General features: G+C 43.9%; 7 protein-coding genes, 1 long non-coding RNA gene, 4 other non-coding genes and 1 pseudogene across 23 annotated transcripts; 5 read left to right on the top strand and 8 right to left on the bottom strand.

Annotated features, from left to right (window-relative positions):
• Positions 1-2,708: 2,708 nt before the first annotated feature.
• TOGARAM2 (TOG array regulator of axonemal microtubules 2) lies at positions 2,709-44,250 on the bottom strand. Of its 3 annotated transcripts, XM_061211353.1 has the most exons (19): positions 44,223-44,250; positions 43,254-43,367; positions 42,543-42,824; positions 41,731-41,942; positions 40,814-41,004; positions 35,706-35,752; positions 32,606-32,772; positions 29,919-30,096; positions 29,528-29,692; positions 27,228-27,381; positions 26,498-26,603; positions 25,478-25,713; positions 23,332-23,490; positions 18,590-18,707; positions 18,099-18,193; positions 16,051-16,243; positions 14,932-15,148; positions 6,927-7,013; positions 2,709-2,965 (listed from the first exon to the last, which is right to left on the bottom strand). In XM_061211353.1, exons 1-19 carry the CDS (start codon positions 44,248-44,250, stop codon positions 2,709-2,711), a joined length of 3,006 nt encoding a protein of 1,001 aa, XP_061067336.1. The 3 variants fall into 3 exon arrangements, with proteins under 3 accessions (XP_061067336.1, XP_061067337.1, XP_061067338.1); XM_061211354.1 differs by lacking the exon at positions 29,528-29,692; XM_061211355.1 differs by lacking the exons at positions 26,498-26,603; positions 27,228-27,381; positions 29,528-29,692; positions 29,919-30,096.
• TRNAG-CCC (transfer RNA glycine (anticodon CCC)) lies at positions 11,492-11,564 on the top strand. Its single transcript has one exon. It is a non-coding gene; the product is annotated as a tRNA-Gly (tRNA).
• A 37,394-nt stretch (positions 44,251-81,644) lies between the features above and the next one.
• Positions 81,645-130,873, bottom strand: WDR43 (WD repeat domain 43). The gene is made up of 18 exons (XM_061210746.1): positions 130,642-130,873; positions 123,201-123,338; positions 119,098-119,219; positions 107,271-107,391; positions 106,367-106,506; positions 102,213-102,315; positions 101,625-101,689; positions 99,478-99,649; positions 97,854-97,940; positions 96,505-96,636; positions 95,057-95,188; positions 88,790-88,876; positions 88,159-88,190; positions 87,107-87,170; positions 84,939-85,052; positions 84,363-84,432; positions 82,165-82,214; positions 81,645-82,063 (listed from the first exon to the last, which is right to left on the bottom strand). The coding sequence occupies exons 1-18, from the start codon at positions 130,864-130,866 to the stop codon at positions 81,872-81,874; spliced, it is 2,046 nt and encodes a 681-aa protein (XP_061066729.1). The 5' UTR covers positions 130,867-130,873; the 3' UTR covers positions 81,645-81,871.
• On the bottom strand, positions 96,233-96,308 carry LOC133074883 (small nucleolar RNA SNORD53/SNORD92). Its single transcript, XR_009697283.1, has one exon. It is a non-coding gene; the product is annotated as a small nucleolar RNA SNORD53/SNORD92 (small nucleolar RNA).
• Positions 97,267-97,344, bottom strand: LOC133074881 (small nucleolar RNA SNORD53/SNORD92). Its single transcript, XR_009697282.1, has one exon. It is a non-coding gene; the product is annotated as a small nucleolar RNA SNORD53/SNORD92 (small nucleolar RNA).
• Positions 106,793-106,877, bottom strand: LOC133074884 (small nucleolar RNA SNORD53/SNORD92). Its single transcript, XR_009697284.1, has one exon. It is a non-coding gene; the product is annotated as a small nucleolar RNA SNORD53/SNORD92 (small nucleolar RNA).
• An 11,902-nt stretch (positions 130,874-142,775) lies between the features above and the next one.
• On the top strand, positions 142,776-161,298 carry TRMT61B (tRNA methyltransferase 61B). The gene is made up of 6 exons (XM_061211287.1): positions 142,776-143,489; positions 148,245-148,347; positions 151,062-151,252; positions 159,465-159,556; positions 160,270-160,496; positions 161,213-161,298. Exons 1-6 carry the CDS (start codon positions 142,776-142,778, stop codon positions 161,296-161,298), a joined length of 1,413 nt encoding a protein of 470 aa, XP_061067270.1.
• Positions 161,299-161,682: 384 nt separating this feature from the next.
• On the bottom strand, positions 161,683-194,065 carry SPDYA (speedy/RINGO cell cycle regulator family member A). 2 transcript variants are annotated; one of them, XM_061211424.1, is made up of 7 exons: positions 194,048-194,065; positions 192,632-192,884; positions 190,545-190,603; positions 188,073-188,158; positions 182,911-183,082; positions 175,210-175,507; positions 161,683-161,771 (listed from the first exon to the last, which is right to left on the bottom strand). In XM_061211424.1, exons 1-7 carry the CDS (start codon positions 194,063-194,065, stop codon positions 161,683-161,685), a joined length of 975 nt encoding a protein of 324 aa, XP_061067407.1. The 2 variants fall into 2 exon arrangements, with proteins under 2 accessions (XP_061067407.1, XP_061067408.1); XM_061211425.1 differs by lacking the exon at positions 194,048-194,065 and adding an exon at positions 175,133-175,135 and having other exon boundaries at positions 192,632-192,866.
• A 9,751-nt stretch (positions 194,066-203,816) lies between these two features.
• On the top strand, positions 203,817-207,288 carry LOC133105314 (phosphatidylinositol 4,5-bisphosphate 3-kinase catalytic subunit alpha isoform-like; annotated as a pseudogene).
• A 1,510-nt stretch (positions 207,289-208,798) lies between these two features.
• Positions 208,799-245,099, bottom strand: PPP1CB (protein phosphatase 1 catalytic subunit beta). 3 transcript variants are annotated; one of them, XM_061211190.1, is made up of 9 exons: positions 245,009-245,099; positions 244,633-244,772; positions 227,154-227,285; positions 224,811-225,041; positions 222,822-222,926; positions 220,951-221,022; positions 216,406-216,557; positions 213,704-213,838; positions 208,799-211,207 (listed from the first exon to the last, which is right to left on the bottom strand). In XM_061211190.1, the coding sequence occupies exons 2-9, from the start codon at positions 244,682-244,684 to the stop codon at positions 211,103-211,105; spliced, it is 984 nt and encodes a 327-aa protein (XP_061067173.1). In that variant the 5' UTR covers positions 244,685-244,772; positions 245,009-245,099; the 3' UTR covers positions 208,799-211,102. The 3 variants fall into 3 exon arrangements, with proteins under 3 accessions (XP_061067173.1, XP_061067174.1, XP_061067175.1); XM_061211191.1 differs by having other exon boundaries at positions 245,046-245,099; XM_061211192.1 differs by lacking the exon at positions 245,009-245,099 and adding an exon at positions 244,871-244,890.
• A 271-nt stretch (positions 245,100-245,370) lies between these two features.
• LOC133074749 (uncharacterized) lies at positions 245,371-363,506 on the top strand. Of its 7 annotated transcripts, none has more exons than XR_009697227.1 (13): positions 245,371-245,479; positions 245,905-246,044; positions 339,622-339,788; positions 346,288-346,484; positions 349,311-349,595; positions 351,395-351,621; positions 353,569-353,716; positions 353,856-354,071; positions 355,170-355,323; positions 355,465-355,527; positions 355,883-356,136; positions 361,995-362,149; positions 363,003-363,506. It is a non-coding gene; the product is annotated as an uncharacterized LOC133074749 (long non-coding RNA). The 7 variants fall into 7 exon arrangements; XR_009697225.1 differs by having other exon boundaries at positions 355,444-355,527; XR_009697223.1 differs by having other exon boundaries at positions 355,170-355,370.
• LOC133105355 (ubiquitin-fold modifier 1-like) lies at positions 250,935-251,205 on the top strand. Its single transcript, XM_061211345.1, has one exon. It carries the CDS (start codon positions 250,948-250,950, stop codon positions 251,203-251,205), a length of 258 nt encoding a protein of 85 aa, XP_061067328.1. The 5' UTR covers positions 250,935-250,947.
• On the bottom strand, positions 346,739-445,446 carry PLB1 (phospholipase B1). Its single transcript, XM_061168710.1, has 55 exons — positions 445,416-445,446; positions 443,463-443,503; positions 442,838-442,881; positions 440,993-441,083; positions 440,606-440,657; positions 438,809-438,895; positions 432,273-432,335; positions 431,406-431,485; positions 430,471-430,546; positions 429,426-429,530; positions 428,270-428,326; positions 423,536-423,607; positions 422,668-422,742; positions 420,560-420,623; positions 411,724-411,782; positions 409,801-409,874; positions 408,226-408,269; positions 405,081-405,189; positions 401,852-401,903; positions 401,416-401,496; positions 400,134-400,199; positions 399,681-399,781; positions 397,556-397,637; positions 394,462-394,566; positions 394,254-394,349; positions 393,948-394,019; positions 392,824-392,862; positions 392,198-392,258; positions 391,298-391,356; positions 390,274-390,347; positions 386,008-386,051; positions 385,411-385,519; positions 383,997-384,048; positions 383,184-383,264; positions 382,548-382,613; positions 381,312-381,412; positions 380,249-380,330; positions 379,471-379,575; positions 378,326-378,421; positions 377,695-377,766; positions 371,569-371,634; positions 368,373-368,433; positions 367,747-367,805; positions 365,728-365,795; positions 365,436-365,479; positions 365,120-365,219; positions 361,398-361,449; positions 360,362-360,442; positions 358,884-358,949; positions 358,254-358,348; positions 356,988-357,069; positions 356,068-356,166; positions 355,452-355,547; positions 348,683-348,757; positions 346,739-347,151 (listed from the first exon to the last, which is right to left on the bottom strand). Exons 3-55 carry the CDS (start codon positions 442,851-442,853, stop codon positions 346,948-346,950), a joined length of 4,068 nt encoding a protein of 1,355 aa, XP_061024693.1. The 5' UTR covers positions 442,854-442,881; positions 443,463-443,503; positions 445,416-445,446; the 3' UTR covers positions 346,739-346,947.
• Positions 445,447-446,249: the final 803 nt, after the last annotated feature.

Here is a 446,249-nt window from a genome sequence, read left to right as displayed (position 1 = left end):
AGAAAAGCTCTTCCATAGCTCGATGCTATATTCCCACCCCAAGAGCACCGTGAGTAAGTAGAGCTCCTGGCTGCACGCACAGCCAGCCAAGCAAAGAAGGAGGTGGGCTCTGCTCAAACCCGCCGTGGCTCTCAGGACAATCTTCATTTCCCATTAGGTCTCAGTCCTGCAGGCACTCCCAACAGACCCAGGTTACTAATAAGCTGTCTTCCCTTTGTTTTAAAAGTAATGATGTGGGAAACTTTTGAGACAAAAGTTTCCCCCCAGCCTCCCCACTGGGATTCTGCCAGGGGTGTCGCCCTCAGAGCCCAGCTGCCCAGAGACTAGATTCAAACCTGAAATGGTGAAGGAAAAAGAACCATGAAAAGATTTATTCTTTGCTTTTCAGCTGTTTTCAGTTATTTTAAACACCCACCTGTGAGGACGGGTACAGAGCACAGGAGATGGGAAGCTTCCGGTTTGAAGACAGAAGGCAGGACCCGAATGCAGGAAGACAGGGCAACGTCTTTGAGCTTAATTTCTGCCTTCAAAATCCTTGGGCTCCTACAGTTCTAAAAAATCCTGAAATATTTTGGTAGGCTCTAGGATCTTGACCAGCAGAAAATGTCAGTCTCAAACTGAAAAAGTCTGCTCAGACTCCAAACAAACTCAATTAATTAAATTGTGTAAAAGTTCAAATTCAGCCTCTTGGGCATCTTTGACGGTTCCCCGTCTAGGAGGCCTTTAACTTTGGTCGGTCAGAATCAACAAAGGGCATGGTGGTGCCGGGGGAAGTCCCTGCTAAGGTCACATAAGAGGTGAGAAGCCGCTAAGGCTGGGGCTGGAATTACCCAGCACACTTAAGCTGCCTATTAAAAGCCCAAGTCCCAGGATGACTGTGCCACGCCCAGGCTCACCCCAGGGCATTCGTGGCAAGGGGGGCGGGGGGGGGCAGACTAGTTACAGCTGGCAACATTGCACGAGCTGATCCGAAGATTCCCAGCCTGCTCTGTGCCATACTCTCAGGAGGGGCTCAGAACAGAGAAGTGGACCGATGTTGTACCTGGGGGTGGGTGACAGTGGAGAGGGGTCCACTGGTGGGCCTGCCAGAAAACGTGCTGGCATGAAGCTGGGCCTCAGGGCCTGGCCATCTGGATCTGCCCCAGACTGCTGTGGGTCCAGCTCCTTGGCTGGGACTGGGTTGCTGCCCCTTCAGCCTTCCCCTTACCCGTGTGTTTGAGGTCATGATCTGAGCTCTAGTTCTTTCTGGTCACACTGTTGTCCGCCGGCCACTGCCCCCAGGCAAGGCAGAGACACTCCTACTGTGTCCAGAGCCCCAGCCCTTGGCATGCATCCCCCTCTCACTGCCAGGACCCCGTTTCCCATTCCTCTCGTTGCTCCATCAGTGGCTCCGCCTTCTTTGCGTTCTGGTCCAGCCTGCATCCAACACACCTCTGCAGGCCCGCGATCCGGCCCAGCTGGAGTAGCCCGTGTGGTTTCAGAGCTCCCACGTGACATCTGCACACATGGCGCTTCATGCTCCACACAGTCTTTCTGTTTACGGTATTTCAAACGTGAATCATCATCCAGTCCTCTTCAGAACTAGCCAGGAAGCCACCTTCCAGAGAAGGCTGTCAGTAATGCCAACGTCAAACTCTCCTTGCCTTTAGATCCTGTTACAGTGTTCCCATAGGACCAACAGATGCTGCACTGAAGATTTTGTAAAGCAGAAGCAGGGTGTCCCCCAGAGATGCTTATGTTCACCCCAAATCAGGCTTATGACAAATGGGCTGGATTTGAATGACCAACTCAGGGTCTCTGGGTTCAGGAGGGCTTTTCCAGCTGCGCACAGATAGGAGCTATGCCCCAAAATGGTCTGCAAATGGGGGTCTGTGCTATACTTTTCTCCCTAATTCTTTGTCTCAGTAGCATCAGCAGATGGTTTTGCTGTTGTAGTGTTTTGTTTGCTTTTTTAAATTTTTTATGTGTACAATATTATATTTTGACTTCTGTATACATTGAAGTGAGCTTACCACCAAAGGTTTAGTTTCTGTTCATCACCATACAGTTAATCAATCCCCTTTACCCTATTTGCCCTCCTCCCAACCATGACCCTTCCTCTATGGTAGCTGCTACTCTGTTCTCTGTATTTGTTTGCATCTGTTTGGTTTGTTCTTTTTCTTTGTTTTTTGCTTTTGTTCTTTTATATTCCACATATGAGTGAAATCTTATGGTATTTGTCTTTCTCCATTTGATTTATTTCACTTAGCATAATACCCTCAAGTTTCATCCATGTTGTCACAAGATTTCATCTTTTTTATGGCTTATAGTATTCGTGTGTGTGTGTGTGTGTGTGTGTGTGTGCGCACGTGCGCTGCATCATCTTTATCCATTCATCCAAAAATGGGCACATAGGTTGTTCCCATATCATGTTTTGTTTTCTTTGTCACAAACCTAGCTACTAGAAAATTCTGTGGGGTTAAAAAAGTACAAGATAATAAAACCTTAGAAAAATAAGTAATTATTTTATTTCTACTTCAAAATATACTATGTACATCTGGAACTCTATGGGAAAGTAGACCAGGAGATTATTCCATCATAAAAATAAAATAAGATAAAAATAACGATTGCTCATTCTAGATCTGTCTTTAATCCAGATGAAAGGGGCGTGAGCTGCCAGTTGTCTTGCTGTCAGGTGCCTTCCCCCCGTCAGTGACCTTGGGGCTGTGTCACAGGGATTCCGGGTCTAAGAGCTCCTGGAGTGTTTTGAGGACTTGCTTTGGCTGGCTGGCGGCCAAGGCCTGAAGCCGGGAGCCCATCTGCCCCTGGAGGCTCCTGCACAGCCGGCAGACGGCCGTGCGGACGTTCCCGCCGCGCCCGGGCAGGATGCCGTTCCCGATCATGTTGTTCAGGAAGTACCAGAGGACCGGAAGTACGTGGCGCTCCACGGCCTGGGGCTTTCGGGGGTAAACTGAGGCCACCAACACTGTCAGGCAGAAAAGAGGGAGAGTTACTTGAGTCAAGCACTCTCTCTCTCTCTCCCACTGCCTTCTCTGGGGACACCAACTCTGCCCCCCAAAAGGCAGGCAACCCAGCAGGGCCCACTAACCCATTAGACACACTACCTAGGGCTCATAACACACTTAGGGGCCCATGGAAATGTTTTAAATTCTTTTAAAATCAGAAGAAAAAAGTCTAAAGCTATCCAGCCTGATTTATATTTGTGTTCATGCCAACCGGTCATAAAGTACACTTTTAAACATTTTTTTACAGAGGAAGGGGTATGCAAAGGTGAAAGCGCTCAGGGCATATGATAGTATAACTGGTCCCTGAAGCCCAGGGCAAAAGAAAGAGGCAGACACATCTGGATTGCTATCCTGCCTCTGTTATCTACTAGCTGTGTGAGCTTGAGAAAGCCACCCAACCTTTCTGAGCCTGTTGCCTGATCTGTAAAGTAAGGATAATAATTCTGAACCAAACTCTTAAGACTGTTAGAGGTTAGATAATAAATGTAGGCGAAGTGCCTGTGCAAGTAGGCATGTGACAAAGAGTAGCTGGTCCTAGTAGTGCTTTAATCTGCATTACCACCTAGGAGAGTTCACACAGCGAAAACTTGTACTAGGAAGAAAGGTCAAGACTCTCAAATGAAGCATTCTGGAAAATAGAACAGCCAGTGGGAGATAAGACCAGCGTGGCCTCCCCAGTTTCGATGTCATACCTCACGATAAGCCCAGCAGTGATGCAGGAGGCTTGAACGTGCTTTGTAAACCATCAAGCTCTGCACAGACCCTTCATTCCAGTGAAGAACGCCCCAAATCTGGTTACCCCAGGCCCCCTGCCTTCTCTAGACCCCAGAAAACCCAGAAACAGGCTAAAACCTGCCAGCAAGCTCTCCATCACACAGTAATTGCAGGGCTGCCTCCAATGTCAAGGCCTCATCAAGGGGTACCCCAAGCTGCTTCGGAGGGGCTGCTCTGGCCCTCAGCCTTGGCCGCATCACCCTAAGTGCGTTCGTGCAAATACTTGCTTGACAATCAGCACACTGCCTGTCATCCTGCCAAAGGATAAGTCCTGGTGAAGGCAAACAATGCTTAGAGAAGCACTTGATTTATTTATGGGGCAAAGAAATTGGAAGGTTCCCTGAGCTGAGACACACCCGGGAAACTAACACTGCCCGAGCCTGAGTCCAGGGCTCAGAGCTATGCATCGTGACTCCGTTTCACTCTCACCCAAGAGGCAGGACACTCGTCTGTTTCACAGAGGAGGAAACCAACACTCAGGGGTCAAGGAGCTGGCCCTAGATCCCACAGCTCACAAGCACAGAGGACAGAGGCCAAGCCTTCCTTGACTCTAAAGCCCACGCGCCTTCCTCTTGCTGCCCCAAACCTCTTGGAGCTCCACGTTTTAGAGGCTGGTCTGGAGTTTTGTTTTATTTTTAGAGAAACTCCCAATTTGTTCTTCCTTCATCAACTTAACTTCATCCAACCCGCCAGGATATTTTGCAGCGGGAGCCCTATAGGGTCCCTCTGATTTCAGAGCCAGCCTGGGACAGCGGGGAACCGGAGAGGATGGCCCGGGGCCCCCTCAGTTCAGCCTGACTCTCTCACTGTGCCATTTCCCATGAAATGTGTACCTTGACTTTCTGGCCATACCCTCAAGATTCCTGCACCCCACACTGCGGGCCTCGCCGGGGGCTCCCAGTGACAAAGAGCCCTCCAAAGTCAAGGCGGTCCTCATTCCTGGGAAGGGAGGACTGCACCCAGTGAGCCAACCCAGCTGCGCCAACTTCATAAAATGGGGCCAAGAGGTGAGAGTTATGTTACCTGTGCTGGAAACAGGCTAAGAAGGGAGGGCACAGTTAACCCTAAAGCCACCTGTTCAGCCCCAAGGGTGGTGGGAGGGTGGGAGGAGCAAGGGGAGGTGGAAGGGGGTCAGCCAGAGGGAACAGAAAGAAAACTAATCATCCGATTAGCCACCTGTACTGAACAACTATAACTCAAAGGTTTCCTAAACCTCCACTGAATCTCTCCTGCAAACGGAGGTGAAAACTATCCCAGGAGCCAGGCCCAGGCAGGGCTCCCCTGACCCCACCAAATGGTGAGGGGTTCACCTGCCCCTAACCTGCCACACCTCCCCCACTCCTCCTCCCTGACGCCTCACCCCTGGACTCTCTGCTCCCGCAGTGAGGCATCTACACCCCGACCCCAGGAAGCTCACTTCCACCCTTAGTCCACATTCACCTGCCTGAGGGGAGCGGGGTGGCCCGGGAGCTGGTAGGGGGGCATCACGAGGAAAACCCCGTTAAAATCGAGCTTAAAAGGCAGCTGAAGTAATTAGCAAAAGATTTACTCCTGTGTTAAGCTGTGCTATTATGAGTCCACGCCTTGTGTCAATTGAAATTTTCTTCCTTGTTCCTGGCCGACACAGAGTTAATAGAAGAACTATGTAGAAACTCTTGTTTTTGAGGTCTCTTGGAAATAGAAGGGTAATATTTACAGTAAATGGATACCCACTCGCCTCTGGGGCCCATAAATTACCTGTACAAGGACAGGTAATCAGAGAATGCTGATTTTGAGTAACAGAGAAGAGTTCCTTGTCTGATACCCAAGGTGGTCTCAGTTACGTGACCCCATTCTCACCCCAGGGCACCCACAGCCTGGCACTGCAGCTGCATCATAGCCCCCATCCTGGCCTCACTCGCGCCATCTGCTTGGAGCAGGCCTGGCACCTGGACCGGAAGTAAGGGGTCACTCCAGGGACACGGGGAGGACTGAACCAGGGCGCAGAGGCAAGGCCAGGAGCAAGAGATGGGGCGGCGGAGGAACGGGAATGATGCCCTTGGGCAGACGACATGCACCGAGCACCCCTGGAGAGCTCAATGCTGGGAGGCCCTGGCTGGGCCAGCGACTGAGGCTGGCACGCAAAACTCAGGCCGGAGGGCCAGGGAGAAGGGAGACAGAGGAGGCGATGCCAGACCAAGTGGGCGCCGCCCAGGTGGAGGAAGGAGAGTGAGAAGGGCTTTGCCCGTGGGCAGGCAATGGGGAGAGGATGGGAGGTCTGCCCCTGCAACGTGCTGGCGCCCAGGAGGCCAAGGCAGGGGCCACCCAAGGAGCGGCAGCACCGTACAGAGGTTGAGGGCTTGGCTCTGCAGCCCAGCTCCTGGAGACAAATCCTGGATTACTAGTCAAGGGACCGTAGGCACTTAACCTTGCTTAGCTCCATGTTTCTTATTTCTACAGAAGGGACAACCATGGAACCCACACCCTCCTTGTGGGGTTGTTATGAGGAGTAAATGACCCAGTGCATATCATTGGGGGTGAATAAAAGGGGCAGAGCCTAGAAGGCCAGACAGTGACCTGTGGGCCACTCCGGGGACCCTGGACACCATCCTGGAGACTGCTTGGGAGCCACGCAAGGATGTAAGCTGGGGGGTGGCATGATCCATGTGAATCTTAGGGGGGCCCCTGGGAGTCTAGAGAACAGATTGGGTGCTTCTGCCTCCTTCCTGGATGGGACCCTCCTAGTATGGGGGAGGAGGCTTTTGGGCAAGTTCAGTAACCTGTTAAGTAACCTGCCCAAGGTCAGAGCAACAGTGCTGCTGCGGACCCAGCCAGGCACCCATGAGGTGGTGTTGACCCTGAGAGCTGGATTTTCCTGATTCACACAGAGGTACCCTGTGGGGCTAGTGGAAGCCCCATTTGCAAAGAGGAAGAAATGCATAATAGTTTCTTTAAAACTATTTTGGCTATGTACAGACCTGCCTCATTTTGACCAAAAACAAAGATTGTCTTTGGCAATGTGGGAATTATTTTTTAAAGCAGATTATCAAATTTTTTAAATAGTCTGTGGGGATTATTTGATGATTTTTGGTCTAAGATAAGTAGGTGGTTCAACTACATGCCAGGAAAGAAGAAGAACAGAGATGGGCTGGAAGGCTGGATGCTCACCGGACAGACGTTCTGTGACATCAAGCACTGCGCAGCCACTCAGGAAACGCACCCGCCCAGCAAACGCTTGTAGGAGGCCAAGGTTGTCTGGAAGAGACGGAGAATTTCAGTGGCCGTGATGCTGTGGCCCGAGTGAAGGCACCAACTATTCAGGGCTAGGTACCCGCAGCACCTACATAGGGAAGAGCCGCTTTGGGAAGCTGAATTAATTTTTCCAGGTTATAATGGGGCCACTTTAAAAAGTGAATGCACATGGGGTGTTTGGGGAACAGTGATAGTTACACTATCACAGGCCCCATTTACTCCCATAGATCAGGTTCATATTGTCTGTGCTTCCTCAAAACTGCTGTGAGGGCTTCCCTGGTGGCGCAGTGGTTGAGAATCTGCCTGCCAATGCAGGGGACACGGGTTCGAGCCCTGGCCTGGGAAGATCCCACATGCCGCGGAGCGACTAGGCCCGTGAGCCACAACTACTGAGCCTGCGCGTCTGGAGCCTGTGCTCCGCAACAAGAGAGGCCGCGATAGTGAGAGGCCCGCGCACCGCGATGAAGAGCGGCCCCCGCTCGCCGCAACTAGAGAAAGCCCTCACACAGAAACGAAGACCCAACACAAACCATAAATAAAAAATAAACAAATAAATAAAAATTAAAAAAAAAAAAACTGCTGTGAGCTTTGGGGCAAAAGAGGTAGGTAGATCGATAGATCAATCAATAGGTAGATATAGATGATTGATGACAGGTGCACGATTGATAGATGAGAGAGAAATAGCTAAATAATTGAGAGGTAGGTAGACAGACAAGTAGGTGATAGATATAGATAATAGGTAGATGATAGATGAAGTATTATATATGATAGCTATAGATGATAGATAACAGACGGATGGGTGAATGATATATAGAGATAGATGGATGAATAGATATAGATGTGGATATAGAGATACAGTTTTAGGGGAAACTGAGGCACTGAGCCATGATTATACCAAAGGTCAGTAAAGGGCTAGGATCGGAATTCAGAAATCACGGCTCTCCTCAAAGCCCGAACTTGGGCTCTAACCAATAGAATGTACCCACTACCAGATGGTCGGTTATTTCCACACTGAACATTTACTGATACCCTCTAAATAATAGGCATGGAGCTAAGAACTAAATAAGACCTGGTCTTCCTGCTCCTCTTCCCCCTCAAGAGACTCCTTGGCGGAGGAGACAGACACTTGAATGTGAACTCTAACTCGGTGGGAGGCTCCATGCTCATGTAAGCAAGAGCCTGGGGTTCTGGAGCTAGGGTGACCAACACGTCTCAGTCTGCCCAGGACCTTCCCCATTTTAGCACCGAAAGCCCCACATCCCTGGTAAACCCGGATGGTTGGTCACCCTGTCAGGAGCAGAAGCCCCTGGCTGGCTCTGGTAGGGTCAGAGGAGGAAATGTGCAGGTTAGGGGTGAGGGGAGCACATATGATCTCTCAATAGTTTATTTATAACCTCCCAGCACCCCTACACCCAGCACTCCAGCCACACTGCCCCAGGAGCCCAGCTCTCCTGCTATCCAGCCACACCCATGGGTGAAGGCTGGGGCCCGAGCTCTTCTCCACTGGGATCTTAAAGGAGTGTTTATTAGAGATGAACCGTTAATGGTGAAACCCCAGCAAATGGGCTGGGGGATGTTTGGTGATAAAGAGGCTCTCTGACGTTCTTTGATTGTATTTCTAAAGTCAACTCCAGCCAGATCCCACAGCTACTGAATTTAGAAGCTGCTCCTTCTTCCCCGTTCCAGCTGACGTCTCCTGGTTTCCCAAACTATTAAGCTTGAAGTCCTGCATCCCTCACAAAAGACGAGCAAGGTGAGGAAAGTGACTCTTCACCTAAGAAAGGGATGCTAACCTAGAAAATCAACAAGGCAGGACCCATCTCCTTTTACCCCTGGATTTCCTCTCCATGACCCCTGGAGGCACCCAGCATGCCCAGCTCCCAACATCTGCAACCATAGCAGGCACAGCAGAATCCCATGGGAGGTGGGCGAGCAGCAAAATGCATTCCTCAGGGATGCGGCTGTGGGCCCTCCTGCGCCTGTCTGGGTGGCGGGGTGCGTTACCACAGCAGCCCCAGCAAGTGTGTCCTGGACTTCCAGCCGCTGACCACCTCAAGGCCAGATTTCTCTTTGCAGGGGACAGAGATTAGCAACCTGCCTAAGGAAGTCTTTCCAGGCAGGTTCCACCTTCTCTGAGCTCCTTCCATACCTCAGCACAGAGCCCCAGCATCCCCAGAGATGTGCAAGCAAAGCTTTGTTTTTCCCATCAGGAAACCATTCTAGTTAAGAGCTAACTCCTGCTTCCCTTGCTCTCCTGCTGAGACCCGTAAGAAATATAGAGCAGAAAATGTACGCATGTACATCATGTACATCTCTGCAGCTTGCAAAAGCTCCATCCATTAGTCCAGAGTCTTTAAAATAATTTGTTCTGGGAGATAAAAGAGAGGCCAGACTCTAGAATATTTCAGTTAGTGAGAAGTGGTCTCAGGGTGTCCTGGTAAAGCTGTAAATGTGTAAGAAGAGATTTCTATATCAACATCACCTGCATTACTGTTTCCAGGTGCTTCTGTTTGTCCCACCCCCATCATCAGCCATGAGCTCACCTCTGAGAACAAGGACTTCTCCCTCCTTGTTCTCCCCCATCAATACTCAGTCCAGGACACTCTCTGGGCGCCGCTAGACCTCCCCTCTCCTGGCCACTGGCATGGCCTCCCAGAGCCTGAGAGAAGTGAAGAACCTGGGGAATACTTGAAAATGCACATCCAGCAGACATCTGTGCCAGCCCATGCTCCCATGGTGCCTGGCACACAACAGGTGCCCAATAAATGCTTATGGCGAACAAGGCAATGTTGAAGCAGAGAAACTAAGTTGGCCCAAACTGGTCTATAAACCCCAGACACCACCCCGAGTAGCTGCCTCTCTGCCTCTGACTACTTCTGTAGTGATGGCTCACCTTTCAGGTCACACCCACGTTTAATGAGACAGCGGCTAAGGGGGTGGACTCTGGGTCCAGATCGCCTGGATCTTCCGTGTTTTACTGTGTGACACTGGACAAGTCACTTACCCTCTCTAAACCGCAGTTTACCCATCTGTAAGACAGGGATAACACTAGTACCTTCCTCACAGAACTGCTTACGATAGTGCCTTGAGCAGAAAATTACTATGCAAGTATCAGTTATTGTGGCTACTATTACTATTATTACCTAAAATACTCTGAAAGCCCAGCAACCTTCATGGTAGGGAGTCCAATTAAGAGGCTGGGATCTAACTTTCAAAAACTTAAAAATCCTGCTCTGTCAGCCTAGCCCAGGGTTTTCATAGGCTTCTCTTCCACACCACAAGGAAGCCACACTGGCTTTGGTGCTGCCCACGCAAAGGGGCAAGCAAAGCCCTTCAGTATAGAGAAAATAGCCACAGGCTGGCAAGCCAGACACCTTGGCCTCCCTGGACCTAGCCTCCCCTCTCCACAGTGGGGCTGAGGTCTAGCGGGCCTCTCACCTGTTCTATTCAGCCAAACCCCAAGGTCACTGAGCCACGTCATCCCCAGGCTACCGGGAAGCCAGAGAAGAGCTTTTAAGAGAACATAAGAAGCATGCTACATGAACAGTGGCAGCAAAGACACTGCAGTCAAACCGGGCTCCCAACAATAAGCACAAGACTCAGTAAGTTATAATATGTCACACAGCCAAATTCTCCGTGGCCAGGAAAACTAGGTCTGTTCATTGCAGGAAAACTGGGAAAGATCCACTGAAACAGAAAAATCCAAGCTATGCCATAGCACATGACGGAACTGTTAAAAGTGACTCAAGTGTGTAATTATATATAATGCTCATGCTCTGCTTTTTCTAAAGAAGGATGCAAATTTAAATGGTAATATTATCATGACACTGTACACAAAGATGCACAGAAAAAAATACCCAACATAAAAAATGCTAAATGTTAATAATGGTTTCTTTTAGGAGTTGGGACTGTAAGTTTTTTTTCCTTCCAAAGGCTTCATATTTTTCACTTTCTCAATAATTAATAAGTACGACTTTTACAGTGGAGGAAAATAAAGTTTATATTAATATATTTAAGTTAACTAGAAAGACTACATAACAGCATGGGAAACTGGGTGGTGTTAAATGAAAGGAGCAAAGTCAAAATTGTATTTACAGGGGCTTCCCTGGTGGCGCAGTGGTTAAGAATCCACCTGCCAATGCAGGGGACACGGGTTCAAGCCCTGGTCCAGGAAGATCCCACATGCCACGGAGCAACTAAGCCCGTGCCCCACAACTACTGAGCCTGAGCTCTAGAGCCCATGAGCCACAACTACTGAGCCCGTGTGCCGCAACTACTGAAGCCCACACACCTAGAGCCCGTGCTCCACAACGAAGACCAGCCACCACAATGAGAAGCCCGTGCACGGCAAAGAAGAGTAGCCCCCGCTCATCGCAACTAGAGGAAGCCCACGCGCAGCAACGAAGACCCAATGCAGCCAAAAATAAATAAATAAGTAAATTTATTAAAAAATAATAATAATAAAAAAATAAATAGGGACTTCCCTGGTGGTCCAGTGGGTAGGACTCTGCACTCCCAATGCAGGGGACCCGGGTTCAATCCCTGGTCAGGGAACTAGATCCCGCATGCATGCCACAATTAAGAGTCCGCATGTCGCAAAACTAAAAAAAAAAAAAAAAAGATCCCGCATGCCGCAACAAAGATCCCGCACAGCCTAAATAAACATTAAAAATAAATAAATAAATAAAGTCAGAGCAAGAGAGCAAAAGTATTGTAGATCTGAAGCTGCCCATTTCTGAGTTGATCTGCTCCCTCCAGCACTGGCCGGGGGCTGCACTACATTAAGAGAACTTTTTCTGGCATTCAGTCTAACCAGGAGCGGGGTGAGCTGTCAGCAGCCTGATGTTTTAGTTAGTGACGTTTCTTCTGTAACTAATCCAGTAACAGAGCCCAAAGACAGAACCAGCCAGTCTGCTCAGAAACTGCCTTGATCCCTGGAACAACTCCCCCTGAAATCAGAGGGTCTTGGTGCTGAGTAGAAAGGGTGCCACTCCAGGCTCAGCCCCAGAGAGGCCTTAAGGCAGGCAGTGACAAAGGCCAGAGGTCAGGGAACAAGGCTCCCAACGACTCTTTTTTTACTGTCCCCCAAAAGGGGACGTGGGCAGAAATCCCACCTGCTCTGTCAACCAGCGCATCACTGCCCCACTCACCTAGGGGAAAGGAAGGGACTGGGAGAGATACGGTGGCTGATGCGTGGACTCTATCACCCAATTCCAGAATCAAGAGGTCACCCAAGAAGACCAACCTCCCAGTCTGGCTGTGCGATCTGGACTTTGTGCCAGAAGGCGGCCTGCCTCACCTGTGTTCTTGACCTCCTTGGCCCCCGTCCAGCAGGAAACAAACAGTAACATGTTGTGACTTTCCACACATCTATTTCACAGCACTTCACAGCTCCTCTCCAGCCTAGAGCCCAGAATCCCTCCTGGGCATGAAGAATCCGGCTTGGGAGAAAGCTCCCTTTGCTCAAAGGGCTCCATGCCGCTTCCAGGAGGGGCCTCTGGATGCTAAAGGTCGACTAGAGCTGCCTGGGCTCAGCCTGGGTGATATGGGAAGGAAGATGTACACCCTTCTCTCCTGTCACACCTGCCCCAGCCTCTGTGTCCACCACCTAATCCCCTGGGACAGTGGGAAATTTCGTTACTTGCATCCATTTTTCCCTCCGCGGGCCAGGCCTAGACCATTCCAGGCAGAAGAGAACCGTTCCCTGGGAGAGCTTAATGCCACCCCTGGTACTCCCTGACGGGGATGAATTCTCACTGGCAACCTAATCCCTCCAGTTCTGACCGTCACGGATTTAGAAGCTGGCTCATTACGTCACAGTTAAGAACACTTCCAAAACCAACATTGCTGATTGGGTTGAGAGAGTATGGCTCACAGCAAAGCCCTTGACCACGCCTGCTCAAATGACCTGGAGCCAAGACCCTGGACTTGACACTTTGGAGCCTTGTGCCAGGGGGTTAGTGGGCTCCATCCATCCCTTTGACCCCATTCCATTCCAGCCTAGCGCTGACCTAAGGATTAGACAGAAGGGCAGTGCCCCTCCCACTTGCCTCCATTCTCCCCGCACCAAATCCTCCGGCTGATGGGCCAGAAGGAGCGTCGTCAGCCATCCCCAAGGAGACCCTGTCCCAGGAGGAAAGGAGAAGTGTAGGCATCTTCCTGGTTGCTGCAACCTGCCTCAAGGGGTGGTCAAATCACAGAAGCAGGCCATCCCCAGGCCCCCTTTCCAGGGTGTCCAGCCCAAACGGAAACAGCAGGGCCCCATGTAGAGGGGATCCGAGTCTTGCGACAGTGTGAGACACCAGATGCTGCAGCCCAAAGTTCCAATGCTCCAGCGTGCAGAAGGAGGCCGACTCAAAGGCAAAAAGGGGAAACTAAAACACCTGGAGGGGGAAGAGTTAAAAGCTCCTCTCGCCAGACAAGGGTGCTTAGCCTCTTCAAATAGCTAAAGCCTATTTTGCTTGGTGCAGGTTTTCCTAATAAATATAGGGCCCCAGGTGATTTACCAAGAGCCTTGGTTGTTGGCAACAGCAATCTCACTTACCCAGAGCAGCACTGAGAACAAGCCGTAATTTAGAGCTGGATTTATTTTGTTTGTTCTACAGCAACAAACTCAGCAAATCATAAATTCCCTCTGAGATGAAGAGAGGAAATAGACAATATTTATGATCTCGAGAGGCGGAGAAGGGCCTGACCAGACCTTTGATTTGTAACTGAAACGTCTCCTGGAGGCTCCAGCCAAGGACACAGCTGCTGTCCCAGCCCCAGGGAGCTGTACTCAGGCCAGGGTGCAGGATGGGGAGGAGGGGTGGGTGTGCCAGGCAGTGTTTCCAGCCGCACCACGGGGATGCTCTGTGCGTCCTAGAGGCAGGACGTTGCTCTGTGTTCATCAGGACATATGGCAACAAGGCCAACAGCGGTTCTCAGATCATACATTTCCTCACAGCAAGGCAAGATTAGTTTGTGAAAACTCGTAGTTCTACTGGTCTGGACATACGTCTATCATGTACTACGTTCTCACACACTGGAAGTTTCGAACTTGCACTTCAGTCTGTGTACTAGATACACCAAATATCACCATCTAATCGTCTATGAAAGGAATGGATAACAGAAGTATCAATCGATGCACCAAAATTTCCACCTAATGTTCAAGAACCAAGATGTGCTACTGCAAAGCACATAAGGAACAGAGGAGCTCCTGCCTTTCCTGATGTCTCTCCCATAGCTCCCGCCTTTTTGTTCTTTTCATTCCTCCTCCAAGCCTCCACTCCACCCTCACTCTCCACCCCTCACCCCAAATCCCTCCCACCCCAAACCCTGGCCCCAGTCTTCCTAAAAGGCAACCCTCATTCATTCCATGCTCAAAAAGCCAATGGGTCCCAGCTTGACTCCCATGTCAGAGAGTCAAGGTGGCCACCTTTGTCCTCTCCAACAGGCTTGCCCTACTGTCTCACCAGCATCCTGCCTGGTCCCCATACAAGCCACATCCCCTGCTACCATCTCTACAACTAAAATAATTTGACAACTCCTCCTAACTCCTTCTTGGCAATCCTGATCTGTTTTTCCATCAGTGCCCTGTTGGCTCACTCACTGTGGTGCTGTGTGACCTGGGGTGAGTCATTTCCATCACCTGTACCACGAGGAGGCAAGACTAGATATTCTCCACATCTCCTCCACTTCTAACAGGTGGACGTCCCATGGAAAAGCCTGCCAAACAAGAACCTGGGAGGCCCTGGGCTGCCCACCCCTCCCCTACACAACCTCTGGGGAAATATTTGGCCTGAGAGCCAATCAATGCCTTTCACTGCTCTGCTGATTCCCAAGCAGGGAAGGTGGGAATGTCCAACCCTAACCCTACGGAGGGACAAGGGAGGGAGCCAGCTGCCTACCAGAGCCGAGCAGGGGCTGTGGGCAGGCTCACCCAGACTCTCAATCATTACATCCAGCGCCGTCGCCGCAGCAGTGTAAATTCCTGCGTTCTTGGAGTTGAGGTTGTCTGCTACAGCAATGATGATGGAGAGCAGCATGGGCTGTAAGCTCTCTCTCAGGAGGGGTATCATCTTGGAGAGGGACTCCAGCGCCCACTGGTTCACTTTCTTGTTGGAATCCTGAAGCCTTGGGGTGAAAGCATCAAAGACCTGTTGAGGGAACAGAAACCAAGAGCCCATGGGAACCCAGGCTGGGCGGGAGTCCCACAGCCCAACTAACTGCCCTCGGAGGGTACTCCTCCTGCATCCCTGACAGGGGCCATCCAGCCTATGCCAGAACATTCCCAGTGATGAAGAAGAGCTCACCTCTGAAAGGGGAGGAGGGCAAGAGGGGAAACGACTGTATACTGAGTACTCGATGAGTGCAAAGGGTGTAGGGTGTAGAGCATCTTGTTAGGTACGCTGCACTCGCTCATGGAGTGATCTTAACGACCCATGAGGCACGTGTTCTCGTCCTCAGTTTACCATTAAAAAACAAACAAAAAAAATCCCACCAGAACAAAAACTGAGTCTGACAAAGGTTAAATGACTTGCCCAGATCACACAGCTAGTAAGAAACTTGAAGCCTGTGTCTTAACTACTCTTCTATGTAGAGTGTCAGCAGCCTCACTTCCGGAAGTAGCAGGCATCTGCCCTCATTTCCAGCCTGTGAAAGCCTGTGCCTACTCCAAACCCACCCATCCAGCCATCCTGGCCCAGTCGCCTGGCCAACCACATGTTCTGCCCCCAAAACCTCACGTGCGTTGCTGGATCAGGAGCTGCCCTTAGCCGCAGCATCCTCCGCCTCTGCCCTCCTCCCTGTAAAACTGCTGGGAGGATGAAAGACGCCCAGGACACCTCTGAGTGGTCCCAACGCACCCAGCAGGAGGTGATGCCCTTGCCCAGTTGGCCACTTCCAGATAGTCTTATGGCATTACTGTGGCAATTGGATAGTAAGTGCTTGTCAGGCTCCCTTTACCCTGAAGGGTCCGGCGCAATGTCCAACCCTGTCCCGAGTTTTCCAAAGTTGCACCCACCAGGGAAAGACAGGGCAGAGATGGAGCAGCACTCACCTGGACCAGGTTGGCGGTGATGAGCTCTGGCTTGGCCTTGCAGTGCTCAAGGAGCCGCCCCACGCCTTCCATCCGAGACTGGTACTCCTTGGCCTCCAGCAGCCGCGTCAGCTCCCGCAGCTGCTCCACCATCTCCAAGCCACCCTGCATGGAGGAGCGCAGCCCTGCCAGCCGCGGGCCACTGGAGCTGAGCCTACATGGAAGGAGCGTCTGACCTGGGCAGCCCGAGGAGATGAACACATCTCTTGTCCCATGCACAACCCCCAAAGACAGGTGGGGTTGAAACAAGAGTTTCACTTGCAGCTTAGTCCACCCCAGCTTCCCCTCCACCTGCTGCCTGGGGACACAGGCCTTGGGAACTCTGGAAATGCTTTTTTCTCAGGGGGCAACAGTTCGGTTGCCTAGAGCTCTATCCCCTTATCAGGCGGCAGGGCTCTCTCTTCCTGCCTTTTTTTCCTCTTTCCAGAAGCTATGTTAAGAATGGGGTGAGGGGCCTTCCCTGGTGGCACAGTGGTTAAGAATCTGCCTGCCAATGCAAGGGACACGGGTTCGAGCCCTGGTCCGGGAAGATCCCACATGCCGTGGAGCAACTAAGCCCGTGCGCCACATCTACTGAAGCCCATGTGCCACAACTACTGAAGCCTGCGTGCCTAGAGCCTGTGCTCTGCAACAAGAGAAGCCACCACAATGAGAAGCCTGCGCCCCGCAATGAAGAGTAGCCCCCACTCGCCACACCTAGAGAAAGCCTGCGCGCAGCAGCGAAGACCCAATGCAGCCAAAAATTAAATAAATGAATAAATAAATAAATTTTAAAAAAGAAAAAAAGAATGGGGTGAGGGAGCTTGGACTGAGGGGCTGGAAATCCACGGAAGGATGACTGGCACAATTTAATCTAAGAGTGGGGGAAGGTCTTACCAGGAGCCTGTATCCTGACCCCTGGCTGCCTAGGCTCTGCTCACACTCCTCTGGAACTAGGGAAATGTTAAGAAGCCCTGTTGTCTTACGTTGGGATCACGTGCCCGTCATTTTCCCTGGCCTGTTTCAGCCAGCATGGGAGCCGCTTCGCACAGAAACCCAGTCTCCCACTGCCAACTCAGACCTGGGTCTCTGAGCTCATGCCCTACAGCCGGGTCCCACCCAATAGAGCCCAACATCATTCTGACATTCATCCCTACATTCCACGCTCTTTTGCCTACTGAGTTCCAAGAGAAGTGCCGGACACTGAGAATAATGAGATGAGAGATGTGGTCTTTGCCCCGAGGAGCTCACAGACCAATGGGAGACAGAGGACTGAAGGAGGGGGCAACTGGTCCGACCGGAGGACATGAGGGCAGAGAGTCAGAGAGAGCTTCTGGGAGAAGGTGACAGGTGAGTCAAATCTTGTAGGAAAAATAGGCATGTTCCGGTACAGATGGCACAGCGTAGGGAAAGGCACAGGAGTGAGAGAGAACGCAGGGAGCATGACATGAGAGAGCATGCGTGGAGAGAGAGCAGGAAGTTACTCTAGAAGCGGTGGGCAGGGGGCATCCCTGGGGGTCCAGCTTAGGAGTCCACACGTGTTCCTCCTGGGACATCACAGAAGGGTCTCACGTTTTAGGCACAGGAGTGACTGTCAGATTCCTGTTGGATTGCTAACTCTTCCTAATGCCCACCCTCTAGCCCCTTGGCCCATTCCTTCTCATCCGCCTTGATTCCACCTCTGCCTCTGAATTAGTCCCAGGCTATGCGGAAAGGCCCTGCTGCTCTAAGTGAATGGAGAAACTCTGAGCTCACACAAAAAGGCTGACCAACAATCCATCCCACTTAAACTGCACCTACACGGCCAAGACTGCAGGAACCCATCTCTACCAGCAGATGCTCCTGAGCCCAGCGTTTGCTCTCCCCAAGATCTGGGTGGGGAAACCCTGCCCATAAATTTACTCATGAGTCCTGCTGACCCAACTAGGTCTCAGTCACAGCCCAGATGCACACCCCTCCCCCGGGCCAAGCAGAACGTCGCCATCAGCAGTCTTGGATGGGGAGCCCCAGGGAGACAAGAGCTACTGTACCCATCCTTGCCGGGCAGCCCATTCTCACACACCACCAGACTCCTCGACACCTTGCGGCCTTTGGCAGATGGAAGTTCATCACCATCTTCTATTCCCTTGAAAAATACACACAGAACATGAGCCAAAAGGGGTGGCCCTGTGGGGAACGGCCAGACACTCCAGTCTAGACCAAAACAAGAGGAATAACCTGTTCCACCTGGGAGGGCACCGGGGAGTCTTCCAGAGCACTGGTAATCGGGTCAGGGATCAAGATCCCCACTTAAAAGATGAAGGCAAAGAGGCCCAGGGAGGCTCAAGGGACACAGGCAGTGAGAGGCAGAAGCAGGTCTGAGCACCAGGAAGGAAATTCCACCCGTCAGGAGTCGTGGGTGAAATTAAAGCCTCTGGAGTGCGTGCCCCCCTCCCCTGACCAGCGTGAGGGCTGCGGGCTGCCAGGCTCAGCTCTGATTCCCACCCCAGACCAGCTCGCACCTCGCTGCCTGCTGACTCACCCACTGTTTAATAGCTGTCATGACCTTCTGCAAGTTGTGGTATGGGAGGGACTGCTTCAGAAATGCATCAAACCTTGTGTTTGACATCAAGATATTCACCATCTTCCGGCCATAAAACCTGCCATTGGAGAAAGAGCAGGATGAAAAACAACCACAGAAATGCAATATAAATTTGCTTTACATAATTTTTCTAATTATAGTAAGAGAATTTTTAATACTTTTTCTAATTACGACAGTAATCCCCACCCAGTTAAAAACTAGATTCATGAAAGAATAAACAACCATAATCTCATTACCAAGAGAAAACCACTTAAATTTGTACATATTTTCTTATAGTCTTTTTTCCAAGCATATATACATTTTAGTTGATATCAGAATATATATGCAATATTTACCCAGCTTTTTTCACTTTATCATTAATCATCTTCCCACGTCATCCTCTTCAATGGCTAAATAATATTCTGTTAGATGACTATACCAAAGTGTATTAACATTTTTCTAGCATGAGACATTTAGAAGTCTGAGGAAGTGTGCAATGGGGCAATATAGGAGGGAGTGGTCAACTCTATCTGATAAACAGTGGTGGGCAAGGGGGGAATCAAGGAGGGCTTCACTGAAGAGGTGACCTTGGGTTGGGACTCAAAAGATGAGTAGGAGTTCACAAGTGGGATGGGATTAAGGAGTAAGTGGAGGAGGGAGACATCCCAGGGTCCATAAGACAGTCTGATAGGTCTGCCGGTGTGTGGTTGGAGAATAGCCGGCAGGGACTGGACTCAGGGAGAGAATAGGCTAGAGAAGAAGATAGGACTCAATTTAGGGAGACGTGAAGGAGTTGGGCTTTAGTCTGCAGGCAATGGGAAGCTGAGAAATGATCAGATTTGCACTAAAGTCAAAATGTCTCAGGCAGCAGTGTGGAGGATGGATCTTTGGGGACAAGGGTGGGGGCCGGGAGACCTGTTAGGAGGTCACTATAATAGTCCAGGCAAAAGATGATGAAGGCCTGACATAGGCAGGAGGGTAGGGGTAAGTAGGGACGATCAGATTCAAGAGCTGCTAAAGAAGATGAAATTGCAGGACTTGGTAGGTGCTTGGAGGGGGAGCCCAAAGCATCTAGAATTATCATATTTCACTCAGCCTAAAACTCCACTGATTGTAAAATGCACCATTAATTTATTTTCCACTAAGGAAAAACAGAAAAAGAAGACACTGGTGATTTCCACTGCCTTCAGTGACACAGCCCCGTGTGTGAAGGCCATCCTTTTACATGCTATCTCAGAAACAGAAGTAACACTTTTCTGGGAAGTGTCCTTCCTTCCTTAGGTTGGATAAAGTACTGTTGGTTGCTTTGTAAGAAACTGTGGAATTTGGGTCATTCTTTCAGTGATGAATGTTTGCGTTAATATCAAATTTATGCCCCATCACTCTATGTCCATGCCTTTTCTCATATACGATAACACTTCATTTCAATGCCAAATAATAGTGTAATATTTCTAAGACATTTTAAACGCAATTAAATTCAACAATTCTCCACAGTGACTTCTTAAATAAATATAAAAGGCTAGCCAGCAAAGAAAGGCTCATAATGTAGTTCCTACAATACAAACTGTAATTCAAACATTTATACAATAAGCAACAACGATCAAGTTTGCAATTGTATAGATAGTAAAACCCAAGTCATAACTGCTGCCTGGCCAACAGCAGCTGTGAGATGCCTAGGATTCTAAGATATTAAAATGTGGAGGGGGAAAATGAAGTATGAAATTCCCCATTCTGCATCTTAGATGACTTGGTAAATAATAGTTACTTTAATAAGAGAGGGAACACAGCCAGAGAAGCAGGCTTCAAGAGAAGGCAGTGAGTTCATTTAGGGACAGTTTGCACTGACGATGACAGTGGGACATCCTGGTGATGGGTCCTGTGGGGGCATCAGAGAGATGGGACAGATGCTCAGAGAAGGGCTGGCCTGGAGGGAGACACGGGGAAGCATCAGAGTTTGTTGTGGCTGGAGCCACAGGAAGTGACAGCACTGCTCAGAGAAGGCTGCAAGAGGGGGATGAGGACGAAGACACTCCTGCAGCGACGGGCATCGGGGTGCAGGCAGGCGGAGGAGAAAGGCACAGAGGGACCAGGAAAACCAGAAAATGTGGTACCATGCAAGCCGGAAGCATAGGGTTCCAAGAAGGAAAATGAAGTGCCGTCAACGCCATCCAGTGTGAGAGAGAGAGTCGGAACGGAGAGGGGTTTAGATCTGGAGAGATGTTGGATCTTAACGCCCATCCCCCCACCAACAATGAAGAACCAACCAACCAAAACCTTCTACTTCCCTGACAATATTCTTCCTGTCAGTAAATGGCACTATCATTCACCCAGTTGTTCAGTTTAAAAACCTAAGCATCATCTTTGACTCCTCTTTGAAATCCTCAGCACCCAACTGCTATCAGCTATGCCTTCAAAATATACCCCACTCCACCCCCTTCCCCCTGCTGCAGCCTCCAGCACCTCTTGCCGGGACTCCAGGGTAGCCATCTGCCTGGCATCCCTCCTCCATCCTGGCCCCTCTCCCCCCCTATCAATCCTCCAGTAAGTAGTCAGAGATGTTTTTTGTTTGTTGTTTTTTTTATAAATAATTTTTGTTTATTAGGTAACAAAAGGGAATATTTTCTAAAAAATGATAAAACAAAATGAGAAAGCTGCCAAAATTGTTAATCATTCTTTCCCCAGATCAGAACACCCATCAGCTTGAAAACCAGGAGGAAAGCTTGGGGCTCATTAAATCTGGTGCGTAGGGTAATATTTTCATGATTAGTCTCCCCTGAAATGTCCAACTTTTTTTTTTAACTTAGTCATCCAGCCCTTTCACTGGTCAGTGAGTCAAGGAAGGGATTTAACAATAGATACTAGGGTTGAGGGGTTGTCTCTTCCTGACCTGATTTTCAAAAACCTGGATCCTTAATGGTATAGGAAGGGTTTGAGGCATATACAAATTATTTTGGGGAATACTGTAGTAAGACCAAAATTTTCTTGCTGCCCCCTCTAAGAAAGAGGACAGATAGAGAATAGTTCAACAGTGGTGGGTCCGATAGAGAGAATCTCTGTGCTATCTTCATGGGTTGATTCCTGGAGAGGTAGAATGGAGAGGCAGAAAATCCCCAAACAGGATCCTACAGAGACAGCAAGTTCCAAGTATAAAAAAGCTCTGTTTTGTCTAGGCCTTCTACCTCTCCATCGAATTTCCCATAGCCTAACATTATGTTGTAGGAGTAACAGAATAAAGAGATGTTTTTTTGAATCAAAAGGCTAGCAAACATATAAAGAAGCCCTCAAACTTGTTAGTAATCAGGGAGGGGAAAAAAAGTATTCTGAAACAGCAATGAGCTAGAACTTTTCCCCATCAGATGGATAAAAATGTGAAATCCAGAAACTGCAATGTTGTAAGGATATATTCGCCTCGGCACTCAGGAGGGAGGCGGAGGGGCACCGTGTGCGTGAGGGCTCCCGGCGACGCTTGGGCAGCCTTAGTGAACACGGCCCTGACCTCACTCGCACTCCGGGCAAAGACATCCTCCTGGGCTCTGTCAGGGGCCACTTACAAGGACTGAGGTGCAGCACCCTGGGAGTGCACTGGGCAGGGTGGGAGGCATCCTGTGCATCGCATCCCTCCAGGGTTGCACTGCATGGACACCCCACACGAAGGCACTGCCTCAGACACAACACAGAACGCAGTGTGGACGTGCCCTCTGGAGCTGTACCGAGCGTGCTGGGGGCCCCAGACATGGTGATAACACGCCATGAACCGGGGAGTGTGATTAACTGCACCCCAACGCCAGGTTTTAAAGACAATTAATCAGATCCTATCACTCTCCTGCCTAAAACCATCTAACACTGCCTCACACTCCTACTGAAAAATCCTCCATACTTCCGGTCACACCCAGACCGGAATCCCAGCTCCTGACCAGGGCCTGTGAGGCCCCCCTGGCCTGGCCTTGCCGTCTCTGCCTCATCGCCTGCCACTGCCCTCACTCACTGTGCTCCACGCAGCCTCGCCTTTCTCTTCATTAAACAGCAAGCCTATCCCACCCGGGAGCTTCTGTACTGTCTTCCTTTGCTGTGACTCTTGCACCCCAGACCCTCAAAGAGCTGGGTCCTACTAGCCAATCAGTTCTCAACTCAAATGTCACTCCTTAGAAAGATTTCCCCTGACTCTCAATCTAAAGTAGCCCTGACCCCGTTCTCTACTACATCTTGTTTTATCCCTTCTCTGTGTCTAAAACTGTCATAATTATTTACTTGCTTATTACCCAACTAGAAGGTAATCTCCAAGACAGCAGGGGCCTAATTTTTCTTATTCACAGTCATATTCATAGTAATGAAAATAATGCTTATCAAATATCTCTTGAAAAATTGAATGAATGGATGGCTTTATAGAGAATGGAGCTGGGCTGGGACAGGAACTGGAGCAAGATGGCAATGGCTAGAGAGGGAGTGGAAGGTGAGGAAGGGGAGCCGGTTGGGGGAGGTGGGCGGGTAGCGGCCATTCCCTGAGCCACCGCCCCGGCTGTGGCGGTGTGGAGAGGTGGGACGACAGCTGCAGGGAAAAGACACAGCTTCGTCCACCGACTGTCCTTCCAAGTGGCCCCGGGGAAGCTGAGCTGCTTGGGCCTGGGCCCTCGAGGCTGGCTGGTTGCCTTGTCTGCCCTGGGCTGGCCAGGTCCGCCATCCCCAGGACCCTGGCCCTGCATTACCTGGTGTCCTGGTTGGAGTCCTGGGCCAGCCTCACCAGGTTGTGCACCAGCATGTCTGTGCTCTCTCTGGTGCCTGAGAGAAGCTTCTCGGCGCCTATCTGCTCCAGGACGACCGAGAGGTGCTCGGCAGTGCACTTCCGGACTAAGGGGTTTCGGTGGCTGAAACACAATCACGGACAAGGGCTCAGCCAAGGAATGCGGTGTGTGGGTCCCCAGCCTGGTACACATGGACCTACAGTTGTGCATCCATGTTTCATGCCTCAGTGGGCTCCAAATTTGGTCCCGAGCAGACTAAAGGGAATCTTCAAGGAAAGAGCAGACCCTTCCTGACACTGGAACTAGGGATGATGACGGGGTGGACTGAGCACGTGAAGACACGTGACGTCACCAGACACACTGTGTGCCTACCGTCCCCGTTCCTTCCTGAGCTCCTGTCCTGCCTTTGCCTAAATGCACTTCCCCACATTTTCTCCACCTAGAATAACCTGCTTCTGCCTTCTGAGCCCTCCAGGCAGAAGTAGTGCTCCCTGGGGGTGGCAGTGTCCTTGTCCCCTGGGAAGTACAGGGGTACCCGCATGGCTCCCAGGGGGCACCAAGTCTTCCTCTCAGTCGAATCCCCCATGCCCCACTGGTGCCAGGCGCATGCCGACCCTTCAGCACTTCGCGGGAGTTTACTGCACATTCATTGAGCTGAACTGAGACGGGGGCGGGGGGGGGTGCGGGGAAAGGAGATTGATGGATGATTTCAGGGAGAACCTGAAATCTTACAGGAGGAACCCATCAGGACGTCACCTCTTTATTTCTCACCCTATTCAATGTGGATTCAATGTCCCCACAGTCCATTAGGGGACACTGGCCCTGGGGTCCATCCCAATGGAACACAAAGGGAGGCTTCTGGGCTCTCCCTACTCAGTCTGGTCCAGGGACCAGCACCATTAGCCCCTGAATCAGAATCAGCATTTTAGCCAGATCCCCGGGAATTCAAATGCACAGCCCTGTACCAGGCTCCCCAGGTTCTTGCGGACAACAGTCAACTGTCTCAATTTGCTGTGAGCACAGCCTCCCTGCCAGGCACCGTACTAAGCACCTTCAAACCAGTGTCTCCTCGACTCCGTAAGCTACTACTGTCATCATCTTGCAGGTGAGGAAGCGGAGGCATGGGGAGGAATCCAGAGATAAGTACAATTCATTTCTCCCGAGTTAATAGTAGCCATGGTGGGCATTCAATAAATGTTAGGTAGAGGCAGCCGCTGCTCTAAGTGCTCTTTCCTGAATCAATTCCTTTACTCCTCACAACAGTATTATCTTTGGGTTGGCCAAAAAGTTCGTTCGGGTTTGGCGGTAAGATGTTATGGCCAATCCCGAACGAACTTTTTGGCCAACCCAATATTATCCCCCTTTTACAGATGAGGAAACCAAGGCATGGGGAAGTTTAGTAACAATCCAGGATGTGAACCCAGGCAACATGGCTCGGGAGTCTGTAGGCAAAGGCCTCTTGGCTGCTCCAACACGCCCTGGGTTCTACCTGATAGGCCCCCCTGCGTAAGGGTCAGTGTTGTGACTGGCTTGCTGGGGTTGAGAGATCTTTCACCCTGTGGGAGAAAGGGCTTGGGAAATGCTTCTGGTTTTGCTGCTGGGTTTGGTTTTAACATAAAGAGAAAGCAGATCTGGCTGCAGAAAGGCTCCAATAGCTGCCAGCCCCCTCCTCCTCCCCAGAAGGCCAAGAGGTGCCAGCTGGAGGAGATCTTGTGCCTTGCTCTCCTCGTGGCCCAGATTTCATCAGAAGGAAGCACCCTTCCCCTGGGAGAGTGGCAGCGGCTCCTCAGGCACAGGCCAAAGGCTGCCTCTGCCGCCCCGTCTCTGGAGACATTACCACAGCCACTATGGGCTCCCCAGCGTTGAGCAGACACCAGCACCTGTCCCTTCCCAGCTGGGACCCGGGGCTGCCCTGAGCTCCCCTCATTACCCACAGGCTGGTCCAGGAAAGGTGGGAGAGAAGCCCACCAGGGAGCAGGGATCTTCCTCGCCCAGGTAAATACGTGAGGTGCCTGCACCATCTCCCTGCTCCTCCCCCCACCCCAGCGCCTCTCCCCTTTGCGTCACCTTCCCAGGCCACCGCCCCCCCAGACAACAGGCCCCCGCATACTAGATGCCCGCCGAGGTGAGGGCCACCAGGGAGCGGGTGGGGGTCACGTGCTCCACCATGGCCCCCAGGGACCGGCTGGCCGCCCTCTGGATGAACTTGCTGGTGTTCCCCATCTTCTGGAGCAGGCAGCGGGCGATCTCTTCAGCCTCCTGGTCCATATTCTTCTTCAAGGCCTGGAAGAGTTCTCCCAGGGTGCTGATGGCCAGGCGGGACACCTTGGAGCGGAGGTTGGTGACCTTGGAGAGAGATGGGAGGGGGACCCTGCAAGACTGCTGGGCCTTGCCAAGGGCTCCAGCACATACAAAGCAGGAGCCCTGCACCACCCTCCCGCAGCCTTCACCCTCACCCGGGCCTAGGCCTCGCCAGGCTAGAAACGGAAACCCTGCAGCTGCTCTGGGAAAAACAGTCCCGTTTTAAAGAAACACTATTACTGTTGCTATCATCATAATTATCAATTCTATTATTATCATTATCATCTGAAATTTGTGCAACACTTAGTCTTGAAAACACAATTATTTAATTGGACCTTCACAAGGCCCCCCACTGGAACAGTCTGTTCCCAAGGGCACGGGTCATGGCCTCCACTTGTGATAAGATACATCTTACTGCCCCTCTGAGCCCAGCCTAGGCCAAGCTCTAGCCCCACAGGAGAAAGAATTTGGGAAATGTTACAATTGCCCAGAAGTTAGAGATCTGGCCCAGAACACTCCATCCCTCCTGAGGCATCCTAAGTACAGAGGACAATGCAGGGCTGTGACAGATGGGCACATAAGATTCTGATTGTTTCAATACCCAGAGATTAGAAATAAGGAAACCCCAGGCCTCAGTTTTCCAATCTGAGAAATGGGTGGCTAGCTCCTGCTCCAGTGGCTGAGGGCTGAGAAATAGGCAGGGATGCCCATGTTCCAGGGAGCCGTGGGCCCCTCCGTGGCTGCTGTGTGACCCACACTGAGCAACAGCACCAGGGAAGGGGGACTGGCTGGGGGTCAAGCAGAGTACACAGGACACAGGAGGCCTCACCTCTCCAGTCACGGCCAAGGACACGTCGTGCAGCCTTCCAGCGAGGACCTCCGAGTGACAGGCCGCCAGGCGCTGGATGCTCACCAGGCCCTTCTCCTTCATCTGCCTGAGAAGCAAGTCCAGGCCCTGTCACAGGCAGTGGGGATGGGAGGAGCCCCCTCCCTCTGCAGACCAGGGCATCCACATCACCAGCACCTCCACCGCAGCGCGGAGGGATTCAATGGCCTCGGTGGCAGGGTGTGCTGGTGTAACACCCAGGCTGAAATCCTAACTGTCACGTGCAAGCCATTCTACAGGGCCCGTGGCCCATCCCCACCCAGGATGGAAGCCCACCCCAGAGCCCGGGCCTACGCCAGACACAAAGCCAGCACCTTCAAGAGAAGGCAGTTGCACATGAGGACTGAAGACAAGGAGGCTTTCCTGCAAACGTTCTGGACCCCAAGTCATCGCTCTGCTCACAACTAAGACTGTGTGTGGGAGGAACACGGGAGCAGACTGAACTTGACTTAGAAAAATGAAGGGCTGTGACCTTCCTCAGGCCCCCAAGAAAGCGCCACGGAGTCAGATCGTACTTTCTAGGGCCGGCTCTGGTGCGTCATAGAGCAGTGCACAGGGCAGGCGCAGGTGGCCAGACCCACAGGCACTCTCCCTCACGCCTCCTCCACGGGACCAGGGCCTGCAGTGGGGGAGGCGCGGGGCGGCGGCGGGAGCACAGGGAGTGTTTCCTCACCAGTCGCTACGGTCCAGGCACTGCAGGGCATCCACCAGCCCCAGCTCCGGGTTCGAGAAAGGCCTTAACTCCTTAAAAGCCCGAAGATCCGTCTCCTCCTCCTCTTCTTCCCACTCAGGAGACCCCAGAGTAAGCACCGCAGGTAAGGAGTGAGCTGCACTCACAGAGAAGGAAAGGAGCAGGCGGGTGTTACCCAGAGGACCTGCGACCTGCACAGCGCCGAGCCCACCTTAGGGCAGCACGCAGGGAGAAGGGACCCGCGAGGGTGAGAAGCCAGGGCCTGGGCTGCACTCCCTGGGGAGCCACAGACACCACCTAACTCCTACCCCTGGTTGACAGTTTCTATCCCTACCATCGCCAATCTGATTCTTATAAACAAACTGGCCTGTGATAGGCTCTTGATGTCATGTGACCAAGCCCACCACGCTGGTGACGCACCCACAATCCTGCCCTGTCTGTGGCTCGAGGTGAGGCCAGCAAGTCTGTCAAGGAATGACTCCCCTGCTCTAACATCATCCCCAGCCAGGAGCCTGTGTTACGGCTTCTCCTCCTCCTCCTTCCCTCCGACTCTCCATCCTTTTGTGAAGCCACCCAAGACAGGGAAGTGGCCCAAAGGCAGCCAGCGGGAGGAAGCAGGGGACAGTGAAGGCACCGACGAGACAATTAGCTGACACTTGAGTGGTCAGGATGTGGCCACACTTGCAGGGACTGACAATAAGCAAGGATGTTGTTTAAAAATCAGATCACGTTTTCTAGGCTCTCCTTCCTTGGGGACAGATGCCAGAATCATAAAATTCTAGAACAGGAAGGACGTTTGGAGGCTTCCATCCGGTCCAATGCTCAAATCACAGAGCTGAGGCACCAGAGGCCCACAGAGGCTGGGGACGCCCACAGTGCCTCAGTTCCTCCATCAACAGGGCCTGAACTGGAATCCAGAGCTCTCACTTCCTGCCTAGTTTTCTTCAGAGGTTCATCTTTACATGACTTTCACTATGGCCTATCTAGGAGGTCCTGGGTAAATCTGAATTGGGGCAGTCCTTTATTTAAAACCAAGAAAAAAAAGAACTCATTCCTGGATTCTCCTCTCAGCTTTGCCATTGGATCAAGATTCATTAGCCAGAGTCTTAGTCCCTATGGGCCATCATCACCTTGAGAGACCTTGGGTGACCTTGAGTCTCTGTTGTCTATAAAATGAGTGGCTTAGGTTAGATAGCTCAGTATTTCCCAAGTATCAACCATTCAGTTACCAATTTCATGATTTTTCTGCTATATCTCTAAATTACTTGTACTTTATTTACATGGTACTTTTCTTCAAATCAACCCACTTTTCAAATCCTAAATAAGTTTATTTTAAAGGGAAATTTATGTCACTACCATGATTGGTAAATGATTATTTGTCATGGTATACGATAAATATGTACAGTAAAAGAACATTATAAACTCCAGCTATAAAAGGACAGTCAGCTTCTGATGCCTCAAGCTGGGAGAAGGATCTCTTTGTTTAAAAAGGAGATTCACAAGTCTTAGAGAGGTGCTAAAAACTAGCACCAGATTAAGACTTTCTACTTGATGGAATCAAAAGGATAGAAAGAGACTAGAAAAGGGAGGTCAGTCAATATTATTTCTAGCACCAAAATGATGCTCTATTCTACCAACAATGTCCACATTTAAAGAAACTCTGAACCAGGTTGGTTGTTTTCAAATGTTCTTTACTAGCAAAATCTTTTCAAATGAAATCCCACTTGGAGCCCCAGTATTCAAAAAGGGGAGGCAAAATAGACACTCCTCTGGTAGAATGGGGACAGGGCCTCCCCTTGTCCCTTGGCACCTTCCTGAGTGTCCCATAGAACCTTCAGGTCCTCAGATCCCAGTCTGCCACCAGCCCTGTCCAGCCCTGACATTTTATGAGGCCACAAGCAAGAACCCAGGGTCTTCCCAGAAGCCTTTTTTCCTCTTCCTGGTGTTTCCAGCTACTTCCATGGAGGCTGCTTCCCAGCATCTGTGGTCCTGGTGCACTGGTGAGTCCTCTAGGACATGTCACGCAGGCTGGGCACACCCGTCCAGCCATCCACAATTCCCGTTACAACACCCTGGGTTCCCAGCCTGGCCCACAGATACTTTTGACTTCCAGACACTGTTCCTCTCTTTGGCAAGGTGACCACCCCAGGCTGCCCCCTCCTCTGACATGGGCAACTGGCAGAAGCAGAGCAGCAGAAGTCACCCTCGCCACACCCCAAAGCACCCCAAGACAGCATAGCGAGGGGGACACGTGCCCCCCAACCAGTTGGTCTAGGTCCCACCTGAAGCATGGCGGGCAAAGCTGAGCTCCTGCTTGCTGACCGGGATGCTGGGCAGTGAGGCCCGGTTGGCCCGCTTCTTCAGGATGACGCCGATGTTGTTTCTGCAGGGGCTGCTCAGCCCAGTGGGCACAGAGAGGGTCCCACTGCCCCGGAGGGTAAGGAGGCCTGTGGAGGCAGAGAAAGTCCGAGGACAGAGCTGGTCCTGCCTGTCCCCCGGCCCCAGAGTCCCCCTTTGGAAATGGGCCCATCAGTGAGCTACAAGACAGCAGACGTGGCTCCCTGTCCCGTCTCAGGACGGAGAGGGTGGGAGGCGTGGACAGCCTCTCTTTTGGCCCAGGTGTTGGCCAAGAAGTCTCCCCAGCCTGAGGGAGCCTTCCCGAGCACCCAGTACCTTCCTTCATCAAGGTCCTCCGGGAGCCCAGGCTCTGGGAAGCAAGCTCCCTCTCCCTCTCCCTCTCCGGCTCCTTCACTCTCCGGACCAACTCCATCTCCTTCATCTGCTTCAGCCGCATCTTCTCCCGGGCAGACCTGGCAATGGTGACCTGGATCCGGTACAAGATCAAGGCAAACTCCATCACCTTGGGGACCCAACTGTGCTTTCTATACCTTCTTCATTCATTCCATCATCAGGAATGTGAGTGGCTCCTGTGTGCTGATTGCTGTTCCGAGAATGAACAAAAGGTCAAAGGCCTTGCTCCCCATGAGCCACACGGAGTGGGGAGATGACAGCAAACAGACAGCCTCTAATATCAGGCAACATGCACCGGAAGGCAAGTAAGGGACACAGGGTGACGGGGCTTCTGTTTCAGGTAGGGAGACCCAGAGGGACTCCCAGAGGCGGTGAAATTGAAGCAGAGACATAAATGAAGTGAGGAACAGGCCCTGAGGCTGAACTGCACTGGACGTGGCTGGGAGTCCTGCCTGGACTGGGCGTGGCTGGGAGCCACTGGGCGTGGCTGGGAGTCCTGAGGAGGACACAGGCAGGAGCGCCTTGAGTCAGAGGACAGGCAGGACACAAGTCGCAGGTGGCAGGGATGGGGCAGGAGCCACAGCGCACCGGGCCCTGTGGTCCATGGTGGGGACTTGGGCTTTTCCTCTGGAGGACACAGCAAACCACTGGAGGTTTTGAGCAGAAGAGTGATGTGATCTGATTCTTCTTTTTCTTTTTCTTTTTTTTGGCTGGATGGGGGGGTATTCTCTAAGTGTTGTTTTTAATAACTTTTTATTTTGAAATAATTTAAGACTCACAAGAAGTTGCACAAATAGAACAAAGGGTTCCCATGAGGTGGGACTTGGGCTAGGATAGCAGGAATAAAGACGGTAGAATGGCTAGATTCTGGGCATGTTTCAAAAGTAGAGCCCACAGCTTTGGCTGATATATGAGGTGTGGGATGAGAGAGAAAGACAGAAGGCAGGGATGGGCCCAAGATTTGGGGCCGGAGCAGCTGGAAGGCTGGAGTTGCCTTTTACTGCCATTCATGGAGAGGGGACACTGGGAAAAGGAGGTTTTGCGGGGGTAAGAGTTCAACAGTTAAGTCTTGGACGAGGTAAGTTTGAGATATAATTAGAGACCTAAACGGAGACGTTGAGTATCAGTTCTATATAAACATAGTCATATAATTTAACAGCTACTGGAGATTGGGGAAAGTCTGGGCTGGAGAGGGAGATTTGGGAGTCCTCAGCATAGAGGTGGTACCTAATGCCATGGGCTGGATCAAGTCACAGGGGTCAGTATAAATACATAAGACGCTAGAGGTCTGAGCCCTGGGGGCTCCAGCACGTAGAGGTCAGGAAGACGAGAAGGCGGCAGCAAAAATGGACCAGGAAGGAGCTAACTTTGATGTAGTCAGAGAAGCAAGAAAGAAGCCATCCCTCACCTCCGTCCCTCAGTGGGGAATTCAAGAAGGATGAGCCACAAAAGCTGGAGATGGGTCAAGCTGGAAGAGCACTGAGATGTGCTGCACATGGGAAGGTGGTCTCATTGATGCCTCAATGGGGGCAGTTTCAGCGGGGCTGGCGGGGACTAAGCCCAACTGGCCTGCACTCAGGAGAGGACGAGTAGAGAGACACGGCAATATTTTTCTTTGGTTTGGTTTGGTTTTAAGATGAGAGAGGAAACAGAGAGCTAGGATGCTGGTGGGAATGATCCAATTTCAAGAAGAACATTGTTGATGCAGGAGAAGGACAAGTGCTGGAGCTGGAATATTAGATGGATTGAGCTAGAACAGTAGGAGAAGGTGGTGAGTGAATGGGGTGCTTGAAGTTGAGAAGTGACGGTGGTGAAGTTGTTTGCAGTGCCAAGGTCTACAGTATGACCATGGGAGTGAGTGGCTAAGGTGGGGTGGAGGATGAGATCATTTCATGGCCCTGAATTGTTCTTCCTTTGTCTCATGGTCCGCCACCCTCGTTGGAGTGGGAGGATGTGGTGCCTAGACCTTATCAGCATCACTGGATCCCATAGTATATGCATATAGCAGGCTTTCAAGATATGTTTATTGCACCCTTATACCTCTGTTTCAAATAATGACCATAACAGTGACTCTCCACGTTTCACTAAATTCATCCAGACTAGAATCTGGATGAATCATCTGGATCAAGGTCACCTTAGAAGTCCAAGGTATTTGTCAGCCTGTCAAGCACAGGCCTTTGGCTGATCTGCTTCTGAGTCAGCTGCCTCTGGGTTGCTATCTTGGGTGTTGGTTCAAATTACTAGGCTTGGTTCACCTAAGCCCCTCTGCACTCTCCCCCATATCCTACTTGCTTCTGAACCACATGTGACCTCCTTCTGCCCTCCCTTCTTCCCTCATCCCCACCCCTCAGCTCCCCACTGTACTCTTCCCTTCACCTAGTCTCCCTCACCTCCATCCTTCTTCTCCTCTCTTCTTTCTCTTCTTTTCTCCAGCCTTCACCCCAAACCCATCTACAGGCTCTGGCCTCAAGTACTAGGGGCAGCTGCCTCGGGGCTCTTCCTTGCTTTCCTCAAGCTGGTCCCACACTTACATATTTCAGAAACATGTGTGTGTTCAGCCAGTGGTCCACTCTGACCCCAGCTTCCTCTTCCCCTCGCTTTCCAGGTACCTTGGTGCCACTTTCCTTCTGGTCCTCTTCTTTTAGCAAGGGTTGGGTTTCTTTGGCATGGCTGAAGGAGAAGGCTGTCAGAGTAGGAGCAGACTGAGATGAAGGCAGGGCAGGCTTCTCAGGGGCAGCAGACCTGTCTCTGACGGGCAGGACCAAAGGTTTTGGCTCTGAGGAGTAGAGAACAAGAATGGAGCTGAGGACACCCAGCACCCAGGAACAGCAGCCATCCCTTTGGGGCTGAGGCTCTATGACCCTGTGGTTGGTGTGACATTTTCCTGCCTAAGCCCCTCACCCTCAGTTCTTCTGCCCAACGCTTCCTTGCTGGAGAAAGACACAGGTTAAATCTACTCTACAGGGCGGCACTGGCACGTATAGAACAGGCCGCCCGAGGACCAACACCCTCCTCCTTTCATCCCTCTATCCATTCATTCAACTAGTATTGCACACCTTATTCTAAGACTGGGGGTGGGGGATGTGGGGAGGGAGGAGGGAGGAGGCTGGGCAGGAAATAGGGGCAGATCGGTTATCTAAGAGTTTTAAGATATTTCCTGAGAATGTAAGTCTGTTTTAACTGGGAGGTGTGTACTTCAGAAAGAGGAAAAATAAAATGAGCCCACTGACTGTTATATACCACCATGCTCCTATCTGAGACTATGACACAGCATGAAGGGCCCAGAGAACTAATGCCAGTCCAGGGCTCTCATTTTACAGACAGGAAAGCTGAGACCCAGTGACCTTCAGGAGCTCTTACGATTGATAAAATACAAATTCATTTCCAAATGACATCAAATCCATAGTATCTCTTTGTCATTCTATATTTTCCCAATTAATGGCTTCAAAGAGCACATTTCTGGTAATAGAGACAGTGTGCGGGTAGGTTCATTCGTTTTCTTTTTTTTTTTTTTAATTAATTAATTTATTTATTTATTTTTGGCTGTGTTGGGTCTTCGTTTCTGTGCGAGGGCTTTCTTCAGTTGCGGCGAGCGGGGGCCACTCTTCATCGCGGTGCGCGGGCCTCTCACTGTCGCGGCCTCTCCCGTTGCGGAGTACAGGCTCCAGACGCGCAGGCTCAGTAGTTGTGGCTCACGGGCTTAGTTGCTCCATGGCATGTGGGATCTTCCTAGACCAGGGCTCGAACCCGCGTCCCCTGCATTGGCAGGCGGATTCTCAACCACTGCGCCACCAGGGAAGCCCCATTCATTTTCTTTTAATGAAAGAAATGTTAACCAGGTTCTCCTGCTCACAAAGTTTGGAGTTCACTGTCCTTGAGCAAACTTGCAAATCAGGGGTCCTCTGGAATGGGGGTCACCATCTGGGGCTGCCTGAGGCTGAAAAGGGTATTTTTTTTTCTTTTTTTTTTTTTTAATATTTATTTATTTATTTGGCCGCATCTGGTCTTAGTTGCGGCACGCGGGATCCTCCTTGTGGCATGCGGGCTTCTCTCTAGTTGTGGTGCACAGGCTCAGTAGTTGTGACGTGAGGGCTCTCTAGTTGTGGCATGTGGGCTCCAGAGCACATGGGCTCAGTAGTTGTGGCACGTGGGCTTAGTTGCCCCGCGACATGTGGGATCTTAGTTCCCTGACTAGGGATCAAGCCCATGTCCCCTGCATTGGAAGGCGGATTCTTAACCACTGGACCACCAGGGAAGTCCCAGAAAGGGTGTGTTGAGTCTGGGGATCCGGCAGGGCTCCCGGATCACCCCAGATCTCTGCCCGGCCCACACCTTCTGCCAAAGATCCCTCCTGGGAGAAGGATCCAGGGCCGAGGGGGAGGAGGGGCGAAGCCTCCATCTGCCCAGAAGTAAGGTAGGACTGAGGGTCCAGGTGTCCAGATGCCAGCTGACCAGGGCAGGGACTGCGGAAAAGCCACAAGATTGGGGGAAGCCCTCAGCTTCAGACAATACCACGTGAGCCCCTACTACGTGCCAGACATGGTCCCCAAATTGGGCAATGTTGTTCCCAGCCGACAGCTGGAGGGTCAGAAAGCCCCTTAAGGACTTTGCCACTTTGTAGCCCCTTCTCACCTATGCCTCCAAGAGACACCCTAGAAAGCCTTGTCCAAGCAGCCTGGCCCCTGTCCCCTGGGGGCCTGGTTCTCAAGCAGCAAGCTGGTGAGGCAGACAAGGGAGTAGCTACAGGCTCGTGTCCCCTGGCCCAAAGCCCCATTCCAGTGCTCTCAGGGTAGCTCTTAAGGGACACTGGGTGCCAGCGTGCGCCACACCAGACTGCCCCAGCTACCCCGCAGCAGCCCAGCCGGGGAGAGGGGGAGATGCAGCCACCACAGAGGTTTCTGTGCCAGGCCTGCCTCTCGGGCCCAGCTGAGCATCTTAACCCTGGGGCCTCTTGGGCAGCAGCCTCCCCCTGGCTAACTGACCCACCTGCTGAGCTGATTACAGAGTAACCTGCTGGGAAGCTAGACAAGAGTCCACCCCCTCCTGCCGGTCAGCACAGCAGCTGCCTCTAGCCCCCCGACGCCTGCGGCCCAGGCTCAGGGTGCTCCGCCCAGGTCCCCTCCCCCAACCTTCCATCCTCTCCACAAACTAGGTCATCAGGCTGGAGAGCCTCCCTGGGCCTCGGCCACCTGCCTCACTGCCAGCCCGGGTTAGCTCTATTCCCCTGATGCTGAAACCTTCCGGGATGGGCTGACTAAGGCGTTGTGGGATGTGGTTTAATTTCTCACTCTGTCTGGAGAGGAATCCTCTATTCACTTAGAACCGCGCAGGGGCAGCAGACACATGATGGGTCAGAAGCGCCAGCTTTGGAGCCGTGAGGACCTGCGTGCAAATGTATCAAGGCTGCTTTCTGTGCCCTGAGGCCAGGCAGAAGGTCCAGCTTCAGTTTAACCCCTTCCTCTGTCAAATGGGGACAGCGCCGTCTCTCTCAGCTGGATGTTCATGAAGCGACTTGCGCTGGTGGAGGGCGGCACGGAGCAGGGGCCACCGTCCGTGGCACCAGGGTGACTTCTGCTTCCCTGTCTGTGAAATGAGGGACTTGAGTCTGACAGCACCCAGGTCTCCTCTGGGCCTAATTCTGATCCCATGATCCAGCCCAGGAACCAGAGAGTCAAAAAACACATGGGGGTGTGCACGGCGAGTACATACCCAGAGATCTGGGGGTCTTCTCCCGAGGCCCACTCTCCTGAACAAATCTTAAAAGAATGGGGGAGAAAAAAGCACCCATGAGAGATGGCAAGCAAGAGCTCCTGCTGTGAGGAACCCAGGCTAGCTCCAGGAGGGGGCAAGGTCCGAGGGGGGAACACAGCCGAGGGAGCCATGGGTGGCCCTGTAAAGAGGCTCCTGGCCAGGGCTTCAAAGCCTCAGGAGATGCAGTCCCTTCCACAAACTTGAGGGCAGGCTGACCGGCAGACCAGGCCAGGCCAGCCTCAGTGTCCAGACACAGCTCTGAGCCCTATTTTCCAGAGGCACGGCCCATCCATTCCCCAGGAAGCCAGCCTCTACATGAAACTGCTCAGTCCAAAAGGGAGCCCCGTCCCCTGCTCTGTCCGCAGGAGAGTGGCTGGAGCAGATGAGGATAAATCTCCTTCCAGCTCAGAGCAGACTGAGTTCAAGTCCTCCAAACTGCCCCCACTCCATGAGAGCTCGGGGATCCCCCCACCCTTGCTCCTCAGGGTCTAGAGGGATTGACCCCCTTTGCTGCTGATGGGAAATCACCACTGTTTTGTAACAGAGGTTCAATCCCAAACTAAGCACAGGAAAGGAAGATGGGGTATTTCCGGCACTGGTTTTAGCGGGAATACAGCATCACTAAGACAGATGGCAATCCCTGCCTTCATGGGGCTTACATTCCTGTGAAGACCAGCTATACATCATCCAACATGGATTTTTCTCTTCTCATGGGGAAATGCATAGACAGCAGAACCCCCTGGGGGGCCGACAGGGTAACAAGTCGCAACGAAAGGACTGGAACACAACATCCTGTGCTCTGGCCTCAGAGGATTCACTCAGCGGAATGACCCAGGCCGGGGTGGCTAGAGGACAGACAGTAGGAGAGCCCATTTCCGTGCCTGCCCAGATCCAGGGGCCCCTATCCGAGGGGTCTGTGGAGGTCAGGGGACCCGAGGTCTACAGGAGGGGCAGAGCTTCAGGGTGGGCCTGAACCAGCCAAGACTCAGAGTTGCTGCCTGGAACACGCACAGCCTCTTGGATCTGGACATACACGGAGGGGCTGTGTGTTTTGGAGCCAGTAGGCAAACACCCCAGGGCACCCAGCCTAGGGAGCCCATCCACTGCGTCTTCGCCATTGGAACCCACCACTGCGCAGGAGCACTAACAGGTTTGGGGGGCAGAGGTGGAGCTGGGAAACCCCTGTGGTTGCCCCTGGCTGCCTGAGGTGGGCACGGGGCACCGAAACCCTGGGGCTGCTTCCTTCCCCCAGGCCTGGCCGCATCCTGCTCCTGGCCCACAGCTTTGCCCCTTTGGCCTCAAGCTGGAGGTTGCTTTTCTGCCCCCTCTAAGCAGAGGATGTGGCCTCAGAGCACGTGGCTTTGCCTCCTTCAAGCCATGGACCTTGGGAAACCTCTCGCCTTCCCTTCTCTAGAGACCCATCAGCAGAAAGGACAGAGGCCAAGGCTGCCCACACCCACCAGAGCCTCTGCCTTTCTCCACATGATGTTCCAGCTCCTCCCCCATCTTCCGAATGCACGGAAACCCCACCACCGGCTGAGGTGGACCCACCAGGCCCCACGAGAAGGGGGGGAACAGCAAAGCTCTACCTGCAGCAAGAGCCCCTCCCTGTGCCAGGCCAGACGTTTAAGCATCCGCCAGTGTCCCTGGGCAACACAAGCTGAGCCCATCCACGAGTGGCCACGCCACCGCCCCAAACCTGCCTCTCCTCCCAATTCCCTGTCCCCGTGAAGGTGCCACCATCTGTCCAGCTGTTGAAGCCAGTAGCTCTGGCGTGGTCCTCGGCTCCCCGCCCCCGTGGTCCCACAGCAAGCCAGTCACCAGGCACGCCCCACTCCTTCACCTGTCGAGCCCCTCTGCGTGCTAACCACCTGGGACCACGGCCTCCGTCCTGCTCAGGTGCCCATGGCTCCTCCCTCAGATCCCTGCAGCAGCCCCCGAATCAGCAGGTACAGCCCATGCCACTCTGTGGTTGCCAGAGTGGTCTTCCTAAATCAGATCTGATGTCACTTCCATACCACAAAGCCTGCGGTGGCAACTCACTGCTTCAGGATAAAGCTCATCCTCCTCATTTTAGCACACGGGCCCTTCAGCCCTGCTTACCTCACCCACCTGTCACACACAGATACAGATGCTGCTGGAAAACTCCTGGCAGCTCCCTGAATGCCTCAGTCACTCCTCCTTCCTGACTCTCCCTTTTCTCCAGCTCACAAACTCTCCCTCAGCCTTCAAAACTCAGCTCAGGCCTCGCCTCCTCCAGCCTGATTGAGATCATTTTCCACTGCGCTTCCCAGAACGAGGGGCAGCCTTCTATCTTAACACTTACCTCACTGGACTTTGAGTCAACGGTTTACTAGTAAATATCTCTCGTGAGCTCCTGGAACACAGAGACTGTCTTGTTTGGCTTTGCTTTCACAGCACCTGGCACAATGCCTGACACAGAGTGGCGCTCAATAGCTTTTAAGTGAGTAAATGGATGCATGGATGCATGGCTGGATGGAAGGATGGATGAAATGGAAATGGAGGCTCCCTCCCAGCCATTTGTTAGCCTCACAGAGGCAATGGAGAGAAATCCATGTCACAACCAGACAGCAAATGGGCAGATACTTATTGTGTGACTAACCCATGGCAGGTACCAAGCTTGACACCATGGGAGCCACAGAGATTTCCAGATATGGCCCCTGCCTTGTAGTGCTCCAAGTTAAAGAATAGAAATGAGTTTTAGGGCTTCCCTGGTGGCGCAGTGGTTGAGAATCTGCCTGCCAATGCAGGGGACACGGGTTCGAGCCCTGGTCTGGGAAGATCCCACATGCCGCGGAGCAACTGGGCCCGTGAGCCACAATTGCTGAGCCTGCGCGTCTGGAGCCTGTGCTCCACCACAAGAGAGGCCGCGATAGTGAGAGGCCCGCGCACCGCGATGAAGAGTGGCCCCCGCTTGCCGCAACTAGAGAAAGCCCTCGCACAGAAACGAAGACCCAACACAGCCAAAAATAAATAAAGAAAGAAAGAAAGAAAGAAATGAGGTTGAAATAAACGTTGAGCAAATCAGTGGGCGGGAGGCAGTCAGGCAGTGCACAGCTTGTGGACAGGGCTGAGAAGGCACTTCCCTTCCCCGCTCCCCTGCGGAGGCCAGGGAAGACCTGAGAGTGGGGGCAGATGTGGAGCTGGGGCTTGAAAAATGTAGGAACTGATCGGCGGGCCAAGGGGGAAAGGCTCATGTTGGGGCTGCAGAGAGGTGCCATCCAGGGCTCGGCACAGGCGTTGGGAAGGGTGGGTAGGAGCCTGTAGAGCAGCACAGGAGGAAGTGTGGAGTGGTGGGCTGGGACACGCTGAATGTCTGGCCAGGGAGACTCATCTTTAAGATGCTGGCACCAGGAAGTCCATAAAGGTGAGATGCATGGAAGAGGTGTATTCAGGGGGTGGATGAAAACACGAGATTAGGATGGAGCGCCCAGGGCTGCAAGGAGACCGGGTGGGAGCTATGGGGGGAGGTCAAAAGGGAGCCAGTAAGTACAAACTGAGAGGAAAGGCAGGGGCAAGACGGGGGTGGTAGCTTTTGTATTTTCTCTTACTGTTCAAGAAAGACCTAATGGGATGTGGCAATCTGTTGGGAACAGGAAGCAATAGGAGCAAAAGTCAAAGATGATGCTGAAATTGGAAGATCAAAGGGAACACCTGCACCTTGGTGGAAATCGGGAGGTTGTAGGAGGGAGGCAGTTTGGGGAAACATGAGGTGCTCTGTCCATGATGCCGTGACGGTGGCACATCCTCCCTCCCTGCCTCTGACGCTGGATCTGCATCAGCCATGAGGACCCTGAGGATGCTCAACAGGAGGATGGAAGCACAGAGCTTGACTCTGGGGAGACCTCAGGGTAAGAGCAGGGGATGCGGAAGTCACCCATCCCCCATGATCTTGGAAGCCACTGTACAGATAAGATCCCAGGGGAGAACAAGGAGGTGGGGGGCAAAGGGCTCTGGAACAAATTTAAGAAATGATGAAAGAAGGTACACAGGAGGCTGCCTGGAAGGTCGAGAAGCAGGTTTAAAGTCAGGAAGATGAGGAAGAAGAGTCCAAGGGCATCAACAGCTCAGATGGTGCAAAAAAGTCAAGAGCAGTAGGATGGGAGGGAGGGTCACTTATCTGGGGCCAGAGAGTCATGAGAGCCACCAAGAACTCTCAGAGGGGAGGGAGAGGAGGGTGTCTGAGCAGGAAAGGAGGAGGCAGTGTCGATGGGGAGGAGGGAGGTCGACGGCGAAATCAGGCAGAGAGCTCAAACCCAGGAGCGGGTCCACAATGGGTTCCCACACTCCACCAGGGGTGGGAAAGATGTGGACACGCCTACAGTCAGAAGGGAAGACAGCGTGGGAGACAGAGGGAGAGGAGACGCTTGAAAGAAATAGGTACAGCCGACCCCAAATAAAGCGCACGCTCTCTCTCTCTCTCTCTCTCTCTCTCACACACACACACACACACACACACACACAGAGTCACTCCAGCCGTCTGGCCTGACCACAGGGATGTCTTTGGCCATGTGGAGAGGACCCTCTGTCCCACTTACAAGCCATAAGTCCAGATTCATTACAACACAGAGATCCTCTACCCGCTGATTCCCAGCCTTTTGGGGGTATGAAGACCCCTTTTTAAGTCCAAAAGTTTTGTGGACTCCCCCCCATATACACAGACACGATAATATTTGTATTTTTAGTGTCCATTAATTAAGAAAATATCAATACATCGATCGTCACAAAGAGCTACCATGAATTCAATAGAGCTTTAAAATAATTTGTATTTTATTCATCACTGCAGCAACCACACACACAGGACACTGGTAGAAGACAGAGGCCGAGACATTGTTAATTAAGCCCATACACCCCTCCTGCTGGAGTCAAGGGTCAGAGCTGTGACCATGCCAGGTCTGAAGCTCACAGTGGAGGACCTTGCCCCTCACACGCCCGGCCCCCAGAGTTCTGCCCTGGCGTGGAGGCTTAGCCATAGGGAGCCCAAGCGGATCTTGGGGGGTAGAGGAGAGAGGACTGCAAGGTACTTTTGACTTAGCGCTGCTTACCGTGTGGTGGCAAGCCTCAGGCCCATGAGGACGTCCTGGCCTGGAGGCAAGAGGCTGGGAAGGGAGCCAGGCGTGCAGGAGGAGGTCCTGGCGGGCACCCTGTCCTTTGGGATGGGCGGGATCACAACGCCCCCCTGGGACTTGTGCATCTTCTCGTCACTGCAGTGCAGGTACTGCTGGGAGACCTGCACCTGGGAGCGGAGGTGGAGGAGGGGTCTGGTCCATGAAACATTCCACTCTGGATGCTCACCTCGCAGGCACCTCACACAGAGCGGTCCCTTCTATCAGCAGCCACCCAGGCAGAAGTGCTGGCAAGTATCCTCTGTTTCTCTTTCCAGCCACACAACCCTGGGACCCCCAGGTTCATTGTTTCCTTACCATTTTAGGCAAGAAGGGAATCCCCTCATTCCTACTCCAACCCCTTTTGTTATTGTTATTATTTGTTTTTCTGTTCTCATTTCAGAAAATCCTAGAACGTCAGGGCTGAAAGGGATCCTCAAAAACATCTGGTCCAATTCCCTCTTTTTAGTGCAAACTGGGGCCCAGAGAGGGGAGTGACTTGCCCAAGGTCACACAACCAGTGAGGGGCAGAGTGAAAACCAGAACCCAAATCTCCGGAGTCCCAGCCCAGCGTTCTTTCCCCTCTGCCACAGTTCCTTGCCAAAAATGGGGAGGGTCAGAAGCATGAGGAATTCTGGAACATTTAGATCAAAGATGGCTTGGGAACCACCAAGTGTAAGACAGGTGGTCACACAGCCTCTGCTCAGGAGGACTGGGCTCGGTACCTCTGGGGCAACTCCCAAGCCAGAGAAGACGCCTCCAGAGAAGCTCAGGGCTTGGGAACAGGGGTTGGTAAAGGATAGAAAGAAAAACAGAAGGGCAGGGAAGCAAGACTCAGAGCAGTCCAACCGCCTTACCTCCTGGGCACCGGGTCTCAGCTCCTGGGGTCCCTGATGGCTCCTGGGTGGGTCCAGGCCTTTGTCCTTGGCTCTGCAGGCCTCCGGGGTGGTGGGGATGCTCTGGATGGGAGGCATCGGCCTGGGCACCCTCAGCAGCCTCTGAGAGGCGGCCCGGGGGATGGCGGTCCTCAGGGGAATTCCTTTGGGGACTCCCTCAGGATCCAGAGAAGCTGTATGGGGTGGGAACGGGGAGTAGGTTAGTCCCAGGAGTGCGGGGAGTGGGGTTAATTGTGATGCTGGCAACAGGGCTTTATGTCCTGGGGCAGCTGAGATGGAGAGATGAGGGGGCAGATCCGCCCCCAGCTCTACCCGCACCACTAGACTCTGCTGAGTGTCCTTTCCTACTCCTGTAAAATTTGGTAGAAAGTGTCAATCAAAGTTACCTATTTAAAATTCAGAGGCAGGTTGGGTAGAAAGGGAAACGAAGTCAGTACTGAATTAGGAGCGAGGACGGCAGGTTCTAGTCCTTGTGTCCCTCTGTAAACCACTGGGTGGCGTTAAGCATAGCCGGTGGGAGTGGGAGGAAGAATATAGTCAGATTTGTGTTCAAAAAGAACTCTGCAGTGAAGAGTAGAAGGGGGCGAGGGTGAGAATGGGGAGGCAGGTTGGGAGCTACTGCAGAGGCCCCGGTGGGAGATGGCGTTCCAGGGAGGAGGTGGAGGGTGTAGAGAGAGGGTGCTTGGCGGGTGCCCCCTGACTAGCCCAGCTGCCAGCTGGACACCTGCCGATCCTCACAGCCCAGGTGGCCGGTGGACAGGCCCAGGGCTCACCTCGGGGAGATGCTGCCAAGCCCTCCAAGAGTCTCCTTGTCTTGAGCTTGTCCTTAATCTGAGTGGTGTCCCTGGCCACACGGTTGGCCTCCGACTCCAGCGCGGGAAGTGGCACCAGGGGCTGGGGGCCCAGCGACAGGGCCCCGAGCTTCGTGGGATGGCCATTCCTGGCCTGCCAGCCCTTCAGGGAAGCATCCAGCTTGAGGCTGCCGGGGTCCCCACGTCCACTCAAAAGCTGCGACGGCTTTTCTAGCAGGACGCTCAGTACTGGCTGGAGGGAGGCTGAGGGAAGCAGAGACCAGAGCTGCGGTGCTAGAGGAGCCCAGGCCCTGAAGCCAGGGACCGCAGCCCTGCCTTCCCGGGGCTCCTAGGAGAGCCCCACCTCCCTGTTCCTGCGGGTCCCCTCCGTACAACTCCATCCCCCGAGGCACAGGATTGAAAGGACCCACCTAAAACCAAAGGGCATTTTCAGTAGGGGCCAAAGTAAAAATAATACCTGCCGGTAGCTTGAGGACACAGCCAGGCATCTAAACACACCCGTCTCCTCCCTCCAGGACGAGGCCCAAGCTCTGCTCCGTGGTCACTGGCCCTGACTGGGCAGCTGTCAGGTGGAATCCCCCATCTCTGCCCAAAGGCCCCAGAGAGGCTGCCCTGGGCACTCGAAGACCATTTGATGTGACCAAGTCACTAGGCCCAGTCCCCCAGTCTCACCTTTTCCAAAAGTCTTTGGGCTGGAGTCACTGCTTCCCCCCGGGAGTGTGTGGGGCCCAGCACTGGTCCAAGGGATGCTCCCACAGTACACAGCCACCGGAGCCAGAACCTTGGCTGGGGACAGAAGCACAGGGAGAGCGGCATCTTAGAGTCCACTGCGGCCAGGACTGAGGACAGACTGCCCCGGGCTCTCTGCAGCCCGTCCCCCAAAGCAGAGCCTGACCCTCAGATGGGGGCTTGCCAGACAGGGCACCATGATCCCCACCAGAGCCCACTCTTCCCCGCCCTCTCGCCCTGACTTCTTCCCCCAGCTTGGCTCCAAACCCCTCCCCCCATTACACCTTCTCAGCCTCCTTCATGGGCTCCCCAGGTGCTCTGCCCTGAGCACTGCGGCCTGTTTCCTGAACTGCTCAGGCATTCCCGATTCTCCACACTCCTCCCAAGGGGTCGCCAGGCGCCTGCTCCAAGCCCTCCAGGGAGAAGTGGCCCTCCACCTCACAAGCACCCATTCTCTCCAGGGCAGGCCCTCTGATCCCCTCACTCTGCAGAGGAGACAGGCCCACACAGCCGGCTCCCAGTGGCAGCGCCAGGCCTGGGACCAAGTCTCCCGCCACAGAGCTGGCCACACTGTTCCCACTCTCCTGCCTTGTCAGCTGAGGAAACGGGGCCAGCCGGTGCTCCTGGAGGCCCCACTCCTGTATCCTCTGCCCATCTCCATCTTCCCACCACAGAAGACCACAGTCAGCCCCTCAGTCAGCCCACCAGCTCAGAGAGCGGAGGCAAAGCTCAGGCTGTGGAGGCCAGAGCCAGGCCAGGGAGCCCCCTGACGGACTGCTGAGCAGGGAGGGCCCACAGACAGCCTGGCCCGGATGGAAAAGCCCGGCAGCCCAGCCACATCCCCAGGATGAGACCCTGGGAGTATCCGAGGAAGAACCCCACCCCCTCATGACTTCCCTAGATGCCCCTTACCTGGGGGGACAGCATCACGGGTGCCCATGCCCTGGGTGGAGAAGGCACCTGGGAGGTTGTCTGGAGGGAGCAGCTACTTTCTGGGCCGTGAGTACGATCCTCAGGCATCCAGAGGGCCCCAACCTGTAACATCCAGGGACCTAGGATGGGGAGAGGCAGAAAGAAGTCAGTACAAATCACAAACACTTTTTAAACCACTTCGCGGGAAGCCCACCAGGAGTTAAAGCATTCTTATAGTGAAGAAATCTGCCGCTAAACCAAAGGACGTTTCTTTTTTAACATTTGGACTCTCTTGGATGCTTCAAAATTTCCAGGTCCCCAGGCTGCATGACTGTAGGCAGAGTTCATTGTGAAGAGTGTCAGTGAAACCCATGAACCCGCCTTTGCTCGTGGACAACTCAGGGTCTTGGGGAAGGTGGAGTTTATCAAGGGGGAGTCTGACACTTTGTTTCCCCATCAGTTTCTACTTTCCTCATTACTCTGCCAGCTGCCCTGGAAGCTCACCCTGAGTGTCAAGCTTTGTGACCCCACTTATCATGCAGGTACGCGGTAGGGCCTCCCTGGAGACCAGCTCTCCAGTTTTCTCTCTGGCACACCAGTCTCCATCTGTACCAAGTTCCTGGCCCTTGTTCTCACTTTGTTGACCAAGCCAACCGCAGACCCTCTCAGCCATCTCACTGTCCTGTACTGACCACTTGAGCACGCCAAGCCTCTTCCCAGCCTCCCTCAACCCCCCTCAACCCTCTGGGGTCAGTCATCTTCTCCTGCCCTTGACCTGACTTCATTCTTTTTCCATGTGATAAGGGTCTCGCCGCAGACACTGTGACTTCACATAATTTTCTAAGTTCTCTGCTGAGATAATAGTGACCCATTTTCACCCTGACAGGCAGGGAGGTGAACGGCCAGAGCTGATCAGTGATAAAATCAGGGGCAAAGGCCACATCTCCCAAATCTCCCAATTTCTACTCAAGAGTAGGTCCCTCGAGATATCATCTGGGGACAGGGCAGGATGCAATGCCAACTTCCTTTTGCTGAGCAACAAATCCCAACCCAGGGACTGAGAAAACCTGCCTTCCATCTGGAAGCCAGCCCGCCACGTCCCCACCCAGGGCTCAGAAGGCCGCGCAGCTCCTAGCAACCCTCCTCGCCAAACAGTGGCTCCAGCCCAGCCCAGCCCAGCCAGCCCGGCCCCAGCCCAGCCTTTGCCTGGTCTCGCTGATTACAGCCTCAAGCCACTCGGGTTCTCTGTCTGAGGAGAATTTTCCTCACGATCAGGGGAGAAGGCAACCCCCTGTCTGCTGACAACGGGGATAGGGATTTGGCCACATGGTAGTGACAAGCTGTCAGGAATAGCTGAGGGACACGGCACTTCTCCCGAGCAACGTGGAGGGAGGTTCTGCTCCACGCCTCCCAACACCCCACCCCTCGCCCCACTGAGCGAGAGACTCAAGACACTGGCAAGGTGGCTGCTTTGGGCAAAGCCCAGAAGGAACATTCCTGGGGGGGGACAGACCTTCCACGGCTGAATTAAAGCAAACCAGCTGGAGTCCAGGCTTTGGGGGCAGGGAGGGCTGCAGGCCACACAGACACCTGCTACCCATTCCTAACCAGAGCGCAGACTTTCTGTGCGAATTACATGTGGAAAAGCGATATTTAGCTACAGCCCTTGTTCTCAACCTCAGCCGCAGATCAGAGTCTCCTGGAACTGATTAAAATGACACATTCCAAGGCCTCACCCCAGGCCCCAGCTGAAGTCGAGTTTTCTAGGGAGCAGCCACAAGGGTCTGTTTGGGGTTTTTTGTTTCATTTTTTTCTTAACTTCTGAGTGACTCTGATGTTCAAACAGGATTGAGAACCACTGGGCTATAGTTCAGATTCCCTTTATATTAAGATACCAGCCCTGTTTCTGACCTCAGGCTGCCAAAGTGGATGTTGCTGCTCGGTCTCCCCAGAGTGATCACGTCCAGGAGGCTAAAGAGAAGATGTGGAGCTGCCTTAGAGTGCAGATACGTAAGGTTCAGCGGTACCTTCTGAGCAAGACTGCCCTCCACCTGACTCCCCACAGACTCCCTGGCGGACCAAGACAGCCCAGGTTCCTCCGTTCCCTGAGGGACACCAGCAGTACAGAAGGGAAACCTGGGTCCGCTCCATAGCTCGCCCAGGCAACCCCATCGGCAGAGCCCCTTTTAGGCCTGCCCGCCTCTTGCATCCACACCTTTGACCCCTCGGGCCCTCAGGGTCTATATGCAGGGCCTCCTCAGTGCCTGCCCATGGGGAGGTGCCCACAGCTGTGTACGGACAGCCATGTCTTATGTGAGAGCAGTGGGTGCCACCTCCCCAGGACCTGGTGGGAACTTAAAGATCTATGTCCAAACTATAAAAACCAGGATCAGAAATTCCATTCCAAATGTGGACAAAGCTTTCGGGTTTGGCATGGACAGTACTTAGTGCTGACCCCTGAGGCACAATTCACTGAACCCCCATTTGACCTGGCACTGTCCTGGGCACCAAGGAGTGTGTCCCCTGTTGGAAGAGCCAGCCCCTGACCTAAAGGGCTAACAGCCAGGGGGTTCTGGGGACCAGGGTTCCGTCCTCACCCCAGAAGTTCTGGATCACCCAAGATGGCTGGCTCCTCCACCCTCGGCCTTGGCGTCCACACCCAGGGAGAGGGGTGGCCCGAGGTAACTGACCGTTGCCTACTCCTTCCACTAAAGCAATGGCTAAAGAGGTTCCATGGTGACCAACACCACAGGAATGAAGAAAGGCGACAGAAGGGACTCAGGTTTCAGGTGGAAAGGAAACAAACACAGACTGTCCCGGGAAAGAATGTCGGCCCCAAAGACAAAATCCCCACCGCCCTGTGCCTGGCACAGCCCTCAGGGAGCCAGTGCCCCACTCCGGGTCCACCTTGCTCTCAAGGGAGCTGGGCAGAGTCTGGTCCTCACATGAACAGCCCTCGGCAGGAGGCCAGCATCTGAGTAGGGAGGAGAGATCAGAGCAGGGGGACTGGGGAGGGGGTCGGTTCCCAATCCTGGGATGTGGGTTCCAGTAAGTCAGAGAGCGCATCTGCTCAGATGTGTTTGGTGGGAACAATAGTGCCATGTCCAGGCGAGGAGAGAGAGAGAGGAAGGCAAGATGGCCGAGTTACCATACCTAGTATTTGAACCCGAAATATGTGCCCCACTGAAATACTCTCTGAAGAGGGGTCCCAGGTGTAGGCAGCCCTCCCACCCCACAGACCTGCCCCAGCCTGCCTGCCCCTGAATGCCCACCTCGGGACACCTGGAACTCTGCTTTGAGGTTGACATAGCTAGGTTGGAACCCTGCCCTGCCGCTCTTTTTTTTTTTTAATATTTATTTATTTATTTATCTGGTTGCACTAGGTCTTAGTTGTGGAAGGGGGGCTCCTTAGTTGTGGCACATGTGCTCCTTAGTTGCGGCCAGCGGGCTCCTTAGTTGTGGCATGTGAACTCTTAGTTGCAGCATGCATGTGGGATCTAGTTCCCTGCATTGGGAGCACGAAGTCTTAACCACTGCGCCACCAGGGAAGTCCCCTGCCCTGCCCCTCTTGAATTAACTTGGGAAGGTTATTTAATTCCTCTGAGCTTTGGTTTCTTCATCTGAAAAAGCGTCCTAACAAAGGGCTTTGTTAGGATTAAATGAAGTCATGTACAAAAATAATTCAGTACCATTGCTGGTAGATAATCACGAATGTCAGGTCTGAGCTCTTCCTCCTCCTCCCCTACCCTACATGCACACACACGCGCACACATTCACACACACATACAAACGTGCAAACCCGCACTACCTTTAAAGTTACCAAGGGCCAGCCCTCCAGTCCTACAAGACAGACCCAGGTGACCCAGCGCCCCTCACGAGGAGGAGACAGATGTGTCTATAGAGTTAAGAGGCTCAGGCTAGATGGGTCTCCAGTTGTCCTCACGGCGATTCTATGCCACGCAAGGAATGCTCGCTACAATGCCCAGAGAACGCGGTCTGTGTTCTGCGGTGCTGTCTCACTAGGTACCTGGAGACCCTCCGTGGAAAAGCTGCATCCTCGCGGGCCGGCAAGGAAGCAGGATCAAGATGGGCAAGGAAGGGGGAAAGGCATTCCAGGCCGAGGAAGCTCTGAGCAAAGGCACAGAGGATCGAACGGGCCTGCGAGTTTAGGATTTGTCAGGAGGGCCCAAGTCTAGGCAGGCGGACCAGGGCCAGTACCTGCAGTGCTCTGTCAAGTCTGGGCTTGTTCTGCAGGCAAGGGGAGCTCTAACGATTTCGAGCAGAGGAATGACATCATCTGACCTGTGTCTTCGTGCAGACCCCTCAAGGGGACCCGGGACAGACTTTCCTAGAGAAGGAAGTTTTTGACAAAATTTTAGGACCGAAATAGAGACACTAGCCCAGCCTCTGGACTAAGCACAGAAAATACATGTGACTTAACCAAGATTTGACACTAGTTATTGCCAGAGTTTCGACTGGACAGAACACCCCTTCCTGTACCCCAGGTGTCTCCCTGAAAATAGTCACCCACCCACACCTCCATTCCTCACACACACCCATTCCTCTCCCCACACAGGAGGTAGCCCACCCCATAGACCTCCAGGGAAAACTCTGGGTGTTCTCAGGCGACCTATTGGACTTGACCTCCTGGGTTCAGTCTATCACTGAAAGTCTGAGATCCACTCACTCATTCAGCCATATGTGAGGAACTAAGATACAAAGGTAAATGAGACTAAATTCCGACACCTGTGAGCTGTGTGACCACAGACATGTTACCAAACTTCTCTGAGCCCCAGTTTCTTTAATTGCAAAAATCGAGATATTGCCTACCCTACTTCAATAATATATTCAATAAAATACAAAAATCACTCAGTACTGAGTCTGGCCCCTAGCAAGCAATCAATACCCCATGGCGTTAGTGTTACTGCAATGAATGAAGCTCACAGCAGCTGCAGGTGGAGAACACGTTTGGGTGCACAGGGCAGGAGGTTGTGAAACTAATCCTGGAGAGAGAGGAGAAGAGTGTGATTTGGGGCAGAGATGGTTCTAACGAGGATGGGGGGCAGATCTGAGAATCAGGAGCCATGTCAACAGGACTGGGAGACGGATTAGGTAAGGAGAACTGGGGGAGTCTAGCCTGCGTCCAGGGTTCTGGTGATGGGGCTGGAGGACGGGGTGCCATCTGCTGCCAAGAGGGTGAACACGGGAGGAGGTGCCGGTCTGGGAGAGCCCCTGAGTCCTGGTTTGGTCAGGTGGGTTCGTGGCTCCCCTAGGGCCCCCGAGTGAAGGCATCCAGAAAGCCGCTGGTCTGAGACTCAAGAGAGGGTGATCTGGGCTAGAGATACGGGCCAGGAAACCCCTGGTAATCAGACAGCGATTGAAGCCATGAGAGCAGATGTTGTCAGTGGGAATGAGACAGGCAGGAGTACAACCATCTTGGAAACAGGACCAGGGAACAGCCTTGGGCAAAACAAGCCCTGCAAGCTAAAGAACAAAGGCCTAGTATACTACTGGCCACAAGACAAGAAGCTCAGCTATAAATTTCAACCTTATCTATTGCTGTGCTTTCTTGCAGAACATTCTCATGCATCCCTTTCCCCTCACAGAAGCACTCCCCCTATTCCTGATAGCCACCATGGAGCCACCTACGACTGATCAAAGAAGTCTGACTATTTCGGAAATTATCAGTGATCATGAGACAGACCCTCCCTTTTGTTATCAAAGCAACTTGAGCTGGCACCTTTTTTCCGCCTTCTCCCTTGTGCACAAGCTACCCCTTTTAATGAAAAGTTTTGCTTGCCTAAGAGTCTTGTGGGCGGATTCCCTGGTGGCCCAGTGGTTAGGACTCGGCGCTTTCACTGCCAGTGGCCCAGGTTCAATCCCTGGTCAGGGAACTAAGATCTCGCAAGCTACACAGCATGGCCAAAAACAAAAAACAAAAAAAGGAGTCTTGTGGAAGCAATATTCATTTCTATAGTATTGCCGTCTAAGAAAGGGTAATACCGGACAGGGCCTGGTACCAGGAAGACCTGACCACAGGAAAGAAGAGCTAGAGCAGGACAGTCAGGGAGGCCGGGGAGTGGGTACTAGGAAAACCAGGAAAGCAGAGAGTGATCAGGAGTGTCAACACAGCAAAGAGGTTGGGAGGAGTGAGGACTGAGAAAAGCCCATTGGATGTGGCCTTGAGGAAATCATCCAGGTTAGTGAGAGCAATTTCTGTGCATGGGGTACCTGGAGGTCACAGAAAGTTGCTGTTGAGGAGCATGTGGAAGGTCAAGAAGACAACGGGTATAGATCATTCTTTGGAGCTGCTGGATGGGGAAGAGAGGAGAGAGAGCTGGTGGCAGCTGGGAAGGAGTGAGGGGGGGCGAAGTTTGTGCTGTTTCCTTGTTTGTTTGTTCTCTGTCTTTTTTAAATATAGGAACTACTAGAGCATTTGCATAGGAGGAGGAAGAAGAGCCAGGAGAAGAGAAGGGCTGCAACTGTGGAAGGAAGCAGGGGAACTGATGGAGCAGGACCCGAGAGCTAACTGGACGGGAGGGAAGAGCACAGGCACGGGCCAGGGTTCACCGCGGGCAAGCGGGGGGCGGCCGAGGGGCAGCCGAGGGGAGTCCAGAGGGAGCGGGCAGGAGGGCTTTGATACCATCCATGAAGTAGGAGGTAAGACCACCGAGCGTGAGAGCAGTGAAACTCTGGAATATGGTGTATTTTGACCCCAGAAAAAAAAATTCTGTTCCTTTTCCCACCCACACCCCAGTTGGAGGCGGTCCATCTTTGTTAGCCTGAGGCAGAGCCGATTTCCACAACGACTCTCAACTTCCAGATAAGGACTCAGCCACTCCTGGAGCTGGTAGTCCCAGGAGCCTCCTCCACCCAGAACCAGGAGACTGATGCCCACACCCACCAGACCCTCTGTGAGAGGCATCCAAGGGCACCCCTCCTCCCTGCCAGTGGCTCCAGCCATGACTGGCACATGGGCCAGCAGGAAGGCAGTGCACAGATGAGACTCACCCTCAACGTAACTGCTCCTTTCCTGGGCCCCTTAACCAGCTCTGGAGCTACGCCCACTGGCTCCCCCTGCCGTCATGGGATCAGGTGGGATCAATACTGCTGTAACCCTTCTGTCCTCCAGACAGTATCAGGTGTAGGTCAGCTAAGCAGGCCCATGGTAATTTAAAGAAATGCAGACGAAGGTTGAACACAGTACCTGGCACATAGTAATAACTCTCAATAACTGCTTGTAGCATGAATGAATGAAGAAAGCAAAATTAAAGCACATCTTGACACACAGTCTTGTTAAGAAGAAACTAACTGAAGGAAACTAACATTTCTTATTTCCGTGCTGCTGTGTACCAGGAACTGGGCTATGTGGTGCTAAATATTATGCCACTTAAATTTTGAATCAAGTAACAAGGCAGATATTATTGTCCTCATTTTCTAGATAAGAAGACTGAGGCTCAGAGAGGTTAAGTAACTAGATCAAGGCCACAGAGCGACTGAGTGGAAACATCAGGACTGATGCCCTCTGTTCTCAGAGGTACTGGAACACGGTACTCCAGAGCGGACACTTAGGAGTCGACAGACTTGGATTAAATTCCATCCCCCGCTAGCTGTGTGACTTCACACGGCTAGACTTCTCTGAGCACGCAGCACATGACTAAACTTCCCCTGAGCCTCCATTTAACTGTAATGAAAGTAACACTGTCTATCACACAAACTTATTGAGAGTATTCAATAAAATATGACAAGCACTTAATACTGTGTCTGGCCCCTAGCAAGTACTCGATAAACAGCGGCTATTAATAATACTGTTTGTTTAGTAACAATTTTTCTGCATGTGTTCAGATGTTCAAGGAGAGGGAAATGTCCTTTTTGAAAGTCTCTGAGGTAAGAAGTTAAGAGGCCTGGCTAAGGCTGGGTGGCAAAGATGCCCTTCCGTTGCATGAATTCCCTGGGGTGAGCAGGAGGCAGCAGGCACGCTGGGGCAGGACAGGTCTGCATCTCAGGGACCTCCCGGGACAGGGTAGATCTCATGGTCAAGAGCCCAAAGCAGTGCTTCTCAACCATTTTCATGCCCGGCACAGCTGAGGAGTGTGGTCTTCAGTTTGTAAAATCTCAGTGTGTGTTCTGGAGGGCTGGGTGGACTAGGGAGAGGAAGGGGACAGCTGCATAATGTCTGGGTCTGTGACATGTGGGACAGCCTCCCACATCCTCCCCAGGAATTCTGATATGAGAATCACTGGTTTCAAAGATACAAGAAACCTGCGTATGAGAGGAAGTTTTATTTAAACTGTGTTTGAAAACTAACGAAGGTAGGAGAGAAGCAGAGCTGCCCTGCTTGATTGTTCAGGTTGGGCACTGCACAAGGGCATCATAATTAAGGGGACACCATTCACACTGCAGATTTGTACATTTATTATAGCTCTTCTCTGATGAATAAAAGTAAAATGTCTTAAGAGAGAGGCATTTTTTTCTAACTCACACAAAAGCACCATATGAGCAAGCGGCGGCCCTAGTGACAATGGGTACGTAACATATCCATAAATTTACAAAACCCAAAATCTTCTGAGCCTTCCCCCACTCTTGTACATCATGTTGATGCAAATATAGAGATCAGAATCTGTGCTAGTAATTTAATGAAGTTTCACATTGTGGGAACAGGATGTGCCTTTACCTGCTTCTCCTGCCACTAAATTTCAACGTGCAAGGGATCTCGGAGGTCAGCTAGCCTCCTGGCTGGTAAAAGAGGGGTTCATGAGAGGCTGCATGACAAACCCAGGAAGGTCAAGAGCCAATGCCTACCAGGGCCCTGCATCCCTGCAGGCATCATACTAGCCACCAGCTGGCAAGGCCCTGAACAGGGCTAGGAAGAAAGCTTCCTTCTCCAAAAAAAAAAACTTCCCTGGAAGCTCAGAAGACTTCACAGCACCAGCTCTGTCCTTCTCTCAGTGGCCCCAGGAGAAGGCCAATGCTCCTTGACCAAGAGCTAGAATCTTACACTTGCCTCTCCAGGGCATATGCCAGGTTTCGCCTGAGAAATTGAAATGGCTTCTGTGGAAGGCTGTTGTTTTTTCTGTCCTTGTTTAATTGAAGGGATATCCAAAGCCCAGGAAGGAATGTGAGTTGGGCCAAGAACAAGAGGTTTTGAAGCAGAGACAAAGTGGAAATCTCAGACCTCCAGACAGCTGCTCTGGAGCCCAGGTCTGCAGCTCAAAGATCAATGACAGAGAAATAATGTGGATGAGTGATTGGTCCCCCAAGAAGGAGAGTGGGAGGGTAGGGACAGAGGGGCAGGAGGACAGAGAGAAAAATGGAGGTCAGTAAACTGAGCAGAGTGAGGGGGCTAAGAAAGAGACCAGGGGAAATGGGCACCAAAAAGGAAGGAAAGTGGGGAGGAAGAAAGGCGAGGGTAGGTGCTCATTTCCTAATCATCACGGAAATGCAAATTAAAGTCAGAATGAGAGGCTACCACCAGTCTGTAGAGGTTGGCAAAAATTAAGATTATAGACTACCAAGTGTTGATAAGATGCAGAGTACGTGTGGCTGGTGAGGTGTAAATGGGCCAACCACTTGGGAAAGACCCTATGCCCAGCAATTCTACCCCTAGGTATCTACCCTAGAGAAAATCTTGTATGTGTGAACTCAGGAAGAAGTAGGAGAATGTTCATAGCAGTTCTGTTGATATGGACAAAATGTGGAAATAATCCCAATGCCCAACAGGAAAATGGAGACATAAGTTATGGTGTATTCGTGCCATGGAGTATTCCACAGCAATGGAAATGAACAAACCAGTGCTCTACTCAACACCACGGATGACTCCACAGCGTAATGTTTAGTGAAAGAAGCTTAAACACAGAGGACTCCGTAGAGTGTGATTCTGTCTATAGAAAGTTCAAAGGAAGTCAAAATGAAACAGAGCATTTAGAAATGCATACATGGACGGGAAAGCCTTATCGAAAAGCAAGGAAAAATGAGGATGTGATTGGCCCTGGGGGGAGGGAGACAGCTGTGCTAAGGAAGGGGCCCACGATGGGGTTGGTTCTGGGATGCTGCCAGGGTGTCTATTTCTTGACCTGGTGGTGGCCGCTACACAGACATTCGCTCTTCTTTAAACTGTTTTTGAGTTTTATATAGTCTTCTGTTTGCAAGAAGTTGAGCATCAAATAATCAATTTCCAAGTATGCATACTGGTGAACAGAGTCTGGTGCCTCTGAGGTGGCCCTGGGGGCAAAGGGAGGCCTTCAGAGGTAGGACTCCCCGGAGCTCAGCTTGACGTCTCCCCATCCCTTGCTTCCGCCGCATCCTCTTTCTTCAAATCTGCTAGACCAAGGCTCCAGGGGCTGAAACAGAGCCAGTCCTGGGAAGCAGTCAGCCTGGGGTGGGAAAGGCTGCAGGCCCCGTCCTGCCAGGACGTGGTGGAGAGCAGGGGAGGGCTTGCCAGGCTCAGGGCCAGCCCGATTACTTGCCCCTGCCCACCCATCTGGGTCGCTCCACTCCTCACACGCAGCCCCAAGGGAGGCATTATTTAACCCCCCACTTCACAGGTGAGGACACAGGCTCAGGGAGGAAAGAGCTCAAGTCCACACAGCAGGGAAGAGGTGGAGCCAGAATTCAAACCCAGAGCAGAGCCCCTCCAAGGCCTGCATTTCACACGAGTTCCCCACCCCCTCAGCCTTCCCCACGGCCCGCACGTCCACCCATGTCCCCCACCAGGGAGCCTCGGCTGGGTGGGCACCTGAGCCATGTGGCATTTACCCCAAACGGAGAGCTCTGACAGAGGCCGTGGCCGGGGAGGGGACAGCCCAGGACAGCCCCTCCTTCCACGGCTCTCCGCTCAGAGAGCAGCAGTCCCACCACCCCTTCCAGAGCTGGCACAGCAAGGCCCAGAGAGAGGAAGGGGCCTCCTGGCAGCGACTCAGCCTCCATCATGGCTTGACGCCCCTGCCCTCACCGCACCTCGGTCCTCGCTCCAGACCAGCTCCTGGACACCCCTCCAAGGACTTCAGGCATGCTGACTCACCTTCCCATGCCATCCACGCACCAACAGCCTTGTGGACGCATCACCTCTCACCTCTCCGTCCAGCGGCCAAAGCCCTGTCACTGGAGGAATCCAGGTTCCATGGTCTCTCCACAGACGATGCTGCCTGTGGGTCCAGGGAAGCAAAGACGGGGCGGCCCCACTCCTGGCCTGCCCTGGCCCCGGCCCAGCCTCGCAGCCCTGGGCTGCAGGCCTCCTGTCTGGGCGGTTGCTCGGGGCGGCCACTGGTCCTGCTGCTGGCACGCTCCTGCTCACCGCCAGGCTATCCTTGAACAAACAAGGCTGCGTAGCAACCACCGCTCCCTGTGTGGGGGAGAGAGGGAGCCAGGAGACGTTTCCCCACAGCCTCGTTTCCTCCAGAGCTCACCCAGGGCTGGGCCCTCCCAAGTGGCCAGCCTGTCCTGTGGGCTGCCAGAGAGAGAGAACGCCTGGCAAACAAAGCAAGGGCCAGCGCAGCAGGCTTGGGCAGGGATGCCATTGGCATATAACCCCTGTTTTTGCTGCAGTTGGCCTCTGGGTCCGATTCTGGTTCAGCTCTCAAGCTACTTCTAGAGGCTGAAGGGCAGGTAGTATAAACATCCAGGCCTTGGCAGCAGGCAGAGCTGGGTTTGAATCCTGATTCTGCATCTTCCAGCTGTGTGACCTCTGGCCAGTACGTAACCTTCCTTAGCCTCAGTTTCCTCATCTATAAAATGGGGATAGTAATAGTACTGACTTGATAGAGTTGCTGTAAGAATTAAATAGGTGCCTGTAACACCTTGTGATTCTATCTAGCCCATCATAGGCCCTCCATCACTGTTCATGTCCTTCCCCAGAAATACTTGCATACCAGGAAGCCTATATGGCCTCCTCCCAAACCAGATTCCACGGCCCCAACTTTTGGAAACCGTGAACCCTAGCAGCCCATGTGTGTTTCCTCACTGAGCCCAGGCGCTTGGACAGAAATCTCAGGCTGGCATCTCCCACCTCGAATGACAACTGCTCCCACCCCTCACCCTACTCCCTTCTCACCTTCACCATCCAAGGGGCACAGGGGGAGCTGGGCCTCACTGATTTTATGCAGCTGTGCAAAGAGCCACTTGCCCAAAGACAATAAGAATCTTTGCAGGCAGATCCCCCCATGTTCTTTACAGAGGAATAGGCAGGCGATGAAATACAGAGCAGAGAGAGCTGGCCCGAGGCTGTTCACACATCCAGGAGGCCTGGCCGGCTGAATGACACATGCCCAGGGCTTGCCGACTGAACCCACTGCCAGCCTCCCCAGCACCTTCCTGGGGTTCTCTCCTCTTCTCTGAGACACCATTGCAGCCGGGCCAGGGGGGACCTCTCCTGAGGAGCAGTTTGCATTAAGCAAGCTCCAGGAGGGGCCGAGGAGGGCCAGGCAGTGAGCCCGGGGAACAAGATCCTCCACGGCAGGCACTGGCCCCGAGCCAGAAGCCCACTGGGCCCCGCGGGGAGGCTGCCTTCACCACAGCCCCTCAGGAGGCGAGCTGGCGAGTTGAACCGAACTCCTGAACTCCCTCCAACAGAGGCCCCAGAAAGGAGACACTTCCTCCAAACCAGGACCCGTGGCTGCAAGGAGCGGGGAGAGGCTTCCTCGTGCTTTGCTTTGGATTCCCCCTGTGAGGTTGGAAGGTACGAAGAAACTCAGGTATGAAGAAACCTGGGCTTACAGATGGGGACACTGAGGCCCGGCATGGTAAGCCCTTGCCCAAATCCCGCAGCTTGTAAGTGAGAGCAAGTCATCAGCGGGAATGCCAGACAAGACCGGGACAGGACAAGGACAGCCTCTGTGTCCCTCAGCTCCACCCAGGGTGGGGAGAGGGGCTGTACCTCTCCCTAAACCCATCCTCACATCACAGCGAGAGTCAGAGCTTCTGAAATACAGACCCGATTGTCGTGCCCAGCTGGACACCCCTCATGGCTCCCAGTGTCCTTGGGGTAAAGGCCACACTCAGTACCACAGCCAACAAGCCCCTCCAACCTGGCCCCTGCTCTGTCCTTCAGAAGCATCTCTTCCTGCTCCCTTCGGTTGCCACCATGACCCCTGCTGGAAACACGGGAGAGACCAGTCTGCCCTCAGGGGCTGAGTGACAGAGACCCAACAGGTGACCACCTGTGCACCCCTGCGTTACCTGTAATAAGGGAGGCGCCCTTTGCGCAGCCCTTGGAAACCATAGCTCTGAGGCCACGCTGGATCCAAGCAGCCACCGAGAGACTGCAGGTGAGGAACACGCTCTCAGAGCCCCCAGAGCCCCATGTGCCAAGCAGGGAGGAAGGCAGCTCCCTCGCTTCCTGGGGTGTGTGAGTGACCGCGGGAAGCCCTCCGCACCCCACCTGGCATAGAGCAGGCACTCGGCCGGGTCACATGCTCACCATCGCTGTGACAACGTGATGATGAGAGTGAGCTGGGGCCATGAGGCATGGCGTCAACCTGAAGCCTGACAGCCTGACGGGTAAGGAGCTGGCCAGGTGACAGCAGGGGTACGAAAGGGCCTGATCTCCAAGCCTAGGGCCAGTGTGAGCCCGGGGAGTTGGGAGGTGGGGGACGCAGAAGTGCCATCTGGAAGCTTTCTGGTGACTCACCTGAAGAGAACACGGAAGAAAGGGACTCTAATCTCCTGGCCCCAGGGATTTGTTGTGATTTCCTGTATCAGTTTAAACACTCACTTTAGTATCTAATTTTAGCTTCTTTCTTAAAGAAGCCCCCAAATTGTTTAAGCTTCAAGCCTCACAAAAGCAGGCAGACTCTCCAGAGAGGCCTGCTAGCAAAGAAAGAGGCTCTGGAGGAATTCCAGGGGGTGGGACCCTGTAGGGAAGGGGTGGAGGGAGGAGAGACCAGATCACAGGGCCTTCGAAGCCACCTTAAAGTGTATGCGCTCACAGGTCCCAGACATGTGGCCCTTAGGCTTCTGGGTACCTAAGAAATAGCTGCACTTGGATAGCACCGGCCCCCCAAAACACACACACATATGCTTGTCTGCCTGGTGAATCACTAATCATCTTTCAAGACACAGCTTGTGATGGGATGAACTGAATCTCTTAAAAATTCATATGTTGAAGTCCTAGCCCCCAGTAACACAGAATGAAACCTTATTTGGGAATAAGGTTATTACAGATGTAATTAGCTAAACTAAGAGGTGGACCCCTAATCCAATATGACTGGTGTCCTTATAAAAAGGGGAAATTTGGACACACACACACACATAGGGAAACTGCCATGTGAAGATTGGAGTTATGCTGCCACAACCAAGCGACTACCGGAATCCAGGAGCGAGGACTGAGATGTCCTTCCCTAGCACCTTCAGAGGGAGCATGGCCCTGCCAGCAGCTTGATTTTGGACTTATGGCCTCCCACACTGAGAGACAATACATTTCTGTTGTTCTGAGCCGCCCAGCATGTGGTGCTTTATGACAGCAGGCCCAGGAAACTAACAGAGAGCTCATACATCCTCTCCTAAAGGAAGCCTCCCCTGTGCTCCCTGCAAAGGTTTGAGGGCAGCCTATCTCCCGCTCCCCTCCAGGACCGCTCTCCCTCCCATCACCCGGCTCTGTGCTGATCAGCAGATGGAGGCCCACCTCTCTGGGCTGCATCAACAGACCCTCCTGCCTTCTGGCTCCCTTGAGTTTGGCCAATAGAGGCGAGAGAAGAGAGACTGGGGTTTTATTCCCCCCACTTCCTCCACACAGTCCTGCTGGGCTGGCTGCAACCCTCACCTGAAGGTCACAGCTCTTCACATGAAGGTCATGTCTCCTGACAGGCAGCCCTCTTTGTTTCTGAGGACCTATAACTACTCCTTTCAAGCCTACGGGTGATGGAGGTGCCCAGCATGACCAGCTGGCTGCTGCACTGCCTCCGTGGTTTCTCCACATCCTGCCCTCATGATGCTTTCCTCTAATCACCCCCAATACGAGCATGCTTCTGTCTCCGGCCAGTCCCCATGTTCCTGTCATCACACTGACTCTCTGCTGAGCTTGACGACTCCGTGTCTGTGTCCCTCCACATTCTGCGAGTTCCCTGAAAACAAGGACTATGAGTGATTATTTACACACACCCAGCACGGGGCACAAGGCCTAGCCCACCCAGAAGGCACTGAATAAATACTTGACATGAATGAATTAAATGGACTAACCGACCGTGCAGAATCACAAGCCAGGAGGAGAGCTCTTGAAAACACCAGATAAGTCGTCCCCACCACATCCACAGAGGACTGCTCTCGTCTACCCAGAAAGCAGCTCAAGAAGATCTCAAAAATGATATTCTGTAATTTTCCCTGCTGATAAATTTGGCCAATGGAAGACAATTACATGTTGACCCTAATCCCTCAATAAAAATTTCACTGAGGTTTCTCTTGGCCCTTGTTGATTTATAACATGAATTAAACTGCTTCTATGTCCAGCAATGTCAAGGACTATATGTTCTGAACACACTTTCCATTGTAAAGTATCTGGATGTCCTGATTTAAATATACAAAGAGGCTTCTAAATACATAGCTAGACTCTTTGTAGGGACTTCATTGAGGGGTGCAGCTGCCCACGCTCTTCCTCACTCCTGGCCTTTGCTCATGCTGTTCCTTCCACCCAGAAGGTCCTTCCCACACCCTTTCCCACCCCTTTACATACACATATTGCCCCTGGCCAGGTCCTGCTCTCCTTTGGGAAACCCTCCCTGACTCTCCAAGGTCTCCTCTAGCCCCATCATAGCTCCACTCAGCACACTGAGCCATAATTGTCCACCCCAGCCCGGCCCCCAGCATGCACACACACACACTAGGCTGTGAGCTCCTTGAGGGCAGGGTCCAGGTCTTTAGATTCCCTAGAACCAGCTCCAGCCAGAGTGCACAGCAGACACTCAGTACACGTGGTGGGAGTAACAGTATGAAGGAGAAGGGATGGTTAGGTGCACAGAGTTCCCTTTCCCTGCAACGTTCCCTGCTCTTCCCTGGAGCAGACATTGGGACTGTTATCTCCAGGCTACAGACCAGTCTGGGCACCACACACTGGAGGGCGGATGGGGGCGGGGGGATTCTAACCTCTTGGCTGGCACTGTCCCATTAAAAACCAGCACTGTCCTAGCCACACAGAGAGGTTAGGTCACATGGAGCATGTGGGACAAGGCCCTCCTGGTGGGGACCCTAGGAGGAGAATGCCCAGGCTCGATTTGTAAAATGAATTAAACTTCTTCTATTTCCAGCAATAAAAAGACTAGATGCCCTGAATACACTTCCTATTGCAAAGTATCTGGACGTCCTGGTTCAAATATACAAACTTCTGGGAAGTTCCTGGGAAACTCCAAAAATAATATATGCAACCCAAGCCACAGGGTCGGAGAGAGGACCAAGCCAAGCCCTTCCTATTACAGATGAGGGAAACTGAGGCCCAGAGGGTCACAACAGAAATCAGTGGTAATGACAGGACATGGACCAAGGCCTTCTGATTATGCTGCCACAGGAAGGGGCATGAGGGAGGATCTGTTCCTTCAACAACAGATGGATGGATGGATAGATGGATGGATGGATGGATGGATGGATGGATGGGTGGATAGGCAGGCGGAGGAGAGGGAAGAGGGTGGGAAACTGATGTGAATGAATGAGTAAATAAATAAATAAATAAATGAAAGAATGAATGCACAGAAAAAGAGATGAAGGGCAGAGGGAGGGAAAGAGTCAATAGGTGAGTGAATAAGTCAGGAACTAACAAGGAAAAAGTATTTGATACATTTTATAAGAACATGCAAAGAAATAAGAAAATTCTTAAAATGCTCTCATATTTCCAGTTTGTGAAAATTTATGGCCACATACTGATGATATGTGCACATTTCTGTATGTCCGTTTCTCTTTTTAAGTCTCCACCCAGCAGGGTCCAGTGGGGAATGGAATTTCCACCCCTATTCATTGGCAATGCGGCAAAGCATGGCAGTGTGAGGCAGTGCCCTGCTTTTACTGAGATGGTATGAGTGGGGTCCAGTGAGAAACTGAACATCCATCCCCACCTGGATCTGTGGGCTACACCTAAACAGGGTAACTGCCTGCAAAAAAAAGAAGATTAAATAGGATCTAGAGTCTTCCAACATAATACCCAGATGTCCAGGATACAACTGAAAATTACTCATCGTACCTAGAACATGGAAAATCTCAACTTAAATGAGAAAAGACAATCAATGATGTAACACCAAGATGATATAGATTATATAACAAGGATTTTTTAGCAGCCGTCATAACATGCTTTGATGAGCAATTATGAACATGCTTGAAACATAAAAAAATAGAAAGTCTCAGCAGAAAATAGAAGATATAAAGAAGAGCCAACTGGAAATTTAGAACTGAAAAATACAATGGAAATAAACAACTCAATGTGAATATGACTATGGCAGAGGAAAGAATCAGTAAACTTAAAGATAGAACAATAGAAATTATCAAATGTGAATGACTGAGAGAAAATAAACTGAAAAGAAATGAACAGAGTTTCAGGGACCTGGGGGATTATAACCAAAGATGTAACATGTGTACTATTGGGTGAAGAGGAGAAAGAGTGTGGGGCTAAAAAAGTATTCCAAGAAATTATGGCTGAAAACCTCCCAAATTTAGTGAAAGACGTTAATCTGCAGATTCAAGAAACTGTAGAGCTGATTCCAAACAAAATAAACCCAAAGAAATCCACTTCAATATGTATCATAAAGTTCAGAAAACTAAAGACAAAGAAACAAAAAAAACTTGAAAGAAAAAAACTGTCAACCCAGAATTCCATATCCAGCAAAAATATCCCTTGGGAATAAAGATGAAATCAAGACATCCATAGACAAAAGAAACTAAGAGAATTTGTCATCATCAGATCTACCGTAAAAGAATGACTAAGGGAAATTCTTCAAACAGAAAGGAAATTATAAAAGAGGGAAACTTGAGACGTCAGGAACAATGAAAAACAAGGAAAGAGTAAAAATATGGGTAAATGTAATAAGCTATTCTTTTCCTCCCTGGAGCAGGGAAGGCACATAGGATGAAACAGAGTGTCCCAAAGGCTTAGAAATCCCCAGGCAAAGCTCACACAATTGGGCACTATCAAGGGACAAAGTGAAAGAGCATATTTGAGGCATGTTGAGCTACTGCTGAATGCCAGCTAGTGTGCTTGTAAAGGTCCTTTACTGTTTAAGACATTTTGAGGAGGGTTTTCTATCACTTGCAGCTGACAGAATCCTAACTGATAAGGCAACTGGCTTACTGAGGCTTCCTATCCAAAGACCCTTGTACTGAGGAGAATGTAATGACTAAAACAGAAAGCCTCAACCAACCCTCCTCACTAGGGCGATACCTAATTCAACCCACGTGAACACAAATCACAGCCTTAGTGTGGACCTGTGTGGCATGGACAGGCTAATCAAAGAATATTTCTCCAACACATAAGAGTTGCTACCCGAGGAGAGAGGCAAGCAGGTGAGAACAGACTTGACCCTTCTGGGCCAGAGACTGGGGGCAGGCACTGCTCAGAAGGAAATGCTCAGTCTGTGTTCATATCTGCTTCTCCTCACCACACCATGGGAAGGATATCAGCAAACCACAGCCCATCTAGAGGAATGGGAACATGACGGTGAGGAGCTCTTGACCACATTACGTAAGCAACGGAGAAGACATAGAGGAAAAGGAGTCAGAGGGGAACATGAGGGCTCCACTGAGCCACTGAAGCGATAACAAGCCACAATGGACTGGGCTTGGCTCCACAGCTCCAGAGGCTGGGACACTACTTTATGGGTGTACAGGAGGGTGAGCTTCCTAACAGTCAAAAATGGCTCCCATTTTTGGCAGTGAAGTCTCCACCCCTAGGCATATGTGAGGAGAAGGCAGACATCACCCTTCCAGACTGTCCCACCCATCCCCCCATCCCCCAACCTGTATGGCTGTGAGCATAAATGACACAATCTTGGGCCCATTCAGTTCCACTTGTCCTTCCACTGACCCTCCCCAGGACTGTACTGTGCAGGAAATCACTTCTCTGTTGGCAAGGGCTTTATAGTTAATAGATGTTGTTTAATAATCATTAGAACCAGGTGGCCTCTGTGCTCTGTTAGTCCCCAAACAATGATGAAGACCTTCGCTGATGTATTCCCAGCACCCACGAGACACGTTACCCATCATAAATCTTAGGAATGCAAGTCCTGTTTCCAGGCACCTACTGCCCTACCTTAGGTTAACTATACAATTGTGCAGCTTCTGGATAGTTGTCCACCCAATCCGACCCTGTGAGTAAATTATCCTATAATAAACTGAGCCATCGCTTATATGGAGCTGTCTGCCTCATTTTTCCATCTCAAGATACCCTCCCAGTTCACTGGGCACTTTTCATTCTTTCCAGCTTCCAACACCAACCCCACTAAAAACACTTAAGTGTTCCTTAAGCCCAACTGAATAACAAATTTATAATTCAATTCAAATCATATTTTACCTCTTGGGACCATCAAGACAAATCAGATCTCAAGAAAGGTGTCCAGATCAGTCAACATGTGGCTCTCCCTCTCCAGCTGGTACCAGAACATCATTACTTCCCTCCAGAAAAGTCATCAGAAGCAGATGAGGAAGAAAGTTCCTTCCCATAAAAAAATACTTCAGAGAAGAATATAATAGCAGCCTTGGGTGAGGAGAGGGACAGCGTCTTCCCGCCACCAGAAAGTCGGTTGAGGATCTCTCCACCTCCACCACCACCAGTCTTTTCTGGCAAAACTATCAACTACCACAAATGCAAGCTTTTTGAGCAATTCAGCCTCCTCCAGAATATGACTGATTCCCCAAGCCTCCCACACGGCACCTGAGGAGCCAGGCTTCAGGGGAGTTTTCAAAGGTAGGAAGTGCCGGTCCCGGTTCTGCGGCCCCCAGGCCTGCTGGTCCCCGCAGCCTTGAGCCATCAGCTGGGGCACCCCTGGAGGGAGAGACGAGGAGGAGACACACGCATCCTCTCCAGAGAGACAAGCCAGGGCCGGCCAGAAGGAGAGTCAGGATGGATGGTCTCTGGGCACTGGCTCTGTTTGATGTGGTTGGAAAGAAAAGACTCCTGTTTCTCACTGTTCCTCCGGGTGACAGTTACCATGGATATAAATCAATTTTTGGTGCCTGTCAGTTGCCAGTTGAATATAAAGAGCGAGCTTTCCCTGAACCACTGTCACGCAGAGACACACAAGGGAGATGGCGACTGACGGCAAGCTCACGTCTGCTGCCCGAGTGGACGCCAGTGGACGCCAGCAGACGCCCGCTCTGGGGAGCCCACCCTGGTTTCTAACATGACACACACGCACGGGCCCACGCAACACACGCTCCTGTCAGGGGGAAGTAACTGGACATAGATGGATACTGATTAACTCCCTTTACCCCTCATTACCATTCAGGACACCCAGACCTCTAAAGGACACTTTCCTGGAATGCCCCAAGAAAATATCCAAAAATAAGCCCCTGAGAAAGGGCCTTGTAAGGCTCATTTAATAATCAGAGCTACCATTTATTACTGGCCAGTCTAAGCAGTTTATAAATATTAGCTCACTTATCCTCACAACATTTGGAGGTAGACACTCTTATTATCCCCACTCTACAGATGAGGAAACTGAGGCTCAGAGAGGTCACCCAACTAGCAGTTGTAGGATCAGGATGAAAGCCCAGCTTGTCTAGTTCTATAGCAGTTCTACTGTAGCATCAATTTCTGGGATCCAGACCCAGCCCTGTCCCTGTGGCCTCATGCAAATCCCATCTTCTCATTTCTAAAATGGGAATAAAAATATTCTCCCTGCTTATGTCCTAGGACTGTTATAAGAATAATGTCAAAGGTAATCCAAATTTAGGAAAGAAAAAAAGAAAGGAAATTAACTTTCAGTGATCATCTACTACGTGCCGTGCAGTTACATTTTTACTTACAATGGCTAATCTCTAATTCTGCAAGAAAGACAAGGAACCCAAGGGGAAAGCCACGTGTCAAAGACCTCATAGACAGGAAGCCCAAGACTCTGGATTTGAGCAGAGGTCTATCTGGTTCCAAAACTTGTGGTTTTTATGTTTTACTGTTTGTTTGTTTTTGTACACCAAGATGCCATGGGTACAGAAAGAACCCACCAGCATTAATAACCAGGTCTCCTTGGGACTCTAATCTTCTAATCTCTGCCCCACTGGTGTGGGCATGTCCAGCCTCACTGTTCACAGAAAGGCTGCAGCTTCTGACTTTAGCACTCGGGAAGGTGGCCACCCTAGGCCAAGACACCTTGCCTCTGAGTCCTCTGAGGTACCCATGGCTCCTCCCCACTGCCAGGCAGTTACAGACCCAATATTCTCACCTTCCAATGGCACTAAACCACAACTGAAGTTTGCGCGGCCAGTCTCAACCCCTGGAGGTGGCCTGCACCACAGACCTTGTGAAGTTCCCGTAGCCCAGCTACAACCCCCCAAAACCATCTGTGCACAGAGTATCCTGACGCTTCATCATTCTTGCCTCAAAGAGTGATGGCACATTCTTCTGGTGAGATCAAGGAGCAAATATCCTGTATTCCTCTCATGCTGACCTTCCTGGAGCTCACAGGGCTGCCAGGAGGTGGCCTCATCCATCCCAGAGGCAGGGTGAGCCTGCAGGGGGAGGCCCTCTGAAACACTGATTGGACCACGGTGGACACAGTGGCGTTCTAAGGACCGTGTGGGAGACACGGGAGTGCTTCCCCCAGAAGCACATCCAGTGTGCACGCTTTTCTTAGGGTGCCTGTTGTTGGAGGAGGGGGACAAAGGTGTAAAGGACCAAGATGGCCTCACCTCCACCAAAGAGACACACAGAGGAAAAGGGCAGACTCAGGGAGGGGAGGGAAGGGAGAGAGACAGAGAGAGAATATCTATGACAGCTGAGCACATCTGAGTGTAGAAGCCAAGGTGGTCACAGATAGAATTTGCAGTGTTATGGGAAAAAATGACAACTAAACTATTAAAAAAGAGAGACTTGAGCTGGAAAATGTATGAAGATAGAGGGAGTAAGTGTACTGATGGCTGGAGAAGGTGACTGTACTTGTGCTCTGCTGGCTCTATGGTCTGGAGCTGGCTTTGTAACACCTCCGAGTTTTTTTTTACTGAATACCTGTGTGGTTTTGGTCACTGGTCACATTACAAATTTTATTTTATTTCATCTTCACAACCACCCTCGGAGTTGCACTTATCTTCATTTTGTGGATGAGGAAATTGCCAAAGGTCACAGAGTCGGTGGTAGGGGTCCTCACCACTCTTAACTCCAAAGCTTTTGCCATGCTCAGTTTCCTTATAGGAAAAGACACTCTATGCTGATGAGTGGCCACCTCTGACAGGGCTAGTGTAGGGCATTTCATGAAAAGAGCTACAGAGCTTTAATTTGTACTTTTTATTTTTTAGCAGAGTGGCCTATTTGGTTTTTTTCTTTTTGTCTTTAAAAGATCCAAATTATTAACAGTCCAGACTTGGACAAAATTCTTGAAATCTGACAATCTATTAAAAAAAATGTTCTGTCTTTGCCCACTCAAACAGTGCATTTGATGACAAGCCCTTTTGGGGCCTAAAAATGTAATGTTGAATCTGCCGCTTTTCTTTCTCTTTCCTTCTTTCTCTCTTTCTCTCTCTCTCCCTCTCTCTTTTTTTGGTTAAATAAAATTCTTTCTCTTTCAAAATTTTACATTTGCAGACTTGCAATATATATATATACACACACACACATACATATATGTATATATATATGGGTTTCTTTCACACATGAAATTTTTCAAATCCAGAGTCTTGCAAATGTCTGCAAAATGTAGGAGGCTCTCCTGTAAAACTCATGAGCTGTCATAATGTGGACGAAAAATAGGAGCCATTTCTCCTGTGTTCTTGGGAACTAGGCAGCCATTATAAACCATCGTTGTGATGGGGATAGTATAGTCTTATTTTTGTATTTATAGATACACATGCACATAGAAAAGTCTGGAAAGATATATGTTAAAACATTATTTCTGCTTGCTTCAGGATGGAGGGGATTATGGATTATTTTTACTTCAGTTCGTATTTCAAGGTTTTCTGCTATGAACATAGATTATTTATATGCATTTTTAAATTACTATAATAAAGACTGTGTAGCCACATAAAAAGATCAATAATCAAAAGTTAAATGAGACTTCTCCTTCTGACATGATGTAATAACATAGACCAGATTTACTCTCCCACAATAAACAATTAGAAAACCAGATAAAATATATGAAACAATTATTTTCAGACAATGGACAACAGGTAGCACCGTGATTCCTGAGAGAAAGGAAACAGATGCAGTGAGGCTGGCAGGAATCCTAGCTTTCTGCCTGGGGGCACATTCCAGACCACAGAGTAGGAATGGAGAACCCCAATCCAGCTGTGTTGAGGAGACAGAGATGGGGGTTCAGAGAAGCTGAGACACCTGGAAATTGAAGGACAGAGTTCTGATAGAGAGGGAGGGAGAAAAACAGCTCCAAAAAAACAAAAAACCTGACAGGAAGTACCCTTGAGTCTTTACTGAATACAAGATGCTCATACATAGAATGAAATTCCGGGAGGTCAGACAAAGAGCTACCAAGAAACAGTGAGCTGAACAGCTCCCAGAGATTACATAGCACTTAAATTCCAACTAACCAGAAAGGAGAGTCCTTGTTGATAACTCAGGGCATTCACTAGGGAACTCAGTAGGGCCATGCATATTTTGATGCATATGGCAAACCCCAGAGCCATCACTAAAGACATAAAACAGAGATGTAGAGCAAATAAGCCAGTAGTGAAGATAAAGAGGAATTTTTAAAATATTCAACCAAAAGTCACAAAAAGAGGAGGAAAGGGGGAACAAAGAACAGATGAGACAAATAGAAAAAAAACAGCAAAATGGTACACTTAATCCCAATCATACTGATAAATACATTAAATGTAAATAGTCTAAACATTCAAAAAAAAGGAAGAGAGAGTCAGACTGGGTAAAAGCCAGACCCAATTATATGCTGCTTACAAGAGATACATTTTAAAATTTCAAACACAGATTAAAAGTAAAAAGACAGGAAAAGATTTCTGTGCAAACAATAAGCATAAGAAAACTGGAGTGGCTACATTAATATCAGATGAAGTAGACATGAGGATAAGAGATATTATCCGGTTTAAAGAAGGACATTTCACAATGACAAAGAGGTCAATTCATCAAGAAGACATAACAATTTTAAATGTGTATGTAACAAATAACAAAGCTTAACATACATGCAGAGAAAATTGGCAGAACTGAAGAAAAACATCAAATCCACATTTATATTTAATACTTCAATAGACCTCTTTTGATAAATGATAGTATAAGTAGACACAAAAAGTAGAAAACCTGAACAACACTATCAAACAATTTGACCTAATTGATATTTATAGAACATTCCACCCAACAAGAGCAGATACACATTCTTTTGAAGTGCATAAGAAACACTCACCAAGATAGATCATATAACTGAGCCATAAAACAAGTCTTAATAAGTATTTAAAAATAATTTATAGAGAGGAAGTTTTCTTACCACAACAGAATTAAGTTAGAAATTAACATAAAGATCTTTGGAAAGTCCCCAAATATTTAGAAATTAAAGATCACACTTCTAAATAATCCATGAGTCAAAGGAGAACTCACATATATAGCCAATATTTTATAACAACTTCAAATGGAGTATAGTCTATAAAAATATTGAATCATGCTGTTATACACATGAAACTAATACAATATTGTAAATCAACTATAATTTTTAAAAAGGAGAACTCAAAAGAGAAATTAGAGAAGGTTTTGTATTGAATGAAAATGAAAACACAGTCTATCAAAATTTGTTGGATACAGCTAAAGCAGCACTTAGCGGGAAAGTTTAGCTTTCAGTGCTGAACAGGAAACAAATGAAATCTCCATCAACAGAAGGGATAAACAAATTTTGGCATACCCAGACAATGGAATACCACCTGGCAATAAAAGGAACAAACTATGGATACATGCTACAACATTGGTGAATCTCAAAAACATCGTGTTGAGTATCTTTCATTGGAAACTCAAAATCAAAAGAGTACATGTATTGATTTTATTTATATGAAGCTGTTGGAAAGATAGCTATTCCATAGTGTCAGGAGGCATATCAGTGGTTGCCCCAGACTTGTGGGGAGGGGCACATTGGGATTAACTGGGAAGATGCACAAGGAAACTGTTTGCAGTGATGGAAATTTCCTATATCTGGATTGTGTCATGGTTAGACACGTGTAAACTTTTGTTGAAACCCACTGACCTATACACTTAAAATGTTTTTGATTGTAAATTATACCTCGATAAAGTTTTTTTTTTAAACTACTCTCACTAATAGCAGGACAGTGTGTTACGATCTCTCCTCCTGATGGGTTGCAATATGAAATATACAGCATCACCTCTGGTGTCTTATCAAAACTATTAAACCTAAATCTAATCAAGCCTTAAGATCCATTCTGTTCCATACCACAGCCACCAGCCACGTGTGGCTATTTAAATATAAGTTAATGAATGAAAATTAAATAAAATGTAAAATTCAGTTACTCAGACACACTGGCTACATTTCAAGTGCTCAGTGACCACATGTGGCTAGTGACTACCATACTGGATATTACAGAGAACATTTCCATCATCACAGAAAGTTCTATTGGATAATACTGAGATTTAACATCCAGATTATAGAAAATACAGGGAGAAAGAAATGAGTTAAACCCACAATAGGGAAACAATCAAATCCAACATGTGGCTCGTTCTACAAGACAACTAGCCTGGTCTCTTCAATATGTCAATGACATAGAAAAAACTAAGGGTGGGGGAAGAGAAGAGGGTGTCTTAGAGCAAGAATAACTAAAGAAGACTCAAAAACCAAATCCAATGGGTGCACCTTGACTGTATCCTGGTTTGAGAAAAGCCAACTATAAAATACATTTGGGGTGAGACTTCTCTGGTGGCACAGTGGTTAAGAATCCGCCTGCCGGGGGGAGAAAAAAAAAAAAAAAAAAAAATAGAATCCGCCTGCCAATGCAGGGGACACGGCTTCGAGCCCTGGTCCAGGATGATCCCACATGCTGTGGAGCAACTAAGCCCGTGCACCACAACTACTGAGCCTGCACTCTAGCGCCTGCGAGCCACAACTACTGAGCCCGCATGTCACAACTACTGAAGCCCATGCGCCTAGAGCCCGTGCTCCGCAACAAGAGAAGCCACCGCAATGAGAAGCCCGCGCACCGCAACGAAGAGTAGCCCCTGTTCACTGCAACTAGAGAAAGCCCACATGCAGCAACGAAGACCCAATGCAGCCCAAAATTAATTAATTAATTAATTAATTTAAAAAATAAGATATTTGGGGGACAATTGGGAAAAATTGAATATGAACTAGATGATATTAGGGAATTACTGTTTGAATTTTTTGGTATAATACGGTATTGTGATTGTGTTAGAGGTCATAATTTTTAGAAAATTCACACTGAAGTATTTAGGAGTAAAGTTGTCATGGCATCTCCAATTTACTTTCTAAAAGATCAGCAAAAAAAAACATGCACACAAATGTAGATGAAGCAAAATATTAACAACAGCTTAACCTAAGTGGTGTGCATAGAGATAATCATATTACTTTGAACGTCTGTATATTGGAAATCTTCATAAGGTGGGAAAAGAAGTGAAAAAAAAATTCTGCCTCCACACTGTCATTGACATAATGTAAAACCATGGTTTTCATGGACAAAGTCTACTGGGAAAATTAATGTAGTTGGTGAACAGTATTGTGATTTTTCTCTGATTCTGGCCTTATTGTTATTTACTTCACTTTTGAAATGCAGGGAAACGTGGGTTCTAGCTTCCTAGGCTCAGGGACTCTTAAGAGACTAAGAGCTGCTGCTGCCAGGCATTTTGTCAGACTGGTGTTTGTAGTCCAGTGCGGGGTGTGGTGGGTCCAGGAGGGATGGAGATAGACCAGTTGCCTGCTCCATGGGTACTGCCCAAACCAGTGTATCTGGAGGTGCCAACCCACAGCCTAGAGACCCGATCTCCTCTAAATTGGGATTCACTTTCAGTGCCTCTCATGATGCATGTTGCTGGGCTAGAGACATTCAAGGTTCTCTTTTGGGACCTGGTCACCAGGAAAGAAAGAGAGCTGGAAGCATCTCAAGGTTTCTCTGGGCCAAGCCCAGGGGTGGGGTTCAGAAAACAAAACCCCCACCCATCATGGGAGTTTACACAGGAAGAGGTAACAAGTAGCAGCTTTTCCTCAAAATGCCTTGTCTGCGATAAGAAAAAATTTGCACAAAGCAAGGCTGGCATCTAATGGTCGTTTTTTACATTGACGTCGTTCTTCTAACCTGAGAAAGTAACCAAGGCAATCTGGTGAGGATAGGAGAAGAATGTGATGACAGTGCCCAGGTGTTAAGTGCACCCGCTAAACTCAGCAAATTCGAGCAACAACAAGAAGCAACACACGTGGGCTCTGAACTCCAGACACAGAATGTCTAGTGAGGGAGAAAGGGCCATCTGGGGACACCTGAGAAAAACTTGCCACTTAACTGAATCAAGGACCTCCCCTGTAAGTGTTTGAGTTACAGGTTTTTAGAACATGCCTGTTAAGCATCTGTTTGCCACTCACTGTAATCGTTCTTGCTTCCTAGAAGGCCCTCCCTCAAGGCTTGGGTCAGTGTACTCAAGTTTTCAATTCTGATCCCTGGCTAGGAGTAGATCAATCTCTCCTTTCTCCTGGCTTCCATGGCACTTCACCTGCGAAAGTAAATGACACTTACTTCATTCTACCTTGTATTCTAATTAGTTGCCTAACTGTATCCTCCACTCATCCCCATTCCTGCATTATACTTGTCACAGCTCTAATCCCAGGGACATTCCAATGCTGTGTGTCAAATGTAATCAACTGTATGCAAAACACTGAGAACCCAGGTGTGGGAGAAGAGAGGCGAAAAAATTCCTTCCCCATGAAAAGATTCCCACCTATACAGACCCCAGTGCTTCCCCTATCTTGCTGAATTAACACACAAAACCATTCATTCATGAGGTAACAGCCTGGTAAATATGATGTATGAGAATCTTATCTACTTTGCCAAGGCTGGGATGCTCACAGACTCTTAAAGGAGCAACTAGATCATTACTCCCGATGTAATTACCCCAACCTAAGGAGGTCGAAGCAGGAGCCACCATTTCCCAATTCTTAAAAAATAATAATCATATTATATGCCTATCCAATGAGAAAAGTAAATTTTTTACTTTTCAAATGAGAAAAGCAAATTTTAATGTTATAATATTCCATGATGAAACCAATTCTCTTAATCTGTTGGTTTATCTCAAGCCCAGTCAAAATTCCCATCAGATTTATTATTAACTTGGGAGAAAATTATTTGAAAGTTCATCTGTAACCTGCTATAGCCCACTGATAGGCAATTTGACAGTAATTACTAAAATTTAAAGTACACATACCCTGTGACCTAGAATTCCCCTTCTCGATACCCACTCTAGGAAGATTCCGGTACACGTGCACCAGAAGTACAGACAAGGTCACTGCCACCTTCTTTATTTTTCTGAGAAATTGGAAACAACTTCAGTGTCTATCAGGGGAGGGCTCAACAGCATAAAACCACTGCAGCAGTTCTCAAAAGGGAGTAGGTTCACAGAACAGCAGCATCAATGCCACCTGGGAATTTGTTAGAAATGCACATTCCCTGCCTCTCCCCACCCCACTGACTTAAAAACTCCAGGGTGGGACCCAGCAATCTGTGCTTTCACCAGCCCGCCAGCTGATCCTGATGCAGTTTAAAAGAATGAAATAGTTCTATATTACTAACTTGGAAAGCCCTCCAAGATATACTGAGTAATAAAAAGCAAAATTCAAGTTGCAGAATGCTACATACAGTATGATACCATTTATGTGGGAACAAAGAAACTACTTATTTCCTAAGAGCACATCTGTAGGGATGCAAATGCATAGAGAAAGGTTTGGAGAGATCCAGAATCTAAAATAACAGTGGTTACCTCTGCATATAAACCATTGCAAGTGGGGAGAGAAGGGGATCAGAGGTGGTGGGCAAAGTTAGTTTAGCCTTATATGTCAAGTTTCATCCTTTTTTACAAGAATGCATTTCTACTTATTTACAAAATAGAGACAGACTCACAGACATAGGAAACGGACTTGTGGTTACCAAAGGGGAAAGGTGGGCGGGGCAGGGCTGGGGACAAATTAGGAGTTTGGGGTTAACAGATACACACTATTATACCTAAAATAGATAAACGAGGACCTACAGTATAGCACAGGGAATTATATTCAATATCTTGTAATAACCTATAATGGAAAGAATCTTTCTGAAAAAGAACAAAGGGGCCGAACTGTTCGTGGACTCCAGCCAGAGTTAAGACACAGGTGGAGGAACACAGCAGCCCCTGCCCAACCACAGGCTGACAGAGGGCTCGCCCGGGGGAATAAATACTCAGACCTCCTCTCCTTCCACCCTCCCATCACTTGCCAGTACCACCCACTTGGCTGATCCCAACCAGAAGCCAGGAAAGGGAGCTGGGCTGATGCAGTTTGTAAAACTCAACCACCTAGGGCGAAGAGCAGACGGAGAAAGGTGGAGAGGGGATCTGGAGAGGCAGAGAATATCCAGCTCTCCTGAGAATCAGCAAGTGGCTGGATTATAACATCATAGACTTGGACTGTTAGGCAGACAGAGAGAACTCTGAGGCAATAGAGGGCAGCAGAGGGCAGCAAATAAGGGACCACACAAAGGCCCTAGGGTTCTTCCCCAGCTGTTTCCGCTTGTGTACACAGATTCTCTGAAACTGTAATACATTTGTTTTGCTTAACCTGCATTTTTGTTTCTTACAACCAAAGAATCTTTACTATTTTAATAATATGGAAGAATGAAAAGGCAAAAAATATTTAGGAAAATATTTCAAAGAGGTATAAAGGTACCAACAAAAACAAAATGACTTACAAAGCACAAGAAGAGAGATCAATAGAATAGAATAGACAGCACTGAAACAGACCTACCATGTGACAAAGAAAGCACAAGTCTATGGGATAGGAAAAGAGGGTCTTAGTCTGTTCAGGCTGCTATAACAAACTACCATAGGCTGGGTGGCTTAGACAACAAACGTTCATTTCTCAGTTCTAAAGGCTGAGAAGTCCAAGACCAAGGTGCTGGCAGAGCTGGTACCTGGTGAGAACCTGCTTCCTGTTTGCGGCTGGCAGTCTTCTCACCATATCCTCATACGGCAGAAAGGAAGCAAGCTCTCTTGTTTCTCTTATGAGGGCACCAATCCCATCATGACGGCTCCCCTCTCATGACTTAATTACTTCCCAAAAGCGCCATCTTCAATAACATCACACTGGGGATTAGGGTTTCAACATACGAATTTTAGGGAGACACAAATTCAGTCCACAGGAAACAGTATTCAACAGTGTGGAAAAAACTGGTGTGTGCAGGGGAATCCTAGGTTAGAGCCTCATCTCACAGCTATACCAAAAATAATTCCATATGGATGAGAGCAGCCGCTTTCAAATGTCTTACCCACAGAAACACATGTTACATTGCAACCTCTAAAACAGTTACCCTTAACTACATGCAATGCACCAATCTTTTCTATAATTACCTTTTCTACTTTGAAAAATGGTGGTTGCAACGTACTTTATTTCACAATGCACTGATACGTCACAACCAGTTACTATAGAGGTAAATATAAGAAAAATAACAACATAAAACGACTAGAACAAAATATTATACAAGAATTATCTTCCTGGGGGTAATTTTTTAAGCTTAAAAATAAGAAAACTGGGCTTCCCTGATGGCGCAGTGGTTGAGAATCTGCCTGCCAATGCAGGGGACACGGGTTCGAGCCCTGGTCTGGGAAGATCCCATATGCCGCAGAGCAACTAGGCCCGTGAGCCACAGCTACTGAGCCTGCGCGTCTGGAGCTTGTGCTCCGCAACAAGAGAGGCCGCGATAGTGAGAGGCCCGCGCACCGCGATGAAGAGTGGCCCCCGCTTGCTGCAACTAGAGAAAGCCCTTGCACAGAAACTAAGACCCAACACAGTCAAAAATAAGTAAGTAAATAAATAAAAAATAAAAATAAAGGAATTCCTTTAAAGAAAAAATAAGAAAACTATAAAGGAAAATAGTATGATAAAAGGCAAATTGGGAAAAAATATTTGTGTCATCTGTTTGGCAAGAGGTGAGTATCTTTAATATATAAAAAGCCCTTACAGGTAAATAAGACAATCCCTTTAAGCATGGACAAGTACCTGAACCCACAATATTCTTAAGAAATACAAGTGGCAACAAAAAATGCAGGTGACCTGAGGTTCATGATGAGGTGGAAATGCACTATTTTGTGGGGTTGAAAATCAACACAACCTTTCTGGAAAAGGGTTTTGGCAAATTTCTTTAGTCTGAAGAGAATATTCATGTATTTAATTAAGTAACACTACTCATGGGAATATCTCATAAGGATACATTTAAAGAAAAATACAAAAGGTAAGAATTTCACCGTAGCACTACTTATAACAAATTATAATAGGAGAGTAAGTTCAAGTTTAATAAGGTAGAATACTAAGAACCACAAGCATCCTCATTTCAAGGGATAATTAACAATATGTTATGTGACAAAGAATAATATTAATATATGATTCCAATTTCATAAGAAAAATGTGTATGCACTCATGCAAAGAGAAAAATATTAAAAGGAGATACACCATAACGTTACAAATGGTTAACCTCTCTTAACATTTTATTTTCCTTCTTTATGCTTTTTGATATGTTCCAAAATATACTCAATGAATGTCATTACTTGTAAAACAACAGATTTTTAAAATACTTTAAAGAAAAAAGACTTAAGTTCACTTTTTCACCTGTGGAAAAGGGGGACTGTGCTTACCCATAAGGCTCTGTCTGAATTTCTAAAAAACGTCAGAGACAGAAAGGAGTTTCTCTTAGAACTTGTGCCCCTCCCCCTTTCCCACACTGGAAAATGCCGAACAACTGTTCCCAAAACCACCCCTCCGCCACGTGCTGAGCTTTCGTGTTCAGTGTCCCACAGGCACTGCTCCATTTGGTTCTCACAGCATCCTTGCAACAAACAGCATTGTCGTTACTCTCCTGTCACAGACCAAAAAAAGAAATTGAGCAGATTTACCATTGCCATGTTGTAGTTTGGACCCAGAATTGAAGCTTTCGGCCCTAACTTTGGTGTCTCCCCAACAGACTGACTGTATTCATATTCGCTCTTTCATTTCCTGAACCTGATCCTTCCACCAAAATCACCAATTAAGAGATTTTGCCAGTTGAACAACCATGGAAATGTACTTAATGCCACAGAACTATACACTTAAAAATGGTTAAAATGATATGTATATTTTACCATAATAATAAAAAAAAATGGGGGGTGGGGGAGTGCAGACTTTGCCAGGTTGGGGATAATTAACGAAGTCAAAGGTTGGCAGAAAATAGCAAGTTTGTTTCTTAGGTGTAACCATATTCGGTGGTACTCATGGTCCCTGAATCATTAGAATGCACCCTAACTGGCAGTCCTAAGTGGGTGCCTGAGGAGAGCCAAACACCCACATTCCACCCACAGTAACGGTCCTGTTAAAAGAAGGGTCAGGGGACTTCCTTGGTGGTCCAGTGGGTAAGACTCCGCACTCCCAATGCAGGGGGCCCGGGTTCTATCCCTGGTCGGGGAACTAGATCCCACATGCGTGCCACGACTAAAAGATCCCACATGCCGCAAAAAATGAATAAATATAAATAAATTAAAATAAAATAAAAGGAGAAGGGTCAGAGCAACACTCAAGGAAACCAAGAATTCCAACCCCTTTAGTACCGACTACACACTGTCCACTAACCATCCAATTCATGTCTCTATTCCAATTCCACACTCTGGTGCAAAGATAATCTTCCAGTTATAAAACTGGTTTTTACTGTGTGACTTTCCTGTGCAAAAGGAGACATGTCACCACCCAACATGAACACTGCTCCACTGGAGAGGTGTAGTGTATTTCTATTAATAAATATACCATTTAAATACCAATTTCTCTTGGAAGCCTGGCTGATGTTCTGACTGTATGAAACTATTGATACATCAAGTCTAGGGACAAGGACAAAGTTACGTTTCTGAACCTGTGGAAGTAGTGGCCCAGTTCTGGACCATCATGCCCGCACAGGGCCAGCTGAGGCAGCCAAGCTGTCTCGGACTTCAGCGACTGCACTGCCAGACAACCACATCCCTCCCCCTCTTTCAAACTAGAACAAAATAAAGTACAAGGCCAAAGGCAAGGCTGTAACAACATGTTTTCCTACATACTTATTTCCATTAGGAAATCCTTTTTAAACTTTAGCGTCCAAAAAGAATAATATTTCCTTGGCCTTTGAGCCACTATTACCTGGGAAGAATATGCCAGGTAATTTTTTAAGTGGTAACTTTCAACTTCTGGATTTTCCATTTGACATCCGTCACCTGCTAAAGTGCGATTTATACTCACCCTGTTCTCAGAACTATTTTCATATTTTAAAAATTACCCACACATATATGAATATCCATTACAGTGCTGACAAGTACAATTCCATTTTCTCACACCAAGTCAGCCAGCACTGTACAGGAGAGCGCCACCTACCCTATGCTTTCTTCCTTACTGTATTCCTGTTTGAATGATGCCTGCTAGTCTGTTTACACCGCTGTGGTCTCTCGTTGTGCCGGTTTTGTGATCCAGTGTACAGCTTGGACACATGACGAGGGACAGTGCCGAGGTTCCACAAAGGCACCACAACACTACTGCATCAAGAGAACAAATTTTATGCCTGAGTAACCTTCCAAGAAAGGATCAACAAGCAGTCACACGAAGGGCATCACAAAAGCCATTGCGGCCTGGAAGGATCCACCAGTAATATCAATTACAGCTGAAAGAAACTACAGCTGAAGGATGTGGAGAATTCAAAGAAAATGGTAGAGTAAGTAAACCTCAATCTCCCCGACCTCACCTTCCCCCTTTGTGTCCCTTGGGGTTTCTCCTCTCATCTCCTCCGACACTGGGTGCTCTTCCCATGCACATTCACTCCCTGGAGAAGCTCACCCAGTCTTGTGGCTTTACTGACCCTCCATCCAAACTCGCCCCTCAAATCAACTGGGTATAGACTTGCATTCCTAACAGATATCTGTAACTTAGTATGTCCGCAATCCAATTCCTGATCTCCCTCCCCAAAGCTGCTCCACCCACAGCTTCATCCTGGTGCTCCAGCAAGTCATACCTGACTCCCCCTTTTTCCTCACACCTCTCGGAAACCCAGCTTGCTCTAAACTAGAAACAATCCCTGAAACTAACCAACTATCACCAAGTCCATTACTACTACCCTGGCCTAAGTCCCCATCACCTCTCACTCCGTTCCAGTCACACTGGTCTCCTCTCGTGGTTTCAACACATCACACGTGTGCTGGCCTCTGCTCATGCCATTTCCTCTGCCTAGAACACTCTCCCACAGATACCCACTTAGCTAACTTCCTCACCTCCGCCTAGTCTATGTTCAAATCTCATCTTCTCAATAAGCCCTACCCTGATCACGTATTTAATTCTGCAACTGCACTCCCTAATCCCAACACCCTTACTCTTTCCCCCCGGGAAGTCACCATCTTCTAACATACCATATAGAATTCATTTACTCCTTATACCTTATACAGTTTATTGCCTACTTCTCTCTGATAGAATGTCAGCTCCTTATTAATCAGTTATTCACTGTCATTCACTGTTACTCAGTGATGTATATGTACCAAGCAACTGACTAATCCCTGACACAGAGTAGGCAATCAATAAATATTTGTTACATGAATGAACGTACATCGTTGAGAATTTACCTCCACAAAAATTTTAACAGCTTTACATATATAGCATCAATGTACCCAAGTTATCTCACTACCTAGATCCCATTTCTTTTTTTTTTACATTTCTTTTTATTATTTCTTTTTATTTATTTATTTTGGCTGCATGGGGTCTTGGTTGCAGCATACGGGATATTCTTGAGGCATGCAGGATCTTTCATTGCGGCGTGCGGGCTCTTCACTGCTGTGTGCAGGTTTTCTTTTCTAGTTGTGGCGTGCAGGCTCCAGGGTGCATGGGCTCTGTAGTTTGTAGCATGCAGGCTCTCTAGTTGAGGCACACAAGCTCAGTAGTTGTGGCGCATGGGCTCAGCGGCCCCGCAGCATGTGGAAACCTAGTTCCCCGACCAGGGATCAAACCTGCGTCCTCTGCATTGGAAGATGGATTCTTTACCACTGTACCACCAGGGGAGTCCCTAGATCCCATTTCTGACCCTCAAACATCCCTCTGCACTAAGGCTTCAAAAATCCCAAACCTGAAGCCTCAACGTCTACTTACATCAAAACGTACTAATATACTCATCTATGCCCAAAAGAATTTACTTTTACAAATTAACCTCAAATATCGCCACCTATTTAGTATTCTGACCAAAAACATTTAAATGAGAACCTAATCATAAGGAAGCAATCTGACAAACCTGGACTGTAGGACATTCTGTAACACGGCTTAATTTATGTGGACTTACTTAAATATCAAAATCATGAAACATACACACAAGGGGGAATATTCTGGATTAACAAAGCAATGACAACCAAATACAATATGTGATCCTTGATTTGATCATGAACAGAGGATTATTAAAAATTAAAAAGCTAGGAAGAAAAATTAACCTCAAAAAAGACACCACCACATACTCAAAACTTTGTCTGGATTAGGAGTGGAATACCCTGAAACTAGAAAACAGTCTTTGTAACAAGTTTGTAATTTAACTCTGGATTTGTCTAAAACAAGAAACAGTAAGCAATTACTACCGTTCTCTAGGTAGAGCCAGGTGCGGGGGAAATCTGACCCAGGCCACAGGACACGGCCTGACCCATGGGCACGTGCACCCTTGTGACTGCCACCGCAACCTCGGGTGGTGGGAGCGCGGCCCTGCCAGGTGGGGCAAGAAACAACCACTAGCTCCTAACAAAGTTCTTGGCTCCTTCACTTCGTTACAAATGTTAGATTATCCAAAAAGCCTTGAAAGCATTTACCTATTAAGGCTAGTGGAGTAAGATGATTTTTTTAAAACCTTCACACCACAAGCCCAAACCTGTGGCTGTGTTTCCCTACATATACCACAAGACAAGCACTGGGTAAAGATGAATATTTATTCACTTTACAAAGAGAATGGTATTAAATTGCCATAAACAGCTCCATTTATAGACAAATATAACTATACATTACACCAGTAGCTGACTCTTAACTTTCCCAAGATGCTCTATATGGCTCCAGCTCTATTAGTTGAGCACAGAAATCTGTCTGCCACCGATATCAGAAGTCCCTCGGAGATAATGGTTTTATGTTTTACATATTCACAGGTGGGAAAAATAAACCCATCTCCCCAGCCCTTTCTTAGAGTTGAGCTTCCATCTGCATGTTCCCTAGAGAGCACTAAGCAAATACTGGCTCATTCTTTAAAAAAAAAACAAAAAATTACTGATAATTTGAAAAGGCTTTTGTAGCACACCAAAATACTTTATACATACATAAAAAATCTTGAGTCGGATTTATTTTAAGGTAAACATACCCTAACACTGCCAAGAGTGGGTAATGAAAAGGAACACATTAAATTACGGAATTATAAAAATATTTTCTTTGGAAAAAAATTCCAACAAGGTTATCATTAATATCTAAAACCAAAGAGAAAAAATAAACAACTGTTCTTTGATCCATTAGTAATTTAAATAAAAATGAAAACCTCTTCAAAAGCAGCTGTAACTGAATCTTTTACAAAGTTGCAGGTAATGAGCACTTCTAAATCTATACACTGATGATTCTTTACAGGCAACTTGCAATCAAGAAAAATCCTTAATATGGCTAATTCTTTAGTTTTTAAATTATCATAATTTTTCTGTGTTTTAAAAAAATACTTCACATGACAGCTTAAAAAATAAGTGGTTGTTTTGGGGAAGCACTCCAAATATTCAATCTGACCCAAATCAGATTACCACAGTCAATAGAGAAGCTAGGGATACTGGTGATTTTATTTTTTTTAGTCACAATCATTTTTACTCCAGTTTTAAGTTTATCCCTTCATATTTTATGAAAATGTACCAAATTAAAATTTTTTCACTAGTGCTGCTTCATACCAGGATGTGATGAAAGATACCAACCTGAGATAAGAGCTGACTCCTTCACAAAAGTCCAGTTCTTGAACCCTTACATGGGAAATGTCATTATCTCCACTTACATCAATTCTTGGCATAACCAATCATACCGGGATATTACATTATAAAAATATACCATATATTGGACACTCATGTCAGTACACTGCAGAAAATGTATCTATTTGCTGTGTAAAGTTTATTAACATTTGAATGAAACTCTCTTATTTACACAGTTAAGTCTGGGGTGCTCAAAGATAGCAAAGTGGCATGGGAGCCACCATTAGGAATTTGGAAATGTGCAGCGGTCCTTGGCATCTGTCACAGAGACAACCCTCCATAGGAGAACTCGGCAGCAGTGGGTTAGGTGAGCCAGTTTACATAGTTCGTTTGACTTGTTCTTCTCTGTTCATTCTTCTTCACTTTCATTTTCAGGATCTAAATCAGAATCTCCATTTAATTCCTTTTCACTTGCCACATCTCTGTCCTCACCATTTTCTTCACCTTTTTCTTCGGCATCCTCTTCTTCCTCTTCTTCCTCTTCATCAACATCCTCATCTTTTTCACTTCCTTTCTCTTCCTCATCTTCATCCCAATTATCCTGGTAGAAATATTAAGCAAGGAAAGCATGATTGAAGGCCTCATTCTTACAGGGTACAAAGATATAAGGCAGATTTATGTACCAGGAAACAAATTACTCACATCAGAATCCTTATCTGCTATTTCATCATCAGACTCCTCTTCAGAAGATTCTGTAAGGAGGGGGAAACAAGCTTTAATTTTGTGATCAAAGCAGAGGACATAGCCCAGAAAGCTAAACAGAATCAGATTCCTGAATTTATTTTTAGAAATATATTCAGCTATCATCCATCTAAGAAGGAACATTGTTTACATTCGTATCTGCATAAAGTACATGTATTATACTATTCCATCAAGATCTCATTGAGCAGGACAAAGTATCAAAACCCTAACAAAATCCCATCTAAAAAACTAAGTCATTGTACATTAACTATACTTCAATTAAAAAAATAATTAAAAAAAAAAAACTAAGCCGAGGATGTGGAGAAAAGGAACCCCTGTGCACTGCTGATGGGAATGTAAACTGGTTCAGCCACCATGGAAAACAGTATGAAGACTCCCCAAGAAATTAAAAATAGAATTACCATATGATCCACCAAGTCCACTTCTAAATATATACCAAAGGAAACGAAATCAGGATCTCAGATATAACTGCACTCCCATGTTCACTGCAGCATTATTTACAACAGTCAAGACAGGGAAACAACCCAAATGTCCATTGATGGAAGAATGGATAAAGAAAATGTGATACACACACACACACACACACACACACAAAATGGATTATTATTCAGCCAGGCAATAATAGGAACTCCTGCCCTTTGCAACAACATGGATGGACCTTGAGGGCCTTGTGCTAAGTGAAATAAGTCAGACAGAAAAAGGTAAATACTGTATGATCTCACTCACATATAGAATCCACAAAAACGAGATTCAATGATACAGGGAACAGATTGGTGGTTGCCAGAGGTGTCACATAGGGGTGGAGGAAATGGGTGAAGGTCAAAAGACACAAACTTCCAATTATAAGATAAGTCAGTCCTGGGTAGATAATGTACACCATGGTGACCACAGTTAGCAATACTCTAATGTTTGAGAGCTGCTAAGAGAGTCAATCTTAAAAGCTCTCATCACAGGAACAAAAGATTTATAACCATGTGGTGATGGATGTTAACTAAACATTGTGATGATCATTTCACAATATATATACAATAGGATCATTATGTTGTACCCCCTAAAACGAGCACAATGCTATATGTCAATTATATCTCAATAAAACCAGGAAAAAAAAAATCACAAAAAGTGTAATTAATTAATTCAGGTATGCTTTTATGTTCTTCAGTTATATTTTATAGTTTTCTCTATAAAGGTTTTGTTTCATTTTTTAGAGGTATTTCTAGGTACTTCATAGTTTTGGTTGCTGCTGTGAATGAGATCTTTTTTCCTAAGACACTTCTGACCGGGACATTATGGACATCCAATACATTATTGGGACATAATAATGCTACCAATTTCTTTTTGCTAGATCTTGGTATCCAGTAAACTTGCTTATCTGAATATTTCAATGGTGTGACTAGATTATCAAATAATGAGATGTACAAAGACGGAATTTCATTGAATTATTTTTCTATATCTATTAAAATAACAGACAGTGTTCATGATAACCTGTTAACACGGTAATAACTACATTAACAGATTTCTTGATGCTAAGTCATCTTACAATCTTTAAATAAATTCTACTTGGTAATGACATATTATTTTACTCAAGCACTTCTGTAATCAATCTGCTACTTAGGATATTTGAGGATGGCCTAAGATGTTATTTTCTTGACTATACTTGTCCGGTTTTGACTCATAAAATGTCTAAATTGTTTGTACATGACAAAAATGACTTGTCCCTTAAAGATTGATAAAAGTCACTTATAAAACCTGCGTCTGGTACCCTACGGGGAAAGGTTTTGATTAAATCAATTTAAAGCTATTAGCTTGTTCTAGGTTTCTATTTCTTTTTATTTTTAAGTCAATTTTGGTCATTAAAGTTCCCCAAGAAATTACCTATACCATCTAGGTTTTTTGTATTGGCATTGTTTGTTCACAGTGTTCTTCAAATCTCTTCCGTACCTAATGCCCTTTTTTGTTTCTGTATTATATTTGTGCCTTCGCTTTTATTTGATCACATTTTTGCCAGTTTTGCCACAAGCTTGCCCGTTTTATTAGGGAAGGTGTGTGTCAAAGCACGATCTCACACTGATGTTTTTACAAAGTGAAAGAACTGAGTCAATGTGAAAAACTAAATGTTTAGCCTATGCCCCAAGCTTTACCTTCTTCATACACCAACTTTGCCTTCTGTGCAGGACAAGTCGGTCCCTTTGTTTTTTCTGACGCTGTAACCTGAAAGATAATCAAGTGCTATTGTGAAGTAGAGTGTAAGTTTATCTCAAGTATCACAACCTTCCCCAACAGTAAACTCATCCTCAACCACTATAATGGATGACCTTAATACGATGTAGATCAAATACAGGGCTAAAGGCATATTCATCAAATACAAGAAAGAATTACTCCGTAAAAACTGAAAATACTTTTAAGGTAATCCAATTTCTTTCTGCGACAAAAAGCTGTAGAAATACCCTGTGACTCGTTGTTCATAGCACCACAACACTCTAACTGTATTAACAACTGAAATATGATGGTGAGAACCTCCGAGTTAAAGCTGACACAGGCACAACTAAGTTTACTTACTGTCAAATACATAACATTTCCTAGTCAAAGACTAGGTCCTGATTTACCAATTTTTTGCTGAAACAGGGCACTTTCAACATTCAGGTAAACAATCCTTATTCCTCTCTCCATTCCCTTCACATTCAAAAGTTTAGCACAAAACAATCTGATTTACTCACTTGCGTGATTAGAAGGATGAGCTTTCCGTGAAGGTGGGAGAGTTTCTGAAAACTTTTTACTCTGCTTTCCATTAACTGGTACAGTGTCCCCAGCTGGGGTACCAGGTCAGGCAACTAAGGAACAACAGCAACAAAAAAATGATACTTTGATACTATTATAATAAAACATGGATAACAATATATAAATCATGCTCAGATATGCCTGAGTATTCAGCCCCCAGCAAATGCTTGCACTTCCAGTGGCAGTGGCTGCTTGTCACACAGCCTAGCAACATCTCAAATTTTCAGAGGCCTTTACTGTCCTAACAGCAAAAAAATAATACATTTAAAAAAAAATAATGATGCAAGGTCAGAAGGAGAAACTGCAAGGAGAGACAAACTGCAGGGTGGGACTTCTTTGTGTTGATCATATTATTTCAGAGAAGATCAACATAAAGGAGACACTAACTAAAGAGTACCCCCAAGCACATACCTCTGGGCTAAAAAGGGCTTCACTCTGAAACTTCCTCTCTGATGATATCACATTATCTACCTCCACTAGGTCCCGGCAGCTAGAGGAAGGCTTTTCACAGCTTCCAGAGACCAGCAGGACAAAGTGACAGAATACAAAGCTGACCTTATGATATTTCAAACATACTTCCTGTTAATGAACCCTCTGAGTTATACTTCAGAAATTAAAGCAGGAAATTATTTTCTTTGTCCCTCCAGAGTTTCAGAAAAAGGGACCCCACTCTTTGCCCTTTAATTAGCCTTTACTTGCCCTCCTATCTCTGACACTAAATAAGAGTGTTTCATTCAAATGTTAAACTTTAAACAGTAAAAATGAGAGTGTCTGTACATTACTAAAGCCCCCACGCCTAGCATAGTGCTTGACTTAGAAAAGGTACTTAAAGCTATCTGATAAGGAAAGAAAAAATGAAGGAAAGGTGGGGGAAAAGCACTGTTTTCTGAGGAGAGAAAACTGTTTTAGGCTAGAGTCCACCCTGTACCATACTTCCATGGTCTATTTTGCCCTGACCTAGAATGTTATAAGACTACTACTCCAGTGGTTATAACTCAGGGGTTGATTCCAGAAGGGATTTCACTACAAGTCCTCCTAGGGCTCTTTTTGCTTCTAAGCAATTCAATGAGGTCACAAAACGAGCGTCATCCTACGCTTGTGGTAATCTTTCCATGCCCGTCACCACGCCACTCAGACACTGCCCCCAATCCAACTCCCAAGATTTCCGTAAGCAGGGAAACCCAATATGCATTCTTACTGTTTCGTATCTCTTCCCCGCATTTTAACATCCTGACAGAGATCTCCACAGACATACAAAGAACGAACTGCCGAACTCAAAACAGGTTAACCAATAGTTTTTCCTATCTCAAACTACTGAAGGAAAAGGATCCTGAGACAGAGAACAAGGGACAGCGATCAGGCAAGAACTGGGTGAAACTGTTAAGAAGGGAAGAGCTATAGTTTAAGGAGTAATTAAAAATTTTCAACTATCCACTAAAATCTTTCAAGAAAACCTATTGTACGGTTCTAGATAACCAAATAAAAGAAGAACGAGTCAACTGCATAATTTTATTTCTAGCTTAAACTATAATTAAATTGATGATGTGGCAATAACCCAGCTCATATTGTGACATAAAAAACTGGTTTTTTTTTTGGTGTTGCTTTATGATTTTATGCTCCCTCCCTTCCATCTGTATAGGTAATCAAGAGCTGACAGTAGTCCCAGCAAAACGTCAGGTATTAAGATATTCATTTCATTTTTATCACAAGGTAATATAGACATGTTAGCATAGATATAAACTTTAAAAAGCTACTAAGTTTTTAGAAGAGGATGGGAGAGATACATACAATGTAAAGATAATTTTGCTAAACAGGTATGTATATAGAAAAACACCTGAAGGCTAGTATGTAACTTTTCTCCTTTCTGTATTTTTCAAGCTTCTCTACAGAATATATATTACTTTTAAAATCTGGGCCAAAAAAGGGCCAGTTTATAAAAGGTAACAATGATGACAACATGACATTGCACCTGGGGAAAAAACAAATTCTTTAAAAGCAGCAGCTGATGGTTAAAGGGTAGATGGAGAGAAAATGGTTTTGCTAAGCCATCAGTTGATAATCCTTATCAAAGCCAAACTGTTCAGCAACTACAGATGAAAAGACTTACTGTGGATAAGTAGGATGCATGGATCGTTAACACGCATTTTAGCCACTGAACCATTAAAACAGCACTGAAAAAAAAAAAACAAATCAACTAATATTCACAAATTCAAAATTAAATACAACGGAGTTATAAAGATCTAGAAAATGACTCTAATAAATAAACCACTGTGAATATGACAGTCGTTCATTCTTTCACTGGGTCTATTTGAGGTCTGTGTAATATACTCATCTTTTGAGGAAGGGAGGGGGTAGCAGGATGGACTAGATAACAGGACAAAAATCCCTTCCTCTAAAATAATTCAATTCCAGATATAAAACGTATGCTTTACTTCGTAATTAGCTGATACCAAGGCAGTAAACTGGGCTCAGCTGACTTTGCATTTTATGCTCATATCTGAGCCCATCATCTACTCATCATCAGGTACAAACAGCAAAAGATTTCCACACCAACATTAAAAGACAAATTATAGACAAAAAATGTAAGCCAGGCCTAATTTATGAAATCTTTAGATTTCCTCTGTGAGCTCCAAAGGCTAATGGAGCCTATCACGAAAAAAAACTTAGAAAAGAAAAACTATATTATAGACTCTGATAATACTATAGTACAAGCTGAGATCTTTGAGATATCAACACCCTATATAAATATTTAATCATCAAATTAGCAAAAAAGACCCACAAAATTTAGTTATATAAAATCTTTCCTTGTATTGTCTTAAGCAACTACCAGAGGCTGAGCAAGTTCTACAAATGGCCAGTTTTACACATTGTGATTAGGCCTAAATTATTAAATAAGACTAATCCATTAAATGACCCGATATAATAAAGCTGAAAAACCTCAAATTTTCTGAAGGGAAAAACTATAACACAATCTTAGAAATAAGAATCATTCAATTTAAAATAAGTGCAGAGAGCAATATCTGACACTTCGAGTTTTATTAGTTAGAATTTGAGGCTACCTACTATGCAATCTCATGCTGCCAGACACTGCTGTTTTTAAACAATCACATTTAAAATATTTATAAAATCAAAGCAATTTAAGTCACCTAAACATCTTACCTATTAGGATGTCCTTGTAATCTCTTTGTAAGCTGAGGAGGAGAAAAACAGTATTAGCAACAGTACTTCAGAGGCAGCCAATCTCCATCAATTCCCACGATAACACATCCATAAGAACAAAGGAAAAGAATGACTGCATTAGGAAATCATTATTCTTAAATTTCCTAACTCCTAAATGTTCAACCAATTTAACATAATCTAGTAATACATTCCCAAAATAAAAATAATTATCTGATAAAAATCTAGGCTAGGATTTATATGAATGAATGTCCAGAACAGACACAAAGACAGAAAATAGATTAGTGGTTGCCAGAAACTGGGGGGTAAGGACAAATGGGGAGTGATTAATGGGTACAGGATTTCTTTTTGATGTGGCAATTGCACAATCTGTAATATATTATAAAACACTGAACTGTACACCTTAAAGGTATGTAAATTATATCTCAATTTTTAAAATACATAGAAAAAAATCTAGGTTAGGCAAATTTTGTCTGAGTAGACCTAGTGATCATCTATCATCGACTCTAAATACCCTGCTTGCTTACATACTGCAAATCCATTTCTCTAAATACTGGATTTTGTCTTCGAGTCATAGCATTAGGACCTTAAAACGAGACGCATACTCAGTTACCTCTTGCAACAACGGAATGACAGCATGCAGGGGCATCCTTAATACAGTTCTCTTTATTAGGTTTAAGTTCTTAGTTTGAAGTACTTTCTGTGAGAAAAAAAAAATGTAAATAAGCATACTCAGAAACTAAGGACACTACAGGGAATACTGTCACTAAAAATTATCTTAAAAACCAAGCAATACTGAACTGTAGCAAATAAAGGTTGGGACTAAATGGAGAATGTTGTATTATGTCTTATGGCTATCAGACAAGTACAGTATTCAAGTATCAGGACATTTACTCCATTAAACAAGTTTCTGCTCCACAAATTCTAAATTCTTTTAAGCTAATTTTTGATATAAAACAGAAAAGAACACCTCTCGACATTTAAATACAGGTATATACACCACTTTAGAGAAGTTCTCAAACCTTTGTTTTATGAAACATATCTTGTCATATCAACACAAGAGTGAGCAAAACACACTAAAATCACACTTACAAGGAAACATACCTTTTATATGTTTTTGATAAAATTTTAAGCCAATCAAAAGATCATATAATGAGTGCTTGAGTCAAAAACTTTAAGGGTGAAACGCAGTCTCCACCCCACGTTGTATGGATAGAAAAGGAGATAGAGCAGATTAGTCCAAATTCTGGCAGGCCTTTCTATTTCTCCAAACCCCACCCAGATGCTTCATCTATAGGAGAGGGTGGGAAATGAGTCCTTTCAGGTTTCAAAATCCAGATACTCCCTTCCTCTTTAATACTTTTAAATATTTATCTTTCAAAAGGGTTTACTACTAGAGGAACTTCCCTGATGGTTGGTGCATGCTATGTTTTGGCTGTTGTTGCTATAAAGATCATGTTTAGGATATAAACACTAGAGGTATTACAGGGCAAAAACATGGAAAGTTCATTTTCAACCTACTTTAATGGTCTTAACATACCCTTTCAGAATTCCCTACGGATTTTATTTGCTTGTAAAAATATCCTGACACCAAGCCCTTCTTAAATCTATCAAGTACTATTTAAAAACTATCACTGATATAATTACAAAGTTTATTATGCAAAAGAAAGATTATGTATTTTTATACATAATCACTGGGGAACTGACGGATGGACTGTCCTAATATTGTCATTTTCAAATAATGAGAACACAAGATTCAAAGCAAAATATGTTGAGAACTTAAACAATAATTCACAAGGTGTCTGATGATACTAAACATCCCTCAAATCAAGTCTTTGTTATAAATCAGTTATCACAAAGTTCTAACGATGTACAAGTTACAGGGAACATTGTCTGAACTAGTCTACAAATACCTTTTTTTTTTAAATGAAGTACAGTTGCTTTACAATGTTGTGTTAGTTTCTGCTGTACAATGAAGTGAATCAGCTATATGTATACATATATCCCCTCCATCTTGGACCTCCCTCCCACCCATCTAGGTCATCACAGAGCACTGAGCTGAGCTCCCTGTGCTGTACAGCAGGTTCCCACTAGCTATCTATTTTACACATGGTAGTGGCTATATGTCAATCCTAATCTCCCAATTCATCCCACTCCCCCTTCCCCCCATGTCCACACATCCGTTTTCTCTGTCTGCATCTCTTTTTGTTAAGGTACTCAATTTCCACAGCATGTTCACCAAACTACCAGGCTTCACTGTCTTAAATGGACAAGTAGAATAGTAGCACTTCAGGTCAAGGAATACAATCTTGAACTTGCTGCTGCACATTATTTATACCAAAAGCTTGGTTAAGAAACATAATGTAGGGCTGAAGGTTTGAAAAATACGTAGTTTGTGAAATCCTCTAGTGCTCTAAATGTAAAGTGATCAGATAATTTGTTGTCCAAACTGGGACACTTCTGTGAATGAAAGGAGTCACTGTTAGTAATTACACCAAGTTAAGAGGTGTAAACCAGAACTGTCACAGGCAAATAATGGTATGTATGGCCTAGCTATTTAGAAGTTATTCCAAACGGCAGGACAGAAAAATTTAACAAGCTCTCACATAATCCTTATGCTCACTAAAGACAGAGGTTCTATGATAACAATTTTCAAATTAAAAATAAGCAAAAAAAAATAAGTTATCCCAAACCAAGCAAAATGATAATGAATAGAGGAGTTAGCATTATTAACTTCTGCCAAGACTATAAACCACAGCTACAAGTAGCAAGATGATACTGAAGATGGGATTTTTTTAAAAAAACTTTACTGTATTATAACTAAAACGTAACAGTGCACATTTAAAGTGTACTATTTGATCAGTTTGACAAACATATTTACCCATGAAACAAACACTATAATAAACATTCTATCACCCTCAAGTCTCCTTGGACCCTTTACGTTCTATCCTTCCCTTCCACCCCACCGCCCTCAGGCAACCACTGAACTACATATTGGTTTGCATTTTCTAGAATTTTTCTATAAATGAAATCAAACTGTATGTACTTTTTTGTCTGGCTTCTTTCTCACAGCATAAGTTTGAGATTCATTCATGTTGTTGATGAAGCAATATACATTCTTTACATTGCTAGATAACAATTTATCCCTTCATGTGTTCAGGGTTCTTTCCAGTTTGGGGCTATTAAAAATAAGGCTACCATGACCATTCGTGTACAAGTCTTTGTATGAACATCTGTTTTCAATTCTCTTGGTAAACACCTAAGAGTAGAATGGCAGGCTCTTATGGTAGATGTGTCCTTCACTTTTAAGAAATGGCCAAACTGCTCTCCAAAGTAGGCGTACCATTTTCCATTCCCCCCAGCAAGATATGAGTTCCAGTTACTCCACATCCTCCCCAATAGATGGTACTGTCTTTTAAATTTTAATCAATCTATAATGGGTATGTAGTGTTATCTCACTGTGGTTTTAATTTGCATTTGTGATGATTAATGATGTATAATACCTTTACATGCACTCACTGGCCACTGGAATTCTTTTGTGAAATATGTGTTCACGCATTTACCAATTGTTTTTTATTTGAGTTGAGTCTCACTATTGAGTTAAGAGTTCTTTATCAATTCTGGATATAAATCCTTTGATATATAAGTTGTTTTTTTTCCCCCAGCCTGTGGCCTGCCTTTCCATTCTCCTAACATTGTCATTTCAAGAGAAAAGTTTTTAATTTTTATTAAATCCAAATGACCAATTTTTCCTTAAGTGTTTCATGTTTTTTGTGATGAACCTAAGAAGGCTTTTTCCATGCAAATCTGCATAACATTTTCTCCTATTTTCTTCTAGAAGTTTTGAGGGTTGGTTTATACATTTATGTCTGTGACCTATTTTTGTGTAGACTTTTGTGTAAGATGTGAGGAAAGAGCTGAGATGCATTTTTTTCCATATAGATATTCAATTGATTCAACTGCAACTGTTGAAAAGACTTTGCTTTCCCAATTGACTCAACTTAGTAGTACCTTTACTGAAAACCAATTGCATGTGGTCTATTTCTGGACTATTTTGGTTCCTTAATCTATATTTATTTTTTCACTAATACCAAACTATCTTGATTACTACAGCTTTTTCTTGAAATGAGGTAGGGTAAGTTCTCCAATTTTGCTCTTCGTTTTATAATTACTTTGGTTATTTCATGGCCTTTGAATTTCTAAAAGGTAGCTGCTGGAATTTAATTGGGAATGTATTGGATACATAGAATAATTTGGGGGGAATTGCTCATCTTAACAATATTGAATCTTCCAACCATGAACACAGGTCTTGGTTAATTTCTCCCAATTTTTGTAATTTTCAATGTAGAGGTAGAAACATCTTTTGTAGATTTATCCTAGGCATTTTTTGGTACTACTGTAAATGGGAACTTTTAAGAAATACTTAATTTAAATAAAATTTTTAAAATATTTTAAAATATCTAACTCCTATGGGTGCCATAGATTACATAAATGCCTAAGCATATCTTTTTTGCATAAGCTATAGACTATTTCTTTAGGTCAAATTGCCACTTTCCTAAAAAGCCATAAACTTTAATGTCAAGTGTTCTACAGTAGGGATTTTTAACCTCACCTTTGGTCCTATGTTGCATACCTGACACTGCTCACTTTCTTCTTTCTTTTTTTTTAATATTTATTTTGGCCGCGCTGGGTCTTAGTTGCGGGATCTTTTAGTTGCGGCATGCGGACTCCTTAGTTTTAGCATGCACGTGGGATCTAGTTCCCTGACCAAGGATCGAATCCGGGTCCCTTGTATTGGGAGTGCGGCAGAGTCTTACCCACTGGACCACCAGGGAAGTCCCCTTTCATTCCTATTTTTAATGATCTCCTACTATATTTCACATATCCTCAGAAGGTACCTTTGGAAATGAGGAACACACTTTCCAGGGGAAAAAATATTTGATTTTTTTTTTTTTACTTGCCTCTTTCTCTGTAGAATGCATGATATCCCAGGTAATACAGTATGGGAATACTCCTATATTCTAGTTTTTCTTTCTTTTTTTTTTTTTTTTTAAAGGTTATTGACTTCTACTTAAACAATACAACGTTATCACCTCAAAATCCTTAATAATGAAAAGGTCTTACACGTACAATTCTTTACAATTTAAGAAGTGCTTTCACAAACATCATTTCCTTTACTCTCCCAACAACTCTATGACACCTGACAAAAGTACACACTGTCACATCTGAAGTGCCAGATGATTCTAATCTGAATCTCTTCAAGCTTCTAGATCCAACTACCATTGTACAGGAAATATGATGGACAAGAATTATATTAAATGATACTTGTTAGGTTAAATGACCCAGTAAAATGGATTTGCAGGAGGCAAGATCTAGAATGTGAAATCTCTTTAGAGCAAATAACCTAGCTTCCCCAAATTGCAAAAGACAGAAAAGGCAAATCCACCAAATAGTGTGGACTTCGTTGGGATCCAGTTTCGAAGAAAGCAAAGAAAAAAACTTTACAAGACAATCAGCGAAAGATAAATACTAACTGGATATTTGATGGTTTTAAGGAATCACTGTTCACCTTTTTAGGTGTGATAATGAATTGTGGTTATGTTTTTAAAAGGAATTGCTATTGTTACAGTTGAACAGGGATATATTTGTGGATGAAATAAATAATAGGTCTGAAATTTGCTTCACTATAACCTGGGTAGGGGGTGAGCAAACAGATAAAACAATAATAGATAGATTGGCTAGTGCTGATAATTTTTGAAACTGGGTGATGGGTTCATGGTGGCCCACTGTACTATTAAATGTTTTGAAATGTTTCTTGGAAACAAAACAATAACTGATTCACTTGTACTGCTGAGGAAGTTTTCAAAGCACAGTAAAGTAAGCAATGATGGCAGATCAAGTTATATTTTAAAAACACTGTCAATTGTTTTCTATAGCTTATTTCTCACCAAATCCTCACCTAGGTTTCTATGCCATGTTAAACTAAAATTGACCTCCCAAAATACATACACTCACAAACTATTTTAAAAGTAATTTTAGGTTTTTAGATATGCCTGGTTTCCCCCCTCCTGTTTTGCAAAATCCCCTTAAACACAAATATAAGATATTCCCATTTAGATCAAAACACAAGTCAGAGAGACCTTATTCATAGGTTGCATATTAAAGTCACATCTATACTAAGTGGCACCATAATATCACTAAGAGTCACTAGGAATAAATGCACTTAGCAAATATAAACTGCTTTAATCTGATCAGGCAGTGCTTAAGTCCAATTTTTTACACTTAAATTTTCTCTACAGACCACTTCCAAATTCTGAATTTAAGAGGACCAAATTAAGCAACATCATACGAGCAGTCACCAACTTACAAACACAGAAATCGTAAGTGCCTCCCTTTTATATACCCCCAACCCTCTTGAATTTTTCCCTCAAACCTCCTATCCATTGCCAAGGTTCCACCTCACCGCCCCCTCTCACGGCCAGGGGGAAATAAGTTTCTGGAATCCAGAGTAAAAACTCAGGAACGCATTTTCCTACAGAAAAAAATATAAATTGTGATCTAGAATGCTGAGTATTATAATTCAGCTACACAATGTTTATAAAGGCTTTTGTGAACTAAAGCCTAAGAACCTAGTAACAATTCACAACAATATTTCTATGAGAAAATGCATTCCAGGTTCAAAATAATTTAATACAATCCCTTTGTAGGTTGGTGACTGTCTGTATAGTGCCACCAAGTGATATATATTTGACTAAACTCACAAAACATTAAATTCAAGACAGCTACATAACATGACTATTCACTCTGTAAATGTGCTGTCAATCACTTTCTAAGAAAAATTAACCATCTTAATTCATTTAAAAACTGCTATAATACTTACATTTAGCATTTCAAAATCATTACTTTCTAAACCCTGTGTGAGGAGAACTGGAAAACTGTTTGTCTGTGGAAGGTTGTCCTTTTCTTTTTTCGTATCTATATCCAGTGCTCCCAGGCGTTCTTCAATGCTAACCTACAGAACAGAAATGACCAGTTAATGTTATATCAGACAACACCTAAAGCAGTTTGGTCAAATTACTTTGTGCTTATGTCTCAGAAGACAAAAACCACTGATTGATTCACACCTCAACACTGAAAAACACAAATATGCTCTTCCTCATTCCAATAGAATCTCATCACCATAAAGCCAATGTCGTAGACAAGTGTAATATCTGCAATCCAAGTTTCCAGACTCTAGTGAAAAAAACAACTGAAAACCATGATTTGAAAATGTAATTCATAAAAAACCCTCTATATGAAGATTCAAAAAAGACAAGGATCTGGCATCTGATTACTAAAGCACAAGAAAAGACCTATAATCACAAAAGCTTCCCCTTCTGTAATTATCCCTTGCCATCAACCTCAGATCTTTTGCTAACAAATATTATCAAAAGAGCATAAAGACAGTTATGTTCCCCCCAAAATTTATAAGATGTCTTCCTATTTTTGTCTTTGTTTGCTATACAAAAACTCACTTGTACATAACTAATCCCTTATGAAAGCAAATCTAACAACTACATTCTGCCAGTCCCTCGGTAGCTCAATCAAAATACAAACGTTCTATTACTACCAAAGCAAACAGAGAGGCTTTGGTAAAGCCTCCTGTTTGGGTTATGTTTTATGAAAAACATTAAAAAGGTAGGAAAAAATTAAAGGGTAGGATCTAGGTCAAACTGGAGGAAGTTGGCACCTTATTTTTAAATCAGGTTATCATGTTATTGAGAAACAATTTTTAAGAACAGCAATGTTATTCCCCAACCCCCCACCCCCAATAAAGCAAGACATTTAAAATCAGGTAAAGAAACACTCTTTCTCTAATGATAAAACAGTTAAAATTCTAGATTATTTAGTCAAGAGTGACAAGTGAATGGAAGACAAAAAAGAGGATTTTTCACAGACAAGTAGAGTAAATCACAAGAGGGTTTTAAGAGTTGAGAAAAAATAAAATTTATAAGCACTTTAAGAGGTTATAATGACGATCACTTTTAAAGACTAACTAGCAGTAAACCAGCCAGGAATGCTCAGACAGCCAAGAGACAAGGCATCATTGGAACTCAGCAACATGCGAAACCCAATGAAAATCATCACAGCGTGTCCTGGCTTAATCTACAATTACCTTATGCAGCTAACAATGAACAAATGGCCAGAAGAGCACCCTCTTTAGTTAGTAAGAGTTTTGTCCTCTCCATTTTCTGAAGTTTCAACTCTGGCTCCATCCAATATAATTCTTAGAATCTCCCAAGTAATCTTAAATTTCAAACTCAAAAATGGTTAGAATAAGTGTATTACCTCATTTTCCCCTAATTTCCTCTTGCTCTCTATTTCCTCAGTCTGTGGAGGAGCAGGCTTGATAGCTGCATGATGACCAGGTATCCCAGGCACCAGAACTTTTGCTTCAGAATTCATCACTGGTGTTCTCACCTGTTAAACAGGAACAGTAGGGGTGTGACAAAGGAAATTGTCTTACTCCTTGCAAGATTTATCCCCAATGAGAAAACGAACAGCTTTTAAAAGGTTTTCCTACTGAAAAACTTAATGTAACTAACTCAATAGGATATGAATTAAAGATGTATTTTAATTGAATACTGGCATTTAAGTATAATCTGAACATTCATGGTTTTAAAGCCTGCAACATGTAAGAGTAAGAACCAAGAAAAACAAAATCTACAGATTACACGATGACACACTGACTTAAAAAAACTCAGGGGACAGGGGTTCGATCCCTGGTCCAGGAAGATCCCACGTGCTGCAGAGAAACTAAGCCCATGTGCCACAACTACTGAGCCTGAGCTCTAGAGCCCACAAGCCACAACTACTGAGCCCACGTGCCACAACTACTGAAGCCTGTGCTCCACAACAGAGAAGCCACCGCAATAAGAAGCCCGCGCACCGCAACGAAGAGTAGCCCCCGCTCGACGCAACTAGAGAAAGCCCACACACAGCAACGAAAACCCAAAGCAACCAAAAATAAATAAATAAATAATTTTTAAAAAGTTAAAGAGTGAAGCTGTACATTTTATGACTACCTCCAATAACTGATCTTTGCCAGAAATGCTCAGACAGCCAAGAGAAAGGTGTCATCTCTGAAACTCAGCCAGAAGCGAAACCATATGAATGTCATCATAGCATGTCTTGGCTTTCCTTTTTTTCATTAGACTGCCAAACATATGATGTCTCCATGTAGATGCCACATTATATTCAAAATAAAGCATGACAATAATGTTCTTATATCTGGTATTTAATTCCAGCCCCATCATGGATTTAGGTTTTATTCCACCCTGAAATACAGCATTCCTCTCAACAAAGTTTTGCCCCTTTAAGTATAGAAATTGATGAAATAATTTGATAAATTTGATACTGATATTTACTCAGTGATTCTGCACTGGGGGTGGGGTGGAGGAAGCATTAAATAAATCCAAGGTCTTCAACTTCTAGTCACCTATTCACTCATTCATTCAACAAATCAAGAGCACAGAAATGAAAAAAGTTTTACAGTCTTAACATCTAAAACCTAATCCCACAAAATTTGTTAAGACAAGTTCATAAAGAGGATATTAAGAGTTTAAACATAGTATTACGTAACAATTCAATTCACTCAAATATCTTTTTTCTTAACTTCTAATATGTAATGCACTCACCTTTGTTATAGCTGTTTCTACTTTTGGGGCCCAGCAGATTGAAATATCTCTTACTAAACACATATGAGGGTCTTTGGAATTTAAAGCCTGGGAATAGAATTTTAAAGAGGGAAAGGGGGTGGAAGGGAAAAAAAAAAGTGTCAAACAAAGTAATCGGGAGTAAGAATAAAGTGAAAAAGAAATGCATTTTTATAAAAATACAAAAAAGTATAGAAGGCTTCCACAGAAAACTCCTGGTCATTCAGACTGATCACCATTCAGATTGATGCCATATGAGGAAAATGGGTAAACTCTGAAGATACCAGGCATAATGTTTACTTTCTTCAGTTATGTACTGCTCAAATCTTTCACATACACAGTTTTAAAAGACTGACATTTAAAATGTAACAGATTTTAAAGAAAACATTATTAGCTCACCACCTTATAATCTGTCCTAAAAAAGACTGGTCCTACCCTAAATTTCCTACTGCTATCCTTCCACAAGCTAGTCAAAGACAAGCAATGCTGATTAACAAAATGCTCTAAGGTGAATCTCTATGTCCTGATATGGTATTAAACAGGAGGGGAAGTGAGATGCAGCAAAGTACATATGTATCTATAAGGCTTTAAGGTTATAGGTAATTCTCTATACCCACCTAATCAATATCTGGAAAGACACAAAGCACACAGGAAACAGGCTGCATCTGGAGAGTGAGGTTATGGGATCTACGTATGGTAAGGAGACGTATGTTTACAGTTTAACACTTCTCTCCCTTTTTTATCACACCATAACCATGTATTACATTTTTTTAAAGTAAGAAGTATTTTTAAATAGACTCAACAAGAGATTGCTTGAGTAAGAGATATTCCTCTCATAGTCTCACCTATTGGACATGCTCGTAATAACTCACCAAAAGTCTCCAAAGAAACTTCTGTAATCAAAAAACCTAAACCACTGCCCCACCCATTACATTTCCACTTAGAATACTCAATGTGTGCTATTACTAAGGGATCTCTTATTAAGATTTATCTTTTGGGTAATTGGGCAAAATTCACCCATACCTGTGGCTACTGAGCACCTGAAATGTGGCTAGTCCAAACTGAGATGGGCTTGTAAGTGAAAAATATACACCAGATTTTAAAGACATAATACCAAATACAGGAAGAAGGGGGGTAAAATATCTCAAATAATGTTTTATACTAAACATTAAAACGATATTTTGGATATACTGGGTTAAGTAAAATTACATAGTTGACCCTTGAGCGATGCAGGGGTTAGAGGTGCCGACCCTCTGTGCAGTCAAAAATCCACTTATAACTTGTTCATAGTTATAACGTATCCATAGTTCCGCATCTGTGGATTCAACAACCTTGGATAGTGAAGTACTGCAGTATTTACTATCGGAAAAAATCCATGCCTAAGTGGACCCACACAGTTCAAAACTGTGTTGTTCAAGGACCAACTATATACAGAGTTCTCACAAGTTAAAATAAACCATCCACTGAAAAGTCCTTCAGTTAAGGGGAAATATATGACATCTTCTTAAGTATTCCAATAAGCAGACCAATATATCATTTTAAAATCATTCTCTTCCACAGACATGTTGATGTTGCACTGCTTTACTCCAGAGGAGCAGCTACGTACCACTCGCTCAATGGTGGGCTGAAACCAACTGCCATATACAAGCAACAATGACATTTTGTCAGAGCAAAAACCAGCTGCTAGAATAGGGATGGGTTTTGGTGTTGATTTCTTGCCTTTCCCAGGCGTTGCTATCTGAATTGTGCAGTTTGAAGTCAAAGGCTTTTTGCAGTATCTGGAAATGGAAAAAAATGAGATTAGAAAATGTGAAATAGCATCTCACACTAATTCTCTGAAGTTGGTGTCATGAAATGTGACCCTCCCCCGGCCTCTACATCATGAGTGACCAGGAGTGACCAGTGTCCCCAGAGCACTTCATCTGTCAAGACTTCCTGTTCATCCATCCTGTTCTTCCATCTTGTCAAGAGTTCCTGTCAAGACTTCATCTATCCCCACCCTGCCAACATTCAAGACCTCACCACCAAAACCTGCCTTGAGGCACACTTGCTCTTCTATACAACTTTGTCAACCCTTACAAAAGGCCCCAAGCTCCCAAGGCTCTCTCTCTCACCACCCTGAGCTTCAGCCCCAAATGGCTCTGTTCTTGCCCTACTCTAATCAGCCCCATCTCTAATGGCTTCCAACCCCTGAAGCCTCACCATGACCTCTGCATCACAGTTCCAGGAGCAAAATGATCAGCAAAATATAAACAAAATTAGATCCTCAACTTCTTCTCTAAGAGCTCTCCTCACCTTTCTCGCCTCGGCAGCCCTCCCCACACCCTTAGTGCCAAGACCCTTGGCAATGATCCAAGTACGCTTCTTGTTCTTCACTAACACTTCAAGACAATAGTCTCTCCCTCCACCACCTCTAAAACCTTTGAAATTGCCATCACCAGCTACCAGCTACATTCCCCTCCTGCCATCATCCAATGGCCTCTGGGTCACTCGGCATTTCTTAAAGATGTGAGTGGCTGTCATTCTGTCCAACAATTCCGCTGAGGAATTCCTTTCTTAGTGACTTCCAAATACAGCATGCAGTCTGATGATCCTTCTGACACCCTGCCCTCTCAGTTCCTTTAGCCTTCTACCTCCAGCAACCTTGTCCTTCCCTGCACCTTAGCCACACGCTCCTCACACCACAGACGTCTTATCACCACTAAGTACACACCCTCCATAATCCCAACTGTAAGCACCCCACTATCTTTCCAACTCACTCTTCCTAGTTTCCCGACTCCACAACCATCTCTATCCAGGATTTTTGGCCTCTGCTTTGGCCTTTACCCGTCTATGGTCTATTCTCTTCACATCAGATAGAACGACTTAAAACTTAATGACTTAAAACTTAGGTCAAACCCCATCAATCCTCAGTTTAAAATCCTTCAACAGTTTACTACTGCCCAAGGAGAAATGCCCAAGCCCTTACCATGGCCCACCACTTCTGGGCCCTCAATTATACATTCCATGCATACATATGACTATATAAATAAAGGCCTCAAGTGCTACACATCAAAATGTTAACAGTTACCTCTAGGGAGTGCAACTCAATGGAGGGAGACTTGAGTTTTATAATCAATTGTCTATGCATCCTGAACGTTTTAAAATAAGTGTATACTGCTTTCATAATCCCTATACTAGAATTGTAAAAGGAAGGGTACCAACTGACAATAAAAAGTTGAAACCATTTTAAAGTTTAACATAATTATGCACATGACTGAGTCTCAGACCATGTTTATAGCACATGCAAGAGTTGGCAAACTTTTCTATAAAGGGCCAGAGAGTAAACACTTTCGTTTGGGGGGCGGGGTGGGGCACATATGATCTCTACTGGATGTGGCCTGCAGGCCATAATTTACTGACCCCTGGTCTATGACTACTACACATATCAGCAACTCCTCTCTGTCCACCAAAACACAAGCATTCACTGATCCACAAATGTGTGACAAATGTGTGACACTATCAAAGTTAGAAATTAAGGCTTCACCAAAGTTCACAAGCAAAGCTTTCCTACTGAACCAATTTCTTTTAAAATAAAACTTGAGTTCTCACTGGGAATGTATGTAGTCATACGGACAAAGAATTAAGAAGGCTTTCAGAACAATCTAAATGAAAAGTAACATACAGCTAAGAATATTGATGAGGTGGGAGTATAAATAAGTAGCAAGTCAGGGAAGGAAAATAAATTTCTGACTTGAGAAACTTCTTACTTACCCATTTAATATGTGTTCAAAAAGATGAACTTGACCATCTCTGCAAACAACAGCTAACTTGACAGGCTAAAAGAAAAATGTAACATTAATAGGTAATATACTTTGGTCTACTCTAATAATTACTTATGAAAATTCAACTACCCTCTCCACCCTTCAAATAACAAGAGATAAATCAAAACAGTAAGGATGTACAACTCTTGAATTTAAAAATAATCACTGCCACCAAAATAACAATTCAAGTAGTTGTTGTCAAGCCTATAAATAAAAGTTTAGGTTAAGAAGACAGCACAATCCATGAGAATGCAGCATGGAAGTCAGAGGAGCTAAGTCAACAACCAAGCACACTGGCTGAAAACAGGGAACCAACCGGCAGGCCCACATGTCAGGATTACTGAAAACGCCACTGTGCCCTGTCCTCTCCCCTTATGAGCACTCAACACAGAATCCAATGATCACTTCGAATAGTCTAAGATTTTTGTTTTATTTTGTTCTCTCTCTTTCCTGAATCATCAAATCATCAAAACCCTGATTTTAAAAAATAGTATTTGTGAAGTCCAAAAACAAATTCTCAAAGAAACAAGCCACTTACCTCTTCTTTATTTTCTGACAAAGTCAGGTCAATATAGACAGGTTCGTCTGTAACTGTAAAAGACATCACTGCATTCTTCTCTTTGTTTTCTGACCGGACCTGCCTAGATAACAAAACCAATGATTAGATAGTAAGACATTAAAAAAAAAAAAAAAAGGCAAACACCTAAAGGGAGTTACAGCAATCGGCTCCCAACAGCATTTTCATCTTTTGAAAGCTAAATAAGGTACTTAAAGATCAAAATAAGGGAAGCATTTGTGTCACTACCATGTAACATGGTTGCATGGGAAAAGAGAAAGCATTAATGCATTTGTGGCAGATTTAAACAATGAGCAACATTCTTTTCCATTAACCTATTTGTCTATCTTGATGGCAATGCCAACTGTCTGGATCACCGCAGCTTTGCAAGTTTTGAAGTGAGTTTTCCAACTTCTTTTTCAAAGTCATTTTGGCTATTCTATGTGCTTTGAATTTCCACTTGAATTTTAAAATCAGATTTAAAATCAGATTTTGACTGGACTCACATTGAATCTATAGATTAATTTGAGGAGAATTAACATCATAGCAATACTGAGAAAACAGAGTCCAGAAATAGATAAATAGATAGATAAATGATCCTCACTATTTGTTGATTCTTTGAGAATCTGCCTACTTGCTACAATTTATTTGTAGACCCCGAAATCACTGTTTGTGGTGATTTCATGGTCTTTAACAGGTATACGTAGAGCAGTGAAGCATATGAGCAGCCCAACGCTCATGAGGTTTAACAAGGCTATGCTCTGCCTTTTTATTTCAGCTTTCATACTAAGTATTCTTTTCACAGCCTATTTAGTGCCACACTTTTTGCTTTTGTGCTTTTGGTTGGTGATTTCACTATTTAAAATGGCCCCCAAGTATAATGCTGAAGTGCGGTCTAGTGTCCCTAAGAGTAAAAAGGCTGTGATATGCTTATGGAGAAAATGTTTGTTTGATAAACTCTGTTCTGACGTAAGTTAATCAGCTATGTGTGTGTGTATGTTTATAAATAAATTAGGGTATCTTTAAACAGAAATACACATAAAACAAGGTTATGTATTAATTAGATGACAAAAATGTTGTAACCAGAGGCTTGCAGAAACCAAACCCTGGTGTTTCCCCAAGGAGTAAGAGTTCAGTATCGCTGAATCAGTGCTCCTGAGGACTTTATACAACATGACGACTGCAAATAACGGGCAATTGACTCGACGTGTATATATGCAGCACCAATTCACTGGAGATAGTACTGGGACCACTGGATATCCAAAAAACAAAAAAACAAAAACAAACCCATGAACCCCAATCCGTTCCTTGAACCATATACACAAATTAACTCAAAAAAGATCACAGAACCAAATATACACAAGACCTAAAACTAAAAAACTTCCAGGAGAACACTTTTGTGATCTTGGGTTAAACAAAGACTTCAAAACATGATCTGTACTTCATCAAAATTAAAAACTGCTTCGCTTCAAAAAAAAAGACAAGCCACAGACTAGGAGAAAATATTTGTAAAGCATATACCTAATAATTGATTTATATTCAGAATATACACAGAACTCTCAAAACTCAGTAAGAATACAAACAACCCAGCAGAAAATAGGCCAAAATATTTGAACACACACTTTGTCAAGGAACATATCCAGATAGCAAATAAGTACTTAAAAGATTCTCAACATCAATAGTCATTAGGAAAATGCAAATTAAAACCACACTGAGATACCACTACACACTTATCAAAATGGCTGAAATTAAATGACCATAAAGTGTTGGTGAAGATGTGAAGGAATTAGCACTCTTACGCACAGCTGGTGGGAATGTAAAATGGTACAACCACTCTGGAAAAAATTTGGCAGTTTTTTAAAAAGTTAAATATACACCTATCGTAAGATGCAGCCATTATACTCCTAGGTAGTTACCCAAGAGAAATGAATCATGTGTCTGTACAAAGACTTGTACACAAATGTCCTTAACAACTTTATCTGTAATATCCTAAACATGCCAACAAGCCTGTAGACTGAGGTGGGGAGGGGGATTACAAAGGGATACGAGGAAACTCTTGGGAGCAATGCATGTGGCCACTGTCTTGATTGTGGTAATAATCTCACATTTGTATACATATGTAAAAACTTAACTATGCTTTTGCTTTAAGTACGTACAATTTATTATGTCAATTATATCTCAGTGAAGCTGTTTAAAAAATCTGGGCACAAATTTAAAAAATTAAAGACTGAGTAAGAGTAACAAGCGTGACTTACAAACATGATTCAAGATCAGTTTCTTTTTATTAACTAGTGAGACTTTATACATTTACCAGTGAACAGTCTTTCAGTATTTTTGTGTCTAGAAGAAAATTAAGAGTTGATTTGATAAATTCTAAATATTTCATGCATAATAACTTCTTAATAAAACAAGATTCACTCTAAAATGAAATTACTCATACTATATACATGCTCAAAATCACTGCTATCACACCACTATATACAGCAGAAGCTGCTATTTTAGCCCATCAATAGGAGATAGTACTTCCTCCTTGCAGTAATATGAAAGGGTTTTTTGGGTTTTTTTTAAATTTTAATCTTCATTCAGTGGCAAGAAGCCTTCAAATGTTATTTTCTTTCAGAAATGTGTCTTTCAAAGGTAATTATAAGGGAACCCTCGGCTTGCTCTACCTAACAAAACACAAGTTTTCATGAATGGCCTTTGGGGGCAGCCTTTCAATATGCAGTTTTAATCTGTTTGTTTTTTATGGTTTACTCCTCCGTTACTAGGAAGCCCCAGGTATACACATACTATCTTCAGGATCTTAAGACAGCAGAAATCAACTTTTCTGCTATACAAAAAATTTTGGAGCTGGAGACCCCTAGTCTCAGGAGCCAAAGAGGTGAGGCATTAAAGACTGAAGCACCTCAGTAATGTCAGGAGATTGGCGTGGCTGATTTTAACTTTTTTGGCATTACTAACTTCTTATGTTAGGGATAAACCCTCTAGAACCAAAGTAAGATATTCCAATAGGCGCTCCTCAAAAATGAGACACAGGACAGAAAACCAACACAATTTGATTATGAGAGGCATAATTAGGAACTAAGCTGACGGTCTGCAGGTGAACAGAGGTCCACCTCCAGACTAACATGAACCTTCCCCACAGGACTACTTTAAGAAATACATATTTGATGAGTCTCATTTCTGAGTAACTTTATATGGTCAAGAGCATGCTCAACTAACTGATCATTAGGATAAGAAACTACTTCTATTTTTACAATCTCTACTTACTCTGTCCATGAACATCAGGTAAAAGAAAAAAAGTTAATTTCACCATCAGATGATGTTATAAAATCCTAGAAATTTCTTATTATTTCTTTTTTAAATTTATTTATTCATTTATTTATTTTTGGCTGTGTTGGGTCTTCGTTTCTGTGCGAGGGCTTTCTCTAGTTGTGGCGAGCAGGGGCCACTCTTCATCGCGGTGCGCGGGACTCTCATTATCGCGGCCTCTCTTGTTGCGGAGCGCAGGCTCCAGACGCGCAGGCTCAGTAGTTGTGGCTCACGGGCCTAGCCGCTCTGCAGCATGTGGGATCCTTCCGGACCGGGGCACAAACCCGTGTCCCCTGCATTGGCAGGCGGATTCCCAACCACTGCGCCACCAGGGAAGCCCCAATTTCTTAAATTTAAAAACTTTTTGATGGCTCTTTAATACCAAATTGATTTTTACTTTCAAAAGTAGCTTCAAAGGGAATTAGTGACAGAAACCACTGCAAGTAAAGGCTTACTGGGAATTCTCAGACACAACCAAGGAATTTAATGTCCTCAGTAAACCATCAAATAGGCATTACTGCACTAACCCAGATAGTCACCTCTTTCAATAAAATCAGAGATTGTCCTAAAAAAATTTTTTAAATTCAGCCCACTTTATCTCTAAACAAGCATGGAGGAAGTTCTATTATGTAATGCTCTTAAATTTTTCTCATAAAGATCTGATTTTTAGGCAGGCTCAATTCCTCATTACAAGTCAGTATAAAATAAATCTAACATTAAATACAATAAAGCAAATCTCATATTCATCATTTATATTAACCATATAAGCTATGACCGATTCTTTCAAGGCAATGTAACCTCCCAAAATCCAAAAGACTACATACCAGACATTAAGTAACCGGTCATGTACTGCTCCAGATAAGAAATAAAGACCTGTAATTCCATCAAAGGGTTGGCTCTCATTAGGAGGTCTGATAGTAGTGAACATAAGTGATGAAACCGGCGTTGCATGTCCCGTGAAGTGCTAGAGAAAGTTAAATCTCATTTAGGAGAGGATGTAAAGCAGCAACAAAAATTAAGAATTCATATGTATCATAAACAATATACATGATACATATCTGAAATCAGAGCTCCAGACTACTAAGGTTATTTGTGCTATATTCCTCTCACTTTAAAAAACTCCATCCGAAAAAAACTGAACATTAAAGCTGTCCCTTCCAACTCCCATGAGCCTACCCCACAATCTTTACTTCTTCCGTATTTGTGTTAAAGATTCACTTCATTCTATCCATTTTAAAAGGGGTGCTTGGGTGCTCAGACACAGCCAAGGAATTGTAGGTCTTCATGTTACTCTCAGTGAGTCGAAACCACAATTTTAAGGCATCATCACAGCACCGAATGTTCAGTAACCCCTGAGCACACTCAAAATGTAATTCTAAATCTCCACAGCTAAATACAGTAATATAACAAATGCTGGATGCAAGCTAGAAATAAAAAATTACTATCATTATTATATAATTATATTATTATTGAAGAGAGTAAGATATTTAATTCAAATTCCACTCATTTCATTTTCCATTTACATTCATTCTTCCAATGCATGCAAAAAGGACATGTCTAATCTATTTAACAGATTTGGAGGACTACTTTTGTCTATTAATTGTACTATTTCATATGCTTGAAATTAACACATTGTTCTTAAAACAATATTCTTTGGCTCAGACTTCTGCCTTTCTCCATACTTACTCTAGACAACTGTTATGCTTACAACTAATTTGATTCACTCACTCTGTAGACTTCTTTGGTCTCCAAAACCCATAGTTTGATTGTTCGACCAGCTGAAAGCAACATCTTTCCATCTGGGCTGATACACAGAGAACTGACGCTGCTATTATCACCTTTCCATTTGCTGTATTGTGAAGAGAAATAAAAACACCTCAATGAATGGGGAGGAAACTTTACTCAAAGCAAAAAGAAAACAAAAGGCAAACTAGGCATTAAAAATACCACTCAAGGGGCTTCCCTGGTGGTGCAGTGGTTAAGAATCCGCCTGCCAATGCAGGGGACACGGGTTCGAGCCCTGGTCCAGGAAGATCCCACATGCCATGGGGCAACTAAGCCCATGTACCACAACTACTGAGCCTGTGCTCTAGAGCCCACGAGCCACAGCTACTGAAGCCCGTGCGCCTAGAGCCTGTGCTCCGCAACAAGAGAAGCCACCACAATGAGAAGCCCACACACCACAACAAAGAGTAGCCCCAGCTTTCCACAACTAGAGAAAAAAAAAAAATACCACTCAAGGTTCTATGCCAAACTGCATTCCCTAAAATCTTGACTCAGGTAACCAACCTTGGACATATCACCAAGGTAATGCTTCCCCAATAGGACAGAGAATCTCAAGAGGTACCAGGAAATGGGTTAATAAGAGTTATAAGAATGTAAAATGGGTAGTTGTGTCTCCTGTGATCCATGAGGTGATTCTGTTAATGCCCAGGAAAGTACCATGCTGGCTGGACCTCTACAAACCTATCCTATCCCCTCCATAGTTCCTGCATTCTCTGGAAGGCTGAGAATTTAATTTACTTAGTAACACAAATGATCTCTCAACCTACAGTACAAAAAGGTTATTTCTACCCCAAATCCACAAATATATGCCCCTAGCTGATAGAATAAAATAAATTAGGTATAATGATCCCTTTCTAATACCACAAATATGATTAACAGCAAGAGTCTTTGCAAACTGTTGCATACGTTAATGCTATTTATAAGCAACAAGGAGCCTGGCTTGGCTATTCACTTATAAAATCAAGAAGTAACAGTAGCGGGACTTCCCTGGTGGCACAGTGGTTAAGAATCCGCCTACCAATGCAGGGGACACGGGTCCAAGCCCTGGTCCAGGAAGATCCCACATGCCATGGAGCAACTAAGCCTGTACGCCACAACTACTAAGCCTGCGCTCTAGAGCCCGTGAGCCACAACTACTGAAGCCCATGTGCCTAGAGCCTGTGCTCCACAACAAGAAGCCACCGCAGTGAGAAGCCACACACCGCAACGAAGACTAGCCCCTGCTCGCTGCAACTAGAGAAAGCCCATGTGCAGCAACAAAGAACCAATGCAGCCAAAAATAAATAAATTAATTAAAAAAAAAACAAACAAACAGAAGTAACTGGAGCAACCTTCTTACGAAAAAAGGTTAATTCTAAAGTGAAAGAAAACATATTGCTCTGCCAGTCACATTGGAATATGTCAAATTACTCATTTGGAAAAACAAAATTAGATTCCTGTCTTATATTACATACACACTAAACTTAATAAATTAAACCAAAACTAATTGATTAAAAATAAGTATTAAAAAAATACTTATGAGAAAGTTTTTATAATCATGGGGTTAGGAAAAGCCTTCCAAAGCAATTACAAACAAAGAATCACAAAGGAAGAAAATAATCAAGTTTAATTAAATAAAACTCTGTACCACAAAATAAGTCATAAAATTAAAAGCAAAAGGCTAAGAGAAAAAAATCAAAAATATATAGGCGAAGAGTAAGTGTGGAGGCGGAGTCAAGATGGCGGTGTGGGAAGACGTGGAGTTAGCTTCTCCCCACAACTAGGGCGCCTGCTGGCCGCTGGTGGGGGACTCTGACACCCAAGGAGAGGGAAGGAACCCCAAGGTGAACCGGTAGGACGCAGGGGGACTGGGTGGGGGAGAAGTGGAGGCCAGACAGGATCGGCACCCCTGAGGCCGGGGAGATCAAGAGGCAGGCGGGAGGGACTCTCGGGGAAGAGCCGGAGAGGAGCAGAGGGCGATCGCCTGGCCCACTCGGGCAAAGGAGGCTGCTGAGCTCCCAGGCTGGTACCCCCACCTCCAAAGCCCCGTCTAGGTCTCCTGGGTCCTTGGGGGCATAGGAAGGAGGCTGAGGGGAGAACTGGAGAGGCAGGCGGGAGGGGCCTTCCCAGACCGGAAGAGCAGGAGAGGAGAGGAGGGCGTGTGTGTCCTGCCCACTTGAGCCCAGGAGGCCTGCTGGGCTCCCAGATGAGGTCCCCTGCCCTCTGAGACCAAGCCCCACCCCCCGTAGCCCCCAGGGCCTTTTCCAGCCCTGTGGGACCTGAGCATTGGCCCCTCCCAGCACCCAAACCCTGCCCTTGCTTAGGCCCTGCCCTCCACAGCCAAGGCCTTCCCCCCACCCCTTTCTTTTTCCCTCCTCCTCTTCTTTACTACTTTGGTATTGATGTCCCTTCCGGTTCTTGATTCATCTTCTATATTCTTTCTAACATAACTGTTAGTTTCCTAGTCTAATTTTATTTTTTACTTTGTTATTGTTGTCTTTTTTTTTTTTTTTTTGCCGCACCAGGAGGCTTGCAGAATCATGGTTCACGAGCCTGGGGTCAGGCCGAAGCTCCTGTGGTGGGAGCTCCAAGTCTTAACCACTGGACTAACAGAGAACCTCAGACCCCAGGGAATATTCATTGGAGTGAGGTCTCACAGAGGTCCTCATCTCAGTATCAAGACCCAGCTCTACCCAATAGCCTACAAACCCCCGAGATGGAAACCTCAGGCCAAACAACCAGTAAGACAGGAACACAATCCCACTCATAAAAAAAAAAAAAAAAAGTCACAGATGAAGGAGCAAGTAAAAACCTACAAGACCAAATAAATGAAGAGGAAATAAGCAATCTACCTGAAAAAGCATTCAGAGTAATGATAGTAAAGATGACCTGGAATCTCAGAAATAGAATGGAGGCACAGATTGAGAAAATACAAGAAATGTTTAAAACAAAGATCTAGAAAACTAAAAAACAAACAAACAGAGATGAACAACATAATAGCTGAAATGAAAAATACACTAGAAGGAATCAATAACAGAATAACTGAGGCAGAAGAACGAATAAGTGAGCTGGAAGACAAAATGGTAGAAATAACTGTCGAGGAGCAGAATAAAGAAAAAAGAATGAAAGAACTGAAGACAATTGCAGAGACCTCTGGGACAACAGTAAACGCACCAACATTCGAATTATAGGGGTCCCAGAAGAAGAAGAGAAAAAGAAAGGGTCTGAGAAATTATTTGAACAGATTATAGTGGAAAACTTCCCTAACATGGGAAAGGAAATAGTCACCCAAGTCCAGGAAGCACAGGGAGTCCCATACAGAATAAACCCAAGGAAAAACACACCAAGACACATATTAACCAAACTAACAAAAATTAAATTCAAAGAAAAAATATTAAAAGCACCAAGGGAAAAACAAAAAATAACATACAAAGGAATTCCATAAGGTTATCAGCTGATTTTTCAGTGGGAATGCTGCAGGCCACAAGGGAGTGGCAGGATATACTTAAAGTGATGAAAGAGAAAATCCTACAGCTAAGATCACTCTACCCAGCAAGGATCTCATTCAGATTTGATGGAGAAGTCAAGAGCTTTTCAGACAAGCAAAAGGTAAAAGAATTCAGCACCACCAAAGCAGCTTTACAACAAACGCTAAAGAAACTTCTCAAAGTGGGAAACACAGGAGAAGAAAAAGATCCACAGAAACAAACCCAAAACAATTAAGAAAATGGTAATAGGAACATACATATCGATAATAACCTTGAACGTAAATGGATTAAATGCCCCAACCAAAAGACACAGACTGGCTGAATGGATACAAAACAAGACCCATATATATGCTATCTACAAGAGACCCACTTCAGACCTAGGGACACATACAGACTGAAAGTGAGGGGATGGAAAAAGATATTCCATGCAAATGGAAATCAAAAGAAAGCTGGAGTAGCAATACTCATATCAGATAAAACAGACTGTAAAATAAAGACTGTGAAAAAGATAAGAAGGGACACTACATAATGATCAAAGGATCAATCCAAGAAGAAGATATAACAAATATAAATGTTTATGCACCCAACATATAGGAGCACCTCAATATATAAGGCAAATGCTAACAACCATGAAAGGAGAAATTGACAGTAACAAATAATAGTAGGGGACTTCAACACCCCACTTACACCAATGGACAGATCATCCAACAGAAAATACATCAGGAAACACAAGCTTTAAATGACACAATAAACCAGATAGATCTAATTGATATTTATAGAACATTCCACCCAAAAGTGGCAGAATACACTTTCTTCTCATGTGTACATGGAACATCCTCCATCTTGGGTCACAAATCAAGCCTCGGAAAATTTAAGAAAATTGAAATCGTATCCAGTATCTTTTCTGACCACAACGCTATGAGACTGGAAATCAATTACAGGAAAATAACTGTAAAAAACACAAATACATGGAGGCTAAACAGTGTGCTAATAAATAACCAAGAGATCACTGAAGAAATCAAAGAAGAAATTAAAAAAAAACATGGAAACAAATGACAATGAAAACACGACGACCCAAAGCCTATGGGGCACAGCAAAAGCAGTTCTAAGAGGGAAGGTTATAGCAATACAATCTCACCTCAAGAAACAAGAAAAATCTCAAATAAACAATCTAACCCCACACTTAAAACAACTAGAGAAAGAAGAACAAAGAAAACCCAAAGTCAGTAGAAGGAAAGAAATCATAAAGATCAGCGCAGAAATAAATGAAACAGAATCGAAGAAAACAATAGCAAAGATCAATAAAACTAAAACCTGGTTCTTTGAGAAGATAAACAAAATTGATAAACCCTTAGCCAGACTCATCAAGAAAAAAAGGGAGAGGACGCAAATCAATATTAGAAATGAAAAAGGAGAAATCACAACTGATACTGCAGAAATACAAAGGATTATAAGAGACTACTACAAACAACTATATGCCAATAAAACGGACAACCACGAAGAAATGGACAAACTCTTGGAAAGGTACAATTTTCCAAGACTGAATCAGGATGAATTCGAAAATCTACACAGACCTATTACAAGTAATGAAATTGAAACCGTAATAAAAACCTTCCAACAAACAAAAGTCCAGGACCAGATGTCTTCACAGGTGAATTCTATCAAACGTTTAGAGAAGAGCTAACACTGATCCTTCTCAAACTCTTACAAAAAACTGCAGACACAGAAACACTCCCAAATTCATTCTACAAAGCCACCATCACCCTGATACCAAAACCAGAAAGAGTTATCCCAAGAAAACTATAGACCAATATCACTGATGAACATAGATGCAAAAATACTAGCAAAGAGAATCCAACAGCACATTAAAAAAGGATCAAACACCATGATCAAGTGGGATCTATCCCAGGGATGAAAGGATTCGTCAATATACGCAAATCAATCAATGTGATACACCACGTTAACAAATTAAGGAATAAAAACCATATGACCATCTCAATAGATGCAGAAAAAGCTTTTGACAAAATTCAACACTGATCTATGATAAACTCTCCAGAAAATGGGCATAGAGGAACCTACCTCAATATAATAAAGGCCACATAAGACAAACCCACAGAAAGCATCACAGGCAACAGTGAAAAACTGAAAGCAACCACTAAGATCAGGAACAAGACAAGGATGTCCACTCTTGCCGCTCTTATTCAACATAGCTTTGGAAGTCCTAGCCACAGAAATCAGAGAAGAAAAAGAAATAAAAGGAATACAAATTGGAAAAGAAGAAGTAAAACTGTCACTGTTTGCCAATGACATGATACTATACATAGAAAATCCTAAAGATGGCACCAGAAAACTACTAGAACTAATCAATGAATTTGGTAAGGTTGCAGGATACAAAATAAATGCACAGAAATCTCTGGCATTCCTATAAACCAACAACAAAATATCAGAAAGTAAGGAAACACTCCCATTTACCATTGCAACAAAAAGAATAAAATACCTAGGAATAAACCTGCCTAAGGAGGCGAAAAACTTCTACTCAGAAAACTATAAAACACTGATGAAAGAAATCAAAGATGACATAAACAGATGGAGAAATATATCCATGTTCTTGGACTGGAAGAATCAATATTGTGAAAATGACTATACTATCCAAAGCAATCTACAGATTCAGTGCAATCCCTATCAAACTACCAATGGCATTCTTCACAGAATTAGAACAAAAAATTTTACATTTGTATGGAAACACAAAAGACCCTGAATAGCCAAAGCAATCTTGAAAATGGAGTTGGAGGAATGAGCCTCCCCGACTTTAAACTACACCACAAAGCTACAGTAATCAAGACAGTATGGTACTGGCACAAAAACAGAAATATAGATCAATGGTACAAGATAGAATGCCTAGAGATAAAACCACGCACATATGGGCACCTAATTTCCGGCAAAGGAAGTAAGAACATACAATGGAGGAAAGACAGCCTCTTCAATAAGTGGTGCTGGGAAAACTAGACAGCTACATGTAAAAGAATGAAATTAGAACACTACCTAACACAATACACAAAAATAAACTCCAAATGGATTAAAGACTTAAATGTAAGACCAGACACTACAAAACTCTTAGAGGAAAACAGGAAAAACACTCTGACATGAACCACAGCAAGATCTTTTTTGACCAACCTCCTAGAGTAATGGAAATAAAAACAAAAATAAAATGGGACTTAATTAAACTTAAAAGCTTTTGCACAGCAAAGGAAACCATGAACAAGACAAAAAGACAACCCTCAGAATGGAGAAAATATTTGCAAATGAAACAACAGACAAGGGATTAATATCCAAAACCTACAAACAGCTCATGGAGCTCAATATCAAAAAAACAAACAATCCAGTTAAAAAATGGGCAGAAGACCTAAATAGACATTTCACCAAGGAAGACATACAGATGGCCAAGAGGCACATGAAAAGATTCTCAACATCACTAATTACTGGAGAAATGCAAATCAAAACTACAATGAGGTATCACCTCATGCCATCCAAAATGGCCATTATCAAAAAATCTAGAAACAATAAATGCTGGAAAGGGTGTGGTAAAAAGGGAACCCTCCTGCACTGTTGGTGGGGATGTAAACTGATACAACCACTATGGAAAACACTATGGAGGTTCCTTAAAAAACTAAAAATAGAACTACCATATGACCCAGCAATCCCACTACTGGGCATATACCCAGAGAAAACCATAATTCAAAAAGAGACATGTACCATAATGTTCACTGCAGCACTATTTACTATAGCCAGGACATGGAACCAACCTAAATGTCCATCGACAGATGAATGGGTAAAGAGCCATAAAAAGAAACCAAATTGAGTTATTTGTAGTGAGGTGGATGGACCTAGAGTCTCCTAATACAGAGTGAAGTAAATCAGAAAGAGAAAAACAAGTACCGTATGCTAACACATATATATGGAATCTAAAAAAAAGTTGTACTGATGAACCTAGTTGCAGGGAAGGAATAGAGACAGACATAGAAAATGGACTTGAGGACATGGGGTAGGAGGGTGAAGCTGGGGCAAAGTGAGAGTAGCATCAACATACATACACTACCGAATGTAAAATAGTTGGCTGGTGGGAAGCAGCAGCATAGCACAGGGAGATCAGCTTGGTGCTTCGCAATGACCTAGAGGGGTGGGATAGGGAGGATGGGAGGGAGGCTCAAGAGGGAGGGGATATGGGGATATGTGTATGTATATGGATGATTCGCTTTGTTGTGCAACAGAAACTAACACAGTATTGTGAAGTAGTTATACTCCAATAAAGATCTATTAAAAAGAAAGAAAAAAATATATAGGCAAAGAATACTCAGAATACATAAATAGCTCTTTATATTCAAGAAAGAACTCGAGTTTAAAAAAAACTCAGAATAAAAATAGACAAAGGATATATAAACAAGCAATTCACAGAAGAAATACAACTTGTCAATGAACATGGAAACACCCAACCTCACCAATAATCAAGGAAATGCAACAATAATGTATGAGAACTTTTCCTTTACCCTCATTGGTTCCTAACATTCTTGACAATTTCTCACCAATTCCCAGAGCTTCAACACTCACCTGTATTCCTTATTCAACATCTACTCACTGAATTGACACAAGACATGATCACCATCCTGAAAAGCTTCCTGAATCTACTTCACCAATGAGCACTGAAAAGGCCAGCACAGAGCCAACACCACCACACCCCTGTCCCCTGTTACTTGTGTAACCCTCCTCCATCAGCAGAACCTGGGAACTTGTTAGAATTCCCAAGCCCCAACCTAGACCTACTAAATCAGATCTGTAAACACATATAACATATGTGCACATTAAAGCTTGAAAAGCACTAGATCAGAAGATTCCTCTCTGGGAAATGTGACAGGTTCCAGAGGAATGACCTACATATCCTGATACTGAAGGCCTCCCAATCACTCTACAGATGAAGCCCAGCAACTGAGCCACACATCCACAATGGCTTTCCAATCAGCTTTTTAATGTTTCATTTTCGAAAAACAACAGGCGGCCAAGGATCTCCAGTCACTTGAAGAATGCCTTTAACATGAAAGAAACCAAAATCAAACAAAAATCAAAACATTCTCAAGAGGGAAATGATGAAAAGTAAAAAAGTTTAAATCCTATAATATCTTCAGAGAGTTAGAAAATATTATACACATGACAGAAACATGACGCAACAAAAAAGAAATACTCAAAGAACGAAAAACAGCTCCCAGAAGTTAAAAATTCAATTAGAGAAACTTAAAAATTCAATACAAGATTTAGAAGGTGAAATTGAAGCAATTTCCCAGGTAACAGAAGAAAAAGACAAAAGAGAAAATGAAAATAAGGTAAGAAACCTAAAGGATTAGTCCAGGAGATATAACACCTAAATAACAGTATGTAGTATAAGAGAAAGATCAAAGAAAAGAGAAGGAATGAAATTATCAAATACACAGTATGAGAAGAATGCAGAACATGAATTCCCAGGCTAAATGGTCCCTCAAGTGTCAACATAATTCACTGACTAAAGAAAAAAAAACACAGGATATTTTAAAATATAAAAATAATTAACAATGAAAGCCATAAAACCAACGAACCAATGCTTCAAAATCCTGAGGGGAGGGCTTCCCTGGTGGCGCAGTGGTTAAGAATCCGCCTGCCAATGCAGGGGACACAGGTTCGAGCCCTGGTCTGGGAAGATCCCACATGCAGAGGAGCAACTAAGCCCACGCGCCACAACTACTGAGCCTGCGCTCTAGAGCCCGCGAGCCACAACTACTGAAGCCCAAGCGCCTAGAGCCCGTGCTCCGCAACAAGAGAAGCCACTGCAATGAGAAGCCTGCGCACCGCAACGAAGAGTAACCCCCTGCTCGCCGCAACTAGAGAAAGCCCGCGCACGGCAACAAAGACCCAACGCAGCCAAAAATAAATAAATTAAACAAATAAATTTTTTAAAAAAATCCTGAGGGGAATTATTTCCAACCCAAAAGTCTGTATCTTCAAATTATCAATCAACTGTGAGGACAGAATAAAGACACTGGAAGATATGGATGGTAAATTTATTGAGATTTTGCTTGTCTTCCAGGAAGCTACCAATTTGTGTCACCAAAAAGAAGGAATAAACCAACAAAGAGAAAAATGGGATCCAGGAAACAGAGGCTCCATCTGACAAGAGAATTTTCAAGATGATGAAAGGAAATCTCAGGATAATCACTGAAAGAAGGCAGAGAAGTCCTCCAAGAAATAAATGAAACTGGAGGGAAGCCTCCAAAGATTAAATAACTGATTGATTAACTGATGTGTCTGAAAATAAATGAGATTTACACTACTGCAGGAATGAGACTGAACTAATGACGAGTATATACAAAACTAAGCAAATGAACAATAAAGCAATTATAAACCCCAAGAAAAGCAAAATTTTGTGCCAAAAGTTAATATAAACAGTACAGTCCAAGTCTCATCTGTAACAATATTTAAGTAGGCATAATGTGAACAATGAATACTGCTTAATCAAAGTGTGACATTAAAATATCGGGAAAATGGGTACAGAAAAAGGTAGAGGCTAAGAGCTAAATCCTCATCTTCCATAGTAGGAAATCAACAGATAATACCTAAAATGGAAAATAAAATCAGTTAACTATAGCGTAAGAATGCCAAGAATGAAACTGGAAACAAAATATTGTATGAGACAGCACAGTTTCGATGAAAGCTCAGGCTGTGATTCAACCTATTTCTTAACTATAAAACAGGGATGGAGACCACCTCGCAGTGTTACAAATACAATACTGTGCATAACATGTTGAACGGTGCCTTGAACATTAGCCCCTATGTGAAGGAAGTGGCTTGGTGAACTCTCATCCAGACAGCATTTAAAAGTACAGCTGCATGGGCCCCACCCCTGACCTAGTGGATGAGAATCTCCACAGGCGTCTCTTTACAACTATGAGTATGGAAACTACCACCGCAGATAAATGGAATGCACTTACTGAACCTCTAGGCAAATGATTATGCTCTGCACCTCCAGCCCCAAACCCTCCTTAAAATTCTAAGCCTCTCTCACCACCCCTTCTGCTGGGACTTGCCTTTCATGTGTTATTTCAAATTCAATTTGCTTAAAAACTCTAAAACCACTTCCCTCTTCTGAGTTTCTATTAACTGCACCACTAGACACCTAGTAAGTTCAGAAAGCTGAAAACGTAGTTACATTTTATTTAACTCCTTTCTTCACTCAATAGCACCCCCTCCCCCAATCCTACCGAAGATTCTTCTTGGTTGGTACCTTTTCCATTCTTCCTTCCCACTCTTACCATCCTACGCCCAGACTATTACAACCGCCACCCGGGATCTAGCTTCTCTGCCTGTGAACTAGCTCTTTCCCATATATTTTACACAGTGCTAGCAAATTTTCTTCCTAAAGCATTATTTTGGTTACTCTGTTCCCAAGACATTGACCTTCAGTGTCTCATGCTTACCAAACAGAATCTAAAATTCCACAAAAGAAGTTTGACTACAGTAGAAAAACACTGTGCCAGAATTCAAGACAGCAAGATTAGAACTCCCCTGCCACTTATTAGCTGTAAGACCATGGGCATCATTATCCTCCTTAGGGTCCTCATCCACATAAGTTCAACCACATTCAACTGTCCACATTCATTGAGCATCTACTATGCAGTCAATCACAGGATTAGGTGCTTGAACGAGAAGAGTTGTCTGAGATTTTTATCTATGACACTTAAGGCCAGACTCTCTTATAAGATACTTTGGCTCATATCCTCCACCAGCCATTATTCCCTAATATGGGCCTCCTCTAAATTCCTCTACTGGGTTCCACGTAAATCTTTAACTTCCCTTTCTCCTAGCCTTTGTTCCTGCCACATCCCCACCCCACCTTCCTTTCCCCACCCTCAAAAGGATTCTCCCACCCTCTTCTTTCCAAATCTTACCTCTCCTAGAAGACCCAGTTGAAATCCCTTCTCTTCCACCAGGCCTTCCCAACACTACCCTAATCATTTGACCAGTAATTACTTGCTACCTTATGGCATCTCTTGTGCAGTTATTTTACTCTTGTACCATTATTTAACTTTTATGTATTAAAATCTTCCATGTCCAATTTGATTAAATGTTCCTTGAGAACAGTCTATAACCTTACTAGTGTCTACATTCCCCACTGTGTCCAATATCAAACTTTACTTATATCAAGAATATAGTCTTGATTTGTCAAACTCTAATGCATTCCCAAACAGTAACCAAGTTACCCCAGAACCATCAATGTTACTCACCACTTTACTTTGCACGTCTGTGTGTTCCATTCCACAATATGTTTATCATCTGAACAACTATACAAACAGCCATTGTCTTGATGCCACTGTATGCAATTGACTTTGTTGTCATGTCCACCACTCTGCAGATTTAAAAAAAATTAAAAGAAAAAAAATAAAGCTCATCTGATATGACAATATGCACCCTAGAATCATTACTAAACACTTAACTAAAATGCTAGGCCTTAACCTAACTAAAAAAGCCTATCCATTAACCTAACTAAAATGCATCTATCCATTTCCAACATCAAAAATGAGATAAATCTTCTATAACTTTATCAAATGTTAACTTTCCCTTCTCCTCTGCTGGAAAAACATACTTCTACATCATAAGTCAAAGGACACTAGTCCTAAATGCCACCTGCTTTTGACAGGAATGCCAGCACTAAGCATGATAAAATGCTTCATGTACAGTGGCAAAAAGTTTGGGACACTTGAGTGAACTAATAAAGTCAAATCTTAAAGGGTTTAAAATCATGTCTAGTTAAAACTATCCTTGAAAATCCCTTTGTACCAAAACTCTCTCTCAACTTTAAAAATCAATGTTCCTTCAGGGAAACACTAAATGTTTCCTTGTGTTGTAGCTCATACCATATGAATGAAACTTTAAACATACTCAGCATAGCAAGATGCTCGCTCACTCAGAGGCACACAGGAATGGAGACATCAACTGGGAAAGAGCAAATTCAAGTCTCCCGTCTCACACACATTCCAGGACAAGTTCATTCAGCAGAGTTAAGGTGCTCAATCACCTACACTGTGAGCAATTATTGTTTTCATTCTTTCCATCTGAATTCACATTAAATATACATACAATGAGTCACCACTGTGTACATATCTAAGCATAAAAAACTCAAAATCACTACTTCTATCATACAGATTGCTCCCACCTCAAAATAAAAATATATATTTTCTAATAAATTTATTTATTTATTTTTTGGCTGCGTTGGGTCTTTGTTGCTGCGCGCGGGCTTTCTCTAGTTGTGGTGAGCGCGGTCTACTCTCCGTTGCGGTGCGCGGGCTTCTCATTGTGGCAGCTTCTCTTGTTGCGGAGCATGGGATCTAGGAGCATGGGCTTTCAGTAGTTGTGGCTCGCAGGCTCTAGAACACAGGTTCAGTAGTTGTGGCACACAGGCTTAGCTGCTCCGTGGCATGTGGGATCTTCCCAGACTAGCGTTCGAACCCGTGTCCCCTGCATTGGCAGGCGGATTCTTAACCACTGCGCCACCAGGGAAATCCAAAAGAAAAATATTTTTAAAGGCTAAGTTCAGTTACTTCCCTTCCTTCCTATCAGCTATCTACTCAAAGAACTAAGTCCTACATTATAGCCACACACACAAAGAACTGAACAAAGGATATGAACAGATAAATTCCATAGAAAGAATTCAGTAAGAAAATTTTTAAAAGTTAGTAATTCAAGAGATACAAAGCAAAACAAAGTAACATTTTCAGTCTGTTCATCTGCCAATTTGTTTAGCATTATAATATCCACCCTGGTAAGATTACAGGGCACTATCATACGTTGCTAGGGGCTAGCGTACCTTTTTGGAAAGCAATCTAGCAAGTGTCCACTCATTCATTAGTTACTCATTCAACAAACATTTACTCAATACCAATTACATGCCAGGCACTACACGAGGCACTTTCAATATATAATTGTCTAAATCTCAAAGTCATGCAACATAGGTTATATAATACTGAAGAGATGAGAAGTTAAATTACTTATCCTTGATCATATAACTAGAAGGATTCAACCTCAGGATAGACTAGTTCCAAAGCCTGGGCCCTTTCTACCTCACCACATCATCCCAACACTCCTTGCCCTGACCCTCTTGGTTCCTTTCTAATAAACTCATTCCCTGTTAAAGATTTATATATAATCCTGGGAGGTATCAAACTGATCTAAAAAGGAGTTCTAGGCTCCATCAGCATCATGTCTGCAGCCACAGTAACTGAGTAAAGCAGCTATCACAGTGCACCAGATACTAGGTACCTACTGACCACAGAAAACTGACCAAATCAAAGGATGGGACCCAAACTATAGTGGGGTAAAAGCCCACATGAGGACCACACTCAACTTGGGAGGAAGGAGGAATAAAGGGAGATTTCCTTTACATATACCTCTGAATGCTTTAAATTTTTTTCAGTTGTATATTATTTTTATAATCTTTAATATAAAAACAAGTGATATATTTTTATTTTTATTTTTTTAATAAATTTATTTATTTATTTTTGGCTGCGTTAGGTCTTCATTGCTGCGCGTGGGCTTTCTCTAGTTGCGGCGAGCGGGGGCTACTCTTCGTTGCCGTGTGCAGGCTTCTCATTGCGGTGGCTTCTCTTGTTGCAGAGCACGGGGTCTAGGCACGTGGGCTTCAGTAGTTGTGGCAAGCGGGGTCAGCAGTTGTGGCTCACGGGCTCCAGAGCTCAGGCTCAGTAGTTGTGGTGCACAGGCTTAGTTGCTCCGTGGCATGTGGGATCTTCCCAGACCAGGGCTCGAAGCCGTGTCCCCTGCACTGGCAGGCGGATTCTTAACCACTGCACCACCAGGTAAGTCCCAACAAGTGATATATTTTTAAATGCAGATTTAAAATCAGATAAAAATTTTCACCTATCAAATTAGCTGGGTTTTTTTTGTTAGTCTTACCGCTGTTTTAATGGAATAATCAACGATGGCAAAAACACTACTGAAATACACGTACCGTCCTTCCACTGCTGATACACGTACAAATTAGAAAAGTTTTCAGAAAATTTTTATACTATGTATAAAAAGGCTTAACACTCACACCTTTGACTCATTAATTACAGGTTAGTAATTCTGGGAACCCGTGTAAGAAGAAAAGAGTTTTATAACAAAAAAATCGGAAACCACCTAAATGGTCAGTAACAGTTAAACCACCAATGGACTACCCCATTTACAGGATTTTATGCAGTCACTGAAAATGTTTATAACTAGTTCTCGACAAATATGAAAATTACTCATGTAATTTAATGGAAAATATCAGAATATAAAATAAATGAACAGACAGAACCCAACTGTATTTTTTAAACATATGCATAAAGCAAAGAAATACGCAATCTATCAAAAGAGGATGTCTCGGTGATAAACTTAGGTATAATTGTTTTCCCTTTTCAACTTGAGGTAGTTCCAAATTGTCTATGGATAGATGTTACTTAAAAGAGAAAACATTCTTTTATTCATATATGCAGAAAGCATTCCTATATACAGACAGGAGTTAAGTGAACACCAAAAACATACTGTAGTAGACACTGTCTGAAATAAATTATGCCAGTTAAGTTACTGTCTTGCAGCACCAAGCCCTCATTTCTCTGCTCTGGATGCTGGGGCTCTGCAAACCCCATTTCTGCTTTGCCAGCTGGATCGTTAGTAGGCTCCCCCAATAAGGGTGCAGGAGGGAGACAAGGCTGGAGGAGGAACAATGAGGTGTTCCTTCCTGTCTCCCAGTTTGCATCACCCCAACATTTCTTCACCCCAGCAGGGGCAATCCTTTTGGCAGCAGCTGAACCCAATATGCAGTTTTTTCAACACTTGGAGAACCATCAGCTGCCTGATAGTTCATCAGTCTCATGAGCTGCCTTCAGAGACACCAGCAGTCAGCTAAAACCCCCTCCTCAGAGGTCTGGACCGCAAGTCTATGGGGCCACTCTCCCTCAAGAGACATCAGCACAGAGAGCAATACCTGCTTCTCAAAGGTCTGAGTTTCAGCAACAATTCCACCACCTCCCTCGTTCCCCAGCCCTGGAGGTGGTGCGCTCCTTCTGCAGCTGCTGTCTGTGATACTCAGAATTCTTTCTATCCTTTCTTATTTTAAGCCTAGTCAATAGTTCTTCACACTCTTCATATCCTGACCTATAATAATGACTAAGTTACCTATCACAGCTTTAACAAATATTACCATTCAAAATTTTAAATATGGAAGGGGCAGAAAAATGCCCCCATACTGCAGATCCAAAGCATATCCTGAGCTGCTTTGTTTTTAATAAATCTCTAATAATCAGTTTCCTGTCATCTCTCTTTTATATAAAACACACACACACATACTTACTATCAATTTACTGTGTAATTCTCCTTTTACTGTACTGTATAATAAAATACTACCAACTGCTGTACCAAGAGCCAACAAATCAACCTGGTTACTTGTCCCTATAGCTTCTGATTTCCTTTTTTTCCTCTGTGGACCTTCCTGGAAAAAAAAGAAAAAACAATTTTTTATTTTATTATTTCAAACACTGAGACATCATTAATGCATAAATGCAAATGCCCACTAGCCCACAAATGAATGTGACTGCTTCAAAGAATTTTTTTTTTTTTAAAGTGGAGATGTGATTTGCTCTCAGATGATTTCTTTCTCACTACTTAGAAAATAATCACTCCAATGGAAAGAACTCATAATACTCTGTCCCCATCTCCTATCTCTCTGAAAAGAAGGCAAATAGGATAACTGAGTATGCTCTTGGTAGTATTCTACTCTTAACAGGTCCAAACAGCCTCAATGCTGCTTCCACTTCTCAGAAACCAACCATTACCAACAGGTCCAAATGAAGCCTCCACTCTGACGCAAAGAGATTACAGATCCATACACAAGCAGCCAAGGCTTTCCCCTTCCCCCCTCCCCCAAAATCTTTCCTTGCATTCTGGCTTCATTTTCAGGAAAAGGGACTCAAATGTTTTTATATTTATAAACATACAATTACTTCATTTAAGAGTCAAAAAATGGTTGTAACTCGTACAGCAGTGCAAAGCACACACTAGAGAAGTTGCTCCAGTGACTCTTTAAGGGTCAGTATGAAAGTTCCATGTTGTCTTCGTGATTCTAATGACTTAAGAGGCACAAGTTTCAATCTAGTGTCAAACAGCCCAAGACTTCTTTGATTTAATTCAAAAAATGAAACTAACAGCTCTTGTCTATCCGTCAGAAAGACAACCAATTGATCACAACTTTAGAGTACTACTTTAGAGTTTATAATGCTGAATAATAATTTATAATTTTGGAACTTTTCTTCCATATGTTTATAATTTTTTAAAATTAAAGCTTGGCTAGCCTATGTTTTAGCATAAAGAAGTTCTGAGAAATCCATTCTTTTAGTGTAAAAGAGACCAATATTACAGAAAAGAGAACATTTTCTCCATAGTGGAAGATCTTTGCTCCACAGCACAAAAAAGCAGCCCAGGATACATAAAATCTGCCCAACCCAGAAAACCACCAATGAAAACTACGATGTTACCAGTGCATAAAGAAAATCAAGGAGCAGATTTATAAGGCATTTTCCATTTTTTTTCTCTTAGTTATCCTCTAGAGATGTTACATTTGAAGAATTTGATTCATTGGACACTCTAAGTCAACAAAAAGTTAAAAGATTTAACAAAAAATAAGATTAACTTTAAATACAGAAAAAATAATGAACATTTTGCAAGTCCTGAGAAATGTATCTACATTAATAAACTCAAAAGAGAAGTCACAATTAATAACCAAAGTATAAAAATGTCTGATGGTCCCCTCAGTAACATTTCTTAGTCAGGAAGTGTCCTAGGCCCCACCTTCAGTTACATGAATTTCTAAAGCCGCCTCTGAATGATTCCAGAGGGCAAATGTGGTTTCTGCATAAGGTTATGGACACAAATTTCAGGCAAGGTCAGTAGAGGAAATTATACCAACCTACTACTACCTCATCAGAAAACTCTCCTCTGAAAGATTCTAGAAAGTATTTCTTCTATTCTAGGTTTTCCCAAAATCAAATTAAAATTATCTACAATGAGGTTTCTAACATATGAAACATAAGCTGGTCCAAATATGTATATGTTTTTCTGCAGATGTGAATTTGCATTAAAAAGCACAAAGAAATTTTAGAAATTAAACGTTAACATATTCAAAGCCCTGATTTCCCTATCAGCAAAATCTCTATTTTTGGGAGAAGCAAGCAGAGGCTAGTGGTAGGAGTATCACAGAATCTATGCCCAATTTTGAGGATCACTGGTCTAAACCTAAATAATAATCCAATTAATTAACCTCAAAGAACTAATGACTCATGTATGTTTTCTCCGAGTTGGATGATCTTTTTAAAAATAACTTCCCATTCAGCAGGATGTGCATGTCCAAAAAAGGAACACATCAACCAGATAAGAAGTTTATATAACCAGTGTGCATTTTAGTGAAATCTAATATTTTAACTATTACCCCATTACTAAATATTTCTGAAACCAAGAGTTTAGTGGTACTGATGATTATAGATTACGACAGACTTCTGTTGGCATTTTCTATCAGAACCTGTTATTTCTGTGATCAAAAATTTCAATGACTCCCCAGAGAAGAGTAAATCAAAAAAACTGTTTGGCATTCAAAAGCATCCACAATTTGCCTCCAAACCACCTTTTCCAGTCTTATTTCCAATTCCATCCTTACATTACACTCCCTAATCACGAATACACTTTCCCATTTGCTTTTCCCTCTTTTGGGAGGGGCCTTTTTCCACCCATCTCAATTTTCAATTTGGTTAAAAATCGATCCTTGCTTCAAGGTCCGCCTCAAATATGATCTCTCCACAAACACCTCTTCTTTCTCTTATGACACAAGTCATGCTCTGCTCTGCATTACAGACACAGTATATCTGAATTGTCTGTATTTCTTCTTTAATGTCTTAGTCATACTGCTTTGATTCATGTCATGTGCACATTAATTACATGTGTAAATATATAAAGTAATGAAAAGGGTAGGCTAAAAATTTAGTTCATATATCTGTGATCAGAAAATCTGAGTTCCAGGGAATTCTCTGGAGGTCAAGTGGTTAGGACTGTGGCGCTTTCACTGCAGGGGCCCAGGTTCGATCCCTGGTCAGGGAACAAAGATCCCACAAGCCTCGTGGCGTGACAAAAAAAAAATCTGAGTTCCAGAAAGTACCAGGAATGAAGACCAAAAGGATTTGGTCTATTACTTAGACTAAAGAGTCCTTTCCAATGTGAAAGGCTGACCGAGCTAAGCAATAAATGCCAACAGCAGTCTCAAGAAAGCAGTATTTGATCTAGAAGGCAATCAGAAGGCTGAATGAGTCTAAATGTGCATGATTTATAAAAGCAAGGCATAGTACAAATGAAGTGAAGACAGAGAGAAAAAGCACATCCAGGTGATGAGAAATCTGATTTTGATCAATTAAGCCCTGACTCTAGACTAAGATCCCAGAGTAAGAAGAGTTTACGTGGAAAGCCAATACACACACACTCATAAAAACATGTGTATATAGCTGAAACAAGTTTCACCAAAAAACTTATCCTTTACCATGCAAAATACACTCTAATATTGTCTACTTCATCTTTGTAATGCTGTCACAACCCACTAAATCTATTTCACAATCCACTAATGGTTCAAAACCTATTTTTGAAAAATACTGACCTCTAGTCACTGAAAATTATGGCAAAGTTTCAAGTTTCACTCTGCAATTAGTCTCCTATGCCATTTCTTGGCCTATCTTACTGTCACTTACTCTAGCAAATGTCTAAGTTTCATGGGTAACAATGAACAAAATGTGTGCATTTTACATGCAATTACATACAGTATTTACATCAAAAACAAATTCTAATACACAGGAACTTCTATTTCTGCCAATAAGATTTAATAGGCAAACCATAGCCTTTTGAAGTTTAAACACTGGAGAGACCTTAAGACAGAGCATTATACAGGAACACAACTAGACTGTGCTGCGTCCCTAAGGGTTAGGACTGGGGATGCTCAGATTTTTCCTAGAAACATCCTTAATGCTACTGTGCTTGCCCTGTCCAATGCCTGAAATGCCATGTGCTTCCTTTAATAAGCACTAAGCTATATGGGGTCATTTTAACTGCAGTGACAGCAAAGTAACATAAATGCATTTAATGTGGTAGCCAGTCTGTTTCTTCAGGGCTCTACAGCAGTTAGAGAAGGAAAAATTGAAAAGTTTGGATCTTAAAGAAGCAATGAAATAGCAGGGTCAGTTCCTGGGTAGCTCACCCACTTACTGTGCGCCTCTGGCATATCATTTAACATCTCAGCCCCAGTTTACACAAATAAACCTGAGGAACTCTAAAAACAGCATCCGGGCTTCCCTGGTGGCGCAGTGGTTGAGAATCTGCCTGCCAATGTAGGCGACACGGGTTCGAGCCCTGGTCTGGGAAGATCCCACATGCCGCGGAGCAACTGGGCCCATGAGCCACAATTACTGAGCCTGCGCGTCTGGAGCCTGTGCTCCGCAACAAGAGAGGCCGCGATAGTGAGAGGCCCGCGCACCGCGATGAAGAGTGGCCCCCACTTGCTACAACTAGAGAAAGCCCTAGCACAGAAACGAAGACCCAACACAGCCATAAATAAATAAAATTAAAAAAAAAAAAGTGCTAACTGCTAAAAGGAAAAAATAAAAAGGGCTGAAAACTTGCCAGTATTAAAAAAAAAAAAAAAAAAAAAAAAAAAAAAAAAAAAAAAAACAGCATCCATGCATAGTCCATCAATCCAGCTCCTTGCACTTTTCTCATCATCTGAGGTCCTCTTCCCCCCAGGCTCCATCACCCAAATAAAATGCTCAGCTATATAATATATACAAAAATCTTCTAATAACTATTGTGACATAAGTGCAAAGAATTATAATCATTTTGTGACCAAGAACAAGGAGCAATCTAATTTTTCTAAAAATTTATGAACCACTGCTTTAGCTCCTGTTACCCAAGAAACCCAGCACCAACTCATTTTTCTCCACTTATAAGAGTAATGTCACCAAACTTTATCCTTGGGTGGCAAACTGCCAGTTACTGAACCAGATGCAGAATACTCCTACAAACTGATTTACATGTAAAATAAGGGCTTAAGAGAGCATCTGAAAACTTAAGTGGCAAGGATCATAACCCAGGGACCTGGGAGCAAAGGTAGAAAATGAAGAGTGATTTGTAGCAAACGCTATCTTTAAAAATCACATCCTCCCAACTCTCAATTCTGTGACTCAAGATCTAAGGTTACAGTAAGAGCACTGGACCAGGAGTCAAAGTACTTTGACTCTAGTGGCCACAGCTACTTCATTGGTTAATAAGGCTTTGGTGAAGTCATTTAAACTTTCTTTGTTCTGATTCTCAGTTTTTTGTTTTTTTTTTTTTATGGCTGTGTTGGGTCTTCGTTTCTGTGCGAGGGCTTTCTCTAGTTGCGGCAAGCGGGGGCCACTCTTCATCGCGGTGCGCGGGCCTCTCACTATCGCGGCCTCTCTTGTTGCGGAGCACAGGCTCCAGACGCGCAGGCTCAGTAATTGTGGCTCACGGGCCTAGTTGCTCCGCGGCATGTGGGATCTTCCCAGACCAGGGCTCGAACCCATGTCCCCTGCATTGGCAGGCAGATTCTCAACCACTGCGCCACCAGGGAAGCCCCCCTGATTCTCAGTTTTTAAAAATGTAACCATTATAGGGCATTTCACAGAGTCAGGTGACTAAAGTGAGAGCATACAAGTAAAAGGATACTGAAACCTGTAAAAACTTTTTTTTTAATGTAGCCCAACTCTTTTTCAAGGAGGCCTCCAAAAGTAAAGTGACTTGCTCAATGTGACAAAACAAGTTTGAGTCCTGGGTATGAAACCAAATCTAGATATTTTTCTATTGTATCAGACTGCTATAAATAATCCAAAACTGACTTTTAACAGGAAATTTAAGACCAGGTAAAAGTTTTACTCCTGAGACATACAATATGATTGTAAGTCAAGAGAAAATCAAGTGGGTGACAAATATCTGCCAGCCTAATATGAATGATTTGTTCCAGATAATAGAGAGTTAAGCTCTAAATACCTGCATTCTAGTGCTGGTTCCATTTTTGGTTTTTTGCAAGTTGCTTAATTTTCCAAAGCCTCAGTTTCTTCTTCACGAACAAAGCAAAAAGTTAGTCTTTATCTACCTTGCAGGACTAACCATGCAAATAACAGGTAATAACAACAATTAACACTTGCAGCACTTACATACCAAGAACTACTCTAAATGCTTTATACATCATTAAGTATGTTAACCTTCACAACCACTCTATGAGGTGAGTACTATTATTCCCATTTAGAAGCACAATTCCTACGATGAAGCCAAGCTTGGGTTCAAAGCTAGGAAGTATAGTTTGGGTCCATGCATCTAACCACTGCTCCACATTTCCTCTCACCATTAGAATTATTAACACTTTACAAGACCGTTAAAATACAAACACAGAAATTTCAAAAGGAGAAATATGCAGAGGGCTGTCATCTTAATGACAACTGATTTTTTCTAAAGTCCTAGTTTTGTGCTTGACTTAAGGGCCCTGATAAGGTCTCTTTAGTGATCAACAGGAGTCACTTCATCTAGAAACTATGAAAATCAAGCTTAAGATCTGAAAAACACCTCAACATACTCATCCAAAGTATAACAAGTTAGATGTATGCCTACTTTCAACCTAAAAAGTTAGCGGAAAGTTTCCTAGGATAGTCAGGTGGAGTTAAGATCTATACTAAACACTAACTTTTTTTTTCTTTTTTTGTGTGTATGTGTTTAAACACTAACTTTTTAAGGTTTACACACAGTGTCAGCTAAATACCACACAACTCAATACCTGATGCTTCCAAATCACACTGCACTGATTCGGGTTGGCTACCTTATAAATGCAGTTCCCACGTGCGTGTGAATTAGTGCAGATGTAGCCAAGTGACTCCACAGTGAATGACATCTTTCATTGAGTCCCTAAGAGTGAAAAGCCTTCCCTAACTCAGCAGTGCCCCGTGTAAGAGAAACTCCACCTGGACTCAACGTTCGTTAAGTTAAACTACAACTTCACTTTACCTGCATATCCTAATGCAGACTTCAGACTTGGGAAAAGGGGATGTATAAAGGGGGAGCCAAGCAGATGTTAAAATTTTAAAAGCAAGAAGGTTCAGATAGCTTAGAATGGAAACGAGCCTGGGAAAAGTCAACACTTTCAAATAGTCTCACATCCTGGACGTGGAAGAGAACACGTGGTGAGCCGGCCCCCAAGGGTGGGGGGTGGAGGGGGGGGGTGTCCGGAAGCAAGGAACTAGACTTGTTCATTCTAACTGCCCAGCCTAAGGCTGATGAGCTGGGTAGGGGTCGGAGAAGAACAATACAGCCCCAAGGTGGGGCTCTGTCAAAAGCCAGAGCTCTGAAAAGCGCAAACAGGAGCGCCAGGCCTGGTAGCAGGAAGCCGCCCCTGGGGGACCCGGGGCCTCGGCGAACATGGCGGCCCCCGCGACGGCTGGGCCCAGACCGCATGGAGCCGGCCAGGAGGGCTCCGGTCCGCTGCCCGTCGGATCCGGCCGCGCCCTCTCTCGTTGCTCTCAGGACAGGCCACGCACGGGGCTGACGGCGTGGGCCCAGAGCGCGCCTCCACCGCGCTCGGTGCCTCCTCGCCCCGGGCCTCGGAGGGCCACGCGCGATGCTGGACCGCGCGCCGCCGGGCCGCGAAGCGCTGAGGCTGAGCCTGAGCGGCCACCCGCCCCGCGCCATCCAGCTCGCTTTACCTTGGCCTGCAGCCGCGCTGGCGCCCAGGCCAGGCAGGTGCAGGTACCGCTGAGGTGCGCGGAAGGCACGTACTCCTGGTGCAACCGGTTGTTGGCTGTCTCCCACACTCTCAGGTGACCGTCGGTAGACGCTAAAGCGAAATAGGCCTGGCTTTGCGGGGAGAAGGCGCAGGGGACCCCCGCGGGGGAAAAAGGTTCCGCAACACCTCTACCACCCGCCGCCATTGCTGCTCTGGCTCCGCGGCAGCCACGTGTTCGCCCGTGCGCAGGCGCACCGGTACGGGGCGGGGCCTGGAGGGAGGAAGTGGGGCGGAGGGAGTGCAGGGAGCAGAGGGAGTGGCTCTTCGCGACGCAAGCGAGCGTTGGACGGCCTACCTGTGGACGGTGGCCCGGTGGGCTCAGTACTAACTTGTTCTGGGGACGTGTGGAGGGGCTTGACAAGACTCCTTCCTTTAAAAAAAAAAGAAAGAAAGAAAGAAAAAGGTTTGGTTTTTTTTTTTTTAATTTAAATAACATGATTGAACGAAATGTTTGAAAGAAATGTTCACTTATAATTCCGTGTTTGTGACAACTGCTTCCATTTTTCCTTATTCACTTACAGGCTGTAATCATGTGTTCACATAACAATTTATTCAATCATAACAGTGTTAATGTAACGGTGGGAGAGGCTATTCCCTCTTCTTTCGTCAAGATTTATCCCATGTTACTGCATCAAATAGACAGTTTTTTTAAGGTCTCCGTAACATTTCACCAAATCTATGCATTCTGATTCTAGAAATGCCAGCTACTGTTCAGCCCACACACAGCTTACTGACCAGCAGGAAAGCCATAAAACACTACCCTCAGGGCCATAGGAGACTCTTGAGTCTTTTACAAGTAGGGAAAGCCATGGTAAAATTTGCAGTTTATGTTATTTGGAAAGACATAAACTGATCTACATTTTAAAAGGCCTCCTGGATGCTGGATGGAGACTGTAGAGGGGCAAGAATGAAAGCAAAGAGACAAGAGAGAAGGAGGATGGTGGGCTGGACTCGAATGACGTGGCAGAGGTGGTGAGAAGTGGTCCAAATCCAGATTTAATCTGAAGTTGGAGCCAACAGGACTTGCTAAATGGATTGATTGTGAAGGATGAGTAAAAGACACGAGTGAAGGATGACTCTAAGGCCTAAGAGAATAAGTGAATGGTGATACCATTAGCTGAATTGGGGAAACGGGTCTGGGTGGAGTGGAAATCAACTGTTTCTGTTTTGGACAGTTAAGTTTGAGATGCTCAGTAGACATCCAAATAGAGTTGTTCAGTAGGAAGTAAGATATATGAGTAGTTCACAGATATAAATTTTGTATGCATTAGCATACAGATGCTATTTGAAACTGTATGGTTGGATCATCTTGGGTGTAAGTATAAATAGAGAAAAAAACTTAGCCCCAAAAATGTGCCAATCTATCAGGAATAGGAAGAGGACCCAGCAAAGGAGATTAAGAAGGGATAACAGTGATGAAAGCCCAGGAGAATGAGATGCGCTGGAAAACCAAAATTTTTATAAGGATTTCAGAAGCAAGACATAATCAAAGCCATGTCAAATGCTGTTAAGATGAAGACTGAGAATTAATCAGTGAACTTGGCAAGATCAAGATCATTGGTGACTTTTCAAAAGCATTTTTAGTACAGAGGTAGGGGAAAAAAACTCATTTTAGAGAGTAGAGGGGAAAATGGGAGGTGAGAAAGGGCAGAAAAGTATAGACAACTATTTCTAGGATTTTTGTTATAAAAGAACATGCATGAGGGACTTCCCTGATGGTCCAGTGGTTAAGAATCCACCTTTCAACTCAGGGGACGTGGGTTCGATCCCTGGTCAGGGAACTAAGATCCCATGTGCCACAGGGTAACTAAGCCTGCGTGCCGCAAACACAGAGTCTCAACGAAGACTTAACAAAGCCAAAAGTAAATAAACAAATAAATATTTTTTTAAAAAATGCATGAGTCTGTGTGAAGATAGGTCTGACCTAGAGTTATGGATTTGTTAGTCATAAATATACAAATAAAAATAAAAGCTTATTTTGCACTTACTTTATGTCAGGCACTGTTCTAGGTGCTTTATGTGTATTAATTCATTTAGTCCTCACAACAGCCCTAGGATGCAGAAACTATCAACATCTACATCTTTCCGATAAGAAAATTGACATATAGAGCCGGGCAATGGAGGAAGAGCTTGATTTCTAACCCAAGTCATCTCTGAGCACGGCAACCTGATCCAATGAGAGTATGTAGGGTTTATATAGATGACCCTCCGATACCCAAGCATATCAATTCCTTGACCTCCTCCCTTTCAATAATCTCTATGCTACACCAGCCACTCACTCCCATGGTCATGTCTCAGACCTTGCCATACAATAACTGCACCTTTTCCATAATCTCAATTTCTACACACCACTCTGTAACCACCAACTCCTATCTTTCCAGCTCACTCCCTCTAGCTCTCAGCATCCAGCCAGTCCTTCTACCCTACCAGACCATCAATTCATTTGATCCTACAGTCTTTTCACCAGCCCTCATCCCTACTCCCCGATGGCTGCACTTCCCTCTTAATTTATCCTAAACTCTGTCATTACAACCCTCAACTCCCTTGCCTCTTGCCCACAAAATAGTCTTGGTAAAACCACAAGCCTGGGGAATTCCCTGGTGGTTAGGACTCCGAGCTTCCACTGCAGGGGGCCCAGGTTTGACCCCTGGTCAGGGAACTAAGATCCTGCAAGCCACGCAGCACTGCCAAAAAAAACAAAACAAAACACAAGCCTGGTAAAATCTAACTCTCCACCCACAAGCAGCTGAACATGATTAGAGAAAGCCACAGCCACTTTATCAGGACTCTCATCTACTTCGAATTCGTGATCACAAACTTCACATGGGAAGTTGATGCTAACAGATTATCAAACAGTTGTTCCCTAATCCATTCACTCTTCCACTGTCCTAGACATTAGGACAGACTGTCCTATTACCCCAAACCTCCTCCTCCTCCATCCTCACTCTCAGTGGATGATTTTGCTTACTATTTCATGAGAAAATAGAAGCAATCACAAGAGCACTTTCACAAGCTCCCAATACCACAGAATCTACCCACTTGTGCTCCATCTCTCCTGGTATTATGGATGAACTTTCCGTGATCTTAGCAAAGGCCACCCTTCCACATAAGTTCTAGATCCCAGCTTCTCTTGCCCATTCAAGGATATTATTCCAAAAAGTCTTTCCTCTATCAGTGTCAATTTTTACTTCTCGACTTAATCCTTCTCAAGGATATTATTCCAGAAAGTCTGTGTCAGTTTTCACTTCTCAACTTAATCCTTCTCATCAACATATTAACATACTGTTATTTTTCTCTTCTTAAAAAACAGAATTCCCTTGACCCCTCTTCCCCCCCCAATTACTGTCCCAATCTTTTCTTTCCTTTAAAACAAAACTAAAAGAAAAAAGAGTAGTCTAATTTTCTCAATTTCTCTCCTGCAATGGGACTTTCAGCCCCACCTACCACTACACCAAAACTCTTCTCAAGGCCACCAGCAAGCACCACATTGCTACCATATGTGTCCATTCTAAGTCTACATCTTACTTGACTTGTCATTAGCATGCTTGTCTTCCATGACGTCGCACCCTCCTGGCTTTCTCTTACTTCTCTGGCTGCTCTTCTTATTCATTTCTCATGGATCTTCCTCACGTCCCACTCTCTAACATCAGGGTTCCTTACAGCACTTCTTCTTTATCTGTGCATATGTCTTTCCAGAATAAAGACTGCATTCTCCAGCCTTCTTTGCAACAATGGTAGGCCATATGACTATGGGCCAGAACAAAATATCCTTAAAGTGAGAGGGTATGCTATTCTCCATTGCTTTTTTCTTCTTAAACCCTGGAACTGAAATGTAATGGCCAAAACTGAAGCATCCGTGTTGGACTTTGAGGAGAAAATAACATGCTAAGAATGGTAGAGCAGAAAGATAGCAGAACCTAGGGACCCTGAAGTATTATATACGTCCTGGACCAAATCCTCAGGACTTCTTTTATACAACAGAAAACAAACTTCCCTCTTGTTTAAACTACTACATTTTGGGTTATGGCACATGCAGCTGAATCTAATTGTGCTGATTCTTTTCTATCCTTTGCCTCAGTTGGTGATACCACCAGCCACCCAGTTAGCCACTGTAAAAAGCAAGGAATCGGGCTTCCCTGGTGGCGCAGTGGTTGAGAATCTGCCTGCCAATGCAGGGGACACGGGTTCGAGCCCTGGTCTGGGAAGATCCCACATGCCGCGAAGCAACTAGGCCCGTGAGCCACAATTACTGAGCCTGCGCGTCTGGAGCCTGTGCTCCCCAACAAGAGAGGCCGCGACAGTGAAAGGCCCGCACACCGCGATGAAGAGTGGTCCCCACTTGCCGCAACTAGAGAAAGCCCTCGAACAGAAACGAAGACCTAACACAGCCATAAATTAAAAAAAAAAAAAAAAAAATAGCTGCGTGTTAACTACTTTAAAAAAAAAAAAAAGAAATTAAGGGAAACCTAAGTAAATGGAAACACATTCCATGTTCATGAATTGGTAAACTCAGTATTGTCAAGATGGCAATTCTCTTCAATTCGCCCTATACATTCATGCAATCCCTATCAAAATATTATCAGGATTTTTTTGTAGAAATTGATAAGCTGATCCTAAAATATATGTGGAAATGCAAAGGACCTAAAATAGTGAAAACGATATTTTAAAAGAAGAACAAAGTGATGCAGCCACAGTACCTGATTTCAAAACTAACTATAAAGTGACAGTAATCAAGACAGAGTGATAATGCAAGTATGGACACATGGAGCAATGGAACAAAATCAAAAGTACAGACATAAATTTTTACTTCTAAAGTCAACTGATATATACAAGGTGCCAAGATAATTTAATGAACAAAGAATAGTTTTTTTCATAAATAGTACTGGGCCAATTGGATATCCACATGCAAAAATATACATAAATAAATAAGATGACAAACTACCAATTAAAAAATCTGCAAAAGACTTGAATAGACATTTCACCAAAGAAGATACATGAATGGCTAAAAAGCACATGAAAAGATGCTCAACATCATTACCTGTTAAGGAAATGCAAATCAAAACGAGATACCACTTCATGTCTACTAGGATGGTTATAATAAAAAAGACAGACAATAACAAGTGCTGGTGAGGATGTGGAGAAACCAGAACCCTTATCTATTTCTCATGAAAGTGTAAAAAGGTACAGCTTCTTTGCAAAAGAATTTGGCAGTTTCTTAAAAGAATTAAACATGAACTTCCTTTGCAACCTAGCAATTGCACTCCTAGATACCTACCCATAGAAATGAAAACATATGTCCATGCATACATTTCATAGCAGTATTATTCATATGGCCCCAAACTGTGAACAATCCAAATGTCTATCAAGTAGTGAATGGAGAAACAAAATATGGTATATCCAAACAATGGAATATTATTTAGCAATACAAATGAAGTACTACTGTTATATGCTACAACATGGATGAGCCTCAAAAACATGCTAAGTAATGCTAGTTTTGTTTTCAAGCCTTTAACTTCTGCAGATCTGTCAATAACTTTAGCAAAATTGATCTCCGCATATTTATGTTCAATAGTTAGTGCTGCTAGATTTGTCAATCTATATTTGCTCCCAATTGCTAGACAACATTTTGTAGTAATTTTAATTTTAAACAGTTTCTTTTACATGAAACAGCATACACACAGTTAAGAAAAGGCTGAAACATAAGGTTGAGTTTGACGTAAGGTTGAGTTTTTTCATAAAAATCATGTTTCATAAGGGATTTTAAATATCGTAATACTGTTCATGCCTTTGTTTCTTTGAGTAGCTAAGTAGCTTTCGGATGTCTCTACAGCTGAAACATTTCAAACAAAAATTCCAAGTAGTCTTGGAATGACCAGTTGAAGTTCTGCTTCTTGAATTTCTTGAGTTCTGCTTCTTCATCTTTATAATTGTTGTGCAGTCATTGTTTATTTTAAATATCCTGTTTTAACACAGGAACATGTGGTACCACAGGGGCTGGAGATGTGAATTATTCTTGAATAATTCTGAAAATTTAGGAACTTAAAAAGAACTCTTATAAGTGAGTCCACATGTGTCAGTGCCAACTATATAATTAGAAGTTCTTGGAATTAACTTTCTTATACACTATAATGTTTATCAGAGCACAAATAATAAAAATGTGCTAATTTGTAGCATACATACATACATACACACATACATGCATATGTAATTAAAACTCAGTGGTAGCCACAACCCTTGTTTAGAACTTGAGCCAATCAAATATTTGGGGGGAGAGAAGTATCTTACTACTGACATTGTTCAGAACAGGTGACACCTGGTGATAAGAGGAAGCGGACTGGCTTTCAGTTGGTTTTGGTATTGTTTTTGAATTCCTCACAGACAGTACACCTCTTTAGTGCCTGGATGCTGGGCAGAGAGCTCCCACCACTCTGACCTTGGTAAGACACTGTGTTTCCCCTAATGGACTGTGAATTCTCTGAAGGCTAGAACTACTCCCATCCCCCTCTCCAATCTCTGTACCCTCAGCCTAGCACAACGCACGGCACACAGTGGATACCCAACACATGTTTATCGAATAACTGAATGAAACAGTGTAGGATAGGAGTAGGGAGGCTTCAGATGCAGGTAGTCAGATTTGGTGGTGGCTAAAGGAAATGGAGAGGAAATCCACGGGACCTGACCACTGATCAGAGGTTGTGAATGTGCGTCTGTCAGTGTTGGAAGAGAGTGTTGCAGAGAGAAGAATCACAGATGACCTGGAATTTCCTAGCCTGGAAGTAACAGAAAATCATGTGATTTTTAAACTCATATAGGGAATATAGGAGGTCCAGTGTTCCAGGGGACTGGACAAAGGTGGAAATGATGACTTAGTTCAGTTTGGGCCATGCTGTTGAGGTACCAGCAGGTCAACCAGAGATGGTGTCTAGTAGACAGCTGAAAACACAGATTTTATATTTAATTTTTTGTTTAAATGATACAAGTGGCTTGTTAATAGTTTTCCATTGTCTTTTTCAATAGTGAACACTGCTTCAGCTACTTTATCCCTAAATAGGCTTTTGAGCAGAGCTGGGAACATAACTGTTACTTATACAAGATTGTAAACATCCTATTGACAAATTTTAGGAACACAACACATTTTTTTTAAAATGGGGATTGCCTAAACTAGCTAGCATGCACCTGGGAAAGAAAATGCTAGTTGCCTTCAAATCCATTTCCCCCTTCTTCAATATTAATAGAATTTCAGACTTTTGGTTAGGCTGATATTCAGCTGTAATAAAGACTAAATTTCTCAGTTTCCCTTGCTGCTAGATCTGGCCATGTGATTAAGTCCTGGTGAATGAAATGTAAGCAAAAGTGATATGTGTGTTTTTAGGGAAGTATTTTTAAGGAAAGAGGGCATGACCTTCTTCTCTTTTCTCTCCTCTTACTGACTGAAATTGGGACGTAATGGCTGGAGCTTGAGCAGCCATAAGGTAAGCTTTGGAATGGAGACCACACCCAGGAGTACCTGACACTTCAGAGGACCATCTTAGCTCTGAATTTCCTACCTTCACTTATAGCCAAACAGTATCCTAGTATACAACCTTACAAAATAGTGTGAATTTACAGAGCACAAACAAGAGTCAATTAGGCAGGATTTCTTATAGTATGAAAGCTCGCAACAGTGACACTTGTACATGGTCTTGCTAAGGTTTTACTATTGCTTATGCTCATTCATAATCTTTGATACAAAGAGCTAATGTGAGAAAAAGATTAAAGTATGACTACAATTTTACAAAAACTAAATAAAAAGCAATACATAGAAGAAAGATTAGGGACTTCCCTGGTGGCACAGTGGTTAAGAATCCACCTGCCAATGCAGGGGACATGGGTTCGAGCCCTAGTCCGGGAAGATCCCACATGCCACAGAGCAGGTAAGCCCGTGCACCACAACTACTGAGCCTGCGTGCCACTACTACTGAAGCCCACGCACCTAGAGCCTGTGCCCTGCAACAAGAGAAGCCACCGCAATGAGAAAGAAGCTCACACACTGCAATGAAGAGTAGCCCTGGCTCGCTGCAACTAGAGAAAGCCCGTGCGCAGCAACAAAGACCCAACACAGCCAAAAATAAATAAATAAATTTATAAAAAAAAAAAAAAAGAAGAAGAAAGATTAGAACAGTATTTGTCTTGGGTGTTCAGGGGAGTCCCCTCGAGGTGAGATAAGCATGATTATGAGTCAATTATGCAAAGTAAATAAATGAATGAATTGCGAATGAATAGATGGATGGATATGCCCAAGGTTTTAAGTTTTAAAAAGGTTTTAAATTTTGAGGAGTTTATGAGCATTCATAAACAAAGAGAGTGAACATAAACACAAAGCTTAAATGCCTCACAATTTAGAAATCAGAAGATTGGTTATTGAGTTCTGCAGTGTGAGTTGATGACAACTGAGAAAGAGATGGAGGGTAGAAGGGAGGGGTGCAGTGTAGAGGTTCTCTGAGGCCCAGACTAGCACTGGACCCTGACCAGCAGTAGGGTTGGTGGGATGGAGGTGAGAGTCAGGCCATTCTCCAAAAGAAGGACCCTGAGGAGAAGGAAGGAGGATCTAGGATCCTCTCCAGGAGTTAAATCCCAAGGACTGATCAGTTCTCAACATTCTAAAACGATGGTTCACAAGGTGCTCACAAACTGGTTCTGAATCATCCTGTATACTGTCCTTTATTTTAGGAACCAAAAAAGGTGTTTAGTGAGTGGTGGTGGGTGATGATAAGTAAGAAGATTCTCCAAGTCTAAATATCATGCAATTTTTCTTTAAAACTGTACACATATTTAAGGAAATTTTAAAATTCTCTAGATTTAAATTTGCAATTTCTAGTAATACAGCAGTAAATCATAGAGGAGTTCTACAGGGTCCAGATTCAAGTTAGCAGCAACTCAGGAAAAAAATGAAAAGGCAAGAGAAAGGAAGTTATATTCTTAGACTTAGATACTTTCTATTTCACTAAAAGTCAGTAAGAAAAACTTCAACAGGTCTAAAAAAGCTAAGTACATGTGTAGACACAGAACAAAATTTGTAACTATTAAATGTAATTGGATCATATTTACATGTTGAATTATTTAGTATAGGGACTTAGGTATCAGGGCTGCTATTTTTTCTCATTTCCTACTTTCTTCATTCATTGAACAAATATTTATTGAGGGCATATTGTGTGCCAGGTACTATGACAGGATTATAATGATACAGCTATGAAATATGATGATATTATATACACAATATATCATATATACCATATAATGATATGATACAATGATATAACAGGATTACAGTGATATAACTATGACAGAATTATAATGATGAACAAGACACAGCTCTCTGAACAATTTTATCTCTTAACCAGGGAAATGGTAAGTAAACAACAACTTCCACACAGTATGACACACACCATGATAGGTCTAAAGATAGGACATACCAAGAGTACAGAGGAGAGGCACTTCTCCCAGTCTTTTGGAGTTATATAGAGGGAAGAAGCATATGCGAAGAGCTAGAGAAGAACGTTTGTGGAACTAGACATAGAGATATAGTTTGACTGGAGATTTTAAAATGTCAGCCATCAGTAATAGCATTTCTTGACATCTATTTGGATTTTAAAGTGGTTGCTTGACTAAATGCCACTAGACGATAGTATCTTTCTGGTCTTATACCCTAAAGTAAAAATGATGAGTTGATGATGCCTCATATTTTCAGAGAATAGTTTCAGAGTGCAAGTTGGCAGTTTCATAGGAAAGATAGGAAAGGAAAAGTATAGCCAGAAATAGAAAAGCACACATAGTGACTTCTTTTTGAGAGCTTAAATGCTCTGAAAGATCATGAATAAATAAAAAATAATTATATTTTTCAGCGTATGTTAATGCATTTCATTAGATGTGTGTAGGACAAACTATATCACTGTGTCTGTTATTCAACGAATAGAAAGAAAGGAATGCCATTAACTGTTCACAATTTATCTCAGAAATCAAAGATATGTAAATTTACTTCCTATATTTTGTCAATATACCATCTTTCTAATTCTTACTCCTTCTGAAATAGCAGCCAAATATCATTTAATAACGAGATAATAAATTAGGAATGCTAAATTTTAAAACAATTGTAGAGCTTAGGATTCAGAAGGTTCCAACTCAGACCCATATTTGGCAATGATAACATAAAGGTTAGTCAAAAGAACTTTTCTTAAAACAAATCAAAACCAAAAGTGAGAGATGCAGTTGGGATAGGGGGAGAGCAGGGTTGTTTTGTTTTGTGTTTTCATTTTTAGGATTAAAAGAGTGAAGTCCTGATAATGGAGTTTATGATGGTTGATGTTTTAGAAAGCACAGATTAGAAAGAATTTATGTCTTTGAAAGTAATAACAAGACATTTTCTCAAATTTAAACTGAATTCGTAGCTCTGTGAATGTATTCCGATGTTAACTCTGAATTCAAATGTACTGTTGACTGGCCTTTGAGAAGGGGTGTTACAGTACAAAGAGCATGGACTGCTGAACCAAACTGACCTAGATAGGAAACCCTGTCATGTCACTTGTCAGCTATGGGCTGTTGCCCAAATCATTTAATCTCCTTGGGTCAGTTTTCTTACACGTAAAACTGGAATACTTATTTCTGACTCAGGATTGTTGTAAACTTAAATGAAATAAATATCTAATGTGCTTCGTTAGACCAGGCACATTAGATATTGCCAGACCCTTAATAAACTTCTGCCAATTGAATTAATATTAAGCAAACAGGTTAGTGATATTCAATGTTAAATGAGATTTTGGACTCTATAGATAACTTTTTCCCAGTTTTTAATTTTCTTTTGTTTTATTTTTAGGATTAAATAAATTCGTTTTTATTTAAAAATTTGGGGGGAGGGGAGGTTCCAAAACCTGGGAATAAAAATTTTTAAAGAGAGAGAATTAGAAAATACAGTCAATGCTCTTTTTGTTTTCTTTTTTTTGGCTTAAACAACAGAATTAATTTTCTCACAGTTCTGGCAGCTAGAAATCCAACATCAAGATGTTGGCAGGTTTGGTTTCTTCTGAGGCTTCTCTCCTTGGCTTGTAGATGGCCATCTTCTGCCTGTGTCTTCACATGGTCTTCCCTCTGTGTCCTAATCTCTTCTTACAAGGACAGCAGTCATATTGGATTAGGGCCCATTCTGGTGACATTTTAATTTAATTACCTCTTTAAAGACCCTATCTCCAAATACAGTCCCATTCTGAGGTACTGAAGGTTAGGAATTCGATACATGAACTTGGGGGGGGGATGAAATGGAGCCTGTAATACCCCTCTACCCCTCCACCCCTGTTTTAACATCGGCCTTTTCCAATTTTAAGATAATTTTACTTAGTTTTGGGGAGGGTAAAACAGTTAACTATTATATTTTAATGATTAAAAACAATTCTGTAAAATGAGCACACAGTGAATACAGTCACTTTAATCGAGGGTCGCCGACTCTCTGGGCCTGGGGAGGGCATGCAGGTGGTCAGAGCCCAGTCAAAAGGGATTCGCTAGGACTAGGGGAAGGAGGCGGTCGGCTGGGAAAGAAGCTCCAGTCAGCGGGTGGCACGTCCAACTGCAGTCTATAAAAACGCATCTCGGGGCCAGTTTTACTTATGGTGACCGAGTGACGTTTCTGTTCCTGATTACCAGCGAGCTAACTAACCCTGGTACAGGACTTCAGCTTAGACAGCGCTTTGACAGGCTGTGTCTCTCTTAATCCTCTTGTCCCCGGACGAGGCTGGTGGAGATTTGTCAGCGGTAAATTGTTTACTCTGCACACATTCCAAGAGGAAAATGGGCCCCTGCGCGGGAAAGAGACCCACTCCCGGGACAGTTACGCAACGAGGACCTCACGGATCCCCCGGGCTGCCAACTCGGCCGCTGCGCCCCTCCACGGGACGCAGGCGCTGTAGCGGAGTTCTTCCGGCGAAATAGCTGTCCAGCCCCCAGGCAGCTGCGTCAATGCTGCGCGCGGCGAGAGGCGGAGCCTCGGCCCTGCGTCACTCGCCTGCGACTGCGCCTGCGCGGGTATTCATGCTGTCAACCAGGCGCTTGGGTCTGGTCTTGCTACCGCTGAGGCGTCTCCGGAGGTGGCTAGGGTTCGGGACCTGTCCATTCCTGCGCTGCCTTGGGCAAGAGCCCTTCGAGAGAGCCCGGTTATTGTGTTGCAAATTCTCGCCTAGAAACGCGCGAGATGAAGAAGGAGAGCGCGAGGCGGCACAGAGGAAAGACCCAGACGCAGAGTCGCCTCCATCTCTCCCTCCGCGCGTCCGGGGACTTGGGACCAGATGTCTTTCGTCGCTGGAAAGCCTCAGACTACCGACGCCGCGAAAGGAGTCACCCCCTCGAGAGCGCGAGGGCTCGAGTGAAGACCAGGGCCAGTCGGGTCCCGTACGCCAGGGATCCGGGGGTCCCTCACTGCCCGCCTTGGCCCAGTCTGCCACCAAGGATGACGAACTTCACGTCTCCTCTTCCTGTTCAACTACCCAAGAGGTGCCTTTTCGGGCTGGGGAGCTGATTTTAGCTGAGACTGGGAAGAGAGAAACACAATTTAAAAAATTATTTACGTTGAGCAACGCTGGACACTTGAATAGTAGCTGGGGGGCAGTCCCGTTCAGCGAGATCGTGGGGAAGTTCCCCGGCCAGATACTGAGGAGTTCCCCTGGTAAGCACTTCATGCTGAGGAGGCCAGCATTGGAAGACTATGTATTACTAATGCAAAGAGGGCCTGCCATAACATGTCCTAAGGTAATGCGATGGGAGTTAGGTTCATATTGGTTCCACCAAGAGCAAAACGGATGCAGTACTACAGACCTGATTAATGTACTTAAAGCACATCTCAGCACGTTTCAAGTTTTTTAAACTTTGGGTTTATTTATTTATTTATTTATGGCTGTGTTGGGTCCTCTCTTCTGTGCGAGGGCCCTCTCCAGCTGCCGCAAGCGGGAGCCACTCTTCATCGCGGTGCGCGGGCCTCTCACCATCGCGGCCTCTCCTGTTGCGGAGCATAGGCTCCAGACGCACAGGCTCAGCAATTGTGGCTCACGGGCCCAGCCGCTCCGCGGCATGTGGGATCCTCCCAGACCGGGGCTTGAACCCGTGGCCCCTGCACTGGCAGGCAGACTCCCAACCACTGCGCCACCAGGGAAGCCCTCAAGTTTTTATTCTCACTTCTTTTTTTAACCAATGGCTATGAATTTTACATATTTTATGATTACTAATTTTAGGAAGAAATAGCCAGATTTTAATTTTAACTTGGGAGCCTCGATTCTCTGATCTGTAAAGTGATTTACTATATAGAGTGATGTGGACTCACTAGGCAATAAGAATGTGTATTTATTCCCCATAATTCTTAAGTTTTCGAGTTCAGCATTCAAGAGAACGTTGAACTCTTGGGGACAATTTTTTAGTACCACTGTGGCGATATTTTAAGAATCATATTTAATCAGGCATGTTATTAGAGGTATATTTTGTCAACAATAGATATCTCACTATGCTTTCTAAAATATATATTTTAATTTATTTAATTTATTTTATTTTTGGCTGCGTTTGGTCTTTGCTGCGCGCGGGCTTTCTCTACTTGCGACGAGCGGGGGCTACTCTTCGTTGTGGTGCGCAGGCTTCTCATTGCGGTGGCTTCTCCTGTTGGGGAACACGGGCTCTAGTAGTTGTGTCACGCGGGCTCAGTAGTTGTGGCGCACGGGCTTAATTGCTCCGCGGCATGTGGGATCTTCCCGGACCAGGGCTCGAACCCGTGTCCCCTGCGTTGGCAGGCGGATTCTTAACCACTGCGCCGCTAGGGAAGCCCTCACTATGCTTTTCCCATTAGAAAAAAAAAAATTTTATATGAAAACAGCTAAAATTAGACACTAAACATAAAAGGAATATTATTTATAAGTAAATTACCTACCTAGTTCCTTGTTACAATCTTATGCTAATCATCCATTGCTAGTGGTTTATTTTAATCATTAGTCACAGTCACTGTCCTTGAGCAGAATGTTCCTTTGTAACAACTCCTCCTCCTAGTCCTAGATGAGAAATCATTCATTATTTCTTTAGTAAATACTCGCCTACCTTATATATTCAGGGCAGTATTTTAGGGAGGTGAAGTGGTGAACCACAGTCCTTGCTCTCAACATAGACCTTATGTCCTAGAGGAGGTGACAAGGAACAAACAAGTAAATGAAAGAATTCGATAATTTCAGGTAGTGCTAAGTGCCATGAAGACAAGTAGATTAACAATAACATTGTGTTGGGTAACCTGGGGGAGGAGAATACTTTATGTCAGGTGGTTAGAGAAGGTTTCTGAGGAGGTACATTTGATAAACTAATTAAGGAAGAGCCAGCCTTGCAAAGATCTAGGAGCAGAGTGCTTGCAAAGGGAAGAGTATTGCAGAGTTCCTGCTGTGGGCTGAGTGGGTTAGGTGAGGGAGAGAATGGTATGAGATGTGCTGTGGTTGGAGATATGAGTATTTTATTCCATGTGCATTGGGTGACTGTTGGAAGGTTCTAAGTAGGAATCCAGTCTATATATATATATATATATATATATATATATATATATTTTAATAAATGTATTTATTTTATTTATTTATTTTTCGCTGCTTTGCATCTTCACTGCTGCACGCGGGCTTTCTCTAGTTACAACGAGCGGGGGCTACTCTTCGTTGCACTGCAAGGGCTTCTCATTGAGGTGGCTTCTCTTGTTGTGGAGCACGGGCTCTAGGCATGCCAGCTTCAGTAGTTGTGGCTTACGGGCTCTAGAGTGCAGGCTCAGTAGTTGTGGCACACGGGCTTAGTTGCTCCGCAGCATGTGGGATCTTCCGGGACCAGGGCTCGAACCCACGTCCCCTGCATTGGCAGGAGGATTCTTAACCACTGCGCCACCAGGGAAGTCCCTCCACTGACTTTTGAAAGCTGGTCTCCTCTGTAGAATTACGTAGTTTTATCTTAATATTAAAAGTTGGTCTGAGGGAGCGATTTTGAATAAACTTCCTAACAGTTACGTGTAAAGTGTGAACATTTCACAGGGGTCAATATCAAGCACTTTTAGGTTTGGAGTAGAAGTATAAATGGCAACACTCCCTAAATTTTTATTTTTATTTTATTTTTATTTATTTATTTATTTATTTAGGCCACGCCTTGTGGCTTGTGGGATTTTAGTTCCCCGACCAGGGTTTGAACCTGGGACCATGGCAGTGGAAGGGCCAAGTCCTAACCACTGGACCTCCAGGGAATTCCCAACACTCCCTAAATTTTTAAATTAATCCTTTCTGCTGATTTGCATGTTTGGAATACTTATATAAGGACCATTGGAGAGTAGAAATTGTTGCCACTTAAGACTAAAGTGCAGCCCAGTTATTAAAACCTTCTGCTAAGGATTAGGTTTATATTGTTGAATTAGTTAGGAAAGAGATTAAAATTCCTGCCAAGGAAAAAAAGGAAAAAGTCTGAAAAGATTGTTTGAAAGCCTAAAGTTTTGTTTTTTTGGTTTTTTTTTAAAGGAACGCCTTTATTTATTTATTTATTTATTTTTGTCTGTGTTGGGTCTTCGTTTCTGTGCGAGGGCTTTCTCTAGTTGTGGCAAGTGGGGGCCACTCTTCATCGCGGTGCGCCGGCCTCTCACTATCGCGGCCTCTCTTGTTGCGGAGCACAGGCTCCAGACGCGCAGGCTCAGTAGTTTGTGGCTCACGGGCCTAGTTGCTCCGTGGCATATGGGATCTTCCCAGGCCAGGGCTCGAACCCGTGTCCCCTGCATTGGCAGGCAGACTCTCAACCACTGAGCCACCAGGGAAGACCAAGCCTAAACTTTTAAAGTGTGTAGAAAACTCAATAGTAGAGTGATATTTCATAACTTCAGAGGAGTCTCCCAGTAGCTTCAAATCCCTTTTGGAAAGAGGCAAGGAAATGAATAAATGCTATTCCCACCCCAGCTTTGGACTGAAATTGCTAGGATGTGTAAAGTGGGCTCCAACCTCATTCCATGGAGACCAGGTAACCTGAATGGCAGGAAGCAAAAGTTAAAGTGTGCTAAAGTTTTTTTAAATTTTTATAATTTTAGTCTTATATGAAAGAGCCAAGGAAATAGAACTGCCTTCTCCAGGGCATTTCACTGAAATGGCTACTGGAGCTGGCTCCCACTTCTGTGTGAAGTTATCTGTGCCCCCTCCCACGTCTACTCCCACGTGCCTGGCAGATAGGAGAGGATATGTATGTCTGAAAGACTTTGAATTTGTTAATGAAACTTTTTGACTAATACACCTTAAGAATTATGTGTCTAAGTATCATTTGGTTCAAGCCTTAGTCCATCATTTCAGAAAATACATTTTGGCTTTTAATTAGATAACTGTACCTGTTAAATAGTTTCTTATGCATCCAAACCTATATTTAATACACAACTTTGTTGTGACTCAACAGAGGATCCTAGAAACCCTCCTATTTCTTTTAGAATTTTCACAGCAGCTTTTGCCAGAGAAGGAAAAGATAGTAAAACCTTACCAGATGTGCTGCTTATTAGCAACTTCGAAAGGTTTGTTATTGGGGGGATGTTGAAATAAATGCTGACATTTAAATTTTTCTCTCTATATAGCATTTGTAATATATAGTGAAATGATCAACAGCGTGGTTAGGAGATGTTTGGGAGTTCAACATCAGTTCTACCCCTGACTTGCCCACTTGATTCCTGGCTGTGTGACTTTGGGCAAATTACTTTTTTGATTTCTCATCCTTATAATGGGGATGGTGATAACTTTTCTCATATTATTATTCTGATTAAACAAGATAATGTTTGAAAGCAGTTTGCATAGTTAACAGAAGCCTGGCACCTGGTGAAGTTTCAATAAACAGCTATTACTACTATCATCCATGATATTTCTGTTAACAAAACAATTCTTTAGTTATAAAGTTTGGCAAATGAGTCCTTCTGTCTATTCCTGGTATCCTAATTCTAAATGAGCATTCATCATTTCATGCAGAGATTATGTAATAACTTCCTAACTGGTTTTTCTACCTCTAATTTTTTTCTATTCTAGTACATCCTGTATTCGTCTCACAGATTAATCTTTATAAAATGCCATTAATATTACCTCAGTGACATGCCCCAGTTACTTACCAGGTTAAGTTCAGATGCGTTAGCATGGATTCAGGTCTCTCCTTACCGCTCCTCCTGAGATGGGCAAACCTGTTTCTGCTTTGTGACTGTTTCCTTAAATTCTCTATGTCTTTAAGCTAGGGAAGTCTGCTGATTTCTCCTTTCTCTGAGCTCCTATTCTTACTTATTTTCTGTAATTTCAATATTATACTGAAGTGCTTCTGTATTTGCTACCTGATTCTTGAATCTCTCATTTCATCAAGTAAAATATAAACTTTTGGTAGGCAGGGCCAAAGTTTAATCCTTTTTTTTTTTCACTTCTTTTCTCCAAGTCCAACATAGTGTTTGTAAGCCTAGGTGCTTAGTACATATTTATTGGTCACAGAGTCACCCATGCTGTATTTCAATCATAGGATATGAATATGATACTGTTGATGATGAATATCCACCCAGGTGATACTGTTTTGGAAGCTAGCTCGGGCTCTGGTGGAATGAGCTTGTTTTTATCCAAAGCAGGTAAGAGATTGGGATAAATGAGTTGAATTTAGATGACAAAGAAAACATTCAATCTGTTCATAATAACGGGAAGTTAAATAGATACAGATGTTTCAGAAAATATTCACATAACTTTGTGATAGAGAGCATTCTCCTTGAAATCAAATGTAAGCAACTGTTTTTCTTTCCATTTTGTACATTTATTCAAGTCATTCTCTGTCTAACCCTCTCTCTGTTTGCTTTCTGTTGCTCCCTCCACACTTTTTTTTAACTAAATTTTTTATTAGAATGTAACATAGCTACAGAAAAGTACACAGATCATAAGTGTATACCTCAATGAATTTTTATATCGTGACCACACTCACGTAGTTATTACCCAGATCAAGATAGGGAGTGTTATTGTACCATTGAAACCTCCTCAAATCCCTTCTCAGTCCTTATCCTACCCAAAGGTAGAAGGTAGCCACTACTCTGACTTTTATGACCATTGATTAGTTTTGCCTGTTTTGAATCTTATGTAAAAGGAATCCTGTAGTATTGTACTCTTTTGAATCTGGTTGCTTTCATTCATCATTCTGTTTGTGAGGTTCAGCCATTGCATGTAGCAATGGTTATTTCATTTTAGTTGCCATTTTTGTAAGTAAAGCACAGTTTATCCATTCTGCTGTTGATGGGCATTTGAGTTGAACATTGTGAATAGTGCTTCTCTGAACATTCTTGTACTTGTCTTTTGTGCACACATGTACATGTTTTTGTTGATAATAGTGCCAAGTGAATACTCAGTATGAGAGAATATAGAAGGAGGAGGGCTGTCAGCTGCTGGAGAAGAGTCATATACTATCAGGGGCAAAGAATTATTTTTGCTGTTCATGAATAAATTAATGCGTAATATAGAACTATTAAGCTAAAGCTAGATCATGAAGAATTTTCCTTTCTTTAAGAAAGTCTCTAAATATTGTCAGTTGGTAAAAGTACTGCTTGAAGGTAGCACCTAATCAAAAATCAAGAGGTATATAGTAAACATAAATATCTGTTCATGTTCCCACCACTTGATTTCTGATTACTGTTATTGTAGTTGATTATTGCTCCCTTTGACCACTTAATTCCTCTGATTGTCAGGATTGCTTTGGCTTGTTTGGCTGCCTCTGCAGTGTTCCCTTTCTCACCTAACAATAGACAGCATTCTCTTTTGGTAGTTTTTTTTTTTTAATCATTCATGTTGGTTTTATTAGTGCATTCTTTTTTGCTAATAAACATTGTTAGAGCAGTTGTAGGTGTATGTGGGTAGATTTTATAAAGATTACAGATAGACATATACTGAATTAAACTTAAACCTTTTGTTTTTTGACCTAGTGTCATCACATATAAACATAATCCAACTTATACTGGGTCAGGAAATTCATTTTGGGCTCCTCACATCTTTTGTTGGACTCTTTTCTGTGCATAGTTAAAGGCAGCCATTTCTTCACAATCTGTGACAGATTCCTAAATGCATTTGACAAAGTGAATTTATAAAAAATTTGTGAAACAGGAGGAATGTTTGTATTTCTAATATCTATAGTGTTGGAGGAGTGTCATGGCATAAATAATCCCAAACTATGAGTGATCAAGAAATTATTGCTATTTACCTTCAGGATGGATTTATTTTCACCATAATTTTCTAAGTGTTTAGCTTATGCTACTATTAACATTAATTTTTATCCCTTGAGAACATGATGACTTACAGCTGGACTTAAATTTTAAAGAGACATGCTGCAATTTAAACTCTTCATTTTAACTATAGACTGATTGATCTGGGACAGCCTCCAAATGGTATCAAATCACCTCATATAGAGGTGGGTAGAAAATTAATTGCCATAAGTTAAAATGTAGTAGTTTTCTGTGAAACTGCAGTATTACTATGATAAATAGTTTGAAAGTTTTTCAGACACACACAAAAGTACAAGTATCTTTTAAGTATGTGAAAGGCCTAACTTCATCCATAGCAAAAGACATGCAAATTAAAACTACAATGATAAACTATATGCAATTTTTAGATTGACACAGATAAAAAGTTTGATAACTCTTTGTTGGAGAGAATATGGAGAAATAGGCACTGTAATACATTGTCGGTCAAGTGTAAATTGGTGTCATTGTTTTTTTGGAGGACAATTTGGTAATAATTTTCAAAATAAAAATATTCACATATCCCTTGAGTCAGCAATTCCATTTTTAGGACTTTATCCTATAGATATACTGGCTCATGTGTACAAAGACTTAGGCAAAATAATTTTTATTGCAATATTGTTTGTTATAGCATAAGACTAGAAACAAGCTAAATGTTCATCAGTAGGTGACTGGTTAAATAAACTGTGGCATAGTCATACAATGGAACATAATAGCTGTTTAAAAAAATGCAGTAGATCATTAATCACTGAAATGGCATTGGTAAATAAGAAGGAAGGTACAGGACAGTATATATGATAGGTAACAACGTGTGTTAAAAACAGAGAAAGATACTTGCACACTTGTACTATAGGCAACGACTATCTCGGGAAGGGTAAATAACTACGGTGGAATGATTGTCTCTGATCAGGGAGATTGATTGGGTATTTGGGATAGGGTAGAGACTTTTGTAACCTTGAACTATTTGAATTATTTTTTCACATCCATGTAATATCTTTGCAAAATAAAATTTTGACATTCTTTATGTACTGATTAATACTGTGTAGTGTCATAATTTTTTTTAAATTAAGTTGGATCACAAGGACGAGTCATAAGTTTTGAAATTCGAAAAGACCACCATGAACTGGCTAAGAAGAATTACAAACACTGGCGTGATTCATGGAAAATGAGTCATGTAGAAGAGTGGCCAGACAGCGTGGATTTTATTCATAAGGATATTTTAGGAGCAACTGAAGACATAAAATCTTTAACATTTGATGCGGTAAGTTTTCTAAAGTGAGTCCTATGATATTACCTAATACTGAGTACAAAGAAAACAAGGGCCACACTTCTTTTATATGGAAAAGGATCTTCCTTCATTATTTGCCCCATTTCTATCTCTAAGAGTGGGAGGAATATTTTCCTTTAATATCATGGTGGGATTTAGAGCAGAGAGATATACTGAATTAGCTGCCAAAGTTGTTAATAAATGTGGGGTAATGATGAAATACTAGGAGGAGTAGTTGAGCATCATGAACTTCAACATTTCTAGGATGAAGGAATAATAATTTGGAAGCAGCATTGGGAGCATACTGAGCCCCGCACCTGACCTCATATTGTGAGATTTGGGGGAATAAATAGCCTCCGTTTTTGGGGGAAGAGGCAAGAGGCATCTTTTGACAGTTAAAGTCAGGATGTAGAGGAGTGTTAATTAAAGATGTTGAGGATAGAGGCATATTTATTGTGAACAAAGCTCCAGAAAGCGGAGTGGAGGGATTTGTGAGGAGGTGGAGGAGTGGGAGGTTGAGTTAGGGGAGGAGAAGCAGAGTATTATGAAGATAAAAGGATAGATGATGAGAGAATGCCATTTTAAGCTGTGAACAGTGATGGTGGAGATGTGGGCCATAATGCTATTAGATGACCTCAAAGTTTCAGAATTCTAGTTTAAGTTGCCTTATCCTTGATGATGCCATTATCAGTTCATGGCTTGATGCTATGGACTGAGGTCTGGGTAAGAAGTCTTCTTCGCTTTTCTTTCTTTTCTTAAAATAAATTTATTTATTTAATTTAATTTATTTATTTTTGGCTGTGTTGGGTCTTCGTTGCTGTGTGCGGGCTTTCTCTAGTTGCAGCGAGCAGAGTCTACTCTTCATTGCGGTGCACCTGCTTCTCATTGTGGTGGCTTCTCTTGTTGTGGAGCATGGGCTCTGGGTGTGCAGGCTTCAGTAGTTGTAGCACACGAGCTCAGTAGTTGTGGCTCATGGGCTCTAGAGCACAGGCTCAGTAGTTGTGGTGCATGGGCTTAGTTCCTCCGCGGCATGTGGGATCTTCTGGACTAGTGCTCGAACCCGTGTCCCCTGCATTGGCAGGTGGATTCTTAACCACTGCGCCACCAGGGAAGTTCCTTCTTCGCTTTTCTTAATTGGCTATTAGAAACTTAGATTATTTTAGGAACTTTATAGGGGAAACTAGGTGAGAAATGAAGTAAAGTTCAAAGAGGTGATTTTTATCGGGACTGGTTCCTATCTCTAATATAACTAAAGCCAATAGCTACAGTGGCACAGCTTCCTGGACACAAGGACCACAGTTTTGTTTTGTTTTTTCTCATCCTTGTTTGGCTTGCATATTATATAGCTCAATAAGGGCAGAAAGAGGACTTGTTCTATGTAGGCCATCCATAGGAATTTCACAGATACCTGGGAGTTTAACTGGTCATCAGAATTTTGCTTGATGAGCATGAAACACAACAAAGGATTTTAACAGTATTGTTACAACTTTGTGGAAACCTGCTGAAACATCCATCCCTGTTCCAAAGGAAAGAATACTCCTTACTAGATTTTTTCAATTGAATCTCTCTTGAATAATAGTGTCAGATGAATACTCAGAGCATATAGAAGGAGGAGAACTGTCAGCTTCTGGGGAAGAGTCATATACTATTGGGGCAAAGAACTATAGTTGGTGTTCATAAATAAATTACTCATAATATAGAATTATTAAGTTAAAGCTAGATCATGAAGAATTTTCCTTTCTTTAAGAAAGTCTCTAAAAATTGTCAGTTGGTAAAAGTCCTGCTTGAAGGTAGCACTTGACCAAAACTCAAGAGGTGTATAGTAAACATAAATATCTTTGGGGGAGAGGATGTTTATTTATTTATTTTGTTGAAGTATAGTTGATTTACAATGTTGTGTTATTTTCTGGTGTACAGCAGCAAAGTGATTCAGTTGTACATGTATATACATATTCTTTTTCATATTCCTTTCCATTGTGGTTTATTACAGGATATTGAATATAGTTCATACAGTAGGACCTTATTTATCTATTGATATTTTATATATAGTAGTTTGTATCTGTTAATCCCAAATTCTTACTTCATCCCTCCCCCCCCCCTTTCCCCTTTGGTAACCATAAGTTTGTTTTCTATGTCTGTGAGTCTGTTTCTGTTTCATAAATAAGTTCATTTGTGCTGTATTTTAGATTCCACATATAAGTGATATCATACAGTATTTATCTTTCTCTTTCTGACTTACTTCACTTAGTATGATAATCTCTAGGTCCATGCATGTTGCTGCAAATGGCATTATTTCATTCTTTTTTATGGCTGAGTAGTATTCCATTGTGTATATGTACCACATCTTCTTTATCCATTCATCTATCGGTGGACATTTAGGTTGCTTCCATATCTCAGCTATTGTAAATAGTGCTGCTGTGAATATTGGGGTGCATGTATCTTTTTGAATGGCAACTCTACTTTTAGTTTTTTAAGGAACCTCCATACTAGTAAACATAAATTTCTATGCATGTTCCCACCACTTGATTTCTGGTTATTCTTATCCTAGTTGATTATTCCTTCCTTGACTACTTAATTCCTCTCCTAGCTGCCATCTCACCTCCTGGGCCTTCACACTTCCAATCCATTCTCCTCATCTTTAGACTAATCTAGTTCTCATACTGTCACTCTCCTGCTGAGAAACCAATTAGGAGCTTTTCATTCAAAGATTTATGGTGTCCTTCAGAATCTGATCTCAACCTTCCTTTCTTTAGCTTTTTTATATAACCTGCCTATACTCCTGCCATCTCAAATGAGGGTAGATGAATAAAAAAGGTGTTGAACCACAAAGACAAAGAGAACAGAACAAGAAAAAAATGGCTAATAAAAGATTTTAAACAAATTTTAGTACATTTTGTAAACAACCTAACCATCAAAAGAGGAATGGACATGATGGAATACTAACAATGGTATTATTTAACATAGTGAAATAAATGTACTATATCTACATCAATAAATCTCCCTGAGGAAACCATAATTCAAAAAGACACATGTGTCCCAATGTTCAATGCAGCACTATTTACAATAGCCAGGACATGGAAACAACCTAAATGTCCATTGACAGATGAATGGATAAAGACTATGTGGTACATATATACAATAGAACATTACTCAGCCATAAAAAGGAACGAAATTGGGTCATTTGTAGAGATGTGGATGGACCTAGAGTTTGTCACACAGAGTGAAATAAGTCAGAAAGAGAAAAACAAATATTGTATATTAATGCATATATGTGGAATCTAGAAAAATAGTACAGATGAACCTATTTCCAGGGCAGGAATAGAAATGCAGATGTAGAGAACAGACATGTGGACATGGGGGGAAAGGGGAGGGTGGGATGAATTGGGAGATTAGGTTTAACATAGACACACTACCATGTGTAAGATAGCTAGTGAGAACCTGCGGTATAGCACAGGGAGCTCAGCTCGGTGTTCTGTGATGACCTAGATGGGTGGGATGGGTGGGGGATGGGAGGGAGGTCCAAGAGGGAGGGGATATATGTATACATATAGCTGATTCACTTCATTGTACAGCAGAAACTAACACAACATTGTAAAGCAATTATACTCCAATTAAAAAAAAAAATCTCAGACATGGAACTTAGTGAAAAACGAATTATTCAAGAATAAGTATGGAATGACCACATACATATTAAATTTTAAAAACAGTACCATGTATTGTTTGTAGCTATATACATATGTTGTAAAAGCATAAAATTATTTGGCAACATTACCAACTTCAGGACAATGATTATCTCTGAGGAGAGAAAACAAGGGAGTGAATAGAGGGAAGTAAGTTTTGGAGTTTATTCAGCCTGGTTCACTTAGGCTCCATAATAGCCAATATGACCTTGGGTAAATTACTTAATCTTTCTGTGCCTCAGTCACCTCATGTATTAAACAGGAATAGTAATCAATAATAATACCTATTTCATAGTGTTGTTGAGGATTAAATGAGGTGTTTCTGTAAAATGCATAGAACAGTACCTGATATATAGTAAGCATTAAATTAATATTAGCTATGATTTTCATCATTATTAGTTTTCTCCTATTCCCTTTTCTCTACCTGTTTATTTTATTTTTTAAAATAAATTTATTTATTTATTTAATGTATTTATTTGGCTGCATTGGATCATTGTTGCACACGGGCTCTCTCTAGTTGCGGTGAGCGGGGGCTACTCTTTGTTGCAGTGTGCAGGCTTCTCATTGCAGTGGCTTCGCTTGTTGTGGAGCACGGGCTCTAGGCACGTGGGCTTCAGTAGTTGTGGCACATGGGCTTAGTAGTTGTGGCTCGCAGGCTCTAGAGTGCAGGCTCAGTAGTTGTGGTGCATGGGCGTAGTTGCTCCACGGCATGTGGGATCTTCCCGGACCAGGGCTCGAACCCATGTCCCCTGCATTGGCAGGCGGATTCTTAACCACTGCACCACCAGGGAAGTCCCTCTCTACCTGTTTAACGTCTACTCTTCCTTCAAAGCTTAGATCAAAGATTGTCTCCTCCATGGAATATACCTTAATCATCTAAGTGGAGGATTATCATCTTTCTCTGAATTACTGAACCACTTTCTTGATTCAACAAACATCTGTTAGAGACCTGCTGTGTGCCGTGTACTATGCTAAGACAAAAATGAATTATACATTTTTTTTTTTTTACCAATTGTACTTGAACATTTGTTACTTTTTTAAAAAATTAATTTATTTATTTTTATTTTATTTTTTTTGGCTGTGTTGGGTCTTCGTTTCTGTGCAAGGGCTTTCTCTAGTTGTGGCAAGCGGGGGCCACTCTTCATCGCGGTGCACGGGCCTCTCACTATCGCGGCCTCTCTTGTTGCGGAGCACAGGATCCAGACGCGCAGGCTCAGTAGTTGTGGCTCACGGGCCTAGTTGCTCCGTGGCATGTGGGATCTTCCCAGACCAGGGCATGAACCCGTGTCCCCTGCATTAGCAGGCAGATTCTCAACCACTGCGCCACCAGGGAAGCCCCATGAATTATACATTTAAAGGAGCTTTCGATATAGAAAAAAGGTAGACATACAAACATTTATTAGAAAGACTCAGAAGCATGAAACATTATGGCTGTAGAATTGGGTCTAATGAGGAGATGAAGCTGCAAATACAGTCATGAGGGACTAGATAATGAAGAACACTTGTGTGTATATCAAGCTAGGACATGTGGACATTATCTTTTAGATAATGGAAAACTACTGATGAGTTCTTAAGTAGGGGAGTAGAATGCCCAGATTCCTGTTTCAGAATAATTCTGGTGAAAGAATGGAATTTACATAGTCTATGTAGAAAGCTATTGTAATGTTTCAACAAGATATGATGAGGTCCTGACCTAAAGCATTAGCAGTAGGATGAATTTGAGAAATACTAAGAGGTAGATTTGTAGGACTGGATAATTTTAATCCAAATAGAAGCATCAAAACCCCACAGATTCTCAAAAGAGAATTCAAGGTAAAGAAAATAGTGACTCTAAGTTCCTGGTTTAGTGGCTAATGAATGGTAATGTTGTTAGCTGAGCATGGAGCTTTGGATTGGCAGGCTTCTTGGTAGTCTTATTTTTGGTCCTTGTTGATAATATGCTAAAACTACAGTCACAGAAACCAATTTATGTCCACACTGTTGGCCCTTTGATTAGTCATTGAGATCTTTACTTGGATATCTAATAGGCATCTTTTTTTTAAGTATTTATTTATTCATTCATTCATTTATTTATGGCTGCATTGGGCCCCTTTTGCTGCACGCGGACTTTCCCCAGCTGTGGCGAGTGGGGGCCACTCCTCGCTGCGGTGCGTGGGCCTCCCATCACGGTGGCTTCTCCCATTGCGGAGCACGGGCTCCAGGTGCATGGGCCTCCGCAGCTGTGGCGAGTGGGCTTAGTTGCTCCCAGCAGCTGTGGTGCATGGGTTTCAGTAGTTGTGGCTCACGGGCTTAGTTGCTCTGTGGCATGTGGGATCCTCCCAGACCAGGGATTGAACCCGTGTCCCCCGCACTGGCAGGCGGATTCTCAACCACTGTGCCACCAGGGAAGCCCTAATAGGCATCTTAAACTTGTGTCCAAATCTTGAATTCTCAAATATTTCTCCCCAAGCTTATTCTTCCCATTGTCTTAAATCATTTTCCTCAATAGTAAATGACATCTCCATTCTTTCAGTAGCTTAGGATAAAAACATTGGATTCATTCTCACTTCTTTCTCTCACATCCGACAGACAATTCTAATTCTAATTGGCTCTGTGTTCTCATCACATCCAATGCTATTTGCTACTGCAAGTCACCATCATCTTTCCTTGCCCAAGTCATAATGTACTTAATGCCACTGAATTGTACACTTGAAATGGCAACTTTATATGTTATGTTTATCACATTCAAAAAAGTTTAAAAAGTCAGATCATGTCTCAAACTCTCCAGTGACTTTTCTCTTCCTGAGTAAAGTCTGTAAGATTCTGCATAATCTGTCCCTCCCCATCCCCACCACATCCCCACCATCTGAGAACTCTTCTCTTACCACTTTCCCCCTTTTGTCTCCACTGCAGTGACTGTGGCCTTCTCAGACTCACCAAGTATCCTACAGCCTCAGAGCGTTTGTATTTGCTGTTCTCTCCATCTGGAGCACACTTCCCCCCTCACTTTCCACAGGGTAACCTTAATCATTTTCTTTAGGTATCTTCACTGACCAGCCTATGTATAAAATAGTACTTCCTTCCCCTGCCCTGTCATTCTATCCTTCATATCCTCCTTTATAATCCTGTAGTTCTTCATGTCACTCATTACCCTCTGAATTACATATTTATTAGATTTTTGTTTACTGCCTATTCCTTAATTAGAATATAAGTTCCTATGAAACAAAATAGAATATAAGCTCCCATTATATTTTTACCACTTAGCAAGATACTTGGCACATGGTAGATGCTCAGTAAATATTTGGTGAATAAATTAATAATGAATGATGACCCATTATTACTGTTTTTTTTTAAACACATAAACAGAATAATTTCTAATTTAGTAAATACAATGATGTGCCAACTACATTCGATTCCTAGAGTTATCTATCAGTAAGTCACTTTATTTCCTATTTGACTGTATTTTTGTTTTCAGTGAATTTTTTTGTAATTTCATTTACTCTTTGCATTCATTCGACATCTTTTGAGTACAGCCCTGTATTCTGCAACTGAATGAAGAGTAAAGAAATAAGGGACATGATTCTTGAATTTTAGAATCTCTAAAATTAATATTCAAAACTTTTGAACATAAAAATACATATTTGAGGTAATGTGAATTTCTGTTGCCAAAAGCTGAACTAAAGCATTGAAACTTTACATATACAGTTGACCTTTGAACAACATGGGGTTTAGGGGCACCACTCCTACGTGCAGTCAAAAATCTGAGTATAACTTATTTATTTTTAGTTTTGGCTGTGTTGGGTCTTTGTTTCTGTACGAGAGCTTTCTCTAGTTGTGGCAAGCGGGAGCCACTCTTCATCGCGGTGCGCGGGCCTCGCACTATCGCGGCCTCTCTTGTTGCGGGGCACAGGCTCCAGACGCGCAGGCTCAGTAGCTGTGGCTCACGGGCCTAGTTGCTCCGCGGCATGTGGGATCTTCCCAGACCAGGGCTCGAACCCGTGTCCCCTGCATTGGCAGGCAGATTCTCAACCACTGCGCCACCAGGGAAGCCCCTGAGTATAACTTATAGTCGGCCCTCCCTATCCATGGTTCCAACATATCCAGGGTTCCACATCTTCAGATTCAACCAACCGCAGATTGTGTAGTACTGTAGTGTTTACTATTGAAAAAAATCCTTGCGTTAAGTGGACCCGCGCGGTTCAAACCCACGTTGTTCAAGGGGCAACTGTGTGTGTGTGTGTGTGTGTGTGTGTGTATGTATGTATGTGTATAAAATATAGCTAAAGATTCCTGTATTATCAATATTGCCAAGTACAAGACATGCCATTACAATTTTTATGTAGTCAAGTATTAGGACAAATTGTATAATTATAATTATGCCTTTTTGAGAGGGGTAAAATGACAGTCATTAGTATTACATTCTAAAAAACGAAATACTTTAACTGCGTAATTGCTTTCCCAAAGTGTATCATTTCACCTCAATAAGAAAAGAAAACACATGCTTTATTTAAACAAAACTCAGTCTGATTCTCTTTCCCCCACTACAGGTAGCTTTGGATATGTTGAATCCTCAAGTTGCTTTGCCTGTTTTATACCCAAATCTTAAACAGCGTGGTGTATGTGCTGTATATCTAGCAAAGTGAGTAATGTGACTTTTTGGTAATGTTATTTTAAACACAGTTTTGTTTTAAGTACTAGGCTAAAGTGTTCATTTTGTAACTGAGTTAAGTGTATATGTTATCTCGTAAAACTGTTATGAAGGGCTTCCCTGGTGGCACAGTGGTTAAGAATCTGCCTGCCAATGCAAGGGACACGGGTTCAAGCCCTGGTCCAGGAAGATCCCACGTGCTGTGGAGCAACTAAGCCCATGCGCCACAACAAGAGAAGCCACCGCAATGAGAAGCCCGCGCACTGCAACGAAGAGTAGCCCCCAATCGCCACAACTAGAGAAAGCCCGCGCGCAGCAATGAAGACCCAATGCAGCCCAAAATAAACAAATTAATTTTTTAAAAAAGTCAAAAAAAACCACAACTGTTATGAAACAGCATATGTCCCAAATTCAGTTATATTGCTGTTTAAATCATCCTTTACATAAATGGTAATATAAGATGCATATTTCTTCTGACAATTTAGAAGAAAAGTTTTTAAAAGTGTAATGTGAACAATAATGTTATAGTCTCTTTATTGTTTTTACTTAGTATTCTCCTCTTATGTGCCCTAACTTGCATATTTACTTTTTTTCCCTTTTGATTTAAGCATAGCATTTAAATTGGGGTAAGAGGTATAGTGAACTTAAGTATAAAGTTATTGTTGTGGTAGAAATTTAAAGTAGATTTTTCACTTTTTTGAAAGCATCACACAGGTTATTGAACTTTTAGATGGAATTCGCATCTGTGAACTTGCCCTCTCATGTGAAAAGATAAGTGAAGTTATTGTCAGAGATTGGTTGGTTTGCCTTGCAAAACAGAAAAATGGAATTTTACCTCAAAAAGTGGAACCTAAAATCAACACAGATTTACAATTACATTCTCAAAAGAAAATTAGAATTGAAGGTGAGATGTTTCAAGAAGATGACCATGGTGAGCTTGAGTTTTATTTTATGCATGTGTTTGCAATAATAAATGGAGAATACATTCCTGAATGTATTGGGCAATACATTATAAAAATATTTCTCAGGGATTTATTATGTTTTTCCTATAGAAATTGAAATGTGGTATTTATTCTGTTAAATTAAAATCTTTTAAGAGACAGAATCATGACTTTTCCTGCCTTTTATGTAAAACTCTGATACCTTTGAAGAACTGAACTTCTTATAATATTCATATTTTACTTGTGACAAGGGGATTGGCTTATGAAATACTTTAAATATACTAAAGAATGTTTTAAATTTAGATCAGTGATTATCACTGAAGGGAAAGAATTTAATAGGACCCGATATGCAAATAGCTAATATTCCAAAAAGCAACTTCTAGGAATTTTTCAAAGAACTAAATTTAGGTCCTTGTTGTATGTACACATTACTTAGGCCATAAACAAGTTTTCAGACATCCATTGATTTATGATATGGGCTTATCCATTTGGTTATAAAACCATATATAGGTTTATCATGTCATCCTTGGCAAGTTGTTTCTGTAAGATAACTGTCAGAATAGCTCCAAGACAAATGCTAAAAAAAATAAAAGTCTGAGAGAAAAAAACTTACAGGAAAAGGACAGTAATTTGTTTTTTAACAATTTTGTGAACAAATTATAAAATATTTTATGTAGCTTACAATACATATTTTGTTCTATAACAGAAGAATCACATTCTGATTTTCCCTATGGATCATTTCCCTATATTGCTAGACCTATACACTGGCAAACTGGTCATACAGGTGAGTAATTTTTTCATGCTATATTACATGGTGTTTTCTTCTCATAATTGCAATGACCTTACCTTTTCCTCCCCTCAAATTAGCTTTTCTTGTCAAGTTGAGGAAGTGCAAACCACAACTTAACTGAGTACCTCAGATGACAACTGATTTGAAGATGTGAAGAAAAATATCAAAATAGAACTTTGTATTGCAAATCACTACTTTCATATATTGGTATTTTTAGCTACTACTATGATTTGTATAACTTTTACATGTAATTTTGAAAAGTAACAAAAGCTAGAGAAAGATGTGTAACATTTCGAAACTGCTTAAATGTCCCATTTTGACACTTGTCTTGCAGTTAGTTTGACATTTTGTAGTTAATGATTCCAAGTTGGTTTAGTTGAGCCATCTCATTCTTCACTTCCTGTAAACCACTCCATAGATTTGTCTTTCTTCATGAAATTAGTTTTCTTTTCTTTGTTTGATTGATGGTCATTGGCTACCAAAATAAAATATGCATTTTGAGATAAATTTTAGGTATCTGTGTATTTTAAGTACATATTTTAATGGCTTGTACGTGTCTTAAAAAATAACAAATCTGGGCTATAGTAAATAATAGGGGGAAACTGATAAGAATAACTATCTTAAAAATTGTAACAAAAGATGTAGCAATTCTTGAATCTCTTATCTTTCTCAGAATCATTTTAACAGTTTGAAAGAACATCAGAATTATTCTGTTATATAAATCAAATGTTTGGGGAGTTCCCTGGTGGTCCAGTTGTTAGGACTCGGTGCTTTCACTGCTGTGGCCCAGGTTCAATCCCTGGTCGGAGAACTAAGATCCTGCAATCTGCACGGCGCAGCCAAAAAATAATGTTTGGAGAGATACACTTTTTATAAATATGAATTAATTAGGACTAGGGCTTATTATTATTCATAGGCACTATGAATAATGTTATTTAGCATTTACCATGTGCCTTACATTGTTTTAAGAACATTATAGGGCTTCCCTGGTGGCGCAGTGGTTGAGAATCTGCCTGCCAATGCAGGGGACACGGGTTCGAGCCCTGGTCTGGGAGGATCCCACATGCCGCGGAGCGACTAGGCCCGTGAGCCACAGTTGCTGAGCCTGCGCGTCTGGAGCCTGTGCTCCACAACAAGAGAGGCCGCGGTAGTGAGAGGCCCGTGCACCGCGATGAAGAGTGGCCCCCGCTCGCCGCAACTGGAGAAAGCCCTCGCACAGAAACGAAGACCCAACACAGCCATAAATAAATAAATAAAATTTAAAAAAATTATAATATCTTTTTATTTAATATGTGTAGCTCATCCTTAAGATTATCCATATTTTACAGATAAACATAAGCTTATAGTTATTATTTAAATATAGATGTTTTATAGGTTTTGAAGTAGTAGTGCCTGGGAGGATATATGCTACTTTTCCCTTAGGCTAGAACTACTTAAAATAATGTACATATTCTAAATAACATTTTACATATTTTTCATTCTGTGGAAAAATTTAGTCTAAAATCTCTGCCTTTTTAGACTTTACAGCCTATAGTAGAGATAGACATTAAATAATCACACAAATATAAAACTAAAACTGTTATAAATACTTCAGAGAAGTACAGGATTTAGTAGAGGTTTTGCTCTGATCAAGTAATTACCTGTGCAAGTGTCAATTGAGCTGAGACCTGAAGGGCAGGTAAGAGTTAACTACAGCAGGGAAAATGAGAACAAAAAAGGCCAGTGATGGGGTTGACTGAAAGATAGGTAGGGGTCAGGCCATGGAGGATCTTGTAGATCTGTTAAGGAGTTTGTCTATCCTAAGAAAAATGGGGTGCTATTGAAGGATTTCATGAAGTAAGTGGTAACATGCTTAGATCTGTGTTTTGAAAGACAATCACTCTGGTTGCATTTGGAGAACTGATTGAATCATAAGTGGAGTAGTCTTCTGGTACCATTTCTGAATGGTAAGTATCCGAACAATCATACAATAATAATGGCTTTAAAGTTTTCATAACATTTCCAGATCTATAGACGCTCTGATGTATATTTTTAGATTCCATCATGGAATACTCCCCTTTCTATATAACTAGTGAAATTCTGTCCTTCATTTATTGTTTTGAATGCAGGCCCTAATTGTACTTCTTGGAGAAGGGGCTGGCTTAAGAGCAAAGAAAAGTTGTGCCTTCTCCTATTTCATATAGAATAGTTTCTGTTCAGTACACTATGCTCAGTAGATGTTGAACTGAACAAGAGCTAACAGTGTCCATTCTAATAATGAGTTGAAAGCCAAATTATATAAGCAAATAAACATTTATTTATATAGTTAAAGTCCAGCTTAAGCCCTTTATCCATCTCTCCATTGAACACTAAGCATGTTTATAATCTGGCTTGTGGGACAGGTGCCTTCTAAAGTTAGCTTTCTATGTTCATGTCTGGTTCTCATTTACCATAATATAAACTCCTAGAGATTTGTGACTGGTTCACAACTGTCTTCCCAGTAACTTCCAGAGGCCCTGACTTTTCCACCCAGTAAATGGTCAGTAAAAGTTTGCTGATGGCTTGAAGCCTACACTGGATCAGGTGTTATTTCATCTGTTGACTTGGTTGTTCTAGGGGGAAATTTAAGTATATAGCTCGCAGATTGTGGAATACTTTGAGTTTGAACTTTATACTTCAGAGTAAGTAGGGAACTTCTGAAGTTTCCATGGTCATGTAAAAGCAGATATTTTTTAAAAGTCTGTTAGTGGTGTCTGAGTATTTAAAGGAAGGAAAAAACTATTAAATCAGAAATGTCATAGTAATACATAGTATACAACTATGAGGTGATTTGTATTAATATACAACTATGAGGGGTGGAAAAGGGGCAAGTGTAAAAAAATATTGTGAAGGAAGAACTAGATAAGCTGGTGGTTCATTGGATGTAGAGGGAGAGAAGCTATATATATTCAAACTTTCATCTACTGTTCAGGCAAACATCTACTGTTTGCCTTATTTCTCTGGGAAAACAGGATTCAGCCCAGCTCATAAATAACTTCCTTGGAACAGCCTTCACTATGTCTCTCACCCTACAGAATTGATTCTGAAATCTTTTGTGCTCATAAATGTTGATCATATAATTAGCATTGCCCTTATCACATCATTAATTTATAAGCCCTGATTATGCCTTCATTAAGGACTTTAGATTGGGATGACTAGAACAGTGGTAATGACAAAAGTCAATAAGGAAGTTCAGAGAAGGATTTATTTCTGAGGAAAAATTATTTGGTTTTAGATTACATAACGGAATGTTTTGTGCCTGCCTACATGACCCAGGACTAAGGTTTGGTATACTGCTTTTTTCCCTTGGCTTCACTCTAAAATCTGGCGAGTCCTCAGATAATACATAATAATATGTACCCATGTCTCAGATATACTAGCCTAGGTGTCATAAGGCTTAAGACAGCATAAGGTAAAGAGAAACAATGTAGTTTAGTAAGTATAAAAATGTGCTGTCTATTTAGATAGAACTGGGTTCTCATCTTGCTGTTTTCATTGTTGCTGTTTTACTTTGCAGCTGTGACTTTTCTGAGTTTGTTTCTTCATCAGTAAAATGAATGTCATAGTGCCACTTCAGGATTTCCTGGGGGGGTCAGGTGTTAAATGAGACTACCTTTATAAGGTGGCTAGCACGTGATTGGTGATTGTGATGCATGTAAATTTGTAAAGAATGCCTCATCTATCTCCCACAACCTTATCAAAATCAACTATTTTATTCAGTAAATGTCATAAACATGTTTATATAAAACTTGTTCATTGAACGTGTTGTTTTGAGAAAAAAATTTTAAGGCAGAAAAACATGTTTTTAACCTGGAAAGCAAGAAGTTGCTTGCGTTTGAAAGAAGGATGGAAGCATCGATACCAGCTATTGGTAAGTTTTATCATAAAAGCCTAGAGCAGAGCATCAGCTCTTTGTGTTTCTCCTGGAGAATGAATTGAGTTGTCTGCAGCCACAAACCTTAGGTGAGTCCAACCATCTTATATGGACTGGAGGAAGAAAATTTTGCTGGTAGAGGCCATTACTGGGCATCAAAACAGCTGCTGAGGCAGTAAGAGACCACTGTTCCTGACAATACCATGTTACCCTTAATCCTCTCCACCCGCCGTTAGCCCACTGACTTGTTAAGCCTACTGAGGGAAAATGAATGTAAATGTTTATTGGTCAAGTGTATGTTTGACCAATAATTTTTCTTTGTATTGCCTACCCTCTGTCATCCTGAAACAACAGGTTTTACATTTAATCTTGAATTTCCACTCAGAACAAAACACAAATGAGTAAATACTTATTTCTTCCTATATAGGACCTATATATCCTAAACCAGGGTGTGTCAGGGCTTTCATCCAGGGACAGGAAGAAAGCACAGTTCCATTTACAACTGCCCTAAATCAAGTGCCCCACTTTTCATCCAAAATCCCTCAAAGACCTGCTTTCTTTTTTCTTCTCGAAGCAAGCTGACTGGCAGAGCCCCTTACCCCCTGGGTGCACTCTAATTTCCCATTGAAATATCAAAGCCTAAACATAGGGTGTGACTACTCTTGATATCTAAGGGGCTAGTTTGAATAAAATATAAGTGCTTCTGTTCTGCTTTCTTTAAATATTTGTTCAAATTATGGTTGGAATTCTCTCCCACTTCACTCCATACAACCTTTCATCAGGGACTTTGTTCTTTTTTTTGTTTAATTTTTAAATTTAATTTAATTTTTTTTTTATACAGCAGGTTCTTATTAGTCATCAATTTTCTACACATCAATGGATAATGTCAATCCCAATCGCCCAATTCATCACACCACCACCCCCACCCCCCCGTGGCTTTCCCCCCGTTGGTGTCCATACGTTTGTTCTCTACATCTGTGTCTCAATTTCTGCCCAGCAAACCGGTTCACCTGTACCATTTTTCTAGGTTCCACATATATGCATTAATATACGATATTTGTTTTTCTCTTTCTGACATACTTCACTCTGTATAACAGTCTCTAGATCCATCCACGTCTCAACAAATGACCCAATTTCGTTCCTTTTTATGGCTGAGTAATGTTCTACTGTATATATGTACCACATCTTCTTTATCCATTCGTCTGTCGATGGGCATTTAGGTTGCTTCCGTGACCTGGCTATTGTAAATAGTGCTGCAATGAACATTGGGGTGCATGTGTCTTTTTGAATTACGGTTTTCTCTGGGTATATGCCCAGTAGTGGGGTTGCTAGATCATATGGTAATTCTACTTTTAGTTTTTTAAGGAATCTCCATACTGTTCTCCATAGTGGCTGTATCAATTTACATTCCCACCAACAGTGCAAGAGGGTTCCCTTTTCTCCACACCCTCTCCAGCATTTGTTGTTTGTAGATTTTCTGATGATGCCCATTCTAACTGGTGTGAGGTGATACCTCATAGTAGTTTTGATTTGCATTTCTCTAATAATTAGTGATGTTGAGCAGCTTTTCATGTGCTTCTTGGCCATCTGTATGTCTTCTTTGGAGAAATGTCTATTTAGGTCTTCTGCCCATTTTTGGGTTGGGTTGTTTGTTTTTTTAATATTGAGCTGCATGAGCTGTTTATATATTTTGGAGATTAATCCTTTGTCTGTTGATTCGTTTGCAAATATTTTCTCCCATTCAGAGGGTTGTCTTTTCATCTTGTTTATGGTTTCCTTTGCTGTGCAAAAGCTTTTAGGTTTCATTAGGTCCCATTTGTTTATTTTTGTTTTTATTTCCATTACTCTAGGAGGTGGATCAAAAAAGATCTTGCTGTGATTTATGTCAAAGAGTGTTCTTCCTATATTTTCCTCTAAGAGTTTTATAGTGTCTGTTCTTGCATTTAGGTCTCTAATCCATTTTGAGTTTTTTTTGTGTGTATGGTGCTAGGGTGTGTTCTAATTTCATTCTTTTACATGTAGCTGTCCAGTTTTCCCAGCACGACTTATTGAAGAGACTATCTTTTCTCCATTGTATATCCTTGCCTCCTTTGTCATAGATTAGTTGACCATAGGTGCGTGGGTTTATCTCTGGGCTTTCTATCTTGTTCCACTGATCTGTGTTTCTGTTTTTGTGCCAGTACCATATTGTCTTGATTACTGTAGCTTTGTAGTATACTCTGAAGTCAGGGAGTCTGATTACTCCAGCTCCGTTTTTTTCCCTCAAGACTGCTTTGGCTATTCAGGGTCTCTTGTGTCTCCATACAAATTTTAAGATTTTTTGTTCTAGTTCTGTAAAAAAATGCCATTGGTAATTTGATAGGGATTGCACTGAATCCGTAGATTGCTTTGGGTAGTATAGTCATGTTCACAATACTGATTCTTCCAATCCAAGAACATGGTATATCTCTCCATCTGTTGGTATCATCTTTAATTTCTTTCATCAGTGCCTTATAGTTTTCTGCATACAGGTCTTTTGTCTCCCTAGGTAGGTTTATTCCTAGGTATTTTATTCTGTTTGTTGCAATGGTAAATGGGAGTGTTTCCTTAATTTCTCTTTCAGATTTTTCATCATTAGTGTATAGGAATGCAAGAGATTTCTGTGCATTAATTTTGTATCCTGCAACTTTACCAAATTCATTGATTAGCTCTAGTAGTTTTCTGGTGGCATCTTTAGGATTCTCTATGTATAGTATCATGTCATCTGCAAACAGTGACAGTTTTAATTCTTCTTTTCCAATTTGTATTCCTTTTATTTCTTTTTCTTCTCTGATTGCCGTGGCTAGGACTTCCAAAACTATGTTGAATTATAATGGTGAGAGTGGACATCCTTGTCTTGTTCCTGATCTTAGAGGAAATGCTTTCAGTTTTTCACCATAGAGAATGATGTTTGCTGTGGGTTTGTCGTATATGGCCCTTATTATGTTGAGGTAGGTTCCCTCTATGCCCACTTTCTGGAGAGTTCTTATCATAAATGGGTGTTGAATTTTGTCAAAAGCTTTTTCTGCATCTATTGAGATGATCATATGGTTTTTATTCTTCAACTTGTTAATATGGTGTATTACGTTGATTGATTTGCGTATATTGAAGAATCCTTGAATCCTTGGGATAAATCCCACTTGATCATGGTGTACGATCCTTTTAATGTGTTGTTGGATTCTGTTTGCTAGTATTTTGTTGAGGATTTTTGCATCTATATTCATCAGTGATATTGGTCTGTAATTTTCTTTTTTTGTAGTATCTTTGTCTGGTTTTGGTATCAGGGTGATGGTGGCCTCATAGAATGAGTTTGGGAGTGTTCCTTCCTCTGCAATTTTTGGAAGAGTTTGAGAAGGATGGGTGTTAGCTCTTCTGTAAATGTTTGATAGAATTCACCTGTGAAGCCATCTGGTCCTGGACTTTTGTTTGTTGGAAGATTTTTAATCACAGTTTCAATTTCATTACTTGTGATTGGTCTGTTCATATTTTCTATTTCTTCCTGGTTCAGTCTTGGAAGGTTACACCTTTCTAAGAATTTGTCCATTTCTTCCAGGTTGTCCATTTTGTTGGCATAGAGTTGCTTGTAGTAGTCTCTTAGGATGCTTTGTATTTCTGCAGTGTCTGTTGTAACTTCTCCTTTTTCATTTCTAATTTTATTGATTTGAGTTCTCTCCATCTTTTTCTTGATGAGTCTGGCTAATGGTTTATCAATTTTGTTTATCTTCTCAAAGAACCAGCTTTTAGTTTTATTGATCTTTGCTATTGTTTTCTTTGTTTCTATTTCATTTATTTCTGCTCTGATCTTTATGATTTCTTTCCTTCTGCTAACTTTGGGGTTTCTTTGTTCTTCTTTCTCTAGTTCCTTTAGGTGTAAGGTTAGATTGTTTTTTGAGATTTTTCTTGTTTCTTTAGGTAGGCTTGTAAAGCTATAAACTTCCCTCTTAGAACTGTTTTTGCTGCATCCCATAGGTTTTGGATTGTCGTGTTTTCATTGTCATTTGTCTCTAGGTATTTTTTGATTTCCTCTTTGATTTCTTCAGTGATCTCTTGGTTATTTAGTAATGTATTGTTTAGCCTCCATGTGTTTGTGTTTTTTACATTTTTTTCCCCGGTAATTCATTTCTAATCTCATAGCGTTGTGGTCAGGAAAGATGCTGGATATGATTTCAATTTTCTTAAATTTACTGAGGCTTGATTTGTGACCCAAGATGTGATCTATCCTGGAGAATGTTCCGTGCGCACTTGAGAAGAAAGTGTAATCTGCTGTTTTTGGATGGAATGTCCTATAAATATCAATTAAATCTATCTGGTCCATTGTGTCATTTAAAGCTTCTGTTTCCTTATTTATTTATTTTCATTTTGGATGATCTGTCCATTGGTGTAAGTGAGGTGTTAAAGTCCCCCACTATTATTGTGTTACTGTCGATTTCCTGTTTTATAGCTGTTAGCAGTTGCCTTATGTATTGAGGTGCTCCTATGTTGGGTGCATATATATATATATAATTTTTATATCTTCTTCTTGGATTGATCCCTTGATCATTATGTAGTGTCCTTCCTTGTCTCTTGTAACATTCTTTATTTTAAAGTCTATTTTATCTGATATGAGTATTGCTACTCCAGCTTTCTTTTGATTTCCATTTGCATGGAATATCTTTTTCCATCCCCTCACTTTCAGTCTGTATGTGTCCCTAGGTCTGAAGTGGGTCTCTTTTAGACAGCATATACATGGGTCTTGTTTTTGTATCCATTCAGTGACCCTGTGTCTTTTGGTTGGAGCATTTAATCCATTCAGGTTTAAGGTAATTATCAATATGTATGTTCCTATGACCATTTTCTTAATTGTTTTGGGTTTGTTTTTGTAGGTCCTTTTCTTCTCTTGTGTTTCCCACTTAGAGAAGTTCCTTTAGCATTTGTTGTAGAGCTGGTTTGGTGGTGCTGAATTCTCTTACCTTTTGCTTGTCTGTAAAGCTTTTGATTTCTCCATCGAATCTGAATGAGATCCTTGCTGGATAGAGTAATCTTGGTTTTAGGTTCTTCCCTTTCATCACTCTAAGTATATCATGCCACTCCCTTCTGGCTTGTAGAGTTTCTGCTGAGAAATCAGCTGTTAACCTTATGGGAGCTCCCTTGTATGTTATTTGCCATTTTCCCCTTGCTGCTTTCAATAATTTTTCTTTGTCTTTAATTTTTGTCAATTTGATTACTGTGTGTCTCGGCATGTTCCTCCTTGGGTTTATCCTGTATGGGACTCGCTGCACTTCCTGGACTTGGGTGGCTATTTCCTTTCCCGTGTTAGGGAAGTTTTCGACTATAATCTCTTCAGATATTTTCTCTGGTCTTTTCTCTCTCTCTTCTTCTGGGACCCCTATAATGCGAATGTTGTTCTGTTTAATGTTGTCGCAGAGGTCTCTTAGGCTTTCTTCATTTCTTTTCATTCTTTTTTCTTTTATTCTGTTCTGCAGCAGTGAATTCCACCATTCTGTCTTCCAGGTCAGTTATCCATTCTTCTGCCTCAGTTATTCTGCTACTGATTCCTTCTAGTGTAGTTTTCGTTTCAGTTATTGTAATGTTCATCTCTGTTTGTTTGTTCTTTAATTCTTCTAGGTCTTTGTTAAACATTTCTTGCATCTTCTTGATCTTTGCCTCCATTCTTTTCCCGAGGTCCTGGATCATCTTCACTATCATTATTCTGAATTCTTTTTCTAGAAGGTTGCCTATCTCTTCATTTAGTTGTTTTTCTGGGGTTTTATCTTGTTCCTTCATCTGGTACATAGCCCTCTGCCTTTTCATGTTGTCTGTCTTTCTACGAATGTGGTTTTTGTTCCACAGGCTGCAGGATTGTAGTTCTTCTTGCTTCTGCTGTCTGCCCTCTGGTGGATGAGGCTATCTAAGAGGCTTGTGCAAGTTTCCTGATGGGAGGGACTGGTGGTGGGTAGAGCTGACTGTTGCTCTGGTGGGCAGAGCTCAGAAAAACTTTAATCTGATTGACTGCTGATGGGTGGGACTGGGTTCCCTCCCTCTTGGTTGTTAGGCCTGAGGCAACCCAACACTGGAGCCTACCTGGGCTCTTTGGTGGGGCTAATGGCAGACTCTGGGAGGGCTTACGCCAGGGAGTACTTCCCAGAACTTCTGCTGCCAGTGTCCTTGTCCCCACGGTGAGCCACAGCCACCCCCCGCCTCTGCAGGAGACCCTCCAACGCTAGCAGGTAGGTCTGGTTCAGTCTCCCCTGGGGTCACTGCTCCTTCCCCTGAGTCCTGATGTGCACACTACTTTGTGTGTGCCCTCCAAGAGTGGAGTCTCTGTTTCCCCCAGTCCTGTCGAAGTCCTGCAATCAAATCCCGCTAGCCTTCAAAGTCTGATTCTCTAGGAATTCCTCCTCCCGTTGCTGGACCCCCAGGTTGGGAAGCCTGACGTGGGGCTCAGAACCTTCACTCCAGTGGGTGGACTTCTGTGGTATAAGTGTTCTCCAGTCTGTGAGTCACCCACCCAGCAGTTATGAGATTTGATTTTACTGTGATTTCGCCCCTCCTACCGTCTCATTGTGGTTTCTCCTTTGTCTTTGGATGTGGGGTATCTTTTATGGTGAGTTCCAGTGTCTTCCTGTCGATGATTGTCCAGCAGCTAGTTGTGATTCTGGTGTTCTCACAAGAGGGGGTGAGAGTACATCCTTCTACTCCGCCATCTTGGTTCAGGGCCAGGAAGTTTGTTCTTAATGCTTTCACCAATTCTTTAGTCCTTAGCAATCTGCTAGAAGACTTCTGTGGCAGCTTATTTTCACTACTGAAGGCAGGATTTCATCAAAGGGGGCAGCAGAGCATCATAGGAATTCAGGCTGTAGTAGAGTCAGACCTGGTTCAAGTGTCACTCTCTCAATCATCTTGGGCAAATTATTTAACCTCTCTAAGCCTCTGTTTCCTTATCTACAAAGTGGAGATACTAGTATTTACCTTGGGATTGGCTGTGAATATTAAGTGAGGTTATGAATGTAAAATCCTTAACACATTGCATGGAACATTTTAAATATCTAGTAAATCTTACCTATTATGAGGATCAAAGACTGTAGGCAAAAGGGGCTAGGAGAGAAGGGAGGGATGCTAAAAGGCAGCTCTTATAATTTAGCCTATGGTAGACCCTATTTACTTTCAAATATGAGTGAACAAATACAAATTATGCTTGGAGGTGTTACAAGGGAAGAGACTATACTGTCAGTCAGATTTGTTCAGTGATTACTATGGCCAGGGAATGGAACAGTGATAGGCATGACCCCTACCTTCAAGAGTCTTAAGAGTCTAATTTCTCAGTAAAACTTCAGTAGCCACTGCTAATCTCATAAGAATGTGGTAAAAATAAATAGGTGAAATTCTGAAATAATGTGGGTCTCATTATAAAATTAGAGAGAATCATAAGAAATCTGCCAGTCCCATCTTCAGATGGGTGAAAATCTGGGGCAAAGGCTTTATAAGAAATAAAAAGGATCACTGCTGGTAGAATGTCATTCTGGTTCTGTTTCAAATCGAGAAATGTCAGAGAAGTACTCAACCTTTATAAATAATAATTTAAATGAAAATTAGGGAGGGTGTGGTTGACTAAAAGTATTTCCAGTTCATATGATTATTTTCAAATTAATATAAAATACCATTATTCAAAACCACTTAAATCCCAACAAAAAAAAATATATGCAAATAAATTGTGGTACTTATACCATGTCATGACTAAAAATCAGGTTTTCAAAGACTAAATAATGACATCGGGAAATGCTTTATGATAAGTGAAAAAAAAGCAAGCATAGATACAGTATGGTTCTATTTTTTACAATAGAAAATAGAAATAGAAAAGTGTATAGTATTACAAAGCTATAGTAATCAAAACAGTATGGTATTGGCATAAAAACAGACACATAGATCAGTGGAACAGAATGGACAGCCCAGAGATAAACCCACACATATGGTTAATTTATGACAAAGGAGCCAAAAATATATTGGGAAAAGATAGTCTCTTCAATAAATGGGGTTGGAAAAACAGGACAGCCACATGTGAAAGAATGAAACTGGACCACTATCTTACACCATGCACAAAAATCAATTCAAAGTGGATTAAAGACTTGAATGTAAGACCTGAAACCACAAAACTCCTAGAAGAAACAGAGGGTAAGGTCCTTGACATTGGTCTTGGCAACTGTTTTTTGGATTTCACACTAAAAGCAAAGGCAACAAATGCAAAAATAAACAACGGGACTACATCAAACTAAAAAGCTTCTGTACAGTATAAGAAACCATCAACAAAATGAAAAGGCAACCTACCAAATGGGAGAAAATATTTGCAAATCATATATCTGACAAGGGGGTTAATATCCAAAATATATAAAGAACTCATACAACTCAACAGAATAAAAATCCAATTAAAAAATGGGCAGAGGAAATGAATAGACATTTTCCAAAGAAGACATACAAGTGGCCAACAGGTACATGAAAAGGTGTTCAACATCACTAATTAGCAGGGAAGTACAAATTAAAACCACAATGAGATATCATCTCCCACCTGTTAGAATGGCTGTTAACAAGAAATAACAAGTGTTGGTGAGGATGTGGAAAAAAAGGGAACACTTGTGCACTGTTGGATGCAGCCACTATGTAAAACAGTATGGCGGTTCCTCAAAAAGTTAAAAATAGAACTACCATATGTTCTAGCAATTCCACTTCTGGGTATTATCTGAAGGAAACAAAATCACTATCTTGAAAAGATACCTGCACACCCATGTTCAGTGCAGCATTATTTGCAATAGTCAAGACATGAAATGGAAACAACTTAAGTGTCCATCAATGGATGAATGGATAAAGAAAATAAAGAAAATGTGACTATCTATCTATCTATCTATCTATATATATATATTAAAAAAGAAGGAAATCCTGCCATTTGTGACAACATGGATGGACCTTGAGGGCATTGTGCTAAGTGAAATAAGTGAGACAGAGAAAGGCAAATACTGTGTGATCTCACTTATATGTGAAATCTTAAAAAAACTGAACTCAGGACTTCCCTGGTGGTCCAGTGGTTACAAATCCACCTTCCAATGCAGGGGACACGGGTTCGATCCCTGGTCAGGGAACTAAGATCCCACATGCCACGGGATGACTGAGCCTGCGCGCTCTGGAGCCTGTGCACCACAACTAGAGAGAAGCCTGCCCGCCGCAACAAAGAGCCCACATGCTGCAACTAAGACCCGACACAGCCTAAATAAATAAATATTAAACAAAAATTAAAAATAAATTTAAAAACCTGAACTCATAGATACACCACCAAATGGTGGTTGTCAGAGGAAGCGGGGAGAGGGGGGGAGTGGTTGAAGGTAGTGGAAATTTCCAGTAATAAGATAAATAAGTTCTGGGGATATACTGGGGATATAATCTACAGCATGGTGACTATAGTTAACAAGATTGTGCATTTGAGAGTTGCTAAGAGAGTGTATCTTAAAAGTTCTCATCACAAGAGAAAAAACCGTAACTGTGTGGTGATGGATGTTAACTAAATTTATTGTGTTAATCATTATGTTATACACCTAAAACTAATACAGTGTTATATGTCAATTTTATCCCAATTTTAAAAAGTGTGTAAAAGAAACCAATAGTTAATTACTGATAAAGCTGCATGGTGAGATTACAAGTAAATTTATTCTCTTCTTAAAACTTCTTTTGAATAAAATAAACATTTCAAAGAAAATGGTTCAGGCTCTTAAAATACTTGAGATCTATGGTGAATTAGTTTTCAGTTTAACAAAAGTCACATTAAAAATCTCATAGTTTACGTAAGCTACCACAAAACAATACCAAGACAAAAAGTAGTACTTGAAAAGGGGAAAACTTTCAATACTACCTTAACTCATATTGTTGTAGTATATAAATAATTATGTACTCCTGCCTATAAGGACTGACTACTGGTCAATAGATAACTTGGATTTATTAATAACATTCATAGATCTAATTCTGACATATCTCTAAGTCATACCTTGAGAATAGCTATAAGCTTGAGAAGGATCAACTATTATGTCCATTGAGAATGAGTTGTGTGATTCCTGAGAATGTTTCTCCACCACCTCTACTGTATCACTGGATGAAGATGATGATGAAGACAATCCCAGTCTAACGTATCTTCCTTTTCTACCACAGAGTGAACAATCTACCGGTGTGGCACTAGGTCCCCGGGGCAGTTGAACTTCATCTCTGTGGTAGTTTCTAACAGCTCCACTGTGATGCACAGAGCGTTCTCGTTGCCATATATAATGGGTTGGAGCAATGGCCATAACCTATGGTGGAAAGCTTTCTTTTAGAATTTTAATAAGATTTTAAAATTTAGTAAAATTAAGAACAAAAATTATAACTCAAGAACAAGCTACCTGTAAAACTAGATCTAAAAATCTGTCACCAATTTTTTTTTAGAAAAAAAGCATTTCCAGATAAGGCAATATTACCTATAAAGTGATTCATTGCTTGGATCCTTAAGATAATAATTGATAAAGTATTTAAATTATTTCAAACAGGAAATAGAACTGAAGTAACTTTCCAGGTTTTTCAATTCTGGATATTATAGGTTTGGGAAAGATAATACAGTTAGCCCAAAACAATACATAATTCTCTGGAATGTACTCGGTTGAAAACAATATTTTTAATTGAGGTTTCCAGCTATGTATGTTAGGCTAATCTTAACATGTTTGCAATCACAGCAAGAGATATGGTGAATGAAAACACAGGTAAGGTGCTTAACCTCTCTGTTCCTGTTCTCTTGTCTGTGGTATGGAGAGAATAATGGTGTCTATTGTAGAGGATTGTTGCAAGGATTAGATGAGGGATTATTCAGAAAGTACTTAAGATTCCGCGCTACCTGTCAGGCATTGTTCTCTAAGGTTGGTTAGAGAACACACTGCCTTCAGAGTCAGGATACACTTAGTTTCTTATTCTGGCTCTGCCACTTCCTAGTTGTATGATACTTTGCAAGTTACTTAACCTTTCTGAGCCTCAATATCTTCATATGGAAAACTGGGGATACCATCTGCCTCATAGGATTGTCCTGAAGGTTAAATATGTGTAAAATCCTTATCACATAGTAAACATCTGGCAAATGATAGCCATTTTAAGACAAGCTAGTGAAGTGTCATGGTGTCTAAAACTTCTAAACAGAATGTTAGAATGTTACTTCTAAGCAAAAATGTTTAGTTGCGGTTATCAATGACCCAAGGTAAATGAGAATTGTAGAATTTGAGAGCTAGACAGTGCTTTTTAAAAAAATTTATTCAAGTATCCAGACAAAACTATAATTCAAAAAAGACAGACAGTGCTTTATTAATTGCCTAGACGAGTGATTTTCAAACTGGTTTGAGGAGCTCTAGGTTTCACAGACAACGTTAGGGGTCACAGGAGGGGCTAAGGGAAGACAGAGCAGGTGGAGGACCTCAATTTGGGGGATTGTGTGTAAAATTTTGTTTGGAAAGAAGGCTTTTGCTGTTAAGAATGAAAACCTTAAAACCCCCAGATTAAAGCTGATTCCCTCAGAAAATAGGGTTATTGTGCCTCCCCCAAAACAATGCATAAAGAATACTAGCAACGCTAATTTTTAAAGTGTACTTTAGGATTGGATTTATTTTATAATCTACTTCTTAAATCCTTCAAAACAGTTTTCAACCAAAGACATGTAATAAAGTTATACATCTTTTAAAAGGTAGAAGTAAATAAAGATGTTAACTCTAAATATACACATTTCTATGACAATGTAAAACTAGGTGCAGAGATACCCAAGGTGAGGAAGTAGAATATCAAATTTTCTTATTCCTTCCATATTTATCTACTATTTTTCTCAATATTTCTGTCTTTATTGCTCATGTCTGGAATGTCCTTTCCCTTTATTTGTCTTAGTATTTCTTTTCCTTCAATGCCCAACATAAGTCCCACCTTTCTAGAAACTCCAGCTTTCAGATTTTCTTGTTTTATTGTTAATGCTATATTAGGACTCAGCATGTAAATGTTAGCACTCAGATGTATATTTTTATGCATGTAACCTGTTCTGCCGAAAGCCCCCTCTGGACAGGAATAGTTTCTCATACACCTCTCTTTCAAATGCCTTCTCCACAATATTATGCAGTCATTAAATATTTTTTAATGATAGATGAAAATTTTTAAGAATTAGAGGCCACTAACATTATGAGCCTTCAGCAATATAATTTTTGTAGGAATCCTATATAGCAAAGTCTAGTGAAAAAAGCAGAGGGAAATATGAAGTAAAGGGCACAATATAGAAGATTTGGTACTGTTCTTTCTGCAATAAGCTAGGCATCATAGTCTCTCCACATGCTAACACACCTAGAAAAATGCATGCACACACTCTTATCTATTAAGCTATTTCATTCCTGAGATAACATAATAGATATAAGTGCATTTTCTAAACTAACCAACGTAAGAGATGGAGGCTAGATGTCAGAGAAAACAGAACACTGGGAAGCCATTAGATGTGAAGTCAAGTTCTGGCTCTGCCACTTAACTGATATACGATCTTGAGTAAATCTCAACCTCCTTGGTCCTCACAAGTATTTTTGTAAGGATAAGAAGATAATTTATATGAAAATATAAATTTGTAAAGCACAATGCAAGTGTATAGTATAATTACTGTAAGCCAGTTTGTAGCTACTATCGTAACTTGAGTTTATTTTAGGATATGTGACTAAAAAATGGGTTGACAGTATGCCAGTACTGGACTCTTAACAAATGCATAGAAAACTAAATTTCTAACAGCATGTCTTGCTACTATAATGCAGCAAACTTCAGGGCAAGGAGGATGTAATACTTCTTTATAATAAACCTCCACAACACTGAACTTAGTGTCTTACTCATAAATTAGCTGTTAAATGAATACTTAAGAGAACAGGATAAAATCTACTAGGTAATTTCTTTTTCTGTACACCAACATGATTCAAATGTACCTGGTTGGAACAACCAAAAAAAAAAAAATCTTATCTTTATCTAGCTTATCTATCTGGATAAGGGTCAGTGCTAGGTGAGCTCGGTAAAGAATTGTTTTTTGTTTTTTAAAAATTTATTTATTTTTGGCTGCAGAGGTCAAAGTTAAAAATTAAAGTAGGGTTTAAATTAAAGTAGGGTTTGGTCTTCGTTGCTGCACACGGGCTTTCTCTAGTTGCGGCGAGTGGGGGCTACTCTTCGTTGTGGTGCACAGGCTTCTCATTGCGGTGGCTTCTCTTCGTTGTGGAGCATGGGCTCTAGGCACGTGGGCTTCAGTAGTTGTGGCACGTGGGCTCAGTAGTTGTGGCTCATGGGCTCTAGAACACAGGCTCAGTAGTTGCGGCACACGGGCTTAGCTGCTCCGCGGCATGTGGGATCTTCCCAGACCAGGGCTCGAACCCATGTCCCCCACATTGGCAGGCGGATTCTTAACTGCTGCACCACCAGGGAAGCCCAAGAATTAGCCCAGGGAATCCCTGTGCTATACAGTAGGTCCTTGTTGTTGTTTGTCTTCATAGATAAGACGGTATGAAAAAGAATCAGAAGCTTTAAGTTCCATTCATTCTGTCAGTCAGCTATATTTACTGAGCACCTACTACAAGTCAGGCACTGTTACTGCATTCCTCTCTCCCTTCATCCCCAGGCAACCACTTTCTGTCACTTTGGATTATATAGTCTTCACAGTTGATATAAATGAAACCATATAATATGTGGTCCTTTGGGGACTGGCTTCTTTCACTTAGCATGTTTTCAGGGTTCATCCACTTTGTAACATGTATCAGTACTTTATTCCTTTTAATTGTCAAGTAATATATCATTGTATAGCTATTTTGTCGATCCATTAATTAGCTGCTGGACATTTCAACTGTTTTCACAACTATTGACTATTATGAATAAGGCTGCTTGCTATGAACATTCATGCACAAGTTTTTGTGTGGACATAGTTTTCATTTCTTTTGAGTATAAAACTAGGAGTGGAATTGCTGGGTCATATGGTAACTCTGTTTAGCATTTTGAGGAAATGCCAGACTGTTTTCCAAAGCAACTACATGATTTTACAATCCCACCAGAAGTGTATAAGGATTCCAATTTCTGCACATCCTTATCAATACTTGTTATTGTCTTTTTTAAAAAAAAATTATAGTCATCCTAGTGGGTGTAAAGTGATATCTCCTTGTGTTTTTGATTTTGCATTTTACTGATGGCTAATGATGTTGAGCATCTTTTCATGTGCTTTTTTGCCCATCTGAATATCTTTTTTGAAGAAATACATATTCAGATCCTTTGCCCTTTAAAAAATTGGGTTGTCTCTTTAATACTGAGTTGTAAGAGCTGTTTATATATTTTAGATATAAGTGCCTTATAAGACAGATGATTTGCAAAATTTTTCTTCCAGTTTGTGGGTTGTCTCTTCACTTTCTTAATGGTGTCCTTTGAAGAACAAAAGTTTAAAATTTTGATGATGTCCATTTTATCTGTATTTCCTATTCTTGCTTGTGCTTCTGGTATTATATCTAAGAAACCTAATCCAAGGTCATGAAGGTGTAACCCCTATGTTTTAAGATTTTTACAGTTTTTAGCTCTTAAATTTAGGTCTTTGATCCATTTTGAGTTAGCTTTTTATATATAATATGGAGTAGGGGTCCAAGTGCTTTCTTTTGCACGTGGACATCCAGTTGTTCCAGTACAATTTGTTGAAAAGACGATTCATTCCCCACTTAATTTTCTTGGTACCCTTGCCAAAAGTCAACTGGACTCTTCAATTTTTATTCCATTGAGGGAGTTACTACTCAGTATAGTGTGGTAAGGAACAGTTTCTCTGAGGTGACATTTAAGCAGAGTCCTGAATGAAGTGAGGAAGTGAAGCATATGAATTTCTGGGGAAAAGCATTCCAGGTAATAGGAACGGCAAATGCAAAGACCCTGAGGTGGGAGTGTCCTTGGTGCATTTGAAGAATAGCAAGTAGGCCAGAGTGGTTGCAGTGAAATGAACAAGGATGGGAGATGAAGTGAAAGAGATAAAGGAGGAGAGTTGGCAGACCATATAGATCCAGGATAAGCACTTTGTGTCTTTTACTCTATGTGAGATGGGAAGCCTCTGGAGGCTTTTGAGTAAAGGAGACATGATTTGATTTTCTAAAAGATTTACTCTTTAAATCTGCTATGAAGAATAGACTATAGGGAAGAAAGATTGTAAGGGAGACTATTTGGAAAGTTATGACAATAGTTGAGGCAAGAGATGACAATTAAAGTAGGGTTTAGTGGTGGAGGTGGTGAGAAATGGTAAGATGCTGGATTTTCTTTAAGGTATAGATGTGGTAAAAAAAAAGTCTAGGGTGACAGTTTTTTGGCCTGAACAACTGGAATGATGAAGTTACCATTTATTAACATGTGGAAGATTGCAGGAGGAGCAAGTGTGGAGGTCTATGTGGGGGAATCAAAAACTCAATTTTCAGCATGTTAAGTTTGGGGTATCTACTAGATAATGAAATGTAAATAAAAAATTGGATATGCAGATCTGGAATTAGGAGAGAGATCTGTTAGTTCTCAGTGTTGAAGCCTTGAGAGACTAAACTTTTCTGTAAATCCCATTACACAACTGACTTTCAAGGTGTCTAAAACTTTGTAGTCTTTTACACATACACCATTAAGCCACATAATTCTCTGTCTCTTTGTCTGGTGCCAGCAACTGAGGTAATTCCAGCTCCAACAGAATAAAGTTGTTGCAGTTAAAATGCTAGTCGTTGTATTTTAGGAGTGGGTAAGCAACCTGCCATGAGGAAGCATTGCCTATCCCGGCCTCTTGCCTCCAGTGCCCCCTCCATGTACTTAGCTGAGTGTTCTACAGGGCTTGAAGCATTTACTTTGAAAAAATCAGAGTGTTCAAATAAGGCCCACTATCACATCATGGATGGCAACAGGTGCGCAAATTACCCACTCCTCACCTAGGGAGGTAGTGACAAAAAATAACAAGACAGGACTTTTTCAATGCCCTGTAATTGGAATGAGTCCTTTAAATTCCTTAATGAGGATCCATTAATTTGGGGAGGTGGGTCATACATACCCAACTTTTCATATTTTTCTATTGAATATAATCTTGTAAAGACTTGGCCTGCTGCACAGTCTTCTAAGTTATTTCTGAATCCTTGCATTTCTCCCAACATTCAACAATCCTAATTTAATCCACAAATATGCATAACTGCTATATCTTCATCTCATTAATATAATTAACAAGGTTAATTCTGGGCAGAGTTCTGTGACACGCCTCTGAAGTCTTCCCTCAGGTCTGACACTAATCCATTAATTGGCTCCTTTGGCCTGTAGTCATTAAGCTAGATATGACTTCATTTTTTTTTTTTTTTTTGGCTGCATTGGGTCTTCGTTGCTGCACGTGGGCTTTCTCTAGTTGCAGCGAGCGGGGACTACTCTTTGTTGCGGTGCATGGGCTTCTCATTGCGGTGGCTTCTCTTGTTGTGGAGCACGGGCTCTAGGCACGCAGGCTTCAATAGTTGCAGCATGCAGACTCGGTAGTTGTGGCTACACGGGCCCTAGAGCGTGCAGACTTCAGTAGTTGTAGTGCGTAGACTTCAGTAGTTGTAGCGCGTGGGCTCGGTAGTTGTAGCGCGTGGGCTTGGTAGTTGTGGCTCGTGGGCTCTAGAGCAGAGGTCCCCAACCTTTTTGGCACCAGGCACTGGTTTCATGGAAGACGATTTTTCCACTGGTGGGGGTGGATGGTTCAGGTGGTAATGCGAGCGATGGGGAGCGGCAGACGAAGCTTCGCTCACTCACCCACTGCTCACTTCCTGCTGTGTGGCTCAGTTCCTAACAGGCCGTGGACCGGTACCGGGGGTTGGCGACCCCTGCTTTAGAGCGCAGGCTCAGTAGCTGCGGTGCATGGGCTTAGTTGCTCCGCAGCGTGTGGGATCTTCCCGGACCAGGTATTGAACCTGTGTCCCCTGCATTGGCAGGTGGATTCTTAACCACTGCACCACCGGGGAAGTCCCATATGACTTCATTTAATTACAGCATTATCTAGCCCACATTTACCAAACTTCTCTGAACTAGTACTGCCTTATAGTGATCACTGCCTTCCATTTAATTTTCTACTCCAAATTTTTTTAGTTTGAAACATTAACTTTCTTTACTGAAAACCAGAACATTAGATAAAATAACTAATCTTTTTAGTGTCTTTCTGCTTTATATTAATAGAATCTGGCATCAAGGAAACTTTATGTATGCTATGTGAAAAGAGGTATAGTTTTTAAACTTATTTTATACCATGTAGTTCACATTTCAACCTTGGGGACTTGAAATTTTGATACTTTAACAGAAATTATTTAATGGAAATTATTATTCAGCTCCAATGTTATTACCATGACGTATTTTGGAATGCGCACGCTATTCTTTCCCAATATACTGGTGATCTTTTAGAGAAGAGAAACACTCTAAAATAAAAATACTTTCTACAGAAGTAGCCTTCTCTGAAAGACAGAAATGACAATTTTTAATTATTGTGGTATAAAATTAAAACATCAACATTGTAATATAAAAGTTGTACTCATGGTAATCATCAAGGTTAATGGTTTACCCTTCATATACAAAAAAAAAAGTGAAACATTAGAAGCACATTAAAAAACAAGACAAGGAAAACTACATAAAGAGAACACAGAGATTATATATATAACGCATGTAAAAATCTTACCTCCTCACAGCATCTCCGGCTTACAATAGCCCTATAGTCAATTCTATCCCAGAGTTTGTCCCTTAACTTTAAGAAATCAGGGAATAATTTTCTCCAGTTTTTCCCTAAAGCCCATGGAAAAATTTCATATTTGGATTCTTCTTCATCTTCTTCAACTGTATTAGCCAGATACCTAGCAAAGAAGACCAACAACTCAAAAAAGAAATGGGTAAAGAACAGGAACAGACAGTTCACACAAACACACACACCAACTTGTTTATAAACACATAAAAGATGTTCAACCTTATGCATGATTAAAGAAAGGTAGATCAAAAATAGAGATACAGTGAATTTTACCTTGTTGAGTTCTGGATACTTTTATATTCCTATCAATCTTTGCTCTGGGATGCAGTTATATGGAAACAGTCTGATCCTTTCAAGTCTTGCTTTCATGATTTGTTAGGTGGATCTGGAGCAATGTTCAGTCTGGGGCTAATTACTCCCCACTAAGGCAAGACGTTCCTGAGTACTCTACTCAGTACTGAATTACTCAGTGTGAATTATAAGTTTTTTCAGTCTGGCTGGTGGGAACAGGCACTATTTCCAGCCCTGGGTGAATGTTAGTCACTCTGTTCCCTCTATTCTTACGGTCTTTCCCTACACTCAAATACCTGAGGGGGGATCAGGCATGCATAAAAGCAGGAAAACCGGACAGATAAGAAGAATCATCAGTCAATCAAAACTGACTCACATGATAGAAGTAACAGACAAGGATACTAAAACAGTTATAATTATTCCAGATGTTCAAAAAGATTAGACACATTGAAACTATACCTCTAGAGATGAAAACTATGTGTACAATGAAAAATACATTGAGTAGGGTTAACAGCAGATTAAATTTTGCAGAGGAAAAGATTTGTGCATTGAAGACATAGCAATATAAACTATCTAAAATGAAACACACAGAGAAAAGGAAACAAAAATAATGAACAGAGCATCAATAAGCTGCGAGACAACTTTAAGCAGCCTAATAAAGGTGAAATTGGAATCCCTAAAGGGTGGTGGGTGGACAGAAAATAACATTTGAAGAAATAATGACTGAAAATTTTCGAAATTTGATGAAAACTATAAATCCACAAAGAAGCTCAGTGAACTCCAAAGCACAAAACATGAAGAAAATTATACTAAGGCATATCATAATTAATTACTTAGGACCAGTAATAAAGAGAAAATCTTAAAAGCAGTCAGAGAAAAAAAATAAGACATGTTAGATAACACAGGAACAGAGATAAGGATGGAGCAGATTTCCCACTGGAAACAATGCAAGCTCCATAGATGACTTTCTAAGAAAAACAGGCGACTCACAATAAAAAAAATTACAAAACGTACAAGGGAACAAGGCACCATGAACAGAAACAGTCCCTGAAGTGTGAAGATACTAGAATTAACAGACAAACACCCAAGAAAAGGGGGTCTTAAAAGCAATCAGGGGGCTTCCCTGGTGGCACAGTGGTTGGGAGTCTGCCTGCCGGTGCAGGGGACACGGGTTCGAGCCCTGGTCTGGGAAGATCCCACGTGCCGCGGAGCAACTGGGCCCGTGAGCCACGGCTACTGAGTCTGCGCGTCTGGAGCCTGTGCTCCACAACAGGAGAGGCCGCGATAGTGAGAGGCCCGCGTACCACGATGGGGAGTGGCCCCCGCTCGCCGCAACTGGAGAGGGCCCTCGCACAGAAACGGAGACCCAACACAGCCAGAGATAGATAAATAAATAAATAAATAAAAGCCATTTCTAAAACACTACTCTTAATAAATAAATAAATAAATAAATAAATAAAATAAAATAAAATAAAAGCAATCAGAAAGGAAGACAAATGATCCCAAGTGGAAGGTTTGAGATGCAAGAAGGAATAGTAATCAAAGATATATAGATATATGGGCAAATCTAAACAAATGTTGAATTTATAAAACAACAATAATAATGTCTAACCTTTTGGAGGGCATTAGGTAGAACTAGTAGAATTGCAAAACAAGAGAATAGAAGTTGGGAAGAGTGATTAGAGTTAAAATGCTTAAGGGTCTTGTAATTAAAAATAACTAGGGCAATTGCTAAAAGAATAGATATAGAATGTAAGATTTCCAAACATGTAGAGGAAAAAAAGGTGTCAAAAGTAAAAATATTAAAATCTCAATCTGGGCTTCCCTGGTGGCGCAGTGGTTAAGAATCCGCCTGCCAGTGCAGGGGACACGGGTTCAAGCCCTGGTCTGGGAAGATCCCACATGCCACGGAGCAACTAAGCCCGTGAGCCACAACTACTGAGCCTGCGCTCTAGAGCCCGCGGGCCACAACTACTGAGCCCATGAGCCACAACTACTGAAGCCCGCACGCCTAGAGCCCGTGCTCCGCAACAAGAGAAGCCACTGCAATGGGAAGCCCGTGCACTGCAACGAAGAGTAGCCCCCGCTTGCCGCAACTAGAGAAAGCCCACGCGCAGCAACGAAGACCCAATGCAGCCAAAAACAAGAAAAAAAAAAAATCTCAATCAAAAAGATAAAAATGGAGGGGAAAGAAGAAAAAAATGGGACATACACAAAATACACAACAAGATGGTAGGAAAAAATGCAAATATATAAGAAACAATAGAATATTATTCTGCAGTGAAAATGAAATGAACTACAGCTACATGTATCAATAGAAATGAATCTCAAAATAATATTATAAAGCAAAAGAAGAAAGTTACAGAAGAATGATAATGGTAATTATGGTGTACAATTATTTTATTATATAGCCCCCAAATAGGAATAACCAAATATATTATTTAGAGGTATATACATAGAATAAAGAAAAGTAAGAAAATGATTACTTGTGGAAGGGAGGGGGCTCTAATTGGGAAACTGTGTGCTGTGAGTTTCTAAGATTCTGGCAGTGTTCTATTCTTGAGTCATGGGTACATGAGTATTTGTTTTGCTTCTATTCTTTTACACACACATACATATACATTCCATACACTCTTTTGTAAATATTTCACGTTAAAAAAATTTTAAAGGCACAGAAGTGTATAGTACATCTCTATTCATGTAATATACACACTGGTTCATATATAGAAAATTATTTCTAGACACATACATATGAAACTGTTAACTGTCCTTGAGGAGGGAGGTCAAGGTCTTGAGATATGAGGAAGACTTACTTTTAATTGTATACCCTCCTATATTTTTTTTAACCATGTGCATATTCATATTTAGTTACATTAATATAAAATGAGTACCTAAATATTTTTATCCTCCCTTAAAATAACTAAGTATTTTAATATTACCTTACTATATTACATTATATATATATATATTACCTTATTATAAAGCACCTCATTGTTAAACCCATTCAGTTATATGAGTCAAATCATGTCCTTTGTGAAATTACATAAAGTAATTTCTCACTTTAGTATCCCTGAGAGTTCTTAGTAAACTGTAGATAGAGCTGGAGGTTGGCCCCTTTCATGCTTGCGGATTATGAAAAATCTATAATGGACTATGGTACTCTAGTATCAGGACCACATTATGATTCTATTCTACATTAACAATTTTTCAGGCTCAATTAATGAAATATCTGTCTCTTACACATGTAAGCTGTCTTCTAATTTGAAATAGATTTTTCTTGGAGCAGAGTCCATTTCTTTTGCATAGGGTTAATTGTGTTTATTCAAATAAAGAATTAAGAACCTCCTATGTCAGCCACTGAAGTATGCAAAAAAAGATACACATTCCTTGCCCTTAAGGAGTCTACAGTCAAGTAGAAAAGGCAATCAAGTATGAAATAAATACATAACTGAAAGAGAATATAGGAAAATGATAATAGAAGTTCAGAGTGTTATAAGAATATATAGAAAGGAAAAGGAGTTGAGTTAGAACTGTGGCTGCGAAAATATTTAATGAGAACTATTGAGTGAGGCTGTATCAAAAGAATGATTAGATATAAAAATGGAAATTATAATTCATGTTCCTTTTCATATGGAGCTTATAATACAACATGCAACGCAACCTGACATGCTACTACACAGTGTAAGCTAACATAGTGCTTTGCTGGTAATAACTTTACAAAACTTGTCAAATCCAATTTGGGGCATCTGGTAAGATTTAAATAAAGTTTCTTTTGATTTGTTTTCAATTTTCAGGTGAGAAAAAAACTATAAAATAGATATTGCGTCAACATACAGATATAATACTAAGAGACATGTAAACAGCAGCTTAGTGCTAAATGGCTGAATTTGGCCACTGGCAAGTCACACCTGAATTTGCTGATTACTAACTTTTGTGACCTTGGAAAGTACTTAATCTTCCTAAGTTTCAATTTCCCCATCTGTAAAATGGAGATAATTAAAAAATGTATCTTATAGGGAAGATTAGATGAGTTTATAGAAAACATTTTTGTGGTACCTTGCACATGATACTCAATATTAGCTAATACTATTATATTCCCCCAATTTAGCAATCATCAACTCAAATTTTATATTGAGTTCATTTTTTCCTATGCATGGGGAAATGTATCTGCTGAAAACATGCAGAGATCAATTTCTTCTAGTCCTATTTCTTGAATCACTCTTTGATTCTGAATTAAACAGACTTTAAATAAATTCTTCAGTGCTAACGGTTGTTGTGGTATTCAACTTAAATATTTTTATATGTAGTTCCCTAGTTAGGTACTTAAAATTATATTCATATATTCCAAACTGCAGCATTATATCCAGGTACTAGGTAGAAAAGGTTTTGATATTGAGATGTCTAGAGCATTTTCCACAAGCTGTTCAGTGTAAAAGGGCAATAATGATAATAATTTTTACTATACATTAAATTTCAAAGAGAATATTCTGGCTTTTAAAAAATCTCTAAGTCCAAAAGAGGAAAATTTGGGATAATTTATGTGGAACACTATATAAATTATGGAAATGTGAAAGGTACAATACAAACTCAAGTGGAATATTGAATAATAAATGTTAGGTATGTGGCAGGATAAGACCAGTGAAAAGAACATAAGAATATCCTATTAAAGTAAAAAACCATATAGCTTTTAAACAGGAAGGCCTATTCAAAGATATACATCAGGTTTTAAACAGCCTCTATTTTAAATAAGGTATTGTATATATTATAAATAACTTGCACAAAAATCACTTAGTAGAAAGCATACTTACAGAGCAATAAAGAAATTTATCCTGGTATGCTCATTTATAGTAAATTTAGCTCTCTTGAAATAAACAAAGGTCATAGCCAAAAGATACTATAGGGAAAAAAGTTAAAAGTTAATATTAATGTTTTGCTTTCATAGTAAAACTGCTTTAAAATAGTTACCTTTATAAACTAAAACAATAAAGCATTATTTATCCTTATTATAGAATTAGCTATTTATTCGAGTCCTTATTTTTTTGTCTTTCTTTAATCCATATGAACAGTGAGAAATAGTTCTGGATCATTTATGATTAAATTATAATTTTATAATTATAATTTTAACCTCTAAATTTTATTATTGCCATCTATTCAAACCTACAGAGAAGCTGAAATAATAATCAAGTGAATAACCATACATCCTTCATCTAGATTCACCAATTGTTTTTCTGTTGCCACACTGGCTTGATGTACGTGTATATGCAAAAAATTTTCCCCTCAACCCTTTGAGTTAGTTGCAGACATCCATACTCACTTTTTAAAATAATTTTTGAAAAATAACTTCTAACCAGAAATTAGAACAACATGGCTCTATTTTCATTGGAATAAAAGTGTTTTAAATGTACTATTAGGAAGACATATGTCTAGCCTGCTATTAGGACCCATGCCAGGTTCTGCCTGTTCAAGTTAAAAACAAGTTATGATACTGATATATTGATAATAGACTCCCTCTCATAAAATGCCTAATTCATGCTACCTTCACAGGTTTGGCCACAAAGGTGATTCCAAATTTTCAAGGTAACTTTCAGTAGAGGACTCTTGATATATTGAGTGTTAAGATACAGTACTCCTGGTTAGTTACTTTAAAGGCACTGCCCCCTGCTGTCCAACAACTTTAATTACTATAAGGTGCTTAAAATTTTAAAATTTTAAACTTTAGAACTCCACATGAACTGGATATTTGACATTAAGGCATTACTGTCAATTTTTAAAAGCATCAGTGACACTGATTATGTTTAAAAAGATCTCACCTTTTAGAAGTACATCTTTAAATATTTATGGATAAAATGTTAGGATGTCTGGGATTTGCTTCAAAATAATCCACGTTTGGGGAGAGAGATTAGAAGAAACAAGAATGGCCATGAGTTGATCATTGTTTTAGCTGGATGACAGGCACATGGAGGGTCTTTGTTCTATTCTCTCTACTATAAGTTGTATGTTTGAAATTTTCTAAAAATTTTCAAAATTAAAAAAACCCTCTGATTTTATTGTTATCTTAAGCTTAAAATAAGAGTTCACATCAATATGAAATTAGTGGGTATTTAATCATGAGCTAGTCTTCTGTTCATTCCCTTTTCTGTTGGTTGGCACATTATTTATTTATTTATTTATTTTTGGCTGCGTTGGGTCTTCGTTGCTGCATGCCGGCTTTCTCTAGTCGCGGCGTGGGGGGGCTACTCCTCGTTATGGTGCACGGGCCTCTCACTGTGGTGGCCCCTCCCGTTGCAGAGCACGGGCTCCAGGCACACAGGCCTCAGCAGTTGCAGCACGCGGGCTCAGTAGTTGTGTCTCGCAGGCTCCAGAGCGCAGGTCCAGCAGTTGTGGCACATGGGCCCAGATGTTCCGCAGCATGTGGGATCTTCCCGGACCAGGGATCAAACCCATGTCTCCTGCACTGGCAGGCGGATTCTTAACCACTGTGCCACCAGGGAAGTCCCATAGCATGTTATTTTAAATGTGATACGAAGTCATGCTGAATTTTCTGATATGACTAACTGGTCTAAGATGACATTTATAAAGCTGAAATTCTAACTGATCAGCTAAACCTAAATAGTATAGAAACATCACAATCCTTAGTATATAAGTCAGCATCATGATGTTCTTTTATGAAACAGATTCCTAAATAAAGAACATGATAAACTAATTTTACTCTACAAGATTATTGGGATTTGTTTTATCTAAATTATCTACAAAATATTAAAATGTGTAACAGACTGCCTTAGTGGAATGAACCTCAGATATTATTACCTGATAAAAAGTAATAATTCTGATCAAAACATATTAAGCCTAATATAGCCAATATTTTATAATAACTATAAATGGAGTATAACCTTTAAAAATTGTGAATCATTATATTGTACACCTGTAACTGATATATTATACATTAACTAAACTTCAATTAAAAAAAAAGAGCAAAACAAAACAAAAAACCCCCCAACCACCCAAACAAAAAACATATTAAGTCTATATTGATTCTTGTTTTAAATCAAACAGATATGGGTTTAAGGTCATTTAATCAATAATATTTTACAATGCCTCAAGTATAGATAGAATGAATCTATGTTGTATGCTAATGGATTCCACTTTGAAGGAGCAATGTAGGCTAGTTCTTTTCCTAACGTTAATTAATAAGATAGAAAATCCTAATAAGGTTCATTAAAGTCCTGATAGCCTAGTAACATAATAATGCTGGTTAATGATTATACTGTTAACAAATTTACCTTGTCTGCAATTTTACAGCAGCAGTCCATCCACAAGAAATCTTGAATTAAATCGTCATCTACAACAAAAGATAGCTGTGACTTGTCTTTTGAAAACAGGTTTCCTTTTGAAGCATTAATTTTTACATAAGGAGATGATAAATGATGCTTAGAAATCAAACAAAAATGGCAGGACCAGGGTTGTCCAAGGTGTAGTTTCAGTTCTTTAGTGTGTTTGCCATTGCAAGCGCTGTACAAAAAGCTACTGCTTTATTCTTTGGCTTCCCATCTGATTTGCCTTAATATATAGCCCAGACTGGAGGAGGAATGATAGAAGTGTTTGATTTATTGAATATTTCTATAGCTCTTTTAGAAATGTGTCTTGGGTAGCTCTAGATGAGCCTTTGTTGTTTTCCAAAATCAATCTTTAACAGGTGGAAATGGAATCTGATAAAAGGTAAGTCTTTAAGATATAATGACTCAATGAATACTGTTTTCTAAATATGTTTTACTTTTTTTAACTACTTTCTCCTTTTAGGTACGGGGTATTTTTAGTTTTGGGTTTTCTCTCCTCCTACTTATCTCTGTCCAATTATCTATTATCCAAATACACATGAAAATATCTATATAAAGGAGATTCATAATTCATTAGTTATTTATAACTAACATTTAATTTTGGAAAAAACTGAGTATGACAAAAAGATCAACAAACAAACATACTGTTAAAAAATGAATAACACCCAAAAAATAGGTCAGAAACACTCATTTCAATTTTAAAAGGCTAAAATATATAATCCCAAGACATATGGGTAGCTGTCAGAATATAATTTGAGAAAGATCTACTTTTTTCCATTTCCCCCTGCATTTTAAGTTAAAGAAGCATAACTTCTTGTTATATCCAAGAAATATCATCAATGTAGTCAAATAAATGGAAAGTTCCAAGTATAAGTACTGCTTTTTTGAGAATAATTCATTTCTGCCTTGTTAATTCCATTTCTATTTCTTAAATTACCTAAAATGGTAGAGCCATGTATTTTCTCTTATTTCTCACATTCAGTTACGAATAATAATAAAGTTTGTGGGTAATAATTTTGCTCTACTCTTAATAAAGAGAGAGGGAAACTTTTATTAACAGCATTCTAGATTCTGACAAGGAACATCTTTATAGTTCAACATTTTCTACCTGTATTACTTACATTTTGTCTTCTATTATCTTATTTTGCTTTTCTTTAAATCTTAACCAGCTTGCCCTCCTTTTTTTTTTTTTTTTTTTTAAATTTCTGTCCTCTCAGCAAGGCAAACACTCTTGTCCCCAACTCTCTCCTCTTTTATGCATATGCTTTCCTCTATAAGCAAGGAAGGCTGTTACCTGGATCTACCAGACTGTGATAGCTACTTGATTTGATTCAGTCCTGCAGATACTTACCAGAATCCATCTATCCAACCCTTTATTCTGTTTACCTTACTGCCTTACCTCAAAAAACAAAAACCAATCCTCTTTCTTGGCCAGTAGAAGTACTATAAAGAAGTTTCTTTTTGGCTATGTTTAAGAAGCTTATTAGCAAAGTAGCACTGTTTCATGATCTGAACAAATTCAAACTCAATTTCATTATATGAGCATGATGACAAAGCATAGTTAATTTTTAATAATATTCCCCAGATATAATACTGAAACTTCTCTAGGTTGACTAACCTTGCCAGTTTGCTCAGTTTCAGCACTGAAAATCCTGGGAAACCCCTCAGGCCCAGTGACACTGGGTCAGTTGGCTCACCTGAGACTTTATGTAGTATTTATACTTTAGGTCAAACACAACTCATGCTATGACCTTGAACTGCCCAGAATTTACATTTGACACTTGGATTTAAGTAGTCTAAATGGTAGATGATGAATTTCTACTCTAAAAGTAATCAAAACAAACAAAAATCCAGCATTGAGGGGGAAAAAAAAAGGACTACGGAAAAAAAAAAGCAAATTTGGCTGGAGATAGAAAATCTGACATAGAAAATAACAGTATCCTCTTTGATTATTATAAAAATGATAAAATAGATCTTATATTCTCATTTTTAAGTACTCTATAATTACCACTATTACAATATTTTAAACCTACCAAATAATTTAAAGAAAGCAGTCATTTCCTGACGCTGTATAACTAGACAGGGTCCTTTGGGGCGTTTAGACTTGTTGCTATTATGTGCATTTTTTTCAGATGCTGGCCAACTATCTTTAAAAATAGGACGCTTCAGGTTAATGGGTTTTTTAGGCTGATGTGATCTATTTGACCCTGATTTTACATGTACAGTGACAGTAGGTGGTGTCTCACAACATAGCTGATTATGCCTCATTTTGGTTTCCCACAATTCCTGTAAAAATAAAACACACAGTTATTTATCACACTCTTGTTCACTTCTATATAAAAACAACAGATTGGATGACACTATCAGATGCAGTCATAGGAAATGTTACTGAACTTGCTACTAAAATGTTAGTTATGACAATGACTCACATGAGAAACTGCTTTTAGAATTTAGTGCCAAGAAAAGCTATGCTTCCTTTGGGTAACTGATATACCTTCTCTTCCCAAATAATAAGATCCTGCATACTATTCTGCTTTGACTACTAGGGAACTCAAAACCAAATTTTAAAGTTAATTATAGAAACTGTGCTGAGTTTATAATCTATTTGCGGTATTCTTTTTTCCTGATAATTTTTATTCTGCTTGTATTGACAGTTTTATCATATGATTATTATGTCAGCTCAAATTTTTTATACAATAAGGCAAACTACTTCCAGAACTAAATTATTATCAACATCAATTATTATATTAAAAAGCAATCTCATACACACAAAAACATATTTTCTAACTGGTTAATTCCTTGATATGTTATAAAACTCACTGATTCAACAAGCATTGATTGTTATTTATTGAAAAGTTAAATACAATCCTAGCAAAGAAATGCATGGTATACAGTGCATTGAGGGATTCTCATAAATTGGTCACTTTAATATGTTTTTTTACCATCTTTATTGGAGTATAATTGCTTTACAGTGGTGTGTTAGTTTGTGCTTTATAACAAAGTGAATCAGCTATACATACACATATATCCCCATATCGCCTCCCTCTTGCGTCTCCCTCCCACCCTCCCTATCCCACCCCTCTACGTGGTCACAAAGCACCCAGCTGATCTCCCTGTGCTATGTGGCTGGCTGCTTCCCACTAGCTATCTATTTTACATTTGGTAGGGTCACTTTAATTTCTAAAGTTGTGAGTGTATGACTATGCTATTTGAGTGGCCAATTACCAGTGTAAATGAATGTAAACTGTTATAGACTAATAAAAATTGAAACAAAGTTAATCCATCAATATGTAACAATATGCATAATCATTACGTTTGGTGGTAATTAGTTCACGTGATTACTAGTTTGACCCAAAGTACTTATAGGGTAATAGGAAATGTAGTTATGAATAGCCAAAGCAGGAAACTACTCTAAGACCCTAATGAGAACCTCTGAATCCATAACTCACAGTGACCCAGGCAGCCATGCCTCCCTTGATGTTCAAGGAGTCAGGTACAGATTCTCCTTCCTGACCCTCAGAAACTTCCCTGCTGAAGGAAGGAATGGAAAATAAGATTGGATATAGTGGGGCTAGATCAGCACTGTCCAATATAATGTGAGTCACTTTATATTTCTAAAGCCACATTTAAAAAGTACAAATAAGCAAGTGAATTTTTAATTTTAGGAATGTATTTTATGTAACCTAGTATATCCAAAATATCATTTTAACATGTAATCAATATAAAAACTAATGAGATATTTTACATTCTTTTTTTCATACTAAGTCTGAAATCTGGTGTTTACACTTACAGTATATCTCAATTTTGGATGCTAAATTTCCAACAGTTAAAGTGAAATGTAGTCTTACCAAAACAATGATGTGGTACATAAGGGAAAAATATTTTACACTCCTTCAGTATTTAATTTTAAATTAAAGTAAAAATTCTTCAGTTGCACCAGCCACATTTCAACTGCTCAACAGCCACATATGGCTAGTGGCTACCATATTAGACAGTACAGGGCTAGATTATGAAGAACTAGGCAGAGTAAATTATATTAAATTAATTCTATAATTGCTTCTCCTCCCTCTACTTTGCTTCCCTCCTCTCCTCTCATCTTTCTTCCTAGATCCTAAGGTCCAAGCAAATCGAAGGCAATTATGGAGTTGAGGGTGGGGGAGTGCTACAAACTCCATAGAAAAAGGAATGGGTGATAAATTGAGCCTTGAGACTTGTGTTAAGAACGTTTTGCTACTTCCTGCCCACCTCATCTGGGAGACAGCTGGAGGTCTCATCTGCATCTCTTTTTTTTTTTTTTTCCCCAAAGAAAGAGCAACCTTACAAATCTAGATGGAAAAAACTAAATAGGCTTCTCACATTGGGGTGTGGGGGGTAGGCTTGGGGGAGTGGGGGACAGATGTGCCAGCATATAGAATAGCTGTGGCATATCTCCCAGGATGTCAGTTTTACTTAATGTTACTTAATGTTAAGTAACTTAAAAGTGCTGCTTTGTTAAAACAACCTTGGATATATCATGAAATAGAATGCAAATTTTCTATCAATCAAAAAAATAAATATGTTTTACACTATTCTGCTTCATATAAAATTTGAGAAAACAGAAAGAGGAGGAAATTCCTCAAATAGAGATTCACTGAGATTAATAAGCAAACACTGGCAGGAGAGTTATGGAGAAGGAGCTTAAGGAGAGAAGCTATCAATGCAACATTTTGGTCAAATTCCAACTTGAGGTAACTTCTATTTTTGCTCTTCATTTAGACATACTAAAAGAATGACAATAGTCAAATGAGATGATGATGATGATGATTATTATTTAAGTTTGGCCGGCCGCGCCGCGCGGCTTGCAGATCCTATTTCCCCGACCAGGGATCCAACACGGGCCCTGGCAGTGAAAGCGCCGAGTCCTAACCACTGAACCGCAGGAGAATTCCCAAGAATTTTTTTTTTTTTTTAAGACAGAGGCTTTTTCAGCACGACAGAAGGCAGAGGGACAGAGCCACCTGAGAATATACGTTAAAATACTGGAGAATAGACCTGGATTAAGACCTGATTCTCACTAGCGATTGGGTCTTAGGCTATTTAACTTCTGGGAGCCTCCATTTTCTCACTTGCGATATTGCGATAATAAAAGCAGCTATTTTTTTTTAGAAACTGGTACGTAGTAAGTATTCAATTAAAGTTACTTACTAGGCATTGTTAATAATACATATTTTGTAGGGTTAGTGAGGAAAGGAACTATATGGATAATGCACAGTGCTGAATGCTTAGCAAAATCTCAATACATGGCAGCACTATTATTGTATCTTTTTTACAGGAAGGGTGTCTTTGAAAGAAAGAAGAGTCCCAATATGACAGATAACCAAATTTCACCTCAACTAATACATGTAATTTAAATGTTAAAATTTTATTGGTAACAGAGACCATAGGTATTTTTTTTAATGTGCTCATGATAAAGAATAAAATTTGTAGAGACAGGATCTCAATTTTAACATAGCATGGGTTTATCAGTCTTTAAATGTTAAATTACTTCTAAAGTTTTTTGATTTTTTTTTTTAATTGAAGCTAGTTGGCCTCCAGTCGTACTGGAAATGTAAGACAGGGACATTTGTAGATTTTGATAAATGGGCCAAGGGCATAGCACCGAGATACAGCAGCTCAGGTCTCAGGATTCTGGTGCAGACGCTCCTGCGAAGAAAAGATGTGTTTAATGGGACGCGAGAAGAGGCAGGACGAACTCAAAATACCACTATCCGGCGCCCAGCGGGATAAAGGCAGGCGGGCGGGCGGGCTGCGGGAAGGCACGAGCTCTTTCCTCAGGGCCTTTCTTCCCGAGGAGGGGAGCGCCCGCTGAGGAGACGGCACGGCTAGCACTCGGGGACGCATCTCCCCACCTCGCCCTTTGTTCCCTCCCCTCCCCCGCCCACTAGTGAGCACGACCAGGTGAGCCAAAAAGCACTGTGCCGGCGAAGCCCGACAAACCCGGCCGAGAGGGGCGCCCCGCCTCCCTCTTTCTACTTCGCCGCCGTCCCCCGCCCCGCGGCCCTGCGCCGGCCGGCGCCGTCCGACCGCGACGCCCCTCCTCCCCGCCGGCACCTGAAGGGGGGACTCACGGGCGGCAGTGTGTACGGCAGGGGCCAAAACGCCCCCGCCGCCGCCTCACACACGGAGGGCGGCGGCGTTGGGGGAGAGAGGGGACGGAGGAACCAGGCACAACCAAAACTGGAGAGTTGCCGGCGAGGCCCGAAGCCGGGCCGCGAGCGGAGAGTACCTGCGGAAAACTGAGGCTGGTGAACGGGGCCCGGGCCGGCGGCCAGCCTTCCCCAGACGCCCCAGGCCTCAGACGGTTGCTCGCAGGTCACTCCACCGCGGCACTGCGGACTCGGAGACCTCCCGCCAACCCGGAGCGAGCCCGGCGCGGGCCAATCAGCGCGCAGAGCCCGCCTCCGGGGGGCGGGGCCAGCCCAAGGCGCGCGCCTCCCCTCCCCCCTCGCGCTGTGCTCGCAGCCTCAGCCGCCTGCTCACCTTCACCCGTTACCCGGCCTTGCTTTCCCTCCCGGCAAGGTCCTGGTAAAACGCCTCGACACTCCCAGACCGCTTCTTGCCTTCTAATGTAACGCCTTACCCTTGGACACTTACCAAAGTCAGGCTTGGATTAGAGCCATTTATCTTCCCTGCTGCGAGATGGAGAGGCCCTGCCGGGCTGGGACATCAGGTCTTAACTTACCCCTCCCCCACCGCACCAGGCACACACACTGGCAGGAACGCGGTAAACGGAGACGTCAACAGCAGGAGGACGAAGAATCAGAGGTGAACTTTGCAGCAGCAATTGTAAATTACTGCTACGTTAAAATAACTGTAGAAACAGAGGAAGAGACAACCTAAACCAAAAAAGGAAGGTGTGGCTCTTTGTGAGAAGGGGTAATGTTATTCTATCCTGTTAAATCTATTGTTCTAAACTAATTTCTTCTACAGGAACCTTTTCTTTTTGACCTGGTGCCTGGGATGTAAGGTGCTTAATAAATGTTTGTTCAATGAATAAGTAAAAGGATTCTTCATAGCTTTTAAATTTTGTACGTGACATCTTTTACTCTTCACTTCCCTTCTAATATATAACCTGCTTTTTTTCCCCTGTCAACGTATCATGGCCTTTTTTCATGTTGCTACAGTCTTTCTAAATATTCTTAACGACTGCATAATAGTCCAGAGTGGATGGACCAAATGTAAATCATTTTGATATTTGCATTGCTTCTAGATTTTTCAGTTACCACAACTATCACACTTAAAAAGCAATTTGGCCTTGCGTATTTGTGGCACTTCCTAGCAATTAGTTCCTCAGTCAGCAACTCTGAAGAATGAATATTTAGTTCCCTTCTTTCTCGGGCTCTCACACAGCTAGATGATGGCAAAAAATCACCTACATGAAAGAGGACACAATCTGCGAATTCATTTTTCCTTATAAGCGCCTTGGATATTTTCCCCATGGCCCTTAAATGGGGGAATGAACCAAGAAGCATAAACTGGTTGTGAAAACCTTAAATACTGATTCTTCTAGGAAAACACTGCTTTGAGCCTCATTCTCTCTATCCCTGGTGGTTCTCTTTTCCCCAAGGTATCAGGGTTTACTGTGATTACTAATTTCCAGCCTTGAGTACAGAATGTTTACTGAACAATGAATGTCTACTACAGGCATACTGCTTTGTTTTATTGTGCTTCGCAGATACTACATTTTTTACAGATTGAAGGTTTATGGCAACCCTGCATAGAGCAAGCCTATTAGCGCCACTTTTCCAGCAGCATTTTCTCACTTCATGTCTGTCACATTTGGGTAATTCTTGCGGTATTACACACATTTTCATTATTATTATATTTGTTATGGTGATCCATGATCAGTGATCTTTGATGTTACTATTGTAATTATTTTGGGGTACCACACACGGAGGCCATAAAAGCAAACTTAATGCATCTATAAATGTGTGTTTTGATTGCTCCACTAACTGGCCATTCTCTTGTCTCACTCCCTTTCCTCAGGCCTATTCCCTGAGACACAACAAAATTGAAATCAGGCCAATTAATAACCTTACAGTGGCTCCTAAGGGTTCAAGTGAAAGGAAGAGTTGCATGTCTTTCACTTTAAATCAAAAGCTAGGCCTCTTTTCCACAAATGGGATTGCATATAAATTTTTTAAAAATGAAATATTCGATATGTACAAAAGAATATCAGTAACATATATGCAAGCTAAGCATAAAACAAAAACTCAAGAAGCCACTGCCCACCCAAAAAGCATGAACCTAAGATCCAAGGAATAGAACATTAAACAATACTGTTGAGATTCTGTATGCTCCTCCTCCTCCCCTTACTTCCCAGCAGAGGTGACTTTTGTTTTCCCCATCCCCGCCTCCCCAACTTACAGGATCTTAGTTCCCCTACCAGGGATTCAAAGAGTCCTAGTCACTGGACCGGCAGGGAATTAATTCCATTTTCTTTTTAGATTTACCGTATTCTTTTTTTTTTTTTATAAAGTATATGTCTGTATTATTTTAAATTTTTATTTATTTATTTATTTTTGGCTGTGTTGGGTCTTCGTTTCTGTGCGAGGGCTTTCTCTAGTTGCGGCAAGCGGGGGCCACTCTTCATCGCGGTGCACGGGCCTCTCACTATCGCGGCCTCTCTTGTTGCGAAGCACAGGCTCCAGTCGCGCAGGCTCAGTAGTTGTGGCTCACGGGCCTAGTTGCTCCGCGGCATGTGGGATCCTCCCAGACCAGGGCTCGAACCCGTGTCCCCTGCATTGGCAGGCAGATTCTCAACCACTGCGCCACCAGGGAAGCCCTACCGTATTCTTAAACAAATCTTGTTTGAAAATTTAATACTCTTTGTATTCTTCATAGTTTCAAGATTTAGACATACTAATGAATGACAGTGAATCATTTTCATTCCTGTATAGGATTGTTCTGTAAATATACCATAATGAATCAATGCTTCTGTCAAGGCACTTGGGTTATTTTTTGCTATGAATGCTCTGAGTATTCCCATGCACAGACCTGGTTATCAGCTGCTATGCCTCTGTAAAGCCAACTTAGTTATTTATAGCTTGCACAGGCTCTGATGAGTTGGTATCTGGTCAGTGCCCATGTATTAAAGTCAAATATTTTGAATACTACAATACTTCTGTTTATATATATATGCCCCATGGTGCACTCATGTAGTTTTTCTATAAATGCTTTAAAGTGAAACTGATGGGTTTTAGAGTATGCAGTTTCAACTATACAAGATTATCAATGCTAAATTCATTTCCCAGGTAGTTTTACCAGTTTTAAGTAAGAGTTTCCATTAGTTGACATCTTGCCAGTCATATTTTCAGACTTTTTTAATCTTTTAAGGTGTATTGTAGAGGACACCTTTATTTTCAGCACCCCTTTTCTAGGAAATGTTCTACTGAACCTCCCAAACCACTTGGGTGTAGGGATAGCAGCTATATTCATGCAATATCATCTCTTCCCTTCCTCACTCATTGGAGTCATAAGGGCCGGCCCTTGATTCAAGCAGGGCAAAATTCCCTTCCTGGAATTTTGCACTATGACCAAGAATGCAGCCTGGCTGACTGCTCTTTTATATGGTAGAGATAAAAAGTCTTCAGAAGTATTAGGATAGAACAATAGTTAGATAGAAGGACTGTATAAAATTTCTCTCTAGAATAGTTTTCTCCACTGTACCTCATTTTTTTGCTCATTAATGAAAATATCTTTCTTGATTTCTCCCCATTCTTGCTTCTGCCTATGACATAATCCTTATTTGTTAAAATGAGGCAACAGCCTCTCCACTTTCAAGTTTTGATTCCTGGTTTTAAGTGTTCATATTTACTAGGTGACTTCTGAAACACAAAATGTTACACAAACTATATCACTTTCCTAAAAATATTCGAAGTGGCTCACAACAAAGATGACTTTAAGGTCAATAAAACAGAACCAGCTATAATAAACTATAGCAAAGGGGAGGCAAGAAAGTACCCATAAGGATCTTGGAAAGTTTGATTCTGAACAATAGGCAACTTCCCCAATGTGCCTGTCAGCAGCTAGCTGAGAAACGTTCCTTCAACTAACTGAACACTGACTTCTCAAACTTACCAATATTTTACCAAATAAGGATTACAGTTTTGACAACAAACTATTTTTGCCTTATAGACCCAGATCAATTTTCTCCTGAGACTATTCCAGCATTCTTGTACGAGACAAAAAGCAGTTAGATGAAGATAAATAAAAACTGCAACTATATTATTTTTTGCTAATTTCTCCAAAAGGTCACAGTGTCAAAATAGTGGTAGTAATAGTGATTTTTGAAACTCATTTGCCATTCATTAAACCAACATTTGGATACGTACTATGTGCCAGGCACTACTGTAAGAAGCTGGAGACACATCAGCGAACAAAAGACACAAAAAATCTCTGTCCATATGAGCTTACATTCTAGTCACATACAATTAGACTGATCTAGACCCAAAGGCTTCTAAGGACCAAATAGAACAACTTTTTGAAGGAATGCCCAACATATTAATGGATCTGTACAGCAAATAATTGATTTTCTTTCAAAAATGGAATAGATAACAATTTGTGTTAATCTGTTAGTGAGGATACCCAAAGAGTTTAGGGTACTCCCTTAATAAAAGGTTAGGGTCTCCCACGAAAAACAGGCTGTACAGTACAGTAATAGAAAGCTTTTTTTTTAACAAGTATTTATTGAGTATATATGGTGTACTGCTATAAAGTGGTGTTTTCTTTTTTTAATTTATTTTTGGCTGCGTTGGGTCTTTGTTGCTACTTGTGGGCTTTCTCTAGTTGCGGTGAGCAGGGGCTACTCTTCGTTGCAGTGTGTGGGCTTCTCACTGCAATGGCTTCTCTTGTTGCGGAGCACGGGCTCTAGGCACGTGGGCTTCAGTAGTTGCGGCTCGCAGGCTGTAGATCGTATGCTCAGTAGTTGGGGCACACGAGCTTAGTTGCTCCACAGCATGTGGGATCTTCCCGGACCAGGGCTCAAACCCGTGTCCCCTGCATTGGCAGGCGGATTCTTAACCACTGTGCCACCAGGGAAGCCCTATTAAATAGAAAGCTTTTAACCTAGATTTTTGATATTATCAAATTAATTTCAGTGGTGTTACCAGGCCCCAGCTAGAGATGGGCTACAAAAACCTGAGGCAATTATCCCAGGAGACAGGGATTTGTTTCTAAAACTTAAGGCATATACTGCATAACAGATGCGTAACAGAGAATGGGACCCTCGGCCTCACATAAGTTCTTCTGAGGTACTGAAGTAGGTTATTAATTTTTAATTTGGTAAATTGAGTAGTTTCCTGAGTTCGACCGGAATACGATTTGTCAAGTGATTCCGCCCCTCACGCCTGCATTCTCAGGAATCCTTATTACACTAAGAGAGCTAGAGACAGAGCTCATGTTTACCCCAAGAATGGTGGGGTAGGTGTCAAGTCTGTTAATAATCTGTTGGTAAGTGACAGCATTTTCAGAAACTATGCCAATATCAGTTTGAGAATCACATATTGGAGGTAGCCGGATATAAAAAGTTTCATCACTCCGGTTTTGTTTCCTTGGCTCTTTTTTCCTAAGAAATACACTAGGAGATTTAAGACTTAAAAGTTATTCCAGTTAAACGTATTACATACATTAAGGACTCCTCTGGACTACTTCTTTCCTGTTGTACTGTATTCTGTCTTTGTGACTTTGTCAATAATCAGTGTTTATACATGATAGACTATAAATTAGTGTGCTAAAAGGCACACTATTGTAATAATAATTATAATTGGTGTAAAAGTCTGATAGCTTCACATGTTTAGTTGTGGTGTCATTGCTCTCTTGGGAAGAATTTTGGCCTGTACATCTACTGAATTACTCACATTTAGGAAGCTGCAAAAATTAAAACAAATCTTACTTGGTGAGCCCAGGCCAGGCTTGACTGAAAACCTCCAGGGAAAGATCTTAGGTTCCCACCTTTTTGCACGCAGTATCAAAGAAATGCTGATTTTCCTTCTGACTTACTTCACTCTGTATGACAGACTCAAGGTCCATCCACCTCACTACAAATAACTCCATTTCGTTTCTTTTTATGGCTGAGTAATATTCCATTGTATATGTATGCTAACACATATATATGGAATCTAAGGAAAAAAAAAAAAGGTCATGAAGAACCTAGGGGCAAGACGGGAATAAAGACACAGACCTACTAGAGAATGGACTTAAGGATATGGGGAGGGGGAAGGGTAAGCTGTGACAAAGTGAGAGAGTGGCATGGACATATATACACTACCAAACGTAAAATAGATAGCTAGTGGGAAGCAGCCACATAGCACAGGGAGATTAGCTCGGTGCTTTGTGACCACCTAGAGGAGTGGGATAGGGAGGGTAGGAGGGAGGGAGACGCAAGAGGGAAGAGATATGGGAACATATGTATATGTATAACTGATTCACTTTGTTATAAAGCAGAAACTAACACACCATTGTAAAGCAATTATATTCCAATAAAGGTGTTAAAAAAAAAGATTCAAAGGCAAAATACAAATTACAATGAATGCTAAAAGTTTGAGTCAAAATTATTTAAATAAAATCATTTTAGAAAAATAATAAAAATAAAAAAAAGAAATGCTGAATCTGTGAGCTTCAGGCAGTTTGTTCTCGCTCCCTTTCACATACATACAACACACACCTCACAACACATTTGTAATCTTCCACTCTATTGATACCCAAAACAATCTGGGTTACAAGTTAAGATTTTGTAACCACATTAGCTGGCAAAGATCCCTAGGAGGAAAAAAGATTTACGGCCACTTTTGTAAAAATAAGGTTTAATAAAAACACTGGCAACCTGTACAAGAAAGAAAATAATAAGAAATTAAATAAGTTTATGATTTAATAAGTCAACCAATGTAAGAGGTGGTAGCTGAAGGAAGTTTTGACTTCAAAAATCTTCTAGGCAGCCGCTGAGGTCTCGGGCTGCTGCCGCCGGGCTGCTGGCGAGGCAGGGCTCGGGCCTGGCCGGGCAGCTCCGGAGCGGAGGGGCAGGGGGTCTGGGAGGTGGGGCTGTGCCGCCCGCAGGGCTGGGACCCGATTCGGTTAGAGCCGCGGAGGTTCGAGGAGCCCCGAGCATTTCTGCTTTGGGACAGCCACGCATCTAATTCTGCAAAGTACTTTTATATGTAAAACTTGTAAAGGATCAGAACAATGCCTCCAAGACCATCATCAGGTGAACTGTGGGGCATCCACTTGATGCCAAGACTCCTAGTAGAATGTTTACTACCTAATGGGATGATAGTAACTTCAGAATGCCTCTGTGAGGCTACACTAATAACTATAAAACATGAACTATTTAAAGAAGTGAGAAAATACCCTCGCCACCAACTTCTTCAAGATGAATCTCCTTACATTTTCGTGTTACCCAAGAAGCAGAAAGGGAAGAATTTTTTCATGAAACAAGACGACTTTGTGACCTTAAGCTTTTTCAACCCTTTTTAAAAGTAATTGAGGGCCTCCCTGGTGGCGCAGTGGTTGGGAATCTGCCTGCCAATGCAGGGGACACGGGTTCGAGCCCTGGTCTGGGAAGATCCCATATGCCGCGGAGCAACTAGGTCCGTGAGCCACAATTACTGAGCCTGTGCATCTGGAGCCTGTGCTCCGCAACAAGAGAGGCCGCGATAGTGAGAGGCCCACGCACCGCGATGAAGAGTGGTCCCTGCTTGCCGCAGCTAGAGAAACCCCTCGCACAGAAACGAAGACCCAACACAGCCAAAAAAAAAAAAAAAATTAAAATTAAAATAAATCAATCAATAAATAAAAAAGTAATTGAACCAGTAGGCAACCATGAAGAAAAGATCCTCAACCGAGAAATTGGTTTTGCCGTTGGCATGCCAGTGTGTGAATTCAATATGGTTAAAGATCCAGAAGTACAGGACTTCGAAGAAATATTCTCAATGTTTGTAAAGAAGCTGTGGATCTTAGGGATCTCAATTCACCTCATGGTAGAGCAATGTATGTCTCTCATCCAAATGTAGAATCTTCACGAGAACTGCCAAAGCGCATACATAATAAATTGGATAAAGGGCAAATAATAGTGGTGATTTGGGTAATAGTTTCTCCAAATAATGACAAGCAGAAGTATACTCTGAAAATCAACCATAACTGTGTGCCAGAACAAGTAATTGCTGAAGCAATCAGGAAAAAAATTCAAAGTATGTTGCTATCATCTGAACAACTGAAACTCTGTATTTTAGAATATCAGGGCAAGTATATTTTAAAAGTGTGTGGATGTGACGAATACTTCCTAGAAAAATATCCTCTGAGTTAGTATAAGTATATAAGAAGCTGTATAATGCTTGGGAGGATGCCCAGTTTGATGCTGATGGCTAAAGAAAGGCTCTACTCTCAACTGCCAATGGACTGTTTTACAATGCCATCTTATTCCAGATGCATCTCCACAGCTACACCATATACGAATGGAGAAACATCTACAAAATCCCTTTGGGTTATAAATAGTGCACTCAGAATAAAAATTCTTTGTGCAACCTATGTGAATGTAAATATTCGAGACATTGACAAGATCTATGTTAGAACAGGTATCTACCATGGAGGAGAGCCCTTATGTGATAATGTGAACACGCAAAGAGTACCTTGTTCCAGTCCCAGGTGGAATGAATGGCTGAATTACGATATATACATTCCTGATCTTCCTCATGCTGCTCGACTTTGCCTTTCCATTTGTTCTGTTAAAGGCCGAAAGGGTGCTAAAGAGGAACACTGTCCATTGGCCTGGGGAAATATAAACTTGATTACACAGATGAACTCTAGTATCTGGAAAAATGGCTTTGAATCTTTGGCCAGTACCTCATGGACTAGAAGATTTGCTGAACTCTATCGGTGTTACTGGATCAAATCCAAATAAACTCCATGTTTAGAGTTGGAGTTTGACTGGTTCAGCAGTGTGGTGAAGTTTCCAGATATGTCAGTGATTGAAGAGCATGCCAACTGGTCTGTATCCCGAGAAGCAGAATTTAGTTATTCCCATGCAGGGCTGAGCAACAGCCTAGCTAGACAATGAATTGAGAAAATGATAAACAACAGCTCCAAGCAATTTGTACATGAGATCCTCTATCTGAAATCACTGAGCAAGAGATTTTCTGTTGAGCCACAGACACTATTGTGTAACTATCCCTGAAATTCTACCCATATTGTCTGTTAAATGGAATTCTAGAGATGAAGTAGCTCAGATGTACTGCTTGGTAAACGATTGGCCTCCAATCAAACCTCAACAGGCTAAGGAGCTTCTGGACTGCAATTACCCAGATCTCATGGTTCGAGGATTTGCTGTTCAATGCTTAGAAAAATATTTAACAGATGACAAACTTCCTCACTACCTAATTCCGCTAGTACAGGTCCTAAAATATGAACAGTATTTGGATAACCTACTTGTGAGATTTTTACTCAAAAAAGCATTGACTGATCAAAGGATTAGGCACTTTTTCTTTTGGCATTTAAAATCTGAGATGCACAATAAAACAGAGGTTTGGCCTGCTTTTGGAGTCCTACTGCTGTGCATGTGGGGTGTATTTCAAACACCTGAACAGGCAGGTTGAAGCTATGGGAAGAGCTCCTTAACTGACATTCTCAAACAAGAGATGAAGGATGAAACACAGAAGGTACAGATGAAGTTTTTAGTTGAGCAAATGCGGCTACCAGATTTCATGGATGCTCTTCAGGGCTTTCTATTGCCTTTAAACCCTGCTCATCAGCTGGGAAATCTCAGGCTTGAACAGTGTCGAATTATGTCCTCTGCAAAAAGGCCACTGTGGTTGAATTGGGAGAACCCAGACATCACGTCAGAATTACTCTTTCAGAACGAAATCATCTTTAAAAATGGTGATTTATGGCAAGATATGCTAACACTTCAAATTATTTGCATTATGGAAAATATCTGACAAAATCAAGGTTTTGATCTTCAAATGTTACCTTATGGTTGTCAATTGGTGACTGTGTGGGACTTACTGAGGTGGTGAGAAATTCTCACACTATTATACAAATTCAGTCTAAAGGAGGCCTGAAAGGTGCCCTGCAGTTCAACAGCCACACACTACATCAGTGGCTCAAAGACAAGAACAAGGGAGAAATATGATGCAGCCATCGATCTGTTTACATGTTCATGTGCTGGGTATTGTGTTGCTACCTTCATTTTGGGAATTGGAGATGGTCACAATAGTAACATCATGGTTAAAGATGATGGACAACTGTTTCATACAGATTTTGGACACTTTTTGGATCACAAGAAGAAAAAATTTGGTTATAAACGAGAGCGTGTGCCATTTGTTTTGACCCAAGATTTCTTAATAGTGATTAGTAAAGGAGCCCAAGAATGCACAAAGACAAGAGAATTTGAGAGGTTTCAGGAGATGTGTTACAAGGCTTATCTAGCTATTCGGCAGCATGCCAATCTCTTCATAAATCTTTTCTCAATGATGCTTGGCTCTGGAATGCCAGAACTACAATCTTTTCATGATACTGCATACATTTGAAAGACCCTAGCTTTAGATAAAACTGAGCAAGAGGCTTTGGAATATTTCATAAAACGAATGATGCACATTATGGTGGCTGGACAACAAAAATGGATTGGATCTTCCACACAATTAAGCAACATGCTTTGAACTGAAATGATAACTAAGAAACTGAAAGCTCAGTATATGGATTCTATACTGCACTGTTAATAACTGTCAAGAGGCAAAGACTGATTGCACAGGAAATGCACAATCCACGAACAGCATTAGAATTTACAGCAAGAACAGAAATAAAATACTATATAATTTAAATAATGTAAACACAAACAGGGTTTGATAGAACTAATTCATTTCAAAATTAAGCTTTAGAATAATGTGCAATTTCATGTTATGCCTTAAGTCCAAAAAGGTAAACTTCAAGATTGTTTGTATCTTTTTTAAAAAAAACCCAAAATATATAGAAATGATGAGAAGGAAAAAGAATGATTTTTTTTTTGTCTTGCAAATGTTTCATGTTTTGAAATGTGGACACAACAAAGTCTATTATTGCATTAGGTCCATGTAAACTGGAGTTTGATGTTAAATTACACTAAGATTGGAAAATAATGAAAATTTCTTATTAAAAAATTTTTTTCTAATCGGGATTTATTTAGAAATTCTGGCATTCAAAAGTACAGGTAAAACTGAACAAGAGATCAAAATTTCTACACTGTATCTAAATTTCACTTTTGTTGAAACACTATAAAGAGAATAAAGATAATAAAACTTTCATCATATACTTATATGGAAATCAATTTATGTTTTATTGAACTGCTGTTGATTTTGCAAGGTACCCTGTCACTTTAAACTCCCTTTAACCACTTTTTAGCTGTTTAAGGAAATTACAGAACACTGAAATCTACTAGCAAAAAAGGGATAGAGTATTTCTACGTGAGGGCACTGGTATAGTCAGGCTATTAAGTGTTTTCTCAGGCACAGCTTTTATTCCGGGATGGATTTACAAGGAAGAGAAGAGGTGGATTGAGTCAGGGCAGCAAGAGTAAAGTAAGCCTATTTTCCTTCTCTAAACACATGTTTAGTGTAAAGATGTGAAAGAAAAAAATTTGTTCTTTTGGTTCAGAAGTTACAGTTGCCAAGTAGACACAGGAATGTACCTGAACTTATATATGGAGATATATTTAAGTTCCTTGGCTCAATATAATACACATTTATATACTCTTAAGGGACACATCTCAAGATGCTCCTGGTTTTCCCTTAGACAAATTTTTTTTTTAAAGGCCTATTATAACCTCTTATACTTCCAACTAGCCACATTTTAAACTTTAAAATTCTGCTTGCAGGTATTTTGACTCAACATTTTGAACAAACCTGTCTTGCTGATCATGATTAAAATTGGTCCCCGGGCAAAATTAAAATAATGAATGTTAAAGCTTCAAATGCAATTTGTAGTTGATTCTTTCCATTCAAGAACAGAAATGGACCATGATAATCCATGTGATCCATCACATTATCAGTTATCTAGTGTGTTTAATGACTCTGAATGTCATGATGTTTAGAATAAAGATAAATTTGAATATAGAAAATTATTAAAAATCAGAGCGGAAAAATGATATAAATTAGCAACAGGGAAGAACAACAGAAATTAGTGACACTAGAATTATAGGATATTTTTCTCCTAAGAATGTTTTATTTGTTTCAAGTAGCAGAGTTACCAAGCAAATAATATTTGTAATGAACACATTATACGAATAGAAGCTGTTAAAGTATTTTAAGACTGCTTGAATAATTTTAAAACATGATAAATTTCTATTCTTCAAATTCAGTGACCAATATTAATTTGATTAATTAGTGACTATTTTTTTCATATTCAGTACTGACCTGGCTAAATTACTACAAAAACCCAATATGTAAGATCCAAATTAATGTGTTTTGACTATTAGTAAGATTAATAAAAGACTGCCCTGTCTCCTGCCAAAGGCTTATATTCTAGACCCGCTTCACACTATGCTGGTAAGAGTACATCTAAAATTCTATAAAAAATTGCTCAACTTACTCTTCACTTAGGAAGATACTTAAATCACATTAGATAAAAAGCCTGTGTGACCTAACCTAATACATCATATGCAGTACATGGACAGTTTTAAAAAAGAACCAATTCAGTATGCGTCAAAGACATTAAAATCTATTTGAATAAAATGTGTGTTTAAATGTCTCATTGTAAAGGAAAAAAAAAAAAAAAAAAAAAGGAATAACATAACCAGTCAGGCTTCATATCAATTAGACAACTTTTACTAAATGAGAAAACTACATTTAAAATGTGCTTTAAAACAAAATGGAAATAGAAAAAAAGACATATGCATTTGAAAGAACGTTGCACTGTGCTGAAAATCAAATCTCTTGCAGTAATATGCCAATTCTTAAAACATAAGTTAACAGAATTCTCAATTTAACATTTTCAAAGACGATATTAAGGTCAAGAATTTCACATCTATGGTAGCACTTATAGAAGGGCATTTATAAATATGATGTCCATCCCTATGAAGCTTACAAATTTGACAACGCTCAATAAAAGCTTTTAGAATCACATCCAAAAGTGCTGCATCCAAAGCATCACAAATCTGTGTCCTGTAAGTTCTCCTTCTAAAAACTTTGTTGACTTTTCTACTCGTCATTTGTAAATACTACCCTTAAAAAAAAAGAGAGAGAACAGGAAAAGAAATGCTGCAATAAACCCTTGATCATGTACAGAAATTATTGCTACTATAGTTCACTACAAAGCATGTCTATACAATATCATATGAACTTTGATCATGAAAAATCAGAATAAAAATCTTTAGTGACATAAGCCTTACGATCGTATACAACATTCACATGGCAATATTAGACAGTCAAGCACCCAATACCCATAGTTGACAAATGTCCCACTGACCAGCATTCATTTAAATACATCCTTCGTACAGAGGGAGGAAAAAAGAGATAATGTCAGCTTTCCAAGGCTTGTCAAAAAAGGATTCTCATGTTCTGTGGATCTAAAAACAAACAACAACAACAACAACAAAAACCAAAAAACAAAACCAATGCAGGTGAGGGTGTTACCAGAAAGTTAAGCATGCCAAAAAGGTGTTTCGTGCGAATTAAAACCTAAAGCCAAGGTACCACATAATCACATTACCAACTAGTTGGGTATACTAAATGAGCCTTATCTTAAAGTTAAATGAAAATGCTACTGCACAATAGAGCATCAATAAGTTAAAATTAGAGTGCACAAATCCAAATCAGTGGCAATTTCTGTATAAAGCAAAATATTCACTATCAGCTGTAATGTTTGCCCAAACTGATTAAATCACTCGATTGGACAGTTTGCATATTTTTTAAAAATATCTCTAAAATTCCTTTTTACTGTAATGAGGCGTAAGTTTTCTTAGTAAGATCAAACAGGTACATAAGTAAATAAGCAATGGAAAATTAATAGTCGATGAATGTCTTTAAAGCTCTTCCCACATTTCACTTTTTAAAATGTCTGGGAAAAAATTTAAAGAATTTGCCATTATTTTAGCAAAAACAAACAAAACAAAACAAAAACAAGCCCAAAATAATTAAACAACCAAGCAACACTAAAACCACATTACACAGATGGATCATCATGCTTTCATCTGGTTTAACTATCACATCTAGTTTAACTGGGATGCTTTTCAACTTCAAAAACTGTGATACGTGATGATGTAAATTTAATGGTAATTCTAAATTTGGATTTAACTTTGTTGAATATTATAACAGTATACTTATTACAATACAGTGTAGCACATCTTTCTATTAGAAAAAAATTTAAGATCCTTTACCCGTCTCCTTAAGTTAAAGGTGTGACATCATAAAGGGTGTCAAATGGCTGGATGGTTTTACAGTGCACACTTATATATTATGAAGTATGTCCTTAACAAATCTGATGGTTTCTTTACAGAGTTCCTTTCTTCACCTTTTCTTCGGTGGATTAGCTGTTCGAGGTGGAGTGACGGGACGTCCTGAATTCAGTCCACCATATTGGTACTTAGCTTTCTTTTCAGATGGTTTCAATATCTTAAAGTAAATAATTTAATAACAATGTTATTTTTTCAAGTACAATAAGTTTAAGGAAATTACTGTTACAATAGTGGGCTTTTCAATAAATGACATCAATTACAAAACTGTAGAAGAAAACAGCAAAGTTCCACAAACATTTCTCACGTTTAAAGAGTACAGTAAATGTCTGAATATTGCTATTACTGGTCGTTCCATTGATAATTTTAAATTTTTATTTATTTATTTATTTTTTTGTTGGCGTATAGTTGCTTTACAATGTTATTTTCTGCTGTACAAAAGCTCAAGTACACAAATACCATCAACTACCCAATCCTTAGATTTAAGTATCAATAAAAAAATTTTCAAACTAGTGTTTCTCTATGACGAAGAAAGAATACTAGTTTAAGAGTCAAAACACCTAGGTTCTCATCATAATTCTTCTACTATTTAGAGGGTAATTAGTCACAAACTCTTCAGATCTTAATTTATTATGTGTACACAGATCTTTTATTTTAAAAAAGATATATAAATTAGATATCATAAAGTTCACCCATTAAAATGTAACAAGTCAACAATTTTTAATATATTTGCTGCTATAATCTAACATTAGAACATTTTTGTCACCCCAGAAAGAAACCTTGTTCCCATAAGCAATCACTCCCTCCCCATTTCCATTCTCCACTCCCCTAAAACTCCCTTCAACTCCAAGCAATCACTACTTTACCTTCTCTTTGATTTGTCTTTTCTGGCTATTTTAAATAAATGAAACCATACAACGTGTGGTCTTTTGTGACTGGCTTCTTTCACTAAGATAATGATTTTGATGTTGTAGCATATATTAGTCCTTCATTACTTTTTTTTTTTGGCCATGCCACATGGCTTATGGGGTTTTAGTTCCCCAACCAGGGATCAAACCAAGGCCCTTGGCAGTGAGAGTGCAGAGTCCTAACCACTGGACCCACCAGGAAATTCCCAGTACTTCATTACTTTTAATTGCCAAACAATACGCCATTTTATGGATATTCCACATTTTGTTTATTCACTCTTTAGCTGATGGCCATTTGGGTTATTTCTACCTTTGGCTATTATAAATAATGCTCCTATGAATATGCATATACATGTATTTGAGTACCTGTTTTCAATTCTTTCAGGTATATACCTAGGAGTGGAATTGCTGGGTCATATAGAAACTCTATGTTTAACTTTTTGAGGAACTGCCAAACTGTTTTGCAAAGCAGCCACACCATTTTCCATTCCCACTATCAATGCATAAGGTTCCAACTTCTCCACATCCTCACCAACACTTGTTACTATCTGACATTTAAAAATTATGTTTATTCTTGTGGGTGTAAACAGAGCTTTAACCTACATTTTAGGTAGAGAATTTCAGTATTTACATAAAAAACGTGTAGAAAAGACTCATAAGCATTTTTATTCAGAGTGTCATAGTGCCCCAGTGGTGGGGGGGAAATATATTAATACAACTCCATCATGGCAACTGTTGAAGGTTAAGGCCTGGTTACTATGTTTAAACTGTAAATGAGAAATCAAACATTTAGCATTCAAGTCTACTAACTGATAGAAACAAACCCCTTCTACATTTAAAAAGAGAAATATAGTGTGTGATGTTAAGGACATAAAATAACCTTTGCAAAAAGCTAAGTATTAAAGTGACTTAAGTCCATGAACAAGAATGATTTTAAGGAGCACACTAAAGCTAAAGCTGGTCTCTTTTTAAAATGTAAATGTCTCTATATTCACAAATTGATACTTCAAGATTATTTGGAAAGTTTTTCTCAGGTAAATATTCTACATTATTTTAATCGGAGTTCATAATATAACTCTCTCCACTCAATGCCTGTCCTACCTATTCATCTTGCAGAAGAAAACAAAATCTAAATTATTCACTGAATTTACATTCTTTTAGTAGGTAAGCCACTATCTAAGGATTCATACAGGAATTTAACAATTTAAACATCTGCATCAAGAATGACTGACATGACTCAGGTTTCCTAAAACTCTAATTATGGGATATATACCAAAAAGACTGGAGCGTTTGTGAATGAAAACAGAAATCTCTAAAGGAGTCTATGAGTGATTTTACTTCTGAACAAAACTGATTTTCTATACTAACTCAAGGAAAGAACACGATCTGAAAGAAAATTCTTCTGACAATAGTTTTAATTAGATTTCTAGTTGTTAAAACCTTTCGGTTACCAAAGGGGAAAAGGGGTGGGGGAGGGATAAATTAGGAGTTTGGCATTAGCAGATTCAATCTACTATATATAAATTAGATAAACAACAAGGTTCTGCTGTATAACACAGGGAACTATATTCAATATCCTGTAATAAATCACAATGGAAAAGAATACGAAAAAGAATACATATATATGTATAACTTAATCACTTTGCTTTACACCAGAAACTAACACAACATTGTAAATCAACTATACTTCAATTAAAAAAAAAAAAGAGAGATTTCTAGTTGTTAAAAGTTTATATATTACATCATACCTGAAATGAACACATCAAAGTTTCATCCACACTCATCATTCCACCAGCATTATCAAACTCGCCACAGTAATTTGGGGCTGAAAATAGGGTTACCAATTGTCGCTTAGCAAAGAATTCATATCCATCTTCCACCACCTGGCAAAGGAAAAGTTAAAAGAAAAAACAAACTTATTTATGTGTTCTTTGAAATTCTCAACCATCAATATTAAGATTAATGTGACAAAGACCTGAAAAAAAACCAAAACCCTGTTTTGTTTTGGAAGCTTGATTTTTGTTCCACTTTCTAATTTCCTATTAGTATTACATAGCCACACACTGAAAACTTTACTAAGTTGAGCTTACTTTTACACAGATCACGCTACTAAAAATTAGCTGCCTATAGATTACACTTCTATGTGTGTAACTCTTTTCCTTAATGATTTAACATGATTTCTAGAATCTGTTGTCAATTCCTGAGTGAACTAAACAATTTATGTTTCCCAGTCTACAGATTTGAGAGGTATGCAATGACATGTAAATATTTTCTATTTATTTGTAGTAGGCAAGAATACTTTCTCAAGTCTTCTAGGTATTCTTTGATTAAGCAATATTATCCTACAATACTTGGAGAAAGCACTTCCACAATTATTTACATTTTTATATAATTCCTACTTTAGTATCAGGTACATGTGCCGGTTGTTATTACCTCACGGTAAAATTTAGATATTAACCTTTTCTGTTAAGACTTTGTCCACCTTATCTACTCCAGCTCAGCATACTGCTTGGCACTCAGTATGTCCTTTTAGTTCTTAGTTTGCTTGTTCATTTGTTTATTTATTCACATATTTACTAAAAGAACAGGGTTTTAAAAAAAGGAAATATCTGTAGTTTGTGTTGTTTCCCATCATAAATCTCTTAATTTTAGAGACAATAAGTTTGAAAATAAGCAGTACAGGATTTTAGAGGTGTCTAGAAAAAGATCATGCAAACTAAGGTAGCTCAGTAACCTGACTTTTAAAAATCATCACTATTTCTGAAAAGACAAATGAACAGTGACCTATAGCTGAAAAAACTGATTATCAGTGGATATTTTATTAGGAAACTCAGCAACTCTGCCCTGTTATCTTGTGGAAGACTTATTTTAATTACCTAAACTATAAATACAATGTTCACTGATTAAAAAACAACTATGCCAAAAGCAAAGGATTTGGGGACATAACTTCACTTAATTGAACTAGGAAATTTTAATAGAAAAAAAGGCATTTGATATACAACACGTGCAGAAAATGAGAAGCCTGTCATCTTTGTTATCACATAGGATCACATAAAGAAGGTAGAAGTAGTCAAGAGTTATGGGGAGCAAAACCACAGAAAAAAGGGGAGTATTGTAGAAGAGCATATAATTAACAAATTTTGCCTTAACAAAGAAATAACAAGGAATCTTTAAATATTATATTTACAAATTTCAAATACTTAAAAAAGTAGCAAAAAAAGATTTAAAAAAATGCTTTTCAATGTATTTTAAATTAGTTATGTTCTAGAGAGCATGAGGACTTGATATATTGTTAAAATAAGCTTTTGTTATTTTATTCAACAAACACTAACTACATGTTACAATATGTCAGTAAATTCACAAGGCAATGGATATTCAAAGGCCAACAAGTCACAATTCCCTCCTTAAAGAGTATATAATCGGTGAAGGACAAAAAAAACCCCAATACGCCTAAATTGTACATGTATTTTTTTTTAATGAAAATTCAAATATACACAAAACTAGAGAGCGTTCAATAAACTCCCATTTACTCACCAACCTGATTCAATAATACCAAGACCTTGCTACATTTGTTTCATTTATCCACCCCCGCTTTTCTCTGATGTATTTTATTTTTTTAACATCTTTATTGGAGTATAATTGCTTTACAATGGTGTTAACTTCTGCTTTATAACAAAGTGAATCAGCTATACATATACATATATCTCCATATCTCCTCCCACCCTCCTTATCCCACCCCTCTAGGTGGACACAAAGAACCGAGCTGATCTCCCTGTGCTATGTGGCTGCTTCCCACTAGCTATTTTACATTTGGTAGTGTATATATGTCCATGCCACTCTCACTGCTTCCCAGCTTATCCTTCCCTCTCCCCGTGTCCTCAAGTCCATTCTCTATGTCTGCGTCTTGCTGATGTATTTTAAAACAAACCCTAGATACATCATCTTACCCTATATATTTGAGGCATTTCGAAAAATATGGACATCCTTCTTACATAGCAATATGTATCATCACAGAGCTAAAACAATTAACAACGACCCCTTGATATCTAATACCCTGCCTATAATCGAATTTCCCCAATTGTCTTTTTACAGTGAGGTTTGTTCTTATCAAAATCCACACAGTTCATTTGATTTTTATCCATAATATGTAACTATCATATTAAAATGGGGTCAAATATTTCTAGAAAGCTTCAGACAAGAACTGAAAAATTTGTTAGTATTGCAGTACACTACAAAAATATATTCCTTTGAAACCTTTCCCCTTAGAGGGGGTGAGAAAGGGTTAACTAATCGTTAGACTGTTAATTGTGAGATCAAGGTATAGGCTTTACCTCTTCTGCTTTCCTTGTATAATTAGCTTTCTTGGATCTCAATTTCCTCAAAAATAAAAGGAATACACCTGGGTGAAGTTAATAAACATCAAAACATCCAAAAGTTTTGTATTTCATACCTGATGAGCTCGACAAATCAAGTCTAAATCATGACGATTCAGAAATTTACTGACTACATCAGCTCCAAAAGTAAAGGAAACACCACGATCATTTTCTCCCCAACCTTGCACATCCTTATCTGGGTCAGACCACAGCAAATCACAGAGCAACCCTTTAAAGAATAAAAACACAGCAATGAAAAACAAAACAAAATTTATAAAATAAAGTATATCTACATCACATTTCTTCTCCTGTCCTCTTACCCTTTAATAAATAGTAATAATCACTTGCCCCCTAGTATCCCAGCCTATCAAACTTAGCCATTTTTTGTTAAAGGAACCATGCAAATACAATTGTGCCTGACTTAAGGCAGTACTCGCCAACCCATTCCACAGATAAGACATGTGCATGGCTCACTCTAAAGCATATGATATTGGAAAAGGTTGCTCGTCTTTTGTCTATAGTTTCTCCGTATGGATAACCAATTGACCCAGTAGCATTTCCTGAATAGTTCATCCTTTCCTTACAGAGCTAACTATCCTGTTTCTGGTGCTGTAGTCTATTCCATTAATCTACTTTATTTAACACTGAGCCAATTACACACTAGAGCTTTTAAATAAATCTTTCTATTTGGTAGGCCTACCCACTTAGTATTTTTCTTCAGGATTGTCTTGGTTACTTTTAATCCTTTGTTCTTCCACATATAAACCTCTGAATCAGTCTGTCAAATTCTGTGGACCTAATCGAGATTTCATTGGAACTACATTTGATCTATAGATCAATTTGAGGGAAGAAAACATTTTCTACAAAGGCCTGGAAGATTTAAATAAAGTATATGGAGGAACAAAATCAGATCAGATCCTTGACTTTAGAATGTTTTGGGCTTAAAAAAAGAGGTCAGAGCTAAAAATATTTATTTAAGTATCTTCATCTTACTAATAGTAGTGTAAATCTTAGAAGGGACTGAGACCATCTTGGGAATGTAAAGTAAGAAGACCAGTAAATGAACTCAGGAATCAAACATTTAATAAGCAGGCAGAGAAGGAATGAGCAAAAAGTATTGGGAAGGAATAGCCAAAACAAAAGGAAGAGATTAGAACAGTAGGATCTCCTGAAAGGGTAAGAATTATCTAGAAGTAGGAAATGGTTAAGTTTCAAGTACAATGAACAAGTGGATTAGGACAAAAACCTTAGATTATCAGACTGTAATGAAAGCAGTATCTTGATGGTTGAGAGTAAGAGAGAGGGTAAAGTCAAGTTGTAGTGAGATTAAGAAAGGGTGGATGTTGAGATGGTGACATTTAGTTTTCTAAGAACTATGGTACTAAGGGAAGACTGTTTTAGAATGAGTCAGCTTTAAAGTTTTTTTTGATAATCCATATACCTCATAATATAGCTTATCACGAAAGGAGATCTTCATTTTGAGTCACAGTACAGCTTGTCTTGATAGGGGAAGTATCTAAAACACCCTGTAGAAATCGTGGCAATGCACGCTTAATTTCTATCATTATTTCCTAAACGCCTGTCATGATGTTTTAAGAAATCCACCAGCATACAAAATCCATTGGGATGGTCTCAGTTTAAAAGCTCTTTCTGGTTTCTAAAGAATCAGAAGCTGATTCTTTAAATACACACACACACTGCTCTATAATGCTCATACTTTCCAGTCTGTTTCCACAGAAGAAGCAGTGAGGAGGTCAAGATATTATTCTATAATTTTAATGTGACAATAAAACTAGAATGTAGTTGCTTTTGGAATTATTTGGAAAATGCAACAGCCTAGATGCATACAAAATCAAATAATCGTAGCAACAACAATGTGGCGTTCCTTAATCTTAATGGATTGAGACAAGAATCTCAGAGTCAAGGTTCAATGTTTATAATCCAATCCCTAATGAATAAGCAATATAATCATTAGGCAACTGTCTCAAAAAACATAATTTATAAATTAAATTTCTAAAGATTACAGAGAATATGAAAGCTCAAAATGACTGTTTTTAGCACCTCGGAAACTTCCCACTAAAATATGATAAAAAGAGAAACCTAACGCGCCATCCTTAAAACTGATTTATGTCTGAACTATACCAACAACAGAAACTCTGAAGATGGAATGACTTGATATTTATATTGTACCTTATTTTAAATAAATACCCTATTATTTAAATACTAGTTTCTATTAGGTTTGGTCAAATATATTCTATAATTACAATCAAAATCTAGAAAAATGCATGTTTTCTTTTTATAATCAATACAAAAACATCGTGTTACTCAAGTAAGTTATGAGACAACTTACTGCAATATGCAATATGTTGGTGGCTTACTGATAATAGAGGATCTATACAACTGTTTACAATGGTTGCTGTATAGTCATGAGTAGCATTCTGAGTGATATCATTACACTTTCAGTATGCTTTAGTACACTGAGCAAAACAGTACAATCACACTTGAAAACAAGCAACCAGATGCCTGTTATTAACAATCCAATTTAGAGGTTTGGCCATGGTTTACTCAGGCACTGGTTCACAAATATTTTTTAATGCTTACTTTTCTATAGTCTTTGGATCTTACGAGTGGGAAATGAAGTAAGTACCATCCAGCCCAACCCTATTTGATGAATAATCAATTCTCCTTTACAAAATTACCAATAAATAATTCTCTTATCAGTAAGCTAAAAGACCTTTCCCCCCCAAATATATATGATGTTCCTAATGTATAATAGGATTTCTAGACCCTATGGCACTCTAGGCAATCCTCATTATAGATATTAAAGTTTGTTGAGAACTGATGAATACAATAGATATGTGGTGGGTCTGACTACACAAATAACAATGGGACAATTAATCCAATAATGTAAGTTTTTTTTTGGTTTTTTTTTTTAAAAAGCCTGGTAGAAACTGAGCGAAAGGGCAATTTTGCTTTTGTTAATACTTTTAACAGTATGACAGTGTGATATAATAAAAATACTTTTGGTCTTTGTTCCCATTCCTGGCACAAAGCTAAAACCCTTGAAATTTCCTGATAGAAGTGTCTTTTGTTGTTCATAAGGAGCCTCCTTTCCATCACACCTGAGTTTATGCTAATGAGGGGACCTAGGTGGGTTGGGGGGGACCCAGAAACTTCCCCATGGGACCCAGTCAGCACAAAGACCAAACACATGGTTAGAGAGTTGGAACTTCCAGCCCTCCCACTCCGTACCCACCACCTCTGGGGAGGGGTGAGAGTGGAGGGCTAGAAACGAAGTTCTATAAAAACCCTTGAACAACTAGATTTGGGTAGCTTCCAGGTTGGTGAACACGCTGATGCCAAAGGGTGTGGGAGCTGTTCACCTACCAACACGGGGCTCTCCCCATACCTTTGCCCTGTGTATCTCTTCCATGTGGCTGTTCCTGAATTGTATCCTTTATAATAAACTGGTACATGTCTAAGTAAAGCATCTGAGGAAGTGGTTGTGGGAACCTCTGAATTTGTAGTCTGCCAGGTAGAAGTGTGGTTCTCCTGGAGACCCCACTTGAGGCTGGCATCTGAAGTGGGAGCAGAATTGTGGAATGGAGCCCTTAACCTGTGGGGTCTGGGCTAACTTCAGGGGTTAGTGTCAGAATTGGAATGAATTGCCGGATACCCACATGGTATTGGAGAATTGGCTGTGGTATGGAAAAACTGCACACACTGGTTGTCAGAAAATGTCACACAGAAAGGTACTGATATTTTAAGCAAAAGTTGAACTGAGGAAACAACACACTAACTGCATTCAATTCATAGGTCTTCATGGTATTTTATGATATGAACACCGTAATTAGTACATATACCAGTACTCAAATATGAATAATTATCATCTAAAAGCCAATAGAAAAGTCAGGGTAAGTGGCAACTGTACCTAACATTTATTTATAAGATTACATTAGGCTCATTTGTTAATCAACACAGCAATTTATCCTCAGTTGGAACTTATTTGCTTCTGTTTTATTTGCTTTACTGAAAATCTGAAAGTTATTCTCAATGTCTGCATAGTCAATTTTCAGATTTTTTTTTCACATAAATGTTCACAATTTTCATAACATTAACCACACATCTCTAGAGCCTTCTGTCTCAAGAGCCTTAAGACCTCTAAAAATCTGAAATATAGATGATACAGAAAATAACAGAAAACTACTAGATAATTTAAAAGAAGGTAATTGTAACCTTGGCTAAAAAAGACTATTTTAATTAAAAAACTTTCCACTAGTTGTTAACAACTGTTTGAAGAACATAACCAATGTTGATATGAATAAAGGAATTTAGAAAGACTGGAAGGTAAGGGGACTCAATAGCAGAACTTTTGTGAAAAAGTAAGTTTGACAGAACCATACTATGGTTATACATAAAATTTAAAACTTCTGTACTTTGGAGTATTAGTGGAAAGTGAAATACTTTGTATTATTCCAAGTAATCTGTAGTTAGTTTACTGACTATAAAAAAAGCTCTATTATTTATTACACAATACAATCCTACTTCCATTAAATATAATTAAGTTCAAATATGCCAACATTTTACATTAAATATTGATTAAACTTCTCTATATACTTAACCTGTATCAGGGACATCAGTGGGTCTCATAATTCTCCGAATCTGCTCCATGGATTGCAGGTCTGGTGACAGTCCTATAAATGAAAAGATGACTCATAGTACTGACATCGAAAAAAATTTCACTCAAATAAAAAGCATTTAATCAAAGAGATTTACTATGTGAAATTAAAGATACTTCAAGTGTTCCTTTCAATGTTATCTTTAATATATTGGGTTATTAAATAGAATCCCACTTTGATACAACAGAACATTACCATTAGGTCTTCTCCATTTTTCCCTACCAGGGGAATAAAACTCCTTTTCATTTCAAAAGATTTTTCAAGGAAAAAAAAATCCTACCACTCTTCTTTCTTTCCAATCATTCCCTGCTCTTCATAGGAACGCACTCAATTCCAATCCTTCCTACTAAGAAGTTTTGCCACTTCTTACCACTTAAACATGTTTACTTAAAGTGCTCAACATGTCCCATTAAGACCTTCCTACATCCCACTCCAACATGCTCAATATCTTACATAAAAGCATAATTGTTGATCAGAAAGATAAACAAGGAAAAGCACATGAAAATACTTTGAAATCTTTTAAGTAACCTAGTATTTCTCTTTGGAAGACAATTCAAGTATCACCTCACATTCCATATTCAATATTCATACGGCTACATGTCTATTCTTAACTATACTAATGTGCAAGAGCTACAATTTCTTAAATGTTTAGTATCTACTGTAAAATGTTTCAATTAACATAGTAAATTATGTCCTATCAGAGAATAAACAATTACCTCAAGCCTAGATAAGTGAATCTATCTTTTAGCATTTTTCTACCTTAATTCTTCCTGCACACAGATGAAAAACTAATTTTCTTATAGTATTTTCATTAAACTATCTCCCTGTACAAAAACCTAATATGGCTATTAAACCATTCAAAAAACTCCTTTGCTCAGTGTTCAAACCTCCATAATCTGATCCCATCATTCCCCATATATATTTGACATTCTAGTTGGGCCAGTCCTCACGCATTCCTTGAACTAGAAAGACTGTCTCAAGTCCTTTTCGCCTCCAAAACCCATGCCTCCATAAATGTTTGCCCAACAATTCTCTACCTTTCCTGACTTTTCATTATAATTACTGTCTCAACAAATACACATAATTAAATTCCTTTCATTACTCAATTATCTGTTTTGAAAATGTTTTATCAATAGGTTTTAAATGCCTCAAGATAGCCAGATCATACACTATCTATATATTTGCACAGCATCCAGCCAAGTGCTAGACACATGTTAGTTTTTCAAATGAACTTTCATATATTCAAGTTTATTTAACACGTCATACAGAATAATTAATCATTCTACTAAAAAATTATTTTTAGGACTAAAGCAGACATATTACATAAAGCCTAGAACTCTTGGCATGTGAGAACATTAAACATTGAGTTTAATATTATATATACGTTATATTTATATAATATAAATATATATTTATATAACATAAATATATTTAATATTATATTTGGACTCTGATGAAAAGTATTTAATATAGATGGGAAAATAGTCATGATCCTCTCATTTTTACTGAGAGTAGAGGTATCCTTCTGTCAAAACTGAGGCAAAGGAAAGACATTTTTTTCAAGCAAAACTCTGGTTTATCCTCATATGTGAAATTCTTTAAAGACAAGTACTAAATTTGCATTTTCATTATGTAAATAACCACAAATTTCTAGTTATTAAAAGACATTTTAGCCATGTTTAAAACAGCTTTAATCACTTGCGTTTTCAAATAAGCACTGCTTTGTTTTTCCACAGCATTTCAATTATTATAGGCCTTTTCTAAATCATGGAAGAAAAAGAAGAAAAACCCATAAGGCGAATTTACTAGTCTACCTCCATGACAACAGAAGATCTTCTCATCCACAATGGCAGCTATAGGCAGACAGTTGAAACAATCAGTGAAGGTCTTCCACAATTTAATATTAAACCTTCGTTTGCCTATAAAAAGGACAAGCAATAGAATAAATCTAAATCTGTTCTTATTAGTTATCTAACAGCAACAGACTTATGAATGATTCCAATTTTCTTTGTTTATTTAGCACTTGTTTTTTCTATAATGAGTGTGATTTGTATACTTTTAAAAAGGTAATAAATATAATAAACATTCAGCACCTTCAGTAAAATTACAGAGACTACAAATATAGTGCCAGGTGATTTATGAAACAAATCAAACACTTTTGCCTTTTAAGGTCACTGTAACATAGCAACTTTGAAACAATCTAATAGACTATTAGTTTACTTTTTCCATTCAAGATGTTAAATACCTAGCCAAGTTAAGTAAGCAGAAGTGAAAAAGGTGCCTCTGGAGACTGTCCGTTTTAACTCTAATGCACTGGTAACACGGCATAAACTTACTGCCAAGAAAGGAGAATTTCCAGGTGCTTAACTGGCATTCACTTTTGAGTAAATTTTTACCTGGCACCATAGTAAGTGTAAGTAGAGACACAAAGGCTATAATTTTCCTGGAGTCTAGCATAAAGAGCTACAACAAGCACAATCTCAAGTGCACGTTCACCTTTTTGGAGTTACTTGATTTTTCTGAATTTGGCAGTAAGTTGCAACAACTAACCCAAGGGAGGGATAAAAAGACACAAAGCACTAATTTCCTATGCTTTTATGCCATAACCTGCCCCTCAATGAACAAGTATAACTCAAAGTGTTTACAAGCTGCTCTCAACATGCATTTCATTTGATGTCATTTCTATCCTTGAGGATATTCAAGTCCATATTTTACCCTTTAATAATATACCTCTATTTCTGATGTAGCTTTAGAAAAGTGGTTGCAGCCTGATGTACTACAATCCACTTCCTGTCTACTGGTCTGATTTAAACAACTGAAACCATAACAGTACACGTTAGAAATAAAAATGCAATATGTAAAATCAAATACAAAATCACTCCCACTAGAATGTAAACTCCATAAGAATAGAGATCATCTCTCTTGAGCACTGCTGCATTCCCAGTATTTAGAATAGTACCTGGCATATAGTACATCCTCAAACATTTGTCAAATAAACGATTACAAGAATCAAGGAGATACGGGTTGTAATAGGACTCTACCATAATTAATTAAGGATAGAAAAAAGCAAAAAGAGATTCTAATGGAGAATTCAGCATTAAAAAACAAAATTCAATTTGAAAATCATTGTTAATTGGTTCTAAATTTAATTAACCAAACATGTTCATTCACTCCCATACTCTAACAAAAGCAAAAGACCGAAGTCAAATGTAGTAGGGTAATTCAGTAATAACACTTGGAAACACTACCACACAACAGCGAATCAGTGATTTCTTACTGATGAAAACGAGTACAACAAAATAAGGACATCCAGAGTATTCAGTATCCTTATCTCTCTAGTTTTATAGGCATAGATTAAAATTCTAATAAACTTCAACTTTTAAATAATTTCATAGAACCTCTCAATATTTTTTGTGACACAGGGTCAATAAGAGTTTCTGTCATATCACAAGAAAGTTGAGAGCTAAAACCTTAATGGAGACTAGAAAACCACAGGCTACTGTCTATAGTGACCTCTGTTCCACTTGGATATTTTTACTATATAAACTAATTATAAGAGGGCCTTTCAGCTGAGCAAGCTGCAATTAACCTGAAACAACATGACCAAGGAGATCCCCAGGAACCAACTTAATTAATAACATGTTTCCCAGTTTTAGGTTCCTCTTCCATGTAAGGCTCTCTTCTTGGGCTTCTGTCTGATAGACCATATTTTTAAAAACTCTGAATTGAAGGAACTCTTTTGAAATGGAAAATTATTAGGGAATTTTCCCCTTAATAAGAAATAAGCTTTTATTTTTACTTACATTCATCATAGAATCCATAAATGCGATTGATGCTAGCACACTCATGGTTTCCTCTTAAGAGAAAGAAGTTCTCGGGATATTTGATTTTATAGGCCAGCAGCAAACAAATGGTTTCCAAAGACTGCTTTCCTCTGTCCACATAATCTCCTAAGAAAAGATAGTTGGCTTCTGGGGGGAAACCTCCATATTCAAATAATCGCAGTAAATCTGTATACTGTCCATGAATATCTCCTAAAAATAGAAAAAAACAGTTTTAGAAAATTTATGGTTACTGTGGTACACAGCTTCTATGAAATGATTCTGAATGTTTATACCCTTATGTAATCCTCTTCTCTTGAATGTGGGCTGTAGCTAGTGACTTACTTCTAACAAAAAGGATATAGCAAAAGTGAGATGGGCTTTCACTTCTGAGATTAAGTTACAAAAAACTGTAACTTCCCATCTTGCTTGCACTCTCTCTTGCCTTCTCTCATGCTGGATGATGAAGCCACCTAATGCAGAAGCACATCTGGTAAAGAACTAAAGGAGGCCTTTGGTCAACAACTCATTAGGAACTGAGGTCCTCAGTCCACTGGCCCATGCGGAACTGAATCCTTTCACAATTGAGCCCTGAGAGGACTGCAGGCCCAGATGACACCTTAATAGGCTGTGAGAGACTCAGACCCAGAGGACCCAGCTAAGCTGTGCCTGAATTCTTAACCCACAGAAACTGTGAGATGATAAATTAATGTTGTTAAGCCAAAAAGTTTTGGGGTAATTTGTTATGCTAATACAGTTACACTATCTGGTAGTTTAACTTAGGTCCACTTTTTTATACCTAGTAGTGAGCAAACAGCAAAAACTTAGAAATATTTAGTATAAATAACTTCTACTACCTTCAAATTATTTCTATATTAAAGCATTTTAGAGTATCTTGTTGAGAATATGACTCTTTAATTTTAAGATGACTTATAATTTGCTTCATTTCCACAAAATTTCAACTACCACCTCTTATTTACAGGTGATACTCTAAGCTAATTAATTTATTCAACATTTACTTAGTTAATATCTCTTAATTGCTACGCACTGTATAAAGGAACACCAAGTACATGACTTAATAAGCCACGTAAGAGGAAAAAAAAGTATTTAAAGAGCACACTATGCATCTGCAGGTTACATGGTGTGAATGTGGATCACTAAAAAACATGCAGGGGAATGAAAAGGTCTGCATATAGCAAATAATCCTTGATTGAACAAAAGCTGATGGTTAAGTTCATAAAAGCTAAGTGACAAATACTAACAGCTACTAGAGGAAAAACTGCATTATCAAACCAAACGTCAGTGTAATACATCATTTATACCACTTCCCATGTTATGTGAACTACAGAAAAATGCTTTCTGTGCCAACAGTTTTTCTAGCTTTAACAATGCAATCAAACTGGGACGAAGTGAGAGAGTGGCACTGACTTATATCTACTACCAAATGTAAAACAGATAGCTAGTGGGAAGCAGCCACACAGCACAGAGAGATCAGCTCGGTGCTCTGTGACCAGCTAGAGGGGTGGGATAGGGAGGGTGGGAGGCAGGTGCAAGAGGGAGGAGATATGGGGATATATGTATATGTATAGCTGATTCACTTTGTTATAAAGCAGAAACTAACACACCATTGTAAAGCAATTATACTCCAATAAAGATGTTAAAAAAAAAAAAAATGCAATCACTCAACTAAGGTTAACTTTAAGGTTAAAGTTTTAGTTTTTGGCCAAAAGCCACTGTAAGACTTGAAAGATCAAATACAAATTGTATAAAGTTATATAATCTTCAAAATAAATTAAAATGATCACATCTAAGTCAGAAAACCATGGATATTGCCATACTGACCTCCGAAATTCTACACCTGTTTTTTTCTAACCAGTGTACTGGAATGCCCTTTCTCCAGATCCTTGACAACAATGGATATCAATTTTTGACATTTTTTTTTTCAATCTGATCAGAGTTCCAGATTTATCTTTAAATTGCATTTCACTGATTACTGGTGAGGCTGAGGATCTTATGTTTACTGGCCATTTGAATTTCTTCTACAATCTGCCCCCACCCCTTAAATTTTATTGTATTACCTTTTTCTTGTTTCTAAGAACGCTTTATATAGTGTGAACAGCAATCTCTTAATCTGTTGTATATATAGCAAACATGTTCTTCTTGTCGCTAACTTGTCATTTTATAAAAGTCTCAATTTCTATAATTTAATGTAATAAAACCTAGCAATCCTTTTTTTAACAAAAATTTTTAGGTGTTTTCTCAATCATCTTCAATGTAAATATAGGATTCAAAAGAGATTGTTTCCAACTTTATCCATTTACATACCACAAATTTTTAGTGGCGCTTCCAATTCCAAAAGAATAGGCTGGCTGAGAAAGATCTCCCGAGACTTGATACATAAGCCCCGAACTTCTGCTTCAGTCATCTGCACAATCTTTCCTGGACGACATCCTCGTACTGGTAAACAATAAATAAAATGGTCAGTTTTCTAAAATTTATCCATAAAATAAGAATTCTTAAAAAGGAGTCATGCCCATATTTTGAAGATCAGAAGAGTCACGTAGGCAGCAAACTACCAGATATCCTGTTGTGTCCTATGGCTGACAGTAAGGTTACTCTATGACCTCTGGCTTTTCTCTATCTCCACTGTTGCTGGTTTCTGACGCTCCTCAAAGCAGCTGCCATGGAAATGCGGTCTTCTTTGTTCTCCAGTGGCCAACTTAAAGCCTCACAGCCCAAGTGACTAAAACTCATTAATTAATATGGTTCTCAGTAACTTCTGGGATGGAGTGGGGAGGAATGGTCCATGCGTAGTTCCTTATTCGCCCTACTGAACTCAACAATCATTTCCTCTCATCATTACCTTCTCCACTGGCTCTTTCTCTTTAAATATACTGCTAGCTCCCATTTAATCTCATTTAAAAAAGGAAACAGAGACTATACTTCTATATACTCCTATCACTTCCCATTTACAATTAAGTCCATGAATTTCTTGCTAAAAATTGCTGATTCCTTTGTCAGGCTGAGAGAGGCTTAAAAAAAAAAGTCGTTCCCCCCCCCACAAAAGCCTATTCATGTATATATTCCATAAGTATAGTAATATATAAGTAACAAGGAGGAAACAGAGACAGTGTTGAAATGCGTTTTAAGCAAATATGACAGTTAATAAGATCATCCCTGAAATTCAAAACAATTATCAGCAGAACTGCCTTTATTATAGGAACTTAGCATAACTTCTACATTAGTACTAGTTCTCAAACATCAATTACCTACTTCCCATAAACATGTGAATTCTTTTAAGATGAAAAAAAGACATCTAACTTTGTATCTTCCACTAAGTATCTAGAATACTAGCTTAGATTCAACGCTCTGCAATAGGAACAATTTTTAATCTTGGTATGAAATTTTTTTAAATTAATTCATTTATTTGGCTGTGTTGGGTCTCAGTTTATCAGTCAACTGATAAAAAGGATAAATCAAGGCCGCCTGTTGAGCATCTTTTCACGTGCCCGTTGGCCATCTGTATATCGTCTTTGGAAAAATGTCTATTCAGGTCCTCTGCTCATTTTTTAATTGGGGTTTTTTTTTTTGATGTTAAGTTGTATGAGTTCACTTTTATCCATAAAGATATCCAACTGATTTAGCACCATTTATTGTAAAGATCATCCTTTCTCCACTGAATTGCAGGGTTAACTTGGTAGAAAAATTAGGTGACCATACATGAATGGGTCTGTTTCTAAACACTCTACATAGTCCGTTAACCTGTTTATTTTTACATCAGTACTATGCTATTTTTTTTTTTTTTTTTAGTTGTGGCATGTGGGATCTAGTTTCCTGACCAGGTTTCGAACCCAGGCCCCCTGCTTTGGGAGTGCGGAGTCTTAGCCACTGACCACCAGGGAAGTCCCAGTACTATGCTATCTTAATTACTATAGTTTTTAATAAAGTCTTGGTATCAGGTAATATAATCATTCTCATTTTGTTAAGGTTTCCTGGGCTAATCTAGGTCCTTTTGCATTTTCAAATATGTTTTAAAACTGACTTGTCCCTTTCACCCCCAACTTGTTTTAACTGGGAATGAATATGTAAGTCTAGGGAGAATTGATATCTTAACAATACCAAGTCTTCCAATCCACGAACATAATATTTCTCCTTTTATTTAGGTTGTCATTTGTTTGTCTCAGCACTGTTTTACAGTTTTTAGTGTGGCAGTCCGGCAAATTTTTCATTAAATTGATGGGAGGTGAGGGGCACTGCTACTGTAAATGTGTTTTCTTATTTCATTTTCCAATTGTTTAATATTAGCATATAGAAATAACGGATTTTTGAAAACCAACTTTACTTCCTATTCTAACAGTTTATACATTCCTTTGTTAGTTTCCAAATATATACAATCATGTCAGCTGTGAAAAGCCAGTTCTACTTCTTTTCCAATCTTTACATCTTTTATTTTCCTTCCTCACTGAATTGACTAGCACCTCCAGGACAATGTTGAATAGAAGTGGTGCTAATGGTCTTCCCTGTCTGGTTCCTGAACTTGGAGGGAAAAACATTCAATTATTTCACCATTAAGTATGATAGCTATAATTTTGTACATACTCGACTAGTTTGCTAAGAACTTTTATCATGAAGAGTCTTTAAACTCTGTCAAATACACTATCTCATTTATTGAGATAATCATAATTTCATCCCCTTTATTCTGTTAATATGACTTTTACTGATTGTGCTAAACTTGGATTCCTAGAATAAGCCCCACCAAATTATGACATTATCTTTCTTGTATATTGCAAGATTCAATTTGCTAATATTTTGCTCAGGATTTTTGTGGCTATATTCCTGAGAGATAATGGCCAGTAATTTCCTTTCCTTGTTATTTGTCAGATTTTGGTATTAAGGTTGTGCTAGCTTAAGAATTCAAGTTGGGAAGTGTTACCTCTTTTTTTATTTTCCGTATGAGACTTTATACAATTGGTAAAATTTCTTCTTTAAATGTTTAGGCCACCAGTGAAACCATCTGGGTCTGGAATTTTCTTTTTGAAAAGTATTCTAAGTACAAATTCATTTTCTTTAACAGATACAAGACTATTCGGGTTTTCTATTCCTTGTGTCAGTTTGCCAAGGTTAGTTTTTCATCTAAATTATCAAATTTATTAGCACTGTTATTTAGAATCTTATTATGCTTAAAATACATATATTTAAAACTTTTCTCTGAACTGTCTGAGAATAGACTGCATACATCATGCTCTTTTACCCCTTAATACATCAGTATTATTCCCTAATAGCATCTCTTATACAGCCACAATACAAGTTATCAGATTCAGGGAATTTAATATTGATACAAATCTTTAATCTGAAGAATGTACTAAAGGGACTTCCCTGGTTGCGCAAATCTGCCTGCCAATGGAGGGGACACGGGTTCGAGCCCTGGTCCGGAAAGATCCCACATGCTGCAGAGCAACTAAGCCCTTGCGCCACAACTACTGAGCCTGCGCTCTAGAGCCTGATAGCCACAACTACTGAGCCCACGTGCCGCAACTACTGAAGCCCACACACCTAGAGCCAGTGCTCCGCAGCAAGAGAAGCCACCGCGATGAAGCCAGGCAATGAGAAGCCTGCGCACTGCAATGAAGACCCAACGCAGCCAAAAATAAATAAATATATTAAAAAGTTAAAAAATAAAAAAAAAAAAAGAATGTACTACAATTTTAGTAACTGTCTCCATCATGTCTTTTACAGCATATTCTTCCCCAGTACAGAATTCAATCCAGGATTACATTATTGCATTATTTGTTCAACCTTTTTAGTCTCCTTTAATAGTGGTATCTCCTATCTTTCTTGATACTGGTAAATTAAAAAAATTTTTTACATTATCAGTCTTTCTAGGGGGTTATCAATTTACCAATCTTTTCAAGGATTTCATTTTAAAAAAATCATACATCTCCTTTTTATTTGATTTCTGCTCTTATTTTTATTATATCTTTCCTTCTACCTTTTTTGGTTATAATTTATTCTTCTGTTGTCTTGAAATAGTTTAATGTTCAGCCTTTTTTTCTAATATATACATTTAAAACTATATGTATCCCTCTAAGCACTGCTTTTAGCTGCAACTGTAAAAGTTTTAACACATATTTTCACTATTATTTAGGTCAATGTATTTTATAATTTTCACTGTTATTTCTTCTTTAGCCAATAAGATATGTGAAAGTATTTACATTACTTAATTTCTAAATACCTGAGGATTTTCCAGTTATCTGTTACTGATTTCTAGCTTGCCACCAATGAATTCAGAGAACATATCTGAGATCTCTCCTTTCTTTCAAATTCAGAGATTTGCTCTATGGTACAGTATATTTTAGTAAGTGTCCATACATACTTGAAAAGTATGTAATATCCTACAGTTGCTGGGTAAAGCGTTCCATGTGTATCAATTAGGTCAATTTTACTGTGTTGTTTAAATCTTCTAGATCCTTGCTGATTTTTTTTCTTGTTTATCAGTTACTGAGAAAGGTGCATTAATCTACTATGGTTGTAGTTTTGTCTATTTCAAACTTTTGGTTCTATCAACTTTTCCTTTTTGTGTTTTTGACCTATATTATTAAATACCTAAAAAATTTAAGATTGTTATATCATCCTGTTGAATTTATTCCTTTTAATTGTGCAATGCTCTTCTTTCCCTCTAGCCATTCTTCTTACCTTACAGTCTTTTTCTGGCATAAATATATAGCCAACTCAGGTTTCTTTCGGTTAGTATGTGCATAATGTATTTTCCTCATTCTTTTACTTACCCATCTGTGCCCTTAAATTTAAAATATGTCCCTTGTAAACAGTACATGGTTATGTCTTCTGAGCTTTGTCTGGAGTGTTTGCTCCTCTCACATTTACCATAATCATTGGGAAAGTTGAGTTGAAGTACACCATCCTGTCGTTTGCTTTGTCTCATCTGTTTTTTATTCCTTTCTCGTTTCTTACATTTCTTTGGAGTAATTGCTTATCTTTTATTATTCCATTTTCTCCTCTATTAGCTCTTTAGTTATATATTCTTTTTCTTTTGGCGCTTACTCTAGAGATAAGATATGCACTTTTGACTGATTTACCACTCTCCAGACTTTTGCTCTACAGTTGTCATATATTGCTCCCATATATTTAAAACCCCACAAGTCACAATCATTATTTTAAACAGTCTTAATTTATATTTATACACATTTATCTTTATTACTATCTTTCATTTCTTTCTGCAGTTCTGTGCTTTTATCTGCGATCATTTTCTTTCAACATGAACTTTCTTTAGCATTTTTTAGTGCCATCTATTATCAATAAATTTTCTTAGTTGTAGTCTATCTTTATTTTGCCTTCACTTTTGAAGCATATGCTCACTAGATTTAGAATTCTAGGTTAGCATTCTTTTTTTTTTCTTTTAGCACTTTAAGAGGTCATTCTATTGATTTCTGGCTTCTGTAGTTTCAGGTGATATATCAACCATCACTCTTATTATTGTCCTGAAGGTCCTTCTTTCCTTTGGAAGCTTTTAAATTTTTTTTTCTTTGATTTTAGGAGTTAAGTCCATGATGGGTCTCAATATGACTTTATTTACATTTTTCCCACTTGGAAGTCACAGAGCTTCTTTAATCTTGTTTTGGTATCTTTCTCAATTTTGGAAAATTCTTGGTTAATATATCCTCTATTCCACATCTCTTGCCCTTCTGGGAATCCCATTACACATGTTAAACCCTTCCATTGTCTTCTGTTGCTTTCTTTCTGTACTTCCCCTCTATTTTTTCTCTCTCAGCACTGCATAATTTCTACTCAACTCTTTTTTTCCCCTAGTTTACTACTACTCTATTTTGCTGTTTCTAATTTGCTAGTAAATGCACTACCAAATTCTTAATTTTAGTTAATATATTTTTTTAGTTGTACAGTTTCCAGGTCTGATAAAATTTTTCTTTTCCTCTTTACCTTGAGCATATTAAATCAGTTATCTTCAAGTCTGTGTGATAACTCTAATATGTGAATTCTGTGGATTTATACCTTTTTCTCCTCTTGAATTTTTGGTCCATTAATCCTGTTAGCATTCCTGTAGTATTTCACTGAATGAAATATTTGATTATGGATGAAAAACTGTACTAGTTCTATATGACATCTTCCTCCATGGAGGGCTGCTTCCTTTAGCAGCAGAGTACCAAGGACTCACCCACATTTTCTTTTCTTTTCTTTTTTTTTTTTTTGGCTGTGTTGGGTCTTCGCTGCTGCACTCAGGCTTTCTCTAGTTGCGGTGAGCGGGGGCTACTCTTTGTTGCGGTGCGCGGGCTTCTCGTTGCGGTGGCTTCTCTTGTTGCGGAGCACGGGCTTTAGGCACATGGGCTTCAGTAGTTGTGGCACACGGTCTTAGTTGCTCCGCGGCACGTGGGATGTTCCCGGACCAGGGCTCGAACCCGTGTCCCCTGCATTGGCAGGCAGATTCTTAACCACTGTGCCACCAGGGAAGCCCCTCACCCACATTTTCTTGAGGGCTGGTCTATTTCATTTTGCCCTCAATCTTGGAGAGTGGCCATGATGGGGGTCTCAATGGAAAACTCAGGGTATAATATGGCCTCTCTTACTTCACAAAGACTGAACTTCACCTTGTGCCATGCTGGTACTGTGGGGGATGCTGGAATCTCTGCTCATATCTTTAGCTTCCCAGACACTGTTTTATTCTGGTTTACTTAGAATCTTCCCTTGCACGTGTGTATCTTAGAAATCAATGACTTTAGGGGGACCTGACTGCAGATTTTGAGGTTAGAGTCTATGTGATTCTCTCCTCTTTTGGACTTAAGTTTCAACTGCTTTAGTTGCCCCAGACTTCCACCTCTCCTCTTTAGTCCAGTAAGACTGCCACTTCTTATTTGGAGTCTATTCCCCTATGCCTCCAGGAGTGACTGTTGAACACACTGGTGCTTTCCTTTTCTTAAAGATCAAAACCCTCAAAAATTTCCTGTGTTGTTTGCTCTTCAACAATGGAGTGGCTGCTCAAGTGAAAACAGAAGTACACAAAATATGATCATTGGGCACACACTAGAAATTCAGACGATTATATGAAGAATTTTGAGGAATACCTTGCCAAGGACTAGACACTACTGGCCTTAACCACATATGTTACCTCAGCGAATGAGTCATTCAACTTAGGTGGAAGCATCAAGGTCTCCTGGCTCCTGATAAAATAATCTTTCTGCACAATCATGTTTACACCAGAAAAGGGGGAAAACACTAAGGCCTGAGGGTCAAATTTGGTCCAATCCCTGTTTTTGTGTGACCTGTGAGTTAAGAGTAATTTTCATACTTTTAAAAATAGTTGGAGGGGGAGGCGGGGGAAGAACAATACTCTGTGACACATAAAAATTATATGAAATTCAAACGTCAGCGTCCATAAGTAAAGTTTTACTGGAACACAACCACTCTCATTCATTTATGTATTACCTATGGGCACTTTCACAATACAATGGCAGAGTTAAGTAGTTGCCATAGAGACCACATGGGGCACCCTCATGGCTTCACACTGCTTCCCAGGGTACTAGAAATTGCAGAGATGCAGTTATAACTCAACAGTGTCTTCCGTGTCTACTTACTGCTGTGCTGCAACATTTTATTTTACTTTTATTACCAGTGCATACTCATCATGTCAAAGGAAGAAAATTGAAATATGAATGTCTAAGGCCCAGTGGAGTGTGGATTATTTTGTTACTGAATTAGATGACTAGGCATTGTATTTATGACATTATAGCTGTGCTAAAAGAATAAAATGTATGTTCACATTAGGAAACTAAGCACTTCATCACAACATTCCCATCTCACAGGAAAGTAACAATCAAAAAAAAATTTTTTTAATTGTAAATGGAATCTCATCACAGCAGAATTTCTTCAGAAAAATAAAAATGAGGCTGCAATGAAAGTAAGCTTCCAACTGGTTCATGTATTAGAAAGCGAGGAAAGCCATTTACTAATGTTGAGTTAATTAAATCATATTTGTTTGGAAAAGCCAAAGAAGTATATGCCCTGAGACTATAAACTTGTTTAAGACTATATATTTATTAGTCTTTCCGTAAAAACAGTTCTTGAAGGGTTGAGGACACTGGAAGCAACATCGATAATCAGTTAAAAAAACAAAAATGATTTTGAGTGGTTTCCTTGGTTCTTGATGAGTTCACAGATATTGCCAATACTTAGTTTTTACTTACTTGAGGAGCCAATACTGAAATTGAAGTGACTGAAAAGTTAGCCTCTATGAATAGTCTGTGTGGGTCAACCACAGGCAAGAATACTTCCAAAGGGACTTCCTTGGTGGCACAGTGGTTAAGAATCCGCCTGCCAATGCAGGGGACACGGGTTTGAGCCCTGGTCTGGGAAGACGCCACATGCCGCGGAGCAACTAAGCCTGTGCGCCACAGCTACTGAGCCTGCGCTCTAGAGCCCGCGTGCCACAACTACTGAAGCCCGCGCACCACAGCGAAGAGTAGCCCCCGCTCGCCGCAACTAGAGAAAGCCCGTGCGCAACAACGAAGACCCAATGCAGCCAAAAATAAATAAATAAAATAAATAAATAAAAAGAATACTTTCAAAGAAGCTAAAGAAACAAACCCAAAACACTGATGGAGGTAAAAATACTCATGGAGCAGGAAAAGACTTAGATGGACAATTTAATAAAGCTTGTGAAAATTGAAGGTGTTTAAAGCTTATGGTGCAATCACTCAGTGGAAAAATATTTTAATCTCTCATACTACTGAACCAGTGGTATCAATGGTGTACTTCATTAGTTCTCATGAACTTAACCATTGTCAGTTACACAAATGTTTGTCAGAAACAAAAGCTGAATATCCTGACTTGCCCTACCACACAGCAGTTCAGTGGTTTAATAGTGATAAAGTTTTATTGTGATTTTTTTGAGCTGAGAGCCAATATTGAAATTGTCCTGAATGAGAATCACCCTCAATCACTACTGTCGAGCACTGAGTAGGTTTTATAAATTAGATCTTGCTGCAAACCTGATAATGTTTCTTAATAATTCAACCTAAAATTAAAATGTGAAAAAATACTTACGTGTGAAACATACACTATGCTAAGTCACTTTGACACTAATGTTGCTTGTAATCACAAGCAAATGTCAGGTTGCTTTATACAGTTCCAGGGCTGTCAAATGTTAAAACAAGTGAGATCTTCATCCCTCACAGATTTGCACTGGACACTATTTTCTAAGCTCAAACCACAGTTCTAACAGCATTCTTTAGACCTCAGTGTTAGTGCAAAATAAATCAAAATCCATTTAATTGTGCAGGTGAGGAGCGTCCACCTAACCTCTCACTGGAATTGACTAACGTGCAATGTTATCACATAATAAAAGGCAAATATTAAGAGAGGACTAATAAAATTCTATAAATACCTTCCAAGTGATGACTCAAATCACTTAACTAAAATCACATGCTTTTGGATTGAGCTTCGGTAGTACCTACCTATCTGTGTTAAGACACCTTCCAAGATGAAATACATAAAATCTCATTATAGATCAGTATTAACAGATGAACACTTCCAGTTGATTTTAATGATACAGAACACTAACTCTGAACCTCAATTAAGCAAAATGTTATCTTCCCCCAAAAGAAGTCCCTTCTTCTCATGATTACAAAAAATTATACTCGACCATTATTTTTCAAATTTCATATTCATGTAAAAACCTTTTCAATGCAGGTTTGTTTTTTAAATTACAAATGGTGTGTGATATATATGTCTGTGTTGTGTGTACACTATATTTTATCTTTCAATAACCATCTGCTATTTTCTCCAGCAAGTTCTTACTAATAACTGCCTTCTCTAAAACAGAAAGAATGCCAAGGGGAAAAAAAAAAAAACCTAATTCCACTATTACAACTGCCACATGAAATCTTAGTAATCTTCATTAACCTTTAATATTTTAACTTCTACCCTACCAAAAAGATTCACTCAAGGTTACATACTAATCAACAGCGAAGTTAACATAAATCCAGATTTCCTAAATTTTTTTTCTAAGATGAAACGGCAGTTTCTCCATATTTAGTATGAGTCTACTTTAAGCCACAAAAAAGGAAAAAAAGTAAAATTTTTACAGTTGGCTAGAATGGGGAATTTTGGTTTTAAATGAAAGAATTAAGCAACTGCCATAATTTCAATTTATCTTAAGTTTGCCTGCCTAATGTGATTTGAGCCTACAGATGGCCTTCAGGAGCTCTGTATAAAAACCCAAACTGTAATACTGTGTATGCACATAAACATGTATATTTTTCTGAGAAGGCCCAGGGCTTTCATGATTTCTCAGAGGGGTCTGTGTATCGCCATAAGTTAAAAAGTCATTCCAGGTACACTAGCAAACAAATAGATAATGAAAAAAGAGTAAAGAAAAAAATTAACAGATATAGGGGAGGACTAGACATTTCAGGAACAGAAGAAGGGAGCGCCCTAGTCCTGTGGTTCTCACGAGTGTGATCCCCTTTTTCACTGTGTTGACATCTGCACGGTGCAAAAGCAATGGTGATTAAAACACCTAAAACACTGACACCTCAGCAGAAACCAAATCAGTGGCACTAAATTGCCACACACAGCGAAACAAAAAAGGTCCAGTTTCAATTAAAAATGCCCTTGATTAATCAGTAAAAACAATCAATTTTCTTACATCGCCACCATCAAGTATACATCTTTTTAATATTCTGCATGATGAAATGGAAAGTATCCATGAAGCATTTCTGTTGCATATCAAAGTACAATGGTTGTCTTCAAGAAAAGCACTCGTATGACTGTTTTAGTTCCAAGCTGATCTAGATACTTTTTTTCACAGAACATCTCTTACTGGAAAGCACAAGTGACAAACTATGGTTATTCACACTTAAGATATTTAACAGATACTCTTGAAAATGAACAAAGTGAGCCTGTCATTTCAAAGAAGACAACTGACAGTATTTGTTACTAGTGAAAATTAAAATTTTGGAAACCCTGTATCCAACACCATGAATTTGACAGCTTCTTCATACTTAAGGACTCTTCTGATACCTTGCTGTAATATTAACAAATGTGAATTTTTTGATGTTGTATAAAATGTGTCAACATTTGAACATCTGCATAAATCAGCTTAACCAGTATTTTCAAAATGACCAATGCATGTTACAAAGTCATTTGTAAGATCCATTTAAAATGCAAGATAGATCAATGGATTTTAATGTAAGAGAACAATATTTCAGATTCTACATTACAACTAACCTTTAAGAAATTACCACTTGTCGATTTCTGGTATAATGTTAAAGAATATCCACCATTATCTAAAAAGGCTATTGAAATAATCCTTCCTTTTACAACTTCGTATCTGTAAGAATACAGATTTTCTTCATATACTTCAACCAAAACAAGGTATCAAAACAAACTGAAGCAAAGCAGATATGAGAATTCTGCTGTCTTCTACAAAACCAGACATTAAAGACATGTGCTTATCACTATTATTTTTGTTGTAGAAAACAAACTCTGATTATGTAAAATGAATAGGTTATTATCGTTATTTTACATGAATTAAAGAATATTTTTAAATTCTTAGTTTTAATTTCTAACACAGTACTGATAAATAACTCATACAAATCAAAGTTCTTGTCCTCAATTATTTTTATGAGTATAAAGTAGTCCCAAGATTCAAAGTTTGAAATCCACTGCTCTCTAGTTCCTAGCCAAAAGAAAGCATATACCAAATCTCCTTAAATCACCTTTCACCATTTAATTCTGCCTAAAAATATCTCTCCCCCTCAGCACCAACATTAATATGTCAAACCAGATTATAAATTCTGAATAATGGGAATAGGAAAGAAATATTTTATACATACATACATACATACTATGTATGAGTGGTTGTATGCAACAAACAATGTGGAGGGCACATCTGTTAGAGCCTCACAAGAAATAGCCTTCTCAAAAATTCCTTTGAGGAGGGTCCAGGGCTCAGCAGCATAAGAAAACCTCTATTACTTTATACTCAGGTTTATACTAAACAATAACAGTAGCTAACATTTTCTGAGCTTTTATTATGTTCTAAGCGTTCTACCAGTTTAATTGTTACAGATACATTATGAAGCAGGTCTATTATCATCCTCAAAATGCAGAAGAAACTAAGGAAGAGCTGAAATTATAATACATGCAGAACCTGTACCTTTAGCGAGTATAAACATGGTCCCCCACTATATCAATACTTACTGAAGTACCTAGAATAAACACTTAATTGCTTATATATCTGTTATCATTCAGGATTCACATAACTATTGCAGTTAAGGTCTGATGTTCATAAAATATGTTCCTTTCTGTCATTATATAACTTAGATCTTTCCCTCACTTTCACTACAGAAGCCTGGTCATTTTCTTTCACTACTTTGGCTCAATTATTTGATACATATTCAAACAACACAGATGAACCTACAAGTACCTATAAAGTTTCCCTCTCAGTTTACTATTTAAAATAAAAAAGAGCCATAATAACTGCTAAATATTAGAAAAAGCTATATAATAGATGTCCTTAAATTTCTTTTAATATGAAAAGTAACTTTTGATTTCTCTGAATCTTGAAAATAGTAGGTAGGATTAAGGCAAAAGTTAAAATGGTGTTAGACAAGCACTCAAACCAAGAAAATGTTTTGATCAATAGTTTGGTAATTGACTAGATGGGAACTCAGGCATAGTCTGATGAACATTTTAAGGATTAAATTCCTTTATAGGGAAATAAACTGTGTCAAAACCTCCAAATTACACAGTGCCAGCGTATATCAAGACCCAAAGGCAACATTCCCACCAGATTACGTAAATACCTCTATTTGTCTTTGCATAGATGCGGGTAAATTTGGGAAGGGAGAGCCCTGAGGTCAGTGACTATTAGGAAGGTTATGTATGTCCTCCTAAATCACTTTGCTATACATGTGAATAGTGGGTAGGCAGATTAAAGGACAATTGTCCCTGTCCTTTTACTACTTTTTCTACTGCATGACAAGTACCCACCCAGACCAGGAACTGAATTCCTCCATTAAACTAGGAAAAGACTGGCTACTAGTTATTTGTACTTACTTAACTTCAGAATGAGTTTCTGCATTTTTAGTCCCCTACTTCTAATTGTGGAATAAAGGCTTAATTTCCATTAAAGCATTTTCATTTTATCTAAAAGATGGAAAATCTCTGAGGTACAGTGTATTTCAGAGAATGAGGTGTAAAAAAAAAAACCTGCATTTCACCTACCAATAACCAAGACTTCAAAGGTAATCATATTCAATCTTGGGGGAAGGTGGAGGGTTTACAAAAAGAAAGAAGAGTTGTAACCTTAATCTCTTTCTGCTTCCTATCTTCACTGATCCTCTATTTTCCCAGAAAGAATAAGCCTTGAAATGGCTACTTACAGCTGCTAGAGGAGCAGTGATTGCTGCCTGAGGGTATAAATTTGTATTCACTCAAAATTAAATCCTAGAAGATTGAACTGGGAATCCCTATCCTCCACCACCACACCACTGCTAAGCCTACTGACATTTACAAACCATTTCTTCTTGCATCCCTATAGCCCAAGATTTCCAGGATCAAGGTTGTTTCTGAAACTGAGATTTTAATTATTTCTAAATATCTTGACATTCTTAACACTGACGTTATTTTACCTGTTAGAGTTGTTTGAGAACGTATACTATTGGAATGGATACTCTGTTGAACGATAAACGTGGATAATAAGACATCAGATGAAAAAAACCTACTTGATAAAATTTACTGTCTTCCTTAATATAATCCTGTCTCTAGACTCAAATGTAAATAGATTTCTAAATCCCAATAAATCCTAATCTTGGTTTAGACATTTACCAGAAAAGCTCTAGCTCTGTATTTTCGAATAAAATAAAAATACTCTGGACTACTTCTTCAAACTGTCAAAATTTCCCTCACCTGCTGGAACTAACAGGAAAACCAAGCAAGCAAGCAACCAACCTAATCCCTTAATCTCTGAACAATGTACCATCTTTATGCCTTCTCTAGCTTCTCATCTAAAAAGAAGCAAGAGAAGAGAGAAAGTATCCCTCAGGCCATCTCCCCTATTCCTCAACCTGCTCTTTCTAACAGACCTGGCCTTGGGTCTACACAACAACACTATCCCTGCAGAAGTTGAGGTTGCCAAGATCAACTAGCACTTCCTTCAAACTGCCTAATCTTTAGACTGCTGGGTCATAATTAAACAATTTAATCGGAAAAGAGGCTTTAAACAGTCTGGCAGTTCCTCAAAAAGTTAAACAGAGTTACCATTTGACCTAGCAATTTTACGCCCAGCTATATACCCAAGGGAAATGAACACATATGCCCACACAAACACTTGTACATGAACATTCACAGCAGTATTATTCACAACAGCCAAAAAGGGGAAACAACTCAAATGTCCATCAAGTGATAAATGGACAAATAAAATGTGGTATATTCATACAATGAAATATTATTCAGCCATAAAAGGAATGAAATACTGACACATGCTACAACATAGATGAACTTTCAAAACGTTAAAAGAAGCCAATCACAAGAGACCACATAATGTATGATTTCATTCAGATGAAATGTCCAGAACAGGCAAAATCTATAGACAGAAAGTAGCTCAGGGGTAGCCTAGTGCTGGGAGGAGTGGTGAAGGGAAAAGGGATTTGTTGGCTAGTGAGAACAGGGTTGTGTTTGAGGGTGGTGGTGGTGAAAACTTTCTAAAGTTGATTGTGGTGACTGATGGTTGCACAACTAAAAACCACACAATTATACACTTCCAATAGGTGAAATTGTATGGTATGTGAATTGTATCTCAATAAAACAGCTGTGAACAGTCTGTGGTTGGGAACAGAGCTGGCACAATCTCAACCATCGGGTAGCAGTTTTCCACACAACCCTCTTCCCAAACAAGCAGATTCTACTCAACCTTTTTCAAGTCCTCCAAAATAAATTCAACATTTATAGTCTGAATAAAGCTCCCCAGGTGATTTCTCTATACTCCCACTGCCATCCTAACTCCTTTTAGAACTACTGATCAGAGTAAAAAGCTTTTACTGGATTTTCCAGGATACCCATAGGAACTAGCTTCAATTTCAACAACCAGTCAAAAGTACTATGATAAACTACAAGAATGTGGTAGCAGGATCACTAAAGGGGATAGAGTGGTAGGCATCTTTGGCTTTGTGGTAAGTACAACTTAACTCAAGAAAATATACTGAAGGAACATGCACTATCCAAACAATAAATTAGTATACTGTTTTGCATTAAATAATAACAAAAAATTTAAATGTAAAAGGCACTTTGGAAATGAACATCATTTGGCCACCTAAACACAAAGAAACTCATAAAATTACTAAAAGTGTTATAGCTGATTGGTAATAAAAGTTACTAAAAGGGTTATAGCTGACTGGCAATCTGATGTAATAAAAAAATCAAGAGTATGTTATGGAACTACAGTCAACATTTTAAAATGAGATCAAGTCCTGCTGATTTCCCCTCCCTTGTTCAATACTTTCATTTAATACTAAAAACAAACAAGCAAAAAACCTAACTATAGCTATTCTGCTAAGCAGCTTTACTTGAATTTGAGTTAAATTTAATTAGCATGTAACATCACTGAAAATCAAGGCAGACAAAATAATTCTTATTTGAAGATTAAAAACAATTACTTATTAGAAAATCCAAGTCTGTTTGGATGTCTTTGGACAGGTCTAGATTTTGGAAAAGGGAAGGAGAAGAGGAGAATTTAAGAATCCCAGGGAGGCACGGTCAAAACTAAACGTACTTCCAGGGATTAAGAAGCAAGTAATGATACTCTTTACTGTCAGAGAGCGGGCTGAAAAAGCCTGAAAGTCACTTGTTTAGATTTGGAGTTCCCTGAGTGAAGAGATTGTGTCTTATTTTTGGATTCCTGGTGACTGGCACAAAGCAGGTCAATAAATGCTTGCTAATTTAAAAGGGGAAAAAGTCTGGAAAATGATCATCCAAAACCAGAACCGAACACGTATGTAATTTGAATTCACAGAAACAAACAGAATCACTTAGCCTATTTCCTCACCATATCTTTTCTCTAACAACCTTGAACAATCCACTAGTGAAGTTTCTTAATTATCTGTAATGTTAAAAAGGTGCATCTGACTTAAAAGATCCCATAGCAAAGATTTAAAAACACCTAAGTCTGCTGTGTTTTATGCCTATATAGTATATAAATATGTAAGTTTATGTAAGATAAAAATAAAGAAATTGAGATACAAGCATCAGATTTTTAAATATTTAAATTTACAAGCCAACTTCATGGTGAGCATAAACTTCCCCCAAAGTTAACAAAATATTAAAATTTTTAAATAGCTACACTTCCCTCTTACAACAATGCGTAATTACAAAAAATACATACACTTTTTCAAAGCAAATGTCTCACAGACCCAGTAAGATGTTCACATCTGTTAAGAATCCACAAAGTCTTAAACAGTGAACACTGACTGCAGGCACCAGGGGGCCTCCCAAGAATAACTTCATAGTAAAGGAAAAGGCAAACAAGAGTTCCTGGTAAAACTTTGCTTCTTATTCAGTCTTAAGAGACTCAGTCTTAGACTACTGGAAGGCTTTCACATCTGGAGCAAGTATACTGTAGTTTGTTACACAACGGGTACACAGAGAACTGATAAAATACCGACACTTTGGCTGAAAAAAGGAACTAGCGCCCTCCCTTCCGCCCCCCAATCACACAATCTTCTGTGATGATTTTCCAAATGTAAGTACATACTGTTTCACTGTGGCAAACAATTATCTTCAGGAAATTTGAAAGCCAGTAACAATGGATATGTAATCCTTCCACGGTTTCTGACAGAGAGAACAATAATTTTTTTTTTTAAATGGCGTAATTTCTTTCCTACACACTCACAAAGCAGCTAGTGATGACGCAAATTTTAGGGTAAAGGGATTCACTAGCAGAAGACAGCGACTGACTTTGAATAATATCCTGGCCTCTCCATCTCTTCCCTTTCCCTCAATCCCCGACCCTAACATAAAACTATCCAATTAAAAACAGAAGGGCCCAGAAACTTCAAAAGCTGCGAAGACTTGTAAATATCTTTCAAACACAAGAGAGGCTTTACAATCGACCTTTTCTAAGTTTGTGCAGAAATTAAGTCCTGCTCAAACCTGCTAAAAATCTCAAACCCGAAAACCAACCCCTTCAGCAAACGTGTCTATTTCTTGCGTGCATCTTCAGCTCGGTCAAAGACTTTTGGCTTACTATGCTTTAAACCTAAATAATACATGGGCGGGACTCAACTCCCGCTCACGTTATCTTCTCCTTGAATAGAGTTTGTCCTGTAGCATCATGTAAAAATGCCGAACAGATCAAACAGTCGTCTCAAGGAGAAAAATTTTTTTAATCCACTCCGGTAACAAGAAGCGGAGGCATCCAAGGGCAAGGCACAAAGAGAACAGAGAAGAAATACACGTCCCACGGGCGTACAATGCTCCGGAGCACGCATCCCAGCACCCTCCTCGCGAAGGGTCTCCCGGCACCCCCGCCGGCATGCCGCCGTGCGGGTCCCCGAAGGCCCGCGGGGGCACTACTTGCCCGCGCCGACGGCCCCTGACGCCCAGCCTCCCCTCGGCAGTGTTACCGGAGGCCGCTCCCCCCGGCCCACCAGCTTCTTCGCCCCCTCCTCGGCGGCAGCCTCGGGGCGGGAAGGAGAGGTCCCCTCGGGCTGCGGCGGCGGAGGGACAAGGAGGGCTAAGGGTGGCGCCCCTTCCCCGCGGCCGGCTGGCCCCGACTCACCCTCCAGCAGTCGGGTGATGAGACTATCCACGTTCAGCTCCCCGTCCGCCATCTTGTCGGCACCAGACGCTCCTTCCCAGCAGCGGGAACAAGGGCTTCTCGACGGCGGACGCTGCGGTGACCGCTCGGCGTTCCCTCACCTACAAATCAGGCGGCGTTTCGACCCCGGTTCCAACTCCCCCTTCCCCCGGGCCCTCCCCCCACCCCCTTCCCACCAAGCAGTGGAACGCGCACACACTTGGAGGTACCCACGAGAAATAAATAAATAAACAAGTGGAGCCCCCAAGAACCGGGCCGCGTCAGACCCAGCCCCCACCTCCTCCTCCTCCTCCTCCTCCTCCTCCTCCTCGGCACCGCCCAACTCCGCAAAGCTCACCAGCGCCGCCGACGGCCCCTCCCGCACCGCCACTCACTTCACACCGCCCTTCCCCGCCACCGCGCCACGCAGCCCTCCACGCAGGCGCACTCCTTCGCGGCCCCGCCTCGCCCCCGGCCTCCGCGCAATCGCACTGGACTCGGTTCTCCCTCCACCGCCGCCGCCGCCGCCGCCGCCGCCGCCGCCGCCGCCGCGCCGCCGCGCCACCGCCTTCGCGCAGGTGCGTCGCCCTCTCTCGCCACTTCTACTGCGCCGAATCTTCGCGGCTGCGCAGGCGGCGCCCCTGAGGCTCCCAGGGTTTGCTGCGCTCGGGAAGCGCGCATTACGCAGAGCGCGCGTAGGCAGCGCTGACCTTCCCGCTTCCCAGCTGCCCGGGCCCGGGGCGCTCAGCAGACGTGGTTGTACTCTTCCCGCCTTGCTTTTCTTTTCTTGGTTTCAGTCCCTGGTTTTGCAAGCAATTCCTCGTTCCCGGTAAGCGGGAAACGCGGACTGCGTTACCCATGTTTGAAACTGGGTTTACACGTTTGGAAAGCAAGAAGGGGTTACTCTGCTGGAACCGTTTGACGTTGCATGTAAGGGGTTTTATACCCTACGGTTCCACAAGGTTGGTTGCCCAAGTGTCCCTGGATGAAATAAGTTAAAGTGGACCCTGGGAGGGTCAGCAATAATCTTTTACATGGGTACCGTTGTCTGCCTTCTATAGAGCGCTTTCACATGTCTTACATCTTCCGTTCTGTGGATACTGCTTTTCCACAGTGCATTTTGAACAACAACAAGAAAAATACCTTCATTATATACTGCTTAATCATCTTACCTTGTAATTGTTTTTGCATTTATCTCCTGCACTCGACCGTGAGCTCCTATACGGTAAACCCAATTTATCTTTGTGCCTGCAGCTCCCACCGTATCTGGTATGTAGAAGAGAGAGACAAAGAAACGCGGAGGCTCAGGAAGGTTGGTTGCCCACCTCTTCTTTCCACCACAGAATTCTGCCTCTAGAAAAGCAGGGGGAAGAGTAGCCACGCAAAGGATCTAGGTAAGCCAGAGTTTTTGGCCTGTTCTCAGAAGTGGTCAGACCAAAAGTCTTCACTCATTCCTCAGGTGTTTGTCCAGAAACTCACAAACAAGATGCTGTCTCAAGCTCAAGGTAGTGCTTCTCCCACTCACATATCACTAATGATAGCTAACATTTTTGAGATCCCTGTATGTGCTCTTCGCCCCCTCCTCGGAGGCAGCCTCGGGGCGGGAAGGGGGGTCCCCTCGGGCTGAGGGTGGCGGCCGGCCGGCCGGCCCCGACTCACCCTCCAGCAGTTTTAAATGTTATAGTACATATGTTATTTCATTTAATCCTTACACCAGCCCTGTGAGGTAGGTACTATTATTATTATTATTTTTTAATAAATTTATTTATTTTTGGCTGTGTTGGGTCTTCGTTTCTGTGCGAGGGCTCTCTCCAGTTGCGGCGAGCGGGGGCCACTCTTCATCGCGGTGCGCGGGCCTCTCAGTGTCGCGGCCTCTCTCGTTGCGGAGCACAGGCTCCAGACGCGCAGGCTCAGTAGATGTGGCGAGCGGGCCTAGCCGCTTCGCGGCATGTGGGATCTTCCCGGACCAGGGCACGAACCCGTGTCCCCTGCATTGGCAGGCGGATTCTTAAACCACTGCGCCACCAGGGAAGCCCTAGGTATTATTATTATCTCTACTTTGTAGGTGGAATTTATTGAAGCACAGAATGGTTAAATACCTAGCCCCAAGTAAATGGCAGATCTGGGATTCAAACCCAGGCATCTAGTGCCAGAGTCTGCACTCAACAATTGTGATATCCTCCCTCTCAGTGCATGTGGACTGAGATGCTTAAATATGCATGTGTTACAACATAAATGTCGAGAACAGAAATCATAGCTTTTTTGGGGAAAAAGCATTATCCAATTAAGTGCTTTATGATGGTTCCGTTGACTTACAGAGATAGGATTTCCTGATTCCTTTTTTTCTAGCTTTCTCTCCATTTCAAGATTTAGCTTGTGGATTGGTGGTGAACACAGAACAGGTGACAAGCTATAATGGTGATCCTGTCTGGAGTAGTTTTCATAGACTCTTATTGCCACCAGTTCATCTTAGGGCCTTTAGAGGTGAAGAAATGGATCCTCATCAAATTCTTTAGTTAATGACCATTTATTTATACCCTGCTTTATTCCAGAAGAAGGGATTTAAAGTAATTTATGTAAATACATGCAGTAGGATAAATTAAAAATATGTACAGAGAAAAAGAGCACAAAAGAAAACCAAGAGTGGGAAAGATAAGATAAAACCAGCAGTATTGTATGTAAAATGCATGGTGTAAGGTCCTATGGTTTGCTAGGGATAAGTCACAAATATGATTCTAAGCTTTCTAGCAACCAAGGAAAATTGCAACCAATCAATAGCAAGTGGAGTAAGTGTTCTGGCTGAGCTGGAACTGGGACGTGAATAGACCAGCTTGCGGGGTTGGATGCCACTTTCCCAAATCTCTTCCATGAGCCTCTAAAAGAGTAACAAAATGTTTAGAACACTTAAATAGGTGTCTTTTTATCCTCCAATTTTCATGGGGCCCGTGAACCCCGTGAGAAAGAACTCTGAACCTTGTCCTCAATTAGGGTTTATATATATGCAGATATATTTAAGGGACAAGGGACACCCAAAGGAAACTGGATTGCACGGAGAGAAAGTGAGCATCTTAGAGAAAATCACCCCAAGTGGAGGAGGGCAGAGAGAGGCCGGTCTCAGCAGAGTTCTAGGAGTCAGAAGAGCTCAGAGGGTGGTTCTGAGTACTGTCTGGTACTGCCTGCAGATGGAGATGCCCCTTCACCCCCACCCCACCAGGTTTTCTAGTGCCTTAGAATCCTGGGTAAGAAGGGACTATTATAAAAATGAAAGAGCTCTATCACTAGGGGCCCAACCAACTTTCCTGTGGGATCCCCCTCCAAAAATATTATATAAGAATTCAGAATCAGATGTCTTCAGATTTTGAAGTTTAGTGTATATACTATGTATTACTTAACACCCCAGCAGCTTCTGGGGCAGCTCACTATAAACTGAAGCATTAATTTTTTTTTTAAAGAAAATCATATGAATATCCATGTCATGTAAGGTAAATAAAGACTGCATTTTGCCTCATATCAGTTCAAGTCAGAGTTGCCATTAAAGCAGCCTTTTTCCCCCCCCAGAATAAAACGTATTTATTGAAGGAAATTGGAAAACAAAGAAAAAATATAAAAATCACCTATAATTTCACCAGCCATAGATAACCACTTTTCTGTTTTATTTCTGAATACATATTTATATATTTTATATCATATATAATATAATTATATTATTAATATATTTATTTATATAGACATGTATATGGTGTAGTTCCCCTATCTGAAAGTAGAGCATTCTTATGAAACTTTTCATAAGCCGAAATGTCATAAAGCAAAGAAGCAATTACCCTAGGACACATCTTGCTAACAGGTGCACAAAATAAATCGAGATAAAGCACAGATGCTCACAGACACAGTTCAAAGTTATGGCAGCCTGATGCTGAGATGCTGAGTATAGTTCCTAGAGAAGGAACTTGGCGGTGCTTGATGTGTGCATTTCCTCTGTAATGGCTTGCTGCAGAACTAACGCTAAACACTATTTTTACTTTTCGCCTTTTTTTGTAAAAATGAAAATCCTCTTTGGATTTCTTTTGGTTAGCGGAAAAAGATACTCACGTAGGTCTTTCATAAAAGCAAAGTTGCATACAGCGAACTTTCTAAAAGCAGGGACTAGATAGATAGATGTATACCCATTTTGTAAAATTGGGATCATTCTTCACTTCCATTTCATCCTACTTTGTTATGTGATTTTTCATGTCACATTTATGTGAATCTCAGTTTTCAAAGTTTATTTGGACCTTAAAATGTGGATAAGAGGTTGAGGGCAGAGGAAGAGGTAAGAGGTGGAGATCCAGAGGGCAGAGGAGACAGTGCTGCAGGCAGCAGCAGCGATAGAGGCAGTCAGAGCCACGATGAGGTTCAAGGGTAGGCGGGTACCAAAGAGAGAGGAGCCTCACTTGGCAGATACTGACTCTCAGGAAGTTCTTGGCCTGAGTGTGAGCAGTGGTCCATGGGCAGAATGGGGGTTGTCAGTTAGGGAAGTCAGCAGCTTGGAAGCAGAGACACGAGAAGGCTGCCAGTGGTGTAGGAGACATTGGGTGGAACACCACCAATGTGTGGTGGGCAGCAGCTCTGTAGAGCACCTGAGCCTGGAGACCAGCAGACTTTAGAGCAGGGGACTGGCAGGGAGTAGTTCTGATTGCATGTAGGAAACTGCCTCCCTCTCCTTCTGGACATGTGGCAAGACTTAGGAAAAGGATCAGGCTAAGGTCCTGCTCCTGATGAGACCAGGATTGTTAATCCAACAGACTAAAGGGCAAACTATTAGCTAGACTCCCAACCCAGTGTGGCTTTAGATAGTGGTGTGTGGGAGCCAGCTTACACTGGCTCATGAGAGCCAGTTGTTAAACTTTCAGGGAATTTTGCAAGCCAGTTGTTAAACAGAGTCATTATTTAAAAAGTAAATTATATAGACTTACAAATAAATATAACAAAAACAAAGGTAATTATTGCTCAAGACTCATCATATTCTATTTATGTTGCTACATTTTACTATTATGTATAGCCTAAAGGTTGTTAACATGTATCTGTTTGGTGGAAATGCTATATAATGAAATGCTGCTATGCATCTCTTTCCAACTCTACCTTCAGTGATATTATATTGGCCATAGTGAGAGGAGTATTTATACCAAGGAAATTAGCACATGTTACAAATCTATCAGCTTTTTCCACCAGGAAGCTGGTTGTTAAACATTTACCAGCATACCACTGGGCTTAGGGAGGCATAACATGCATGTTAATATCCTTGGGTAATTCCAGAAATGTCTGTGGAGGGAAACTGGACTTCCTGATTGTAAAGGACTTGGGGAATCATGATTTAGGGTCTTAATAAAATCATGACTTTATTTGTACTTACTGACAGGAAAACCTGGGCCAGACTAGTGCTCAGAGGAACCCAACTATCACTGTGCTGAGACCAGAAAGATGTCCCTATGGAGTGTCCTCAAAGAAGGCACTTTGGAACACAGTGAACAGCAGCCTCATGATTCCTTTTAGCACAGACTTTCATAGGGATGTTTTATATGCCTCTTGATATTGGTCAATAGCCAATATGGTGTGAAAGTGAATAGGTTTAGGTAGCAAAGTGTGAAGGTTGTGATAGTGATATATAGCTCTTTGCTGCCTTGACTAATCCAGGATAGCTTATAAATGAATGAATCAACATTCATCAGGCTGTGCTTCCATGAATATGATTCCTCTTAATCAAGTCTTTAATAGTCTTAAATGGTAGTAAGTTCTAAATTTTACTAGATATACCTTGAGGGCAGCCATTCTGTATATCAAATGTCATAGACTTTTGTAGTCAGCTTAGTTCAAGGATACTGAGACAGCAGACAAGGACACATGCATCAGTAGGAGGCCACCCCTGTCAGTACAGAGTCAGACCTGGTATACACCTAGGCAGGGCCAAGAATTTTGCTTAGGATTTACTTTTGGTTTCATTTCAATACACATATGAGAGAATAATCAAGCACCAGAGTGATCAGCTAAGCCATAAGGCATGTCCTCAGTCATTTTAGCCCCCCAAATTATAAAGCCAGGTATAACCAAATGCCTCTTCCCCTGCCCTTGGCCAAAACCCTCCCCCTTCCCCCACTTCTGACACCCCCAACTCTCTCTCTCTCTGTCTCTGTCTCTGTCTCTCTCTCTCTCTCAGTGAAACATTGTCTCTTAAGGAAACTCTCTGGTATATGCTTCAAGATAAAATGATCACAAAATAAATGCCTAGGTTAGTGTGGGGTTTCTGTCCAGACCGGCTGCACCATGTCGAAGGTTTCCTTTAAGATCACACTGACGCTGGACCCGCAGCTGCCGTACAAAGTACTCAGTGTTCCTGAAAGTACACCTTTTACAGCAGTCTTAAAGTTTGCAGCAGAAGAATTTAAAGTTCCTGCAGCAACAGGTGCAATTATTACCAATGATGGAATAGGAATAAATCTTGCACAGACTGCTGGAAATGGTTTTCTAAAGCACGGTTCAGAACTGGGAATAATTCCTAGAGATTGTGTCGGAAGTTGTTAATATCTGCTGCTTGGAACATAAAATCCCCTTCCAGAATAAATATTGGTATTGTTATTGTTGTAAAATTGGAGCCAGGCATTTGAAATCCTATGAAGACACCAATAGTTGATGAAGTAATGAAAGGTGACTCTCTGTCCCTTCTTGTTATTCACACTCTTCATGTGAAAAGGGGACGCTTCTCTGTTGAGGGTGTCATCACCAGAGAAGATCACATTACTACCTCACAGCACACACAGGTAGTTCATTGGGGGTAAATGGATTATCCACCTGTGTCTTATAACTGGAGGATGCTTCTGATCATTCTTTCTGAGAACATTTGGAAAATTAAAATTTACTGAATCTTCCTATTTGTCTTTGAGTTAAAAATGTAAAAAAGATTATCAATCCGTATGTGGCAGTTTGCTTGATAGCATCTGACTTGCAGACACAAAAATAGTTGAATTCTTCATTATATATCGTTTATGATAAAGGATCACATCAATGAATAACTATCTTTTTATCATTTAGCTTGTTTTAAAGTTTCAAACTTCTTGAGTTCTTATAAATTTTAATTTAAAATTCAAAGAGCCAAAAATTGAATTTTTGATCTAGCCCCTTATGTGTAACATTGGTATCCCACGCCAAAGAGTTTAATTGAGACTAAAGTAGAAGCATCAGTTGCTGAATTATGCATTCCTTTATTGATCTCTTTTTAAAAAACCTTTAAAACAGGAATCCTAATATCCTAGAATATTAGGATAATATTTCTAAATAACGTTCAGGGAGAAAGTATTGTTGTAAAGAAGATGTGATGTTCACAACAGAGCTCAAGCAAATGCTAACTGAAATGCTCACTAGTTCTACTTACTGAAGACCCAACATTTAAGGAAGTGTTAAGATTAGTTACTAGAATGAATAAGAAGCTAGGAAAGGAAGATGGGGAAGCCCAGATGACCAGGCTTCTAGTAAGAAGGAAAGAAACAAAAATGAAGGGGAGCAGAAAGCTGTAACAGAGTGTCACAGAAAAGGCCAAACTGGACAGACAAAACTGCAGAGGCTATGTTGGGAAGAACTGAAAGGAAAATAAAATACTTGACATTGTTATAAGGAGCAGAAGGCAATCAGAGAAAGCAAAGCATAGGCCTTGTCAACATACAGATTTCAAAATTCCCCGTAGGGAATCTAAAGAATGATATGCATAAGGGAAGATTTTGTTTGCCCTTAGAGAGGACATCAATATCTGTGCACATCCTGAAAGGTGAAATGAAGGCTCGTAGTGATTGAAAACCAGTGCTTGACTTGCTGTATTCTAGATGGTAAGCTCTCTGTAGGCAGGCCTGGTGTCTGTTTTTCTCTTTCTAGGCCTGGAAATGTAGGCTTTCAATGAATATGTGTAGAATTATTCATGAATAAAGTATTTCTAAGACCAATTTTTATCTAAGTGTGCATAGGTTCTAGGTTCATTGGGAAAAAAAATAATGCGACAGAATCAGTATCCGAAGGGTAATATTGGTTAAGTTTAATGAAGTAACTAGATATTGTTCATATATTTGACAAATGAACAGCAGGATTCTGAATTGTAAAGGGAAAAAAAACTTGTGCTGAGGTAGTATGTTGCTAATGTTTGGGGAATTTTTTATTTTTATAAACAAAGTCTGATGCTTAAAGACTCCCGGTCTTTAACAACATTAAGCCTCAGTTAACCAGAAATTTATGAATACCCATTTTTTGTTTTATTTAGATATCCCCCATTCTGTTTCTAGCACAAAATTCTGCCTGATTTGTTACATTAATAAGTTTTATGATGTCTTGTACCATAATTTGTTTAATATTTTTTTCTTTGGTTGGAAAATTTTATTGCAGTAAGTTCTTAAAAAATATTTTCTTAAAGAACTAGACATTTTGTTATTAAATAAATGTGATCTGTAACTTCTTTGTGCAGAATGTTTTGAAGTGTTTTATTTAGTTTAAATGCTTTATTGGTACATAATTAATATCTTGTGAAAATACATTTTCTTATACCATAAAAAAAATAAAATAAAATAAATGCCTAGTAATTGAAGGAGTTAACTGTACAACTTAACTATAAGACAATTAAAGTTGGATGGGCAGCTATCACAAAGGATGACTAATTTTTGAAGAGTTGATCTGTGGCTCTTCTTTTTTTTTTTTTTTTTCCTTGTAATTAGATTACAGGGCTGTCTATTTAGGTCACTCCCTAGTTTGTTACAATAAAACCATGTCATCTACCTATATGAGATTGTTTCTCTTTCAGTGCTCTCCTATCTTGCTCATTCAAAGATATTCAAGAAATAACTCAATGTGTTTGTTGGTGAAGAAAAGTACACCAAATGGGAAAGTTTGTTTCAAATAAAACAGTTTAAATGTTTTGTTTCTAATGACAGTGGCTCTCCTCATATAGTATATCCAAATTATGTTTGTCACCTTTTCAATTGGAGAAGGTTTGCTTCTGAATGGTTTCAAAAGTCTCTGTTTCAGTTGGCTTTGGTAAATAAAACAAACAAAGGGTTATTAAGTTTTTTAATGTAGTTATAAAATGAGTGGCTCTCCCCTAAGACCACATTAAAATTAATGGCATGTATCTCCTAAAACTAAAACTAGATGTGTCTGTGAGCTGTGAAAAATATTTATTGGAGTGACATCAACCCTAATAGACCCTTTTATATAGGAAACACTGGTTAAATAGAATATTTTTCAGTTATTCAAATCTTGATTCAAACCAAATCTAGTCTACTATAAATACATTCTTAATTGAAATACCCTAATGTTACTTGTTATCTGAGGACATCTTATAGTGAACAGACCTCCAAAGCAAAGTGAATAATGAATTGTTTCACTATTTATGAAATATTTAGTATGTTTGATTCTGTACTGAAGAAAACATGATCTTCCCAACTTTCAAGTGGTTTAATGGCTATTTGGGAAAATGACCACAAAATGCTTTGGATAGTGGGAAAAGCATTGGCTTGAAGGTAGGAGACCAACATAGCTGAATACCCTTAAACAAATCTGTCTTTCTGAACCTTGGCTTCATTACCTACAAAATTAGTTGCATTAATGATCTCCAAAGTTTCTTCCAGCTCTAACAAGTCTTTGATCCTAGGACACACAAATGAAACCCAGAATGTAACATAATATTGTACAGGCTGTCCCCAACTTAGGAACTGGATCAACTCCAAAAGGTCAATTGTTTGGAACACAGAATATATTTTCCCACAGAGACTGTGGTACAAGTGGTGGTTAAATCCTAGATCCGTCTGCAAAATCAATTTAATCCTTAATGTAACTGTAGAAGAGTATCCATGGTAATATGGACTCTAAACACCAATTACGTATAACAGAGTTTATGGGAAAAGCCATTGAGGATTCCAATTTGGCATGGCAGAAAACATCTATCAGTGTTTTCCACTACCTGAAGCAATAGGCATGAAGCAATTCTAGTTCTAATTTGCAGGCAGACCTGGGCCCCAAATGGTAAACAAAGCCTGGACTGACACCATGGAGAGTGAGGTAGGCTCTGACACCTCTGATCTCATAAGGGGGGCAGGGGTGGGGTGGCTGAGGACAGTTCATGGTGTCTGGAGTTTTGGTTGCCAGGAAGGAGTTGGCTCCAAACCAAAGGATAGGGAATGTAAGGGCAGGAGGCAAAAAAGGGAGTGAACATGTATGTGCTGGAAACTTTTAAGAGAAAAGATACAATTACTTTTGATCTCACTCCCTTTGTGGTTGAGGAAGTTGAGGTCTAGGAAGGGTACATTGCACTGACTTAATAGCAAAACTAGGACTTGAATCTAGACCTAATGATTCTTAGCCCAGATCCCTCCCCTCCCCTCTCCCCCTCCCCTCTGATTTTGACTTGAAAGCCGTCATGCTGTGCAAGAACCTACTCTTTTCATCCGCCTCTCTTTCCTGCACAAGAATCCCTAGAACCCTTTACCCCCACCGCATCCTTATCCTATTTTTCATCCTCTGGTCTTCCAGGGCAGTCTGGTCAACGATCAGCACAGCAGTGTTCTGTTTTGCCCATATGTGGTTTAACAGTGCCACCAGCTCAAAGAATGACTTTCTAGTTGCCAAAAAGAAGCCCCTCAGACTCCTCTCCAGGTTGGCACAAACCACCCAGAGAATGAGACTGAGTAATCCCAAACTCTAGTGACCTTGGGTTACTTCTAGTAGTGATGTTTCTGTTAAGACAGAACCCAACTTGGCTGGGAGAGCCAGTGTCCCAATGTCCAGGTGACAGGCATTGCTCCTTTGTCAGAAAGAAGGCTTCTGGCAGGAGGTTCCTAAGTGTACCATGTGCTGGGAATTTTTACTGACTATCACATTTAATCCCTCTAAAAATCCTGTGAGGTCAGTATTTTCCCTTTCATAGATGTGGGAATGAAGACTCAAAAGCCTTCAGCTTGCTGTGAGTCACCACGTTGGTCTGATTTCTGAGCCCTGGCTGGAAAAGGCAGGCAACGCAACTTAGAGATCGGGGCTGGTTCGGTGGACCAGCTCTGAGACACTGTTGTGAGAGGAAGTGGGAAGTGAGGAGAAGGGTGGGCCCTGGCAGTGGCTGTAATCTGCTTTGATGGCAGGGATAGCTTGCTCAAAGCAGGATGGGAGTGGGCAGAAGCTGGGTGATTTCTCAGTAGGGCAGGTACTTCTGGAATGAGAGGGAAGGAGGGTTCATTCACACCTACAGCCAGGGGGAGGGTGGGGAATGCCTGCCCCACACACCTGAGAGGGCTCCCGGGCCAGGCCAACAGTCCCACTTATGCAACCCTGATTTGTCCATATTTTATGCCAGGCCTGCAGGAGTAGTGCTCAGGAGTGTGGTTCAGATTCTGAGCTTTTTAGAATTCCTGAGGGAGAGGACAGTGAGGTCAGGTAAGGCCATAATACAAGTGGTGCAGCTAAGGGGGCTTGAGCTGGGTTGTGAAGCATTGTGGGGTTTACATCAGTGCCTCTCACATAAAGTGTCTGTGTGTTTGTTGTCAGAATCATCTAGGGAACTTTTGGAAAATACCAATGTTTGATTTCCCCTCCTCCCCTTAGGAAGTCCTATCTAATTCTCAGCATTGGGAGTAGAGGAGTAGATATTTTGAAACAATGCTCTAGGGAATTCTGATAGGGACCCATGCATCCCTCCTCCATTTTTCACTGGCATAGATCTCAAAAGATAAAGCAAAACATAACAAAGAGACGCTCAGATAGGAGAGCCAGGGGAGGGCTCTTTGGGTGAAGGGATTGTTTCTGGTGAAGTTTGCAAAAGTATAAGGAGCCTGGAATGCCTGGGGCAGAGGGTGTACACAGGGAGTGGTAGGAAATAGGGTGGGGTGATTAAGATGAGCAGTCAAGGAGGAACTGGAGTGCTGGGCAGGAGAGTTTAAACCTGATGCTGTTTGAAACAGGAAACTGTTCATGTATTCTCATTCAGTGATTATCTATTGAACACCTACTCTGTGCCAGGCACTGTGTTATGTGCTGGGGATACAGCAGAGAACAAAATAAAGTTTTTGCTCATCAAGTTTGTATTCTGGTAGAGGAACTGTAGGGTGATCAATCCATCCCAGTTTGCCTGGGACTTTCTGTTTTCTGATTTTTTGGGGGGGGGGGGTTAACATTTTATTATTTTTTTTAAATTTATTTATTTACTTATTTTTGGCTGTGTCAGGTCTTGGTTGCGGCACGCAGGATCTTTCGTTGCAGCGCGCAGGTTTCTCTCTAGTTGTGACGTGTGGGCTCAGTAGCCCCGTGGCATGTGGGATCTTAGTTCCCTGACCAGGGATCGAACCCACATCCCCTGCATTGGAAGGTGGATTCTTAACCACTGGACCGCCAGGGAAGTCCCAACTTTCTGCGGTTTTAACACTGAAAGTGCCTTGGCCCAGGAACCCCCTGGGCAAAGCAGAATAGTTGGTTTCCTAGGAGGTGGAATGTGCATGCGTCCCTGTGTAATACTAGGGGTCATAAAGAAACATAAAGCAGGGTAAGAAGTTGGGGATAAAGAAAAATGCTTTTTTAGAGGGGGTGGTCAGGGAGGATCTCTGAGAACATGATAAATGAGTAGCCATCTGAATAAAATGAGAGTGAGGGCCATGTAATATCTCAGAGTAGGTTGGTGAGGGGTGATTATTTCTAGCAGAGAGAAATACCGTGTAAAGGCCCTGAGGTGGAAACATGCTTGACATAGATGAAGAATAGCCTTGGCAGAGAGGTTGAGAGAAGGAGTCAGAAGCAGAGAAGGTCCCAAGAGAGTGAGCCGTGCCAGGGACACTGGATTATATTTAGTGTGATGGGAGCCCATGGAGGGCTGAGAACAGAGGCATGACCTAATCCCTCAGAAGGTGGGGAAAACAAGAGTGGGAACAGGAAGACCATTTAGGAAGCAACTTCATTAGGAAGTCTTGAAGAGTTCCTTCTCAAAAGGTTTGATCAGAGAAAGAGCAGGATACAATGCCATTCAAGTAAATGAGCCTGGGCAGGATTGGGCTGACCCAGGCTGTCCTACGGTGATGACATTGGGAATGGAAATGTGGAAACATCTAGAACTGTCTTGGAGACGGGGTTAATAGAAGTTGGCGGTACAGGATCTACAGGGGGGTGAAGGAGGGTGATGATTCCAAGCTAGTATTCCACACACTAGTTTTCCTAGTTTGAATTTCTCCCTCAATTGTCCTGATCCAAACGTCATGGCTCATGAAGTTTTCTACTAGAATGAGGAAGATTCCATGGTAGGGTCGCAAGAGCAGGAACTTGGGGTCATACATTCCAGGGCACACACCGTGGCTCCATCACAGACAAGCCATGCCCCTCAGACAGCTCATCTAAACTCTGGGGCTCTCAGTATCCCTGCCAGTAGAATAGGAATCATACTGCCTGGCAGAGCTGGGAGCACTAAATGAAGTAACACTCATAGAGGACCTAGTTCAGAACATGCTGAGCCGTCAGTCTGGGTTCATTCTCTCCCTCTGTTTGCACCCTGGGAGTTCAGTGTGTGTGCCTACACATTTTCAGAAGTTATGAGTACTCTATATGTCATTTTATGCTCTTTGGCCCGCTTTCCCTCTCCCCCAGCCTGCTTATTCCATACACACATTTCTCTGCGTTGGTGGAGTACACACTCTGGTCATTTGGTTCTTCTTCTTCCTCTTCACTGGTTCTGCCTATGTTCAGATGTTCCTTTCCTTTCATTGGGACAGTTTTAGAAACCTCCCAACTGGTCCTCCCATCCTCCAGCCTATACTCTTATATCCTTCAGGCCACATCATCTTCAGTGTAAAATCTCAACACCTGAGCAGGTCTTGCATAGTCCACGTTGCCTCTGCCTACTTTTCTGTAAACTCTGCTCCCTGATTTACCCCCATCTTTGGCCCCACCCTCCATCCTCCACCCCTGACAAGTCTACTGTTTTATTCCTTGTGCTCCCATGGTAGTTTGTACCTACTGATACTTATCTCCCATTATTTGTGTATAAAAAGAGCAAGGTATTTGGTGCAGGGGTTCAGAGCTCAGTCTCTGGAGCCACCCAACCTCCATCCTAATCCCAGCCCTGTTACTTATCAGTTGGGCCTAATGATTAGGGATTAATTAAGTAAACGATGATACTTCCTTAAACTGGAATGCCATGACCTTGAGCAAGCTATTTCATCGTTGTGCTTCAGGGACAATAATAATATCCACCTCACAGGGTTGTCGTGAGTATTAAGAGTTAATACATCTGGGCTTCCCTGGTGGCACAGTGGTTAAAAACCTGCCTGCCAACACAGGGGACACAGGTTTGAGCCCTGGTCAGGGAAGATCCCACATGCCACAGAGCAACTAAGCCCATGGGCCACAACTACTGAAGCCCGCACGCTTAGAGCCCGTGCTCCGCAACAAGAGTAGCCACCGCAATGAGAAGCCCTCGCATGGCAACCAAGAGTAGCCCCTGCTTGCCGCAACTAGAGAAAGCCCGCGTGCAACAACGAAGACCCAATGCAGACCCAACCAGGGCTCAAACCCAGGTCCCCTGCATTGGCAGGCGGATTCTTAACCACTACGCCACCGAGGAAGCCCTTAATTTGCATTTCTAACAAGCCTCTCCATTTTTCCAGATAGTGATTTACTACATTTATAATCAGATGTGCAAACTTCTGGTTCATTTTCCTTAATTACTTCCGGAATACAGTTGGATATTACTTACGGAATACAGTTGGATACATACATATTTGGATCTATATATTTATATCAATTTTTATCAATATATTTTGGATGGGAAGATCCTGTTTATATATATTGAGCACATGTATTTTCTTCATTCTGTGTTTTCCTTTAAGTATATATTTTGTGTTCTGATGTGTTTTGCTTATTTGAACTCATCTATTTTGTCTCTACCAAAAGCATCCATTGAGTAAAATAGTAGACTGTTGGAGCTTGGAAGAACTTTAATGTCATGGTCCTTATCCTTTTTATAGATGAGGAATCTGTGGGTCCAACAAATAACTCGAATCCTATAAACCAATAAGAAGAAAGGCAACCCAATTTTTAAAATGGGCAAAAGATTTGAAGAAGCATTTCATAGAAAAGATTGTCCAAATGTCCAGTAAGTGTCTGAAAAAGTACTCAACATCATTAGTCACCAGGGAAATGCAAGTGAAAACCACAATGAGATACCAACTCATACTCTTTATTTATTTTATTTATTTATTTATTTACTTTTGGCTGCATTGGGTCTTTGTTGCTGTGCGCAGGCTTTCTCTAGTTGCGATGAGCAGGGGCTACTCTTCATTGCTGGGAGCAGGCTTCTTATTGCGGTGGCTTCTCTTGTTGTGCAGCATGGGCTCTAGGCCTGCGGGCTTTAGTAGTTGTGGCACGCGGGCTCAGTAGTTGTGGCTTGCGGGCTCCAGAGTGCAGGCTCAGTAGTTGTGGCACATGCACAGGCTTAGTTGCTCTGCGGCATGTGGGATCTTCCTGGACCAGGGCTCAAACCCGTGTCCCTTGCATTGGCAGGCAGATTCTTAACCACTGCGCCACCAGGGAAGTCCCCAACTCATACTCTTTAAGATAGTTAAAATTTAAAAGATTTGAAATTATCGAGTGAAGGTATGTTTTGGAACTCTCGCACATTGCTCTTGGGAATGTAAATTTGGTAGAATTGGTTTGGAAAACTGGCACATTTATAAAAGCCAGATCTAAGGCTACCCTATGACTTAGCAATTCCACTCCTAGGTATATACCCAACAGAAATTGGTGCGTGTGATCACTAAAAGACACGAACAAAATGTTCATGACAGTTTATTTTTAATAACCAAAATTTGAAAACAAACTAAATATCCTTCAACAGGAGAAGTGATAAATAAATTGTAGTGTATTCACATGGTGGAATTTTGTACAGCAAAAACAGACAAAACAACAATCTACTGCTACATGTGACAGCATGCATGAATCTCACAGACATAACGAGTGAAAAAAGGAAAACATAAAAAGTATATACTAGGGAATTCCCTGGTAGTCCAGTGGTTAGGGCTCCGAGCTTCTACTGAGGAGGCACGGGTTCGATCCCTGGTCAGGGAACTAGGATCCTGCATGCGGTGCTGCCAAAGGATATACCATATGATTCCATTTATATTAAAATCAAAAACAGATAAAACGAATCAAAAGTGGTAAAAGTAAGGATAGGATTTACCTCTGGGGCATAAGGATATTGACTGGAAAGGACAAGTGAGAACTTTCTGGGGTGTTGGAATATCCATTATGATGATCTAGGTTTGGGTTAAACAAGTATATACTTACACAATTTATCAAAATGTATATTTAAGATTAGTATGCTTTACTATATATATAGATGATATAGATATAGCACCTCAATGAAGAGTATTACCCTAAAATTAGAGAAAATTTTAATTTTCTTTTTTGTGCTATGTGTTTTAAATGTTCTCGCCTTTTCCTCAGCTATATTTTCCAGAAAGTCTAAAATGAAGTCATGATAAATCGTAACCAGAGAAAAATAGAAGTTATTATTTTTAAAAGCTAGAATGGTATCTCAGCTTCCTATCCAGATTTAGTGCCCTGAGCCCTGGACCTAGCTAAAAATAGTTCAGAGCTTTGCCAGCTGGTGACCTGGGAACTGGGCTATGTTTAGCAGAAACCAGCATGTGAGTGAAATGGGGGAGAGCCAAGTGGAGCGCTGTGGGTCTGGTAGGCATGGCTCACTCTCAGCAAGCTGTTTGAGCCATGCCTGCCATCGGTAACTCAGGCTGTTCCCTGCACTGCAGATCAGTGGGTAGTGTAGAGTCACAGTTTACTGGTGAGTGGAAATGAGAGGGAGGGACAAGAATCCATATTGATTAGAAGGGGAGAGGTCCAGCACTGGGAGACTGGACATAAAGGAAGTCAGAGTAGTTAAGCCCTGGCTAAACCCAGGGTATACCTTCCTTTTTTCTTCACCAGGTTAGACTCAATTTTTGTTTTTGCAAAAATGTATTCATTTCCCAACAACTCTATTTTATCTTTTTTAATTGAAGTATAGTTGATTTATAATATTGTGTTAGTTTCAGGTGTACAGTAAAGTGATTCAGTTATATACATATATTTTTCAGATTATTTCCCATTATAGGTTATTACAAGATATTGAATATTGTTCCCTGTGTTATACAGTAAATCCTCGTTGCTTATCTATTTTATGTATAGTAGTTTGTTAATTACATACTCTGAGTTTATCCGCCCCCCACCTTTGGTAACCATAAGTTTGTTTTCTACGTCTTTGAGTCTGTTTCTGTTTTGTATATAGATTCATTTGTATTGTTTTTTAGATTTTACATAAAAGTGATATATAATATTTCTGTTTTATATATAGGTTCATTTGTATTATTTTTTAGATTCTACATAAAAGTGATATCATGTAATATTTGTTTATCTCTGTCTGACTTACTTCAAATAGTATGATATTCTCTAGGTCCATCCATGTTGCTGCAAATGGCAATATTTCATTATTTTTTTGTGGCTGAGTAATATTCCATTGTATATATTGGGGTGGCCAAAAAGTTCTTTTGGCTTTTTCCGTAACATCTTACTTACTGTAGCTTTGTAGTATTGTCTGAAGCCTGGAGGGTTATGCCTCCAGCTTTGTTCTTTTTCCTCAGGATTGCTTTGGCAATTCTGGGTCTTTTGTGGTTCCATATAAATTTTAGGATTGTTTGTTCTAGTTCTGTGAAAAATATTATGGATAATTTGATAGGGATCGCATTAAATCTGTTGATTGTTTTGGGCAGTATGGCCATTTTAACAATATTAATTCTTCTAATCCATGAGCACGGGATATCTTTCCATTTCTTTGAATCGTCTTCAGTTTCATTTATCAATGTTTTATAGTTTTCATCATATGTCTTTCACCTCCTTGGTTAGGATTATTCCTAGGTTTTTTGTTTGCTTGTTTGTTTTTTGCGGTGATTTTAAATGGTACTGTTTTTTAACTTTCTTTTTCTGATATTTCATTGTTAGTGTAAAGAAATGCAACACTTTTCTGTATATTAATCTTGTATCCTGCTACCTTGCTGAATTCATTTATTAGTTCGAACAGTTTTTATGTGGAGTCTTTAGGGTTTTCTATTTAGAATGTCATGTCATCTGCAAAGAATGACAATTTTACCTTTTCCCTTCCAATTTGGATATGTTTTATTTCTTTTTCTTGTCTGATTGATGTGGCTAGGACTTCCAATACTATTACAACTCAGTTTTAAATGTTATACTTAAGGAAACCAGTTGCAGAACTATTTAGATTGCAATGCTTAAACATTCCCTGAGTGGTTTTGCTTCTGAATCAGCCTAACTGGAAGAATTAGCTTCACTTAACCTCTTCCTCCTGTAATGTGCCCGTCTAAAATGTAGGAATGACTAGTGTAATTATCTGTGTCACAGAGATGTTTTGAGGCTTAATTAACAGTTATAACCCACTCTGAATACTCTGAAGTATTCAGAGAAGAAAGGGTTAATAGGAATGGTGCTGCTCTAAGTTCTACTTGCAAACTGACAAGTTACCAAACATGGTATGTGGTACTCTAGTTCCAAACATACTAGCATGGTACCTCCAAGATTTCACCCGATTTAATTAGAATCACCATCACTCAACCAACACTAGTTGAGAGAACTCTATTTCTACATTGTGTTCTTCTTTTTTTTTTTTCCCGGCCACACGGATGCGGGATCTTAGTTCCCTGACTAGGGATCGAACCCATGCCCCCTGCAGTGGAAGCACGGAGTCTTAACCACTGGACCACCAAGGAAGTCCCCATTGTGTTCATTTTTTAAAGGAAGGTGTAAATAGGGTAATTCATAACAAGTGACAACTTTTAAAGAAATGACTTTAAACAACTTGATATGTTGCTGTTGTCAGTAGACAGAACTTTTAGCCCCAAAGTAAGATGCAACCTGACTTTTAAGGCAGGGGCAAGGATGTGCCAAACTCTGAGATCAAAAGTAAGCTTTAATTCAAACACTGTGGATGCCATTAGAAACTTTCCTAAAAATAAATCCATCCTGTTGCATGATTTAGAAATGGCTTAGGATACCATCTTTTCCAGCCTTAAGAAGCAGAAACCCCGAAATGTCATCAATGAAAAACAATCTGGGAGATGCTACTAAGACTCTGTCAAGGGTATGGTCTCCCTTCCTACAGTAACCAATAAACTTGGCTTTGCTTAATTAAAAAAATCAAATCTGTGAGCAAACAAGAATGCGGTGGGCCAAATAATGACAATGAAGATGATGACAATAATGGTGGTAATAATAATGACAGGAAACAGGTATTGAGGGCTTACTAGGTGCCAGACACTTTTCTAAGGGCTTTACATGTCTTGACTCATTTGATCCCTGTAGTAGCCCAGGAAGATAAGACCTATTATTATCCCTGTTTTACAGACAAACAAACTAAGGCTTGGAGAAGTTAAGTGACTAACTTGTCTAAGGTTATATAGCTTAGCAGCGGCTTTCAAAACTTTGGTGTGGGGACTTCCCTGGTGGCGCAGTGGTTAAGAATCCGCCTCCCGAGCGTGTCCAAAGGAGGGCCTCTGGAGTGTGGAGTTCCGGAGTTTGGAGGATCATATGTTCCAGCAGAATATGCTTCCTTTAGAATTGCTGAACAGATTTTTACAAGAATAAGTACTGATAATGATATTGAAACAAATTCATCAACATTTATGAAGGAAATGAAAGAGCCATCATTTATTAGATGAGAAAATGAGTCACCATAATAATGATGAATGAAAATACTGCTTGTTATAAAGTCAAGGAAGCTACCCTGTGAAACTGGGCTATCATTCGGCAGTGTTGTTGAGTTTTCCCTTCTAAATTCAGGTTATAGGTTATTACAAGATATTGAGGGACTACCCTGGTGGTGCAGTGGTTAAGAATCTGCCTGCCAATGCAGGGGACGCGGGTTCCAGCCCTGGTCCGGGAAGATCCCACATGCTGCGGAGCAACTAAGCCTGTGAGCCACAACTACTGAGCCTGCACTCTAGAGCCCGCGGGCTACAACTACTGAAGCCCGTGCGCCTAGAGCCCATGCTCCACAACAAGAGAAGCCACCGCAATGAGGAGCCTGCACACCCCAACGAAAAGTAGCCTCCGCTCACCACAACTAGAGAAAGCCCACGCACAGCAACAAAGACCCAACTCAGCCAAAAATAAATAAATAAATAAAATATAAAAAAATAATAAGTAAAGAATCTGCCTGCCAATGCGGGGGACACGGGTTCAAGCCCTGGTCCGGGAAGATCCCACATGCCGCGGAGCAACTAAGCCTGTGCGCCACAACTACTGAGCCTGCACTCTAGAGCCTGTGAGCTGCAACTACTGACCCTGCGTGCCACAACTACTGAAGCCCTCATGCCTAGAGCCTGTGCTCTGCAACTAGAGAAGCCACTGCAATGAGAAACCTGCTCGCCGCAACTGGAGAAAGCCCACACGCAGCAACAAAGACCCAACGCACCCAAAAAAATTTTTTTAATAAAATAAATTTTAAAAAAATACAGGGGGCTTCCCTGGTGGCGCAGTGGTTGAGAATCTGCCTGCCAATGCAAGGGACACGGGTTCGAGCCCTGGTCTTGGAGGATCCCACATGCCGTGGAGCAACTAGGCCCGTGAGCCACAGCTACTGAGCCTGCGCGTCTGGAGCCTGTGCTCCGCAACAAGAGAGGCCGCGATAGTGAGAGGCCCACGCACCACGATGAAGAGTGGCCCCCGCTTGCCGCAACTGGAGAAAGCCCTCGCACAGAAACGAAGACCCAACACAGCCAAAGATAAATAAATAAAATAAAGAATTAAAAAAAAAAAAAAAACTTTGGTGTGCTTACAGTTCCCCAGAAAAATAATTTAAATCAATATTCCCAGCCCAACACCATAGATTTTGATTCAGAAATGTGGGACAGGGCCTGAAAAAATGCATTTTTAATAAATACCCGAGGAACATTTACTGTAGGCGACCTTCAGACCACCCTCTGGGAATCAGTGACCCAGTTCTAGAAAAAAGGAGAGACTAGGAGTAAAAATTTGCCAATGTTTCTCCAGCACTGGCCTTCCCTGTCCAGCTGAATAGTAGATCATTTGCCCACCCGGGACTTTATGTCCTTGCAATGAAAAGAAAGACTGCTTAATGAATATAGCCTTTCCAAACATCCAACTTGATTTGTTCAACTTCCATATTTAACATTTAACTGTCTGACTTTAATCTGATTTCTTAAATATGTTTTCCTACCAGCCAGAGTGTGTGCTGACCAAAAACATGAATTTCAGTCAGTAGTTGTAACTCTCATAGGTAATGAATAAATGGCATTGTACTTTATTAATTAGTGTACTATAACTCTGATTAATGTGAATCAATTCCCCAGAGCCATCTCTCTCCCGAACGAACTGAGAACAATGACTTTATGAACCTGCAAACTTCAGGGCCAATGTACATTTTGAGGCCTGATTTATCCTTTCCTTAGTATCAATGAGCTGGAAGACACATTTTGAGACCCAGAATCCTGACACCTCCATCCCTCCAAAGGGGTAAGTTTATCAAATTTAATAAAACAATTCATAAAAAGTCATTCACTTGGGCCTTAGTCTTCCTTCCTTGGCTTTTAAACACCTGTGACCTCTGAGATCTTGAGGGGCATGGTGATGAATTTTAACAGCCTTGCCCTTTTGCTCTTCTCAAATGTCATTTGATTGATTTGGAACATGGTATCACCTGGTAAATCTGGAAAAGACTTACAGGTGAGTTTGGCCAGAGACAATGCTATGGAGACTGAACCAACCCATATTACACACCCACCTTTCCTTATTACATATTTTTGAAATAGAACAAAAACATGAGGCAGGCAAAAAAAACATGTTACAGTTTCCACAGTCGCTCTAAATGAGGAAACTATCGGGTATTTGCCCCTGCACACATTCCACATCCCGTGCTGTGGATGGAAGACTTACTCTTATTCCTGCTGTCTTCCCTGCCAGCCACCCTCTAGCCTTCTTTCTCTTCCCTCGCTCACCAAGCCTACTCCTCCTTTTGGGCCTGTCCCAGGCCTTCTCTACTGTAATGTTCTTTACCCTCATTTTCCTATAATTGGCTCCTACTTTTTGTTCAGGTCTTAGCTTAAACTGATGACCTCCATCTATTACGTTATTCATTTTTGTTTTTTGTAGCACTCACTAGCTACTGATATTTTTCTTGTTTGTTTGTTTGTTTGTTTATAGACTGTCTCCCTCAACTAGAACATAAGCCCTGTTAGGTCAAGAATCATCTATTATGTCATATTTTCACGGTTATAGCTACAGTGCCCCAAACTGTGCCTCACACAGGAGAGATGTTTGGGGAGGAGAAAAAGGAAGACAGTGGGGAAAGACTGGTTCTGAGCTGAGACTGTTTCTGGTTGTCCAAGGCATCCAGCTAGCTATTTCTTTGCTTAAGAGTCAAATACTTTTATCCACCTCCTTTGGAAACAAATCAGAGATCTTAAAGATGTGTTGAGTTTATTGCGTAAGACTAACAGTGGTTAAAGACCAGATGAGTTACACTGAGAGTCTTTACAAGGTATTTGTCATCATTAGCTCAGTCTCATAAATTATTACAATATGAGATCAGCAAAAACTGCTTACGTGCTTGAATTCAGGTAGTTAAGTTTTAAAGTATAATAAAAACAGTTATACTGAAAGTTTTCTTTCCAAAGAGCTCAAAAATGCCTTTGTTAGCAGTAAATGGGGTAATGGCTTCCAAAGAAAACTGGAAGTAGGAAATGAGGTTTCCTTCTGGGAGTTAAATGGGTAAGGTACACACACACACACACACACACACACACACACACAAATATGGTAAGTCAACTGAAGGAGTAAACTGATAGATAACCAGTGTGTAACTGGAAACACCTATAAATTCAGCCAAGGTGACTTGGGGGTAATCTCAGGATGGCAAGCACCAGAATGTGACTGTTAATTTAACAAGTGTAAAGGTAATTGTTTGTTTGGAGAAAGCCTGGATGAACAGCAGCGGTGGGCAGAGCTGCTGTTAGCCTATAGCATAGAAAACCCAAGCTAAGAAGCCAGAAGTTGATAGCAGCTTCCCAAATAGTGTTCATGGGAGAAGGGGCCTTGGCCCAAGGACTTGAGCTCTTAGGTCTCTGTGGCAAATGTATCCTTTGATAAATCATCTCCCTACTTCTCCTTATGCAGATTTGATGCTCTAAATACAGAATTTAAATCACTTTTTTCCCTGTCTACAGGGAGCAAATGCCTTGATCTGCTGATGTGAGGGCCCATTGGCTAGCTGGTTGCATTTATCATTAAAATGGAATAATTAGTATTCTGGCTATATAGCAGTCTCTGCGAGCTTGGGTTAGTGTGAGTCTACCCCTGAGATAAAGTTCTAGAGCAGAGTGACTTGTTGGCCCCATACTGCATGGCAGAGAGTGGACCAGACAGGCTAGCTCTGAGAAGATAAGGGCTGATCTAAGCTCAGTTCCTTCTCCCAAGTTCAACAGTCATATAATTCACATGACTTCCTGAGGGGATGTTGAGTGAGGGGAAGATGAGAGGCCAGGAGTGATTCTGCTGATGCATCCCCAACAGAGGAGCCATGGGTACTTTAGTCCACGGGTTGACAGATTTTTTCTGTAAATGGCCAGATAATAAATACATTAGGTTTTGCTAACCACAGAGATAGGTAGGTCCAAGGCGGGAACAGGGACCGGAGGGGCCAGACAAGAGCTATTGCCTCCTAGGACACTTGGGAGAACAAGGGTTTTTAGAACTAAAGCAGAGGGGGAAGCAGGGCAAGGTGAGACTTTTAGAGGAAGCTAAGGAGAAAATGCCTTTAGCCAGGAATGAGATGAGCTCAGGTAACCAGTGGGAAGTAGCAAATCCAAGGGGTCTCTGAGACATCTCATACAGGTCTCCAAGCTACATACTTACCCCGGTGGGTCTATAACTGCCTGGCTCTGCTGGGTCCTGTCAGCGCTCTATCATTCATCTAGATAAAGGGATCTGCCCCTGGAGTTTGGATAATACACCTAAATTGCATCCGAGGGAATGAACAGGCATCATTTTGAAACTGGATCCTTTAGCTACAATTGAATGTCTGTTTCGTTGAGGGGGAAACAAGACTTACTGAAAGAACCCACTTCAACCAACTTTGCTGTTTTGGGGGTAAGTATAGTAGGCAGTCTAAATATATTTTTTTCTATGATAGCTTTTTCATTATATGTTTCATTCTTTGAGATTTAAATCACTTTAAATTTTTATTTATTTAAATTCAAAGTATACAGATGAACAGATTAGTGTATTGACTAGATGAAGAACCAGGATCACAGAACAGCTGGGGAGCTGGTGACAGAAATGTAAATGGAGCTTGGTCTCCAGGTTCTAATCTCCTATTAAGACTCCCTACAGCAGTGATTCTCAAATGCTGCGATGGATAGGGATGGGCAGAGGGGCACTGTGTAGTTTGAAAAAGCTCTTATCCCTCCCACTTGAAATTCACTGATCTACAATTCATCTCATTTTACCTTGGGTCTTCTTTTTTTTTTTTTTTTTTTTAATTAATTTATTTATTTATTTTTGTTTGCGTTGGGTCTTCGTTGCTGCTTGCGGTCTTTCTCTAGTTGCGGCGAGCGGGGGCCACTCCTCGTTGTGGTGCACGGGCCTCTCATTGGGTGGCTTCTCTTGTTGCAGAGCATGGGCTCTAGGCACGTGGCCTTCAGTAGTTGTGGCATGTGGACTCAGTAGTTGTGGCATGCAGGCTTAGTTGCTCCGCAGCATGTGGGATCTTCTGGGCCAGGGCTCGAACCCGTGTCCCCTGCATTGGCAGGCGGATTCCCAACCACTGTGCCACCAGAGAAGTCCTACCTTGGGTCTTCTTGAAACCTCTTCAAAAAAGCAAAACAAAACATGAGTTTTACGACTCAAGCTGGAAGTTGGTTCTCCTCATTTAGAAGTGGCCAGCAGAAGAGCTATAAAGAACAGAATGATTCCTGAATCAGCAAACCCTATGAGCTTGGATGATACAAACCAAGAGCCTGTGTCTGGGATCAGCGTTGTACACTGGCAATAAATCACAAGATACAACCATTTTAAGGCCTCTCTTTTCCAAAACAAGAGAGGAGTATGTCTCAGACTTGTATCCGTTTCAAAAGGATCAAAGACAAGTAAATTCTTTTAGAATTTGAATCTGTGGAAAGTAACTTGAGTAAGATGACAAAACCATTCTCCACCAAATAAGGGTGAATTGAGGGGGTACTGCACTTTCAAAACACACCCATACCAACCCCCCAGCCCCCATGGATAAAATGTAACTGTGGGACTTTAGGTAGGTTAATAACATAAGGAAGACGTTACGAGAAGCCTGGAAGAGACAGACTGATCCTGGCCTCAGCATTGGAGAAAGTCTATAGCTGCATCAGTGTAGCTGTTAAACACGTCATCTGAAATAATATGAAACCTAGCGTCATCAGCCAGATGTAGAAAACAAATTTATGGTTACCGGGCAGGGGGTGGGTAGTAAAGGGGCAGCGGAGGAGGGATAATTTGAGAGATTGGGATTGACACATACACACTACTATATATAAAATAGATAACTAATAAGGACCTACTGTATAGCACAGGGAACTCTACTCAATACTCTGTCATGGGCTATATGGGAAAGAAAATCTAAAAAAGAGTGGATATATGTATATGTATAACTGATTCACTTTGCTGTATACCTGAAACTAACACAACATTGTAAGTCAACTATACACCAACAGCAACAAAAAAAACTAGAATCATGTACATTTTACAGTTTGAATGTACCATAGAGAAGTTATCCAGATGAAGAAACTGAATCCCTCCTCTGGACTCAAAATCTGTGGGCTGGGCTGGAACAGGAACCTCATGCATGCCTCTAGCAGAGAGCATATATCACATGGTATTCCCATTGTCTGAATTCTCTAGACTGGGCTTCTTGACCCCAAAGACTGTATTCTTCATCTTTGAATTCCTAACATCAAGCACAGTGTCTGACAGTAAGTGTCCACTGATACTTGTTAAACCAATCAGAATAAACAAGAGTGTAAGTCCTAGGGCAACAGAGGGAAGAAAAAAAATTGAGAGGAAAAATCTTTCTCTGATCTCCCAGGGCATGGCAGGGCAAAATTACCCAAAAAACCAAAAGTAAGCTTGACCTCAGTGTGTCTTTTTTTAGGTGAACACCCCAAGTCACAGGTAAGCATTTGCTAGACTGCCCAGAGCTATCACTTCCATCATTGCTATTAACAACATGGCTTGCTTATTTTGTCTTATTGGAGTATTAGAATGAGTTCACTGACAATTAAGTTCCCTGCTTTAATTATGGCAGAAATAAAAATTAGGCAGACAATTGCCTTTGATTCAAGTATCTCAGAAATGTTTTACTTTTGAAGTCTGAAGTATTAAGGGTAGAAAAAAACAGCCTCTTGTTTGAAGTTAAAAGTACAGATTATCTCCTCATGGAAAAAAGATTAAATGTAATTCTATGTACCTTATGATTATAATGGTTCATCAGATTTAGTAACTGTTGGGAAACAATCATATCTTTTCTGTATCTTAATTATTTGGTTCTTTTCTCTGAAAAGACTAAAAATACATGAACCCTTAATTTCAATGGCACAAAGTATTGTGCACTGCATATTTGTAAGCTAGCCACAGGACAAAGGGAAGCCATAAAGAATTAAACATTACATTCTCTTAAGAAAGATTTTCTTTCAGTATTATATAAATATCTTTGTGCTTTTCCATTTTCTTTTTGAAACCAAGTAACCCTTTGACATTTCAAAGTGAAATAACCATACACACAGTTTTTATATAGAGGCTAAGATGACTTTCTTTTTTTAAAGAACTAAGTGTAATTAACCACACATGGCATATTATTCATTGTCCTATGACCTTTGTAATTTAATTTCATATTCTGAAAATATTTGCTTCTAAATTTAGTCAGGAAAATGAGGGAATGTCATAGTTGCTTTGCTGGCTGTACATTACAAGGGATTATACCTAGAAGAATTTTCAAATGTGGGTGTTTAAAAAATGTATGTTGTTTGTCTGCTTTGGCATGTAAAAAGTTTAATAAAGCCTAGTAATTTGGATTTATAGAGAGACTACCCACCCAAAGTCCTGAAAAATTCTAAGTAACTGTAAAGGCTAGTGCCTGGTAGGGTCAAGGAAAGGAAGTAGACTGGGCAAGGGCACCAGTGGAGACCCACGTACCCTATGTCCACATATTTAAAAGCTGTAAAAAAAAAAAAAAGGCTAAAAACTTAAATAAGATTGTCCTATCCTTCTATCTTGACAAATCAATGACAAAATCCCAAAACACTGATAAAGCTATAGTCTCAATATGATGAAAGGTAGCAAAATATCCAAGCTGGCTGAATTTAATTGTTGCACATGTTTGGATGAGCTAATGACATTTTGTGTGAGTGACAAAAGACTTAAATAATTCATAAATCATTCATTTATTCCACAACATTTTCTTCATTTCAGCAAAATACTGATTATGTTCTTAAAGATTTTCATGTAATGTATTCAATTGACAGTAATAACAAAGTAAAAATAAAGTATAATTATATTCAAAATATTTAAAATTTGAGTATATTTTTATCAAAATGTAAGTTAAGTGAACGTACATTTTAAATTATAATTACTTTGAATATTTTCAAAAAGTTATTGCTTTAAAATATTTGTATTATCTATTAAAATTAAAGGCAAAATAGAAACAAATACATGAATACACCAACATTTTAAATAAAGATTATTTAAATATAGCTGAACTTTAAATTTAACTCTGAATATTTGATTAAATCTTATTAAATATATTTATAAAATTAAATTGTTGCAATTCTCATTTTTAATATCTATCTAGTCAATATAGAGAATCAGTATTATGTTTCATGCATGCTACATCCACATATTTACATTTTAAAAGTAATATGAATGGTTTGCTATTGTGAAATATCCTCAGTCACCTGTGCAATTATTGCAAATACATCTAATTCTCAAGTACCTCCAGGATTATGAGATGGAACACAAAGAGAAGAAAGAAAAGGGATTCTCAGCACTCCTGGCTAATGACACTTTGTTATGCAAGAACCTATTGCATTCATACTCTTTGAAAAGAAAGATTTGACAACTTAATTCATTTGTCTTTTCTTATCTAAGAGCTGTCACTCAAATCTTTCCAGAGTAGTTTTTATTTCTAATATGGGCAGCAACACAACCCACAAACCTATTGTTTTGAAGACGTAGAGCAAAAGAGGTACAGAACTCCTCCCGTGAGTTCAGGATGGTGTTATCTCAAGAAGAAATATTTAGGGTAATGGGTCACATTTGAACCAGCATGAAGTGCTGGATCTCTGGGGCCAGAGGCCTGGCCTTTAATCAAGTTAGTGTGTGTGCGTGCGTGTGTGTGTGTGTTAAATACTAGGTGCAGGTCAGGGGGCTCTGCTCTCTGGGTATCAGGGGGAAATTCAGGAGAAATCATGCTATAAAACACCTCTGGTGTCAGAATTCAGAAGCACATATTTACGTGATAGAGATCCTGCTTTAATTAGCAAATTACAAATAACATTTATGCCAAAAATCTACTTCCCATTTTGCTGTGAGCATAGTTCTTTTTTCTTTTTCTTTTTCTTTTCTTCCTTCCTCCCTGCCCCCCCCTTCTTTCTTTCCTTCTCTCCCACTGCCCCCTGTGTATTGACAGCACAAATCTAAACTGGTCTGGGATATATAAGTCCATTTGCATTCTGAACTTGGTGCTAGAATTCTGGGTTTTTTAGCAGTCTTACTGAGATATAATTCACATACCATACATTTTTATCCATTTTAAGGGTATATGTCAATTTTCTAAAATTTATCAATTTCTTTCTTTAATGGCACGTGGTTTTTTAATTGAAGTATAGTTAATTTACAATGTTGTGTTAGATGTCAATTTTTTTTTGTTTATTTGCGGAGTTGCTCAGCCATCACCACAATCAACTTTAGAACATTTTCGTTATTCCAAAAAGAAACTGTGTAGCCATTAGCAGTCACTTCCTATTTCCCCCCAGACTCCTCTCCCATCCTTCTCCCTTCCATCCCCTCCCCAGCCCTAGATAACCACAAATCTACTTTCTGTCTCTATAGATGTGCCTATTCTGGACATTTCATATAGTTGGCATCCCACAATATGTGGTCTTTTGTGACTGGCTTCTTTCACTTACAGGGTTTTCAAGGTTCACCCGTGTTGTAACATGTCTTAGGACTTCATTCCCTTTTGCTGCTGAATAACATCCCATTGTATGTATATATCACATTTTGGTTTTTTTGGCTGCACCACGAGGCATGTGGGATCTTAGTTCCCTGACCAGGGATCGAACCCGCACCCCCTGCAGTGGAAGCGTGGAGTCTTAACCACTGGACTGCAAGGGAAGTCCCACTACATTTTATTTAGCCATTCATCCGTTGATGGACATTTGAATTGTTTCCAATGAACATTTGAGTTGTTGGTTATTATGAATAATGCTGCTGTGAACATTATGTACAAGTTTTTGTGTGGACATATGTTTTCATTTCTCTTGGGTATATACCTAGGTGTGAAATTGCTGAGTCATATGGTAACTCTATGTTTAACATTTTGAGGAATTGCCAGACTGCTTTCCAAAGAGGCTATACCATCTTAAATTCCCACCAGCAATATATGAAGGTTCTGATTTCTCCACATCCTTGTCAACACTCATTAGTGCCTATCTTTTTTGTTATAGCCATCCTAGTGAGTGGGAAGTGGTACCTCATTGTGATTTTGCTTTGTATTTCTCTAATGGCTAATGATGTTGATATTTCTTTTTAATTGGCTATTCCTGAAGAGAGAGAAAACAAAAATCTTTGTAAGCAGCCTCCTCAGTGCCACGCTCATGGTGTTTAGATATAAACCAAATCATAGAATGAAAGTGTTAGAAGGGATCTTAGACCCAGGGCAGGCTCCTGCTTTGCAACCCAGCTCACCTGTGGTTCTTCCACTGTCAGAAAGTTCTGATCTTTAGCATCTTTAGTGAGATCTTTTTTTTTAATCTGAAACTTTTTTTTTTCTGAAAATTTTAGTTTCTGGGCCTAGCTTTGCTCTCTGAAGCAAAGTAAGCTCTGTCTTCACCCCAGGATCCATCTCCTTCATTTGACTAAATCCATCTACATATTTTTAAAGACAAGCTTTGGCAGTCCACTAAGTTGTTGCCTTTTCCTTTTCCCTTTTGGGTTAATGAACGCAGCCTGAGGCTGGTGTTGCAGATGTGGCCACCCTTTCAGGCTCAGACAACTCAGCAGGGATCCTCATGGAGAGCCCTTAAGTCAGAAGGGTACAGACCAAAATCTGGGCAGGGGGGCATATGTAACTTGAAGAAACATTCTGAAATCACCTTGCTTTGGTTTTAGTTACTATTTTTATTTTGAAGTTTCAAATAACTTTAAGAGGGGGTATGTGATTTTTATGTTTACTGAGAGGGAATAAAGGTTGAAAGGTGTTGAGGATGCAGTCTATACAAACAGACTGGTCCTCCTGCCTTCTGTATAAAAAAAGATACTTTGAGCTCATTTCCCTCAACCTGGCACACAATGAAAAGGCAGCTGCGATTGCTGCATGAGTGTGTGACTGTAAGTGTGTGTACCTGTCCATGTGTCTGTCTGTTAGCTCCAGGTCTGCTGGGAACCTGGTCTTCCCTCTCTGATTCATCACATCGTTAGTTCTCTCTCTTTAGACCTCTCAAGGATTCTCTCTCCTGCGTTTGCTCAGACTCTGGAACTCTGTGGGCAAAATGTCCTAAGCTAATTTCTCTTATTTCATGTTCCTAATCCCCCATTCTTCCTCATCCAAACTGATGATTTTTCTCTAGAAGACACTGTGCCCCATTCTCCCTTTCTTAGAGAGACCTCATCTTTCTCTTGCTCTCTGCCACCACCTCTGGAGCCTGGACTGTTGCACTGGCCTCCCTTCTCTCTCTAGTCTTTCTACTCTGCCATTGCCAACAGCTGCCACACTGATTTCTGGAAGCACAGGATCCCCACCCTCCACTCCATAGCTTGGAATGGAATTAGAGGCCCTTCAGAATCTGAACTTCTCACCTTCGGCAGGGGGCACGTCTTTCTCTCTTGGCATGGCTCCAGCCCAGTGACCTAGCAGCTACAAGTGGCCTTCATGGGTGGGTGACTGGATCCCAGGAATAGTTCACTGAATTCCTTTCTTTTCCTGGGATGCACAGAGCTCATGCTCCTCTCAAAGTCTTTGCTTTGGGCTGGTCCCTCTGGTTGGAGCACTCTTCCAAGTGTTCTCCCCTGGGCTCAGTCTTTTTCATGATTCTGATGTCAGCTCAGATAACACTTCCTCTGAGCCACCTTCTCTGGCAGGCCTCAAAGGGAACTCGGTGACAGAAAGGATTTCTTCTGGGGCTTCCCTGGTGGCGCAGTGGTTGAGAATCTGCCTGCCAGTGCAGGGGACACGGGTTCGAGCCCTGGTCTGGGAAGATCCCACATGCCGCGGAGCAACTAGGCCCGTGAGCCACAACTACTGAGCCTGCGCGTCTGGAGCCTGTGCTTCGCAACAAGAGAGGCCGCGACAGTGAGAGGCCCGCGCACCGCGATGAAGAGCGGCCCCCACTTGCCACAACTAGAGAAAGCCCTCGCACAGAAACGAAGACCCAACACAGCCAAAAAAATTAATTAATTAATTAATTAATTAAAAAAAAAAAAAAAAGAAAGGATTTCTTCTGCTTTGTTCACTGCAGTATTCCCAGCACCCAGAACAGTGCTGGCAGACAGCAGACACTTGGTAAATACTTGCTGAATTATTAGAATAAAGTAGCTTCTACATAAAGTACTAGGTTGCATAAATTCTGCCATTCTGTGTTGGGCAAGAAAGAAACTGAGGAATGAACAAAGAAAGGAGGAACCAACAAGGAAAGAGGGGAAAATAGCTCCTTATAGGGCAGAGGACAAACCTGGATAGCTGGAGAGAAAATAGGGCACAGGGTTCAAGGCCTGTTCTTCACTTTCTCTGATGTGGAGAATGCTTTCTGCTATGATTAAAGCAAAAGCCAGGCTTAACTTGCAGAAAAGGACATTTTTGAAGAAACCAGAAAAGGAAACAATCCCTCCCCACATCCCTCCTGCCTCTCCTGATTTTCCAGTTTTCATCACCAAAATTAAAAATGGGTATATAAGTGTCAATTCTCACCACATATTAGATAATTCCTTAGTTAAAAATATCAGCAAAAAATGGGGTCCAAATTCAAAGGACACAAATTCTCTGAATTATATGAAATTTTAAAAAGCAGTTCCTTCTAAAGTGCACATCATTTCCTGAAACTTTTTGGCTACTCTTTAAGGTGTTTTGCTCATGATTGGCTGACAATATATAAAGAAACTGACAATATATAAAGGACGTTCCCAACTCAGAACCCCATTGTACAACTATTCTGGATATTTTGTCAAACTGGATCTTCTGCTTCCTTTGCCAACTGAGATCAAATGGATGCATTAGGTCATGACATTAATATGAAATCGTTTCCACACTTGTTTTTCTTTCTCCATTCTTGCTCTCTTCTTATTATGTGTAACAAGTCAGATTGTAATTTTGGAAGTGAGGAACTAAGGCAGCCTGCTAGCACTCTGAGGCTGAGCAATGCTGCTGATCTTGTTTAGACCTTTCAGTCACAGCCGAAGGGTGTTATCCACATGATTGTTTAGGATGTGCCATCATCCAAGGCTAAAATGACATCACCAGAGTGAATTACTCTGGGACTTTGCAAATCTGCAGTGCAGGATTTGCCAGGGAAAATGAAACCATTAGTTCTTTTTACTCCTTCCATCCCCCATGTAAGTAAGTATTCTTTTTCTAGTGGCTTTGGTTTTATGCTGAAGAGGAACTTGGTCTAGTTCTTTCTGGTACATGAAAGTGTCAAAGAAACAAAGGCTTCATCAATGTAATTATGCAGTGTTTTAGACCTCTGTACATGCTATGTTTTCTCACCTCTGGATTTGGTGCATTATGTTTCCTCTGTCTGGCATGTTCTTCTCCCTGGCCCTCTCCCCCTGTCTTTCTGGTAAACTCCTATTTATCCTTTAAGACCATTTCAAATGACTCCTTCTAGGTAAATTTTAAGTACATACACATTTAGAGTTGTTACATCTACCTGATGAATTAACACTTTTATCAAAATGTAGTGACTCACTTTATCCCTAATAATACTTTTTGTCTTAAACTCATTTGTATGATATAAGAGCCACATTAGCTTTTATTTATTTATTTATTTTGGTGAGTATTTGGCAGCTTTATATTTTTTCATACTTTTTTCTGTCCTTCTGAATCCTTACAGTTTAACAAGTCTTTTATAAAAATATATTTGGATTTATAATATTTTTCAATCTAATATTTTCTCTATTTTTAATAGGTCAGTTTAATCCATTTACATTTATTGCAACTACTGACACATTTGGATTTATTTCTGTAATCTCATTTTGTGCTTCCTATTTGTACTGCTTTTTCACTGCTTTCTTCTCTCCCACTTTTCCAAACGTTAAACTTTGTGATTCTTCCTTTTTCACAAACATGTTTGATGGGCTACCCGTACATGATTGAACCAGTAGGTTTCTGTCTTGTTTCTTCGAGTTTCTTTTTTTTTTTAACATCTTTATTGGAGTATAATTGCATTACAATGGTGTGTTAGTTTCTGCTTTATAACAAAGTGAATCAGCTATATGTATACATATATCGCCATATCTCCTCCCTCTTGTGTCTCCCTCCCACCCTCCCTATCCCACCCCTCTAGGTGGTCACAAAGCACCCAGCTGATCTCCCTGTGTGATGCAGCTGCTTCCCACTAGCTATCTGAGTTTCTTCTAAGAAGGCAAATGAGAAGATTCTAGTGGATGTTTATAACTACTCATTGCATCATCAGGAAAGAAGAATAGCTATGAGGAGACTTGGTGAAAATCTTTAGTCCTTAACAATTCGCACTGGGGACTAAAGCAGTTTAGCAGCCAAGTAGCTAGTTTTCGAAACGATGAGTCAACAGTGTGCAATGTTGGATAGAGAAAGGTGGAATCTGTGTAAAGTATCTGCTTCCAGTGTGAGGATGGTACCTAAGGAGCAAATCCTTGTGTGTCTGGCATACCTATACTGCTGTGTGCTGAGACTGCGTGAGGAGGCAAGCCTCCCATGATTTGTCTCTGTTCAATCACTTGTAAAACCCTCATTCACTTGGTGTGTCATTATCATACTTGGCCTCTCTTGGCTAGAAATCAATCACAAACAAAACATAGTGAGCCATTAAATTGCAACAGGACTCAGTTATAATTGGACTGCCTGACGATCCAGAATATGCTTATATCTATTTTTAAGATTATCATTTAAATAAAAATACATATATTTTTTAACATACTTGAAGCAAGTTTTACTTTGTGGTGTCTTTTCTGGAAATTTTTTAATTGGGAAAAACAAGTATAGCAAAGCAGTTAATAGTCTGGAATTTGGGGTTTGATACAGACTGAGATTTGAATCCTGATTCTTCCATGTACTAGCCATGTGATCTAAGGCAAATTACTTAAGCAAGCTAAACCTCAGTCTCCTCATATTCTAAGTGAGGTTAATGATAAATCTATACATAGAGTTGTGAGAATTTAATAAATTAAAACACAATAAATTATAAGGTCTTTGGCATAAAGTGGTACTAAAAAAAATAGTAGCTATTATCATGATTATTATTTTTTAAAAATAAGGAGCTTCTTGGAGGCATTCCTTCTTCAACTCTTTGTCCCTCAACTCGGAGTAATAGGTGGAGGATAGGAGCTGAAACTAGATGGTCTCTTTGCCTCTCGGATTTAACGGGCTGAGTATGGTGGAAATCCCTTTGAACTTTAAAATGCCCCGAAGGGTGTCAGGAGTATGACTTATACCCTCATGTGTGCCATCCTAAGTTAACAGACATCAAGGGTGTTGATAAACTCTTTGTTTCAGCAAATGTGACCTCCTTAATAAGGCTAACTTGATTTCATGCCCTCAAATCCTGATCTCCCCTCCAAATCCAGTTAGAAAGCTATCAGGCACCACACAGTTGCCAATCCTCTCATTCTCAGGAATCCTTACTCCAAGGGCTAGGGGGAATCCTGTCCTGAAATGCTGATACAGAATTGAGATTGCATTTTCCTATACAAACATGATTATTTGTAGCTGATATGTACCACTGAGCTCAGTACTATTAACAATGGATAATATAAGACCTTTAGGACCTACCTGAGATCCTAACCTCTTTAAATAATATGTTTCCCTATGGGAAATGTGTTCTCAGTTCCAAATAATTGATTTGCAAGTAAAATATTGAAATATAAACCATTAGGAAAATGGGGCTGCAATCCTTCACATCTTTCTTTTTTGTTTGTTTTGTTTTTTTTGACCACGCCGCACAGCTGGCAGGACTTTAGTTCCCCGACCAGGGAAGTGTGGAGTCCTAACAACTGGACTGCCAGGGAATTCCCCCTTCACATCTTTAGTGTAGGAAAAGGAAGAAAAATTCTGCAGACCACCCAGAGTGTAGGAACAGTTGAGCACTGTACCTTTCTCTAAACTGGATGTCAGCCAGGACAACAGATGAGCAGTTTCTTGCAAAGAGCAACGCTGGCTCCTTAGTGACCACCAGTGATGGGGACAGTGAATTAGGTTTGGTCGAATAGCCACCCCTGTTCCCTTGCTGTATCTGGATGCCTCATTATTCCTTGGAGAGTCTTTCTCAGAGGAGAGAAGACCATCTTTTTTCTCAGGGCTTTCTGGAAGTTTCTGAGTATTGCCTAGAAGGGGTCTCTGTGGCTACACTACCTTACCCTAAATTGGCCTGGCTTTAAGCAGCTCTCCAAACTCTCTGCAGGATCCCTCTCTATCCTTTTGTCACTCTTGTGTCTGGCATTTGACCACCCTGGGCAAGGGTCTTCCATCAATCAGTCAGTTAACAGGCAGATGCCAAGAGTCTACTATTTATTGCTCAGAATTCCTCTAGGCTCTGTGACAGTCCAGAAAAGAAAAAGATAGAATCTCTTCTCTTAAGGCATATAAAAACTTGTTCAGGAAGCAGTATATCTGAGATGTTAAAACACAGGATTCAAGTTAGCCAGCCCTGATCTATATCCCAGGTGTGTACCTTGGGTCTCAGTTTTTTCATCTGCAAAATGGGGATGATAAGGTAGCTATCTCATAAGGTTGTTATGAATTGTGTTGCCAAATAAAGCACTTAGCAGTGCCTGCACATAGTAAGTGCTCAGTAAATGTTAGCAGTTATTATTATTATTTTTAATCATTATTCAGAAAGTCCCAGATGTGGTATAGACTAGTCTGGGCTGTGTAGGGACCTAATAACACTTTCCTCAGTGCCCTCCTTAGTCTTCTCAGACCTGGGGGAGGAAGTAGTACTTTGTGGGTCACAGAAATGTATGGGGATGAACTGGTGGGAGAAAGGCTTTTGGGCACATTAAAGAGCTGCTGTTGACTTCCTGGCGAAGGGAGTCTGTCTGTCTTGGCTCAGTTCTGCACTGGGCTCCTTGTTGGGCTTAGAAACCAAACAACTGGAACTTCCTTTGCCCTTGAACAATTTGCTATCTAGGTGGGGATTCAGGACATTACACAAGATGCAGCTTTAATGTAATGGAGCAGAATCTTAATTAACAAGAACAAAATGATGTGGTAAAAACTCAGTATAAAGAAATGCTTATTAATAAGTCTAAATTCTGGACTCTGGGTAAAATGTTCTGAGTGTGTTAATACCACCCATAGCTCTGTGGCATCACAGCAGAGAGGCCCTTTTCTTACCCCCAGCCCCAGAACCCTGCCTCTCTGTCCCCTCTGTCGATTTCTCTTCCCAGACAAAGTGTGATCTGGACCAGCCAGTGAAACATAATTCCGAGTCCTATCCACAGCCTTCAGTGATTTTGGATGAAGGGCAAGGGTGATTTCCTAGGGGAGCCCCATGTTTGTTTTCATGTTTTAAAGCAGGGACTGGTGGAGTGATGAATGGTGAAAGCTCTTTTTTTAAAAGAGAGAGGTTGACTCTAGGTGACTCTGACGGGGCTTTTGCCGAGGATGGTGTTTACTCTGCAGGCTAATGACAGGGCTGGCTTTCTGGGAGTGTTGCAATGAAAGAGATTCAGAGGCCTCCATGGACCTCCTCTCTAGCAAGGCTGCTCCGGCTGGCATCTCGAGGGCAGTTCCACTGAGCTTGGGATTTGGATGTGAGGCACAGCTTTTGTCTGAAGATTTTTAATCAAACATCTGTGTGGTTTTGCCCTCTGGATAAATGTGTGTGTTCGGCAGCAACAACATCTCATTCTTTTACTTGATTATGCAACTCTGAGACGGAAAGCAAAACAAAACAAAAAACATCGTTGTGATTCTATATTAGTTAAAAATATTGTTACAGAATTTGAAGGCACCATAGAAATCATCTGCAGATGTGAAAAGCTGAAGCCCAGAGAAGGCAAGTGCTTTGTCTAAGGTCGCACAGCAAATGAGTGACAGAGCTAAGAATGAAATTAGGTTTTCAGCTCTGGTCCTGTTCTCTTGTCGTTATTCTACTTCTGTTGACAAACATGGACAGTTTTTTTCTGCCTTTCGTTCAACTCTTCTTTTTTTCCCAAACCCCGCAAAGAGCCAAAATGATCAAGGAAATCCTAATTCACTTCCAAAGCCAGTTTGTTGTCTGTTGGCCATGTTGTGTGGCTTGCTGGTTCAATTAAGTTGTTCAACATTTCATATGAGAGCGTACAAATTACCACTGATTGTAAATAAATCAATTTAGATATTCAGGGTTTATAAATATAAAGAATTTTGCTTTCTGTCTCATCCTATCTCTTCCCTGGCTTTCTTCCCTCTGCCTCCCTCTGTTAAGATACTTTTTTTTTTTTAAAGACTTCTCTTGGGATACAGATTCTGGTGAAATCCTTCACATTTTTCTTCTTTCCTATTTTTTTATATGATCATTGTTATAATGACCAATGTTGTAACAATTTATATTTTGCAGATTTTTTTAGTGTATTAATTTTGCCCTGTAACTTTCTCAAGTTTTCTAATGAGAAGGGGGAGGAGGGTGCAGATAGGACTAGGTAGAGAGACTTTTGAAAATGTGGGCAGGGTGTTAGTGAATGTCTGGGCAGTGGAATATTTTGTGGCACGGTGGGTGTTTTGAACTCTCTGGAAACTAATAAGCAAGCTCCACACATACACTTGATGGAAGTCCTCCAGACTGTGCACAACACAGAAGCCTTTGAGAAGTCTGAACTGCATCCAAGTCAAATTACAGCCTAGTGTGCTAGTGCAAATGAGAAGCAGAGAGAATCAGAGGAAATGACCCTGGTCCAGGACCCCTAGGAGACCCAGGGCTCAGTGCTGGCTCTACCACTAGTGGTAGCTTTCTCGTCTGTGGAAAGGGTTCCTAATAGCTCCTACCTCATGGAGTTGCTTCAATGATAAAAAAAAAATGATGTATGGAAAGTGCTGAGCACAATGCCTGGCATATAATAAGCTCTTGTTATTTGTATGAGATGCTGGTAGGCTTCTGAAGAACTGACAGTCAACTAGACAAGGTCCCTGCTCGGGCAGTGAGGCACCAGGGCTATGGCCACAAGATTTGAAGTCAGACACAGCTGGGTTTAGATCCCAGCTTCAGCATTTTCTAGCTGAGTGATCCTGGGTGAGTAACCTAACTTCTTTTGGCCTCAATACCCATCTCATAGGGTTACTGCATGGATTAGGGACGCAGCTCATGTGAAGGTCCTGGCTTACTGCCTTGCATGTAGTAGCGCTCAATAAATGGTGGTTATCGTTCTAGGTTCTTAGAGAAAGGGGCCGCAAGACACTGGAAGAGTGAGGCAGCCAAGACAGCTGATAAACTATGGGGGTTGAAAGAGCATAGGAAAGCAAAGTTAAACCCTTTGGGGCCCACGTTAGTTTCCTGTGGTTGCCATAACAAATTACCGTAAACTTGGCAGCTTAAAACAGCAGAAATTTATTCTCTCACAGTTCTGGAGGCCAGAAGTCCAAAATCAGTATTAATGGGCTGAAACCAAGGTGTCAGCAGGGCCACACTCCCTCCAGAGGCTCTAAGGGAGAATCCGTTCCTTCCTTCTTCCAGCTTCTGGTGACTGTTGACAACGCTTGGTTCATGGCTGCATTACTGCAATCTTTGCCTCTGGTTTCACATGGCCTTCTCCTGTGTGTGTGCGTGTGTGTGTGTGTATGAGAGAGAGAACGAGAGAGAGAGAAAGAGAGAGAAATCTCCCTCTGTTTCTCTCTTATAGGGACACTTGCAGTGCCATTAGGGTCCACTTAGATAATGCAGGATAATCTCTCCGTCTCAAGATCCTTCATTAAATCACATCTGAAAAGACCCTTTTTTCTTATAAGGTAACACTCATAGGTTCTAGGAATTAGGACCTGAGGTCTTTGGGGAGCCATGATTCTTCCTACACAGGGTTTAAGGCATCAGTGGTTGGGACAGGATTCCAGTTTGCCTTTCCCTGGAGTGATGTGGCAGGGCCAGGAGGGGAGGAGAGCTGTCACCAGGACAGAGGCAAGACAAAGCAGGGCAGAGCAGGGATGTGGGAGAGACAGGTACAGACCACACAGCAACAGGCAGGGTGACATCAGTGAGGCCGTGGGGCAGAGTGGAGCTCAGCACCAGCGTCTGGGCAGGGACATATTAACGGCCTCCAGGAAAAGGCATGAGTCACTTGAACACCTGGCCAGGGGAAGGAAGAGACCAAGGCCTGACTGATTGCACTGCTTGGGTTCAGAGCCTTGGTGGGCTGTACTGGGAGCCTCAGACCCGAGAGCCTGTACCTGACCTCCCTAAACTGGGCCCAGCTGGGCCGCAGTGAGCAAGACCCAATCCCTGTCCTTGGCGAGATCACATCGTAGTGGGGGAGGCAGGCATATTCAAAGTGCTCTATTAGTAATGCACATATCTCTATGGGTCTGAGAATAGTTATTCTACCTGGAGCCAGAGGGTGGTGGATCTAGGAACTTTCAAAGGGACATTTGAGGTGAGTCTTCAAGTTCAAGAAGTTTTCTAGGCAGAGGTAGGCAAAGTCTGGTTGAGAGATAAGGAGACACATGGGGTTGGGGACACCAGCTGTGACTTTGCAGGTTTCCGGATTCCACCTTCCTGAGACACATGGATCCTTTTTCAAATCTAAACAGGCAACAGAGCATCACCAGGATTTATCTTCAACTCGGAGCTGCAATATAAAACAGAACTCCAAAACTGGAGTTAGAACATGTAAGCTCAAGTCATGGCTTTTCCTTGCCCAGCTGAGTGACCTTGCGCAAACCACAAAGGCCTTCTGAGCTCCGGTGCCCTATCTGTAAAGTGAGGGTAGTAACACCTTCCTCAGAGGATTATTTTTAGGATTAAGTAAAATAATGCGAGGGAAATGGTCTAAAAATCTACATGCTGAAGTAAATGTTAGCTTTCCTCCTTCCTGAGAGGTAAGGCAGCTTAGTCTGACAGACCATCACTGGGGCAAAGGCTCTTCCTGCTGGGGATGGGACAATAGTATTACCGAATACCTTTATGGGTGTTAAAGGCATCCCACCTTACCAGAAATCAGACTTGTTCGTTTTCTCAATTGTATTTTCTTCCTCATTCTTTCCTCCCCCTATGCTCACAGGAAAACATGCAGAAGGAATCTGTCTGGTCCTTTTGCACGTTTGTGTCTCTCAATATTGCCAGTTTGAGACTCCATACTCCTAAAAAGAAGGGGGTCTCTCAGTCATGGTGAAGCTGTGCAACTCAGATTGGGACTTGAACCCATGCGCTGGGACTTGAACCTGGCCAAAACCCAGATTGGGGCTTGAATTCACAGTCTTTTAATTAGAATCACTCACCTGGTCTCAGGACTTACTAAACCTCAGGTTCTTGATGTCTCACTGCAGAAAGAATTCAGCAAGAGACAGTGATATGTAAGAAGTGGATTTATTTAGAGAGAAGCACACTGCACAGAGTGTGGGCCATCTCAGAAGGTGAGAAGCCCCCAAATATGGAGTGGTTAGTTTTTATGGGCTGGGTAATTTCATAGACTAATGAGTGGGATGATTATTCCAACTATTTTGGGGAAGGGGTGGAGATTTCCAGGAATTGGGCCACCACCCACTTTTTGACCTTTGATGGTCAGCCTGGGAACTGTCATGGCACTGGTGGGTGTGTCACTTAGCTTATGCTTATGTTATTACAGTGAGCTTATAGTGAGGCTCAAGGTCCACTGGAGGTCAGATCTTCCACCATCTTGGACCTAGTTGGTTCTAACCAGTTTTTGTCATGTCCTATGGCTATGTCATTCTTTTATTAAAGGTTGTGCCCTGCCCCCTTCCCTCCTGTTTCAACGGTGGCACTAATAAATACACATAGTATGAGATAGTTCCCATCTCATAGAAATGTTCCAAGGATGAAACAAGGTATTTGTAAATTACGTAGCACAGTGCAGGGTTACTATTAATTGGTTTGAAAGGGAAGGATTAGGAATAAAAAGAAGCAAAAGTTATTTAGAAAGCCAGGAGATGAAATGGTGAAATCAGCATTTTCAAACTCTCCCATGATTTCCAGTGGTTGGGTCACTGGAACAAATCCACAGCAAATTGTGATCTGATAGGAGGGCTGCTGATAAAAGAGCCTTTCCCCAAAGCTATCTTTTTTCAGAGAGCCTGAAATTCCTAGAGAGCCTTTGTCTCTTGACAAAGACATTAAGTCTCTAGGAGTTCTCTGATAAAACAGAGAGGTAACACATTAAATCATTAACAGTTTTGCTCAAAATATTTAACATCGGCATTGGGACCTTAAGGAATTAAGCACAGGACAGATAAATTTTGACAGGGGAGGTGGAGTGGGTTGAATGGTGGCTTCCAAAAGACATGCCCACATCCTGGAACCTGTGGGTGTGACTTTATTTGGAAAAAGAGTCCCTACAAATGTAATCAAGTTAAGGATTTAGAGATGAGATCATCAGGATTATCCAGGTGGATCCTCAATCCAAGGACAAGTGTCCTTATAAGAGACACAGAGGAAGACAGCCCTGTGAAGAGGGAGCTATGCCTGCCTCTCCTACTAGGATGTGAACTCACCAAGGACAGGGATTGGTTCCTGTTCATTGTGGCCCAGCTGGGCCCACTTTAGGGAGGTCGGGCACAGGCTCTGAGGTCTGAGGCTCACCAAGGCTCTGAACCCAAGCAGTGCAGTCAGCTAGACCTTGGACTCTTGGTCTCTTCCTTCCCCTGGCCAGGTGTTCAAGTGACTCACACCTTTTCCTGGAGGCCGTTAACATGTCCCTGCCCAAATGCTGGTGCTGAGCTCCACTCTGCCCCACGGCCTCACTGATGTCACCCTGCCTGTTGCCATGTAGTCTGCAACCAGCCTCTCCCACATCCCTGCTCTGCCCTGCTTTGTCTTGCCTCTGTCCTGGTGACAGCTCTCCTCCCCTCCTGGCCCTGCCACATCACTCCAGAGAAAGGCAAACTGGAATCCTGTCCCAACCACTGATGCCTTAAACCCTGTGTAGGCAGAATCATGGCTCCCCAAAGACCTCAGGTCCTAGTCCCTAGAACCTGCAAGTGTTACCTTATAAGAAAAAAAGACTCTTTTCAGATGTGATTTAATGAAGGATCTTGAGACGGAGAGATTATCCTGGATTATCTAAGTGGACCCTAATGGCACTGCAAGTGTACCTGTAAGAGAGAAACAGAGGGAGATTTCTCTCTCTCTCTATTTCTCCCTCTCTCTCTCTCTCACACACACACACACACAGACACACACACACACACACACAGGAGAAGGCCCTGTGAAACCAGAGGCAAAGATTGGAGTAATGCAGCCATAAACCAAGGAATGTCAACAGCCACCAGACGCTGGAAGAGGCAAGGAGCAGATTTTCCCCTAGAGCCTCTGGAGGGAGTATGGTCCTGCTGACACTTTGATTTTGGCCCATTGATACTGATTTTGGACTTCTGGTCTCCTGAACTATGAGATAATAAATTTCTGCTGTTTTAAGCCACCAAATTTGTCATAATTCCTTACGGTAACCACAGGAAATTAAGGCAGAACTTAGGAAGGTGAGGGGAAGGTCTGAGGTGTGTACCATTGAAGGTGTTGGCTACCAGCGCTTTGAGGCAGGGAGAGACACTCACTGAGAAAAGCCCACTTTCAGGTGTTGTGTCCTCCGTTTGGTCGAACCCCCGGTTTCCCTCACCTTGCTCACTCATTGGCTCCTGCTGATTTTGACAATGGCCAGTATTTATGCCGTTCTTATTGTGGGTTTGCCAAACTCTGCCCCAGGTTCTGAGCACAAGGCAGTGAACGAGGCTGGGGGATCCCTGCCATCACAGCGTTCCGGTCCTGGTCTGGTGGAAATGCACCAGCCCTCAGCCTGTGTCTTAGCCTCTGTTCTTGCTGTCACTCACACTTGGATTTAGCAGTGGGATTGCAGAGTTCTGACCTTAACCTGTTCTTCTACTTGTTTTCAGCTTTGGCTATTTCCTGGTCCCCGCTCCTCTTCCATCTACTCCTTTCATTTTCCAGGGTTGGCACTTGGCTCCTGCTATATGCCTGGCCCAGCCTGGCACTTTTGGATCAGCTGATGCCAACTGCTCCATTATCCAGCACCTCATCGTGGACCCATCCACAGTGTATGATTCTATTTTCTGGCCTGGTCTCTTAACATCCTGCTTTGCCTCCTGAGTATAACTTCACATTCGTTCTTGGAGTTTTACCACTGCTCCTGATCTCCTGGCTCTGATCCCAAATTAGATAGGTGTTAGCAATTTGCAGTTATCGACCTGCCCCACCTACCTGGATCTAGCACAGTTGGGGCACCCAGAGTAGGTTAAAGAGGCCATGATGAACTGGACAAGATTTCTTTTATTGTGATCTTGAGATGAATGCCAGCCACACCAGCTGACAGTTTAATTGTCACGGTGCTTCCAAAGGAGGGAACATTTGGCTGGCTTCTTTCTTATACATTGCAGCTTGGGCCAGGTTCATAATTCTACTTTGTAGACTGTAAATAATCTCTTTGTTCAAAGCAAACTGTTTATTTTGGTGTGTCTAACCCAATGATCAGCATACACAGCTCTCCACAACTTTCTCTTCAGTTCATCTTTTACTCTTTCTTCTCTTTCCTAGGATAGGGTAGAAAAGGTGAAAGAGAATATTTGAAAAGTCTTAAAAAATTTTTATCGAAATATAGTTGATTTACAATGTTTTAGTTTCAGGTGTACAGCAAAGTGATTCAGTTGTACCTATATACATGTATCTATTCTTTTTTAGAGTCTCTTCTATTATAGATTATTACAAGATATTGAGCATATCTTTTATGCTGTGTACCTGTGCTGTACAGTAGGTCCTTGTTGGTTATCTATTTTATATATAGTAGTGTGTATATTTTAATCCCAAACTCCTAATTAATCCCTCCCTTAAAAGTCTTTAAACAAAAGCAATGTGTGTCTGAAGTTTTTAATAATCAAATGTATGTCCTTTTAGAACACATGGTGCTGGATGAACCTTGAATGTATCTTTCTGTTTATTTCTCTACAGTGTTGTGTAGCAAAGGAGTGGGAATGTGGGGGAAGAAGAGAGAAAGGAACTGACTTTCACCGAGTGCCTCTAAGTACCAGGCACTGGGGTGGGTACTTTGCAGATATTATCTCATTTAAGGCTCACAACAATCTCCAGAGTTAGGTACTATTATCTCATTTTATAGATGAGAAAATTGAGATAGAAGGCTCAAAAGACTTGCCCAAGGTCATGAAGTTGGGATTCGGAGCTAAAACTTGAACCTGTATACTGATGTCGGTACTTGATACAAATGGAATAATAATAATGAAATACTTTTTAGAAATCAGCTAGGAACGGAACTAAAATACGTCCAAAACACTGGAGGCATATATTACCTCTTTGCTAGAACAAGGGCTGACATGGGCTTTAGAAACCTTGAATTTCTTTCTTAATGGAGACTTATAAGCGTAAAAGGAACTGCAGTTGTAGCTGGAAGTTGCCACCTGCAGGTCTGCATTTTTAGACTCTGTCTTGCATTAATTAACATTCCCAGAGCTCTTTAAGATACAAAGATAAGAGGTGTCATAGGCGTGACATACTGCTCCCAAAGCAAGGAAACAGTCCAGAGACATCGCATGGGCCTGGCTGATGCATAGGTGTGTTCCAACAGCTTGCATGGTATAGGGAAGGCCCTATACTTTGGAGATGCACCAAAGTGAAATTCTCTGTAGGGAGATTTCAGTGCTTGGGCAGAAGGTTCTCACTCTCATTAAAATAGAAATGCTCTTTGGAGGTGTTAGTGATTATCTGTTACTTTCACCCGAGTGGGAAGGAATTTCCAGTTCTGTCCAGAGATCAGTTTTGGTTAGAGGAAGAGAAAACCGAAGGACCTCAGGTGCCAGGGGCTGGGAAGAGGGGTGGCATACAAAAGCAGTGAAGTCCAAGACCAGCTCTACCCAATCCCATGTTTTGCTTGGGGTTGGTCCTTGGAATGAAACAGTATTTTAATTCTCCAGCTAAAGGCCCAGGTACAGGCACTAACTGCAAACAGGGACTGGAGCCTTGGAAGTAGATGGAAACTTCCAGGGAAAGAAACTATAAGCACAAAGAGTGAGCAAAGGGCAGAAAGGTATTTCAGAAATCGAGGTCAAAAGGATTTCCTAGGGCAGGGGGTGAGGATAGGGAGCCAGGAAACAACAGTAAGAGATCCACGTGTGGTGGGAAGAAGATATAGAACCATCTCATGTTTTTTTTTTTAACTTTTATTTATTTATTTATTTATTTATGGCTGTGTTGGGTCTTCGTTTCTGTGCGAGGGCTTTCTCTAGTTGCGGTGAGCAGGGGCCACTCTTCATCGCGGTGCGCGGGCCTCTCACTATCGCGGCCTCTCTTGTTGCGGAGCACAGGCTCCAGACGCGCAGGCTCAGTAATTGTGGCTCACGGGCCTTGTTGCTCCGCGGCATGTGGGATCCTCCCAGACCAGGGCTCGAACCCGTGTCCCCTGCATTGGCAGGCAGACTCTCAACTATTGCGCCACCAGGGAGGCCCCATCTCATGTTTTTTGATTGTTGGTGACAAGACACAGAAAATGCTGTGTGTTGTCCTTTTCACCGTGATAGCCTTTACTTTCCTCACAACACCCCTGCAAAGTGGCGTTACTCATTTTACATGGGGAAGTTGAGGTTTGGAGAGTAGAAGTGCCATATCTGAGTTTGAATCTTGGCTCCAGCACTCATTTGTTGTGTGGCCTCGGAAAGTGTTTGACCTTCTCAGCCTTCTTGCCCCCTAGTTACAGAACGGGGGTGAGAGTTTCCCCCTCTTTCGTGTTTTAGAAGCTATTCATTTCACACTTAAATGCAGATGATGACAATAATGATGCATATTATAATAGTTTACATTTATTGAGTAATCACTTTGTGCCACACACTGTTCTAGGCACCTCCCATATATTAACATATGTAATCCTTACAACAACTCTGTTAGGTAGAGATGATTTGATTCCCATTCTACAGGTGAGGAAACCGATGCACTGTGAAGTTAAGTAAGTTGCCAAGGCCCCCTAGGTAGTAAGTGGGAAAGAGAGGCACAGATAAACCCCTGGGGCCTGGGTAGTGTAGATTTGCAAGGATTGGGGAAGAGCTGGCCTCGTGCCACCACTGGGCGCTGCACAGTCTTTGCTCAACAGGCGGGAGCTCAACAGGTAATGTTGACAATGATCAGTTTCTTCTTCTAGGTCCTCCCTGTCCTGGTCGTCTCCTCCAGAAGCTTCTCTCTCTGTCTCCAGCCTTGATTTCCTTCTTGCTGGTTTTCAGCTGCAGCCCTTGTGATGCAGTTCACCTCTTCTGCCAGGCTTTCTCGCCTCAATCAGGTCTTTTTTTTTTTTTTTTTTTTTTTTTTCAATCAGGTCTTGATTCCATCATCTGTCACCAATCCCCACCGCCGCATGTCGACAGACTCCCAGTTTCCTGTCTTTTGCTCCTCTGGTTTCTCTATTTCCAGGCACCCCATCACTGTGCTCACTTCTCGGGGTCTGATCCTGGGAGGCAGCTTACACTGGTTTCAGCTCCCTTAACAGTTACCTCCAGGAGCACTTGGTCCAGGGGGATGTGGTCAATCAAGGATGATTGACCTTGAAGAGTATTATACTTTGTCTCCGAGCAACTATTATAAACGCAAAGCTGGTGTGTGCTGGGCCTGGATAGGGCAACAGAGTCCCAGGAATGTGCACCTGGAGCTCCTGGCCACAAACAGTGTGACCAGACCTGATGATGAGCCCCCTACAAGACCCCAGACCTTGTTGCTTCAAGTTTGAGATCCAGGGGCAAATCCGTCAATTTAAGACGCTGGAAAGTAAATTGAGCCTCCACTGATGGCCTTCTTGCTGCGGTACAACTCTCTCCACCCCCGTTCTCTGAATTTTGTTTAAGAAGCTACAGGTGATAGTAGTTAAGTCACTGGATGATGAAATTGATTTAAAAAAAAAAAGCCTCTTTGGTTACACAGGGCAAACCTGGAAGAGTAGAGATGCAGAAAAACCCACACCTCCATGGCCTAAAAACAGGTTAAAAGACTGATGGGAGCTTGTGACCCCACATAGTGGAACCCCCCTGTGCTCACTGGCCTGGGAGTATTGTGCACAGCAGCCGTGGTGAGTAGCTGATGAGATGCACACCCAGCTCACATCTCAGACACAGCCAAGGCCCTGAAGCCTCCTCTCGCTGCTGTGCTGCTGCCATTTGCACCCTGTGGGTCCTTCCCGGAGAACCCACCCTCCCCTCCTCTGGGCCTGGAGGAGGGAGCACCCTGACTGATTACACCCACCTCCCCCAAAGCTCCTTTTAGAGCGGGCTGTTCCATTTTCCCTGTAGCTTAGCAACCCAAGCCCCTGACAACTGATCTACTGGAAAAAAGCTTGACTTTCTCCCAGCAGGTTTTCTTTTTTCTTTCCTTCTCTTTTCTTTTCCTTCTTTTCAAATAATCAAACCTTGACTATGACCAGGTCCTTGTGGATTTCTTCCAGAGATGCTGGTTTCACCTTGCCTGGCTTGCCTGGACTCCTGCACAGACACCAGTTTCCTCCCTGGTCTTCCAGCGTCAGGTCTCACCCCAGTGCGCCTCCATGCTGTAGCCAGATTCATCTTTCTGCAGTTCAGTTCTGATAAGCTTCCTCTCTTGTTTAAAACCCTTTGATAGCTCCCAGGAGAAATATTCCCACATGGCCCTCCAGCAATGAGCCCTGCCTGTCTATTAGATGTTACCCATTGTCTGTCCCACCTTCACACCCTCTGCCCCACTGGATTATAACTCTTTCTTGCCTCCAGATCTTTGAATATGCTGCTAAAGCCCTACTTCTTCTTACTTAGCGGTGAAATGTTCTTCAAGATTCAGCTTAAACATTGGTGCCTCTGTGAGCCTTCCCTGACCACTCCCCAGGCAGAAGTGACCACCCCTGCCTTTACTTCTGAGGGTTATATATGGAACTGTCACTAGAGTGTGAGCTCCTGGAGGGCAGGGAGTATTTCTCATCCTCCAAAATGTGGCCAGTGCCCAGCACAGTGCCTGATGCATAGAGGGTGATCCACACATAATCAAATGTGTGAATGAGGGATACTGGAAGGAAGGAAGAAAAGAAGGAAGGGAGGAAGGGAGGGAGGGAGGAAGGGAGGAGGAAGGAAGGAAGGAAGGAAGGAAGGAAGGAAGGGAGGAAGGAAGGAAGGAAGGAAGGAAGATGTCATGGAAACAAGCGAGTTTGAACATCCAGAAGGCAAGATCCAAGGGGGTAGGGAAATGGAGCCCAGAGTGACACCTGGCCACCAGGATGAAAGTGGCTTCTCTTTGATTCCCGGGACTAAAACCTGTGGATCAAAGGCAAAGCAAGGAGGGCTTCTGGAGGCCTGGCACAGGTACAGGGTAAGAGAAAATGCAAAGCCAAACCAGTTGAGCCCATCTGCTTCCGGATCTCTTGCTCTGCTCTGAATCACAGGGAGGCTGACCACTGGAGGCTCCGTGTCAGTGGCTTCTGGCTGGGTTTGGCCAGTCAGAGGTGTTGGTGGGAAGCTAGGGCATTTTTGGCAGTGACTCTTTTTGGGTCTCTGGTACCTGCCAGATAGGTCTGCTACTATTCCAGCTTTTGGCAGGTGACCCTCACCCCTGGGCTCAGGTAACGCTGCCTCTCTCTCTCCTCGTCCCTCTAGTCCTTGGGAGTGATAGTTGCTTCCAGCCGCTCAGGGCTGCCTCATCATCCCCTGATAGATTTACCAGCTCCTCTGTCACTCATGTAACTAATTCTGTGCATTAAGTCCCCCTCGTTGTGAGTGTTCAGTGCTTTCTGTTTTTTGGTTGGACCCTAACTAATATACCAGCTGAGTTTAGTGACCCCACTAAACTGATAGTGAGGTCACTGATGCATACCTTGGAGGGGGTGGTATATTTCTGTCTTTTTTCTGGTTTATGATGGGGTAAAGGTGTGTGGTGTGTATGTTTAAACCAGATGGGTGGGGGGTTGGATGCATTTGTTTGGTCTCCAGACCACACTGCTGCTCTCTTTGAGCTCTGAGGGCCCCCTGTGCATGGTCTCCATCCAGTGGTTCCACCCAGCCCCCTGCCCCTGGGGAGGAGATGGGGGTTGGGCCTCTGCCCCTGAATTCCAGTTGGAAAAGTAGCATAAAGGAGGATGTCGGGGAAGCAAGGAGCTGGTGAAAGGAAAGAGAGACTGCGAGGCATGAAGAAGGAAGGAAAGGAAAGGGAAAAGATGGGGAAGAGAGAGAATGGAACAGGTGTATCCGTGTTTATCACAGTGTCTGCACATAGTAGGGCTCAACTGATACTTGCTGAACGAATGAAAGATGAGAGGAAGTAGAAGGAAGAGGTGGGGAGCACAGGTAGTGCTAGCAAAGAACAAGGGGAGCTCAGTCCCCATTCCCACTGCGTCGTCACCCTACCTCAGGGCCTCTGAACAGTTCACCTACGACAGCAGCTTCCTAACTGGTTTCCTCCACTCTCCCTGACCACTGCTTCAGGGACTTCTCCAAAATCACAATCTCAGTTGCTTGAGCCAATGCTTTAGTGGCTCCTAGAAGTGTAGAGATTAAATTCTGTTGTGTACTTCCAAGCATCATCTTCTACTACCTGCTTTCAGCCTGGACTCTTCACGTTGTTCCCCACTCCTGGAACGTCTGGGAGGACCATTTACTTATGAATGACCTGCTTCCTCTCTCTCTCTCTCTCTGTCCTTTTAAGGCCTGGGATTCTAAGTGATTTGAGACAGGCCTAGGGAACAGAAAGTTAGATAATGAAACTCAGATCTGGCCCTCAACCCCACCTCCTGCTCTCCCTCCTCCCATAAATTCCCTTTGTCTCTTGAGCAGCCTGGAATGGCGGTCCCACTCCAGCAGTTGGGAGGTCACCGCGATGGTTCTCACACCCTGGGTTCCTGAGAGAGAACGTGGGGGATGGGATGGGGCAGGCTCTTGGTGCACAGAGGGGCCCAGCCCCCCAAGGCAGGCTTTGTTCACACTCACAGAAGTCTCACGGTGCCCGCTGCTGAGCTGTGTGCCCGAGCAGATGTGGGGACCGGCGCTGGGCAAGCGAGGAGGAGACAGATGAGCATGTCAGGTGGTGCCTCCCCACAGCCCGGTGGGGCAGCCCGTGATTGCGTGGGAAGCCAGGCTGGGCCATAAAGAATCTTCTGCTGACTTTGCCAGGAAAACTAGAGGACACCTAGTTCGACCACACCACTCAAATGCATTCCAATTAACATTTGCAAACACACGTGGCATGGCACGGTGGGTTTGATTTGCACAGACCTGGGTGTGACTCTGCTACTTACCAGCTCTGCAGGCAAAGTCCTTAATCTCTCATTTTCCTCAGCTGTAAAATGAAATAATAAATACCTTTGTTACAGAGTTCCAAGTATTTTGCTCCTGATAAGGCTTCAGTAAAAGGACACTATTATTATTACTGCTATTTATTAATTTATAAATTATTTGAGACCTCTGGGGGCTAAACTCTGTGCTTGGCCTTGAGGCTACACGTGAAGCCACAGAGAAGAATAAAAGCTTGTCAGTACTTTAGGGAACTGACAGTCTAGAGCAGGGTGAGCAAAGTATGGCCCTTGGGTCAGTTCTGGTCTAGTGCCTGTTTTTGTGAAGAAAGCTTAATTAGAACACAGCCAAGTCCATTCAGTTACACAGTGTCTATGACTGCTTTCATGCTATAGTAGTGGAATCAGGTTGTTGCAACCATATAACCTACAAAGTCCAAAATATTTATCATCTCTACCTTTACAGGAAAAGTTTGCTGACCCTTGGTCTAGAAAGGAAGATGGATATATAATCAGGATGAAGCCAGTTGCAGGAGAGTGTAAATTATCTAAACTGATGGCCCAGAAAAAGAGAATCAATTCTGACTTGAGTGGGCTTTAGGGTTTTAATCCAGGCCTTGAAGGTGGAGAAGGAAATTGATCGCCAGAGCCTGGGAGTGGGGCGGGGTGAGAATAGGCAGGTCAAGATGACCACAGGGATTTTAAAGGGAGATCGTGCATATGAGGATGGAAGAGACTAGAAATTAAATGGCTAGTCCAAATTAAATAGCTAGTTCACTTTGGAGTCAGAACTTAAACCTAGTTCAGCGCCTTGTAGGATTAATTGTACATTACCTTATATTTAGATAGCATTTCATAAAATGCATCAACATGCATCAACACATACTGTCTTATTTAATCCTCACAATCACATTAGGAAGTAGGTATTACTAGTCTGATTTTACAGATAAGGGACACTAAAATGAATAAGGATCACTCAGCCAAGAAGTAGCATTGCTGTGCCTTGAACACAAGGAAGGGGCCTATGACAAGGGTACAAAGCCAGCACAGGTGGGAACTCTGTCATAGGACTATGTCCCGGTTACCTGATGCACGACGTAAATGACGCCCTAAAAACACAGGCAAGGTAACCTCGGGCCTGCACAGCTGGGGGTTATTCAAAATTCAGGATATCTTTAAGATCTGTGGTGTCTGTGCACAGAGTCAGATGCTGAGAGAAAAGCCCAGGGAAGTATGAGAGTGTGCTGACCTCCAGGAGCTGTGGGTTCAGTTGAGGACAACCCTCAGAGTCCCCTGATGGTTTGAGGCTGTTCACGTCAAGTGACCAATGTGTGGTGCTGACAACAAGGGCACGCGAGTCAGAGGCTGTATCAGGAAGGCTGGAGCTGAGGCCTGGCTGATTCTATGCCATGGATGAATTCAGGTGGCCATCTCCTCATATTACAAAATCCTCATAAAACCATAGAACCTCAGAGCCGGAAGGGACCCCAGTCCTTCCTATCAATTTACAGATGGGAAAACTGAGTCCCCAAGAAAGGACCAAGGTGCCTAATAAGTAGTGATATGGAATTCAGACCCAGAGCACTGTTTTGTCCCTTTCCTCTGAATTAACCCTGCAGACTTCAGGTTTTCCTTTTCCGATCCACCCTAAAGAGTGCGCATAGATGAATATTCCCCAAGCCCCGGTGGTTTCATGACACTCTTCTCCCTTTCCTCTCCCTGCCCAACCCCCCCCCCCATTTTTAATATCCCCTTGCTTCCTTCAGGATAAAGCCCAAGCCTTAGCCTGAGAGGCTGCTGAGGATAGTGGATAGGAGTGTGAGACCTGGCATCAAACTTTCTGGGTTTGAGCGCTGCTCTACCACTTGATCACTGAGTGGCCCTGGACAAGTAATATAACCATCCTGTGCCTTAGTTTCCTCATCTATAAAATGGCTGTAATCACAGTAATTACCTCAGAAGTTTGTAAGGAATAAGCAAGATAATTCACAAATGAAACATAGATTAGTGTCTGGTATCTAGTAGGTGCTCAATAAAAGTTAGCTAAATTATTGCCATTAGCCTGGTATTTTTCTGACCCTGCAATTGGACTCCAGCCCATTTTTCCAGCCTGGCCTCCCCAAACAGGTCTACTTACTGTCTCTTATAAGCCAAGTGCCATCTTGCCTCTTGAACCCTCCTCTCTGTTCCCCTTCTCTTCCCTGCATTAACCTCACACTCTTTCTACTTATCTAAGTCTGCCTGTTTTACTGGATGCCTTTGAAGCCCCAGCCTCTGGTCACCTCTTCTTTCTTAGAAGTCTTGCAGCACTCAGTCTGGACCTCTCCCTTGGTGTCCTGCTGCCGTTATCCATCTTGTATGTCCATATCCAACCGTTCCCAAGGGGCAAGTTCAGGGTCCACCTAGCACTTCACATTAGATTTTGCACATGGCAGGCAGGCAGACACTCATTCAGTTCTTCATTTATTGAGCGCCTATGATATAAAGAGGCCTTTGCTCAACACTAGGGGTACAGGATTGATGAGCCCCAACTCCAGGCTCACAGTATGGTAGGAGACAGACTCACGGCCAAGTGCTCAGCACTAGAATGGAAGTGGGACCACAGCTCAGGGGAGCCCATGGAGGGAGCGAGTAATCGGTATGTTTGAGGGTGATGACAAACAAGGGTAAAGGAACTAAAGAGAGAGATTCCAGAGTCATTATACCAGAAGAGTGAGTGGATCTGGGCACCGAAGGACAAGGAGTTAAAGCCGATTCTGGGCGTTCTAGCCTGGACAACTGATGGCATCTGTCTGAAAGGTACACGAGCCGGGTACCTGGGGGCTGCCATGAGCAGAGAACAGTGTGGACATAGGACCTGGCTGGAGGGGGGAGGTCTGTTTCTCCATCTTGGTAAAGGAGGGAACCCAAGTCTGAGGCTGGGAAATAGCAAGAAGCTTCCCAGCCAGGGAAGGTCCATCTGTGCCTGGCGCTGGAGGGTCAGCCTGAAAAACAGGGATGGGCGGCAGCAGCGAGGCTGGGGGAAACAGGCATGCGTGGGGGAAAGGGCAGTTCAGGAATGAATTCTGAGAGTGCCCATTTCTGAGAGTGACTCTGAGCATTTCGGGGCCAGCGTGGGGTTTTGAAGGCCCCACTTGCATTGGATGGTGGTGTTGGCAGAAACAGGGAAGTCCAGGAGGAGGACAAAGTTTGCACTTGGGGATTTAAATTTGCAAACCCTAACTGCATGTATTGTACAAGCACCAGTGCCCAGAGGGCTGTTTGGAGATAGGAACCTGAGGATTGGAGTTTTCAGGTCAACAACTTTGAAGAGGTAGTAGGAGCTATAGCAGTGGGCCCATCCTCTGAGGGAGGGACCATCAAGGAGGGAAGAGGGCTGGGGACCAACGGGACTGAGGGGCTGGAGAAAGAGAAGTCAGAATAATCAGAGAGGTAGGACGAGAACCGGAGGCAGTGCCTCGCAAGAAAAGCCAGGCAAGGCGAAGCTTCCTCAGTTCAGGAGTGGGCCTCTTTCCTGTGGAAAGTTCTGAGTAAAAAGTCAGTGTCGAAGGAATGTGCACGGAGGCTCTCTAGGCAATTCTCTTTTGGTGCATATATACAATGGAATATTAGCCATAAAAAGAATGAAATATTGCCATTTGCAGCAACATGGATGGACCTAGAGATTATCATACTAAGTGAAGTAAGTCAGACAGAGAAAAACAAATACCATATGATATCGCTTATATGCGGAATCTAAAAAAAAAAAAAAAAAGATACAGATGAACTTATTTACAAAACAGAAATAGAGTCACAGATGTAGAAAACAGACTTATGGTTACTGGGGGGTGGAGACAGGGATAAATTGGGAGATTGAGATTGACATACCCACACTACTGTATATAAAATAGATAACTAATAAGGACCTACTGAATAGCACAGGGAACTCTACTCAATACTCTGCAATGACCTATATGGGAAAAGAATCTAAAAAAGAGTGGATATATGTATATGTATAACTGATTCACTTTGCTGTTCACCTGAAACTAACACAACATTGTAAATCAACTATATTCCAATAAAAATTTTTTTAAAAATGATGGAGCAAGTGTTTCAAGGAAAGGAGAGACGGGAGAGGTCCATTAGGACTTCATAGCAATTTAATTCTATGTGAATGAATGCCGAAGCTGAACAACAAAGGATCTTCCCAGCAGGCTTCTAGTGGCCCTGACCATCACCTCATGAGAGGGAGCAGGTGTGACTCGTGCAGGGGAGCGGGGCCAGTGGGCAACATGGAGGGGGTAGAAGCACAGAGAGCTCCTTTACTGTGTGGGACTCTGGTGAAGGGGGACAGAGGGGACAGGACGGGGACTGATTTCAGGGAGCTGCCAAGTTAATGGAGTGAGAGAGGCCCGTCCTGGGTGAAGTGTGACAAGTGACACCTGTCAGGTATGAAATGCAAGGTCATTTCAGGAGGGGGGGGCGGGCAGGAACGGGGGGTTGGGGGAACAGGGAAGCCTCGGTGAGGGAAAGGGCATTTGAGGCCGCCCTGAGAGAGAGGGGACAGGATTTCAACAGATGAAGCCAGGGGAGAGTGTTCTAGGTGGGCGACCAGCATGAGTACCGGGGTGACGCTGGAAGGGTACCTGCCGTCCGATGGCGGGGGTTGGGGTACAGGATGCTGGGCTGAGGAGCTGACATAGGAGCTTGGCAGCAGAAAGCAGCCCCTGGAGGTTTAGGGCAGGGAACAGACGACAGAGGTATGATTCAGACTGGCTTTCAGAGAGTTCGGAATGGAAGTCCCACCTGCCATGGGTTGATATAGGGAGTACCTGGTGCCAAGGGGACCTTCTAGAAGTCTGTTCTACAGCCTAGTGGAACTTGTGGCGGGAGCCTGAGCTTCTTCATTTTCCGCATGGGGACCTGGAACCACCTTGCCGCCCTCCTTGCTATGCTGGCCCTCACTGGCCGTTTGAGACAGGGCTCCTGATAAGGCGACCAGGTTACATAGGCCAGCTCAGCGGGTGTGTCACAGATAAGCGGGGATCCTCTCTCACAGCCTGACCTTATCCAGTCACTTTGGGTGGGGCTGGGGGAGGATCAAATAACTGCTCTGGCTCTTCCCTTTCCTGTCAGACCTCTGCGTCGAAACTCAGGGTTTTGAGCCTTTGATGGTCTTGGGGGGTCACCCTCCTTTCAGATTACTTGTTCCTGTTTTTCACCACAATTTATTTACTCTCTTGTATCAGGGACTATCCTGAAAACAGAGTTACTTCTTTTCTACCTTTGTATATCTCACACCATGCTTTGCAGGTAGTAGGCATGCAACATTCTTGCCAACCTCAAACCCAACTAAACAAACTCTTCCCACTCCCCCAAGAGTTTTTCAGTCCAGTCCCTGAGATGCTCAGACAGATCCCTGCCCTGCTTAACTGGCACTATAGGATCTCATCAAGAGGAGACAGGATAATAACCAAATAAAAACATTCCCTTGGCATCAGCATTTTCCGTGGAGAGAGGAGGAATTGTTCTCCCATGCTGAGTTTTGCAAAGGCATGTAAAGAGTTAATTAAATCCCTGCCCACGGGGCTTGGCCAAATAAAGGCAGTCCACCCAGAAGGAATGAGGGAGTCGTGCTGGGAAGCAGGTTTCTCTCTAGGCTTGGGGGCCTGGAGGGCTTGTACCAAAGCTAATGTCTGGGGCTGTGTTTCCAACACTGGGAGACACAGGTCCCTGGGGCCACGGAACATGATGTAGATTTCCTGGCTTCCTCTGCCCAGCTTCCTTTGCCTGCAGTGGAGATGCCCACGGGGGTCCAGTGATGTGGCTCCTGGCTGGGGAAGACTCACAATGACAGTCGGTACAGCAGCTGCCTTTGCTGGGTGATCACCGTGATCAAGCCCTCTGCCAAGAGCTGTCATCTGTGACCTTGTGTCCACTCCTCACCCTGGGAGCCCGTGGCTCTTAAGGACGCGTGGCCGTGGCATCCACCTGGAATGCTGGACTTCATGGCCTCTCATTGGCGCTGGACCTGCTGCACATCTTCTGTGTCAGTTTTGTTCTCAGCTGAATCCCCAGTACCAGGTGCCAGTACCAGGCACATAACAGGTGCTCAAGAATGAATGCAGTTAATTGTCTAACCTTTACTCTAATTCAAGCATGAAGGAAACAACTCGCAATCTTCTCCCCTCAGTTTCTCTGGCGCTGTGAAGGGTGGTGTAATTATCCCTGGGCTGGCTGGGTAGAAATACTTGCCTTTTCTCTCCTCTTGGTTGATCAGTGTTTGCTTGCTGTACGATCTCCCTCAAGTACAGGTATTCTGTGAAGCCTTACTAACTCCGCTCTCAAATCCCCCTCAATATGTATGTAGATAGTTATCTATTATTGTCCTAATCGAAGTTTCTTGTTTTCTTTCTCTCCAAGTATTTCGCTTCCCTGCCGTAACCGACCTCTCCGCCACAAGCACCTGTCACCTCAGGGGAGGGATGTGACAGGGCAGAGGAAGAAACAAAGGCATCTTCCCATCTTTGGGGCCCCATAAATTTATCTTTAGGAGACCAGAGGGGACTATGGGCGTAGACAGAAAGTTTGGGGGAAACACAAGAGAACTGAAACTGGGGGGCAAGAGAGGGGCTGAGAGGCTGTTGGCTTCCTGCAGTGGAGCCCTGGGGAGGTAGCCAGACCACAGAGGGGTCGGCTGCATGGTAAACCGTGGCCTATCAGGCCTTGGCCGGCCTCACAGAACTTCCTAGGGCCAGCGTGGCACATAGTAGGGGAGTGAGTCCCCTGCCCTGAGCATGGCACCCCGCTGGAGGACAGGAACAGGGGACGGTGAGGGCAACCCACGTGGGACATGATTACTGAGGCCCAGATGGGTCAGGGAAGCCCAGACCACCTCTGGATGAGATGCCTCTTTGGCATTTTGCAGATCCCACCCTCACCCCACCCCCGCCACTGGAACTTGTACACACTTCAGAGAAAAGGGAAGAAGAATCACAAAATCACAGAACTTAGGTTTCTGCTTCCCCAGTGGATGGGGAACTCAGTGTAGAAATTAAGTTGTTACAGAGGAAGGTATAATGGTTAAGTACCAGACTCTGGAGGCAGGCTGCTTAGGTTCAGATCCCGGCTAGCTGTGTGACCTGAGGCAAGCCATTCCACTTTACTTCTCTATGTTTTGCCCCAGATTTTGTTTGTTTGTTTTGTTTTGTTTATTTATTTATTTATTTGGCTGTGTTGGGTCTTAGCTGTGGCAGGCTGGCTCCTTAGCTGTGGCATGCAAACTCTTAGTTGTGGCATGCATGTGGGATCTAGTTCCCTGACCAGGGATCGAACCTGGGCCCCCTGAATTGGGAGCGTGGAGTCTTATCCACTGCGCCACCAGGGAAGTCCCTGTTTGTTTGTTTTTGTTTGTTTGTTTGTAATCTATAAAATGGCTCGCTCTACGATGGCGGTTCGTATCATTTATAAGACAGACCCGGGTTCCAGTCCTGGCTCAGCATTAACTAGCTCTGTGACTCTGGGACGGTCATTGAACACTTTGCGACCAAGTTTTCTCAAAATAGTCCCTACTGACCTCACCGGGTTGTCATGAAGATCCCAGGAGACATATGGTCTTCCTTCGGTGGTGCCCTAATATGGAGTTAATTTCTGAATTCTCATGCATTTTATAAATACCATTGATTATTAGGATGATCCTTGTGACTTATAAGTAGATTACAAATAACTTGAGGGCAAATTCTGATTTAAGCTATGCTAAGAAATGGATGTGCCACACCTTTGTCCCATCCTGCCCCAACGTAGTGCAGGGCCCAATCACAGGGACATCTCGATAAATATCTATTATTATTGGGGATTCTGAAGGAATAGATGCAATCTTATTTACAAAGAATCTGAAAACAAGGTTTGGTTCAGAGGGTCAGGAGATGTGAGCTGGTCAGGATTTGCTTGGCAGTGGCCCATAGAACTTAGAATTGTTTGTTTATTTTTTTAATTGAAGTATAGTTGCTGCACAATATTACATAAGTTACAGGTGTGCAATATAGTGATTCACAATTTTGTTTTTAAAGGAACGTACTTTTCCGTTTTTTTTTAATTTATTTACTTTTTAAATGTATTTTTGGCTGCTTTGGGTCTTCATTGCTGCGCACGGGCTTTCTCTAGTTGCGGTGAAGGGGGGCTACTCTTTGTTGCAGTGCGCGGGCTTCTCGTTGCGGTGGCTTCTCTTGTTGCGGAGCACCGGCTCTAAGTGCGGGCTTCAGTAGTTGTGGCACATGGACTCAGTAGGTGTGGTGCATGGGCTTAGTTGCTCCACGGCATGTGGGATCTTCTGGGACCAGGGCTTGAACCCGTGTCCCCTGCATTGGCAGGCGGATTCTTAACCACTGCGTCACCAGGGAAGTCCAGTGATTCACAATTTTTAAAGGTTATAGTTATCATAAGATATTGGCTATATTCCCCGTGTTGTACAATATATCCTTGTAGTTTATTTTATTTATTTATTTTTGGCCGCACCGCACAGCATGTGGGATCTCAGTTTCCCAACCAGGGATCGAACCCGTGCCCCCTGCAGTGGAAACACGGAGTCTTAACCACTGGACCGCCAGGGAAGTCCATGCAGTTTATTTTATACCTAATAGTTTGTACCTCTTACTCTTCCACCCCTGTGATGTGCCTCCCCACTTCCTTCTCCCCACTGGTAAGCACTAGGTTGTAGAACTACAGTTTTGACTTTGCTTCATTCTGTGATTAGCCTTTGAGAAAGGCAGCACAGCTAAATGTGCCTGAGCTCAGGCAGTGGTCCCAGGAATAGATCTATCTGGGTGGTGGGGTTTTTCCATCTTTCTCAGTTCTCATTTCCTGTGTACTGTCAGCAGAAGCACGCTGATTTTAGACATAGGTCTACATATCAACTCCACCCTGGACAAATGTTGTGATCTTGCTTGAGCTACCTAATGAATCGCCTTGCGTCTCAGTGCCCTCAACCATAAACTCTAGCCAGTACCACCCATGTTATTGGGTTCCTGTTGGGATTAAATCGGATCATGCACGCACAGCCCTCTGTCCAACGCTTGGCACAGAAGATGTGCTTCCAACATTTGTTTTCATCTCCCTCCTTTCCCTTCTTGAGGAGCTGGCTTAGAAGGAAAAACCTAAAAGCAGGCAGTGGGAGCTTTCATCCTGCCATGAAAAGGATGGCACACCCTGTGATGTTTGCCCCTGACAAGGGCAAGATTTACTAGATGTGCAGCCACTTAAGGGATGTGGAAGCCCTCACCCTCCTCTGGGGTCAGAGAAGGTCAGGCTCATGTTTGAGAAGTGGTGTATTGTGTTCGGAAGACATTATACACTCTATCAATATTTGATGAGGCCCCGGGGGTGCGGTGTGGTTGGCCGATCAACTCTGCAGTGTGACTACAAGCTGTCCTGTGCCTGACTGTGACAGGTCAAAGACCGATGTCCTCAGGGAAGATGTGGCACATTGTTCTTTAGGGAGGACAGCAGGGCTGATCTGGCTCCAAATTGGCTTCTCCCTTTTTCTTGCTCTCCCACTGGAAAGCACAATGATACTCGTATCTAGCAATTGCTGACTGCTTATCCTTCATATCTAGCAATGGCTGACTGCTTATCCTGTGCCAGGCACGTAACAGGTGTTATCTCTTGTAGTCCTCAGAAGGCTCATTTTACAGTTAAGAACACTGAGGCCTAGAGAATGAAGATACTCCCTCAAGGTCAAATAGTAAGTTGTGACCTGAGGAGGGACAGCTAACCAAGGCGAAGAGGTAAAGAGGTACATGAGTCAACTTGACCTCAAAAACAGGGGCCTTTAGGAGAGATGTTTTCACCAGCTGGGGGCTGTGAAGCTCTAGAGAATCTTAGGGAAACAGAAAAAGGATGGGAAGCCGTGTTCCCAAACACCCGCAGACCCGCCTCAAGTCTTAGCACAAGAATCATGGAATTGACCTTAATGCCTCCTTCGATTTTAGCTTCCCTTCTCCTACTACTGTTCTCTTTGCCTGGCCCAGACCTGTCCCTTTAAGAGCAAAGAGAATGACCCAGGAGCTTTATTGCTTTTTGTGAGTATGAAATAGTGTCTGCACTGCAGCCCTAAACAGCTCCCTCCCCACCCATAGACTAGGCAGCAGGCACCCATTCCCCCCTGCGTCTGTTTCATAGTGCCCACCTGTCTGCCAGCCCCTCATGGTTGCTGCTGTAGGTGGACTGTGGGTTTGTTTGGATGCCGGATGTTCGCTCCTGGATGCTCTTAGCATTGTATCATCTTTAGTGTCCATCCCTGGATGTCTAGCCTGAGCACAGCTCCATAAACTTGTCTGGCTGGGAAGTGAGTGTGCAGCACGGGAATCATGGATTAAATAAGACTGTGCATGCAAAAGCACTCATCATGGTGCCTGGCCCATGGTAGGTACTCCATGTGTGTTACTGGAATTTAATTTGGAGTGGAAGCGTTGGATTTTAGGTCTGTAGAGGCACTTAAAAATTCTTGGCTCAAACCCCACATTTTATAAATTAAGAAGTTTGCCCAGAGAGTTGAAGTGGATTGCCCAAAGTCATGGGGAATGATCTGGGTGAACACTGAGTTCCTGGATTCAGATTTTACATAATAATAATGCCCTTAGATGCCCTCTCTTACTCTGGACCCTGGGCTTTACAGGACCCCCACTATGACCCTCCTTCAGCTATGCCTCTCTCTATGGGTAAGGAGTCTGCAGGGCCAAGGAGATGTGACTACCTGGAGCCCATGTACCTCCTCTAGAACATTCTCTGGGTACCTCGAGAATTCTAGAATATTCTCTGGGTACCTAGAGACTCTCTATGGTACCTTGAATTCCCTGCCTGAATGATCCCAAGCCTGTTTCCAGCCTTCTTCAGGCCTCTTTTCCAGGTTCATCCTACGAAAGGCAGAGGTCACAGCCAGTAGGGCCAGTCTGTACAAAGGGAGGCAAACGGGAGGCTGTTAGTGGGGTGTATAGCGGGAGCTTGGGTATATGGGCAGGCGGTGGCGGATGGGAAGAAAAGTCCATGAGCCCAGGCCCAAGCATTGGGGCAGGCTCTCCCTATGCAGCAGAATTCTGAGGAGAGTGAGAGTTCTAAGTTTGAAACTGGCCTTCTAAGTCATTGGGAATATGTATTTATTAGGATAGGATGGTATAGCATTTTATTTATTTGTTAGCTTGATCTATAACCTTTAAATATTAGACCTACATAAATGGGGCTCTATTTGTACTCTTGAGCTGGGCCCCGCAGATGTTAGGGGTGGCCTGCTTCATAGTGATCTGTTATGAGAGCCCCAAGGGGAACCCTGATGAAAAAGACAGAATCCATCACTCACTGAGATGACTGGGAGAGCATGGCTGAGTGCTTTTCCTAATGCTCTGTGGATGTTCAAACATATCAAAAACACAGACAACAGTTTGAGAAATGTGAATGGGCTGTAAATGAGGGCAGGAAGAATCAGTTGCATTATTGTATTAACATAATATCCATTCTTGAAAAAAGGTGACTCTTTGGCCTTCAGATTAGTTTTGCATTAAAACTGAAGGAACCTTTGAAAATGCCTTGAAGGGTTTATGTCTAGGCCTTCATCCACACCAACAAGGCCTTTGATAATAAGTAGCCCTTTATTCCCCATTCCTCAAAACCAGAGGTTCAGGGGAGGATGTGCAATTTGCCTTAGATATGTCTTCTTCCTTTTCCTTCTCTCCACAGATAAGTTTCTCAGACTCCAAAGTGAGGGGATGGACTCCAAGGGGAAGGGTTAGGTTAGAGCCTGCATTCCACCAGAAGGAAAGCCCTTTTCTGAGGCCCTTCTGTTTTTCTAGAAAGCTGGTGGAGACGCCTGGCTCCAGACCCGCCCTCTTGCTGTGAGGTGAGCATGCCCTTGGCTGCGAGGCTGCACTGCCAAGGTTTATAGGGAGCTACGTCCTGGGCTATTCTGCTGCCCTCCCTGAAGGAAAACCTCTTCCCTTCCCATGATGGCAGGATCCATGGTCTCTGTTTACTGCCTTGTGCAGAGTCCAGTTCCCAGAACTCCCTGGAGGATTTTCAAGGCTCAGACAATAAGGTGTCTCATCTGGAGAGAAGGGAGGGGCACAGGATTCACCAGAGTCCATGTGGATGAGGTGACCTCGGAGTGGCCTTGACTGCTTATTCTTGTTGACTTGAAGCCACCTAGCAGTGCTCAGGGTCTGACCATGTTACCAAAATGAAGAGGGGGTAGAAGTGCTCTAGTAAGCACTTTGGTGGAAGGCTAAGGGCTCATCCAAGAGGTCAGAGGAGTGAGACCCCTCATGTAATATCACACACTGTAGGTATTCCCCTACAGCCTAAACTGGAAGGACCGATCTTTCATGAGATTCTGAGGCCAGCCAAGTTTGTGTTGGTTAAAGTACCCTCCATTAACTCTTCCCCTGGAACCCAGATGGGTGCCATGCTGCTCTGCTGTCTCATCCAGCATTGGCCCACGTCTCGCAGCTCCCAGGGCCTACACTGGGCTTCCTGGGTGGGTCCCATCATACTACTCTCTCCTGCCACACCCTTGAGGACTAAGGTTTACACACACACACACACACACACACACACGGAATTTACTGGTTGGCATTTTATTTCTCCAGAGTTCTGTTTACTAATGGGAGGCAGTGGAAGAGTGACCCTCACATTTCAGGGAACATTTGTTCATTTAAACCCTGATCACTTGTTTCCTAACTTCCAGGTGAGGGATGTGCTGGTCCATATGGCAGGCCGCCCATGAGAACTAGAGAAAAGTGCCCCTCCCTATGGGCAGGTACAGGCCCTGCTAGGTGGAATTGAGGTTGGATTCTAGTCCCTACTTGTCCTTTGCCTGGATACCCTTGGGCTCTGAGCTCTCTCTCAACTGAACGTCCTCCATGGGAGTGATTCTAATGGGAAGGGTTCTAGGCTAGGGAGGAGGGGAAAGTTTTGGAGGCAGATGAAGACTTGTAGTTGCCCACAAATCGTCTCATGTAGTGTCTGTCTCTTTCACCTACTCTGATGCTGGAGCTGGTGCTATAGGCTGCATGTGCCTCGCTGGCTCAGCCGGGTTAATTACTAGGAGTCCCTGCTAAGTGCCGGACACTCCCAGGAGTACTGATGCCCAGTGTGTGATGGGCTTTATAGTGGACCACATTTTTAGAAACAATGATCTTATTTGACCCAGTGATGACTTTGGGAAATAGGCAGGGCCAAAGATTATATCCATTTTATAGATAAGAAAACTGAGACTCAAGAAAGGTGAAGTGGGGACTTCCCTGGTGGTCTAGTGGCTAAGACTCTGCGCTCCCAATGCAGGGGGCCCGGGTTCGATTCCCTGGTCAGGGAATTAGATCCCACACGCACACTGCAACTAAGAGTTCGCATGCCACAACTAAAGATCCCACGTGCTGCACCTAAGACCCGGCGGAGCCTAAATAAATAAATACTAAAAAAAAAAAAAAAGAAGAAAGGAAGAAAGCTGAAGTGGTGTGCACGCAGTCACCCACCTAGTAAATGGCAACATTGGAATCGTGATCCTCCAGTTTTACTGGATCGACAGCTATGCCACATTGCCTCTTGCCAGACAGACGCACAGAGTCCAGCTTTCATCTTAATTTTCCAGAATGTACAAATCTTTAAGGAGTCCTTTGTGCCTCCAAACTATGGACTATTTGCCCCACACATTTTCTAACGTCCTACCAGCCATTTGACAGGATTCTGCTAACAATATGACACATCTGTTTAGCATTTAATGTTTTGGGGAGGCCTTTCCCAACAGTCTTGTGCGCCGGCAGGGTGGGCATTCTGTCCGTTAGAGATGAGCAAATGGAGACCCAAAGAGGATGAGTGAATTGCTGACTCACACTCCTGGTTCGGAACCAGCATCCAGGTCTCTTCATTTTTAAGGCTACAAGCTTTCAGCTTTGTCATGCTGCCTCTTCCCCAGAGAGCTTAGGAAGCATAAGAAACTGCATACAGGAAATATGCTTCACCTTCCTAACAGACACGGCATTCCAGAACCAAACTCCATGGAAACGGAACACAGAGGGTATGTACATGCATCTCCTCTAGACCCACTCCAGTTCTCATTAGAAGCTGATGAGCCACCCCATATTTTCATGGTAGGTCAATCCTAATCCATATCCTCTTCAAAGCCAGAAAAATTGAGTCACAGAATATCAGAAAAGAAAGGGAACCACAGAGTCTTCCTTCTAGTCAAATGCCTTAATTTTATAGATGAGGAAATAGTTTTTTGTTTTGTTTTGTTTTTCAGATTTATTGAGGTATAATTTATAAAATGGTAAGACATGAATTACGAGATGATTTGAAACACTTATGCATTGTGAAAGGATTCCCCCCATCAAGTTAATTAACACATCCATCACCTCACATATTCACCTTTTTTGGTGTGTGTTTGAGAACATTTAAGTTCTACTCTCTTAGCAAATTTCAATTATACAAATATAGTGTTATCAACTATAGTCACCATGTTATACAGTAGATCCTCGGACTGTATTCATCTTGTAACTAGAAGTTTGTAGAATTTTACCAACTTCTACCTATTTCTCCCACTCCCAGCTCCTAGCAACCACTTTCCTACTCTCTGTTTCTATGAGTTTGACCTTTTTAAAAAGTGGGTTTTTTTTGTTTTTTGTTTTTTTTTAAGATCCTACAAATAAGTGATACCATGCAGTATTTGTCTCTCTCTGTCTGGCTTATTTCACTTACCATAATTCCCTCTAGTTTCATCCATGTTGTTGCAAATGATAGGATTTCCTTCTTTTTTAAGGCTGAATAATATTCCATTGTATTTTTATACCACATTTTCTTGATCCATTCATGCCTCAGTGGACATTTATGTTGTTTCAATACCTTGACTATTGTGAATATTGCTGGCATAAACATGGAAGTACAGATATCTCTTGGAGGTAACAGTTTCATTTCCCTGGGGTATATACTCAGAAGTGGGATTGCTGGTTCATATGGTAGTTCTATTTTTAATTTCTTGAGGAATATTCATACTGTTTTCCATAGTGGCTGTACCAGTTCACATTCCCACCAACAGTGTACAAGTGTTTCCTTTTCTCCACGTCCTAGCCAGCATTTATTGTCTTTTTGATAACAGCCATCCTAACAGGTGTGAAGTGATTGTGGTTTTTTGATTTGCATTTTCCTGATTATTAGTGATGTTGAGCACTCTTTCATATACCTGTTGACCATTTATATGTCTTCTTTGGAAAAATGTCTAATCAGATCCTTTGCCCATTTTTATTTGGGTTATTTGGTTTTTTGCTGAGTTATATGTGTTCCTTATGTATTTTGGATACTAATCCCTTATCAGATATGTGGTTTGCAAATATTTTCTCCCATTCCATAGGTTGCCTTTTTATTTTGTGATGGTTTCCTTTAGATATTCTGTGCTCATGGATTGAAAGAATTAATAGTGTTAAAATGTCCATACTACCCAAAGCAATCTACACATTCAATGCAATCTCTATAAAAATTCCAATGCACCTTTCACATAAATAGAAAAAATAATCCTAAAATCTATGGAAACACAAAAGACCCCAAATAGTCAAAGCAGTTTTGAGCAAAGCAAAGCAAAGCTGGAAGCATCACATTTCCTGATTTCAAGCTATATTACAAAGCAATAGTAATTGAAACAGTGTGGTACTGGCATAAAAACAGATACATAGACCAGTGAAAGAGTATAGAGAGCCTAGAAGTAAAACCGTGTATGTATGGTCAGTTAATTTTCAACAAAAGAGCCAAGAATATACAATGGGGAAAGGATGGTCTCTTAAATAAATGGGGAAACATGGACAGCCACATGCAAAAGAATGAAATTGGACCCCCATCTTACACCATACGCAAAAGTCAACTTAAAATGGATGAAAGACTTAAATGTAATAACTGAAACTGTAAAACTCTTGGAAGAAAACTCAGAGAGATGAAGCTCCTTGACATTGGTCTTGGCAGTGATTTTTTGAATTTGACACCAAAAGCAAAGGCAACAAAAGCAAAATTAAACAAGTGGGACTACATCAAATTAAAAAGCTTCTTAGTACGGATAAGGAAAGAGTTTGCGGCTACAATAGAGACAGGTTAAATGACTTGCTCGAGGCCACCCACTTAGCTATGGATATAGGGAATATTTCACAGTCTCATGTTGAAGTTGTTAGCTTGGCTTCTGCCTACACAGATCCATCATTTGGAGACTGGGCCCTGGGAAAGGTGAATGGCTGCTGTCATTGGAGTCCTCTGCTCTATTCTGAAGGAGACCCAGGAGGGGAGGTTGACAGGGTGAGGAACATGAAATAGAAGGTTGGCATCTTATTGCTTGCTCTCAGTCTGAAATCTGGGCTCTGTTGGCTTCACCTGAGTCCTTATAACCTGGAAGAAAAACCTTTCTATCTCTGCACTGACCTGTGAGGACTCTCTGGGCCCTGGACCTGGGCCCCACCCTCTGCAGATCCCCACTTTTCTCTGGGAGCAGTTGCTCCCTCCACACACTTACTGAGCGTGTATTTCATGCCAGGCTCTGGGCCAGGCTGGCGATACCCAATAAAAGACAGACATGGCTTCAGTCCTCAGTCCAGCAGAAGCAGAAGGCTGCTTCAAGTATTTAATCCTGGAATTATTCTACAATTAATCCTGAGAATTCCCTGGAATCAGCATTCATACCTTGGTTGGGCTGTTAGGTGACCCCACTCACCTATTCTGGATCCTGAGCCACCTTTCCTAGCCTCTGGGTCTGGACACTTTTCCCTGATTGTTTTCTGATGCCCACCTTAGACCCCAAACCTTGACTTATGGGTATCTACAGAGATGACCACACCTCTGTGTTCTCCTGCCTGGCCTGAGCACCTGAATTATCACTGTGCCAGATACTGCGGATAGGGTGCTGAACATGTCAGAAGCGAGCCCTATTTTCAGGAAAGGATGCTGGCTCCTGGCCTCTACTCTCTGGCCAGGGCTATGCATGTTTTCCCTGTTCACTTGGAACTGCTGAGCATTAGCCTTGGCTCTCTTACGCAGATTCAGTATTATGTGTGTCTTGCCTTTGATCTCCTGTCAGTCTCTGCCCTTGACTTTGAAGTTTGGGTTCATGGTTACTGCACGTCTCCTGGCCCGATGAACCGACCCTGAACTGTAACCTCTGATGCAACAACTTCCTGCCACGATGCCCACCAGCTTGGCCCACCTCCTAGTGCCTGGCCCACTTCATCTGAGGCAGCCGATGGCCTTGGAGCTGACCCATCATCATAACAGGCCCTCAATTAATATTTATGAATTGAATCAACTCCAGAGTGGTTCAGAAATTACAGGCGCCTCTAAAAGAATCCAGAAGAGTTGGCTGTCATCTAATGGTATTGAAACCGTGAACCTCAGACTGAGACTCAAACCCACATGGCCGGGACTCGAACCTGGCCAAAACTCAGATTGGGATTTGAATCCACGTGGCCGGGACTCGAACCTGGCCAAAACCCACGGTCTTCCAACTGAGATCACACACCTGGTCTCAGGACTTAATGAAGCTCAGATTCTTGATGTCTCATCGCAGAAAGAATTCAGTGAGAGACAAAGTGATAGGTAAGAAGTGGATTTATTTAGAGAGAAACACACTCCACAGGCAGAGTGTGGGCCATCTCAGAAGGTGAGAAAGGCACCAGGGCACGGGGTTGTCAGTTTTTATAGGGGTGGGTAATTTCATAGGCTAATGAGTGGGAGGAGTATTCCAGCTAATTCAGGAAGGGGCAGGGATTTCCAGGAATTGGGCCACCACCCACTTTTTGATCCCTATGGTCAGCCTTGCAACTGTCATGGTGCCTGTGGGCGTGTCATTTAGCTTGCTGATGTGTTACAGGGAGCGTATACTGAGGCTCAAGGTCTAGTGGAAGTCAACTTGTCTGCCATCTTGGACCCATTTGGTTCTAATCAGATTATGTCATGTCCTCGGGCTATGTCATTCCTTTAAAGTTTGTGCCCTGCCCCCTTCCCTCCTGTTTCAGTATGTTCCAAGTTGAGAATACCTCTCTTTTATCCCTGTGCTTCTCTCTGTCTCCATAGAGAGTCCCATGGGGGACGTGAGTCAGGATGAGACAAGAGGCTACTCTCCATACAGGACTTTTTTTTTTTTGGCTGCGTTGGGTCTTCGTTGCTGCGCGTGGGCTTTCTCTAGTTGTGACAAGCTGGGGCCACTCTTTGTCGTGGTGCATGGGCTTCTCATTGCAGTGGCTTCTCTTGTTGCGGGGCACAGGCTCTAGGTGCGCGGGCTTCAGTAGTTGCAGCATGAAGGCTCAGTAGTTGCAGCATGTGGACCCTAGAGTGCGCAGGCTTCAGTAGTTGCGGTGTGTGGGCTCAGAAGGTGCAGTGCAGGCTCTAGGGCACGTGGGCTTCAGTAGTTGTGGCTCATGGGCTCTAGAGTGCAGGCTCAGTAGCTGTGGCACATGGGCTTAGCTGCTCCATGACATGTGGGATCTTCCTGGACCAGGGATCGAACCCGTGTCCCCTGAGTTGGCAGGTGGATTCTTAACCACTGCGCCACCAGGGAAGTCCCTCCACACAGGACTTTTATTCTAGGGTATAGTTGGCAGTCTCAAGCCCAGCCTTCTAGGGGACCTGACCAGCCCTGGATATTGGAGGTGTGGGAAACAGGTGCTGCCTGTTACTGGCTGATCTGGTGAGCCTTTTCTTTCCTCCATACTTCTCCATAACAGGTCTGCCTACTCAGAAAGCAGAATCAAAGCCGGCCTGTGAGGTGCTTTGTTTTCCTTGAATGCCTCTTTAGATTTTTGCTTGGGCTGTTCCTCCGGATTAGAAACCTTTGTTGGCATTCATGAACTTTCTTCATACCCACATGAAGTAGATGCAGACAACTTGCTTGGGCACCAAAGCTTAAATCCCTGTAAAGCAAATGACCAGGTCCCTGCTGAGGGGCAGCCAATGGCAATGATTTCTGCAATCAGGCTCAACTCAGGTGCTGTGTCACTAACTGGAGCACACTCTGGTTTCTGCTGAAAGTGAGCTTAGAACTTTTCCCAAATTCTGTTTGTCTCTTAAATGATCTCACCCACCAGGATGAGAGAAAGATTTTGCTTTCTCTCTCCAGTAATGATCTCACTGGAAGAGTGGCTGAAACTTGATATCCTGACAGGCAGCCCCTAAGATGGCTCCAATGATCCCCATCTCCCAGTATTCACACTCTAGGGTACTCCTCTCCCTTTGAATGAGGGCTGGACTTACTGACCTATTCTAAGAACAGAATAGAGCAAAAAGGATGGGATGTCACTTCTGAGATTAGGTTATAAAATTACTATGGTTTCTGTATTGGAAATGTATCCACATTTTTCTTTTCCTCTCCTTTCCTCCCTCCCCTCCCCTTCTCCCATCTTGTTTTCCCCTGGAAATGTATCCATGCTTCCTTCTCCTCTCCCTTTCTCCCATCTTCCTGTCCTCTCTCCTCCCCTCCCTCTCTTTCACCCCATCCCTTCTCTCCATCATCTCTCTCTCTTGCATCATTCATTCACATTGGGGGAAGCAAACTGCCACGTTGTGGGCAACTCTATGGAAACGCCCGCGTGGTGTGGTGAGGAACTGAGACCCTCAGCCCAACGACTGGGAGGAACGGAAGTCTGCCAGCTTCCCCATGAGAAAGCTCCGAAGTGGATCCTTCAGCCCCAGTTGCGTTGAAATCACTGCAGCCCCAGCCGACAGCTTTACTGCAGGTTTATGAGATACCCTGAGCCAGAATCACTCAGCTGAACTGCTCCTGGAATCCTGACTTACAGAACTGTGAGATAATAAATGTTTGTTGTTTTAAGCTGCTAAATTTTGGAGTAATTTGTTATGCAGCTATAGATAAATAGTATATATACCCATGTAGGAGCTCCAAATGCACGGCTTTCATTTCTTCACTAGCGATTTGTTTATAACCTTTGTGCTGTCTGCCTTCTGTCTCCACCAAGGCTGCTGCTGGCCCATCACATTGTGCCAATTAAGAAAAGGGACCCATTCCACAAGATACTTTTCTCCCTTTGGCTGGAAAATTGTCATGAATATCCACTCTGTGATGACCGGGAAGGGAGGATGCCTTGCAGATGGGCTGCCTTTGTGCAGTGCACAATCCACATTGTTGCATGTAGCGCCCCTGACCTTACTCCTGCTGAAAAGTTCCTTTCCACTGTCATCAAATCTGATGACCTTTCCTTAGTTCTTCTCTTTGATCTCTCATTTTCGTGTGACATTAGGAACCACCCCCTCCTCTTTGCAACTTGTTATGTTGGATTGAAGGAGACAGGACGGAGCCGGATTAAGGATACAAGTGGTATATTGCTAAAAAGATTGATTGGCTATTCCAACAGCCGCAAGCCCCAGCACGGCTCTTCACCAAGCCAGACCTTCACGGTAATCTACCCCAGACGTTCATTGCCTGGGGGCTTCCTGCTCTCATTCTCAAGGTCATCTCTGGTTCCAGTTTCCTGTCTCCAACGAGTTCTTGTTCTCTGCTCTGGCCTTGGGCCTTTCCCTTTATTGCTACCCTGGTGTTTGTGCCAACAGGGAATTCATCCTTTGTTCCTTAACTTTTTACCCAAACCTCCCTACTCCAGTAAAGTTTTCGGAGACAGAAGGAGTGCGTTTTCATTCCAGAGCTGCAAACAGTGGACTGTGAGAACCCTCTACTTTCAGAAGTCCTCTGGGGACTCTGTACTCCTGCTGGTCCCCCACTCTGTTCTCCCATCCCGTCACCGATACAGCCCTATTTAACCTTTTCCTTCATAAGCTTGTATCCTGCTAGCCTATGCCTCCAGTCACACCCGCCATCTGAAGGCTGGTAAAGGTACTATCCTGTGGGAAGACAGTTTCCTCCCTAAGAGGAATTCTGTTACCAGACATTAAGCCAAGGTGTTTTTCACAGGCCTCAGTTCTTAAAGTGATCCCAGATGGATCAAGTGTTCAAGGTCACCTGTCCAGACCGACTCAAAGTGGAGGGAGCAGTTTTAAGACAGTGAAGATTCTTTTCTAGAATTCTCTTCTCTCTGGGACCATTTTTTTCCCTCTTCCTGGGCATTTCCCCCAGTGTGCTGCTGACACATTTTACCCTGCATTTCTGGGTTCCTACCAAAGCTCAGAAACTGACTTCTGATTGGATGGATTCTCCATTGCACTTCATGCAAGCAATGCATGAAAATAATTATAAAAATAATTACAATGGAATGGGTGCCTGGGTTGCTCTTCACGCAGGCCCAGTCTTGCTGTACATGACATTTCCTTTGACCAGCTTTGAAAAATCCAATTTAGATGATCACCACCTGCAGTTTCAGTCTTGCATGCAATGCTAACTCAGAGACTCCTTTGTTACCAAAACAATTTGGTTGGACTTTGCTGAAAAATCTCTCTCTCTCTCTCTCTCTCTTTCTCTGGCATTGCTACTTTCCAAAAGTTTCTGAATCATGTCACAAATTCTGTCCCTCTTTGCCTTTTGTGATGTAAAGCCTTTCCTCCCTCTCCTTCCACCTCTCAGACCAACTGTCTCTCTTTCTTTAGACCAGCTTCCTTCTTCTGTTTCCCAAAGGTGAGCCCTTCTGGCTCACTTTTCCCTCTTTCCCAGGAAACCTCATCTACTCTTGAGGTTGGGCTATTACTTCTAAAAGTTAATAGATATCTCCTTTATTTATTTATTCATACACACACACACACACACACACACACACACACATATGTATATGTTTTTACAATCCTAGCCATTTTTAAGTGTACAGTTCAGTGGTATTAAGTATATTCTAAGTATATTCATACTGTACAAACTTCACCACCATCCATCTCCAGAGATCCTTTCACCTTGTAAAACTGAAGCTCTGTCTCCATTAAACATTGACTCCCCATTCTCACCTTCCCAACCCCTGGCAACCATCATGCTACTTTCTGTCTCTATGAATTTGACTACTCTAGGTACCACATAGAAGTGGAATCATACAGTATTTGTCCTTTTGTGACTGGCTTATCTCAGCATAATGTCCTCAAAATTCATCCATGTTGTAGTATGTCAGCTATTACTTTTATACAAGTAATTCCTATGGATCCAGTCCTTACCTCACTTTTATGATTCGCTTCTACACTCCCAGTTACCTTGTGGATTCTTTAACATTGAATCACTGCAGTCACCTCAAAGACCACAAGTCTAAAATCATGCTCACCTACCTTCCCTTCAAATCAGAGGTTCCTCATTTCTATCAACAGAAATAAATTTCCACAGTCTCTTTACATCTTGGGTCATTTTTTTTCCTTCTCCCTTTATCTTTCCACCTCAAGTTACTCCACAGCTTATAAACTGTCTATAGCTCCTTATTGCCTATATAATGAAGTCCAAAGTCGTAAAGCCACTCACAACCTGGCTTTGAATTAGTTGGGATTAGGCTCAGTTGCATGTGTCAGAAAACCCAAAATAATAGTGGCTTAAAAATGAGATAGAAGTTTATTTACTTTCTCTCATGCAAATGAATTCTGGAGATAGGCAACCCAGGTCTGGTACATAAAGCTGTTAGGGACCCAGACTCCTTTCTAGTTCACTGCTCTATCATTTCAAGGACATCTCTATCCTCGTGGTTTAAGATGCAGCTGGAGCTCCAGCCATCACATCTGCATTCCAGGCAACAGGATGGAGGAAGGGGTAAGAAGAAAGGGCACATGCTAACTGTTGTCTAAGGACATTTCTTAGAATTATCTCCATACCATTTGCAATTATATCTCATTGGCCAGAACTTAGTCACATAATCACATCTAGCTACCTGGGAGGATGGAAACTATAATCTTTATTTGGGTGGCCCCATATCAAACTAAAAACTGGGAGTTCTGTTACTAAGGAAGATGGAAGACTAAATATTAGGTAGGAATATTAGGCCTCTGTTCTGCTTCAGAGTGCCCTCTGCACACCCTGGTATCAACACATCCCATTAGAATGGGATTATTTGACACTTGCTATCACTCCCACTAGGCTGAGAGCTCTTTAAGGCTGAGAATCTTGTCTGCTTCATTTTTGTGCTCTGGTATTTGGTGCAGTGCTTGGCAAGGAGGAGGGGCTCAACAAGTGTTTGATGAAACACTGGCAAAAATTATACAGGAGGGAGGGGCCGGGAAAGTGTCCCAGAACAAGGAAGAAGCTGCTTTGGGGTAAATAATCCTCTCCTAGAAAAAATAACAATAATACTAATGAAATTAAATAATGTCCTAGAACATCATTATGCATTTGTGATTAGGACAGATATTTTTTTCCCCCTAACAGAAGAAATAAGCTATTCAGTGATGTTGAGACGGTGCTTGAAGTCACATATCCATTTAGTGCTGAGGAGGCCTGGAGCCTGCATTCCTTCACTCCAAGCCCAGCGATCTCTTCCCTAGAATGGGGAGGCCAGAGCAGACTGCTGAATGACCTACCTCCAGTTCACCAGCTCCAAATTCCTTTTGCTTTGTAAATAAATGAAGTCCTGGAGGCCTGCTTCAGAGCGAAGCAGCAACTCCAGGGAAGGCCCAGAGAGGAGCTTCAGAGTGTGCCTTCTCCAGACGGGGACACCCCACCAGGCCTCTGTCAATCACCAGCCTTGTAAATTCATGGGAGGCCCAGGACCTGTAATCTGCAGCTGCCTGGACTTCAGTAAAAGTCTATCTTGGGGCCCATCCCACACAGTGTGTTCTTAAAGTGCCATAATGGTCTCATTTAATCGTTGATTGCCCCCAAACAGGAACTCAAGAACAATATTAGAGCCAGTCCTCGCTCAGGGGCAACCATGTCTTATACTGGACGAGAGAGTAGGGCTGTTGACGTGCTTTCCTGTCTAGTTCCATCTTGGGCTCAGGACAAGTTTTGCAAGATAGTGAAGCACTAGCTATGCCTTACGCTGATTCAAAGCACTCTCAGGCTTTCACTAACACAGTGGTTGGCTCGCCAGAGGTGGTCCTGGAACCAGCAGCATCAGTATCACCTGGGAATTGTTAGAAAGGCAAATTCTTGGACTCCCTCCAGGCTAACTAAATTAGCAGCAATCTGAATTTTAAGCTCTCCAGGTGATTCTGAGAAACACTGCTCTAGTAGGCACCCAGGTGAAAGTTATAGGTGTTGGAAGCAAGAGCTGGCGGCTCCTTGGGCTGCAGTGAGAGTCTCGGCAGGCTGGTCAGGTATATCCTGGCGTGTTTGGGGTGTTGGCTTTGAAGAGGCACTAAGGTGTCTGTCCAATGCGTGCTGCTTCCTGAGAGGAGAAGACGCATCCCAAAGGAGGAACCATGGCCAGCCATGGGCAACAAGTAAGGGAACTGGTGGGACCCCGCCGTGGAGGAGGGTGGGCAGCCAGCTGGGACAGGCAGGTCCGGTTAGGCACACCAGGGCCTAACGTGCAGGCCGGGCCAGGGTGGATGCTGGTCTCTCGGACAGCTTTCTCTTGTACTCTTGGGTATGGACCAAAGATTCTAGGCTGCCTGGTTGTCAGTGAGTTATCGATTTCTGCCCTATTACTTGGTAATACCCTTCCTAGGTGCCTTGCATGAGCAAACACTGTCAATGAGCAAATTGCATTCTCCACATTTCACAATATGCCCGGCACCTCCCATACTTCTCATTACCCATCTCCCTCCAGCTCCTTGCCATGGTGATGTGCAGCAGCACCTCCCTCGGAAGGGGTGCACTTGGATGTTATGCCATGAGTACTGTCGGCTTGATTGGGCTTTCAGGCTTTCGTTTCACATCTCTACCTGCCAGTGCTTTGTCATTCCAGGGACGGGAAGATGAATGGGATATCAGTATTACATGCAGTCAGGAACTGGTGTGCCTGACTTGGTTGTGTCATGTTAAAATCAGTAAATCATCTTATGAAAAGTTATTGGTAAAAATCAATTGTCCCAGTGCTGTAATTAAATCCTGTAACTCCGTGTTTACTAGCAGGCAGTGAAAGTTCTAGCCTACGTGTTTTACACATTGACGCTAAATAATGCACCAGTCCTCGCGGTCACATCACCATCATTGTGTCTGCACCTGTGAAGGTCGTGGCTCAGGTGGGTGGGGCTGGAAGGAATGCCAGGATCTTAGTATTGGGGGTGGGGAAGAGGTAGGCACCCATTTGGGGAGTTGGATTCTGAGGGAGGTGACCAAAAACTTACTGTGTCCACATCAGTAATTGGGTTTGACAAATGATAAGGGTTTGCTAGTGTCCAAGTGTGGGGCACGGGAAGGGGAGTCTCTTGGTCTTGGGGAGAAGCAAGAGTAGACAGGTAGCCACTTGAAAGTCCATCGGGCTTAGAGCTGGGTGAGCCAAGGGCAAGGCTTCATAGCAGCGACCAGCCAAAGGGGTAGGGACTCCAGGCCTAGAAACAGGAGCTACCCAAGAACTCAGTGGTGACTGGACTGTTTAGAGAAGGTAAGTGGACCTGTGAGTGTCTGTTGCAACAGACGTGTGCCTGGAAAGGTGACTCCAGTACACCAGCTGGTGGGTGAGAGGCTGTACACCTACCAGGATTGGCTCCAGACCAGGAAAGGTGTCGGGGGTGCTGAGGGAGGTGGGACTGTTGATGCCTGAGCCCCAATTCCACTGCTGGGAAACAACGTGGGGTGAATGATCAGTTAGATAGTTTCCAAGGAGGTCATGGATTTTCCGAGCTTTAATTACAAGTCTACCTTCCACATGTGCGCCCCGCTCCTGCCCTCCTTGGGGGAGGTTTCTGGAGCGAATGCAGAGGGTTGTAGAGGAAGGCACTTTGGAATTGGGCCAACCAGGCTCTGAATCCTGGTTTTGTTCTGTGAATCTGGGTATTTTGAGGGAATTTCTCTTCATCCTGCTGAGTTTCAGTTTTCTCATCTCTGAAATGGAATCCCTCGTGCCTCCTTCACAAATAGTGCAGTTGTGAGGGTGAAGGAGGTCAAGCACCTACTTCATCACGAAGGCTCCTGCTCCCCCCTCCCAGCCCACATCCTGTACAGGGGACTTGAGCCCTCTGTATTTTGCAAACCCGAGTGACTGCCTCGAATAAACACACATTAGCCCATCTGCGTCAGCTTTGCTGTAAACAGGGGCTTGGGGAGAGGGAATCTATTTCTTTCACTTGGAAAGCCAGAGGCAATTTTCTTTCCTTTTCTTTCCTTTTCGTAAGAGAGAATCTATGCTGGATATTCTATCCGAGAGATCAAGTTCAGTCCTCTGGGCATGGAGTCACACGATATCCATCGAAATTACAGGGAAGGCTGAGGTCTGGGCCTCACCCACAATGTTGATTGTGGATGTGGAGGGAGTCTAGCTCTGGTTGCATGTTGGTGAGAACCAGGATGGGGTGTGGGCTCAGGCATTTAGGCCATCTACTCTATGCTGCCACTTTGGAACAACCCAATACTTCGTTCCCCTCTGGAGGAATGAATTTCTAAATTCCTGCCTCATAGCCAGAGTGTGAATTTGGATTATACCACTTCAAACAGCCCTGTTTGCTCTGTGCCCCGCCTGTGCCCCGTGCCCGCTTGGGTTTGAGCTGTGTTTGCTGCTATTAGCCAAAAAGGGGAGGTCCCTTGGCCCTTCAAAATATCATCCAGTGGCAGGGCCGCCTGGCATATCAGAGCCTTACAGCTGCATCTAATCTTCCTGGAGTGGGCAGCTGAGGCACCCCAGCGTCCTGGCGCCTGTGGGCGGGTGATTGGCTTGCCCCAACTATGCATTTGAACTGAAGAGCCTTCAAAAGGAAGAGTCACGTTACAAAGCTATAGATGTTCCTAAGTGCTGTGCGTCAGGGGTACGTGATATGTGTATGTCATCCTGGTTTAAAACAAACTCTTGAGAGCCATTGGATCCCCAGCTGTTTTTGCTACACAGATTGGTAAAATGCACATGGAGATTTTTGGAAGCTGTAGGGGAAAATGGTAGAAAAGAATAAAGGAGGCCTTTTGGGGGACAATTCTGGAGGAGGAGGAAGGAAAGGGACAGAAGGGATGAAGAAAAGGGGAGAAGAGAGAAGGCTGGGGGAGGAGAGGCAGTCAGCCGTAGTTGAGTGATCCAGTTCTATGTGCATACAGTATGTCCCTACTGTATGCCAGGTATGAATGCCAGCACCTGCAGCCATAAACGCTCACTGTGCTCTGCTGTCAACAGCAAGGTGAGGTTTCCACAGGGGAATGTGTCACAGTGAATGTCCAGTGCTCTGGACATCTCCCTGAATGCAGCCAGGGAAGCATCTGCCCTGGAGGACTGGCTATGGCCATGGCCTTGGTTTCCATTCCTTTGGAAGACATCACCACAAGCTCTTCAGGACCTAGACTGGTGTTGTTTACTGCCCTGTCCCCAGGGTCTGGTGCAATGCTTGGCACAAGGTAGATGCATAGTAAATATCTATTGAATGAACAGGAATGAATATTTGATTGAATACTGTGAAAAATGACACCAGAGACTGAGGAAGGACTTCAGTCCAGACATGGCTCACTATATGAGTGCTTCTTAAATTTTTTTTTGAATATTGTATTACTGTCTTTGAAGATGGAGTAACGGGTCTTACAGCGAAGGAATACAGGTAGCCTCTACAAGCTGGAAAATGAAAAGAAATGGATTCTCCCCCTCGAGCCTCCAGAAGGAATACAGTCTTGCTGACACACACACACACACACACACAAAATTACTCTCCCAAGAATCTTGTTTAGATGTTGATTAAGTAGGTCTGGGGCAGGGCCTGAGCCTCTGCATTTCTAACAAGCTCCCAAATGATGCCGATACTGCTGGTCTGGGGGCCACTCTTTGAGCAGAGATCTTCATCTTTCCTAAAAGCTGGCCAGTCATCTACTGATTTGATCTAGCATCCCCCTGACCTCAGAAGTGAGGGCCACTTGGGCCTCACTGAGAAGTGGTTAGAAAGGCTGAAGTCTCCTTCACCAGAAAGTAGAAGATTATAGTTTGGAATTCAAAAAGAACTTAGTTCCCAGCCTTGTCTGCAACTTGCTGAACTCTGTGGTCCAGTGACCCAGGACCAGACAGAAAGAGAATGCAAGCATTTCCCCTCTTCCCACGGCTGGCCCCCTGGGACATCCCTGCGGTGGAGAGGTTTGGGTCCTGCAGCCTCACCAAGTACCCCTTGTGACCAAAGCCTTCCTAAACTCCAGGGAAGTGGTTGCTAGGATCCCATGGGTATGTTAGGGGTCTTTTCTCTGTTCTGGGATCTTTTTTTTTTTTTTTTTAAACATCTTTATTGGAGTATAATTGCTTTACAATGGTGTGTTAGTTTCTGCTTTATAACGAAGTGAATCAGCTATACATATACTTATATCCCCATATCTCCTCCCTCTTGCGTCTCCCTCCCACCCTCCCTATCCCACCCCTCTAGGTGGTCACAAAGCACGGAGCTGATCTCCCTGTGCTATGCGGCTGCTTCCCACTAGCTATCTATTTTACATTTGGCCGTGTATATATGTCCATGCCACTCTCTCACTTCGTCTGTTCTGGGATCTCTGAGGCTCTCTTTCTAGGATGGACATTACTCCTGGAGATTTTGGACAGACCCAATTCTCCTCTGGAATCCAATCCAGCTATACACAACCACCATCACTTCCGTTTCCACCAACTTGTTACTTCCACCACTGCCTCTGCCACTTCTGCTGCTGCCTCTCCATCACTGGCACCACGGCACCAACTCCATCATCTCCACCTCCACTGCCTCTAGCTTGCACTCATAGAGCTTTTTCAAAAAATTTTTATTTTTTATTTATTTTTGGCTGCATTGGGTCTTCGTTGCTGCACACAGGCTTTCTCTAGTTGTGGCGAGCAGGGGCTACTCTTCGTTGTGGTGCGCGGCCTTCTCTTGTTGCGGAGCACAGGCTCTAGGTGTGTGGGCTTCAGTAGCTGTGGCACGTGGGCTCAGTAGTTGTGGCCCGCGGGCTCTAGAGCGCAGGTTCAGTAGTTGTAGAGCATGGGCTTAGTTGCTCCGCAGCATGTGGGATCCTCCCGGACCAGGGCTCGAACCCGTGTCCCTTGCATTGGCAGGTGGATTCTCAACCACTGCGCTACCAGGGAAGCCCTCACATAGAGCTTTGGTAGTTTTCACAGTGTTGTCATATCAACCTGTGTGGTAGGCACTGTTACCTCCATTTAAAAGAAGTATAAGGGCAAAAGAAACTAAACTCTATGTCTGAGGTCTCAGAGCTAGTAAGTGGCAGGGTTGGAACACAAATCAGTGTCATCTGATTCCAGAGCAAGTGTCATCACCCACTGTTCCAGTGTCTCCTCGAAGGGGCCGTACAGTCCATTCCAGTCTCGTCAGTGGTTTTACCCTGGCAGGGAGGGCCTGCTCCGTGGAGAGGGGCAGATTCATCCTCCCATGGGCGTGGTGCTTATCCAGCCAGAGAGGGAACTCAAATCTCCCTGAGTCCAGTGGCCAACCCCATTCATTTATGGCCATGTTTCTGTGCCAAAGCAGCAGGCTGAATGGTCACTTCGTTGAAACTTTTAATTCAATGGGGTGGATAGGGGGAAGTGGTCAGCAATGTCACTGTCACTTCATGACTGCTTGTAGAGCCAACCTTTGAAAGACATTTATTTGTATCTAAAAAAAAGCAACAACCCCCTTCACCCTGCTCCCATCCTGAGCCTGTGATGCGGTCAGAAGACGCTAAATTGTAAAACACTGATAATAATGCCTTACATTGTTATGGCAATGTACACCTGCTAATTAGCCCATAAGACTTTGTTTCATCTTACTCCTCCTGATGGCTCCTTTTAAGCTTGGCAGGACAGGTATTATTAACCTCATTTTATAGATGGGAAAACTGAGGCTCAGAGAGGTTAACGGACTTGCTCAAGGTCACAGATCTAGGTCCATAATGCAAATTGTCTGCCCCCAGTTCTGGTGCTCTTTGGTCACATGCACATGCTATGGTGGTCACCTGCCTTGAATGCACAGTGTCACCAACCAGCAGAGAACCTTCAGAGGGGACATTCCATCCAAGCCCTGGCAGATTTATTACCAGTAGCTGTCATGCCTTATTTTACTACCCCCAAATGCAACTCTTTAGAAAAACACCTGAAAATTAACCAAAGTGCTCTGGGAGCTGAGTTGGCATCTGAATGAGAACAGGACACGGGAACACCCAGGGGAGGGGCAGGAATGCTTCTAGAGGGAGGGGCACAGGTACTAGAAACGAGCAGGTCCAAGGTCACGCCCAGAGATAGCTGATGTAGGGAGCAGCAGGCAGGGGTGTGCCACCCAGCAGGCCAGGCTCAGGTCTGGAAGAGCCAGGGCAGGAGGCACGTCAGGCCCAGAGTCTGGGTTTTCAGAACCCAGGCCCAGAATTCTGAAGAAGAATTGTCAAGTACTCATGTCTGGCAACAAACAGCCTGGGCCAAAAAAAAAAAAAAAAAAAAAAAAAATGTGTCTAGGCAAGAGACCAAGAATACCAAGCATGGAGACCGACACTAACTAGGGTTGCATAAAGCAGAGGCCGTTTTTAGACTTCCTGTCCAAGACAAAACTAGGTTTAAGTGTTTAGGTTGGTATGAATCCACGGCGGAAGGCAAGCAGGCCAGTAGACTGCAGTGAGAGAAGCAGGAGGTAGAGCGCAAAGGATGTCTCTGACAATGTTTGTAGATCTGTGTTTCCCAAGCTGACAGTCGGCAGAACACTGCTTCACAGGATGCTTCTGAGCGTGTCAAGACAGAAGGGTCTGTGCTCAATAAAGATGGGAAATACTGGATTAAATGAAGCTATACAGGTTCCTTTATCACAGGAGTCCTCAGCACCTTTAATATGCAAATATGCAATGTGAATTTCCAGGTGAGAACTATTAAAAGCAGAATTTTCCAAACTTTTTTGACCCCTCCCCCTTTTATTTTTGCCTTGACACACTTGTTAACATCTCCTGGAACAGTGTTTGGGAAACTCAGTCCAACCCTCGCTCACCTGGGCCAATGGCAACACCTGCAGTGCTTTCTGCTTCCGTATTGGGACCCTGGCCTTCTCCCTCCTCATGAGTGTGCTGGAGGAAGGGGTGGTTAGCTTTAGAAACCTGAACAAAACAGAATTGTGATTTTAAGATTAGCCCACCCTTTCATCTCTAATCTGGCATGTTTCCTTCCAGTCTTTTTTTCAATGCCTTTTTAAAGCTTGGTTATCACAGTCTAACACATTTTAAACTCGTGTTTGGGGTCTTGTATCCGGGGGTTGGCAGCCTGTCTCAATCAATGTGCCAAACTATACTGAAATTCAGAATAAAAGATCAACAAAGCTGGGGGACCCCAGCCTTTCTCTGCTTACCAGGACATAAGCTGCCCACCTTGTTCACCCAGTGAGCAGGACCCAGAGGGACAGAGTGGAGTAGGGGGCAGTCAGTCCTTATTGTCTTTTTGGATCAAGCATAGTCCTATGTGTGACCATAGCCATCTGGGCTGGAACCAGCAACACTCCCTGATTTTTCTTTACGGATCTGTTCCCTTGCTGTTCCTCCTACTCTGGCCTCAGCCCCTCTGTGTTGGGAAGTCCTTAATGGTCATTGACTACTACAGTGGTTCTCAAACTTGGATATTGATCAGAATTACCTGGAGGGCTTTTTAAAACACAGATTGCTGGGTCCCACCCCCAGAACTTCTGATGGGATAGACCTGGGATGGAAACTGAGAGTTTGCATTTCTATTATGTTCCCTTGTGATGCTGATGCTAGTGGTCAGAGGACCACATTTTTAGAACTATTAGTCTGTAGTTCCCAGACCTGAGTATTAGAATCAGCTCGGGAGATCGGTTACTTGGAGATTCCTGGAGCTCACCTCAGCCCTACTGAACTGGAATCGCCAAGGGTCAATATCTTGTCTGCCTGGCCTGGCCTCTGGTGGCCTGTTTCCCTCTCTCCTGTGCCAAATAGGAATACTGGGATACTGGCCCCTCCTGTAGTGAACTTCCTCAATTGCCCGTTGGCACAGAAACCCATCATCTCCAATGTGGCTAGGAAAGTTGACAAGGAGGATTTGTATTTGCCATTTGATTAGTTTTAAGAAGGTCCCTATCTGGATGTAATCTTTTTTTTCTCTCTCTAGTGGAAGTAAAACTATCATTTGCGTAGCACTTACAGTTTGTCAAATGTTGATCTTTGACAGTAATAGTATGTCGTAAGAATCATAAACCCCATTTTACACATGAAAAGTCTGTGGCTCAGAAGGTTTAAGAAATTGGCTAATGACTCCAAGTCCCATTATTTTTCTGTTATCCACTGCTGGAGAGAAAGCTCTAGGAGAGTGTGTTTACACCTGATTTGGAGGGTAAGCTCCTCCCCTGTCTACCTTGGGGCAGGTGTGAAGGCAGACCTAATAGCTCTGCCTGATCACTGTGGTGAGCCCATGGCATCAGGCTGCACTTTATTTCAGGTAATTTTTATACAGAGACATCTTGATAGGGCTCTTAAATTTGAACCTCAGACAAACTAGTCTTCAGAATTGAGACTAACTGAATAAATACAATGTGGAAGTAATTAGATGTGCTAAACAATTGAACACATAGTTTTCATTTTCACTTGCCACATAAAATTTCATTGTATGAATATTATTCTTATTTTAAAAATGAGGAAACTAGATTCAGTAAGACCAGGTGACTTATCCAAGGTTATGGGGGTAGCAAGTGGCAGAACTAGAATTTGAAGTCTGTTTGACTTCAAAACCTGTGCTCTTGAAATTAAAATGATCAATAATAACACGTGTTGGTGAGGATGTGGAAAAAATGGAACTCTTATACAGTGCTGATGGGCATGCAAAGTGGTACCACCACTTTGGAAAGAAGCTTGGCAGTTTCTTCTAGAGTTAAATGGACCCTTATCATATGACCCAGCAGTCTCACTGCTAGATATTTACCCAATAGAAATGAAACACACATATACACAAAACTTGTATTTGATAGTTTTGTTCACAGTAATCCCAAACCGGAAACTACCAAAATATCCAACAACAGGTAAATGGGATAAATAAATTGTGGTATATCCATACAGGGAAATACTACTCAGCAATGAAAGAATAACAACATGGATGAATTTTTAAAAATTGAAGAAGCCAGACATCAAAGAGCATATTCTCTATAATTACATTTATACAAAATTCTGGAAAAGGTAAAACAAATCTATAGTGGTACATGTGCAAGAGTTAGGGTATAAAACCCTGTTTTTTAATCTCCATTTTACAGCTGAGAAAATGAGGCTCAGCAAGGTTAAATAGCTTGTCCAGGATACACAGCCAGCAAGCTACGCTTCTCTTCTTGATCTCAGGCTGTCTTGCTTGACCACACTCTTTTTGCTGGCTCCCTCTTCCATTCAGAAGAGTGTCAGCTTATTTTGCTCAGAGCTGAAGCCTGGGCTTACTGCTTCCCTCTGCAAGTGACTCAATACCCTGTAAGGCTGGCATCACTTGGACTTTTCTGCCCCTGTTTTACATCTTTAATCTCACTTTATTTTCTTCTTTTCCTGCCTCTTCTGTTCTCTCTCCAATCTCTTAATACTCCTGCTTGCTCCCTTCAAATCCTCTCTCCTTTGCTTCCTTCTATTTTTACTGTGTCTACACCCATATCTCACTGTTGGGGTGGGAGCTTTCTGCCAAGGTGTGATTCTCAAAGAAACATTTTCTTTGGTGAGAAATTAATTATCTGCCCCTCCTAAGGTTGACAGGTTTAGGATGGCAGGATGCCCTGTTAAATTTGAATTTCAGCTAAGTGATGAATATTTTTTCAATATAAGTATGTCCCAAATATTGCATAGGACACACTTATACTAAAGCATTATTTGTTGCTTATCTGAAATTCAAATTTAACTGAGTGTCCTGTATGTTACCTGGCAATTCTAACCCCTCTTGATAGCGCATCATTTTGTTAAGAAAGGACAGGTTTTTGGCAGAACCTCTAAGAACACAGTCTCCCTGGGGAGCAAAATAAGACTGGCCCTTCAAGGTTTCTCCACCTGTGTATCTACCACCCAAGCTCATCTTGTTTAAGCTTCCATCCCCAAGAGGCTGCTGGGATTTCCCTCACTTCCTGCTCTGTCCTTCACCTCTTTAGCTCTGGATACCTTGCCTGTCTCCGACTTACCCACTCACTGTTGTCCTTGCCCTGTTGTGGATCCACGTTCTCTAGCCTTGTCTCTCTCTCTCTCTCTCTCTTTTCTTTTTTTTGGGCCATGCAGCATGCAGGATCTTAGTTCCCCGACCAGGAATTGAACCCGTGCCCCTAGAGTGGAAGTGTGGAGTCTTAACCACTGGACCGCCAGGGAAGTCCCCCTTGTCCCTCTTCAATACCAACTTGCCCTTGCCCTGCCCAATCTGGCCAGGCTCAGGACTCTATAGGCCAGGGTCAAAGCCACAGTACATTGACGATATCAGTGCATTCCAGACCCCAGCTGGGGTCACAGCAAAAAACACTAACTAGGAGCCTTGGCTCTTCCATCCATCTCTACCCATTATGTGTAAGTTATACCAGCAGACTCATTCATTGCCAGGGTTGAAACTGGGCAGGCCTCTGATTCACTAGGCTGTTTTCAAGTGGTTACTGGGTAAAAGGACTTAGAAATATATCCTCAGTTGACAAAGGGCAAAAAGGGCCTATATTTAGTTTATGTCAATAAAATTCAGGTGATTGTTCCCGGAAAGAAACAAGGAAATCTTATATTAAGCTACCTGTTGAGATTATTTTGCAATTCTCTCTATTCCCTTTGAGATTTTGCAGGCACAAAACACGTGTAAACTCTTTGGTCTGTGGAAAACTAAATGAGAAGCTGTCTGTGGGAGCGGTTGGTTGGTTTATGGTTATAGTATTTTTTTTAATTTTTTTTTTCAGACTTATTGAGGTATAATTGACAAAAAAAATTGCAAAATATTTAAAGTGTGCAATGTGATGATTTGATATACATGCACATTTTGAAAGGATTCCCCCCCATGGAATTAATTAACACATCCATCACCTCACATATTCACCTTTTTTAATGTGAGAACATTTAAGTTCTACTCGCTTAGCAAATTTCAATTATGCAGTACAGTCTTATCAACTATAGTCACCATCCTACACATTAGATCATCAGCCCTTTTTCATTTTGTAGCTGAAAGTTTGTAACCTTTTTCCAACTTCTCCCGATTTCCCCCACCCTCAGCACCTGGCAACCACTTTTCTACTCTCTGTTGCTATAGTTTGACCTTAATTTTTAAACTTTTTTTCTAGGTTCTCTATATAAGTGATACCATGCAGTATTTGTCTTTCTCTGTCTGGCTTATTTTACTTAGCATAATGCCCTCCCGTTTCATCCATGTTGTTGCAAATGACAGGATAGTCTTCTTTTTTTAAGGCTGAATAATATTCAGTGTGTATATAAACCACATTTTCTTGACCCGTTCATCCATCAGTGGGCACTTAAGTTGTTTCCATACCTTGGCTATTGTGAGTAATGTTGTAATGAACACAGGAGTATAGATACCTCTTCGAGATAATGGTTTCATTTCCTTTGGGTATATATCCAGAAGTGGGATTGTTGGATCATAGGGTAGTTCTATTTCTAATTTCTTAAAGAACCTCCATACTTTTTTCCTTAGTGGCTGTACTTTAGTTTACATTTCCACCAACAGTGTACAAGTGTTCCCTTTTCTCCATATTCTAGCCAGCTCCTGTTATCAGTTGTCTTTTTGGTAACAGCCATCCTAACAGATGTGAAGTGACATCTTACAGTTTGTTAAAATTTATTTTAAAATTTTTTTGGAGTATAGTTGATTTACAATGTATGAATTTCAGGTGTACAACAAAGTGATTCAGTTATACATATTCATATATTCATTCTTTTTCAGATTCTTTACCCATATAGGTTATTACAGAATATTGATTAGAGTTCTCTGTGCTATACAGTAGGTCCTTGTTGGTTATCTACTTTTTAAAAAGAATATTTATTTATTTACCTTTGGCTGCATTGGGTCTCTTTTAAAAATTAATTAATTAATTAATTAATTTTTGGCTGCGTTGGGTCTTCGTTGCTGCACGCGGGTTTTCTCTGGTTGCCTCGAGCGGGGGATACTCTTTGTTGCGGTGCGCGGGCTTCTCATTGCAGTGGCTTCTCTTGTTGCAGAGCACGGGCTCTAGGTCCGCGGACTTCAGTAGTTGCAGCATGCGGGCTCAGTAGTTGTGGCCCGCGGGCTCTAGAGCACAGGCTCAGTAGTGGTGGCTCACGGGCTCTAGAGCACAGGCTCAGTAGTTGTGGTGCATGGGCTTAGTTGCTTCGCGGCATGTGGGATCTTCCCAGACCAGGGCTCGAACCCGTGTCCCCTGCATTGGCAGGCGGATTCTTAACCACTGCACCACCAGGGAAGCCCCCTCGATATGTATATTCTTAGTGCCATTTTGTTAATTGTTTTGGTTAAATTCTTTCCTAAGTATTTTTTGATGCTATTGTAAATAAAAATTTTTTTCTTAATTTCTCTTTCTGATAGTTCATTGCTGGCATAAGAAATGCAACTGATTTTTTAATATTGATTTTGTATCCTGCAACTGTACTGAATTTGTTTATGAATTCTAACAGGTTTTTGGTGGCGTCTTTAGGGTTTTGTACATATAATATCATATCATTTGCAAAAAAAGGACAATCTTACTTCTTCCTTTTCAATTTGGAGGATTTTATTTCTTTTTTTCTTGCCTGATTGTTCTGGCTAAGACTTCCAATATTATGTTGAATAAAAGTGGTGAGAGTGGGCATCCTTGTCTTGTTTCTTATCTTAGAGGAAAAGCCTTCAGCTTTTCACCATTGAGTCTGATGTTAGCTGTGGGCTTGTCATATGTGGCATTTACTATTTTGATGTATGTTCCAGCTATACCCAGTTTGAGAGTTTTTAGCATGAAATGATTAATTTTTTCAAATACTTTTTCCACATCTATTGAAATGATCATATGATCTATTTTTTAATTTTTTAAAAATATTAAGGTATGAGGGTTTTTTTTTAATTTATTTATTTTTTTTGGCTGCGTTGGGCCTTCGTTGCTGTGCACGGGTTTCCTCTAGTTGCTGTGAGCAGGGGCTACTCTTCGTTGCGGTGTGTGGGCTTCTCATTGCGGTAGCTTCTCTGGTTGCGGAGCACAGGCTCTAGGCTTGCAGGCTTCAGTAGTTGCAGCATGCGGGCTCAGTAGTTGTAGAATGCGGGCCCTAGAGCACGTGGGCTTCAGTAGTTGCAGCGTGTGGGCTCAGTAGTTGCAGCGTGCAGGCCCTAGAGCGCGTGGGCTTTCAGTAGTTGTGGTGCGCGGGCTCGGTAGTTGTGGCTCGCAGGCTCTAGAGTGTAGGCTCAGTAGTTGTGGCACATGGGCTTAGTTGTTCCACAGCATGTGGGATCTTCTGGATCAGGGATCGAACCCATGTCCCCTGCATTGGCAGATGGATTCTTAACCACTGTGCCACCAGGGAAATCCGATCATATGATTTTTATCCTTCATTTTATTAATGTGGTTTGTCACATTGCTTTTGTGGTTGTTTGCATCCCTGGAATAAATTCCACTTGATTATAGTGTATGATCATTTCAATTTATTGTTGGATTCAGCTTGCTAATATTTTGTTGAGGATTTTTTTTTTAATTATTTATTTATTTATGGCTGTGTTGGGTCTTCGTTTCTGTGCGAGGACTTTCTCTAGTTGCGGCAAGTGGGGGGCCACTCTTCATCGCGGTGCGCGGGCCTCTCACTATCGCGGCCCCTCTTGTTGAGGAGCACAGGCTCCGGACGCGCAGGCTCAGTACTTTGTGACTCACGGGCCTAGTTGCTCCGCAGCATGTGGGATCTTCCCAGACCAGGGCTCGAACCCGTGTCCCCTGCATTGGCAGGCAGATTCTCAACCACTGCGCCACCAGGGAAGCCCTTGTTGAGGATTTTTGCCTCTATGGTAATCAGGGATGTTGGCCTGTAATTTTTCCTGTAATGTCCTTGTCTGGCTTTGGTATCGTGGTGATGCTGGCCTCATGAGTTTGGAAGTATCCCCTCTTCTTCTGGTTTTTAGAAGAGTTTCAAAAGGATTGGTAGTAGTTTTTTTTTTAAATGTTTGTTGAATTCACCAGTGAAGTCATCTAGTCTTGGACTTTTGTTCATTGGAAGGTTTTTGATTACTGATTCAATCTCTTCTACACTAGTAATCGGTCTGTTCAGATTTTCTATTTCTTCATATTCAGCCTTGGTAAGTTTTATATTTCTAGAAATTTATCCCTTTCTTCTAGATTGTCTAATTTGTTGGCAGGTAATTGTTCATAGTAGTCTCTTATGGTCCTTTATATTTCTGTGGTATGGCTACAGTATTTTAGAGGGGGCAAAGCATGGGATTTACTTTTGGCATTGGTTCAGCGGTAAAGATGGAATCAGTCAATCAGTCCATCAATACAGCACCACTGCCTTGAGAGAACAGCTGTAAAAAACTGTTTTCTCAGAGACATTAAGGAAGACACACAAAGCACTTAGCATACAGGACAATATCATACGCAGTATAATTAAGCTGTTCATGAGGAGGCAAGGTAATAAGCGAATTCAGAGGCTAGAAAGGGAGTAGTGGTCTTGGCAGGGAGAAGTTGGAGAAGGAGTCAAGGAGAAGGTGCTACTTGAAGTTGCATCTAGATGGCTGAAAATGTTGAGTTCCAGGGAATGGAGGAGATGCCCTCCTTCTTCTTCCAGAAGCCCCTTCTCAGTGTGGGAGGCACTTGGAAGGAGGCCAGGGTAGGTGACAGCTTTGCCATTGTTCCTGGCTTGGGCTCCCACTAGGTTTCTTGGTGGTGCCTGGGGAGGGGCATGGAAGTACTTCTCTCCATGGTGGTGCCTTTCTAGCTCAGTGTGGAGAAGTTTCCAGGGGTCCCTGCCTTTTGGTTCCCTAGCACAGATAACAAGGAAAACAAAAGCTGCCCCCCCACTGGATGGGGGCTCAGGCTAAACTACACTTAGAGCTCAGTAAAGGAATAAACTTGGCATGATATTGCACCAAAATCGCACTTGGTCACCAGGGGCAGCTGTGCAGCCAGCTTCCCAGGCCTCCATTGTAGATGCCACAGCACATTACACCATTCGCCTGGTCTGTGGGCAGAGTGTGTGATTTAGGGTAGAGCCAGGGAAAGAGGCAGTGTGGTTTAGTGGGAAGAGCACAAGTTGTTTTTTTAAAAATCTACTTTATTGAGCTATAACATATATGATATAATCACCCATTTTCAGTGCACAGTTTAATGAGTTGTGACAAATGTAACCCTACCACAGTCAAGATATAAAGCAGTCCCATCACCAAGAATTCCCTCCCTCATCCCCTTTTGCACTCACTGCCCCTGCCCCAGCCCAGGGAGTCCACTTATCTGCTTTCTGTCATTATAGATCTGTTTTAACCTCTTCTAGAATTTCATATAAATGGAATCACAGAGTATGTACTCCTACATATTTGGCTTCTTTATGTTTTTGAGGTCCATCCATGTTGTGAGGATTGGTAGTTCATTCTTTTTCATTGCTGAGTAGTATTCCATTGTATGGATATACGGCAATTTGTTTATCCCATTCTCCTGTTGTTGGGCAGTTTGACAGTTTCCAGTGTTGGACTATTATGAACAAAACTGCTATCAACATTTTTGTACAACTTTTTGTATAGATGTATGTTTCTTTTCTTTGGGGGCAAATATAGGAATATATTACTGGGTCATGTGATAAGGGTACATTTAACCTTAGGAGAAACTGTCAAACTGTTTTCCAAGGTGGTTGAACGATTTTGCATGCCCATCAGCACTGTATGGGGAATTCCAGTTCTTCCACATCCTCACCAAAACTTGTTGTTAGTGTTTAAAATTTCAACAGCACAGGTTTTGAAGTCAGACAGCTTTCAGATTCTAGTTCTGTTACTTGCTAACCCTGTAACTGTGGATGAGTTATCTGTTCTTATAGAGTCCAGCTTCCAGTCTCATTTTAAAAATGAGAATCCTAATACCTTCTTCATGAAGTTGTTGTAAGGATAAAATGTTTAAAGGTAAAGCACCTGGCCTTGGCTACATGATTTATGTAAAACTTGGGAACCAGGAAAAGGAGAGGGATACAAGTTTGGGAGGGGGGAAGAGTTAGACACTTTAATAACAACAGACTTAAAGTTGAAAAGGAATGAACATAGAATTTCAAGTTTGAACCTAAGAGTAGCTTAGGTAACTATCAGATAGAAGCGTAATAACTTGCTGATATATTCTAGCTCAGAAACCAACCACACAGTTATCTCCTAAAACCAGTAATGTATTTGTTCTCAATTTTTTAAATTCTTAAAAAAATTTTTTCTATTAGTTTTTGTTCTCAATTTTTAATGTGCACCTGAACCTTTCTAGGTGGAGGTGAGGCAGTAGGGTGATAGATTAATGCAAGAAAAAAATTTAGCTAGAGAGTTTTGAAATACAACTTGCTGTCTGTATGCATCCCTGGAAATTCTGATTCTCATGATTTGGGGCAGGTCCCAGTAATCTGCATTTTTTTAAACAAGCTCTCCAGGTGATTCTGATATCAGTGGAACTTGTACTGTATTTAAGCATGTTCTCAAGAGTGCTGTGGAAGGTATCTAATCATGCCATGCCTCTACTTAAAACAAATCCTTCCCTTCTGCCTCTAACATACTGTCAAATGCATCCTGGACAAAGTCCAACTCCTTAGCATGGCTTCCAAGTTTCTTCACAATTTCCCAGGCTCAAGTACTAAGGAGGATAACACTAGGAGACACTGTTTCTCATCAGGGAAGAAAACAAATCTCCCATTCTCTTTTAAGAAAACACTGCACAGTGTTAATGTGAGGAGGGCACATCTTAGGTCCTTAACAGAAACCAGTTTCGCTACCTGTTTCTTCTGATCAGCTATGAATATTTCCACGTTCCCCAAACATTTTGCCACTCATCCCATAACTCAGATGCTTTTTCTTCCTCTCAATGAAATCCTACCCTTCTTTCATAACTTACTCAAAGGTTCCATTACCTCTAGTCTGAAATCTTCCTGAATTTCTCCTCATTCTGTCTCATGAGGGTCCTTGTATTGTATGCAACTTTACTCAACATTCACTACATGTGTTTACTTGTCTGTTTCTCCATCTAGCACAGTAGTTCTTAATTGTTCACGCCCACTACCCAGGACAGATAACACAACCCCACCCCTCAGGGATCACTCCATGCTCAGGTCCTATTAAGCAGGAGTCCAGAGACCAGCTTTATCTTCAGACCATTCTCTCTGTCTTAGGAAAGCACATTGGGTTGCAAGAGTGTTAGAATGATGGGTTGTAGTGATAACTGTGATTTCAGTTGAGGACTTGTCCCCAAAGAGAATTATATAGGATGACCCATTAGGATGTGGAAGAAAATATTACATTTTCTACTTATTTGCCATTTTAACCTAAAAATAAAGAAGAAGCTGGCCTTCCTCATATTTTCTTTGTGGATTGACCCTGGCATTCTCATGCAAGTGTAACATGTATGGGTGGTTTCCTGGGTGTGGCAGTGTGAACCCAGCGCAGAGGGATTGAAAGTGGTCCTTTGCTCAATTGTCTACTTTCAACATGCTGTGATGACTGTCCTCCCATGTCATAGAGTTAGAGAGTAATAGAACCAGAGTTGAAATCTGTCTGACAACAAGCTGTCAGACAAATTAAAGCAACAAGAAAAATGGCAGAGCTGACAGCCATGAGAGTAAGGGCTCATTCAAAGCCACATTGAGAAAGAAAAACAACGATGATCTAAGCAGACCTGACAAGGAGACCAAAAAAAAAAAAAAAAAACAAAAAACAAACAAAAAAACCCTACAACCAAAACCCCAAAAACTTTGACATTGATGTTATCAAGAAGTCAAGAAGTCTGTATGGAGTATGAATTTATAAGCACCTCTTCCTAGTACTAATAAACCCCTCCCTAAGTGCATTATTGTACATTCAGATTTAAGCTAATGAAATGAAACCACATGGATTCGCAAGACATTTAAAAACTAAGCATTTGGTAACATGTCAGCAAACCACTATATTTTTTAAAAGCAATGTTTGAAATCATAGGGTTTTGAATTCAACACCTCACAAAATTCACTAAACTTACTGATAAATGTTTAGAGGTAATTTTTTTCCTTTTTTTTTTTTTTAGTTTTCTTACTAGCAGAGGCAAAGAGCCACATGCCATAATGACTAAAATAAAACAAGGGAAACCACACAGTGCAAAAAGAATAGGTACATGCTTGTCTGTGTCCATTGTTGGAAGATGCATAGAAAATATTGCCAAGTGTTGAACAGATTATGAAGCTTTGGGCATCTGGATAAAATATAGATAAAAAACCCAATATAACTTAGCTTACGGTGTTTGTTGAATTGTTTCAGTTATGAAATATACATACAGTTGCTCTTTCTCTGTGTGTACCATTAAAAAAAGAAATATGTACCAGTGAAGACATATACTCAACAGAAAATTACTTCTTAAAAAAAAAAACCCTGGAAGCATCTTCACTAATAGAATTACTCCATTGACTAGAATAAAAAGATTCCCAGGTAAGAGTACAAACACAGCACTGTCAATGAAATTCTTTCACTGTATCATTTATTGGCAAGCTATTGCAGCAAAGCCAAAAGCATACAAAATGAGATAGGATATCATCAATGTGGTTATTGTTACTGGAGCCAGAATTTTAAGTGTAATAGAATCTTTGTAACATTTTGTAATGAGATGGGGAGTCACCGTGAAAATATTTTGGCAATGTGCTTGTAAAAACCGTCAAGCCTGAAGATGAGTTATGCATTTTTAAAATCAATAGACAACTGTTTCAAACTTGCTGACCTTTTCTCTGATGACAACTGGTTGTTGGTAATATGTCACCTAGCAAATATTAAAAACAAACAAACAAAAAAAAATCACCTCACTTCATGGAAAAGGAGAGGAAGTAATTGCTTTCTGAAAGTAAGTTGTGGAGTGTGGTGTGTGAAAATACTCTTTAAAAACAAAGGTAGGGGAGTGGGAGAGGGTTGGACTGGGAATTTGGGATTAGAAGATGCAAACTATTATATAGATAATGGATAAACAACAAGGTCCTACTGTACAGCACAGGGAACTATATTCAATATCCTGTGATAAATCATAATGGAAAAGAATATGAAAAAGAATGTATATATATGTATAATGGAATCACTGCTGTACAGCAGCAATTAACACATTTTAAATCAACTATAATTCAGTAAAATAAAAAAATAAAATTCAACAAAATGACAACAACAAAACAAACAAACAAAAAAAACAAAGGTGGTATTGGGAGCTGGCTTTGAAAACACATGTTTGGAAATGTTGCTACTATTATGTGATTCCGCTGCTGACAATGATGAGCTTCCTCCATAAACTCTCATATCTGTGTACATTAAAAATATCTGGGAAGTAAACTTTTTAAACCTGCTTTTAAAATTTCAAAATGACTTCATCAGTGGGGTGTGAACCCATTTGTGACAAATCGGATACCTTCCAGTTAGTTTGCTAAAAAATAAAAAAAAGATTAACATCAGGAAGAAGGGTATTTCATGAGTGACATTCAACAAAAATCTGTACAACTGAATGAGAATCATGACTTAGCACAACCAACCAGGTACATCTTCTGTTTGGAACTATCCATCTTTGTGAGGAATCTTTTTTCAGCCATGATTTTTTATTTTTTTGGCCGTGCCATGTGGCTTGTGGGAACCTAGTTCCCTGACCAGGGATTGAACCCGGGCCCCGGCAGTGAAAGCACTAAGTCCTAACCACTGGACCACCAGGGAATTCCCAAGCCATGACTATCTTTGAAAGCAAGTTCAGAAAGAAAATTAACCTGAAACAAGGCCTTTGAATAGTCATATCACAAAGCTCTAAATCAAGAGTCTAAAAATAGTGAAACATATTCAATCAAAACGCTGTCCTCCCCCCCAAATATTACTATTTTAGCGAGAGCAAAACCTTTATTTCACCTTTATCTTGTTCTTTACAAATGTCTATTTTTGTGAGTTTTGTGATTAATATATTAGTATAGTTATATACCTATCTAGTTTGTAAATAAACATCGCTATATTGTGGTTCACGTGCTGACATTTTTTGCAGGCACATAATCGAAATAGTGTGGCAATCCCTACAGCAGAATGTAAATCCCTTGGAGGTGACCCGAGTCTTCCTCATCCAAGTTTACTCCTCGCCCACACAGAGCACGTGATAAGGAGCCTCAGTTCCATAGGCTGCCTGGCAGACTGGCTGAATGAAGACATCAATCGGTAAAAATGTTTCCATCATAGGAACAACATAAACATCAACTTGCGGAGGGGGGCGGGGGTACTGAATACATAAATAAGCATTTGGCAGAGGAACAAAAAACATCAAATTTGAATCCTGAGGTGAGTCTATAAATAACACTAATAGGAGCTGAATTCATTGAGTGTTCACTCTGTACCAGGTGTGTTCCATACTCAACCCTCGGACCCTCCCCGAACTTTCACAACAGCCTTGTGAGATATGCCAGCACCAGGCTGGTGTCACAGGTACCTGTGCCGCCTTCTATAAAGAGGGCTGCCCTGGGGACAATTCTGGAAACTGTTTCCTTGTCTCCTCAGGGGATTTCAGACCCAAAGAGATCCTGATCATGTGCCCTCCTGTGTAAAATGAGTTACAGAAATAGAACTGGAAAAGAAAGGTTGACATGGAGCCTCCATATATAATGATGTTATCATCGATCTGCAGGGCACAGGAGATATGCTCTGAGCTATTTTTCCAGCAAGTGGAAAAAACCGAGCTGCCCTGTAGGCCTCCCTGTGGGTAGGGCATCCTCGGCTCTGCCCCAGGGTCCGGCACTTCCTCTCTAGGGGGTTGACACCCCTTGGCCTCCTCCTTCCTCTCCCCACAGACAGGGGACAGGGGTGCAGGGAGGTCCTGTCTCACTCTGGCTTTTGAGAGCGCAGAGCACGAAATGGTCTAAGGCAGGGCTAGCTTTTTTATTTCTAAACCTAGACAGGTTTAGAAATCAACGAAAACCAGACTTTGTAACATTACAGAGTCCCCTGACGGAGTGAGCAGAGGAAACGGCTGCCTCCCAGGTGATTTGGGGACTGGGAGGTGAGAGCCTGCCCTCCTTTGTATCCTGGACCCTGAGATATTCCCCAAGTTAGAGGAACCAAGATGATAACACTTGGAAGGCTGTACTGTCGACTTCTTTCATAGTCCTTTTGGGATATCAGCAATTCAGACAATTCCGATTTGAATTCACTGATGCTCAGAAAGGAACCGTCAGAGGCACCTGAGGCCACGCGGTTCACCTCTGAGTGTGGGACCCAGGGCTGCTGCCTCAATTGTTCTATCCAAGGGAGAGGCCTCTTCTTAGATTACCAGGGGGGAGCCTGAGCTTCTGCTGAAGGCCAATCACTTTATTCTAGGCTTAGGTTGAAAATGTTTGGAGAACCAGAGTGGACAACGCACTGCCGAGGGTGGGGAGAGCAGGATTCATGGACACGCTTTCAGCCCAGTTTGCACACAGGAGAGGAGAATAATTACAGCTGCCATTTTATCAAGCTCCTCCTCTGCCAGACCCTTTTCATACATTTTTTTCTCGTTTAATCTGCTGACAGCCTTTTAAGGTAGACATTATCCCTGCTTTATTACAGTTGAAGAAATAAGGTCACTCCTAATCATTCAGGACTGGAATCCCTTTTTGCTCCCATCTGATCCCCAGCTCCCCTACTCCCGGAGCCTGCTTGTGCTTGAGACTTTATTTGATCATAAAGAATGAAGTTCAACTGACTGAAATGCCATCTGGGTGAATGTATTTAGGAGAAGCCTCTGTTTCCTCCCCTCCTTCTTTCATTGTCCTCACTTCCTGCTCACCCAGCACTGTGTGACAGTGTCCTGATGGCAGCACTCTTGTTAATGGATGGGGTAGCCAGGGCCCAGGAGGGGTGGACTCTGGGCCTCTGGGAAGGCACATGTTCCCTTGGCCCTTGGTGTATCACAGTGCCAGCTGCCAGAACAGTGGGACAAGCTTACAGTGACAAGTCTTCTGGACTTTGCATGGAATACAGGGGGGACACACCTGAGTGGCCTCCTATTGCTGAAGCCTGGTGAGCCCTGGGTGCCACCCAACATCGCCATGCTGCTCAGGAGCTGGGCCCAAACTGGCCTGCTGCAAGGAGGCTGATTCCTCACCAGCTGGATGTGGGATCTCTTTTTCTTTGCCCGGATCAACTTTGACTTATGTTTACTTCACTTTAGTGACTTTGAACACTCACCAAAGTTCTGTAGGTGGCCCTTGGGTAAAGAACTTCCTCCAACTGGTCACTGAATGAATAAGCAGCTTAATTTAGCTTGGTTCTTTTATAAAACATCTTCCTCCTTCATTCTTTTAACTTAAAAAATATGAAATACACATACAGAAAAAGCCTGAAATATATATACATTCAATTATAAGAATAGTTATCAAGGAAGATCTTGTGAAACTACCACCCACGTTTAGAAATTGCCATTCCAGTATCTGAGAAGCCTTCTGTATATCCCTCCTCAATCACCAACCCCTCCTTCTCTCAAACGTAACATTACTGGTTTTTCTGGTAATGGTTACACTGATTTCCTTTTCTACTTTTACCGCCTGTCTCCATGTTTAAATGGAGTCGTCTTACATGTGTTCTTTGTAATACTTTCTTCTTTTCGCTCAACGTTATATGTAAGAGTCACCCAAGCTGATGAATGAATGCAGCTGTAGTTATTTTCACTGATGCATAATTACTCCGTTATATTAATACACCATGAGCTGTTTTCCCAGTCCATTATTGATGGACATTGACCTCATTGTTTCCGGCTTTATTGTTTTTATGAACAACACTGCCATAAATATTCTCGTACACATCTCCCAAGAGAGACACATTTGCAAATGCTTCTTTGAGAGCCATCACCTAGGGATGGAATTACTGGGTTGTCGGTTTCCACTGGTTCAAATTTACTAAGTTTTTAGAATATATCCTGTGGTTTTATATACTTTCGTATAATTTTTAAAAATTAGTTTTCCCCTTAGGTATTTTTAAAAAGTCATTTCTTTCTAAAAAGTTTAAAATATGATTCTCATACGAATATAGGATGAACGTATGTCAAGACTTTAACTCAGTGATTAATGAGGGAATTATTAAGATGGTCAAGTCTGATTCAAAGGAGAATTTGAGGAATGGAGATTTATGTTGTTAGCTGGTCAAAGGAATACTGACATGATGTTGCTAATAGAAAACTAGTTAATGTTCTATAGGGTGATAAAATCATAACCTTGATTTTATCTTTTCTACCAGTCAGAAATCCATTAGTCAACATAACTTCATAATATCTGGGCTCTAATCAAATAGTAAATAGCAAAGTCAAACACAAGTGTATTCTAGATAACTAAATATTTCTTAGATGAGCTTTGTTCAACAGTGACATTAATAGGACACGTGGTCACTCTCCTGCCTTCTTTCCAAGTTTGGGATATTTTTTCTTAATAATACTGCACTTTGCTTCCAAGTTTGTGGTGAGGATCAAATGAGAACATATAAAAGTGCTTTGTAAACTGTAAGGTACCAAATATATTTTCATTATTATGGTTGTTTCACAAAGCCCTCCTAAATAATCTATTGGATTTAATATGGGATATGGGAATTATTGAATACCTATTTTTTAAACTATTGTTTTTATCTAATTTAATTCTTACAAAAAGACTGAAAAGACACCGAATCTGCTTTAGTTTCTCTGTAAGATTGGGATAATAGTAGTACCTATCTCATTGTGCTGTTGTGAAAATTAATGAGTAATATAGACTTACTGTTAAAAACAGTGCCTGATACACAGTAAATACACAAGACATGTTGGTTCATTGAGTGTCATATCTGTTATTTGAACAAATCTACTGAAGATTATTTTTAATAATATATTTTATTTTTAGAATTTCCATTTGGTTCTTAGTTCTTTTATAAATCTGCCTTCATTAAAAAATTACCTTAGTCTTGTCTCATGTTTTAAGTTCCTTTTTTTACTAATATACTTTATTTTTAGAGCAGTTTTAAGTTTACAGAAAAATTGTACAGAAAATACAGAGTTCCCAAATACCCCCTCTCTACCCCTGTACAGTTTCTCCTATTATCAACATCTTGCATTTGTGGAGTACATTGTTACAATTGATGAACCAATATTGATGCACTATTAAACTCCATGGTTTCCTTTAGGGTTCATTCTTTGTGTTGTACAGTATTTTTGGTTTTGAAGGATGCATAGTGTCATGTATCCAGCACTACAGCATCATACAGAATAGTTCCTTTTGTCTTTAATCTTTCAAAATCTGCTTACATATAGTCTGTCTTCAATACTATTATGTAAAATGTGGGTCTAATCCTGTCATTTGTTGTGTCTACTAATTCTCACTGGGATTGTTTCTTCATTTTTTTTTTTCCTAATTAAAAGATTTGCTAGCTGCTATAACTCCACATATACTCTAGCAAAATAAATCTTAGTCCCTATAGTTAATTTTTAAAATCATAGCTTACTAACTAGAGATGGCTGAGTTCTTCAGACCAGTTGGAGGCACAGGAACTCGTGGTGCCATCATAGCCTTGTGACGATAATGTGTATCCCTCTTTTCTAGATTTTTCTTTTATATCACATTGATTTGAAGTTCAGCCCAATTTACTGCTAGAATCGTCTGTGTTGTATTTTTGGGTTATTCCCCTACCCTGGAAACCAGTATTTATTTTGATGAATGTCCCATTATGTAATGAAAGTATAACTCTGGGCCAATTAACTCTTCTGAGTGTTGGTTTTCTCTTCTGTAAAAAGGGGATGATAACAGGGATGTGGAAGTTTAATTATTCTGCACCATGTTGCCTGTCATAGTGTAAGCACTCTAAGTCAACTCTTATTGATATTATTTTTCTTTGTACCAATCTTTTCCCAATAGCATTTTAGTCCCAAATCAAATGTAGCCTGGTATTACAACCATTGTAACAGTATAATCACTATTAATTCCTTGTCCTTTCCATAGTGTCTCCCTAATCTGACTGTATCTGGCTCATCCATCCTCATTTTTTCTGGACAACATCTTTCTTGGTGTCCCTATATACACACCATGCTCATTCACCTCTCCACTTAGATGGAGTTTTCCCAGACTCCATGACCCCATTCTTTTCAGCCTCTAACCAAATCACCTCTCCATTCTTCAGAGCTCAATTAAAGTTCCATGTCCTTTGTGAAGTCTTTTGACCAAGTTTAATCCACACTCATCTTTCTTGAACTCGAAAGCCTCTATGGAGAGTATCGCGGAGTGTAGCTTTCTCAGGATTTGGTGGTTTTGTTCCTGGTGTGGCCGTGATTGTCTTCCTAACTAGATTGAACATTTTCCTATAGGAAAAGGACATGTTCCAGTGTATATATAATACCACCAGGTTCAAGTAAGTGCTCTCATGTATTTTTAAATTTTGGCTTTTTAGTGTATATTTGGTGGGAATTTGGGGCCTGGTTTGTGGTTGTGTCCCTCCGAAGAGGATTTCTCTTTATTTCTGCAAAGTGTTCCTTGGTTACCAGTCTGGGAACCACACCTTTCATTAACTTTTCAGACTGGGGGCGCCTGGATTACTCAGGTAGTGTAAATTGCAACCCCCAACCCAAGTGAGGGGAGACTTGTGGTTATGAATTCCATGGTTCTTTGAAGTAGGAGCTACTGGAAGGGAAACTTAAGGAATTTAAAAAAAAAAAAAAAAGTCAAACTCTTCGACTTAATGAGTTATCTTGGTTGTCACACTGTGTTAAGCCAGGAACACAAGCTGGGATTGGTGGTTCTTTAGGGTATGTGATATTGTTTTTCGTCCACGGGAAGAAGTGGGGCAGGTATGCTGTTCCCTTTGTACAGAAGCAGAAATTGAAAGCAGCAGAAAGCTGGGACTGGGTGGGTCCTCTGCAGACTCTATTTTTGCCAAAGAGAAACAATATGATGACCCTTCATGAGAGGAAGGCAGGCAGTCTTCATCCATACATTACTCCCCAGTTCCCAAACCCATCTCTGGACCCCTCCACATCCCCAGCAGTCTAGACCCTAGCTCAACTCTTCATAGAGGAGAAGACAACCCACTTTCGTGGGTGCAGTATTTTAGAGTTACAAAGCACTTTTCTACAGCTTCTTGTTTTTTAGCAGTGCTGGGAGACAGGCAAAATGGGTACTCTCATTTGAATTGTATAGATGAGGTGTCTGAGAAACTGGGACTTAGGCTGGTGATGGGGTTTGCTGTGAAAGCCACACATTCAAATGGTACATCTGGGATTCTAACTCATTTTCTTTGTCATCTCAGGCTTTGGGGTCAGAGAGGTACTTAGATCCTGATGATAATGGATTTTTGTTTGTTTTTTATTGAGGTGAAATTCCCATGACATACAATTAGCCATTTTAAAGTGAACAATTCAGTGGCATTTAGTACATTCACAGTGTTGTGCAATCACTATTTCTGTCTTCAGAAATGTTCATCAACCCCTCCCTGGGTTTTTGTGCTGAATAAAAGAGCTTATCTGTGTAAGACATCCAGCTCAGGGCCTTGCCCCTGCTAGGGGCTGAATGAAGGAAGCCTGTGTTATCAGACTCTCTCTAGCTCTCTCATAAACCTGGTAATGTAGAAAGAGGAATTCTTTCCTAAATTTAGCACCTTGAGGAAATCAGGTTGAGGATATGTGAAGTATTCATGTCCCAATCCTTTTTTAAAATGACATTCCAAAATTGCTCTCTTCCAGGAAACCTTTCCCAAGGAACTCCTATTCTTGAAAGCAGACACATTTACCTGCCACTGCCCCAGGACTGAATCACACGCTGTCACAGAGCATCTTGTATTTTTGAAAGAGTTCTTCTCTTGGCCAGGCCGTGACATGCACAACCTTGGAGGTACCACAATGCTCTACCTTATCCTGGGTACAGAAAAGATGCATAACAGGTATGTGTTGGATGGTACTGAGTGATGGCAGGCAAGCTCCAAAATTCCAGCCAAACCCTGGTGACCAAGGTTTTTCCCACATTTGAAATAGTGGTTTTGGTGATTGAGGATATGCTTGTTGGGTGCCAGTCTGGGCTCAGGTTGGCCATCCCTTGGGCAGCTCTGGCTGAGACAAGACAGGAAAGGTCCCAGCTCTCACATCTGCGCCACACAACAGGTTGGAAGGCGAGAGCTTCAAGCAGGCAAACCCAAGAATAGAACGGCTTTGGCCTTTATTTAAATGTGCCAATTCCAGGATCATAGGTCCCAGGCCCCAAGAAGTTGTGACTGTCCTTTTGGCTTCCTACATTACCAGGTGTTGAAGCGAGTGACCTCCGTAGTGGCCAGGGGTGGCCAAGGTAGAGGGCTGGTGAGGAACGTGGCTGGGGAATTCAGGATGAGAGCCTGCACAGGTCTGGAGGGCCTAGAAGTTCATAGTGTTCAGACTTATGGGAGGATTTTCCCTCTGGCGACCTCTTAGGGCTCTCCAGGCCATCACTGTGCCAACACCAAGCGCAAGGCCGCCTCCTGCTGCCACTGGCACGGCCCAGGAGGGCACTGGGGAGTCTGCTTTAGCCTGGTCTTGGAGCAGCCGACTGTTCCTCAGGGTGCGGATGTAGGGGTGCTCCTGTGGAGGAGGAGAGGGTCAGGGGTCACGGCCTGAAAACCACCCATCTGAGGCTTGCGTAGTCCCCATCCCAGAGATGGTGCAATAACCTTGTTTCCACAGCTCACCCCTGTTTGTAAAGCTCCTTCATCCACACTGTGCCCCAACCCCCTGAATAAGGAGGGGTATCCAAAGTGGTCAACACCCAGCTATAACCTCCTTTCCTGTCAACTCAGTTTTCAAAGATTGGGAACTGATAGGTGACCCATGGAAGAGAGTCCTGGGGAGCTTGCAGAGTCCCCACCTCTGTTTCCTCTAGGCCACCCCTGGACAGCTATTCCCATCCTCCCATCCCAGGAGTGCCCGTGAGCAGGGAAGGTCGGTGTGGAAGGACAGCTGGTCCTGCAGTAGGTTAAGGACCCAAATGTGAAGGGCCTGCCTCCCTGGATTCTTTCCTTCCCCCCGGTGAATGCTGGTGGCATGGTGGCCGTGTGGAGCCCTGTGCTAGGAACTGGGAGAGGGCCTGAGGGTTCAAATGTGACCTCGCTCGCTCACGGTCCAGTGGGAGATAAGACATGTTCAGAAACAATCACATCACAAAGGAGCCTGGGTCAGTGCTTGTGAGAGGTGTGCACAGAAAAGAGAGACCAATGCTGATGTGTGTGTCTGGGGCGGGAGTGGTAGGGTGAGATAAGGAGAACAGTAGCCCAGAGAGGGCAACATCTGGGCCTTGCAGGATGTGAAAATTTCCCACAGGCGGAGATGGGGGATGAGCCTCCAGAAGGAGCACATGGCAGAAGCAGATGCACAGACGGGGGCTGTCATGGGGCTTCTCTGGGAAGCCACTCCATTTTCCAGGAGCGGAGTGTGTGCCTAAGGTGATAGAGGAAGGTGGGCCTCTTGTCTGGACTCTCCTCCGTGGGCGCGGGGACCAGGGAAGGGTTTCGACAGCCTCGACAAGACTGGAATTCCTTTCAGGTGGGCCACTCTGGGTCTGGCAGCGATTACAGGATGGACGGAGAAGGGAGAAAGGAGAGCTGGGGAGACAAGGTTGGGGCTTTGTCCCTGGTCCAGGCGAGGGCGGTGTGGGCCTGGACACTGGTGGTGCTGGAAAGCCAGGAAGACGATGCGGGCACCCAGAACAGACACGGCCTCTTATTTCTCTTTTCCTCCCAACCCCCAGCTCCCAGGAGCGTGCCTGGCATGGGAGGGCTCCTCGACGCATGTTTAAGACAGAGGATGCCACAGACCCTCTAGGGTCATGGGGGTAATGAGGTTCTGGCCAGTGTTCGCTCATCTGCCTCCCTGGGCCTCTTCCTGCTTTGGTGAACCCATTCCTTTGTCCCTTCCCTCACTCCTGGCTGCTGCTTCCTGAGGACCTGAGAAGTGTCAGGGCAGCCAGGAGAGGTGAGATTTGAGAATGGTGGTCGTGAATGAACGTGCATGATGGTAAAGCCTCCCAGGGGACTTTTGTGCCTCCAGATGGCCAGGACCTCCCCCCTCCCCCAACCCAGGCACCTGTTCCACTCCAGACAGGCAGGACCTTACTCACAGGGGAGGGGCACTTGAGTTTGGTTCGGCTATAGGTGAAGTTGTTGGAGGTTGTCTTTTGACCCACAGGTTCCAGCTGAAAAGAGAAAAGGAAACCTTGGTTCCCTCCAAAGCTGGGAGAGACCTCCCTGTCGGAGGGAGGAGAATCTCACACCAGATTCCCTCCCTTTGCAAGGCTGAAACCAGCAAAGGGGCAAGACCCATGGCAGACACTAGCGGCCCTGGGGCCAGAGCTGGACCTGACTTCTGACTCACAGACTGACAGGTCAGAGTCCATCAGAGGAGGGGGCAACCCTGAGTCTGTGTCCTGGATTTACTAAGGAGGACAGTGAGGCCCAGGAGAGACTGACCGGTCCAGAGGCTGCAGTGAGAGAGTGGAAGGGCAGGGCCCAGGACCTCCACCTCCTGCTTTCCTTGTGGGTAGTTGTGACTGCAGACACTCTGCATTTTCAACTTTATAAAATGGTGATAATCATATTTACCAACTTCTTGAAGTGTCTGGGGATAGTCAATTTCAGGAAAATTTTGAAAACATACTGGTTACCATGATTCATTACTATGCTTGGCTTGTCAACCTTAAGAAATTGGCATTTTCTCACTTGAGCTACTTTCGTGTGTTTTCCGCATAGATGAAAAGATTTACTTGAAACCTCCCGGGGAGCAGCTGTGGTTCAGGGAGTTTCTGCTTCATGCTTTTGATCCTGGGACCCTCTGAGAATGAGCTGGAAGCTGCTGTGACTCCCTCCCCAGTATCTTAAGCCAGTAGCCTGCCCCCTGGCAGCATGGGGCCAGCACCAAGGAGAATGGATCCCTGGCACTCACTTATCCAGACTCTGTCCTGAATGTCTAGCGTCCACCCATCGTATGATCTGCTTCCCTGCCTGTTCCTGACCTCATCAGCTCCTGACCCCCAGGTACTGCCCAGGAGGGAAGGGAAAGTCCACTATGCCGGCTAATGACCACACCTGGCCCGCGACCTTGCTTTTTGTTGTCTTAAAGCCTTTTACACCTGTCTGTTAGTAACAATGAGAGGAGGAAGGGCTGCTCTGGTCTTGGGAGAGTCACCACGGTGACTGGACAGAGCACGGTGGGCACATCCACTGGGGTCCTGGCTCTGCTGATAATGAGCTGTGTGGTGCTAGGTGGGCTCCTGAACTGCCCCAGGCTAGGGGTGGGGCATTAAACCATGACCAGACCACTCCACATCCGGTGTTGTGAGCGTCAGATGAGAAGACGAAACACGTGTGAGCGGGAGGAGGCTTATGGAGGTAAGGTAGCATTTTTCCTACTGTAACAGAACCATCTAGTGACAGAACAAATGCTACAGATCAGGTTGGCTGAGTCCCAGTGGTATTCCAGGAACCCAGGAACTAACTGGTGTCGAGGAAGGTAATGATCATATGGGTTTGATGACTGTATCAGTTTCTCCCTTTCTACTGGTTCCTCGGCATCGGTGCACAGCCTACTCTATTTCCCAGCCTTGAAATCCCCTCCCCATCCCACCTCCCCTCCAGCTGCCTTCACCATTATTCCTCATAACTCTAGAAGAGTTGTTTGTAGCCCCTGGTTGCACTTCCCAACCTCCCGTTCTCTCTAACACCCATTCGGTAGGTCTTCAGTCTCTACCACTTGACTCAGCTCTGGTCAAGGTCACCAAGGACCTTGCCAGATTCAGTGGTCACTTATTTTGGCTTCATCTTGCTTGACTTTTCGGCAGAATTTGCCAAAGTTGATGCCTCCCTTTCACAACACTTCTCTTGTTTCCCTCCCACCTCCCCCTTCTCTCCTTCTCATCAGTCGTTGGGTCAAAAGTTGGAAGAAAGCCCCAGGCTTGGTGGTTGGTCCTTTGCTCTTTTCCACCTATTCTTTCTCTAGGAGCTCTCAGAAAATCCCATGGTCTTGAATACCACTTCTATGCTAATAACCCCCATATTTTTTCCCCTAAATCTCCATTTCTGACTCTCTCTGAGCTCCAGAATCATACATTTAACACCGTACCTGATACCTGTAGGTGGACTTCTGGAAGGCAGCTTACACTGACCATGTCCAAAATAAGAACTTTTGATTTTCCCCTCCCAATGCTATTTCTCTCTACACACCTCAACTGTCCACCCAGTTTCCTTGACCCCAAACTGAAGAATCACCCCTATTCCTCTTCTACCTCATCCACCAGCCAGTCCAAAACACATCCCAAATCTGACCACTTCCCTCCTCCCCCACTGCCATCCCCTGGTCCCGGCCACCTTCACCTCTCACCTGGACTTCCAGCAGCTTCCTAATGGTCTTTCCAACTCCTCTCTTGCTTCCTTCTAGTCTGTTTCTATGCAGCAGCCGGAGGGCAAACCAGATCACATGGCTCCGCTGTGGAAATCCATCCAAGGACCCGGCCCCTGCTCTTGCCCACCTCTGACCTTGCTCCCCTGCCTCCAGGCACACTGGCCTTTACGCTCCTCACACACTTCAAGCTCCTTCCTGACTCTGGCCCGCACAGGTCCAGTTTCCTCTTCCTGCAACACTGTGGCCCCAGACCTCTGCGTGCCCGGCAGCCTCTCGACATTCGGTTCTCAGTTCACACGTCACTCTCTGGTGAGGCCTCCCTCTCCCCACTGTTACTCTCTGTCACATGACCCTGCCTTATTTTTTTTTAAGCCATGAATGTGGTCAGAAATTACCTCATTGATTTATTTACTTTTTTATCTCTTTTCCCCATTAGACTGGCAACTCCCCAAGAGCAGGGACGCTCTTTTCCCCAGCACCTGGGGCAGTCCCACCACATAGTGGTGCTCAGGAAATAGTGGTTGAGGGGATGGACGGATGAACTGGAGTCATAAAGGCCTGGGGCTGGCCACAAGAAAGGGAATTGTTTTTCCTAGAACCTACCTTTCCTAAGACAGACACTGTGGATACCAACGATGTGGCAAATGACAGGACTGAGACAAGGTAGGGTGCCATGGGGCCAGCTCTGGGGACTCGGAGAAGGCTTCTTGTAGAAGCTGGCACCTGAGTTGAGTGTTGAGGTGGGTCAGAGTTAGCCGGGGGAAGGAGGCTGAAAGGGCAGCCAGAGATAAGGGGATGAGCAAGGGCAAACACACAGAGGCAGGAGACAGCATGGGTGGTGCAGGAAACTTCATTCCTTGCTGGATTGCCAAATGCAAATCAGGGAGATGGGAGCGGCTGCTGGAGAGGTTAATTGGGGCCAAGTCCCTGAAGGCCTGGTGTGCTGCGCTAAGGGGCCTGGCCTTTCTTCCTCAGGGAGGGGCCAGCCTTGGAAGTTTGAGAGCAGGGTCATGACTTGGTCAGATTTCATTTATGCAGACTATGCGGTTGCCCTGGGGTGAGGAGATCTAAGGCAGTGGTTTGCAAGCCCTATGCAATAATATCACCTGGGGAGTGTCTAAAACGTATTGAACCCAGGTGCTACCCCAGACAAAGTCAGAATTTCTGGGGATGAGGCCCAGGCACTGGGTTTTTGTTTTGTTTTTGGGTTTTTTTTTCTGGTTTTTCTTTTAAATAATTTTTTTATTGAAGCTAACATACATCTAGAAACAAGTACAAATCGTAAGTGAGCTGCTGATAAATTATGACAAAATGAGTATACCCACATAGTCAGCATCCAGATAAGGAACAGAATATAATCAACACTCAGAAGCTGCCTCCTACCCTCTTCCAGTACTATCCACTCCCCAATAAGACCATGTATTTATTTGCTTGTTTTTGAAATTTATATATATAGTTGCAAGTTGTTGAAGTTTTATTCTCATTGCTGTGAGGTATTCTATTTTATGAATGTGCTGTTTGTTTATCCCTTCTGCTTTGGGTAGACATTTGGGGAGTTTCCTGTTTGGGGGTTATGAATAGTGCTGCTATGAAAATTCTTGTTGTATCCATCTTTTGGTGAACCTTGTGTATACCTTTCTGTTGGGGAGATATACATAGGAGTAGAATTTTGGGGCCATAGGGAATACATGTGTTCAGCTTTAGTAGATATACCAAGGTTTCCCAAAGTGGTTGCAGGTATTAATTGTTTTTAAGAGTCCCCAGATAACTGTAATACACAGCCAGAGCTATTCTAATGGCTGTAAGCCTGGAGACAGGGAAACCAATTAGGAGGCTAGCGTTGTTACTCAGCACCGAGGGAGATGCTAATGTTAGCTGAGAGTAAGATTTCCACAGAAGAGGGAGCAGGCAGCAGTAGAGGAATAGGCATCAGAAAAGAGGAGAAAAACTGTTCATTAGAAGACAAAATAAAAAGGAAGAGTGGACTTCCCTGGTGGTCCAGTGGCTAAGACTCTGAGCTCCCAATGCAGGGGGCCCGGGTTCAATCCCTGGTCAGGGAACTAGATTCCACATGCCGCAACTAAGAGTTCGCATGCTGCAACTAAGGTCCAGCACAGCCAGATAGATAGACAGATAGATAGGTAAATAAATATTTGAAAAAAAGAAAAGAAAAAAAGGAAGAGAAAAAATTCCCTAGTGCCGTTGGTATTTCTGGCTTTGCGGAAGTCTCTGGAGAAGGATGCATAAACTGTTCAGAGAGGAGGGGCAGGAGATGCAACAGTTTCAAGTGTGTTTGTTGCCACAGTGGGGTACTCAGGGTGTCGGCCAAAGCCTGCAGACACTATGTCATAGGACTCTAATTATGAGACATGAATTCACTGGTTACACATGTGCTTATCAGGCTGGGAGCAGGGAGGCAGGGTGGTGCTGTGGCCAGGACGCTTGGCAATTAGACCCGTGTTCTAATCCTTGTTCTGCCACTAGCTGGCTGTGTGATCTTGGGCAAATTGTTCCATGTCTCTGTATTTTAGTTACAGAGCATTCTGGCTAGATGACCTCTAAGAGCCTTTCCAGGTCTATCGGTTCGTCATTTATTTTATGTCACTTTAGGGGTGAAATTCCAGGAAGAAGACGACCTGAAAAGTTGGCATGATGCTATAGCTTTATATGTGAGATGGTTTTGGAGGAAAACACTGGACCCTGTAATTATTTCCACAAAGTATATAGCACAGGATAACACACTCATAGATGATTTTAGGTTTGTTTTACTTTGCTTTGTTTTTGTTGTTGTTTTTTAAATTTGGGTTATGGCTGGGACAGAGGTGGTTGGGGAGCTGTGGACAGTCTTGTAGTATTAATAATATGGCTCCATGACAGTGTTTACCTTTTGTTTTCAGATCTAAATCTCTTCCACTTGCTTTTATGAAACAGAAGCCTCTCACCTGGGTGAATGGGAAGACCTACTGAGCTGTTTTGGAAGAGAAAGGCCAGAACTACATTAAATCATGCAGAAAGCGACCAGTGGGCCCTGTAATGTTCAAGTCATCAATACGGCCATCGACCCCCAGGAGACTTATGGAGGGTCCTGGTCCTCAGGCTCAGAATGCCCTGAGGTAGGAAGACCATACCCTGATGGGGATGCTGGGAGGGAAAGGCTAAGGGCTTAGCATTCCTGCCCCTCCTTGGAATCTGTGGATTCCCCCGAGCTCACAGGGGGAGAAATGGACCAGGCAGAGAGATCCAGTCTTTGTGGGGGTGGGAGGAGGGGATTTTAAAAGGAATGAAATTGAGTGACTCAGCCACTGAAAGACAACTGGACTTCAAACCAAAAAAGTCTTCAAAAGAAACATAACTGCGCTCAGGAATTGTTTTAACATTGATTTAAAAAACTACCGTGGAGGTAGGGTTGGGAGGGAACTCAGAGGTATTCTGATTGCAATTCTGAGTCCTGGACTGACAGGAGATGACGGAAGTTCCAGGAGGGGGCAGAATGTGGTGTCAACAGGAGGAAAACACCAGGAAAACAAAAGCAGAGGAAGGCTGAGTCTGCAATTAAGTAGGCCAAGGAGAAAACCTCCTTACGTGCTGTTCTGAGAGGAGGAGGAGGTGGTGTAGCTAAGGAGAAAGACAATATTGTGAGTCAGCCGAGTAAGATACTGGGCACACTGGCGGAGCTGACAGGCGTGGGAATATTTGCACAGTGGTGCCTGCGGAGCCGGAGCCGCAGCAGGCCTGAAACTGCAATGAAAGGAGCAGGCGTGTGGATTGTTTAGTCACCATGGGAGAAACGAGGGAGCAGGCAGGTTGGGGTGGGGATTGGGTTACCCGCAGAGCCTAGATCAAAAGAAGCCAGTGGGTTGGAAAGGCATTCACTTGCTCCGTGCAAGAGGATACAGTGCTCAGGGTTACCGGTCGAGCTCTGTGCAAACATAGCTGACTGTCCAGTCATGAGTGGCCAGCCGTAAAGGGCAGAGCAAGGCACAAGGCCGGGTTGTCCCTGTGGCCTCTGGGCTGTATGTTCATTTCGTAAGGTCCCCTTTTTCCCCATTAGGGCTAGAATAGGTGGCAGCCTGGGAAAACAGGTTGAGTGGCTCTTTTCTTTTTGATGTTTAAAGAAATGATAGTTGGGACCGTGTGGATTATTGTGCTGGGTGCGGTACACATATTATCTCAATCTTCTAAGACCTGTGTCATTTTTGTTGTTTTTGTAGATATTGATACAAATGGCCAGAGAGAGATCATTGGCCCAAGGTCACACAGTAAGGGGTTGATGCTGGTATTTTCATCCCGTCTATCTGATGACAAAGTTATCCCCCGACAGCACTGGGGCATTACCGAAAGAACAGAATCTGTCAGGACAAATACGTGAGCTGCCATTTGGAGCTTTGGGGAGAAGGGAGCCACATCAGCCAGTAGGTTTTTCGTTGTGGGAAAGAGTCAGCATCCTCGGGTTGTCCCCTTGACCCAAACCCACTCGACCCTCAGGCACTGACCATGTTATTCCAGAGAGCGATGGCCATCTCAGCATGCCCGCGTTCTGAGAAGTGGAAACAGTCCTCGGAGAAGAAGGTGAGGTCAGCGCCCCCTCTCTGTGACCAAAGGCAAGGGGATTATCTTCCTGGGACAAGGGCACTGCTACCCCCCCATCCCACGGCATCCTGGGCATTTCAACTTTCATCCTTTCAACTCTGCTGCCAGTTGGCTCAGATGTTGATGGAGAATTTCCCTGGTTTTGGAATTTTTATTTTTTAAAAATTATAGCCACCTATAGTCCACATCCCTTTTCCTTCAGCATCCCTGCTCTAATGGTTGAAAAAGAAGAATAATATTTTTAGGAAGCTTTCCATTTTATGCCAACCCAGCAAATAGCAGGGCCATGTCTGGGGAGCTTGGTCACTGTTAATTTTCACCTTTTCTTTCCAAGTGCATCTAAGTTCAAGTTATACTCAGAAAAGGTGGGTGCAGGGGAAAGGAGGAAAAGCAGAAACAGCAACCCTTTGGGAGCGCTCTTGGAGAGAGATGGTCCAAAGAAGCCCATGTAGAAAAGGAAATACATCGCCTGAGATACGGCCTCTGCACACGCACCTCCCAGACACGCCCGCAACTTACCTCATTCAGGGGGACAAGAGTGTTTTGGAAGAAAGGCTGCACAACCACGGCGAAGTCCTCACGCTGCAGGTACTGGTAGGAGAGCCTGGAGAGGCCACTCTGGGGATGGGGAGGGAGGCTGCTTAACCGCCCGCAAGGCTGGGCAGACGGTCTGTTCCTGTGGCCTTGGGTGGGTCACGTCAGGGGCAAGGGACTCAAAGGAGCTGCTCTAGTGCCTGAGCATCCATTTAGTCTGCACCAGGTGTGGGCGCCACCCGGCTCTGCCCTGATGTCTGCTTGGGCCCAAGGCCTCCCCTGCTCTCACTTCATGAAGAGGTGAATTAGAACACGGGGCCTCAGTTCAAATGGGGAGCATTTCAACACCAGCTCCTCAAAATGCCTGTGACGTTGGGGGATGAGTATCCATGGTCTTTGCATTTCTTAAGTGCCAAAAGGTGGACTGTAATAGGGATAGACTAGCTGTGCTCATCCTCCAGAAGCTTATCATTCATCTGGGAGATGGAAAAATCAAAACCACATAGGGCTTTAGGGGCAGTGAAGTGCTGACTGAAATTGCCGGGGGTGCTTAGTGGGGGGAAGCTTCTCAGAAGAGTTAAGAAGACAAGCCCTGTGCATGAGACGGATACACTGCGGAAAGGCCCAGGGCACGGGCAGGTCAAGGGAGGGCATGGCAAGAGCAGAGATGGACGTGAGAAGGTAAGGAGGGAGGAGCCCAAGGGCAGTGAACACAGCCCGTCTCCCCTCTGGGAACTGAGAGGTGGGAGTTCTCCCCAGCTTCCCTTCTGAGCTTCTCACTCCCCTCCCCTTCCTTGGTGTCTGATTCACCTGGACACATATTTCAGGGGCTGTGATCTCAGTAGAGCCCTCACTCCAGGAGTAAAGATGGGGTGGGTAGGGAGAAGAGGGGGGGACAGGGTCACCTGGAAGTCCCAGTTCACTGTCTTCAGTTCTTGCATCTCCAGGGAGTTCTCCTGGGAGCCTTGGAGGCAGGTGCAGTTGCTCCTGTGAGACAAGGAGTCCTGAGGCTTGGTGCCCCCAGGAGGCTGCCCCCCCCCAGAGGTGTTCCCAAAACACAGCCTTGCTTCCTCTTGGGCCCGGATCACAGAACCATAACTCAGGGGCAGGAGGTCCAGAAGGTGCTTGTTGGGAGAGAAGGTGGAAGGGCTGGCACCAATGCCCGGGTCTCCGGCGGACAGGCTGCCTGTTCCCCCGGCCGCCCGACTGCTCCTTCCCAAGCGTGCAGCTCCTGGGGTTTCTGCCAAGGTGGCCCAGCCTTTCTTCCTCATGTTCCTGAGGCCTCCCTTCTCTACCTTCAGCTGCTTAGGACTCTCCCGCAGGGCTCCAGAGTGAGGGGCCTCTTGGGCAGCACTGGCCACTCCATGCGAGAATAGGGACCAGCTGGTCACCTTCCCAGTGAATCCATTTGACCCCAGATAGGATGGGACTCCTCAGCTCCCTGTAGAATCTCCTCCCCCCTAACAATAGTCACAGGAACTCTGGGCGAACCTCTGGACTCAGAAGATGGCAACTTCCTGCAGGGTCACAGCTGAGCTTTAATAAATTCCAGACCCAACAGAAATTCTTGCACATTGCACCTTAGCTCCAAGCCTGGCTTTCATGGACAGTCCTATCAATCAAGCATGTTAAAAAAGCTACTATCATTTCCTGAGCACCTGCCCCACAGCGACCATGTATTTTATATGCACTTCCGCTAGACCTCACCTCTACCTCCCAAGTGAGGAGTAAGAGGCCCAGAGAGGTTGCGTGGTTTGTACAAGGTCCCACAGCTCCTAAAATGGCAGAGCCAGGATTTGAGGCCGGATAGAGCTGTCTTGCAAGCGCATTGCCTTGTGCTGCCTCTCAAACAAACAAACAGGAACAACTTGCTGAAGTTGGAGTTTGGCATCACAGACAATGTCAGGGGCCCTCACGGGTCATTTGACTGTCTGCCTCACTTTCCAGAAAAGCAAACTGGGATCCAGGGAAATAAAGCGACTTACGTACAGTAGGCATTCAATAAGGTAGCAGCATTTCTGAATGGTTTTCCAAGCCCCTGGCTAATTGCTGATGTCTGCTCCCCAGACAAGAAGGTCTGGCTCCGCCTGTATCAGTCTCACCCGTTGACTGACATCTAAGCCCTGCTCTCCCCAGGTGCCCTCCCCCTGGGGCCACGTATGTCTACTTACTGGGCTGCCAGTGGCATGACACATTTCCCACCTTGGCCCTGGTGCAGGCCAGCCAGCTCCATGACCTCTACCACGTTGACGAAAGCCCTTGGAAGCTGTGGGCAGAGGGGTGGGCTTCAGTAGTCCCCAGGCACTTGTGGGGGGCACTGGTTACTGCTGGAAAGAGCTTGGGGGATCATCTACAATCTACGTCCTCCTCCCCAACTTTACCAATAAACTGAGGCCTGGAGAGGGAACGTGCTTTATATTATCTCGTGGAATCTCCTTTATTGGCCCCACTTTATAGATTGGGAAACCGAGACACAAGGCACTTGCCCAAAGCCACATCGCTAGTAAGCCACAGTACCTGGCTACAAATCAGGCCGACTGGCTCCAGAAGCAAGCTCTTTCTTTGCCACCAAACAGATGCAGTCAGATCCAGTTAGAATCTTCCCCACAGAGGAGCTAGGCAGCTGCCTGCCCCCCATCCCATCCAGGGACCTGCTCATGGTGGGGCTCTGCTTGGCGTGCATCTCACTGAACACAACTCATCTAGATGCACGCAGGGAACGACCCCTGGGGAGCGAGCAGACAGCCTGGCTGCCGCCAGGAAACAGGACCCAGGAACGTGCTGCCCCTGTGCTGTCTTACCTCCTCGTAGAGGATGCCCAGGGCCTGCTGGATGTGCCGAACGTACTCCCTGGCTGAGTGGGCCTCCTGTGAAGAAGCAAGGGGCTCTCCTCAGCTCCTGGGAGGAGGAGGAGAGTGGCCTGAGGCCCAGCACAGGAGGGCACTGCATGGGCTGGGAAGCCCAGCCCTTACAGCTGGTGGACACAGTCTCTTGGAAGAAGTCATCCCTTGACCCCTACTAGGTACCATGAACAATCCCCACCCCCACCCTGCTCCCGGCTCCTCTAACCCAGAGCCTGTCAGTGCTGGACCCCACTGCCACTCCAGTCCCATCCGTTCCTCGGCCTCTCCTTCTCCAACCAGGACAGGGCCCCTGGTGGCCATGCTGTCTGTCTCTTTCCTCTGGGCTTTGGTCCGTGCTGGCCCCACTGCCTGGGACCCTTTGCACTGCCTCCCCCTCACTCCCATCCCTGTAACTCAGCTCAAGTGTCTCCTCCTCTGGCCCATCTCCCAACTGGAGGCTGATTTAGCCCCTTCCTAAAACATAGCTGGAGTTAATCCTGATGGAGGCCCCAGGTCTTTCCACAAAAAGCTGCTCTCAGGAGCATAAACCTGACTGTTTGCATGAGGACAGGTATCCTGGGGTCACTTCTGGCTCCCTGGACCCCAGTGAGTGCAGGACACAATGGCATTTAAAACCCCATGGGATTGGGTCACTTCTGCCTCTGGAGTCTGGGCAGGGAGGGAGAAAGCCCCTGGGTGGGGGGAGGCCGGTTCTCATCCAGAATTTGGTCACTGTGTCTGAGCCAAAGGAATGATAAATGCCTTCTCCCCGCCGCCTGTGACTGTCAAATATTCTACCACAACCTCTGAATTATGGAAGCTGCTTTTTTTTTTTCCTTCTGGCCAAATAAAATATAGCACGTCCTCAACTTAGAACAAGATGTATTCCAAAAGTTATTACTTCCCACAGTTTGTAAGTCTGGACATATTTCCCCTTGGAAACAACGTTAGGAGCGGGTTGGGTTCCCGGGCCAGCAGAGGTTGGTTAACGCGTGTTGTCCTTGAAGGGGCAGTAAGCCATCGATCAGGACTAGTTCAGCTGAATCAACCCTGTTTATGACATTGTTTCCTCCTCCCCCTGCAACCTCCCCACCACCAAGAGACGCCAAAAAAAGTGGGCAGGGACTCCAAGCAGGTGAGGGTGGGGCTCCCTAGTTATCCACCGAATACCAGAGAACAGTATTTGTGTGCATAAGAGAGGCCGCCTTGGCAGTGCCTGAAGAGTGGGGACATCCAGACACTTCTGGAATCAGGGAACCAATGCAGCGGCGACTCAGCAGTGGGAAAGGCAGGCCTCTCCTGGCATGTGTGAGTTGGGGCTTCCTGGGCAGACTCAGGTACCTAGGAGAGCCGGCCCGTGTGCCTCCCGTGAGGGAGGTGCCGGCGCTGGGCTTGGATGGTGACCTTGGCCAGCAGCTCCCCTCTCAGGGGCCTACCGGATTCTCGCAGTAATGGCACAAATCGTTGCTCCCAATGAAGAGGGTGATCAGCTTCCAGTCTTTCTGTAGGTTGATTTCCTGAGGGGACAGAAGATCCCATTTAGGCCTTGGTGGGGGGCACGTGCATGTGCCAGACGGCCCCCCAAGTGCCTTTTCCTCTCTTTGTATCACAGTGGAGAGAAGATGCCGAGTGCAGGCTCTCCCGCCCTCACCCTGGTGCTGGGGCAAGGACTCCGCCAGGGAAGTGTGTGTGTGTGTGTGTGTGTGTGCGCGTGTGTGCATGCGTGCGCACGTGTGTGCTCACTCAGTACAGAGGACCTTTTTCCCTCTGAGACCCTCTTAAGAAAGTTGCACTCCAGGAGGAGGTGGTGTGTATTAACCCACCCCTAAAACGGGATCGAAAGGCCTTCAAAGGGGCCGAGGGCACAAGACACATCTAGAAGCAAAAGCCCAGAGCTGGCCTCTCTTCAGGCCTGGGTCCAGGGAGGGGGGTGGAGGAGGAGCCCCGCGTGGACTGAGAGGTGGGAGGGGGACGGGGAGGCCCCCGGAGGAGCGTGCTTTCCACCCAGCGCCGCCATAATAGGAGTCCTCCCAGGCGCTGAGTTTCAAGGCATAAACACAGAGTGTTCCAAAAAGTGCTGGTGGCGAGGTTTAGAGGGGCCGGGTTAGGGGGAAGGAGGAAGGGTTGGAATGAGCAGCCTATTTTTAGAAGCCAAAGTTTACATAATAGGGCTCTGGAAGCCAGCTCCTGGGTAAAGTGGAAAGCTGCCAGAGGCCGAGGCCTGCCACCTCCGTCCACTCTCTGCCCCTCTCTCCTCCTGCAGCCGGCCCTGGGGGGTGGGGGGAGGGGGCGGCAGAGACGGGCGGCGTCTTGGTGGCAAGGCCTGCTACTCTTGGCTCGTTTGGCCCGTCTTAAAGGCCAGCCAAGAGCCTGAGCTGCAGTGATACAGAGGGGGCCCTTTTAGGGCGGCTTGCACCCACCCCAGCTACAGACAGAGCGCCTTCCAGGGGTGGCCCAGGGTCCTGTACTCACAGGGCTGTTCTTCATTCGCTCCATGAGGTCCCGGGCCTGGGCCGGCATGTCCCTGGATTGGGGAAGAGAAGGGGACGTTAGGGCTGGCTCACGAGGGAGGGCTCAAGCTGTAGGATTTGGGCCTGGCAAGGAGATGTTTCAGAAAGAAAAATGTTATTTAAAGTTCATTCCTTCAGAATGCATTGAAAGGCTTTCAATTCTCAAGAAATCTCAACCTATTTAAAAATCAAAGATCTGCCATGGACCTTGGAGCCATAATTGATCCTGACCCTTCCAAGGGCTAATCTGCATCTCACCACCCCCTTCTGCAGGCCTGGTCCTCTGAAGCCACTTCGGGGGGGATCTGCTCGACCTTCCCATCAGGGACATTTCCTTATATTTCATCCAGCTCTTTTCGTTGCAGGATGAAACGGAACTGAGCCTGTTCAGTTCTTATTTGGCTGCCGGTTTTAAAAATAACCTTTTATATATTTGAAAAAATTCATCGTCCCAAATGATCCCTCAGCTTTCTCCTTTCCAGGCTTCACGACTCCTTTAACCTTTACCTCCAAGTTCCACCCTCTGTTCCTTTAATCCTTTTGTTATTCTTCTCTGTAGTTCCTTTGGATTTCCACACCATTCCCCATCTCCTCACTTCTCCCGCTTGCAACAAAACAGGACGGGGGAGACAAATACGGACAGGACTAGTTCTTCCTTCACCTCCTAGATACCTGCCATGAACGAGGAATTGAATGTTTCTGGATAAGAGACAGGTATGTCAATGGAACCTTACCCAGCAATAAAGGGGAATGAACTAGTGATACACGTAACAATGGGGATGTATCTCAAAATAATTTTGCTGGGTGGAAGAAGTTAGACAAGAAAAGAGTACATAGTCTATGGTTCTGTTTCTGTAAAGTTCTAGAAAATTAAAGCTAATCTATAGTGACAAGAAAGCAGGTCAGTGGTTACCTGGGGCCCAGGGAGTAGGGTAGAGACAGGAAGGGGCGGGAAGGAGAGATTGATTACAAAGAAATACAGGGAAACTTTTGGAGGTGATGGATATATTTATCATCTTGATTGTGGTAATGGATTCACAGGTATATGCATATAACAAACTGATCAAATTGTACACTTTTAATGTGTACAGTGTACTCATGTCAATTACACCTCAATAAACTGTTATTTAAAAAAAGATACGTATGTGAGAAGGGATACAGCCAATGGAGGCTTCCATGGAAGAAGTCATAAAAGCAGTAACTGGTACAGAATGGGCACTTTAACATACATAGTGCCATCCCTGCCATGTTTCTCATTAATACATTCAGGACCGTATCTCATATGCTACTGGTATTGATGCGTGTGTCAGAAAGCTATAAAGAAAGCCTGTCTTGGTTAAAGGTGACCACAGAAATCCCTGTAACCTTTTAATAGGTTCAAGATATGAATAGGGGAATCCATGGGTGATAAGCCCTCAAGAGCACTAGGGGAAGTCAGGAATGGCCTCTTCTCCCCTCTTCCCAGCCATGTTCTTCCCATGCTTCAGGCTCAGCGCAAGCCCTACCCCCCGCCATGGGCCTTCTCTCTGGGCTTGTTTATCCACACCTCCTCTGTTTCCTTTTTCAGTCTTGATGTGAAGAGCCGTGCTCTGGGAGTTACAGGACCAGGAGTCCCCTTCCAGCTCTGCTACCAACGAGCCGTGGAGCTCACCCAAGTTACTGGATCCTGCTAGCCTTGAATTTTTTCATTTTTTAAACAAAGAGCCAAGACTAGATGACTTTTGGGGTCCCTTCCGGGTCTGCATCTGTCTGTATTTAGCCTGCCCGGTTCACATTTTATACCTTTCTCTTCTCTTAGTTGTGCTCCAAAGAACAAAATCATTTCAGTCTGCAATGTTGACTGAAATACACAACATATACAACACTGTTTTTTTCCCCAAAAATTATATCCTGTTGGTTTAGGCTTCTTAACTAGAAAGCAAGCTCTTTATAGGCAGGCAGTTCACTTTTTGATTCTTTTGTATCTTTTAGTAACCATCTTGGGGCTCAGTCCTTCCCAGCTGTTCAGTGAATTCTTGCTTATTGATGGATGGAAAGGAAGTTCGATCTTGAATAAAACTTTGAAACAAAATACTCTAATAATGACAAACTTTTTTTGCATACATATTATATATACTGTACTAAGTGCTTTCCATGAGTTATTGGTCTCATTTAATCCTTGTGACAACTCTGAGAAATAGGTACTATTATTATTCTCATTTATAGATGAGGAAACTCAGAGATACTAAGTGACTTGCCCAAGGTCACACAGCCAGCAAGTCTGGGAGCTGGGATATGGACATAGATGGTCTGACCTCAGGTCTCATTATCCTGGTTGCTCTGCTGTGGTACTTATCTCTCTCTTTAGGTGAACTCATCCTTATCCACACCATGCTAAATGGCAGTGCAGATAAGGGAGACTCACAGAACAGTTCTCCAAACTTGCTTACTTAAGCTGACTAATGGCTCGCTCTCCTTTCCCCTAACACGGGACCGCAGAGATACTAACAAGAAGCTGCATATCTCGGCTACTTCCCCTGCCACTCTTCCCCAGACGCTCTTGGTGCCTGATGGAGACACCAAGCAGCAGTGAAATAGAAAAAGCAGTTTAAGAGAAGTGAAGCAGGAAAGGGGAAAGGGGCTTGAATGTCAACAGACTAATGAATCAATTCCTGGTTAATGAAGCCTGGACTCTAAAAAAATAATAATAAAAAGGTAATGACAATAATAATAATAATGGTAATACCACCAACTAGAGGTTGATATTACGGCCCCATGAAGCCCAGTTTTTTGCAGAAAAGAAAATAATTCTTCCTGCTTATGACGTTGAGGACCTGACATCGCTTCCTGTGGCTCAGAGGCTCAAAGCGAGCGTGGGGCCCTCCTTACCGCGTCTGAAAGGAACTTTCCCTGTAAACAGGGTGAGTCAAGCCGGTTCTGTTTCCCTGGTGATCTGAGTGCAGCAACCCTTCTACAAAGCAAAGACCCAGCACGCTCTGTGCAGAAAATCAATGAACTCTGTCAGGCATTTCAACTTTAATTATCTGGGTTGTTGTCAACCACAGAAATCCAAGTGAAAACAAACAACTGCCATGTTGTTTTGAGGGCCCTACCATCTAACTCCCTGGTGTCAAAATACGGCTTTTTCAGAGTCAAGGGCTGGAGGTGCAGAGGCGAGAGAAGGGAGAAGGGAAGGGCGGCCAGCCGTGAGGTCCTGCTCTGTGTCCCCAAGGTGCTGAGAGTCGTCACCTGCACATTCGACCCCAGCCTGCTGTGGGCTGGGAGGTCACCTGGAGTCAGCAGGAGGGCACCCTGCGCCCCGGCCGCATGCTTTCTGTCCAGACACCCTCAAGGGCTTCTCCCCGCTGCCCTGAGGGGTGCTAACAGCGCAGTGGGCAGAGCGAAGGCTCTGATTCAGCCTGGTCTGATCCTGGCTCCTCTGGTCACTCGCTCTGATAACCTTGGGCCATTCAGGAAATGGTCTAAGCCTCTGTGTCCTCACGCTAGTACCCATCTTGAGGGGTGTAAGGATTACAGGAGATAATCCACGTGAGGGGGCAGCTCAGGGCCGGGCAGCAGAAGTGCTCCGTGCACCACGGCTCTTACTGCCCGTCTGTGGGCCCGGCTCCCAGACACCACCCTTCTCTCGTCCCCGATCTCTCAGCCTTGCCCTCCTCTGTCCCTCCGGTACCCACGTCTACTCACCGAGCTCTGGCCCCTTCCACTGCTGCATTCAGGCCGGCCGTCTCCTCCCGGGTGCCGGTGGAGAAGCCGAAGATTTTGGGGTTGAACTTCTTCAGAATGTCTTTGAAGAGGGAAGGGGCAGAGAGCACAGGTGAGAGGGAGATGGACGTGCAGTGTTGGGGCACAGGTGTGGGCAGGATGCTTCTGGGTCTTTCCAGGGCAGGCTGACTTCTCTCCTTACAGACAACCTTCTCTTCCCTCACTCAGGGGGAGGGCCCTGGCCTCAGCGAGGGGTTGTTATGCCACAGTGATGGTGCCTCTCCATGTTGCTACTTACTGGGCAGTGTGGTGTGGGTCCCCAAGTCACCGTCCCCTCCAATGCTGGGGAAGAGAAAGCACATTTGTTAAAATCACAGGTCATCATATTTCTGAGTCAGAACCAGAGAGTCTGCCCTGGGGCAGGATTCCCATCCCCCTTAGGAATAACAGAAGCAGCAGGGCGTCGCCTTGCATCCCAGCACCGGGCCACAGAGTACCCGGCCTCATCTCTGGAGGGGTGACCGGGAAACACGCCACCCACGCTTCTGTGGGGAGCGTCATCAACAGAGGTGAGTGGAGAGCACCCTCACCTCCACGAGAGTCCCCTCCAGGATGTGGGGAGGTCGCTGGAGTTGCTGGGTTGGGCTCCCACCGCTGTCTGAAAGGCAAAGAGAAGGCTCTAGAGCTGGGCTGGGTCAGGTGCAGGCTGGGGGCACTGGGGAGGGGCCCTCTTTCCCTGGTGTAGCAGCTGGGACCTGGATTTACCTTTTCTGAAAGTGGTACCAGCTTTTCCCCAGGCCACTTAATCTCGGAGTCATCCTGACTTCCCAGTCTTCCACACGCAACCGGTAACCAAGTTGTGGAAGAAGCAAGATTCTTCCTCCCCAACCTCTCTGGCTTCCATCCCTTTCTTCGTGTTCCCTTTGCCATATTTCCAGGTGAGACTCTCATCTCCTCACCATGGACAGCTCTGGCCTCCACCTGACCCCACGGTCTCCAGTGTCTCTTCCCATCTCACGGGGCTGCCCACCTGCTCTGCCAAGCACACCTGTTCCTTCGCGCTTCCCCCTGACTCTGACCTTTCAGCGGGTCTCTCTTACTCACAGGGTCAGGGCCAAACCCCTTCACCAACATTCTGAGCTCACCATGACCTGGTTTCCACTTTCCTTTCCTTGTTCACCCCCTCCTTTCCTGTCCACACAAACCTTCAGGTCTAAACAAGTTGATCTGAAGCATGAGGGGCTTGGACCGGCCTACTACCAGCCACTCCATCCTTTCTGGGAATGCTAAAGTTCCTCCTTTCCAGCCATTAAGTCTCCAGTTCATTCTCTAACACCTTTGTCAATTTCTGCCTCCTCCATAACGCTTTTTCTAAAGGCCCTATTTTTTAAATTAATTTTTATTGGAGTATAGTTGCTTTCTAAAGCCCCTATCTTAAAAAGAGAATATTCCTCTTTGAAAATTACGGAAGTAATATACATTCACTATAACCAGTGAAATGATACAAAGATGATTTAATTAATAATTTACCCCTACTTTAATAATCTTGCCTCCTGCTACAGGTTCTACAACCCCTCCTCACCCCCTACCCTCATATACACACTACCAGGATCAATTAATGGTTAAGAGCCTGGTGTGTATCCTTCCTTCCACAGCTTTCCCCATGTTCATAGCAAAATTAAAACACACTCACACACATATGGAGAAGTTGTTCTTCACTGAAATGAATACCTGATTTCACAAGTCCTGTTTGTCCCCTATATGATTACGTACCTCCTTCTGTGTAAGTTTTTTTTTATTTCCCCAGCTGGACAAGTTTCGAGAGGGTTAAGACTACATCTCATACTAATTTTCCCTCTGAATTGCTAGCAGAGTGTCTCACACACAGACAATAGCTAAATAGTTGGCCAACACAATTCCTTTCGTGAAACTGTGCTATGTGCAGGTATTGGGCCCCCTCTGCCCCCAAGAACACATCTTTAAATGGGGTGAGTGGGTGCTGGGCAGTGTGTGGGTAAGACCCACCACCCTAGGAGTCTGGGTGAAGATGAGTTCCCTGGTAAAGGCAGGCAGACTTGGATAAGTACCTTAACACAGGGGTCCCCAACCCCCGGGCCTCGGACCAGTACTGGTCCGAAGCCTGTTAGGAGCTGGGCCGCACAGCAGGAGGTGAGCGGCGGGCAAGCAAGCGAAGCTTCATCTGCGATTCCCCACCGCTACTCATCGCTCACATTACCACCTGAACCCATCCCCTGCCCCCCTCCCCCGTCCGTGGAAAAACTGTCTTCCACGAAACCTGTCCCTGGTGCCAAAAACGTTGGGGACTGCTGCCTTAACACACACAGATGAAATGCTTGGGAACAGTGGGGAAGGGGGATGGACGGCTTTTATCAGGGGATGGAGGGGAGGCCCCGTGGAAGAGGTGATATTTGAGCCGGGCTGTGGAAGGGTGGAGGGGAGGGCATTCTAGATTGCCTGGTGGTGTTTTGTGGCTGCCTGGCTGTGTTTCATTGCTGGACACAGGTATGTTCTCAGCTAAATGCTGAACACAGAGCTGATGTGGAGGAAGAGTTGATTCTGCACAGGGCCTGGCCCGGCTCAGTACTCACAGTCAGCGAGTCACCCAGGGCAGCCACCACTTTGATATCCGCTGGTCGGAGCTCATGGACTAGGGAGACAGGAAAAAAGATGGATGGTCAGTGGAGGTCTTCCTTTGAAACTATTAACTTGACTAGGAGTCTGAGATTCTGTTCTTATCCCACAGGTTCCCATTAAACTTATTTCCAGCCTAAGGCTTTAGAAATTTGTATTTTCCATCTATTCAGAGCAAGTAAGGCACTGAAGGTAATGGGGCTTGATGGCTCTTATCCATCCTGAGAGGAGCCCAATTCACACTGGAGTGGTCCAGGAAAGTTCCAGCTGGGTGGGGGGCGGGTGGGTCACGAGCACAGGTAGAGAGGACCCCAATCCCTGACTATACCTACCTCACTGGGCAGGGAGGTCTGAAAGGCTGCCATTGGGACTAAGCCGAGAGGAGAAGTGTGGTTTGTAGAGAGCCTGGGAGCCCAGCAGCGCTGCAGCCTAGCTTGTCATGGGCTACCCGGGATCAAGGTCTGCACTGCATGGGAATCAGCAAGACCTGCTCAAGGCTCCAAGGTGTGTTTGTAGGTTCTCCCAACAACCTGACACTTAGCCAGGCCCTTGACTGAAGGCCCTTGATGACGTTTATACTCACCTGACGTGGGGACACTGTTGGAAGGATTCCACTCCTCACACAGGAAGTCACTGCCCCAGTTCTAAATCAACAGGAGGAAAGACACAACGCCTGACACTCACTGTGCAGGAAGGTTAGCTTCAGCCCAGGAAGAACTAGCTAAGGAATTCTTGGTGGAGGCTGGAGTTATGTTACTGTAGGGGATCGTGTGAGGCTAGAGCTGTGAGTTGTGGATGGAGTGAGAGGGGAATCAGAGAGGAGAAAATAGGTCTCTCCCCACCCGCCATGCACAAAACACATGATGTGTGGACACACTCATGCACACCCACACTCTTTCCCACCTCAACTTATCTACACCCTTAAATGGAGCCCACAGTCATCCAAAGCAGGGGGAGAAAACAGTGAAGGTGTGCAGCAGGTGGTCTCCCAAAGGAACACAGACTTGGATGCCTAATAAGAGGTTCCATGTGGGTTTTGGTGGTGTCGTTTAACATGAAACTAATGGACACTAATTACAGTGCTAGGACCAAAACAATAATTACAATATATTTAGGACAGTAACGTGAAATTTTTACAATTGCAAAGTTTCTGGTTTCTGCATATCATTTCTGAATATGTGCATATCATTTCTTTTGGCGTATTTAATAGCCAACCAATTCCTTGTATGTATATAAATTAACGTCTATAACCTGGATACCTTCAGTCCAATTCTCTTGTCTCTGGAATATAAGGCACACTTGCCAGGCGCTGGAGGAGGGGATGGGGAGGGAAGCAGAGGGCACAGAAGTTGGGGGAGAGATAGAGTCCCTTCCCTAGTGCCGACGCTTGCACGTGCCCAGAGGGGCCTGAGGGACAAGCCCAGTAGGGCTGAGTGCACAGTAGGGCTCCACACACAGGTGCTGTCCGGTTGACTGATTCTCTAGGCGTGTGGTTGCCAAAGGCTTTGGAAGCTTGTCTCTTTCATTTTGTCAGATGATGAGGAAGACATGCCTTGTTAAAACACTCCTCTCACAAGGGAGCAAAAATGAAACTTCCTTTAAATATTAGTTGCTTAATCTGATGTAATTTAGTTTATTCCAAGGAACTGCTCAATTCATCACCCGGATGGAGTCCTTCTTCTGTGTGGGAGTTCTACTGAAATCAAGAACACGTTTGTGTGCAGATGACAAATATCCGGGGAAGATGCAATTTAAAAAAATTCTATAGCTGTGAGCACTTTAGAAACATCTCAGAGAACTGGTGAGCCAGAGACAAGCCCATCCCATGCAGATGAACAGACCCAGGTTGGAACTGGAGCGCTCTCGTCTGTCCCAAGGGAAGAACTGTACTTGGCACCCTACGCCAGCGCACCGGATCCCCCGCGGGTCTTGTTAAATGCAGATCCTGAGACAGCAGGACTGGGGTGCTGCCTAAGACTCTGCATTTCTAACAAGTTCTCAAGTAATGTTGGTGTTGCCTGTCTGTGGCTAATTTAAATAGCAAGGTATTTAAAAAAGAGAAACAAATCCCACCACTTTCTAGGCCTGGGTTTTTAACTCTTCCAGCAACAGAAGCAAAGACACATGAGACTAAGATCCAAGAGGACAGAACCAGAACCACTGTGTTCACCAGTGTATACCCAGCACTTTGCACAGTGCCTGTGCCATTTAGGCATCCAATAAATATGCGCATGTTAGATAAATCAATCAATGCCCAACTGACAAGATGTAGCTGACATTTCAGTTCTAATGGATTTTGTCAGTGGTTGGCCTGGGACAAGCTTCTGTTGGGCTAACATGAACCTGAGAGAATTCAGAGAGGCTGGACGGTGGCATTACCACAGGGCTTGTATCCCAGTGCTTAGCATCTAACGGTTCTTCAGTAATTTCAGGTAAGTTAGTCTCAGTGCTTCAGCTGGCTTATAAAAGGTCTTTCCTCAATCACTCCTGCTGCTCCCGAATCCATTTTCCACACTAGTCAGGGAGTCTTTAAAAAGGTGAAATAGATTACATCACCTGCTTCTAGAACCTCTGACAGTTTCCCACAGCGCTCCACCTGAAGTCCAACCTTCTTTCTTAGGGATTCAGATTCTGTGTGATCGGTCCCTCAATCACCCCTCTGGTCTCATGACCTACCCTCTACCTCATTCACACGCCCACAGCCACACTGACTTCTTTCTCTCATCAAATACACCCAACTCAGCCCCACTTCTGAGCCTTTGCACTCCCTGGTCCTGCCGGGGACTCTGGCTCTCCAGATAGCCGGCGTCTTTTCATCATACACATCCCAGCTCGAATCTCTCCTCCTCAGAGAGGCCTGATATGGTCTGCACAGCCCATCAGAACATGCCACCCTCCCTGCCCCATCTCACTTTCCTGCATCACCTTCCTCAGAGCTGTCTTCACTATCTGAAATGATTGTTCTTAGCTGTCTACTGGATGCCTCCTCCGGTAGATTGTAAGCTCCATGAGGGGTGCGACCCATCTGTCTGGTCCACTGCTCTATCTTCCTGAAATCAGTGTCTGACACATAGTAGGTGCCCAGTCTGGAATGACCTCTAACTCCTGAGGGCAGGACCACGCGGACACTTCTCTGAACGCCCTCCGGCCCCTCGCACAAGACTGGACAAACCATAGGTGCTCATCCGACACCGGTGGTTGATCCCTCGATCTGGTGGCCGACACATGTGGTCTGGACCAGGCCGGTCCTGCAAGGCCTGGTGTGGTTCAGGATCCTTCAGGCCATCTTTGCAGTAGCTGTCCCTAAAGCCATGGGCCCTGAATCCTCAGAGCTAGAATGATTGACTTGAACCAAACAAGCCCTGGAGACCCACCTGCATATGTGTCAGCTTCCTGTTGGGCCCAGCCCCGGGAAATGAGGTTCTTCCCACTCAACTACAGGAAATTGACAGTGCATCATACCTACCGCCTCCCCCTCATCTCTTCTTGAAAGGCTGAGCTGCCTGATCAGAAATGATGTTTGTGCAAAGGTCAAAGAAAACTGATCCATAGGCGCTTCCTCTAGTTGGTTGCTGACATCAGGTAAACACTTGAGAACATGTTAGGACAATCCTGGGACTTTGTGGTTCAGGAGCCTTTTCTTCACATTCCAATTTCCAGTATGTAAGAGGGGTACGTTTCTTCTTAAGCTAACTCTCTGAAACCCACACCACGCCCTGAGTCGCCGGGAGGTGGAAATGGTTTGTCCCTGAGAGAGGCAGACGTGTGTCAGGGGTTACCTCAATGGATGGCTTGGTGGGGTATGTGTAGTTACTGTTCCGGGGGGTTCTCAGGAAGGGTTCATTCTAAGAGAGAAAAGAAACCACAGGGAGAGGTTATCTGACAGCCTGGAAGATTGCTTAGGAAACATTAAGTACTAACAATCCTGTCCTGTAGATTTATTTAACATGATCTTCTGCATTTAAATAGAAAGAACCGTACAAACATAATTTCATTCATTCCCTAGAGGGTTTTACAGAACAGCTTTGACAAGGGATGCACAATAAAAGGCCTAAAAAGGCTTCCATACATGTTCTATTCAGGGTTCTGCGCTTTTGTTTTCACCCTGACAATTGAACATCTCCCTAATCCTCAGAACGATTTTCTTTCCTTTGTCATTTCTCTGGCAAGAGAGTCACATTATAGCACTTTTTTCTTCACCAAAAAGTGTTATGATCATCAATGTATTTTAATGTCTGTTGCTATTTTTATTATTTTGCCTCCTTTGACTGATGTATCTTACCCCTTCGGGTTGGCTTCACATACTGTGGTTGTGTTTCTTTCTCGTGAAACAGCCTCTTCATTCCCTGCTCGCCTATTTATTTCACAATCAGTTTCACACATGCCCAGTCAAGAATCCAGGTCTATTCAGTTGTGGGTGATAAGTTAGTCGAAGAAGGAAGTAGACAAAGGAGAAACGGGGGAAAGCAGGTAATGAGAAAATGTGAAAATGACAGTGAAGCAATAAGAAGTTCATAAGCCAGAGATCAGGCCAAACAGCCCAGGGCTGTCAACACCTTCACAAGACATGCTGAGTGGGGAAGAAGGGCCATGGTCTGAAAATTTGGGAATAACATGGGAGTATGTAGGAAGAACCGGAATGTTGGAGAAGAGGTCATTGGAGATCCGAACCAGGGGTGGAAAGCTGACTGCCCATCTGCTCTATTTTGGCCTGAAGGGTGCTTAGAAAGGAAGAGAAAGAAGAGGAGAAAAGACCACGACTCTGAATGCTTCCAGAAGAGGTGTGTGCTCTTCAGTTCTGGCCCTACCACCTCCTCTTGTCCCAGACCTGATCCCACCCACACAATCGTGTTCCTGCCTGGCACTGCATCTGAGTTTGCAACCCCTGAATGCCCCCGCTTTACAGATGAGGCGCAACTGAGGGGCAGAGTGGAGGAGGGACCTGCTCCAGGTGGAGAGCAGGCAGTGCAGAGCCGGGCCCGGCCCGTCAAGCCTGCTGACCAGCAATGGCCTCCTTCCATTCCTCACGGGGAATTCCTCCTGATCACGGGGATCAGGTCCGAGAAAGACCCTGCTGGTCAGACAGAGGGATGAGGAAAAGAAGGTCTCAGCAGTCACCTTGGAGGATGAAATCTATGCACATAAAAGCCCTAGCCCTCAGCACAGACCTTGGCTCCCTGGGCAGTGCACGTCTCTCCTAACCTCTGAGTCTCGGCATTCCTAGCTGAAACACGATTCAGAGGAGCACTCAGGGCCAAGGGCAGGAAGTGTGCCCTGGACCATCTGCAACACTGCAAGGAGACAGAGCTTACGATGGCACGTCACCCCGGCTAACGAGGCTTGTCTCCGGCCAATGCTATTCAGTGTCCCCTGAGCTTCACCATCAGACGAGGGCACCCTGGGAGCATCCTATAAATAAATGACCCACCTTTGTAGAGCCCCATGTGTTCAGAGCTCTGTTTTAGGTGCCAGAATGAGGGGAGGATACAGAGGCGAGTCAGGCAGAGAACATGAGAAGCATCAGGCAGCGAAGCATCAGAGGACAGTGTGTCCAGTAAGTGCAGTAATTGCTGAGGAACGGTTGCAAGAGCTGCGGATGTGTGGTCCTCAAAGACGAGACTCACTGGGAGCGGGGTCACTCGTTATCGTTCTCTCCCCACCTCACGGGAGCCCCAATTGGGCACAGGGCCTGGGGGCTGGAGCTAGTCTCAGAGTGGCTACCACAGGAAGAACCGGAGGGCAAAGACGCCCCCTGCCCTTCCAGACATGCTTAAAATCAAACTGGAGAGTCTATTTCATCACATGATCCAATGGTAGAGGGAGGGGCCAGAGAGGGGAGACTGAACTAAGGCGTCAGGGAGACACTGGAATGCGGTGGGGAGTGAGGCCAGAACAGGAACAATGAGAACAGGTCCAGGACAGTGGCGGACAGGCGGCCTGGGTGCCCTGGGCCTGTTTTATTCACCGTTGACTGCACTGTGTGTGCATGAGTCAGACTGGGTTAAAGGCCTGGAGCTGAGCAGAGGGGAGAGGGAGTCCATTTAGTCTGCTGGCTCGCCTAGGCTAAGTTGATAACACCAGTAAGTAGAAAGCTAAGCCTATTGGAGGCCAGCACAAGGAAATGGTCTCCTAGTTAGAGCTGTGCAAAGATGGTGTGGCCTGCCGGTGGGCACAGCCCGGACAGCCACCTGATGTGAGTCAGCAACATGAGTCAGTGGCTTCGGGAAAAGGTCATGTTCATCTTGGCAGTGTTACTAGGTGTAAAGTTCCGTGAAGGAGAGCTGATCTTCTTCTGTTCTGTGCTGCTCGGACCAAACCAGGTGTGTACTGTCAGGGCCGGGCACCAACTTAAGGGGGGGCCACGTTCCAAGGAGACATACCTACTACATGAGGCAGGGTTTGGAACACTTGTCTGCGATAAATAGTTGAGGAAACTGAGGAGAAGACCCAGGGGAGGGTGGTAGTGGTAGAAGAGAGGAGGACATAACAGCAGTACATGGAACACCCTCTGACATTTCTGTCCCATCCCATCCCACCCTCCCATATTATTATCCCATCCTCCCACCCCATCCCATCCTCCCATCCTATCCCGTACCATCATCCCATCCCAAACACGACCTACTAGGCTGATTTTACAACTTGTTAACAGGTAGCCACTTGGCTGTTAGAAAAGCACTGCCTTGAGAGTGTGGAAGTTTAAGCAGAGGCCATAGCCTCTAGTTGCCTTGGGAGGGATGTGGTAGAATAATTCAATTATTATATGAGAGATTGCCTCAACAGGACTCCAAGGCCCTCCACACTGAGATCCTAAGGTTATAAAATTCTCTGTTGCTTTATGATGGGAAGCATCAGGTGACCTTTAACACACAAAGGGATGAGGACCTGAACTGGGGTGGTGGCAGTGGGAACGGAAAGGGTGCCAGCGGGAAAAGCACTAGGAAGAATCCTATCAGATAGCGTGCCTGACGTTTCACACCTGCAGAGCTCTGACAGCCACAACAACATGGACAGAAATAGGAAGTCCTAAGGATCAGAGAGTTTGGGAAGACAACTATTTCGTTCCTATTTTGACGTTGTTACTCAAACATTATTTTTTCAATGAATATGTTGAGTTTGAGATGATGAGGAGGTCAGGGCAGGAATGGGAGATTTAGAAGTCCAAAGCACTCAAAAGATAATAGACCCCATATGTAATTCAAAATAGAAATACTGCTAAACAATAAAGTAAGTATAAGGGAATCCAACAAACCTCAGCTTTTTCTCAAGATGAAAGACTGGATGATATATCACTTGAAATTATTTCAGTTTGTCTCTCCGTGTTTCCCCCTGGTTCCCCCATTTTGTGGGTACCCTGATCATATATTTAATCTGCCTTCTGGGTAAGCTTACACCATAGAGGGCAACCAAGGGGGAAAGATCTCTTAAGGGTTAGAAATAGAGCTCAAGTTTGGGCAAAAAAGTAAGAAATGATGACACAGGTTGGGGGATCCTAGGCAAAGAAATTTAATGGGAACCCCTGGAAATGGACAGATCTCAGAGTGAGGGGACCTAAAGAAAGAGAAAAGAGAATAGGGCTGAGACATGGAAGTTGGAGAATGTCCACATTTTCGATGCTGGGAGAAAGGAAGGAGGGTCATTAAAAGAGATGAGAGGGGGCAGACACTAGAAAAACAGAACAATCAAGGTGGTTTTACATCCACAAATGCAAGGAGGAATAAATTCACGGAGGAGGCGGCTAACTCTGACAAACGCTTCTAGAGAGGGCAAGAAAAATAAGAGCTGAAAAAGGACTCTGCTCATCTTTGGCTGATTTCTTCAAAGCTTGAGGAGGAGCCACAGGCAGCTGCCCTGGGTTAGGGAAGGAGTGGGCAGAGGCCATGAAGGCAGGAAGGGGACAACAGTCACAGCCTACAGAGCAACTGATCAAAAGTCGGCCATAAAATCCTGTGTCCAACCTTGAAATCTAACAGAAATCCATGGAATACTGTTAAGTGCCCGACCTGGCTGGGCAGAATGCACTTGCAGTTGACTGGGGCTGGGGGAGGAGCAGGCAGGAAGCTGAGAGAGCTCCCCAATGCTTGCGTCCGTCCCTGCCCCCTCCTCCCTGCTGGGTCCTGCCTGTTGCCTCTATGTTTAGACTCAGCTAGGATTAAAATATGTGCTGCCTGGCCCCTGTCAGCTCACACTGAGTTGCTGGTGGACTTTTATATAGCTCCAAGGCACATGGGAGGGAGCAGATGGGACCTGAGGAATGCAGAATTCTACGTTGCCTGGTGCGGTGAAGTTGGGCTGGCCAACAGATGGATCCTTTTGGAATGTGCTCTGGGGTTGCCTGGCAACCGCTTCTCCCAGGCTGGGCTTCTACGGTTCCAGGAGGCTGGATTTGCTCTCCTCTGCTCACCAATGGCTCAGTCAGGTTCTGTCCAGGAGGAGGAGCGGAGCCCAATGTGGCTTGAGATTCTGGGTGAAGCAGCAGCCTTTTGGGGCTCCTTGCCTGGTCTGGGACTTTAAAGCCTATGGTGACAGGGCTCTACCTGCCCCAGTGCCTAGGCTCCAACCTGGTACTTAACAGATATTTGTGAGGAGGAGAGCAAATGACGGCTCCCTGGAATGGGTTGTTATTACTTTTACTATTTAATGGAAGGGGAATTGGCAGATTGGAGAGGGTTTTCCATGGCTGATGTTCAGTACGGCCATATGGGTTGTTAAAATATTGAAATACTTACCCCCGTATGGCTTACAGCCACTGCTCTGAGTCCCCGAATGCCCCCACTACCCAGATTGCCTGGCCCCTCCCCTAGAACCCACTGTACATGGATCTAGCAATTAAAGGGTTTACACCTGGCACAGAAGGGCCCTCTAGGACCTTGCCCACATTGCACTGATTATTACATCTTTTGACCATCTCCTTCGCTCCAAGCCCTGGACCCAGCATCTGAGCCCTCTGCTACCACTGCCTTCACTCCTGCATCCCTTCTTCCCACCCTCCTGATGAAGCTGATGGTATACAAGGCTGAGCCTGGGCCTGAGACTGCGGTGGGGAAGGCAGCAGACAGGGAGGGGTATACCAGGCAGGGCTGCCCACTGTCTCTGGAGCCCTGGCAGACACACGGGGGAGCTGCAGGTCCTCTCCCTGCTCAGCTGGGAGGGTGCGAGAGGGCAAAGCAGCCCGACCCAGGTGGGAAACCCAGCCTCCCAGACTGGGTCAGCCTCTCCTGCTTTTATTGCTTCTGAGGGCTCTCTGGCCTCAGCCTTATTTGGTTAAAGAGCCATAAGACAGGGGCTAGAAGAGGGAGCTGAAGGCAATGGGCACGTGAACCTGCCCCACCCCTGGGCCTGAAATCAGGTTTAACAACCACCTAGATCTTCCTCCTTAAAAGGAGCCCAGCCAGCCTCACCCCAGTCATGGCAAGGCCGGTCCTGCTTGTCCCTCCCCCACGCAGCTCCAGGGCTCTCCTCTCTGACCCTCTCCCTGCCGGACATTCCCCATCCAGGCTCGACGACCACTAACCGCAGCTTCTGAGCCCAGCTGGCTTCTTGCTAGGCCTCCAACCTGCAGTCAGACCTTCCCATCTGCCCCGCGTGCCGCCGCTGAAATGAGTGGTCTTGCCACCTTCCGGCTTCTTAACGCCACTTCTCAAGAATCCACATCTGTCACCCTGCTCCTCTCCCTCTACTGGGCCCAGGCCTCCTCTCCCACCTGCCTCTCCCAAAGACACAGGAGCTTCTGTACCCTCTTCTACCCTCTCTGTTCTCCTCCACTTCCCTCCATCCTCCGAAGTCCATCCGCTCCCAGTCAGGGGGCAAGATGGGCAAAGGGGAAGCTGTGGTGCGGGGTGAAGGGGATGGGTGGGGTCTGAGCTCTGGGCTTCTGGAGAGCAGCACAGAGGGCCCTCCCTCATTACCTGATCAGGGCAGGGGAGGGGTATATCTGCCGTCAGGTCCAGGGTATCCGTTTTCTTTCCTAGTGGTTCAAGCTGATTGAGGAAGAAAAGAGAGACATGCGTGTACTAATTTGTTTCCACTGAAGTGAACATTCCCTGGCAGGGCATCCTGCAGTGGGGAAAGCTCAGAACTTGATTTCAGGGGGTCTGGCTTCTACTCCTGGCACTGCCAGTTGCCAGCTGTGGGATATTGGGCAAGTTTCTTAGCCTCTGTAGGATTCAGCTTCCTCATAAACTCCCAAGACTTTTCTTGCAGGACTGTTGAGAAGCTTAAATGAGATAACATGGCTTAAACTGCCTAGAACAGCTGCTGACACATAGAAAATATTGAATAAATGTGAGGGTTCTGCCTTGCATTCATGTAAAGAGTCCCGCACCACAGTTCAAAGCCCACAAGAGGGGAGGCAGTTGATCCTGGAATCGTAAGGACTCCGTATTTTCAGTTCTATACAGACTTCCACAGATGCGCCAGCCACTGCTCCTCTGTATCTTGCTTGCAAAGGGAGGCCAGGAACAAGCTCCATTCTAGGGGGCCTGGTGCTTTGCTCTAGACTAGAACCCCAGAGAACCAGGGACATCCCACTTATTTTACCATATTGACCCAAAGGGCTCTGGAGAGCTGGGAGTGGAATTTCTGATTTGGATGGAGGCAGTCTGGGGCGAAGAAGGACACATCCGGGCGCCCATCCTGAAGGAGAGAAACAGACATCCTTAAGATCCCGTTGGTGCAGAGGGTGGATAGTGGGCCACAGCTGGTGGGCCTGACCCCTGGGGTTGACCTCTCAATGCCCTCCTCCCCCGAGGGTGCTCCCAGCCTGTGGCTTCCTAAGGCCCTGCTCACCTTGAGAGGGAGATCAGAGCAGTCCCACAGATCAATAGCCTTGAGTGACCCCAAACCCCTAATCTGCTTTCTGGTCCCACAATTCCCCTTATTTAATTAAAAAAGTGCTATATGTATTTTTAGGCACGTGTATGTAACCCATGCCACGGTTGAGGGAATGAGATCCTAGTCCCTGAGGAAGTCTTGGTCAGCCAGCTGGGAAAAGCTACTTCCCAGCCCTTGGCCAGCTGGTCCCAGCGACCTTGGTGGGGAGAAGAGGCCAAGCCTTGGGGCAGGCCTGGGCAAAGCCTAGGTGCCCAAAGCTTCCTCCGGCTTCCCTCCAGGTAGGCCAGGCCCTTGGGATGGAGGCCCAGGTAGAGAGAACTGAGTCCCCACCCTGGTCCATTCACAGAGCTCTCCTGCTCAGAGTAGAAGTGTCAAGTGAGAGCACAGCCAGGGGCGGAAACGGTACCCTCCGTTATAACTGCAGTGTTGGCTGTGGGGCAGAAAGTGAATGGTCTGGAATTGGACGTGTTCAAATCTCACCTCTGTCCCTTATTTCCTGTATGATTTTAGGGAAGATGCTTCAAGTCTCTGAGCCTCTGTTAGGTGGGGATGATAAAACTCACCTCAAAAGGCAGTTGTGAAGATTTGATGCATGGTGCGCACAGTGCCTGGCACATAGTAGGTGCTCAATAAAATGGAGGCTGTGATGAGTAGTAATGAGAACATCTCACGTGGGGCTGCCTCTGGGAATGCAGCGCTGATGTTCGGGGAAGCTGTACCCACCAGACCAGCAGCTGGAGAGCTGCCCGGGTCTGCCCCATTTATTCTCACTCTCACGGCAGCACTTGGCATTTCTGCCTTGAATTTTCTCCTCCCTTTGGCAGCCCTGTCAGGGAGGGCAGGGAGCCTACCGCCAGGATGGGGAGCCGGATGTTGTAGAAGAAGGGCTGCAGCACCACGGAGAAGTCCTCCCGCGTGTCGTAGCGACCTGACTCCACCAGCTCACGCATGCTGTTCTGGGGACACACGCATGGGTGCCTTCTGCACGGGCCCTGGGGCTCCAGGTGCCCATTGGGGCAGGGGTGGGGGTGGGGTGGGTAGTGTCTTTGTCCCCGTCTCTCTCAACAGGTGGGCTAACTCAGTTCTTCCCTTGAGAACACAGACACACCTGATGGTAAATCTCTTTCCAGAGTATTGGATATAGGTTGTGCCACCTTTTGGTTTTGGTTTTAAGTGGACCGCAAGTTCTGAAGGGCCGGGCAGGAAGTCCCGCAAGGAACAGAAAAACCTAGGGAGAGTCTCCAGAGGGCCCCCAGGCTCGGGACCTGCAACCTCCCCATTCGTGCGTGGCCTGCCTGTGGGGGAGGTGGGAGGTTGGGGGGACAGCTGGGTCTCCAGGGTGCAGTGGAGGGAAAGGTAGTCCGATGGGGCACCTAGGGCTGCCACCCTCTTCAGGCCAAGTGTCAGGGCTGAGCTACCGAGGACAGCTCAGCCATGAGGACTCTGCCACCTGGGTTCCTTTGGGATGACTCCAACTGGGGTGCCTGAGACATGTCAGCCAGGAAGAGGCCTGGAGGGCGATGTTACCCCTCAAAGCCTGAACAGCTTTTCCCTTCCCCGTGTGCCTCCCCCGGGGGGCTCTGGCCTGGCATGCTCATCGAGGGGGAGGAGAGACCTTCTTGGTCTTACCTGGTAGGCTCGGGTGACGGCCTCCAACCTGGCCAGCTCTTGGGAGCTCTCCCGCAGGGTCAGAACGCAGTTACACAAAATGCTGCACAGAGAGGGGGAGGCAGGAGGACCCAGAGCAGAAGCTTCGGTCAGAGACTGACTCTGCTGCGTGGGGCGAGGAGAGGTGCTCACTGGAGCCCTGGCTTAGGAGGCTATGCTCAGGGCAGGTTTCAGGCCTGACAGGGGAATGCACAAAGTCCCGAGGGTGTATGGACGGGCACCCCGTCACGTTAACAGAGTACAAGTGTTGGACCACAGGCCCTGGGCCTGCAGCAAATTACGCTGAACACGTGAATTTAGACAATGAAAAGCCAATGTTCAGCGTTTAGAATAAAGTACAAGTGCAAGCTCTGGCACTGGAGCTGGTATTTCGGGGCGCCTTATGCTCATGCCTCAGACACCTCCTGAGTTCACACTAGTGCCCCACTGTGTCCCCTTTTGTTTTGTTATGGATTATTTCACATCCATAAAATACACTTAATGTTAAAAAAGATATCTCTAGAGCGCTCAGAATAGTACCTGGTGCACAGCAAAATTTACAAAGTATTTGTTAAATGAGTATATGGATATATAATGTAGGAAGAATAATAAAACACACACCTTGCACCTCTCACGCAGCTTAAGAAACAAAACACTCCCAACTGGAAGTTCCCTGTGTCCTTCCCCAATTCGCTCCTTCCCCACAAAGGTAAGTGAATCTTGGGGACCATTCCCTTGCTTTCCGTTACGCGTCCACCACCTGTGGACACATCCCTATATGTTGCTCTTTCTCACAGGCTCGGCTGCACCGCCTCTGAGAACTAGCGTTTGTCCCAGCCCTGACCTCTTCCCTGTGGCTTCCCCGTATCCCAGAGGTTCTCGCTGGCACCCTGAGGCTGGTAAGCGGGGGCCCTGGCTCCAACTTCCCAGAAGGAGGTGGTCCTGGCACAGACCCCTTTACAGACTTGCACACATGGATGGACCAAGTCACAGAGACCCCGAGGAGTCCCCACCGCATGAGCCAGACCAGCAAGCACCCGCTTACCTGGCCTGCTGCACCGGGCACTTGTCAGGGTTCCCCAGGAACACGTGTCGCATGACGCGGGGGCTCATGAAGTCCACGAGGTTGACCAGCGCCCGGGGTACCTACGGGAGAGGCTTCAGATGAGAGAGGGGCTGAGGGGCTTCTTTCACAAGCTGCCTTAGGGCCCCAAGAAGTGGGATCTGGCTCCGGGGTCCCTGAGTTGGGTTCTGGGAGGTGTCGACACCAAGGTGACCACCTAGGGCCCTGCAGGCTGTGCCAGCCACATTGGCAGCAGCGTGAATGGGCCTCCTGGAGTGGGACAACATGGCAGACCCGAGTCTAAATGCTGAGGGCTCAGCTCGTTCAGCCATCAGTTAGTGAACCCAAATCTGTTAGCTTTCTTTTTTTTTATTTATCATTATTTTTTTAATCTTTTCTTGAAATTTATCTATTTATTTATTTATTTTTGGCTGCGTTGGGTCCTCGTTGCTGCATGCAGGCTTTCTCTAGTTGCGGCGAGCGGGGGCTACTCTTCGTTGCGGTGCGCGGGCTTCTCACTGTGGTGGCTTCTCTTGTTGCGGAGCATGGGCTCTAGATGCACGGGCTTCAGTAGTTGTGGCACGTGGGCTCAGTAGTTGTGGCGCACGGGCTTAGCTGCTCTGCAGCATGTGGGATCTTCCTGGACCAGGGCTTGAACCCGTGTCTCCCGCACTGGCAGGTGGATTCTTAACCACTGCGCCACCAGGGAAGCCCCAAATTCGTTAGCTTTCAATTTGGTGAGGTAGGTGCCCCGTTTGCCAGGACATTAGCCCTTGACTGTCTCCTTCCAGCCCGACCTGGGCTAACTCTGCTGAGCAGGCCCAGAGTCTTGGCAACCCATAGAAGCATCTGGTAGTCAGAGCGCCCCCTCCTGGGCAGCTGGAAAGGCTTGTCCATGCCAGGGGGTGGGGAGACCAGAGAGGGGCCTACTGTAGACACCCCCTGATACTCAGAGAGCGGTGCCCAGCCTGGGAGCTGCCCAGCTGCCTCCACCAGGGAATGTCCCAGGTAGAGGTGGGGGGACTGCCTTCCCTTCTTCAAGCCTGAGACCCTCGGGGCTGATTCCAAATAGAATGAGGCTTCCTTGGGGGGAAGCCCCAAACTCTGGAAAGGGCAGGAGCCCACGTCCTTGTCTGTCTCCTTCAGGGGAGGGGCATTTCACCCTCTTCCCCCCAACACACTTGAGCTGTGTCCAGCTTGTGGGAGCCCGCCACCCACCTCTCTGTGCAGGATGTCCAGGGCATTTCGGAGATGGTCAAAAAAGTTGGCTGCAGAATACAGATTCTGGGAAGAGACAGGATGGAGAAGAGGAGCTGGTTAGCGGGAGAGGGTAGCCTCCCCACCCGGCTCCAGACCCAAGGCCTCGTTCTCCCTTGGCCTCCAACTGTGACCTGCTCATCATGTCATAATCTGAGATGAACAGTTGGCTACTCGCTGTTGCCGAAGATGGGCCAGACAGAAGACTGGAGCCTTCAGCCAGAGCTTTAGCTCAGGAGCAGAATGTGTCTAGTACCCCTTTCACGGGCTTGGGCTTTACTGCTTCTTCTCTTTCTGAATTCTCAGGAGTTGTAAGAAACGGGAATAGAAGCACTGTATATCTGCCACTTGCTGCCTCACGCCAGCTGGGACATGGGGGTGGAGCCAGAAACGCGAGGGTTCAGGGGGCAAGAAGTGTGTGTGTGCATGTGTGTGCATGTGCACGTGTGTGAATTGCGTGTGTGCGTGCACGCACACACACACACAGGTGTAGGTGGACAATCCTAGGGTTGATTCTAGGGACTGTTCTCAAATAGGATCTCCAAGGCTTACAGGTCAAATCCAGGGCGATGAGTAGGTCTGGCCCGCCCCCATTACCGAATCCGTGCAGTAGTCACATAAGTCACTGCCTCCAATCAGCACCGTGATGACCTTCCAGTCCTCGTGGAAATTTACTCTCTATACAGAGGGAGGAAAATGCCTGATGATTTCCAACAAACAAAAACACCACAGCTCTAGGAAATCCATTCAACCCTCTAAAACGTCCTTGCCCTCTTGAAATAACAGCATCAGAATCTCAGAGCTGACAGAACTTCAGAGGTTTGTTTATAGACCACAGATTCTTAGCATCAGGAGGGATTTTCAAGGTCATTGTGATCAGCAACAAACCTCCCCCCAGCTGACGTAATCTCCTCCAGAGGGCCTTCGACAGGGGCTGCCCTACTGCTGCTTGAATGCCTCTAGTGACAGGGGGCTCACTGGTTTCATGGCAGACAATTCCATTTGGGGCCTTTAGTGGGTCAGAAAGTTAGTGTTTAAAAATAACCGTAGGGCTTCGTTGGTGACACAGTGGTTAAAAATCCGCCTGCCAATGCAGGGGACACAGGTTCGAGCCCTGGTCCGGGAAGATCCCACATGCTGCGGAGCAACGAAGCCTTTGCGCCACAACTACTGAGCCTGCGCTCTAGAGCCCGCGAGCCACAACTACTGAAGCCCACGCGCCTAGAGCCCGTGCTCCGCAACAAGAGAAGCCACCGCCATGAGAATCCCACGCACCGCAAAGAAGAGTAGCCCCCGCTCACCGCAACTAGAGAAAGCGGGCGCGCAGCAACGAAGACCCGACGCAGCCAAAAAGAAAAAAAAAAGAAAAAAAGAAAAAGCAATGTAAAAGTAACCATAAATCTGACTCACATGGTCATCTTTCATCTTCTGTATCAGAGTCTGGACTTGGCTTGAAAGTTCCCTGAGGAGGAGAGGAAATCAGTCCTGTTGAGGAACAGCGCCCAGACCTTTCATCCTAAAGGGCCTGAACTGGAGGTTTCTATGGCATTAACCCCTCCCCCCCACCATGAGCTGGCAGAGACCCTGAGTCTCAGGACAAGAAGCTACTTGCCTCTTCTGGAGAGTTCTTACAACAAATAACCGTTTGCAAAGCCAGTCGTGTGTTTGTCCTAAAGCAATAGTCAAGGGTACTGACAATTATATTTGTTACGCATGGTCTCCTTTCTAGGACTCCACATGCCAAGGGTCTTTAAGGATTCCTTGCTAGGAAACCGTTCATCTCCTTTGGAGGACTGGTGTAGATTCTGAAATTAGATCTAGGAAAGTTTTGGCATGCTTCCTCTTTTCACCCTGGCTGCCAGGAAGCTGAGAGTTTGATGCTTAGGCACAAGAATCGTAAAAAGGCTCATACTGACACAGTTGCTTCTTCCCCTCCTCCCCCCACCAGTGGCTGTGATTTTTCTCTCTTATGTATATGTTGTGTCATTTTTGGTAAACTTAGCTAAATGTTTCTTTTAGAAAGAGGTGAGGGAATAAATATACACCACACAAATACCTGGGTTTAGAATTCATGGGAAGTCTAGACCTCAGGCATCCCCAGCTCCTCACTAGTTTAGGTCCCTGTTACAGTGTGAGATGGATCCACAGAATGGTGATCTCCTGGCACCTGGTGGTGGGTCCATCTGTCCCCAGCTGTTTCTATTACTAAGAAGGGTCTTCCCAGGCTGGGCCAGGAGCAAGGAGACCCAGGTGGCTGAGGCTTCTAGGAGCAGGGTGAGGGGCCTCCTTGGACGATCAGCCTGGGAGGCTGAGCAGTTGACCCCAGCTGCCTCTGGCTTCTCAGCTGCGCTTCCTGTAGCTCCATAGCAGGAGTAGAGACAGGACATGACTTATTGCCCCTCTAAGCAGCCTCTAAGGCTGAAGATTCTGGCTTGCCCATCCATTTGGTTGGTACTCCCTGATCTTTTGGGGGAATTGCCACTTGTGAGGTGCTGTAGAGAGTACCATTATGCCATGGTAAGTTTTAAAAATTGGCTAAGGTGGGTCAGTTAGTTGCATGATTAGAACATGCTGCACAGAAAAGCAAGGCCAGGAGTTCAGGCTCTAGGAGCATGGCCTCTGTCCAAGATCCAGCCCTCCAGCCTCCCTGCGGCCTTGGTCACGGGGCAGCCACAGAAGAGAGCGGCCAAGAACTTCTCAAATCATTGCTGCAAATGGATAAATGTCCCCTTGGCACTCAGAGGTCAGAATTACAACCTTAAAGGGGACTACATGCCTCCCACTCCCTACCCGACAGGCCCCGTCCCCTCCCCAAATGCCATACTTAGCCTTTGTTCCAGGAACAGCCTGATTGAGGAAGGCATTTGTGTCACTGGCGTTGCCTGTGCCCACCGCATAGCCTGTGAGATTTCCGTTAAACTTCCGAAGGATATCTGGAAGGGGGAGGGTGCACAGGACACAGAGGGCTTAGGATGGAAGGCAGAGTGTGCTCCTGAGAGGAGTTGGGGCCTCAAATGACTTGATGACAGGCTGGGCCAAGACAACAAGAGCCTCTCAGTTTTTCTTTTCTTTCTTTCTTTTTTTATAATTTACAGTGCAGCAAATACTCACTGTCCCATTTGACTATCTCCACACTCTCTGGGCCACTTGAGGAGATCTGAGGCTCAGAATGTTTGGTAACTTGGCCCAGGTCACCTGGCCAGCACACGGAAGGGTCAGGGCTTGAACCCAGGTCTCCGGAATCCAAACACAGAGTTTATTCCGTCCCCTTCAGCCACCTGTCACAGGCCTCTCCTCTCATTTCAATGACAGTCCATAAGGAAGATGTTATTCCCTCCTTTCTTAGCTGAGAGGCACTTTCAGGAAGCCTGGGGGTCAGATGGACCCAGAGGACAACCTCAAGCCACCGGTGGTTACTTACTCGGTAAGGTGGTCACCTTCTCCAGGTAGCTGTCCCCTCCTGAACTGTAGAGAGTGAGCAAAGCCAATGAGAGAGATTGAATCAATACATAGGCTTTACGAAAAAGTGCCCCCAGCTTTTAACAATGCCCATGCCATCAGTACCTGTCAGATGTGCCAGAGACATCTCTTTGTGTTTGAGGGATTCTGAGAATATTTAAATTCCCCGAGGAGCTGGTTCCCCCAAATTCAGGATTTGAAGCTGAAAGAGGGCTGCTTCTTTTCTTCAGCATATCAGGAGGGAGCGCACTTAGCTGAGTATATACTATGAGCTCAGCCATGAACCAGATGCTCTACGTTAGTTATCTCACATATCCAAACAAGCTTGTGATGAAGATGAACTATCTCCACTTTACAGAGTAGGAAGCTGAGGCACACAGGGGTTAATCAACTTTCTAAAGGAAACTAAAAACCATAAAGGTAACTAAAAACCAGCTTGAGCTGGAAACCTTTAGAAAATGGATAAGCTCTTCTTTGCCCAGTGGTCAGGTAAATTCCACTGGAAGGTTCGGGGGATGGCCTCTCACTGCCTTCCAATGCCCGATCTAATTTCATCTCATCTCATCTCATCTCATCTAGTTTTATGGCCCTCAATCTAACTTCAAGAGACACAAAGTTTCATTGCCTTTCATGCATTTAAATTGAATACATGGGGGAGGCAAGGAGAAAAGTATTTCTATTTGAAAAAAGTCCAATGTTCGGATGTATTGTATTTACTGTTATTTTTCTTCTGTGCCTCCTTCTTTCTTCCCTCCTCAGTCCCAGCATATTATCCCAGGCCAAGAGATTTTGAGAACACAGTGTTAGCATTCAGCCCACCAGTATAACCTTCCAAAGGACAGGCCATGAATCAAAGTCTTGGGTGTTCTTCATTCAAGGGAAGGCTTGGAATGAAGTTGACTATTTCACACTATGGTGGTCAGGGGCTTAAGTCAAAGGTTCAAGAACCTCAAGTGGTGGAGAGAAAAAGAAGCCAGGTAAGCCCTACCTTTCTATCTCACTCAGGAGTCTCTCTCCTACCTCCATCCAATGTCTGAACTTCACTTGGCCTTTGGTTGGGCATTTTATTTTAAGCTTCTGATCCTTTTCCAACTCTGTGTGAAAGCTACTACTTTAGCTGCTTCCTGATCCTTCCTTCTTTGGACTAAAAGCACTTAATCAGAACACTTTTCACTTGGCAGGAAATTACAAAGCCATGTACCTCCTCCAATCACTGTGTTCTAACTCTGCCTCCTTTTCTCCTTCAGTCAACATATAAACACAGAGATATATGTAAACGCACGCACATCAAGTACATTCTATTGTAATTTCTTGTCTAAAACTATAGTTGTTCTAAAACAAGTGAGGTAGCCGATCAAGACCAATAGGCTACAGAAATCTCTCTGAGCCCGTTCCCAGGAGAAAAGAGAGAATTATACAAATAAATATGGAGGAACAAAAATATGAAGGCCCTCGTTCTGATCAGAACTGTGTGAAACATGAAAGAAAACAGACCCATATGAAACAGCTGGTTTACACGAGACCCTTCAGATTAATATAGTTTGTATGACACCAAGAGCTCAAAGGCTGGGCTTTGTTCCCTAGTCACCCGTAGTGTGCAGAGAGATGCAGAGAAGATGCTTGATAACATCTATTGGTGGAGTTTCAATAACATGAGACTGACCTCCTAATTAATAAGACAAAGAAATGCATTTTTTGATAAATATTATTTTGGTCCTTTGAATGAGTCCAATCAAGCAAACATTTCAATTGGAGAGGCAATTCTCTAAAGACCTCTGGGCCTACCACACTGTTAAGCTACCCAGAGCTGGGGCCTTTCACTGCTGTGTGATTCTTACAGGTCAAGGGGCCTTGGAAATATTCACAGCCAAACCTCTTCTTGCAGGTCCGGCTCACAGCCGCCCACCTACCAAAAATTCTTCTCCCCCTTCTGACTCCGTGAGGTCCACTCTCTCCACTTTGTTTCCTTGGAGGAAGAGGCTCGATTTGCATTCTTAATTTACCTATAATCAATTAATTGCCTCATATTTCCCATCCAGAAGTTTTAATGGCTTCAGAAAATTGCTTTTTCTCAGATCAGTCTACTGCATGGACATTTACCAGGGGATGCTAATAGGTATTTACAAAGAAAGAGTTATGAACAAAGAAAGAGTTCTGGGATTAAGGGAAACACTGGATTCAACAGACACAATTTAAACAGATTTCTTCAACGTAGGGCAGCTTCTCAGAGCCTTTAGTATGCTAACATGCATGTGAATTCCCCCGAGGAAGGATATAGTAGGAAATATTTTCCCCAAAATAAAAGGCTGGGGCTAGTGTTCTATGGAACACACTATGGGAAACCCTAGTCTACATATTTTATCAAGTATCAAACTGTCTCTCAGACTCTGACCAAGAGCGCCTATCTTTTTTTTTTTTTTTTTTTTCTTTTTTAAGAGCTCCTATCTTTAACGCACATGGGTCTTGGGGCAGGTCTTTGAAACATTTAGAATAAAGTGTTTAAAGGGACAGCAGCCATTGAGCACACAAGGCCTTGGAATTGGAACCAGAAGATTGAAACATCAGGCCTTATTGGACCTCACTCGTAGGAAGGAACAGAGCAATGGCTGAATTTTTCCATAGCTGCAGAGAGAAACCTTTAGCAGAAGATTGTCTCTATCTGAATCCCAGGAATCCGTGCAGTTGAACTGTTTGTGAAGTTGGGGAGATCACCTCCCTCCCCTGACTACACCAGGTGTAGCTTGTCTGTCATCTGCTGGCTGGTTTGTCTGCTTTATTTTCTGTTTTCCCACACTAGGATGTGAGGCCACTGCCTTCTTTAGCTCAGACTAAGTAAAGCTGCCACAACCCCATGCTTTTTCGACTGTAATAAGCTCTGCTTTCCTGCTCTCCCTCTGGCTTTTCTTTCTGCTGCAGCCTCAGTAAAGCCTGGGGCCCAGTGGTCAGGAGGCAACCTCCACTCTGTCCCTCGGCAGTCCGGGAGATACCCCCCACCTGGCGGAGGGTGTGTGGGACCTCGGGAGCTGCGAGGTCTTTAGCTCAGCTCTAGGCGGGGTGATGTCCTCACACTACCCACGTCCTGGATCCTCTCTGTGGGTGGCTCCTGGCTGAGTGAGGATGCCTTTCTCTCACCCGGGAAAAACTTTCTCTCTGGCACTGTCCTCAGGGCTGGCCAGAGAACCATCACAGTCCTCGCCGTCCCCACTCCGTTCCCTCTCGCTTTCTTAGAAGAAACCTTTCATTTGATCCTCTCGGAAGGAAAGGGAGGGGGCCAGCACTGGGCTGTCCTGCCTCTCAACAGCGCTCTGCCCTCTTGTGGCAGGCCGTGTTCTAGCGGTTTTGAATCCTGAGCTAATCGCCAATGACTGTGAAGGGTTCATAAACAAGAACTTTATTAGGAAAGAAAGAAACTTTAGACTACCCACATCCAACCACTCTCCTGACACGCCTTAAGCTTTCCTACTTCCTGCCTGGAATGCCCTTTCTCGCCTGCCAAATGGCTAATCTGTCAAGGCGTAACTGGCTACCACCTTCTCTGGGAAGCCCTCCTATCCCAACTGGCAGGGTTGGGTATTCCCTCCTCTATAGTCCTGTGGCACTCAGGCATCTTTTATTTTTAAATAACACTTGCCAACTGAGCATAAGCATTTGCCTGTGCTTCCCATATATTCCTCTCACCCACCCGCCTCCATCATACAGGCACATGGGAGGGGCTCAGCAACGTCTATTGGTTGTGATTTTTGTCTCGGTTGTTTCTGCCTGAAGTGGGTGCTGCGTTTCGGAGTTTTCTGTACAGAAGTGTGCATATACATAAAGGCAGAGGTGTGGCTACAGAACATGAATAAACAACATGAATCCATACATACAGACAGTAAACAAGAGACATGGGGGAATCTACATGTGCACATCTACATGCAAACGGGCAGGTGAAGACTCAGAGATTTGGTGCTTTTCTGGTGCATTTCATGTTGGATTTGTTGACCCAGAAGTCTGATAAGTACCCTGATTTGCTCTTTCTGCACAATTAAAAGAAAAGGGTTATTAACAGTAAAATATCCTCTCTATTCACCAAATTGTTAGATTTGGCAGAAATATATAGGTTTTCCTTCTGAAAGCCCCCTCCAGACCTGGTCCTTGCTCTTTGGTATTTATGCATTTACAGGAGACAAACCCCCGGCCGATCTCTGCGGGTGAGCATGGGGTGGGAGGGGTCATGGGTTAACATTACCTATATGACAGTCCCCGGTACTGAGTAGTGACATCAGAAAGGTCATTCGGTTTGGAGCCAATCCCATTGCCAGCCTTTGAAAACATATCAAAATCCACAGGAAAATCAGTAAGTCAGAGAAAAGGGAGGCTGTGTATGTGCAGGGCTTCCCAAGGTGCTCTCCACGCACGCAACATAGCGTGAGCAGAACGCCGCCCTGGGAGCCAGAACGCCCGGGCTTGCTGCTTCCCCGGCTGCGTGCCTTCCTCGAATCTCAGCTGCCTCCTTACGGAGCTGAGGCCATGCCCTGCTTATCTCACAGGATTGTTTTGATGACCAGATTGGATCATAGCTGCAAAAACAGTTTTGAAGCCTCTAAAGTGCTTTACAAATATGAGACACTTATAATATCATTAGCAGCATTCTCTCCCAAGTTCTTTACATGCATGAAGAAAGAGCCCATAGATTGAATGGGCTGCAGTGGACAGATTTCTCATACACTTCATATTTCTCCTCTTTCCCTCTGGGACATTCTGTAAGACAATCTCATGGCCTTAACAGTGCTGCCAGAAAGTGCTGTTTGGGGATGGTACAACGGCCCTATTTCTTGGAACTTAAGAGCAGAGCTTTTGCCACAGCTATGGAGCCTTTCCTGCTTTGGGGCAGATGCAAAGAGGAAATGGATGTGAAGGTTGGAGCTGCTCGTAAAGTATGATCCAAAGGGAAAAGAGCACCCACATTAGGTTTAGGAGATTTTTTGAGTCAAAATGACATATTTTTGCAATGGTTCAAAAGGTGACGTTAGGTGTTCAAAACCTCTACTGCCTGAGACAATTCAGTTCGCTCCTGAAAAAGAGTCCCCCTCGCACACCTGATTGAGAAAGTGGCTGCAAAATCAAACCACTCTCCTGCGCTCAGACTGACAGAGTCAGGAAGGAGGGGTGGGATAATGCAGAGGCCAGGAGCACAGGCCCTGGGGTCAGGAGGACGGGGACCTGGAGCTGACACAGCCATCCCCAGCCACGTGGGGCCCACGAGTCCTTACGGTCAGAGAATCCCCCAGAGCGGCCACAACTTGGATGTCTGCAGGTCTCAGGGTGTGCACTGGAAAGACAAACAGACACACTTGAGTCTGTGCGAAGGAAGCTGCAGTCAGAGTCCAGTGCTTCTTGCTTTAAGCAAGACCAGAAACATGACCCGCGTGTGTGTTCGGCTGTGCAGGACTGAGCGTCCATGGCGCCACAGGGGCAGAGCTTAGATGAAAACAGTTTCCCCATCAGAGGCACAATAAACGATCCTGGGCCTATGGGAAGGGAGAGGTGCTGAGAGAGAGGGGGAGGAGGAAAGGGGATGCTAGGGCACAGTGGGATCCCACCACTTTGGTGCCAGCAGTCACATGGGACACCAGCTGTGACCTGAGCGCATGACCAAATGGGCGCTGGCCCATCCGAGATGCGGTGCAGAGCCCGACGCACGGCCCATTTAGAGCTGGGTTCCGGATTTCCACCAAGAATCTGAGGAATAATCATGTCGGGCCTTTCCCTGCCCCCAAGTCTCTTCCGAAGACTCCAGAGAACTTTCCAGCCCTACGTCAGGCAGCAGCAGTGATTGCAGAGCCTGGGGCCGCAGGGCAAACTGCAGAGCTGGCTCCCTCCGGGGCCTTCCTGGGCACCACACACCCCGCCTCCGGGCCCGGGCGAGGTCACACCCCAGGCTGGGCCACTGAGGGCGGCTCTCCTGTGGCTCCTCCACACGTGCTCCCCATAGCGGGCTGAATTGGGAGGACCCTGGCCGCCTTGGGTCCTGCTGGGTCAGACTTCGCTACAGAAGAGAGGGACAAAGCAGGGACTCGTCCCAGGCGACCAGCCAGACAGGAAGCAAGCCCCGGCCATAACTGAGTTCTTGTGGAGGGTCCCTGGGTCCTGCCGTGCCACAGGGGGCTTACCTGAGGTGGGTGGCGAGGCAGAAGGGGCTCTGTCACTGCACAGCAGCTGGCTCCCGTGATCCTGGGGGTGTAGAATGAATCCCAGAATCTCAGGGTTGCCAGGGGCCAGAGAGGCTGGCTTGGCATCAGACTCACCAGAGAGCTTTAACAAACACAGATCCCTGGGCCCTACCCTGGGGACGGCCTAGCAGGACATCTGAAGAAGGCTCCCTGGGTGATTCTGAGAATCTGGCTGGGCTCCATCTGCTAACCTAGTTCAGAACCCCCCCACAAGGCCCCCACCATCCAGTGCAAAAATCAGGGCATCAACAAAACGACCCAGCCCACCGCATGCCAGCCCTGCTTCTGCAGCAGCTTTATGAGGGGGATGGTTCTCTTGACTTATGTCTGGAGAGGCTGAGTTGACTGGCTGGCCCCCTAACTGTGCTGTTATCAATGGCTCCTACTCTGCCCTCCCCGCTGTCTGAAGGTGTAGGTGGATGGACTTCACAGAAGAGTGTGAATCCCCCCGACTGCCCATCGGGAACACCTGCCCACATTCCCACCCCGCCTTGCAGGGCTGGTCCCAGCTCGGGGGCCGCCCACTGCATTGGCGGCTGAGCCGAAAGGAAGCAACGAGCGGATACCTGCACAATGTTCTTGTAGGTGCTCAGAAATGGCCAGGCCTGTGAGGGGAAGGGGGGTGGTGAGCCGCCGCAGCAAGCTGACTTGCTTCTTGCTCTGCTCCGGTGCGCAGAAACACTTTCCACATTCCCAAGCCCCCTGCCACCAGGCTGACCGCTGGGCTCCCTCCCAGGATGTACCCGGCCTTCTCTGCAAGCCTCTTGAACAACCGGAATAAACCCTGCACGGCTCCCAGGAATGAGCACCTCTGCTCTTTGCCTCCCACCCAACTGGCTGAGGTGGCTGGGTCACCTTTCTCCACACTGCCCCTTCCCAGCAGAGCCCCACTTTCTGCTACTACAAGCCCATGTCCCCTACTCCCAGGCCCCCTTCCCACCCCATGCCACTCCCACCCGGCAGCAGCCTGGGCGCCTCCCGCCCAGACAAGAAAAGCCAGGCGCTTTGAGGTCCTGCCCCCCGCAAGCCCCAGCTCAGTGGGTTCCCGTCCCGGGCCTGGGACCCCTCTGGGAATCTAGGGGAACTGACAGAGGTGAGGGAGCAGCTGCAAAGGTCCAAGAATCTTTCTGACCATTTGTGAATGAACGTGGAGATCTGCTTTGCCTTTCTGGTGAATGTCTGCTTTCTTAGCTCTGGCTTCCAATGGACCTTCCACCCCCAAACCCCACCTCCATCCTAGAAGATATTCTTCTAGGTCTCAGCCCCTCACTCTTTCCATCCTACCATGGGGACAGTGGCACTATGGAGATGGGGTATCCTCTGTCCCTTCCTGCCCTTGAGGTCCTCCCCACCCCTGGTCTTCAAAATGAGATCTGGATGGTGCTGCCATGTCCCTCTGCCCAGCTGGAAAGAGCCGTGTGCAGACTTATGCCAGGGCTCGCTGGGACATGGAGAGACAGAGGCGAGCTCTAGGGTCTCCCGGCCACTGGCTGTCACCCTTCACAGTCCAGTCAGATTGGGCATTATGGATGGCTAACTGGAGTCTGGAATGGGTGGGTAGGTGAACAGAGCTGGGGGTGGGGGTGAGAACCTGGGATGGAAGGAACTGAGAAACCTTAATGAGAGACTTTGAAAGGCTGGGAAAGAGGCTTTAGGTAGACCCCTGGCAAGGCTGCGGTCTTCACTGTACCTCGTCTGGACATGTGATATTGACCTTGTCTTCAAACTCATGCCTTCTTGTCTTCTGGCCGACAGGTTCCAGCTAAACCAAGAAGCAGGAGGATGCAGAGTGAGAAAGAGGTGGCAAGAATGGAAAAGTCAGGATGCAGGGTGAGGCCGGAGAAGGGAGGGAGGGACGGAGGAAATGGGGTTTATCGTCATCGCCGTGCAGGGAATCACACAGCCTGAGTGATGGGCCTCTGAAGTCCTCTGAAAGCTTCCTGGAATCTTTTTCCTATCAGAGGGAGAATAATTTTTCCTACCTCGGTCATCTTACCATGTTGTTCCACAGGGCCCAGGCTGCGTGGGCATGAGCTTTCCTACTGAAGTGGAAACAGTCAGGAGCGAAGAAAGAGCTGTCAGGCAACCCCTCCTGGTCACAGGACAGAATAGAGGGGCTGTGTTATAGGGACACTGGATAACACAAATGATGCTCAGAAACAGCTGGGCACACCTGTGGCTCCCACTTATCCATGAGGCTTTACCGGGGTCTTTGGCATTTCCACTTTTTCAAAGAACGGCTGCACGACCACTGTAAAATCTTCCCTCGTGTCATATCGCCCACTCTCGACCAGCTGGTGAGTCCCCTCCTGCAGGAGGAAGGGGGACAGGGGTCAGGAGACTCTCTGCATCCGCCCGGTCTTTGTGCGAACTCTTTCTCCACTACAGAATTAAACAGAGTCTGACTTTTGAGTGAAATCAATCTGCAGCAAAATCCCAGCTGATCAGGAGCCAGCTAGTTACTTTTCAGATCAGGCTTTATCTCAACCCCTGCCCCTAACCTCTACTGCCTTTGCATCTATTTGACCTAGGCTGGGAAAAAAGAAAAACCCAAGTCCATCAGTTTGGTCCTCTTTTAAAGCTTCTGATTAAAGACTAGGGTGGAAGTGGGGTGAGTACAAATTTGATTAAATGACTTTTTTGGATAACCCATACATTTATTTCTGTCCTACATGTGTTCAGAAAATCAAAGGTGAATCAACAATGACGTTTAATGCCTATTTATATCAGTCATGCATGAAGTGAGTGTGAGCACGTGTGCTCCTGTGTGTGCACACTTGAGATTCTCAGATCTGTCTAGGAGGTAACAGAGCTGTTACTTTCATAGCTTCCACCTGGGCTCAGTTCCAGAAGGACCAGTTACCCCAGTTCTGGCTCCCACTTCTCCCAGACTCTGCCATTTCACTGCTTGCCGGGTTTCCATCATTTGGACCAGGACCTTGGCTGGAGGGGGAAGTCAGGCTTCCACACCCAGAACATTAGAGCAGTCACTTCAGAAGACATCATGACATCAAGAACACCTTCTTTTTCCAGGGTCAGCCAGAAAAAGAGTCCCCATGCTGGGGATACCTCACCTCTGACCTCCTGGGGGGAGTCTCTTCCAGTTACATGTAGAGCCTTGATGAAGGCAGAAGGTGCAATACCGCTAACTAGTTGTGTGACTTTCAGCAAGATGCTTTCCCTCTCTGGACCTCTGTTTCCTCATCTGTAAGTGGAGGATGTTCACCGAGGCCTGGACCATCCCTAAGTCCCTTTCAGTGTTGCTAGTGCCTCTGTGGATCAGCCATAATGGCTCACAGTGGAGCCTTGCACCTCTTGAGAAATAAAGGAAATAGTGTGGAGAATGCCTAGCACATGGTGGTTATTAACAGCAATGATCATCTCCAAGGAGAAGGATGGAATGATAGCTTTAGCAGGAAGTAGAGAGTCAGAGGATTCACAGAGAGGGCATGACGGCCTCATGTGGCTGAGCTGTGAGCCTGTCCAGGATGCTAGATCAGGGTCTCCGTGGTAACCAAGATCAGACCTGGGAACAGCTGGCCAATCTAGAGAGGTCAGTGAAGGCCATTTTTGTGACTAGTTCTCCTTCTCTTTAGTTGCCCAGCATCTGGACCCACTTCCTATATTAAAAAAAAAAAAACTCCACTGTATGAAGACCAGCCTGACTTGCACTGCAGAAGGTGAGAAACCCAGATGCTGGCTTTCCAAATGCCCCTCACACATGCCCACGGGTCCCCCAGTAGATGCTCCCGCTTCAGGCTTTGGTTTGGAAGCTAGTGATAGAAAGATGGAGGGACAGCACAGAATCCATTCTGCTGGGGGTGGCAGCTGCATCCAGTTCCTAGAAGAGCAGTGACAGTGGTGTCCATGGTGTCTCCACTGGACTAGTTCCTTGGCCTGATTTTTATTCTTATGGCTTGGCTCCTAGAATTCCAAGACTCTGCAATTTCTGGTGGCTTGGCCTCTGACCTTAGCTCTTCCAGGTATTCTGCTTAAATAATACATCTGGATTAATAATAAATAATAAATTAACTGGAATTGCATAAGCGCTTGTTGCTTGCACCCAAACCTCACCTGGAAAAGGTTTGCTTTCATGGCCATAACCTCAGCTGCCTTCCCTCTCCTGGTGAGGCATGGACTTCCTCACCTGAAACAGAGGCACCTGCTCACGGCAGAAGGAAGTGCAGCTGGGGAGTCACCCAGAGGGCTGGGGGATGGCCTCAGAGGACGATAAACAGAGGTTCATTCCCCTGAGCCCTGACACTACTGGCAGATACGGCTGCCTTGAAAGAGGCTGCAGGGAAGGGTTCTGCTCCAAGGAGTCCATGGACTTGAAGGATGGATCCACCCTGGAAGCTGTCTGCAGCCCACCCCAGAAGAGCTGGAAGACTACCATCATTCTCTCGAGTGACTGGATGATTATTTGGGGGAAAACTCAAGAGAGTCAAGGGAGTCAGCTGCTCTGGTCAAAGATTTGATGGAGAAAGGCCTAAAAGGAACAACCCACAGGATGCTGGAAGAGCATCTGCTGACTTTCTTTCTCCGTGTGCACCCCAATAACATCTGTTCCCCCCGGAGGGGAGGGCAGAGGGAATGCATGTTCTCTCACTGAATCCTCCAGACTCTCTCGGGTGGCAAGAGTTCCCCCAACCCCGTCCCCAGGAGTCAGAGCCTCATACTCATTCTCCATGGACAATTGGAAATACTCATTTTTGTGCAAGGCCGGGAACTGAGATTTGATGACGTGTGTTCAGTGACTCGGCTCTATAACTTGATTCAAATACATTGAACCTGCTGTCTTGCAGCAGGGGGCAGGGGGGAGTATTAAAATCTGCAAACTGGTCAGTGGTAACATCACACACAGTCGGGGTCAACATAAACTAAGTGTCTGTTCGTTTTCTAAGCAGAGTGATGAAACCACACAGCGGTTGCTGTGCAGTCTTGGAAGCCTTTCCCGGCTTACCTGATACTTTTTTTTTTTTTTTTTTTAATTAATTAATTAATTAATTAATTAATTAATTAATTTATTTTGGCTGTGTTGGGTCTTCGTTTCTGTGCGAGGGCTTTCTCTAGTTGTGGCAAGCGGGGGCCACTCTTCATCGCGGTGCGCGGGCCTCTCATTGTCGCGGCCTCTCTTGTTGTGGAGCACAGGCTCCAGACGCGCAGGCTCAGTAATTGTGGCTCACGGGCCCAGTTGCTCCGCGGCATGTGGGATCTTCCCAGACCAGGGCTCAAACCCTTGTCCCCTGCATTGGCAGGCAGACTCTCAACCAGTGCGCCACCAGGGAAGCCCCTTACCTGATACTTCTTATTCACTTCGATGAGGGAGGCAAGTTCTGTTGAGTTATCATCAAACTTCAAGACACAGGGACACAGATTCCTGCAGGCCAAACCAAAGAGATGCCCCATCCACCAGGACCTCTGGCTGAGTGCATGATGCAGAAGTGTTGGCTTGAGATTCAGAATATATTTAACTCGGAGGTACCAGAAGCCTGTGCTACCAGGGCCCTGGCTGGCTAACCTGTCAATTGTACCAGATGGAAGTGAAGAAAATTTCCCAGACCTGGATTTGCCCATGAAAACGAAGTAGTTACGTCTTCTGACATCTGCAGGAGTGACTTTTACGGAGCTGCGTTACCTTATGAATGTCTGAGAACAGTGTGGTACAGATAAGGCATGGCTCCTTTTAAATAATAGTGACACCAATAATAATAATGCTAACACATATTGAATGTTTACTGTGCCAAGAGCTTTATGGGTATTAACTTGATTAATCCTCTTAGCAATTCTAGAAGATGTATTTTCATTATCCCCATTTTATAGATGAGAAAACTGAGGTTCAGCATGGTTAAGTAGTTTCTCAAGGTCACATGGATGCTGAGTGTGGGAGCCAGGACTTGAACTCAAGTCTGCCTGGTCTGAACCTGAGCTCTTAATCCCTAGTTAAGCTGCTTCTGTCCAGTCCGTACTTCTGCCCTGACTAGCCAACTTGCAAATCTGGGCTTTTGGTCCAGGGGGAGGAGGTGATAATCGTGAGGATGGCTCAGTGTAGACTCAGTGCCACCAAGGAAAGCACAGCCACTGAGACAGGACAGCTGAGAGGCAGGGAGTGCAGGGCACTGGAGAGGTGGCAGGACAAGGTGACCCTGAGTCTTCCTAACCCCACAGCCAGTGACTTGGCCATTCCAGGTTGGACTCTGAACCTTTAGCTTTAATTGTCTAAAGACCTTGCAGTGATGGGCAGCCAGAGACTTTTGGGTGAGCTGCTCTGAAATGGAATGAACAAGCTGAGCCCCCCGTGTGGCCCAGTGACTGGGGAGAGTGGGAGCAGGGGAGCAGGGGATGAGTTAGCCGAAAATAGCACGCCTGACACCGGCTGTGCTAACAGGCATGTGCCACCCTGCAGCCATCCTGCTCACAGCAGCCTCAGGCCTTCCGCAGCGGACCTGTGCAGTCAAGGCCCCCAGGGGCGGTTTGGCATGGATCTCCAGGGAAGAGAGATACCCCTTCACTTGCCTATCACTGGAGAGATACTCCAGCCAAGATACCCCTTCACTTCCTAGAGCAAATCTGACCCTTGTGAATTATTCTTTCAGTCATTCAGCAAACAGCCACGGAGCCCCTACACCGTGCTGGCAGTGACTCGGACACAGAGTTCAGGGCTTGCGGGGGAGAGGCACACGGGTCATTATCACATGATGTGCTCGGGGCAGTGGTGGAGGCCTCTACAGAGCTGGGGAGGGGAGAAGGGGGTGGGGGGCACAGCCACTGTGACCTGGGCTAATGGTCCAGTGGAGACCTTGCAGGAAGGGATGGTTCATGCTTGGGGTAGAAGGACATCTTATTCCTGAGGGTCATGTGTAACATTAGCAGGGGAGCCATCTTTGGCTCTGGAGGCTGGGGATGAAGGCGGCCTCTCGGGGCCAGGGCTCTTGCTCTTGGGGGCGGGGGATAAGACTGTCCTCTAGACCATGCTGATTCTGACTTGACCACCCCCTCTTTTAGAAAGTGACAATAGCCCTACCTTTGTGAATGCCCAGCCTGGAGCACCCACGCTGAACAGAGGCTCCTTCTGTCCTGGAGCTGGGCCTCTGGGAGGGGGCAGGGCACACTTAGAAGGAGGCCCTAGCAGTGGCCAGTGAGACTGGCCCACAGAGGCTCGTTCCATCCGTCATGTTTTACTCTTCCCTCCCTGGAGGACTGAAGGGTGTCCTGAGCTGTCTGGCAATAGAAGCACGTCGGGTTGCAAACGCATGACCTCCAAGGGTACGGGAAGCCTCTCCTGGGGTGTCTCCTCCAGGCTAGACCATGGGGTCTTAGCCCTCCTCACACTCCTGCCCTTGGTTTTTCTAACTAACCAGAGTCACTCTCTGCTGAGGGTCCCACGGCTTTTTCAGGAATAGGTGGAGAACTTCCAACTCACCGGAGGATCAGCCTCGGGCACCTGACAGTCTTCTCCTGGTACAGCTCCCTCAGTTTGATGATCTCCATGATCTTTACCAGGTTCACAAACGCCCGAGGCACCTGAGCAAAGGCAAGGTCGGTCCCCAAGAGGATGGAGGCCAGGCTTCTCCAGCCTCTCACCCGGGGCTGGGGCCGGTGTCTCCTGCTGGCTATCCGGTCTGTGGCCTTTCATCTGGCCCCAACCACAGCCTTCACCCCTGCCCCCTCTCTGCCCTCTGCTCCCTGTTGACGCATATGTGTTCAGGCTGCTGGGGCCAGGACTGACAGCACGGTCTGTGCTGGTGTCCAGGAGAAGGGGACCTGGCAGGGAGGTCTCAACAGGAAGCCAGAGCCGCCTCCAGGCTAAGACTGAGGCCCAAGGAGGAGGCCTGTGGCTGAGCTGCCCCGAGGCCGTGTGGCCTGGCCTTTGTACCTCGGCGTGGAGGATATCCAGAGCCTTCCCGATGTTGTCCGTGAAGTTCTGCGGAGAATAGCGGACCTGCAGGAAGAGGAAAGGTCTCTGACCCCATTCATCACCCCATCTCTCGGTAGACCAGGACCACTTCCTCTCCTGGGTCCCCTCCTCCCTGTATTTCAGCCAGAATGGGCAACACTGAAACACAGGCTATCTTTTGGGGCCCTAGCTGCCACCCTCACCCCACGGTCCTCAGGCTTGAGGTGAAGGCTGTGACCCTCAGGGAAACACTCTTTCTTCTGCATGGAGCTATGGAAAGCTCTGGATCCACTTCACGTCAACTAGATGTAGGGCCTTCGCCAAAGCACATCACACCTCTGGGCCCCTCTAAACTGGGGTGTTGGAGCAGGGGACCTCTAGGATCTCCTACAGCTTGAACATTGTTTGGTCCTGGGGGCTGATCACTTCTGATGGAACCTCAAGTGCCTGGGAAGCCAAAGCTCAATCAAATCACTTAAGGAGATTATGAGAGGGGAAGAGGGTCCTGCAAACCCCCTTCCCAAGCATAAATACATTTTAATGGTGATTTCCCCTGATCTCGATACTTGTGGTTTTCAAACTTTTTAAAAAAGCAGTGGAACCCTGTCTCTGAATGAAATTTAGCCAAGAGCCCTGCTCTACCAAATGGACCAAAGCCTCAAGGGAAGTGGGGGAGGGACCCATGGTCCCACCTCCCGCCCCGCCCCACCCTGGCAGCCAGCAGCCCCCAGGCCCCACTGTGGGCCCTTCGCATTGCAGCTTGAAACCCCCAGACCCTGGTGACTTTGATGCCAGGAAAACAGGCCTTGAGGGGTCTGGGGGGCAGGGTCACCCCTTGGGACAGGTGCTCCCAGGCCACAGCTAGACCCACCACTTTGCTCTGCTGGTCTCCTTTCTTCCTGACAAAGCTTCTCATGTTTCTGGCCCAGTTGGAAAGTCTCCCGCTCTCTGTAAACCTCTGACGCCACCCCTCCCTCCCCCACCCCCCCAAATCCCATGGCAGCTCTGACCCCAGACCTCTCTTCTGTGTGCAGCTCTAGAAACACATCAGCATGGTGAGTTGTCTGTATCTCCCTGCCCTGGCGGTGTGAGTTCGTCGCACACAGAGCCTGTGTTTCAGTGTCTGCGTGGCCCCAGATACATTGCCCAGGCTGGATCCATGCCCGACTACCAGCCGAGTCCCAACCCAGCTGCACTGCTCCAGCGACCTGGGGTGGAAATCCTTCCCAGGGGAGTCTTGAGTGAGGGCCTGGAGACCTACCGGGTCATCGCAGACATCACAGAGGTCATTGCCTCCTATAAACAGGGTTATTATCTTCCAATCTTCCTGGAAATTTATATTCTGAAATGAATAGGAAACAAGCAAGTAAAAGCCTTGCCCCAGAGTCAAGTCCAGGAAAATACAAAGTGCTGAATGCTGTAGGGATGAGTCCTCACACACAGGAGAGTTTAGTGGGGACATTAATAATTTCTGTTCTTTGGTTTGTGGGTTCTGAGGTCAGAGGTCACAGGTGCTAAATCATTTGTTGTTTTTTTAAAGGTGGCCTCTCTGGATTCCCATGTGGCCTTGTCCCCCACCCAACCACCCCGCTCCCACCCCAGAGCTGACCCTCTCTGCCTCTATGATCCTCCCACCCACTCCCTCCTCTGGGCATCCTACCTCAAGTGCTCCCAGGTGCCACCTCCCCTAGACTTACTGTGTAATTCTTCATCAGGTCCACCAGCCTCCTGGCCTGAACAGATAAATCCCTGCAGGCACACACAGGAAGAAGTCATGTGACCAGCGGGGGTTGTGAAGCTGGGGTCGGGAGGGGACTTAGCAGAGAAATCGGGAATAAGATACGTAGCAGGAAAACTGCACTGAAGGCCATGCCCTGTCACACAGCTCCTTCCCCACTCGGTCTCTGCTGGGGGTGGGAGTCATGAGTGTGCCTTGGGAAGGGCAGAGCTCCCTACATATGAGGGGGTGACTGTTAGCGGGACTGTTTTCTGATTGGCGTATTTGACTTCATAGTTTTCTTTCTCTTCCAAGCCAGGCTCATTCAGGACAAACAGAGGGCTGCATATGAGTGTTTCATGTCACACACGGCTATTTCTGCAGGTGGCAAGACCTCAGCTGCAAGGGTGCCCTCACTTTCAACGTGACATGGTTGAGTCAGACACACCTGGGTGTGACATTTAGTTGCCTCTTGCTAACTGTGGGAATGTGACTTAAATTCTCATCCAAAAGATAGGAGATAACCCCCCCTACCTTAATGGGTCTTAGTAGAGATGAGCAAAGCAGCCCCATGGGGTAAGAGCCACTCTTGGTGCCAGGCAGCATATGGGTTTGAATCCTGCTTCCACCCCTGACCAGCTGTGAGACCTCGGCAAAGTACATAACCTTGCAAACCCTCAGTTTCTTCCTTTGGAAGATGGGGATGGCAAGCATATCTTCTTCACAGAGATGTTGGGTGAATTAAATAAGGTGCCCATCAAGAAGTTAAAAGAGCACATGGTAAACATCCATATTAGAAACAATCCATTGAATTATTTCTACCATCATCACCACCACCATCATCACCATCACCATCAATAAAGTCCCTGGCACAGGACTTAGAAACATTAGTTGTCACCCTCTTCCTCTCTTAATTATTAGCCCAACTGGCCTGCTCTTAGTCATAATAGGCTAGGTATCAGATCACCTGGGTGGAGACTTTGGGGAAACCACTTCACCTCTTTGAGGCTCAGTTTCCTCATCTATTGCTCTGAAGTTAGCAGGGCTGCTGTTCTTTCTATGGACCAGAGTTCTGGATGATTACTTGGCCACTGTGAGCCTCAATATCATCATTAAGAAAACATGGGCATCTGACCCTCTGCTCTGTCCATCTCACAGTTGCTGTTCAGAACACAAGAGATAACAAATGGGAGGGTACTGTGTAATTGCACACTGCTATATACACATAAAGGGTCGTTATTGGACCTGTGGTAAAGCCTGAGGGCACAAAGATGACAGACCACGTGGTCGAGATAATGCATTTGTTCAGCCCACTTCATCTCTCTGGGCTACAGTTTCTTCATCTGTAATGGTAATAGTAATAATAATCTGGAATAATAATCCCCAACTCTTCCCTACAACACAGGACATGCTTGGACAAATAAATTACTCACACGAAAGAGCCCCAAGGCCTTGGGGAAATCAGGGAAGAAATCCAGGGCCATATGAATCACACTCCATTTTTCATTACATTTATGCTTTCAACTAAGGTTTCATTCTTGGATGCCTTCCTGACCTAATCATGCTTAGAACTGCCTCTCCTCTTACACCACCAGCTGAAATATGCTTGGAGAAAAGCAAGATTAAGGTAATATTAACGTAAGCCTAAAATTTTAAGCAGTAAACCGGTAGCCTTTCACCCCCTCCCCACCAAAAGGAAAATGAAGCCACCGAATTCGTTATAAAACCTATTAGGTTTTGTATGATCTCTGCTTCAGATAATCTGTCACCTTTCCTGTCCTGAATAAATAAGAGTTACTCTAGTCGGGGACTCGTAGATTCAGGATGGTGTTGAGAGCTGGGAGAATGATGTCAGGGGATCTAGGAACCTAAACATAGGAATCCCTAGGAACTACATAGTAAAGTTCGTGATTATTCTGGAAGAAATAGAGGATTAAGAAACAAAAAGGATCTTTCCATTTATTTTTCCTACATTGGATGTGGCACTCACTGGTTCTCTGACTGGCAGCAAACCCAAAGAAGCCCTCAGGGTTCTGGGATGGTGGGGAGAAATGGAGCTGTAGGACCCAGGAAAGCCGACCCCGCTCTCTGGAACCCTGCATCCAGTGCCCCTGGACCACGACTCAGTGGTCGTGTTGCTCGCTAACGGTTTTCCCCAGGTGGGTCCTGCAGCCCTGCTGCACTGTTGCTGGGACCACCATCCTGTCTGTGCTATTTACAGCTCACCAGAACTTTCACTTTCAACACGGCACTGAGGGCTTCCCTGGTGGCGCAGTGGTTAAGAATCTGCCTGCCAATGCAGGGGACACAGGTTCGAGCCCTGGCCCGGGAAGATCCCACGTGCCGCGTAGCAACTAAGCCCGTGCACCACCACTACTGAGCCTGCGCTCTAGAGCCCGCGAGCCACAACTACTGAGCCCGCATGCCACAACTACTGCAGCCCGTGAGCCTAGAGCCCGTGCTCCGCAACAAGAGAAGCCACTGCAATGAGAAGCCCCCGCTCGCCGCAATTAGAGAAAGCCCGCGCGCAGCAACGAAGACCCAACGCAGCCAATAAATAAATAGATAGATACAACATTAAAGAAATAAAAGATGTTTAAAAAAAAAAACACCAAGAAACACAGCACTGAGCCTCCCAGCCGGCCCATGGGAGAGGTTCAGCCCCACCTCTTAGAGGCTAAGGCTTAGAGAGGCCAGGGGAGAAACCAGGGCTCAGACTCAGACACCCCCCACTCCCACCGGCGCCAGGACTGGTGCTTTTCCCATGAACCAGGAAGGATGCAAAGCATGGAGCCTGAAAAAGCCTCCTGAAAAGCAAGTCTGAGGAAGAGAGGGAGAAGGTGACACGAAAGACGGAGCATTAACAGAGTGGTGAAACTTGGGGCTCAGTGAGTCCTCCTATGGCTGCTGTCTTATGTGAACATAAGGTTTATAGACGAGGCAAAGTAATTTGCTCAAAGCATGTACCTGGCATCAGAATCAACTGTGACTAGCTCCTGGGGGCGCGGTTGGTGGGTGGGCCAGCAGGTTTCCGTGTCCCACAGCAGAGGACACCCCCAAGAGAGCCCACCCAATCCAGCCTTTGACCCTCAGCTCCTCCCCCCGGACCAAACCCCGAGCCTTTAGCCATGCACCCTGGTCTAGGCTAAGCCCCCGACCGGGTTCCCAGGGGGACCCGTGTGGTTCACCCCCAAGGCTCCAATGCTCACTCAGCTCGGGATCCTGCCACGGCCTGGTTTAGGAAGGCCCCAGGACTGTTTTGTCTTCCGGTGCCAACAGAGAAACCCTTCAGGGACGGGTTGAATTCCCGGAGGATGTCTGGAAATATAAGGAAAAGATGTTCGTCGTCACTGCCCCAAGGCAATCTTCAGATTCCTTTGATAAGTGCCAGGGGGTGCTGGCGACAAAGCAGAGCGCCCACCCCACAGCCCTCACCCTTACTGTTCGCTTGGCCCCCAAAATAAAATGTCCAGCAGGCTGATGCCGAACCACGTGTCCAGCACACAAGGGTGCTCAGTGAATCAGTGTTGAATAAATGCCGGTCTGGTTCAGGTGCTGCTCTCAGGCACTTTGCTTTTTTCTCTAAATATGTAATCGCTTTATTGAGATATAATTCACACAACGTAGAATTCACCAATTTAAAGTACCATTCAATAGCTTTTAGTACATTCATACAGTTGTGCCACCATCACCCCTATAAACTTTAGAACATTTTCATCGCCCCCAGAAGAAACTCCGTATCCACTAGCAGTCACTGCCCATTTCTTCCAGCCCCACGGCAACCACTAATCTACCTTCTATCTCTATACGTTTGCTTATTCTGGACATTCATATAAATGGAACCATACAATACAACATGTCCTTTGTGACTGGCTTCCTTCACTTAGCAAGTTATCAATGTTCATCCATGTTTAGCATGTATCAGTACTTCATTCCTTTTTACTGGCAAATAATATTCCATTGTATGGGTACAACTGTTCAAAGTATTCTCTCATAATCCTTTTTATTTCTATACTTATGTCTCCTCTTTCATTTCTGATTTTTAGGCTCTCTTCTCACCATCTACCTTGGTCAGTCTAATTGCTTGCTGATTTTGTTCATCTTTTCAATCTCATACATTCTAATGCCTTTACCACGCTGGATCTACACTTTTCACTCTGCATCCCCCCAGCTTGGCTGAGAACTCCTGAGGGCAGGGTCTGTATACACCCCTGAGCCGCGCATGGGCTCAATAAATGTTTATGGACTGAATTAAGAATAACTCAAAGTTCAGAAAGGTTAGGAGAACTGTTAAAAGTCATACAGTTATTAAGAATAGAATCCTAGGCTAGAACCTGATCTCTCAGCCCGTGCTAGAGGGTACTTTCCCCAGACCTACAATCTACTAGGATGTGGGAAAGGAACTGGCTAGGTATCAGTCAGGACTTTCAGGCATCATGCCGTCCAGCAGAGCACTCTCTCCCACCAAGCGCTGCTACAGGGCCTACGCAGCACAGATGGATTGAACTCATTCCTTGTGGCTCTGGGGACATTGTACCAATGGATGGCAATTACTCTCATCTACTCAATAGAAGGAAGAGCTGCGAGATCACTAGAGCTATCTGAAAACGGAAGGGATCGTCCTAGCCTCCCCATTACTCGAAGCATCCGGCGTTGGCTAGCTAGGTACTTATCAGGAATGTCACAGAAGGCACTACTCATTGGACAGGACAAGAACTTGCCGGTGCATACAGTTACCTCCGCCAGGAACATTCAATCCCCTTTCCTTATCTGATGAATTCCAGTTCTTAAAGCCCTCTTTCAAAAGGCAGGGTAACAGCCTTCTTATTTATTTTCCCCTAAACTTTGTACATGGCTATAATTATTGGTACACATGTCTGTCTTTAGGGAGACATGTCCCTAAAGAGACTTCAGTGACGTCATCAGGGCAGGGACCTCACCTCATTCTCCTGTTTCCCAAGCACCCAGCACAGGTGTATTTGCTGGATTACATTGAACAGGGAGTTGAACTGAGGTTCTGTTCTGACCCTACGTTCTCATAAGTTTTCCAACACATTGCCACGTGATTATTTCTCCATGGATTATCCAGTCCCTACAGTCAATCTGTCTTCACGACTCTAGTAAGGAAGTCTGAACAGGCCATGTTCCACTGCTGGGCTAAGCGTGTCAGGGGCGTCCACCCAGGTGACGCTGTCTTAATATTTTATAAATCATTTTAGTGAAAGATCTTGAGTCAGATGATTTCCAATCATGTTATCAACCACAATAGCATGGGAATCAGAGAGCCCAGCAAGTTGTTGTGTATGCTGGCCCAGCTCATAGCCCAATTACATTCACAAAAGCAGCCCAAATCATCTCCTAGAGATGGCGGAGCTTATTAATAGCTCTTGTGTGTGGACCTAGAAATAAGGAAGATGGGAAGGACTTGTGCCGCAGAACTGTACCTACTTAAAATCAACAGGATTTGCAAATAGCAAGAACACGCATGAAGTCCAACCAGTTCTGCGCATGTGGCGATCAAACCACCTTTATCATCAAAGTCTTGGTGACTTAAAGCTCAAATAATTTCTTAGCTGCTAAAGATATATTACAGAGGGATAATTACGAGAAAAATAAATGAGAATGGGACCGATTAAATTCCTCTCAGGCAAAATCGTTAGCCAGAAGATTTTAAGGGAAAATAATTCAATTGTGACATTTTTTGTACGCGTACTTTAAGAACAAGCACTATGCATGCACTAAGGAGAATAAAAAGATGAATAAGACCATTCAAAGAATGTAGTCAGGCTTAAAAAAAATCATTCCGAAAAGGTTGTTGATGAAGTAATTTAAAGAAAAGGTTGCACCCCAAATATGGCTATGTTTGCACAGCCTGAACAAGGTAACTTCATCATCACTGCTGCAATAGCAGCGTTTCCTAAACCAACACCAGGAATTCAACGTCTTTGTACGCAGTGGTGCCTAATACAGCCCAAGCCTAGATTAACGCCTCCCAGAAAAGTGCTCTGCTCTGAATGACAGGCAAAGCAAACATGGGTTTCCTTTACTTCCTTCTTCAATCATTTCTTAATAATAACTTGCACTAAGAGTTGGCGTGAGCATTCTTTCCCTCTTACTCTCTTCCTTCCTCGGACAAATACAATTTCTCTTAAAAAAAAAAAAAGAAAAAAGGCTTTAATCGCTCTCAAGCAACAGAGCAGGGCGACCGCCTCGGGGAAGCAGCGCCCCCTGCCGAACGCGGCTGTCTCCTGCCGCCCGGTTCCCTGCCAAGCCCGCGGCCGCCGCCAGGGGGAGCTGCAGAAACGCGCAGGGCTGCGGCGAGCCCGCCCCGGACCCCCGGCAGCGCGTACTCACTGGGCAAGGTGGTGACGCTGCTGAGGTTCTGATCGCCGCCGGCACTGCGTCGTCGTGGGGACAAAAAAGAAAATGAAGGTTAAAACTGCCAGCGACGCTGAAACACCTCAGACACCACCAAGACAGACCTTGCTCCTTCTGAGAAACACCCTGGGGGCTTGGGGCGTGCCCTTTCCTCATTATTTCTGTATAAAAACTGAAAAACCAGAATACAGCAACTTCTCTCTCCTTGCCCCACAAACCAGAACGTCCAAACAAAAAACTGGCTTAAACCGTCATGGCTGACTTTTTGTTTTTTAACTTTGAGCTTTGACCTTGAGGCAGGGGAATTAGGTGGGCCCCTTCAGCCCCATCTTCCAAAGGGGAAGTGGCCCTTCCTTGGATGCAGAGCCCAGCCCAGCGCCGACTAGCCACTGCAGCTGTGCATTATTATTATTTAAAAAAAAAAAAAAAAGTTTGCCTTCATGGTTCTCGTCCTGTTTGGCTTGGGGAAAACCCGGATTTTAAAGGGTATCTTCTAGAGAGCAACCCATCTTCTGAGCCGCTTCTAAAATTCCAAGGAAATCAAAGTTGGATGGGTTTCTTGGCATGAAAATAAGCAGCATTCCAGAGTTGATTGGATTCCCTACTTTTCCATATCCCCTCATTCTCTGCCAAGTACGTCTGGGAACATTTCAAAGGTTCTCAAAACGTCTGGGGTTTAACTCTGTGTAGCATCGCCAGGGAGGATACCAGGGATTCAACGCTCAGGTTCAAGCTGGTGCCAGAGATGCTGGATTCCAGGTTGAGGGAACACCGAACCTGCCCTCTCCTGCTTGGCATGAGCTGGGCTTTCATAGCAGAGGTGAAGCAGGAGTGCTGCTCACCGCAGCCTGTGGCGGCCTGGGTTTGATTACAGGCAGAGCAGGAACAAGCCTGCACAAAATATACATGATGGGGGATGTGCTGGATTAGGGGTCAGGAGTCACTACTCTACTTTTTGCTCTCTTACCATCTGACTGTGTGATCTTGGACAGGTTACTTGCCCTCTCTGAGCCATGCTTCATCATCTGTAAAATGAAGGCCCTTTAATAATGATCCCAGCTACCATTTATAACTACCTTTGTGTCAGGCACTGTGCTGGGCATTTAAATTCTCTGTAAGCCTCGCGACAATGCTAAGGCAGTATTATTTTCTCTGCGTCAAAGATGAGACCAGCTCAGAGAGGTTGAATAACTTACCCAAGGTCACACAGAGCGGGCAGCTGGGGCTCCTACACAACCCTGGTTCTGAAGGCTGCTGCCTCCTTCTGAGGTGGCTGCCCAGAGGGAGAAATGCAAGCCAAAACTTTTCCAACCCAAACGTCTGAGTAGTTTTTCCCCTAAACTCCTCCTGCTCAGGTCCTGGCTTGTTTTGGGGGAATATCTGGTTTGGGGAAGCTGATAAATACCTTCCTTAAATTAAACTTAGAAATTTCTCATGGAAAAGCACTAGGTTGACTCATCCTTCTGCTAGAGAACTTGTTTTCTACATGCTCAGGGGTCCTCCCCTGCCCTGCGACGGGGCGTCTATGGGCCTTGCCACGCCTGCACTCACCTCCAGGACAGACCTCGATACTGAGTTGAGACATCCAGGACGTTCCCAGGCTTGGACCCGGCCCCATTACCTGCCTGAAAGGGAACCACAAGGGGGTGATTTCCCTGCCTGCTCGCCAGAGGGTCTGTGTTCTTGTCCTGGCCGGGCTGGAATGTCCGGCACTTTAGAATCTAGAGTCTTGATAGCACCACGTCTTGACCTGCATCCTGCCTCGTCAGAAACGAGTGCTAGTTCCCGCTGGGAATTCTGGGGCCCTCCAAGGGCGGCCTCACCCTGAGAAACCCTGCCCGGACCCTAGGCTGGCAGAAGCGCTCTGAAAATTATACTGCAGTGTACAGTTTTCCAGAGGACACATTTCAGGACCCCATTTTCCTCATTTTTTAAAAGTTGTGAACTATATCATAAAGGGAAGTATCCTGTAATCCTTTGATATGAATAGGTCTCACATATGTACAAATGGAAAAATTAAAAGGAAACGCCACGTACCTACTCCTCAGCTAAAGAAAGAGCAAGGTCTTTTAAAAACCACACCCTGACACACTCTGCAGGTGCATGTCCCTTGCCTAAAGCATGTTATTTCCCAGCAGAGCCGTTCCAAAGGTCATGCCAAGGGCAAGGGCTAGCCTCCCAGGCAGCCTGTGGGGGAAGGCTGGCCTCCGGGGGAGGAGCCTTGCTGCCTCCCCAGGTAGTCCTGAACAGCTGGGCTGATTCTGTTTTTTTTTTTTTTTTTGGCCACACCGCAGCTCATGGGATCTTAGTTCCCCGACCAGGGATAGAATCTGGGCCACAGTGGTGAAAGCGCTGAGTCCTAACCACTGGACGGCCAGGGCATTTCCAGCTGTGTTGATTCTTGATGACTCCGTATCCTGAGAGCATCTTCAAAGAGACCGGGGGTGGGGGCGGGAGGCCATATCAGGCCACACCCAGCAGGAAGTGCTGAGGACCAGCCTGCCTGTCCTTCCCAGAAGGGTAGGAGCCATAGGGCCTTCGGGGTGAAGAGTACCTGAGGGGTCATGGAGGAGACGGCTACAGGGCAGGGACAGAATTCTGGCCTCAGAGTCAGGACCTGGGAGTCCTGTCCTCAACCAGCAGTTACAAGCTATTGGCCGCGGTACTCACTTCGCTTCAACCAGCTTCACCTTCTTTGTTGGTTTCAGTTTGAGGAGAGTCATATGGCCCAGGATTTTGTTGAGGATATTGAGTGAGATCATATCAATGTGAAGAGGCCACAGACATGAAAGGTGTCAGCTGGTATTTGGGGGAAAATTCAGCTGGAGGCCCTCGATTCTACTGATCCAGAGAACAGCAGCTGGACTCGTCTGTAATGAGTCGCTGTGGACCTGAAGTTCGAGAGCTTCAGAGACCCCCTACCCTGGCTCTCTAAGGACCTGATTCTGCTTTTTCTGGATAGCTCTTTGCTGGGCCTGGGAGGTCACCACGGGCCACCTGCAGACACGGGCTGGGTCATCGTTAGTACCTCTGTCTCTTCCCCTGACCCTGGTTTTCTCACCCCTCCCCCATTAGCACTTGTTCCTGTCCCATCATCCCATTGCCCTTGGGACCTTCCCTTCGCTTTCCTACATGGACAAAACAAAGCACCGGGTCTTTGAAGGGGCCCTACACCCCACCACCGACAGGCTGTGTGGTTTGGGCTGGGTTACTTTCATTTCAGGGGCTCCTTCTGGGGTCCCCCCACTTCCTGCTCTCTCCTTCATTCCCATGTTAGGAGAGGAAGGATGAGGTTAGAATGGAGGTGGGAAAACACGATGGGCAGGGATTGCTGGATTCCAGGGTGGGCATGGAGGTGGGGAGGGACTGAGGTTGGGACCAGAGTTGGCAACGCTTAAGGGCCAGGAGTGAGATTCCCCTATTAACCAAGATCTTCTCCTCTCCTGCCCCTTCCTTCCACTGTCAGTAACTCACCGTGAGCGAGTCACCCAGGGCTCCAATGACCTTGATGTCAGCCAGCTTCAGCCTGTGAACTGAAAGCAAAGATGAACAGAAGGTGGGATTCTTGTCTCCTCTGAAAACAAAGGAGCATCTTCCAGGAAAACTGAGACAAAGTAGAACAATTCAGCTTGGACAAAGATATTAAAAGCCCATCCTTGTCCTAAAGCTCAGCAGTAGCAGCCGTGGAGCCTGACTGCCGGTCTCCTCCTTGGGGCGCCTGGACACAGGGTTCGCGAGCTGGAGGGTGGCCCCACTTTCGGAGAGGTGTCTGCTGGTGTTGGGTGAACCTGATGCCACAGGTGGGCAGTTACTCTCAGGGCGTGAAACAGCCCCTGGCGACATGATCTGGGAGTAAGGAGGGGATTGTGGTGGAGGTGAAACCCATACTTCATCCATTCTAGGATCTGTTGATAGTTGGGATAAAATATTATACCATCTTATTAGAAAAAAATCAGCTCAGTTTTTCTGAAGTGAAAAGGGAAATGCCTTTATACCACTTTTTAAAAAACACTATGACAGGGGCTTCCCTGGTGGCTCAGTGGTTGAGAATCTGCCTGCTAATGTAGGGGACACGGGTTCGAGCCCTGGTCTGGGAAGATCCCACATGCCACGGAGCAACTAGGCTCGTGAGCCACAACTACTGAGCCTGCGCGTCTGGAGCCTGTGCTCCGCAACAAGAGAGGCCGCAATAGTGAGAGGCCAGCACGCCGTGATGAAGAGTGGCCCCCGCTTGCCACAACTAGAGAAAGCCCTCGCACAGAAACGAAGACCCAACACAGCCAAAAATAAATAAGTAAATAAATAAAATTAAAAAAAAACAAAAAACACTATGACAACCACTATCAAGGTGACATTCACATAACATAAAATTAACCATTTTAAAGTCAACAATTCAGTGGCACTGTGTACATTCTCAATGTTGTGTAACCATGACCTCTATCTAGTTCCAAAACATTTTCATCACCCCCAGAAGAGACCTGTACCCACTAAGCAGTCACTCCTCACTCCCACCAGCCCATGACAACCACTATCTGCTTTCTCTCTATGGATTTACCTATTCTGGATATTTCATGTAAATGGAATCATAAAATGTGACCTGTGTGTCTGGCTTCCTCCACTTTGCCTAATATTTTCAAGGTTCACCCATGTTGTAGCAGGTGCCAGTACTTCATTCTTTCTTATGGCTGACTAATATTCCATTGTGTGGATATACCACATTTTTCTATTCCTTCATCTGTTGATGGACATTTGGGTTGGTCCCATCTTTTGGGTATTGTATATAGTGCTGCTATGAACATTCATATACAAGTCTTTATTTGAATGCCTGTTTTGAATTATTGTGGGTATATACCAAGGAGTGGAACTTGGTGGGCCATAGGATAATCCTATGTTTAGCTTTTTGAGGAAACCCCAAACTGTTTTCCATAGCCTGCTACTATTTTATCTCTTGAGTTTAGGCATGTGCTATGATGTGGCTAAGCAGCTACTTACTTGTATGACAAACATATTGGCCACCGAGCAGTGGCTGGGGGCCTTGGGGACAAAACAGTGGTCAGAAATGGAGAATGTGCTCAGGAAGCTCACAGGATAAGCAGGGAATGAGAAACATCCATAGTTATAATAACTTATAGGCTGATGAATACTATGAGAGGTATAAAGTGATAAGAGGTTCAGGAGCTGGAGGGATGATTTACCCTCAGAGGTGTGTGTGTGTGGGGGGGAGGGGAGTTTAGAGCAGGCTACATGGAGAAGGTCATGTTTGAACTCAGGATATGATGAGATAAGGATGCGGTGTGGTAAATTGTGTGACGTCCATAAAGAACAGAAAGTTGTACAGTTTGACTTAAGTGAAGGGCATGGGAAGGAGACTAACAAGAAATAACATTGGAACCATAAACAAAAGGAAAAAACAACCTACAGAATGGGAGAAAATATTTGCAAATGACACATCCAACAAGGACTTAATTTCCAAAATATACAATATACAAACAGCTCATACAACTCAACAACAAAAAAACAAACAACCCAGTTGACAAAATGGGCATAAGACCTAAATAGACATTTCTCCAAAGAAGAAATACAAATGACCAACAGGCACATGAAAAGATGCTCAATATAGCTAATTATTAGAGAAATGCAAAATCAAATGGTACAATGAGGTACCACCTCACACCGGTCAGAACGGCCACCATTAAAAAGTCTACAAATAACAAATGCTGGAGAGGATGTGGAGAAAGGGGAACCCTCCTATACATTTGGTGGGAATGTAAGTTGGTGCAGCCACTATGGAAAACAGTATGGAGGTTCCTCAGAAAAGAAAAAATACAATTACCATATGATCCAGCAATCCCACTCCTGGGCATATATCCAGACAAAACTCTAATTTGAAAAGATACATGCACCCCCATGTTCATAGCAGCACTATTCACAATAGCCAAGACATAGAAACAAACTAAATGTCCATCGATAGATGAAAGGATAAAGAAGATGTGGTACATATATACAATGGAATACTACTCAGCCATAAAAAAGAATGAAATAATGCTATTTGCAGCAACATGGATGCAACCAGAGATTATCATACTAAGTGAAGTAAGTCAGAAAGAGAAAGACAAATACCATATGATATCACTTATATGTGGAATCTAGAATATGACACAAATGAACCTATCTACGAAACAGAAACAGCCTCATGGACATAGAGAACAGACTTGTGGTTGCCAAGAGGGCAGGGGTTGGGGGAGGGATGGAGTGGGAGGTTGGGGTGAGCAGATGTAAGCTATTATACATGGAATGGATAATCAACAAGGTCCTACTGTATAGCACAAAGGACCATTCAATAACTTATGATAAACCATAATGGAAAAGAATATTAAAAAAAGAATGTATCAATATATATATGTATAACTGAATCACTTTGCTGTATAGCAGAAATTAACACAACATTGTAAATCAACTATACTTCAAAAAAAAAAAATAACATTGGAAATGTATGTTAGGGCCAAGGGCCTTTTATGCCTGGCTAACAAGTTAGGAGCTTAACATGAATATTACACATATATACACACACATACACACATACATATACATATATGTACTTACTTGCATATATACGCCTGTCCTATATCTATCTACCCTTTTACCTTATATACATATGGACATGAATCCAAGTGCATTTTGGGAATCACACTTAAATTCCTTATGCCATATGTGGCTCTGTCCCCTCAAATCACAAGTTCACCTCCCACTACCCCGGGGCACCTCCTCCCATAGTCACTCCGACTTTGACACGGCTCCATCTTTCCTCAGATGTGCCTTTCATGGTCTCTAGTGGCACGATGTTGCAGTAACTTGTCAATTAGATTTCAGCCTTGGAAGAAGTCTAATATAGCATTTGTACCACGGGGTGACCCACTACTTCAGTGGGGAAAGAAACCCATCATTTCAGTGGACCACTGCTTAAGATGGATAAACTGAAATCTGTCTGCCAGCAGGCTCTCTCGACAGCCCTTCTTTACCAAGTCACTCTATAACGAGGGCAGTAAAACACAGAGAACAAGATGCTTTCGACACCAGCGGGCTACATATAGCCTACTTCTCTCATCAACATCCAAATCATGGTGTATAATCACACCTGCATGGAAAGCTGTGTCAACAGTCAGTGGGAACAATGTTCAAAGAGATCTCTAGGTCTTGTCTCCTTCCATGGAGACATCTTGTCTACCTGACTTCCATGCTGTCTGCAGATGTGGAACTGCTGCTCCCACTGAGGATTTCCTCTCATTGGAAAAGTAAAAGTCCCTGCCTCTTCCCTATGACAGCATGCAAACTAACACATGCATAGCTGTGAATGTGTGTATGCAAAATATAGAGATTAGTGGTCTTCAAATTAGAGCATGCATCAGAATCATCTGGAGAGCTTGTTAAAACACAGATGGTTGGTTGCCACCCTCAGAGTTTCTGATTTAGTAGGTCTGGGGTGGGCCCAAGGCTATGTGGTTAGAAGAACATTATCAAATCACAAAGCCAGCTGCACACATTAGCCCACATCGATGGGGCCAAGCCTGAGAACTTTCAAATGACTCTTCTCAAAGAAATCAGGCTCTGGGTAAAAAAGGCAACAAAATGGAAAATAAGACCTCCTCCCCTCAACTCTAGAGGGTTTATTTTAGCTCCTAATGGTGATAGTCAATCACCGTATTCTTGTTGCCATAATGTGTAATTCAGTGAATTCCGTGAACACTAACTGGCGTGCAAAGGTTAGGGGAAATCTTTGGGGCTGGTAAAATGTGGAAGAGATGGATAGATTTGCTTTGAAAGCACATTGCAGTTTGCTAAAGGGGCAGCTGAAACTGGCCATTCCTGTCTCCTAAATTTGTAGCAGGCAGAAAGGAAACACACACATATGCATGCACTCATGTATGTCCACATCTACGTGTGTGTGTATACGTGTAGATAGACTGGTAGGTATGTTGGGAGGGGTGGCTTCCTGTTGGTCATTCTGTAAGGAATGACCTGTAAGAGATAATAAACCAAATGAACCAAGTCTAGATGGGAGGAGTTTGAATCATCTGGGATCTTATTCAAATAGAATCCAACACACATTTCATTGGTTTGACATTCTGGAGACCTTGATTTGAGCTTTGTTAATATTATCATATATGATAAAGACACAGACTGGAACCACAGCAAAGCACTTTAGCAATTGCTCTCCTTGGGGAAAGAACTCTTTAGAGATAAGATTAAATTTGTGTGGGCTGATTAGCTAAACATTTTCTGGTACAAACTGTCCACCACCTTGAAAGCAGTTGATAAACACATCATTCACTCATCAAGATTTTTACAGAAGGGGCCTCTTATCAGAAGGCCATCCAAACTATGATAAGAGATCATGAGTAGACAGAAAATGGTTGACTAGAGTATAGAATGGGGAAACTGCCCATTGGATATGAAAAGGAACAGCAGGAGAAAGACTTGACGCTTGGGAGTTTTGTCTTGTGTAACCCAACAACTTAAACCTGGGGCCATAATCTGAAAAACCAACTTTCTCTCGACTGTCAGCTAGGGCTGCCCAACCTTTTTGCTCTCAGATTTTAGGGACTTATATAAGGACTTCTGCAATGGTGGTAAACTGCTGGCACAGGTTGGGCCTTGTTTCTGTCTTTGAAGTGCTTTGGCATAAGTTTATACGAAGAAATATGTGCCTGGCACACAGTAGGAGCTCAAGAAATGTGTTCAGTTGAATTAAAGGCTAAGGAAGAGGCTCTGTGTCAGAGACTACAGCTCTCAAAGCTTTAAATGATGGATACTGCAGGGAAGGAAAATACATTCATCTGAGTGTCTTGGGGGTGAGTTTGAACTTGTTCAGTAGGCTGGTCACGCCGAGGGGAGGGGACAGGCAGGCTGTTATTCCCTGTGGGGCGTCACTACTTCCTAGTCACAGGCTAGGTTAGGTCACAAGACTCATGAGCAGGTGGTGACTATAGAAACAGTTTCAGGACGTACACTGGACAGTACACAGCTGATTCACAATGAAGTGAAACCCCTAGTGGTCACCCAGTGCCTGTAACCTGGGCATTTTTCATATCAGCGTTTGAATAGCTCATTTTAGCCAAATGGGTAAAATAAATGACATCAGGGACTTAGAAAGGAATCAATAGCTTAAAATAAATGAACTGTTCTAATTGATACTACTGGTGACAGTGGCATAGAATTAGCTTTGTGGACTCCTATTTTCAAATACTATGACTTTTCCCCTCTGCAAGGAATTAGCAGCTTGACTTCAAGATAGCCAGCTTCAATGGATAGCCAATGAGCCATGTGCCCTCTGGCTCTTTATTGCCACTCTTCTGTTTACAAAATGCTACTCCTTTTCTCACTGGGAGAACCTTAAGTCATCTACCAGGCCCAGCATATTTTTCTTAGTTATCCCAACTATGTTAGGGACAGGGCCATGAAGTAATATAAAATGATGTAAGTACTTATGAAGTTATAAAGTCCACAGGAGGTAGCACTCAGTAAATGGCATGTATGCACTGACCAGAAGGGAAAAATTGGAAGCACGCCTGTGTGCATTCATTTATTCATGCTACCAAATAGCGATTGGTAATAAAAATTACTTACATCAGCTCTATATATCTCATCCCAAGCCCCATAGATCAGTAGAAGAGGTTCATCACCTGTGGGCTCCAAATGGGGCGGCCAGGGGCCGGGACCTGTTGATGAAGGTAGTATCTTATTTTGAAATTATCAGTTTTCATTAGCTAGGTGTATCTGTGAGTTGGTTTGAGAGAGACACTAGAAAAGGGGACTACAAAGAAGGTTTTTGAAAACAACTCTGAAGATAAGACAGTTATTTTATAAGAGAGTCTTAGTGAAAAGGTGTCTTAACGGAAAGCACTTTGGTCCAGTTGGTTTTTAAGATCGTTTTCAACTCTGGGAATTTTTGATTTGCTGAAGTAGAAACACTCCATAATTAAGATGAGTTCGACAACCGTTCATCAGGCTCCTACCATGTGCTGAGTCACTGGGGTTGTAAAGATAAGATGATCTGCTCTTACAAGTATGTATCAGATGCCTTCATCTCAATTAGAAATTGCCAACATGATCTCCAGAAGAGTGAACGACCTTACCAGTATGATGATTATCAAGGGTAATAATAACGTGACCCTGTGCTAAGTCTTTTTCCCACCCTGACAGCCACAAGTATGATTAAAATGTCCAATCATAGATCAAGCGCAGTAATGAAATGTGTTTTTTGTTTTTGTCCAGTTAGTTGTTGCCATTTTTCTAAAGACACTTTTCAGGGGGACTCAGAGGTGCAGGCCCAACATTAGCCCATGAGTGCTGCCACCCAGTTGGCCAGTGCTAATGTTTTGGTCCCAGGCCCACTTGGTTAGATCAAGGAGGTGTAAATCTATCCATCTGCTTATCCAAACAGCTTCTATCACCAGAGTATCTAAGATCTCAAGGTCTCGAGATTTCTTGTGCTTACATCTTCAAGTGCCAATAAACAAGATAATCTTCAGGGTCAAGGCATAAAGAAGAGATTAACATTTTATTTGGCTTTCAGGTGTTCAGATATGCTCTAATGGATTGGTTGGTTATCACTGTCATGACGGGAACATAATCTAGACAGATTGCAAAATCTTTACACACCATCCTTTCAGAATGATAAGATTAAAAGAGGATGGATATCATTTCACTGTAAAGAGTATGGCTATTAAAACATTCAAATTCCCCCCTCCCTCTCTCTATACGTACATACATCTTTGAGTTTTTGCTGTTGGAGGGCCTACATATGAAGCTAACAATTTGTTTCTGCTACTGAAGTTCTGCTAGTAAACTAACCAATAGGAAGGGGCTGTCACTAAGTACGGGGGGAAAAAGTCTAAAGACTAAGTGTGTGTGTGTGTGTATGTGTGTGTAAGACTTTTTTTTTTTAAAAGACTTTTATTTTATTTATTTACTTTTTGGCTGCGTTGGGTCTTTGTTGCTACGCGCAGGCCTTCTCTAGTTGAGGTGCGGGGGCTTCTCATTGCGGTGCCTTCTCTTGTTGCGGAGCACAGGCTCTAGGCACACGGGCTTCAGTAGCTGTGGCACACAGTCTCAGTAGTTGTGGCTCACGGGCTCTAGAGCGCAGGCTCAGTAGTTGTGGCACATGGGCTTAGTTGCTCTGTGGCATGTGGGATCTTCCCGGACCAGGGCTCAAACCCGTGTCCCCTGCATTGGCAGGGGGATTCTTAACCATTGCGCCACCGGGGAAGCCCCGTGTGTAAGACTTTTATCACCTATTCCATTATTCTGCAACTTAGTCAAGAACCAGTTACACACCGAAGTTTTGGTGAGAAGATTTTTAACTTACTTGCCCGTCATTTGGCTAGATTTGAGCGTGTAGAGCTAAGACAGGCATGAAGGGCGGGCTGACACTTAAACTTGTTCTACTAATACTCAGCAAAAGGGGACAATGTGACTACAAGGATTTGCACACTGTGACATCTCCAAACTTCGCTTTCCATCCTGGAAGGCACATAAGAGGCATTCAACAATCACCTAATAGATGAGTGAACAAGTGAACGAATCAATGAACAAATGAGTCACCTCTAGGACCAAGCATGAGAACCTATCGCACTGTTGCAGAAATGCTCCTGGGCTGAGGTTGTGAGTCACGTGGGCCACCACACGGCTCTCCCGTGACCTCCCATGATCATGTGCACAGAGCCATCACTCAGAGTTTGGCTCACCTGGAGGAAAAGTTTCAGCGCTTAGGCAGCCCCTCTTTGGGAAGGTCTCTACCTAGAATGTTCCATGAGCCTCATTTTCATGGCCCAGAACCAGTCATCTTGGAAACACAGAGAAGCAGTGAAAATGGCACGTTTGTAAGATGGCATGCTTTCCAATGTTTGAGTGCACTCTGCATATGGCTCTGACCCGGAGCTTGGACTGGTTATTTTTGCTTCCTGCTTAAAGGTAGTTTTGTTTTTCAGAGAATAAGTTCACCTCATCGAGGCTTCCCAGCGAGGACAATGACATCAGCTCACTCACCTGACACTGGGCCCTTTGCAGAGCATGGCCTGGCACACAGTTAACGCTCAATAAATGCTTTCTGATAATGTTATCATATTTTAGTTAAAGAATAATCAAACACAGGCATGAACTTACAAGTATACATACAGAGATGTATGGCCTTGAAAACTTCTCAGGTGTATCTCAGATTGTGGGGAAAGCCCCTGTCATCTTAAGGCTGCTCTTACTTTGATGGTTTTAGACCTCAAATGAGTTTAAAAATCACTTGACTCAAGCCATGTACCTGAGGTGGGAATCGTGTCAGACGGATCCTTGTCAGGACACCTGACTTCCATTCCATCTCTCACCTAAAATGAGACACACGGAGAAATAAGAAGAAATGGATCTTGCAACCTAAGAAACTGGGTGAGAAGTGGGCCTCTATTTTGGAAGATATCACTTAGTACAGAAACCTAAGCATCATGTAGGATTTCTCCCTCTCTTTCAACACTCACATCTGAGTGTCCACAACACCCTTTCCAGATGCTCCCAAGCCGGCCCCCCTTCCCTAGTCCCTCAGCCTCAGGCTAAGTTCAGGCCTTGTCCCTTCCTCCTGGAAAATGGCCCTGTTCACCATCATCACTGCTGCCGGCCTGTGGGCTTCCTCCCCAGCCTTCTGAATCCATTCAGAGGACTCTTTCTCTCTCAACATAAAAATCACTCCCTTGCCCAAATTCTCAGTGAAAGCAGGAATTTTCATCCATTTTGCTTCTTGTAAGTCCAGAGCCTAGAACGCTGCACAGTAGATGCTCAATAAACACTTGTTGGTTGAATAAGCATATTTCTACTCTGTACTAACATCAGCATAAAGTCCATCCTCCTCAGCACGGCGTAGGAAGCCCCCGACATTCCAAACCATCCACCTGACTCTCTGTCCCTCCACATCTTTGTCCGAACACCTACCTCTGCTCTTTCTTTCCCTCCCTCTGTTTCCCTCACTCCCACCCACCTGGCTTGACTTTTGTCATCCTCAGGCTGAGGTCATGGGTACTCTTGGGGAAGCCTTCTCAACTCTCTCCTGTCTGTCATTTGTTCTTCCGCTGTGTTCCCAGAATACCCCGTGGAAACCTTACAGCACTTTTTACATTGTGCTATCACTGCTGGTTGACTCCACTAGACTGAGTTCCTTGGGACAAGCAACGTATTTGTGTTTTTATCTCCTATGCCTGGTCCCCATCCACCCACCCACCTACCCACCCATTTAGTTATTCGGCTAATGGTGACTAGGTATCTGCTCTGAGTCCCTGCCCTCATGGAGCTTGCATCCTAATGGTACACAGCTGGTATTCAGTAAATGTATCCTGAAGATATGCATTGCTCCCTCTTCTATAAAACTCATGGCATGCCAGATACTGTTATATGTGCCTTATACTGAATAACTTATTACAATTTAATAACTCTATTAGGTATGAGTATGACCATCACCATTTCCCAGATTTGAAAAACTAAGGCACAGAGAGGTTAAGTCCCCCTGACACAGAGCCAGTAAGTGCAAGAGTCTGGATTTGAACCCAGAGCCAGCTCTCTCAACTCACGGCACCATGTTGCCTCTCAGATGTATCCTTAGTGCTGTGATATTAGTTAGAAAGCATGGGACAAGCTGATAAATCAAGTCTTTTATGCTGTGTCTCTTGGGCTTTGTGGTGCAGGCCCAGGCCATCAGCTTTGCCTACACCACTGGGAGTAAATCGCACCCTCTTTTATCCAATAGGGAGGCAGGGGTGGTGCTGGGACCACCACCAAATTCGTCTCAACCCATATTGGTCCCCAGTCCTCCGAGAAGGAGGACAACCTTCAAGCGTTTCTTGCATCCTCAGAGGAGTGCGAAGTGCCCTATCTAATCTTGACAGGAAGTATCAGAAAAAGACTCATAAGATAAGTCATAAGCAGGACGTGAGTGTGAGGTGGCCCCTAAGGTGTGGCCGACAGCTGAGGCCTTCCGGTCTCCATGCTGACAGCTTTCAGACTTCACCCCATTTCTCTGCCTTTTCTGGACTTTCTCTTCAGATTAAGGGCTCAGATGAGTTTTAAAGGACTTGTCAGAGATTTGGGGAGGGCCTGAAATTCTTGTCTCACATCAAAATAGATGGGGAACAGGTAGTGCTGAGCCCCCCAACACACCCCGTGAAGCCATGGGATGCTGGTTGCTGAGGCCGTTTTAAAGACGGAGCTGGAGGGCAGCCCTGCTTCAAGCACGAAGGGGACAGCCACACATGTGCTCCTTCACTCTTCTCCAACCTACCCATGGGGGTCCAGAACACAAGAACTGCCCTGGAAGCTTCAAAAGACTCAGCAAGGTACCGCCCCTGGTTCATTTGCATGTTTGTCAACCACAGAAAAACCTCTCCATACCTCAAACTTCGCATGGGATTTTAGCAACCTGGGCAGATAGTTGCTGTTCCTGTAGGTGAACAGATAGGGATTCTCCTGCAGAGAAAGGTAATGCGTTGTAACCATGATCCAGAAATCCGTATCCTATAATCATCAACTTTTATCACCCAGCAATGCCTTTGGCCAATCTGAAACATTCATACCATCCTTTAAATGATGAGAGAAACATTCTCTGGCTTTTCTTCTCTGTACTGCCCATTAGTTCCCTGAAGGAGCTCATTAACATTTTGAAATTTCCCATTTGCAGTAGTCAGCATCTTTTGCTCTCTACCCGAGGTTCATGCCAACAGGCAAAGTAGGTATATTTCCATGAAAAGAGAACCTAATCTTAAGTTTCCTGAGAGCCAAGGCAAAGAGGAAAAGAGGGTGAATTATACAGTTCTTACAGCCTAGTAACAAAAACTTACCAATTCATCAAGAAAGCCAAAACTTGACTAGCATTAAGGGATAAAAAAGAATTCTATTCATTTACATTCAGTTATTTTTTCATTAATTTATTCAGCAACATTAATTCTATACCTACTATATATTAGGCACACATTTAAGATACCCATCTTAGCATTTGGGGCCAAGTGAGCTGTGGCTTTGTTCCTATGCCCTCTACAAGCACGGAAGGGGCCTCAGTTCTGTTAAAACAGCTCTCCTGACCCACAGGTATAAACCTTAGGTGTGCCCAGGCCCAGAAGAACAGACCCGAGACTCTAATGGGCTAATGTCTCAACCAGGTAAGGCCCACTTCGCAGCAAAGCCCCCTGCTTTGTGGCCCCACCTTTCTCCCCAACTCAGCAGGAGATGCCGCCCCCCGCCGTCCCCTCCAGTCCTTCCCTACCTGAGAGGGACATTTCACTGGCCTTCTCTCTTTTGCACTGAATGGCTCATCTTTCTGTCCTGCTGGCTCCATCTAGAAAAGAAGGTGATGTTTAGAACAGAAAAGTCTTACACAGGTGGCAGCATCCTAGGGTACCACTGAGAAAGGCTCATTAGCTCAGTGTTTCTCAGAGTGTGACCCTGGGCGGGCAGCGTCAGCATCACCTGGGAACATGTTAGAAATGGCAAATTCCCAGCCCCCACCTCTGGGGTGGGGTCCAGCTCCCTGTGCTTTATCAATCCCTCCAGATATTCTGACCCACGCTCAAGTTGAGGCCCACTGCGGGAGAGGAAGCACTGATTCCCAGCCCGCCCCTCCTGTTACAGGGGAAACTGAACACCAGGGAGGCTGAGCTGACACAAGGACATGGATGTCCAGATTCAACCGAATCGCTCTCATAGGGTCACCGGCTACCTGATCACCCAGGAGCCAGTTATTCAGCTTGATGTCGCATCCCCCTCCTTGCTGCCCTGCTGCTGGCCAGCTCCCTGATTAAATTTTCCTCAGAGAGGAGAGTAGGAATGGGAAGGAAGGGCAAATAAATGGCTCTCGTGTAAACCAGCAGGGAATGAATGAAACCCTCTGTCACCTGGCAAGCCCCATGTCTTTACCTGGGACACAGAGGTACAGTGACATGGGACATAGCACAGCGCCACGCTAACAACTAGAGTGTCTAGCAATTCAGGAACAGTGATAGTGGTACCAGTGGCTGATAGAGGCAGCTACTTAAATGATAACTGAAGCCTATCTAACAAGATAAACAAACAGTGTATGGTGTACCCGCCAGAGAAAGCAGCAGAGGATCCGCTCAGGTAAAAGCCTTGGAGGGAAGATCGAAAAATGAAGGCAGTTGGAGAATTCAACAGAGCAAGGATTTTAAGTTTCTTCTGTTATTTTTAAATGTTAGTTATACATTTGTAAACACTTAACAGAAAAATACAGTGGCTTTGAGAGATCACAGATTTTTCTCTTGCACGCACCGTCTTCTACTGTTTGGGGACCTCATGTTTGCTGCCAGCCCTGCTGCCTACAGGAGCTGGGCTCCTAGGGCACCCGGTCCCTCCTCTCCCCTCCGCTTCCCTCCCACTGACCTTGACGGGGGACAAAAGAGGCAGGAGGCTACAGGATGGAGCCCCCCTATCTGGCTCAGTCACGGGCTCTGCCATCTTCCACGAGCCTTTTAGATTCCTCAGCAATATCTTATCCCGGCATCCGTGCCCAGCAAACAAGAAGCAGGGAAAGAACTTTACCCTTCTCAGGTAACCTTCCTTCACCCAAACGGACAGGGTCAGATAAGAGGGTGTAATTAACCTTCTGTAAAAGGAGTGGCAACCTTTTGCTCAGGGGCTGGAGGAGGAACTGCACTCCCCATCTCCTTTCAGTTTTATTCTGATGGTGGACACTCCTAAGTATGGGATTCCAACCCAGAACTTTCAGGGCCGCTCTGAAAGGGAGTGTTCAGTGGGCCTGAGTTGGTGGCCCAGTGTCGAAGTGGCCTGACTTCTCTTCTCCAATCTTTCAAGAATTTAATCAATAATAGAATCTGGAAAGAAATGTTGAGAAAGCCATGTTGTGATAATTTTAGTCGAATGGATGTAACAGAACCTAATTTTTTAAGGACTCCAAAGGAAAATTCATAGGTTTTCCCAATAAACCCATTTGCACTAAGAACCTTGTCCTAAATGTTTCTTTATCAGTCACCTACATCCTTCCTGCTGCCATTAATCCCCTTTACACACGCTCTGACTCTCCATGCTCAGGATGGAAAATGACTCGGCTATATCAAATGACCCTTTGCGTGTCCCTCCATCCACCACCCTGCACTGCACACACCCACACACACCCTCGGGACTCTGGTCTTGGGCTCTCGCTCCACGTTTCAGCCCTTTAATTGCTCGCATCTCTTCTGCACAGCTTCCCTGCCCCCGAGATGAAATGGAGTGTGGCAGGGGTGGGGGGATGACCTTAGACACGCTCTCAAGAGTCCCGCTTGACTGTCAGCCCTTCTCGCCTTGCCCTGCGGCTCTGGCGCTAGTGCAGGGCTGGGCATAAGGTGGGGGGCCGTGACTGCTGGACCTGGCAAGTGAGTCCCCACAGGTGGGTCTCATCAACACTACTGTTACATAAGAATTATCAGAAGTTATTGAGGAGGCAGGAAGGGCCCAGGGACTGAATTACGTCCCAAACACAAAATCCTCCTCTGCTTTGTGCCAGGAGCTCCGCTTCCGTCTGGGTGGCTCACACAGCCAGGTGTGTTCCCAAAGCAGGGCCGCTCACGATGACTGCGTGCGGGTGTGTGGGGTTTTCTCCTTCACTGGCCCTCAGAGCTTACACGCACCTCGGGACTTGGCCCGGGGAGCAGACACTGTGTGGCCCTGCACGGTCGCCACCATCGCTGTGTCCTAGGTCGAGGCCAAGGAGAGAAGCGGTAGAAGCTGGGCCCCTCTGGTCACAGTGATTCTGCTGGCCCCTCTCTGCTCCCCATGTAAGAGGGTGTCCCTCACTTGGGGCTCTTGTGTGTCTGCAGATGTGGGCATGACGGACATAGCTGGCTTTTACCTCTGTAGTCGCAGTTAAACACAACACCACAGAGGCACACAGAGGCGGAGGCAGGGAGGCTCCTGGCCTCCCCATGTCCCTGGGAGGACACAGGAGGGAACCCAAGGGTGAACTGCTCCTATATTTTCCAAGGTCCTCTGAGGCTGGCAAACAGGGAAAATGGGTCCCAGAAAGAGCACACGACTCACCTCAAGAAACAACCAAAAGCACAGCTGGACTCAGAACCCAGGTTTTCTGGCTCCTTACCCAGTGCCCTTTCCCCTAACCTGTTACCTTCGTAATTTCTCATAAATTAACCCGGGCCTGCAGGAGCTGTCCATGCGTTCTGGCAGCTGTGCTCACTCGGGAGCCATGGGATGGTCTGGCACTTTGCCCAAGAGGAAGCCAGGGGACACGCTTCCCTCCTCGCTGGCTCGGCTACAGGGACCTCAAGGCCTCTCCCTGGGAAATGACTGCTGGTTGGTTGGGCAGGTAACTGCCCACCTAGGAAAGCCGCCTCCTCCCCAAAGCCCCTGGGACACCTACTGGGTCCCAGTCCTTTGGCCTTGAGTGTGAGACCTTCTGTTCCCCTCTGGGCACCTGCCCATCCTCACCCTCGAGTGGGTTTCAGGACGTTGTGCATGCCGTGTGCCTGTCTGATTGCACAGGGCACTTCACTCATTCGTGGGGCCTCCTTATCCCGTTCCTCTCCCACCACCCCTTGCTAGTGCATTTTATTCTGTTCACACGGCTCCTCTTGCCTGGGAATGCCAGCCCCACCTCCTCTGACATATTTCCCCCCAACCCATGCCGACAAAGCCAATTCCAATCCCACCCTCGTGGGGCTGTCCTGGCCTCTTGCCCATATCCCTTTTGGGTGCTCTGTCCAGGGCATGACCTTGTTCCTGCTGTGCCCTTCCAGCTATTCGCTAGGCCATTTGGTGTGTCTCCTGTATCTTCCTCGGACCCAGCATAGGGCAGGCACCCTCTAGGCTTTCTTTTGTTGCTTGGGAGAAGGGTAACAGAGGAGGAGAGAGGTTTGGCTGAGCTGGAAGAATCAGCCCTCCTCCCCCAGAGAGAGGGTGGAGGGAGGGAGGCCTGTGCAGGGCTGTTCAGGTTCCTTTCCTCGGCCCTTCACAGGAGATCAGCAGCAAAGTGGTTTTCTGGGGCCTGACCGCTCAGGGGTCAGGCCCACCAACAAGGGTCCTCGTTCAAAGAAATCAAATACCTTCTCCGAAGGCTAGTGTGACTCCATCAATCCGGGCTGCCTGGGCTGGCCCCTGCCCTCCCTGCTGTCTTACTGGCTACTGCACACCCAACTACAGCTGCTCATAGGACTCAGGTGCGAGATGGAGAGAAATTTTTCTAATGCAAGGAAGAAGAAAACCAAGTTTCTGTCACTGGAATTCTAGGATAGTTTGGATGGGAAAAAAATAAATGGCAAAATCAGGTCTCTGTCTGGTGCTCTGGAAAGGTTCAAAGTTTTGATGGAACATTCCACCCACTGACTAATCCCAGACAGCCCTGGGGGACCTTCAGAGTCTGGGGAAAGCCCATCACAGTCAGAGTAAGAAGGACCACCCATGGTGAATACTCTCTGTGGGCCGGGAGGGAGCTATACACTCTCCATGTGTTGGCTCAGGGGTTTCGCAGAAAGGGAGCTGAGACCCTAAGTTCACACAGCTTGTGAGAGCTTTGAACCCAGGTCTTCATCACTCCACACTCACCCCAGGCACCACCCTGGGCATTGGAAACTTAAGTGTAAAATGAGGGAGAGCTGGACCAGGTTGCTACGTGAGCCTGCTCCCTAGTGCCCCACTCCAAGTGAAGTCTCCCAGACAGATGCCAAGGAAACGTTCCTGCGTCCAGAAAAAGCAGGACTGAGGCTGCCCAGGGAGCCCTGCTCACTGTCAGGGCTGCAGCCCAGCTTCCGGGAAGAGGAGGTGAAACTCCCAGGTGGTCCCAGATGGGCTGTCACTGGATGTGGGAGGGACCCCTGATGGCCCAGAATCATCATCCTGGGGTCCTGCTGGTGTCCTTCAACCCCTCCATCAGAGCAGTGAGCAGACGCGGCACGACGGCAGAGGCCCTGCTCCTCCTTCCATAGACTAAACCCCAGGCTGGCAGGGCAGCGCCCCGGGACTCCCAGCCACTCACCATGCTGTTCCAGAGAGTCAAGGCGAGGACGGTGGGATCCTGGAGTGGTCGCTCCCCCTGAAAGAGAACCAGATGAGAAGCCCCGTGAGCCCCCGGGGATGGGACAGCCCTGCCGCGCACTCTGAAGCTCTCCCGGCAGAGATGGGGGTCTTGACACACCCAGATTCTATCTCTCAGTCCCTCCCCATCAATAATGGCGGGAACTAATAGAACTGCTGTCTGGGGTCAGGGCTCGGAGGTGAGGGCCTGTAGGGGCACGTCACACGTCTGGCTGCTCCGCATCATTGTGGGCTTGTACATACGGAACTAAACAGCAGAAGGGGCAGGTGACAGGGAAGTGATTCAGGTATGGTCTGAGTAGGAGGGGGGGAAGGGAACTAATATTCCTCCTCCTATTAAACCACTATTTAAACATCACTGAAGTCCTGGAGGGACACAATGACTCCAATAGCAGGAGCCAGGAGCCTGGAGGGAGGGGCTGTCCCAGATGTACAGTGCTGCAGCCCCAGAGGCGTCAGAGACCTTGCTGAGCTGAGCACGTGTGCACCCACCACAGTGCCTGTGGTCTGCACGGCCCCCCAGGGGTGAGGGGCATTTGCCCAGTGACGTGGGTGAGGAAACAACTCAAACTACCCTCCCTTGCAGGGATAGATGTGGAGGAGCCTGCGGAGGGAGGAGTGCAGTGTGGTGCCTGGAAATTCCATCCTGAATAGTCACCATAGCTGAGAGGTAACTGCGGGCTTCCAAGAACCAGGTGCTGCTCTAAGTTCCTCACATGTATTTAATCATCCTGACAACCACCTTAGCAGACGGAATGTTAGTAACGGCCCTGATTTCACAGATGAGGAACCAAAGCACAGAGAGTTCAAACAACTTGCCCAAGGTCACACAGCCGGCCCATTCCAAAGCCAGAAGCCGTCTGGCTGGATTCCATGCTCTTTACCTCTGAGCGGCTCTGCCTCTCGGAACCTTCCTCATGGGGCTATCCAACCCCACGGGGAAGTTGTCCAAAAAGTATAAGAGAACACTGCAGCATTTCCCCCTGAGACTACACATCCTGGGCTCGGTGAAGCTCAACTGGGTTGGGGCATCTGCGGAGGAGAGGGCAGGGGAGGGAGAGGGAGAGGGAGAGGGTGTGGGCCAGGCCCTCACTCACCGAGGGTGGCGGCAGGGCTCTCTCATAGAAGAAAGGCTGGAAAACCACTGCGAAGGACTCCTGCTCATTGTACTTGCTGGAGGCCAGGAGCTGTTCCCAGGTTTCCTGAAGAAAGGAGCACCAGCAAGGCTCAGCCTGCCCCATCCTCACACCAGGGAGTTCCCAGCAGCCCCCCGGTCAGAATCACCCACCCATGCTATTCTGAATCACATGCTATTTGGAAGCTCCCTCTCATCTCACAGGGCCCTTTGATTAACTAAATCAGGTTTTCATTTTCCTCTGAAGTCCAGCATCAGGTAAGACCTGAGAACTATTCTCTGGGAGCTCAAGAAGTATACACCAGCCCAGTATGTAGCTAGGGTCCCCACTCTCTCTTCAAGGGCTGAGTTCTGTAGAGGGATGTGCTATTAACCACTCAAAAAAATGTCACTTCCAAAGCAAGAGAAATGACATACAGCTTCATGTAGAAAACTACTTATACAAAACTGCTTCATAAATAAAAATCATCATGTTAACACATGTCAGTGGGAACCGCGCTTTGCACTGTTTGCTGGTGAGGATGGAGGCTTCCACTGAGCCACCCACACTGTCTAGGGGTCTCTCCTGTAAACTAGACGCACATCTTCAGGAGCCAGACCGTAGTCCGGGCTACAGTCTGGGGCATAAGACTAGTCCAGGCAAACCAGCCTACCAGCCACAGATGCAGTGGTAGAAGGGGTGACGATGACCAAAAGCACCTCGGAATGATCTGCAAAATTCTTCAGCATCTTTTACCGTAGGTACCACCACCACCCTCCACTTCCATCCACTCCACCACCGCCCCCGCCCCGAGTATGGCAGTTCCCACTTTACATGCAGGAAAATCAAGTCAGCACCTGGAAGTGACCCAAGAGCAGCTGCCGTCTTTTGCTCCTGACTCTCAGTTCTGACTTCAGCTGGGGGGGTCCTACATCAGCAAACGTGCACCCTAATTGTTCCCACCATCCCTGTTCTCATGACCACCTGCCCCTGTGAGCCAACAGGCAGTGTCCCAGAGTGGGCTCACCTGATAGGCCCACTGGGTTACAACCCTGGACAGCCGCGAGGTCTCCCCTGAGCACCTGCAGGGCTCGGCCGTGGGACTGCAGGTTAAAACAAGCCGGAAGTGAGCGTGGGTGCCGCGTGGGGCCGGTTAGACTCCCTCTTGGAGGAAGGTGGGGCTGGGGTTACTGGGAGTTGCTTTGGGAGCAGGGGAAGGGGAAGCTGGAAGTCTCAGACGGCCCAGGAGAAGGAAGGAAGGAAGCACACATTGGGGAGAAAAAAGGGTACGTTATGGAGACGCTCCCTCCCACTTCATCTCCTGATGCACCGCTTCCCTCACTGCTCCTCCCCCAGAAACCCACCTCCTGTTCTCCCTTCCCCTACTCTGAGCCCTTCCTTCGCCTTTCTTCCTCTTCAAACCCCCCATCCTCTCTGCACTGTCCTCTCCCTTCCGTTGCCACCACCTACAACGCCCCTGCCCTGACTTTATCCACGTGAACTTCTTTTCCACATGCCAAGCCAGAAATCTCAGGATCTGGGTTCAGAAAGTTTAAATTCTCTGAAAAATCTCAGAAATACATGGGAATCAAGTTGTGTGAAAATAAAATACAATTAGGCTAAATTGTCTTTCCAATTTCTGGAAGTAATACTTCTTGGCTTATAGCTGTTTTGCCCAAGCTGTTTTTTAAACTCTCAAGTCACTCTGGTGGGGGTAGGGCACCTGTCACTAGTCAACCAGGCTGCATATTTCGTCCTTTAACTCAGTCCCCAAACAATGCGGCAGAGGGCCCCTTCCGCAGCCTGACTCTGCCCCCGCTGGCTGTGTGATCTCATACACGTCGCTTTGTCTCTCTCCGACTCCACCCCTTGGATCAGTTGATGCACGTGAAGTGCCCCACGCAGTGCCTGGCACGTGGCACCAGTCGACAAATGCTGGTCCCTTTTCACTTCCCTTTTTACCTGAGCGGAGTCCCCTGATGCCAGTGCGAGCCCCTCAGAGCCTCGGAGAGATCCACCAGGTTCACAAATGCTTTGGGGACCTAGGGGGATACGAGGGGCAAGATGAGCATTTGCAAAGTCGCTGTCGCTGCCCTGCGGCCTCTCTGGAACCCCTGGTTTGAGCCTAGTTTGGGGCCTGGTTGAGCACAACGGGACTCTCCTTGGTTAAACAGGCAGGCCCTTTGGGACATGGTTGGTTGGGGTCAGTTCAAAGCTGTCAGCCCTGTCGGCTGTGCCATCCAGAAATGTGTCATTCACCGCCCCTCATGGTGGGCAGGGCACCTCCCCAACACAGGGCAGCAAGAGCCAGTGGTAATGGGACTGTGGACCCTCTTCCTCCCTAGGGAAAGACGGGGGAGGTGAGAACCCAGAGCTCCCCTGGGATTTCCAGGACCTGCAGTGCTCACCCTAGGCACTTAGGGAAGCCTTGAGAGTTCTCAAGGTCCCTCCAGGCTCCAGGCCATCACTGCCCCAGACACAGTCAGAGCCGGGCCTCAGGAAAGAGTGGGTCACAGAGACCCCAGGGAGGAACAGGGCTGTATCCTCCCTCTTCCCCAGGGGGCCCTCTTAGTAATATCCTTTGCAAGAGTGAAGAGCTCTATCTGTGACACATGTTTTCATCAAAAGCACTCCAGAGACTTCCCTTTCCCTGGGGTCTTGGTCTCTCTCCTGGGAGTCCATTTCCCCATCCCGGTGGAGGCTATTCGAAAGAAACCAGAACCTGTCCCACCAACCCACAGAAGGGCAGCTTCTCCGGGCTGCTGCAGGTGCCCATGAGGGAGCCCCGGGTGCGTGGTCCCACCAAGCTGAGGGGGCTGCCAACCTCACCTCCTGGTACAGGTGGTCCAGCATTCTCGTCAGCTGGTCCATGCTGCTCGCCACGTGTCTTTCCTGTGGAAGGAGAAATGTTCTGAGTGTGGCTGGGGACGGGGGACACGGGGCAAAGATGCCCCGGCTCACGCTGGCCTGTCCCTTCCCCTCCCCAACCCCCCATCCCCCCTCGACAGAGATGATAGTAACAAAAGCCCCATCTAGACCCCAGTTTCCCACACACAAGTGTAGAGTTCCCAGAGCTTCCTGGGATTTTTTGTCCATTCTCTGACTTCCCCAACACATCACCCACCAGGAAAAAAGTAAACTCTCCCAAATGAGAAGTTCTGTGTCAGGGAAGGGCAAACCCAAGGTCAAGGCAATTCTAAAGCTCACATGAGGGATATGAGACCAGATTTATTCCCAAAGACTGATGGAATCACTTTGATCTGAAGAAAATCAGGTCCAAAGGGGGAACGCTTGGATTTAAGGACCCAGATGAACCTCAAAACTTCCACATGGCACTCTTATCAGACCCTATCAGATGGCACTCACATCTGCCCTAAGAAAAGGGCTCCTGTCACTGAGTATTTAAAGACACCTTCTTCCCACCCAATTCCTTGCAGGTAATGAAAATAAACAAATGAGAGCACTTCAAAAAATGACCCTGGTTTACCTTTTCAGTGTAAAAACAAAAAAAAACAAAAATAAACTTTGCAACAAGACAGATTCCTAAGCTGCCTGCAAACCTGCTGTCCCCTGAGGCGACTTGGCTCAGACAGGAAGACAAAGCAGGCCTAGCAGCCATTCTGTTTCCTAGGGGGGACACAGGCGGTGACTCTGGAGACAGCTGGCAATCAGTCGGGCTGGGACTGCGTGGAGGGCAGCCTCCCGCTCCTGTGTCCCTGCTTTGGTGCGAGGCTGTCCTCTGGAAGCCAGTCCAGCCCACTCTGCTGCCATAGCCAGCAATAAAGCCTTCTGTCTCATTTTTTCTCTCCCTGAGCATGACATTAAGCATCACACTTTCCCTTCTTAAGAGTCATAGGAACTTTGTCTAGAAAGGTCCTCACTGCCTGTATCATATTCAGGGCATCGCTCTTCCCTCGGGGAATCCCTGTATGGGTCTCCTCGGACTGCAAACCCTGATTTAGAAACTCTTAGTCAAGGTGCCGATTCACTGCTACAGAGTGAATCAGGGCCCACCTAGGCTTTCCAGGTATTGAATGGTTGTACTTGGGGCACCAACTGTCCCTGTTCCTTAGTGGAAGACATGCTGCTCCTATAAAATGTCCCTTACCTATAAGGTCACACATGATAAACTCCTCCATAACTCGAAGTCAGGAAAAAGCTTATTTCTTCAAAAGAACTTACACATTTCCATATTTTGCCCCCAGAATCAGAAGAATGCTCTGTTATCAAACATGTGCCTGCAACCAGACTTAACTTTTTCTACCAAGTTATTTATCTGGGATTTATTCCAAGAAGTAAGATTATTCAGTCAAAAGACACAAACACTTTTAGGTTTCTTGAGTCATACTGCCAGCGTGTCCTCCAAAATGTTGACACCTGTTTCTAAAGGCATCTGCAACGAATAAATGGGTATATTTTTGAAACCAAGTGTTGTCATCCATTAGATACCTTAAACTACAACTTGCTTAATAAACAATGAACTGTAACATGCCTTCACTGATCAAGCTCCCTTTAATTGTTTTTATAAAAACTTGCATGTCCTCCAAGCATTCCATAGCCTAAACAATAAGATGTTTGCCCAAGTTGTGTTTCAGGAACTTGGAGTCAGCTGTTCACTGGCTCGAGCTCCAACTGGACAAGACTGGTTGAGACCTCCAACTGGGCGTGTGTTGAGTGTCCCATCAGTGACCTTCTGACGTCAGAGGGCCCAGAACTCCACCTTCAGAACATGCTAACACTACCATTTTCTGAACATGCATCCCTTGAAGAAGCATGTGTCCCTTGAAGAAGCATGTAGCTTAGTTGCACCTGCTCAGAACGATTACCTCACCTTTTTCTTCTCTCCAGTCACCTATCCCCCACATTCCCCATGCCTCGGACTGCCCTGTTTCTTTATCCCATAAATATCCCGAGGTGGATTTGAGATTTGTTCTCGCATCTCCTCACTTGGCTGCCTGGTGAATAAATCCTTTCTTTCTGCAAACCTCGGTGTCCCAGCATTTGGCCTGTCATGCATGGGGCAAACAAACTTGATTCCGTAACAAATTTTTGCAGTGTCAGACTTTGTTTTTGTTTTTCTTTTCCTTTATTTTTTCTCTTCTTGCAATTTTGTTCTTACTCCATATAACTAGACTTTAACTGGAGAGCAGTAAGCAAGAGTCCAGACCCTAAAAGCATCCCTGTGTCACTGCTATGAGCCAGGTTACCAGTTACCTCTGAAGCACCTGCCTTTGAATTGCTGCATCCACTATAGCAGCCCTGAAGAAGCACCATCACTGCCTAATGAGTGGTTCCTGGTCTTACTCTCTTATGACTTTGGTCTTAAGAAATCCCTAAAGAACAAGTGTGGACACAAACCCTTGTCTATTCCCCATGAAAGGAGCCCAAAGGTCTCTTAGGGGAGGAAAATTCCAGGTCCTAAGTAGGGCAGGACCGGAGTTTAACATTTCTTCTTATCAATAAAATACCTTTTTCTCATATGAACTATTTCAGGAAACCTGACATAGGTATGCCGCAGTTAAAGGCAGAGCTGCTCTGTGAGGTCGGGTGGAAGCCTGGAGCCCACAGTCTCAGAGCACCTCCTCCGGCCCCTGGGACTCTGCAGAACAACTCCTGAGGGAGAGGCCATGCCTGGGATGTGCTTTGGGGATGCAAAAGTGCTGTGTAAGAGCTTCTCAGATGGGGGATCCCGGTTAGCTGGGGCCAGAAGCACCACCAGGACGACTAGGAGGTGAGGGGTGGGTCTGGGCTGCAGAAGCAAGAGTGCAGGAGTGAAGGGAGGAACCAGCCCGCCCAGGCCAAGGAGGCTGAGAGCCAGAACCATGAGCCACAATGTCCTTTGGGGGAAATGGAAGTGGAGGTGGGATTTATTCTAGGCTCCAAAGCCTTGGTGGTCTTTGTGCAAAAGGAAAATCAAGACGGAAGGAAAAATGCAATACAGTGGGAATTTGAGTGGATGCTAGTAAACATTGCTACAGGGAGTTCAGTTTACAGAGATTAAGTCACTGGTATGTAGTCATTTAGAAATCAGGAGTGAAGCATGAACATTTGTCATATGTTTACAACCAATTAAAAGTGTGAGGTTCTAAGTGTGAATAAACCTAATCCATATGTATCAACATGACTAGATCCTGAGGGAATTTCACATACTGACAAAAAATCATTAGCTTTGATAACAACAAGTGTTGGAAAGGTTGTAGGGAATGGGTGTGCTCAGACACTGGTGAGAATATGTGATATTGTGATTTGTAATACGAGGTATATATTTGGTCTTTGTCCCCTTTTACGACACAGAGCTCATAAACCATTGGAATTTCCTAAGTGATGAGAGCATAAAAGTGTATTTTGCTATGTTAATGAGGTGACTTTGGGACTACACCTAAGGATGGGGGCTGGTTGCCGGGAGAACCAACCCTGGGATCAGAGAGTTGGAATTTTCAGTCCCCCTGCCCACGACCGCCAACCAACCTGGGGCTGGAAGTTGAATCAATTGCCGTTGGCCAATGATTTAGTCAATCCTGACTACTATGTAACGAAGCTCCATAAAAGCGCAAAAGGATGGGTTCAGAGAGCTTGCCCGTTGGTGACCACCTGGAGGTGCTGGGAGAGTAGCCCACCTGGAGAGAGCATGGAAGCTTCTCGCTCTTTCCCCATACCTTGCACTATGCATTCTTCCATCTGGCTGTTCCTGAATTATATCCTTTTATAATAAGCCAAGAACCTAGTAAGTAAAATGTTTCCCTGGGTTCTGTGAGCCACTCTAGAAAATTAATTGAACTCAAGGAGGGGCTTGTTGGAACCTCCAATCTATAGCCAGTTGGGCAGAAGCTCAGGTGACAACTTGGACTTGGAATTGGCATCCGAAATGGGGGGTGGGGACAGTCTTGTGGGACTGAGCTCCTAACCTGTGGGATCTGATGCTGTCTCCAGGTAGATCATGTCAGAATTGAGCTGAATTGTAGGACACCCAGCCGGTGTCTGAGAATTGCTTGGTGGCGTGGAAAAGCCCCTTATATGTTGGGATTGGTCCCAGGATATTAGAATATAAAGGTGTTTAGCTCCTTTGGAGGGCAATTAGGCAGTCCTTTAAGACTTAAAGTGTATGTATCTGATGACCAGCAATTCTATGTTTACGAATCTACTCAAGGCACTTTCTTCAAACTGCTTTGATCATGACCCACAGTGTGAGATATGTTTCACATCACAACCCAGTACACACATATCTATATATAAATGAAGCAAAAATAATCACGAACCAACACTTACCTTACTACATGAAATGAACTCTAATATTTTATAGTTGATTCTAGTCTTTTTCTTTTTTTATAATTTTTGGTTGTAATCTTTTAAACTGATTTTTGACCCACTAATATACTTCAATCTATAATCTGAAATATAATAAATTACATTGTAATTGAATACAATGAAATATAATCACTGTATTTAGAAAACCACCACGTTCAAGTAAATGAACAAGATTGTTTATATTAGTGGAAAACTAGAAACACCTAAATGGCCATCAATACAGAAACAGTGAAATAAAATGTAGTAAATGTACACAGTGGGATACTATTTAGCAAGTAACAGGAATAAACTCAATTCATATGTATCAACATGACTGGATCTCAAAAACACTTGATTAGTGAAAAAAAATTGTTCAGTAGTACATACGATATAATACTATTTATGTTAAATCTCTCTCTTATATACACACACATAAAGGAATACTAGGATTTACAGATATGCAAAAAGTTTGGAAATAAAAAGAGAGAGAGGATTGGAGGTGGTGGCTAAAGGGTATTTTAGCTTTAACTATAATGTTTCATTTTTAAAAGAAGAAAGCATCTGTGCATTGCTTGTGTAACTAAAATTTAATAAAAATAAATAATGCATAAATGGACACATGCACACAGGAATACATCATGTATGTATTCAAGAATGCATGTAATGTATTGAAGGAATAAATACACGAAAGAATGCAAGAATTCACATAGGAATGCTTGAACACAAGATAAAATATATGGAAGAAATCATGAATGAGTGTAAGTATCAATGAATATATTCAAATATTAAAAAATCAAACAAATGCTAGCATGAACAAACTCATCATAAATACTATAATGTGTGCCTGCATGTAAGAAGAGAGAATGAATTTATGCATGAACAGATAACTTATGGATGGATGAATGGATGCATGGATGGATGGATGAGTGGATATATAGAGGAATGCAGCAATGCCTAAATGCTTGTTTGAGCATTTCAATGCATGAATGTGTAAATTCATGAGTAAATGTTGGTGTGCGTAATGGCCAAAGTGCAGGGGGTGGTGCAGAGAATAAACAGGGCATGGAAATTTCACTTGGTATGGGAGAAAACAGAGGTGAAGTAGAATAAGCTTCAAGATCTATATGCCACAAACCCAGGAGATCTGCAGGAATATTGTTTAACAAGAGCTGATCAGGGAAGGTGGGCTTCTGTCAGCATTCTCCCAGGGCCTAACATCACTAAAGGGAGGGGGTTTTGGTGGTGGAGCAGGAGTCATGGGGCATTTGGAGGAAGGCAAGAGTACGTATTTGGGAGAGGGGCACAGAAAAGAAGAGGACAGCATCTCAAGAAACTTCACCCTTGTCTGTGCCATGGCCTGGTGGAGGTCCTGGAAGGCTGCTGAAAGGACAGTGGGCAGGTAATTGAACTGCCGTAAGTGGCAGGGCCAGCTTGGTGGCAGTCAGGCTTCAGGCTCCAGAAGAGTCATCTGTGTGCCATTTATGTCACCATAGCCTAGGCCTCTAAGCAACCCTCTCACTTTCAATTGATCCTAACCTGGACACTCGTCAATAAAGACTTAAGTCATAGTCAGTCACCCACATAAATATTTTAAAAGTCACATGTTTCATATCCCACTCCTGGCAACGCCAAAGAGCCTGGAAGATATAGTCTACCTAATAAACAACTAGACAACTTCCCACTAAAACTAGAGTTCACGGTGAACTAGAGTTCAAGAGGTGTTATCAAAAGTACTGTTTTATTTCCTAAGTTCAGCATTCAAATGAAATCAGAGTTAAAAGAGGCAAAATGGTTTTTTAACTAGGAAGCGGATTTTCCTCAGTTGCAGAATGATCATTGACTCAGCTTATCTATACCATGGTTTCCTTTTCCTGAATGGTAAGGATGGTAAGTTAAAAATACCTCTCCCTCAATATGTTTCCTTGAGCCCTTAGATATCTGTCTCTCTACCTGCCTGCCTGCCCTAACTCTGAAACAGATGCCATCAGGCCCAGCCTGCCAGATGTAGATCAGGCAGGTTTAGTTCCTTCTGCACCCACCCCAGCATCTGCAATCCCTCTGCCTCCCAGCCTGTGGTTTACCTGTTGGGCGGAGGGACACAGGTGACACTGGCTAGTGTTACTGAAGAACACACTGATGAGCTTCCAGTCATTCTGAAAGTCAAGTTGCTGGAAGAAAGGACAATAGCATCAAAAAGAGATGGTGGTGAAACCTGAAGCCAAAAGAACTGCTTTCTTTGCATGTCTTTCCATTTCATACACCCACCCCCATAAAACCATATGTATGGATTTTTTTTCCCCAAAAGGAGATGTATATGGTGGGAATTTAAAGTGGTATAAACTGCTCTACAAGGCAGTTTGGCAAAATTTATCAAAACCTTTTTTTTTTTTTTTTTAAAGGGCTTACCATTCGATCCAAGCCTTGTTCATAAGAGTCAAAAATTGGAAACAATATAAATGTCTAAAACAGAGGACTGCTGTGTAAGTTGTGGAATGCTCATAAGACAAAACACCATGTAGTTTTTAAAACGATGCTGGAAAACATAATTATTGTCATGGGAAATATGATACTGAGAAAAGCAGATTATAAAAATTTCTACATCTAGTAACGTCCCTATTTTATAAAATATATACAGATAAACGTGCTTGAAAAAAATGTGGAAGGGAATGTACACCAAGTTGGGAACAGTAATTCTCTCTGGGCATCATGTTTAAGGATGATTTTAATATTCTTCTGTTTGTGTTTTCTGATCTTTCTCTAATGAACATGTGTTATGTGGAACAAAAAATAAACTTCTGTGTTTTAAGAGGCAGCATGGTGTACTTGAGGAGCATTGGATATGAATGAGGCACTTTAGATTTTAGTTCTTAACTTGCTGAGTGAACTTGGACGGGTCACAAGACTTTTTGGGACTTCGGTTTCCTCATCTGTAAAATTGCAGGATTGGATTCAAGACCTCCTAGCCATTTTCCAGAAAGTTACGACCATTCCAGAAATTCAGGAAGTCTCTTGTGAGGAGGAAACCAACGTTTTACGGCGTCACTCCTGTAATTGTCCTTGTCCTTGCATGACCTGGAATGACCTGGCTTGAATGCCTGAACTCTTGAATGAATGCATGACTGGCCTTAACAGTGGTTTTTCCCTTGGTTCCAGTGGTCCAGGCTGAGACCCTGGTTAGAGCCAGCTTGGTAGCAAGGCTTGCCTTGATTTGATACTTTTTCATAAGGAGAGCACAAAAGATTAGAGGTGGCTAATTACAAGCCCATATGTGAGTTTCTGAGTAAAGAGTGTCTGATCTGCTAAAAGAGTGGGGACCAGGGCCCCAGCATGTATGTTACAGAAGCCTCCACCCAAGAACTAAAATGGGTATGGTAATTAATAACGACAGCAATGGCCACTTCAGTGACCATGACAGCTGCAGGCTTGCACTGAGCACTGCCTCTGTGCCAGGCACATCCAACACCTCATTGAATCCACCCTAAGCCCTGTGCTGCAGGCCCCTATTACTCCCATTTCATAAGTGGGAAAACTGAGGCTAAGAGAGGTTAAGCGCCTTACCCAACATCACACAGCTAATAGGTGGAAATTCAGGATTCAAACTCAAACTGGTCCCCCTCTGGAACCCAAGCCCTCAACCACCTCGCTGAGCAAGAATTTATTTAGCCCACCTGCTGACTTTCGGCAGGACCATACTGGGAACATGAGAAGTGGCCCTGGATTTTACTGGCCCCCAGAGAATCACCAGGGGAAAGGCAGTCTTGGAGGGCCCAGGCCACACCGGTTGCCGAGTTCAGGGCATGATGGCCCCGGGGCGTCAGCTGCCTGATTGCCTCTCAGCAAACGCAGATGGCCCCCAACAGAGTCGGATGGATTCTTACCTGGTTCTCTTTCATGTTCCTCACCAGCTCTTTTGCCTGAATCCACAAGTCTCTGCACAGAGGGAGGGAAGCAGAGAGAAAAATCAGTGAAATACAACTCTGGTGAGGGCCGGAAGCTTGCCCCTTGCCTCAGCCCACATGCCAGTCTCTGAGCGGGAGGCTGCGCTACACCGCTCCTGGGTTCTGGAGGGCAGACACTGACCTGATTTTTTAAGTTAGGCCCATCAAGCAGACTAAAATCAGTGCAGGAGATAAGTTTCGGCTTTAACACTGATCTCTAGTTTTAAGCCTCTGACTCTTCCAGCCCCCCACCCCAAATCCTCCCATCTAGAAACCCAGGACTGACAGGAGTGCACAACCCTGCAAAGAGTCAGAAAAAGAGCTTACTCAGCACTGTTATGGGGTACCACTCCCTTCCCAGGGCTGCAGACGGGCCTCAGGACAGATGGATTGAAGTGTCTGATGACATCTGAAAGGACTAAAGAGAGAGCTGGTTTGAGGCTGTGGTCTCGGCATGCAGAGGTCACCTGTAAAGACTGACCCCCTTTGGGGTGAGGTAGCAGGGTCATTGCCCCTGTTCCGAAGCATGACCTGCCTCGGGCTGTGAGGTCAACCTCGTAGCAGGCCCCTAGAAGTAAACGGAGCTGAAAAAAATGAGCATTCGTCAGGTGCTAGGCCAGGCCAAGTGCTAAGCACTCAGGTGTGTGTGAAGGAAACCTGAGGCTGGGGGAAGCCAAGCTAGCTTCCCGAGGTCTCAGGGCTGCCTGAGGTGGCTGGGATCTGAGCCTGAGCTCTCGGACACCAAAGCTCGTCACTGTCCTGCGCTACTGACTTATTAGGGAGAGTGTGCTGGGACGGGGACCCGGGCAGGCTGCCTTCCCGCCACCCTCCCTCCTCCTGAGAGTGACAGCAGGGTGGGAGATCTCCGGGGAACACGCAGAAAACTCGTCCCAGAGCTGACAGCCAGAGGACCGCTAAAAATAGTGCTGTCAGGAGCAGTTAGGCTGCGCCATGCTCCCCAGAGAGGCGAGGGCAGAGGGGGAGAGTGTCACGGCAGGGAGGTTGCATCGCCCCACCCCAGTCCCCCTTGCGTTTTGCCCCCATCTGCGAGTGCCTGGGGCTTTGTGGGAACGGAATCCAGGAGGCGGCTTTAGAGGGGCTGCCTTTGAAGGGAGCTGACACTGTGCAGGCAGCAGATGCGGACCCTCCTACCACTTGGGCCATCAGTATCCTCTCACCTGTCAATCAGATCCTGGAGGGCTGCATACCAGGCCTCAGCCTCTCCTGCTGGATGGCGAGGGCTGAAGGCAGGACCAGTACCTTGTTTATCCCTAGCCTTGCAGGGAGCCTCATAATTCCAGGCCCTCGGTGAAATTCACTGGCTGACTGACAGGATACCAGCTACCGCACTCGTCCTCACGCTCTGCTCAGTAGAGCGTCTGCATTGTCGCCCGAGTCTCCTCACTCTAATTATGGAGTGAAAAGCGGTGTCCCTGCTCTTGACTTGTGAGCACCAAGCATAGGTGACTCTATCCACCAGGCTACTTCAGCCGGCGTTAAGGGACTCAGGGGTTCCGGGATGACTTAATCTACTTGTAAGGGACCTCTGATATTAAGTGAAAAAAAAAACAGGTTAGAGATAGCATAATTCTTAAGCACATTCATATATAAAAAGGCCAAAATGTTAACAGTGATTATGTCTAGATAGCAGGATTACAGTTGGTTTTCATTCTTCTCATTTCATTTTCCTGAATCCAATTGAGATATTTATTTTGTAAGTAAGGGAATTACTACAAAATGAAATAAACTGCAAATTAGAGCTGGGTCTTCTCCTTGGTGTGATGGGGGGTTAGGGGGTGGAGGCAGTGAATGGTGGACAGGTTCCCAAATGAAGTGCTGTAAGTCCAGCCCTGGGGTCCTGGGGCAGAAGGAGCCTCAGGACTCTGGTCCAGCCACCCCCCGACCCCTTTCCCATGTCTCCGAAGCTTATCCCAATGTCTCCTGGAGTCTCTTTGCTCAGGGACCCTCAGATACGTTTCTCATGCCCTCCTTTCAGGGAATGTGTCTTTTCATACCCTGGCTCCCTATCTGTCCTCTCAGAATGCCTCCCCCTTTCCTCAGGCTCTGCCCCGAGGTGGCCAATAGGGTACATCCTCTTCACTAACCAAAATGCTGCTGCGTCGGGAGGGGCAGGGACAATCTGGATTCTGGCCATGAAAACACAGAACTCACCGGTCACCACTCCCATGCACGCCTGTGGTTCCTTGCTTTCAGTCCTGCAAGTAGAAGCAAGCATATAAGCCTCAGACTGCATTTGTCGCCTACCAACCCTTGCCCCCAACTGCTGTGGTCTCTTTCATAACAAGCATTGGCTTAGCGTTGCTCTGGCTCTGGTTTATCCTTCCTGGAGACAGAGACACACCTCAGATGGCAATGGAGTCACCAAAAGGGGGTGAGCAGGTCTGGACCCTCCTCCCTGCCCCCGTTAGTCTGGTCCAAAGTTGGAAGAGGATGCAGACCCCGTGTTGAATGAGCCTGACCCTGGTCCAACCCTGCTAGCTTCCTCCAGAGCAGAGCAAGGAGAGTGGAGGAAGGAAGCAAGAATCCCACATTCGGCCTTCCCACTTTTCCTCCCTTATTCCCCTTATTCGGGGGATTCCTGGGCACGGGGAGTGTTGGCCACAGAGGCAGGAGGCTGCATTCTGGTCCCCCCTCTGCCGCCTGCTCCTAAGCGAGCCTGGAGCAGGTGTCTCCTCCCTGGCCCTCGGGTGTCCCTGCCAATGAAGCAGGGAGATGAGTGCGGATCAGCTCTGAGGCTCCTCTCAACTCTGTTGCTCTGTGGTTCCAGGACAATTACCATTCTTGCTTCTCCAGGTCATCCGTCCCTGAGTCTGGAGGCTGGAAAAGATGCAAGGTGTGAGCAGCCCAGCCAGGGATGGCTGCAGATCCTGTCCTGGGGAGACCCCAGCTGCCTGCCAGACACCCCCTTCCACCAACGAAAGGGAACCCGTGGATCCAGAAAAAGGCCAAACCCACCCATATTCGTTTTTCAGGGAGGGAAGAAAGAAGGTTAGGTTTTCTCCAAAGCTTGTTGGTTCAAACTCAGAGTAATAAAAGGTATAAACGTTTTCTTCAGAATAGAAAACTGGGTGGGAGAGCCTGGACTTAAATGCATCTCTGTAGAATATTAACATCCCACACATAGAAACAAAATAGATTGTTTTATTGTGATCTTCCATAATCTAAAATGTATTTGTGTATTGTTTGTCTCCCTTGCCTAGAATGTAAGCGCCATGAGGGCAGGCATTTGTGTCTGTTTTGTCCTTGATTATATTCCTTGGACCTAGAACAATGCCTGACACATCATAAGTACTCAATATATACTTGCTCGATACTAATTTTTGATGCTTGGAATTGTGCCCAGTACATAGGGATGCTTGGAATTGTGCCCAGTACATAGAAAGTGCCTAGGACATATTAGCTGTCGTCAGTAGTATTATTTTCACATGTTCTGACACCAATTTTCTCTCTCAGGACTCCTAGAAGACAGTGTCTGTGGTGCTGACAGGTGATGCTGTACCCACATTCCCAACACCCAGCCTGCTGTTGCTTCCCTTCAAAGGACCTGCCTGTCCTTAACAACTCAGCTCCAATGACAGCCATTCAGTCTGTAGAACTGGGCCACACTTCTGGAGCCCTCTTGGGAGGGCAGGCTGACCATGACCTTCCTCTAACTGGGATGGAGTCCTCTCTGCTTCTCAATAAAAGGGAGCTTGAAAGGAAAATTTCCAGGGAAAGGTAACACATTAAACAGAAAATCACACGCAGATGCAAGTCAGGGAGCATGAGGATGCCAGACAGGAGAAGTCCTGAGGGAGGCCAGCCTCCGGGGCCGAGGCAAGGGGGAGAGCCTGTGCCCAACCAAACGGGACCTGATTGACAGCAGAGGCTTCCCTCAGAAAAGCGGGATGGGGGTGGTGAGGGGAAGGAAAGGAGAGAACAAGAGGAACAAGGTGGAGAGAGTGGGGGAGAGCTCAGGGAGAGGTCACAGAGGGAAGGCTGGGACAAACCCAGCAAACTCCCATGCCACCATTTTGCCTGCTGCCGCCATTTTCTCCCCACACTCTTCATTGGCTGCCTGTACTGGAGACACACAACTAAGTGAGACACAAGCCCTGGCTTCATGGAATTTGATATAGTGCATTATAACCTCTCTGACGTGGAAAATGTCTGTGACTCTTAGTCAAGGGAAAAAAAAAGTCACAGCTAGTATATTGCAGTATAACCCTATTTAGGTCACACACACACACACACACACACACACACACACTCTCTCTCTCTCTCTCTCTCTCTCTCTCTCTCACCCTATATGTTGGAGAGTGTGTGTGTATGTGTGTGTGTGTGTTGAGGCAAGAGAATAGGAGATGTGAATGAGATCTTCAATATTTTATACTATCTACACGTGCTTTGATTTTTTTCTTATACTGAACACGTATCACAAGTGTTAGTTTGAAAATAATTTTGATGAATCTGATCTTTAACGTTCTGTGAGGAAAAGGAAGTCCAGAGCAATGAGACAAACAAGTGCTAGTAATGGACACAAGTAAGTGATCGGCCTTGGTGACAGAAAGCCTCAGGAACTCGAAGCAAAAGCATCAGCCTTACAGACTTCCATCTTTTTCATTTCACTGTCTTCCATTATTTTTCCCTGGCCTGATGTCTTTTATAAACCAGGCTAAGCTCATGACAGCTGACTCTCAGGGCAGACAGAGGAAGGTAGCCTCCTAAGAACTGTGCATTCCGGGCTTACCCTGAAGGTGGAGGTGTCCGTCAGTGTGATGATAATGATTCCAGGGCTAGGAGACCGTCATGGGCTGAAACCATCTCCCAGCGCCCTGGGCCTCGGGCTCCCAGGAGGAGAAAGGGTGAGCTGAGTGACAGCAGGAGATGTGGGGCTGAATAATTCATGAGCGAAAGAACTCTCTCAGAGCTGGGACCAGAGAGTGGAAACTGTTGATTGGTTTAACTTTAGAAACCTGACTTGGGGTGGAGATTTCCCTGCAGTGAATTTCCCTGCCCAAGGAAGGAGAATTTGAGTCCTCCCGCTGGTGTCACACATTCCTGGCTCCGCGATGTAGCGATCAGCATGCAGGGACACACAGGCTCGGCGGAGTCAGTGTGCTCTGCGTGACATGAAACCTCTCTTCTCATTATTCCAATCCCCCCCTTCACATCCCTCCCACTGGGAAACCTCCACCTCCACCCTCATACACACACACACACACACACACACGCACGGTCACATGTGCAGTTTTAACACCACCATCACAGGTAGAACAGAACAAGGGCAGGAGCCCTGGCTGCAGATTTCACTGGGCCCTGGTCAGTTTTCTAATGTGAAGTCCCATCCTTTACACACGGCTGGCGCTGTGCGTGGGGTAGCAGGACGGGGCTTGCAGCGAAGAGGCCGGCTGGGCCCAGGGGCAGGGGCTGAGGCTGCAGGGGGTACAGAGTGCAGCAGGGACACGGGAGGACATGGGGAAGGACACGTGGTAGGTGGAGGCAGGAGGAAGGCACAGGAGGGGAGAGGCAGGGGCGTCCTGGTTCTGGTGCAGGAGGTACAGCCGGGTCCCAGGGCAGAGCT

Source organism: Eubalaena glacialis, chromosome 14, assembly GCF_028564815.1.
Source record: "Eubalaena glacialis isolate mEubGla1 chromosome 14, mEubGla1.1.hap2.+ XY, whole genome shotgun sequence".
NCBI lineage: Eukaryota > Metazoa > Chordata > Mammalia > Artiodactyla > Balaenidae > Eubalaena > Eubalaena glacialis.
The sequence above is the reverse complement of the archived record's forward strand: the minus strand, read 5'-3'. Positions and strand labels throughout refer to the sequence as shown.

What these genes read in the sequence shown, in the direction of transcription:
- TOGARAM2 (XM_061211353.1), bottom strand. Translation starts at nt 44,250, where the DNA reads ATGGGCACCCGTGATGCTGTCCCCCCAG. An exon ending in GAGGACCTTGATGAAGGAAG is followed by an intron (nt 29,693 to 29,918) that starts GTACTGGGTGCT and finishes CTGCCTCCACAG; the next exon opens with GCCTCCTTACCCTCCGGGGC. An exon ending in GGGCTGCCCGGCAAGGATGG is followed by an intron (nt 16,244 to 18,098) that starts GTACAGTAGCTC and finishes CCTTCCATGTAG; the next exon opens with GCTCAGCTCCAGTGGCCCGC.
- WDR43 (XM_061210746.1), bottom strand. Translation starts at nt 130,866, where the DNA reads ATGGCGGCGGGTGGTAGAGGTGTTGCGGAACCTTTTTCCCCCGCGGGG. An exon ending in AATTACACAGTAAATTGATA is followed by an intron (nt 119,220 to 123,200) that starts GTAAGTATGTGT and finishes TTAAATCTGCAG; the next exon opens with AGTGGTGGACATGACAACAA. An exon ending in TAGCAGATAAGGATTCTGAT is followed by an intron (nt 82,064 to 82,164) that starts GTGAGTAATTTG and finishes TATTTCTACCAG; the next exon opens with GATAATTGGGATGAAGATGA.
- TRMT61B (XM_061211287.1), top strand. Translation starts at nt 142,776, where the DNA reads ATGCTGTCAACCAGGCGCTTGGGTCTGGTCTTGCTACCGCTGAGGCGT. An exon ending in CTTGTTTTTATCCAAAGCAG is followed by an intron (nt 148,348 to 151,061) that starts GTAAGAGATTGG and finishes TTTTAAATTAAG; the next exon opens with TTGGATCACAAGGACGAGTC. An exon ending in AATCTTTAACATTTGATGCG is followed by an intron (nt 151,253 to 159,464) that starts GTAAGTTTTCTA and finishes CCCCCACTACAG; the next exon opens with GTAGCTTTGGATATGTTGAA.
- SPDYA (XM_061211424.1), bottom strand. An exon ending in TGCTTTCTTTAAATTATTTG is followed by an intron (nt 190,604 to 192,631) that starts GTAGGTTTAAAA and finishes CTTTTGTTGTAG; the next exon opens with ATGACGATTTAATTCAAGAT. An exon ending in GCTGTAAAATTGCAGACAAG is followed by an intron (nt 188,159 to 190,544) that starts GTAAATTTGTTA and finishes TTTTCCCTATAG; the next exon opens with TATCTTTTGGCTATGACCTT.
- PPP1CB (XM_061211190.1), bottom strand. Translation starts at nt 244,684, where the DNA reads ATGGCGGACGGGGAGCTGAACGTGGATAGTCTCATCACCCGACTGCTG. An exon ending in CATCACCCGACTGCTGGAGG is followed by an intron (nt 227,286 to 244,632) that starts GTGAGTCGGGGC and finishes ATTGTTTACCAG; the next exon opens with TACGAGGATGTCGTCCAGGA. An exon ending in CACTGATGTCCCTGATACAG is followed by an intron (nt 216,558 to 220,950) that starts GTTAAGTATATA and finishes TATTCTTTAAAG; the next exon opens with GGTTGCTCTGTGATTTGCTG.
- LOC133105355 (XM_061211345.1), top strand. Translation starts at nt 250,948, where the DNA reads ATGTCGAAGGTTTCCTTTAAGATCACACTGACGCTGGACCCGCAGCTG.
- PLB1 (XM_061168710.1), bottom strand. An exon ending in CTCTGGGGGATTCTCTGACC is followed by an intron (nt 390,348 to 391,297) that starts GTAAGGACTCGT and finishes ATGTTTTCAAAG; the next exon opens with GCTGGCAATGGGATTGGCTC. An exon ending in TCCGGCTCCCCATCCTGGCG is followed by an intron (nt 378,422 to 379,470) that starts GTAGGCTCCCTG and finishes TCTCTCCTTCAG; the next exon opens with GATGGGCGCCCGGATGTGTC.